At 42.9% G+C, this 505,000-nt stretch overlaps 16 protein-coding genes and 8 long non-coding RNA genes across 55 annotated transcripts in view; 12 read left to right on the forward strand and 12 right to left on the reverse strand.

Moving 5' to 3' along the window:
- LOC129157297 (zinc finger protein 84) overlaps positions 1–22,640 on the reverse strand; it is a 70,619-nt gene extending 47,979 nt beyond the window's left edge. For 2 of the 6 annotated variants that reach the window (XR_011515796.1, XR_011515795.1), the window contains exons 1-4: positions 22,506–22,640; positions 21,707–21,987; positions 4,366–6,697; positions 3,954–4,234 (exon numbers count right to left, since the gene is read on the reverse strand). The gene's annotated coding sequence lies outside the window, so the exon portion shown is untranslated. The remainder of the gene's footprint in view (positions 1–3,953; positions 4,235–4,365; positions 6,698–21,706; positions 21,988–22,505) is intronic. The other 4 variants (XR_011515797.1, XM_070542952.1, XM_070542953.1 and 1 more) reach the window with 4 other exon arrangements.
- A 41-nt stretch (positions 22,641–22,681) lies between these two features.
- Positions 22,682–24,499, forward strand: LOC139062218 (uncharacterized). Its single transcript, XR_011515817.1, has 5 exons — positions 22,682–22,818; positions 23,782–23,903; positions 23,984–24,168; positions 24,243–24,312; positions 24,392–24,499. It is a non-coding gene; the product is annotated as an uncharacterized lncRNA (long non-coding RNA).
- A 10,128-nt stretch (positions 24,500–34,627) lies between these two features.
- Positions 34,628–35,841, forward strand: LOC129157311 (PWWP domain-containing DNA repair factor 3A). Its single transcript, XM_070543001.1, has 5 exons — positions 34,628–34,798; positions 34,899–34,994; positions 35,143–35,322; positions 35,473–35,560; positions 35,680–35,841. Exons 1-4 carry the CDS (start codon positions 34,685–34,687, stop codon positions 35,509–35,511), a joined length of 429 nt encoding a protein of 142 aa, XP_070399102.1. The 5' UTR covers positions 34,628–34,684; the 3' UTR covers positions 35,512–35,560; positions 35,680–35,841.
- Positions 35,842–39,508: 3,667 nt separating this feature from the next.
- Positions 39,509–103,576, reverse strand: LOC129157274 (zinc finger protein 493-like). Of its 3 annotated transcripts, XM_070542876.1 has the most exons (8): positions 103,447–103,576; positions 85,359–85,471; positions 85,191–85,272; positions 64,913–65,226; positions 64,654–64,816; positions 64,410–64,522; positions 56,638–57,129; positions 39,509–45,008 (listed from the first exon to the last, which is right to left on the reverse strand). In XM_070542876.1, exons 6-8 carry the CDS (start codon positions 64,417–64,419, stop codon positions 42,949–42,951), a joined length of 2,562 nt encoding a protein of 853 aa, XP_070398977.1. In that variant the 5' UTR covers positions 64,420–64,522; positions 64,654–64,816; positions 64,913–65,226; positions 85,191–85,272; positions 85,359–85,471; positions 103,447–103,576; the 3' UTR covers positions 39,509–42,948. The 3 variants fall into 3 exon arrangements, with proteins under 3 accessions (XP_070398977.1, XP_070398979.1, XP_070398978.1); XM_070542878.1 differs by lacking the exons at positions 64,410–64,522; positions 64,654–64,816; positions 64,913–65,226; ... (1 more) ...; positions 85,359–85,471; positions 103,447–103,576 and adding an exon at positions 57,866–64,403; XM_070542877.1 differs by lacking the exons at positions 64,410–64,522; positions 64,654–64,816; positions 64,913–65,226; ... (1 more) ...; positions 85,359–85,471; positions 103,447–103,576 and adding an exon at positions 57,333–64,403.
- On the forward strand, positions 101,832–105,142 carry LOC139062208 (uncharacterized). The gene is made up of 3 exons (XM_070542997.1): positions 101,832–102,623; positions 103,997–104,134; positions 104,281–105,142. Exon 3 carries the CDS (start codon positions 104,440–104,442, stop codon positions 105,124–105,126), a length of 687 nt encoding a protein of 228 aa, XP_070399098.1. The 5' UTR covers positions 101,832–102,623; positions 103,997–104,134; positions 104,281–104,439; the 3' UTR covers positions 105,127–105,142.
- Positions 105,143–135,935: 30,793 nt separating this feature from the next.
- On the reverse strand, positions 135,936–188,093 carry LOC129162222 (gastrula zinc finger protein XlCGF57.1-like). Its single transcript, XM_070542933.1, has 5 exons — positions 185,391–188,093; positions 185,132–185,294; positions 184,888–185,000; positions 179,057–179,551; positions 135,936–138,893 (listed from the first exon to the last, which is right to left on the reverse strand). The coding sequence occupies exons 3-5, from the start codon at positions 184,895–184,897 to the stop codon at positions 137,530–137,532; spliced, it is 1,869 nt and encodes a 622-aa protein (XP_070399034.1). The 5' UTR covers positions 184,898–185,000; positions 185,132–185,294; positions 185,391–188,093; the 3' UTR covers positions 135,936–137,529.
- On the reverse strand, positions 153,339–368,635 carry LOC129157272 (zinc finger protein 665-like). Of its 2 annotated transcripts, XM_070542879.1 has the most exons (7): positions 368,608–368,635; positions 366,872–367,054; positions 231,213–231,526; positions 230,954–231,116; positions 230,722–230,834; positions 224,939–225,433; positions 153,339–158,114 (listed from the first exon to the last, which is right to left on the reverse strand). In XM_070542879.1, the coding sequence occupies exons 5-7, from the start codon at positions 230,729–230,731 to the stop codon at positions 156,175–156,177; spliced, it is 2,445 nt and encodes an 814-aa protein (XP_070398980.1). In that variant the 5' UTR covers positions 230,732–230,834; positions 230,954–231,116; positions 231,213–231,526; positions 366,872–367,054; positions 368,608–368,635; the 3' UTR covers positions 153,339–156,174. The 2 variants fall into 2 exon arrangements, with proteins under 2 accessions (XP_070398980.1, XP_070398981.1); XM_070542880.1 differs by lacking the exons at positions 230,722–230,834; positions 230,954–231,116; positions 231,213–231,526; positions 366,872–367,054; positions 368,608–368,635 and adding an exon at positions 226,170–230,713.
- Positions 166,827–168,486, forward strand: LOC139062033 (myb/SANT-like DNA-binding domain-containing protein 7). The gene is made up of 3 exons (XM_070542114.1): positions 166,827–167,253; positions 167,872–168,099; positions 168,221–168,486. Exons 1-3 carry the CDS (start codon positions 166,827–166,829, stop codon positions 168,484–168,486), a joined length of 921 nt encoding a protein of 306 aa, XP_070398215.1.
- On the reverse strand, positions 197,546–210,500 carry LOC129157271 (uncharacterized). The gene is made up of 7 exons (XM_070542996.1): positions 202,235–210,500; positions 201,243–201,371; positions 201,040–201,108; positions 200,688–200,762; positions 199,996–200,100; positions 199,650–199,843; positions 197,546–199,411 (listed from the first exon to the last, which is right to left on the reverse strand). The coding sequence occupies exons 1-5, from the start codon at positions 202,645–202,647 to the stop codon at positions 200,088–200,090; spliced, it is 699 nt and encodes a 232-aa protein (XP_070399097.1). The 5' UTR covers positions 202,648–210,500; the 3' UTR covers positions 197,546–199,411; positions 199,650–199,843; positions 199,996–200,087.
- Positions 236,405–308,684, reverse strand: LOC129157249 (zinc finger protein 721-like). Of its 2 annotated transcripts, XM_070542881.1 has the most exons (4): positions 308,589–308,684; positions 307,963–308,075; positions 307,795–307,876; positions 236,405–240,852 (listed from the first exon to the last, which is right to left on the reverse strand). In XM_070542881.1, exons 3-4 carry the CDS (start codon positions 307,835–307,837, stop codon positions 238,541–238,543), a joined length of 2,355 nt encoding a protein of 784 aa, XP_070398982.1. In that variant the 5' UTR covers positions 307,838–307,876; positions 307,963–308,075; positions 308,589–308,684; the 3' UTR covers positions 236,405–238,540. The 2 variants fall into 2 exon arrangements, with proteins under 2 accessions (XP_070398982.1, XP_070398983.1); XM_070542882.1 differs by having other exon boundaries at positions 307,795–308,075.
- Positions 323,398–323,992, forward strand: LOC129157325 (uncharacterized). The gene is made up of 2 exons (XR_008560581.2): positions 323,398–323,711; positions 323,831–323,992. It is a non-coding gene; the product is annotated as an uncharacterized lncRNA (long non-coding RNA).
- On the reverse strand, positions 332,132–355,112 carry LOC129157251 (zinc finger protein 84). 6 transcript variants are annotated; one of them, XM_070542935.1, is made up of 5 exons: positions 354,678–355,112; positions 351,236–351,348; positions 351,077–351,149; positions 340,406–340,509; positions 332,132–336,422 (listed from the first exon to the last, which is right to left on the reverse strand). In XM_070542935.1, exon 5 carries the CDS (start codon positions 336,301–336,303, stop codon positions 334,447–334,449), a length of 1,857 nt encoding a protein of 618 aa, XP_070399036.1. In that variant the 5' UTR covers positions 336,304–336,422; positions 340,406–340,509; positions 351,077–351,149; positions 351,236–351,348; positions 354,678–355,112; the 3' UTR covers positions 332,132–334,446. The 6 variants fall into 6 exon arrangements, with proteins under 6 accessions (XP_070399036.1, XP_070399037.1, XP_070399035.1 ...); XM_070542936.1 differs by having other exon boundaries at positions 340,406–341,304; XM_070542934.1 differs by adding an exon at positions 341,110–341,304 and having other exon boundaries at positions 351,077–351,348.
- On the forward strand, positions 354,980–356,332 carry LOC139062217 (uncharacterized). Its single transcript, XR_011515816.1, has 3 exons — positions 354,980–355,117; positions 355,218–355,355; positions 355,502–356,332. It is a non-coding gene; the product is annotated as an uncharacterized lncRNA (long non-coding RNA).
- On the forward strand, positions 361,605–363,739 carry LOC139062207 (uncharacterized). The gene is made up of 4 exons (XM_070542985.1): positions 361,605–361,748; positions 362,279–363,111; positions 363,178–363,384; positions 363,482–363,739. Exons 1-2 carry the CDS (start codon positions 361,626–361,628, stop codon positions 363,044–363,046), a joined length of 891 nt encoding a protein of 296 aa, XP_070399086.1. The 5' UTR covers positions 361,605–361,625; the 3' UTR covers positions 363,047–363,111; positions 363,178–363,384; positions 363,482–363,739.
- LOC129157277 (oocyte zinc finger protein XlCOF6-like) lies at positions 365,919–402,418 on the reverse strand. 4 transcript variants are annotated; one of them, XM_070542894.1, is made up of 5 exons: positions 402,110–402,418; positions 401,851–402,013; positions 401,607–401,719; positions 395,815–396,294; positions 365,919–371,699 (listed from the first exon to the last, which is right to left on the reverse strand). In XM_070542894.1, the coding sequence occupies exons 3-5, from the start codon at positions 401,614–401,616 to the stop codon at positions 369,904–369,906; spliced, it is 2,286 nt and encodes a 761-aa protein (XP_070398995.1). In that variant the 5' UTR covers positions 401,617–401,719; positions 401,851–402,013; positions 402,110–402,418; the 3' UTR covers positions 365,919–369,903. The 4 variants fall into 4 exon arrangements, with proteins under 4 accessions (XP_070398995.1, XP_070398997.1, XP_070398996.1 ...); XM_070542893.1 differs by lacking the exon at positions 401,851–402,013 and having other exon boundaries at positions 369,649–371,699; XM_070542896.1 differs by lacking the exons at positions 401,607–401,719; positions 401,851–402,013; positions 402,110–402,418 and adding an exon at positions 397,031–401,600 and having other exon boundaries at positions 368,965–371,699.
- LOC139062220 (uncharacterized) lies at positions 382,196–382,566 on the forward strand. The gene is made up of 2 exons (XR_011515819.1): positions 382,196–382,279; positions 382,386–382,566. It is a non-coding gene; the product is annotated as an uncharacterized lncRNA (long non-coding RNA).
- A 26,714-nt stretch (positions 402,419–429,132) lies between the features above and the next one.
- LOC129157328 (zinc finger protein 721-like) lies at positions 429,133–440,080 on the reverse strand. Its single transcript, XM_070542932.1, has 2 exons — positions 438,603–440,080; positions 429,133–431,345 (listed from the first exon to the last, which is right to left on the reverse strand). Exon 2 carries the CDS (start codon positions 431,224–431,226, stop codon positions 429,343–429,345), a length of 1,884 nt encoding a protein of 627 aa, XP_070399033.1. The 5' UTR covers positions 431,227–431,345; positions 438,603–440,080; the 3' UTR covers positions 429,133–429,342.
- Positions 440,081–441,671: 1,591 nt separating this feature from the next.
- LOC139062221 (uncharacterized) lies at positions 441,672–442,479 on the forward strand. Its single transcript, XR_011515821.1, has 3 exons — positions 441,672–441,832; positions 442,210–442,329; positions 442,410–442,479. It is a non-coding gene; the product is annotated as an uncharacterized lncRNA (long non-coding RNA).
- A 3,720-nt stretch (positions 442,480–446,199) lies between these two features.
- LOC129157278 (uncharacterized) lies at positions 446,200–447,495 on the forward strand. The gene is made up of 2 exons (XR_008560563.2): positions 446,200–446,696; positions 447,263–447,495. It is a non-coding gene; the product is annotated as an uncharacterized lncRNA (long non-coding RNA).
- A 4,281-nt stretch (positions 447,496–451,776) lies between these two features.
- LOC129157291 (zinc finger protein 271-like) overlaps positions 451,777–505,000 on the forward strand; it is a 146,372-nt gene continuing 93,148 nt past the window's right edge. For 2 of the 15 annotated variants that reach the window (XM_070542900.1, XM_070542902.1), the window contains exons 1-4: positions 451,964–452,076; positions 452,586–452,866; positions 499,996–502,611; positions 502,698–502,779. Coding sequence is in view for 1 of the 15 variants with exons in the window: in XM_070542906.1 (XP_070399007.1) it covers positions 502,602–502,611 (10 nt within the window). In the remaining 14 variants the exon portion in view is untranslated. Of the gene's footprint in view, positions 452,455–452,585; positions 452,867–467,078; positions 470,530–498,730; positions 498,830–499,995; positions 502,780–505,000 lie in introns of those variants that run through there. The other 13 variants (XM_070542899.1, XM_070542904.1, XM_070542911.1 and 10 more) reach the window with 11 other exon arrangements.
- On the reverse strand, positions 470,796–472,025 carry LOC139062265 (zinc finger BED domain-containing protein 5-like). Its single transcript, XM_070543135.1, has one exon. It carries the CDS (start codon positions 472,023–472,025, stop codon positions 470,796–470,798), a length of 1,230 nt encoding a protein of 409 aa, XP_070399236.1.
- LOC139062203 (G2/M phase-specific E3 ubiquitin-protein ligase-like) lies at positions 475,649–483,228 on the forward strand. Its single transcript, XM_070542951.1, has 11 exons — positions 475,649–479,353; positions 479,434–479,743; positions 479,843–479,931; positions 480,972–481,037; positions 481,222–481,289; positions 481,364–481,456; positions 481,558–481,868; positions 481,980–482,158; positions 482,284–482,456; positions 482,543–482,757; positions 482,847–483,228. Exons 2-11 carry the CDS (start codon positions 479,449–479,451, stop codon positions 483,080–483,082), a joined length of 1,725 nt encoding a protein of 574 aa, XP_070399052.1. The 5' UTR covers positions 475,649–479,353; positions 479,434–479,448; the 3' UTR covers positions 483,083–483,228.
- LOC139062214 (uncharacterized) lies at positions 487,519–489,529 on the reverse strand. The gene is made up of 3 exons (XR_011515813.1): positions 488,948–489,529; positions 488,654–488,872; positions 487,519–487,655 (listed from the first exon to the last, which is right to left on the reverse strand). It is a non-coding gene; the product is annotated as an uncharacterized lncRNA (long non-coding RNA).
- On the reverse strand, positions 489,546–491,556 carry LOC139062215 (uncharacterized). Its single transcript, XR_011515814.1, has 3 exons — positions 490,514–491,556; positions 489,859–489,961; positions 489,546–489,683 (listed from the first exon to the last, which is right to left on the reverse strand). It is a non-coding gene; the product is annotated as an uncharacterized lncRNA (long non-coding RNA).

A 505,000-nucleotide genomic window follows, 5' to 3' on the forward strand; every position in this document is an offset into this window, starting at 1 on the left:
CGCGACAGCCCTAACAGACGCACTCTGAACAAGGAATCATTTCTTGATTTATTTTGTTACATCCACAATGTTCTGTGTGTGAGGTTTACAATGTCAGAACACCTGCATGAGACAGGTGTTAATTACAATCTGCCAGAATGACTCACCACCTTCAGATTTCTCCAACACCGTTAAAAATGATCAAATACGGAACATATCGGCGTGCGCAGGCCAGAGCGCTGAAGCTCGGCGCATTGTTACTATGAAGCTAGGGCACATGTGGAGGACACACACGCGCAAAAATATACTTGTTTTCAATGACGTTTATTTACACTTACTTTTTCTTAGGCCCACCCACAAATGAGTTTCTGGCTACGCTAATGGTGACGTATGACAGACTTCTCTGAGCTCCGCAGCCATTACACTTTTCACCTCGCGCACCCCCTAGCGGTAGGTGCGCGCACCCCACTTTGGGAATCCCTGCAGTGGAGGAAAATAAAAGAACCAACAAAGGCACAAAGGCAGAACCGGTCCAAACTTTGGGATCAAAAGTGCAGCTACACGCAGATTAGCTAATGCTAAAGCTAACAGTTAGCAGTCTCGCGATCAAGTGGCGCACAGAAAAATATATGATGATGATGATGATCGTAAAACTATGAAAGACTAAACTCTACAAGTGGATGAAAAGTCCCCACCATCCTGTTTATTCTGCAACCTGCAGCACTACGGATCAGAACCGCTGCAGATACGGGTCACATTACAGCTACAAGGCTACGGCAAGCCGTTGTGGTATATAATTCACAAACGCTTCTATCTTTGAACATAATTTGAACTGGATTATTGCTAACCCGTACATAATAGACATGCCACCATTACTTGTTAGCAGCAGAAATTAAATGTTATTACCATTTCCAACACAAGTGCATGTTAATGAAATGCATTATATTTTACTGCATATATTTATGTGTTATTATGACTAAGATGAGTGTTATTAATACAAACCTAAAATGTTACTGAAATGTAGGTCAAATATATAAAAATATTTTAACTATAAATATCAGATGGGAAAAAGGAACTAAACACCAATCTGATGCATACTATTGAGCCTTTCATAATAAGAGTCTGTTATTTCAGCCTGATCATTTTGTTGTTTTATTTCATATTTTTTAGCAGCAAACCAGTTTTGTTTCACTTGAAACGTTGTCAAATGGAATATTCTATTAATCGCCAGAAGCTTAGATTGGAACACTTAACGAAAACATATTTAGCCTTTAAAAAAGTGAGGCAGTTGAATGCACAGAGTACGCATGTGCTGGCGCACGGTCAGGATGGTACCACCTCTGCCTCAGTCTGAGCCAGGAAAAACCCTGATATAGAGCAAAGTTTTTAAACAGATTCACGATCCAACAAGTTAAAAAGTTCAGATAATGAGACCCTTGGTTTCAAACAACATGATGTAAACTAGGAAAATATGTCATTAATTAAGGTAACGTTATTTCATAAACAGTTCTCAGGGTTTCCCTTACATAGGCGTAGCTGTGGCGGCCCGCCACGCCTACAAGATCCCAAAGTTTATTTATTTTTGAGCTGTTTCCCGAGGAAGCAGTGAGAACTACTATGTTGTCGCTTGTGATCACAGCCGGCAGGCAGCAAGGAGGAGCAGGCAGGGCAGGGTGAAGTTACAGCATAAAGGTAGCAGTGGATATAATGCTTTTTGGTTTACATGTTTCAATAGCATTAAGATAAATGAGCGTTGACGATCTTGACAGGGTTTCCTCTCCCCACCAGGATAAGCATCACTTATTCATGTAAGATTTATTTATTTTTTCATGTCTGACTTTAACCGCATCTAATACTGTATTACGGCGTGAGCGCAACAGCGACAACTTAAGATCGATGTGTGAGCAGCCTGAGAGGTCGGGTGTTTCATCTGAACCCTTAAAACCTCCAGCAGGCTACGCTGCACTATTGACGTGTTAGCGCGCGGCGCTAACAACTTAGCGACGTGACATGTCTCGGAGAAAGCGTAAAAACACGTTGGACGCTTCTTCTGAAGCGGGAAAATAACACCTCTTCTTAAGCAGAGCACGACGTCGCCTCGACTGAGCTCGATAACATTGACCCAGCACAGCCACTGGGTCGTTGGAGCTGCCCCGTGACTGCCTGATGGAAAACCAGCGGGTTTCATCAGACTCGTAAAGTTTAGGGATGCACCGATCAGGTTTTTTGCTGCCGATCACCGATACCGATATCAAAGAATGCTGATCACAGATACTGATCACCGATACCGATCACGTGGATTGGCCAGAAACTTTCTACAACATTATAATGAGTGCTACAAACTACATAATCTGGGAATAAAGGAAATGCAACCTAATCTAAAATGGTCTGTATTAGGGTCGTCACGGTGTGAAAATTTAACCTCACGGTTATTGTGACCAAAATCACCACGGTTTTCGATATTATCGCGATTTTTTTTTTAAACGTGCTACATTTTCACACAATTAAATAAACCCTGTATGTCAGGAAAATATTGTCCTCAGTGTGTGTCTAAATTTTGCCTAAAATGTGTTGCTTTGTAATTATGTTGTTTATTTGTTTACATTTTTTCCCTTTAGTCATTAAAATACCAATATTTGCCCATAACTTCTTATTTTATGTCTGTTTGATGTCATCATTTTAAAAATATTAGATCAGATCCTCAGTACTCAAGTAGCCTTCTAATCAGATACTTTTTTACCCTTACTTGAGTAATAAACCCTATATCAGGAAAATATTGTCCTCGGTTTGTGTCCTTCCAGTGAGCTTTGCAGATGTGGGAAAATGTCATCAGGCAGTAATCGTTGTTAAATTCATAATTATTCTCGGAGAGAGACCAACTCTTATCTGCCCCTGGGAGCCCCGTAATGCATAGCGTCATTTCAACATGGGGGTGTCCGCGACACGGTTTATATGCAGGTAGCGGCGCTGCGGCTGCTTTATATAGCGACTCGTTGCATTCTCCCTCAACCCAAATCCTCGAATCACGCATTTTAGCTAAAACGCTAACGTTAGCTTGCCTTGCGTTGACTGTAGAGTTGTGGGTGATGGTCACGCAGATGTGTCATGAGATTTGAAGCGTCTCCGTCTCCGCCTCTGGCCATTATTTCAGCTTTAGCTTCAAGAAAGTTTTGGTTGTAAACATCAAAGCGCGCATGTGCCGCCGGCAACTTCAGCAGATGATACGGTGGCTGGTAAGGGTCACCGCGCCTACAACGCAGCCACGGTAATCCACCGAGATAATATAGTTTTTTTAAAAACGGGACGGTTATTATTATTGTCAACTTTTTTTTTACCGGGGTTTACCGCTACCCGGTTATCGTGACGACCCTACCTGATCGGTCTGCTTTGATCTATGTTGAAAACTCCGATCAAAACCGATAGGGGCGCTATCGGCCGATTACGATCAAATGCCGAACCATCGGTGCATCCGTAGTAAAGTTTCTTGTTTTTGCTGGGGACCCCCTGTATTTTACCGCTCCCTCCTGCAGTCTTCCCCTATTAGACCATTTATTGCAGCACGGATATACTGAATAGTTTCACAACTTTTAAATCAAAAAGATAATCAGTCCATCGCCATTCTCCTTCCCAGCACCTCCGTTCTGCTGACTCCAACCTCCTTTCCCCTTTCAGAACAAAACATGGCACCATGGGGGATCGAGCCTTTGCAGCCGCTGCCCCACACTTTGGAACTCTCTCCCACTAAACATCAGGAACGCCGTCTCTCTTTCTACTTTTAAGTCACTGCTTAAAACCCACTTCTTTAAATTGGCCTTCTCTTAAGATCAACCCAGCATCCCCCAGTCTGTTTACTATGTTTCATGTTGTTTTATTATGTGTTTATTGCATTTTTTGTGAAGCCTGACTGACCTAAAAGTGCTAGACAAGTTTAATGTATTATTATTATTATTATTATTATTATTATTATCACTTACAACCGCAGAAGGCAAAGTGTGTCCCCACTCCCTGTTCAGCCATTTTCCTGCACCAGATCTGGCGTTTACAGATGTTTCACACCTGTGTGAATAACACAGCTGTCTAAGAGAAAAACCACTTCTCCAACTCATTTACTTATTTACATATCTGAAAGGTGGCAGCCCTACCTGTGTCCATGCTGTCCAGGTCCAGGTGGTGAAGAACACACGATGAATCAGTCCCAGCTGATGGATGATCCTGAAGTGGTAGCAGGTTTTCTTTAGCCGTGTTTAGCTAACAGCTGCAATAGAAACAAAGCAGGAGAGCTGATTAAGATGCTGCTTCAGAACAACGCAGGAGATTAAAGATCCAACGCTTTGGTACTGATCAGCTGAGGACAGATCCAGTCTGGAAAAGAGGACCTTTGCTCACCAGAGTTCACAGAGTTCTCTTCTGTTCTTCCAGCTACAGACTAAATAGAAGATGGATGCTCTACAAAAATACTAACAACGGTTTCTCCTGTTTAGTTCTGTCTGGTGGCTCACTAAAAGTCAAATCCAGAATGGCAGCATCTCATGGAGCCAACAAGGAAAGCAAGGTGTGATATCAGCAGAGGGCTGGAAGCTGAAAAGGTAAAGAACAACACAACCTGAGGGTTCCTCGTCTCCAGCTGAGCAAAGAGCACTAAAGGGTTTCGTTTAGAGTTTACATGAAGAAGTAGTGAGTTTATTTATTTATTTATTCTTTATTTAACCAGGAAGGTCCCATTGAGATCACAAACCTTACTTTCAAGGGAGTCCTGGCCAAGAGGCAGCTCCACGGACGTGTAATGTACATGAAAACACAGGAATCCCAGCTAAATGAACTTTAGGTGTGTTTTAGCAGAATGCTATTGTGTTTTCAGTATTATTATTGATTACTAAGTCATTATATTATACATTTACTCAGTAGAATGTGTCTTTCTAAAGTTGTATTTATTTTTATTTACATGTAAATATGCACCCCTGAAAAACATCTGCTTAACGAATGCTCTGAAACATCAGCTGGCATTTCTTTTTAGCCTGTTTTGTCTATTTAATACTTGCTACTTGGTTCATTTTCATGCTGAATGCTGTTGAGTAAACTTCTGTCTGTAGCAAGGAGCTGCTGGTGTGTGTGTGTCTGTTCTATGGATCTCTTTATTAAAACTATTTAACGGTAATAAAATAGTTTGTTGATTTTAAACAGGGAAAACCCCACTCGCGATTTAGCGATAGCATGATGCTAACTCCATTAGGCCGCTAGCGTGCTTTCCCTCACAAAGAAACGGTGTCCACTCACCAAGTGAACTGCTCCACTCACTAAAGACGGTAAATGTTCCAGATCCAACTACGTTACTGACTGTACTACCGACTACTGACTACCAAAACTCACCAAGTCCACCGAGTTATCTCAGAACAGCACAGCTTCTAGGTCGTGTCTCGATGGCTTCCAAGTTGAACCGTTCAAAACAATAGTGATGTGTCGGTTGCGAACGAACCGGCTCTAAGAGCCGGCTCTTTGAAGTGAACGAGCTGGTGTTGTGCCATATATCGACTCGCTGCCAAAAAATGATCAGCCACCGCGGGATCGCGCACGGTTAGGGTAATTGCATTTCTAGATGAAATTCCCCAGGATTTCACCCTAAAACTCGGCATATCTAGCAATATGGACATTCAGAAAGCAGAGATAACCTCTTCCAGTACTTAAACAGATGTTTATCGCGGATATTAGCTTTTCCAGTTCGGAAGTTGTTTTAAGTGTTGCTATTTGTCTTAAACGTTCACAATGAGGATATATTAATCCTTTTTGCAATATTTGCGATTGAAAGATGGTTTGTGGTAAGAACTGGCTTTCTTTATGTTACAGCCTTGATACTAAAAAATAAATAAACAATGTAAAATGGCGCCCTGTATTGAATGTAAACGTCGTATAAATGTAAATAAACAATTCTCCAGCGATTTGATTTTTTCCCCTTCCTTTCTTTAGTCCACTTGACATGGAGCCACAGTTAACTAGTTTGGGGCACATTTTTACTTGAAAAATAGTATTTAAACTGATCAAGCTTTGGCTTTAATGACACTGTGTAGGTTACTATCTATACATTACTTTGCTCTATTTAAAAGTAACAAGATAAAAGCACTTCAGCACATAAAATTAAGATTGTCACTTGTCAATTAGAGACTACACCCTCGTGTTTACCTATAAGAAACGCCTCAAAATATCTTTAAATTCTTTATTGATGATTTAATTGTAGACAACTAAAATGGCATTTTTTTGCCAAAAAGTGATTGAATCGCTCAGATTTTCACAGAGGCTAAAATTGACCAAATAAGGGTTTTATGTATTATCTGTTGATGTTATTGTATTCATACTGTCTACTGTATCATCATAAACACCCCAAAAATGGCAAAAAAAAAAAGATAATTTCCCTTGCCAAATATTGATTAGTGTCCTGGTCACGTGTAAAGGGTTAAATTTACCTAAATATTACTTCATTTATTATCTCTTGATTTTTTATTTCAAGTACACATTAATCTGACAAAGCAGCATTAACATATTCTCTGCACAATAGATAAAGTTCCTTAGTGTTTGAACGCTCCCAATTTTGTGCCAGGAGCAAATGCAGTCCAGCATGCTGCTCTTCAGTGAGGGGACTGTCGAACTCCGGGGCCACAGCAGCACCGTCCACATCTGGGCTGTACTCTGCTGCAACATCCCAGTCGATGTCTGGCTTTTGGAAATCCTGACATTACAACAAGAGAACAATGATAATGTTTCTATATTAAGCTGCAATTTGACAACAAATAAGCAAAATTTCCTAAATTTTAATAGAACCCAAATTATCACATTGTGTATACAGGGGTGTGCAGGATTACTATTTGCCAAAATTAGATTAAAAAAACTTACAAATAGCAGGGATAAGAATAACAAAAATTCAAAATGGTTTTGATTTAGAACTTTTACTAATTTGCAGGGGTGTAATTGTCATTTACTTGCATCACCGTAATTAAGTACAGTTTGCAATTTAAATTTTTAACCTTTAGTAGGTTTTAGGGCTGGTTGATGAATAAAAGCATATTAATTTTAAAAAATCTTATCGATCAATGGATAATTATTTCAAAATTTTAAAACCGTAGTAGAGAATATGTATTGAAGTGCATCCCTGGCCATTTTATACTATTTCTTTAAGCGACAGTCTGTAGTTTTCTGCCACTAGGGGGCAGCACGTACCTAAATCATAACAAACAAGCTACATTTTTGTGTTCTGTGAGGAGCCTACCAATGAATAGCCGTAAAGGCCACAAAAAAAGCCCTGGGAGTGTTGTAGCACAATTTTTTAACGGGCTAACTACCTTGTCAGATCGTTCAACCTCCTGCAAAATGACAACAAGCACATCGGACTCCCTTTCATCAGTCAGCAGTAGAGAAATGCCATATTTCACATTCAGTATTTTTTAAAGTGGCGTTCAGTATGTTCATAGAGCTCCTCATTTAGCTTCATGTTTGTGTTTCAATCTTTATTCAACAAATTTTTTAAGCTTCCTGTAGAAAGCGAGGAGATCGTGACGTAACGGTTTTCTATTTTTACATAACTTTATTAACAAACAAAGCTTACAGGCAGATATAACTGCTGGTTGTTGGAACTGTGAGCTGCACAAAAACAGGCATAGTTGCTCCAATGACTGGATTCAAATTGGGTTTTGGAGTTAGAAACCTACTCAATATGGCGGTGAAGCAGTTACTCTCCAGCAGCCAATGATGTCTATGGTACGGCTTATGTAGATAGAAACATGCTGTCTAAAGCCTGGTTCATGCTTCTCCGTCAGCTCCGCAAGGGACAGACACGCACGGATTAATGGAAGTGTTTTGCTCTCATACTTCTCCGTCTCCTGGAGAGTGTTGCAAAGCAATTGCCCGGCAGGACACCAGAGGGCGTAGCGCTGTTCTGTGGTATCCTGTCATGTATCGGTCCAAGATAGTGTGTTTATATTGTGTTTTTTGTGTATATAAGAGACTTTTTAACACTGACAAATTTGTCTCTCATCCTCCTCCATCTCTTCATGCGCTCGCCACCTCTAAACCCACGTTTCCTGTCATTTCCGTCCACAAATAAAACGCTTGCTGCGCATCTTTTCACTCCTCCAGTCACGGGGGAACTAAATATTCATGTTTTTAGAGTTTTTTCGTGAGGTATTCTTCAAGCTTCTCCGTGTCTGCCGCTAGTTATCCTCGGCTCTCTTTATGTTTTTGAGGGCACAATGCCGGTGGTGTAGACGACAGCCGCGTCCTGACCAATCACAAGCTTGCATTGTCCATCTCGACTGACGGCTCTTTAGAAAAGAGAGCTCGACTCCATCCGTCCTTGCGGAGCTCTCCGGCAGGCCCGCAAGGACGTTGCGTGTCTCCGCACTGACGCAGACGGAGAAGCATGAATCAGGCTTAAGGCTACGTTCACACTGCAGGTATTAAAAATCCATTCAGATTTTTTGAGTAAATTTAATTTTTTGTGTGGTTATTCACATTATAACTGAAATACAACAGCAAACACTCTCCTGCGTTAACGTTAAAAGTGATCCGCATGTACAGAAGAGAACAAGAACTCACACACTAGGAGCTCTGTGGAGTCTGAACTGAGAGGTGGAGCTGTGATCCCAAGAGCTTCACTGACAGACTTCATCCACAATTCCAGGATCACACCTGTCAAGTCTCCTGTTTTGAGCTGGAAACTATTTTCAAAACTAAACTATTTTACTCCTTATTCCCACAGTCGTCCCATGTTAGTATTTTCCCTCACTTAAGCCGCTTTCACATCTGGGTCGGCATGGACGCGTTCGGAACCAAATGTTTTGTTCACATATGGCTCACATGTGTGTATTTCGTTCTGAGGAGACTTCTTTTTTCAGACTACTTCCCTCGGAGGTCCGGCTGGTGCCGAGCAGACACTATGGACTGATTGGCAGCTGAAACTCACACCTACCGCCACTGCCGGATTAACGCAAAGGCAAAGTAGGCACATGCCTAGGGCCTGATTGGCTGGATGGGGCCCAGACAGAGGAACAAAATGAAAAATAAAGAAATTAAAAATTAAATGTACAAATGTCCTATGACAGCATTTGTAGATAGGACTCCTATCTACAATTTGTTTCAATATTTATTAATTAACTAAAAATAGTGACAATGTTTATCTTAACCATAGACCGTTTCATTGGCTACGTCACATTAAGGTGCCACCCAATTAAGGACGTCAGAGAAGCGGTCAGAGTCAGAGCGGGACACAACAAAGCTAGCAGGTGTTTTTGAGTAGGCTAACTTTCACGATGCTTTCGGGTGCGGCAAAATGTAAAAAAAAATAAAATAAATGAAGAGGAACAAAAGAAGAGACAGCGGGGGGCTTTACAGAAGTTTCTGTCGGGCTGCTCGGGCAGCCGTCCGACAGCTGTGAACCTGCTCGAGTCAGCAGAGCCAGAGGCCGGGCCCAAGCCAGACCCGGAGGAGACACGGCCCGAAGACGCTGTGTAAGATGCGGCGGAAGACGCTGTAGCACCAACGCCGTCAACATCAACGCCTTCACAGAAGGACAAACTGGAAGAACAGCAGCCAGCCAGAAGTGAGCCCAATATAGTCTTACAGGAGCCTCTAGACCCAGAAAGGGTGTTAACAACTAGCTACCCATCTGATCCTGCAAAGTGGTACCAAACTGATGGCACGGTGCGTGAGTACTTTGCACTAAACCATCCCCCTCAAAATACTGGATATTCTTCAGCATCACAGAGGAAATGTGGAGACATAAACCGAAGCTTAACCAAGGAACATTTCTTTAGACGTGTTTCTGCTGTGACTGAGGCCTGTGATGCTGGAAGGCTGAAGATTATCCCGGAGTGGAGCATGCTAAATGGTTTCCTTGGTAAGTGTTGCTGGTTTTATTAATTATTTTTCAAATAATTTTATTAATGTTCAAATAGCAAAACAATAAGTTCACACTCAGAAAATTGACACAGAATTTCTGGTTCAGCAGAGGCAAAAACAGCCTGAATGAGCACAAAGCAAGATCAAAACTTAAGATAACGTTTTCATTTTATTAAAATACTTTCATTTAAGATTATAGATTGTATAAAATTTATACTGTAATCATTTAAGCTGTGTGTTTATAGTTTGTTTTTGCGCCTTTAAAACATGCTTCAGTCCATTCAAATTAATCTATTCTTGAATGTCTTTCCACCATCATGTGATTAATTTGTCAACATTTATAAATGTTGTAAGCTATTGTATTTTGCAGAAAAAGTTGTAATTAAATGTGTTGATTAAATATAAACAGCAAATAAGAGACACATATTTGCTCTGTTTACATAGTTTAATGGCACCTAGTGGTTATTTACTGGTACCGCCTTGACATTGACACTCCCAATCGATAAGATGAGGATCATTTATTAGCATTTAATACAGCTGTGTAATGACGTATAAATTATTATTATCAAAAAATTGTCTGATAGAATGTTTTACATACAAACAACCAATTTGTAACCAAAGACTAGGCTATGTAAAATGTGAATGAACTTTTATAAGTAACTTTGGTAAGTTTCAGATTTCAGTTCATTAAATAACATCGATGGAGGGGGGGCCATAAAATGCAGCCTGCCTAGTGTAGTCCATTTATTTAATCTGGCTCTGCCTACCGCTTCCGATTGGGGAGTTGGATCAAACACCGGGGGGTTTCCGCATGTGCGATTACTTTTCATCCTGGTTGCTGTTTAGCCCACATGAAGCACTAAGCTGCTGTCTCCCTCTCCGCAGCAGAGGAGGACAGCAGTGTGTGTGTAGCAGCGGTTATAAGGACACGTCTGCAGCGGAGGACACTACAGCGCTGAAGTAGGAAGGATTACAGGAGAGCAGATTATTAGAGAAGCGCAGTGTGTGTTGATGCAGCGGTTTGATGAGGAATTATTGTTTAGCATAGGCGGACATCGCAGACTTCTTCCGCGCGTCTTTACCACCGCCCACATGCTCGGGGATTTCCGCATTCCTGAGAAGTCCTGGGAATCACATGTGAAGAAGAAACCACCCGTTCTATTCCGAACTCACGCGGCTGAGCCCCGACCATAGCAAAACATCAAAAACCGGAACTAGAAAAACTTTTAGCGCTGAACTAACCTTCAAAATTAAATGTTAACCCTAACGTTTACTGTTGAAACCATTACAACATGTTTGAGGTAATTTGGCCACTCCGGCTCTCTGTAGTGGTTTCCCAATTACACGAGGGAGGGAGGGGTAAACAGAACTCTGTTGGTAACCACGGTGAACAGGCTTGAAGAAAAATGAACGAATATCCCCAAATAATTAAAAACCATGAAGCCAAATGCAAAGTTTAGGGCAGAACATTGACCCAGAGGTTTTCTGATTGAGCAGATTTGTGAGAAGATGTCACACAGTGGAATGTGTGTTTTTCTGTTGCTTTAAATTCTTTTATTAATTGTTGGAATTTCTTAACAGTTTTGTGTTATTGCATGATTTTGTCGTGTGTTGTTGGTTTTATGTGCCTGTTTAGTTTAGATTGTTTTGCCACTGTTGACATGACCGTCACCTGAAGAGGTGGGCGTGACTGGGAGAGCGCACCAGGTGCGCATAGTTAGCGGGCTGATAAAGGGAAGAAGCTGCAGAACTGCAGGAGAGAGGAAAAAGAGACCAAAGAAACAAGAAGGCAGAGGGACTGGACTAATATGTGGACGTAGCACAGAACGCGTTGGATCGCAGGAGGACCGGTTCATCCCTGGCGTGCAGCGACAACGAGTGGCAGCAACACCTTTGAATGACAGCAGGGCAGAGGTTGGACCTCTGCCTGCATCCGTGAGTAAACGGCTTCCTCTGTTGTATGCTGGGTGACGCGCCGTATGGGCCGATCCGACGAGAAAGAGATTGCACTGCGTCACAGACAAAAGTTCTGCCCCAGTGTTCTGTCCTTGTCAGGGAGAAGCGGCGAGAGCCCCCGGGAGAGCACGCCTGAGACGAGTGTCTGCTGAGAGCGAGACCACAGACTGCTGGAGTCGGACGCTGAAGCCGGGACGCCGCCTTTCCCATCCTGTTCGTGACGTTGTGGATCTGGGAGGAGCCCAACTATCTTTTGGGGTCTTTTTGAAGAACGTTTTGAACTGCTTTTATGGACTCAAATGTTTAGTTGTATGTTTTTAGACGAGGGCTTTTATTTAGTTAATAAAAGAGGTTGCAGGCAAACTTCTGCTCTCTGGTGTCTCTGTCCCTCTGGTTTTGCACCCTCGCTCTCCACCTGTGTCGTTGTGAACCCCTGTGTGACGCTGGAGCTCTGCCGCTCCGGCGTTGCCTAGGTTACATAATTTGGCGTTGTTGGCAGGACACAGGTTTGGGAGCGGGGTTGTGTGCCTAGGGGCGGAGACAAGAATGATGATGCCTGTGTATCCGGGTGCCCCTTGGGTACCAAAGTACAGGGGTTTGGATGCCGATGTTTCATATGGGGATTGGAAGGAGCAACTGCAGGGGTTGTTAAATGCCCAAGAGATGGAGGAACCCAGGAAGGTAGAAATCTTAATTGGGGCTCTGAGTGGTGAGCCAAAACGTCAAGTTGCTGTGTTGGAAGAAGCAGGCAGAAACAGAGTTAAGAAAATTTTTGAGTATTTGGATTCTCTGTATGGTGACAATACTCCTGTGGCAGTGTTAAGGTCACAGTTTTTCAGTTGTATTCAGAAACCAAATGAGTCGGTGAAAGCATTCGCCTTGAGATTAAGGGAGCTATATTGCAGGCTACAGCGGCGCAGCCCTGACCACGCACCTGCTGAGGAGAGCTTGCAGGAACAGATGCTGTTGGGTTTGTGTGAAGGCCCCCTGTCACAGACTCTACGAGCTTATGTGCAGCACCACCCTGAAGATGACTTTGCAACTGTCCATCGGGAGGCTTTACTGTTAGAAGAGGAACAGCTGGGATGCCAAAGACTGCAAACTACTTGCTTCACAGTGGGTGAGTCCGTAAGGAATAAACCATTGTGTGAACCAGACTGGAAGGAGAAGTTTAAAAAAGAAATTCTGGACGATGTAAAGAGTCAAATGAGAGAAATCGTAAGAGATGTTTTTGATGAGATTAAACCTCGCCTGCCGCAGCAAAGTCAGACAAGTCCAGTTCCTAATAAACCAAGATTTAAGCCGAAGCGCTCCGGTTACACCAATAGCTGGACACGGGATGGGGAGCCCATATGTCATCGCTGTAAGCAAGCTGGACATATTGCCCGGTTTTGCCAAACCACTCTGGACCAACCACCGCCGTTAAACTAAGTAACTCTGCTACTGAGGCCCAGGTGGTGGGGACAATGTGTATATCCAGTAAACAAAGGGCCACCACATCTTTCATTGGACAGTGTCCCCTCACAGAAGTGTGCATGGGAGGAGTTAAGATGACTGCACTGTTGGATACAGGCTCTCAGGTCACATTGGTGCAACAACTGTCGCGTGCCCGTCCCATTTACCGGTTCCTTTAAAACCCAGTTCCGTTAGAACTTATGAGACGGTGCATCCATCAGGGTTCGGGGGGATGTCGGCGAGTATTATTGTACTAGAACCTGGATTGGACCATCTAATTAGAATCTTGTCTTTTATTTTAAAGGTGAAATGACTTGCACGAATAGCCAGCCCCAGAGTGCTACACTTCTTTTAAACTCGTTACCTTTTGGTTAAGATACTAGAGAGAAGTCTGGAGGCAAGCCAAGCCTCTCAGCAATTGTTTGGGTTACCCGGAATTAATTGCGCCTCTAACAGCTTATGTGGGAGGTTGGTAACTATAAAATGATTTATGCTAGTTGATCAGGCTATCATAATTTTATCAATTTATTTATTAATCCAACCTTCCAGCTGATTAGAGACTTTTTCAACCTGCAATCAGAGCCAAAATAACCTCGAATATTCTGCTTTTATCGCCCTTAAGACAACTCGTTACTCGCAAGGAGGGGAAAGTTAAAACTTCCCTTATCTTAAGGTTTCTTTATATTATTCTGTTATAAACTGTAAAGTAAGTCCCGATAATTCAGAGACCGATCATCGATAAGCTTACCTCTGTGCAATTATGGCCAGGGCCCCAAACGTGAAGCTTTAGAGAAAACCTGAAAGAATCAGGATTATGTTTCTTTTTCAAAAAAGGTTTATTACAAAATCAAAATACAAAAATGGGTAAAGTGAAAAACAACTGCTATCCCCCACGGAGGAATTAGTTTAAAATGATTAAATAAGAGTTAGTTTACACTAGCTCTTGTCTTCTCAGAATCTCCCCAAGAACTCTTTTGTCTAGCTCTGCTTCTCTCCAAAAAACTGCCTGTCATCCCCCATCCAGCAGAACGGGTGATGACCCCTCCAAATCTGCTCTGTCTCTTCTTGTCGTCTGCCCCAGCTCTCTCTCTCCGATCTGAGCTGCATCCTTTTATATCATTTCTGAGACTGCTCTAAACAATGTAAGAGTCACAAGTCATTCTCTCCTGACAGTTTAGGTCAAGGGGTCATTTACCAAATACACTTTTTTAGCTCTACATAAGACATTTGGTATCATTTTCACTACATGCAGTATTCACATGAGGGCACAAAAGTTACATGCTGCACTCCTGGAATGAGAGCACAGGTCATAAATCTTCATGTTGGTAGCAAATTGTAGATCTTCCTCCAGCATTCCTGAGAGCTCCTGGGTCCAGTTGGACTTTCCTCACTCCATGCCAGTCCTTCTTTTCCCGCCAGAGGTGGAGTTAGGGGCGGGCCCAGGGGTGGGTCCATGGGTGGATCCACAGAAGCCAGCCTGTTTTTTGACCCTTTGCCTAGTTCTGTCCTCACCAGCAAGTCCTGAACTATTGTCCTCTTGACCCTTGTATGACCCTTGTCTCTGACCACTGTTTCTAAGCCTTGACCGGCTGCTGGGACTTGCAACACAACAGGTGATGGACACTCATTTTCCAGAAGTGAATAAAACTGACACACCCCTAATATTTGCCTTAAAAGCAGCCAATGGGCTCAAAATACCATATACTGGTTATGCCGTTATGGATTTCGAAGTGGAAGGTGTTAAAATACCAGGAAAAGGGATTGTAATTGTGAAAAATGATTGCTCCACACACCCTGTCATTGTGGGGATGAATGTGATCAGTGCATGTTGAGATGTTGTCTTCACCAAAGGCAAGTCTGCTTCTCTTCCCCAGACATTCCAAGCTTACAGAGCCTGGAAGGATGCTTTTGCTATCTGCCGAGAGACTGTTGCTACTCGAACTGATGGATTTCTGGGTTATGTCTGACCTGCCAGCCGCAGAGGAGTTCGGGTGCCCCCAAATTGTGAAGTTACAGTCTGGGGCCGAGCATGCGGAGGCAGGGGCGGAGCAGAACATTTGGTGTTGGTGGACACCCTACCTGGGGATAAACCCTGGGGAATAGCCAGAACTCTAGCTGTACTTAAAGAAGGAAGACTTCCTATCAGACTATGTAACCCCCACCCGCATGAAGTCATTATAGGTCGCTACCAGAAGCTGGGTCAGCTGTACCAGGTGGAGGATTCTGATGTACAGATGGACAATGACCTTAGTCTGATGATGGGATCTGATGGCGTGGTGGAGGTGGGTGTGGTGGAGGCAGCTGGACCAGAGGAGCCTGCAATCCCTGATGAGGAGGTGAGCCAATTAACCAATTGTATGGATTTGACCCCACAGCAGAAGGCAGAGCTGCGGGCCCTGCTTCAGAGATGGTGGAAAGTGTTTGCTGTGGATGAGGAGGACTATGGAAAATAGATCTGGTTCGTCACCAGATCCACACAGGTGACACACCACTTATTAAACAGAAGTACCGTCCATTACCACCACTGATGTACAAGGAGATTAAGACACTATTCACCGATGTGTTGGATAAGGGGGTCGTTCGGGAAAGTAGTAGTCCCTGGGCAGCCCCGATCGTGTTGGTGAGGAAGAAGGATGGTAGCTGGCGGTTCTGTGTTGATTATAGAAAACTTATGCAGTAACTCACAAAGATGCCTTCCCACTGCCACGAATTGAGGAGACCCTGACATGTTTGACCAGAGCAGAGTGGTTTTCGACGTTGGATCTTGCCAGCGGATACTGGCAAGTAGAAATTGACCCTCGGGATCGTGAGAAAACTGCTTTTACCACCCCTCTGGGTTTGTTTGAGTTCGATCGCATGCCTTTCGGGCTTTGTAACGCCCCCGCCACGTTCCAACGGTTGATGCAGTGGTGTTTAAACAGCCACCTGTCAGAATCGGTGTTGGTTTATTTAGATGATATAATCATCTACTCACCTGCAACAGTTGGAAACTGTGGCAACATGGGCTGAGACTGAGGTTGGAAAAATGTAAGCTGCTTCAGCGGCAGGTAAAGTACCTCGGGCATCTTGTTGATCAGCATGGGGTGAGACCAGATCCCGAGAAAATCCAGGCTGTCCAGGACTGGCCTGTTCCATCTACCACCCGTCAGGTCAGAGCCTTTTTAGGCCTCTGCATGCCCTTCTAATAGGGCGTCCTTGCCATAAAAGATCAGACACACAGATTCAGTGGTCCGCCAAATGTCAAGAATCATTCGAAATTTTGAAGGCTGCCCTCGTGAGACCCCCCCCCCCCCCCCCCCCATTTTGGCCTATGCTGATTTCTCCAAGCCGTTTGTACTTTACACTGATGCTAGTAACCAAGGTTTGGGTGCTGTGTTAGCCCAGGTACGAGACGGCAAGGAACATGTGGTTGCATATGCCAGTAGGAGTCTACACCCCACCGAGCGGAATGACGCCAACTACAGCTGGTTCAAATTGGAACTTTTAGCCCTAAAATGGGCAATTGCAGAGAAGTTCAAGGACTATTTGACAGGGGCAAAGTTTGTGGCGTATACAGATAACAATCCAGTTGCCCACATTCATACTGCCAGACTGGGGGCAGCAGAACAACGTTGGGTGGCACAACTGGCTTCCTTTGATTTTGAAATCAAGTACAGGGCGGGAAAAGAAAATACTAATTCTGATGCCCTTTCCAGGTTTCCAGCAGATTGCCAAGCAGCCCGTGCAACCACCTGTAACGTCCTCTTAAGTGAGCGACAGGAGCCTTTGCCACAGATGGATGACTGGAAGGACGCTCAAGAACAAGATGGGGAACTACAAATACTGAAGCAGTACGTGGTTCAGGGGACACTCCCTGATGCGGGGGTGAGAAGAACGCTGCCCAAGTCTGTGCAGAAGTGGTTGCACCAGTGGAGAAGGCTTCGGCTTCGTGGGGAAGTGCTCTGTAGGGAGGTAATGGACACCAACACCAATGAAACAATGTTCCAAGTCCTCTGCCCTGTAGGAAAGCGGGAAGAGGTGTGGAGGAAATACCATGAGGCGGCTGCACATGCAGGTGTGGAGAAGACGCTGTCCAGAATACGTTTCTTTTTCTGGCCCGGCATGGAGAATGAGGTGCGTGGGTTCCATCTAGGTTGTGCTGCCTGTAGCCTGCAAAATAGAGATCAGCCTAGAGCCCCACTAAAGCCTATTGTGGTCTCGTATCCTCTGGACGTTGTGGCCCTGGACTACCTCACATTAGGGAGGCCCACAGACCGATATCAGAACATTTTGGTCATGACTGATCTTTTCACACACTATGCTTGGGCAGTTCCCACTAAAGATCAGACCGCACAGACGACAGTACATGCCCTATGGACTCATGTGATCCAGCCTTTTGGCTGTCCTGCCAGGCTACATTCAGATAGAGGGGCTAGTTTTGAGTCTGCACTAATGTATCAGTTATTCAGGTGTTATGGCATCCCAAAGAGTAAAACCACAACATATCATCCTGCTGGAAATGGAGGGGTTGAACGACTGAACCAGACACTACTGCATATGTTGCGTTCACTTAAGGCAGAGAGACAGCAGAGGTGGCCAGATCTCCTCACCGAGCTGTTGCAGGCATACAATAACACAGTTCATAGCGCCACAGGGTACGCTCCATCATACCTAATGTTTGGGCGGCATTTGAGACAGCCAGTGGATGTTAACCTAGGAGTGGAACAGGGATCACTTTGTTATGATCTTGGAGGATGGGTTAGAGACCACCACCAAAAATTGTCTTTTGCTTATGAAACAGCAAGGAAAAATATGGTGGCTGCTGTCAACCAAAACAAGGAGGTCTATGACAAAAGGGCACAGGCTCTGCCATTAGCACCAGGAGAGAGGGTTTGGATTAGGGACAGGAACAGGCAGGGGGAAGGAAAGTTGCACCCAGGTTGGGCCTCAGAACCACATGTTGTAGTGGAAAGAGTCGGGGATACAGGTGTGGTGTATAAAGTGCAGCCAGAGAAAGGGGGAAGAGAGAGAGTCCTTCACCGAAATGCATTAAAGTTATGCACCACCCCAGCAGTGGACAGTATCCAACCGATAGATGAGGTAGGCCCAGGGGTTGAGACGGTAATTGAGCCTCCATTCTATTGTGTTATGCCCAACGTGCTTATTTTGCAGCCTGAAGGACTGCCAGAACTTCGGCGTTCCGCAAGGTCTAACCTTGGTCAGCCACCAGCATGTTATTGTCCACTGGAGTGATGTATCAGGGACTGTCACAGTTAAAATGTGGGGGGATGTCACACAGTGGAATGTGTGTTTTTCTGTTGCTTTAAATTCTTTTATTAATTGTTGGAATTTCTTAACAGTTTTGTGTTATTGCATGATTTTGTCGTGTGTTGTTGGTTTTATGTGCCTGTTTAGATTGTTTTGCCACTGTTGACATGACAGTCACCTGAAGAGGTGGGCGTGACTGGGAGAGCGCACCAGGTGCGCATAGTTAGCAGGCTGATAAAGGTAAGAAGCAGCAGAACTGTGGGAGGGGAGAGGAAAAAGAGACCAAAGAAACAAGAAGGCAGAGGGACTGGACTAATATATGTGGACGTAGCACAGAACGCGTTGGATCGCAGGAGGACCGGTTCATCCCTGGCGTGCAGCGACAATGAGTGGCAGCAACGCCTTTGAATGACAGCAGGGCAGAGGTTGGACCTCTGCCTGCATCCGTGAGTAAACGGCTTCCTCTGTTGTATGCTGGGTGACGCGCCGTATGGGCCGATCCTACGAGAAAGAGATTGCACTGCGTCACAGACAAAAGTTCTGCCCCAGTGTTCTGTCCTTGTCAGGGAGAAGCGGCGAGAGCCCCCGGGAGATCACGCCGGAGACGAGTGTCTGCTGGGAGCGAGACCAGAGACTGCTGGAGTCGGACGCTGAAGCCGGGACGCCACCTTTCCCATCCTGGAAATTCCCTCCGCGTGACGTTGTGGATCTGGGAGGAGCCCAACTATCTTTTGGGGTCTTTTTGAAGAACGTTTTGAACTGCTTTTATGGACTCAAATGTTTTAGTTGTATATTTTTAGACGAGGGCTTTTATTTAGTTAATAAAAGAGGTTGCAGACAAACTTCTGCTCTCTGGTGTCTCTGTCCCTCTGGTTTTGCACCCTCGCTCTCCACCTGTGTCGTTGTGAATCTCCGCGTGACGCTGGAGCTCTGTCGCTCCAGCGTTGCCTAGGTTACATATATACGTTTGTGGTACCAAGAACTGGGTGTGAGTGTAGCCTCATTGTGGTCCCCCACAACATGATGAACACAGGCTTTAAAAACTCTGGACATCTCCTGTGATTTAGATTCATCATATATTTCCCCCAGTTTCAGCTGAGTGTCTCATTTAGTAACAAAACATGATTGTGAACTCTCTCTCAAGTCAAGTTTATTATATAGCCCATTTCATACACAAAACGGTAGCCCAATGTGCTTCACATAGTTAAACAATCACAAGTGAAATGAAATAGTTAAAATGTCACATCATGTTGTGTAAAATAAAATCAAAGAATATTGACACAGAACATAGCACACAAACATAAAAGTATATTAAGTACAATTATTGGTAGCGCTTTTTTTTACAGTCCTCTAATTACTTCGTACTTACATGGTAATTAATTAGTAAGTTAGTGTATTATTGTTTCTGAGTTCTTAAATTGTTATTACCATGTAACTCAGGTTCAATTCTAGTTTTTATTTTTATTAATCATTCCTAGTATATACTGCTTTACACAATAACTACACCAGGGTTTCCCTTACATAGGCGTAGCCGTGGCGGGCCGCCACGGCTGAAATCCAATCGCCACGCCTACAAGATCCCAAGTTTTGATTTTTTTTTTTTTGGAGCTGTTTCACGAGGAAGCAGCGGGAACTACTATGTTGTCGCTTGTGATCACAGCCGGCAGGCAGCAAGGAGGAGCAGGCAGGGCAGGGTGAAGTTACAGCATAAAGGTAGCAGTGGATATAATGCTTTTTGGTTTACATGTTTCAATAGCATTAAGATAAATGAGCGTTGACGATCTTGACAGGGTTTCCTCTCCCCACCAGGATAAGCATCACTTATTCATGTAAAATTTATTTTATTTTTTCATGTTTGACTTTAACCGCATCTAATACTGTATTACGATGTGAGCGCAACAGCGACAACTTAAGATCGATGTGTGAGCAGCCTGAGAGGTCCGGTGTTTTCATCTGAACCCTTAAAACCTCCAGCAGGCTACGCTGCACTATTGATGTGTTAGCGCGCGGCGCTAACAACTTAGCGACATGACATGTCTCGGAGAAAGCGTAAAAACACGTTGGAACCTTCTTCTGAAGTGGGAAAATAACACCTCTTCTTAAGCAGAGCACGACGTCGCCTCGACTGAGCTCGATAACATTGACCCAGCACAGCCACTGGGTCGTTGGAGCTGCCCCGTGACTGCCTGATGGAAAACCAGCAGGTTTCATCAGGCTCGTAAAGTTTGTTTTTGCTGGGGACCCCCTGTATTTTACCGCTCCCTCCTGCAGTCTTCCCCTATTAACATTTAAAATGATTCTGTAAATTCGTGTATCAACAGAAAAAATCTCTGCCTCTGCCAGCTGCAGTAAATGTAGTCTCCAAATAATAAATAAGAGGTGCATTCATCTGTGGATCTCCTTTGGTCCGCATTAGTGATATTCTCAGCACCAGAACAGTGAAGCAAAGAAACAGATTCCTGAGTTTGTTATCATTTTATTTATTAGGTGCATCTAACCTGTTCTATTTTTCTCTGAAATGAGATCAAATCAGTGCTTCTATGGGTTGTCTCCACTCTGCACTAGAAAATTTTACTTTATTTAGAGACGTGTCATAATTTCAGAGTGCTCTTAAAGCTGCAGTTTGACTTGCTCTCATGTTTCCATAAGACCACCACCCACTCGACTAGGACATTAAATTCACTGAGCTGCATGCTGACTTAGCGACTGCTCTCTGGAGTCACATGTGGAGGCTGTAGTAAGCATTTTGTTTTTGTCTTTAGCGCTGCAGACCATTTATTGCAGCACGGATATACTGAATAGTTTCACAACTTTTAAATCAAAAAGATAATCAGTCCATCGCCATTCTCCTTCCCGGCACCTCCGTTCTGCTGACTCCAACCTCCTTTCCCCTTTCAGAACAAAACATGGCACCATGGGGGATCGAGCCTTTGCAGCCGCTGCCCCCACACTTTGGAACTCTCTCCCACTAAACATCAGGAACGCCGTCTCTCTTTCTACTTTTAAGTCACTGCTTAAAACCCACTTCTTTAAATTGGCCTTCTCTTAAGATCAACCCAGCATCCCCCAGTCTGTTTACTATGTTTCATGTTGTTTTATTATGTGTTTATTGCATTTTTTGTGAAGCCTGACTGACCTAAAAAGCCCTAGACAAGTTTAATGTATTATTATTATTATTATCACTTACAACCGCAGAAGGCAAAGTGTGTCCCCACTTCCTGTTCAGCCATTTTCCTGCACCAGATCTGGCGTTTACAGATGTTTCACACCTGTGTGAATAACACAGCTGTCTAAGAGAAAAACCACTTCTCCAACTCATTTACTTATTTACATATCTGAAAGGTGGCAGCCCTACCTGTGTCCATGCTGTCCAGGTCCAGGTGGTGAAGAACACACGATGAATCAGTCCCAGCTGATGGATGATCCTGAAGTGGTAGCAGGTTTTCTTTAGCCGTGTTTAGCTAACAGCTGCAATAGAAACAAAGCAGGAGAGCTGATTAAGATGCTGCTTCAGAACAACGCAGGAGATTAAAGATCCAACGCTTTGGTTCTGATCAGCTGAGGACAGATCCAGTCTGGAAAAGAGGACCTTTGCTCACCAGAGTTCACAGAGTTCTCTTCTGTTCTTCCAGCTACAGACTAAATAGAAGATGGATGCTCTACAAAAATACTAACAACGGTTTCTCCTGTTTAGTTCTGTCTGGTGGCTCACTAAATCCAGCATGTGCGCGCGCCTGTTCTAGGGATCTCTTTATTAAAACTATTTAACGGTAATAAAATAGTTTGTTGATTTTAAGCAGGGAAAACCCCACTCGCGATTTAGCGATAGCATGATGCTAACTCCATTAGGCCGCTAGCGTGCTTTCCCTCACAAAGAAACGGTGTCCACTCACCAAGTGAACTGCTCCACTCACTAAAGACGGTAAATGTTCCAGATCCAACTACGTTACTGACTGTACTACCGACTACTGACTACCAAAACTCACCAAGTCCACCGAGTTATCTCAGAACAGCACAGCTTCTAGGTCGTGTCTCGATGGCTTCCAAAGTTGAACCGTTCAAAACAATAGTGATGTGTCGGTTGCGAACGAAGCGGCTCTAAGAGCCGGCTCTTTGAAGTGAACGACGGGAGCCGGGGTGTTGTATCAGAACACCATACTTGTCAGAGGAGCATACTTGCAGATAATGCGCATGTGCGCGCATGCTCATTACTCGACAACTCCGGCACGTTCTACAGAGGCCTCAGATGAGCATAAGCACTGGAAAAGATCGGCGAAAAAGTGAAACTACGAGTAAAATGTAAGTAATTCATTTATATTCTTTAATATTAACACATTAATTGATATATTTTGCACCTTAGTCACAGTTTTCAGTGTGCAGTGCATTCTTTTGACTGCCAATTTCTGCACGTAATGTAATCGCTGATGAAACAACTAAACTTTGATGCCTGAACGTCATGTAATCGGCTATGAAACATACTAATAGTAACAAGAAGTAAAAAAAAACAATACAAGACCAACAATTATACAGTCCGTGAGGAAATTAAAGTAAGCATTTTAAAGACGAAAGGGGCTATTTTAATAGATTCATATAATATGAACACGTTTCTAATTCCGTGTTCCTCCTGAAAAAGTTTTGTTTTTGACTACAAATATGATGAAATAATTGACTAGTTTTATTTGAACATGTCTGACTACTGTGTTAGTGAGTTTTTTATACTTTTTTTCTGCTTACTTAAACTATTTTGCTGCTTGTTTAAAAACGCAGGAATGTGATTCAAAATTACAAACCAGGAAGCAGAAAAAAATCTAGACGTAAACCAACATGTTAAAAACCATATTTCTTTTATGTATCTACCCATAAATCATAATTTTGTAAGGAAGCACACAGATAAGAATGGTATAAGTATGGAAATACCACACAGACAGAGAGGAAAGCTCTACAAAGAGTCATAAAGTCTGCAGAGAGGATCATAGGAATAACACTTCCTTCCATGGACTATGTGCACATACAACACTGAATTCCAATGTGCAGGGACTGTTGACCCGTGTGCAAATGGCAAATAAATGTCTTCAGTCTTTAGATAAGAAACATTTTAGAAGTAAAAAATTGTTTGAATGCTGCCTCGTCATATTTATAATAATTTACTTCCTCAACATGCGGTTGTATTGAGTGTATATGAACATAATTGACTGTATAATTATTATTTTTTAAATCAGAAGGTTTAATTTTCAAATTACTTCCTTGTTTACATTTTTACAGTAAAATGGAAAGCAGATGGGATGAGATATTTAATCTCCTTACCAAGGGTTCCTATCCGCTGCACTACACCAAAGGACAAAGGCAAACCCTAAGGAAATATGCCTCTAAATTCAGCATTCATGGTAAGTTGTTAAGATTTAAGCATACACCACATTTTCTGATAATACGCCATATGACTAATGTGTAAATTCTTTCAATAAAGCTGGGGGTCTATTCTTTGGACCTTTGCCTAGGCGAAAAGCCATTAAATCAAAAGAGGAGGCTTGGACCAACTTTAGGGAAATCCATTCTTCAAAAATGGGAGGACACAGTGGCATTGTGAAAACTCGCAAATCATTGTGTTCTAAATTTTATTGGCATGGTATGACTGCAGACATTGAGAAATGGGTACGTTACCTCATTGTTAGCAATCTCTAATATACAATATTTATAAATTTCATAAAACAAAATACATTTTCTAGCTCTGAATGTGACCATTGCCAAAGAGTTGGACCTCCACTGAAGGTAGTCGAAACACTGGATTGCATCAAGGTGACTGTCCATTGTAATTCTGTTAGTTTATTACTTCTCTGTTACTTCTGTTCATAAACATTTAATCTATCACCAACAGGTATCTGGAGCTGGTCGGAATGGATCTGACAGGTCCGCTTCCCCAGACCCCTTCTGGCTACAAGTACATATTGACAGCCACAGATTATTTTTAAAAGTGGGTGGAGGCTTTCCCTCTGAAAACCAAGTCTGCAGAGGAAGTCTCCCAAACTTTATGCATGATTTTTTATCGGCATGGCTGTCCTCTGCGCATTCTTACAGACCAAGGGCGATAGTTTGTGAATCAAGTAAGTTATGTTTAATATAAATTTTTATTTGGCCTAAAAGTCAAATCTTTAAAATAACTAATTATAATGTGCCTCATTGTTCTTTTAGATCAACAGCAAACTATGTGAGCTCCTTTCAGTTGAGAGGAGTGTGACAGCAGCATATCACCCGCAGACTAATGGATTGGATGAAAAAACAAATGACAACATTAAACGGTGAGAAAACAATTACAGCAGTGTCTTGTTTTAACTTCTTTTGACAATTGCTTTGAAGCAAGGTGGTGAAACAAGGGCCCGGGCGGGATTCGATTCCCAGTCTCCCGGGTGAGTCGTGCATGCTAACCAGTCAGCCAAAGGGAGATCCGTTTGGCTGACTGGCATGACTCTCACCCGGGAGACTGGGAATCGAATCTTGCCCGGGCCCTTGTTTCACCACCTTGCCACAGCTTAACATGTCCTGTATTTGTAAAGTTAGGTCTCAGACTTCACTGAGTTAAAATAATTTGCATGTATTCATTCATCTATGGCTTTGTGACTCTAGAAAATGAGAATAAATATTTCACAGATGTATTGAAATTCAAGTGTTTCTTATTGAAGCATGAAACTCTTTTTTCTAGGGCCCTCAGAAAAGTTGTTAATGAAAGGCAGGATGACTGGGATCTGTATCTAGATGCCACTTTGTTTTCACTGAGGTCCAAAATGCACACCACAACAAAATTCTCACCATTCTACCTAATGTATGGAAGAGAGGCAAGGTTCCCATGTGAACTTCCCGTTGAAATGCCGGTAAGAGTCTGCCTGTCATGAGTTATGTTGGAATCTTCCTTTGTACTAACATATTAATATACACGCTGATTTTGTAAATACTTGTAATTGTTTTCAGACATAGAATCTTTTAACAGTAATGTTTTTATAACAGTGTCTAAATGTGTAACATTTGTATTGCAAAAACATGATCTGTTTTTGCAATGTAGCTGTCATCTATTATCCTTCCAATGGAATACAGCGAATATGTAAATGAGCAAGAAAAAGTACAAAAGGACCGAGATGAGAAGGTAAAAGAAAATGTGGAAGTGGCTCAACAGAAAATGAAGGAAGCATATGCAAATAGGGCAAACAAAAAATACAAACATTTTACATTCAAAGAAGGGAAAGAGGTGCTGTTGTACAATGTAAGAAAAAGAAGTAGAAAAGGAGCCAGGATGGAGCGTGACTATTCTGGCCCATACACAATCCAGCAACTCTTGGGCAAGACTGCTGTGCTGACAACTATGACAGGGAAACACTTGAAAACAAAGCACAACATTACTCACCTAAAGCCCTACAAAAGAGGCAATGTGGGACACAAGGAAGCTGGGCCAGATGAACCACCAACAAAATTTCAAAAACTTGAATCAAGTGAGAAGCAAGAGAGGGAGTCAGTTATTAAGTACGTGGGCAAAACCCATCTGGTGGGGAAAACTCAAAATCAGCACTCCGACAAGGTGATTCCTCCCTTTTCCAAGTTGTCTCCCTTGCCCCCTCCCAGGATGTCTCCCTCACACCCTCACACAATATCTCCCTCGCCCCCTCCTGAGACATCACCCTCACCCCCTTCAAACATGTCTCCCTCGCTCTCTCCCTGGAGGGTTCCTTCACCCCCTCCCAAGAAATCTCCCTCACCCCCTCTGAGCATGTCTCCCTCACCCCGTCCCAAGACTCCGCCCTCACTCCCTTTCAAGACATCTCCTTCGCCCCCTCCCATGATGTCCCAGAAAACATTGCAGCGGCAAGGTGCAGTAGTACCGCAAACCAAAAAAAGTTTTTGGCCCTGTTGGCCATTGGTTCAGACCGGTTGGTCAGTTATTTGCATGTTCGTTCACTGCATGTTTGTTTACTGCCTGCTACTGCTCATGTTTGCACAAATTCCCATTGTTCCTAAAAAATGTTGTACTTTGCTAAGCATTAAAATATTTATTTATATATTTACCTTTTTTTTTTTGCAGTACTTAAACTTTGGTCTTTGAAAGACTCTGGCCAAATAGAAGCCCTGGTTGGTCCATATAAACTGTATGATACATCTTTTCGTACACTATGTGGACATGGGTGGCTGTCAGATGAAGTAAGAAGTAATGTTGGCTTATAGAAGTAGTGTTCATGCTAGCACATCTGTCACACCTTATAAGGTTCTGTTCGGGCGGGAGATCGTACTGCCTGTTGATGTTATGTTGGGCCTGGATCAGGGAGAACTCTTTCCCTCAGTAGATGAGTATGTGACAGGTTTGCAGGAAACCTTAACTACGGTGGTAGAGGCAGTGAAACGCCATCAGAGCAGAGCCGCGGCGCAACAAAAGAGGGCCTATGATTTTAGGGCCACCTGCCAGTTCTACTCAGAAGGTGAATTGGTGTGGGTCCGAAATAAGCTGAGGAGGCGAGGGGTGTGTCCCAAGCTGCAGAGTCGATATAAAGGACCGTTTAGGGTTCTTGAGCGACTGACAGATGTGCTATACAGGCTTATACCCATTAAGGGGAGTCCTGAGAAGGTGATTCATTTCAACCGACTTAAGCCGTGCACTTCTCTTTCAGCAGTTGCAGCACCGCTGGCTGTGGGGTCCCGAGAGCGAGCGAGGCAGAGTCTGCGTCAGCATGATGCCACCTGGGAGGATACCAGCAGGATTCATCATTGGTCTGCAGAGATGAGCAGGTCTGGCGGCGCACGTGACCCGGCCCCATTGCATGGAGAGGCTGCTCGAGGGGGTGCTGCTGCAGGAGGACCGGAAGGACGTCTCCCTGGGGAGGTTGATGGACGTGGAGCTGCGAAACAGCGGGTGGTTCATCAGTCGGATGCCACCTGGGAGGACATCAGCAGGAGTGCTCAACGGTTTCCGGGGACGAGGGGCTCCGGTGATTCAAGCAACCCTGCCCCATTGCAGGGAGAGGCTGCTCGAGGGGGTGCGATTGGAGGAGGATCGGGAGGACGTATCCCTGGGACGGTAGAGAAACCTTGAGCTGTGGAGCAACGCGTGGTTCGTCAGAGGAAGCCCCCTGCTTGGTATAAGGATTATCAGGTGGAAATCTAGGACTCGAGGGCGAGTCCTTCAGGACAAAGAGGGGGAGAGTGTGATGGACAGAAGACGTAAGCTGCCGGGCTCAGAGGGTGTGGTGATTGGACATCAGCTGGTCCTCGTTATCCATAACGAGGCCAGGGAGGATAAAAAGGTGGCAGGCCTACTGAGAGGTGTGCGTGGTCGACCTGTCGTTGTGGCATCGGACTTTGGGGGGTGGGGTCATTCGCAGTCGTTAGGGCTGCCGGCGACGAAGATAGCTAAACAGGTGTTTCGAGTTCCAGCGTCAGGAGGGAAGGCTGGTCGCCTTCTTTAGACAGCAAGGGCTGGGCTTAGGTGATGCCAAGACCACGCCGACATCTGCCGCTACGGACTCTGGCAGTGGATTTACTTTGCGGATTTACCAGCCGTCCTCGCAAGCTACATCCCGGGGCGTTGGACGGTGCTGGAAGCTCAGACCCCGGGGAGAGGGGTCACACCATCCGTGACAGCTAAGTACCGCTGCTTGTGTGTATATGCTGGACAGCTGAATTTAGGAATGGAGACTTTGGCCACAGTGTTTTAGTATACTGTTTTATTATTGGGTTCTATTATGGTGTTTTAGCATATTGTATAATAAAGCATATCCTTTTATAAATTATTGCCTACTGGTGGTGTTTTCGGGTTCTGACTGGAGGGCCAGATATTCTGCCCGTGCTGCCCACTGCTACTTTCCTTACAGTACAAAAGACGCCTGCATGTTCGAAGACAAGAGAACTCGCATGCGTGTTGCAACAGATGGAGATGACGGTTCAGGTAAAGACAGGTTTATATTTTTACAACTTGCGAAGATTTTTACTTTAAATTTGAACGTTTAAGACATAGTTTGATAGATAGCGCATTAGTGATTTTTTTCTGAAACACTTTTATATAAAATTAAGCATTATTGGCAGTGGGGGAAGACGTCATGGACGCAAAATATTTTTATATCGTTTTTAATGGGCTACATGCAAGCCTTTTGGCCAAAATAAACTTAACTATAGGCTATTTATTTGACCGTTTATGACTCCTCATCTACTAAGCAGCAAACTCATGACGGCAATGTGGTAGGCAGAAAATTGTCGCGCTCAGACGTGTAAAATTTGTTAAAACATATAACAGAAAATTCCCTTAAAATCCATTCAGATATATTTTTACATGTCAACATTTACATCTATTATAGTTTTTTTGACAAGTAGTTGCGTGTATAGCATCCAGTAAATATTAGTCTGACGGCAGAGGTGGAAAGTAACGAATTACATTTACTCACATTACTGTAATTGAGTAGCTTTTTTGTATATTTACCGTAAATCCTCTAATACAGGCCCGGGCCTCTATTTGACTCAAGCTCATCAAGCTCCAGGCCTTTATTGGAAGGAGGGCCAGTATTAGAGGCAGGCCTCTATTTCCATTTGAGCAAAATGAACTAATGTTCATTGGAGTTTTTGACAATTAAAATTGCGCCCACATTTTCAAAGTTAAACACATTTCTTTTAACAACGGTAGTTTCTGCTTCAGCCATCTCCCCCCTCCCCCTGCTTTAGCCCTCTCCCCCCTCCCCCTGCTTTAGCCCTCTCCCCCCTCCCCCTGCGCAGCGGCCGCAAACTCACTGATGCGCCTGCAGCCTCTCGGAGTTCCTGCTGCTCTAAACATTAAAATAATTATTTCATTTTCTGTTCCTCACTTCTGATGACCTTCAATGGTGTCTGTTTGTTGCAACAGCAGGTACAAAAACTAACTTGTTTTTATTTTGACTATTTTTCTGTCCTGCCTGTTTATTATCTTCCTGCATCTCCTCTCAATCCTAAAGAAAAACTGCTACCTGGGTTCATATATATTCACCTCATGAGTTACCTTTGAACTGCAGTTCTAAAAGATCTACCGACCGCAAAAACAGCGGAGTGCTCGCTGTTTGTCGGCCGTATCAGTGATCAGTGCGTCGGAGGACAAGGTGATGCGCGCAGCGCCCCGCTCCACAGCATGCAGCAAACGCATCAGGCGCAAATAAAAGACAGAAAACATTAAAGGAAATGAACTGACATGAACGATCGCGTGTTAAATTAGTTTTTGAGGTGGCGACACCTGATTGTTACTGTGGCCGTGCTCAGGAGGCAGATCTACCGACCGCGAAAACAGCGGAGCGCTCCCTGCTTGCCGGCCGCATCAGGGACAAGTTGATGCGCCCCGCTCCACAGCAGCGATACACATCAGGCGCAAATAAAAGACAGAAAACATTAAAGGAAATGAACCGACATGAACGATCGCGTGTCAGTGCCTACGGTCTGGCACAGCGCGTTGCCCCCCCCCCCCCCCCCCCCACCCCCACCCCCTGAGCGCAGGAGCTTGTCACCTGCTGACAGCAGGCTGCTGTCTTTTCCGAGGGCTGCATCTTGCCGGTCATTATCACGTGACAGCGACTAGTCGACGACAGGCATAAAAAGTCACTATAGTGAAGTTGACTAGTTCATACACCCCCTACTGCTGCTCTCCAGAGTGTTCTGCAGCATAATCAGCACGTTCTCTTTGAACTTGATAGTGTAATGACCTGGCTGGGGTTGTAAGCCAGGTGCATTCTGGGTATTGTGTTATATGTGTTTCCTATCATTCTGCTAGTTCCTATGTGCTGATTTGCGTGTTGTGTGAGTGTTATGTAAGCCACAGGGAAGGTGATGTGTGTTCTGTGGAGCGGGTTGAATTAGCATGGTTAACTGACACCGTGACTCTGTGTGGTAGGAGCGTGATAGAGGATCGTGTCTGTAGCGTTACAAAGCGTTGAAGAAAAAGCTTAAAAAAGGTCTGCGTGAACGTCTACTGCCTCCTGCTGGTTGATTTGGGGACTATAACCCTACCACCGGGACGCTCATACTTGCTTGTTACTACATTCCACCCGGCCACAATAAGAGACCGGCCATTATTTACCTAAACTAACTCTGACGCCGGCCACAATTGGAGACCCGGCCTTTAATTGAATACCGGCCTGTATTAGAGGATTTACGGTATACTTTTTAAGTCGTTTTTAAAAGCTGTACTTTTATTTTTATCTGAATGAGTTTAAAAAAAAAGAATTGTAATTCGCTATGATACGATCCCTGGTTTCATGCCTCTAGAAAAGTTGCTGTACTTGTTTTGTTTTTATCTGAGTGTACAGCCCAGCTCTCAAGATTCTTCAGCCTGCAGCCAGGGGATTCAATTGGCTTTGTTCCTGGTTCTACCACCCATCACCTGGGACAAGCTGGGAATCATCCAGAAATCAGCTGCTGGGTGGCATATAAGATACTTCCTGATCTGCCTACAGTTGGGGAGCAGCTGATGGTGTGCTGTTTCCCCCACTTGGTCAGCTTTGTTGGGACTTTGTGCTGTTAAACTACTGTGAAGGATTACTAGTGAGATATTGTTGTTTAGAAGCTTGGTTAGACCTAAAGGTGGTTTGTGTAGAGTTAAAGCTTCTCTGGTTGGATTTAGGGATAGTAAATGCTATTGCCTCTTTCAGTTGAAGTCCTTCTGAGCCTGTGTTTTTTTGTCTGGTATATTCACAGCTATGAGAGCTTCAAGTTAATATTGTGAATGCCCTGTTTGTTTGGTAAGGTTTGTCTCTGTTAGTATTTATCTGTATATTGTAAGTTTATTTATCCGCTGATTTTCTTTATTAAATGCATGTACTCCTCCCATTCCATCTGGTCATGGGTTTATGTTACCTCCTTACCTTCCTAGCATAGCCAGGACGTAACACGCTACATTTTAAATCATATCCGTTACTGAGTAAAAATAATTATAGGCTTAATAAATTAAAAATATTACGTGTAGCAGCGTCGGAACGCAAAGAGACACCTGCATGAGCGCCACGTCTAAACCGTGGGGGGTGTGGGGGTGTACACTTTTGCTCAAAGACATCAGTTCAGTTCCTCAACTCGCTGTTTACCTCCTCTCTCCCTCCTCTCCTGTGGGTTGGATCCCGCACCTTCGTGCACCGGTGTGACGTCATCAGAATTCTGCTCGGTTCGGTAGCCGGACTCGGTTCCGTGTTTGAAACGTGTTTCTCTACCGCTCCGCACGGCAGCGGCAAAATTACGTTTAGCGCTCCTAAGAAGCGGATTATCAGCGCTCTGCTCATAAAACAGAAGACCTGCAGGCCTCTGTGAGTTAAAACATCCTGATACTGTTCAGGTGTAAACATTGTGCTCCATCCCTGTGTTTGAACTCAGAAGATGCTCCTTGATGCCACAGATATGTGATGATTTAGCTTGTTTCCTTATTTTACTCCAGAATAAGAGATTAAATTATTACAAAAGCAGTTCAGTGTAGTTAAATTAGTCATTCAAATGATTCTAACATGCTGCAGTGTGTGAGTGCGCACGCGCTTGCGTGTGCATGTGCATGGGTGCATGTGTGTGTGTTACACATATAGAACTGCATGAGACAGCGTGGTTTCATCAAATCCACGCATCTTATATCTTGGCTGATGTAATGGCTCAGGAAAAGGAAAATAACTTATATTTCATAAATAATGACGTCTTAATAGTGTCTATGATAATGTTTTATCTTATCTTTGGTCTGGGAGGTGTAACTTATCATGACACAAGCCTTTTAAAACATGTTAAAGTGTTACAAGAGGAGATAAATGCATGAATTTAAAGTTATGTTTGGAGTCCAACCTTCACAGATTGGAGGCTCACGCTGGTGAGGAGACACCATTAGTTCTAGTAACACCTGGGCTCCCAAGGCCTGTTCTGACAGGATGGACATTACGGGACCCTTAAGGATTCCAGTCGGATGATTGGAGGATTATTTAGGAGGACTGGAATGAACAAACTGATTTCAGTGGTGAAGGGTTAAATGAGTGAGTGAACCCACCACCAAGGATGAACGCTAACTTTAAAAATCAGCTGCTCTAAATAAGCATGAAGGTCAGAGAGGAGCTCTAGGATGGACACGAATAAAGGAACTGTAATGTAGAGGTAAAGCAGGGCAGGGCCAACGTTAGCAGCTGTCATACGGTCCATCTGAAATGTTTGACTGCATTTGGCTTGTTATGTGACAGGTTAGAGCACAGTCTCATGTTAGAGTTTTGTCATGAAAACACTGAGATAGCTCACATACTGATGGCATCTAAAAATATTATTTTTCCTCAAAATAAAGAATAATTTGAATCACAATTGAAACAATTGTAGAAAGACCTCGTCCAATCAATGTGCACGTCCTGTTCTCACTGATTGGATAGAAATCCCTCCTTCAAGCTGTGCATGTTTGAGCGCGCACACGAGCGAATTGTGAACTGGCGTTGTGATTTAGCACTACTTAGATGTAGCCATCCTTACGCTGACAAAAATGTAACTAAGTAACTTTTACTTTGAGTACATTTTGTTTACGATACTTTTTACTTTTAATTGAGTAAAAATTTAGGCAAGTACTTTTACTTGTAATTGAGTAAAAAATTATCAAAGTATTGGCACTCGTACTTAAGTAGGACATTTTAGTACTCTTTCCACCTCTGTCTGACGGTAACGTTTCGTATTCAGGATAAAAAGAAAAAGAAAACATGAAAGCAGCACCATGGTCAGTAGGGCTGTCGCAGTTGAGGAATTCCCCCTGCGGTGATTCAGGGTGGCTTAATGTTGCGGTGTGCGATATTATTGCAGCACTTTTTTTTTATTGCAGTACTATCTAAACATAATGTTTACAGATTTAAAAAAGGTTAAAAATTGCCGTGCCTTCTTTTATAACACTTTACTGAATGCAGATCAAAGGGCAGTAACAACACAGATCGCAGTAACGTTTGTTTCTCCGACAGTCGGAGTCCGACTGAACTTAAAAACAACAAAATTCAGGAGAAGGTTAAACTTTTAAATGCAAAATTGGCTGCAGCATCTAACAAATAAGAAACAAGTCCCCATTTTGTTTAGTTGTTTAAAATCAAGCATAAAAAATTACATGTACCGGGCACGGGGCACTATCATTTCACTTTCACTTTCACACACACGAATGACGGTGCTTTATAGCTCGGTCACGTCCTTGTTACCCACAAGGAAAACCATGATAACCATATACGCTTTGAGAGAGGATCTGAGAGGGGTGGCAACATTTGCAGCATCGCTGACAACCCTCTCGGATGGTGTGCTCGTTGCACTAACGCACACGTACTTGCGTGCGACTCTGGCGAGCAAAGGGAATCTCTCCCGGTTGTTGCTCCACTGTGTCACGGGGGTTTCTTTAGGGTGGATGCATTCCTCCTGCAGGTAGCGAGTGAGCTCCAGCTTGGCTCAAACTCTCTTCGGGACGGTTGCAGAAGCAGTGCTTGTCCGGGACTTCAGCAGGCCTCCGAGCATTTATTATTATTTTTTGCCGCTGGTGGCAGCTCTGTCTCGGCCAAGGACTCTGGCTGCGCAGCAGCTGACGTACTGAAAACCAAAGTGCTCCCAAAGGAGCGAAGTAACGTTTCGTTTTGATACCAGTGCAGCCGTCCTTCTCAACATGCATCACTGAGTTGAACCAAGTTCAGTAATCGCGGTGGCCCATGATGCAGCGCGGTGGGCTTCTTCATATTGCGATATTTCATTTTTGCGGTTACCGCGACAGCCCTAATGGTCAGTGAAGACCTTACTCCTGCCTGTTTGAAAATAGGTCACCACTTTCAGGGATGGACTTCTTCTAGGTCTAGAAGCAGACTCTTGTTCATTATTGTTTATTTGTGTGCCCCCCCACCCCCACCCCCCACCCCCTCCTCCTCCTCCTCCCCTCTCCCCACCTTTTCTTTTCCTTTCTCTTTCACCTCTGTCTCCGTGTCTGGTCAGAATTACAAAGCATTCAAAAACAATAACAATAAAGTTTTAAGTATCAGGCGTGACATTAAAAGCAAACGCCTTGATGCTCCACCTGAGAGTAAATCTGTAAGGCTTGTTACCAGCATTCAGACATCAAATCTGCTTGCTTCACAGCCAGACAGGACACGGTAAAAAAAAAAATGAATATGAGTGAAGATTATTGCATGACAACAAAATAAAATTAATTTTAACTGCTGTGCATGAAGTCATGTTTATGTGTGTCTTGATTAAGGACAATGACGGCATGGACCAACACAACGTGGTCACCACAACCAGAGATGTTGGGATCCTAAGTAAAGACGTGTCTTACGACAGGCTTGTGGTAAGGACATGCAAAGGACCAAGAAACAACTTATCTTATTTAATCTGCTTAACCAGAATAATTCTGTTCAGCATCTAAATGGTTTCTGATCTAATTTTAGGAAAGGGCTCAGCAAGCTGAAGACCAAAGAAGAGTCAGCAGTGATCTTCTTATATCATTTATCACTCAGGATAAAGGCCTACTGCTACATCTGGAAGTGAGTTTTAAATTTATAATTAAATTTGCACACTGTGACTAATTTCAGTCAAAACATGACTCATGAATTATTTAAGTGAATCATTTTCTGCTAACCTAGTGTTTGGACATTTACTTTGAGCATCCTCCAAAAATATCTCTATTTACAGGCAATCATCGCAGGAAAAGTGTCGTCCACCTGGGCTTCATCAAAGGGCAGGGTGGACATTTTCTTTGAGGAGGATGAGCAGCTGGACAGAGTGATGGGCTTCTTGACAAGCCTGGTTGAAGCACAGACAACCAGATGTCACAATCAAGTGGCATTCATGATGGATGTGCTTCTGCCAGAGGTACGTTCTGAAAATGTTTATGTATCACATGAACATATTTGGTAGCATTACTGTTGTCAGTCTATAACTCATGGTTAATATCTTGTTACCTGCAACATGACAGACTAATGTCTACATGAAAGATGTCCTTTTGTTCACCTCATTACTCAGGCAACCATCCATGCACTTTCAGCTGTCCGTGAATGTTGACGGACAAAGCCACAGAAATGTACGGCAGTGGGCTGCAGTATGACTGGAGGTATTCTACCAACACAAGAACAGTGCTAATGCCTAGATGTATTGTTTTCACATTGTTTATGACAGCCTCTAGGTGTGAATGTCATTTTTACTAATTGCTATTTATCTCTGTCTCATTAGTGAGAGGCAGCTGATGTCCTATGCCATGGAACTGCTCATAAACACGGAGAAACTCAGAAAAGCTCTGGACTCATCTGAATTTTTGAAGAGGCTGTAGTATTGTGTTGACATTTTTTTGGAAGGTATTTGTAAGGCCAATAAAAGTTGCTGCTGGTTGTTTCATTTGTCTGAACTTTTTTTCTAAAGCAAAACTTTTCTGCTTTTGTGTTTACAGCATATTTTTTAAAGATTAGTGAATGGTCAATATCAGTTTACTAGTCTTGTGAATTGTATACTTAATTCAAAATATTTTAGTAATTTCTAAATCAATACATTTTGTGTCAAAGGGCCAGCAATTATTCCTGTTAACAGAATATACGAAATACATAAATACACACGTAAATATGCCTAAAAATTACACATCAGCAGCTTTTCACTGTAAAGAAGCAATAAAAAATCTTAACTATTAACATAAATATTAACTACTCACTCGTATTGACTTAGACCCACTGTTAGTGCCTGTAATAACAAACGATTGAAAGTTAAATGTTGCTGTAGGAGGCGTGCTCCCAAAAATGGAGGCTAGTGGGCTTAAGGGGTTAATTAAAACGATTACCACTAATTACTTTTTCTGATATTTTATTTTATTGCATTTAAAATAAACACTTGCACATACATTACTCACCTGCTAACTTAAGTAAGCATAGGTATGTTGTGCCTATTGTCCGGCAACTGATTATTTGTTGGTGGTATCTGTGTTTTATAATCCCACTGGGGATGGCCAAAAAGTGTGTATGCAAGAAAAAAATATCCATACATTCATATTTAAACCTGGAGTCCTGTCTGTTTAATTACATTGTTACTATTTCTGTATAAACGTATTCTTTCAATTGTATTGTTCGCATTGAAAGGCGTTTGATATGAATCAAACCCCAATCTCCTCTGCTGGAGCCTGAGGCGGGGTGCTGCACCCTGGATCCGACCCAGGAATGAGCTCCCCTGCCCCGCTGGGAGGGCTGCTGTTATTGAGATATTTCCCTTTTCTGACCACCAGTGGAGCTCGGGGGAGCTCAACAGGCACATGGGGGCGTGTTTTGTACATAGGGGCGTGTTTTGGAGGGGCGTGGTTTGTCGGGGCTGCGTCTGCAGCTAGGTATTATTGTGTTTTTCTGGTTACGTCATTTCCGGTAGACGCCAGCTGATGTCTGCAGCCAGATGCTTGTGACCTTTCTTGGCATTGGGCTGTATGGTGCATGTACAACCGTAAATCCTCTACTCAGAACATTTCTGGAATATCATTTTTGTCTTAACGAGTCGTCTTCCATTTTGTGTTGTCGTTTATCTCCCATAGGGACGCTTTTTGGTTCTCGAATGGAAATGGGTGGCTTGCCAACTCCGGGTCGGGAGAGAGGTCCAACCTCAAGTGGAGGAGTTTAAGTATCTCGTGGTCTTGTTCATGAGTGAGGGTAGGAGGGATCGGGAGATCGACAGGCAGATTGGTTCAGCGTCTGCAGTGATGCGGACGCTGAGCCGATCTGTCGTGGTGAAGAGGGAGCTGAGCCAGAAAGCCAGGCTCTCGATTTACCGGTCGATCTACGTCCCAATCCTCACCTTTTTTGCACTCACGTACCTGTGTTAGCCCTCCCAGGATCCCAGACCTGGTTGGGTTGTAACAGAAGAACTTGTTTTATGCATTGTGTGTAAATAAACTCAAGTTTGGAGGAAGACATTGTCTCAACCCATTGTTTGATCTAGCGTGATCACTCTCCGTACCTAAAATAATAACAGTCGTGGGGCTCTAGGTTCACACTTGTACCAAATTAATATGTAGTCAATTTGCTTTCTTTCGCTGAATTTCTACTTTGTTCTTGATGGTCGCACGTGTAGCATCATGAATGGCCTCATTTTGTGGGGCAAAGTTCACTCTTTCCAGCTGGGTCACAGCTGGGTCGAGCTGTAACTTCCATCCACAGATTAAACCACCAGGAGCCGAATAGTCTACAATAACACCGTCTTCAATCTGACTGTTTATCTGTTTGCTGTTCCATCACGAGATGAAGGACCTTCAACTCTAATCAAATAATTTAATAAACTCTTTTATTATGAGGTTTACTATAATCATCATAAATGATCATCATGGTTCATTATAAATGTATTTTTAACTAATGAAATGACTTATTATTCTTTGGTTAATAATAATTATTATTTATGATAATCAGTAATGTGTGTTCAGTAACCAGAAGGTCTTTTGCACGTGTTTACACCTCATGCAGGACTCACTTCAAGGTAACTGCCTCACATGTCTTCCATAGTCATGCTTCCTGTCTCTGAGAGGGCGTGTTCTGAGGTTTTGTTAAAACCAAAGCTCCACAGCTTAAGTTCAGTTCTTGAACCAAGCTGATACTTCTTCGTGGCAACGAGAGTATCCCAGAGGAGAAGGGTCGGCCGCCTGACTCCTCACTAAGCGTTCTGTCACGCCGATAGAATAGCTCAGAATAAACGCACCTATAACCAGCTGTCACTACGAGATTCCTTAAGAATCTGCCCGGATGCAAAGCCACATCTACCTGTGCACCTCACGGCAACTCTAGGACCAGAGAAAGTCGGTACCCTTGGTCATCTGCCGGACCTGAGTACCCCCGAGGCTGACAACATCCTCCAGACCTCCAGATCCACACAGAGGGTCGTCTGAACGGTGAGGTAGAACACAGATTGTGTCCGATGTTGTTCTCTCTAAGAAACCATCAGTTAGCTGCAAAACCAACGTTTCACCCAGAACGCGTTCTCCCTCTGAAAGAAAGCTTCTGAGATTTCATTCACGCATCCAAACCTCATCATTCCACTTAGTTTTCCATCCAGACACAGGGGTTGCTTTAATAACAAGTTTTAATATAAAAATTGTTGTTCAAATTCGTCATTTATAAATTGTTATTCATAAATTGTCAATTTTAAGTTGTCAGATTTGAAATTGTTAGTAATAAATTCTTAAATTTTTAAACCTGACTCTTCTTTGAATGAAACACAGAATGGTGTGCATTTTCAGTTATTGAATCAGCAAAGAACCTTATTAAGTCTTCTGTTTAATAAATAAACTTTTGCTATTAATTTAAATATCTTAAATTAAATATTAATCCGTAGATTAAATATAAACCAAGCTCATTGGTGTATGAACTTCTATCGATTATATTAATATCCTAGATGTTTATATATGATAGAAGCTTCATACGTTAACTTGTTTGTCTTTCTCAGAATCTAACAAAGCTGATAGCAACAGCGTTAGTTCTAGTATGTAGATTAACCCTACACACGTGTGAACCATGTGCACAAACACATTCAGTGCAAACACACACACGTGCACACATGCAGTTAAATGTCTTAAATTAAATTGTGTGCATTAATCTTTAGTACAAGCAGTAGAGTTGTTATCATCTGTAATATGTTTTAATGGTGGGCTGGTTTGATTAATATGTGTGATAGGCTGGCCGATCAACTGGTTGAGACACCAACCAGTCCTGCTACATCTACATACAAACAGTCCAAAGAACTGGGTGTGAGCGTAGCCTCTGTGTGGCCCTCCACATACGGCCCCTTGAACACCCAGATGGTCTGTTACACATACGTTTCTGGTTCTGATCAAGCGGCCAAGCAGTCAACAATATTTACATACAAACAGTCCCAAGTCAATATATACGTATGTGGTACCAAGAACTGGGTGTGAGTGTAGCCTCATTGTGGTCCCCACAACATGATGAACACAGGCTTTAAAAACTCTGGACATCTCCTGTGATTTAGATTCATCATATATTTCCCCCAGTTTCAGCTGAGTGTCTCATTTAGTAACAAAACATGATTGTGAACTCTCTCTCAAGTCAAGTTTATTATATGGCCCATTTCATACACAAAACGGTAGCCCAATGTGCTTCACATAGTTAAAACAATCACAAGTGAAATGAAATAGTTAAAATGTCACATCATGTTGTGCAAAATAAAATCAAAGAATATTGACAAAGAACATAGCACACAAAAATAAAAGCATATTAAGTACAATTATTGGTAGCGCTTTCTTTTAGTCCTCTAATTACCTAGTACTTACATGGTAATTACTTAGTAAGTTAGTGAATTGTTTTTGAGTTCTTAAATTGTTATTACTATGTAACTCAGGTTCAATTCTAGTTTTTATTTTTATTAATCATTCCTAGTATATACTGCTTTACACAGTAACTACACCAGGGTTTCCCTTACATAGGCGTAGCCGTGGCGGCCCGCCACGTCTGAAATCCCACCGCCACGCCTACAAGATCCCAAGTTTTAAATATTTTTTTAGCTGTTTCACGAGGAAGCAGCAGGAACTACTATGTTGTCGCTTGTGATCACAGCCGGCAGGCAGCAAGGAGGAGCAGGCAGGGCAGGGTGAAGTTACAGCATAAAGGTAGCAGTGGATATAATGCTTTTTGGTTTACATGTTTCAATAGCATTAAGATAAATGAGTGTTGACGATCTTGACAGGGTTTCCTCTCCCCACCAGGATAAGCATCACTTATTCATGTAAAATTTATCTAATACTGTATTACGATGTGAGCGCAAATGCGACAACTTAAGATCGATGTGTGAGCAGCCTGAGAGGTCGGGTGTTTTCATCTGAACCCTTAAAACCTCCAGCAGGCTACGCTGCACTATTGACGTGTTATCGTGCGGCGCTAACAACTTAGCGACGTGACATGTCTCGGAGAAAGCGTAAAAACACGTTGAACGCTTCTTCTGAAGCGGGAAAATAACACCTCTTCTTAAGCAGAGCACGACGTCACCTCGACTGAGCTCGATAACATTGACCCAGCACAGCCACTGGGTCGTTGGAGCTGCCCCGTGACTGCCTGATGGAAAACCAGCGGGTTTCATCAGACTCGTAAAGTTTGTTTTTGCTGGGGACCCCCTGTATTTTACCGCTCCCTCCTGCAGTCTTCCCCTATTAACATTTAAAATGATTCTGTAAATTCCGTGTATCAATAGAAGAAATCTCTGCCTCTGCCAGCTGCAGTAAATGTAGTTTCCAAATAATAAATAAGAGGTGCATTCATCTGTGTATCTCCTTTGATCCGCATTAGTGATATTCTCAGCACCAGAACAGTGAAGCAAAGAAACAGATTCCTGAGTTTGTTATAATTTTATTTATTAGGTGCATCTAACCTGTTCTATTTTTCTCTGAAATGAGATCAAATCAGTGCTTCTATGGGTTGTCTCCACTCTGCACTAGAAAATTTTACTTTATTTAGAGACGTGCGGAGAAAAAAACGTACAAGATGCAGAAAAAAGGATAAACCTCCAACCTTCATATTGTCAGCAATAAACGCAGCAAAACTCAACTTTCATGACCAAAAAAAAAAACCCATAAAAATTATTCAGTACATCAGGAGCAGGAACAAGTCTCATTTCTGATTTTACATTTTTTACTTCAATTCAAACTATTTAGACTTTTGTGTTTTCATCACATTTAGCTTGTATTTTATTTAAAATATCATCAGCTTTACAGGTAAGCTGTTCCTGTGCGCTTAAAAAGTTACTGTAAATCCTCTAATACAGGCCCGGGCCTGTATTTGACTCAAGCTCATCAAGCTCCAGGCCTTTATTGGAAGGAGGGCCAGTATTAGAGGCAGGCCTCTATTTCTATTTGAGCAAAATGAACTAATGGTTCGCTGGAGTTTTTGACAATTAAAATTGCGCTCACATTTTCAAAGTTAAACACATTTCTTTTAACAACGGTAGTTTCTGCTTTAGCCCTCTCCCCCCTCCCCCTGCGCAGCGGCCACAAACTCACTGATGCGCCTGCAGCCTCAGAGTTCCTGCTGCTTTAAACATTAAAATAATTATTTCATTTTTTGTTCCTCACTTCTGATTACCTTCAATGGTGTCTGTTTGTTGCAACCAGGTACAAAAACTAACTTGTTTTTATTTGACTATTTTTCTGTCCTGCCTGTTTATTATCTTCCTGCATCTCCTCTCAATCCTAAAGGGAAACTGCTACCTGGGTTCATATATATTCACCTTATGAGTTACCTTTGAACTGCAGTTCTAAAAGATCTACCAGAAAACATTAAAGGAAATGAACCAATATGAACGATCGCATGTTAAATTAGCTTTTGAGGTGGCAACACCTGATTTGATAATGTTACTGTGGCCATGCTCAGGACGCAGATCTACCGACCGCAAAAACAGCGGAGTGCTCCCTGCTTGGCGGCCGCATCAGTGATCGGTGCGTCACCGGAGGACAAGGTGATGCGCCCCGCTCCACAGCAGCGAAACCCATCAGGCGCAAATAAAAGACAGAAAACATTAAAGGAAATGAACCGACATGAACGATCGCGTGTCAGTACTGACGCTCTGGCACAGCGTGTTGCCCCCCCAGAAAGCAGGAGCTTGTCACCTGCTGACAGCAGGCTGCTGTCTTTTCCGAGGGCTGCATCTTGCCGGTCATTATCACGTGACAGCGACTAGTGAATGACAGACATAAAAAGTCACTATAGTGAAGTCGACTAGTTCATACAACCCCTATTGCTCCCCAGTGTTCTGCAGCGCACGTTCTCTTTGAACTTGATATCAAATTTTCGCCTCCTCTTCGTCTCCGCACGGTTAAAGTTACCCTTGCGGTCTATCACTGGCAAATCAAAAGTGAGACGATGACACAACCGCCCCCGTACTTGCTTGTTACCACATTCCACCCGGCCACAATAAGAGACCGGCCATTATTCACCTCAGCCGACACCGGCCAAAATATGAGACCCGGCCGTTAATTGAATACAGGCCTGTATTAGAGGATTTAGGGTATGTTACTTAACTTCTAAAAAAAATTACCAAATCATTCACATGAAGTAGATTTGTTATTCATTATCTGAAAGTATCCGATTAGTTTAAAAAACTAAATATGTTTTGTTTAATTTGGTTTTCAGAATGTCACTAGTTTACTTATACTTTTAAAATATATATACTGATGTACTGAAATACAGAGAAATCAACTTGTGAGTACAATGCATGTTAATATAGTAAGTATAGCATGTTTAACATAAACACATTCACACATGGAAAGTATCAATGTAAATAAATCATATGGCAGTAACTCTGCTGTACTTCATTGTGTAAAACTAGCCCACGGGCCAAAAAAAGGTTGGAGACCCCTGCAATAGATCGTTCAGCCCTAGTAGATGCTTAGATGATCAGGGCAATGATTGATGATTGTTTAAAGTTTTCTTTCAGCTAAACCTTCGTCCACAGAGCTCACAAGCAAAAGGCTTCTGTCCTTTATGGACTCTTTTGTGACCGTTTAAACTGATCTTTTGGGTAAATCTTTTCCACCGAACTCACAGGTGAAAAGCCAGTGTGGACTCTCATGTGTCTGTTTAAATGTGACTTTTGGCTAAATCTTTTTACACAGAGCTCACAAGCAAAAGGCTTCTGTCCAGTGTGGACTCTCATGTGACTGTTTAAATGTGTCTTTCGGCTAAATCTTTTTACACAGAGCTCACAAGCAAAAGGCTTCTGTCCAGTGTGGACTCTCATGTGACTGTTTAAAGTTGTCTTTAAGCTAAATTTCTTTCCACAAAGCTCACAAGGAAAGGGCTTCTCTCCTGTGTGGACTCTCATGTGTGTGTTTAACCTTCCCTTTTCACTAAATCTATTACCACACAGCTCACAGGCGAAAGGCTTCTCTCCAGTGTGGACTCTCATGTGTGTGTTTAACCTTCCCTTTTCACTAAATCTATTACCACACAGCTCACAGGCGAAAGGCTTCTCTCCAGTGTGGACTCTCATGTGACTGTTTAAAGTCGACTTTTGGCTAAATCTTGTTCCACAGAGCTCACAGACAAAAGATTTCTCTCCTGTGTGGACTCTCATGTGACGGTTTAAATGTGTCTTTTGGCTAAATCTCGTTCCACAGAGCTCACAAGGAAAGGGCTTCAGCGCTGTGTGGACTCTCATGTGACTGTTTAAATGTTCCTTTTGGCTAAATCTCGTTCCACAGAGCTCACAAGGAAAGGGCTTATCTCCAGTGTGGACTCTCATGTGACTGTTTAAATGTGTCTTTTGGCTAAATCTTTGTCCACAGAGCTCACAAGCAAAAGGCATCTGTCCAGTGTGGACTCTCATGTGACTGTTTAAAGTTGACTTTTGGCTAAATCTCATTCCACAGAGCTCACAAGGAAAGGGCTTATCTCCTGTGTGGACTTTCATGTGTGTGGTTAAGTTTGTCTTTCGGCTAAATCTCGTTCCACAGAGCTCACAAGCAAAAGATTTCTCTCCTGTGTGGACTCTCATGTGACTGTTTAAATTAGTCTTTTGGCTAAATCTCGTTCCACAGAGCTCACAAGGAAAGGGCTTATCTCCTGTGTGGACTCTCATGTGTGTGTTTAACCTTCCCTTTTCACTAAATCTATTACCACACAGCTCACAGGCGAAAGGCTTCTCTCCAGTGTGGACTCTCATGTGACTGTTTAAAGTCGACTTTTGGCTAAATCTTGTTCCACAGAGCTCACAGACAAAAGATTTCTCTCCTGTGTGGACTCTCATGTGACGGTTTAAATGTGTCTTTTGGCTAAATCTCGTTCCACAGAGCTCACAAGGAAAGGGCTTCAGCGCTGTGTGGACTCTCATGTGACTGTTTAAATGTTCCTTTTGGCTAAATCTCGTTCCACAGAGCTCACAAGGAAAGGGCTTATCTCCAGTGTGGACTCTCATGTGACTGTTTAAATGTGTCTTTTGGCTAAATCTTTGTCCACAGAGCTCACAAGCAAAAGGCATCTGTCCAGTGTGGACTCTCATGTGACTGTTTAAAGTTGACTTTTGGCTAAATCTCATTCCACAGAGCTCACAAGGAAAGGGCTTATCTCCTGTGTGGACTTTCATGTGTGTGGTTAAGTTTGTCTTTCGGCTAAATCTCGTTCCACAGAGCTCACAAGCAAAAGATTTCTCTCCTGTGTGGACTCTCATGTGACTGTTTAAATGTGTCTTTTGGCTAAATCTTTTTCCACAGAGCTCACAAGCAAAAGGCTTCTCTCCTGTGTGGACGCTCATGTGTGTGGTTAAATTAGTCTTTTGGTGAAACCTTTGTCCACAGTGCTCACAGGCAAAATGTTTCTGCTTTGTCTGGACTCTCGTGTGTTTGTTTAAATGTGTTTTTTGGCTAAAGGATTGAAGCCTGGCAGCATCAGTCTCCTTATTCAAATGGAGATGCTCTCCCTCCATACTAGACAAGAGTTTCTCCTGTTCCTCCTTTTTGTGGAGAAAATCTAGGTGCTGGTGGTTGACACGAGCACTCTGTTCTTCTGAAGCTTCTTCTTTAACCAGAACCATCTGTTGAAAATCTGTAGGAAACACAGAAACATATTATGTGAATTACAGACAGCTGTAACTGTGTTTTCACACATATAACAGTTGTATTAATTCTTTAAACTGACAGTAGAATGAAATGTATTTACAACTGGAAACTGAACTTTGAGCCTCTATAAATCATATGAGCCTTAACCCTCAGGCTTCACTTTAAGAGTCATTAGAGGACAAAAACGTCCGCTTGTAAAAGTGGCTATAAAAAATGTATACATTAATGTTTTTTTTTTGTTTTACTTTTTTTTTCATAGATCTGTTGAACAACTTCAGCCCTGCTCAAACATAAAAAAAATTCAATCATTTTGAAGATTTTAACCCCTGAAATTCCACTTTGAATACTCAAAAGTCATTGATGTAATTTATGAAGAAAAAAAAAACAAAAAAAAAAAAAACAGCACCGAGTTATTTTCTAAAAAAACAGGTAACGAAACCGTTTCTGTGTTTTAAAAAGGACGACAGTATGGAATTAGCCTTGGATCTGTCAAGAGTCTGGCAAAATATCACATTTTATGCTTTTTTAGTTTTTGTGTAGCAGCAGATTTAAAATTTACCACCCTCTTGTGCCTGTTATGGACAAAAACGTCCCATTGACTTCAATGCAAACCACAGTTTTTGATCCTGCATTATCTGCAGCAAATATTCATGCTTTCTGTGATGTAATGGTTTCATTTTGGACAAAAGTAGTCAAATTTATGATTTTTACCGTTCACCACCAAATTCAGTCATTTCTTCATATGCTGCCCAGGCGAGAAAGTTTACACATTTCTATAGATCTTCTGCTGTTTTTATTGAAGTCAGAAGCTCAGCATGTAAACAAAACACAGTTTCACTCTCCTACTGAACATCAAAGGGTAGAAAACAAAAACAATATGTTTATGCACCTGGCTGGAGCTCAGGCACATCCAAACTCTTTGTAGTTCAGTTTGTTTATGAAAGGGCAGAAGTGTGAATGCATGCATGTGAAGTGACTCCTTGGAGCTCTTCGGTCATCTCCAAAATGACACGTTTTCCCTGGCCGACCTCTGCAGCCTCACCAGCAGCTTTCCCTGTGTTAACCTGACACTTGCAGGCATAGGAAGTGGCAACATCAGCAGTGACCCAGAGTTTCAATCCGTACTTTGCTGGTTTACTTGGCATATGTTGGCGAAACTTGCACCTGCCTCTGAAAGGGACAAGCTGCTCATCAGCACACACATCTAACCCAGTGTTGAAAAGCATTTGGAGGCGATGGGTCCACATGTCCCAAATCGAGCGGATAGGGGCCAGCTTGTCCTGCCTGAGACGAGAACGTCTGTTCAGCTCATCATCAAACCGGAGGGTGGAGTTGATCATCTTGAATTTGGTGTGACTCATGGTGGCCAGGAAGATTGCACGTCCACAGTGGTCATCCCAAAGGCTGCAGGTGGATTCCCCTTTGGACTGGTACACACCAGCCAAAATCAGGAGCCCAATGTATGCTCTCACTGCGATGTCATCAATATCCCACCAGTTCTTCACCACACGTCTTCCATTTAGATTTGTCATGTTGACGATGATTTCAGTCATTTCTGGAGTAAAGAATAAATCAAAGGAGGATACCACATCGTAAATACGTGTGATGGTGTAACGTGTTGGCCCAGGATTCAGACATCTTGCAGCAGGAACATAGTGGGAAGTTTCTGCGTTAGTAGGAAACCAGACTTGCCCACTTTTAGAAATCCATCCTGGAGCATGATCCGTTGTCCTCCCTTCTCTTTCACTGGACAGGTCAGGAAAAGAAGTCAAGGAAACAGAATGGTCTGACTCCACCTCAAAGTCCACTGAAGATGTTTCACTCTCCTCATTTTCTCCAGGAGTATCAGGCTGCAGGAGCTGATCCAGAACTTGTTCCACAGAGAGATGCCTCTTCATTTAGCTCCGTTGCTTTCACAGAAGTGAAATGACCAGATAACCAGACTACAAGGAGTTTGAATGTGGCAGGTGCATAAACATACTAATTGTTTTTGTTTTCTACACTTTGAAGTTCAGTAGGAGAGTCAAACTGTGTTTTATTTACTTATCAGAGGTCAGGTTGGCCTTTTGACATCAATAAAAACAGCAGAAGATCTAAAGATATGTGTAAACTTTCTCGCCTGGGCAACATATGGAGACATGACTGAATTCTACTTTTTTCCAAAATGAAACCATAACATCACAGAAAGCATGATTATTTGTTGCAGATGATACAGGATCAAAAACTGTGGTTTGCATTAAAGTCAATGGGACGTTTTTGTCCTCTAATGGCTCGAGTGTATAGTAGGGCTGAAACGATTCCTCGAGTACCTCGAATAATTCGAGTACAAAAAATCCTCGAGTCAAATTCTCTGCCTCGAGGAGTCGTTTAATTCATGTTTAATTAATTCATGGCTTTGCAATCGCCCGGGGTCATGTTTCACCCAGACTGAAATAAGTGACGCACATGCCCACTGGACTGAATGCACACCCGAGTAGCGAATGTAACTTAACTTTCTCTTAAGCCATGGCGGACAACTTGAACCCTGGAGTGCGAAAAAGACAGAAAAAGTCAAAGGTGTGGGACCATTTTTCACGTCGTAAGGCGGAAAACGTTGTCCAGTGTAAATACTGTAAAATGGATTTAGCCTACCACAACACCACATCCTCCGTGCTGCAGCACCTGTAAATGTCACTTCTGCAAGCGGACTCGGAGCCTCTACAAGATAATGCATTTTAGCCTGTATTTCTATACATTCTGCGGACACTGTGCGACTTTTTCGTTTGTAGCACTCAGTTTCAGCTCACACCGTACGTCTGGTAGCAACACGTCGGACTTAAAATGTGCTAAAAATAGCATTTTTACACAATATGTCAGACTTTTTATTGTGTTGTTAATGATATTTGTTGTCCCTCGGGATTGCTGCAGGAGGACACGGGTATTTATGAGTGGCGGAGGAAAATGAAAGAAAGTAAATAAATGTTTTGTGATCAGTATAATTTGACAAAACCACGGCAAACATGCTTTCGACAATCCTTGTTAGTGTGAGAAAAAAAGTGTAGAAATTAAAACGGACGTGTGTTAATAGGGAAACAGCCGGCGAGCTGTTTGCGCGTGTGCCGTGAACGGTTCTGGTTCTGTTTGGGCCGCAGCCGCTCGCAACGCTACTTCAACAGTTATCCTCTGGCTTGCCGGCTAGCAGATTCTCGCACGAGGGGAAAATCGGCTCAGGTTGTTTACTTATTTTTTGCACAGGCATTTGTTTACTGTGAAGTAAAGTTGAAGTGCTGAAGTTTTGAAAACTAATTTTGAATAAAACTTTAAGAATAACTGGCAATTGCTTGCTCATTTTAAGAGGTCTTTCATAATTATAACATGCTATTTGATATAATGGTTTACAAACACAAAAGGGTAATTTATTAGAGTACTCGATTAATCGAAAAAAAGATTCGATAGAGTCCTCGATTACAAAAATATTCGATAGCTGCAGCCCTAGTGTATAGTAAATTTTAAATCTGTTGCTATGTAAAAACTATAAATGCAAAAAATTCTAAAGTTTAGATATTTCATAACACAATCAAGACTGATTTGTACTAAACACCCCAGGCAAACAAAAAAGTATTTTCTAGAAAATATCTCAGTTTTAGTGTTTTTTTCATGAATCGGGGTGATGTGGGTGTGTTTGGAGGACTTGGTCAGAAGCCGAGCACAGGCGTTCTGAACCACCTGTAGACGGTTCAGGGAGGTTCTGCTCAGACACGTGAAAAGAGAGTTACAGTAGTCTAAGCGTGAGGAGATGAAGGTGTGGAGAACTGTCTCAAGTTCAGAGCGGGACAGAATGGGACTCAGCTGTAAGGGAAAAATTAGGTTCTTACATTTTAATTAATGAGCCGTAAGGCGTGGGATTCCATAGGAAATATGAAATCCGCCTCATGGATCGGGGTTGGTTAAACCAGAAGATCGGGTCTTTTTAATGCAGAGATCATGTAACCGTTATGTATTCACTCAGAGACAACAGAATAGAACGAGTCAAGTTTAAAAGTTAAGAAATTGTATTACTAACAATTAAACTAGGCTTATTTAAGAACTAAGTGTATAGTGCGACTAAAAATGGATGAGGCGGTGAATGGATGACGTGTCATGTAAATCAGAACCCGCAAATCCGATGAAGCGATTAGTTCTGACGGGAACTGAAGATGTTGGTTTGGAATAAGCTGGGGTTCGTTTCAGAACTGCATGAGACACCATTAAGCCACGCCTACCTACCTGGTGGAAGTCCTCTGTGAGATCAGGAATGCCGAGGTCCACCCGGACCCTCTCTGGACACCGAGCTGGTAGCAGAGCTGCGGTTCCGACCAGACCCGTCTCGAGATACTGCCGTCACACGACTCTTGTCTTGGCGTCTGTTCAGACCCAGCCTGGGTCAGTGGAGCTCTTATTCTGAAAGGAGCTGTTGTCGTTGCTTGTTGTTATAGTGACTGGATTTTCTCAGCTTGTCGTGGTTCTTTCGGTTGAAGAGTTAAAGTTCAGGATTGGCCACTCCGTCACTTTGCTCTGGAACGCTTTGAACTGCATTAGAGCTGACGTGGCATCTGTTTTCTACCTCGGATGTTATGGTTTATTGTTGAATAAAAATTACCAAACACCGTCAGAAGCACGCCTCCGTCAGATCTGTAACATTCTGATTGGATCAGTGAAAAAATGTGTCAAGTCCTTTTAACACTACGTGAAATGAGTCCTGTTGAACCATTTAAAGTTACATTACTTCATTTCTAAGATCATAATAAAATAATGAATATTTTAATTTCACAGGTCGGTCACATCTTGTTATATTGACTAACACTTTGATGGATTAGCTTTATTAAAATAGAGTTCTTTGATTAATCAAAAGGAAAGAATTCATTCTTCTTTCTTCTGTCTTCATGCTGGAATGTAAACAGTTTAGAAACGACTGTATGACCTTCAGGCTGTTTCAGACACACTGACACTGTGTCAAAAGGAAACAGCTGTTAGGGTAGAAATGGCTCCTTCAGCACGTTACACAGCTTAGCAACGTTCCTGAGATGGAAGAAGGAAGAGCCAACAAGAGAACTGGCATGAGAATCCAGGGTGACAGCTGGGTCAAGGGTCACGCCAAGATTCCTGACAGAGGGTTTGGTGTGAGAAGCAAGCTGACCAAGAGAGTCTCTGACTTTGGGAACCAGCTTCTCTGGGGCATAGATGAAGATCTCAGTCTTATCTTCATTCAGCTGTAGAAAGCTCCCACCATCCAGGTTTTAATGGAGTCTAAGCAGGAGAGTAACAGCTGCAGCGTAGACATCTCATGGGGCTTAAAGGAGATGTACAGTTGGATGTCATCCGTGTGAAGACGCTAGGAGACTCCTTTAAATGAGCTCAGCAGGTGCTGTAAAGGAAGCAGATAGAGCAGGGCCGTGCAGAGACCTTTGAAGGGGCGGGTGCTCAAAGTTAAAAAAGGGGCACATATACAGGGTTTTCCTGTATTCAAATTTGCGTGGCGGCCGCCTCCAGCTATTTTTGTGCCGCCCCAGCCTGATTTCACTCTGCCCCCAGCTATATGGATGTTACTGTAACTGCAGTTGCAGCGTTGCGCCACTACAGGGCGCTGTACCAGCAGCGGTGCACTGAAAAGCGCTAAAACCGCTGCAGAAAAAGATCAAAATGTGCTTTTCTCGCTAGTTGGTACATACCTATGGTTGGTGCTATTAACGTCCTGATTTTCCCCCAGCTCTTCCATATCGGAGCAGGGCTGTAACTGTCTGTGCGTGTCTATCTATTTTTAAACGTAGCACGGGTGCAACATCTTTGAATGACTATTTTCCCCAGAACTTTGTTGAACAAAAGTAAGTTACGTGTAAGAAAATGCTTTTTACTGGCGCACAGTGTGGTCATCTGGATGCAGTGGAGGAAAATAAAAGGAACCAACAAAGGCACAAAGGCAGAACCGGTCCAAACTTTGGGATCAAAAGTGCAGCTACACGCAGATTAGCTAATGCCAAAGCTAACAGGTAGCAGTCTCGCGATCAAGTGGCGCACAGAAAAATATATGATGATGATTATCGTAAAACTATGAAAGACTAAACTCTACAAGCGGATGAAAAGTCCCCACCATCCTGTTTATTCTGCATCCTGCAGCACTACGGATCAGAACCGCTGCAGATACGGGTCACATTACAGCTACAAGGCTACAGCAAGCCGTTGTAGTATATAATTCACAAACGCTTCTATCTTTGAACATAATTTGAACTGGATTATTGCTAACCCGTACATAATAGACATGCCACCATTACATTGTTAGCAGCAGAAATTAAATGTTATTACCATTTCCAACACAAGTGCATGTTAATGAAATGCATTATATTTTACCGCATATATTTATGTGTTATTATGACTAAGATGAGTGTTATTAATACAAACCTAAAATGTTACTGAAATGTAGGTCAAATATATAAAAATATTTTAACTATAAATATCAGATGGGAAAAAGGAACTAAACACCAATCTGATGCATATTATTGAGCCTTTCATAATAAGAGTCTGTTATTTCAGCCTGATAATTTTGTTGTTTTATTTCATATTTTCTAGCAGCAAACCAGTTTTGTTTCAATTGAAACGTTGTCAAATGGAATTAGGGCTGCAACTAACGATTATTTTCATAATCGATTAATCTGTCGATTATTTTTTCGATTAATCGGTTTGTTATTGTTTAGCTATTTAACCTATACAAGTGATGAATACATTTCAGTTAAGAAAAAGAAAAACATAGGAGAATTGTGCAGTTGACTGCAATCTATTTTATTGCACATGAACACAGTCAGCGGTGTAAAATGAGCTAAACAGTGCAAAATATCAGTCCAGAATAATTTTTTGGCATCAAAATATAAGAGGTAAATTCCTTAAAAAATAATGTAGAATCTAGAATAGAGTTTGTAAGTGGTATGCATTGTTGGGGGGTGAGTGTCTTGTTCCCCATGTAGTTGTCCATCGTTGCTTGTCTTTTTCTGCATAAGAAACACAAATAGACTGAAATAAGTACACATATAAAAAAAAGCAGCACACACACTACAACACTAAATCAATATTACATTATTTGAATTAATTAACAATATACAGTGATCATTTATTTTGCCAAAAATGTGTTGTGAGGCGTTTTACAGCGTTAGACAGTAAAACAGCCTTTTAATAGTAAAAAAAAGGACTTTCTGAATTTCTCCTGTATTTAAAAATTGAAAGCGTACAACTATGCCGCGTTATATTCACCTGGACACAGCTCGTCTGTATATTTTTCTCCGCGGAGTTGTCCTTTTTTGAATGAGGAACATAGTTATGGGTTTGTGCCGTTTTTCTCTTAACGAGAACATTCTTATAAACAGACGTGCTAAATTTGGCAAGCGCATGATACACAACACGGAGGAGATTCACGATTGCATCTAGTCAATCAGAAGTAGAACACCGTAGACTGACGCGGCAAAAAAACATGTTTAACATCCACTATAACGAACTCAGCTCCCAAATTTGATCTGCGTTAGCTTGTTTATTTTCTGTTACTTACCGGATTCACCGGACTTTCCTCTGCTGCATCAGCCCCCACGTTTTCATCTCAAATGTTCACTTAGGGACGTCGTGCTTCCGTGCCATGCTAGATGGTTTTTGCATATTTTGCAGGTCACCCGTCTTTTCAAGGCATCTAGTGAAGTGCTCCCATACTCGTGAGGTTTTTGTCCGGGGTTTCTATTGTTTTGTCGCTTCTATTTTTCTTCCGTATTTCTTCTTGTTCCGCCATCTCTCACAGCAAGATGAGCGTCAGTAACGTGATATGTCATGAAAACCGAGGGCACTTATTGGCTCATTTCTTCTCTACTCCACTGGTAGATCAGTGGCTCATTACTGCCACACTGGCGGCAAATTTAACAGATTGTAACCGATGTCAGATTGTGGTAAAAAATAGACTTTATGCGGTAAAATATGATTATTAAACAACTAATCGATGACTAAAAAAGTTGTTAACTATTTTAATAATCGATTATAATCGATTAGTTGTTTCAGCTCTAAATGGAATATTCTATTAATCGCCAGAAGCTTAGATTGGAACACTTAACGAAAACATATTTAGCCTTTAAAAAAGTGAGGCAGTTGAATGCACAGAGTACGCATGTGCTGGCGCACGGTCAGGATGGTACCACCTCTGCCTCAGTCTGAGCCAGGAAAAACCCTGATATAGAGCAAAGTTTTTAAACAGATTCATGATCCAACAAGTTAAAAAGTTCAGATAATGAGACCCTTGGTTTCAAACAACATAATGTAAACCAGGAAAATATGTCAATAATTAAGGTAACGCTATTTCATAAACAGTTGTCAGGGTTTCCCTTACATAGGCGTAGCCGTGGCGGCCCGCCATGGCTGAAATCCCACCGCCACGCCTACAAGATCCCAAGTTTTATTGATTTATTTTTTTAGCCGTTTCACGAGGAAGCAGCGGGAACTACTATGTTGTCGCTTGTGATCACAGCCGGCAGGCAGCAAGGAGGAGCAGGCAGGGCAGGGTGAAGTTACAGCATAAAGGTAGCAGTGGATATAATGCTTTTTGGTTTACATGTTTCAATAGCAGTAAGATAAATGAGCGTTGAGGATCTTGACAGGGTTTCCTCCCCCCACCAGGCTAATCATCACTTATTCATTGTAACATGAGGAATTATGGGTTTCTGTGCCAAAGGTCGTATTTGCCCGGCTGGGTAAAAGCTGGGTCAAGCAGCAACTTCACCCACAGATTAAGGCCTAAGCCGCCAGCAAGTCTGAAGGAATCCACAACATCCGAACACCTGCTCTCCAGAAGAAGGACTTCACACACAGTCTAGTCATAATAAAACAGTCTTAAGCTTTCTTTATTTTTGTTAAATAATCATTTGATCACTTTGCTCATTATAAATGTACTTTAATCAAATGAATGATTATTATGCTTTGGGTAATCATAATGAACTATAATGAATCAATACTTAATTAAATAATGTTTTTGAAGATGTTTAGCAGTGACCTTCACACCTGCTCATACAGGTCCGTATCCACAGTAACTCAAAACACATTTGCTCTGACGCACAACAAGTTTGCTTTGGGAAGAGAAGTGTTTTGGGTAAGGAGTCAGAACGAGAGTGAGAATGGAAGAGAGCGGAAGTGCGGAACGAACGCCACGGGGAAAGAAGCCCTGCCGGCTTCTTTTCTCCCCCCCACGCTATTTCTGTCAAGCCAGACAGAATAGCTAAAATGCAACCAGCTAACTCAGACTCGTCCCAGAGTCTTTTGATTTCTGAGTTAATTTAAACATGAGAAAGCGCATCTGCCGAAACGCTTCAGCAATGTGTACCGAGGTCAACCCGGGACTGGACCGTCGCATACCTTTGTCTTCTCTGCCAGCCAAGGTGTCATCTGGATAACACATCCTCCGAGGTCCGGATCTAAAAGGGGGTCCTAAGTACGGTGAGGCAGAACACGATAGATAGCGTTCTGATGCAGTTTTTCTAATAAGAACTAAAGTTTAATTGCAAAACATCATTTTTCACTCAGTTCACCTTCTCTCTCCCTGAAGCAATCTCAGACACCTGCATGCATTCATAATTCCATCATCCTCAAATTTAGCCCAACCAACACAAGGTCTGTTTGAGCAAGCTTAAAATATCAACTGTTAAAGATTGTCCAACAAGGTTGCCCATGTTGATTGTTTTTCCTATGATTGTCATTTCAAATCGTTAGTTTAAATTGAAGAAATAAATCTCTTAAAATTTAAACTCGCCTTTTCAATGAACTGAAACACAGACAAACGGATATGATCGTCAGTTTATCGATGAAAACAACCTTTGAGTCTTCTTATCTTTATAACCTTTGGTTATTAATTTGTTAAAAATTAATATTCCAGATTATTATGTAGAATGGTTCATCTTTCATAAAAAGGCCAACAACCATTACGCTACATCATGTAAAATTTATTTATTTTTTCATGTCAGACTTTAACCGCATCTAATACTGTATTACGGCGTGAGCGCAACAGCGACAACTTAAGATCGATGTGTGAGCAGCCTGAGAGGTCGGGTGTTTCATCTGAACCCTTAAAACCTCCAGCAGGCTACGCTGCACTATTGACGTGTTAGCGCGCGGCGCTAACAACTTAGCGACGTGACATGTCTCGGAGAAAGCGTAAAAACGCGTTGAACGCTTCTTCTGAAGCGGGAAAATAACACCTCTTCTTAAGCAGAGCACGACGTCGCCTCGACTGAGCTCGATAACATTGACCCAGCACAGCCACTGGGTCGTTGGAGCTGCCCCGTGACTGCCTGATGGAAAACCAGCGGGTTTCATCACACTCGTAAAGTTTCTTGTTTTTGCTGGGGACCCCCTGTATTTTACCGCTCCCTCCTGCAGTCTTCCCCTATTAACATTTAAAATGATTCTGTAAATTCGTGTATCAATAGAAAAAATCTCTGCCTCTGCCAGCTGCAGTAAATGTAGTCTCCAAATAATAAATAAGAGGTGCATTCATCTGTGTATCTCCTTTGATCTGCATTAGTGATGTTCTCAGCACCAGAACAGTGAAGCAAAGAAACAGATTCCTGAGTTTGTTATAATTTTATTTATTAGGTGCATCTAACCTGTTCTATTTTTCTCTGAAATGAGATCAAATCAGTGGCTCTATGGGTTGTCTCCACTCTGCACTAGAACATTTTACTTTATTTAGAGACGTGTCATAATTTCTCCCCAAGCTTCTGCCCCTGATTGCAGTTTGGTGACTTGTCTGCTTGTTGTCTCTCCTCTCTCTCCAGCTGCAGGTATTGGGTTATTGATACAATCCCTAACAGTCATGTAATCATTAGTTTAGAAATATAGAATTAAACTCATTTTTATAAACTATATTCTTGAATCTGTCTGAATTAATATGAAGTGTGTGTTCCTAAGGTCATATTAAATCAAATATTCAAAGACCAATAAGATTGATCATTTATAATTAGATGGAATATCACATCTTATTGATCATTCAGTAAAAGTAACCACTTCCATCACGTTACACCATCAGCATGGCTCTACACTTCATCCTGCAGCATCTGGACTCCCTGGGTACCTACACCAGGATCCTGCCAGAAGCAGAAACAGCTGGAGTTAGCAGGTCAGATCCACGGTGTGTAAAGTCCACTCATGGAGGGAACAGGAAGGGAAACCACTGAAGAACCAGGATAAACAGACCCGAGGAAACATGGACGGAGACACGGCGCTGCCCCGTGGCCAGGCGGGAATGTGGAAACGGACCTGTGGCTATTCCAAACACAGGCGCCATCTTGTTAGCGGCCAGAAGCAGAGTATGGGTGGGATGAGGCTGGCCCATACTCTGGAACAGCAGCTGCTATGTGTGGACTCTCATGTGATTTGTTTGTTTACATTTGTAGTAAACCTTTCTCCAGTCATCAGGACTAAATGATTTAGGTTTCTTCTGGACTTTCCTGCACGAGTCTACATGTTGCTTCACTCTAACACATTTCTTATGAACCAAACAGCCTGAAGACCTGACTGCTGGATGACTCGTCTCCCTCACGTGTCTCTGGAGAGACCACTTGTGAAGAACTTGTTGACAGACTTACCATCTGACTCAGAAGACCTGCTCTCATTCCAGTCATCATCTTCATCTCCAGTTTCAGACCCAGAGTCTGACAGCTCAGAGTCCAGATTCACATCATCATCATCATCTCCACTAACTTCAGTCTCTGAAGAATCAGATGTTTGTTCATGAGGGTTCAGATCTGGGTTCCTGCTAGTTCCTGCTCCTCCACCAGTTTCTGCGGTCATCTGGTCAGCTGAGCTGCTGGTTGGAACATCTCTGTCTTCTATTTGCTGCTGATGAAGCTGTGAGACCAGAGGTTTCTCTTCATCATCCTCACTCTTTATAGAAACAGCAGTAACAGGAGACCCGACAGCTTCAGTCTCCTCCTTCAAACAGAGATGCTCTCCCTCCAGACTGGTCCAGAGCTCCTCCTGTTCCTCCTTTATGTGGAGGTGTTCTGGGTCCTGCTGGTCCACACCAGCACTCTGTTCTTCAGGATCTTCTTCTTTAACCAGCACCAGCTGTTGAACATCTGTAGGAAACACAGACACATGATGTTACAGACCACCATACCTTTATATTTACACCACGAGTGATACCGGCTACATGATGTGGGGAAAAGGAACAAACACATGAACTTCATTTAGATAAAAACATATTTCTACTTTAGGATCAATAAAAACTTCCATCACAATCAGCGTGTTTGGTTCTGACCAGAACTTCTAAGCCTCCTACTGTCAAGTGTTTTCTTCCACTGTGAGGTGCCGACACTTGGAAAGAGCAGACTTTGGATTTCACTCAGAACAATTTATTTGACCAGTACTGAGATCAGTCCGGGTTCAGGAACCAGTCAGGTGGAAAAGCTTTAAATAACAAAAATAAACATGTAACTAAATCATGCAGATAAACTTCAATGCTGTTACAGGTAATACAGAGCAAGGAGAACACACCAGCATCTTTAGTAACCTTCAGTTGGGCGTCTAGTTTTAGACAAGTACTATTCTATCTGCTTTTACAAGTACTGGCTGCTAATTCAGAGATGAATCATTTCACAATGAAGCAAGGATGAAAAAAGACTGATTTTACCAGACAAATAATTAAATACATGAATACATCTGTTTTCTGCCTTAACTTGCTTTCATTTAATTTACTATTATTCCTGCAGTCATTTCTGGCACTCCAGACGTTAACACACTTCCTCTCAGTAAATTCCATTCACACCCAGACGGATAAAGAGTCCATATAAAGACGTGAATCCAAGAGCTTACCGACAGCCCGTCAAGATCAAAGTCTTCCTCCTCACAGTGTACCCATTTGTGTTCGCTCTGCACTCCTCTCAGTCTGCCGCGCGCTGGGCAAAAGCTTGTTGCAGACATTTTGGCTGTACTTGATTTCCCCTGAGTACGAGTTCTTAATAGAGCTCCGGACCCCATGTGACTCTCAGTTAGTAGACGCCATTTTGGCATGCAAAAAAGGTAAACAAACACGGATGTAACCATGAACATGAACGGGATCCGCTTGGATTTTACTTCGTCGGAGTTTACTTCACACTTTAAAACAGAAGAAATCGTTTTATATAGTCAGAAATTGAATAGACTAAACATCTCCGACCCTTAACGTGCCCCTGGGATACTTTTTAAAAACGCGAGAAGATGTCAGAGCGGACTTCTTACCGGCACAACACCGGACCTGGCTGGGGGAACCCCTTGGGATTTACCCGGAGGAGCTGGCTCCGGTGGCTGGGGAGAGGGAAGTCACGCTACTGCCCCCGCAACCCGACTCCGGATACGCGGATGAAAATGGATGGATGGACGGACAAATAACAGATTTACACGTAAGTAGTCTCGGTGAGACAGATAATAGCAATCCAAAGTGCTTTTTATGTGTGATCTGACAATTGATTAACCATTGCTTAAAAATTAAATACAGCTTAGCCGGTGAATTGCTGTGATCATAAAACACGTAAACGGCAGCACTCAGAACTCACGAGGCAACGTTTTACGTGATGTTTACTTGTTGCTATGAGTAATAAGACAGAAAAAGCCACGCCAAAATAAGTTTAGGAAGCCCACTAAGAATCATAATAAAAGCATTTAAAATAAACACCACACACAGTTGAGGAAACGTTGGTTTAAGTACCTGATATGAAGTGGTCGCTGCATAAGTGAAAACCTTTACTCGCGGGACCCCACAGCTTCATTTTCGCCCGGTCACTAGCGCGTTTTATTACAATGATCCAACGTTTGCGGCACTCCGGATCTTGGGGAATCCTGTAGATGGCTTATTCCTTATGTCGTCTGCGTCTGTTCTGCATCCTGGGGCACAACAGGAATCTACCATATTTCCCGTTTGATTGAGTTTTCTGACAATAACAAATAGTCCAGCTGCCGGCTTCTGCATGCCAATATGGCGCAGTTTCGATTTGAACTGTTGCATGCCGGGAAAAGTGACGTCAACTCCCGGAGCTCTATTGCCTCAATTCTGCTCACCTGGCGAGGCGCGCGCCGGAGCGCACGCAGGTTCCATCTGCGGTCACGCGCTGGCAACGCGCAACGGAGTCAGCATGTAGGGAAAGGATGAGGAACAATAGAGAGGGGCAGCCACACCTCTAAGGTCAGCGCAACACCTACTCACAAATCATTCTTTAGATCTGAAGCTGATGTGAGGAGAAACGTCTCCAAGATCAAATCAGCAACTATTCAGTCAAAAGGAAAATGAATAAACACTTAGATGTAGCTGCTGTCAGTAACAACCTTTAACTTTTAAGCTCTCAGCAGGCTAAAGCACTACAAAGCAAAGGAACCTTACAAATGAGCATTTTGGGAGATTTATTGTTGTTATTATATTATTATAATGATTATTATTGTAGTTGTTATTATTATATGTCCTGTAGTGGGTTACTTGGTGATTGAGCAGTGGGCGGAGCCTGTTGTTTTCTACTCATTGTCTTATGTTCTAGCTTTAGTGTTCAGCGTTTTATTGGAACTCCTTGTGTGACCTCAGTCTGGGACACGTGCTGTATGAATAAACTTGGTTCTTCTTCCACCACAGAGAAAGGCTGCTCTTCCAGCATCATGAACTTCCTTATGGTCCGGTTATTAGCCGAGCCTTCTGACGCTCATACAGACGGGTGTTGGTGAGTGTAGCTGCGTCTGACTGGGAGGTGTTTATCTCTGCAGCGATCCCTGGAAACTCACCTCACTCCACCCAGATGTTGTTCTTCACATCTTATTAAACCAGCTGTGATCAGCTTCCCCAGGAGCTGGAGCTTTTCATTGCAGGACTCAAAGCTTACATCACTCTCGCAGACAGAGTTAAAGTTAGGCGGACATGTTGTTTTACATTGTTGCTGCTGTCCTGCACAGCATGAAGGAAAAGGGGAAGAAGCCCAAGTGCATCACACAGGGTTCACACAGGTGTTGCTGGTATGATCAGAACATCCCAAACTAACACCAACGTAGATAAACAATAAACAACTTGTATTAAGTACTGATGAGCTATCTGCAGGGGAACAGGACCAGCTGGCATCCTCACACAAAAAGGAGGAATGGGTGTCTTTTATAGGCCAGCCAGGCACTAATTGGTGTGTTTCCATTACCGAAACTTCCCAGTATGACCGTCTCCACTTCACCGGAGCCAGCCGAACCGGTCGTTTTCCAGACCTTTTGAGAGTCTTTGCAGGTTCTGTGGCCTCACCCAGATGACCCGCGGGCAAACCCAGTTCTAACCAGAACTGGGGGACGGAGGGTTTCAAAGCATCTGTCAGCATTCATTCTGGACAGTTTTACTTATTTTATGCTTCTTTGTGAGAAATGTCCTCATGTCCCCGTGTCTGTGGAGGGATCAGACAAGGACACTGCTTATTATGGGATAGTAATGGCACTGACTCCTCCTCCAGCTTCCACAAGCCTGTAGTTCCACTTTGGTTCGTTCGGTCTTTTATTTTCTAACTTTGTTGACAACCATGTCAGTCACGCCCACCATGCGTGCAGCAGAGCAACCAGGAAAACGTGGAACGGACTTCAGCCGACTGAGTCATTTCTAATGAATCAAGTGGAATGGATTTCTTTGAGAACAATGGAAAGAGCAAAAGGTGTGTGTGTGTGTGTGTGTGTGTGTGTGGGGGGGGGGGGTTCCCTTCTGACATAAAGGTTGCAACATCTATGAACCACCTCCACTCAGTCAGCCAATTCAGTAGTTTGCTTGTAGTTTAACTCTTGATCCAAACGTTGGACCGTTTCTGCCTCTAACGATGGTTTCCGTCGTTGCTGGTTTCTCTTTTTTCCACCACAGCACCGAGATCACCACGTAGAGCTCCAGTAAAACGTGTTCAGACTGTGGAGCGCACGTTTAACGAAGCTTCGAATTAGTAAAAAATGAATCGAGGAACTTAATGAATCGAACCATTTGACGATTCGTTTCAGCCCTACTTCCTTTCAACGCTTTAACAACTCTTTAACTGTCACTGGCACGTTTTTACTGTGTGGGCGTCGGAACGAGCCCCCGCACCGTGAGAACAAACATCCCAGCTCTAAAGCCGATCTTCATCCGCGTACGTCACACGTCACGTGATCAGGAAGCAGAAAGTCCACGTGTTAGATCAGGGGAGTCAAACTCAAACTCACACGGGGCCGAAATGAAAATCTGGGACGGAGTCGAGGGCCAAACTTCATATTTTTTGAAAAAGTGACGGCAAATTTGCACATTTTCTTTATCAACATTTATGCAATTTAGAACCTTTTAATTTGGAAACAAACTTATTTCTGCATTAACACTGAATGTGGAATAACCAGATTACACACGAGCAAGTCAGTTTTAAATAAAAGGCATCAGTGGTATTCATTACTTGTGGTATATTCAGCATTTTTAAAATCTGTTCAGGATTTATGTTTTCTTGTTGTTTATTCATTTTTCTTATTTTTTATTCTCCTTTTTTTCTCCTGTAATACGTGTCATCGCTGCTGTGACGTCTAGCTTTCCCCACTGAGGAACAATAAAGGGATTTTCTATTCTATTCATCTATCTGCAGCCTTTCCACTTCCTGTTTATTGTAGGTTAAATCTTTTCTCACGGGCCAACAACAAAATAAAAATATCATTTTATCTTAAATGAAAATGCAACATCTCACCTGTTAACTTTCATGTTTTGGAGCAGAAAAAGAGCATAAAACCAACATATTTAAAGCTCAGTTTGCTCCACTGGTTTACTGTGATGCTCACCTGTTCCAGCCAGATACCTGCATCATGGGGTTGATCTGAGCTGAGGAGGAGACTCCTGTTGTTTTGTTCATCTTCATCATAATAATGACAACATTAGATGACAACAGGTGCTCACATAGGTTTGTGCTGCTGAACATGTCTGAGCAGCTTGACCACGTCGTTGTGTGTCGGGGAGGAAAAATAACAACTACAGCAGCCACAGAGTCATGCTGGTTTGAGCGTGTCGCTGCTCGCTGGAGTTATATCAGCTCTGTCTGGAAGTTAGCTGGAAAACTTTCTCTTTCAGTCGTGAACACATAACTGAGCGGCTAGAATCTCCGTTTCTGGGCTTCAACGTCAGAAAATAGCTGAGTAAACTCGGCGCTGAGTGAGAGGAGTGTTTAGTTTGTCCGAGACAGCGGAGCTGCAGACACCGGTGTCGGTACAGTATCTGCTCGGGTGCGAGATCGGCTCGGGGTCCTTCGACTGCCGATGACATCAAAGTACGGCAAACCCACTTGGGACAAAATACACTACACATCTATACTGTTGGAAAGAATTTAGCAGTTTCGTTATTAAAATAATGTTTCTTACGATGTAAGTTTGTGTTTATAATGGTATTTGTAAAATAAAACACTATATTGTATTCATAATGTTGAAGTCCTCTTTGAGCACATCCGTTGAAGGATCATAGGTATTAGCAACACCTGTGAAATTGTATTTGCAGAAAAGAAGTGTGTCCCGTTTATTGAAGTACTTTGTGTTTAGTTTTTTGACGTCTTGTTCAGTTCAGTTACGCTCATAGCTGCTAGGCAAAACTCTGGAGTTAAAAGTTTTCTGGCTTTCCTAAAATACCTGTCTGTACTTATTTGATTGATGGTAGTTTTATTTTCTATTAGACTCCAAATGTAATAATTTGGCACGTTTCTAATTCATAATTTGTAAGAATGTAATCGGAGATATTAGCAGTAGCATTCCTATGGGTTTTTCCATGTATATTAGCATTGCGCTAACCACTCGCTGCCAAATTGCAGCCTTTGCCATTAGAAAATCTCGTTTCGTCACATCGCAATTTAATTGCACATGCAGTTAATCGTTCAGCCCTAATATACACGCAGCTCTATGCTAAAAGTGTATTTTCAAAGAGGTAATGATGGATTTCTTTGTAAAAGTTGTCCATCTTTCCAACAGAAAAATTTGCCTGGACCAACGTAACGTGATTACGTAACTTCCGTAAGGTTCATGTTCAGCCAATCAACAACTTTGACGTCATCGGCAGTCGAAGGACCCTGAGCCGATCTTGCACCCGAGCAGATCCTGTACAGACACCGGCAGCAGACGCTGGAAAAAACACAAAGGAGGGGCGCTTCGGCTCTGCGCTAACGCTGCAAAGCATCATGGGAGTTGTAGTCTTTGCTGTAAAACCGGCCAGCGGGTCAGTTTTAATATATTTTTGATAATTATCTCGCGGGCCACATAAAAATGCTCCACGGGCCACATGGTGTCTGACACGTGTGTGTTAGGAGATCGTTTTGGGATGCTGCTGTAAAAAAAAAGTGAGGCGAGAACCGGAAAAGCTTCTGCCGATCACAATTCAACAACGGCTTATGAAAGAACAGATAACACTCAAAACGCGCGGATTCTTCCTGTAAGAGGTGAGTGTACTCTTTGTTTTGGTAGTTTTGGCGTTGACATCATCATAGAGCAACGTTCTGTGACTCTTAAAAAAACTGTAAAAACGCTGAAAAACGCTGGCAGCGAAGAGCTTTTCTGATCAGGAAACGGCTGGCAGTGAGTGAGTTAAACAAAAAGAAAAATCTAATTTGTGCTGCACATCCATAAAAAATCCATGTTTAGACTTCTTCTGTGTTCGCAAATCAGTCAGTGAATCATACCGTAATCAGTCACATGCACACACCACGGCCCATCGTCATTTACTGGACTAATGATGGGCGAATGGAAAAACAGCCCAACCCTAGTGTGGGCTACCGGAGCTGCAATACTTACTCTGAACTGCGTGGCGCTGAAGAGTCGAATGTTTTTACACACTGGGCCTTTAAGCTCTAAACCACAGCGACGTGCTGAAGCAACAGCAGTCATACGGGCTGTCAGCGCCGCTGCCGTCGTGTCTGCAGCAGGCTGTCTCCCCAACTGTGATTGGTCAAATGATGATGCGTGACTGACGCTACAACAAAGGTAGGTTGTGAACACGATGAAAACCTCTCCTGTCTCTGACTGATTCTCGTAGTGACTGAAACCCGACAGAAGACCAAATAGTTCCCACAGCTTCATCTCACCGCTCCCCATGGGGACGGGTCGAATGCAGGACGTAACTTCACCAGTGTGTGACGATGACTTTGGGACTTTAACTATACTTGGCTTCAAAAATCATTCATTAGAGAGATCTAATCACTCTAAAACTACAAGGTTCTACAACAGTGTGTGAATGAGTGAATGACTGGTTGTGATGTAAAACGCTTTGGGGGGTTTTAGAACCCCAGTAGTGCTAAACATATACAGATCATTATTTTAAAGATTGAACCTCATTCTCATCATTTCACTGTAATGTCCCACCATAGACTGACCATGTATTCATTCATTCATCCACCAGTACCTGTGTCCATGCTGTCCAGGTCCAGGTGGTGAAGAACACACGATGAATCAGTCCCAGCTGATGGATGATCCTGAAGTGGTAGCAGGTTTTCTTTAGCCGTGTTTAGCTAACAGCTGCAATAGAAACAAAGCAGGAGAGCTGATTAAGATGCTGCTTCAGAACAACGCAGGAGATTAAAGATCCAACGCTTTGGTTCTGATCAGCTGAGGACAGATCCAGTCTGGAAAAGAGGACCTTTGCTCACCAGAGTTCACGGAGTAGAGCTAACCGCTTTTTCCTCCAGAGTCACATTCAGATTCGGGGCTTTTCCGTCGGAGAGTGTGAGCAGGATGGATGAGAGAGCGAGCAGCGATCCTGCATCATGACCAACTCAGATGAGCGAGTTTGATAGAGGGAACCTCTTCAATCTGATGAAAGCAGCAAAACGAGCGCGTTTCTCAGAGAGGCCAAAGGAACAGCAGCAGATCCAGAGGGCAGGAAGTCTAGAGAAAAGCTTTTCTCACCCACAACCTGATTCTGCAGCTCCGATTGTCACGAAGACCGCAGAATATCTTCTCTGGTTCTGGAAAGAACTCCACCAAGTTGTTGAGGAGGAGAAGAAAGTTTCCACAGCCTGGTGAGAAGATTTCTGCAGCAGCAGCAGTTAGTCGCTTTAGCTGATCAACTCTCCCAGAGACTGAAGTGAAGACATTTTTACTGCAGAGCCTCAAATGTTCTCCTCACACACCAGAACAACAAGCTAGCTCTGCTAGCAGCTTCCGGTTTCTGCTTCTTCAGGTGGTCGGTGACCAGCGTAAAGGTGCACTAGCGCCACCTGCTGGAGCAGAATAAAACACACCTGTGTGTTCAGAATGGGACTAATAAAACACACATAACATGTGATATCTTCCTCAAACAATTACTTAAAGTAAAGACAAGTTAGTTTTACACCTGTTATAATAATTTTGTAATTTACTTTATTTTAATCTTGTTTGTTTTTGTCTCATTTGTTTTTCTTTGATGTAAAGCTAATTATGTGTCTGTTGCTGCTGCCTCTTGGCCAGATCGTTGTTGTAAATGAGAATGAGTTCTCTATCGACTCATCTGGTTAAATAAATAACATTTTAAGTTGTTTCTTCAAATGCACTGACAAACAAGTAAAATAATTTTCCTTTTTGACGTTTCATTATCTAAATACATTTTATTTACTTATTTTTATATTCTTTATTTAACCAGGAAGGTTCCATTGAGATTAAAGTTCTCAGTTTTGAGGGAGCCCTGGCCAAGAGGCAGCAAAAGATACAGTCACAACATTTCTGTTACAGTTATGTACAAAATTATAGAAGGCAGTTACAACCAGGGCGTGGGACAAGAAGTAAGCCACAATTTGCCTTATGTTGCAATCATCACACTTTATTCTCCACATGCATTAGGAGAGATTCTGCCGCCCCAGTCCCTGTGACAAATCTGAATATTTTACAAGATGTACACCTTTTGATTCTTCCTCTCATGATGCAAAGTTTCACGTTGACCCCTCCCTAACTTTATAGAAGGCCATCACCTGTTGCCATGGTAACTGACACCCCTCTCTGCTTTCACTCCCTCCTCCAGATAAGATGGGAGACACATTGCCCCATCTGCTTCCTACCCTATCTTCCTTTGCTAAGGCTGCGATGACCTACGCCCTGGCTTTTTCCCGTTGAACAGCTTTTAGATGGTCTAGTCTGCACCTGGCCTTCGCCTGTTGAGAATCTCCTTCAGCACAAGCTGAAACTTCTAGCAGTATCAGCCTGCATAAATCAGATATAGGTCTAACTCAGTGCTAGAACGTACCAGTCACAGGTGAGTCATCCATTTGGTATATGCATCGTTCAGTTCAAAGGGACGTGAGTAACACCCGAACATTGAAATGATTAATATGGGGATTAACATACAGGTGATTCATTATAAGCATATAAATACATGTGTGATCAAACCTTATTTTCACAAAGCATACTGATGATTAACCATAGATAGATAGATAGATAGATAGATAGATAGATAGATGGATAGATAGATAGATAGATAGATAGATAGATAGATAGATGGATAGATAGATAGATAGATAGATAGATAGATAGATAGATAGATAGATAGATAGATAGATAGATAGATAGATAGATAGATAGATAGATGATAGATAGATAGATAGATAGATAGATAGATAGATAGATAGATGATAGATAGATAGATAGATAGATAGATAGATAGATAGATAGATAGATAGATAGATGATAGATAGATGATAGATAGATGATAGATAGATAGATAGATAGATGATAGATAGATAGATAGATAGATAGATAGATAGATAGATAGATAGATAGATAGATAGATAGATAGATAGATAGATAGATAGATAATAGATAGATGATAGATAGATAGATAGATAGATAGATAGATAGATAGATAGATAGATAGATAGATAGATAGATAGATAGATAGATAGATAGATATAGATTTTTTTCCTGGTTTGTGAAATAAGATTTGTGTAGAGATGAGATTTCAAAGTTCTTTTGAGGTAAAGCCACATAAACAGAACACAGATACAAAATGTGCATCCCAACAAATAAGACAACCAACACCCAAATCCCATCTGTCAGCCAGAACTGGCCCACCAGCAATGTTCTTTTTTCTCTTGGAACTCTGGAGGCTCGGGGGAGTTCTTAAAGCTATGGTATTATCCAGACGGTTTGGACGTAACCTTATGGAAAGTGTTATGTTCTTTTGGGGCCGGCTTCCCTTACTTCCGCTTGTCGTTATGTTGTTGAGGGTGGTTACTGTTTGGTTGAGTCTGCTCCCCCTTTGTTTCTGGTAAGGCCTCATATTTGGATTCTCTGGGTGAATCCCCAGTATTCGCACAGATAAGTTCATGTTAAGGCCGAGTGTTAAAGGGCCATATTACTCAGAACATTTCTGGAATATCATTTTTGTCTTAACCCCCAGAAACCCAAATTTAGAAAACAACTGCAAAATCTTTTTTTAACCTTTCACATGTTGTTCTAGGAGGCCAGATAAACAGGCCTATTTACACATTTTAACAGCCAACAGTGTTGCAGAACTGAACAATAGGACCTATTAGCAATGTAAATGTGGTTTTAAAAAGAAAAATAAATGTGGAAGGTTTATTTTTGTAGACTTAAATCTGATGTTGTAATATTACAACCGTGGGTCTCTGGGGTTAACAAGTCTTCTTCCATTCTGTGTTGTCGTTTATCTCCCGTAGGGACGCTTTTTGGTTCTCGACTGGAAATGGGTGGCTTGCCAACTCCGGGCCGGGAGAGAGGTCCAACCTCAAGTGGAGGAGTTTAGGGTCTTGTTCACGAGTGAGGGTAGGAGGGATCGGGGGATCGACAGACGGATTGGTTCGGCGTCTACAGTGATGCGGACGCTGAGCCGATCTGTCGTGGTGAAGAGGGAGCTGAGCCAGAAAGCCAGGCACTCGATTTACCAATCGATCTACGTCCCAATCCTCACCTATGGTCATGAGCTTTGGGTAATGACCGAAAGAACAAGATCGCGGATACAAGCGGCCGAAATGAGTTTCCTCCGTAGGGTGGCCGGGTTCAGCCTTAGAGATAGGGTGAGGAGCTCGGACATTTGGGAGGGACTCGGAAGAGAACCGCTGCACCTCCGGCTCGAAAGGAGTCAGTTGAGGTGGTTTGGGCATCTGGTCAGGATGCCTCCTGGACGCCTCCCTGGGGAGGTGTTTCGGGCATGTCCTGCCGGCAGGAGGCCCCCGGGTCGACCCAAGACACGTTGGAGAGGTTACATCTCCAATCTGGTCCGGGAACGCCTTGGGGTCCTGCCGGAGGAGCTGGTGGAGGTGGCCGGGGAGAGGACGGTCTGGAGCTTCCTAGTTGGGATGCTGCCCCCGCGACCCGGACCCGGATAAGCGGAGGAAGACGACTACGACGAGGGACGCTTTTTGTTGATAAAATGTTTGTTTTGTCAAATGTGATTTGGTGTACTGCTCCCTATTTTATTTTATTTTTTTTGCACCCACGTACCTGTGTTAGCCCTCCCAGGATCCCAGACCTGGTTGAGGTTGTAACAGAAGAACTTGTTTTATGCATTGTGTGTAAATAAACTCAAGTTTGGAGGAAGACATTGTCTCAGCCCATTGTTTGATCTAGCGTGATCACTCTCCGTACCTAAAATAATAACAGTCGTGGGGCTCTAGGTTCACACTTGTACCAAATTAATATGTAGTCAATTTGCTTTCTTTCGCTGAATTTCTACTTTGTTCTTGATGGTCGCACGTGTAGCATCATGAATGGCCTCATTTTGTGGGGCAAAGTTCACTCTTTCCAGCTGGGTCACAGCTGGGTCGAGCTGTAACTTCCATCCACAGATTAAACCACCAGGAGCCGAATAGTCTACAATAACACCGTCTTCAATCTGACTGTTTATCTGTTTGCTGTTCCATCACGAGATGAAGGGCCTTCAACTCTAATCAAATAATTTAATAAACTCTTTTATTATAAGGTTTACTATAATCATCATAAATGATCATCATGGTTCATTATAAATGTATTTTTAACTAATGAAATTACTTATTATTCTTTGGTTAATAATAATTATTATTTATGATAATCAGTAATGTGTGTTCAGTAACCAGAAGGTCTTTAGCACGTGTTTACACCTCATGCAGGACTCACTTCAAGGTAACTGCCTCACATGTCTTCCATAGTCATGCTTCCTGTCTCTGAGAGGGCGTGTTCTGAGGTTTTGTTAAAACCAAAGCTCCACAGCTTAAGTTCAGTTCTTGAACCAAGCTGATACTTCTTCGTGGCAACGAGAATATCCCAGAGGAGAAGGTCGGCCGCCTGACTCCTCACTGAGCGTTCTGTCACGCCGATAGAATAGCTCTGAATAAACGCACCTATAACCAGCTGACACTACGAGATTCCTCAAGAATCTGCCTGGATGCAAAGCCACATCTACCTGTGCACCTCACGGCAACTCTAGGACCAGAGAAAGTCGGTACCCTTGGTCATCTGCTGGACCTGAGTACCCCCGAGGCTGACAACATCCTCCAGACCTCCAGATCCACACAGAGGGTCGTCTGAACGGTGAGGTAGAACGCAGATTGCGTCCGATGTTGTTCTCTCTAAGAAACCATCAGTTAGCTGCAAAACCAACGTTTCACCCAGAACGCGATCTCCCTCTGAAAGAAAGCTTCTGAGATTTCATTCACGCATCCAAACCTCATCATTCCACTTAGTTTTCCATCCAGACACAGGGGTTGCTTTAATAACAAGTTTTAATATCAAAATTGTTGTTCAAATTTGTCATTTATAAATTTTTATTCATAAATTGTCTATTTTAAGTTGTCAGATTTGAAATTGTTAGTAATAAATTCTTAAATTTTTAAACCTGACTCTTCTTTGAATGAAACACAGAATGGTGTGCATTTTCAGTTATTGAATCAGCAAAGAACCTTATTAAGTCTTCTGTTAAATAAACTTTTGCTATTAATTTAAACATCTTAAATATTAATCCGTAGATTAAATATAAACCAAGCTCGTTGGTGTATGAACTTCTATCGATTATATTAATATCCTAGATGTTTATATATGATAGAAGCTTCATATGCTAACTTGTTTGTCTTTCTCAGAATCTAACAAAGCTGATAGCAACAGCGTTAGTTCTAGTATGTAGATTAACCCTACACACGTGTGAACCATGTGCACAAACACATTCAGTGCAAACACACACGTGGACACATGCAGTTAAATGTCTTAAATTAAATTGTGTGCATTAATCTTATAGTACAAGCAGTAGAGTTGTTATCATCTGTCATATGTTTTAATGGTGGGCTGGTTTGATTAATATGTGTGATAGGCTGGCCGATCAACTGGTTGAGACACCAACCAGTCCTGCTACATCTACATACAAACAGTCCAAAGAACTGGGTGTGAGCGTAGCCTCTGTGTGGCCCTCCACATACGGCCCCTTGAACACCCAGATGGTCTGTTACACATACGTTTCTGGTTCTGATCAAGCGGCCAAGCAGTCAACAATATTTACATACAAACAGTCCCAAGTCAATATATACGTCTGTGGTACCAAGAACTGGGTGTGAGTGTAGCCTCATTGTGGTCCCCCACAACATGATGAACACAGGCTTTAAAAACTCTGGACATCTCCTGTGATTTAGATTCATCATATATTTCCCCCAGATTCAGCTGAGTGTCTCATTTAGTAACAAAACAGGATTGTGAACTCTCTCTCAAGTCAAGTTTATTATATAGCCCATTTCATACACAAAACGGTAGCCCAATGTGCTTCACATAGTTAAACAATCACAAGTGAAATGAAATAGTTAAAATGTCACATCATGTTGTGTAAAATAAAATCAAAGAATATTGACACAGAACATAGCACACAAAAATAAAAGCATATTAAGTACAATTATTGGTAGCACTTTCTTTTACAGTCCTCTAATTACTTAGTACTTACATGGTAATTACTTAGTAAGTTAGTGAATTGTTTCTGAGTTCTTAAATTGTTATTACTATGTAACTCAGGTTCAATTCTAATTTTTATCTTTATTAATCATTCCTAGTATATACTGCTTTACACAGTAACTACACCAGGGTTTCCCTTACATAGGCGTAGCCGTGGAGGCCCGCCACGGCTGAAATCCCACCGCCACGCCTACAAGATCCCAAGTTTTGATTTTTTTTTTAGCTGTTTCCCGAGGAAGCAGAGGGAACTACTATGTTGTCGCTTGTGATCACAGTCGGCAAGCAGCAAGGAGGAGCAGGCAGGGCAGGGTGAAGTTACAGCATAAAGGTAGCAGTGGATATAATGCTTTTTGGTTTACATGTTTCAATAGCATTGAGATAAACGAGCGTTGACGATCTTGACAGGGTTTCCTCTCCCCGCCAGGCTAAGCATCACTTATTCATGTAAAATTTATTTATTTTTTCATGTCTGACTTTAACCGCATCTAATACTGTATTACGGCGTGAGCGCAACAGCGACAACTTAAGATCGATGTGTGAGCAGCCTGAGAGGTCCGGTGTTTTCATCTGAACCTTTAAAACCTCCAGCAGGCTACGCTGCACTATTGACGTGTTAGCGCGCGGCGCTAACAACTTAGCGACGTGACATGTCTCGGAGAAAGCGTAAAAACACGTTGAACGCTTCTTCTGAAGCGGGAAAATAACACGTCTTCAAGCAGAGCACGACGTCGCCTCAGCTCGTTCACGGCCGAGCCGGACTGAGCTCGATAACATTGAGCCAGCACAGCCACTGGGTCGTTGGAGCTGCCCCGTGACTGCCTGATGGAAAACCAGCGAGTTTCATCAGACTCGTAAAGTTTGTTTTTGCTGGGGACCCCCTGTATTTTACCGCTCCCTCCTGCAGTCTTCCCCTATTAAAATTTAAAATGATTCTGTAAATTCGTGTATCAATAGAAAAAATCTCTGCCTCTGCCAGCTGCAGTAAATGTGGTCTCCAAATAATAAATAAGAGGTGCATTCATCTGTGTATCTCCTTTGATCCGCATTAGTGATATTCTCAGCACCAGAACAGTGAAGCAAAGAAACAGATTCCTGAGTTTGTTATAATTTTATTTATTAGGTGCATCTATCCTGTTCTATTTTTCTCTGAAATCAAATCAGATCAGTGCTTCTATAGGTTGTCTCCACTCTGCACTAGAAAATTTTACTTTATTTAGAGACGTGTGGAGAAAAAACCTACAAGATGCAAAAAAAAGGATAAACCTCCAACCTTCATAATGTCAGCAATAAACGCAGCAAAACTTAACTTTCATGACCAAAAAAAAAAAACCATAAAAATTATTCAGTACATCAGGAGAGCAGGAACAAGTCTTATTTCTGATTTTACATTTTTTACTTCAATTCAAACTATTTAGACTTTTGTGTTTTCATCACATTTAGCTTGTATTTTCTTTAACATATTGTTGGGTATTTTTATAATTGTACCTTTTTGAGGCCTAAAAGATGCCCATTTTGTGTCATTAACACTTCATGAATCTCTTGTGTTTGCCAACTGTGGCTGTTTATGAAAGGTTGAGCAGAGAAGCTTGTTTGCAGTCAAGGATGTTGATTGTAGATTTCCAAGGAAACCTCTGTACCTCTGTAACCTGAGAAGGCCCGCCTTCTCCTCCATCCTTTGTGAATAAAGCCCCTGGGAAACTGAGATTTGGGAGTGACGGGGGAAAAGCCCCGGAGGAGGTTTTTCCCCGCGTTACCTCTCCATTATTTTGGGGACTCAGGGTAAAATGTCTTCCTTGTTGTCATGTGTGTTGATTTTAGGTTTCAGGGTTATGGAGAATAAATATCACTTAATATTTAATTACCTAACATTTGGTGGAGATGCCGGGGCATGCAGAGCTGGTGACCTGAAGGCTTTCCCCAGGACCAGAGGGGGGGGGGGCGGGGGGGTGGGGCTGGTTAGCACCATGAAGGGGTTTCTGCGCCCAGCTCTCGCATGACGATTTATGGACATTACAAATAATCTCTCTCTCACTCTGTGTGTGTCGTCCTTTAAGGTAATATGGGATGAATCTAAAATTACCTATCACATATCATCAGCTTTACAGGTTAGCTGTTCCTGTGCGCTTAAAAAGTTATGTTACTAACCTTCTAAAAAATGATTAAATCATTCACATGAAGTAGATTTGTTATTCATTATCTGAAAGTATCCGATAAGTTTAAAAAACTAAATATGTTTTGTTTAATTTGGTTTTCAGAATGTCAATGGTTTACTTATACTTTTCATATATATATACTGATGTACTGAAATACAGAGAAATCAACTTGTGAGTACAGTGCATGTTAATATAGTAAGTATAGCATGTTTAACATAAGCACATTCACACATGGAAATTGTCAATGTAAATAAATGACATGGCAGTAACCCCCAAATTCCACTAGCTCCGCTCCGCTCCGACACGAACGCCGGAGCAAAATCGGTCCCGTTGTAGTCAATCAGAGCAATTCCACTACTGCGGCCGTGCTCCGGCAGTGCGGCGCCGTGCGCCGCCCTCTGTTCCGGCAAAAATAGAATCGATCCCATTTTTGCCGGACGCCGGAGCACCTCCGCAGTAAATGGACAGAAATCACAACCACCCAACAGGAAAAGGAGCAAGCACAACTTCCTTTTTTCACAATAAATCGATAAACAAAAGGCGTTTTTTGTTTCCTATGCACAGGTTTAACAACTTTTAACAACTATCAATGGCGGCTGAAGTTTAAATGCACAAAAGTAAGCCAGAAATACAGTTTCCACTATCAAAGTAGTCACACTTTGTTGATCAAAACACTGCTGATCTCTCAACACAAATGATGGGCAGATTAAACAGTTCATGCCGATGCTTCTCCCACACAACGGGTGTTTGGATCTAACTTCCGTGTTTATTGCTCGGACTGTATCGCAAGATCTCGAAAATCCCGAGCATGCTTGTTTGCCCACCTCAGGTCTCCGCACCGGAGCGGAGCCGTTGTAGAGCGGGTACAAGAAAAATTGAGTTCGGAAGCGAGCGGCTGCGGAAGGCGGGGGCGGACCGGAGCGGAGGTAGTGGAATTTGGGGGTAACTCTGCTGTACTTTCATTGTGTAAAAGTAGCTCACGGGCCAAAAAACGTTGGAGACCCCTGCAATAGATGGTTCAGCCCTAGTGGATGCTTAGATGATTGTTTAAAGTTTTCTTTCAGCTAAATCTTCGTCCACAGAGCTCAAAAGCAAAAGGCTTCTGTCCTTTATGGACTCTTCTGTGACCGTTTAAACTGATCTTTTGGGTGAATCTTTTCCACCGAACTCACAGGTGAAAAGCCAGTGTGGACTCTCATGTGACTGTTTAAATTTGTCTTTTGGCTAAATCTTTTTACACAGAGCTCACAGGCGAAAGGCTTCTCCCCAGTGTGGACTCTTATGTGACTGTTTAAATTTGTCTTTTGGCTAAATCTTTTTACACAGAGCTCACAGGCGAAAGGCTTCTCCCCAGTGTGGACTCTCATGTGACTGTTTAAAGTTGACTTTAAGCTAAATTTCTTTCCACAAAGCTCACAAGGAAAGGGCTTCTCTCCTGTGTGGACTTTCATGTGTGTGTTTAAATGTATCTTTTGGCTGAATCTCATTCCACAGAGCTCACAAGGAAAGGGCTTATCTCCTGTGTGGACTCTCATGTGACTGTTTAAAGTTGTCTTTTGGCTGAATCTCGTTCCACAGAGCTCACAAGGAAAGGGCTTATCTCCTGTGTGGACTCTCATGTGACTGTTTAAATGTTTCTTTTGGCTAAATCTCGTTCCACAGAGCTCACAAGGAAAGGGCTTAACTCCTGTGTGGACTCTCATGTGACTGTTTAAATGTGTCTTTTGGCTAAATCTCGTTCCACAGTGCTCACAAGGAAAGGGCTTATCTCCTGTGTGGACTTTCATGTGTTTGGTTAAGTTTGTCTTTCGGCTAAATCTCGTTCCACAGAGCTCACAAGCAAAAGGCTTCTCTCCTGTGTGGACGCTCATGTGACTGTTTAAAGTTGTCTTATGGCTAAATCTCGTTCCACAGAGCTCACAAGGAAAGGGATTATCTCCTGTGTGGACTCTCATGTGTGTGGTTAAGTTTGTCTTTTGGCTAAATCTCGTTCCACAGAGCTCACAAGCAAAAGGCTTCTCTCCTGTGTGGACTCTCATGTGACTGTTTAAAGTTGCCTTATGGCTAAATCTCGTTCCACAGAGCTTACAAGGAAAGGGCTTCTCTCCTGTGTGGATGCTCATGTGTGTGGTTAAATCAGTCTTTTGGTTAAACCTTTGTCCACAGTGCTCACAGGCAAAATGTTTCTGCTTTGTCTGGATTCTCGTGTGTTTGTTTAAATGTGTTTTTTGGCTAAAGGACTGAAACCTGGCAGCATCAGTCTCCTTATTCAAATGGAGATGCTCTCCCTCCATATTAGACCAGAGTTTCTCCTGTTCCTCCTTTTTGGTGGAGAAAATCTAGGTGCTGGTGGTTGACACGAGCACTCTGTTCTTCTGAAGCTTCTTATTGTTGAAAATCTGTAGGAAACACAGAAACATATTATGTGAATGACAGACAGCTGTAACTGTGTTTTCACACATAACAGTTGTATTATTTCTTTAAACTGACAGTAGAATGAAACGTATTTACAACTGGAAACTGAACTTTGAGCCTCTATAAATCATATGAGCCTCAACCCTCAGGCTTCACTTTAATTTTCATACAAGAGTCATTAGAGGACAAAAACGTCCGCTTGTAAAAGTGGCTATAAAAAATGTATACATTAATGTTTTTTTTTACTTTTCATAGATCTGTTGAACAACTTCAGCCCTGCTCAAACATAAGGAAAATTCAATCATTTTGAGGCTTTTAACCCCTGAAATGCCAGTTTGAATACAAAAGTCATTGATGTAAATTATGAAGAAAAAAAAAGAAGGAAAAAACAGCACCGAGTTATTTTCTAAAAAACAGGTAACGAAACCGTTTCTGTGTTTTAAAAAGAACGACAGCATGGAATTAGCCTTGGACATGTCAAGAGTCTAGTAAAATATCACATGTTATGCTTTTTTAGTTTTTGTGTAGCAGCAGATTTAAAATTTACCACCCTCTTGTGCCTGTTATGGACAAAAACGTCCCATTGACTTCAATGCAAACCACAGTTTTTGATCCTGTATTATCTGCAGCAAATATTCATGCTTTCTGTGATGAAATGGTTTCATTTTGGACAAAAGTAGTCAAATTTATGATTTTTACTGTTCACCACCAAATTCAGTCATTTCTTCATATGTTGCCCAGGCGAGAAAGTTTACACATTTCTATAGATCTTCTGCTGTTTTTACTGAAGTCAGAAGCTCAGCATGTAAACAAAACACAGTTTCACTCTCCTACTGAACATCAAAGAGTAGAAAACAAAAACAATATGTTTATGCACCTGGCTGGAGCTCAGGCACATCCAAACTCTTTGTAGTTCAGTTTGTTATGAAAGGGCAGAAGTGTGAATGCATGCATGTGAAGTGACTCCTTGGAGCTCTTCGGTCATCTCCAAAATGACACGTTTTCCCTGGCCGACCTCTGCAGCCTCACCAGCAGCTTTCCCTGTGTTAACCTGACACTTGCAGGCATAGGAAGTGGCAACATCAGCAGTGATCCAGAGTTTCAATCCGTACTTTGCTGGTTTACTTGGCATATGTTGGCGAAACTTGCACCTGCCTCTGAAAGGGACAAGCTGCTCATCAGCACACACATCTTACCCAGTGTTGAAAAGCATTTGGAGGCGATGGGTCCACATGTCCCAAATCGAGCGGATAGGGGCCAGCTTGTCCTGCCTGAGACGGGAAGGCCTGTTCAGCTCATCATCAAACCGGAGGGTGGAGTTGATCATCTTGAATTTGGTGTGACTCATGGTGGCCAGGAAGATTGCACGTCCACGGTGGTCATCCCAAAGGCTGCAGGTGGATTCCCCTTTGGACTGGTACACACCAGCCAAAATCAGGAGCCCAATGTATGCTCTCACTGCGATGTCATCAATATCCCACCAGGTCTTCACCGCACGTCTTCCATTTAGATTTGTCATGTTGACGATGATTTCAGTCATTTCTGGAGTAAATAATAAATCAAAGGAGGACACTAGGGCTGCAACTAACGATTATTTTTCATAATCGATTAATCTGTCGATTATTTTTTTCGATTAATCGGTTTGTTATTGTTTAGCTATTTAACCTATACAAGTGATGAATACATTTCAGTTAAGAAAAAGAAAAACATAAGAGAATTGTGCAGTTGACTGCAATCTATTTTATTGCACATGAACACAGTCAGCAGTGTAAAATGAGCTAAACTGTGCAAAATATCAGTCCAGAATCATTTTTTGGGATGAAAATATAAGAGGTAAATTCCATAAAAAATAATGAATCTAGAATAGAGTTTGTAAGTGGTATGAATTGCTGGGGGGTGAGTGTCTTGTTCCCCATGTAGTTGTCCATCGTTGCTTGTTTTTTTCTTCATAAGAAACACAAATTGACTGACATAAGTACACATATAAAATAAAGCAGCACACACACACACTACAACACTAAATCAATATTATATTATTTGAATTAATTAACAATATAAAGTGATCATAGATTTTGATAAAAATGTGTTGTGAGGCGTTTTACAGCGTTAAGACAGTAAAACAGCCTTTTAATAGTAAAAGAATGACTTTCTGAATTTCTCCTGTATTTAAAAATTGAAAGCGTTCAACTATGCCGCGTTATTTTCACCTGGACACAGCTCGTCTGTATATTTTTCTCCGCGGAGTTGTCCTTTTTTGAATGAGGAACACAGTTATGGGTTTGTGCAGTTTTTCTCTTAACGAGAACATTCTTATAAACAGACGTGCTAAATTTGGCAAGCGCATGATTCACAACACGGAGATTCATGATTGCATCTAGTCAATCAGAAGTAGAACAACGTAGACTGACGTGGCAAAAAAAAAAAACATGTTTAACATCCACTATAAGGAACTCAGCTAAAACACTAAGTCCCAAATTTGATCTGCGTGTAGTGATGGACCACTATATTTAGCTTGTTTATTTTCTGTTACTTACCGGGCTGGCTCCTCCTCTGCTGCATCAGCCCCCACATGTTTTCGTCTTAAATGTTCACTTAGGGACGTCGTGCTTCCGTGCCATGCTAGATGGTTTTTGCATATTTTGCAGGTCACCCGTCTTTTCATGGCATCTAGAGTGAAGTGCTCCCATACTTGTGAGGTTTTTGTCCGGGATTTCTCTTCAGTTTTGTCGCTTCTATTTTTCTTCCGTATTTCTTGTTCCGCCATCTCTCACAGCAAGATGAGCATCAGTAACGTGTTACGCCATGAAATTCGAGGGCACTTATTGGCTCGTTTCTTCTTCTACGGCTCCACTGGTAGATCAGTGGCTCATTACTGCCACACACTGGAGGCAAATTGAACAGATTGTAACCGATGTCAGATTGTGGTAAAAAATAGACTTTATGCGGTAAAATGTGATTATTAAACAACTAATCGATGACTAAAAAAAGTTGTTAACTATTTTAATAATCAATTATAATCGATTAAATCGATTAGTTGTTTCAGCTCTAGAGGATACCACATCGTAAATGTGTGTGATGGTGTAATGTGTTGGCCCAGGATTCAAACATCTTGCAGCAGGAACATAGTGGGAAGTTTCGGCGTTAGTAGGAAACCAGACTTGCCCACTTTTAGAAATCCATCCTGGAATCAAAAACTGTGGTTTGCATTAAAGTCAATGGGACGTTTTTGTCCTCTAATGGCTCGAGTGTATAGTCAATTTTAAATCTGTTGCTATGTAAAAACTATAAATGCAAAAAATTCTAAAGTTTAGATATTTCATAACATAATCAAGACTGATTTGTACTAAACACCCCAAGCAAAAAAATGTCTTTTCTAGAAAATAACTAAGTTTTAGTGTTTTTTTTTTCATGAATCGGGGTGATGTGGGTGTGTTTGGAGGACTTGGTCAGAAGCTGAGCACAGGCGTTCTGAACCACCTGTAGACGGTTCAGGGAGGTTCTGCTCAGACACGTGAAAAGAGAGTTACAGTAGTCTAAGCGTGAGGAGATGAAGGTGTGGAGAACTGTCTCAAGTTCAGAGCGGGACAGAATGGGACTCAGCTGTAAGGGAAAAATGAGGTTCTTACATTTTAATTAATGAGCCGTAAGGCGTGGGATTCCATAGGAAATATGAAATCCGCCTCATGGATCGGGGTTGGTTAAACCAGATCGGGTCTTTTTAATGCAGAGATCATGTAACCGTTATGTATTCACTCAGAGACAACAGAATAGAACGAGTCAAGTTTAAAAGTTAAGAAATTTTATTACTAACAATTAAACTAGGCTTATTTAAGAACTAAGTGTATAGTGCGACTAAAAATGGATGAGGCGGTGAATGGATGACGTGTCATGTAAATCAGAACCAGCAAATCCGAAGAAGCGATTAGTTCTGACGGGAACTGAAGATGTTGGTTTGGAATAAGCTGGGGTTCGTTTCAGAACTGCATGAGACACCATTAAGCCACGCCTACCTGCCTGGTGGAAGTCCTCTGTGAGATCAGGAATGTCGAGGTCCACCCGGACCCTCTCTGGTAGCAGAGCTGGTAGCAGAGCCGCGGTTCCGACCAGACCCGTCTCGAGATACTGCCGGCACACGACTCTTGTCTTGGCGTCTGTTCAGACCCGGCCTGGGTCAGTGGAGCTCTTATTCTGAAAGGAGCTGTTGTCGTTGCTTGTTGTTATAGCGACTGGATTTTCTCAGCTTGTCGTGGTTCTTTCGGTTGAAGAGTTAAAAGTTCAGGATTGGCCACTCCGTCACTTTGCTCTGGAACGCTTTGAACTGCATTAGAGCTGACGTGGCATCTGTTTTATACCTCGGATGTTTTGGTTTATTGTTGAATGAAAATTACCAAACACCGTCAGAAGCACGCCTCCGTCAGATCTGTAAGATTCTGATTGGATCAGTGAAAAAATGTGTCAAGTCCTTTTAACACTACGTGAAATGAGTCCTGTTGAACCATTTAAAGTTACATTACTTCATTTCTAAGATCATAATAAAATAATTAATATTTTAATTTCACAGGTCGGTCACATCTTGTTATATTAACTAACACTTTGATGGATTAGCTTTATTAAAATAGAGTTCTTTGATTAATCAAAAGGAAAGAATTCATTCTTCTTTCTTCTGTCTTCATGCTGGAATGTAAACAGTTTAGAAACGACTGTATGACCTTCAGGCTGTTTCAGACACACTGACACTGTGTCAAAAGGAAACAGCTGTTAGGGTAGAAATGGCTCCTTCAGCACGTTACACAGCTTAGCAACGTTCCTGAGATGGAAGAAGGAAGAGCCAACAAGAGAACTGGCATGAGAATCCAGGGTGACAGCTGGGTCAAAGGTCACGCCAAGATTCCTGACAGAGGGTTTGGTGTGAGAAGCAAGCTGACCAAGAGAGTCTCTGACTTTGGGAACCAGCTTCTCTGGGGCACAGATGAAGATCTCAGTCTTATCTTCATTCAGCTGTAGAAAGCTCCCACCATCCAGGTTTTAATGGAGTCTAAGCAGGAGAGTAACAGCTGCAGCGTAGACATCTCATGGGGCTTAAAGGAGATGTACAGTTGGATGTCATCCGTGTGAAGACGCTAGGAGACTCCTTTAAATGAGCTCAGCAGGTGCTGTAAAGGAAGCAGATAGAGCAGGGCCGTGCAGAGACCTTTGAAGGGGCGGGTGCTCAAAGTTAAAAAAGGGGCACATATACAGGGTTTTCCTGTATTCAAATTTGCGTGGCGGCCGCCTCCAGCTATTTTTGTGCCGCCCCAGCCTGATTTCACTCTGCCCCCAGCTATATGGATGTTACTGTAACTGCAGTTGCAGCGTTGCGCCACTACAGGGCGCTGTACCAGCAGCGGTGCACCGAAAAGCGCTAAAACCGCTGCAGAAAAAGATCAAAATTTGCTTTTCTCGCTAGTTGGTACATACCTATGGTTGGTGCTATTAACGTCCTGATTTTCCCCCAGCTCTTCCATATCGGAGCAGGGCTGTAACTGTCTGTGCGTGTCTGTCTATTTTTAAACGTAGCACGGGTGAAACATCTTTGAATTACTATTTTCCCCAGAACTTTGTTGAACAAAAGTAAGTTACGTGTAAGAAAATGCTTTTTACTGGCGCACAGTGTTGTCATCTGGATGCAGTGGAGGAAAATAAAGGAACCAACAAAGGCACAAAGGCAGAACCGGTCCAAACTGGGATCAAAACACGCAGATTAGCTAATGCTAAAGCTAACAGGTAGCAGTCTCGCGATCAAGTGGCGCACAGAAAAATATATGATGATGATGATCGTAAAACTAAGAAAGACTAAACTCTAAAAGCGGATGAAAAGTCCCCACCATCCTGTTTATTCTGCATCCTGCAGCACTACGGATCAGAACCGCTGCAGATACGGGTCACATTACAGCTACAAGTCTACGGCAAGCCGTTGTAGTATACAGGTGCTGGCCAGTAAATTAGAATATCATCAAAAGGTTGAAAATATTTCAGTAATTCCATTCAAAACGTGAAACTTGTACATTATATTCATGCAATGCACACAGACCAATGTATTTCCGATGTTTATTACGTTTAATTTTGATATTTATAGGTGACAACCAATGAAAACATCAAATCTGGTATCTCAGAAAATTAGAATATTCTAAAGGCCAATGAAAAAATGTTTGTTTCTCTAATGTTGGCCAACTGAAAAGAATGAACATGAAAAGAATGTGCATGTATAGCACTCAATACTTAGTCGGGGCTCCTTTTGCCTCAATAACTGCAGTAATGCGGCGTGGCATGGACTCGATCAGTCTGTGGCACTGCTCAGGTGTTATGAGAGCCCAGGTTGCTCTGATAGTCGTCTTCAGCTCCTCTGCATTGTTGGGTCTAGCGTATTGCATCCTCCGCTTCACAATACCCCATAGATTTTCTATGGGGTTAAGGTCAGGCGAGTTTGCTGGCCAATCAAGGACAGGGATACCATGGTCCTTGAACCAGGTGCTGGTGGTTTTGGCACTGTGTGCAGGTGCCAAGTCCTGTTGAAAGGTGAAGTCTGCATCCCCATAAAGTTGGTCAGCAGCAGGAAGCATGAAGTGCTCTAAAACTTCCTGGTAGACGGCTGCATTGACCCTGGACCTCAGGAAACAGAGTGGGCCAACACCGGCAGATGACATGGCACCCCACACCATCACTGACGGTGGAAACTTTACACTGGACCTCATGCAACGTGGATTCTGTGCTTCTCCGCTCTTCCTCCAGACTCTGGGTCCTTGATTTCCAAAGGAAATGCAGAACTTGCTTTCATCAGAAAACATAACTTTGGACCACTCAGCATCAGTCCAGTCCTTTTTGTCCTTGGCCCAGGCGAGACGCTTCTTGCGCTGTTTCTTGTTCAAGAGTGGCTTGACACACGGAATGCGACACCTGAATCCCATGTCTTTCATGAGTCTCCTCGTGGTGGTTCTTGAAGCGCTGACTCCAGCTGCAGTCCACTCTTTGTGGATCTCCCCCACATTTTTGAATGGGTTTGTCGTCACAATTCTCTGCAGGGTGCGGTTATCCCTAGAGCTTGTACACTTTTTTCTACCACATTTTTTCCGTCCCTTCGCCTGTCTGTTAATGTGCTTGGACACAGAGCTCTGCGAACAGCCAGCTTCTTTAGCAATCACCTTTTGTGTCTTGCCCTCCTTGTGCAAGGTGTCAATGATTGTCTTTTGGACAGCTGTTAAGTCAGAAGTCTTCCCCATGATTGTGGTGCCTTCAAAACAAGACTGAGGGACCTTTTAAAGGCCTTTGCAGGTGTTTTGAGTAAATCAGCTGATTAGAGTGGCAGCAGGTGTCTTCTATATTCAGCCTTTTCAGAATATTCTAATTTTTTGAGATACCAAATTTGGAGTTTTCATTAGTTGTCACTTATGAATATCAAATTTAAATGTAATGAACATTGGAAATACATTGGTCTGTGTGCATTGCATGAATATAATGTACAAGTTTCACGTTTTGAATGGAATTACTGAAATATTTTCAACCTTTTGATGATATTCTAATTTACTGGCCAGCACCTGTATAATTCACAAACGCTTCTATCTTTGAACATAATTTGAACTGGATTATTGCTAACCCGTACATAATAGACATGCCACCATTACATTGTTAGCAGCAGAAATTAAATGTTATTACCATTTCCAACACAAGTGCATGTTAATGAAATGCATTATATTTTACTGCATATATTTATGTGTTATTATGACTAAGATGAGTGTTATTAATACAAACCTAAAATGTTACTGAAATGTAGGTCAAATATATAAAAATATTTTAACTATAAATATCAGATGGGAAAAAGGAACTAAACACCAATCTGATGCATATTATTGAGCCTTTCATAATAAGAGTCTGTTATTTCAGCCTGATCATTTTGTTGTTTTATTTCATATTTTTTAGCAGCAAACCAGTTTTGTTTCACTTGAAACGTTGTCAAATGGAATATTCTATTAATCGCCAGAAGCTTAGATTAGAACACTCCAATTCAATTCAATTTTATTTATATAGCGCCAAATCACGACAAGAGTCATCTCAAGGCACTTCACAAATTCACTGAGCTGCATGCTGACTTAGCGACTGCTCTCTGGAGTCACATGTGGAGGCTGTAGTAAGCATTTTGTTTTTGTCTTTAGCGCTGCAGACCATTTATTGCAGCACGGATATTAGGGCTGCTCGATTATGGCAAAAATAATAATCACGATTATGGTGACTGAAATTGAGATCACGATTATTTAGGACGATTTTTCAATTTATGTTGATTTTATTTGTTTTTATTCAGTCATAAAATTGCTCAGGGCACAATCAGGACAAAAATAAACAAGATGATCACTAAAATAACTCCTGATTCCCAGTATAAAAAGACCAATATACTTATAGCTCATAGTTTATGACCCAAGGACTATAGACCTTGGTTTAACTCATTTAAGTCTAACCAGTACAGACCCAAATACTAATATCTTGCAAATACTGACAACAAGAATTATACAGTGGCATTTATAACAAATAAATGCAAATAAATTGATGTTCACAAAATGCTGCATAATACGTATTTAGTCGTGTCAAGGTGCTGTAGGAGAGTGCACTAGCACCGTGTCCTCAGAGAGATTCGTTATTATTAATCAGCGTGAGAAACTTATTTCTACCTTATAAACTATTTATTTACAAGTCCATCAGTTAATGTAATTGTCCCAACCACAGCTGCACCCCCCACCCCCCAACCTGGTCTCACAGCAATTGGGGCAAGCTGCACGTGTGTTTAGCGTGCCGCACGCGCACATTTAGCCGTTTTTAGTGGCTCAGGAGTCCGCAGGTGCAGTGTGTGTGTCACTCACTCTGGTTAATCCAACAAGGAGCCGGCTCCGAGAGCTGTCTTTAGCGACTGACACATCACTACATCATTCCCTTTCCTAATGTCCTGAAGAACGGTCCGCAGCGCAGGCGGAGTGTTTAGCTAACCTGCAGGAAATGTCGACGACAGTTATCCAGAAAGTAGCTAAGGGTTACCAGAGATGTTTCTGAGGTGTTCGCTAGGTACTTTTAGGATTAAAAAGTCAAGAAGGGGGTCTGAGAAGCTGTTAGAAATAGCGTCAAAGTCGCCAAGTTGGCAACACTGTGGAGGAGCGCTTCATTTGCAACTCAGGGCAGCGCAAGTGGGAGGAGCAAATAATCGGCTTGTTTTGTTTTTTATAATCGTTCAAAACTCAGATCGTAATCGTGATTAAAATTCGATTAATTGAGCAGCCCTAACGGATATACTGAATAGTTTCACAACTTTTAAATCAAAAAGATAATCAGTCCATCGCCATTCTCCTTCCCGGCACCTCCGTTCTGCTGACTCCAACCTCCTTTCCCCTTTCAGAACAAAACATGGCACCATGGGGGATCGAGCCTTTGCAGCCGCTGCCCCCACACTTTGGAACTCTCTCCCACTAAACATCAGGAATGCCGTCTCTCTTTCTACTTTTAAGTCACTGCTTAAAACCCACTTCCTTAAATTGGCCTTCTCTTAAGATCAACCCAGCATCCCCCAGTCTGTTTACTATGTTTCATGTTGTTTTATTATGTGTTTATTGCATTTTTTGTGAAGCCTGACTGACCTAAAAAGTGCTAGACAAGTTTAATGTATTATTATTATTATTATTATTATTATTATTATTATTATCACTTACAACCGCAGAAGGCAAAGTGTGTCTCCACTCCCTGTTCAGCCATTTTCCTGCACCAGATCTGGCGTTTACAGATGTTTCACACCTGTGTGAATAACACAGCTGTCTAAGAGAAAAACCACTTCTCCAACTCATTTACTTATTTACATATCTGAAAGGTGGCAGCCCTACCTGTGTCCATGCTGTCCAGGTCCAGGTGGTGAAGAACACACGATGAATCAGTCCCAGCTGATGGATGATCCTGAAGTGGTAGCAGGTTTTCTTTAGCCGTGTTTAGCTAACAGCTGCAATAGAAACAAAGCAGGAGAGCTGATTAAGATGCTGCTTCAGAACAACGCAGGAGATTAAAGATCCAACGCTTTGGTTCTGATCAGCTGAGGACAGATCCAGTCTGGAAAAGAGGACCTTTGCTCACCAGAGTTCACAGACTTCTCTTCTATTCTTCCAGCTACAGACTAAATTGAAGATGGATGCTCTACAAAAATACTAACAACGGCTTCTCCTGTTTAGTTCTGTCTGGTGGCTCACTAAAAGTCAAATCCAGCATGGCAGCATCTCATGGAGCCAACAAGGAAAGCAAGGTGTGATATCAGCAGAGGGCTGGAAGCTGAAAAGGTCAAGAACAACACAACCTGAGGGTTCCTCTTCTCCAACTGAGCCAAGAGCACTAAAGGGTTTCGTTTAGAGTTTACATGAAGAAGTAGTGAGTTTATTTATTTATTTATTCTTTATTTAACCAGGAAGGTCCCATTGAGATCACAAACCTTACTTTCAAGGGAGTCCTGGCCAAGAGGCAGCTCCACGGACGTGTAATGTACATGAAAACACAGGAATCCCAGCTAAATGAACTTTAGGTGTGTTTTAGCAGAATGCTATTGTGTTCTCAGTATTATTATTGATTACTAAGTCATTATATTATACATTTACTCAGTAGAATGTGTCTTTCTAAAGTTGTATTTATTTTTATTTACATGTAAACAGCGCCGGCGCTCCGCACACGCACACCACGCACAGCGTGTAGGGCACCACGCCAGGGGAGGGGCACCAAATGCAAGCTTGTGAAAAAATAATATGTATTTGATAAAGACAAATTTCAATTAGAAGATGTGCAAAGCAAGTTAACAGCATGTTTACAGAGAGAAAACAATACAAAAAGGAAAGGAGATGGACCGTGTCGCCCCCCACCCCCCCCCGCAGACACCTGCGGAGGATGCCGCGGGCACAGTCATGGCTCAGAAAAGGCTGCAGGAGTCTGGGGCAGTAAAGAGACAAAAGAAAAACAGCGGGATGATGCTGTTGGTTCGATTGCAGATAAGACAAGTATTTTAATGGAAATTCTTAATTTTTTTATCTTTTTCTAATTTTAAACACGGGTGTGGTGAAGTTCAGAGGGTCGTTTGACCTAGCTTAAATTCGGACTTTTTACTGCTGTTAATTAATCTGTTTTTGGTCAAATTTTACCGAGTTTGGTAAGCATGCTGCTTTTCAGGACTTTTATTTGGTGTTTTTTGCACTCTGCTTCCGTACATTTAACATTTTGACTCTATCTGCGTGGTTTGGGCAGATTTCGTTCTCTGCTTCTCCAGTCTGTTAAAAGTATAATGCGCCACTCTGTCCCGCAGCCTCCCGTCCGCCTACCGGGCGTTCGTTAGTAGCTGAGTGAGAGAGGCTGAGAGGGAGAGAAACTCAAGAGAAGCTTTAGAGCTTTTTTACTGCTGGAGAAAAAAACGTAGCAAGTCATCATCTTCCTAAATGCAGTTATTCTCTTCTGAATCAGCACTTCTTTAAAGAAGAAGAAATAGTTAAATGCAACAAAGGGAAATCAGTCTGTTCATGCGACTTGTATCAACAAATAAGTCTGAACAGTGTTAAAGGTTGTTCATCTTGTAACCCAGAAGCTAGAACCTTAATGAGGTATTAACTAATTGGCTTACTAATATGATCCATCCTCAATTTAGATAAAATATAAAATATAAATTAAGGAAATTAACAATACTAATTAATAGATATCTAATTAACTAATAGATAATTTCATAATGAATTATTGGAAGGGTGAATAACTAAAATAACGAGTTTAATATTAAACATCGGTTAAAACAAGAATCTTGAACATCCCTAACAGAAACAGAAGAGGAAAGCTGTATACTATTGGTCCAGGTGGGAATCTGAAATTTCATTGGCTGAGAGAAATAAGTCCCGCCTCCGCGAAATAAAACCGTGCGACGCAGCTGAGCGAGAGGAGAGACAAACGGCTGTGCAGCACGCAGATACAGAAAGCAAAGACTGAGCGGTTAGAGAGAGAGAGAGAGAAAAAAAAAACAACGGTCGAGGCCGTGAAGAACCCTGATTTGGGTGCCGCATAGATAGAGGGAGAGGCGGACTTGACTCCTTCTAATAAGAGCTAGGAACTTGGAACCAACGCGGTGAGTAAAGAAAAAAGAAGAGAAAAAGCTAACGATGCAACTTAAAAAAAAAAAAGGAAACTTAAATAGCTTATCAAATTAATTCCATTCTTATAGATTTGTGTGGAGACGACAGAGTGAACCAATCCTCTGTAGGAGGGAACCGTTGGAGCGCTTTGGTGAGTGAATGAGATTAAATTCAGTAAATTATTAAATTCAAAAAGCTAATTACAGCAACCGAGGTGACAGCAGTGGGCTGCTAGACGTTAGATCCCAGGAGTTAACATCTCAAACTACCAGTTAACGGTGGTAGGGCATATAGGAGTTAACGGCTCAAACCGCCAGTTAACGGCGGTAGGGCATATGGGATTCCCAGGAGTTAACGGCTCAAACCGCCAGTTAACGGCGGTAGGGCATATGGGATTCCCAGGAGTTAACGGCTCAAACCGCCAGTTAATGGTGGTACGGCCTAGATGTACAAGGTCCTCAGGGGCGTTATAGCTAACGCCATAGAATTAGCAATGCGTCCCTTAACCAAACATTTAATAATAAAAAAAATAGATAAATAAAAATAAATAAAAGCTAACTGATTAGGGAGGAATTATTTTACAAAGGTGGACCAAAGGACCAGAATTTATATTTTGTTGAATTTTGTTATAGAACATTTTATTTATTTATTTATTTATTTATTTATTTATTTATTTATTTATTTATTTATTGTGTTACAGATATACAAGGTGTCACAATGCTGTATAGAAACACAACTAAATGTATCCTTGTTGTCATGAATGTATTTCTTGTTGAATAGTGTAGAGTAATAGAATCTAACTGAGCCTATTGAGCTGAACAATTGTTGTCATATGTAATTATATTTCCAGAGCTACTGAGAATTATTTTAATAGACAATCAAATTGATGTTATGTTAGTTGAACTGTGAACCCAAACATGATTGGCTATGCCAATAGAGTGAAGCATTTGTTTAAGTCTGTAAGACTTTATGCTGTGATGTGACGAGAAGCGTCGATGCCAACTCGCTAACAGTCCTGTTGTTTACAGGCTGGGTTTTTTTTTTTCCTTGGGTTTGATCCCGACTCCTATGATCACTCACTTGGAACGAGAACTGGATTTCTTCCTGACGAGGGAGATGGCGAGCCTTAACCACTGAACGAACCAGGACATCTCAAGTAACTGAAGAGCAGACTGCTCTCTTCTGTGAACAATCTCAACGGTGCGGTAGGAAAAAATCGCACCACCGGACTCTGACTTTCACCCCAAGCGTGGGGATTTGACTTGACGCCGGCTGACTTGTGACTCATATGATCAAATCTCATACCGACCATTTTACTATTGTCGATTGTTTTCATCTGTTTTTGTGTGTTATCTTTATGTGTTATATTTCCCATTATTATTAAAATTTAGTATATAAACCGTTTCATGCTATACCCGTGACTCCAGTCATTCTTAAACAACCTCCAATTCTCCCCGAACCTAATTATTGGCCCATTTGTTTATTTTTTCTTTTAATTATCTTATTGTATCCTGTAATCCGGTTACATAAAACTTGGCGAGCCAGCCAGGAGAATTGTAGAGTTGTTACCTTAGCTAACCATTGACTGACATCATAAGAGTGCCTGGAGGTCACAGTGGTTTGCCATTTTGGCATTATTGGTACTTTTGAGTGTTTTAAAATGGAAGTTGTGAAAACAGAAAAGGTCAAAGTTTCAAATGCTGTTTTAATCAGTGGGTTAACTGATACAGACCTTGATAACGAAGTCTTTGGGTTTATGGAAGGATTCGGACCAGTTAACAGGCGCATTAAGTTACCAAACTGTGATCAGATTATTGTGGAGTTTCAACATGAAGCCACTGTTAAGGAATTAAAGAAACAATGTTTACCCTATGACAAACCTTGTACTAGGAACCCAGATGTTTTCTTTCATATTCAAGACCTAGCCAGCGCGTACAGTCTAGAAACTAGCACATCTGCCACTGATGCCTATCTGTCAGAGCTCAGGGACATAGCTGCGCGTAGCAATCAATCATTTAAAGACCTTCTAATGGAGGAACTGGCAAAAATTGGGGAATCTTTAGGAAGGGATACCCATGCATCTGAACCAGTCACTGAACCAGAGCCAATGCTCCATAGTGACCAAGTTACATATTCCCTGCCTTTAACACCAGAAGTTAACTATATGAACAACTCAAAGGACAATTGTCCACCTACAGAGACTGGAAAACAAAACCCTTGCATTCCACCAAATCTTTTAAACACACCTGAGGTTCAGCGAGTTATTGTGGAACACATTGTTAAAAGCAGTGAGGTTATCCCTCCGCCTACTTCACAATACAGACTAAAACCGTTCTCAGGGCGAGTTCCACACCCTTCTTTTGAAACTGACTATGATACTTGGCGTAGTAGTGTAGTGTTATGCATAAATGATCCTTCACTCACCAAGTCCCAAATTGTACGAAGAATCGTGGAGAGTCTGTCAGCCCCAGCAGCGAGCATCGTTAAAGCTCTTAGTCCAAAATCCGACCCGGAAACGTACCTTGAACATCTCGATTCAGCTTACGCAGCTGTCGAAGACGGCGACGAGCTCTTTGCTCGCTTCTTAAACACAAACCAGGACAGTGGTGAAAAACCTTCCGATTACTTTCAGAGGTTATACACCTTGTTAAACCTAGTTATTCAGAGGAATGGAATTTCCTCCAGTGACGCCGACCAGCAGCTGCTCAAGCAGTTTTGCAGAGGCTGTTGGGACAGCTCGCTGATTTCAAACCTGCAACTCGAACAAAAGAAAGACAACCCGCCTCATTTTACAGCACTTCTCCTCAAACTGCGCACTGAAGAAGACAAACAGGCTACTAAAGCAGCACGCATGAAACAACACTTAGGGGCACAACGAACTAGAGTGTATTCAAATGTGCAAACAACATGCTCTCAGAGTAAAAACACTTGTGAACTGGAAATAGATGATAACTGTGATGACTTACGCAAACAAATCGCTGAGCTCAGGAGCCAAATTGCACAGCTTAAGGTTAACAACACAGATAAAAAGGCAAAGAAAACTCAAAAAGAGTCAAAACCCCGTGTGGGGACTAAAATTCCAGATGAGCCCAAACAGATTCAGCAGATAACAGCAGTGGTGCCCAGACCAAAGCCTGGATACTGTTTTAAGTGCGGAGAAGATGGGCACATAGCTTCTAGCTGTAGCAACGAGCCAAATCCAGCACTAGTTGCAACTAAAAGACTTGCTCTTAGACAGAAGCAGCGCGAGTGGGAGATGTCAAAGCCAATTGCTCAGTCTCCTCCTTTAAACCGGTAGAAGCTCCTATCGTGGGACAGATAGGTGCTAAAGTAGAACCAAGTCCCTCTAAGGAAAGGACAGAGAGACTTTTTTGCAAGCCAGTTCATGCTCATTCAGTGCCAAAACTTCCCAAAAGATTAGTGGGTGGGCGATGCACAGCTACAGTCTCAGTTAACAGTGTTGAATGTAATTGTTTACTGGATTCAGGGTCCCAGGTAACCACCATTGCCAATTCTTTTTACCAAGAACACTTACCTGACCTCTCAATTAAACCCATCAGTAATCTGTTAGAAGTCGAGGGCGCAAACGGTCAAGCAGTTCCTTATTTAGGATACATAGAGATAAGTGTCACATTTCCAAAAGAGCTCGATCAGTCTGGACTTGAGTTACCTACCCTTGCGTTAGTGGTTCCGGATATAAGCTCAAACTCTGATACACCACTACTCATTGGCACAAACACACTCGATCCTTTGTATGAGCAATTGTCTGCCAATAACTTACCTGATTCCAAGGCACTCTCTTATGGGTACCAACACGTGCTAAAAGCCTTAGCAGTCAGAAAAAAACAAAGCAAAGATGGACGAGTTGGTGTGGTGAAGCTTCGAGGGAGAACCCAAGAAGTTCTCCCTGCAAATAAAAAACTGTTACTAGAAGGGTTTATGCAACCCAGCCAAAACAAGCATGAGCCTTATGCACTCATTGAACAACCCACCAATGGTTCTCTACCAGGGGGTATAATTGTAGACTGTTGCCTCATTTCCTTACCTTCACATGGTCCATACAAAGTACCTGTTGTACTAAGAAACGAAACTAACCATGACATCACATTACCCACTAACTGTGTGATCGCTGAGTTAGTTAAAGCCGATCGTGTTATGCCATATCCAGAACCTGACAAAAGTGATCAGAAAGTACTTGCGGCGTGTAGTTCGCAGCAACAGACTTCACCTTCAAACCCTCCTCTCAGTTTTGACTTCGGTACTTCGCCCTTGTCCGAAGAATGGAAAGGGAGGATCACCAACAAACTTAACACTTACTCCGATGTGTTTTCGCACCACGATCTTGATTTTGGTCATACACAACAGATAAGACATCACATCAACTTAAAAGACGAGACCCCATTCAAACAGAAATCTCGGCCGATCCATCCACATGATTATGAAGCCGTGAGAAAACATTTGGAAGCCCTCTTGGAAACCGGTATAATAAGAGAGTCGGAGTCTCCATTTGCCTCACCAATAGTGGTAGTTCGGAAAAAGAATGGTGAGGTACGTCTATGTATAGACTATAGAAAGCTTAATCTGCAAACCATTCGCGACGCATATGCCCTGCCTAACTTGGAGGAGTCCTTTTCTGCTCTCGCTGGATCACAGTGGTTTTCTGTGATGGACCTCAAGTCAGGTTACTATCAAATAGAGATGTGTGAAAAGGATAAACCTAAAACTGCTTTTGTTTGCCCGTTTGGGTTTTATGAATTTAACCGTATGCCACAAGGAATAACAAATGCTCCAAGCACTTTCCAACGGGTTATGGAAAAGTGTATGAAGGACATTAATCTGAAGGAAGTGTTAGTTTTCCTAGACGACTTGATCGTCTTTTCCAACTCCTTGGAAGAACACGAAACCAGACTTTCTCACGTTCTTGAACGGCTTAGAGAATACGGACTCAAGCTATCACCAGATAAGTGTCGTTTTTTCCAGACATCTGTGCGTTATCTTGGACATATAGTATCTCGAGATGGCATAAAAACCGATCCAGATAAGGTGGAAGCACTCAAAACATGGCCGAAGCCTCAGACTTTGAAGGAACTCCAATCTTTCTTAGGATTTACCGGTTATTACCGACGCTTCGTTAAAGATTACTCAAATATTGTCAAGCCACTAACATCTCTCACGGCTGGTTATCCACCCAAACGGAAAAACTTTAAAACACCACCATGTAGATCAAAGTACTTGAACCCCAAAGAACCCTTTGGGAATCGTTGGAGCCAAGACTGTGAGAAGTCCTTTCAAACTATTATTGAAAAACTTACCACTTCGCCAGTTCTTGGCTACGCTGACGCAAAACTCCCATATCTAGTACACACAGATGCTAGTACGACCGGACTCGGTGCAGCGCTATACCAAGTGCAAAACGGTGTCACACAGGTAATCGCTTATGCAAGTCGCGGTTTAAGCTCTAGTGAAACTAGGTACCCTGCGCACAAGTTGGAGTTTCTAGCCTTAAAGTGGGCCATAACAGATAAGTTTCATGACTATTTGTATGGGAACACATTCACTGTCATTACTGATAATAATCCGTTAACTTACCTCTTAACAACGGCAAAACTCGATGCAACGAGCTATCGTTGGCTAGCTGCGTTGTCCACCTATAATTTTGACATCAGATACCGTGCAGGTACACAGAACGTTGACGCGGATGGCCTGTCTAGGAGGCTGCATGATAAACCTGAAGACAACTCAAAATTCACTGAGGAATGCCAACGACTAGATGAGTTCCGATCTCATCTTTTATCCTCTGTCAAAGAAGTCGAGCTTCAACTTCAAGCCGAAGCAGTGAAGGCAACATGCCAAAAGCACATGGTCTTGGATGAGACTGATTCTCCTTGTGGTTTAGTTCAGTCACTTGCCATGTCTGCAGCGGCCATTCCAGACCTATTCCAGTTGGAAGACAATAGTGACAGTTTCTTTGCTGTGCCCAAGTATAACCATGCTGACCTTGTCTCCTTGCAGAGGAAAGATCCAACCATTGGCCGAGTCATTCAGCTGCTTATGACTGACAATAAACCGCCAACTGATACTATTGCAGAACCCCCGGTGGTTCTTAACCTTTTGAGAGAGTGGAAACGGTTTGAGTTTCAAAATGATTTACTGTACCGGAGACGCCAATTAGGACCAGAGACATCATTGCAGTTAGTCTTGCCTGATTCATTACGTTCAACAGTCATGCAAAGCCTACATGATGATATGGGGCATCTTGGGGTTGAACGTACGACAGATCTCATTCGGTCCCGTTTTTACTGGCCAAGAATGGCTAGTGATATCGAAATCAAAGTTAAAACTTGCGAAAGATGTATCCGTCGGAAGGCCCTCCCTGACAAAGCTGCTCCAATGGTGAGTATTACCACCACCAGACCTATGGAGTTAGTTTGCATGGATTTTCTCTCCATAGAACCAGACAGTAAGAACACTAAAGATGTCTTAGTGATTACAGACCATTTTACAAAGTATGCAGTGTCCATCCCAACCAAAGATCAGAAAGCCACCACCGTCGCGAAGAACCTGTGGGAACATTTTTTAGTCCACTACGGGTTTCCTGAGCGTCTTCATAGTGATCAGGGACGGGATTTCGAATCACGTACAATCAAGGAACTTTGTTCTTTACTTGGTATCCGTAAAGTCAGAACGAGCCCTTATCACCCTCGTGGCAACCCCGTTGAACGGTACAATCGTACATTACTCAGCATGTTGGGAACTTTACAAGCCACTGAGAAACATCACTGGCGCGATTTTGTAAAACCACTTACTCACTCGTACAATTGTACAAAAAATGACGTGACGGGATACTCTCCCTACGAGCTAATGTTCGGTAGGCAGCCTCGGTTGCCTATAGATATTGCCTTTGGGTTACGGCATTTGAACAAGCCCTCTATAACTCATTCTCAGTATGTTAAAAAACTGAAGAGTCATCTGGAACAGAGTTATGACATTGTCATAAAAAACTCTCAAAAAACAGCGAGGAAGAACAAAGAACGGTTCGACAGAAACATTCGTGAGTCCACACTAGGTGTGGGAGATCGTGTTTTAGTCCGAAATCTTCGCTTAAGAGAAAAGCATAAATTAGCAGACAAATGGGAGCAAACAGTGTATATAGTTCTCAAACAGATGGAAAACTTGCCAGTATACACTGTAAAACCAGAGAACGGAGAAGGACCCAACAGAACACTCCACAGAGATCTTTTACTGCCTTGTGGTTTTCTCTCTTCATTAGAAAATGAAACAGAACGCGTTACGAAACCTAGCAGACCTCATACAAGACAGAGTTCAGCCTTAGAACCTGACCCAGATGAGCCACTTGACGAAGAGGTAGATGAGTTTTATTACTCTGATCTTCCACAAGTGCTAAACCGACCATCCTATCAAATAGCGGTCACCTTGCCAAATAGGGAACTCATAGCAGATTCAGGACCGGTAAATAATATTCAACAACAAAACACACTATCCTTACACACAGGGGATCGCAAGGAACCAACCTTAGCTGGTAATGAAAATGCTGAATTGTCCTTACTTGACAAAGGCATCAACACCGAAACATTCTTACCTGACAGAATGAGTGAAACTGCGACATTCTTACCTGAAAGAGTGAAAGAAGCAGCAACATACTTACCTGAAAAAACGAAAAAAAACGAAGTATACTTACCTGACGTAGAAACGGGGGATGAAACTAACACAAACCTACCTCAATTGGATGGTGTCCTAAAGTCGCAGCAACGTGATGTAAGTTTTGAACCCATCATACACGATCAGACACATACATCTGAAAAGACCAAAGTCTTAGAGAATAGCTCATCAGCTCTGTCGGAAACAGAGAGCTCACTTCGTCCTGTCTCAGTTGAGAATCAAACCGAAACGGATGAGCATGATACTGTGCAACCAGAGATGTATGTCAGGAGATCTGAACGAAGTAGTCAGCCTCCTCAAAGACTAACTTACTCTCAATTGGGCAATCCACTAGTGACCGTAGTTAGGTCCCTTTTCCAAGGACTTAATAAAGCTTTTATTGACTCTCTTACTCAAGAAGTTGTGTACCCCGTAGAAACAATGCACAGGGACGTGCATGATATTTAATGGGGGAGGATGTAACCCAGAAGCTAGAACCTTAATGAGGTATTAACTAATTGGCTTACTAATATGATCCATCCTCAATTTAGATAAAATATAAAATATAAATTAAGGAAATTAACAATACTAATTAATAGATATCTAATTAACTAATAGATAATTTCATAATGAATTATTGGAAGGGTGAATAACTAAAATAACGAGTTTAATATTAAACATCGGTTAAAACAAGAATCTTGAACATCCCTAACAGAAACAGAAGAGGAAAGCTGTATACTATTGGTCCAGGTGGGAATCTGAAATTTCATTGGCTGAGAGAAATAAGTCCCGCCTCCGCGAAATAAAACCGTGCGACGCAGCTGAGCGAGAGGAGAGACAAACGGCTGTGCAGCACGCAGATACAGAAAGCAAAGACTGAGCGGTTAGAGAGAGAGAGAGAGAAAAAAAAAACAACGGTCGAGGCCGTGAAGAACCCTGATTTGGGTGCCGCATAGATAGAGGGAGAGGCGGACTTGACTCCTTCTAATAAGAGCTAGGAACTTGGAACCAACGCGGTGAGTAAAGAAAAAAGAAGAGAAAAAGCTAACGATGCAACTTAAAAAAAAAAAAGGAAACTTAAATAGCTTATCAAATTAATTCCATTCTTATAGATTTGTGTGGAGACGACAGAGTGAACCAATCCTCTGTAGGAGGGAACCGTTGGAGCGCTTTGGTGAGTGAATGAGATTAAATTCAGTAAATTATTAAATTCAAAAAGCTAATTACAGCAACCGAGGTGACAGCAGTGGGCTGCTAGACGTTAGATCCCAGGAGTTAACATCTCAAACTACCAGTTAACGGTGGTAGGGCATATAGGAGTTAACGGCTCAAACCGCCAGTTAACGGCGGTAGGGCATATGGGATTCCCAGGAGTTAACGGCTCAAACCGCCAGTTAACGGCGGTAGGGCATATGGGATTCCCAGGAGTTAACGGCTCAAACCGCCAGTTAATGGTGGTACGGCCTAGATGTACAAGGTCCTCAGGGGCGTTATAGCTAACGCCATAGAATTAGCAATGCGTCCCTTAACCAAACATTTAATAATAAAAAAAATAGATAAATAAAAATAAATAAAAGCTAACTGATTAGGGAGGAATTATTTTACAAAGGTGGACCAAAGGACCAGAATTTATATTTTGTTGAATTTTGTTATAGAACATTTTATTTATTTATTTATTTATTTATTTATTTATTTATTTATTTATTTATTGTGTTACAGATATACAAGGTGTCACAATGCTGTATAGAAACACAACTAAATGTATCCTTGTTGTCATGAATGTATTTCTTGTTGAATAGTGTAGAGTAATAGAATCTAACTGAGCCTATTGAGCTGAACAATTGTTGTCATATGTAATTATATTTCCAGAGCTACTGAGAATTATTTTAATAGACAATCAAATTGATGTTATGTTAGTTGAACTGTGAACCCAAACATGATTGGCTATGCCAATAGAGTGAAGCATTTGTTTAAGTCTGTAAGACTTTATGCTGTGATGTGACGAGAAGCGTCGATGCCAACTCGCTAACAGTCCTGTTGTTTACAGGCTGGGTTTTTTTTTTTCCTTGGGTTTGATCCCGACTCCTATGATCACTCACTTGGAACGAGAACTGGATTTCTTCCTGACGAGGGAGATGGCGAGCCTTAACCACTGAACGAACCAGGACATCTCAAGTAACTGAAGAGCAGACTGCTCTCTTCTGTGAACAATCTCAACGGTGCGGTAGGAAAAAATCGCACCACCGGACTCTGACTTTCACCCCAAGCGTGGGGATTTGACTTGACGCCGGCTGACTTGTGACTCATATGATCAAATCTCATACCGACCATTTTACTATTGTCGATTGTTTTCATCTGTTTTTGTGTGTTATCTTTATGTGTTATATTTCCCATTATTATTAAAATTTAGTATATAAACCGTTTCATGCTATACCCGTGACTCCAGTCATTCTTAAACAACCTCCAATTCTCCCCGAACCTAATTATTGGCCCATTTGTTTATTTTTTCTTTTAATTATCTTATTGTATCCTGTAATCCGGTTACAATCTAAAAATACACCTGGAAGAGTTTGAAGATTATTTTGTTTTAATAAGTTCATCTTAAAACATCTTTCTCAAGTAAAGTAAAGTTTTCCCTGTGAGGTCAGATAGGCCCATCTGTGCTGTTTTGAAACAGAAATAAACAAATTAATCATATTTGTCCACCCAAATACTTAAATATCACAACAGGAAGGACAAAAACACCGTCAAGGTAAAGTAAGAAATTTTATTTTTAAATAAGCGGCTGTTTGTGATTAATCATGATTTAATTATGGACATGATTTATATCATTATTAAATAGCCTATGTGGCCTATAGGCTATGTAACTGAGATTTAATATGAAAAATTAGACAAACCTATTTTCAAATTAGGTATTTGCTCTATGTTGATTTATATTTCATAAACATTTACAGGCCAAGAGGAACATCAGCTGCTGATGGTATAATTTGAAGAAAAAAGTCCATTATGCTAACCTCCTCCCTTCATATTCAGAATTTTCTAGTTGTGTATAAAATGTGTATATTGTGCCTCTCTAGTTCTTAATAAACAGGGGTGGACCTTTAAACCGCCCGAGCGCCAATGGCGCTAAATTTTCTCGTCGGGCGGTAAAAACTTGACGACTTACCGCCCGGGTGGCGCCCAAACCTTCTTTGTCATTTACACACCGGCTTTCACCTCCATCATGGCCGCGCCCTGTTCGCGCACGTGAACCTGCCTCTAGTCACGTACTGCGCGTACTGCACATGCACTTGTACGTGCAGTACGTGCAGTACGTGACTAGAGGTGTGGAGTACGTGCACGATTCGTGCACGTACTCCACACCTCTAGTCACGTGAACTATAAGTTCACTATAAAAGACGGAGCGGAACCACGCTAGAAACACACAAGCATACAGGAAGATGGCGACACCACAGGCATGGGATTTCTTGATGAAACCTCCGGCAAAACGCTTTAAAACTGGTGAGGAGAGGCGAGACCGTTGGAAACGGTATGAAGCGGAGAAGCGTGTGCGGAGGTGGAATGATTCTTGGCGGTTTAAAGAAGACGGGAGGCGCAGAGGATGGCTCGAGTACAGCAAAGCGGAGGAGGTGATGTACTGCGTTGTATGCCGGAAGTATGCAACGACAAAATCGAGTTTTGTTGAGGGAACCAACAAATTCAAACTAGAATACGTGAAAGACCACGAAAAAACAGCGAGCCACATGAAGGCAGAAAAGACTGCTCTTGCTAATGCAGCAACGGTAGGAGAGTCGCCAGCTGCAAAGGCCCTCGTGGCGATGACTAAAGCACAGCAAGACAAACTGGAAAAGTTGTTTCGTACAGCTCACGCCATTGCGAAGAAAGGAAGGCCATACACCGACTTCAGTTGGATGTGCGAGTAAGTATTATTTTTTGCTTAACAAATTCTCAAAATACTGGGTTTGTTCTGTTAGTTTAACGATGTGTTTTTGTCCATTTCATTGTTTGATGGAGAAAAGAACCAGAAAACATGCACTGTCTGTAAGTCATCTTTGATTTATTTTTTAAAAATAAATTCTGTTCCATCTTCTGGTTTTTTTTTCAGATTTTTATTAAAGATTTTCTTAAATGTTCCTTTAATTATTTTCACCTTTTCTTCATTATTCCATTTTTTTTTATTTTCCCCACCTTTTCTTATTCCGTTTTTATTATTATTTTTATTTTTTTTTACTGCCATCGTTCCAATATGAGAGATATGTGCATTAGCACAGTAAAGACTGGCTGTCAAAATTTAATGTATGAAATGTAATTTGCTTTTTCTTTCAGTTTAGATGAGCAGAAGGGCATGGAGATAGGCGAAACATACCGAACCAGAAAGCAGGCCAAAACATTCATTGGGTACATAGCCCAGGCAGAGAAGGAGAGAGTGCAAGAAGAATTTGCAGCTGGAAAGTTTCTTTCTCTGATGTCAGATGGCTGTGCTGACAGTGCAGTCATTGAAGAAGAAATCATCTATGGCCGACAAGCAGTTAAAGGACAAATCTGTGTCAAGTTCCTGGGTATCGAGGCAGTCGCAAAAGCTAATGCAGAAAACATCACGTCTGCCATAACAGCCGGTGTGTGTAAAGGTCTTGGTGTGGAGGAAGGCACCTGGAAGAAACTGGTCGCTGTTTCAACAGACGGGGCTGCAGTCATGCTTGGAGGAAAGAGTGGCGTAGTGACAAGACTGACTGCAGACCTGCCCCATGTGCTGCCTGTTCATTGTATGCCCCATAGACTTGAGCTGAGTTTTAAGGATGCTGCCTCGAAGAATCCATGCCACAAGAAGCTGGATGCTCTCCTTACTGGACTCTACACATTTTACCACTACAGTCCTCTCAACCGGGCAAACTTGAAGGCCTCATTCGAATCACTGGGAAAGAAACCCCTGATGCCCACAAGAGCGACAGGCACCCGCTGGGTATCACACCTGTTGGCGGCCTTGGACCACTTCTTGCGAGGGTACTCTGCCATTGTTCAACATCTGGAACAGGTATATCCTTATGTGCACTGTTCAAATGGCATTATTTTAAAAATGATTTCTCAACAATGCTTGCAGCACAGAAAACTAAATGTCAGTTTGAATGCACTTAAAAAATGCACCTGATAAAGTAGGTCAAATCTCAAAAAAGAAATGAGCAGCAAGCAAAACTGTATTTTATTAAATGTGCACATTAAAGCTTGCAATCTGCTCTATTTATGCAAATATAAAATAAATAATGTCTTCATGTTGCTGTTTTTCAGATACAGTCCCCAGATTCCACCGGAGTACGCAGTGACCAGCAGGCCAAGGCCCGGAACTACTATCGTGCTGCAACATCCCTGGACGTGATAAAGTATGCATGGTTCTTGTTTGATGTCCTGGCTCATCTTTCCAACCTGTCACGCAAGATGCAGAAGACCAACGTGACGATGGCTGCATTGCATGAAGCCCTGCAGTCAACCAAGACTGTGCTGCTGACTTACAAGAGAAAGTAAGCCTTCATTTTAAAATAAAACATATTTGGCCTTACAGTTTGACATCTATTAAATGTTCATTAACTTTGCGAACATTTATATAATCATTTTGTAACAAATATAAATTTCAGCAGTTTGTGTTTTGAACTTCTACTGCACTGGTGGAGTCTCCTTCAACAGTATCTGAAATAGACAATGTTAAAAAGTAGTATTCTAAACATATTAATTAAAATTTATAGCAGTCTATATTGTGTTAAACCAACCAATACTTTTACTTTCTCTTTGTAGGCCTGGTCCCATGCTACAGTCGTTCAGGAACAAGATGACCTTTGAGGGAAGGGAACTCTCGGGCGACGGTCGATCATTTCAGTCATCACACCCGAATCTCATTGATGACCTGGTGGCCAACATGGAGAACCGATTTGGGCATGTGAAAGGAGGGGTACTTCATGCCACAAACATTGCAGATTTTGGGTTCTGGCCTGACAAAGTAAACATGACAGGTTGGTTTTTTTGTTTCAATTTATGAACGGCCTCATTTTACTTTGATATGGTGACAGCACATTTTTTTTAAATGAAGAGGTAATGCTAGGACACCCCTTGGTTTTTAAAGAGTAAGGTTTTTTGATTAAATTTTTGTTATTTATTTTTTTCAGACTTTGGAGACGCAGCTGTTGACATCCTGGTAGGGCACTTCAAGCCTGTCCTGGAAGACGCGGGTGTGCAGGTGGACAAAGTTGCCGACGAGTGGACAATACTCCGATCCAAGGTGTATCAGCAGCCCGACTGGTTGGAGTTCATCGAGAAGGTGACATGGTGCGAACTGAACAGAAGGTACTTTGATGAGTGCCCCAACATTCTTCAGCTTGTGGACCTGCTACTGACCCTGCCTGCGTCTACTGCTGAATGTGAAAGAGGTTTCAAACACATGAAAATGATAAAGAGTGACTGGCGGTCCAGCCTGTCAGGGAAGAGTGTGGGTGAGCTCATGTCGGTGCTGTTACTGTCGGCAGACATTAAAAACTTCGACCCAAAGCCAGCTATAAACATATGGTATCATGATGTCCAACGGCGAAGGCGTCTTGATTTCATGGATGGCAAGACTTCCACTGTTGCTGAGATGGACGACGCAGAGCCAGAGGAAGATTTCATGTGCGTGGGTCAGGGTCGCTTGCTCTCCATGATGAGCAAGAAATATGACGATGAGCATGACAAGGACTTTGAGGTGGCGTAACACTAGTCCACCACTAGCCAAATGTTCAGCCTGCATCACAATAGTGCCAGAGACTGACACAGTGCTGGTTGAAAAGTTTATGTGTGTGAATGTGTAGAAAATAAAGGTTTGTTACATTTAAAACGCTTCAGTTGTTATTTTGACTCGTTTTGGCAGCTGACCTGTGGGGCCGGTAGATTCTTGGTGGGGCCGGTACATTTTCTGAGTTACCGGCCCGGCTGGCCGGTTGGTTTTGAAGTTAATGTCCACCCCTGATAAAGGTTAAATAGTTTTGAGTTTAGTCATGTCACATGCCAGTGATTTATAAGCCAATATTAACCTGTAAATAATCTATTGCAGTATTTTTACCATGGTTTAAAACTTTTATCTTATTATAGAATGAATATGACAAATTATCTTTTTGTGTCTGAATGCAGGCTCAATGAACAAGTACATTCAAGGAGGAGCTCACACCAAAAGTTCAGATCAGCCCTCCACCAGCAGTTCAAGAGCTCAAGATCAGTTGTCAGCCATCACGTCTGAACCTTCTACACATCACCCAGCCCTGACCAGGAATAACAAAGTAAAGCACACCTACAGACCGAGCACAGCCCACAGCCAGCACTTCTGAAGGCAGAGTGAGTCCTGGGTCTGAAAAAGCATCTGAAAATTACATTGGAGAAACACATGTGCCACAACCGGTGCTTGTGGTGTGTGGACCTGTTACATAGTTCTAAATAATAACAATATGGAGTTCCTGTGTTGTGTATGTTATATTTTGTAAATATCAATCCTACTTTTTGGAAATAAGCAGTTTGTGCATACAAGAGAATTAAAGAGAATTTAAGGTGAAGAGCTTGCACATACTGTGTTATTGTGTTGTTTTTTCTGCTGGGGGGGGGGGGGGGGGCACCACGATGCCTTTGTGCTTAGGGCACCAAAATAGCTAGCAACGGCCCTGCATGTAAATATGCATCCCTGAAAAACATCTGCTTAACGAATGCTCTGAAACATCAGCTGGCATTTCTTTTTAGCCTGTTTTGTCTATTTAATACTTGCTACTTGGTTCATTTTCATGCTGAATGCTGTTGAGTAAACTTCTGTCTGTAGCAAGGAGCTGCTGTTGTGTGTGTGTGTGTGTGTCTGTGTGTGTGTGTGTGTGTGTGTGTGTGTGTGTGTGTGTGTGTGTGTGTGTGTGTGTGTGTGTGTGTGTTCTATGGAGCTCTTTATTAAAACTATTTAACGGTAATAAAATAGTTTGTTGATTTTAAACAGGGAAAACCCCACTCGCGATTTAGCGATAGCATAATGCTAACTCCATTAGGCCGCTAGCGTGCTTTCCCTCACAAAGAAACGGTGTCCACTCACCAAGTGAACTGCTCCACTCACTAAAGACGGTAAATGTTCCAGATCCAACTACGTTACTGACTGTACTACCGACTACTGACTACCAAAACTCACCAAGTCCACCGAGTTATCTCAGAACAGCACAGCTTCTAGGTCGTGTCTCGATGGCTTCCAAAGTTGAACCGTTCAAAAGAACTCATGGTTCAACAGAAAGATAAGAGTTGAAAGGGGAGAATCCCACTTCCTCTTTTCAAAATAAAATACGTTTCAAAATAAAACAATGCGAGGAGATGGAGGGCTAGCCAGATTTCACCCAATATAAGCGTTTTATCCAGATCCAGCAGCTGAAAGGATGATCAAGTATTTGATTGCTCACAAGAAAATACCTTCCGATCTTCCAAAACACTGATCACCAGCAGCAGAGACGCCAAGACTCTCATGGATTCCCCACACATCTCATTCCATCTGAGACTACATGCACACAATGTGGACAGAACACTCTTTTTGGTCCTCAGCTGATAACTGCAACTGCTAAAATAGTGACTCATAATGGTGTAGTTAAAGGTTTGCAATTTTCAATGCTTTGATTAGAAATATAGTTAACTGTAGTTTCCATCATTCCAGCTCTAGGATGTAATTGTAACATGTGTTTTTATCCTTTTAGGTACATCGACATACAGGAAAGTTTGCCCCAACTGTGACATGGTGTAGCGATCAAGACTGGCAAGATGGCGTCCACAACTGTGATGATCATTTGCTACTGTCAATACATTTTTGCCTTGTGTTGAGGAATGCACTGCAGGTTAGTTCATGCTTTTACTTATTAGTTGTGTAAAAAGTAAAGTTCATATTTATTCAATTTAAATTAAACGTTGACACATTTGTCCAAAAATAACTAAAATATTCTAATTGTGTTCTCATATTTCTGCAGACTCATACTGCTGTCAGCCGTGTCATTGAACTCTTTGAACACACAGAAGGGGAGAGCTTTCCTCACAAGGATCGGATTCTACATGCATATCTATCATTTGAGGGTCGAACTGATGTGGAGTAATCTATTCAGTCAAGTTTAACCTGAGAGCTGAGAGCCCAAGAGACTTTGCTGATATGCTTCTATCCTGGAAGTTTTTTCCCAACATCACAGTGCATGACTATGCCAGAGGACTAGTAAGCCACATCAACAAGCGTTGCCCTGCTGATAAACCCTTTGCCATCCCTGAAGGCAGATTGCTTGATCACACAGCAGAAAACATCAGACAAGCTGCAGAGAGAAAACTGGAAGTGAGCTTACCCTGGTTAAAGCACAAGAAAGACCCCGAAGACGAGGGAGGCCATCCTGTAACTGGCTCCGCCGAGCGCTACTGTTTGAGTGACGTCTGCCACCAAGGCAACAGCAAAGACGACCGTGATATCTTAAGAAGGATTGAAATTGGTCCTGAACTTGCAGGAAAATTGAATAGCCAGTGTGCAGAGCAGCTCTTTGCAGGAGTGAGAAAAAACAACTATTTTCTAAACATGCTCACCCCATCTTCACATATATTTCTGCAAAGAAACATCCCGCACCACTACAATGTCAGGAAGAACACAAGAGCAAAGGAAGCCATTCAGAAAGTCATCAGTCCTCAAGCAGCATTGGTTTTAGACCAAAATGGATTCATTGTGATGGGTAAAACTCATTTGTTGTGTGTGTGCTTGTGTTGTTCACGGAGGAGCTGTGAAGAACCAGGTAAAGGAGCAGAGCGAAGAAGAGCAGGGGGCTGTTACCACACATCTGCTTCATACAGCAGTGAATAAATGTGTCTGATCGCCATGCGTTACGTAAAATAATAAGTTTTGATAATAATCTGTGCAGAGCATTAAAAGGATATTTTCTGATCTACCATGGGCGCTGTCGGGCTGCATCTGTGGCCGATGCGCCTCTCATAAGCGGCCGATAGGAAGGGACGAGCAGCAGAATATGCGAGATTGTGCTGCCCAGTAACACGCTGCTGCTGGTCCAGTCCGATGGAAAGGGGGTCACTCACTGTTGAACTATGGGCTCTTTAGAATGTTGTGATGTCACATGAAACCAACCTTCGGCAAGTATAATTAAACTAAATCAACCCAAATACCAACACTCACGGCCTTTTTAGCTCATATTACATGATGACAGCTATAGATATGAAATGTTTTCTACTTGTTATTGAACACACACCTTAAGTTTTAAAATGTAACCTAGCCAGCTCCGTGCTAATGCTAATGCTAGTGTCGCCTCTTCTCCTGGCGCACCAGCAGCACCTGCTGGGGTGGTGACTAAAGCCGGCCCAGGACCAAATAGGTCTGCCAACTTTGAACACTTAGCAGCTCCCACCTCTAGACTTCAATCTTTTTCGCCGCAACTTTTCGGTGCCACCCAAACGTTTCTTCTGCTTCTCCATTTTCACATCAACAGTCTGAGGCGCGGCACTGTCCACCTCTCCCGCCAACCAGCGATGAGGCCCCGCCCACCCTGGTTTGTGCTGCTTGTGATTGACAGCCCTGTCGCAGCGCCATGAACCAGTCAGCCCATGACAATGAGAAACAGACCAATAAGACATCTTGATGTGGGCAACGCACTGCTAGCCTCAGTGACCTACTGGCCAGCCCAATTTGTAAGAAATCTGAGGGCGAGAGAGAAAGACGAACGTAACGAGTGGATGAATGAATGAAATAATTAATAAATGTCAGACCGGCCCGGCGGCCCCGCCCACATTGGGTTTGTCGGCCCACCGGAACGGCTCCCGGTGCCCCAGATAGTCAGTCCACCCCTGATTCTCACCCTTTGAGGACGGAAGGAAATCTGCTGCAGGAGCCTGTTCCTGAACCTGACTTGGCAGAGGTAAACCCAGTCTTGGGTACAGGTCGACACAGACACAGTTATTTGAGCAGTTGGAGGATCAACCTTGTGAGACGGGTCATGGGGTGGTTCTCGACGACATCGAGTGTCCCTCGTCCATGGAAAGAGTCCATGCTCTACAGCAACAAGTGGACCCAAAAGCAGACTCGTCGTCACTTGGTAGGGACATCTATTTGAATGCTCTTAGAGTTGCAGTTGAGTAAAACACGCCTCTCTCGGTAGTAAAATCATGCATGGATTTTTTTAAATAAAATTGATTTTGCCGTTTCCAAAAGTTAGATTCTACAATGTGGTTCTGGCCTCTGATCTGAAAATGAACATTGTAAAACCACATTACTGTCCAGTCTGCTGTCCATCTGTATGAAGGCTACAGGAGAAGATAGGCAGAACATGCAAGCCCCTTGGAAGTTGTAGAAAAGTCTAACACCCCAATACAGTAAGACTGTTTTATGCTGTTAAATGTGGAAAATAAAAGTTTGACTATACATTTATAATTTTTAGACTGATATTGTCTGTATGTAATAAAAAAAGGAAAACGTTATCCTGTTTGTGTTTTTTAAAAATAATCACTTTGGGTTTTAGTAAAGGCGTCAAATCTTTATATTTGATCTGAACAATTTTCTGATTTGGGGAGACTCAAAAACCAGAAAATTATGAATTACCCAGACTTAAAACGACAAGATTCCAAACATGCTTTCCATCAGGAGGAAATGAATAAACAGCGGTTAAGATGAAGGTAAATATTTAAAGCAGTTTAGGTAATATATACAGTGATGAGCACATAATCAGGACTTGGGTGGAGGAACGAGGAAATGGAGCAAGATTAGAAACAATCTAGATACTGAGGAGTCAGAGAGATGTGTCTTAACTACCCAGAACGGCTGCTCCTCCGGTGGAGGGAGGTTGTCTGGCACGACGTTGCAGACTGATGTTGGTTCCACAGCAGGTGAACAACCTCCAGCAGAGATGGTGTACAAAACAGCCACACAAGCAGATGCCAGAATCCTCAGTTACACCACCATGAAAAACATTTAAAAATCTAGTTGATCAATTTTTCAGCACTAGTGTGTACATCAGCCTCAGTGTGCCCAGTGACAGCTGGGCTAGCCTGCATCACACTACAGAAAAGGTCGTGGACATCTGTATACATACTGACAAAAATACATCTTACCGTCTTTCGAGAGTTTATTCTAATCTGCTCTGCTTGTAGAAAAGTTAAAGCATTCAAAATAAGTTTACATGATCTGCTTTTGGAGCTGGCACTAATCCAATGTTATCCTGATGCAACAAATGAAATGCCTCTTTTGAGATTACAGAAATCAGCTGTTGTGCAGAATAATGTAGTCCTTGTGTTAAATTGTCTAGTTTTGTCATTTTTGAGGTGGATTTGTTCTGGTGATCCAGATGAGCCAAGTCCTATGCCTTTATTTAAGTTCCACAAGTCCCAAACAAGGTTTTAGCTGCTCTGTTAATGGAGAATAACGTAGAGCAGGTTTGAATTATGTGTTATAGTTTTTAATCCGTTTTAATCAGAAGTTACTCCCTAGAGGTGCTGTTATTTGTTCTGCTTGTGCACCATAATGTGGTCTATGTTTGAGTCTACGGTGTGTGCAGTTTTTAACATAGGGCATATTAAAGATCGTCAACGTTTGCCCTTTAGCTAGTTTTAAAATTGGAAGCTGGAAACTGAGACCAACTTCAGCCTTGTGAGTGTTACGTCATATTTATGCTTCCATCTTAATGCACATCTAAAACAATGAGAAATGCTAAACAACGACAGGAAGGAATTGATCACATTTCAGATGAAATTTAGCCAGCTTTCTTCAGTCCTCAGGTTCTTACTGGGCACCTTTTTCAGCTGGAAAATCTTCATGTGTACTTGTGTAGGATGCAAAACAGACCTTTAAAAAGGGAAAATACTAGCGATGGCTTTTTGTCAGCCAAATAGACGAGTCCATGAGCGAAAAGGACAAGAACACATTCCAGTAACCACATTTATTTAAATTTAAAAGTGGTTGACAACGACTTGATAAACTTTGTTATTATTAAAACTTCTCTTAAAAGAATGAAAATAATCTATAAATTATTTAAAAGAAACTATAAAAGCTGTTAAGCAAAAACCTAACAGTGGACTGTAATCCTTCAACAACACATTCAACAATTATGCTGAAATGTTTTCTAACTGGGGAACATTCAAGAACTTTTGAGTTTAACATTCAAGCACACTATATTTGACTAAACTGTCAAACCTTGCACCGTATTTAGTGGCAGTTGTGATGTTTGTTTTGTTGGACTCAAAGTCCTCGAGATGGACTGTTGGAAGTGTAACAGTAGCTGTGCATGCACTCACTATGGGGAAGCCAACAGTGTGGCCTGGGGAATGCTCAACACAGCTGTGATCAAATATTGTGCTGATGTGGAACGTTATTCTTTCCGACTCCAGTAGATGCTTGTGTGATTGCCCAGTCATCCATTGCATCACCATGGGTACAGTCAGGACACCATCTTCTGGCTCTGAGTCTGTCAAAAATAAAACCGTTTCAAACTAAGTCTTGTGAATATAAATGTAAAAGTAATGTTGACACAACTAAAACCTAAACATACGTATTCAAACTGTGAGCAAAGATGAGTTTTAACAATTACATACAACCAAAAATTGTTCATGAGCAAAAGTTGCACCAGCAACATTTCATAATAAGCGTTACATGTTACAGTGACTTCTGTGTTGCTCCTTGCAGATGAACGAGTCGGAAAAGGTCTTTAAAGGTGTTCTAGAGGATTTTTCCAACACCTCTCTAATGGCTATATTTTTGAATACTGCATATGAGAAGGACCCTCCCCTCTCCTTTCTGTCACTTCAAAGACTCAACATAGGCCCAGTGATACTGGGGTAAACATGTCAAGGCCAAGAATCTGACCAGTCAGTTGGTGGCGCTGTGCCGTTACCGCTAGACTGTTAAAGATATTGGGATGCCCCCTGCGCACCAACATGTACACACATGGAATGACAACCTGGTTAACTAACATGAATTGGTTGACGTTTTTCTGTCCCCACAGAGCAGTTTGTGGATGTATACAAATACGTTTTATTTAAAAACAGCTAACCTACAGTCTGCTAATACTACATGGGGACAACATTTAGAAGTACTGATAAAACATATGTTGTTAAAAATCCTCTCTAATACCTATAATGTGCTAGGATCTGTTAAGATCTGACATGACTCTATCAACCTACCCTCAAGTTCATAGAGGAAATCCTGGAAGAACTCCATAATCCTAGTTTCCTTCAAGCGCTTGGATGTTCCATGAAGGCTCATTTCTGGGGCTAAATGGGACATGATGTAGTGAGAGTCCACCTAAAAGCGTGACAGATGCAGACATGATGTAACTTCTGTACATGTGCATGTTGATTTAAAATTCTATTTCAAAAAGATGTAACTTTCAAGTTCATGACAGTTTCTTCACTTTAGAAGAACAACCCTTTGTCCCACACAGGAGAAATTCTGCTGGAACTGCTGCAAAGTGACAGAAGCATTTAATGGCTAACATTAGATGTCAGCTAATTAGCTATACAGTCCTTGTGTTCATTATACAGCATGACAATGATACTAGTCAATATGGGCTGTTTTGTGAACGTGACGAACTGACGGGCACATTAGTCTGTCAAAGTAAAACTGTCTCAGTGCTGCAGTTCCCCCGTTCTACCACTAGATGGTGTCCATATGCACACTCAGAGCTGTTCTGACATGTAGGAACTTTTCAACGCAAAACTACAAATGATGAATACCACACAAAGTGTTGAATTTGACTACGTACGACATACACACAGATCTGTGCATAAGTAGATGATAAATGAGGGGCTAGTTCTAGTGACGGTGAGAGCGTCACTATTCTCGATCAGCTGCAGCTGTCTGAGCTTTTGAGCAGACATGCAAGAATGCTGTTGCATATATCATGCCCACTATAGATAAAAGCATGGATGAGTCTTGTTGTGACATCAGTTCTTATTTATGCTACAGATGTTTTTCAGAGGGCTGACCTTGTTCTAGTGTTTATGTGACCCCGGGGATGCAGGTCTGAATCTTTTATTACATATAAAACTAAACTACATAACTAAGGCTCAGTCAAAAACAACTTCCTTGGCAAAGCCAATGAGTAGACAAGTACTTCAAACATGTTGTTTGTTTTAACTGCGTACCTTGTCATCATTTCCAATAACAAACAGACTGCGACATTTATCTGGCTTGAGCTTGATGACCTGAGCAAGGTTGTACACCTCAAGTCCGTCATGCAGCTGCAGAAGCATTGGTGCACGCTTTGTTGTTGCATGTAAAGCAACAGATCGAAGAAAAAAGCTAAATTAAATGTTTTAACAATACTTGACAAGTAAAACCAAAACAAAAGTGAGAAAAACCAAGCCAGGATGTTTAACCATAATACCTTACTATGCTTTCCTTCTGTTCCATGTTCATTGGACCTGTGTAGCCACAATCCAGAATCTCAGGGATGTATGAAGATAGGCCAGTCACATCTTCAATCTGCAATGATCATTTAAAATAAAAGATCCATTACATTATGTACACAACGGGTTGTCTTGATTAGGTTTTTTTGGCCTAGAGTCTGAGTCGTTCGATTTTGAGTACCTACCAATACAGTCCAGATCTATACTTCAACAATACATAAAAGAGTAAAGAGCCAAGACAAAGACTTCTAAATTGGACTACTCTGTTAACAGAGCACATTGCTGTTTGTGTGGAGTCAAGAGGTTTAACTTTGTGCCAAGTCAATCACCAGATCTCAACTGAAATGGATCAAGCATTTCATTTGCCCAACACAAAACTTCAGGCAGAATAACCTACAAACACATAACAACTGAAGAGAGCTGCAGTAAAGTCCAGGCAAAGCATCACAGAGGAGGAATCCCAGCGTTTGACTAACTGTATATCTGAGTCCTGATTGTGAGGCAAAGTTGGATTCTGATTCATTTTGAAACCACATGAACGACCCAGATTTCCAATGACGTGATCACCATACTGCACACACTACTCAAGAGTCAACAACTGGACATATGTTTAGGATAGTAACTGTTCATCTTTCATGCCTCCATGTCATGTGGAGATAATATTGTAATACAGATTACAATCCCCCATCTTAAATACATATAAAAACGTTTTATTTCTAACATGAGTAAAAACTAGTAAAGATTTTTTAAGGTTAACATCCCCCTTTGATCAACTGTGATAACTTCTTGTCATAGAAGCCATCGGTGTGAGGTTTTCCAGTCACAAGGTAGTTGTAGCACCATTCCTGCAGAAATCTTGGTGCAGGTCCTCCTTGGGCTATGCTCACGGAAAATATTTCACCTGCAACCCTGTATAAAAAAGTGAAGTCAGCCATCCATCAAAAACAAAAGATAAACATGTCAAGTATCACTAAGCTAGCTGTATTCTCCCTTTACAAACACATTATATAATTGTGTTGTTGGGGGGGGGGGCGACTGAATGAAGTTGTGATGTAAGGTGTGAGGCCCAGGGGAAGGCACAGGACACACTGAAAGGACAGTCTCTCTGCAGCCTGGGAGCGTCCTCAGGTTTCCTTCTAAAGGAGTTGGAGTTGGCTGGGGAGAGGGAAGTCTGGGTCTCAGGTCTGGGTCTCGAAGGGAAAAGGGGACGAAGACTCTCAAAGGGCGAAGGGGACGAAGACTCTCGAAGGGCGAAGGGGCGAAGACTCTCGAAGGGCGAAGGGGACGAAGACTCTGAGGGACGAAGACACTGGAGGATTAAAAGCAAGAGACCCCAGATAAAAACAAAAACAGGCTATTTAAAATCCCTAATCTTCATGCACGTCGCGGGCGGGCAGATTAAGCACATGTGCGGATGCACATACAAACCAGTAAAAGGAGGGGGGTTAGCCACTGCCCTTCCTGGGGTGCTCCCGAGATGGTGAAGCAAATCACCACCACTAACCCACTAGGTGCAACATCTGAGCCTGCCTGTGGGGGTCATCTCTGTGTCCACTTATTTCATGCTTGGCTGGATCCTCCTGTGGGGGTGGGGCCTCCAGATGCACCCGTCAGTCATCCACGAATCCATCTGCTGCTTAAAACATTTGAAAACAAACAAAACACCATTAAAACATCACCACCAGGGAATTTTTGGAGTCCTTCACGGTCTGTTATTAAAAATCCCGGACGAGCCCCCACTTTTTACGCCCCCGACAGGTGTTGTAAACATGTGAAGGATGGGGGTAACATAAGAACTGGCGGAGGAGTTTAAAATGGGTTTATTTGTAACAAAAAGGTATTAAAACACAAGCAAACAGATCTCTCTAAAAAGGTTACCATTACACAGCCAAATTATCAACTATAAAACACCCGGTTAAAACTTATATTAAAAGTTTAACCGAGCAGAAGGTGTTTTAAAATCCCAAAGTTGATAAAAAGTCCCAAGCTATTTACTGATCAAAACACCTGGTAGAAGCTTGTTTTAAAAGCTTTACCACACGAAGTTGTTTTAAAAACCAAAGTCAGTAAAATTGCACCAAATACAGTTAACCTTTAAAAAACTTATCACCAAGAGTTAAAAACTACCACAGTTTAAAACTCCAACGAATCCAAACGAATGCAACCAAAAAGGGGTCAAAACCAAACAAAACCCAGGAGGACAGCAGAACCCCTGCACTGCTGCCTCATACCTGAAACATACCTGAAAAGTTCATTGTCCAAATCATTAAGGGAATACTTTGGGATTTTCCCTTTCTCACAGTCACCCTCAAATAATCTGCTCTCAGTCCCTGCAACCATAGCTACAGGCAAAACATAAAATGAGATTCTTCCATCAGCCAATATACTACTTTAAGATGTCCAAAATATACCAGAAAAAAACTTGGCAATATTAGACCACAATATAAACCGTGTTTTTACGTCCCTCAGCTCGGCTAGGAGTACGATTGTGTTTTGAGGGAGTAAAGAAAGATGTCTGGGAATGAAACCAACCAAATTAAAACTCTTAGAAGGAAGTTTATTAACAAAAACAGCTCTCTGTGCTGAAATAAGAAATGGGGAAACAAAAAGGTCATCCAAATACTGGGACTTAATAAACAGAAGGGTGTCAAGTAAACAAAAGCGATCTCTAACAACTAAAACGAATTCTAATAAACAAAAAGCGCAGCACAAAAAGCTGGAAGTAAGATAAAAGAATAAACACAAAAAGCTACACCAAAAGGGTGAGCCGAGTCTCTCAAAGAAGAGGACGGACAAACTAATATTAATCAAACAATACAGCACAGGTAACTGAACGAAAACCACTCAGGTAGCAAAGCTAAGACTCTAATGTCTGCACAGAGGGGGGAGAGAGAGAGAGAGAGAGAGAGAGGGGGGGAGGGGGGGGAGAGAAAGAGAGACAGAGAGAGAGAGACAGACAGAGAGAAAGAGAGAGAGAGAGAGAGAGAGAGAGAGAGAGAGAGAGAGAGAGAGAGAGAGAGAGAGAGAGAGACGCTCATCTGGATTCTCTCCTTGAACATCTCCAAAATCTCCCTTTTAACAGGGAGACTAAAGCCGGGCGTACACTGTGCGACTTTTTCACTTTTTTGAGCCGATTTTCCACTCGTGTGAGAATCCACGAGATCGGGGAGAGTTTTGCGCTGAGCGTCGTGTAGTGTACAGGGGGTTACGAGAGGCGATTAACACCATGTGACCAGCTACCGATCAGCAATCGTGAGGTCGCATGGACTTCTGGAGTGTTTAATATTTTGCTCGTCCCTCGTGAGGGTATCACACTGTTGAAGCGGCGCTGCGAGCAGCTGCGACCCAAAATGTATCAGAACTGCTCACGGCGCATGCGCAATCATGCATCAACACCACCCACCCGCTATTTCCCTAATAACACACATTGTTCGTTTTTCTTTCTACACGTTTTTTTACTCACAAAAAATGTCAAGAAAGCGTGTTTGTCGTGTTCATGTCAAATGAAACTGATCACAAAACACAGATTTACTTTCTTTATTTTGTTTTACTCATCCAACCCCCATAAATCCCTGTGTGTCCTCCTGCAGCACTCCCGAAGGACAACAGGCAAAACAAGACAAAAAAAGTCTGACGTGTTGAGTAAAAACTGCTTTTTTTAGCATATTTTTTAGGTCCGACGTGTTGCTACCAGACGTACAGTGTGAGCAGTCAGATCGCATCCGAGAACTGGCTCGTACAGTGTGAGCGCATGACTCGTGAGATGTGCCCTGCGAGGAAATCGTACAGTTTGAGCTGAAGCCGAGTGCTATAAGTGAAAAAGTCGCATAGTGTACGCCTGGCTTACCGTAAATCCTCTAATACAGGCCCGGGCCTGTATTTGACTCAAGCTCATCAAGCTCCAGGTCTTTATTGGAAGGAGGACCAGAATTAGAGGCAGGCCTCAATTTCTATTTGAGCAAAATGAACTAATGGTTCGCTGGAGTTTTTGACAATTAAAAGTGCGCCCACATTTTCAAAGTTAAACACATTTCTTTTAACAACGGTAGTTTCTGCTTCAGCCCTCTCCCCCCTCCCCCTGCGCAGCGGACGCAAACTCACTGATGCGCCTGCAGCCTCTCGGAGTTCCTGCTGCTCTAAACATTAAAATAATTATTTCATTTTCTGTTCCTCACTTCTGATTACCTTCAATGGTGTCTGTTTGTTGCAACCACCAGGTACAAAAACTAACTTGTTTTTATATGACTATTTTTCTGTCCTCCCTGTTTATCATCTTCCTGCATCTCCTCTCAATCCTAAAGAGAAACTGCTACCTGGGTTCATATGTATTCACCTTATGAGTTACCTTTGAACTGCAGTTCTTAAAGATCTACCGACCGCAAAAACAGCGGAGTGCTCGCTGCTTGGCGGCCGCATCAGTGATCGGTGCGTCGGAGGAAAAGGTGATGCGCCCCGCTCCACAGCAACGAAACGCATCAGGCGCAAATAAAAGACAGAAAATATTAAAGGAAAGGAGCCGACATGAACGACCCCCCCCCCCCCCCCCCCCCCAATGCGCAGGAGCTTGTCACCTGCTGACAGCAGGCTGCTGTCTTTTCCGAGGGCTGCATCTTGCTGGTCATTATCACGTGACAGCGACCAGTCGATGACAGACATAAAAAGTCACTATAGTGAAGTCGACTAGTTCATACAACCCCTATTGCTCCCCAGTGTTCTGCAGCGCAAGTTCTCTTTGAACTTGATATCAAATTTTCGCCTCCTCTTCGTCTCCGCACAGTTAAAGTTACCCTCGCGGTCTATCACTGGCAAATCAAAAGTGAGACGATGACAAAACCGCCCCCTGTACTTGCTTTTTACCACATTCCACCCGGCCACAATAAGAGACCGGCCATTATTCATCTCCGCCGACTCCGACACCGGCCAAAATATGAGACCCGGCCGTTAATTGAATACAGGCCAATATTAGAGGATTTACGGTAAGTGATTCCAACAGCCTGCAGCTGTGCAGGCAGCGTACTGAGGCCATCTAGTGGCCAGTAACAGTCAGCGTCTGTTACACGTGTCCATGAACAGGAAAACAATATTTACATTGTAAAAACAAATAATGTTGAACAGACTTATGTTCCATGTTTTCACGTTGAACACCGTTTTCCCTTTAAACTAATGCACTTTCACAACCCAATCAAATAAAGAGTAAAATCTGATAGCAGTGGTGGCGATGAACCCCTTAGAATGATTGAAAATTGAGGTGACATAAGACAACATATTAGATTTCCTTGTTTATTCATTTACTGAGCTGTTTTGAATGAGCAGCCAAAACACAGCACCAAAAGTAGTGCTGTGTTGGGGGAAGATAAAAATCTGTCTTAAATCATAAATGATTCAGATGTGAAATAAATAACAAAACCAAGGCATATTATTGGTTTTAACACTTCTTCCCTCCATACAGCTGATAGAAGGATGAAGTCCGGACATACAACTTTTTAGGCTGATAGGGTTATTATTATAACCCTACCCCATCAGTATAATAATATTAATAATATTTCACTCACTGGAAAGGAATTCCATTCTTAGTGCTCCAGGTCCACTCCTGCTTCTCCAAGGAAGGTTACTTTCAGGGGATTAAGAGGACCACCACTTTTTTGCCTCTTCCAAAGCTTAAGTCTCCTTTCAACCACACCTTCCCTTGACACACCAGAGAGAGAGAATTTTATTGCCAGCGCTCCAGCGAACCAGAGCATAGGAACTTGACTCCACAGAACAGCCTGACCAAGATTACACACACACACATATAGACAAAACAGATACAGGCAGACCACGAGAGCAGCCATAACGGCGCTCATTTCAATAGATGAAGAGGGGATTACATGAGGAGAGTTCGGGGAGGGAGAAAAAGGCTTAACAGAGTTGCTCCTGGTAGGGAGTAGCTCTACTATGCAAAAAAACACCTCAACATATAAGCACGAACGTCACAGTTCACATCATGAGACCTGGAAGGGGGGGGGAGGGAGGCTGGGATCCTGGTTTCCTCAGCGGGAGCAGCCCGTTTGGCGCTCAGCCAACTGTATCCACAGGTGGGAGGGAGGTCATGGGAAAGCACAGAGCGCATTGAGTTCCTCCATTTTGATGACCTCGCTATGCAGAGACCACAATCTGAAGGCGGGGGGGTAGGTCGGGTTTTCACAGCATCACACAAGTCAAATGTCTTGCTGGTATCCATTTGTCTTTTTACCCAGCGGATAACATCTTCTTCACTGTTGAGAATACATACATAGTTAAAGTGCTTATAAGGAAAGACTTGCACTGATATTTAGATTATCAATGTAGACATAGTTTACCTCAAAATATGATCCAGATCAGCATTCTCTGCTTCAGGCTCCCAAAAAGCACTCTGTTCAAGCCTCATCAAAATAAAAGCATTGTGAATATAAGCTTAAATAAATAAAACTAGTAATGAAAAAAATTAAAGAATCTAAAAATTCAGTCACCTTTCACCACAGTGGCTAGCATGCATCTGAATTTCCAAAGCAGGAAACATGTTGTTGCACACTGGACACTGGACCTCATCTGCCTTTCCACAAAGAGAATAGAAGTACTTTTTACTGTACCAGGTAAATATCAACTGCCAATACTGTTCACCATGTACACACAACTGGACAAGCCACCAAAAAACAATAAATCCAGAAAAAAATCCAAGGCAACGACTAACTGAGTTTACAAATTAGATAAGTACACTGCCCAAATAGGAACATGTTGACAACATAAATGTCCGGCTTACATTTCACCTCAAAGCTGTAGAAACATGAATGCTGTTTTTGTTTTAAAGACATCCAGTGAAATACAACATTCTCCAAATGTAGTCGGATTTAGTAATATGGTCTCTGTTTTAGTGTTAAAATTAATCCTTATAAATAGAACTGACCCAATAATGGTTCAAACCAAAAGTGGTTGGTCATGATGGTGGGACTTGGAGAACTCTACATTTTCTAAGATGGTACACACTGGAAACTGTTTGAAAAACACTGCCCCAAATAGTGTACAAGACAACTTAAACATCCTTACCTCCTCAAGAACCTGCTGCCTGCATGGCATCTCCAACACCTGACCTGCTGCAGCTGACTGCACTTCCAACACGACCACATCGTCATCCTTGTAAAAAAGTGCCTTTGATCTGCGTTACATATGCAAACTTTCCTAATAAGCAAAACATGGCCAGTAACAGCATTTTTACCTCACTACTGGAGTTTGACTCATTGCCACAGTTGCTAGTATGCAGAACAAGCATTTGCAGGGGCATAACGTCATTGCATTTTTTGCATGATGCTTTTGGCATTTGGGAGAATTCTGGATCATCTGCAGGCAATGGTGTCATGTCCAGATGATCCTGAAGAGGCATTATAAAGAGCACATTTTTCCCTCCACTGGAGGCCTTTTTGAGTATGGCCCCAGCGTAGCCCTCTGACTCTATGGACACTGGAAGTCATTTCCTCTGTCCATTTCCCCTTTAAAAATATATATATATAATAACCACAAAATGTAGTTAACAGACAGGGTAAATTAAAAGACATGTGCTATGAAGAAAAGTTAGTAGCTAAAAAAAACTACCTGGGGCTTTGTAAATAAGCCATCTGTCTTGGAGCTCGGTCATGTTTGTATAGGTCTCCATCAGCAATGTAGACAGCTATTGAAAATGGAAAAATGACACAAAACACAATTTCAGGTAACAGAAATAGGATTGTATCAATATCCAATTACCGGTTTAGAAAACTACACAGAAACCAGAGAATTGTAGTGTATTATTCAAAATGTGTTGAAAATGAGACATCTACAAAAGAGTAACATTAAAACTAATTAAAAAGTAATAGCAGCTTCTCAAGTGTGATGTTCAAATTGTATCAACAAATTTCAAACAAATGATTGTAATCTTTATAACTGATCAGAATGAATTGTAGACCCAGTGGAAGTATATATATTTACAAAGACAACGCAAGGTTCTCCATCGATTTCCCGATGCCAGGCATTTCCAAATAAGACAAATTGGCTTGGTGATTAATGTATCAAATGGAAACTATTCTTATTTGACTACGAACAGTCCACAGCCTTATAAAACAAATGCCTTTGTCATCTTCCACATCAAATATGAGTTCTTATTTTTCCAAAGCTAGAACACAAACATTTGTTTATGGTTTTCAATTGACAGAACAAGACAGACTTCAGAACAAGTCACACTCAGTTTCCCAGACAAGTGTTTTTAAATGCATTAGCCCTTTGATGCATGAATTATGAAATCTTCAACCATGATTTTTTTAACATTTTTTTTCATTCATCTTTAGGTGTGAATGAAACAAATTTCAACAAATATTTTTTGTAAAATTTTATAATTTACAAAAAATTTATTACATGTCCACTTCAGTGGGCAATGTGCATTCTGATCATGAAATATGTTGGCTTGGCTTACTGAAGTCCAAATGGAGGGGCTCAAATGCAATAAAGTCTCAACAGCTGTGCTTAATAGCAAAAACAAATAAATAACTATTTGGAGTATCTGTCCACTGTAGTGACCATTATGCACCAAAGGGTTAGTTTCCCCCAATTGTACAGTTCTCATTTGTGAGTGCACTGGTTATAGATAATTTAATGGTAATATTGATTATTTATTGAAATTTAAAATAGCCTAGCCTATAAACAGTTCAAAATACACATACTAATGAATTACATTCAAACCTTTGATTACATTCAAATCAGTAACGATTCTGTTGTAAAAATATTACCTCCACGTGTTTAGGAATATGAAAAAACAAAACATTCAAATAATCCCTAACGGAGAAATATCACATTTCTTATTCCTGATTTTGTTTCAGTTAAAAGTCTAATTTTGTGTTTTCAGTAATCTCCCAAAAAAAATGATGATGTGTTAAAATATTGTTAATGGACATTAAAGACATGTTGAGCTAACTTTCTTTGCAAGTTAGGTATAACAGTTGTAAGTGAACCATAACCCCTTAAACATTAAACTGATATTTCTATGAAGGTGAATTAAACAAACTGGTTATTTTTTTACCTCTGCATGAGATAAATCGGACACAATGGGCAATGTCCGTTTGCCCAGTCCTGCTTGAAAGTGCTCCAACTCAGGCGGCAAGGATGGTGTCAACTCTGTGGGAGAACCAAGTAGGAAAAAACACTTTAAATGGCTTCCATGTTTTAGCCATTTTCAGTGTTTTTTTTAATATAAAACTTGCTCTTCTCCTCTTATGATTGCGACCGAAGAACCCTGGGAATGATCTGAAATATTCAAAAATTTGTCCAGAAAAGATGATGCATTACAATTTTAAGTGAATGAATGAAACACCAATACAATAAAAACTGCAACTCTTAAATCTTCTTCCCTACACCCAAAATGTAAACAAATGGAGTACAAGCTAAATTTCTGAATATGTACAGACACTGCAGAGACAATATGACTAAGATCTCGTGATAATTAACATACTTTATAAAAGTTACAGGCAAAAATGAATGAACACAGTCCATATAACTAGTAAGTTAGTTAGTCCAAATAAAACCACAAACTGTTGGAATGATGGGAGGTAAGCATCACCTGGCAGCAGCCAGATCTATCTGTAGCCCCGCCCCATGTTGAGTCTCCATATTTCGATCTGGAATCTCCACCGCAGACAGCGTTATGAAGCCTAGGAAGGAGGGCGGGCCATCTGCTAGAATAGTTTGAGCTGATTGGAGGACACTCCAACAAGTGTCCGTCTACTGGCTACCATGGTTTGTCTTTAGCCAATCACCGCTCAGTGCTTCCCCCGGCTCATTTTTTGAAAAAGAAATCGTCTCGTAGTTTTGGTAAAACAGATATTCTATATCCGCCTCAATATAGCGCCGTATTGGAGTTATAACCAAGACTAGGTAGGCTTATGTGCTGCAGGAGGTTATTTCCATTCTGTCCATAACTGCTCTGACGTCCACCGGCCCCGCCATATTTGTTGTCGGAAAGCCTGAACAGCTGCTCATGTGCCCACCCCCAAGCACAATGCTGACAAATGATTGGTCCGGTTACCGTTGATTTGCCAGTGAACCATGAGGATTGGAGCACTACAAGATGTATTATCACGAGTTTGGAAAAATCCAAATCTCACGAGAATACATCTTGCAGAGCAAGGGAAAGGTAAATACACTCTTGAAAAGTAACAAAGTTAGCCATCAAGAAAAGATAAGATTTTGCTCTCATACCTGCTCATCTCTCACTGAACAGTGGGTCTCTCTGCCATGGTACCCTGATTCTCCCTTGAAGTCTGAGGAATCGCTCGGGTGATCAAAGAAAGTATCTGTTGAGCAGCCTCGGTTGCACTCCCCCTGTCATACTAGAATGGAACATAGGTGCAAACCATTGGTATACAGGTGAAACTCAATAAAAGAAATAGAATAGTGTGAAAAACTTTTTTCATTTTTTTTTACTTAAAGAGCAAGTCACCCCCACCAGATTCTTACGCAACTCCCACTTCCTGTTTGAAAAATGCAACAAATGCTGTTGCCTAGCAGAACGAGAGGGTGGAGCCGCTAACAAATACACACACACAGACTCACAATGACATTGTGACATCATATGGTACCAGCTAACGTTCTAATGTACCTCTTAGCCAATAGCGATGGCTGATTTAAATTCAAATGCAGTGCAGAGTTTTTACCTGACAACGGCGCAACACTGACAGTTTTAGGCAGAAAATTTAAATTTTAACCAAAATGCACTAAAGTGCAAAACTATTGCCTACACGTGTCTGCAGCACGATTAGACACACATTTATATAGTTTATCAGGAAAAAAAGTTGATTTGGGGGTGACTTGCTCTTTAAAAAGGTAACACGGATAAATGATGGATATGTTACATGCAATAACTTTTTTAAAGTATTTATACTTTTGAGGATTGTGGCTTTTGCCCAAGTTTAAAACTTCAAAATTGTGAATATTTGGGGAAAAGTTTCTAATTTGAATGCTCTGTGTCACACTCTAAACAGCTAATTCATCCAAAACTCCTGCTGAGTGTTCTTGTCTTTATGTGGTCTCTTAGTCAGGTTTAGCAGAAATCATCATCATCATCATGGGGAACATTGCTGAACTTGCAAGTGTGCAGTAAAGCCATCATTCTGTCAGGTACGATCGGCTGAGCTGGAGTGTGGCTTGGAGACCCAGGCGCGGAGAGACTGGTATTTGGTTGTGACTGATTACAACGTGGGAAGTTTTCTTCCCGGATGGTCTTTAGAGATGGCAGATTAGGCTTAGGTGTTTTGAGAATAGGTTGGCGTCTATCGTGAGATGATGACTGAGTGCCGGCTCAGCTGTGACAGGTCCTTAAATAGGCTCAGCGGGATGACGTCACCGGGAAGCGTCGGTGACAGGGATGCTGGGAACTGGAGTGCAGTGCCAGTCAAGCCAAGTGGAGGTTAAGAGGAGGAGTTCATGACAGGACCCCCCCCCCCCCCCCCGCGAGGGACGGCTCCAGAAGGCCCAGGGCGACGAGACCAGAAATCAGCCAACAGGGAAGGATCCAGAAACGAGCGGGCAGGCTCCCAGCTACGCTCCTCCGGACCGTAACCCTGCCAGTCCACCAAATACTGCCATCCACGGCACTGGCGGCGGGCGTCCAGAATCTTACGGACGGTGTAAACGGGGTCCCCATCGACATCTCGGGGTGTCGGCACCCGGGCCGGAGGCGGATGGAGGGGAGACGACACCACCGGCTTGAGTTGTGAAACGTGGAATACCGGGTGCACCTTAAGAGTGGAAGGGAGGCGCAGCCAGTAAGCGACCGGACCGAGGACATCTCGGACTTGGAAGGGTCCCAAAAAGTGGGGCGACAGCTTCCTGGAACCAGCCGGCAACCGGAGGTTAGCGGTAGAAAGCCAAACCCGGTCACCTGGCTGGAACACAGGGCCGGGCCGGTGGCGGCGACGATGTTGTCGGGAGTACTCCGTATTAGCCCGGGTGATGGCGGCGCGAGCCCTGATCCAAGCAAGACGGCAGCGGCGGACCATATCCTGAGCCGCCGGAACATCCACCTCCGGCACCTGATGGTCGAAAAGAGGGGGCTGGTATCCGTAGCAGGTCTTGAAGCGTGATAGACCTGTGGCGGAGGACGTCTGGAGGTTGTGTGAGAGCTCCGCCCACAGGAGGTAACGAGGCCAGGTGGACGGTTGAGATGAGGCGAAGCAGCGTAAGTAACGCCCGAGCTGCTGGTTTGCTCTCTCCGTCTGACCATTAGTCTGGGGATGATAGCCTGACGACAGACTGGCGGAAGCGCCCACCAACCGACAGAAAGCCTTCCAGAAACGTGAGATGAACTGGGGTCCTCTGTCAGACACCACGTCCTGGGGAAATCCGTGGAGCCTCACCACATGATCGAGGATGAGCTCCGCTGTTCTATTAGCCGTGGGGAGCCCTGCCAGAGCCACCAAGTTCACAGCTTTCGAAAAGCGGTCAGTGATGGTGAGGATGGTGTCCAGGTGGTCGGCAGCGGAGAGCCCCATGACAAAGTCCACACCTATGTGCGACCACTGCCTTTTGGGCACAGGGAGCGGTTGCAATTCCCCGGCTCCAGGTTGGGTGGAGGACTTAGACCGGGCGCAAGTGTCGCATGCAGCGGTGTATTCACGCACGTCCTTTCTCATAGAGGGCCACCAAAGGGCCCGGCGGAGGAACTGGAGGGTACGAGCCTGGCCTTGGTGTCCCGCGAGCTGTGAACTATGCCCCCACCTCAAGGCCTCCTGTCGACACACGGCCAGAACTTAAAGGGGGTTAGGAGGCGTCTCTGGGGGTGCCGGTTCAGCCGGGAGAGCCGCCCGGATGGAGGCTTCCAGGGGCCATTGCAGGGTGGCCAAGAACCGTTCGGTCGGGAGGATGGACATCGGTTCAGGAGGCTTTGGGTCCTGGGTGTGTTGACGGGAAAGGGCGTCCGCCTTGAGGTTCTTTGAGCCGGGGCGGTAGGCAATGTGAAAGTTATAAGGTTCGAAAAAGAGGGCCCACCGGGCCTGACGAGGGTTGAGTTGGCGAGCGGTCTGAATATGGATGAGGTTCTGATGATCAGTCCAGATTAGAAAAGGAGTGGGGTTACCCAGGAGCCACTGTCGCCACTCCTCCAGGGCCCACTTTATCGCCAACAGTTCCCGGTCCCCGACCCCATAGTTCTGCTGAGTAGGAGAGAACTTCCGGGAAAAGAATGCGCAGGGATGGAGTTTGGAGTCCTGGCCACGTTGTGACAGTACGGCTCCCGCGCCCGTCTCAGAGGCGTCCACCTCCACAACGAAAGGCCGTGTTAGGTCCGGGTGGAGGAGGATGGGCTCGCTTACAAAGCGGCAGACCAGCTCATGGAAGGCAGCAACGGCCTCCGGGGAGAGGTGGAAAGGGCGAGGCTGATTGGTTGTTTTAGTCAGGGAAGTTAATGGTGACGCCAGGGCGCTGAAATTGCGGATAAACCGGCGGTAGAAGTTGCAGAACCCCAGGAAAGTCTGCAGCTGCTTAAGGGTCTTTGGTATTGGCCACTGCGCGACCGCCTGAACCTTCTGTGGGTCCATGCGCAGGCCCTGGGAGGAGATGATGAATCCCAGAAACGAGGTGGACTCCTGGTGGAAGGCACACTTCTCCAGTTTACAGAATAAGTCGTGCTCCAGGAGGCGTGACAGAATGGCTCGAACATGCTGGGTGTGTTCCTCGGCCGTGCGGGAGTAGATGAGGATGTCGTCTAAGTAAACAAAAACCCAACGACCCAGCATGTCACGGAGGACATCGGTGATTAAATGCTGAAAGACGGCAGGGCTGTTGCAGAGGCCGAAGGGCATGACCAGGTACTCATAATGTCCAGTGGGTGTAATAAAAGCGGTTTTCCACTCCTCCCCCTCCTTTATGCGGATGAGGTTGTATGCACTGCGGAGGTCCAGCTTGGTAAACAGTGTGGCTTGGGCGGTGGCGTCCAAAGCCGTGCTCATTAAAGGGAGAGGATGGCGGTCCCTGATGGTGATCTTATTCAACCCACGATAGTCTATACAGGGCCGGAGGTCACCCACCTTCTTCTTCACAAAGAAGAACCCTGCCGCCCCAGGAGACGTGGAATGTCGGAAAAACCCCTTCCGGAGAGCCTCGTTGATATAAGCGTCCATCGCCTGGGTCTCTGCCGGGGAGAGCGAGAACAGCCGACCCCGAGGCGGGGTGGTTTGGGGCTGAAGCCTGATCTCCAGATCGTAGGGGCGATGAGGAGGCAGCTTGGTGGTAGGCTCCTTTGCAAAGACCCAAGCCAGATCGTGGTATTGGGGTGGAAGGAGTGTTAAATCCACATCCTTGGGTGGTGTCTCCCTAGGCTGTGATCCTGGAAGGAGTGTTAAATCCACATCCTTGGGTGGTGACTCCCTAGACTGTGATCCTTGAGACGGATGATGAAGGCGACAGTTAACACCCCACGCCATGACTTTACCGGTGGACCAGGAGATGTGAGGGTCGTGGAGGCGGAACCAGGAATGACCCAGAATGAGAGGAGTCGTGCGGGCGTGAATGACCAAGAAATGAAGGGTCTCTATGTGTTCTCCGATGGTCATCCGGAGGTTCTGGGTTCGGTGCGTGATAGGATATGGCATGAGAGGGCGACCGTCCACTGAAGTGACGGGAACGGGGTGATCGAGGAGAGTGAGTGGAATCTTGAGCCGGTTGACCAACCCCTGGTCGATAAAGCTTTCTGCAGCTCCAGTGTCGAGGAGAGCCACCAGGGGGACCGGTCCTTGGCTCAGCTGGAAGGAGACCGGGAGGGTGGTGTGATGAGGAGCTGCATGAATGGAGGCTCCGGGTGAGACTGCTCCTACACCGACCCGGAGGAACCGTTTCCCGGGCGTATGGGGCATGTTGCCCGGGGATGGCCCAGATCCCCACAATAGGCGCATCGTCCCTCCCGAAAACGTCGCGCCCGTTCCTCGGGGGGCAAATGACCCAGTTGCATGGGTTCCTCCGTGGGTTGGTTCTCCTGACGGCGGGGGAACGTTCTGGGTTGTATGGGAACCGCCCTCGCTCCTGGTCTGGTGAGAAGGCAGCGATCCAGCTGGAGAGCCAGGTCCACAGCCTGGTCCAGGGAGGTCGGGGCCTCGTGTCCGATCATGCCCTCCCGGATGCGAGGTGACAATCCCTCCAAGTACACAGCCTTCACCGCGGCATCACCCCAGGTCAGACGGGCAGCGGTGGTTCGGAAGCGTGACGTATACTCGGCCACAGTCTGAGAGCCCTGCCGAAGCTGGAGCAGGCGTGTCTCGTCTGCGACCTCGCTGCTGGGATGCACAAATGCCTTCTTCAGTTCCTTCACAAAGGTTTCATAATCGTTGCACACGGGAGACTTCTGGTTGTACAGGGCAGCCGCCCATTCACCGGCTCACCCCGTCAGCAGGGAGGTTAACAGGGCAACGCGAGAGCAGGAAGTCGGGTAGAATGCCGGCTAACACTCGAAAGTCATTGACAGGACGGCCAACATGCCCTCCGGGGATCCTTTAATCCCATCCCATTTGTCGGGGAGACTTAGAAACGGCTCCACAGTGTTAGAAGTGGCAGATGCCTGACGTTGGAGTGCCGAGGAGAGTTGGACGACCAATTCGTTGACAGAATCTAATTTGGATGCTTGGCGATCAGTAACAGCACGAAGCTGGTTGTTCTCTATTCGAAGTTGGGCGTTTTCCGCCTCTTGGCGTTCTACACGGCTGAGCAGCTGTGCAACGTCTGCTCGCAGCTGTGCGATCTCCGCTGGGTCTACTCGAGACTCAGTCATCCTGTCAGGTACGATCGGCTGAGCTGGAGTGTGGCTTGGAGACCCAGGCGCGGAGAGACTGGTATTTGGTCGTGACTGATTACAGCGTGGGAAGTTCTCTTCCCGGATGGTCTTTAGAGATGGCAGATTAGGCTTAGGTGTTTTGAGAATAGGTTGGCGTCTATCTTGAGATGATGACTGAGTGCCGGCTCAGCTGTGACAGGTCCTTAAATAGGCTCAGCGGGATGACGTCACCGGGAAGCGTCGGTGACAGGGATGCTGGGAACTGGAGTGCAGTGCCAGTCAAGCCCGCAGAGGAGGTTAAGAGGAGGAGTTCATGACACATTCATACTCTCCAAAAGGACGGAAAGCCTTAAAGAGTCAATTACCAAAGAAATATTCCCAAAACACTGTATCAAAACATATTCATAGAAAGTTACAGTAAGCCGAAGGAAGGAAAGGGTGCGTGAATAGCAGAGACAGTCAAAGCTTGGAGAGGATTGTCAGGAAAAGGCCATTCCAAAGTTTTGGGGACCTTCTCAAGGACTGGACTGAGGCTGGCGTTAGTGCATCCAGAGCCACCACACAAACAGATTCAGGAAATGGGCTATAAATGTCCTACTCCTCTTGCCAAGCTGCTCCTGTCATATTGCAGGTCAGTGAAGGACACAAATGCAGGCGTTAAGAAAATTAAGATTTAACTATATAAATCCAGAGACTTACTTGCAAGACCATGTGGAGAAAAACATGGGGAACTCAACAACACCAAGTATGCCTAAGGTAGACAGACAAAAGGATCCAGCAGAGACGTGTTGAGAAAAGAGGGCAAGAGGGCACTGAAACGGCTGCAACAGATGCAGATGAGGGGTATAGAGCAGGTGAAGGTGATTAGTAACTGGGCTGGGGACCAGAATGGCAAGGAAGAAAAGTGAAGGAAAGCCTGTACACATAAAAACTACACCTGAAGGATTTCTAAAATTAATGGAACAAGGAATAACTAAACTTTAAGGATAACAGAAAAGTGGTAAGAAAACAAAGTTGAAGGAAAATATCAAATATCCTAATACAGAAACTCCAAAGAAAGACCGCAGATGTCTTTGGGTCAGGACAGCTCCTAACATAAAGCCCCCTGTCACATGGGCTAAAGAAAAATAACACTTGCAAATGTTGCTCTGTGGTCCTCTTTTCTAATGACTGCAAACTTTTTGGTACGTTCCCGGCAAATTATCCAGAAGTTCCAACAGTGGAAACGCTGCTTACAAGTCCAGGGTCAATGCAGACATCTACCAGGACATTTTGGAGTACTTCATGCTTCCTTCCACTAAAGAACTTCATAGAGAGGATGAGGACTTTAAAAGCAGGACCTGCTACCTGCACACACTGCCAAAAGTACCAAAACTTGGTTCAATGACAATTGGATTACTGTGCTTGAATTGTTGCCAGTTCCCACATGCCAAAGACAGTGGCAAGCTGAAACACACTGAACTGGCTTATGCGAGTAAAATCAGCCAGAAGACAGGAGCCCAGCTGCACAACAAGCATCCAAGCTGAGGGTCACAGAAGGGTCATAGGGACAAGAGAACTGGGCAAAAGGTTAGGAGGCTGACCCAACCTCTGGCAGGAGCGGGAAAAGAAGGACTGAAACAGAGTGAAGACAGCTCATCGGATCAAGAAGTCCTCTCAGGAATGCTGAAGGGAAACTGACGCTTTGCTACACAGATGATGATTTATGACCTGTGCCCTCATGTAGAATGCTGCATGTAGTGAAAATGATACCAAATGTCTTGTGTTGAGCTAAAAAGTGTGTATCTGGTAAATGACCCCATGACCTTACTGTCATGAGATAATGATATATGTGACTTTTACCTCATCTAAGCTGGCCCAGGGAGGGTATAAAATAGCAGCCCTGAGCAGAGCTGGGAGACGACAGAAGTTGGGGCATACGACAGGAAGAGACAGAGCAGAGCTGGGGGAGAAGAGGTCGGCCTCCGTCCTCTGGACGGAGACTGACAGGGAGAAGTTTGGGGCGATCCACAGAAGACCGAGTTGGTGTAAATCAACTCCTTATTTCTTAATTAATCATTAGAACTAATTCCTCCTTGGGGGAAGCAGTTAATTTTATATTTACTCATTTTTGTATTTTTTGATCTTGTAATAAACTTTTTGGAAAAAGATCCATAATCCTGATTCTTTCAGGTTTTCTCTAAAGCTTAACGGTTGGAGCCCTGACCATTGTTTGCACAGAGGTAAGCATATTAATTATAGGTTCCTGAATTATCAGGACTTACTTTACGGTTTGTGACGAATTAATATAAAGAAACCTTAAGATAAGAATTGTCTCCTCCCTCACCCGCGAGTAACGAGTTGTCTTAAGGATGATAAAACCGAAACGTTAGAGGTTAATTTTGGCTCTGATTGCAGGTTGAAAAAGTCTATCAGCGCTGGAGGGTTGGATTAATTAAATAAATTGATAAATCTATGTTAGCCTGATCAACTAACAAGAATCATTTTATAGTTACCAACCACCCACATAAGCTGATAGGGGCACAATTAATTCCAAATAACCCAAATAATTGCTGGAAGGGATGGCCTCCCACCAGGCTTCGTCCCTAGTATTTTAACCAAAAAATAATGGGATTGATTAAAAAGAAGTGGGCTACTACAAAGGTACAAGTCTTGCATATCATTTCACCTTTAAAATAGAGGATATGATTCTAACTTAGGGAGTCCATACCAGGGTCTAGTACGATAAAACTCACCAATATCCCCACCGAACCCTGAAAGATGCACAGTCTCATAAGTTCTAACGGAACTGGGTTTTAACGGAACCGACAAATGGGATGTGCACGCGACAGATTGACCATCAAACTGACCTGAAAACCAGAGATCATATATGGGGCAATACCCGGAAAAAGGAAAGGGACATAAGACTAGGGCTAATCAGTAATATGAATATTTCCAGGCCTGACATGAAACCAAATAACGCAGTAGAGCTGAAGGGTGCTATTGAAGCCCCGTTGCCTTCCAAAACATCTCAGCAGTGGCACGGGCAGATGGCATTCATGCCACGCTGCATTGGGGAAATAAATGATGCAAAAGGGACCTAATCCTTGTACAGAGGAGAACACTTTTCAGAAGTCTGATATTTCTCCATTTAAAATCCTTCTTGATTATATGTAATGTCTTAATTCTCAAAGACTTTTCATTTAGGGATCTCAAACTGTAAATCATTATTAAAGTTACAATAAAGGAATGCTTGAAACATCTTACTTTGCTGGTTATGAGTCTATAGCATTGATATTAGTTTAATCTTTTGATTGAATTACAGAAATAAAGAGCTTGTACATGTCGTTCACATTTTTGGGGGTTTCCCCTGTAGGACAAAACAGCAAAAGCCATGCTTTTAATAACTGACTCCAAACTTGTAGAAGGTTGTAGATACAGCCTGATGGCACAGCATCAACCAGATGAATGAATGTGACTTATTTTTATCTAAATGCTCCAGAATAGATGACTTAAAGCATAAGGCTAAATTTTGGGAATAGCTTACCTCAGCATGTGATTGTCCACCTCAATTTTCCATTCTGCAACAATCAAAATAACATTTTAAGAAGCAATTTTTTAATTCAGTTAGGATAACATGAAAGAGGAGACACTGACAAACATCAAGGTGAAGTGCACATTACTCTGTCTATGCTGATCTAAAGCATTACATATTATCTGAAATGCGTAACTGATTCTGTTAATAACCAAGGAGATGGGGGGAAAAAGTTCATGCAAAATATGAAGAGGTCAATGGACCCCCCCCCCCCCCCCCCTTAATTTAAGTCACTAGCCGCTTAACGTTCATAACCTGTTTCATTGTTGCTTGAAACCATGCAGTAAGCTTGTTTTAACCATAGACATTATATAAAGAATAGACGCCTCAGAGGCACGAAATGCACCCGCCATCTTGGACCGGGGTTCATATCAGCTACTTCCATTAAAGCAGCTGTGATCACTAGAAGATGCCTGGAAACTGTGCCGCATATTCCTGTTCCAATAAGCAAACTGGAGAGGAGACCTTGAGGGGAAACTTTTCACAAGTAAGATTGAACGATTTCATTGTTTGTATTTTGTAAATAGAATATTACAGTGCTCAGTAAATACTATACAGTGCGCTGTATTTATGTCCACCAGTGAAATCTTAGATAAATAGGATTAATAAGAATAGTTACATTTATTTGAGTAACTTTTTGGGAAAATTGTACGTTATGAGTAGCTTTGCTATGCCATACTTTTTACTTTTACATGAGTAATATTTTTTATTAAGTATATTCATACTTGATTAAAATCTCTGGAAACCCTAACCATTGCGTTTACCTTTCCAACCTGAAAAATATTTTAACCTTCCCTCTTCCCTCCCCCTGCCACACCTGCTGTGGGGTGTGGTGTCTTGGTCTGCCTGAGTGTTCGTGGCTCCCCGGTCTGGGGGTTTGATTTTTGGCGTCTGCCTGATCAAGCCCGGTGGCTGCCTGGTGGGGCCTGGGTCCCTGGGCTCTGCTGGGTCCCTGGCGGGGGTGGTCGCCCCTGGGTTCCGGGTCGCTGGGTCCCGGGTTCAGCCGGCTAGGGGGTGGGAGGCTGCGGGTGGGCCTGAGGGCTAGCCACTGATGTCTCCCGGGACTCTGCCGGCTGCTGGTTGTGGGCCCCCGGGGCGATCCTCTGTGCCCCTCAAGGGGGACGGGGGCCTTTCTGGTTGCAGTCTCCTTGGGGTTCCTGTGTTCTGGGGCAGTGCCTGGATCTCTGGGACTTGGAACTCCCCCCGTCTCCTACGCATCTTTGGGGGCGGATCTGTGGTCCCTCACACTCTCTATTGGACGCTCCTGTAGATAAACCTTACATAAACAAGCGCGTGTACACACACAGGCGCTCACATGGTGCTCTCAAAAGTGTGGGCTTCGGCACGTTCAACACAGGTCTTAAGACTATGGTGGGCACTTAATGCACTGTGATTTATTATCGTGTGATTGTTCAGTTAAACAATGTTGATTTTATATTTCATCATCAGGTTGACGCAGTGATAGCTTGCTCCTGATGTATTGTTGTGTGTCCCATTTTTTCTGCTCTTTCTCTTTCTGCAGGTCTAGAAGCAGACTCTTGTTCATTATTGTTTATTTTTGTGGAACCCCCCCCCCCCCCCCTTCCCCCCTCTCTCCCCACCTTTTGTCTTTTCCTTTCTTTTTCCCCTCTGTCTCCGTGTCTGGTCGGAGTTACAAAGCATTCAAAAACAATAACAATAAAGTTTTTAGTATCAGGCGTGACATTAAAAGCAGACGCTTTGATGCTCCACCTGAGAGTAAATCTGTAAGGCTTGTTACCAGCATTCAGACATCAATTCTGTTTGCTTCACAGCCAGACAGGACACAGTAAAAATAAATAAATAAATAAATAAATTTTAAACAAAAATAAATAAATACACTGATCATAGATAGACACCTGCAGTTTATTTACCATTATCACCTGGTTCCACGCCAGCTGGTGTACATAAGTACAGTACACTAACACAATACAACCTTACTTGTGAAAAGTTATTCCCCTAGCCTTGCTCTCACACAATGTGTGGGCCGATATCTATGAATTATATATATTATTCATATCTATTGGGTATGTTAGCCTATGTAACATTTAAACATCATCTATATATTTGTATTTTTACCATGTAGTTGTTTCTTCTTCATACCTCATCATTGTGTGTTTTTTGCATCCATTTTACGAGTAGGCTAAATCAAAATTATCCCTTTATGTTATGCCAACAGTGATTGTAGAAATACGGCTCAATGCGTTTGCAGATAAACACGCACGAAAATCCGTCAATAATAGGGGAGAAATGATTGAATAAACGTGGGGGCGCTTCATTTCATCCACTGAGCAGTGGAGCCGCGTCGAGCGGAAGACCCCGAAGAGTTGTCTAGTGTTGTGTCTATGACTTTACCCATCTAGTCTTCAACCATCCGTAATTAATGTGTACCATGACATCAAGTGTGAGCGACAGTTTTAATAACTGATGCGAAGAGGGGTGCAACCATCTAAACCTCTGGTGTTACCATCGACATATAAATATTGGACAATGGGTTTCCAAAGGCTCCAATAACACGTGTTTGAGGCTAAATGGGAGGTGGCCACCACCGCCATTTTGACCGTGTCACAGGTTCTGTCAAGCCCAGACAATTCCACAAAAGGGAAGAGAGGTGGAGCTGAGGGTGTGGCTGTAAGGCTGGGATCAACTGACGACACCCGGTCGAACAAGCTACAAGCTAACCTGAAGCTAACCCAAAGCTAACGCGGAGATGGGAGCTAAGCTAATGGAGGTAGCAACCTAGCTACAATCAGAGTTAACTGTGCACAACACCAGAGCTTCTGAGTCAGAGATACGTTGGGCTGACCGGTGGGTAAAACCGGGTGGAACACAGAGGTCTCCCGAAAGCTGCTGAAAGCCGGCAGCCCGCGCAGCAGACAGACGCCGCGATCAGACAGAGATGCGCCAAGCTGCGGGGAGGGGAGAACGAGTGGAAAACAGAGATCTCCCGAGAGCTCCACAAGCCAATAGTTGGAACCCAGCTCCACCAACATGTTATATTTCAACCTATTTTCTAAAGTGCAGCATTATGTTAAATGCACTGGGTTTTACCCTATTACATTTAAATTTCATGGTTAAACAGTACATGTTAAAATCAAAGCTCAGCTCGGCAGTGACCTAAAATACATAAATATAATTTTACTTACCGAAAAAATGAAGTGGAGACTCCTTGGATGCTCTATTAGTGCAATTAATGCCACAGCAAGTCATTTTGTCCAACAATTGCACAAAAAATATCCAAAAAAGAATACACAAACACAGAGACTCAAAATCCCGCAACAGTTTCCAAGCCAGACCGAGGCTCTACTTAGGTATTTCCACGGAGCTAGCTCTGTGGTCACTCGGGTCGGATGCTCATTAATTATACACAATTTTAGGCTTTTAATACACTTAAACAGAAGAGTGAGAAAAAAATTCACCCCCCTCAGAGTTGTCATGAGTGTAAACTAGATCATTTAAACCAAAAACATGTTTTGGTACCAGGCTGTAAACATGTTTATTTCTGCTGTGAAATTGGTATTTTTAACATGGGAGTCAATGAGGATTTACTCGCTTCTGACACCAGCCCCTAGTGGATGATAGTGGAACTGCAATTTATGGTACTTCCGGGTTGGCCTCAATTTTCAAGCCGCATTGCGGGGGCTTGGGTGTTACAAGCGTGTGGTACTTAATAATTTATGATGGTGTCCAACAAGAGGCGTCAAAGTGCGCGAACACCGACAGAGGAGCACGCTATTTGTAGTCGGAACTCAAGAGTTCGGAGAGGAAAAAATCAAGTAGAACGCCCTGGAAAGCTGGTAACTGGCGTGTCAAAAACCCAGCGAGTCCCGACTGCCGGCGATGTAAACAGAACGTAACAGCATGCTAAACTAGCAGCTCGCAAATTTACTAGCATTGTTGGGCAACTTCATAAAGTTACATAGAACGACTGAAACATAAAATAATTGCCAGGTGTTGAAAAGGAAACTTGTAAATGTCATTTACCGTTCCAATTATCCTGCGTGTCTTCTGCCTCCAGCCGGCGACGCGTCTGTGACTGAAGCTGAGAGGTTCAATACCTGTAAAAAATGGCGGGGCTCACTCCCGTGTTACCAGCCAATAAAGAAAGGTCTTTCATTGGCAGTAGAAGGCCCCGCCCACGATGCACAATTTTGTTGCAAACAAAAAAATATATAATTCAAACAAGCAAAAAGAGAAGTTTTTAAAGCAAAATATGGAGATTTGCAAACAAAACTTCCGGTTTTTCAAACTAAAATACTGTTTCACTCAGACGAACTTCCAGTTACAAATTTTTTCGTCTCTTTGAAAGCAAAATAAATAAATAAATTTAAACAAAAATAATATGATTTCAATTAAAAGTGTTTGAGGTCTTTATTTGTCTTTGCTTGATTTATTATTATTATTGCAGTTTTTAAAATTAAGGTTTCAGTAATTTATTTATTTTGATTGAAAAACTTTTTTTTGATTGAATGCCATGTTTTGGTTGTTTGAACACATTTAATTTGATTGAATAATAAAGACACAAAATAAACTCCATACTAAAAGCCGCAGATATCTACTGAATTGAAAACGTAGTTTAACGGAACGTAACTGAACTGATCAGTATCAAATAGAACAGAAAAGTTATTGATTAGTGTATTCATCGTCCTCCTGCACACTGAAACCACTGAAGTCATCTTTTTCAGTTTCGAAGTTGAACAGCCTCAGAAGAGCTTCGTCTCATACCTTTTCTGTGGCAATGTCAGTGTCGCTCTCCGTGTTGCTTTCATCATCCCTGAGTGAAGCTGGGAAAACAAGCAGCGCCGTTTTACTGTGAAAAAAATCCTCCTGGGTGCTTTCCATAGCACCCCTTTAACCATTCCTTCATTAGACTTTCTAGCATCCATCCTTTCTGGTTGACTAAAGCCGCACCTCATTATAAGCCGCATGGTTCAAAGCGTGGGAAAAAGTAGCGGCTTATAGTCCGTAAATTACGGTATTTTGTTATACTTATTTTTCCTTTTATGAAACTCCAAATGTTTTCATTGAGTCACTTTTAGAAAGGGGGTCTGTCACGACTAGAAGGTTAGCTGTGGAGGGCCGCATATGTGAGAGGGCTCAGCCGTATTACCAGTTTGTGTGGATAATAGTGCATGTTTTTATTCTTTTTCTTGTTTGCATGATGATTGCCGTGTGTATTAACTAAATGCATGTTACACAGCCCTGGTTGTTTTGCCTCCCTCCTCCAGCAGAAGGTGTCATTAGTCCCCGCTGGGGTTTTTTAACTTTCTTGTTCCTTTTTTCATACAGAAGAACTTGTTTTATTCATTGTGTGTAAACAAACTCAAGTTTGGAGGAAGACATTGTCTCAGCCCATTGTTTGATCTGGCGTGATCACTCTCCATACCTAAAATAGTAACAGTCGTGGGGCTCTAGGATCACACTTGTACCAAATTAATATGTAGTCAATTAGCTTTCTTTCGCTGAATTTCTACTTTGTTCTTGATGGTCGCACGTGTGAACCATGTGCACGAACACATTCAGTGCAAACACACACGCGCACACATGCAGTTAAATGTCTTAAATTGTGTGCATTAATCTTATAGTACATGTAGTAGAGTTGTTATCATCTGTAATATGTTTTAATGGTGGGCTGGTTTGATTAATATGTGTGATAGGCTGGTGTAACATGTGAATATTGAGATGCCAACCAGTCCTGCTACATCTACATACAAACAGTCCAAAGAACTGGGTGTGAGTGTAGCCTCATTGTGGTCCCCCACAACATGATGAACACGAGCTTTAAAAACTCTGGACATCTCCTGTGATTTAGATTCATCATATATTTCCCCCAGTTTCAGCTGAGTGTCTCATTTAGTAACAAAACATGATTGTGAACTCTCTCTCAAGTCAAGTTTATTATATAGCCCATTTCATACACAAAACGGTAGCCCAATGTGCTTCACATAGTTAAAACAATCACAAGTGAAATGAAATAGTTAAAATGTCACATCATGTTGTGTAAAATAAAATCAAAGAATATTGACACAGAACATAGCACACAAAAATAAAAGCATATTAAGTACAATTATTGGTAGCGCTTTCTTTTACAGTCTAATTACTTAGTACTTACATGGTAATTACCTACTTAGTGTATTGTTGTTTCTGAGTTCTTAAACTGTTATTACCATGCAACTCAGGTTCAATTCTAATTTTAATTTTTATTAATCATTCCTAGTATATACTGCTTTAAACAGTAACTACTCTTTATTACAAGTATTCACTTTAATTACACAATACGCAATACACAAATACACAATAAAACAGCACAGAATAGGTATACATATAAAATACATATAGAATAAATTCAACACAGTACAGATAAAGACCTCGTAGAGCACAGATGCAAGGATAGGTTAATGGAAGGCATCATGAAAAAGTTTAGTTCTTAATCTGGATTTATAAATGGAAATGGTGGGAGAGGTCTTACTGTCTATTGGAAGACAGTTCCAGAGACGGGCCGCATAGCAGCTAAAGGCAGCCTCTCCGTGCTTGGTGCGGCTCTGGGTTGTTCCAGTTGGGATTTACCTGCTGATCTAAGTGATTTTGAAGGGTGATACGTTTCAAACATCTCTGCTATATACAGAGGTCGTTGGCCATTTAATGATTTAAAAGTAAGTAAAGGGTCTTTGAAAGCAATCCTGTAAGTTACTGAAAGCCAATGTAAATATTTTAAGATTGGTGTGATGTGATCATTTCTTTTGGTTCTGGTCTCTTGCTCTCGGTCTCTCTGCTCTGTGTAACGCACAGCCTTCAGACCTGCGGAGAAAAAACCTACAAGATGCAGAAAAAAGGATGAACCTCCAACCTTCATATTGTCAGCAATAAACACAGCAAAACTTAACTTTCATGACCAAAAAACCCCATAAAAATTATTCAGTAAATAAGGAGAGCAGGAACAAGTCTTATTTCTGATTTTACATTTTTTTACTTCAATTCAAACTATTTAGACTTGTGTGTTTTTATCAAATTTAGCTTGTATTTTATATAAAATATCATCAGCTTTACAGGTTAGCTGTTCCTGTGCGCTTAAAAAGTTATGTTACTAACCTTCTAAAAAAATTACCAAATCATTCATATGAAGTAGATTTGTTATTCATTATCTGAAAGTATCCTATTAGTTTAAAAAACTAAATATGTTTTGTTTAATTTGGTTTTCAGAATGTCACTAGTTTACATACACTTTTAAAAAATATATATATACTGATGTACTGAAATACAGAGAAATCAACTTGTGAGTACAGTGCATGTTAATATAGTAAGTATAGCATGTTTAACATAAGCACATTCACACATGGAAACTATCAATGTAAATAAATCATATGGCAGTAACTCTGCTGTACTTTCATTGTGTAAAAGTAGCTCACAGGCCAAAAAATGTTGGAGACCCCTTCAATAGATCATTCAGCCCAAGTAGATGCTTAGATGACTGTTTAAAGTTTTCTTTCAGCGAAATCTTCGTCCACAGAGCTCACAAGCAAAATGCTTCTGTCCTTTAAGGACTCTTGTGACCGTTTAAATTGATTTTTTGGGTAAATCTTTTCCACCGAACTCATAGGCAAAATACCTGTGTGGACTCTCATGTGACTGTTTAAAGTTGTCTTTTGGCTAAATCTTTTTACACAGAGCTCACAGGCGAAAGGCTTCTGTCCTGTGTGGACTTTCATGTGTTTGTTTAAAGCTGTCTTTTCGCAAAATCTTTTTCCACAGAACTCACAGGCGAAAGGCTTCTCTCCTGTGTGGACTCTCATGTGACTGTTTAAAGTTGTCTTTTGGCTAAATCTTTTTACACAGAGCTCACAGGCGAAAGGCTTCTGTCCTGTGTGGACTTTCATGTGACTGTTTAAATTTGTCTTTTGGCTAAATCTTTGTCCACAGAGCTCACAGGCAAAAGGCTTCTCTCCTGTGTGGACTCTCATATGACTGTTTAAAGTTGTCTTTTCGCTAAATCTTTGTCCACAGACCTCACAAGGAAAGGGCTTCTGTCCTGTGTGGACTCTCATGTGACTGTTTAAAGTTGTCTTTTGGCTAAATCTTTTTCCACAGAGCTCACAGGCAAAAGGCTTCTGTCCTGTGTGGACTTTCATGTGATTATTTAAAGTTGTCTGATGGCTAAATCTTTTTACACAGAGCTCACAGGCGAAAGGCTTCTGTCCTGTGTGGACTCTCATGTGAATGTTCAAATTTGTCTTTTGGCTAAATCTTTGTCCACAAAGCTCACAGGCGAAAGGCTTTTGTCCTGTGTGGACTCTCATGTGACTGTTTAAAGTTGTCTTTTGGCTAAATCTTTTTACACAGAGCTCACAGGCGAAAGGCTTCTGTCCTGTGTGGACTCTCATGTGTTTGTTTAAAGCTGTCTTTTCGATAAATCTTTGTCCACAGAGCTCACAGGCGAAAGGCTTCTGTCCTGTGTGGACTCTCATGTGAATGTTTAAAGTTGTCTTTTGGCTAAATCTTTGTCCACAGAGCTCACAAGCAAAAGGCTTCTCTCCTGTGTGGACTCTCATGTGTGTGGTTAAATTAGTCTTTTGGTGAAACCTTTGTCCACAGTGCTCACAGGCAAAATGTTTCTGCTTTGTCTGGACTCTCGTGTGTTTGTTTAAATGTGTTTTTTGGCTAAAGGATTGAAACCTGGCAGCATCAGTCTCCTTATTCAAATGGAGATGCTCTCTCTCCATACTAGACCAGAGTTTCTCCTGCTCCTCCTTAATGTGGAGAAAATCTAGGTGCTGGTGGTTGACATGAGCACTCTGTTCTTCTGAAGCTACTTCTTTAACCAGAACCATCTGTTGAAAATCTGTAGGAAACACAGAAACATTAAGTGAATTACAGACAGCTGTAACTTTGTTTTCACACATATAACAGTTGTATTATTTCTTTAAACTGACAGTAGAATGAAATGTATTTACAATTGGAAACTGAACTTTGAGCCTCTATATATCATATGAGCCTCAACACTCAGGGTTCACTTTAATTTTCATACAAAAGAGTCATTAGAGGACAAAAACGTCTGCTTATAAAACCGACTATAAAAAATGTATACATTGTTTTTTTTTGTTTTACTTTTTTTTCATAGATTTGTTGAACAACTTCATGAAATAGTTAAAATGTCACATCATGTTGTGTAAAATAAAATCAAAGAATATTGACACAGAACATAGCACACAAAAGTAAAAGCATATTAAGAAAAATTATTGGTAGCGCTTTCTTTTACAGTCCTCTAATTACTTAGTACTTACGTGGTAATTACTTAGTAAGTTAGTGTATTGTTGTTTCTGAGTTCTAAATTGTTATTACCATGTAACTCAGGGTCAATTCTGGTTTTAAATTTTATTAATCATTCCTAGTATATACTGCTTTACACAATAACTACACTTTATTACAAGTAATCACTTTAATTACACAATAATACACAATAAAACAGCACAGAATAGGTATACATATAAAATACATATAGAATAAATTTAACACAGTACAGATAAAGACCTAATAGAGCACAGATGCAAGGACAGGTTAATGGAAGGCATCATGAAAAAGTTTAGATTTATCTTTAATAATACCTCCTTTATCAATATATATACTGATGTACTGAAATACAGAGAAATCAACTGAATACAATGCATGTTAATATAGTAAGTATAGCATTTTTAACATAAGCACATTCACACATGGAAAGTATCAATGTAATTAAATCATATGGCAGTAACTCTGCTGTACTTTCATTGTGTAAAAGTAGCTCACGGGCCAAAAAAAGTTGGAGACCCCTTCAATAGATCGTTCAGCCCTAGTGGATGCTTAGATGATTGCTTAAAGTTTTCTTTCGGCTAAATCTTTGTCCACAGAGCTTCGTCTTCGTCTTCCTCCGCTTATCCGGGTCCGGGTCGCGGGGGCAGCATCCCAATTAGGGAGCTCCAGGCCGTCCTCTCCCCGGCCTTGTCCACCAGCTCCTCCGGCCGGACCCCAAGGCGTTCCCGGACCAGATTGGAGATGTAACCTCTCCAACGTGTCCTGGGTCGACCCGGGGGCCTTCTGCCGGCAGGACATGCCCGAAACACCTCCCCGGGGAGGCGTCCAGGAGGCATCCTGACCAGATGCCCAAACCACCTCAACTGGCTCCTTTCGATCCGGAGGAGCAGCGGTTCTACTCCGAGTCCCTCCCGAATGTCCGAGCTCCTCACCCTATCTCTAAGGCTGAGCCCGGCCACCCTACGGAGTAAACTCATTTCGGCCGCTTGTATCCGCGATCTCGTTCTTTCGGTCAATACCCAAAGCTCATGACCATAGGTGAGGATTGGGACGTAGATCGACCGGTAAATCGAGAGCCTGGCTTTCTGGCTCAGCTCCCTCTTCCCCACAACAGATCGGCTCAGCGTCCGCATCACTGCAGACGCCGAACCAATCCGCCTGTCGATCTCCCGATCCCTCCTACCCTCACTCGTGAACAAGACCCCGAGATACTTAAACTCCTCCACTTGAGGTAGGACCTCTCCCCCGACCCGGAGGTGGCAAGCCACCCTTTTCCGGTCGAGAACCATGGTCTCAGATTTGGAGGTGCTGATCCTCATCCCAGCCGCTTCACATTCGGCCGCGAACCTACCCAGCAACAGCTGAAGGTCAGAGCTGGATGAAGCTAGGAGGACCACATCATCCGCAAAAAGCAGAGACGAGATTCTCCTGCCACCAAACTCGACACACTCCACACCACGGCTGCGTCTAGAAATTCTGTCCATAAAAGTGATGAACAGAACCGGTGACAAAGGGCAGCCCTGGCGGAGTCCAACCCTCACTGGGAACAGGTCCGACTTACTACCGGCTATGCGGACCAAACTCACGCTCCTCTGGTAAAGGGACTGAATGGCCCTTAACAGAAAGCCACCCACCCCATACTCCTGGAGCGTCCCCCACAGGGTGCCCCTGGGGACACGGTCATTAGCCTTCTCGAAATCCACAAAGCACATGTGGATTGGTTGGGCAAACTCCCATGCCCCCTCCATCACCCTTGCAAGGGTATAGAGCTGGTCCACAGTTCCACGGCCAGGACGAAAACCACATTGCTCCTCCTCTATCTGAGATTCAACTATCGATCGGACCCTCCTCTCCAGTACCTTGGCGTAGACCTTTCCAGGGAGGCTGAGGAGTGTGATCCCCCTATAGTTGGAACACACCCTCAGGTCACCCTTCTTAAAGATGGGGACCACCACCCCGGTCTGCCACTCCCTAGGAACTGCCCCTGATGACCACGCAATGTTGTAGAGACGTGTCAACCATGACAGCCCTACAACATCCATAGCCTTGAGATACCCAGGACGAACCTCATCCGCCCCCGGGGCTCCGCCGCTGTGTAGTTGTTTGACTACCTCAGCAACTTCTGCCCCCGAGATCGGACAGTCCATCCCCAGGCCTCCCAGCTCTGGTTCCTCCTCGGAATGCGCATTGGTGGGATTGAGGAGCTCCTCAAAGTATTCCTTCCACTGTCCGACTATAGCCTCAGTTGACGTCAGCAGCTCCCCATCCCCACTGTAAACAGTGTGAGCGAGTTGCTGCCTTCCTCTCCTGAGGCGCCGGACAGTTTGCCAGAACCTCTTTGGAGCCGATCGATAGTCTTTCTCCATGGCCTCACCAAACTCCTCCCACGCCCGAGATTTTGCCTCGGCAACTGCCACTGCTGCACCCCGCTTGGCTATCCGGTACCTGTCTGCTGCCTCCGGAGACCCACAGACCAGCCACGCCCTGTAGGCCTCCTTCTTCAGCCTGACGGCTCCCCGAACCTCTGGTGTCCACCAGCGGGTACGGGGGTTGCCACCACGACTGGCACCGGCCACCTTACGACCACAGCTAGCAACAGCCGCCTCGACAATCGCAGAGTGGAACAAGGCCCACTCGGACTCAATGTCCCCCACTGCTCTCGGGACGTGGTCAAAGCTCTGCCGGAGGTGGGAGTTGAAGACCGTCTTGACAGGTTCTTCTGCCAGGCGTTCCCAGCAGACCCTCACTATGCGTTTGGGTCTGCCAGGTCTACGCGGCATGTTCCCTTGCCATCTGATCCAACTCACCACCAGGTGGTGATCAGTTGACAGCTCCGCCCCTCTCTTCACTCGGGTGTCCAAAACATACGGCCGCAGGTCAGATGATACGACTACAAAATCTATCATCGACCTGTGACCTAGGCTGCCCTGGTACCAAGTGTACCGGTGGGCATCCTTATGTTCGAACATGGTGTTCGTTATGGCCAAACTGCGGCTTGCACAGAAGTCCTGTACTTTCATTGTGTAAAAGTAGCTCACGGGCCAAAAAAAGTTGGAGACCCCTTCAATAGATCGTTCAGCCCTAGTGGATGCTTAGATGATTGCTTAAAGTTTTCTTTCGGCTAAATCTTTGTCCACAGAGCTCACAAGCAAAATGCTTCTGTCCTTTATGGACTCTTTTGTGACCATTTAAATTGATTTTTGGGGTAAATCTTTTCCACCAAACTCACAGGCGAAAAGCCAGTATGGACGCTCATGTGACTGTTTAAATTTGACTTTCGGCTAAATCTTTTTCCACAGAGCTCACAGGAGAAAGGCTTCTGTCCTGTGTGGACTCTCATGTGTTTGTTTAAAGTTGTCTTTTGGCTAAATCTCGTTCCACAGAGCTCACAAGGAAAGGGCTTCTCTCCTGTGTGGACTCTCATGTGAATATTTAAATTTGACTTTCGGCTTAATCTTTGTCCACAGAGCTCACAGGCGAAAGGCTTATGTCCTGTGTGGACACTCATGTGTTTGTTTAAACTTCTCTTTTCACTAAATCTATTTCCACAGACCTCACAAGCAAAAGGCTTCTGTCCTGTGTGGATTCTTTTGTGTGTGTTTAAATTTCCCTTTTCACTAAATCTATTCCCACAGAGCTTGCAAGCAAAAGGCTTTTCTCCTGTGTGGCCTTTCATGTGTGTGTTTAAACTATGTTTATACATATATATATATATATATATATATATATATATATATATATATATATATATATATATACATATACATATATATATATATATATATATATATACATATACATATATATATATACATATAAATATATATATATATATATACATATACATATATATATATATATATATATATATATATATATATATATATATATATACATATACATATATATATATATATATATATATATTTTTTTTATCATGCAGGAGGAAGCGCTCATTTCTGCCTTCAGTCTGACGGCGCGGCGCGTGTGCTTATTGAAACTGTGTGTGTGTGTGTGTGTGTGTGTGCGTGCGTGCGGCACAGCTCCATGAGCTGCTCCAGTCACCGCGTCTCGTTATTGGCGCTATTTAAACCAATGTTGTAAAATTACTTATGCCCAGCCCAGATGTGCTCACATGTGCACCCGTGGGCCGTGGTTCCGCTGGAACGCGTCTGACCTCTGACAGACACACTCTGAACTTCAGATCTTCAGCGCGCTGTTAGAATGCTGCCCCACAGTCAGTGTGCTAATATAATAATGCTAAAATGCTCAGATGGGAATCATTTCTTGATTTATTTAGTTACATCCACAATGTTCTGTGTGTGAGGTTTACAGTGTCAGAACACCTGCATGAGACAGCGTGTTTATTATAATCTGCCAGAAAGACTCACCACCTTCAGATTCCTCCAACATCGTTAAAAATGATCAAATACGGAACAAATCGGCGTGCGCAGGCCAGAGCGCTGAAGCTCGGCGCATTGTTATTATGAAGCTAGGGCACATGTGGAGGACACACACGCGCAAAAATGTACTTGTTTTCAATTACATTTACTGTGCCCACTTACTTGTTCTTTGGCCCACCCACAAATGAGTTTCTGGCTACGCTAATGGTGACATATGACAGACTTCTCTGAGCTCCGCAGCCATTACACTTTTCACCTCGCGCACCCCCTAGCGGGAGCTCGCGCACCTTGGGGAGTCCCTGGTCTACAGTATCAAAAGCAGCATTTCGATCCAGTAGAATCAGCACTGTCGCTCTCTGTTCATCATAATTTTATTTAAAATCTTCAGAAGGGCTGTCTCCATGCTGTGGTTCACCCTAAAACAAGCTTTTCTAAAATTTTGCTTAAAAAGAGTAAGTTAGATACCGGTCTAAAACTGTTAAAATCATTTAAATCTAAATTGCTTTTCTTCAACAGCGGCCTCGCCACTGCCCCTTTAAAGGCAGAAGGAAAGACCCCCGTCTAAACTGAGCAATTTGTAAAGATTCAAATTTAATCTCCAAAAGATCCATAAATTGTTTTAAAAACTTTGTGGGAATTGGGTCCAGAGCACATGCGGTGGGCCTCACCAAGGAGAAAACTTTATAAAGAGTCTCACCAGGACAAAACTGTCCAGCGTTTCCTCTGACAAAGCAAAGACCCCCCCCCCCCCCCCCCCCTCCCCAGAGCGCACTACCACACCACTGAACCTTTAGCCCCTGAGGCAAAATGGGCTGAGATGGGCCAGGAAAAGTGGAGCAGAAAAAAAAAAGAAACAAATAAAAATAAATAAATAAATAAAAAAGCTCTGGCAACAGATGCATGTTCAGTCTTGTTTAAGGCGGAGATTTTGGGTCAGTTGAATTATCGTGCAGCGGCTGGGTGCGCGGGGGGGGGGGGGGGGCTGTCAGGAATTGATCATGATGATGCAGTGCTGATGAGCCAATTATCAGACTCATATCCTTTGGGGATACAGAGCGGTGCTTTGGGCCGGTACCAGTACCACTGCCATTACTAATTTTGACTTTTCAGCCTACCTGCACTTTGGTCTAGGGCACAGTGCATACCGGTAAATTTTTCAGGGTATTTATTAGTCAGAATCTCAGAGATTTAAAAAAAAAAATCTGTTTGTCCTCAAACACCAGTCATCCACAGTCTGGCACGTGCTCCATGAAGGACCGCATTGCACTAAAGGTGCAGCACTGCCATGAGGTGCGCCACTTGTACAGCACCATCAGCATCAGCTCAGGCAGAGGAGAGGAGAGGATAGAGAAAGAGGACGAGTTATCTGACACCGTGCGCATTTCTGCAATGAATGACAGCAGCAGCCAGTGGATAAATGCTCCGACAGACAGGTAGACAGAGGTGGAGAGATGGCATCCAAACGGAATACACCGTAATTTCCGGACTATAGGGCGCACCTCAATATAAGCCGCACCAACAAAAAAAAAGGTTTTCTACACACACATGCCACACTCAAATACAAGCCACTGCGCAGCAGCCACATGCACGTCTCCAGCGCACAGCGCATGTACGGCCATAACATAAGATAGTTAGACAGAAAGACGCTACACAGAGGTTTTTTGTTGTTGTTTTAATTCAACAAAACGAATTTTAATCACGGGTGAACATGCCTGCAAGTTTAGAAAAGAAAACAGCACTGATAGCATTCATATTTCTGGATGGTTATGTAACGTGATGAAGGAGCTATTCCTCCAAGGTTATTCAGTCTTTTCCACAGTTCCCTTTGACACAGCGCCAGAGTGCATGAAACAGCCTCAAGGTCATGCATTCGCTTCTAAACTGTTTACTTTCCAGCAATGAAGACAAAAGATGAAGAGACTCTTTTCTTTTATCAGATCAAAGAACTCTATTTTCAATAAAGCTAATCAAAACAACTGTTAGTCAATAATACAATGTGACCGATATATGAAATCACCAGTGGCGGGCACCACCAGTTCCACCCCTGGGCCTTCAGCGATTTCCTATTCAGTCCAATCTAATTTGATACACCTTAAAATACCATCAATAGGACATCACAGCTGGAGAAACCACACACACACACACACACACAACCAGTGGCTGGTCAAGACACGTAATTTCCGGAGCCTTTAAAATCAAACTCGCATTCCCAGTTGAGAGTAGGAAACTAAGACCACGGATACTGTCAAATCTCAAAAATGAAAGACGGGTTTAAGAGATGAGACAATAAAATAAATAAGTAAAGCAAACACATTATTTGCATTTGTTTTGGAGAAAATTGTACCGCGAAACAATTGAACATGTTGGCGCAGCTGCGCACACCACGTCATACACAATATAAATTGCATAGAAACAAAACAAAGAATAATTTCATTTAGACATTTTATTTCGTTACCATTTATTGATTATTAACAAAATAAAATGACAAAACATTTAAAAAATACTAATAAAATGTTTCTACTCACCAACATGAATGTCCAGCATGGATCTCCTCCTCTCCTGCTCATTTGAAAATAAAATCCATCCTCCTTCCTCAGGAAAACCTCAATGGCTCTGTACAGTTTATCTGTGCGCTTCAGGTCCATGAGTAGATCCTTTTCTATGGACATGGAGGCTAATGCTGAAAGACGTGTCTGTCCGGTCGTGTTTCTGGCGTACATTTTAACGCGCTTTAATGCTACCAAATCCATCTGATGCGAGCAACAGGCATTCCCAGCAGAATAACCTGCAGCGGTTCTCTGAAGCTGTTTGCCATGGGTACCGTTCATAGTTGCTTGCCTGAAACAGCATGCAGTAGCTGATGTCAGTCACATTCTTAGGCAGGCACGTAAGTACAGAGTTTCAAACAGTGAACTTTCCGATACCAGCATAAGACCAAAGCGTTTCCTGAATGAAATTTTCTCAGTTGATAATACAATTGGCAATCTTTTAAATTTCGGATTTCGCTTGAGATTAACACAGTTTGTCGGCACGTTGATGAGCTTAGCAGAGACGGAGCTGTGGGAGATGCGCATGCGCTGACGGCCGATCACCGGACACAGCAGCGTTTGAAGCTGATGGCAGCTCGTTAGCAAACATCCACAAACAATTCAGATGCATTTTTGCCTAATTTAACTACTGACAACGCAAAAAATAATCTGGTAAGTATAACTCGCTCAATCTGGAGATAAGTGAAGGAAATTTAGAAAGTTTGCTAAATTATATTGACGAAGTTTTTGAAGTTTTCGTCATGGGTCCGAAGAAATCAGCAGCTGAGCCTGAAACACCTGGGACCAAGAGGAGCCGTCCTCAGGACTCGCCTGAGGCCTCATCTCCCCGGAAGGACGTATTAGAATTATTAGATTCTATAGATAAACAGCTTCTGGGATTTGAGGGGCGTCTTCATCTGCTTGAGGTTCTACACCAGGAGTTTCAGAACCCCCGTCAGTCTCTGGAGTTCAGCTAGGAGCAGGTGGAGCGGCTCGCTGCTGAGAACGCGTCTCTGCGGGAGCCCGTTTCTTCCCTGGAAGAGGGAATGACGCGGATCACCCAGGACAACAAAACTCTGAAGGAGACGGTTTTGGGCCTTCAGGCCCGTAGCATGATGGATAATCTGGTGTTTGCAGGCCTGCCGGAGCAGACGGGAGGGGCGGAGAACTGCGAGCATGTGACACGTATCAGGTGGAATGGATGGATCATGCCACTAATATTAACAGATAAAATAGGTTCTAAAACCAAGGCAAGCAGCGCAACCACAGAACAAATCTTTAAAAAGGGAATTTATTCTAAAAGCTCAGATGATGCCCAAGACGCTCTCCACCATAAAGTCTGCTGGGCCTCCAGAGGACAAATCAGTCCAATACGCCCCTGCATGAGCTCGCCAGGGAAAACCTCCACGACCCCGCCCTCCTGCGGTACGCGTCGTCCTCGGGGAACCACAGGCTGAACGGCCCGTGGATCCAATCCTCCTCCTCGGCCCACAAAAACCTCCGGCAGTCAAACGTCCCCAAGCACCAGACCACACAGAGACAGCAGCTCCAGATGTAGCGAGGCACTGCTCCAATACTTACGCGCAGGGGCAGAGTAACTCTGCCTGCCTGCCGTGTTACACTCCGTGCCCTGGCTTCTCCACCGCAGATCTCTCTCTCCGCTGCTGCTCGCTGTCCGCGCCGCTGGTGAACCCCCTCCTCGGTCCAAGACTCCAACCAGACCCAGCGGCACCCGTACGCGCGCCGCTCATGTGTGGAGGGAGGGACACCCACGCTCCTCCACACTCGGCCGCCGCCCCTCATCCGGGACCGTACTCCGGGTGCTCCTCTGTTCCGGCTGGGGGGGTCCAGGCACATGTGGTCCTCAGGACGCCGGCCCGGGGTGCGTCTCTGCCCCTTAGCTCATCCCGTCTGCCATCCTGGCTCGCTCTCAGTCTCACTTAATATCACCTGTGCTGCCTGCGTCTGTCCATTAATTGGCAGTCCAGGCAACACTGCCGCAGGTGAAGGTGATTGGGGTGATTAGTCACAGAATGAACACACCATGTTGCACCACAACTAAAAACACACCAATAAAAACATGCGCATCAGAATAAAAACAATTAAAACATGCAATATTAAATTAGTGCAACATCACCACTCTGTGACAAGCATACAATAAAATACTCTCCAGACCCAAATGAAGATACCCGAAGAAACGGTAAAAAACGTCACCTTTCACCGGGTACATCGCCTTGGAGCTAAAAGAGGGGACAGCAGAAGACCTCGTCCCATTGTGGCTAAATTTGAACATTTTAAGCAGAAGGAGCTTGTTAAAAGTCACGGAAGAGAGCTCAAAGGGAAAGACTTCAGCGTTAATGACCAGTTCCCCAAGGAAATCCTGGATCGGCGCCGAGTCCTCTTTCCGCTGCGCAAAAAGTTTATCCAGGATGGGAAGAGAGCTGTCATCTTGGTGGATAAGCTTTATGTGGACAATAAGCTTTACAAGGAGCGAGGAGTGACAGACTGGCTGTATTAGCCCAACATCAGGTCAGACATTCACTATTCTTATCAGGATTCACTGGGTTTGATCAAGTCAGGATTAAACAGCTGCTAAATCAGTTTTCTAGATGATAAGATCACCTGTTCATCACCACCTCACACCCCATCACCTTTTTTTTTAGTTCTTTCTTCTGTTTTAACCTGTATCTGTATTTTCCCTTCCTTTTTACCTGCTTCTGTACCTTTACACCTGTATGGCACAACCACACAACTTTCCAGCACTGCGTCAGACTCGACACACACACACACACACACACACACACACACACACACACACACACACACACACACACACACACACAGATATATTAAATTCACAGCACAATATCATAATTTATGCATCAAATAATACAACCACAAACAGTAGCCACATTTACATGCGCATATTTAATCGGATTGAATGCCCATTCAGATTGAAAATTCTGCATGTAAACATGTCAATCAGAATATTCTGATCCGATTCGGCCCGATCGGATTGAAATTTCAATCCGATTGAGAGAGGTGGTTTATTCTGTTCTTCATTCCGATTGACGTGCATGTACACAGCCATTCTGATTGTTGGGGTAAAATAATGCCCACTGCGCATGTGTGCAACAGCCAGCGGGCCTCTCCGCTGTCATTTGGACTGCCTGACTTAAAAAATGACGGTGTAATTAACGAGCGGCGGCTTTTAAATCCGACGAGAAGCCGTCCCCGTTTCAGTAATATTTAATTCAGAACTTGCATTTTGTGGAAGTAAAATAAAAATCTGATTATTGCACAAATCATTCGACAAACATGTTCAAATCTGTACTGGAAATACGCAGGTTTATTGCAGGGGTTGCAGCGCACGGATCACCGTTTCTGTCAGCTTTGAACACAGCAGCTTCTGCAGCAGGTGATGGAGACGCGCTTGTAAAGAATACAGGATAATGTGGGTTTTACAGACCTGATTGGAGTCTGATGTTGGGTAGGAAAACGTCCTCGGTTAAATACTCTGGACGACAGTAAAGTCCGTGTTAAAAGCACGTAAACGCAGATGACCTGAGATGCGGTTCGTTAATGATGAACACAGGCTTTTAAACTTTCTGAACATCTTCTGTTATTTTGTTTGAACAGATTTTTCTCAACAGTTTCAGCTGATCGTCACATGTTATTAATAATAAGCCACAACAGAGCTCAGTAATAAAACATGAGGCTAACCCCCACCCCCACCCCCGCTCTGTGCCGCAGCGCAACAGCTGTCAATTCAGACCTGCGGACCAGCTGATCAAGAGGCAGACATAACCCTCCCTTATTTTAATCAACAATAAAATGCAGCAAAGCATATATCTGCAGTTATTCACTGAAGAAAACGTAACTTCTATGAGCTAAATAAAAATATTAAATTGAATAAATCGATCAGGAAAGCAGGAAGAATAGTTATTTCTGTTTTTACATTTTTCTTTTCGTTTCATGGCGTTTGTTTACAATTTTTCTTTCGTGAAAGGCAGCTCTGCGCATGCTTAACCTATTTAATCGGATTAAATGCTTGGTGCGTATGTACGCACGGCATGATCGGATCATTTCAGTTCGTGTCCATGTGAACAGAGATTCGGAAATTCCGATCAACCAAGATTTCAATCGGATTGAGGAAATTTGCCACATGAAAACGCAGCTACTGTTGGATCTTTATTATTATTTACTTTTCTGTTATTTATTAACATACTATTTTATACATTTACATACTTATTCCATCTTATTCACATGAAGGCGTCATATTTTAGCTACTCACACACACACATCTATAGGTGCACTAAGGTTTGTCTCATGGAACGTATATGGAGCTGGCTCCATAGAGAAAAGATTAAAGATTTTTGATCAGCTAAAGAGAGTGCAAGCAGACGTAATATTGTTACAAGAGACTCATAGATCTGCCACATCCGCAGATGAACTTAAAACACCTGAGTTTCCCAGCATGTTCTCTGCCTGCTACAACTCTAGACAAAGAGGTGTAGCTATTTTAATACACAAAAACATCAATTTCACAGTATTGGACACAGTCTCTGATCCAGAGGGTAGATTTATAATGTTAAAAATATCTGTACAGAACCAAAGCTTATGTATCGTCAGCATATACTGTCCAAATATTGATGACCCTCCATTCTTTCATAATTTTTTCTCTGTACTCTCTGAACACTTGGACTGTCCACTTATACTTGGAGGTGATTTTAATTTTTGGATGAATTCCTTAACAGACAGGCTCAGTACAGCTGGGACTCAGCGCAATTGGTAATCCACTAATATAGTTAAACAGTACATGAGTGATTATGGGCTTTGTGATGCATGGCGATCTCTTCATCCTAACCGTAGAGAATATACTTTTTTCTCACACGTCCATCACTCTCATTCACGTTTGGATTATTTTCTAGTCAGCAGCTCATTGGTGGCTGACATTTCAGACACTGAGATACATCCTATTGTTGTCAGCGACCATGCTCCGGTTTCTTTAACTCTGGTAAACAAGAAGACAATCCCACCAAGCAAAAACTGGAGGTTTAATACATCACTGCTCAAAGACGAAGGTTTTATAGAATTTTTTTAAAAAGGAGTGGGCTTTATATTTAGAACATAATGACCTGCCTGGAACATCAGCATCTATTCTCTGGGAGGCAGGAAAGGCAGTGATGAGAGGTAAAATAATCTCTTTCTCATCACATAAAAAAACGGACAACAAACGTATTCAGGAGTTAGAAGAAATCATTAAGTCTTTAGAGGCATCCACAGAAGAAGAGTTAATGAGCAAATTACGTAAAGCTAAATTAGAACTTCATGGAATTATTGACAAAAAGACACAATTTTTAGCACAAAGACTACGAATAGAAAACTTTGAACACAGTAATGAATCAGGTAAATTTTTGGCTAGCCAGTTAAAAATAAATAAAGAGAAAACTACTATATCTGCTGTTAAAGACTCAACCGAGAATATAGTTTATGACCCTGAAAGAATGAACAACACTTTCAGAGACTTTTACTAAACTTTGTACTCACCAGAGATAAACCCATCAGATAACGAGATCGATGAGTTCCTTGACAGGATAACACTTCCTAAATTATCAGACAGCCAAGTTACAGTCCTGGACTCGCCACTAACATCAGCGGAGCTCCAGGAAGCCCTTAAATCCATGACTAATAGGAAAGCTCCAGGTCCAGACGTGTTCCCAGTACAGTTCTACAAAGAATTCTGGAGCATTCTGGCTGCAATATTTTTCAGAATGGTGAGGGAAATCGAAGAAAGCAGCAGATTACAGCCAAACATGAACTCAGCCAATATTAGTCTCTTATTAAAACCAGGCAAAGACCCTGTATTTCCTACCAGCTATCGCCCAATTTCCCTTATTAATGTTGACCTCAAAATATTTTGTAAAACCCTGACAAAAAGATTAGAGAAGGTAACCCCCTTCATAATACACCCTGACCAAAATGGGTTGCATTAAGGGTAGACAATCATCCACAAACTCACGTAGATTACTTAATTTGATAGCTTTCTCTTACAGTAGAAACATAGAAACTAGTATATTATCTCTAGATGCAGAAAAGGCTTTTGATAGAGTTAACTGGAAGTTCTTATTTGCAACTTTACATAAATTTGGTTTTGGGAACTTCTTCATAAACTGGCTACAAACATTATACAGTTCGCCAACTGCACGTGTAAGGACGAACGACCAAATATCAGCTAGCTTCTGTCTTCAGAGGGGGACGAGGCAGGGATGCCCACTCTCCCCCTCACTGTTTTCCATCTTTATCGAACCACTAGCGGCAGCGATTAGGCAAACAACAGGTATTAAAGGGATAAAGTGTAAGAAAATAGAACATAAGATCAGTCTTTATGCAGATGATGTTTTACTCTTTCTCCGGAATTCTCAATCGTCTCTCTCTCTCTCATTCAATAGAACTGATAAACTCTTTTTCAAAAGTTTCAGATTACTCTATAAACTGGTTAAAATCCACAGTTCTACCAATTAATTTATCTTTTGTCAATTTACTTAATACACAGTTGGAGTCAGGGAATATCACATACTTGGGAATTAATATCTCTTCCAAGTTAGCAGATCTAACCAAACTAAACTACATCCCACTTTTAAAGAAAGTGGAAGATGATCTTGCAAGATGGAAATCCTTACCAATAGCACTCATGGGGAGAGTTGCTACAGTTAAAATGATGGTCTTACCCAGAATAAATTACTTATTTTCAATGATCCCAAACAAACCACCAGCTGACTGGTTTAGATCTCTGGACTCCTCAATTACCAAATTCTTTTGGCAGGATAAACCTCCACGAATTAGCTTAAAAACGCTTCAGAAGACCAAAGACAGAGGAGGACTGGATCTACCCAACTTTTATTATTATTTCTTAGCCAACAGGCTGCAATATATACCAAGATGGTTGCAAGATAACCCACTAGATGAGTCTTGGTTAGACATAGAACAGACACTTTGCAATACGATAGAGCTTTCAGACTTACCATTTATTAGCTCAAGCATAAGAAAACATGAAGGCTTCAAAAGTATTAGTATCAGCACCTCTCTGACAGCATGGTGGGAGTATCTTAAAATGACAGAGTCTTCACTAGTACCATGCAGACGCACACCTATCTGGAATAATCTTGATATTTTGCAAAATAATAAAATGATGAACCTTCCGGACTGGAAAAATAAAGGAATCCTATACCTGGAACACATATATGAAGGATTAGACTTAATCCCATTTAATCAAATAGTCTCCCAATTTGGAATGGATAAGAATAGCTTTTTAGAATATCACCAAATTAAATCTGTAGTCAAACAAAAATTTAAGCTCAATAAAATAGAATTACAAACACCACCAAGGGTATTAGACTTTTATAATCTCAAACCCCCCAAACTACTGTCTAAAGTATATAAGACACTGTCCAAAATAGACGATAAAATTGCAATCCCTATTGAAAAATGGGAGGTGGATCTATCAGTTAGCTTTGACCAGGACTTCTGGTCCGAAACTTGTTTAAAAACTTTTAAAATGATCAGACACCCAAATTTACAATTAATTCAGTACAAAATTCTACACAGAGTACACTATACAGGTCATCGGATGTTCAAGATGGGGTTTGTGTCGTCTGACACCTGTACACACTGCACAAACAACATTCCTGACAATTACATTCATGCACTGTGGTCCTGCCCACCTGTCCAGGAATTTTGGGGTAGAGTATGTGAGGATCTGTCAAAATGTCTGAAATGTCATATCCCAACCACCCCCTCTCTTTGTCTACTGGGAAACCTGGATGATGTCCCGATTGAAACATCTGTGGTTCACGTGGTTCTGACTGCCATATGCACCGCTAAGAAAACTATCCTCTTGAATTGGAAAAATAGAGAAACTCTCTGCATTAACCAGTATAGAAATCTTTTGTTAGATCATATTGCACTTGATATAGCCTCTGCTTCCACTTCAGATGAATCTCTCTGGGCTCCTTTGATCGGTTCCATCACATAGCGATGACGGGGGCCGTTGATGTTGTACTGCGGGATGGTGTGGGTGGGTGGGGGAGTCGGGGGGTGGGGTCTGAGTTCGGAGTATCCGGATGTTCCCTGGAAGTGGGTTCACTGGGGGTGTCTGGGACTGGGGGGCCGTTGCCCCCCTCTGGAGGTGCTTGGGTTGCCTCGGGGGGTGGACTACAGGCGGTTGTGAGTGGGGCCCCTTGGGGATCTTGGCGGTGGCCATGGGTCACTGCCTGGCAGCTGCAATGCCCCTCGGCAGGTCTGGGTGGGGGCCGGCTCCGTGTGGGGATCTGGGCGGGGCCTTGGGGGGCGGGTCCTGACATGTATGCTGCCGGGAAGAAGGCAGGAACACGCAGCAGTGCCTGGCCCGGGTTCGGGGGCCTCAGGTAGACCTTGGCTCCTCTGCCGTTCCATCACAGGGGAGGGGGAGGTCCAGGAGGGGGAGGACCCAACCTTACCAGGATTTCCCATGTCTTATATATTCTGGAAGTTGTGCAAATGCAGGGATGGGCATAGATATTCTGCTGGGGTGGGGCTGGGTTGGTGCCCTCGGACTCCGTAAGGCTCTGTAATGCTACTGCTTTGGGCCCTGGCAAGATGGGCTGGGGTCTCCATGCCCTGGGTGGCAGTTTGACAACAGAGGTGCCTATTGGGGCCAGTAGGGGAGCTGGCACCCTGGAGGGCTAAGCCCAACCAGCCATTCCTCCCTATCACTGCATATTTCTCTCCTGCTGCTCCCTCACATCATCACACAAACATACACATAGGACCTTGGAGGGTGGGCAAGTCAGGGAGTGCAGAAATGGACCCCATTTCTGCATTCCTGTGGCAACCTGGCCCCAATTTTATTTGCACCTTATACACTTCCACTGACGACATTCCACACAAACACACACTTAGGGCCTTGGGAGTGAGCACATTCAACGGCATTTGGCAGGGGGATATCTCAGCCTCCTCCCGGGTGCCGGTGCCCACTTCCAATTTTAAACCGCACTTAGACACTGATGGCTGAGGGTGTAAGTGGGGTGGTGCGGTGGCATCAGCTGGCATAGGCCGGATGATGCCCACACTGCCCACTCACCACAGCCATGGAATACACCTCATGATCACACAATACTATATTGCAGCAGGCGGAGGGAGACTAGGGGTCTTAGCCACCTCTGTTGTTGCTTGGCTTCCTGGGGCTGGAGGCTAGGAGGGAGATCCGGCTGTCCGGTTGGGGTCTGGGGTGGTGGGTTGCTGGGCTCAGCGTTGGGCGGGGGAGCCTGCTCATCAGCACCCCAGCAGAAAGGGTCGAACTCTGGTAACCGGTTATAGTTGTACCCCATGTGCAGCAGTACCGGGACCAGAGTGAATAGGGTGTGTATGGGGAGCATGAGTGGGTGTCCAGCGTGCATTTTTGTAAGTCTTTGGTTGTATGTGTATGTGTGAGCATGAGGGAGGGAGTGTGTGACTGTGTTTGTGTATGACTGTATATGTCATACACAAATGTATATATATTATTTTATATACAGATAAATTGTTTAAAGCAGACGCCACAGGTATCTAACAGCTCTAAATTGCAGTGGGTTATGTACTACAACCATCATGTGCCTGTTGTCTGTTTCCTAAATACAGGAGGGTATAACAGTTTTTTCTTAATCTTTAAGTAATATTTTTTGTATTCAGAATTGATGAATGAACATCTCAAATGTTTGGTTAAGGTCTGAGTTAAAAAAAAAAAGGAGATTAGAAAAAGAAAATCAAAAGAAGAGCTGGCTCAAGGGCCGAGTACGGACTTCATCAACGACAGTTGAGCAAAGATACAAGACTAATATTAAGGTTGTAAAAAAACTTAATAGTACTTTTGGAAGTACTGTTGTTAAATAAATCCCTCGAGTCTTGTGTGGATGCTCGTATGCTTCTTTAAATTTGTCTTTTGGCTAAATCTTTGTCCACAGAGCTCACAGGCAAAAGGCTTCTCTCCTGTGTGGACTTTCATGTGTTTGCTTAAATTATGTTTATGGCTAAATCTTTGTCCACAGAGCTCACAGGCAAAAGGCTTCTCTCCTGTGTGGACTCTCATGTGTGTGTTTAAACTTGCCTTTCGGGTACATCTGTATTCACAGAGCTCACAGGCAAAAGGCTTCTCTCCTGTGTGGACTCTCATGTGTGTGTTCAAACTTGCCTTTCGGGTACATCTGTAATCACAGAGCTCACAGGCAAAAGGCTTCTCTCCTGTGTGGCCTCTCATGTGTGTGTTTAACTGTGCCTTTATGGTACATCTGTATGCACAGAGCTCACAGGCAAAAGGCTTCTCTCCTGTGTGGACTCTCATGTGATTGTTTAAAAGTGCTTTTCTGATACATCTGTAATCACAGAGCTCACAGGCAAAAGGCTTCTCTCCTGTGTGGACTATCATGTGATCCTTTAAACTATTTTTATAGCTAAATCTTTGTCCACAGAGCTCACAGGCAAAAGGCTTCCCTCCTGTGTGGCCTCTCATGTGATGGTTTAAACTATGTTTATTGCTAAATCTTTGTTCACAGAGCTCACAGTCAAAAGGCTTCTCTCCTGTGTGGACTCTCATGTGATAGTTTAAATGTGCCTTTTGGGTACATCTGTATCCACAGAGCTCACAGGCAAAAGGCTTATCTCCTGTGTGGACTCTCATGTGTGTGTTTAACTTTGCCTTTACAGTGCATCTGTATCCACAGAGCTCACAGGCAAAAGGCTTCTCTCCTGTGTGGACTCTCATGTGGTCTTTTAAAATATGTTTATGGCTAAATCTTTGTCCACAGAGCTCACAGGCAAAAGGCTTCTCTCCTGTGTGGACTCTCATGTGATGGTTTAAATGTGCCTTTTGGGTACATCTGTATCCACAGAGCTCACAGGCAAAAGGCTTCTCTCCTGTGTGGACTCTCATGTGTGTGTTTAAATTTGCCTTTCGGGTGCATCTGTATCCACAGAGCTCACAGGTAAAAGGCTTCTCCCCTGTGTGGACTCTCATGTGTGTGTTTAAACTTGCCTTTTGGGTACATCTGTATCCACAGAGATCACAGGCAAAAGGCTTCTCTCCTGTGTGGACTTTCATGTGTTTTCTTAAATTATGTTTATGGCTAAATCTTTGTCCACAGAGCTCACAGGCAAAAGGCTTATCACCTGTGTGGACTCTCATGTGTTTATTTAAACTTGCCTTTTGGGTACATCTGTATCCACAGAGCTTACAGGCAAAAGGCTTTTCTCCGGTGTGGCCTTTCATATGACTGGTTAAACTGGACTTTCGGCTAAATCTTTTCCCACAGTCATCACAACTAAATGATTTCAGTTGTTTCTGGACTTTTCTGCATGAGCCTCCATGTTGTTTCTCTTTCACACATTTTGAATTAACCAAACACTCTGAAGACTTTACTGCTGAATGACTTGTCACTCTCACATGTTTCTGAAGAGACCATTTGTGGAGGAACCGTATACCACACACAGGGCAGCTAAATGATTTGTTGACTGTCTTAACACCTGACTCCGACGACTTGTTCTCATTACAGCCATGGTCTCTGTTTCCAGTTTCAGGCCCAGAGTCTGAACGCTCAGAGTCTAGATTCAAATCATCTTCATCTTCTCCACTAACTTCAATCTCTGAAGAATCAGATGTCTTTTCATTGGGGTCCAGATCTAGGTTCTTGCTAGTTTCTGCTCCTCCACCAACTTTTGCTGTCATCTGCCCAGCCAAGCTGCTGGTTGGGACACTTCCTTCTTTCACTGGATGGTTGTGGAAATGTAAGTGTAGAGGTTTCTCATCCATCTCCTCTCTCGTCCTTGAATCTGCAGTGAACCATGCAGAAATATATAAAATAAAAATATTCAGTAAAAAGAGAAGACAAAATACCTAGGGGTGTTTTTGCAATCAGTAATATACATAACCAATGTTGGTAAACACATTACTATTTATGGTAATGCATTACTTTTGCAAATAACTATGAATCTAATGAGTTGCTTTTAAGCCTATACATCACTATTCGATTGGTAGAAGGAAAAAAACGCTATCTGCAAATTCTGATTAATGCCTCTCAGAGCCGGTCAAACCAGCCGTCCGTCGCTGCTACTGTGGAGCCTAGAGATACCCTCGCAGCAGCAATGCGTCAGCCCCTCCCTTCCTTTCCCCAACACTGAAGGCGTGCAGCGGCAAAAATGTAAACAAACATATCTGCTGAGCCTTTAATCCGTGAGAGTGCTGTAAAGTTTGTATCCTACAACAAAATCAAGGCGCGGAGGAAGCTCGTTAAAATGCGTGGAAACAGTAAATGTAATACGCGTTTTAAGAAGAAACTGTGGGTGGAGTGAGGTGAGATTGTAAGGCTCGCTGCAGAAATAAAAACACAGAGCATCAACACTCGTCTGTAACCCATAAAATAATAATGAGCATCATGCTGCTAGATCAGCAGCTTGTGATGACAGTTAGTTCTGCTCACTAGGTCAGCTGACCTTAATCCACAAGATGGGACATATGGCACTAGAATTCCAGATAAAGAGCTAGGAGCAAGGCCATTTAAACATTTGTAGGCCAGAACCAAAATCTTAAATTGAACACAGAACTGAATTGGGGTCCAACGCAGAGAGGCAACAACTGGAGTGATATGATCAAATCGACCAGTGCCAGTCTAAAGACGGGTTGCAGCATTTTGAACTAGCTGCAGCCTAGCAATACATCCATTATCAACACCCAAGTAAAGACTATTGCAGTAGTCTAAACAAAATGCATTAAATGCATGAATAAGCTTCTCAAAACGATTCCTCATCAAAAAGGACTTATAAAGATTCTTTAGGTGAAAAAAAGCATACTTGAACCACATCATTGACTTGAACAACAAATTTAAGCTGAAAATCAATCTTAACACCCAAATTAGACACAACATCCTTTGCATCATATGAGACTGAGTAACTACAGGAGCACCACTTGGTGCAAACACAATCAACTCAGTCTTAGACTCATTAATCTGGAGAAAATTACAACCCATCCACAATCATTAACCTCACGAAGACAACTCAGAGCTAAATCCTTAGCTTTAACAGGAGCATAGACCTGACAGTCATCAGCATAAAGTTGAAAGTCAAGCTCATATTTCCTAAAGATGGCCCAAAGAGGGAGCAAATATAAACTGAAAAGCAGAGGACCAAGTACAGAGCCCTGTGGGACCCCATATTTTAGGGGAGCATCACTTGAGCAGAAGCTACCAATATTAACAGTAACATACCTGTCAGACAGGTAGGAACTCATCCAGAACAGCACTGAACCAGAGAGACCAACAAACTTCTCCAGTCGATTGAGAAGTATAACATGATCAAGAGTACCAAAAGCAGCGGTCAGATCAAAGAGTAGTAAAAAGACTGTCACCCACATCAGTATATGTGTAAATATCATTGAACACTCTCACAAGCACTGTTTCAGTACTATGCTTTGTTCTAAAAGCTGATTGAAAAACTTCTAAAATTTGTTATCTAAATGGTCTGACAATTACTTAAAAACGACTTTCTCAAGAACCTTAGAAAGAAATAGCAGCGTAGAAATAGGTCGAAGATTGGATAATACAGAGACATCAAGACCGGGTTTCTTAAGGAGGGGTTTGATTACAGCTCTTTTCAGACTCTTTGGAACTTCCCCACACTGCAGACTAGAGTTGATTACATTATGAACCATATTTGAAATAGCTGAACAAACATTTTTATTAATAGATGGAATGATGTTGAGTGCAGAGCTGGCTGGTTTCATCCTTCCAACAATTTCATCCAACATATCTGGGGATACAGGGTCAAAAGAATTCAAAGTAGTTGAATCAAAACAGATATCTTCATCAATAAAACTAAATTGCTGGGGAATTTGAGCTTGAATAGTTTCGGTTTTGCCTATAAATTACAGTCGTGGTCAGAGGTTTACATACACTTGTAAAAAATATAATATAATGGCTCTACTGAGTGTCCCGTTATTTCTAAAACTCTGATGTTTCTCTTATAGAGTGATTGGAACAGATACTTCTTTGTCACAAAAAACATTCATGAAGTTTGGTTCTTTAATGTCTTCATTATGGGTTAACGGAGAAAAGTGATCACATTTGCTGGGTCACAAATATACATACAGCAGTGCTAATATTTGGTTACATGTCCCTTAGCCATTTTCACTTCAATTAGGCGCTTCTGGTAGCCATCCACAAGCTTCTGGCAAGCTTCTGGTTGAATCTTTGACCACTCCTCTTGACAGAATTGGTGAAGTTCAGTTAAGTTTGATGGCTTTCTGACATGGACTTGTCTCTTCAGCACTGTCCACATGTTTTCAATGGGGTTTAAGTCAGGACTTTGGGAAGACCATTCTAAAACCCTTATTCTAGCCTGATTTAGCCATTCCTTTACCACTTTTGATGTGTGTTTGGGGTCATTGTCCTGTTGGAACACCCAACTGCGCCCAAGACCCAACCTTCGTGCTGATGATTTTAGGATATGTTGAAGAATGTGAAGGTAATCCTCCTTCTTCATTATCCCATTTACTCTCTGTAAAGCACCAGTTCCATTGGCAGCAAAACAGCCCCACAGCATAATATTCCCACCACCATGCTTGACTGTAGGCATGGTGTTCTTGGGGTTAAATGCCTCACCTTCTCTCCTCCATACATATTGCTGGGCATTGTGGCCAAAAAGCTCGATTTTTGTTTCGTCTGACCACAGAACTTTCCTCCAGAAGGTCTTATCTTTGTCCATGTGATCAGCAGCAAACTTCAGTCGAGCCTTAAGGTGCCGCTTTTGGAGCAAGGGCTTCCTTCTTGTACGGCAGCCTCTCAGTCCATGGAGATGCAAAACACGTTTGACTGTGGACAATGACACCTGTGTTCCAGCAGCTTCTAATTCTTGGCAGATCTGCTTTTTGGTGATTCTTGGTTCACTCTTTACCCTCCTGACCAATTTCTCTCAGCAGCAGGTGATAGCTTGCGTTTTCTTCCTGATCTTGGCAGTGATGAAACAGTGCCATGCACCTTATACTTACAAACAATTGTTTGCACTGTTGCTCTTGGGACCTGCAGCTGCTTTGAAATGGCCCCAAGTGACTTTCCTGACTTGTTCAAGTCAATAATTCGCTTTTTCAGATCCATGCTGAGCTCCTTTGACTTTCCCATTGTAGCGTTTGTGGGCGTTTGTATCCAATGAGCCCTATTTACCTGGCCTAAGAGAAGTCACCCGCTGTAGTCACTAATCACTCACAAGACGTTAAGAGCTGAACAAACATTTTTATTAATAGATGGAATGATGTTGAGTGCAGAGCTGGCTGGTTTCATCCTTCCAACAATTTCATCCAACATATCTGGGGATACAGGGTCAAAAGAATTCAAAGTAGTTGAATCAAAACAGATATCTTCATCAATAAAACTAAATTGCTGGGGAATTTGAGCTTGAATAGTTTCGGTTTTGCCTATAAATTACAGTCGTGGTCAGAGGTTTACATACACTTGTAAAAAATATAATATAATGGCTCTACTGAGTGTCCCGTTATTTCTAAAACTCTGATGTTTCTCTTATAGAGTGATTGGAACAGATACTTCTTTGTCACAAAAAACATTCATGAAGTTTGGTTCTTTAATGTCTTCATTATGGGTTAACGGAGAAAAGTGATCACATTTGCTGGGTCACAAATATACATACAGCAGTGCTAATATTTGGTTACATGTCCCTTAGCCATTTTCACTTCAATTAGGCGCTTCTGGTAGCCATCCACAAGCTTCTGGCAAGCTTCTGGTTGAATCTTTGACCACTCCTCTTGACAGAATTGGTGAAGTTCAGTTAAGTTTGATGGCTTTCTGACATGGACTTGTCTCTTCAGCACTGTCCACATGTTTTCAATGGGGTTTAAGTCAGGACTTTGGGAAGACCATTCTAAAACCCTTATTCTAGCCTGATTTAGCCATTCCTTTACCACTTTTGATGTGTGTTTGGGGTCATTGTCCTGTTGGAACACCCAACTGCGCCCAAGACCCAACCTTCGTGCTGATGATTTTAGGATATGTTGAAGAATGTGAAGGTAATCCTCCTTCTTCATTATCCCATTTACTCTCTGTAAAGCACCAGTTCCATTGGCAGCAAAACAGCCCCACAGCATAATATTCCCACCACCATGCTTGACTGTAGGCATGGTGTTCTTGGGGTTAAATGCCTCACCTTCTCTCCTCCATACATATTGCTGGGCATTGTGGCCAAAAAGCTCGATTTTTGTTTCGTCTGACCACAGAACTTTCCTCCAGAAGGTCTTATCTTTGTCCATGTGATCAGCAGCAAACTTCAGTCGAGCCTTAAGGTGCCGCTTTTGGAGCAAGGGCTTCCTTCTTGTACGGCAGCCTCTCAGTCCATGGAGATGCAAAACACGTTTGACTGTGGACAATGACACCTGTGTTCCAGCAGCTTCTAATTCTTGGCAGATCTGCTTTTTGGTGATTCTTGGTTCACTCTTTACCCTCCTGACCAATTTCTCTCAGCAGCAGGTGATAGCTTGCGTTTTCTTCCTGATCTTGGCAGTGATGAAACAGTGCCATGCACCTTATACTTACAAACAATTGTTTGCACTGTTGCTCTTGGGACCTGCAGCTGCTTTGAAATGGCCCCAAGTGACTTTCCTGACTTGTTCAAGTCAATAATTCGCTTTTTCAGATCCATGCTGAGCTCCTTTGACTTTCCCATTGTAGCGTTTGTGGGCGTTTGTATCCAATGAGCCCTATTTACCTGGCCTAAGAGAAGTCACCCGCTGTAGTCACTAATCACTCACAAGACGTTAAGAGCTGAACAAACATTTTTATTAATAGATGGAATGATGTTGAGTGCAGAGCTGGCTGGTTTCATCCTTCCAACAATTTCATCCAACATATCTGGGGATACAGGGTCAAAAGAATTCAAAGTAGTTGAATCAAAACAGATATCTTCATCAATAAAACTAAATTGCTGGGGAATTTGAGCTTGAATAGTTTCGGTTTTGCCTATAAATTACAGTCGTGGTCAGAGGTTTACATACACTTGTAAAAAATATAATATAATGGCTCTACTGAGTGTCCCGTTATTTCTAAAACTCTGATGTTTCTCTTATAGAGTGATTGGAACAGATACTTCTTTGTCACAAAAAACATTCATGAAGTTTGGTTCTTTAATGTCTTCATTATGGGTTAACGGAGAAAAGTGATCACATTTGCTGGGTCACAAATATACATACAGCAGTGCTAATATTTGGTTACATGTCCCTTAGCCATTTTCACTTCAATTAGGCGCTTCTGGTAGCCATCCACAAGCTTCTGGCAAGCTTCTGGTTGAATCTTTGACCACTCCTCTTGACAGAATTGGTGAAGTTCAGTTAAGTTTGATGGCTTTCTGACATGGACTTGTCTCTTCAGCACTGTCCACATGTTTTCAATGGGGTTTAAGTCAGGACTTTGGGAAGACCATTCTAAAACCCTTATTCTAGCCTGATTTAGCCATTCCTTTACCACTTTTGATGTGTGTTTGGGGTCATTGTCCTGTTGGAACACCCAACTGCGCCCAAGACCCAACCTTCGTGCTGATGATTTTAGGATATGTTGAAGAATGTGAAGGTAATCCTCCTTCTTCATTATCCCATTTACTCTCTGTAAAGCACCAGTTCCATTGGCAGCAAAACAGCCCCACAGCATAATATTCCCACCACCATGCTTGACTGTAGGCATGGTGTTCTTGGGGTTAAATGCCTCACCTTCTCTCCTCCATACATATTGCTGGGCATTGTGGCCAAAAAGCTCGATTTTTGTTTCGTCTGACCACAGAACTTTCCTCCAGAAGGTCTTATCTTTGTCCATGTGATCAGCAGCAAACTTCAGTCGAGCCTTAAGGTGCCGCTTTTGGAGCAAGGGCTTCCTTCTTGTACGGCAGCCTCTCAGTCCATGGAGATGCAAAACACGTTTGACTGTGGACAATGACACCTGTGTTCCAGCAGCTTCTAATTCTTGGCAGATCTGCTTTTTGGTGATTCTTGGTTCACTCTTTACCCTCCTGACCAATTTCTCTCAGCAGCAGGTGATAGCTTGCGTTTTCTTCCTGATCTTGGCAGTGATGAAACAGTGCCATGCACCTTATACTTACAAACAATTGTTTGCACTGTTGCTCTTGGGACCTGCAGCTGCTTTGAAATGGCCCCAAGTGACTTTCCTGACTTGTTCAAGTCAATAATTCGCTTTTTCAGATCCATGCTGAGCTCCTTTGACTTTCCCATTGTAGCGTTTGTGGGCGTTTGTATCCAATGAGCCCTATTTACCTGGCCTAAGAGAAGTCACCCGCTGTAGTCACTAATCACTCACAAGACGTTAAGAGCTGAACAAACATTTTTATTAATAGATGGAATGATGTTGAGTGCAGAGCTGGCTGGTTTCATCCTTCCAACAATTTCATCCAACATATCTGGGGATACAGGGTCAAAAGAATTCAAAGTAGTTGAATCAAAACAGATATCTTCATCAATAAAACTAAATTGCTGGGGAATTTGAGCTTGAATAGTTTCGGTTTTGCCTATAAATTACAGTCGTGGTCAGAGGTTTACATACACTTGTAAAAAATATAATATAATGGCTCTACTGAGTATCCCGTTATTTCTAAAACTCTGATGTTTCTCTTATAGAGTGATTGGAACAGATACTTCTTTGTCACAAAAAACATTCATGAAGTTTGGTTCTTTAATGTCTTCATTATGGGTTAACGGAGAAAAGTGATCACATTTGCTGGGTCACAAATATACATACAGCAGTGCTAATATTTGGTTACATGTCCCTTAGCCATTTTCACTTCAATTAGGCGCTTCTGGTAGCCATCCACAAGCTTCTGGCAAGCTTCTGGTTGAATCTTTGACCACTCCTCTTGACAGAATTGGTGAAGTTCAGTTAAGTTTGATGGCTTTCTGACATGGACTTGTCTCTTCAGCACTGTCCACATGTTTTCAATAGGGTTTAAGTCAGGACTTTGGGAAGACCATTCTAAAACCCTTATTCTAGCCTGATTTAGCCATTCCTTTACCACTTTTGATGTGTGTTTGGGGTCATTGTCCTGTTGGAACACCCAACTGCGCCCAAGACCCAACCTTCGTGCTGATGATTTTAGGATATGTTGAAGAATGTGAAGGTAATCCTCCTTCTTCATTATCCCATTTACTCTCTGTAAAGCACCAGTTCCATTGGCAGCAAAACAGCCCCACAGCATAATATTTCCACCACCATGCTTGACTGTAGGCATGGTGTTCTTGGGGTTAAATGCCTCACCTTCTCTCCTCCATACATATTGCTGGGCATTGTGGCCAAAAAGCTCGATTTTTGTTTCGTCTGACCACAGAACTTTCCTCCAGAAGGTCTTATCTTTGTCCATGTGATCAGCAGCAAACTTCAGTCGAGCCTTAAGGTGCCGCTTTTGGAGCAAGGGCTTCCTTCTTGTACGGCAGCCTCTCAGTCCATGGAGATGCAAAACACGTTTGACTGTGGACAATGACACCTGTGTTCCAGCAGCTTCTAATTTTTGGCAGATCTGCTTTTTGGTGATTCTTGGTTCACTCTTTACCCTCCTGACCAATTTCTCTCAGCAGCAGGTGATAGCTTGCGTTTTCTTCCTGATCTTGGCAGTGATGAAACAGTGCCATGCACCTTATACTTACAAACAATTGTTTGCACTGTTGCTCTTGGGACCTGCAGCTGCTTTGAAATGGCCCCAAGTGACTTTCCTGACTTGTTCAAGTCAATAATTCGCTTTTTCAGATCCATGCTGAGCTCCTTTGACTTTCCCATTGTAGCGTTTGTGGGCGTTTGTATCCAATGAGCCCTATTTACCTGGCCTAAGAGAAGTCACCCGCTGTAGTCACTAATCACTCACAAGACGTTAAGAGGCCATGCTATGAAGCTCAGTTCACTGACACGTTTCTAAGTCACCAAAATTGCTAGTTCATGTTGCTGTATGTATATTTGTGACCCAGCAAATGTGATCACTTTTCTCTGTTAACCCATAATAAAGACATTAAAGAACCAAACTTCATGAATGTTGTGACAAAGAAGTATATGTTCCAATCACTCTATCAGAGAAAAATCAGCGTTTTAGAAACAACGGGACACTCAGTAGAGCCATTATATTATATTTTTTTACAAGTGTATGTAAACCTCTGACCACAACTGTATATCAGAAACCTCTCAGCAGCAGTCGAAGAGGCTTTAAGTCCACCTGCACACGAAGGATTTAAAATCTCATCCATGGTAGAAAATAGTACTCTTATAGGCCTTTTCCACTGACCAAACTGGCATGGAATGGGAAGGACCGGGTCGCTAAATATTTTGTTTCGATTGTTGAACCAGTCCAGGAAACGTACCCAAACCGGTCCAGTAGCGGGCCAGAGCGGGACCCATTCTGTTGTGGGTCCAGAGATTTTTGGTCTGGGCGGAGCCACAGCGTAAAAGGTCCAGAGTCCTCTGATTGGGGGAGAAATTACGTAACTACCCGCGACAATCCCGGGGGATGGAAAGAAGTGAGTCGAGTTCCAGTGTTTGTTTGGCTGTACTCTTGTGTGTGAAAATGCCTGCAAGTAATAGCTTTTGGTCCAATGCGGAGCTTCAAACGTTCCTCACCATCATCGGAGATAGCAACATTCAGGCCAAGCTGGATGGGATGATAAGAAATGAGAAAGTCTTCAAAGAAGTTTCTCAGCGCATGGCAGCTAAAGGATTACAGCGCACCTCCGAGCAGTGTCCTGCTAAGCTGAAAAAAATAAAAGCCCACTACAGAAAAGTTAAGGACAGCAATGGCCGTAGTGGGAATGGGCGAAGTACATGGAAGTGGTACGATGTGGTGGACGCTATTTATGGACACAGACCGTCAAACCGAGGCAGCGAAGGAGGCCTGGACTCGGTGGCCAGTATCCTGGAGTCACTCATAAACCCTGTTGGTAAGCATTTCTTTTGTTGTCTTTTTAGCTCTGCAGGCCATTCATTGCAGCACCAAAAACACTGAAAAATAGCAGCAGCTATTTAAGAAATGCTCAGCAAGTAAAGGATTTACCCCCTCGTGTTAACTAGCCTTAGCATCCCCTCGTGTTTATGTTAACCTTCATTTAGCATTCCCGTGTTTTTTAACACGCTGTTCGCGATATAAGCCTTTCATGTTTAGTTTAAAACATGGGAAATTCGGTTAGCCTTTCACGTTAGCATCTCAGTGTTTTTAGCATCTCATCGTTTTATACAGCTGAGCACCCACAGTGAGGAACAGCGAGCTGATCTAATATTATAAAGATCCCAAAAGTCGTGCCAGCAGTGTTTTTAGCCTAGAGTGGACTTTTAACAAGTATATATTTTTCGAATGAATAAGAATTAATCTGTATGTCACTGGCGAATTACTGCCATCTAGTGGACACGTTCCAAATGACAAAATGGCCTTAACTCATAGTAATTTTATTAAGTTTACTATATGCCTATATGCTCTTTTGCTGTAAAAATATTGTGCTTTTCTTACTGATTTATTTTGTGATCTTTTTTTACTGACTAATTTTTTGATCTGTGTTTTTCAGACACATCTGAAGCGGAAAACACTCCCTCTTCAGAGGAACCATCCACTTCCTCAAGTAGCACTCCAGGACCTTCTGTGCCACCATCACCTCTGTCCGTACCTTCTGTGCCACCATCACCTCTGTCCGTACCTTCTGTGCCACCATCGCCTCGGCCAGTTCCTTCGCCACCACCATCACCTCTGTCCACTACCACTCGAGAGGAACATCTACCATGTCGTCGACGCACAGGTAGTGTCTAACCATTCTAAAAATTGCTTTGTGCATAAACAAAACTGACAAGTTCACAGGAGAACTGACATTTTGTTATCCATATAAACACAAATGTAATTGTCAATGTTGTTGTTTCCAGGTGACCGAAGACGGCGATTGGAAGCACGGACTCGGGTGATATTTGATGAGTTGCAGATCGCAGATGGCAGGCAGATGGACAGAATGGAAGGCATACGCCGGGAGCAGGTTAACTGGATGCAACAAGACGCAGCAGCAGCAAGGCAACATGAATTACAGATCGCAGAGCGATATTTTGAACATTTGGGTGCCCTAAATGCTGTTCTTGGACTGGTCGCACAAAGAATGGGCAGCTCCTCTGACTTCCTGCCACCACCCAGGCAGTAAGGAGCTGTGTATTTGTCCCGTAATTTTTTTTATCCCACGTCCGTCCTTTTTATCAATAAATTTTCAAAGAAAAACAAGGTGTGCATGAATTGTCTTGAAAACAATTTTGCTCGCAAATTTAAATTTACATAATAAATGTAGATTACATTACAGCCCACCTTAAATATATGTTAAAATGGAAAGGTGCAACAGTTTGTTAAAAGTAAAATATTGTACTTTATTAAGTTCTGAAAATAAAACAAACACTTCAGTTCAAACTACAGGTTTCCAACAGTTAAGTGTCAAAACAATAAACAAAGTAAATGGAAAGAAAAAACACAAATTGAGGTCAGCGGTTGAAGTGTCGCATCAGAGCTTCACGCACATCACTGCCCTCCTCTGCAACTTCCTGCATATTTGCAACCACTGGTTCATCAGCAGGTGCGTCACATTCTACATATTCCTCCCCATGGCTCTCACAGATATTGTGAAGCACACAACAGGTCAGCACCATGTATTTAAGAAGCTCTACATCACTGTCGTTACTCTTCAGAAGACATCGCCACCTACCCTTTAGCCTCCCAAATGCATTTGACCACAACTCTGGCTCTGGACGTTTTCCTGTTGTACGTCTGTTGTTCAGCAGTGAGACGACCGTTGTCTGAAAATGGTTTTAGGAGCCAGTTCTGTAGAGGATAGGAAGAGTCCCCGAGCACATAAAAGCCTACATTTACTCCCTCAATGTTCTTGGTACTAGTTGGGTGCAGTTGTCCATGAGCAACCAAGTCCCAAAATGTGGACAATCGCAGCACACGGGCATCATGTAAGCTACCTGGCTGACCTGCATTAACATTCCAGAACATGCCTCTGCCATCCACAATGCCCTGGAGGATTATGGAATGCCAACCTTTCCTATTGAAGTAGTCTGTGTGGAATCCCTGTGGTGAGATTATTGGGATATGGGAACCATCGATGGCACCCACACACTGAGGAACCCCCCACCTGGTCTCAAAATAGTCAGCCATTTCCTGTAGCTTTTGCAGAGTTGGAAAAGCAATAACCTCGGCAAGCATGATTTCACAGACAGCCTTACAGAAGTCCTGCACACAGCGGCACACAGAGGTCGTGCTGACACCAAAAAGAAGCCCGATGCTCCTGTATTCACTGTTAGTTGCAAGCTTCCACAGTGCAATTGCAACTCTTTTCCTAAGTGGCACGCAGGCTCTGAAGTTGGTGTTCCTCTTCTGCATGGCTGGACGGAGCTTGGAACAAAGATATGAAAAGGTCTCTTCTGACATTCTGAAATGAGCTATCCAATCTGACGGAGTGAAGTTTGGCATGGTCACATCCCAGAAGGTGCTGGCACGGCTGAAGGCCCACACAGTTGGTTGCCGTCGCTGATTCAAAAGAGCCAACTAAAAAAAAAAACAGTCATAACACAGTAAAAGTAAAAAGAATAGTACTGTGAAAAAGATTGAAGCAGTATGGTTATAGACATAAAGTTCACATCAATAGAATTTGTTAAGGTTAAAATAACAGCTGTTCTTTATGGCGCTACCAGTGACTGGCTATGTTTTGTTCACTTTATAAAATGCACAAATGTGGTATTGCTTGTAATTACCTATATAATTAATTATAATAATTTCAGTACAGCTGCACAACTTATCTATGACATGCCCAGGAAGTAAAGAGTGAAGGATTCAGGCCCTCGTGTTGACTAGCATCACCATGAGTGCAGAAGCTGTTTGAAACTTAGGTGTTGGCCTTTCATGTTTAGCATGTCTTAAACGACCAATATACAACCAAACCATTTGATTTTGGTGCTTTTTTTGTTTTTCTTTTTTGATAGTTGCCCTAGACACCCCCTCAGAGATTATAACGACATGTATTACAGCATTAGAAGTTACTTACCACCTGGCGCCTCCGTCTTTGTCTCAACAGTAGAAAGTTATGCCTCGTGTCCGATATTAATTTCAGAAAGCGTCTCCGCCTTTCAGCTGCCCTCCTCCTCGATGCGCAGAGCATAGCTCTAAACCAGGGTTTCTCAACCTTTTTCAGCTAAACGCCCCCCCAAGTCATGCTGAAACCCCTTACTGCCCACCAATGTCCCATGCAGAGAAACGGAAAGTTTTTTGATACAAAAATCATAATAATAAAAAAAACAATTCGGCCTTGAGTTTGAAAAATTTTAATACAAATATGTCATAAAAAAAGTATCATATTAAAGTGTTTTTAGCTATTAGCAACAAGATATTGTAGGAAGCTAATAATCCTCGGTCCAGTAAATTCGAGCTTCGAGCAAACATACTGCTAATGCTACCTCTCTTAGTGTCTCTCTTTAATTACCTGAAAATAGTTCAGTTCATTTGAAGCTTTGTCTGGATGCATTTTGGACAAGTGCTCCTTAAGCCGGGAGGGTTTCATTGCTTCGTTTGAAAAAACGTGTTCACAAAGCAGTTACATGGGGAGTTGTGGATTCGTGGGTGAAGGAATACATCCATACCGAAGGTAGTCCACATTGTACTGTCAACACTTCTCTTTATTCGGAGCCATTGTCTGTTATGAATGTCCTGTATCGCTAGCGCCCACCATTAGCATCTCAGCGCCCCCTTCAGTGGCAAAAAACTTTCACCGCCCCCTTATATAGTCTGAATGCCCACTGGGGGGCGCTACAGCCCCCGTTGAGAAACCCTGCTCTAAACGCTATCGTGATGTGGGTGTAAAGAATATACCAAACACCAAAAACAGAAAGAACGCGCTGCTGACTGGACTTCATTGTTGTTGTGTTTTGGCGCGATCTCGTGGCGCTGTGTGACGTTAAGGCACACATCGCGCGTGACGCATTACGCTACTCCGCCTAGTAACTGGAGCCTGGAATGTGATAGAAACGCTTGCCAGAAAACTTCTAGACCCATACCGGTACATACCGGTCCATAATACCCAGACCTGACCGTCCCAGACCAGGCGATGGAAAAGAGCTATTAAAAAGTACCGAATTCGGTACCCATCCCTACTCACAACCCAAGGTTTAGAGCTGAAAATGTCTCTTGGATGAGAGTTAATAACCAGAAACGTCCAGATGTTTTCATTAAATCTTTTAGATTGATGGTATCCAGGATGACTGAGAATCTACACCTACATGCTGAAGCACAAAGCATCACAAAAGTCAAAAGGAAAACTGAAACACTTAAATGTAGCTGCTACCAGTAACAATCTAACAGATTTAAACTATTAAAAGCTCTAAACACTCTAAATATTTCAGGAAAGCAAAAAAATAAAAATAAATACATTTTTTAAAATCACAACTTTGTTGAGATTTCTTATCATTGACATTATTATTATTACATGACAACGTAACCTGCACCCACCTCGGCTGAAGACCCCCTGGATGCAACTACGACAAGACACAGCAAAGAAGAGACGCTGGAAAAGGAAAACTACTTCAATCACCTGCACCCAATCTCCATCCTGGTTTCACGGTCAAATGATCTGAAGGACTTTTCTGGGACAAGATCAGCTCCCTGACAGGTGGACAACCACCTCAACACGCCATGGAAGGACCCTGATGTCTCCCTATTGAGAAGTTGAACTGTGCGCTTTCACATCCCAAACTCCATTCTTGCATTCCAGACCTGGACTTCAAGGAACTCAACAACTTAAGACTGAAACCATCCTGATAAACGGACGAGGACTCGAACCGTTCCAGCATATTCTTCAACCGGGATTCTCAGTCCACGGACAAGCCCTTTGATAAAAACACCTGGGGCCTCATTTATCAAGCTTGCTTACGCACAAAACGGGGTTGGAAAACTGCATAAGCAACTTTTCACGCAAACTTTGGGATTTATGAAAGAAAACTTAGCGGAAAAATGTGCGCAACTTTAAGTTGACTAAGGACCTGGCTTACGCACATGTTGGACATGGAGAGCACCTGCAGTGCTGCTGCTGAGAAGATAAAATTAGGAAATCCTGCAGCATCATCACTTGTACTGCTTCGATTTCACACAGAGCAAGACCCCCCACACGCACACACATGCACGCACTCACACACACACATAGATGCGCACACACTCACTCACACACACACACAGCCTGAAGCACAGAATACGGAATGCAGAATATCAGCGGGGGACAGATTGAGACAGAATGTAATGTGTCTGTGACAGTGTGTGTCCTGTCACTGTGAGCCGATTGATCATGTGCCCTGGCTACTTGGACAAGGGAGATCTCCGTTTGGCTGACTGGTTAGCACATGTCACTTTTACCCAGGAGTCTGGGGATTGAATCCCGATTGGACCATCTTTTTTTTATATCCGCCACAGATCTCTCTGAAGAATTCACAACATTGACGGCTTCAGCAACGCTGTGCCACTCCGTGGATTTTCTCTTATTTGTTTTGCAAAAGCACTTCCTTTCATTTCTCCACCTCACCCACAGGTACCTCAACTTCTGCTTCTGTGAAATTGCGCTTCCTTGATCTGCCTTGATCTACTGTCGCCATGTCATTGGCGGAGCACTGCAACAAGCCGGCTTATGTATATGCATGTGATCCACAAGACACTTTGCATTGACTATTTATGGCAGTAAGTGGGCGTGGTGAGGGCGAGATGTGACTAAAAAGCAGCTGAAAAACATTCTCGTTAGTCTCCGATTTATGAAGCGGAGATTGCGTGCAGCTGTGCGTACTCCATGTTTGATAGATCACAAACCTGCTTGGCGTAAGTACATTTTTTTGCTGAGCTGAGCTTAAGTACGGTTTTAGTAAGGATTCTACGCAATGTTTGATAAATGAGACCCCAGGTTTGCCTCAGCTTCTGCCATAGTTAGAGCTGCGTAAATCAGTGGTTCCCAAACTTATTTAGCCGCGCACCCCCTTCTATGTCCCGACCATGTCGACGCGCCCCCCCCCCCCCCCACATCGGGGCATCTCTCTCTCTCTCTCTCTCTCTCTCTCTCTCTCTCTCTCTCTCTCTCTCTCTCTCTCTCTCTCTCTCTCTCTCTCTCTCTCTCTCTCTCTCTCTCTCTCTCTCTCTCTCTCTCTCTCTCTCTCTCTCTCTCTCTCTCTCTCTCTCTCTCTCTCTCTCTCTCTCTCTCTCTCTCTCTCTCTCTCTCTCTCTCTCTCTCTCTCTCTCTCTCTCTCTCTCTCTCTCTCTCTCTCTCTCTCTCTCTCTCTCTCTCTCTCTCTCTCTCTCTCTCTCTCTCTCTCTCTCTCTCTCTCTCTCTCTCTATATATATATATATATCAGATGTCAGGCTAAACAGACAGGGTTAAAAAAATTCCCCATCACTTTCATTTTTTAAATAGTAATTAATAAACATTCGATACCATTACAATTTCCTTTGATTTCATTTTAAATAAATATTTAGAGTGCCCAGGTAGCACATAAACAATGCAATTTAACGGTTTTCTTAAAGTAGGAACGTTTAACCTGTGTGGCCAGAGCGCTCTCCTTCCTTCTGCTCTGCATAAACCTGAGCTGATCACCTACTTGTGCGTAATCAAATGTCTATAGGGGACAAGATATAGCCATGATGTTCACTTTTACCTCAGACCGACTTATTGCTGTTTCATGGTGTGGCTGAATCTGCGATCCGCTGCCACGCTGACTGGAATAACAAATGCTGCAGTAACATGAGATGTGGTCAGGTTCATGAGGAGTCACTGGCTGGAGCGGACCCGACTTTAATACGTCATCCCAAAATAGAAGCTAATATCTTAATTTGACCTTGAATGAAAAATAACCATTTTAAAAGTTTTTATCACGGTGGAGGCAGCGTTCATTTCTGCCTTCAGTCTGACGGCGCGCCGGAGTTAAAGCAGCGTGTGCGCTTATTGAATCTGTGTGCGTGTGTGTGTGCGCGCACGCGCGCGCGGTACAGCCGCTCAAGTCACCGCATCTCGCGCTATTTAAACCAATGTTGTAAAATGACTTCTGCCCAGCCCAGATGTGCTCACTTCAGCCGGAAGGCGTCTGACCTCTGACAGACGCACTCTGAACTTCAGATCTTCAGCGCGCTGTCAATAGCCTGAATGGAAATCATTTCTTGTTATTTAGTTACATCCACAATGTTCTGTGTGTGAGGTTTACAATGTCAGAACACCTGCATGAGACAGGTGTTAATTACAATCTGCCAGAATGACTCACCACCTTCAGATTCCTCCAACACCGTTAAAAATGATCAAATACGGAACATATCGGCGTGCGCAGGCCAGAGTGCTGAAGCTCGGCGCATTGTTATTATGAAGCTAGGGCACATGAGGACACACGCGCGCAAAAATATACTTGTTTTCAATTACATTTATTGTGCCCACTTACTTTTTCTTTGGCCCACCCACAAATGAGTTTCTACGCTAATGGTGACATATGACAGACTTCTCTGAGCTCCGCAGCCATTACACTTTTCACCTCGCGCACCCCCTAGCGGCAGCTCGCGCACCACTTAGGGAATCCCTGGCATAAATTGATACTATCAGAAACAGTCGTGTGCGACCTGTAGCTTTAAATTCATCTGATGTTTCAATTGTAGCGTAATGAAATGACCTGTTTTCTGACTTGAGGTCATGCCCTGTATCTGCTCAAGGAAGGAGACATCCAGTCTCCCTCAAACAGCCTAATCTGACGGGAACAGATTGGGCCAAGGCTTTCAGACTTGTTTCTTATCAGCTGCTTGCCTCCCTCTACAGCTCAGGACAAAAAAACTCTTAATAAATACAATCAAACAACGTTTGTTATTACCAATTATAATGTGAAATCAGATGTTCAATCATTGTGTGAAATGACAATTTTATTACTTGAATTATAATCCTGTAATCAGTAGCAGGGGTGGACCTTTAAAGCGCCCGAGCGCCAATGGCGCTAAATTTTCTCGTCGGGCGGTAAATACTTGACGACTTACCACCCGGGTGGCGCCCAAGCCCTGTTTGTCATTTACGCACCGGCTTTCACCTACATCATGGCCGCGCCCTGTAGGAAGCCGCCGTTTTCGTTTAGCACGCGTGAACCTGCGCGCCTCTAGCCACGTACTGCACTTGTACGATTCGTGCACGTACTGCACGATTCTAGTTATAGTCAAGTGAACTATAAGTTCACTACTAAAGACGAAGTGGAACCATGCTAGAAACACACAAGCACGCAGGAAGATCGCGCCGCCACAGGGATGGGATTTCTTGATGAAATCTCCGGCAAAACGCTTTAAAACTGGTGAGGAGAAGCGAGACAGTTCAAAACGGTATGGAGCAGAGAAGCGTGTGCGTAGGTGGAATTGATTCTTGGCGGTTTAAAGAAGACGGGAGGCGCAGAGAATGGCCGTGTTCGAGTTGAGCAGCGCCTCGCCTGGAAAACAGACGAGAACAGACGGAAGCAGCAGGGGGAGTGGCTGAAAGCCGGCGTTTAAGTCGGACAGATTTCCCTACATGTGTAGCTCGGGGGTGACGATGGCTGAAGATATCGTGTTAGCAGTCACACTTGTTCAATTTTCAGTTTTAATTCTGGTGCCTGTTAGCAGCTGAAACACATCCTCACGTGCTTGTGGATATCATATATTGTATACGAAGACCTGACTGTAATAATAAGTAAAGGTTATCAGCTGTAGCTTCAGTGTGCTCATAGGAAACGTGACAAAAGAAAACAAAACATTTCTCTTCATGACCTATATAGTTGTCATCATCAACATAACATGATTTACAGAATACATGTGACCAACTAACATTTCATGTTCTACCACTGGATGTTTGGATCAAAATGTGAACCAATCAGATCTTAGATCAGGTGAGAGCCAGGCGTTTCCCGTCATCTAGGTTTTGCAGCCGGTGGAGAGCAACTGCAGCGCCTTGCCCCAAAATCAGCGGCCGCCTTGATCTCACAAGGTTATCGTTGCCTACGTATGCATGACGTCAGAGCAAGTCGGCGTCAAGTCAGACAAAAATCTAACCGGCATGCACTGCTCGCCGCTCACCGCTGGTCTAATCTGCACAGAACTGGCTTATCTCGAACACAGCCGATGGCTCGAGTACAGCAAAGCGAAGGAGGTGATGTACTGCGTTGTATGCCGGAAGTATGCGACGACAAAATCGTGTTTTGTTGAGGGAACAAACAAATTCAAACTTGAATACGTTATTATGTTTGTGAATGTGTACAAAATAAAGGTTTATTACATTTAAAACGGTTCAGTTGTTATTTTGACTCGTTTTGGCAGCCGACCAGCGGGGCCGGTAGATTCTTGGCGGGGCCGGTAAATATTCAGAGTTACCGGCCCGGCTGGCCGGTTGGTTTTGAAGTTAATGTCCACCCCTGAGTAGTAATTATAATTTGGCACAGCTTCCACTAGACACGTGACACAGTGTAAATGTTAAATCACATGACACATTTCCTTTAGTCTCACCAATCAGAACCTTCGCTTTCTGACGCGTGGCATAGTTTTCTGTGGTGTTTGTACAAGCCCCTTTTGCTGTCAAATTCTGTTTCGAACCGTAAATCAAAACATCCAAATGAATAAAACTATTTCCCACGCCATCTTTAGTTCAGTTCAAACGTTCTAGAGTTCGGGCCGGCCACCTGTAACTTTTTAACCGTCGAACCTTGACAAGCTGGATAAAATCTGTTGCACGTTACCACCTGAACGAAACGGTTACTTCAGAATAAAAGCTGAACTCACCGACCCCTTCAGGGTCTCGCTGATGCCTATAATAACCTGTCGTGACCTGAGGACATTTCGAGGACAGTCTGGTCGCACCACGGTTGTTTCTACGAGCTTTGGTTCCATTGACATTCTGGACCTACAACGGAGGTTCTCGTGGGGTACGTAGACCGACAGGATGGCGTTTGCATGTGGTTCTGAAACTCCCACTATAGTTTAGAGCGGAACATCATTCCCACTCAGAACTTGCCTCTCCGGATACGAGAGTTCTGATTACAACATCACTCACGCACACCCCATCCATCTCACTTCTAATTCACACCTAGATTCATCATTATCAGAGTGTTTAGAGTTAGTTAGTCTTGTTTAAATTGTGTAGAAATAAATCTTCTTAAACTTTTAAACCTGACTCTTTCTCTTGTCTCTGAGTTAATACAAAGTGGTAAATAATCTCTGCAATAAAAAGTTCTAATCTTCTGGTTAAAAATATTCAAGGATCCATCAGATTGATTTCATATTTTTATGGAATCTCACATTTTATGGTTCATACGTAAGATGTAATTACACATTGTTACACAATAAACTCTACTGAGGTTTTCTGTATATTATATGGTTTTGCTAATCCTTCCCAATCTCTTTACAGGAACTGCTCTAAATTGTAGAATTGTTGCATCACAGTAAATTCACTTCAAGATTATGAAATAGCTCTTCTTTAGTTTATGATGGTGTTGATTTAACTGATTTCCATGATCTCACTTGTATCTCTGTGAACTGCTGTTTGATGTTATTGTCAGTTGTGTTTGCCTTATCGTGTTTTATTATTTTATTTGTTCTTTATTTTATTATTTTACTTTATTAGTTCTTTGTGTTGTTGTTTTCTCTTTGTTTGGTTATCCTATTCGGATAAACAGGAGGGATTATGTTATGGAAATGTTATGTTTATTATTAACTGAATGTATTATTCTATGCCTGAAAGAGTCACCCCCCCCCCCCCCCCACACACACACACACACTCACACACACAGAGTCTTATCTTTGTTATAAATAAACTCTGAGGGCAGAAACTCGGGGCAGTTGCCTTGAGCTTCTGCCCCTGATTGCAGTTTGGTGACTTGTCTGCTTGTTGTCTCTCCTCTCTCTCCAGCTGCAGGTATTGGGTTATTGATACAATCCCTAACAGTCATGTAATCATTAGTTTAGAAATATAGAATTAAACTCATTTTTATAAACTATATTCTTGAATCTGTCTGAATTAATATGGAGTGTGTGTTCCTAAGGTCGTATTAAATCAAATATTCAAAGACCAATAAGATTGATCATTTATAATTAGATGGAATATCACATCTTATTGATCATTCAGTAAAAGTAACCACTTCCATCACGTTACACCATCAGCATGGCTCTACACTTCATCCTGCAGCATCTGGACTCCCTGGGTACCTACACCAGGATCCTGCCAGAAGCAGAAACAGCTGGAGTTAGCAGGTCAGATCCACGGTGTGTAAAGTCCACTCATGGAGGGAACAGGAAGGGAAACCACTGAAGAACCAGGATAAACAGACCCGAGGAAACATGGACGGAGACACGGCGCTGCCCCGTGGCCAGGCGGGAATGTGGAAACGGACCTGTGGCTATTCCAAACACAGGCGCCATCTTGTTAGCGGCCAGAAGCAGAGTATGGGTGGGATGAGGCTGGCCCATACTCTGGAACAGCAGCTGCTATGTGTGGACTCTCATGTGATTTGTTTGTTTACATTTGTAGTAAACCTTTCTCCAGTCATCATGACTAAATGATTTAGGTTTCTTCTGGACTTTCCTGCACGAGTCTACATGTTGCTTCACTCTAACACATTTCTTATGAACCAAACAGCCTGAAGACCTGACTGCTGGATGACTCGTCTCCCTCACGTGTCTCTGGAGAGACCACTTGTGAAGAACTTGTTGACAGACTTACCATCTGACTCAGAAGACCTGCTCTCATTCCAGTCATCATCTTCATCTCCAGTTTCAGACCCAGAGTCTGACAGCTCAGAGTCCAGATTCACATCATCATCATCTTCATCTCCACTAACTTCAGTCTCTGAAGAATCAGATGTTTGTTCATGAGGGTTCAGATCTGGGTTCCTGCTAGTTCCTGCTCCTCCACCAGTTTCTGCAGTCATCTGGTCAGCTGAGCTGCTGGTTGGAACATCTCTGTCTTCTATTTGCTGCTGATGAAGCTGTGAGACCAGAGGTTTCTCTTCATCATCCTCACTCTTTATAGAAACAGCAGTAACAGGAGACCCGACAGCTTCAGTCTCCTCCTTCAAACAGAGATGCTCTCCCTCCAGACTGGTCCAGAGCTCCTCCTGTTCCTCCTTTATGTGGAGGTGTTCTGGGTCCTGCTGGTCCACACCAGCACTCTGTTCTTCAGGATCTTCTTCTTTAACCAGCACCAGCTGTTGAACATCTGTAGGAAACACAGACACATGATGTTACACACCACCATACCTTTATATTTACACCACGAGTGATACCGGCTACATGATGTGGGGAAAAGGAACAAGAACATGAACTTCATTTAGATAAAAACAGATTTCTACTTTAGGATCAATAAAAACTTCCATCACAATCAGCGTGTTTGGTTCTGACCAGAACTTCTAAGCCTCCTACTGTCAAGTGTTTTCTTCCACTGTGAGGTGCCGACACTTGGAAAGAGCAGACTTTGGATTTCACTCAGAACAATTTATTTGACCAGTACTGAGATCAGTCCGGGTTCAGGAACCAGTCAGGTGGAAAAGCTTTAAATAACAAAAATAAACATGTAACTAAATCATGCAGATAAACTTCAATGCTGTTACAGGTAATACAGAGCAAGGAGAACACACCAGCATCTTTAGTAACCTTCAGTTGGGCGTCTAGTTTTAGACAAGTACTATTCTATCTGCTTTTACAAGTACTGGCTGCTAATTCAGAGATGAATCATTTCACAATGAAGCAAGGATGAAAAAAGACTGATTTTACCAGACAAATAATTAAATACATGAATACATCTGTTTTCTGCCTTAACTTGCTTTCATTTAATTTACTATTATTCCTGCAGTCATTTCTGGCACTCCAGACGTTAACACACTTCCTCTCAGTAAATTCCATTCACACCCAGACGGATAAAGAGTCCATATAAAGACGTGAATCCAAGAGCTTACCGACAGCCCGTCAAGATCAAAGTCTTCCTCCTCACAGTGTACCCATTTGTGTTCGCTCTGCACTCCTCTCAGTCTGCCGCGCGCTGGGCAAAAGCTTGTTGCAGACATTTTGGCTGTACTTCATTTCCCCCGAGCACGAGCTCTTAATTGCCTCAATTCTGCTCACCTGGCGAGGCGCGCGCCGGAGCGCACGCAGGTTCCATCTGCGGTCACGCGCTGGCAACGCGCAACGGAGTCAGCATGTAGGGAAAGGATGAGGAACAATAGAGAGGGGCAGCCACACCTCTAAGGTCAGCGCAACACCTACTCACAACTCATTCTTTAGATCTGAAGCTGATGTGAGGAGAAACGTCTCCAAGATCAAATCAGCAACTATTCAGTCAAAAGGAAAATGAATAAACACTTAGATGTAGCTGCTGTCAGTAACAACCTTTAACTTTTAAGCTCTCAGCAGGCTATAGCACTACAAAGCAAAGGAACCTCACAAATTAGCACTTTGGGAGATTTATTGTTGTTATTATATTATTATAATGATTATTATTGTAGTTGTTATTATTATATGTCCTGTAGTGGGTTACTTGGTGATTGAGCAGTGGGCGGAGCCTGTTGTTTTCTACTCATTGTCTTATGTTCTAGCTTTAGTGTTCAGCGTTTTATTGGAACTCCTTGTGTGACCTCAGTCTGGGACACGTGCTGTATGAATAAACTTGGTTCTTCTTCCACCACAGAGAAAGGCTGCTCTTCCAGCATCATGAACTTCCTTATGGTCCGGTTATTAGCCGAGCCTTCTGACGCTCATACAGACGGGTGTTGGTGAGCGTAGCTGCGTCTGACTGGGAGGTGTTTATCTCTGCAGCGATCCCTGGAAACTCACCTCACTCCACCCAGATGTTGTTCTTCACATCTTATTAAACCAGCTGTGATCAGCTTCCCCAGGAGCTGGAGCTTTTCATTGCAGGACTCAAAGCTTACATCACTCTCGCAGACAGAGTTAAAGTTAGGCGGACATGTTGTTTTACATTGTTGCTGCTGTCCTGCACAGCATGAAGGAAAAGGGGAAGAAGCCCAAGTGCATCACACAGGGTTCACACAGGTGTTGCTGGTATGATCAGAACATCCCAAACTAACACCAACGTAGATAAACAATAAACAACTTGTATTAAGTACTGATGAGCTATCTGCAGGGGAACAGGACCAGCTGGCATCCTCACACAAAAAGGAGGAATGGGTGTCTTTTATAGGACAGCCAGGCACTAATTGGTGTGTTTCCATTACCGAAACTTCCCAGTATGACCGTCTCCACTTCACCAGAGCCAGCCGAACCGGTCCTTTTCCAGACCTTTTGAGAGTCTTTGCAGGTTCTGTGGCCTCACCCAGATGACCCGCGGGCAAACCCAGTTCTAACCAGAACTGGGGGACGGAGGGTTTCAAAGCATCTGTCAGCATTCATTCTGGACAGTTTTACTTATTTTATGCTTCTTTGTGAGAAATGTCCTCATGTCCCCATGTCTGTGGAGGGATCAGACAAGGACACTGCTTATTATGGGATAGGAATGGCACTGACTCCTCCTCCAGCTTCCACAAGCCTGTAGTTCCACTTTGGTTCGTTCGGTCTTTTATTTTCTAACTTTGTTGACAACCATGTCAGTCACGCCCACCATGCGTGCAGCAGAGCAACCAGGAAAACGTGGAACGGACTTCAGCCGACTGAGTCATTTCTAATGAATCAAGTGGAATGGAGTTCTTTGAGAACAACTGAAAGAGCAAAAGGTGTGTGTGTGTGTGTGTGTGGGGGGGGGGGGGGGGTCCCTTCTGACATAAAGGTTGCGACATCTATGAACCACCTCCACTCAGTCAGCCAATTCAGTAGTTTGCTTGTAGTTTAACTCTTGATCCAAACGTTGGACCGTTTCTGCCTCTAACGATGGTTTCCGTCGTTGCTGGTTTCTCTTTTTTCCACCACAGCACCGAGATCACCACGTAGAGCTCCAGTAAAATGTGTTCAGACTGTGGAGCGCACGTTTAACGAAGCTTCGAATCAGTAAAAAAATGAATCGAGGAACTTAATGAGTCGAACCATTTGATGATTCGTTTCAGACCTACTTCCTTTCAGCGCTTTAACAACTCTTTAACTGTCATTGGCGTGTTTTTACTGTGTGGGCGTCGGAACGAGCCCCCGCACCGTGAGAACAAACATCCCAGCTCTAAAGCCGATCTTCATCCGCGTACGTCACACGTCACGTGATCAGGAAGCAGAAAGTCTACGTGTTAGATCAGGGGAGTCAAACTCAAACTCACACTGGGCCGAAATGAAAATCTGGGGCGGAGTCGAGGGCCAAACTTAATATTTTTTGGAAAAGTGACGGCAAATTTGCACATTTTCTTTATCAACATTTATGCGATTTAGAACCTTTTAATTTGGAAACAAACTTATTTCTGCATTAACACTGAATGTGGAATAACCAGATTACACACGAGCAAGTCAGTTTTAAATAAAAGGCATCAGTGGTATTCATTACTTGTGGTATATTCAGCATTTTTAAAATCTGTTCAGGATTTATGTTTTCTTGTTTATTCATTTTTCTTATTTTTTATTCTCCTTTTTTCTCCTGTAATACGTGTCATCGCTGCTGTGACGTCTAGCTTTCCCCACTGAGGAACAATAAAGGGATTTTCTATTCTATTCATCTATCTGCAGCCTTTCCACTTCCTGTTTACTGTAGGTTAAATCTTTTCTCACGGGCCAACAACCAAATAAAAATATCATTTTATCTTAAATGAAAATAAAACATCTCACCTGTTAACTTTCATGTTTTGGAGCAGAAAAAGAGCATAAAACCAACATATTTAAAGCTCAGTTTGCTCCACTGGTTTACTGTGATGCTCACCTGTTCCAGCCAGATACCTGCATCATGGGGTTGATCTGAGCTGAGGAGGAGACTCCTGTTGTTTTGTTCATCTTCATCATAATAATGACAACATTAGATGACAACAGGTGCTCACATAGGTTTGTGCTGCTGAACATGTCTGAGCAGCTTGACCACGTCGTTGTGTGTCGGGGAGGAAAAATAACAACTACAGCAGCCACAGAGTCATGCTGGTTTGAGCGTGTCGCTGCTCGCTGGAGTTATATCAGCTCTGTCTGGAAGTTAGCTGGAAAACTTTCTCTTTCGGTCGTGAACACATTACTGAGCGGCTAGAATCTCCGTTTCTGGGCTTCAACGTCAGAAAATAGCTGAGTGAACTCGGCGCTGAGTGAGAGGAGTGTTTAGTTTGTCCGAGACTGCGGAGCTGCAGACACCGGCAGCAGACGCTGGAAAAAACACAAAGGAGGGGGCGCTTCGGCTCCGAGCTAACACCGCAAAGCATCATGGGAGTTGTAGTCCTTGCGGTAAAATCGGCCAGCGGGTCAGTTTTAATATATTTTTGATAATTATCTCGCGGGCCACATAAAAATGCTCCACGGGCCACATGGTGTCTGACACGTGTGTGTTAGGAGATCGTTTTGGGACGCTGCTGTAAAAAAAAAAAAAAAAAAAAAGTGAGGCGAGAACCGGAAAAGCTTCTGCCGATCACAATTCAACAACGGCTTATGAAAGAACAGATAACGTTCAAAATGCGCGGATTCTTCCTGTAAGAGGTGAGTCTACTCTTTGTTTTGGTAGTTTTGGCGTTGACATCATCATAGAGCAACGTTCTGTGACTCGTAAAAAAACAGTAAAAACGCTGAAAAACGCTGGCAGCGAAGAGCTTTTCTGATCAGGAAACGGCTGGCAGTGAGTGAGTTAAACAAAAAGAAAAATCTAATTTGTGCTGCACATCCATAAAAACATCCATGTTTAGACTTCTTCTGTGTTCGCAAATCAGTCAGTGAATCATACCGTAATCAGTCACATGCGCACACCACGGCCCATCGTCATTTACTGGACTAATGATGGGCGAATGGAAAAACAGCCCAACCCTAGTGTGGGCTACCGGAGCTGCAATACTTACTCTGAACTGCGTGGCGCTGAAGAGTCGAATGTTTTTACACACTGGGCCTTTAAGCTCTAAACCACAGCGACGTGCTGAAGCAACAGCAGTCATACGTGCTGTCAGCGCCGCTGCCGTCGTGTCTGCAGCAGGCTGTCTCCCCAACTGTGATTGGTCAAATGATGATGCGTGACTGACGCTACAACAAAGGTAGGTTGTGAACACGATGAAAACCTCTCCTGTCTCTGACTGATTCTCGTAGTGACTGAAACCCGACAGAAGACCAAATAGTTCCCACAGCTTCATCTCACCGTTCCCCATGGGGACGGGTCGAATGCAGGACGTAACTTCACCAGTGTGTGACGATGACTTTGGGACTTTAACTATACTTGGCTTCAAAAATCATTCATTAGAGAGATCTAATCACTCTAAAACTACAAGGTCCTACAACAGTGTGTGAATGAGTGAATGACTGGTTGTGATGTAAAACGCTTTGGGGGGTTTTAGAACCACAGTAGTGCTAAACATATACAGATCATTATTTTAAAGATTGAACCTCATTCTCATAATTTCACTGTAATGTCCCACCATAGACTGACCATGTATTCATTCATTCATCCACCAGTACCTGTGTCCATGCTGTCCAGGTCCAGGTGGTGAAGAACACACGATGAATCAGTCCCAGCTGATGGATGATCCTGAAGTGGTAGCAGGTTTTCTTTAGCCGTGTTTAGCTAACAGCTGCAATAGAAACAAAGCAGGAGAGCTGATTAAGATGCTGCTTCAGAACAACGCAGGAGATTAAAGATCCAACGCTTTGGTTCTGATCAGCTGAGGACAGATCCAGTCTGGAAAAGAGGACCTTTGCTCACCAGAGTTCACGGAGTAGAGCTAACCGCTTTTTCCTCCAGAGTCACATTCAGATTCGGGGCTTTTCCGTCGGAGAGTGTGAGCAGGATGGATGAGAGAGCGAGCAGCGATCCTGCATCATGACCAACTCAGATGAGCGAGTCTGATAGAGGGAACCTCTTCAATCTGATGAAAGCAGCAAAACGAGCGCGTTTCTCAGAGAGGCCAAAGGAACAGCAGCAGATCCAGAGGGCAGGAAGTCTAGAGAAAAGCTTTTCTCACCCACAACCTGATTCTGGAGCTCCGATTGTCACGAAGACCGCAGAATATCTTCTCTGCTTCTGGAAAGAACTCCACCAAGTTGTTGAGGAGGAGAAGAAAGTTTCCACAGCCTGGTGAGAAGATTTCTGCAGCAGCAGCAGTTAGTCGCTTTAGCTGATCAACTCTCCCAGAGACTGAAGTGAAGACATTTTTACTGCAGAGCCTCAAATGTTCTCCTCACACACCAGAACAACAAGCTAGCTCTGCTAGCAGCTTCCGGTTTCTGCTTCTTCAGGTGGTCGGTGACCAGCGTAAAGGTGCACTAGCGCCACCTGCTGGAGCAGAATAAAACACACCTGTGTGTTCAGAATGGGACTAATAAAACACACATAACATGTGATATCTTCCTCAAACAATTACTTAAAGTAAAGACAAGTTAGTTTTACACCTGTTATAATAATTTTGTAATTTACTTTATTTTAATCTTGTTTTTTTTTATCTCATTTGTTTTTCTTTGATGTAAAGCTAATTATGTGTCTGTTGCTGCTGCCTCTTGGCCAGATCGTTGTTGTAAATGAGAATGAGTTCTCTATCGACTCATCTGGTTAAATAAATAACATTTTAAGTTGTTTCTTCAAATGCACTGACAAACAAGTAAAATAATTTTCCTTTTTGACGTTTCATGATCTAAATACATTTTATTTACTTATTTTTATATTCTTTATTTAACCAGGAAGGTTCCATTGAGATTAAAGTTCTCAGTTTTGAGGGAGCCCTGGCCAAGAGGCAGAAAAAGATACAGTCACAACATTTCTGTTACAGTTGTGTACAAAATTATAGAAGGCAGTTACAACCAGGGCGTGGGACAAGAAGTAAGCCACAAGGTGCCTTATGTTGCAATCATCACACTTTATTTTCCACATGCATTAGGAGAGATTCTGCCACCCCAGTCCCTGTGACAAATCTGAATATTTTACAAGATGTACACCTTTTGATTCTTCCTCTCATGCTGCAAAGTTTCACGTTGACCCCTCCCTAACTTTATTGAAGGCCATCACCTGTTGCCATGGTAACTGACACCCCTCTCTGCTTTCACTCCCTCCTCCAGATAAGATGGGAGACACATTGCCCCATCTGCTTCCTACCCTATCTTCCTTTGCTAAGGCTGCGATGACCTACGCCCTGGCTTTTTCCCGTTGAACAGCTTTTAGATGGTCTAGTCTGCACCTGGCCTTCGCCTGTTGAGAATCTCCTTCAGCACAAGCTGAAACTTCTAGCAGCATCAGCCTGCATAAATCAGATATAGGTCTAACTCAGTGCTAGAATGTACCAGTCACAGGTGAGTCATCCATTTGGTATATGCATCGTTCAGTTCAAAGGGACGTGAGTAACACCCGAACATTTAAATGATTAATATGGGGATTAACATACAGGTGATTCATTATAAGCATATAAATACATGTGTGATCAAACCTTATTTTCACAAAGCATACTGATGATTAACCATAGATAGATAGATAGATAGATAGATAGATAGATAGATAGATAGATAGATAGATAGATAGATAGATAGATAGATAGATAGATTTTTTTCCTGGTTTGTGAAAAAAGATTTGTGTAGAGATGAGATTTCAAAGTTCTTTTGAGGTAAAGCCACATAAACAGAACACAGATACAAAATGTGCATCCCAACAAATAAGACAACCAACACCCAAATCCCATCTGTCAGCCAGAACTGGCCCACCAGCAATGTTCTTTTTTCTCTTGGAACTCTGGAGGCTCGGGGGAGTTCTTAAAGCTATGGTATTATCCAGACGGTTTGGACGTAACCTTAGGGAAAGCGTTATGTTCTTTTGGGGCCGGCTTCCCTTACTTCCGCTTGTCGTTATGTTGTTGAGGGTGGTTACTGTTTGGTTGAGTCTGCTCCCCCTTTGTTTCTGGTAAGGCCTCATATTTGGATTCTCTGGGTGAATCCCCAGTATTCGCACAGATAAGTTCATGTTAAGGCCGAGTGTTAAAGGGCCATATTACTCAGAACATTTTTGTCTTAACCCCCAGAAACCCAAATTTAGAAAACAACTGCAAAATCTTTTTTTAAACTTTCACATGTTGTTCTAGGAGGCCAGATAAACGGGACTATTTACACATTTTACCAGCCCATAGCGTTGCAGAACTGAACAATAGGACCTATTAGCAATGTAAATGTGGTTTTAAAAAGAAAAATAAATGTGGAAGGTTTATTTTTGTAGACTTAAATCTGATGTTGTAATATTACAACCGTGGGTCTCTGGGGTTAACAAGTCTTCTTCCATTTTGTGTTGTCGTTTATCTCCCGTAGGGACGCTTTTTGGTTCTCGACCGGAAATGGGTGGCTTGCCAACTCCGGGTCGGGAGAGAGGTCCAACCTCAAGTGGAGGTGTTTAAGTATCTTAGGGTCTTGTTCACGAGTGAGGGTAGGAGGGATCGAGAGATCAACAGGCGGATTGGTTCAGCGTCTACAGTGAAGCGGACTCTGAGCCGATCTGTCGTGGTGAAGAGGGAGCTGAGCCAGAAAGCCAGGCTCTCAATTTACCGGTCGATCTACGTCCCAATCCTCACCTATGGTGATGAGCTTTGGGTAATGACCGAAAGAACGAGATCGCGGATACAAGCGGCCGAAATGAGTTTCCTCCGTAGGGTGGCCGGGCTCAGCCTTAGAGATAGGGTGAGGAGCTCGAACATTCGGGAGGGACTCGGAAGAGAACCGCTGCTCCTCCGGCTCGAAAGGAGTCAGTTGAGGTGGTTTGGGCATCTGGTCAGGATGCCTCCTGGATGCCTCCCTCGGGAGGTGTTTCAGGCATGTCCTGCCGGCAGGAGGCCCCCGGGTCAACCCAAGACATGTTGGAGAGGTTACATCTCCAATCTGGTCCGGGAACGCCTTGGGGTCCTGCCGGAGGAGCTGGTGGAGGTGGCCGGGGAGAGGACGGTCTGGAGCTCCCTAGTTGGGATGCTGCCCCCGCGACCCGGACCCGGATAAGCGGAGGAAGACGACTACGAGGGACGCTTTTTGTTGATAAAATGTTTGTTTTGTCAAATATGATTTGGTGTACTGCTCCCTATTTCATTTTTTTTTTTGCACTCACGTACCTGTGTTAGCCCTCCCAGGATCCCAGACCTGGTTGAGGTTGTAACAGAAGAACTAGTTTTATGCATTGTGTGTAAATAAACTCAAGTTTGGAGGAAGACATTGTCTCAGCCCATTGTTTGATCTAGCGTGATCACTCTCCGTACCTAAAATAATAACAGTCGTGGGGCTCTAGGTTCACACTTGTACCAAATTAATATATAGTCAATTTGCTTTCTTTCGCTGAATTTCTACTTTGTTCTTGATGGTCGCACGTGTAGCATCATGAATGGCCTCATTTTGTGGGGCAAAGTTCACTCGTTCCAGCTGGGTCACAGCTGGGTCGAGCTGTAACTTCCATCCACAGATTAAACCACCAGGAGCCGAATAGTCTACAATAACACCGTCTTCAATCTGACTGTTTATCTGTTTGCTGTTCCATCACGAGATGAAGGACCTTCAACTCTAATCAAATAATTTAATAAACTCTTTTATTATAAGGTTAACTATAATCATCATTAATGATATCATGGTTCATTATAAATGTATTTTTAACTAATGAAATGACTTATTATTCTTTGGTTAATAATAATTATTTATGATAATCAGTAATGTGTGTTCAGTAACCAGAAGGTCTTTTGCACGTGTTTACACCTCATGCAGGACTCACTTCAAGGTAACTGCCTCACATGTCTTCCATAGTCATGCTTCCTGTCTCTGAGAGGGCGTGTTCTGAGGTTTTGTTAAAACCAAAGCTCCACAGCTTAAGTTCAGTTCTTGAACCAAGCTGATACTTCTTCGTGGCAACGAGAGTATCCCAGAGGAGAAGGGTCGGCCGCCTGACTCCTCACTAAGCGTTCTGTCACGCCGATAGAATAGCTCTGAATAAACACACCTATAACCAGCTGACACTACGAGATTCCTTAAGAATCTGCCCGGATGCAAAGCCACATCTACCTGTGCACCTCACGGCAACTCTAGGACCAGAGAAAGTCGGTAACCCTTGGTCATCTGCCGGACCTGAGTACCCCCGAGGCTGACAACATCCTCCAGACCTCCAGATCCACACAGAGGGTCGTCTGAACGGTGAGGTAGAACACAGATTGCGTCCGATGTTGTTCTCTCTAAGAAACCATCAGTTAGCTGCAAAACCAACGTTTCACCCAGAACGCGTTCTCCCTCTGAAAGAAAGCTTCTGAGATTTCATTCACGCATCCAAACCTCATCATTCCACTTAGTTTTCCATCCAGACACAGGGGTTGCTTTAATAACAAGTTTTAATATCAAAACTGTTGTTCAAATTTGTCATTTATAAATTGTTATTCATAAATTGTCTATTTTAAGTTGTCAGATTTGAAATTGTTAGTAATAATTTCTTAAATTTTTAAACCTGACTCTTCTTTGAATGAAACACAGAATGGTGTGCATTTTCAGTTATTGAATCAGCAAAGAACCTTATTAAGTCTTCTGTTTAATAAATAAACTTTTGCTATTAATTTAAACATCTTAAATTAAATATTAATCCGTAGATTAAATATAAACCAAGCTCGTTGGTGTATGAACTTCTATCGATTATATTAATATCCTAGATGTTTATATATGATAGAAGCTTCATATGTTAACTTGTTTGTCTTTCTCAGAATCTAACAAAGCTGATAGCAACAGCGTTAGTTCTAGTATGTAGATTAACCCTACACACGTGTGAACCATGTGCACAAACACATTCAGTGCAAACACACACGCGCACACATGCAGTTAAATGTCTTAAATTAAATTGTGTGCATTAATCTTATAGTACAAGCAGTAGAGTTGTTATCATCTGTAATATGTTTTAATGGTGGGCTGGTTTGATTAATATGTGTGATAGGCTGGCCGATCAACTGGTTGAGACACCAACCAGTCCTGCTACATCTACATACAAACAGTCTAAACTGGGTGTGAGCGTAGCGTCTGTGTGGCCCTCCACATACGGCCCCTTGAACACCCAGATGGTCTGTTACACATACGTTTCTGGTTCTGATCAAGCGGCCAAGCAGTCAACAATATTTACATACAAACAGTCCCAAGTCAATATATACGTCTGTGGTACCAAGAACTGGGTGTGAGTGTAGCCTCATTGTGGTCCCCACAACATGATGAACACAGGCTTTAAAAACTCTGGACATCTCCTGTGATTTAGATTCATCATATATTTCCCCCAGTTTCAGCTGAGTGTCTCATTTAGTAACAAAACATGATTGTGAACTCTCTCTCAAGTCAAGTTTATTATATAGCCCATTTCATACACAAAACGGTAGCCCAATGTGCTTCACATAGTTAAAACAATCACAAGTGAAATGAAATAGTTAAAATGTCACATCATGTTGTGTAAAATAAAATCAAAGAATACTGACACAGAACATAGCACACAAACATAAAAGCATATTAAGTACAATTATTGGTAGCGCTTTCTTTTACAGTCCTCTAATTACTTAGTCCTCTAATTACTTAGTACTTACATGGTAATTAGTAAGTTAGTGAATTGTTTCTGAATTCTTAAATTGTTATTACCATTGTTGAGGGTCTGACCTCATGAGGAAATTACTATGCAGTGATTTTCTCCAAAATGACTGTGCTTAAATTGCTCTGAGAAGCAAATAATCACATCAGCGCCAAGAAACTTCATTTCCCATGATGCTTTGCACACGGAAGCATTGGGTGATGTCACCGCCTAGTACCAGAAACACGTTCTGCGCATGTGCGGGAAGCCGTGGAGCTTTTCCCGCGAACTAAGACCATAAATCTTCAGCAGAGACAAAGAAACCTCGTTCTTTTGCCCAGGATACCTGGCGGTAAGGACACGCTTGTCGAACGCTCCGACAACTTGAGCACGCGGAAGCTCTAAGTGCCCAAGATGAGCCCACGCAACCGCTGGAAACTACACTCAACTCCATCGGGACCTGACTGGGAACGAGCGGAGCTCCATTCAGCTCTCAGAGACGCTGTAAGTTGTCAAACTCAGCACAAAAGAAACTTCGTTCTCTTTGTGTCCAGCCCGTGGAGAAACACTCCCGGAGAACGCCAAACAACGGAGAAAGCATCAAACCGACGGATGACGCTGAAAACTGCGGAGAAAGCGGAGAACCGTCAGATCAAACAGCTGGGGACGCCTTGCTGCTCATCTGGTGATCAGAAAACTCATTTTTCTCTCTCCTTTTCTTCTCCCGTTTCCTCTATAGTCCAGAATAAGCAATAAAACCGCGCTATTGCTTTAAAAGTAGCTTCGTGTTTTCCTCTTTCGTTCCTAAAACACGTCCGCAGGGTCATTTTGAAAGAATAAACTGCTTATTGATCATCGCTAATATCTTTAGTCGTCAGCTCTGGCCAGGCTGCCGACTCCTTTTAGATTAAATAATTTACAAGTGACCTTTTGTTGTTTGTTAACTTTTGAAGTGTTTGAGTTAAGTTTTACTGTGATTCTAAGCCACTAAGTGTTCGGGAAAGTAGAAAACTTTACACATCCAGGTCTCCTGTTGAATGCGAGGGGAGGGGAAGAGCCCCACACACACTCACAGCTCACTCCCCCCACCTACTCTGGGGAAACAAAGACCCATTCATCTCACACACACACACACACTCACTCACACACACCACACAAACACCTTGAACATTATTTTGAATATACATCCTTTTATTATATCACATGGTTATTATTCATTTATGCCACTGTTTATTTATTTGACAAATTGTTAATTAAACGTTATAAAATTCAGATTTTCGTCTCCAGTAGCTTTGTTGTGTCGAAGAGAAGTCTCTGCTCCAAGGATTCTACGAACTTCAAGAAAGACTGATAAGAGTTTTGGATTCAATTTTTCCCCGGTTAAAGGGGAATGGTGCCCCGTATATCTAAGAATATCTTAATTAATTAATAAATCAGTAAATATTCCCATATGTACAGAATTTATTGAAGAATCCAAAAGTAAGTTAAAGCTTACGAATTGTTCGCTCCTAATAACCCCAACACCATGTAACTCATGTTCAATTCTAGTTTTTATTTTTATTAATCATTCCTAGTATATACTGCTTTACACAGTAACTACACCATACAGGCCATTTACCATTACACCAGGGTTTCCCTTACATAGGCGTAGCCGTGGCAGCCCGCCACGGCTGAAATCCCACCGCCACACCTACAAGATCCCAAGTTTTGATTTTTTTTTTAGCTGTTTCCCGAGGAAGCAGCAGGAACTACTATGTTGTCGCTTGTGATCACAGCCGGCGGGCAGCAAGGAGGAGCAGGCAGGGCAGGGTGAAGTTACAGCATAAAGGTAGCAGTGGATATAATGCTTTTTGGTTTACATGTTTCAATAGCATTAAGATAAATGACCGTTGACAATCTTGACAGGTTTTCCTCTCCCCACCAGGATAATCATCACTTATTCATGTAAAATTTATTTTATTTTTTCATGTCTGACTTTAACCACATCTAATACTGTATTACGATGTGAGGGTAACAGCGACAACTTAAGATCGATGTGTGAGCAGCCTGAGAGGTCGGGTGTTTCATCTGAACCCTTAAAACCTCCAGCAGGCTACGCTGCACGATTGACGTGTTATCGCGCGGCGCAAACAACTTAGCGACATGACATGTCTTGGAGAAAGTGTAAAAACACGTTGAACGCTTCTTCTGAAGCGGGAAAATAACACCTCTTCAAGCAGAGCACGACGTCGCCTCAGCTCGTTCACGGCCGAGCCGGACTGAGCTCGATAACATTGACCCAGCACAGCCACTGGGTCATTGGAGCTGCCCCGTGACTGCCTGATGGAAAACCAGCGGGTTTCATCAGACTCGTAAAGTTTCTTGTTTTTGCTGGGGACCCCCTGTATTTTACCGCTCCCTCCTGCAGTCTTCCCCTATTAACATTTAAAATGATTCTGTAAATTCCGTGTATCAATAGAAAAAATCTCTGCCTCTGCCAGCTGCAGTAAATGTAGTCTCCAAATAATAAATAAGAGGTGCATTCATCTGTGTATCTCCTTTGATCCGCATTAGTGATATTCTCAGCACCAGAACAGTGAAGCAAAGAAACAGATTCCTGAGTTTGTTATAATTTTATTTATTAGGTGCATCTAACCTGTTCTATTTTTCTCGGAAATGAGATCAAATCAGTGCTTCTATGGGTTGTCTCCACTCTGTACTAGACAATTTTACTTTATTTAGAGACGTGCGGAGAAAAAACCTACAAGATGCAGAAAAAAGGATAAACCTCCAACCTTCATATTGTCAGCAATAAACGCAGCAAAACTTAACTTTCATGACCAAAAAAAAAAAACCCATAAAAATTATTCAGTACATCAGGAGAGCAGGAACAAGTCTTATTTCTGATTTTACATTTTTTACTTCAATTCAAACTATTTATACTTTTGTGTTTTCATCCCATTTAGGTTGTATTTTATATAAAATATCATCAGTTTTACAGGTTAGCTGTTCTTGTGCGCTTAAAAAGTTACTGTAAATCCTCTAATACAGGCCCGGGCCTGTATTTGACTCAAGCTCATCAAGCTCCAGGCCTTTATTGGAAGGAGGGCCAGTATTAGAGGCAGGCCTCTATTTCTATTTGAGCAAAATGAACTAATGGTTCGCTGGAGTTTTTGACAATTAAAATTGCGCTCACATTTTCAAAGTTAAACACAGTTCTTTTAACAACGGTAGTTTCTGCTTCAGCCCTCTCCCCCCTCCCCCTGCGCAGCGGCCGCAAACTCACTGACGCGCCTGCAGCTTCTCGGAGTTCCTGCTGCTCTAAACATTAAAATAATTATTTCATTTTCTGTTCCTCACTTCTGATTACCTTCAGTGGTGTCTGTTTGTTGCAACCAGGTACAGAAACTGACTTCTGTTTATTTGACTATTTTTCTGTCCCGCCTGTTTATTATCTTCCTGCATCTCCTCTCAATCCTAAAGAGAAACTGCTACCTCGGTTCATATATATTCACCTTATGAGTTACCTTTGAACTGCAGTTCTAAAAGATCTACCGACTGCAAAAACAGCGGAGTGCTTGCTGCTTGCCCGCCGCATCAGTGATCGGTGCGTCACCGGATGACAAGGTGATGCGCCCCGCTCCACAGCAGCGAAACACATCAGGCGCAAATAAAAGACAGAAAACATTAAAGGAAATGAACCGACATGAACGATCGCGTGTTAAATTAGTTTTTGAGGTGGCGACACCTGATTTGATAATGTTACTGTGGCCGTGCTCAGGACGCAGATCTACCGACCGCAAAAACAGCGGAGTGCTCCCTGCTTGGCGGCCGCATCAGTGATCGGTGCGTCACCGGAGGACAAGGTGATGCGCCCCGCTCCACAGCAGCAAAACACATCAGGCGCAAATAAAAGACAGAAAACATTAAAGGAAATGAACCGACATGAACGATCGCGTGTCAGTACTGACGCTCTGGCACAGCGCGTTGCCCCCCCAGAAAGCAGGAGCTTGTCACCTGCTGACAGCAGGCTGCTGTCTTTTCCGAGGGCTGCATCTTGCCGGTCATTATCACGTGACAGCGACTAGTCGATGACAGGCATAAAAAGTCACTATAGTGAAGTCGACTAGTTCATACAACCCCTATTGCTCCCCAGTGTTCTGCAGCGCACGTTCTCTTTGAACTTGATATCAAATTTTCGCCTCCTCTTCGTCTCCGCACGGTTAAAGTTACCCTCGCGGTCTATCACTGGCAAATCAAAAGTGAGACGATGACACAACCGCCCCGTACTTGCTTGTTACCACATTCCACCCAGCCACAATAAGAGACCGGCCATTATTCACCTCCGCTGACTCCGACCAAAATATGAGACCCGGCCGTTAATTGAATACAGGCCTGTATTAGAGGATTTACGGTATGTTACTAAACTTCTAAAAAAATTACCAAATCATTCACATGAAGTAGATTTGTTATTCATTATCTGAAAGTATCCGATTAGTTTAAAAAACTAAATATGTTTTGTTTAATTTGGTTTTCAGAATGTCACTAGTTTACTTATACTTTTAATATATACTGATGTACTGAAATACAGAGAAATCAACTTGTGAGTACAATGCATGTTAATATAGTAAGTATAGCATGTTTAACATAAGCACATTCACACATGGAAAGTATCAATGTAAATAAATCATATGGCAGTAACTCTGCTGTACTTCATTGTGTAAAAGTAGCCCACGGGCCAAAAAAGGTTGGAGACCCCTGCAATAGATCGTTCAGCCCTAGTGGATGCTTAGATGATTGTTTAAAGTTTTCTTTCAGCTAAACCTTCGTCCACAGAGCTCACAAGCAAAAGGCTTCTGTCCTTTATGGACTCTTTTGTGACCGTTTAAACTGATCTTTTGGGTAAATCTTTTCCACCGAACTCACAGGCGAAAAGCCAGTGTGGACTCTCATGTGACTGTTTAAAGCTGACTTTTTGCTAAATCTTTTTACACAGAGCTCACAAGGAAAGGGCTTATCTCCTGTGTGGACTCTCATGTGACTGTTTAAATGTGTCTTTTCACTAAATCTATTGCCACAGAGCTCACAGGCGAAAGGCTTCTCTCCAGTGTGGACTCTCATGTGACGGTTTAAAGTTGACTTTCGGCTAAATCTTTGTCCACAGAGCTCACAAGCAAAAGGCATCTGTCCTGTGTGGACTCTCATGTGTGTGTTTAAAGTTGACTTTAAGCTAAATTTCTTTCCACAGAGCTCACAAGGAAAGGGCTTATCTCCTGTGTGGACTTTCATGTGTGTGGTTAAGTTTGACTTTCGGCTAAATCTTGTTCCACAGAGCTCACAGACAAAAGATTTCTCTCCTGTGTGGACTCTCATGTGACTGTTTAAATGTGTCTTTTGGCTAAATCTCGTTCCACAGAGCTCACAAGCAAAAGGCTTCTCTCCTGTGTGGACGCTCATGTGTGTGGTTAAATCAGTCTTTTGGTGAAACCTTTGTCCACAGAGCTCACAGGCAAAATGTTTCTGATTTGTCTGGACTCTCGTGTGTTTGTTTAAATGTGTTTTTTGGCTAAAGGATTGAAGCCTGGCAGCATCAGTCTCCTTATTCAAATGGAGATGTTCTCCCTCCATACTAGACCAGAGTTTCTCCTGTTCCTCCTTTTTGTGGAGAAAATCTAGGTGCTGGTGGTTGACACGAGCACTCTGTTCTTCTGAAGCTTCTTCTTTAACCAGAACCACCTGTTGAAAATCTGTAGGAAACACAGAAACATATTATGTGAATTACAGACAGCTGTAACTGTGTTTTCACACATATAACAGTTGTATTATTTCTTTAAACTGACAGTAGAATGAAATGTATTTACAACTGGAAACTGAACTTTGAGCCTCTATAAATCATATGAGCCTTAACCCTCAGGCTTCACTTTAATTTTCATACAAGAGTCATTAGAGGACAGAAACGTCCGCTTGTAAAAGTGGCTATAAAAAATGTATACATTAATGTTTTTTTTTAACTTTTTTTTCATAGATCTGTTGAACAACTTCAGCCCTGCTCAAACGTAAAAAAAAATTCAATCATTTTGAAGATTTTAACCCCTGAAATTACAGTTTTAATACTCAAAAGTCATTGATGTAATTTATGAAGAAAAAAAAAACAGCACCGAGTTATTTTCTAAATAAAACAGGTAACGAAACAGTTTCTGTGTTTTAAAAAGAACGACAGCATGGAATTAGCCTTGGATATGTCAAGAGTCTAGCAAAATATAACATTTTATGCTTTTTTAGTTTTTGTGTAGCAGCAGATTTAAAATTTACCACCCTCTTGAGCCTGTTATGGACAAAAACGTCCCATTGACTTCAATAACATCACAGAAAGCATGATTATTTGTTGCAGATGATACAGGATCAAAAACTGTGGTTTGCATTAAAGTCAATGGGACTTTTTTGTCCTCTAATGGCTCGAGTGTATAGTAAATTTTAAATGTGTTGCTATGTAAAAACTATAAATGCAAAAAATTCTAAAGTTTAGATATTTCATAACATAATCAAGACTGATTTGTACTAAACACCCCAGGCAAAAAAAAAAAAGTCTTTTCTAGAAAATAACTCAGTTTTAGTGTTTTTTTCATGAATCGGGGTGATGTGGGCGTGTTTGGAGGACTTGGTCAGAAGCCGAGCACAGGCGTTCTGAACCACCTGTAGACGGTTCAGGGAGGTTCTGCTCAGACACGTGAAAAGAGAGTTACAGTAGTCTAAGCGTGAGGAGATGAAGGTGTGGAGAACTGTCTCAAGTTCAGAGCGGGACAGAATGGGACTCAGCTGTAAGGGAAAAATGAGGTTCTTACATTTTAATTAATGAGCCGTAAGGCGTGGGATTCCATAGGAAATATGAAATCCGCCTCATGGATCGGGGTTGGTTAAACCAGAAGATCGGGTCTATTTAATGCAGAGATCATGTAACCGTTATGTATTCACTCAGAGACAACAGAATAGAACGAGTCAAGTTTAAAAGTTAAGAAATTTTATTACTAACAATTAAAGGAGCATGGGGCAGGATGAAGAAACGAAACTCATTAGCGACGGACTCGGCACTGTGAGTAACTGCAGCCCGGCACGAGAGCGCGCACAAACTCTTCACTAGAAAAAAAAAAGTTACAGTGATGTACGGCCAGAGCGCGGCTCGAACAAGGCACCGTGTCGAGCGATGAAGTAAGTAACATTGTTACTTTAGTCTATTATTTGTAAAATCCCATGACAACATTAGCATTTTAATTTAGCCATGACACTCGTGATGTAAAGCAAGTGCTCCTTCCTATGAAATATTCATAAGCCAGTTTTGTGACTGGCAAGCAAGACAGTAACATGATGCTACTTTATTAGCATAAGGCTTTGTGGCTGCAGGTGATTTCTGGTGTTTTTAGACAAATTACAGTTATTATTTTGCACTAAGCTTACTAACAAGCTAATGTTATTGTTTATACATCATGTATGAACATCCAATTTCAAGTCACTGACATCATTTGTGAAACCAATTTCATTACAGGACAGGCATCACACCAATGTAAATAAGAACAAAAATATCAATGTTTAGTTCAAAAATGCATCAAAATAAAATCATAATATCAACAAGACCTACAGGGTAATACAGTCATTTTTATCATTACTGTCATTGATTTTCAGGAATTCACATTGGAAGGAGTGATGGAAGACAGTTCAGATGGAGTGTGCCCGAGCCTGCCACAGACTTTGAAGTGTCGTGGGAAAGTCTGAGACCAGGGGCTAAAGGAAAGGGGAGAGGAAAAGGTCGCTCCGAGGGTCGAGGAAGGACACGCTCAAGGGGTGAGGGCAGCAGGTTGAGGTCCAGAGCTCCTTCAAGAGGACCAGGGCGCCGGGGTAGGCAGCGAACAGCTTTCAGAGAAGAGGACAGAGACCGGCTTGCACAGCTGAGAGCTGCCAATATAGCTGAGATGCAGGTTGGTTGTAGCCATTTGTGTAAAAAAATAAAATAATAGAGAGATGCCAAAAACGAAAACATCACTCACTGGAGATATGAATCTAGTCATGTAAACATATGCTCTTTAATTTCTAGACAGCTTTACAACACTTGAGCCAGGAGGAGAGAGATCATATTCTCGAGAGAGTGGTGACCCGTCTTCCAGGGGTGATGCTGGATATCCTGGAGTTTCGGCAAGAGACGCCAGGACACCATCTTCCTGACTGAGGGCAGCCTAACCCAAAAATCCAAACCGTTTATCTACAACTACAGTAGTTCCAAAACAGCACAATACCTCAAAATAACTTTAGCTGAAGACAGCATTTTCACCCAAAAATAAACAAACAGTTTGTGCAATATATTTATTTTTATTTATGTACAAAAAAGTTCTGTTATTTGCATTTGTACATAGTATTTTTTCTTAATTTCTAATAAATCTGTGTGCAAGAAAGAAGTCATTCCTGTCTTTTGATGCTTCACGTAGCTGGGGCCTTTATGGAGAGAGAACAGCAGCATTAGATCATACATAGATTACATGAGAATGCAGTTCTGGAAACTCTCCAGTTCTGAAGTTGACCTGTAAAAAAAACAAAAGCTACAACTTTATAGATGATTAGGAATCACACTTTTGATTGCCTTTTCACCCACAATTGTCATTTCTATATGTAAAATTTCAGCTTTGATATTGACACTTTAGCTTTTTTGCTTATGAAAATGTTATTAATATACCTAAAGGTCAGATTGGTGACATCCTTCAACCAGCGTCTGTTGAACATGATTCGTTGAAGAGCCTCGTGTGGTGGAGATCCTGGCACCATGAGCTCTTTATCACTGGTTGTTGCATCAAGTGGTCCATGGTCACATTTGCCACGGGTCCATTCATGCTTCCCTGTGACATGGTGAAGCACACCCACCCACATGTCCTAACAGAAAAAATAAGTTTTATTTGAAAACTTTACATGTGACAGAAGCGCTCACAAACAGAAACACGAGAGCTGGCACTATTATGAAAAGAAAGGTAATTATGTCAATGTGCATTGTTGTCTTGTTGTCCAAAAGATGTCACAATACTTACATTAAACATATCACAATGTTGTGCTTTCTGGCAAATGTACCAAAATTGGTTGAAGATGTCCTTCAGCCACACAAGTAGGATGGCATTTCCCTTTAGGATCCCAGCCTGTGAACAAGGATAAAACAACAATTCCATCTTTTAGTTCTTTTTAAAACATAGAAGGGTTTTATTTACCTGCAACGTTTTGTTTGCGGCTGCAAACTTCGTCAGCCTGACAAAGTTTTCATAACAGTTTTATTCTGTTATGAAAACAATAAATAAAAGTAGAATTAATATATTGTTTTAAGACTTTGGAGTTTGAAAAAATAGTATAGATAAGAATAGGGCTGGGCAATATGGCCTCAAATCTATATTGCGATATAATCTGAAGCATGTGCAATAACGATATATATTGCGATATATTTTTTCATCTGTTTATAGATGTCAAATTGACATGCTTTTAGATATCCTCAAGTGGCAAATATATGCCACTTGAGGCATATAGGCCTCCTCCTCCGCCCACTCCATGCTTGCAGTCACCGCCATTCTGTTGTCCCATTGTCAGCAGGGTGCGCATCTTAGTGACGTCATGTGTTATCACAATATCGCCGTATTGCGATATAGCCAAAAACCAATTTTACCCAATTTTATATCATTTCTACCTTATATCGTTTATATTGCCCACCCCTAGATAAGAAGACATTGCCACTCACACACTGTTGAGTACGTTGTTTGCTTGGTCCTCATCAATTTGGACTGCATCTGTAGCTAGATCCATGGATTTGAAACTACAGACAACACAATAATATTTGTTGTACGTCAAGATAAATACTGGACCTTACCTGAAATGGTACTGATTCTAAAGAGATAAATGTGGAGCCTAATACATCTGTCATTAATTATTTCTGCAAATAACAACAATCTGCTGTGAATTGACACTTCACAACATGAATAAATATATATAATGACCTATATTTGCTTATTTATTGTGTTTTTATCTTTTTTGCACATAGTACAGCAGTAATTTCCTGCGTATATGGCAAGACTTCTCATGAACAAATTTACCTTTCTTCAAAAGGATCCAAATCTAGGTAATCAGCTAAGGCCTCAACATCAGCCATTAGAAAATCTTCCCTGTAAAGACAATGTCAGAAGTGTTTGGTGGTGTGATGTTAGTTCTGAACCAAGTGTGGATATGCAAGGTGTAATTTAATGTATGAAATATAGCACAAAAACGTGAATATTTGTTTTACAGAAAAGATACTAACCCCTCAGACACAGGTTCAATTGGAGATAATCGATGCGACATTTTAGCTGCTGTTCTCTTACTGGGTGTCGAGGTTGCCTTCACATTACCTCCCTGAATTGCAGTTTCAGGAGCCTGCTTCTTCCGGTAGCTGGAAAACACATTTTTAAACAAAAATGTCAACAAGTTGGTTGAGACTCTACACCTTCTGTTTACACAGATCAATAATGGCTAAGCTTCTTTACCTGTGGCACAACTAGTAATATGAAAATGCATGTCAGTTATAAAAAATTTATTTATCATTTTCACAAACATATTTTATTCTGACCTACATTCAACTGGACAAATTTAGAAAAATAAACACAAACTTCTGCACAACTTTACTTTTAGTCAAACGTGTTGTTATGGCTGACTTATTATTTATTTTTATGTAGCACAGCAATAGCGCTAGGGAAATATATTCCGATGGGGTACTGTTACAAAAACCCCACGAATAACATTATCTACTGAAGTAACAGTCCTGCTTAGAGGTTGGACTGTAGATCAAATATGACATAATTCTAAAGACTCATCTTTGGTTTGGAAAATGTCCGTTCTCTTCTACAAACTGAAGCGTGATCGCAGCTAACATGCTAACGCACGCTAGCTCTCTCCGGCTGAGCGGTGACGTCATATAATCAAATCAAGCTCTGTTTACTTTTCTCGTCAGAATAAACGGAGCATCCATTTATCTCCAAACACATGCGGCGTGTCGTCCACAAAACGTAGAAGTGATCCGGTTACTCCTTAGTTGCTTTTAGCTTTTTCAAACTGATCAGGAAGCCATATGCTAAACACCGTTAGCTTAGATAAGTTTCTTGTTCATCTGCACAAAGATTTGTTAGATTACCTAAATCAGCATTATCTAAATCCATAAGTTTTATTTTATTTTCTCAAATTGTGCAGATACAGCTCTGATATGTTTACCTACTCGTTACTGAAACCTACAGCAGAAATAAGGAGACCAACACTTACCTGGTCACTAGAAAATGAGCCATGTCCGCATCCTTTTTCAGGCCCAAATCCAGTTGAAGCAGCCTCCATTCTTCCAGAGCGTAACCAATAGATATTCGGGTCCCTGACCGACTTTTATCATATTTTCTTTTTGACTCTCGAGATGCTGCTGATAAAACCTTCTTCTTTGTGCCACTCTTTAGTGGGCTTTGAGTTGCGCTTGGTCTTTTGCCAGTTGTAGAATCCATTTCCAGGGTTCTTCCTCTTCTGTTTGGGGTTTTAACGTGGCTAGTAGTGAAAGACGCGTTACCGCCACCTAGCAAGCTTCCAAATGTTTTTCCAGGTTTGAACCTTGTCGAGAATGCGCTTGAAGCGTCAATTAACGTCATATCCGTAAAACAGCGCGGGAAATTCGGATCAGGAATGTTTTGCATTTTGCAGCACAAAGCCTGATTAACAAAATGGAATTATAAACTGGTTTCATCATTCTTTTTAGTTTAAAATGCTTCATCACCCATAAGCTTCTCAAGAATGAACATGTACGTTTTGTTTTTGGACAATTCCTGCCCCATGCTCCTTTAAACTCGGCTTATTTAAGAACTAAGTGTATAGTGCGACTAAAAATGGATGAGGCGGTGAATGGATGACGTGTCATGTAAATCAGAACCCGCAAATCCGAAGGAGCGATTAGTTCTGACGGGAACTGAAGATGTTGGTTTGGAATAAGCTGGGGTTCGTTTCAGAACTGCATGAGACACCATTAAGCCACGCCTACCTGCCTGGTGGAAGTCCTCTGTGAGATCAGGAATGCCGAGGTCCACCCGGACCCTCTCTGGACACCGAGCTGGTAGCAGAGCTGCAGTTCCGACCAGACCCGTCTCGAGATACTGCCGGCACACGACTCTTGTCTTGGCGTCTGTTCAGACCCAGCCTGGGTCAGTGGAGCTCTTATTCTGAAAGGAGCTGTTGTCGTTGCTTGTTGTTATAGCGACTGGATTTTCTCAGCTTGTCGTGGTTCTTTCGGTTGAAGAGTTAAAGTTCAGGATTGGCCACTCCGTCACTTTGCTCTGGAACGCTTTGAACTGCATTAGAGCTGACGTGGCATCTGTTTCATACCTCGGATGTTATGGTTTATTGTTGAATGAAAATTACCAAACACCGTCAGAAGCACGCCTCTGTCAGATCTGTAAGATTCTGATTGGATCAGTGAAAAAATGTGTCAAGTCCTTTTAACACTACGTGAAATGAGTCCTGTTGAACCATTTAAAGTTACATTACTTCATTTCTAAGATCATAATAAAATAATTAATATTTTAATTTCACAGGTCGGTCACATCTTGTTATATCGACTAACACTTTGATGGATTAGCTTTATTAAAATAGAGTTCTTTGATTAATCAAAAGGAAAGAATTCATTCTTCTTTCTTCTGTCTTCATGCTGGAATGTAAACAGTTTAGAAACGACTGTATGACCTTCAGGCTGTTTCAGACACACTGACACTGTGTCAAAAGGAAACAGCTGTTAGGGTAGAAATGGCTCCTTCATCACGTTACACAGCTTAGCAACGTTCCTGAGATTGAAGAAGGAAGAGCCAACAAGAGAACTGGCATGAGAATCCAGGGTGACAGCTTGGTCAAAGGCCACACCAAGATTCCTGACAGAGGGTTTGGTGTGAGAAGCAAGCTGACCAAGAGAGTCTCTGACTTTGGGAACCAGCTTCTCTGGGGCACAGATGAAGATCTCAGTCTTATCTTCATTCAGCTGTAGAAAGCTCCCACCATCCAGGTTTTAATGGAGTCTAAGCAGGAGAGCAACAGCTGCAGCGTAGACATCTCATGGGGCTTAAAGGAGATGTACAGTTGGATGTCATCCGTGTGAAGACGCTAGGAGACTCCTTTAAATGAGCTCAGCAGGTGCTGTAAAGGAAGCAGATAGAGCAGGGCCGTGCAGAGACCTTTGAAGGGGCGGGTGCTCAAAGTTAAAAAAGGGGCACATATACAGGGTTTTCCTGTATTCAAATTTGCGTGGTGGCCGCCTCCAGCTATTTTTGTGCCGCCCCAGCCTGATTTCACTCTGCCCCCAGCTATATGGATGTTACTGTAACTGCAGTTGCAGCGTTGCGCCACTACAGGGCGCTGTACCAGCAGCGGTGCACCGAAAAGCGCTAAAACCGCTGCAGAAAAAGATCAAAATTTGCTTTTCTCGCTAGTTGGTACATACCTATGGTTGGTGCTATTAACGTCCTGATTTTCCCCCAGCTCTTCCATATCGGAGCAGGGCTGTAACTGTCTGTGCGTGTCTGTCTATTTTTTAAACGTAGCATGGGTGCAACATCTTTGAATTACTATTTTCCCCAGAACTTTATTGAACAAAAGTAAGTAACGTGTAAGAAAATGCTTTTTACTGGCGCACAGTGTGGTCATCTGGATGCAGTGGAGAAAAATAAAGGAACCAACAAAGGCACAAAGGCAGAACCGGTCCAAACTTTGGGATCAAAAGTGCAGCTACACACAGATTAGCTAATGCTAAAGCTAACAGGTAGCAGTCTCGCGATCAAGTGGCGCACAGAAAAATATATGATGATGATGATGATCGTAAAACGATGAAAGACTAAACTCTACAAGCGGATGAAAAGTCCCCACCATCCTGTTTATTCTGCATCCTGCAGCACTACGGATCAGAACCGCTGCAGATACGGGTCACATTACAGCTACAAGTCTACGGCAAGCCATTGTTGTATATAATCCACAAACGCTTCTATGTTTGAACATAATTTGAACTGGATTATTGCTAACCCGTACATAATAGACATGCCACCATTACATTGTTAGCTGCAGAAATGAAATGTTATTACCATTTCCAACACAAGTGCATGTTAATGAAATGCATTATATTTTACCGCATATATTTATGTGTTATTATGACTAAGATGAGTGTTATTAACACAAAACTAAAATGTTACTGAAATGTAGGTCAAATATATAAAAATATTTTAACTATAAATATCAGATGGGAAAAAGGAACTAAACACCAATCTGATGCATATTATTGAGCCTTTCATAATGAGTCTGTTATTTCAGCCTGATAATTTTGTTGTTTTATTTCATATTTTTTAGCAGCAAACCAGTTTTGATTCACTTGAAACGTAGTCAAATGGAATTAGGGCTGCAACTAACGATTATTTTCATAATCGATTAATCTGTCGATTATTTTTTCGATTAATCGGTTTGTTATTGTTTAGCTGTGTAGCGTTAGGAAGTATAATGGTCTGCGCTTAACAGCTGCCCCTTCACACAGTACCATCACCAAGGTCGGACGCTTGGTTCAGTATGTGTACATTCCAGGAGAAGAGACAGAAGAACAGAAGAACGTTTTTCATTGAGTAATCAAAGTACTTTATTTGTGATAAGCTAATCAAAGCATTTGTTGAACATTAATAATCAAGTGAATGATCTGTGAAATAAAGATGTCATGAGTTATGTGTTTAAATGAATAAACAGGGCTGCCCCAGACACACTGATATGCATTACCATGGAAACGCATGACACATTGTTTTCAACCAATCAGAACTTTCGTCTGTGGTAGGGCAGAATCTGGTTTGTTTATGAAAGTAGTCCAATCCGGTTTACTAAGATTCTTAAACAAATGGGAGACATAAAAAGAAGGCAACGCCATTTTAAGTCAGTTCCACATAGGGTTGTCACGGTAACCGGAATAGCGGTAAACCCCGGTAAAAAAGTTGACAATAAAAACAACCGTCCAGTTTTAAAAAAACTAAATTATCTCGGTGGGTTTACCGTGGCCGCGGTTTCAGCGCGGTGACCCTTACCAGCCACCGTCGCTTCAGCTGAAGTTCCCGCGGCGCGCACACGCACTTTTTAGTTTGCAATGGCACTAAAACTTTGAAGCTGAAATAATGGCCGAAGGAGGAGACGGCAGCGCCCAGGACATCATCAGCCCTCAAAGAAGACTAACTCGGAAGTATGGGCATATTTGGGATTTCTGAAAAACGCTGAGGGACAGTTAATAGAAGACTGCTATCCCGTTTGCAGAACGTGCAGGAAACAAGTGTCTGCAAAAGGCAGCAACACTTCGAATCTAATGGCACATCTGCGTGACCATCACCCACGTCTCTACAGCCAGTGCAAGGTAGGTTAACATTAGCATTTTAGCTTAAATGCATGACGTGAGGACTTTTGGTTGACGGAGAATGCAACGAGTCACTATATACTGCAGCCGCAGCGTCCTCTGCCAGCATTTAAACCGTGTCACGGACACCCTGTTGCTGGATGAAGCATCTTATTTGTTGATGATGAAGAGAAATATACAATTAGTTCCTTGTCATTGATTTGTTTACTTATTCAATGCCATTTATACTTGAACATTTGGATTTGATTACATAGTGTAGTCGTTATTTTAGTCATTTGTTTAAAGTGGCTATTTTATTATATATACATATTTTTTAAGGTTGACTTGTACAGTGCTCAAGGCAAGTGTGGACTGGAGTTTTAGATTTTCATTTTGATAATGAAGAAAACAAGTATATGAGAAAACAAGTGGTGTTTCTTTGATTTGTTTACATATTGTTTATGTTTTGAATGTTTGGATTTGTATAATTTAAACCTGCACTGACTACTGTAACATGTTCCAGAAAAAGAAGCTATTTGTTCCTTTACTTGTGAAAAGTTGTAGCCTAGTGAACTAGACCAAATTCTTGCTTTGCAAAGAATGGTCTAGGCATGCTCCATTGGAACCTCAGCAGCTCCTACCAGGACTCTGGCTGGCCAATCACAGCTCTCTAGAGGGGTTTCAAACACATAAAGAGCTGTGATTGGTCCATAATGGTGGGCCAATCATAGTGCTCTATCTGCTTAGTGAACAAATCACAGAGCTTTATCCGCTTTGTGGGCCAATCAGGGCACTCTATATGCCTGGTGGGTGGGATGATGCAACAGAGTGAAACAAGAGTATGTCACACTCATTGTCCAATGGAATGTGGAGATCATTTGAAAGACAACGGTAGAACCCGCCCCACAACCGAGAGCCGTCAATGGAGCATGGCCAGACTAAATAATACATTTATTTAGTCTGGCTTGCCAGGCTAGAAAAGTTGCACTTTTGCTAAGGCTTTGTGTTATTTTAGGTTTAATAAACACTGTTAAACCTTTTCAAAACTATTTCAGTTTGTGTAGAACAGGACTATCAATGCTTTCTGAACATATGCAACACCGTTTAAAAAATACCGCGATAATACCGAAAACCGTGATAATTTTGGTCACAATAACCGTGAGGTTAAATTTTCATACCGTGACAACCCTAGTTCCACGTTACGTTCACTTTCAGCAGTTACATGTTGAACTCAGCTCCAGGACATCCGAGTTCCTAAGGATTTCCATCGTCATCATTTGGAAGTGCAGACTGGCCAGATGTACTTCCTACTTTGAGCTGAAATCTGTCAAGCTGGAGATTTTCCGTCGTTTTTACCAACGAGACAACGTTCTTTCAAAATAAGAGTGAACTTGTTGACGCCTGCCGATGCTACCTGAGTCGACCCTTCAGACGGGCATTGTGTGCTGTGACCGCTGTTTCAACCAGCTCCAGTATCACTGCAGGTCCGAGACCTGGCAATTCCTGATCTAACACGGGAGGCTCTTCCTGGGTACGTAAATACGGCAAATGGTGGCTCATGTCATCAGCTTCTGAAGCCTCGTGGTAGCCTAGTCAAAACAACCAGATTCGCTACTCAGCCTAGAGATTCTGAACAAAACACACACACACACACACACACACGAAACATCTACATCCATATGCATTCATCATTGATAGTCCTGGTAGATTGAAAGAATTTATAATTATAGAAATTAAAGATTCTTAAACGATCCCAACTCTCTCTCTTTCTTGTCTCCCAGTCAATACAAAGTGTTTAAGTAAACTCCCTGATGATATAAACAACCTCTTCTGATTGATTACTTAGATTGCATAAATATACAAAATCAGGTAATTAAATTATCTAATTACAGTATATAAATATAAAAACTTCTAATCACAACAGCTATTTAACCTATACAAGTGATGAATACATTTCAGTTAAGAAAAAGAAAAACATTAGAGAATAGTGCTGTTGAATGCAATCTATTTTATTGCACATGAACACAGTCAGCAGTGTAAAATGAGCTAAACAGTGCAAAATATCAGTCCAGAATAATTTTTTGGCATCAAAATATAAGAGGTAAATTCCTTAAAAAATAATGTAGAATCTAGAATAGAGTTTGTAAGTGGTATGCATTGCTGGGGGGTGAGTGTCTTGTTCCCCATGTAGTTGTCCATTGTTGCTTGTCTTTTTCTGCATAAGAAACACAAATAGACTGAAATAAGTACACATATAAAATAAAGCAGCACACACACTACAACACTAGGCGTTTTACAGCGTTAGACAGTAAAACAGCCTTTTAATAGTAAAAAAAGGACTTTCTGAATTTCTCCTGTATTTAAAAATTGAAAGCGTACAACTATGCCGCGTTATATTCACCTGGACACAGCTCATCTGTATATTTTTCTCCGCGGAGTTGTCCTTTTTTGAATGAGGAACATAGTTATGGGTTTGTGCCGTTTTTCTCTTAACGAGAACATTCTTATAAACAGACGTGCTAAATTTGGCAAGTGCATGATACACAACACGGAGGAGATTCACGATTGCATCTAGTCAATCAGAAGTAGAACACCGTAGACTGAAGCGGCAAAAAAAAAAAAAAAAAACATGTTTAACATCCACTATAACGAACTCAGCTCCCAAATTTGATCTGCGTTAGCTTGTTTATTTTCTGTTACTTACCGGATTCACCGGACTTTCCTCTGCTGCATCACCCCCCACGTTTTCGTCTCAAATGTTCACTTAGGGACGTCGTGCTTCCTGAAAATATATGTATCTATCTTATACGCTCTTTTATATATTGTTCTATGCTATTTTTATATCATCATATGCTATGGAAGAATCCTGTTCTGATATTAAGTGCCTCTCAGTGTTTTTCTGCACAAGATGAACAGCTGCATATTCTCTCCTGCACAAAAAGGAGTGAAACATCCCAGCTCCTCTCGTACCAGCGTGTGTCTTTATTATCAAGGATGTTCCTGCTTATCTCAAGGATACGTGTTCTTGTGATGTATTAGTTCTTCACTAACAAGGCAATTAGTTTTTACCTGTCATGACCAATGACGTGTGCAAATGGCAAACTGCGTGTGTTACATTCCATTATTCCTTAATAAAAACAGCTGTATGAGCAGAGAGCTTCAGAAACACTTGATGCAGCGAGAGAAGAGTTGGGCGCGGGTCCAGCTGAGGCTGTGTGTTTCTCCCTCTGCAGTGGCGAACAAAGATTGATTCTTCTGATTATTTGTCTTCACTCTCTACCAACGAAAGGTTTTTTTTTTCTCTCCATTTACTCCGTACCTGTGATGGTCTCACAGAAGGAAAGACCAACAAATGTTGGCGTCACGAACAGGATTTCTTCCTTTTAAAGAAGAAGGAGTTTTTGGAGGCCAATCTGACCAACCGACCCAGTGAATGGATCCAGGCACAAAAACACCGCGGTGAAAATAAGGTAAGCAGAACCTATTCTAAAAATCTGCTCATTGGATATATCCAAAGCCTTTGTGTCTTGAATCTTAGTAACTGTGGTCCTAAAAATAATCATTGGAGAAGAAAGTGAAGACAAATGCAGAAATAATGAGAGGTTTTTACAATGTTTTAATAAGATAAGGATTTTTACAATGGTGTAACGGTAAAAAAATAAGAGACAAGTTATATTAAAAAGGGGGTTAGAGGCCCTAGGAGCAGAGAACTCCTAAAATTCTACAGGTCAGGGACCTGTTCAAGGGAAATAGAAAAGAAAGCTTCCAGGTCGTGGCGGACCACACTATTTACTGACGAGTGAATAGAAATATAACGAGGTTATATTAAGGCCAGGTTAGAGTCCTTAGGATGTGGGAACCCTAAAATTCTACAGTTCAGGGACCTGTTCACGGTTATATTTAGGGGTTAAAGGCCCTAGGAGACAAGAGAACTCCTAAAATTCTACAGGTCTGGGACCTTCTTATGAACCAAGAAAAATGTTTTTGATACAAAACACATGCCATAGTTAGAAAACACGCTGTATGAATGTCAAGTCTCAATCAGCTTTGTCGGTAAAACAGGGGAGGCTGACTGATTAACTTGAATTACACAATAAAAGAGACAAAATAAACTCCACATGAGAGTAATAAGTCTCTTTAGGCTGAGCAACCATATTATCTGCACTTACGAAAAGTGCAGAGAGTAAGGATAAGTGTAAAAACACATAGAATTTTTATATCATAACAAATAGGGAAATAGTTGAATAAGCGGTAAACACCACCCTACCGCAGATAAGAAGGGTAATGAATGAATGAACTGTACTAACAATTGTATGTGTAAGTGAGAGAAATACAGCACCCCCTTGTGGATGCAGAGGTAAGAACTTTCCACCTGAAAAGGTAGAAGCGAAAGTTACCACAACGGGTCATTAGCGCTGTCTCACTTTTTAACACCGGTGATTAGAGCTCCCTATGAGCTAAGACCTCACCGGTCCAAATTATCACCAAAAACCAGCAGCATACTAACAGAATGATGGATAAAGAATTTGATCGTGAAACGGAGGATGATGGATGGGGGCCGAATGACATCCTGAGTACACTGGGAGAGCAATTAGCCTGCATAGAGACTGTAATAAATATGACAAGTGGTCCAATAGAAGCTACGAAAAACAAAATTTTATTGAGAAAAACAGCAGAAAAAGCGATGAAAGAAAAAGGAGCAGATGTGAACAGCAGAGGAAACTGGGGTAAAATATGGGAGCAGAAAGCAGCAGAAGCGAGAGAAAAGGAAGAAGAAGCTAAGAAAGCTTTAAGGGAAGCAGGAGTGCTAACAAGGAAGAAAATAAAAAGTGAGGTTGAAAAGCAGGCAGGGCGAGTGAGTAAGTACATGCAGTGGGTCATGTTATGGAATGCAGCCAGACCTAATATGAAGAAAGTGAAAAAAGAGACCAAATCACCCACTCAACCACCCCCATACTCCTCCGCTACACAGCCTACACCTTCTACTGCTCCAGCAGCTGGACTGTATCCAGTAATAAAAGTCACGAGCGGCATACTAGACATCCAACCTGAAACCCCCGTGGATAATTTGAGTGAGTGGTCAGGTGTAACTATGGCATCAGGATCAGACACTAAAGTCAAACCCTCCACCTCAAAGACACATAATCCCTTCCTGCCAAGTAATGAAACACCAAACAGTAGCCCATCTGCAGACAACCTAGCTGCACCGTTCGAATTAAGGGCCAAACGACAGGACATAGATAACTCACAAAATCAATTTACCACTCACTATTTTAATCAGGGCCTGGTCACACCTGAATACGGTACAGGTACAAACCTCCATACACCGTCTCCAGCACATTGGCCAAACAGTCCACCTGTATGGCCTAAAACGCCAGACCTAAACAAGCCAATACCAATTTTTGCTACCTCCCAGTTGCAGGGAGAAGATCAGGAAGACCCAAACAAAAATATAGTGGTAAAAAGGGTTCTGGTAGGGCAGGAATCATCTGATCCCCCTCCAGCAGCCAGTCAGAGCTATGAATCCCTCCTACAAGAGGAGTGGCAGAAGCAGCTCACGAGAGAAGAGTCTAGGGGAGAAAGGGACCTGCTTCAATTTTCCCGCTCTCCATCCCCATGCCCAGATAGAAGACACACAAGGTCCATGGGCCCCCCACCGACCTACCAACTACCCATGGTGCAGAATAAACCCAACGCCCAGAAAGTCTATCAGCCGTATTCCCTTGGGGACATCCAGGCTTTAATAGATAAATTACCAGATATCCAAGAGGGTGGAAACACTTGGCTCTCAGACTTCGACACCCTCACTGCTGGACAGGATCTTGCATTGGGAGATTTCCGAGCAGTAATCACTAGGTGCACGTCACGCTCGCAGGCGGAGGCCCTAGAGAAAGACGCTGGCACAACTCATGATTCTAATTCTGTACCTCTCGGTAGAGTGATAGCTCGATTAGGCCCGGCAGTTAGAAAGATGTTCCCGCTAAAAGATAGCAGCACAATGAGCAAAATCAAATGGGATACTAAACAAAATCCTTCTATTTACCTGAACCAAGCCATTGATAACTGGGTGGCCCAAACTGGGCAACACCCATCCAAACAGGGCACGAATAGTATGCGGTTCAAAAAGGCAGTCCTGAAGGGAGTCCCCAACTCAGTGACTCAGAAAATGGAAGACAACCCCGACCTACATGACTGTGACTTTAGTAAGTGGAAGAAACACCTTATTTTTAACCTCAACAAAGTACAGGTACAGGAAGAAAAAGACACTGATAACTTAGAGGACTTGCAAAAACAATTGCTCAGGGTCCAATTACAAGCCGCAAAAAAGACTTTGGGCGAAAAGGGGGACAAGGTTAAGAAACAAATGGTCGCGTCCATAGCCACACCCCCACCACTACCGTCACTTCCTGATCAGGCTTCGCCTATGGCTTGGCAGCCGCAGCCACCATACTCAGGGCAGCCGCAGCCACCATACTCAGGGCCATATATGCCACCACAACAAAACACACCCCTCACATATGCTGCCCAGCGACCACCTTTTGCTGGTCGACCTAGAGGTGGTTTCAGGGGAAGGGGACAGTGGAGGCCAGTAGGCGGCAAAGGGGGACCACATGCTCAAGACATTTGCTACAATTGTGGTCAACCAGGACATTGGTCCAGGAACTGCCCCTTGCCATACAGCCCACAAAGGGAAGGTCGAGGCAGAGGCACCTTCTCAGGACGAAGAGGGCCTACCGGACCCCACACTCAGATGCCAATGATGGGCTGGGACCAGTGGGAGGGTGGTCCAAGACAATAGGACACCCCACAGAGAAACTCCGACGGCCAGGGAGCCACGGCAGACCCCCTGCTGTCAATAACTGTAGATGGACAAGATCAACCATTTTTGGTTGACACTGGTGCCACTTGCTCCACCATACAAACTGTGCCGCCCTCTAAGACATCTACACGCACTATTTCAGTGATGGGCTTCTCTGGGGAACAACAAACTCTGCCTTTCTCCCTGCCACTTCCGACTACAGTGGGACACCAAACAGTACTGCACAGCTTCGTCTGTTCTCCGACAGTTCCAGTCAACTTACTGGGAAGAGATCTCCTCATCAAGTTAGGAGCCACCATTTTGTGTGGTCCTACGGGACTTACTGTCACTCTGCCTGAAGGGACTATTTTGCCCTGCACCGGAGAAGCCAGTGAAGGCATGTACTTGGCTCAAAAACTGCCTGACATATCAGACTGTGCTGAGATTTACTGGGCTCTGTTGGACACAGAAACCAAGGACACTCCTGGCTTAATGACTCTGTACCAGCAGTGGAAACCCTGGCTGACTCAGGCCCATCCTTATGTTCCCCCTCCTGACCCTCCTCACCTAACATTATTCTATGACAGACATGACTCAGTCTGGTACAAGGAAGCCTTCCAAAACCAACTAGAGAGACAGCAATGGTGTGTTCAAACAACAGATATTTATGCTGCACCAGAAGGTGTGGCCGCAGCAGTCAACCTAACCCAGGAACAATTGGCATGGTACATGATGGGAGACGAAGCGGTACCTCATGTCTCTCTCGCTTTACATCCGGCCCATCAGGCAAAAGAACTAGGGGGAATGGTTAAACGTCCCTAGCAACCACTGATTGGCGTTCGACTCCTCTTCCACAAGTGTCATACTCAGACTCAACTCAGACGTTTAAAATCGCTGCGGTTTGTACTAATACGACACATTTACAACAGGAAACTATTAGCAGATCCCATGGCCGTGAACGAACTGACCACCCTGATGCTCTGACAATGTTAGACTCGCTTCCAGCCTCCCTGTGGTCGACAGGCCCCACCGATGTTGGGTTGGTGTCCATCCCACCGGTGACTTTTCACCTAAAAGATCATGCTCCCCTATGGGTTCCACAATACCCACACAAGCCCTATGCTGAAGACGGGATAGCAGACACCATCGGTGGTTTGTTGCAAGCAGGGGTGTTGGAGCCATCTGTGTCTGAGTGGAACACTCCTATTTTACCTGTAGAAAAGAAAAATTCTGGTAAATATCGAATGGTTCACGACCTGCGTCGTATAAACGCCCTACTTAACACAGACTCACTTCCCGTTCCTAACCCATATGTGGCTCTGACAAACCTACCACCTTCACATGCATGGTTCACCTGCATAGACTTGGCAAACGCATTCTTTTGTCTTCCACTTCATGAATCCCTGAGGGACATTTTCTCTTTCACATTCAGAGGACAGCAATACCGATATACTCGGTTGCCCCAAGGGTTCACCCTGTCCCCTGGACTGTTCAACCAATGTTTGCGCCAGCTCCTGGAAGCATGCCCCCTACCCGATGACTGTGTTTTAGTGCAGTATGTTGATGATCTGCTCCTGTCGGCACCCTCTGCAGGCTCCTGTCTGCAAGCTACCCAAACACTACTAACCCATTTGGCCAAGCTTGGGTTTAAGGTTAGCCGGTCCAAACTCCAAATAGCCAGAAAACAAGTATCGTTCCTGGGCAGAATGATCTCACAAGTTGGCGTTTCATTGTCACCAGATCATAGAAACTCTATACTCCACCATCCTAAACCTGAAACAGTCAAAGACATGTTATCCTTCCTAGGCCTGACAGGCTACAGTAGACACTTCATCCCCAACTATGTCGGTCTCACTGCTCTTATAGCACCCTTTGGGATGCGTCAACTCACTGCTCAGCTAGACTGGACTATTCCAGCAGAAGAAGCATTCATAAAACTTAAACAACTATCCACAGCCAGTGATTTGGCTACGACTGACTACAAATCTACGTTTTTCCTTGATGTTTCTGGATCAGAAACTCATGTTAATGGAGTTCTGTTCCAGAAAAAAGGGGGAGGTCAGAGACAAGTCTTGATGTACATAAGTGTCATGCTAGATAACACGGAAAAAAGACACCCACCCTGCACCCAACATGTAGCAGGTCTTGCAAAAATTTTACAGAAAACAGCTCACATAGTAATGGGCTACCCGCTGAAAGTATTGACAACACACAGTGTAGTAGCTTATATCACATCACAAGCTTTCACCATGACCCCGCTGAGACAAAGAAAAATCAGTAAGATCTTAGAGGCCCCACACATCACCTACACACATGAAGGGATAAACATGGCAGACCACATGGGTACTGGGGAACCTCATTCATGTGAACAAAGAACAGCAATAGAAGAAAAGGTCAGACCAGATTTGAGTGCAACCCCACTAGAAAACCCTGATAAGAACTGGTTTACAGACGGCTGTTGCTATAGGGATGACAATGACGGATTAAAAGCCGCTTGGGCAGTAGTAGAGCAACTCCCTACAGGCGAATGGTCCACTGCAGGAGCTGAAAAACTAAAAGGACAACAGTCAGCACAAAAAGCAGAAGTATTGGCTATCCTTGCAGCTCTCAAAATGAGCACAGGAAAAAAGGTAAATATTTACAGTGACTCAGCCTATGCCGTAAGAGCCGTGCACGTGGAACTTAAGCAATGGTTAAGAGCAGGCTTTGTAACAGCTGGGGTGAAACCAATAAAGCATGAGTCTGAAATGAGGGAACTAGCAGAAGCTCTATTCCTTCCAGCAGAAGTGGCAGTAATAAAATGCAAAGGACATAGTCAGGGCTCTGACTTTGTGTCTAAAGGATACCAAGAAGCAGACAGAGCAGCCAAGTTAACAGCTGAATATCTCCCTATACATAATCTAGTGGTTGAGACAGTAACTGTTGAGAAAAGCATTGACCCTAAGATTTCCATCACAAAAGAGACTCTCAAGGACATGCAAGATCAAGCCTCGCCACAAGAAAAAAACTTTGTGGTTGGCAAGAGGTGCAACCAACACGGACGTTTGGAGAGGGCCAGATGGTAGACCCATACTGCCACCTGGCATTAGACAAACGGCAATGGAAGAAGCACATGGAGTAGGACATGTTGGTGTAGCACAGATGGGGAATTTGTCCCCCTAGTGGCATCCATACCTAACAGACATGGCCAAATATTTAGTCAAAACCTGTACAGTGTACTGAGTTTGGCATCAAACCCACCCTGAAACCAATCCAAGGTCAATTTCCAATACCAACATACCCTGGAAAAGAGATAATCATAGATTTCACAGACATGATTGACAGGGTAAAAGGCTACAGGTATCTCCTAGTGTGTGTAGATGCATATACTGGATGGCCAGAGGCTTGGCCTGCGAAAAAAGAAGACAGCAAAACAGTTACCAAATGTTTGATCAATCATTATATTCCCCAACATGGGTTCCCAGAAAAAATCAGATCAGACAATGGGTCACATTTTAAGAACAAAGATCTACAAGAGGTTGAAACCATGCTGGGTCTGAAACACAAGTTTGGTTCAGTGTATCATCCCAATCCCAGGGGAAGGTGGAGAGGATGAATCAAACGCTAAAGGTCAAATTGGCTAAAATCTGTGCACAGACCAAATTAACTTGGTTAGAAGCTTTGCCTCTCGCTCTGATGTCCGTACGGAGCTCGGTTAACAAAACCACGAGGTTTACCCCCTTTGAACTACAGACTGGACAACCTTTCCCGGGACCTGCCACAAAATTACCTTTGACTGCCAACCTGACTGACTCCATTGATCCAAGGTCATATTATAACTTGTTGCATAGTCTTGTCTCTCAGTTCTCATTACAGGTTGAGGCTGACCGTACCACCACAGGCGCCCCATCTCCACAACCTGGGACTGACTGGGTCCTACTAAAGGTCACCAAAAGAAAGTGGACGGAACCAAGGTGGACCGGACCCTACAGGATCACGGAGAGGACGTCACACGCTGTCCGGCTGGACGGCAAAGGAGACTCCTGGTACCACTGGACCCAGTGTGCTGCAGCGGAAGAGCCCCACCGCACTCTGACCGAGGTCCAAGAGAACCTGTCACAAAGGGAGGATCCTGACCAGGAAAAAGGACCTACGGACCAGGAAGAGAAGCAGCTGACATCTGCCTGACCAGGAAAAAGGACCTAAGGACCAGGAAGAGAAGTAGCTGACTGCAGTAGCGTGCCAAGCTACCAATTCTGCAGGACGAGGTAGCATGCCAAGCTACCACCACATCCAGCGGGACGAGAATCGTGACATCATCACCCCCTGCAGCTGCCTGGAGCCAGTGGAGGGACCTCAACAGGGGGAAGAAGTAACCACCCTTCAATCATTCTACAAGGGTTATATTTAACACACTTCAGTTATTTTACTAGGGTTCTATTTAACACCCTTCAGTTAATATATTGGGGTTATATTTTACACCCTCCACACTGTTTTAAAAAAGGGTTTCTTAACACCCTCCAGTCATTTTATACTATTATTCATTTGCCTGTTCAGTTGAGTTTTGTTTTCACACTCATTGCATTTCTAAAAACTTAATTCTTAATGTTTATTTTGATCACTCACCTGTGCTGGCCGGAAGAAGATCCTGCGGGTAACATAATCCAACGAGAATCCTTTCCAATAGCTTTGTATCCAAGTAAACTGAATTGGCTGGAAAAGATTTTGTCACAGCCCCCTATCACCGGTTTATTTTCATGTGCTTTTGATTTTGTGTGTTCTTTCTTTTGCCCTTTGATGAGGATGTTTGTCCTCAAGCTAGGCATGCCCGCTCTGTGCTGCGGCGTTCGTCCCGAGATCGGGAGGACATGGGGGAATTTTCCCTGTTAACGTAGGGTTTTTCGCCCTCATACAGGGTGTGCATGCAATATGTTCATGAAGTAATACGTTCAGTTAACGTTTAAATCACGTTTCAATTATTGTTTCACAGTTTCTCATAGTCCCAGCTGTGAACTAATCGATTGTTTTTCAGTATCTTAATCATTGTTTATTAGGTTCTTTTTAATGAAATTTGATGTTGTTGTTTTTAATTTCTTTAATAGATCTAATCTTTGTTGAACTCTTAAAAGAGTTCAAAAGGGGGATTGAAAATATATGTATCTATCTTATACGCTCTTTTATATATTGTTCTATGCTATTTTTATATCATTATATGCTATGGAAGAATCCTGTTCTGATATTAAGTGCCTCTCAGTGTTTTTCTGCACAAGATGAACAGCTGCATATTCTCTCCTGCACAAAAAAGGAGTGAAACATCCCAGCTCCTCTCGTACCAGCATATGTCTTTATTATCAAGGATGTTCCTGCTTATCTCAAGGATACGTGTTCTTGTGATGTATTAGTTCTTCACTAACAAGGCAATTAGTTTTTACCTGTCATGACCAATGACGTGTGCAAATGGCAAACTGCGTGTGTTACATTCCATTATTCCTTAAAAACAGCTGTATGAGCAGAGAGCTTCAGAAACACTTGATGCAGCGAGAGAAGAGTTGGGCGCGGGTCCAGCTGAGGCTGTGTGTTTCTCCCTCTGCAGCGGCGAACAAAGATTGATTCTTCTGATTATTTGTCTTCACTCTCTACCAACGAAAGGTGTTTTTTTTCTCCATTTACTCCGTACCTGTGATGGTCTCACAGAAGGAAAGACCAACATTCCGTGCCATGCTAGATGGTTTTTGCATATTTTGCAGGTCACGCGTCTTTTCAAGGCATCTAGAGTGAAGTGCTCCCATACTCGTGAGGGTTTTGTCCGGGGTTTCTATTGTTTTGTCGCTTCTATTTTTCTTCCGTATTTCTTCTTGTTCCGCCATCTCTCACAGCAAGATGAGCGTCAGTAACGTGTTACGTCATGAAAACCGAGGGCACTTATTGGCTCATTTCTTCTCTATGGCTCCACTGGTAGATCAGTGGCTCATTACTGCCACACACTGGCGGCAAATTTAACAGATTGTAACCGATGTCAGATTGTGGTAAAAAATAGACTTTATGCGGTAAAATATGATTATTAAACAACTAATTGATGACTAAAAAAGTTGTTAACTATTTTAATAATCGATTATAATCGATTAAATCGATTAGTTGTTTCAGCTCTAAATGGAATATTCTATTAATCGCCAGAAGCTTAGATTGGAACACTTAACGAAAACATATTTGGCCTTTAAAAAAGTGAGGCAGTTGAATGCACAGAGTACGCATGTGCTGGCGCACGGTCAGGATGGTACCACCTCTGCCTCAGTCTGAGCCAGGAAAAACCCTGATATAGAGCAAAGTCTTTAAACAGATTCAAGATCCAACAAGTTAAAAAAAGTTTAGATAATGAGACCCTTGGTTTCAAACAACATAATGTAAACTAGGAAAATATGTCAATAATTAAGGTAACGCTATTTCATAAACAGTTGTCAGGGTTTCCCTTACATAGGCGTAGCCATGGCGGCCCACCACGGCTGAAATCCCACCGCCACGCCTACAAGATCCCAAGTTTTATTTATTTATTTTTTTTTAGCTGTTTCACGAGGAAGCAGCGGGAACTACTATGTTGTCGCTTGTGATCACAGCCGGCAGGTAGCAAGGAGGAGCAGGCAGGGCAAGGTGAAGTTTCAGCATAAAGGTAGCAGTGGATATAATGCTTTTTGGTTTACATGTTTCATTAGCATTAAGATAAATGAGTGTTGACGATCTTGACAGGGTTTCCTCCCCCCACCAGGCTAATCATCACTTATTCATTGTAACGTGAGGAAGTATGGGTTTCTGTGCCAAAGGTCGTATTTGCCCGGCTGGGTCAAAGCTGGGTCAAGCAGCACCTTCACCCACAGATTAAGACCTAAGCCACCAGCAAGTCTGAAGGAATCCACAACATCCGAACACCTGCTCTCCAGAAGAAGGACTTCACACACAGTCTAGTCATAATAAAACAGTCTTAAGCTTTCTTTATTTTTGTTAAATAATCACTTGATCACTTTGCTCATTATTAGGGCTGCAACTAACGATTATTTTCATAATCGATTAATCTGTCGATTATTTTTTCGATTAATCGATTAATCGGTTTGTTATTGTTTAGCTATTTAACCTATACAAGTGATGGATGCATTTCAGTTAAGAACAAAAAAACATAAGAGAATTGTGCAGTTGACTGCAATCTATTTTATTGCACATGAACACAGTCAGCAGTATAAAATGAGCTAAACAGTGCAAAATATCAGTCCAGAATAATTTTTAGCATTAGCTGGAAGCCTGCTCCTTCCACCATGGATAGTGGCCTCATGTCTTTTACCAGCATGTTTAGAATAGAGTTTGTAAGTGGTATGAATTGCTGGGGGGTGAGTGTCTTCTTCCCCATGTAGTTGTCCATCGTTGCTTGTTTTTTTCTGCATAAGAAACACAAATAGACTGAAATAAGTACACATATAAAATAAAGCAGCACACACACTACAACACTAAATCAATATTATATTATTTGAATTAATTAACAATATACAGTGATCATTTATTTTGAGGGTTACGTTCTACAAAATAGCCCGCAACAGGAGATATTCAGAAAAAAAGTAAAACATTTTTACTATTAAAAAGCTCTAAGTAAGAAGCTCATGAGGTTTTTACTTTGAGTCGGGAGTGTTTAAATTAGCCAGAGAAATGTGAAAAATGTTTATTTTGTGTAATACTGTTTAAGAAACATGATAAAAATGTGTTGTGAGGCGTTTTACAGCGTTAGATAGTAAAACAGCCTTTTAATAGTAAAAAAATGACTTTTTCTGAATTTCTCCTGTATTTAAAAATTGAAAGTGTACAACTATGCCGCGTTATATTCACCTGGACACAGCTTGTCTGTATATTTTTCTCCGCGGAGTTGTCCTTTTTTGAATGAGGAACATAGTTATGGGTTTGTGCCGTTTTTCTCTTAACGAGAACATTCTTATAAACAGACGTGCTAAATTTGGCAAGCGCATGATACACAACACGGAGGAGATTCACGATTGCATCTAGTCAATCAGAAGTAGAACACCGCAGACTGACGCGGCAAAAAACATGTTTAACATCCACTATAACGAACTCAGCTAAAACACTAAGTCCAGCTTGTTTATTTTCTGTTACTTACCGGGCTGGCTCTTCCAAATGACGGCTCACTTGACCGCGGTGCTCTTCCTCTGCTGCATCAGCCCCCACATGCTTTCGTCTCAAATGTGCTCCCATACTCGTGAGGTTTTTGTCCGGGGTTTCTCTTCAGTTTTGTCGCTTCTATTTTTCTTCCGTATTTCCTCTTGTTCCGCCATTTTCTCACAGCAAGATGAGCGTCAGTAACGTGATACGTCATGAAAACCGAGGGCACCCATTGGCTCATTTCTTCTTCTACGGCTCCACTGGTAGATCAGTGGCTCATTACTGCCACACACTGGCGGCAAATTTAACAGCTTGTAACCGATGTCAGATTGTGGTAAAAAATAGACTTTATGCGGTAAAATATGATTATTAAACAACTAATCGATGACTAAAAAAGTTGTTAACTATTTTAATAATCGATTATAATCGATTAAATCGATTAGTTGTTTCAGCTCTACTCATTATAAATGTATTTTAATCAAATGAATGATTATTATCCTTTGGGTAATCATAATGAACTATAATGAATCAATACTTAATTAAATAATGTTTTTGAAGATGTTTAGCAGTGACCTTCACACCTGCTCATACAGGTCCGACTCCACAGTAACTCAAAACACATTTGCTCTGACGCACAACAAGTTTGCTTTGGGAAGAGAAGTGGTTTTGGTAATGAGTCAGAACGAGAGTGAGAACGGAAGAGAGCGGAAGTGCGGAACGAACGCCACGGGGAAAGAAGCCCTGCAGGCTTCTTTTCTCCCCCCCACGCTATTTCTGTCAAGCCAGACAGAATAGCTAAAATGCAACCAGCTAACGCAGACTCGTCCCAGAGTCTTTTGATTTCTGAGTTAATTTAAACATGAGAAAGCGCATCTGCCGAAACGCTTCAGCAATGTGTACCGAGGTCAACCCGGGACTGGACCGTTGCATACCTTTGTCTTCTCTGTCAGCCAAGGTGTCATCTGGATAACACATCCTCCGAGGTCCGGATCTAAAAGGGGGTCCTAAGTTCGCTGAGGCAGAACACGATAGATAGCGTTCTGATGCTGTTTTTCTAATAAGAACTAAAGTTTAATTGCAAAACATCATTTTTCACTCAGTTCACCTTCTCTCTCCCTGAAGCAATCTCAGACACCTGCCTGCACGCATTCATAATTCCATCATCCTCAAATTTAGCCCAACCAACACAAGGTCTATTTGAGCAAGCTTAAAATATCAACTGTTAAAGATTGTCCAACAAGGTTGCCCATGTTGATTGTTTTTCCTATGATTGTCATTTCAAATCGTTAGTTTAAATTGAAGAAATAAATCTCTTAAAATTTAAACTTGCCTTTTCATCGAACTGAAACACAGACAAACGGATATGATCGTCAGTTTATCGATGAAAACAACTTTTGAGTCTTCTTATCTCTATAACATTTGGTTATTAATTTGTTAAAAATTAATATTCCAGATGATTATGTAGAATGGTTCATCTTTCATAAAAGAGCCAACAACCATTACGCTACATCATGTAAAATTTATTTATTTTTTCAAGTCTGACTTTAACCGCATCCAATACTGTATTACGGCGTGAGCGCAACAGCGACAACTTAAGATCGATGTGTGAGCAGCCTGAGAGGTCGGGTGTTTTCATCTGAACCCTTAAAACCTCCAGCAGGCTACGCTGCACTATTGACGTGTTAGCGCGCGGCGCTAACAACTTAGCGACGTGACATGTCTCGGAGAAAGCGTAAAAACACGTTGAACGCTTCTTCTGAAGCGGGAAAATAACACCTCTTCTTAAGCAGAGCACGACGTCGCCTCGACTGAGCTCGATAACATTGACCCAGCACAGCCACTGGGTCGTTGGAGCTGCCCCGTGACTGCCTGATGGAAAACCAGCGGGTTTCATCAGGCTCGTAAAGTTTGTTTTTGCTGGGGACCCCCTGTATTTTACCGCTCCCTCCTGCAGTCTTCCCCTATTAACATTTAAAATGATTCTGTAAATTCCGTGTATCAATAGAAAAAATCTCTGCCTCTGCCAGCTGCAGTAAATGTAGTCTCCAAATAATAAATAAGAGGTGCATTCATCTGTGTATCTCCTTTGATCCGCATTAGTGATGTTCTCAGCACCAGAACAGTGAAGCAAAGAAACAGATTCCTGAGTTTGTTATAATTTTATTTATTAGGTGCATCTAACCTGTTCTATTTTTCTCTGAAATAAGATCAAATCAGTGCTTCTATGGGTTGTCTCCACTCTGCACTAGAAAATTTTACTTTATTTAGAGACGTGCGGAGAAAAAACCTACAAGATGCAGAAAAAAGGTTAAACCTCCAACCTTCATATTGTCAGCAATAAACGCAGCAAAACTTAACTTTCATGACCAAAAAAAAAAAAATAAATAAACCATAAAAATTATTCAGTACATCAGGAGAGCAAGAACAAGTCTTATTTCTGATTTTACATTTTTTACTTCAATTCAAACTATTTAGACTTTTGTGTTTTCATCCCATTTAGTTTATATTTTATATAAAATATCATCAGTTTTACAGGTTAGCTGTTCCTGCTTAAAAAGTTACTGTAAATCCTCTAATACAGGCCCGGGCCTGTATTTGACTCAAGCTCATCGAGCTCCAGGCCTTTATTGGAAGGGGGGCCAGTATTAGAGGCAGGCCTCTGTTTCTATTTGAGCAAAATGAACTAATGGTTCGCTGGAGTTTTTGACGATTAAAATTGCGCCCACATTTTCAAAGTTAAACACATTTCTTTTAACAACGGTAGTTTCTGCTTCAGCCCTCTCCCCCCGCCACAGCTGGAAAAATTCCTAGGGGAAACACTGGACTTGTCTGCTTATTGTCTCTCCTCTCTCTCCAGCTGCAGGTATTGGGTTATTGATACAGTCCCTAACAGTCATGTAATCATTAGTTTAGAAATATAGAATTAAACTCATTCTTATAAACTATATTCTTGAATCTGTCTGAATTAATATGAAGTGTGTGTTCCTAAGGTCGTATTAAATCAAATATTCAAAGACCAATAAGATTGATCATTTATAATTAGATGGAATATCACATCTTATTGATCATTCAGTAAAAGTAACCACTTCCATCACGTTACACCATCAGCATGGCTCTACACTTCATCCTGCAGCATCTGGACTCCCTGGGTACCTACACCAGGATCCTGCCAGAAGCAGAAACAGCTGGAGTTAGCAGGTCAGATCCACGGTGTGTAAAGTCCACTCATGGAGGGAACAGGAAGGGAAACCACTGAAGAACCAGGATAAACAGACCCGAGGAAACATGGACGGAGACACGGCGCTGCCCCGTGGCCAGGCGGGAATGTGGAAACGGACCTGTGGCTATTCCAAACACAGGCGCCATCTTGTTAGCGGCCAGAAGCAGAGTATGGGTGGGATGAGGCTGGCCCATACTCTGGAACAGCAGCTGCTATGTGTGGACTCTCATGTGATTTGTTTGTTTACATTTGTAGTAAACCTTTCTCCAGTCATCATGACTAAATGATTTAGGTTTCTTCTGGACTTTCCTGCACGAGTCTACATGTTGCTTCACTCTAACACATTTCTTATGAACCAAACAGCCTGAAGACCTGACTGCTGGATGACTCGTCTCCCTCACGTGTCTCTGGAGAGACCACTTGTGAAGAACTTGTTGACAGACTTACCATCTGACTCAGAAGACCTGCTCTCATTCCAGTCATCATCTTCATCTCCAGTTTCAGACCCAGAGTCCCGATTCACATCATCATCATCATCATCATCATCTTCATCATCTCCACTAACTTCAGTCACTGAAGAATCAGATGTTTGTTCATGAGGGTTCAGATCTGGGTTCCTGCTAGTTCCTGCTCCTCCACCAGTTTCTGCGGTCATCTGGTCAGCTGAGCTGCTGGTTGGAACATCTCTGTCTTCTATTTGCTGCTGATGAAGCTGTGAGACCAGAGGTTTCTCTTCATCATCCTCACTCTTTATAGAAACAGCAGTAACAGGAGACCCGACAGCTTCAGTCTCCTCCTTCAAACAGAGATGCTCTCCCTCCAGACTGGTCCAGAGCTCCTCCTGTTCCTCCTTTATGTGGAGGTGTTCTGGGTCCTGCTGGTCCACACCAGCACTCTGTTCTTCAGGATCTTCTTCTTTAACCAGCACCAGCTGTTGAACATCTGTAGGAAACACAGACACATGATGTTACACACCACCATACCTTTATATTTACACCACGAGTGATAGCGGCTACATGATGTGGGGAAAAGGAACAAGAACATGAACTTCATTTAGATAAAAACATATTTCTACTTTAGGATCAATAAAAACTTCCATCACAATCAGCGTGTTTGGTTCTGACCAGAACTTCTAAGCCTCCTACTGTCAAGTGTTTTCTTCCACTGTGAGGTGCCGACACTTGGAAAGAGCAGACTTTGGATTTCACTCAGAACAATTTATTTGACCAGTACTGAGATGAGTCCGGGTTCAGGAACCAGTCAGGTGGAAAAGCTTTAAATAACAAAAATAAACATGTAACTAAATCATGCAGATGAACTTCAATGCTGTTACAGGTAATACAGAGCAAGGAGAACACACCAGCATCTTTAGTAACCTTCAGTTGGGCGTCTAGTTTTAGACAAGTACTATTCTATCTGCTTTTACAAGTACTGGCTGCTAATTCAGAGATGAATCATTTCACAATGAAGCAAGGATGAAAAAAGACTGATTTTACCAGACAAATAATTAAATACATGAATACATCTGTTTTCTGCCTTAACTTGCTTTCATTTAATTTACTATTATTCCTGCAGTCATTTCTGGCACTCCAGACGTTAACACACTTCCTCTCAGTAAATTCCATTCACACCCAGACGGATAAAGAGTCCATATAAAGACGTGAATCCAAGAGCTTACCGACAGCCCGTCAAGATCAAAGTCTTCCTCCTCACAGTGTACCCATTTGTGTTCGCTCTGCACTCCTCTCAGTCTGCCGCGCGCTGGGCAAAAGCTTGTTGCAGACATTTTGGCTGTACTTCATTTCCCCCGAGCACGAGCTCTTAATTGCCTCAATTCTGCTCACCTGGCGAGGCGCGCGCCGGAGCGCACGCAGGTTCCATCTGCGGTCACGCGCTGGCAACGCGCAACGGAGTCAGCATGTAGGGAAAGGATGAGGAACAATAGAGAGGGGCAGCCACACCTCTAAGGTCAGCGCAACACCTACTCACAACTCATTCTTTAGATCTGAAGCTGATGTGAGGAGAAACGTCTCCAAGATCAAATCAGCAACTATTCAGTCAAAAGGAAAATGAATAAACACTTAGATGTAGCTGCTGTCAGTAACAACCTTTCACTTTTAAGCTCTCAGCAGGCTAAAGCACTACAAAGCAAAGGAACCTTACAAATTAGCATTTTGGGAGATTTATTGTTATTATAATGATTATTATTGTAGTTGTTATTATTATATGTCCTGTAGTGGGTTACTTGGTGATTGAGCAGTGGGCGGAGCCTGTTGTTTTCTACTCATTGTCTTATGTTCTAGCTTTAGTGTTCAGCGTTTTATTGTAACTCCTTGTGTGACCTCAGTCTGGGACACGTGCTGTATGAATAAACTTGGTTCTTCTTCCACCACAGAGAAAGGCTGCTCTTCCAGCATCATGAACTTCCTCATGGTCCGGTTATTAGCCGAGCCTTCTGACGCTCATACAGACGGGTGTTGGTGAGCGTAGCTGCGTCTGACTGGGAGGTGTTTATCTCTGCAGCGATCCCTGGAAACTCACCTCACTCCACCCAGATGTTGTTCTTCACATCTTATTAAACCAGCTGTGATCAGCTTCCCCAGGAGCTGGAGCTTTTCATTGCAGGACTCAAAGCTTACATCACTCTCGCAGACAGAGTTAAAGTTAGGCGGACATGTTGTTTTACATTGTTGCTGCTGTCCTGCACAGCATGAAGGAAAAGGGGAAGAAGCCCAAGTGCATCACACAGGGTTCACACAGGTGTTGCTGGTATGATCAGAACATCCCAAACTAACACCAACGTAGATAAACAATAAACAACGTGTATTAAGTACTGATGAGCTATCTGCAGGGGAACAGGACCAGCTGGCATCCTCACACAAAAAGGAGGAATGGGTGTCTTTTATAGGCCAGCCAGGCACTAATTGGTGTGTTTCCATTACCGGAACTTCCCAGTATGACCGTCTCCACTTCACCGGAGCCAGCCGAACCGGTCCTTTTCCAGACCTTTTGAGAGTCTTTGCAGGTTCTGTGGCCTCACCCAGATGACCCGCGGGCAAACCCAGTTCTAACCAGAACTGGGGGACGGAGGGTTTCAAAGCATCTGTCAGCATTCATTCTGGACAGTTTTACTTATTTTATGCTTCTTTGTGAGAAATGTCCTCATGTCCCCATGTCTGTGGAGGGATCAGACAAGGACACTGCTTATTATGGGATAGTAATGGCACTGACTCCTCCTCCAGCTTCCACAAGCCTGTAGTTCCACTTTGGTTCGTTCGGTCTTTTATTTTCTAACTTTGTTGACAACCATGTCAGTCACGCCCACCATGCGTGCAGCAGAGCAACCAGGAAAACGTGGAACGGACTTCAGCCGACTGAGTCATTTCTAATGAATCAAGTGGAATGGATTTCTTTGAGAACAATGGAAAGAGCAAAAGGTGTGTGTGTGTGTGTGTGGTGGGGGGGGTCCCTTCTGACATAAAGGTTGAGACATCTATGAACCACCTCCACTCAGTCAGCCAATTCAGTAGTTTGCTTGTAGTTTAACTCTTGATCCAAACGTTGGACCGTTTCTGCCTCTAACGATGGTTTCCGTCGTTGCTGGTTTCTCTTTTTTCCACCACAGCACCAAGATCACCACGTAGAGCTCCAGTAAAATGTGTTCAGACTGTGGAGCGCACGTTTAACAAAGCTTCGAATCAGTAAAAAATGAATCGAGGAACTTAATGAATCGAACCATTTGATGATTCGTTTCAGCCCTACTTCCTTTCAACGCTTTAACAACTCTTTAACTGCCATTGGCATGTTTTTACTGTGTGGGCGTCGGAACGAGCCCCCGCACCGTGAGAACAAACATCCCAGCTCTAAAGCCGATCTTCATCCGCGTACGTCACACGTCACGTGATCAGGAAGCAGAAAGTCTACGTGTTAGATCAGGGGAGTCAAACTCAAACTCACACTGGGCCGAAATGAAAATCTGGGACGGAGTCGAGGGCCAAACTTCATATTTTTTGAAAAAGTGACGGCAAATTTGCACATTTTCTTTATCAACATTTATGCAATTTAGAACATTTTAATTTGGAAACAAACTCATTTCTGCATTAACACTGAATGTGGAATAACCAGATGACACACGAGCAAGTCAGTTTTAAATAAAAGGCATCAGTGGTATTCATTACTTGTGGTATATTCAGCATTTTTAAAATCTGTTCAGGATTTATGTTTTCTTGTTTATTCATTTTTCTTATTTTTATTCTCCTTTTTTCTCCTGTAATACGTGTCATCGCTGCTGTGACGTCTAGCTTTCCCCACTGAGGAACAATAAAGGGATTTTCTATTCTATTCATCTATCTGCAGCCTTTCCACTTCCTGTTTACTGTAGGTTAAATCTTTTCTCACGGGCCAACAACAAAATAAAAATATCATTTTATCTTAAATGAAAATGCAACATCTCACCTGTTAACTTTCATGTTTTGGAGCAGAAAAAGAGCATAAAACCAACATATTTAAAGCTCAGTTTGCTCCACTGGTTTACTGTGATGCTCACCTGTTCCAGCCAGATACCTGCATCATGGGGTTGATCTGAGCTGAGGAGGAGACTCCTGTTGTTTTGTTCATCTTCATCATAATAATGACAACATTAGGTGACAACAGGTGCTCACATAGGTTTGTGCTGATGAACATGTCTGAGCAGCTTGACCACGTCGTTGTGTGTCGGGGAGGAAAAATAACAACTACAGCAGCCACAGAGTCGTGCTGGTTTGAGCGTGTTGCTGCTCGCTGGAGTTATACCAGCTCTGTCTGGAAGTTAGCTGGAAAACTTTCTCTTTCAGTCGTGAACACGTTACTGAGCGGCTAGAATCTCCGTTTCTGGGCTTCAACGTCAGAAAATAGCTGAGAAAACTCGGCGCTGAGTGAGAGGAGTGTTTAGTTTGTCTGAGACAGCGGAGCTGCAGACACCGGCAGCAGACGCTGGAAAAAACACAAAGGAGGGGGCACTTCGGCTCTGCGTTAACGCTGCAAAGCATCATGGGAGTTGTAGTCTTGGCGGGCCAGTTTTAAGATATTTTTGATAATTATCTCGCGGGCCACATAAAAATGCTCCACGGGCCGCATGGTGTCTGACACGTGTGTGTTAGGAGATCGTTTTGGGACGCTGCTGTAAAAAAAAAAGTGAGGCGAGAACCGGAAAAGTTTCTGCCGATCACTATTCAACAACGGCTTATGAAAGAACAGATAACGTTCAAAATGCGCGGATTCTTCCTGTAAGAGGTGAGTCTACTCTTTGTTTTGGTAGTTTTGGCGTTGACATCATCATAGAGCAACGTTCTGTGACTCTTAAAAAAACAGTAAAAACGCTGAAAAACGCTGGCAGCGAAGAGCTTTTCTGATCAGGAAACGGCTGGCAGTGAGTGAGTTAAACAAAAAGAAAAATCTAATTTGTGCTGCACATCCATAAAAACATCCATGTTTAGACTTCTTCTGTGTTCGCAAATCAGTCAGTGAATCATACCGTAATCAGTCACATGCGCACACCACGGCCCATCGTCATTTACTGGACTAATGATGGGCGAATGGAAAAACAGCCCAACCCTAGTGTGGGCTACCGGAGCTGCAATACTTACTCTGAACTGCGTGGCGCTGAAGAGTCGAATGTTTTTACACACTGGGCCTTTAAGCTCTAAACCACAGCGACGTGCTGAAGCAACAGCAGTCATACGTGCTGTCAGCGCCGCTGCCGTCGTGTCTGCAGCAGGCTGTCTCCCCAACTGTGATTGGTCAAATGATGATGCGTGACTGACGCTACAACAAAGGTAGGTTGTGAACACGATGAAAACCTCTCCTGTCTCTGACTGATTCTCGTAGTGACTGAAACCCGACAGAAGACCAAATAGTTCCCACAGCTTCATCTCACCGCTCCCCATGGGGACGGGTCGAATGCAGGACGTAACTTCACCAGTGTGTGACGATGACTTTGGGACTTTAACTATACTTGGCTTCAAAAATCATTCATTAGAGAGATCTAATCACTCTAAAACTACAAGGTTCTACAACAGTGTGTGAATGAGTGAATGACTGGTTGTGATGTAAAACGCTTTGGGGGGTTTAGAACCCCAGTAGTGCTAAACATATACAGATCATTATTTTAAAGATTGAACCTCATTCTCATAATTTCACTGTAATGTCCCACCATAGACTGACCATATATTCATTCATTCATCCACCAGTACCTGTGTCCATGCTGTCCAGGTCCAGGTGGTGAAGAACACACGATGAATCAGTCCCAGCTGATGGATGATCCTGAAGTGGTAGCAGGTTTTCTTTAGCCGTGTTTAGCTAACAGCTGCAATAGAAACAAAGCAGGAGAGCTGATTAAGAACAACGCAGGAGATTAAAGATCCAACGCTTTGGTTCTGATCAGCTGAGGACAGATCCAGTCTGGAAAAGAGGACCTTTGCTCACCAGAGTTCACGGAGTAGAGCTAACCACTTTTTCCTCCAGAGTCACATTCAGATTCGGGGCTTTTCCGTCGGAGAGTGTGAGCAGGATGGATGAGAGAGCGAGCAGCGATCCTGCATCATGACCAACTCAGATGAGCGAGTCTGATAGAGGGAACCTCTTCAATCTGATGAAAGCAGCAAAACGAGCGCGTTTCTCAGAGAGGCCAAAGGAACAGCAGCAGATCCAGAGGGCAGGAAGTCTAGAGAAAAGCTTTTCTCACCCACAACCTGATTCTGGAGCTCCGATTGTCACGAAGACCGCAGAATATCTTCTCTGGTTCTGGAAAGAACTCCACCAAGTTGTTGAGGAGGAGAAGAAAGTTTCCACAGCCTGGTGAGAAGATTTCTGCAGCAGCAGCAGTTAGTTGCTTTAGCTGATCAACTCTCCCAGAGACTGAAGTGAAGACATTTTTACTGCAGAGCCTCAAATGTTCTCCTCACACACCAGAACAACAAGCTAGCTCTGCTAGCAGCTTCCGGTTTCTGCTTCTTCAGGTGGTCGGTGACCAGCGTAAAGGTGCACTAGCGCCACCTGCTGGAGCAGAATAAAACACCTGTGTGTTCAGAATGGGACTAATAAAACACACATAACATGTGATATCTTCCTCAAACAATTACTTAAAGTAAAGACAAGTTAGTTTTACACCTGCTATAATAATTCTGTAATTTACTTTATTTCAATCTAGTTTGTTTTTATCTCATTTGTTTTTCTTTGATGTAAAGCTAATTATGTGTCTGTTGCTGCTGCCTCTTGGCCAGATCGTTGTTGTAAATGAGAATGAGTTCTCTATCGACTCATCTGGTTAAATAAATAACATTTTAAGTTGTTTCTTCAAATGCACTGACAAACAAGTAAAATAATTTTCCTTTTTGACGTTTCATCATCTAAATACATTTTATTTACTTATTTTTATATTCTTTATTTAACCAGGAAGGTTCCATTGAGATTAAAGTTCTCAGTTTTGAGGGAGCCCTGGCCAAGAGGCAGCAAAAGATACAGTCACAACATTTCTGTTACAGTTGTGTACAAAATTATAGAAGGCAGTTACAACCAGGGCGTGGGACAAGAAGTAAGCCACAAGTTGCCTTATGTTGCAATCATCACACTTTATTCTCCACATGCATTAGGAGAGATTCTGCCGCCCCAGTCCCTGTGACAAATCTGAAAATTTTACAAGATGTACACCTTTTGATTCTTCCTCTCATGATGCAAAGTTTCATGTTGACCCCTCCCTAACTTTATTGAAGGCCATCACCTGTTGCCATGGTAACTGACACCCCTCTCTGTTTTCACTCCCTCCTCCAGATAAGATGGGAGACACATTGCCCCATCTGCTTCCTACCCTATCTTCCTTTGCTAAGGCTGCGATGACCTACGCCCTGGCTTTTTCCCGTTGAACAGCTTTTAGATGGTCTAGTCTGCACCTGGCCTTCGCCTGTTGAGAATCTCCTTCAGCACAAGCTGAAACTTCTAGCAGTATCAGCCTGCATAAATCAGATATAGGTCTAACTCAGTGCTAGAACGTACCAGTCACAGGTGAGTCATCCATTTGGTATATGCATCGTTCAGTTCAAAGGGACGTGAGTAACACCCGAACATTGAAATGATTAATATGGGGATTAACATACAGGTGATTCATTATAAGCATATAAATACATGTGTGATCAAACCTTATTTTCACAAAGCATACTGATGATTAACCATAGATAGATAGATAGATAGATAGATAGATAGATAGATAGATGATAGATAGATGATAGATAGATGATAGATAGATAGATAGATAGATAGATAGATAGATATAGATAGATAGATAGATAGATAGATAGATAGATAGATAGATAGATAGATAGATAGATAGATAGATAGATAGATATAGATTTTTTTCCTGGTTTGTGAAATAAGATTTGTGTAGAGATGAGATTTCAAAGTTCTTTTGAGGTAAAGCCACATAAACAGAACACAGATACAAAATGTGCATCCCAACAAATAAGACAACCAACACCCAAATCCCATCTGTCAGCCAGAACTGGCCCACCAGCAATGTTCTTTTTTCTCTTGGAACTCTGGAGGCTCGGGGGAGTTCTTAAAGCTATGGTATTATCCAGACGGTTTGGACGTAACCTTATGGAAAGCGTTATGTTCTTTTGGGGCCGGCTTCCCTTACTTCCGCTTGTCGTTATGTTGTTGAGGGTGGTTACTGTTTGGTTGAGTCTGCTCCCCCTTTGTTTCTGGTAAGGCCTCATATTTGGATTCTCTGGGTGAATCCCCAGTATTCGCACAGATAAGTTAATGTTAAGGCCGAGTGTTAAATGGCCATATTACTCAGAACATTTCTGGAATATCATTTTTGTCTTAACAAGTCTTCTTCCATTTTGTGTTGTCGTTTATCTCCCGTAGGGACGCTTTTTGGTTCGCGACCGGAAATGGGTGGCTTGCCAACTCCGGGTCGGGAGAGATGTCCAACCTCAAGTGGAGGAGTTTAAGTATCTTAGGGTCTTGTTCACGAGTGAGGGTAGGAGGGATCGGGAGATCGACAGGCGGATTGGTTCAGCATCTGCAGTGATGCGGACGCTGAGCAAATCTGTCGTGGTGAAGAGGGAGTTGAGCCAGAAAGCCAGACTCTCGATTTACCAGTCAATCTACGTCCCAATCCTCACCTATGGTCATGAGCTTTGGGTAATGACCGAAAGAACGAGATCGCGGATACAAGCGGCCGAAATGAGTTTCCTCCGTAGGGTGGCCGGGCTCAGCATTAGAGATAGGGTGAGGAGCTCGGACATTTGGGAGGGACTCGGAAGAGAACCGCTGCACCTCCGGCTCAAAAGGAGTCAGTTGAGGTGGTTTGGGCATCTGGTCAGGATGCCTCCTGGACGCCTCCCTGGGGAGGTGTTTCGGGCATGTCCTGCTGGCAGGAGGCCCCCGGGTCGACCCAAGACACGTTGGAGAGGTTACATCTCCAATATGGTCCGGGAATGCCTTGGGGTCCTGCCGGAGGAGCTGGTGGAGGTGGCCGGGGAGAGGACAGTCTGGAACTCCCTAGTTGGGATGCTGCCCCCGCGACCCGGACCCGGATAAGCTGAGGAAGACGATGACGAGGGACGCTTTTTGTTGATAAAATGTTTGTTTTGTCAAATATGATTTGGTGTACTGCTCCCTATTTTATTTTTATTTTTTGCACTCACGTACCTGTGTTAGCCCTCCCAGGATCCCAGACCTGGTTGAGGTTGTAACAGAATAACTTGTTTTATGCATTGTGTGTAAATAAACTCAAGTTTGGAGGAAGACATTGTCTCAGCCCATTGTTTGATCTAGCGTGATCACTCTCCGTACCTAAAATAACAGTCGTGGGGCTCTAGGTTCACACTTGTACCAAATTAATATGTAGTCAATTTGCTTTCTTTCGCTGAATTTCTACTTTGTTCTTGATGGTCGCACGTGTAGCATCATGAATGGCCTCATTTTGTGGGGCAAAGTTCACTCTTTCCAGCTGGGTCACAGCTGGGTTGAGCTGTAACTTCCATCCACAGATTAAACCACCAGGAGCCGAATAGTCTACAATAACACCGTCTTCAATCTGACTGTTTATCTGTTTGCTGTTCCATCACGAGATGAAGGACCTTCAACTCTAATCAAATAATTTAATAAACTCTTTTATTATAAGGTTAACTATAATCATCATAAATGATCATCATAGGTCATTATAAATGTATTTTTAACTAATGAAATGACTTATTATTCTTTGGTTAATAATTATTATTTATGATAATCAGTAATGTGTGTTCAGTAACCAGAAGGTCTTTTGCACGTGTTTACACCTCATGCAGGACTCACTTCAAGGTAACTGCCTCACATGTCTTCCATAGTCATGCTTCCTGTCTCTGAGAGGGCGTGTTCTGAGGTTTTGTTAAAACCAAAGCTCCACAGCTTAAGTTCAGTTCTTGAACCAAGCTGATACTTCTTCGTGGCAACGAGAGTATCCCAGAGGAGAAGGGTCGGCCGCCTGACTCCTCACTAAGCGTTCTGTCACGCAGATAGAATAGTTCTGAATAAACGCACCTATAACCAGCTGACACTACGAGATTCCTTAAGAATCTGCCCGGATGCAAAGCCACATCTACCTGTGCACCTCACGGCAACTCTAGGACCAGAGAAAGTCGGTACCCTTGGTCATCTGCCGGACCTGAGTACCCCCGAGGCTGACAACATCCTCCAGACCTCCAGATCCACACAGAGGGTCGTCTGAACGGTGAGGTAGAACACAGATTGCGTCTGATGTTGTTCTCTCTAAGAAACCATCAGTTAGCTGCAAAACCAACGTTTCACCCAGAACGCGTTCTCCCTCTGAAAGAAAGCTTCTGAGATTTCATTCACGCATCCAAACCTCATCATTCCACTTAGTTTTCCATCCAGACACAGGGGTTGCTTTAATAACAAGTTTTAATATCAAAATTGTTGTTCAAATTTGTCATTTATAAATTGTTATTCATAAATTGTCTATTTTAAGTCGTCAGATTTGAAATTGTTAGTAATAAATTCTTAAATTTTTAAACCTGACTCTTCTTTGAATGAAACACAGAATGGTGTGCATTTTCAGTTATTGAATCAGCAAAGAACCTTATTAAGTCTTCTGTTTAATAAATAAACTTTTGCTATTAATTTAAACATCTTAAATTAAATATTAATCCATAGATTAAATATAAACCAAGCTCGTTGGTGTATGAAATTCTATCGATTATATTAATATCCTAGATGTTTATATATGATAGAAGCTTCATATGTTAACTTGTTTGTCTTTCTCAGAATCTAACAAAGCTGATAGCAACAGCGTTAGTTCTAGTATGTAGATTAACCCTACACACGTGTGAACCATGTGCACAAACACATTCAGTGCAAACAAACACGTGCACACATGCAGTTAAATGTCTTAAATTAAATTGTGTGCATTAATCTTATAGTACAAGCAGTAGAGTTGTTATCATCTGTAATATGTTTTAATGGTGGGCTGGTTTGATTAATATGTGTGATAGGCTGGCCGATCAACTGGTTGAGACACCAACCAGTCCTGCTACATCTGCATACAAACAGTCCAAAGAACTGGGTGTGAGCGTAGCCTCTGTGTGGCCCTCCACATACGGCCCCTTGAACACCCAGATGGTCTGTTACACATACGTTTCTGGTTCTGATCAAGCGGCCAAGCAGTCAACAATATTTACATACAAACAGTCCCAAGTCAATATATACGTCTGTGGTACCAAGAACTGGGTGTGAGTGTAGCCTCATTGTGGTCCCCCACAACATGATGAACACGAGCTTTAAAAACTCTGGACATCTCCTGTGATTTAGATTCATCATATATTTCCCCCAGTTTCAGCTGAGTGTCTCATTTAGTAACAAAACATGATTGTGAACTCTCTCTCAAGTCAAGTTTATTATATAGCCCATTTCATACACAAAACGGTAGCCCAATGTGCTTCACATAGTTAAAACAATCACAAGTGAAATGAAATAGTTAAAATGTCACATCATGTTGTGTAAAATAAAATCAAAGAATATTGACACAGAACATAGCACACAAAAATAAATGCATATTAAGTACAATTATTGGTAGCGCTTTATTTTACACTCCTCTAATTACTTAGTACTTACATGGTAATTACTTAGTAAGTTAGTGTATTATTGTTTCTGAGTTCTTAAATTGTTATTACTATGTAACTCAGGTTCAATTCTAGTTTTTATTTTTATTAATCATTCCTAGTATATACTGCTTTACACAATAACTACACCAGGGTTTCCCTTACATAGGATTTTTTTTTTAGCTGTTTCCCGAGGAAGCAGCGGGAACTACTATGTTGTCGCTTGTGATCACAGCCGGCAGGCAGCAAGGAGGAGCAGGCAGGGCAGGGTGAAGTTACAGCATAAAGGTAGCAGTGGATATAATGCTTTTTGGTTTACATGTTTCAATAGCATTAAGATAAATGAGCGTTGACGATCTTGACAGGGTTTCCTCTCCCCACCAGGCTAAGCATCACTTATTCATGTAAAATTTATTTTATTTTTTCATGTCTGACTTTACCCGCATCTAATACTGTATTACGATGTGAGCGCAACAGCGACAACTTAAGATCGATGTGTGAGCAGCCTGAGAGGTCGGGTGTTTTCATCTGAACCCTTAAAACCTCCAGCAGGCTACGCTGCACTATTGACGTGTTAGCGCGCGGCGCTAACAACTTAGCGACGTGACATGTCTCGGAGAAAGCTTAAAAACACGTTGAACGCTTCTTCTGAAGCGGGAAAATAACACCTCTTCAAGCAGAGTACGACATCGCCTCAGCTCGTTCACGGCCGAGCCGGACTGAGCTCGATAACAGTGACCCAGCACAGACACTGGGTCGTTGGAGCTGCCCCGTGACTGCCTGATGGAAAACCAGCGGGTTTCATCAGGCTCGTAAAGTTTGTTTTTGCTGGGGACCCCCTGTATTTTACCGCTCCCTCCTGCAGTCTTCCCCTATTAAAATTTAAAATGATTCTGTAAATTCCGTGTATCAATAGAAAAAATCTCTGCCTCTGCCAGCTGCAGTAAATGTAGTCTCCAAATAATAAATAAGAGGTGCATTCATCTGTGTATCTCCTTTGATCCGCATTAGTGATATTCTCAGCACCAGAACAGTGAAGCAAAGAAACAGATTCCTGAGATTGTTATAATTTTATTTATTAGGTGCATCTAACCTGTTCTATTTTTCTCTGAAATGAGATCAAATCAGTACTTCTATGGGTTGTCTCCACTCTGCACTAGAAAATTTTACTTTATTTAGAGACGCGTGGAGAAAAAAAACCTACAAGATGCAGAAAAAAGGATAAACCCCCAACCTTCATATTGTCAGCAATAAATGCAGCAAAACTTAACTTTCATGACAAAAAAAAAAAACCCCATAAAAATTATTCAGTACATCAGGAGAGCAGGAACAAGTCTCATTTCTGATTTTACATTTTTTACTTCAATTCAAACTATTTAGACTTTTGTGTTTTTATCACATTTAGCTTGTATTTTATATAAAATATCATCAGCTTTACAGGTTAGCTGTTCCTGTGCGCTTAAAAAGTTATGTTACTAACCTTCTAAAAAAATACCAAATCATTCACATGAAGTAGATTTGTTATTCATTATCTGAAAGTATCTGATTAGTTTAAAAAACTAAATATGTTTTGTTTAATTTGGTTTTCAGAATGTCACTAGTTTACTTATACTTTTAAAATATATATACTGATGTACTGAAATACAGAGAAATCAACTTGTGAGTACAGTGCATGTTAATATAGTAAGTATTGCATGTAAGCACATTCACACATGGAAAGTATCAATGTAAATAAATCATATGGCAGTAACTCTGCTGTACTTCATTGTGTAAAAGTAGCTCACGGGCCAAAAAATGTTGGAGACCCCTGCAATAGATCGTTCAGCCCTAGTAGATGCTTAGATGATTGTTTAAAGTTTTCTTTCAGCTAAATCTTCATCCACAGAGCTCACAAGCAAAAGGCTTCTGTCCTTTATTGACTCTTCTGTGACCGTTTAAACTGATCTTTTGGGTAAAACTTTTCTACCGAACTCACAGGCGAAACCCCAGTGTGGACTCTCATGTGACTGTTTAAAGTTGTCTTTTGGCTAAATTTCTTTCCACAAAGCTCATAAGGAAAGGGCTTCTCTCCTGTGTGGACTTTAATGTGTTTGTTTAAACTTCCCTTTTCACTAAATCTATTACCACAGAGCTCACAGGCGAAAGGCTTCTCTCCAGTGTGGACTCTCATGTGTCTGTTTAAACTTCCCTTTTCACTAAATCTATTACCACAGAGCTCACAGGCGAAAGGCTTCTCTCCAGTGTGGACTCGCATGTGTGTGTTTAAACTATCCTTTTCACTAAATCTATTACCACAGAGCTCACAGGCGAAAGGCTTTTCTCCTGTGTGGACTCTCATGTGACTCTTTAAATTTGTCTTTTGGCTAAATCTCGTTCCACAGAGCTCACAAGGAAAGGGCTTATCTCCTGTGTGGACTTTCATGTGTCTGGTTAAGTTTGTCTTTTGGCTAAATCTCATTCCACAGAGCTCACAGACAAAAGATTTCTGTCCAGTGTGGACTCTCATGTGACTGTTTAAATGTGTCTGACGGATAAATCTCGTTCCACAAAGCTCACAAAGAAAGGGCTTCTCTCCAGTGTGGACTCTCATGTGTTTATTTAAACTTCCCTTTTCACTAAATCTAATACCACAGAGCTCACAGGCGAAAGGCTTCTCTCCGGTGTGGACTCTCATGTGTGTGTTTAAATTTCCCTTTTCACTAAATCTATTACCACAGAGCTCACAGGCGAAAGGCTTCTCTCCAGTGTGGACTCTCATGTGTGTGTTTAAACTTCCCTTTTCACTAAATCTATTACTACAGAGCTCACAGGCGAAAGGCTTCTCTCCAGTGTGGACTCTCATGTGTGTGTTTAAACTTCCCTTTTCACTAAATCTATTACCACAGAGCTCACAGGCGAAAGGCTTCTCTCCAGTGTGGACGCTCATGTGTCGGTTTAAAGTTTTCTTTTGGCTAAATTTCGTTCCACAGAGCTCACAAGCAAAAGGCTTCTGTCCAGTGTGGACTCTCATGTGTGTGTTTAAACTTCCCTTTTCACTAAATCTATTACCACAGAGCTCACAGGCGAAAGGCTTCTCTCCTGTGTGGACTCTCATGTGTATGTTTAAAGCTGACTTTTCACTAAATCTATTACCACAGAGCTCACAGGCGAAAGACTTCTCTCCTGTGTGGACTCTCATGTGACTGTTTAAATTTGTCTTTTGGCTAAATCTCGTTCCACAGAGCTCACAAGGAAAGGGCTTATCTCCTGTGTGGACTTTCATGTGTCTGGTTAAGTTTGTCTTTTGGCTAAATCTCGTTCCACAGAGCTCACAGACAAAAGATTTCTGTCCAGTGTGGACTCTCATGTGACTGTTTAAATGTGTCTGACGGCTAAATCTCGTTCCACAAAGCTCACAAGGAAAGGGCTTCTCTCCAGTGTGGACTCTCATGTGTGTGTTTAAACTTCCCTTTTCACTAAATCTATTACCACAGAGCTCACAGGCGAAAGGCTTCTCTCCGGTGTGGACTCTCATGTGTGTGTTTAAATTTCCCTTTTCACTAAATCTATTACCACAGAGCTCACAGGCGAAAGGCTTCTCTCCAGTGTGGACTCTCATGTGTGTGTTTAAACTTCCCTTTTCACTAAATCTATTACCACAGAGCTCACAGGCGAAAGACTTCTCTCCAGTGTGGACGCTCATGTGTCGGTTTAAAGTTTTCTTTTGGCTAAATTTCGTTCCACAGAGCTCACAAGCAAAAGGCTTCTGTCCAGTGTGGACTCTCATGTGTGTGTTTAAACTTCCCTTTTCACTAAATCTTTTCCCACAGAGCTGACAGGTGAAAGGCTTCTCTCCTGTGTGGACTCTCATGTGTGTGTTTAAATGTGTCTTTCGGCTAAATCTCGTTCCACAGAGCTCACAGACAAAAGGCTTCTCTCCTATGTGGACGCTCATGTGTGTGGTTAAATTAGTCTTTTGGTGAAACCTTTGTCCACAGTGCTCACAGGCAAAATGTTTCTGCTTTGTCTGGACTCTGAAGTGTTTGTTTAAATGTGTTTTTTGGCTAAAGGATTGAAACCTGGCAGCATCAGTCTCCTTATTCAAATGGAGATGCTCTCCCTCCATACTAGACCAGAGTTTCTCCTGTTCCTCCTTTATGTGGAGAAAATCTAGGTGCTGGTGGTTGACACAAGATCTCTGTTCTTCTGAAGCTTCTTCTTTAACCAGAACCACCTGTTGAAAATCTGTAGGAAACACAGAAACATATTATGTGAATTACAGACAGCTGTAACTGTGTTTTCACAGATATAACAGTTGTATTATTTCTTTAAACTGACAGTAGAATGAAACGTATTTACAACTGGAAACTGAACTTTGAGCCTCTATAAATCATATGAGCCTTAACCCTCAGGCTTCACTTGAATTTTCATACAAAAGAGTCATTAGAGGACAAAAACGTCCGCTTGTAAAAGTGGCTATAAAAAATTATACATTCATGTTTTTTTTAAACTTTTTTTTCATATATCTGTTGAACAACTTCAGCCCTGCTCAAACATAAAAAAATTCAATCATTTTGAGACTTTTAACCCCTGAAATGCCAGTTTGAATACTCAAAAGTCATTGATGTAATTTATGAAGAAAAAAAAAGAGAAAAACAGCACAGAGTTATTTTCTAAAAAAAAAAAACAGGTAACGAAACCGTTTCTGTGTTTTAAAAAGAACGACAGCATGGAATTAAAGCTGCAAGCAGCGTCGTTCGGCCCTCGCAGCGAAGCTGCTCGCCCTCCGTCCGCACCCCCTCCGCTCCATCCCCGACGCTCTCCAAACCTAGCTCCCCGCCGCTCCGTCCTGGCCGGCAGCCGGGGGCATCAGGGCACGTCTGGCAGAACAGAAACGTCAACCACCCCGACACCAGAAACCGTGAACGGCCTCCTCGTCCACACCTCACCCTGACTCAGCATCCCCTCTGAGCCCAGCATTACACGTCTCACCACTATGAAATACTCTATCTTTACCACACTGGTGATGTGATGTTCAGTCTCGGGCAAATCGGAGGCTGTTTGTGGAAGTTACAGTAAAACGTAAGGTCACAGCGTCACGCCAGAATTCGCCATAGCATCAAAGCCCCTCCCTTTCTGAAAAGCTATCAGATCTGAATGGTCCTTACAACATCATGAGGACAGTGCATGACCTTAGTGTCATGTTGACTAAATTAGAGGGGACAAATATGGGCATTTCACCATAAAAAAATAGACTTCCTGTAGTCAGGGGGCGGGGCTTAGCTGATGTCAGCTGTCCACATTGTCATTGTCTTGAGATGTGGTCAATGATCACACAGACACCGTTTGATATAGATCTGATCATGCACATGGGAGTTGTTAAGTCAAGTAATGTAATGGCTAAAGGTCAAAGTTTGAGGCTTAGCCACGCCCACACCTTTATACTTATTTAAAATCCGATGGTTGAATTTTTTCCCCTATGTCTTAAGAGTATATAGCAGAAGTTTGAAGGCGATTGGTGAAAAGGGCGCTGGTGCAACACTCTCCAAACAACATGTGCGAAAACCACTAAATCGAGTACTTGGACCAAAATGGCAGACTTCTTGTGCGACTTTGCACTTGGCTCCAAGAGACTTTTTTGTAGGTCCTGAGACCCCACATTAGTGTACCAAATTTCGTACTCCTCAGTCAAAGCATGGCTTGGGGCTGACAGTTTTAATGGTCCTAGGGGGCGCTATTTCAGAAAATAGGCCACGCCCACCGGATGTTAACATGAGATCTTTTGGGGGGCCGGACTAGGATCACTCACAAGACGTTTTGTGACTATATCTTTAGAAATGACGACATGGGAGGCACACGTATGGCCACGGCGATACGCCTGACTTCGCCGCGCCGCCACAGCCCCGCCTTCTGCAGAAAACACCCATAAAGTGACGCCAAGCAACGCCACCTTCACTTCAGTTAACTGCTACAAATGTGGGCTGATTATTCGAAAGGGCGAATTTTGGAAAATTTCCCATTAAAACTTGACCTTTTAAGTCCTGAGGGGGCGGGGCTTGTGTGACATCATCAATCGACCATTCATTTGTCTTCGGGGTGCGATGACGATTATCCATAGAAAGTTACTTTAACTCTAATTCTTTCATTTATGAAATTATAGCAATTTGAATTTTTTTGGCGAGTGCTCGAACTTTGAGGCCTGGCCCCGCCCCTTCAGTATTTACGAAAAGTCTATTTTATTTTCTCATTTGAATCGTCCATTGCTTCTGTTCGATAGCACACTATTTTTGAGACGATCGTGCGAAAAATGACCAAACTGTTCAACCAAATATAGACCCTAGAAATGGCCAAAACGGCTAAAAATCGCCATTTCAACCCAAAATGGCCGACTTCCTGTTTGATATTGACCATAGTTGCAAGAGACTTTTCTGTGCGGACTGTTGAGTACTACAAGTAAACCAAATTTCATAACTGTACGATAAACTAAGCTTTATGGAGAGGGGTATTTTTCACTTTCTAGGGGGCGCTGTTCAGCCACTTTTTTATGAACTTTCTTATCGCCAGTGAAATACGTAAATTTCACGCACTTTCTATATTGGGCCAGAATTTGGTGACTTTTTGGATATGCTAAGACCCCCTAAAGGCCACCCAAAGACGCGGAAGAAAAATAATAATAATTAAAGCTGCAAGCAGCGTCGTTCGGCCCTCGCAGCTCTGCGCCGCTCCGGCCTGGCCAGCAGCCCGGGGCACCAGGGCACGTCTGGCAGAACAGAATCGTCAACCACCCCGACGCCAGAATCCGCAAATGGCCTCCTAGTCCGCACCTCACCCTGACTCAGCATCCCCTCTGAGCTCACCATTAAATTGAATTGTAAGGTTACGGCGTTACGCCAGAATTCGCCATGGCATAAAAGCCCCTCCCTTTCTGGAAAGCTATCAGATCTGAATGGTCATTACAACATCATGAAGACAGTGTATGACCTTAGTGTCATGTTCACTAAATTAGAGGGGACAAATATGGGTATTTCAGCATAAAAAATAGACTTCCTGTAGTCAGGGGGCGGGGCTTAGGTGATGTCAGCTGTCCACATTGTCATTTTTTACAGATATGGTCAATGATCACACAGACAAAGTTTGAAAAAGATCTGATCATGCACATGGGAGTTATTAAGTCAAGTAAAGTAATGGCGAAAGGTCAAAGTTTGAGGCTTAGCCACGCCCACACCTTTCAACTTTTGAAAAATCCGACGGTTGAATTTTTTCCCCTACGTCATAAGAGTATACAGCAGAAGTTTGAAAGTAATTGGTGAAAAGGGCGACGGAGCATCACTCTCCAAACAACGTGTGCGAAAACCACTAAATCGCGTACTTGGACCAAAATGGCCGACTTCCTGTGCGACTTTGTCCTTGGCTCCAAGAGACTTTTTTGTAGGTCCTGAGACACCACATTAGTGTACCAAATTTCGTAATCCTCAGTCAAAGCATGGCTTGGGGCTATTAGTTTAAATGGTCCTAGGGGGCGCTATTTAAGAGAATAGGCCACGCCCACAAACTTCAGCTGTCTATTTGTCTTGGGGGTCAGACTAGGATCACTCACCAGAAGTGTCGGAGCGATATCACGATAACTGAAGAAATGAGAGGCAAACGTATTTCCATGGCGTGATGGCGATTTTCGCCATGCTCCCAAAGCCCCGCCTTTTTTCAAAACCTGCCAGTACTGGAGACCAAGTAACCTCAAGTTGTCTACTGCTGTTTCCCACAGAATCCTGGTGATTGGGTAAAAGGAGTCCAGTAGGGAGCTGTGAAAAAAAGAGTGGCGTGGCGGCAGGTCAAAGTTTGAGGCTTAGCCACGCCCACACCTTTCAACTTTTGAAAAATCCGACGGTTGAATTTTTTTCCCTATGTCTTACGAGTACATAGCAGAAGTTTGAAGGAGAATGGTGAAAAGGGCGACGGAGCATCACTCTCCAAACAACGTGTGCGAAAACCACTAAATCGCGTACTTGGACCAAAATGGCCGACTTCCTGTGCGACTTTGCACTAGGCTCCAAGAGACTTTTTTGTAGGTCCTGAGACACCACATTAGTGTACCAAATTGCGTAATCCTCAGTCAAAGCATGGCTTGGGGCTGACAGTTTTAATGGTCCTAGGGGGCGCTATTTCAGAAAATAGGCCACGCCCACCGGATGTTGACATCAGATTGTTTGAGGGGCCAGACTAGGATTACTCACAAAAAGTTTCGTGACGATATCTTTAGAAATGACGAAATGGGAGGCAAACGTAAGGCCACGGCGGTACGTCTGACTTCGCCGCGCCGCCACAGCCCCGCCCTCTGCCGAAAACTCCCATAAAGTGACGCCAAGCAACCCCCACTTGTCTTGAGTTACCAGCTACAAATTTGTGGTGATTAAGTGAAATGGGGCAATTTGGGACCTTTCACAGTAAAACTTGACCTTTTTGGTCCTGAGCGGGCGGAGCTTGTGTGATGTCATCATCCAACCATTCATATTACTTTGTGGGTGGATGATGAATGACCACAGAAAGTTTGGTAACTCTATTCTATTCAGTTATGAAGTTATAGCAATTAAAAAAAAATTGGCGAGTAGTCAAACTTCAAGGCCTGGCCCCGCCCCTTCAACATATACGAAAACTCAGAATCCTCATCTCATTTTGTTTGCCCATCCCTTCTGAGCATTTTTACACAATTTTTGAGACGATCGTGCGAAAAATGATCGAGCAATCCAATCAGAAACGGACCCTAAAAACTGCAAAAACGGCTAAAAATCGCCATTTCAACCCAAAATGGCCGACTTCCTGTTTGATATTGACCATGCTTGCAAGAGACTTTTCTGTGCGGACTGTTGAGTACTACAAGTGTACCAAATTTCATAACTGTACGATAAACTAAGCTTTATGGAGAGGGTTTTTTTTCACATTGTAGGGGGCGCTGTTCAGCCATTTTCTTTGCGATTTTTTTGGGACCTTTAAAATATCAAATTTTTCACCAGGCCTGACAAGTTTGCAAAATATTGTGAGTTTTGGGGTATGTTAAGGTCCCCAAAAAGCCATTCAAAGGGGGCACGGAATAACAAAAAAAGAAAGAATAATAATCGGAGCAAAAACAAGAGGCCTTCGCAGCGCTTTCGCTGCTCGGGCCTAATAATAAACGGAGCAGATACAATAGGCCTTCGCAGCTTCACTGCTCGGGCCTAATTAGATCTGATCATGCACATGGGAGTTATTAAGTCAAGTAATGTCATGGCGAAAGGTCAAAGTTTGAGGCTTAGCCACGCCCACACCTTTATACTTATTTAAAATCCGACGGTTGAATTTTTTCCCCTTTGACTTAAAAGTACATAGCATAAGTTTGAAGGTGATCGGTGTAAGGGGCAACAGCCCATCAATGTCCAAACAACGTGTGCGAAAACCACTAAATCGAGTACTTGGACCAAAATGGCCGACCTCCTGTGCGAAATTGCGCTTGGCTCCAAGAGACTTTTTTGTAGGGCCAGAGACCCTACATGAGTGTACCAATTTTCGTAATCCTCAGTCAAACCTTGTCTTGGGGCTGACAGTTTTAATGGTCCTAGGGGGCGCTATTTCAGAATATAGGCCACGCCCACAAATCTCAGATGCCCATTTCTATTGGGGGTCAGACTAGGATCACTCACCAGACATTTTGTGGCGATGTCACGATAATTGAAGAAATGAGAGGCAAACGTATTGCCATGGCGTGATGGCGAATTTCGCCATGCTCCCAAAGCCCCGCCTTTTTTCAAAACCTGCCAGTACTGTAGACCAAGTGACCTCAACTTGTCAGCTGCTATTTACCAGAGATTCCAGGTGATTGGGTAAAAGGAGTCCAATAGGGAGCTGTGAAAAAAAGAGTGGCGTGGCGAAAGGTCAAAGTTTGAGGCTTAGCCACGCCCACACCTTTATACTTATTTAAAATCCGACGGTTGAATTTTTTCCTCTATGTCTTAAGAGTATATAGCAGAAGCTCGAAGGCGATTGGTGAAAAGGGCGACGGAGCATCACTCTCCAAACAACGTGTGTGAAAACCACTAAATCGCGCACTTGGACCAAAATGGCCGACTTCCTGTGCGACTTTGCACTTGGCTCCAAGAGACTTTTTTGTAGGTCCTGAGACACCACATTAGTGTACCAAATTTCGTAATCCTCAGTCAAAGCATGGCTTGGGGCTGACAGTTTTAATGGTCCTAGGGGGCGCTAATACAGAAAATAGGCCACGCCCACAAACTTAAGCTGACCTTTTCTATTGGGGGTCAGACTAGGATCACTCACAACAATGGTCGAGGTGATATCACGATAAATGAAGAAATGAGAGGCAAACGTATTTCCATGGCGTGATGGCGAATTTCGCCATGCTCCCAAAGCCCCGCCTTTTTTCAAAACCTTCCAGTACTGGAGACCAAGTGACCTCAACTTGCCTGCTGCTATTTACCAGAGATTCCTGGTGATTGGGTAAAAGGAGTCCAATAAGGAGCTGTGAAAAAAAGAGTGGCGTGGCGAAAGGTCAAAGTTTGAGGCTTAGCCACGCCCACACCTTTATACTTATTTAAAATCCGACGGTTGAATTTTTTCCTCTATGTCTTAAGACTATATAGCAGAAGTTTGAAAGTGATTGGTGAAAAGGGCGACGGAGTATCACTCTACAAACAACGTGTGTGAAAACCACTAAATCGCGCACTTGGACCAAAATGGCCGACTTCCTGTGCGACTTTGCACTTGGCTCCAAGAGACTTTTTTGTAGGTCCTGAGACACCACATTAGTGTACCAAATTTCGTAATCCTCAGTCAAAGCATGGCTTGGGGCTGACAGTTTTAATGGTCCTAGGGGGCGCTATTTCAGAAAATAGGCCACGCCCACCAGATGTTCACATCAGATCTTTTGGGGGGCCGGACTAGGATCACTCACAAGAAGTTTCGTGACGATATCTTTGGAAATGACGAAATGGGAGGCAAACGTAAGGCCACGGCGGTACGCCTGAATTCGCCGCGCCGCCACAGCCCCGCCCTCTGCCGAAAACACCCATAAAGTGACGCCAAGAAACCCCCACTTGTCTTGAGTTACCAGCTACAAATTTGTGGTGATTAAGTGAAATGGGGCAATTTGGGACCTTTCACAGTAAAACTTGATCTTTTTGGTCCTGAGGGGGCGGGGCTTGTGTGATGTCATCATCCGACCATTCAATTAACTTTGTGGGTGGATGACGAATGACCACAGAAAGTTTGGTAACTCTATTCCATTCAGTTATGAAGTTATAGCAATTTAAATATTTTTGGCGAGTAGTCAAACTTCGAGGCCTGGCCCCGCCCCTTCAACATATACGAAAACTCAGAATTCTCATCTCATTTTGTTCGCCCATCCCTTCTTAGCAATTTTACACAATTTTTGAGACGATCGTGCGAAAAATGATCGAGCAATCCAATCAGAAACGGACCCTAAAAACGGCAAAAACGGCAAAAAATCGCCATTTCAACCCAAAATGGCCGACTTCCTGTTTGATATTGACCATGCTTGCAAGAGACTTTTCTGTGCGGACTATTGAGTACTACAAGTGTACCAAATTTCATAACTGTACGATAAACTAAGCTTTATGGAGAGGGTTTTTTTTCACTTTCTAGGGGGCGCTGTTCAGTCATTTTCTGTGAGATTTTTTTGGGACCTTTAAAATATCAAATTTTTCACCAGGCCTGACAAGTTTGCAAAATATTGTGAGTTTTGGGGTATGCTAAGGTCCCCAAAAAGCCGTTCAAAGGGGCACGAGAATAACAAAAAATAATAATAAAGAAAAATAATAAACAGAGCAAAAACAAGAGGCCTTCGCAGCGCTTTCGCTGCTCGGGCCTAATTAAAGCTGCAAGCAGCGTCGTTCGGCCCTCGCAGCGAAGCTGCTCGTCCTCCGTCCGCGCCCCCTCCGCTCCATCCCAGATGCTCTCCAAACCCAGCTCTGCGTTTCTCCGTCCTGGCCGGCAGCCGGGGGCACCAGGGCACGTCTGGCGGAACAGAAAGTCAACCACCCCGACACCAGAAACCGTGAACGGCCTCCTCGTCCACACCTCACCCTGACTCAGCATCCCCTCTGAGCCCACCATTACACGTCTCACCACTAGGAGATACTCTATCTTTACCACACTGGTGATGTGATGTTCAGTCTCGGGCAGATCGGAGGCTGTTAGTGGAAGTTACAGTCAAACGTAAGGTCACAGCGTCACGCCAGAATTCGCCATGGCATCAAAGCCCCTCCCTTTCTGAAAAGCTATCAGATCTGAATGGTCATTACAACATCATGAAGACAGTGCATGACCTTAGTGTCATGTTGACTAAATTAGAGGGGACAAATATGGGCATTTCACCATAAAACAGTAGACTTCCTGTAGTCAGGGGGCAGGGCTTAGGTGATGCCAGCTGTCCACATTGTCACTGTCTTGAGATGTGGTCAGTGATCACACAGACAAAGTTTGAAATTGATCTGATCATGCACATGGGAGTTATTAAGTCAAGTAACGTAATGGCGACTGGTCAAAGTTTGAGGCTTAGCCACGCCCACACCTTTATACTTATTTAAAATCCGACGGTTGAATTTTTTCCTTTATGTCTTAAGAGTATATAGCAGGAGTTTGAAGGTGATCGGTGGAAAGTGCGACGAGATATCATTCTCCTAATAACGTGTGCGAAAACCACTAAATCGCGTACTTGGACCAAAATGGCCGACCTCCTGTGCGACATTGCGCTTGGCTCCAAGAGACTTTTTTGTAGGTCCTGAGACACTACATTAGTGTGCCAAATTTCGTGATCCTCAGTCAAAGCATGGCTTGGGGCTGACAGTTTTAATGGTCCTAGGGGGCGCTATTTCAGAAAATAGGCCACGCCCACAAACTTCAGCTGTCCATTTCTATTGGGGGTCAGAGTAGGATCACTCATCAGAAGTTCTGTGGCGATGTGACAATAATTGAAGAAATGAGAGACAAACATATATCCATGGCGTGATGGCGAAATTCGCCATGCTCCCAAAGCCCCGCCTTTACTCGAAACCTGCCAGTACTATAGAACAAGTGACCTCAACTTGTCTGCTGCTATTAGCCAGTGATTGCTGGTGATTGGTTAAAAGGAGCCCAATAGGGAGCTGTGAAAAAAAGAGTGGTGTGGCGACAGGTCAAAGTTTGAGGCTTAGCCACGCCCACAGCTTTATACTTATTTAAAATCCGACGGTTGAATTTTTTCATCTATGTCTTAAGAGTGGATAACAGATGTTTGAAAGTGATTGGTGAAAAGGGTGATGGAGCATCCTTCTCCAAACAACGTGTGCGAAAACCACTAAATCCAGTACTTGGACCAAAATGGCCGACTTCCTGTGCGACTTCGCACTTGACTCCAAGAGACTTTTTTGTAGGTCCTGAGACACCACATTAGTGTACCAAATTTCGTACTCCTCAGTCAAAGCAAGGCTTGGGGCTGACAGTTTTAATGGACCTAGGGGGCGCTATTTCAGAAAATAGGCCACGCCCACAAATTTCTGCTGCCCAGTTCTATTAGGGGTCAGAGTAGGATCACTCATCAGAACTTGTGTGGCGATGTCACAATGATTGAAGAAATGAGAGACAAACGTATTTCCATGGCGTGATGGCGAATTTTGCCATGCTCTCAAAGCCCCGCCTTTATTCGAAACCTGCCAGTACTATAGACTAAGTGACCTCAACTTGTCTGCTGCTATTTGCCACTGTTTGGTGGTGATTGGTTAAAAGTAGTCCAATAGGGAGCTGTGAAAAATAGAGTGGCGTGGCGACAGGTCAAAGTTTGAGGCTTAGCCACGCCCACACCTTTATACTTATTTAAAATCCGACGGCTGAATTTTTTCATCTATGTCTTAAGAGTATATAGCAGAAGTGTGAAGGCAATTGGTGAAAAGGGCGACGGAGCATCACTCTCCAAACAACGTGTGCGAAAACCACTAAATCGCGCACTTGGACCAAAATGGCCGACTTCCTGTGCGACATTGCACTTGGCTCCAAGAGACTTTTTTGTAGGTCCTGAGACACCACATTAGTGTACCAAATTTTGTACTCGTCAGTCAAAGCATGGCTTGGGGCTGGCAGTTTTAATGGTCCTAGAGGGCGCTATTTCAGAAAATAGGCCACGCCCACCGGATGTTCACATACATTTTTGGGGGGGCCGGACTAGGATCACTCCCAAGACGTTTCGTGGCGATATCTCTAGAAATGACGAAATGGGAGGCAAACGTAAGGCCACGTCGGTACGCCTGACTTCGCCGCGCCGCCACAGCCCCGCCTTCTGCAGAAAACTCCCATAAAGTGACGGCAAGCAACCCCAACTTGTCTTCAGTGACCTGCTACAAATTTGGGGTGATTATTTGAAAGGGCGAATTTTGGGAAATTTCCAGGTAAAACTTGACCTTTTAAGTCCTGAGGGGGCGGGGCTTATGTGACATCATCAATCGACCATTCATTTGTCTTCGGAGGGCGACGACAATTGTCCATAGAACATTTCTTTAACTGTAATTCTTTCATTTATGAATCTATAGCAATTTGAATTTTTTTGGCGAGTGCTCGAACTTTGAGGCCTGGTCCCGCCCCTTCAGTATTTACGAAAAGTCAATTTTATTGTCTCATTTTAATCGTCCATCGCTTCTGTTCGATCGCACACTATTTTTGAGACGATCGTGCGAAAAATGACCAAACTGTTCAACCAAATATAGACCCTAGAAATGGCCAAAATGGGGTCAAAATGGCCACTTTAGTCCAAAATGGCCGACTTCCTGTTTGATATTGACCATGGGTGCAAGAGGCTTTTCTGTGCGTATTGTTGAGTTCTACAAGTGTACCAAATTTCATCACTCTACTATGAAAAAAGGTCAAAGCGGAGGGGTATTTTTAATTTTCCAGGGGGCGCTGTTGAAACAATTTTTTACCAACTTTCACGTTGCCAGTGAAATACGTAAATTTCACGCACTTTCTATATTGGGCCAGAATTTGGTGAGTTTTTGGATATGCTAAGACCCCCTAAAGGCCATCCAAAGACGCGGAAGAAAAAAAAAAGAAAGAAAAAAAAAAAAGAAAAAAAATAATAAACGGAGCAGATACAATAGGCCTTCGCAGCTTCACTGCTCGGGCCTAATTAAAGCTGCAAGCAGCGTCGTTCGGCCCTCGCAGCTCCGCGCCGCTCCGGCCTGGCCGGCAGCCCGGGGCACCAGGGCACGTCTGCAGAACACAAACGTTGACCACCCCAACACCAGAAACTGCTAACGGCCACCTTTTCCGCACCTCACCCTGACTCAGCATCCCCTTTGAGCCCACCATTATATTTTATGTCTCACCACTAGGGAATCCTCTATCTTTACCACACTGGTGGTGTGATGACAGTGACCAACTTTAATGCTATTCTGACCATGTTTTTTTAAAGTTATCGAAGGATAACGTTATCTAGGTGGCTCTGTGACCAACTACAGAAAAGTCCCATTGAGGTCAGCTCGGGTGACATTATATAACATTCACCAACCGTTTGTGCCTCATTGGCTAAAGGGCATGATTGTTCATTGCCATATTCAGTTTCGGGCAAATCGGAGGCCGTTTGTGGAAGTTACAGTCAAATGTAAGGTCATGGCGTCACGCCAGCATTCACCATGGCATCAAAGCCCCCCCCCCCCCCCCTTTCTGGAAAGCTATCAGATCTGAATGGTCATTAAAAAATCATGAAGACACTGTATGACCTGAGTGTCATTTTCACTAAATTAGAGGGGACAAATATGGGCATTTCACCATAAAACAATAGACTTCCTGTTGTCAGGGGGCGGGGCTTAGGTGATGTAAGCTGTCCACATTGTCGTTGTCTTGAGATGTGGATCTGTGATCACACAGACAAAGTTTGAATTAGATCTGATCATGCACATGGGAGTTATTAAGTCAAGTAATGTCATGGCGAAAGGTCAAAGTTTGAGGCTTAGCCACGCCCACACCTTTATACTTTTTTAAAATCCGACGGTTGAATTTTTTCCCCTTTGACTTAAAAGTACATAGCATAAGTTTGAAGGTGATCGGTGTAAAGGGTGACGGGCCATCAATGTCCAAACAACGTGTGCGAAAACCACTAAATCGAGTACTTGGACCAAAATGGCCGACCTCCTGTGCGAAATTGCGCTTGGCTCCAAGAGACTTTTTTGTAGGTCCACAGACCCTACATGAGTGTACCAATTTTCGTAATCCTCAGTCAAACCTTGTCTTGGGGCTGACAGTTTTAATGGTCCTAGGGGGCGCCATTTCAGAATATAGGCCACGCCCACAAATCTCAGCTGCCCAGTTCTATTGGGGGTCAGACTAGGATCACTCACCAGACGTTTTGTGGCGATGTCACGATAATTGAAGAAATGAGAGGCAAACGTATTGCCATGGCGTGATGGCGAATTTCGCCATGCTCCCAAAGCCCCGCCTTTTTTCAAAACCTGCCAGTACTGTAGACCAAGTGACCTCAACTTGTCAGCTGCTATTTGCCAGAGATTGCTGGTGATTGGGTAAAAGGAGTCCAATAGGGAGCTGTGAAAAAAAGAGTGGCGTGGCGACAGGTCAAAGTTTGAGGCTTAGCCACGCCCACACCTTTATACTTATTTAAAATCCGACGGTTGAATTTTTTACTTTATGTCTTAAGAGTATATAGCAGAAGTTTGAAGGCGATTGGTGAAAAGGGCGATGGAGCATCACTGTCCAAACAACGTGTGCGAAAACCAGTAAATCGCGTACTTGGACCAAAATGGCCGACTTCCTGTGCAACTTTGCACTAGGCTCCAAGAGACTTTTTTGTAGGTCCTGAGACACCACATTAGTGTACCAAATTTCGTAATCCTCAGTCAAAGCATGGCTTGGGGCTGACAGTTTTAATGATCCTAGGTGGCGCTATTTCATAAAATAGGCCACGCCCACCGGATGTTCACATCACATTTTTTGGGGGGCCGGACTAGGATCACTCCCAAGAGGTTTTGTGGCGATATCTCAAGAAATGATGAAATGGGAGGCAAACGTAAGGCCACATCGGTACGCCTGACTTCGCCGCGCCGCCACAGCCCCGCCTTCTGGAGAAAACTCCCATAAAGTGACGCCAAGCAATCCCAACTTGTCTTCAGTTACCTGCTACAAATATGGGGTGATTAGTTGAAAGGGCGAATTTTGGACAATTTCCCAGTAAAACTTGACCTTTTAAGGCCTGAGGGGGCGGGGCTTATGTGACATCATCAATCAACCATTCATTTGTCTTCGGGGGGTGATGACGATTGTCCATAGAAAATTACTTTAACTGTAATTCTTTCATTTATGAAATTATAGCAATTTGAATTTTTTTGGCGAGTGCTCGAACTTTGAGGCCTGGCCCCGCCCCTTCAGCATTTACGAAAAGTCAATTTTATTGTCTCATTTGATTCGTCGAACGCTTCTGTTCGATCGCACACTATTTTTGAGACAATCGTGCGAAAAATGACCAAACTGTTCAACCAAATATAGAGCCTAGAAATGGCCAAAACGGGGTAAAAATGGCCACTTTAGTCCAAAATGGCCGACTTCCTGTTTGATATTGACCATGGGTGCAAGAGGCTTTTCTGTGCGTATTGTTGAGTTCTACAGGTGTACCAAATTTCATCACTCTACTATGAAAAAAGGTCAATGCGGAGGGGTATTTTTAATTTTCCAGGGGGCGCTGTTGCAACATTTTTATACCAACTTTCACGTTGCCAGTGAAATACGTAAATTTCACGCACTTTCTATATTGGGCCAGAATTTGGTGAGTTTTTGGATATGCTAAGACCCCCTAAAGGCTGTCCAAAGACGCGGAAGAAAAAAAAAGAAAAAAGAAAAAAAAAGAAAGAAAAAAAAAAATAATAATAAACGGAGCAGATACAATAGGCCTTCGCAGCGCTTCGCTGCTCGGGCCTAATTAAAGCTGCAAGCAGCGTCGTTCGGCCCTCGCAGCGAAGCTGCTAGCCCTCCTTCCGCACCCCCTCCGCTCCATCCCCGACGCTCTCCAAACCCAGCTCCGCGCTTCTCCGTCCTGGCCGGCAGCCGGGGGCACCAGGGCACGTCTGGCGGAACAGAAAGTCAACCACCCCGACACCAGAAACCGTGAACGGCCTCCTCGTCCACACCTCACCCTGACTCAGCATCCCCTCTGAGCCCACCATTACACGTCTCACCACTAGGAGATACTCTATCTTTACCACACTGGTGATGTGATGTTCAGTCTCGGGCAAATCGGAGGCTGTTTGTGGAAGTTACAGTCAAACGTAAGGTCACAGCGTCACGCCAGAAATCGCCATGGCATCAAATCTCCTCCCTTTCTGAAAAGCTATCAGATCTGAATAGTCATTACAACATCATGAAGACAGTGCATGACCTTAGTGTCATGTTGACTAAATTAGAGGGGACAAATATGGGCATTTCATCATAAAACAGTAAACTTCCTGTAGTCAGGGGGCGGGGTTTAGGTGATGTCAGCTGTCCACATTGTCACTGTCTTCAGATGTGGTCAGTGATCACACAGACAAAATTTGAAATTGATCTGATCATGCACATGATAGTTATTAAGTCAAGTAACGTAATGGTGACTGGTCAAAGTTTGAGGCTTAGCCACGCCCACACCTTTATACTTATTTAAAATCCGACGGTTGAATTTTTTCCTCTATGTCTTAAGAGTATATAGCAGGAGTTTGAAGGTGATCAGTGGAAAGGACGACGAGACATCATTCTCCTAATAACGTGTGCGAAAACCACTAAATCGAGTACTTGGACCAAAATGGCCGACCTCCTGTGCGACATTGCGCTTGGCTCCAAGAGACTTTTTTGTAGGTCCTGAGACACCACATTAGTGTGCCAAATTTCGTGATCCTCAGTCAAACCATGGCTTGGGGCTGACAGTTTTAATGGTCCTAGGGGGCGCCATTTCAGAAAATAGGCCACGCCCACAAACTTCAGCTGTCCAATTCTATTAGGGGTCAGAGTAGGATCACTCATCAGAAATTGTGTGGCGATGTCACAATGATTGAAGAAATGAGAGACAAACGTATTTCCATGGCGTGATGGCGAATTTCGCCATTCTCCCAAAGCCCCGCCTTTATTCGAAACCTGCCAGTACTATAGACCAAGTGACCTCAACTTGTCTGCTGCTATTTGCCAGTGATTGCTGGTGATTGGTTAAAAGGAGTCCAATAGGGAGCTGTGAAAAAAAGAGTGGCGTGGCGACAGGTCAAAGTTTGAGGCTTAGCCACGCCCACACCTTTATACTTATTTAAAATCCGTAGGTTGAATTTTTTCCCCTTTGTCTTAAGAGTCTATAGCAGAAGTTTGAAGGTGATTGGTGAAAAGGGCGACGGTGCAACACTCTACAACCAACGTGTGCGAAAACCACTAAATCGAGTACTTGGACCAAAATGGCCGACTTCCTGTGCGACTTGGTGCTTGGCTCCAAGAGACTTTTTTGTAGGTCCTGAGACACCACATTAGTGTACCAAATTTCGTAATCCTCAGTCAAAGCATGGCTTGGGGCTGACAGTTTTAATGGTCCTAGAGGGCGCTATTTCAGAAAATAGGCCACGCCCACCGGATTTTCACATCACATTTTTTGGGGGGCAGGACTAGGATCACTCCCAAGAAGTTTTGTGGCGATATCTTTAGAAATGACGAAATGGGAGGCAAACGTAAGGCCTAAGCGGTACGCCTGACTTCGCCGCGCCGCCACAGCCCCGCCTTCTGCAGAAAACTCCCATAAAGTGACGCCAAGCAACCCCATCTTGTCTTCAGTTACCTGCTACAAATTTGGGGTGATTATTTGAAAGGGCGAATTTTGGAAAATTTCCCAGTAAAACTTGACCTTTTAAGTCCTGAGGGGGCGGGGCTTATGTGACATCATCAATAGACCATTCATTTGTCTTCGGAGGGTGATGACGATTGTACATAGAACATTTCTTTAACTGTAATTCTTTCATTTATGAAATTATAGCAATTTGAATTTTTTTGGCGAGTGCTCGAACTTTGAGGCCTGGTCCCGCCCCTTCAGTATTTACGAAAAGTCAATTTTATTGTCTCATTTGATTCGTCCATCGCTTCTGTTCGATCGCACACTATTTTTGAGACGATCGTGCGAAAAATGACCAAACTGTTCAACCAAATATAGACCCTAGAAATGGTCAAAACGGGGTCAAAATGGCCACTTTAGTCCAAAATGGCCGACTTCCTGTTTGATATTGACCATGGGTGCAAGAGGCTTTTCTGTGCGTATTGTTGAGATCTACAAGTGTACCAAATTTCATCGCTCTACAATGAAAAAAGGTCAAAGCGGAGGGGTATTTTTAATTTTCCAGGGGGCGCTGTTGAAACATGTTTTAACCGACTTTCACGTTGCCAGTGAAATACGTAAATTTCACGCACTTTCTATATTGGGCCAGAATTTGGTGAGTTTTTGGATATGCTAAGACCCCCTAAAGGCCATCCAAAGACGCGGAAGAAAAAAAAAGAAAGAAAGAAAGAAAGAAAAAAAAAAAAATAAACGGAGCAGATACAATAGGCCTTCGCAGCTTCACTGCTCGGGCCTAATTAAAGCTGCAAGCAGCGTCGTTCGGCCCTCGCAGCTCCGCGCCGCTCCGGCCTGGCCGGCAGCCCGGGGCACCAGGGCACGTCCGCAGAACACAAACGTCGACCACCCCAACACCAGAAACTGCTAACGGCCACCTTGTCCGCAACTCACCCTGACTCAGCATCCCCTTTGAGCCCACCATTATATTTTATGTCTCACCACTAGGGAATCCTCTATCTTTACCACACTGGTGGTGTGATGACAGTGACCAACTTTAATGCTATTCTGACCATGTTTTTTAAAGTTATCGAAGGATAACGTTATCTAGGTGGCGCTGTGACCAACTACAGAAAAGTCCCATTGAGGTCAGCTTTGGTGACATTATATAACATTCACCAACCGTTTGTGCCTCATTGGCTAAAGGGCATGATTGTTCATTGCCATATTCAGTTTCGGGCAAATCGGAGGCCGTTTGTGGAAGTTACAGTCAAATGTAAGGTCATGGCGTCACGCCAGCATTCACCATGGCATCAAAGCCCCTCCCTTTCTGGAAAGCTATCAGATCTGAATGGTCTTTAAAACATCATGAAGACACTGTATGACCTGAGTGTCATTTTCATTAAATTAGAGGGGACAAATATGGGCATTTCACCATAAAACAATAGACTTCCTGTTGTCAGGGGGCGGGGCTTAGGTGATGTCAGCTGTCCACATTGTCGTTGTCTTGAGATGTGGTCAGTGATCACACAGACAAAGTTTGAATTAGATCTGATCATGCACATGGGAGTTATTAAGTCAAGTAATGTCATGGCGAAAGGTCAAAGTTTGAGGCTTAGCCACGCCCACACCTTTATACTTATTTAAAATCCGACGGTTGAATTTTTTCCCCTTTGACTTAAAAGTACATAGCATAAGTTTGAAGGTGATCGGTGTAAAGGGCAACAGCCCATCAATGTCCAAACAACGTGTGCGAAAACCACTAAATCGAGTACTTGGACCAAAATGGCCGACCTCCTGTGCGAAATTGCGCTTGGCTCCAAGAGACTTTTTTGTAGGGCCAGAGACCCTACATGAGTGTACCAATTTTCGTAATCCTCAGTCAAACCTTGTCTTGGGGCTGACAGTTTTAATGGTCCTAGGGGGCGCTATTTCAGAATATAGGCCACGCCCACAAATCTCAGATGCCCATTTCTATTGGGGGTCAGACTAGGATCACTCACCAGACATTTTGTGGCGATGTCACGATAATTGAAGAAATGAGAGGCAAACGTATTGCCATGGCGTGATGGCGAATTTCGCCATGCTCCCAAAGCCCCGCCTTTTTTCAAAACCTGCCAGTACTGTAGACCAAGTGACCTCAACTTGTCAGCTGCTATTTACCAGAGATTCCAGGTGATTGGGTAAAAGGAGTCCAATAGGGAGCTGTGAAAAAAAGAGTGGCGTGGCGAAAGGTCAAAGTTTGAGGCTTAGCCACGCCCACACCTTTATACTTATTTAAAATCCGACGGTTGAATTTTTTCCTCTATGTCTTAAGAGTATATAGCAGAAGCTCGAAGGCGATTGGTGAAAAGGGCGACGGAGCATCACTCTCCAAACAACGTGTGTGAAAACCACTAAATCGCGCACTTGGACCAAAATGGCCGACTTCCTGTGCGACTTTGCACTTGGCTCCAAGAGACTTTTTTGTAGGTCCTGAGACACCACATTAGTGTACCAAATTTCGTAATCCTCAGTCAAAGCATGGCTTGGGGCTGACAGTTTTAATGGTCCTAGGGGGCGCTAATACAGAAAATAGGCCACGCCCACAAACTTAAGCTGACCTTTTCTATTGGGGGTCAGACTAGGATCACTCACAACAATGGTCGAGATGATATCACGATAAATGAAGAAATGAGAGGCAAACGTATTTCCATGGCGTGATGGAGAATTTCGCCATGCTCCCAAAGCCCCGCCTTTTTTCAAAACCTTCCAGTACTGCAGACCAAGTGACCTCAACTTGCCTGCTGCTATTTACCAGAGATTCCTGGTGATTGGGTAAAAGGAGTCCAATAAGGAGCTGTGAAAAAAAGTGGCGTGGCGAAAGGTCAAAGTTTGAGGCTTAGCCGCGCCCACACCTTTATACTTATTTAAAATCCGACGGTTGAATTTTTTCCTCTATGTCTTAAGACTATATAGCAGAAGTTTGAAAGTGATTGGTGAAAAGGGCGACGGAGTATCACTCTCCAAACAACGTGTGTGAAAACCACTAAATCGCGCACTTGGACCAAAATGGCCGACTTCCTGTGCGACTTTGCACTTGGCTTCAAGAGACTTTTTTGTAGGTCCTGAGACACCACATTAGTGTACCAAATTTCGTAATCCTCAGTCAAAGCATGGCTTGGGGCTGACAGTTTTAATGGTCCTAGGGGGCGCTATTTCAGAAAATAGGCCACGCCCACCAGATGTTCACATCAGATCTTTTGGGGGGCCGGACTAGGATCACTCACAAGAAGTTTCGTGACGATATCTTTGGAAATGACGAAATGGGAGGCAAACGTAAGGCCAAGGCGGTACGCCTGAATTCGCCGCGCCGCCACAGCCCCGCCCTCTGCCGAAAACTCCCATAAAGTGATGCCAAGCAACCCCCACTTGTCTTGAGTTACCAGCTACAAATTTGTGGTGATTAAGTGAAATGGGGCAATTTGGGACCTTTCACAGTAAAACTTGATCTTTTTGGTCCTGAGGGGGCGGGGCTTGAGTGATGTCATCATCTGACCATTCAATTTCCTTTGTGGGCGGATGACAAATGACCACAGAAAGTTTGGTAACTCTATTCTATTCAGTTATGAAGTTATAGCAATTTAAATATTTTTGGCGAGTAGTCAAACTTCGAGGCCTGGCCCCGCCCCTTCAACATATACGAAAACTCAGAATTCTCATCTCATTTTGTTCGCCCATCCCGTCTAAGCAATTTCACACAATTTTTGAGATGATCGTGCAAAAAATGATCGAGCAATCCAATCAGAAACGGACCCTAAAAACGGCAAAAACCGCTAAAAATCGCCATTTCAACCCAAAATGGCCGACTTCCTGTTTGATATTGACCATGGTTGCAAGAGACTTTTCTGTGCGGACTGTTGAGGACTACAAGTGTACCAAATTTCATAACTGTACAATAAACTAAGCTTTATGGAGAGGGGTATTTTTCACCTTGTAGGGGGCGCTGTTCAGCCATTTTCTTTGCGATTTTTTTGGGACCTTTAAAATATCAAATTTTTCACCAGGCCTGACAAGCTTGCAAAATATTGTGAGTTTTGGGGTATGTTAAGGTCCCCAAAAAGCCGTTCAAAGCGGGCTAAGAATAATAAAAAATTAAAGCTGCAAGCAGCGTCGTTCGGCCCTCGCAGCTCCGCGCCGCTCCGGCCTGGCCGGCAGCCCGGGGCACCAGGGCACGTCTGGCAGAACAGAAACGTCAACCACCCCGACACCAGAAACCGCAAATGGCCTCCTCGTCCGCACCTCACCCTGACTCAGCATCCCCTCTGAGCTCACCATTAAATTGAATTGTAAGGTTACGGCGTTACGCCAGAATTCGCCATGGCATCAAAGCCCCTCCCTATCTGGAAAGCTATCAGATCTGAATGGTCATTACAGCATCATGAAGACCGTGCATGACCTTAGTGTCATGTTGACTAAATTAGAGGGGACAAATATGGGCATTTCAGCATAAAACAATAGACTTCCTGTATTCAGGGGGCGGGGCTTAGGTGATGTCAGCTGTCCACATTGTCATTGTTTAAAGATATGGTCAATGATCACACAGACAAAGTTCGAAAAAGATCTGATCATGCACATGGGAGTTATTAAGTCAAGTAAAGTAATGGCGAAAGGTCAAAGTTTGAGACTTAGCCACGCCCACACCTTTCAACTTTTGAAAAATCCGACGGTTGAATTTTTTCTCCTATGTCTTAACAGTAAATAGCAGAAGTTTGAAGGCGATTGGTGAAAAGGGCAACGGAGCATCACTCTCCAAACAACGTGTGCCAAAACAACTAAATCGCGTACTTGGACCAAAATGCCCGACTTCCTGTGCGACTTTGCACTTGGCTCCAAGAGACTTTTTTGTAGGTCCGGAGACACCTCATTAGTGTACCAAATTTCGTAATCCTCAGTCAAAGAATGGCTAGGGGCTGACAGTTTTAATGGTCCTAGGGGGCGCTATTTCAGAAAAATGGCCACGCCCACAAATTTTAGCTGTCCATTTCTATTGGGGGTCAGACTAGGATCACTCACAACAAATTTCGAGGTGATATCTCGATAACTTAAGAAATGAGAGGCAAACGTATTTCCATGGCGTGATGGCGATTTTCGCCATGCTCCCAAAGCCCCGCCTTTTTTCAAAACCTTCCAGTACTGAAGACAAAGTAACCTCAACTTGTCTACTGCTGTTTGCCACAGAATCCTGGTGTTTGGGTAAAAGGAGTCCAGTAGGGAGCTGTGAAAAAAAGAGTGGCGTGGCGACAGGTCAAAGTTTGAGGCTTAGCCACGCCCACATCTTTCAACTTTTGAAAAATCCGACGGTTGAATTTTTTCCCCTATGTCTTAAGAGTATATAGCAGAAGTTTGAAGGAGATTGGTGAAAAGGGCGACGGAGCATCACTCTCCAAACAACGTGTGCGAAAACCACTAAATCGCGCACTTGGACCAAAATGGCCGACTTCCTGTGCGACTTTGCGCTTGGCTCCAAGAGACTTTTTTGTAGGTCCTGAGACACCACATTAGTGTACCAAATTTCGTAATCCTCAGTCAAAGCATAGCTTGGGGCTATTAGTTTAAATGGTCCTAGGGGGCGCTATTTAAGAAAATAGGCCACGCCCACTAAATTCAGATATCTATGTCGCTTGGGGGTCAGACTAGGATCACGCACCAGAAGTTTCGTAGCAATATCACGATAACTGAAGAAATGAGAGGCAAACATACTTCCACGGCGTGATGGCGATTTTCGCCATGCTCCTGAAGCCCCGCCTTTTTTTGAAACCTGCCAGTACTGGATACCAAGTGACCTCAAGTTGTCTACTGCTGTTTGCCAGAGATTCCTGCTGATTGGGTAAAAGGAGTCCAGTAGGGAGCTGTGAAAAAATGAGTGGCGTGGCGACAGGTCAAAGTTTGAGGCTTAGCCACGCCCACACCGTTAAACTTTTGAAAAATCCGACGGTTGAATTTTTTCCTCTTTGTCTTAAGAGTATATAGCAGACGTTTCAAGGAGATTGGTGAAAAGGGCGACGGAGCATCACTCTCCAAACAAGGTGTGCGAAAACCAGTAAATCGCGTACTTGGACCAAAATGGCCGACTTCCTGTGCGACTTTGCACTTGGGTCCAAGAGACTTTTTTGTAGGTCCTGAGACACCACATTAGTGTACCAAATTTCGTAATCTTCAGTCAAAGCATGGCTTGGGGCTGACAGTTTTAATGGTCCTAGGGGGCGCTATTTCAGAAAATAGGCCACGCCCACCGGATGTTCACATCAGATCTTTTGGGGGGCCAGACTAGGATCACTCACAAGAAGTTTCGTGATGATATCTTTAGAAATGACGAAATGGGAGGCAAACGTAAGGCCACGGCGGTACGCCTGACTTCGCCGCGCCGCCACAGCCCCGCCCTCTGCCGAAAACTCACATAATGTGACACCAAGCAACCCCCACTTGTCTTGAGTTACCAGCTACAAATTTGTGGTGATTTAGTGAAATGGGGCAATTTGGGACCTTTCACAGTAAAACTTAACCTTTTTTGTCCTGAGGGGGCGGGGCTTGTGTGATGTCATCATGCGACCATTCAATTTACTTTGTGAGGTGATGACGAATGACCACAGAAAGTTTGGTAACTCTATTCCATTCAGTTATGAAGTTATAACAATTTAAAAATTTTTGGCGAGTAGTCAAACTTCGAGGCCTGGCCCCGCCCCTTCAGTATTTACGAAAAGTCAATTTTATTGTCTCATTTTGTTCGCCCATCTCTTCTGAGCAATTTTACAGAATTTTTGAGATGATCGTGCAAAAAATGATCGAGCAATCCAATCAGAAACGGACCCTAAAAACGGCCAAAACGGCAAAAAATCGCCATTTCAACCCAAAATGGCCGACTTCCTGTTTGATATTGACCATGCTTGCAAGAGACTTTTCTGTGCGGACTATTGAGTACTATAAGTGTACCAAATTTCATAACGGTACGATAAACTAAGCTTTATGGAGAGGGTTTTTTTTCATTTTCTAGGGGGCGCTGTTCAGCCAATTTCTTTGCGATTTTTTTGGGACCTTTAAAATATCAAATTTTTCACCAGGCCTGACAAGTATGCAAAATATTGTGAGTTTTGGGGTATGTTAAGGTCCCCAAAAAGCCATTCAAAGCGGCACCGGAATAATAAATAAAAATAATAATAAACAGAGCAAAAACAAGAGGCCTTCGCAGCGCTTTCGCTGCTCGGGCCTAATTAAAGCTGCAAGCAGCGTCGTTCGGCCCTCGCAGCTCCGCGCCGCTCCGGCCTGGCCGGCAGCCCGGGGCACCAGGGCACGTCCGCAGAACACAAACGTCGACCACCCCAACACCAGAAACTGCTAACGGCCACCTTGTCCGCAACTCACCCTGACTCAGCATCCCCTTTGAGCCCACCATTATATTTTATGTCTCACCACTAGGGAATCCTCTATCTTTACCACACTGGTGGTGTGATGACAGTGACCAACTTTAATGCTATTCTGACCATGTTTTTTAAAGTTATCGAAGGATAACGTGATCTAGGTGGCGCTGTGACCAACTACAGAAAAGTCCCATTGAGGTCAGCTTTGGTGACATTATATAACATTCACCAACCGTTTGTGCCTCATTGGCTAAAGGGCATGATTGTTCATTGCCATATTCAGTTTCGGGCAAATCGGAGGCCGTTTGTGGAAGTTACAGTCAAATGTAAGGTCATGGCGTCACGCCAGCATTCACCATGGCATCAAAGCCCCTCCCTTTCTGGAAAGCTATCAGATCTGAATGGTCTTTAAAACATCATGAAGACACTGTATGACCTGAGTGTCTCTCGTCTCGTCTCGTCTTCCTCCGCTTATCCGGGTCCGGGTCGCGGGGGCAGCATCCCAACTAGGGAGCTCCAGGCCGTCCTCTCCCCGGCCTTGTCCACCAGCTCCTCCGGCAGGACCCCAAGGCGTTCCCGGACCAGATTGGAGATGTAACTTCTCCAACGTGTCCTGGGTCGACCCGGGGGCCTTCTGCCGGCAGGACATGCCCGAAACACCTCCCCAGGGAGGCGTCCAGGAGGCATCCTGACCAGATGCCCAAACCACCTCAACTGGCTCCTTTCGATCCGGAGGAGCAGCGGTTCTACTCCGAGTCCCTCCCGAATGTCCGAGCTCCTCACCCTATCTCTAAGGCTGAGCCCGGCCACCCTACGGAGGAAACTCATTTCGGCCGCTTGTATCCGCGATCTCGTTCTTTCGGTCATTACCCAAAGTTCATGACCATAGGTGAGGATTGGGACGTAGATCGACCGGTAAATCGAGAGCCTGGCTTTCTGGCTCAGCTCCCTCTTCCCCACGACAGATCGGCTCAGCGTCCGCATCACTGCAGACGCCGAACCAATCCGCCTGTCGATCTCCCGATCCCTCCTACCCTCACTCGTGAACAAGACCCCGAGATACTTAAACTCCTCCACTTGAGGTAGGACCTCTCCCCCGACCCGGAGGTGGCAAGCCACCCTTTTCCGGTCGAGAACCATGGTCTCAGATTTGGAGGTGCTGATCCTCATCCCAGCCGCTTCACATTCGGCCGCGAACCTACCCAGCAAGAGCTGAAGGTCAGAGCTGGATGAAGCTAGGAGGACCACATCATCCGCAAAAAGCAGAGACGAGATTCTCCTGCCACCGAACTCGACACACTCCACACCACGGCTGCGTCTAGAAATTCTGTCCATAAATGTGATGAACAGAACCGGTGACAAAGGGCAGCCCTGGCGGAGTCCAACCCTCACTGGGAACAGGTCCGACTTACTACCGGCTATGCGGACCAAACTCACGCTCCTCTGGTAAAGGGACTGAATGGCCCTTAACAGAAAGCCACCCACCCCATACTCCTGGAGCGTCCCCCACAGGGTGCCCCTGGGGACACGGTCATAAGCCTTCTCCAAATCCACAAAGCACATGTGGATTGGTTGGGCAAACTCCCATGCCCCCTCCATCACCCTTGCAAGGGTATAGAGCTGGTCCACAGTTCCACGGCCAGGACGAAAACCACATTGCTCCTCCTCTATCTGAGATTCAACTATCGATCGGACCCTCCTCTCCAGTACCTTGGAGTAGACCTGAGTGTCATTTTCATTAAATTAGAGGGGACAAATATGGGCATTTCACCATAAAACAATAGACTTCCTGTTGTCAGGGGGCGGGGCTTAGGTGATGTCAGCTGTCCACATTGTCGTTGTCTTGAGATGTGGTCAGTGATCACACAGACAAAGTTTGAATTAGATCTGATCATGCACATGGGAGTTATTAAGTCAAGTAATGTCATGGCGAAAGGTCAAAGTTTGAGGCTTAGCCACGCCCACACCTTTATACTTATTTAAAATCCGACGGTTTAATTTTTTCCCCTTTGACTTAAAAGTACATAGCATAAGTTTGAAGGTGATCGGTGTAAAGGGCAACAGCCCATCAATGTCCAAACAACGTGTGCGAAAACCACTAAATCGAGTACTTGGACCAAAATGGCCGACCTCCTGTGCGAAATTGCGCTTGGCTCCAAGAGACTTTTTTGTAGGGCCAGAGACCCTACATGAGTGTACCAATTTTCGTAATCCTCAGTCAAACCTTGTCTTGGGGCTGACAGTTTTAATGGTCCTAGGGGGCGCTATTTCAGAATATAGGCCACGCCCACAAATCTCAGATGCCCATTTCTATTGGGGGTCAGACTAGGATCACTCACCAGACATTTTGTGGCGATGTCACGATAATTGAAGAAATGAGAGGCAAACGTATTGCCATGGCGTGATGGCGAATTTCGCCATGCTCCCAAAGCCCCGCCTTTTTTCAAAACCTGCCAGTACTGTAGACCAAGTGACCTCAACTTGTCAACTGCTATTTACCAGAGATTCCAGGTGATTGGGTAAAAGGAGTCCAATAGGGAGCTGTGAAAAAAAGAGTGGCGTGGCGAAAGGTCAAAGTTTGAGGCTTAGCCACGCCCACACCTTTATACTTATTTAAAATCCGACGGTTGAATTTTTTCCTCTATGTCTTAAGAGTATATAGCAGAAGCTCGAAGGCGATTGGTGAAAAGGGCGACGGAGCATCACTCTCCAAACAATGTGTGTGAAAACCACTAAATCGCGCACTTGGACCAAAATGGCCGACTTCCTGTGCGACTTTGCACTTGGCTCCAAGAGACTTTTTTGTAGGTCCTGAGACACCACATTAGTGTACCAAATTTCGTAATCCTCAGTCAAAGCATGGCTTGGGGCTGACAGTTTTAATGGTCCTAGGGGGCGCTAATACAGAAAATAGGCCACGCCCACAAACTTAAGCTGACCTTTTCTATTGGGGGTCAGACTAGGATCACTCACAACAATGGTCGAGGTGATATCACGATAAATGAAGAAATGAGAGGCAAACGTATTTCCATGGCGTGATGGCGAATTTCGCCATGCTCCCAAAGCCCCGCCTTTTTTCAAAACCTTCCAGTACTGGAGACCAAGTGACCTCAACTTGCCTGCTGCTATTTACCAGAGATTCCTGGTGATTGGGTAAAAGGAGTCCAATAAGGAGCTGTGAAAAAAAGAGTGGCGTGGCGAAAGGTCAAAGTTTGAGGCTTAGCCACGCCCACACCTTTTTACTTATTTAAAATCCGACGGTTGAATTTTTTCCTCTATGTCTTAAGACTATATAGCAGAAGTTTGAAAGTGATTGGTGAAAAGGGCGACGGAGTATCACTCTCCAAACAACGTGTGTGAAAACCACTAAATCGCGCACTTGGACCAAAATGGCCGACTTCCTGTGCGACTTTGCACTTGGCTCCAAGAGACTTTTTTGTAGGTCCTGAGACACCACATTAGTGTACCAAATTTCGTAATCCTCAGTCAAAGCATGGCTTGGGGCTGACAGTTTTAATGGTCCTAGGGGGCGCTATTTCAGAAAATAGGCCACGCCCACCAGATGTTCACATTAGATCTTTTGGGGGGCCGGACTAGGATCACTCACAAGAAGTTTCGTGACGATATCTTTGGAAATGACGAAATGGGAGGCAAACGTAAGGCCACGGCGGTACGCCTGAATTCGCCGCGCCGCCACAGCCCCGCCCTCTGCCGAAAACTCCCATAAAGTGACGCCAAGCAACCCCCACTTGTCTTGAGTTACCAGCTACAAATTTGTGGTGATTAAGTGAAATGGGGCAATTTGGGACCTTTCACAGTAAAACTTGATCTTTTTGGTCCTGAGGGGGCGGGGCTTGTGTGATGTCATCATCCGACCATTCAATTAACTTTGTGGGTGGATGACGAATGACCACAGAAAGTTTGGTAACTCTATTCTATTCAGTTATGAAGTTATAGCAATTTAAATATTTTTGGCGAGTAGTCAAACTTCGAGGCCTGGCCCCGCCCCTTCAACATATACGAAAACTCAGAATTCTCATCTCATTTTGTTCGCCCATCCCTTCTTAGCAATTTTACACAATTTTTGAGACGATCGTGCGAAAAATGATCGAGCAATCCAATCAGAAACGGACCCTAAAAACGGCAAAAACGGCAAAAAATCGCCATTTCAACCCAAAATGGCCGACTTCCTGTTTGATATTGACCATGCTTGCAAGAGACTTTTCTGTGCGGACTATTGAGTACTACAAGTGTACCAAATTTCATAACTGTACGATAAACTAAGCTTTATGGAGAGGGTTTTTTTTCACTTTCTAGGGGGCGCTGTTCAGTCATTTTCTGTGCGATTTTTTGGGACCTTTAAAATATCAAATTTTTCACCAGGCCTGACAAGTTTGCAAAATATTGTGAGTTTTGGGGTATGCTAAGGTCCCCAAAAAGCCGTTCAAAGGGGCACGAGAATAACAAAAAATAATAATAAAGAAAAATAATAAACAGAGCAAAAACAAGAGGCCTTCGCAGCGCTTTCGCTGCTCGGGCCTAAAAATAATAAACAGAGCAAAAACAAGAGGCCTTCGCAGCGCTTTCGCTGCTCGAGCCTAAAAATAATAAACAGAGCAAAAACAAGAGGCCTTCGCAGCGCTTTCGCTGCTCGGGCCTAAAAATAATAAACAGAGCAAAAACAAGAGGCCTTCGCAGCGCTTTCGCTGCTCGGGCCTAATTAAAGCTGCAAGCAGCGTCGTTCGGCCCTCGCAGCGAAGATGCTCACCCTCCTTCCGCACCCCCTCCGCTCCATCCCCGATGCTCTCCAAACCCAACTCCCCGCCGCTCCGTCCTGGCCGGCAGCACGGGGCACCAGGGCACGTCCACGGACTGAAACGTCCACCACCCTGACACCAAGAAAAGCTAACAGTCACCTCATCCACACCTCACCCTGAATCAGCATCCCCTCCGAGCCTACCATTATATTACATGTCTCACCACTAGGGCATACTTTATCTTTAGCACACTGTTGGTGTGATGACACAGACCAACTTTAGTGCTTTTTTGCCCATATTTATTAAAGTTTTCGAAAGTTAAAGTTATCTAGGGGGCGCTGTGATCAATTACAGAAAAATCCCATTGAGGTCAGCTTTGGTTGACAAGGACAGTTTTCTGTTATTTTGGCATCAAACGGACGTTGTGTGTGTTATCTAAAGCCAGTGAGCTGAAAGGGGCGGAGCTACAGGGATTTGAATCAACAACCACATCAATGTGTTTGGTGCAGTCACGTGATGTCACAAGCCAAGTATAATGCCATTCTGACTTTGACTTTAGAAGTTAATAAAGTTTGAACCCATCTAGGGGGCGTTGTGACCATTTACAAGTAAATGCCATAGAGGTCATCTTTGGTCATCAAAGATGGTTTTCTGTTAATTTGGAATCAATCAAACGTTGCATGGGTCATCTAGAGACAAAAAGCTGTAAGTGGGTGGAGTTAAAGTGAATTGAACAAGTGATCACATACATGTGTTGATTGCAGATGTGTGATGACTCCCACAATGTTTGATGTAGTTTGGAACTTTTTTGCAGAAGTTACAAAGGTTTTTTGTATCTAGGGGGCGCTGTCCCAAATTTAAGAATTATTCCATGAAGAAGTTTGTAGGTTGATGACAGTCATTTGTGTGCAGTTTGGTGTGAATTGCATCATGCATGTGTTATTAAGGGCCTAATATCTGTCAGGGGGCGGAGCTAAAGCAATATCAACAACTTACCACAGGACTGTGGTGGGTGCCATTGTGTGAGTACACATAGCAAGTTTGGTGCAGTTACGACCTCGTCTGTAGGAGTTATTACAGTTTTAATGGTGTGTAGGGGGCGCTGTGGTGACATTACACAACTTTCACCAACGGTGTGTGCCTCGTTGAATAAAGGGCATGATTGTTGATTGCCATGTTCAGTCTCGGGCAGATCGGAGGTTGTTAGTGGAAGTTACAGTCAAACGTAAGGTCACGGCGTCACGCCAGAATTCGCCGTGGCATCAAAGCCCTTCCCTTTCTGAAAAGCTATCAGATCTGAATGGTCATTACAACATCATGAAGACAGTGCATGACCTTAGTGTCATGTTGACTAAAGTAGAGGGGACAAATATGGGCATTTCACCATTAAAAAATAGACTTCCTGTAGTCAGGGGGCGGGGCATAGGTGATGTCAGCTGTCCACATTGTCATTGTCTTGAGATGTGGTCAATGATCACACAGACGGAGTTTGATATAGATCTGATCATGCACATGGGAGTTGTTAAGTCAAGTAATGTAATGGCGAAAGGTCAAAGTTTGAGGCTTAGCCACGCCCACACCTTTATACTTATTTAAAATCCGATGGTTGAATTTTTTCCTCTATGTCTTAAGATTATATAGCAGGAGTTTGAAGGTGATAGGTGGAAAGGACGACGAGACATCATTCTCCTAATAACGTGTGTGAAAACCACTAAATCGAGTAATTGGACCAAAATGGCCGACTTCCTGTGCGACTTTGCACTTGGCTCAAAGAGACTTTTTTGTAGGTCCTGAGACCCCACATTAGTGTACCAAATTTCGTACTCCTCAGTCAAAGCATGGCTTGGGGCTGACAGTTTTAATGGACCTAGGGGGCGCTATTTCAGAAAATAGGCCACGCCCATTTGATGTTCACATGAGATCTTTTGGGGGGCCGGACTAGGATCACTCACAAGACGTTTCGTGACTGTATCTATAGAAATGACGACATGGGAGGCACATGTATGGTCACGGCGGTACGCCTGACTTCGCCGCGTCGCCACAGCCCCGCCTTCTGCAGAAAACACCCATAAAGTGACGTCAAGCAACGCCAACTTCTCTTCAGTTACCTGCTACAAATTCGGGCTGATTATTCGACAGGGCGAATTTTGGAAAATTTCCCAGTAAAACTTGACGTTTTAAGTCCTGAGGGGGCGGGGCTTGTGTGACATCATCCAGCGACCATTCATTTGTCTTCGGGGGGCGATGACGATTATCCATAGAAAGTTACTTTAACTGTAATTCTTTCATTTGTGAAATTATAGCAATTTGAATTTTTTTGGCGAGTGCTCGAACTTTGAGGCCTGGCCCCGCCCCTTCAGTATTTACGAAAAGTCAATTTTATTTTCTCATTTGAAGCGTCCATCGCTTCTGTTCGATGGCACACTATTTTTGAGACTATGGTACGAAAAATGACGAAACTGTTCAACCAAATATAGACCCTAGAAATGGCCAAAACGGCTAAAAATCGCCATTTCAACCCAAAATGGCCGACTTCCTGTTTTATATTGACCATGGTTGCAAGAGGCTTTTTTGTGCGGACTGTTGAGTAGTACCAGTATACCAAATTTCATAACTGTACGATAAACTAAGCTTTATGGAGAGGGGTATTTTTCACTCTTTAGGGGGCGCTGTCGAGCCACTTTTTTATCAACTTTCACATCGCCAGTGAAATACGTAAATTTCACGCACTTTCTATATTGGGCCAGAATTTGGTGACTTTTTGGATATGCTAAGACCCCCTAAAGGCCACCCAAAGACGCGGAAGAAAAAAGAAAGCGTAATAATAATTAAAGCTGCAAGCAGCGTCGTTCGGCCCTCGCAGCTCCGCGCCGCTCCGGCCTGGCCGGCAGCCCGGGGCACCAGGGCACGTCCGCAGAACACAAACGTCGACCACCCCAACACCAGAAACTGCTAACGGCCACCTTGTCCGCAACTCACCCTGACTCAGCATCCCCTTTGAGCCCACCATTATATTTTATGTCTCACCACTAGGGAATCCTCTATCTTTACCACACTGGTGGTGTGATGACAGTGACCAACTTTAATGCTATTCTGACCATGTTTTTTAAAGTTATCGAAGGATAACGTTATCTAGGTGGCGCTGTGACCAACTACAGAAAAGTCCCATTGAGGTCAGCTTTGGTGACATTATATAACATTCACCAACCGTTTGTGCCTCATTGGCTAAAGGGCATGATTGTTCATTGCCATATTCAGTTTCGGGCAAATCGGAGGCCGTTTGTGGAAGTTACAGTCAAATGTAAGGTCATGGCGTCACGCCAGCATTCACCATGGCATCAAAGCCCCTCCCTTTCTGGAAAGCTATCAGATCTGAATGGTCTTTAAAACATCATGAAGACACTGTATGACCTGAGTGTCATTTTCATTAAATTAGAGGGGACAAATATGGGCATTTCACCATAAAACAATAGACTTCCTGTTGTCAGGGGGCGGGGCTTAGGTGATGTCAGCTGTCCACATTGTCGTTGTCTTGAGATGTGGTCAGTGATCACACAGACAAAGTTTGAATTAGATCTGATCATGCACATGGGAGTTATTAAGTCAAGTAATGTCATGGCGAAAGGTCAAAGTTTGAGGCTTAGCCACGCCCACACCTTTATACTTATTTAAAATCCGACGGTTGAATTTTTTCCCCTTTGACTTAAAAGTACATAGCATAAGTTTGAAGGTGATCGGTGTAAAGGGCAACAGCCTATCAATGTCCAAACAACGTGTGCGAAAACCACTAAATCGAGTACTTGGACCAAAATGGCCGACCTCCTGTGCGAAATTGCGCTTGGCTCCAAGAGACTTTTTTGTAGGGCCAGAGACCCTACATGAGTGTACCAATTTTCGTAATCCTCAGTCAAACCTTGTCTTGGGGCTGACAGTTTTAATGGTCCTAGGGGGCGCTATTTCAGAATATAGGCCACGCCCACAAATCTCAGATGCCCATTTCTATTGGGGGTCAGACTAGGATCACTCACCAGACATTTTGTGGCGATGTCACGATAATTGAAGAAATGAGAGGCAAACGTATTGCCATGGCGTGATGGCGAATTTCGCCATGCTCCCAAAGCCCCGCCTTTTTTCAAAACCTGCCAGTACTGTAGACCAAGTGACCTCAACTTGTCAGCTGCTATTTACCAGAGATTCCAGGTGATTGGGTAAAAGGAGTCCAATAGGGAGCTGTGAAAAAAAGAGTGGCGTGGCGAAAGGTCAAAGTTTGAGGCTTAGCCACGCCCACACCTTTATACTTATTTAAAATCCGACGGTTGAATTTTTTCCTCTATGTCTTAAGAGTATATAGCAGAAGCTCGAAGGCGATTGGTGAAAAGGGCGACGGAGCATCACTCTCCAAACAACGTGTGTGAAAACCACTAAATCGCGCACTTGGACCAAAATGGCCGACTTCCTGTGCGACTTTGCACTTGGCTCCAAGAGACTTTTTTGTAGGTCCTGAGACACCACATTAGTGTACCAAATTTCGTAATCCTCAGTCAAAGCATGGCTTGGGGCTGACAGTTTTAATGGTCCTAGGGGGCGCTAATACAGAAAATAGGCCACGCCCACAAACTTAAGCTGACCTTTTCTATTGGGGGTCAGACTAGGATCACTCACAACAATGGTCGAGGTGATATCACGATAAATGAAGAAATGAGAGGCAAACGTATTTCCATGGCGTGATGGCGAATTTCGCCATGCTCCCAAAGCCCCGCCTTTTTTCAAAACCTTCCAGTACTGGAGACCAAGTGACCTCAACTTGCCTGCTGCTATTTACCAGAGATTCCTGGTGATTGGGTAAAAGGAGTCCAATAAGGAGCTGTGAAAAAAAGAGTGGCGTGGCGAAAGGTCAAAGTTTGAGGCTTAGCCACGCCCACACCTTTATACTTATTTAAAATCCGACGGTTGAATTTTTTCCTCTATGTCTTAAGACTATATAGCAGAAGTTTGAAAGTGATTGGTGAAAAGGGCGAAGGAGTATCACTCTCCAAACAACGTGTGTGAAAACCACTAAATCGCGCACTTGGACCAAAATGGCCGACTTCCTGTGCGACTTTGCACTTGGCTCCAAGAGACTTTTTTGTAGGTCCTGAGACACCACATTAGTGTACCAAATTTCGTAATCCTCAGTCAAAGCATGGCTTGGGGCTGACAGTTTTAATGGTCCTAGGGGGCGCTATTTCAGAAAATAGGCCACGCCCACCAGATGTTCACATTAGAACTTTTGGGGGGCCGGACTAGGATCACTCACAAGAAGTTTCGTGACGATATCTTTGGAAATGACGAAATGGGAGGCAAACGTAAGGCCACGGCGGTACGCCTGAATTCGCCGCGCCGCCACAGCCCCGCCCTCTGCCGAAAACTCCCATAAAGTGACGCCAAGCAACCCCCACTTGTCTTGAGTTACCAGCTACAAATTTGTGGTGATTAAGTGAAATGGGGCAATTTGGGACCTTTCACAGTAAAACTTGATCTTTTTGGTCCTGAGGGGGCGGGGCTTGTGTGATGTCATCATCCGACCATTCAATTAACTTTGTGGGTGGATGACGAATGACCACAGAAAGTTTGGTAACTCTATTCTATTCAGTTATGAAGTTATAGCAATTTAAATATTTTTGGCGAGTAGTCAAACTTCGAGGCCTGGCCCCGCCCCTTCAACATATACGAAAACTCAGAATTCTCATCTCATTTTGTTCGCCCATCCCTTCTTAGCAATTTTACACAATTTTTGAGACGATCGTGCGAAAAATGATCGAGCAATCCAATCAGCAACGGACCCTAAAAACGGCAAAAACGGCAAAAAATCGCCATTTCAACCCAAAATGGCCGACTTCCTGTTTGATATTGACCATGCTTGCAAGAGACTTTTCTGTGCGGACTATTGAGTACTACAAGTGTACCAAATTTCATAACTGTACGATAAACTAAGCTTTATGGAGAGGGTTTTTTTCACATTCTAGGGGGCGCTGTTCAGTCATTTTCTGTGCGATTTTTTTGGGACCTTTAAAATATCAAATTTTTCTCCAGGCCTGAAAAGTTTGCAAAATATTGTGAGTTTTGGGGTATGCTAAGGTCCCCAAAAAGCCGTTCAAAGGGGCACGAGAATAACAAAAATTAAAGCTGCAAGCAGCGTCGTTCGGCCCTCGCAGCTCCGCGCCGCTCCGGCATGGCCGGCAGCCAGGGGCACCAGGGCACGTCCCCGGAACAGAAACGTCGACCACCCCGACACATGAAACCGCTAACGGTCACCTCGTCTGCACCTCACCCTGACTCAGCATCCCCTCTGAGCCCACCATTATATTACACGTCTCACCACTAGGGCATACCCCATCTTTGCCACACTGGTGGTGTGATGACAGTGACCAACTTTAATGCTATTTTGACCATGTTTTTTAAAGTTCCCGAAGGTTAAAGTTAACTAGGCGGCGCTGTGACCAACTACAGAAAAGTCCCATTGAGGTCAGCTTTGGTGACATTATATAACATTCACCAACCGTTTGTGCCTCACTGGCTAAAGGGCATGATTGTTCATTGCCATGTTCAGTCTCGGGCAAATTGGAGGCTGTTTGTGGAAGTTACAGTCAAACGTAAGGTCATGGCGTCATGGCAGCATTCGCCATTGCATCAAAGCCCCTCCCTTTCTGGAAATCTTTCAAGTCTGAATGGTAATTACAACATTATGAAGACAGTGTATGACCTTAGTGTCATGTTCACTAAGTTACAGGTGACAAATATGGGCATTTCACCATAAAACAATAGACTTCCTGTTGTCAGGGGGCGGGGCTTAGGTGATGTCAGCTGTCCACAATAATGTTGCCTTGAGATGTGGTCAGTGATCACACAGACAAAGTTTGAAATAGATCTGATTGTGCACATGGGAGTTATTAAGTCAAGTAATGTAATGGCGAAAGGTCAAACTTTGAGGCTTAGCCACGCCCACATCTTTATACTTATTTAAAATCCGACGGTTGAATTTTTTCCTCTATGTCTTAAGAGTATATAGCAGAAATTTGAAGGTGATTGGTGAAAAGGGCGATGGAGCATCACTCTCCAAACAACGTGTGCGAAAACCACTAAATCGAGTACTTGGACCAAAATGGCCGACTTCCTGTGCGACTTTGCACTTGGCTCCAAGAGACTTTTTTGTAGGTCCTGAGACACCACATTAGTGTACCAAATTTCGTAATCCTCAGTCAAAGCATGGCTTGGGGCTGACAGTTTTAATGGTCCTAGGGGGCGCTAATTCAAAAAATAGGCCACGCCCACAAACTTAAGCTGACCATTTCTATTGGGGGTCAGACTAGGATCACTCACAACAAATTTCGAGGTGATATCACGATAAATGAAGAAATGAGAGGCAAACGTATTTCCATGGCGTGATGGCGAATTTCACCATGCTCCCAAAGCCCCGCCTTTTTTCAAAACCTTCCAGTACTGAAGACCAAGTGACCTCAACTTGTCTGCTGCCTTTTACCAGAGATTCCTGGTGATTGGGTAAAAGGAGTCCAATAGGGAGCTGTGAAAAAAAGAGTGGCGTGGCGAAAGGTCAAAGTTTGAGGCTTAGCCACGCCCACACCTTTAAACTTATTTAAAATCCGACGGTTGAATTTTTTCCTCTATGTCTTAAGAGTATATAGCAGAAGTTTGAAAGCGATTGGTGAAAAGGGCGACGGACCATCACTCTCCAAACAACGTGTGTGAAAACCACTAAATCGCGCACTTGGACCAAAATGGCCGACTTCCTGTGCGACTTTGCACTTGGCTCCAAGAGACTTTTTTGTAGGTCCTGAGACACCACATTAGTGTACCAAATTTCGTAATCCTCAGTCAAAGCATGGCTTGGGGCTGACAGTTTTAATGGTCCTAGGGGGCGCTATTTCAGAAAATAGGCCACGCCCACCGGATCTTCCAATCAGATCTTTTGGGGGGCCGGACTAGGATCACTCACAAGAAGCTTCGTGACGATATCTTTAGAAATGACGAAATGGGAGGCAAACGTAAGGCCACGGCGGTACGCCTGAATTCGTTGCGCCGCCACAGCCCCGCCCTCTGCCGAAAACTCCCATAAAGCGACGCAAAGCAACCCCCACTTGTCTTGAGTTACCAGCTACAAATTTGTGGTGATTGAGTGAAATGGGGCCATTTGGGACCTTTCACAGTAAAACTTGACCTTTTTGGTCCTGAGGGGGCGGGGCTTGTGTGACGTCATCATCCGACCATTCAATTTACTTTGTGGGTGGATGACAAATGACCACAGAAAGTTTGGTAACTCTATTCCATACAGATATGAAGATATAGCAATTTAAATTTTTTTGGCGAGCAGTCAAACTTCGAGGCCTGGCCCCGCCCCTTCAACATATACGAAAAGTCAGAATCCTTGTCTCATTTTTTTCACCCATCCCTTCTGAGCAATTTTACACAATTTTTGAGACGATCGTGCGAAAAATGATCGAGCAATCCAATCAGAAACGGACCCTGAAAACGGCAAAAACGGCAAAAAATCGCCATTTCAACCCAAAATGGCCGACTTCCTGTTTGATATTGACCATGCTTGCAAGAGACTTTTCTGTGCGGACTGTTGAGTACTACAAGTGTACCAAATTTCATAACTGTACGATAAACTAAGCTTTATGGAGAGGGGTTTTTTTCACTTTCTAGGGGGCGCTGTTCAGCCATTTTCTTTGCGATTTTTTTGGGACCTTTAAAATATCAAATTTTTCACCAGGCCTGACAAGTGTGCAAAATATTGTGAGTTTTGGGGTATGTTAAGGTCCCCAAAAAGCCGTTCAAAGCGGACACGGAATAATAAAAAATAATAAACAGAGCAAAAACAAGAGGCCTTCGCAGCGCTTTCGCTGCTCGGGCCTAAATAATAATAAAGAAAAATAATAAACAGAGCAAAAACAAGAGGCCTTCGCAGCGCTTTCGCTGCTCGGGCCTAATTAAAGCTGCAAGCAGCGTCGTTCGGCCCTCGCAGCTCCGCGCCGCTCCGGCCTAGCCAGCAGCCCGGGGAACCAGGGCACGTCCGCGGAACAGAAATGTCGACCACCCCGACACCAGAAACCGCAAATGATCACCTCGTCCGCACCTCACCCTGACTCAGCATCCCCTCTGAGCCCACCAAGTTTGGTGCAGTTAAGACCTCGTCTGTAGGAGTTATTACAGTTTTAATGGTGTGTAGGGGGAGCTGTGGTGACATTATACAAATTTCACCAGCCGTTTGTGTCTCAATGGCTAAAGGGCATGATTGTTGATTGCCATGTTCAGTCTCGTGCAGATGGGAGGCTGTTTGTGGAAGTTACGATCAAACGTAAGGTCACGGCGTCATGCCAGAATTCGCCATGGCATCAAAGCCCCTCCCTATCTGGAAAGCTATCAGATCTGAATGGTCATTAAAACATCATGAAGACAGTGCATGACCTTAGTGTCATGTTGACTAAATTAGAGGGGACAAATATGGGCATTTCACCTTAAAACAATATACTTCCTGTTCTCAGGGGGCGGGGCTTAGGTGATGTCAGCTGTCCACAATGACGTTGCCTTGAGATGTGGTCAGTGATCACACAGACACAGTTTGATATACGATCTGATCCTGCACATGGGAGTTATTAAGTCAAGTAATGTAATGGCGAAAGGTCAAAGTTTGAGGCTTAGCCACGCCCACACCTTTATACTTATTTAAAATCCGATGGTTGAATTTTTTCCTCTGTGTCTTAAGAGTATATAGCAGAAGTTTGAAGGCGATTGATGAAAAGGGCAATGGAGCATCACTCTCCAAACAACGTGTGCGAAAACCAGTAAATCGCGCACTTGGACCAAAATGGCCGACTTCCTGTGCGACTTTGCACTTGGCTCCAAGAGACTTTTTTGTAGGTCCTGAGACACCACATTAGTGTACCAAATTTCGTAATCCTCAGTCAAAGCATGGCTTGGGGCTGACAGTTTTAATGGTCCTAGGGTGCGCTAATTCAGAAAATAGGCCACGCCCACAAACTTAAGCTGACCATTTCTATTGGGGGTCAGACTAGGATCACTCACAACAAATTTCGAGGTGATATCACGATAATTGAAGAAATGAGAGGCAAGCTTATTTCCATGGCGTGATGGCGAATTTCGCCATGCTCCCAAAGCCCCGCCTTTTTTCAAAACCTTCCAGTACTGGAGACCAAGTGACCTCAACTTGTCTGCTGCTATTTACCAGAGTTTCCTGGTGACTGGGTAAAAGGAGTCCAATAGGGAGCTGTGAAAAAAAGAGTGGCGTGGCGAAAGGTCAAATTTTGAGGCTTAGCCACGCCCACACCTTTATACTTATTTAAAATCCGACGGTTGAATTTTTTCCTCTATGTCTTAAGAGTATATAGCAGAAGCTTGAAGGCGATTGGTGAAAAGGGCGACGGAGCATCACTCTCCAAACAACGTGTGTGAAAACCACTAAATCGCGCACTTGGACCAAAATGGCCGACTTCCTGTGCGACTTTGCACTTGGCTCCAAGAGACTGTTTTGTAGGTCCTGAGACACCACATTGGTGTACCAAATTTCGTAATCCTCAGTCAAAGCATGGCTTGGGGCTGACAGTTTTAATGGTCCTAGGGGGCGCTAATTCAAAAGATAGGCCACGCCCACAAACTTAAGCTGACCATTTCTATTAGGGGTCAGACTAGGATCACCCACAACAAATTTCGAGGTGATATCACGATAAATGAAGAAATGAGAGGCAAACGTATTTCCATGGCGTGATGGCGAATTTCGCCATGCTCCCAAAGCCCCGGCTTTTTTCAAAACCTTCCAGTACTGGAGACCAAGTGACCTCAACTTGTCTGCTGCTATTTACCAGAGATTCCTGGTGATTGGGTAAAAGGAGTCCAATAGGGAGCTGTGAAAAAAAGAGTGGTGTGGCGACAGGTCAAAGTTTGAGGCTTAGCCACGCCCACACCTTTCAACTTTTGAAAAATCCGACGGTTGAATTTTTTCCCCTACATCTTAACAGTATATAACAGAAGTTTGAAGGCGATTGGTGAAAAGGGCGACGGAGCATCACTCTCCAAACAACGTGTACAAAAACCACTAAATCGCATACTTGGACCAAAATGGCCGACTTCCTGTGCGACTTTGCGCCTTGGTCCAAGAGACTTTTTTGTAGGTCTTGAGACACCACATTAGTGTACCAAATTTCGTAGTCCTCAGTCAAAGCATGGCTTGGGGCTATTAGTTTAAATGGACCTAGGGGGCGCTATTTCATAAATTAGGCCACGCCCACATATTTCAGCTTTCTATGTCTCTTGGGGGTCAGACTAGGATCACTCACCAGAAGTTCCGTAGCGATATCATGATAACTGAAGAAATGAGAGGCAAACGTATTTCCATGGCGTGATGGCGATTTTCGCCATGCTCCCAAAGCCCCGCCTTTTTTCGAAACCTGCCAGTGCTGGAGACCAAGTGACCTCAACTTGTCTGCTGCTATTTACCTGAGATTCCTGGTGATTGGGTAAAAGGAGTCCAATAAGGAGCTGTGAAAAAAAGAGTGGCGTGGCGAAAGGTCAAAGTTTGAGGCTTAGCCACGCCCACACCTTTATACTTATTTAAAATCCGACGGTTGAATTTTTTCCTCTATGTCTTAAGAGTATATAGCAGAAGTTTGAAGGCGATTGGTGAAAAGGGCGACGGAGCATCACTCTCCAAACAACGTGTGTGAAAACCACTAAATCGCGCACTTGGACCAAAATGGCTGACTTCCTGTGCGACTTTGCACTTGGCTCCAAGAGACTTTTTTGTAGGTTCTGAGACACCACATTAGTGTACCAAATTTCGTAATCCTCAGTCAAAGCATGGCTTGGGGCTGACAGTTTTAATGGTCCTAGGGGGCGCTATTTCAGAAAATAGGCCACGCCCACCGGATGTTCACATCAGATCTTTTGGGGGGCCGGACTAGGATTACTCACAAGAAGTTTCGTGACGATATCTTTAGAAATGACGAAATGGGAGGCAAACGTAAGGCCACGGCGGTACGCCTGACTTCGCCGCGCCGCCACAGCCCCGCCCTCTGCCGAAAACTCCCATAAAGTGATGCTAAGCAACCCCTACATGTCTTGAGTTACCAGCTACAAATTTGTGGTGATTGAGTGAAATGGGGCCATTTGGGACCTTTCACAGTAAAACTTGACCTTTTTGGTCCTGAGGGGGTGGGGCTTGTGTGATGTCATCATCCGACCATTCAATTTACTTTGTGGGTGGATGACGAATGACCACAGAAAGTTTGGTAACTCTATTCCATTCAATTATGAAGTTATAGCAGTTTAAAATTTTTTGGCGAGTAGTCAAACTTCGAGGCCTGGCCCCGCCCCTTCAGCATATACGAAAAGTCAGAATCCTTGTCTCATTTTGTTCGCCCATCCCTTCTGAGCAATTTTACACAATTTTTTAGATGATTGTGCGAAAAATGATCGAGCAATCCAATCAGAAACTGACCCTAAAAACGGCAAAAACGGCCAAAAATCGCCTTTTCAACCCAAAATGGCCGACTTCCTGTTTGATATTGATCATGCTTGCAAGAGACTTTTCTGTGCGGACTGTTGAGTACTACAAGTGTACCAAATTTCATAACTGTACGATAAACTAAGCTTTATGGAGAGGGTTTTTTTTCACCTTCTAGGGGGCGCTGTTCAGCCATTTTCTTTGCGATTTTTTTGGGACCTTTAAAATATCAAATTTTTCACCAGGCCTGACAAGTTTGCAAAATATTGTGAGTTTTGGGGTATATTAAGGTCCCAAAAAAGCCATTCGTTTCGCGCACGGAATAATAAATAATAATAATAATCAGAGCAAAAACAAGAGGCCTTCGCAGCGCTTTCGCTGCTCGGGCCTAATTAAAGCTGCAAGCAGCGTCGTTCGGCCCTCGCAGCTCCGCGCCGCTCCGGCCTGGCCGGCAGCCCGGGGCACCAGGGCACGTCTGGCAGAACAGAAACGTCAACCACCCCGACACCAGAAACCGCAAATGGCCTCCTAGTCCGCACCTCACCCTGACTCAGCATCCCCTCTGAACTCACCATTAAATTGAATTGTAAGGTCACGGCGTCATGCCAGAACTCGTCATGGCATCAAAGCCCCTGCCTATCTGGAAAGCTATCAGATCTGAATGGTCATTACAACATCATGAAGACAGTGCATGACCTTAGTGTCATGTTGACTAAATTAGAGGGGACAAATATGGGCATTTCACCATAAAACAATAGACTTCCTGTGTTCAGGGGGCGCGGCTTAGGTGATGTCAGCTGTCCACAATGACGTTGCCTTGAGATGTGGTCAGTGATCACACATACAAAGTTTGATATAGATCTGATCGTGCACATGGGAGTTAATAAGTCAAGTAATGTAATGGCGAAAGGTCAAAGTTTGAGGCTTAGCCACGCCCACACCTTTATACTTATTTAAAATCCGATGGTTGAATTTTTTCACCTATGTCTTAAGAAGATATAACAGAAGTTTGAAGGTGATCGGTGAAAAGGGCGACGGAGCATCACTCTCCAAACAACGTGTGCGAAAACCACTAAATCGAGTACTTGGACCAAAATGGCCGACTTCCTGTGCGACTTTACGCTTGGCTCCAAGAGACTTTTTTGTAGGTCCTGAGACCCCACATTAGTGTACCAAATTTCGTAATCCTCAGTCAAAGCATGGCTTGGGGCTATTACTTTAAATGGTCCTAGGGGGCGCTATTTAAGAAAATAGGCCACGCCCACAAATTTCAGCTATGGATATCTCTTGGGGCTCAGGCTAGGATCACTTACAAGAAGTTTCGTAGCGCTATCACAATAACTGAAGAAATGAGAGGCAAACGTATTTCTATGGCGTGATGGCGATTTTCGCCATGGTCCCAAAGCCCCGCATTTTTTCGAAACCTGCCAGTACTGGAGACCAAGTAACCTCAACTTGTCTACTGCTGTTTGCCACAGAATCCTGGTGATTGGGTAAAAGGAGTCCAGTAGGGAGCTGTGAAAAAAAGAGTGGCGTGGCGACAGGTCAAAGTTTGAGGCTTAGCCACGCCCACACCTTTCAACTTTTGAAAAATCCGACGGTTAAATTTTTTCCGCTATGTCTTAAGAGAATATAGCAGAAGTTTGAAGGCGATTGGTGAAAAGGGCGACGGAGCATCACTCTCCAAACAACGTGTGCGAAAACCACTAAATCTCGTACTTGGACCAAAATGGCCAACTTCCTGTGCGACTTTGTGCTTGGGTCCAAGAGACTTTTTTGTAGGTCCTGAGACACCACATTAGTGTACCAAATTTAATAATCCTCAGTCAAAGCATGGCTTGGGGCTATTAGTTTAAATGGTCCTAGGGGGCGCTATTTAAGAGAATAGGCCACGCCCACAAACTTCAGCTGTCTATTTCTCTTGGGGGTCGGACTAGGATCACTCTCCAGAAGTTTCGTAGCGATATCACGATAACTGAAGAAATGAGAGGCAAACGTATTTCCATGGCATGATGGCGATTTTCGCCATGCTCCCAAAGCCCCGCCTTTTTTCAAAACCTGCCAGTACTGGAGACCAAGTAACCTCAAGTTGTCTACTGCTATTTGCCAGAGAATCCTGGTGATTGGGTAAAAGGAGTCCAAAAGGAGTCCAATAGGGAGCTGTGAAAAAAAGAGTGGCATGGCGAAAGGTCAAAGTTTGAGGCTTAGCCACGCCCACATCTTTCAACTTTTGAAAAATCCGACGGTTGAATTTTTTCCTCTATGTCTTAGTAGTATATAGCCGAAGTTTGAAGGAGATTGGTGAAAAGGGCGACGGAGCATCACTCTCCAAACAACGTGTGCGAAAACCACTAAATCGCGTACTTGGACCAAAATGGCCGACTTCCTGTACGACTTTGCACTTTGGTCCAAGAGACTTTTTTGTAGGTCCTGAGACACCACATTAGTGTACCAAATTTCGTAATCCTCAGTCAAAGCATGGCTTGGGGCTGACAGTTTTAATGGTCCTAGGGGGCGCTATTTCAGAAAATAGGCCACGCCCACCAGATGTTCACATCAGATCTTTTGGGGGGCCGGACTAGGATCACTCACAAGAAGTTTCGTGACGATATCTTTGGAAATGACGAAATGGGAGGCAAACGTAAGGCCAAGGCGGTACGCCTGAATTCGCCGCGCCGCCACAGCCCCGCCCTCTGCCGAAAACTCCCATAAAGTGACGCCAAGCAACCCCCACTTGTCTTGAGTTACCAGCTATAAATTTGTGGTGATTAAGTGAAATGGGGCAATTTGGGACCTTTCACAGTAAAACTTGATCTTTTTGGTCCTGAGGGGGCGGGGCTTGTGTGATGTCATCATCCGACCATTCAATTTACTTTGTGGGTGGATGACGAATGACCACAGAAAGTTTGGTAACTCTATTCCATTCAGTTATGAAGTTATAGCAATTTAAATATTTTTGGCGAGTAGTCAAACTTCGAGGCCTGGCTCCGCCCCTTCAACATATACGAAAACTCAGAATCCTTATCTCATTTTGTTCGCCCATCCCTTCTGAGCAATTTTACACAATTTTTGAGACGATCGTGCGAAAAATGATCGAGCAATCCAATCAGAAACGGACCCTAAAAACGGCAAAAACGGCAAAAAATCGCCATTTCAACCCAAAATGGCCGACTTCCTGTTTGATATTGACCATGGTTGCAAGAGACTTTTCTGTGCGGACTGTTGAGTACTACAAGTGTACCAAATTTCATAACTGTACGATAAACTAAGCTTTATGGAGAGGGGTTTTTTTCACTTTGTAGGGGGCGCTGTTCAGCCATTTTCTTTGCGATTTTTTTGGGACCTTTAAAATATCAAATTTTTCACCAGGCCTGACAAGTGTGCAAAATATTGTGAGTTTTGGGGTATGTTAAGGTCCCCAAAAAGCCGTTCAAAGGGGCACGAGAATAATAAAAAAAAAGAAAGAATAATAAACAGAGCAAAAACAAGAGGCCTTCGCAGCGCTTTCGCTGCTCGGGCCTAATTAAAGCTGCAAGCAGCGTCGTTCGGCCCTCGCAGCTCCGCGCCGCTCCGGCCTGGCTGGCAGCCCGGGGCACGAGGCTACGTCTGCGAAACAGAAATGTCGACCACCCCGACACCAGAAACTGCTAACGGTCACCTCGTCCGCACCTCACCCTGACTCAGCATCCCCTTTGAGCCCACCATTATATTTTATGTCTCACCACTAGGGAATCCTCTATCTTTACCACACTGGTGGTGTGATGACAGTGACCAACTTTATTGCTATTATGACCATGTTTTTTAAAGTTATCGAAGGATAACGTTATCTAGGGGGCGCTGTGACCAACTACAGAAAAGTCCTATTGAGGTCAGCTTTGGTGACATTATATAACATTCACCATCCGTTTGTGCCTCACTGGCTAAAGGGCATGATTGTTCATTGCCTTGTTCAGTTTCGGGCAAATCGGAGGCAGTTTTTGGAAGTTACAGTCAAATGTAAGGTCATGGGGTCACGCCAGCATTCACCATGGCATCAAAGCCCCTCCCTTTCTGGAAATCTATCAAGTCTGAATGGTAATTACAACAGCATTAAGACAGTGTATGACCTTAGTGTCATGTTCACTAAATTAGAGGGGACAAATATGGGCATTTCACCATAAAACAATAGACTTCCCGTTGTCAGGGGGCGTGGCTTAGGTGATGGCAGCTGTCCACAATGACGTTGCCTTGAGATGTTGTCAATGATCACACAGACAAAGTTTGATATAGAGCTGATCGTGCACATGGGAGTTATTGTCAAGTAATGTAATGGCGAAAGGTCAAAGTTTGAGGCTTAGCCACGCCCACATCTTTATACTTATTTAAAATCCGACGGTTGAATTTTTTCCCCTATGTCTTAAGAGTATATAGCAGACATCTGAAGGCGATTGGTGAAAAGGGCGACGGAGCATCACTCTCCAAACAACGTGTGCGAAAACCACTAAATCGCGCACTTGGACCAAAATGGCCGACTTCCTGTGCGACTTTGCACTTGGCTCCAAGAAACTTTTTTGTAGGTCCTGGGACACAACATTAGAGTACCGAATTTCGTAATCCTCAGTCAAAGCATGGCTTGGGGCTGACAGTTTTAATGGTCCTAGGGGGCGCTAATTCAGAAAATAGGCCACGCCCACAAACTTAAGCTGACCATTTCTATTGGGGGTCAGACTAGGATCACTCACAACAAATGTCGAGGTGATACGATAAATGAAGAAATGAGAGGCAAACGTATTTCCATGGCGTGATGGCGAATTTCGCCATGCTCCCAAAGCCCCGCCTTTTTTCAAAACCTTCCAGTACTGGAGACCAAGTGACCTCAACTTGTCTGCTGCTATTTACCAGAGATTCCTGGTGATTGGGTAAAAGGAGTCCAATAGGGAGCTGTGAAAAAAAGAGTGGTGTGGCGAAAGGTTAAAGTTTGAGGCTTAGCCACGCCCACACCTTTCAACTTTTGAAAAATCCGACGGTTGAATTTTTTCCCCTATGTCTTAAGAGTATATAGCAGAAGTTTGAAGGAGATTGGTGAACAGGGCGACGGAGCATCACTCTCCAAATAACGTGTGCGAAAACCACTAAATCGCGTACTTGGACCAAAATGGCCGACTTCCTGTGCGACTTTGCGCTTAGCCCCAAGAGAGTTTTTTGTATGTCCTGAGACACCACATTGGTGTACCAAATTTCGTAATCCTCAGTCAAAGCATGGCTTGAGGCTATTAGTTTAAATGGTCCTAGGGGGCGCTATTTAAAAGAATAGGCCACGCCCACAAACTTCAGCTATCTATTTCTCTTGGGGGTCAGACTAGGATCACTCACCAGAAGTTTCGTAGCGATATCACGATAACTGAAGAAATGAGAGGCAAATGTATTTCCATGGCGTGATGGCGATTTTGGCCATGCTCCCAAAGCCCCACCTTTTTTCAAAACCTGCCAGTCCTGGAGACTAAGTAACCTCAAGTTGTCTACTGCTGTTTCCCACAGAATCCTGGTGATTGGATAAAAGGAGTCTAGTAGGGAGCTGTGAAAAAAAGAGTGGCGTGGCGACAGGTCAAAGTTTGAGGCTTAGCCACGCCCACACCTTTCAACTTTTGAAAAATCCGACGGTTGAATTTTTTCCCATATGTCTTAAGAGTATATAGCAGAAGTTTGAAGGAGATTGGTGAAAAGGGCGACGGAGCATCACTCTCCAAACAACGTGTGCGAAAACCACTAAATCGCGTACTTGGACCAAAATGGCCAACTTCCTGTGCGACTTTGCACTTGGCTCCAAGAGACTTTTTTGTAGGTCCTGAGACACCACATTAGTGTACCAAATTTCGTAATCCTCAGTCAAAGCACGGCTTGGGGCTATTAGTTTAAATGGTCCTAGGGGGCGCTATTTAAGAGAATAGGCCACGCCCACAAACTTCAGCTGTCTATTTCTCTTGGGGGTCAGACTTGGATCACTCACCAGAAGTTTCGGAGCGATATCACAATAACTGAAGAAATGAGAGACAAACGTATTTCCATGGCGTGATGGCGATTTTCGCCATACTCCCAAAGCCCTGCCTTTTTTCAAAACCTGCCAGTACTGGAGACCAAGTAACCTCAAGTTGTCTACTGCTGTTTCCCACAGAATCCTGGTGATTGGGTAAAAGGAGTCCAGTAGGGAGCTGTGAAAAAAAGAGTGGCGTGGCGACAGGTCAAAGTTTGAGGCTTAGCCACGCCCACACCTTTCAACTTTTGAAAAATCCGACGGTTGAATTTTTTCCCCTATGTCTTAAGAGTATATAGCAGAAGTTTGAAGGAGATTGGTGAAAAGGGCGACGGAGCATCACTCTCCAAATAACGTGTGCGAAAACCACTAAATCGCGTACTTGGACCAAAATGGCCGACTTCCTGTGTGACTTTGCGCTTGGCTCCAAGAGACTTTTTTGTAGGACCTGAGACACCACATTAGTGTACCAAATTTCGTAATCCTCAGTCAAAGCATGGCTTGGGGCTATTAGTTTAAATTGGTCCTAGGGGGCGCTATTTAAGAGAATAGGCCACGCCCACAAACTTCAGCTGTCTATTTCTCTTGGGGGTCAGACTAGGATCACTCACCAGAAGTTTCGTAGCGATATCACGATAACTGAAGAAATGAGAGGCAAACGTATTTCCATGGCGTGATGGCGATTTTCCCCATGCTCCCAAAGCCCCGCCTTTTTTAAAACCTGCCAGTACTGGAGATTAAGTAACCTCAAGTTGTCTACTGCTGTTTCCCACAGAATCCTGGTGCTTGGGTAAAAGGAGTCCAGTAGGGAGCTGTGAAAAAAAGAGTGGCGTGGCGACAGGTCAAAGTTTGAGGCTTAGCCACGCCCACACCTTTCAACTTTTGAAAAATCCGACGGTTGAATTTTTTCCCCTATGTCTTAAGAGTATATAGCAGAAGTTTGAAGGAGATTGGTGAAAAGGGCGACGGAGCATCACTCTCCAAACAACGTGTGCGAAAACCACTAAATCGCGTACTTGGACCAAAATGGCCGACTTCCTGTGCGACTTTGCGCCTTGGTCCAAGAGACTTTTTTGTAGGTCCTGAGACACCACATTAGTGTACCAAATTTCGTAATCCTCAGTCAAAGCTTGGCTTGGGGCTATTAGTTTAAATGGACCTAGGGGGGCGCTATTTAAGAGCATAGGCCACGCCCACAAACTTCAGCTGTCTATTTCTCTTGGGGGTCAGACTAGGATCACTCACCAGAAGTGTCGGAGCGATATCACGATAACTGAAGAAATGAGAGGCAAACGTATTTCCATGGCGTGATGGCGATTTTCGCCATGCTCCCAAAGCCCCGCCTTTTTTCAAAACCTGCCAGTACTGGAAACCAAGTAACCTCAAGTTGTCTCCTGCTGTTTCCCACAGAATCCTGGTGATTGGGTAAAAGGAGTCCAGTAGGGAGCTGTGAAAAAAAGAGTGGCGTGGCGGCAGGTCAAAGTTTGAGGCTTAGCCACGCCCACAACTTTCAACTTTTGAAAAATCCGACGGTTGAATTTTTTCCCCTATGTCTTAAGAGTATATAGCAGAAGTTTGAAGGAGATTGGTGAAAATGGCGACGGAGCATCACTCTCCAAACAACGTGTGCGAAAACCACTAAATCGTGTACTTGGACCAAAATGGCCGACTTCCTGTGCGACTTTGCACTTGGCTCCAAGAGACTTTTTTGTAGGTCCTGAGACACCACATTAGTGTACCAAATTTCGTAATCCTCAGTCAAAGCATGGCTTGGGGCTGACAGTTTTAATGGTCCTAGGGGGCGCTATTTCAGAAAATAGGCCACGCCCACCGGATGTTGACATCAGATTGCTTGAGGGGCCAGACTAGGATTACTCACAAAAAGTTTCGTGACGATATCTTTAGAAATGACGAAATGGGAGGCAAACGTAAGGCCACGGCGGTACGCCTGTCTTCTTCGCGCCGCCACAGCCCCGCCCTCTGCCGAAAATTCCCATAAAGTGACGCCAAGCAACCCCCACTTGTCTTGAGTTACCAGCTACAAATTTGTGGTGATTAAGTGAAATGGGGCAATTTGGGACCTTTCACAGTAAAACTTGACCTTTTTGCTCCTGAGGGGGCGGGGCTTGTGTGATGTCATCATCCGACTATTCAATTTACTTTGTGGGTGGATGACAAACGACCACAGAAAGTTTGGTAACTCTATTCCATTCAGTTATGAAGTTATAGCAATTTAAATTTTTTTGGCGAGTAGTCAAACTTCGAGGCCTGGCCCCGCCCCTTCAACATACACGAAAAGTCAGAATCCTTGTCTCATTTTGTTCGCCCATCCCTTATGAGCAATTTTACACAATTTTTGAGTTGATCGTGCGAAAAATGATCGAGCAATCCAATCAGAAACGGACCCTAAAAACGGCAAAAACGGCTAAAAATCGCCATTTCAACCCAAAATGGCCGACTTCCTGTTTGATACTGACCATGCTTGCAAGAGACTTTTCTGTGCGGACTGTTGAGTACTACAAGTGTACCAAATTTCATAACTGTACGATAAACTAAGCTTTATGGAGAGGGTTTTTTTTCACTTTCTAGGGGGCGCTGTTCAGCCATTTTCTTTGCGATTTTTTGGGGACCTTTAAAATATCAAATTTTTCACCAGGCCTGACATGTCTGCAAAATATTGTGAGTTTTGGGGTATGGTAAGGTCCCCAAAAAGCCATTCAAAGCGGGCTAAGAATAATAAATAAAAAGAAAGAATAAACAGCAAAAACAAGAGGCCTTCGCAGCGCTTTCGCTGCTCGGGCCTAATAATAATCAGAGCAAAAACAAGAGGCCTTCGCAGCGCTTTCGCTGCTCGGGCCTAAATAAACAGAGCAAAAACAAGAGGCCTTCGCAGCGCTTTCGCTGCTCGGGCCTAAAAATAATAATAAACGGAGCAAAAACAAGAGGCCTTCGCAGCGCTTTCGCTGCTCGGGCCTAATTAAAGCTGCAAGCAGCGTCGTTCGGCCCTCGCAGCGAAGCTGCTCGCCCTCCTTCTGCACCCCCTCCGCTCCATCCCCGACGCTCTCCAAACCCGGCTCCGCGCTTTTCCATCCTGGCCGGCAGCCGAGGGCACCAGGGCATGCCTGGCGGAACAGAAAGTCAGCCACCCCGACACCGGAAACAGTAAAAGGCCTCCTCGTCCACACCTCACCCTGACTCAGCATCCCTTCTGAGCCCACCATTACATGTCTCACCACTAGGAGATACTCTATCTTTACCACACTGGTGATGTGATGTTCAGTCTCGGGCAAATCGGAGGCTGTTTGTGGAAGTTACAGTCAAACGTAAGGTCACAGCGTCACGCCAGAAATCGCCATGGCATCAAAGCCCCTCACTTTCTAAAAAGCTATCAGATCTGAATGGTCATTACAACATCATGAAGACAGTGCATGACCTTAGTGTCATCTTGACTAAATTAGAGGGGACAAATATGGGCAGTTCACCATAAAACAATAGACTTCCTGTAGTCAGGGGGCGGGGCTTAGGTGATGTCAGCTGTCCACATTGTCACTGTCTTCAGATGTGGTCAGTGATCACATAGACAAAGTATGAAATTGATCTGATCATGCACATGGGAGTTGTTAAGTCAAATAAGGTAATGGCGACTGGTCAAAGTTTGAGGCTTAGCCACGCCCACACCTTTATACTTATTTAAAATCCGACGGTTGAATTTTTTCCTCTATGTCCTAAGAGTATATAGCAGAAGTTTGAAGGTGATCGGTGGAAAGGGCGAGGAGATATCATTCTCCTAATAACGTGTGCGAAAAACACTAAATTGAGTACTTGGACCAAAATGGCCGACCTCCTGTAGGACATTGCTCTTGGCTCCAAGAGACTTTTTTGTAGGTCCTGATACACTACATTAGTGTGCCAAATTTTGTGATCCTCAGTCAAAGCATGGCTTGGGGCTGACTGTTTTAATGGTCCTAGGGGGCGGTGTTTCAGAAAATAGGTCACGCCCACAAACTTCAGCTGTCCAATTCTATTAGGGGTCAGAGTAGGATCACTCTTCAGAACTTGTGTGGCGATGTCACAATGACTGAAGAAATGAGAGACAAACGTATTTCCATGGCGTGATGGCAAATTTCGCCATGCTCCCAAAGCCCCGCCTTTATTCGAAACCTGCCAGTACTATAAACCAAGTGACCTCAACTTGTCTGCTGCTATTTGCCAGTGTTTGCTGGTGATTGGTTAAAAGGAGTCCAATAGGGAGCTGTGAAAATAAGAGTGGCGTGGCGACAGGTCAAAGTTTGAGGCTTAGCCACGCCCACATCTTTATACTTATTTAAAATCCGACGGTTGAATTTTTTCATCTATGACTTAAGAGTGTATAGCAGATGTTTGAAGGTGATTGTTGAAAAGGGTGATGGGGAATCCTTATCCAAACAATGTGTGCGAAAACCACTAAATCGAGTACTTGGACCAAAATGGCCGACTTCCTGTGCGACTTTGCTCTTGGCTCCAAGAGACTTTTTTGTAGGGCCTGAGACACCACATTAGTGTACCAATTTTCGTACTCCTCAGTCAAAGCATGGCTTGTGGCTGGCAGTTTTATTGTTCCTAGGGGGCGCTATTTCAGAAAATAGGCCACGCCCACAAATTACAGCTGTCCAGTTCTATTGGGGGTCAGACTAGGATCACTCACCAGACATTTTGTGGCAATGGCACGATAATTGAAGAAATGAGAGGCAAACTTATTGCCATGGCGTGATGGCGAATTTCGCCATGCTCCCAAAGCCCCGCCTTTATTCGAAACCTGCCAGGACTAAAGACCAAGTGTCCTCAACTTGTCTGCTGCTATTTGCCAGTGATTGCTGGCGATTGGTTAAAAGGAGTCCAATAGGGAGCTGTGAAAAACAGAGTGGCGTGGCGACAGGTCAAAGTTTGAGGCTTAGCCACGCCCACACCTTTATACTTATTTAAAATCCGACGGTTGAATTTTTTCCTTTATGTCTTAAGAGTGTATAGCAGAAGTTTGAAGGCGATTGGTGAAAAGGGCGATGGAGCATCACTCTCCAAACAACGTGTGCGAAAACCACTAAATCGAGTACTTGGACCAAAATGGCCGACTTCCTGTGCGACTTTGCACTTGGCTCCAAGAGACTTTTTTGTAGGTCCTGAGACACCACATTAGGAAACCAAATTTCGTACTCCTCAGTCAAAGCATGACTTGGGGCTGACAGTTTTAATGGTCCTAGGGGGCGCTATTTCAGAAAATAGGCCACGCCCACTGGATGTTCACATCACATTTTGTGGGGGGCCGAACTAGGATCACTCCCAAGAGGTTTTGTGGCGATACCTCTAGAAATGACGAAATGGGAGGCAAACGTAAGGCCACATCGGTACGCCTGACTTCGCCGCGCCGCCACAGCCCCGCCTTCTGCAGAAAACTCCCATAAAGTGACGCCAAGCAACCCCAACTTGTCTTCAGTTACCTGCTACAAATTTGGGGTGATTAGCTGAAAGGGCGAATTTTGGAAAATTTCCCAGTAAAACTTGACCTTTTAAGGCCTGAGGGGGCGGTGCTTATGTGACATCATCAATCGACCATTCATTTGTCTTTGGGGGGCGATGCCGATTGTCCATAGATAATTACTTTAACTGTAATTCTTTCATTTATGAAATTAAAGCAATTTGAATTTTTTTGGCGAGTGCTTGAACTTTGAGGCTTGGCCCCGCCCCTTCAGTATTTACGAAAAGTCAATTTTATTTGCTCATTTGATTCATCCATCGCTTCTGTTCGATCGCACACTATTTTTGAGACAATCGTGCGAAAAATGACCAAACTGTTCAACCAAATGTAGACCCTAGAAATGGCCAAAACGGGGTCAAAATGGCCACTTTAGTCCAAAATGGCCGACTTCCTGTTTGATATTGACCATGGGTGAAAGAGGCTTTTCTGTGCGTATTGTTGAGTTCTACAAGTGTACCAAATTTCATCGTTCTACTATGAAAAAAGGTCAAAGCAGAGGGGTATTTTTAATTTTCTAGGGGGCGCTGTCGAAACATTTTTGTACCAACGTTCACGTTGCCAGTGAAATACGTAAATTTCACGCACTTTCTATATTGGGCCAGAATTTGGTGAGTTTTTGGATATGCTAAGACCCCCTAAAGGCCACCCAAAGACGCGGAAGAAAAAGAAAAAAAAAAAAAAAAAAAAGAAAAAAAAAAAGAATAAACGGAGCAGATACAATAGGCCTTCGCAGCTTCACTGCTCGGGCCTAATTAAAGCTGCAAGCAGCGTCGTTCGGCCCTCGCAGCTCCGCGCCGCTCCGGCCTGGCCGGCAGCCCGGGGCACCAGGCTACATCTGCGAAACATAAACGTCGACCACCCCGACACCAGAAACTGCTAACGGCCACCTTGTCCGCACCTCACACTGACTCAGCATCCCCTTTGAGCCCACCATTATATTTTACGTCTCACCACTAGGGAATCCTCTATCTTTACCACACTGGTGGTGTGATGACAGTGACCACCTTTAATGCTATTCTGACCATGTCTTTTGAAGTTATCGAAGGATAACGTTATCTAAGGGGCGCTGTGACCAACTACAGATAAGTCCCATTGAGGTCAGCTTTGGTAACATTATATAACATTCACCAACCGTTTGTGCCTCATTGGCTAAAGGGCATGATTGTTCATTGCCATGTTCAGTCCCGGGCAAATCGGAGGCCGTTTCTAGAAGTTACAGACAAATGTAAGGTCATGGCGTCACACCAGCATTCACCATGGCATCAAAGCCCCTCCCTTTCTGGAAAGCTATCAGATCCAAATGGTCATTACAACATCATGAAGACAGTGTATGACCTTAGTGTCATGTTCACTAAATTAGAAGGGACAAATATGGGCATTTCACCATAAAACAATAGACTTCCTGTTGTCAGGGGGCGGGGCTTAGGTGATGTCAGCTGTCCACATTGTCGTTGTCTTGAGATGTGGTCAGTGATCAAACAGACAAAGTTTGAAATAGATCTGATCATGCAATTGGGAGTTATTAAGTCATGTAATGTAATGGCGAAAGGTTAAAGTTTGATGCTTAGCCACGCCCACACCTTTAAACTTTTGAAAAATCCGACGGTTGAATTTTTCCCTCTATGTCTTAAGAGTATATAGCAGAAGTTTGAAGGAGATTGGTGCAAAGGACGATGGAGCATCGCTGTCCAAGCAATGTTTGCGAAAACCACTAAATCGAGTATTTGGACCAAAATGGCCGACTTCCTGTGCAACTTTGCACTTGGCTCCAAGAGACTTTTTTGTAGTTCCTGAGACACCACATTAGTGTACCAAATTTCGTAATCCTCAGTCAATGCATGGCTTGGGGCTGACAGTTTTAATGGCTCTAGGGGGCGCTATTTAAGAAAATAGGCCACGCCCACAAATTTTAGCTGTCTATTTCTCTTGGGGGTCAGACTAGGATCACTCACCAGAAGTTCCGTAGCGATATCACGATAACTGAAGAAATGAGAGGCAAACGTATTTCCATGGCGTGATGGCGATTTTCGCCATGCTCCCAAAGCCCCGCCTTTTTTTGAAACCTGCCAGTGCTGGACACCAAGTAACCTCAACTTGTCTACTGCTATTTAACAGAGATTCCTGCTGATTGGGTAAAAGGAGTCCAGTAGGGAGCTGTGAAAAAAAGAGTGGCGTGGCGCCAGGTCAAAGTTTGAGGCTTAGCCACGCCCACACCTTTCAACTTTTGAAAAATCCGACGGTTGAATTTTTTCCCCTATGTCTTAAGAGTATATAGCAGAAGTTTGAAGGGGATTGGTGAAAAGGGCGACGGAGCATCACTCTCCAAACAACGTGTACGAAAACCACTAAATGGCGTGCTTGGACCAAAATGGCCGACTTCCTGTGCGACTTTGCGCCTTGCTCCAAGAGACTTTTTTGTAGGTCCTGAAACACCACATTAGTGTACCAAATTTCGTAGTCCTCGGTGAAAGCATGGCTTGGGGCTATTAGTTTAAATGGTCCTAGGGGGCGCTATTTCAGAAAATAAGCCACGCCCACATATTTCAGCTGTCAATGTCTCTTGGGGGTCAGACTAGGATCACTCACCAGAAGTTCCGTAGCGATATCACGATAACTGAAGAAATGAGAGGCAAACGTATTTCCATGGCGTGATGGCGATTTTCGCCATGCTCCCAAAGCCCCGCCTTTTTTCGAAACCTGCCAGTACTGGAGACCAAGTGACCTCAAGTTGTCTACTGCTATTTGCCAGAGATTCCTGGTGATTGGGTAAAAGGAGTCCAGTAGGGAGCTGTGAAAAAAAGAGTGGTGTGGCGACAGGTTAAAGTTTGAGGCTTAGCCACGCCCACACCTTTCAACTTTTGAAAAATCCGACGGTTGAATTTTTTACCCTATGTCTTTAGAGTAAATAGCAGAAGTTTGAAGGCGATTGGTGAAAAGGGCGACGGAGCATCACTCTCCAAACAATGTGTGCGAAAACCACTAAATCGCGTACTTGGACCAAAATGGCCGACTTCCTGTGCGACTTTGCACTTGGGTCCAAGAGACTTTTTTGTAGATCCTGAGACACTACATTAGTGTACCAAATTCTGTAATCCTCAGTCAAAGCATGGCTTGGGGCTGACAGTTTTAATGGTCCTAGGGGGCGCTATTTCAGACAATAGGCCACGCCCACCGGATGTTCCCATCAGATCCTTTTGGGGGTCGGACTAGGAGCATTCACAAGAAGTTTCGTGATGATATATTTAGAAATGACGAAATGGGAGGCAAATGTAAGGCCACGGCGGTACGCCTGACTTTGCCGCGCCGCCGCAGCCCCGCCTTCTGCCGAAAACTCCCATAAAGTGACGCCAAGCATCCCCCACTTGTCTTTAACTACCAGCTACAAAGTTGTGGTGATTAAGTGAAATGGGGCAATTTGGGACCTTTCACAGTAAAACTTGACCTTTTTGGTCCTGAGGGGGCGGGGCTTGTGTGATGTCATCAATCGACCATTCAAATTACTTTGTGGGTGGATGAAGAATGACCACAGAACGTGTGGTAACTCTATTTTATTCAATTATGAAGTTATAGCAATTTAAATTTTTTTGGCGAGTAGTCAAACTTCGAGGCCTGGCCCCGCCCCTTCAACATATACGAAAACTCAGAATCCTTGTCTCATTTTGTTCTCCCATCTCTTCTGAGCAAATTTACACCACTTTTGAGACGATCGTGCGAAAAATGATCGAGCAATCCAATCAGAAACGGACCCTAAAAACGGCAAAAACTGCAAAAAATCGCCATTTCAACCCAAAATGGCCGACTTCCTGTTTGATATTGACCATGCTTGCAAGAGACTTTTCTGTGCGGACTGGTGAGTACTACAAGTGTACCAAATTTCATAACTGTACGATAAACTAAGCTTTATGGAGAGGGTTTTTTTTTCACTTTGTAGGGGGCGCTGTTCAGCCATTTTCTTTGCGATTTTTTTGGGACCTTTAAAATATCAAATTTTTCACCAGGCCTGACATGTATGCAAAATATTGTGAGTTTTGGGGTATGTTAAGGTCCCCAAAAAGCCGTTCAAAGCGGGCTAAGAATAATAAATAAAAAAGAATAAACAGAGCAAATACAAGAGGCCTTCGCAGCGCTTTCGCTGCTTTGGCCTAATTAGCCTTGGATATGTCAAGAGTCTAGCAAAATATCACATTTTATGCTTTTTTTAGTTTTTGTGTAGCAGCTAATTTAAAATTTACCAACCTCTTGTGCCTGTTATGGACAAAAACGTCCCATTGACTTCAATGCAAACCACAGTTTTTGATCCTGCATTATCTGCAGCAAATATTCATGCCTTCTGTGATGTAATGGTTTCATTTTGGACAAAAGTAGTCAAATATATGATTTTTACTGTTCACCACCAAATTCAGTCATTTTCATTCATTCATTTATTTCCATCATAACAAATACATATAAAACACATGAAAAGGAAAATAATTATCTAATAAAGAACATAATAATAATTATCACAGGTACAAATTCCTCTTATAAATTAAACAGTTTCTTTAGATATAATTTATGAGCGAAAAGGTATAGGCTGAAGTTAAACTTATTTAAGCCTACCCATTAATTCATTACAATAAAACAACAACATTGTCATAAATATCAAAAGTAAATAAACATATAAACAATACAATTATTACATGCATCATCCTAATTTCAACAAAATCAATCAAGAGATATAAACATGAATAAAACAAAAACAATTGAAATCAATCAAGAGGTATAAAACGTGTGACAAAACTAATTTTGGTGCACTTGGTAATTGTGTAAGGCATTATTTTTAAAACTCTTTTTGAATGTTTTCAACGAGCATGAATTTTTAAATCTATCCTCGAGGCTATTCCATAAACTCACTCCTCTTACTGAGATACATCTTTGTTTTTTATTGGTTCTAATATTCTTTTTTTTTTTTTGAAAATCCCAGTTCCTCTTAGACTATATCCTCCTTCCCTTAGTTCAAACATCCTTTGGAGATAAGGTGGAAGTTGAGCCTGATATGCCTGATATACTACAACCAGTGTATGCAGGTCAATAATATCGTAAAATTTTAGAACTTTTAAATGGATAAAGATAGGATTTGTTGGAGCAAAATAGTTAGCATGGGAAATTATTCGAACTACCTTTTGATATTTTAACTTTATATCATCTATATGAGGCTTCCAACTCAGTTTTTCATCTATAGTAATTCCTAAAAATGTATATGTGTGTACTTGTTCAATTACAATACCATTTATTTTTATAATAATTTCATTAGTAATTTTCCTGTTTCCAAATATAATGAACTTTGTTTTGGTCACATTCATAGAAAGTTTATTCCTATCAAACCATCCTTTTAACACTGCCAGTTCTTTTTCAACTAAATCACCAAGCTTTTTTAGGTCATCACCAGAACAATAAAGGCTGGTGTCATCTGCATACAACAATTTACTTTATCTTGAACCACACACACATCATTAATATACATTATGAATAATTTAGGTCCCAAAATATACCCTTGTGGGACTCCATGAGTAATGAACTCCTTTCTTGAATCAGCTTGCCACCCAAGCATAGGCTGTACCACAAATACCATATCTTTGTAGCTTCTGAAGAAGAAGTGTATGATCTATGACATCAAAGGCCTTACTTAGGTCAATGAAGACACCCAAGGTATATTTATTTTCTTCTAATGCAGTTGTGATATCTTCAGTTAAGGCCATTACTGCCATCAAAGTGGATCTGTTTGATCGAAAACCAAACTGTTGTTCATTTAGCAAATTGAATTTTTTTAACAAAATCATCAAGTCTAGTGACAAACAATTTTTCTAAAATTTTAGAAAATTGTGAGAGAAGCGAAATCGGTCTACAATTTTTGAATAAGTGTTTACTTCCATTTTTATAAATAGGGATTACTTTTGCTGTTTTCATTTTACTTGGAAAAACACCAGTACAGAATGACAGATTGCAGATATATGTAAGGGGTGTGACAATGTGATTGATAATTTCCTTTAATAACCTCATATCTAAATTACTGCAATCAGTTGAACATTTGTTTTCAAATTTATTGACAATATTTATTATTTCAATGTCTTCTACACCCCTTAAAAATAGAGAACTGGGGTTACAATTAGATATGGACTCAGTAATATTCTTTTCATTTTTACTTATAGGTGCTTTGATAGCACCAGCTAATAATGGTCCAACCTCAACAAAATAACGATTGAAAGCATTAGCAATTTCCTTGATATCAGTTATTTCATGATCTTCTTTAATGAAATAGCTTGGGAGTGAGTTAACTTTTTTTCCATTCCTAATTATACCATTTAATGTTTTCCAGATTCCTCGTGTATTATTCTTGTCTTGTTCTAATAATTTATGATAATAATTTTTTTAAATCATGCGTATTATATTTATTAATTTATTTTTATATGTCTTATATCTTTCTTCAGCACTTTTAGTTCTTTGTTTTAAATATATTCTGTAAAGATGATTTTTCTTCTTACAAGCCTTAACTATGCCATATGTTATCCAGGGCTTTTTTATTTTAATTTTATTTTCAGTAATATATGGCTTCAATGGGCAGTGTTTATCATAGAGTTTGGTTACTTTGGATAAGAAGGCATCATATGCTAGGTTGGGGTCCGCAGTACAAAAAACTTCATCCCACGTCTGAGCAGAAAGATCTGCCTTGTATGCAGCCAGGGCTTCGGGTGTTCTATGTCTTACCAATTTCTGTGTAATCGTTTCAGGATTTTGAGCATAATGTACTATTTGATGAAAAACACTAAATACCGGTAGATGATCACTTATATCATTAACTAGTAAACCTGCTATAATTTGTCTGGATATCTCATTAGTGAATACATTGTCGATCAAAGTGGCAGTTGTAGTTGTAATTCGAGTAGGTTTAAGGATAAGTGGGAGAAGGCTATTACTGTACATTGTTGTAATAAAATTAGATATTTGTAAGTTATCATGAGGGTTTAGAAGGTCAATGTTAAAGTCGCCACATACAATATGAACCTTGTTTAAATTTGCAAACAAGCTACCGACTTCCTGATTAAAAGTATTTAGACAGGATCCAGGTGTTCTATACAAACAACTAACAATGATGGGTTTAGTTCCTTCAATAGCAATTTCAACACTGATACACTCCATAACCCCATCAATAATAATTGTCTTTTTGTCAGATGACTTACACCTCAGGTTTATATCCACATACAGTGCAACCCCACCGCCCTTTTTCTTGTTCCTATGTAAAGTAAATAATTCATATCCCTCGATTTCCACATAGGAACCCTTTTCATTGTCCAACCACGTCTCTGAGACAACAATAACAGAAAAATTTGGAAAGTGACTTCTACAATTGAAATGAATGACAGAGAAGGCTCCCACCATATTTATCTCTTTAAACTCCTCATCACTATAGTATTTACAATCATTCCATGGCTCTTTGTTAAAATTACCATCAAAATCTAAATCGCTTCCAAAATCGTTCATTTTGTGGTGCAAAGAGTCATAAACATTTTGAAGTTGTTTACCATGGAGTAAATAAGTGTCCTCCTAATAGTCAGAATCGGTAAGTAGTTCGTCCTCATTTCAAATGTTTGTAAATTCCCAAATATGCCCCAGTCATTAATCTCGAGATTTTTCTGTAATTATTAGCGTCATTTAAATTGCTCAAGATCTTTAAGATCTCTTACCAAAACTACTTTAGCTTGTTCGGGTGTGGTCCCCTTCAGTTGAATGTAAACCTTGCAATTCCTCGTCCAGGTCGTCTTTATCTTGTTGTTCTTCCTCAGGTTGCGGGCTTCATGTGCAATTTTGGCTGTTTTCTGCGTAAGATGCTCATTTAAGTACACCTCAGAACCCTTCAACTTCTTCCCTTGCCTCATCAGTTCCATTTTAAATTTCCTGTTTACAAGCTTCAAAACAATGGCAGGTTTGGACTTATCGTTCCTCAGAAGAGTATAGCAGGCAGCAATATTCCCAGCATCCAGAAGTATATTCTTCCCAGCCAAGAAACGCACCACTTGCCCTTCCAATGACTGTGTGTCCTCTGGATCGGCATCTTCATCAATATTTCTCCCTCCTGCTGCGGCTCTTGCGTATGAGCGAGGTTTAACACTCATCCCAGTAATCATCACATCCTCCATTCGTGTATACTGCTCGAGGTTATCAATCCTTTTTTCAAGTTCTTCAATGGTCTTGACCCGTTCAATTATGGTCTTCTTTAGTAGCTTTACTTCCTCAAAAAGTTCTGTGAGCTTAAGCAACTGTTGCGTTACCTTAGCCAGCTCCTCAGACATGCTGTTTATTGACTTACGGATGTCCTCCATGTCGTATTCCGTCTGCAATACTCTCTTAGGTGGCATCTTTTCTCTTTCAATGTTGTATTGTTTAATTTTGTTTCCTAACTCCTCTGTGAGAAAAAAAGCTCCCCTTGAAGAGACAGAAAGGAGACAGAAAAGCAACACTCTCACTCTCACAGGGTGCCGCCATCTTGGATGGTCACACTCTGTGTGTGCAGAGTGTGACACAAACACACAAGCAAGCGTACGGCTTTCAGCTGCAACACGTTCACATCAGTCATCATCGTTCTGACAGAGGAGAAAAGAAGGGAGAGAGCACTCACCGGGTCATTTCTTCATATGTTGCCCAGGCGAGAAAGTTTACACATTTCTATAGATCTTCTGCTGTTTTTATTGAAGTCAGAAGCTCAGCATGTAAACAAAACACAGTTTCACTCTCCTACTGAACATCAAAGGGTAGAAAACAAAAACAATATGTTTATGCACCTGGCTGGAGCTCAGGCACATCCAAACTCTTTGTAGTTCAGTTTGTTATGAAAGGGCAGAAGTGTGAATGCATGCATGTGAAGTGACTCCTTGGAGCTCTTCGGTCATCTCCAAAATGACACGTTTTCCCTGGCCGACCTCTGCAGCCTCACCAGCAGCTTTCCCTGTGTTAACCTGACACTTGCAGGCATAGGAAGTGGCAACATCAGCAGTGACCCAGAGTTTCAATCCGTACTTTGCTGGTTTACTTGGCATATGTTGGCGAAACTTGCACCTGCCTCTGAAAGGGACAAGCTGCTCATCAGCACACACATCTAACCCAGTGTTGAAAAGCATTTGGAGGCGATGGGTCCACATATCCCAAATCGAACGGATAGGGGCCAGCTTGTCCTGCCTGAGACGGGAAGGCCTGTTCAGCTCATCATCAAACCGGAGGGTGGAGTTGATCATCTTGAATTTGGTGTGACTCATGGTGGCCAGGAAGATTGCACGTCCACAGTGGTCATCCCAAAGGCTGCAGGTGGATTCCCCTTTGGACTGGTACACACCAGCCAAAATCAGGAGCCCAATGTATGCTCTCACTGCGATGTCATCAATATCCCACCAGTTCTTCACCACACGTCTTCCATTTAGATTTGTCATGTTGACGATGATTTCAGTCATTTCTGGAGTAAAGAATAAATCAAAGGAGGATACAACATCGTAAATACGTGTGATGGTGTAACGTGTTGGCCCAGGATTCAAACATCTTGCAGCAGGAACATAGTGGGAAGTTTCTGCGTTAGTAGGAAACCAGACTTGCCCACTTTTAGAAATCCATCCTGGAGCAGGATCCGTTGTCCTCCCTTCTCTTTCACTGGACAGGTCAGGAGAAGAAGTCAAGGAAACAGAATGGTCTGACTCCACCTCAAAGTCCACTGAAGATGTTTCACTCTCCTCATTTTCTCCAGGAGTATCAGGCTGCAGGAGCTGATCCAGAACTTGTTCCACAGAGAGATGCCTCTTCATTTAGCTCCGTGGCTTTCACAGAAGTGAAATGACCAGATAACCAGACTACAAGGAGTTTGAATGTGGCAGGTGCATAAACATACTAATTGTTTTTGTTTTCTACACTTTGAAGTTCAGTAGGAGAGTCAAACTGTGTTTTATTTACTTATCAGAGGTCAGGTTGGCCTTTTGACATCAATAAAAACAGCAGAAGATCTAAAGAAATGTGTAAACTTTCTCGCCTGGGCAACTTTACGAGACATGACTGAATTCTACTTTTGTCCAAAATGAAACCACAACATCACAGAAAGCATGATTATTTGTTGCAGATGATACAGGATCAAAAACTGTGGTTTGCATTAAAGTCAATGGGACGTTTTTGTCCTCTAATGGCTCGAGTGTATAGTAGGGCTGAAACGATTCCTCGAGTACCTCGAATAATTTGAGTACAAAAAATCCTCGAGTCAAATTCTCTGCCTCGAGGAGTCGTTTAATTCATGTTTAATTAATTCATGGCTTTGCAATCGCCCGGGGTCATGTGTCACCCAGACTGAAATAAGTGACGCACATGCCCACTGGACTGAATGCACACCCGAGTAGCGAATGCAACTTAACTTTCTCTTAAGCCATGGCGGACAACTTGAACCCTGGAGTGCGAAAAAGACAGAAAAAGTCAAAGGTGTGGGACCATTTTTCACGTCGTAAGGCGGAAAACGTAGTCCAGTGTAAATACTGTAAAATGGATTAAGCCTACCACAACACCACATCCTCCGTGCTGCAGCACCTGTAAATGTCACTTCTGCAAGCGGACTCGGAGCCTCTACAAGTTAATGCATTTTAGCCTGTATTTCTATACATTCTGCGGACACTGTGTGACTTTTTCGTTTGTAGCACTCAAGTTTCAGCTCACACCGTACGTCTGGTAGCAACACGTCGGACTTAAAATGTGCTAAAAATAGCATTTTTACACAATATGTCAGACTTTTTATTGTGTTGTTATTGATATTTGTTGTCCCTCGGGATTGCTGCAGGAGGACACGGGTATTTATGAGTGGCGGAGGAAAACGAAAGAAAGTAAATAAATGTTTTGTGATCAGTATAATTTGACATAACCACGGCAAACATGCTTTCGACAATCCTTGTTAGTGTGAGAAAAAAAGTGTAGAAATTAAAACAAACGTGTGTTAATAGGGAAACAGCCGGCGAGCTGTTGGCGCGTGTGCCGTGAACGGTTCTGGTTCTGTTTGGGCCGCAGCCGCTCGCAACGCTACTTCAACAGTTATCCTCTGGCTTGCCGGCTAGCAGATTCTTGCACGAGGGGAAAATCGGCTCAGGCTGTATACTTATTTTTTGCACAGGCATTTGTTTACTGTGAAGTAAAGTTGAAGTGCTGAAGTTTTGAAAACTAATTTTGAATAAAACTTGAAGAATAACTGGCAATTGCTTGCTCATTTTAAGAGGTCTTTCATAATTATAACATGCTATTTGATATAATGATTTACAAACACAAAAGGGTAATTTATTAGAGTACTCGATTAATCAAAAAAAAGATTCGATAGAGTACTCGATTACAAAAATATTCAATAGCTGCAGCCCTAGTGTATAGTAAATTTTAAATGTGTTGCTATGTAAAAACTATAAATGCAAAAAATTCTAAAGTTTAGATATTTCATAACATAATCAAGACTGATTTGTACTAAACACCCCAGGCAAACAAAAAAGTCTTTTCTAGAAAATAACTCAGTTTTAGTGTTTTTTTCATGAATCGGGGTGATGTGGGTGTGTTTGGAGGACTTGGTCAGAAGCCGAGCACAGGCGTTCTAAACCACCTGTAGACGGTTCAGGGAGGTTCTGCTCAGACACGTGAAAAGAGTTACAGTAGTCTAAGCGTGAGGAGATGAAGGTGTGGAGAACTGTCTCAAGTTCAGAGCGGGACAGAATGGGACTCAGCTGTAAGGGAAAAATGAGGTTCTTACATTTTAATTAATGAGCCGTAAGGCGTGGGATTCCATAGGAAATATGAAATCCGCCTCATGGATCGGGGTTGGTTAAACCAGAAGATCGGGTCTTTTTAATGCAGAGATCATGTAACCGTTATGTATTCACTCAGAGACAACAGAATAGAACGAGTCAAGTTTAAAAGTTAAGAAATTTATTACTAACAATTAAACTAGGCTTATTTAAGAACTAAGTGTATAGTGCGACTAAAAATGGATGAGGCGGTGAATGGATGACGTGTCATGTAAATCAGAACCCGCAAATCCGAAGAAGCGATTAGTTCTGACGGGAACTGAAGATGTTGGTTTGGAATAAGCTGGGGTTCGTTTCAGAACTGCATGAGACACCATTAAGCCACGCCTACCTGCCTGGTGGAAGTCCTCTGTGAGATCAGGAATGCCGAGGTCCACCCGGACCCTCTCTGGACACCGAGCTGGTAGCAGAGCTGCGGTTCCGACCAGACCCGTCTCGATATACTGCCGGCACACGACTCTTGTCTTGGCGTCCGTTCAGACCCAGCCTGGGTCAGTGGAGCTCTTATTCTGAAAGGAGCTGTTGTTGTTGCTTGTTGTTATAGCGACTGGATTTTCTCAGCTTGTCGTGGTTCTTTCGGTTGAAGAGTTAAAGTTCAGGATTGGCCACTCCGTCACTTTGCTCTGGAACGCTTTGAACTGCATTAGAGCTGACGTGGCATCTGTTTTATACCTCGGATGTTTTGGTTTATTGTTGAATGAAAATTACCAAACACCGTCAGAAGCACGCCTCTGTCAGATCTGTAAGATTCTGATTGGATCAGTGAAAAAATGTGTCAAGTCCTTTTAACACTACGTGAAATGAGTCCTGTTGAACCATTTAAAGTTACATTACTTCATTTCTAAGATCATAATAAAATAATTAAAATTTTAATTTCACAGGTCGGTCACATCTTGTTATATTGACTAACACTTTGATGGATTAGCTTTATTAAAATAGAGTTCTTTGATTAATCAAAAGGAAAGAATTCATTCTTCTTTCTTCTGTCTTCATGCTGGAATGTAAACAGTTTAGAAACGACTGTATGACCTTCAGGCTGTTTCAGACACACTGACACTGTGTCAAAAGGAAACAGCTGTTAGGGTAGAAATGGCTCCTTCATCACGTTACACAGCTTAGCAACGTTCCTGAGATGGAAGAAGGAAGAGCCAACAAGAGAACTGGCATGAGAGTCCAGGGTGACAGCTGGGTCAAAGGTCACGCCAAGATTCCTGACAGAGGGTTTGGTGTGAGAAGCAAGCTGACCAAGAGAGTCTCTGACTTTGGGAACCAGCTTCTCTGGGGCACAGATGAAGATCTCAGTCTTATCTTCATTCAGCTGTAGAAAGCTCCCACCATCCAGGTTTTAATGGAGTCTAAGCAGGAGAGTAACAGCTGCAGCGTAGACATCTCATGGGACTTAAAGGAGATGTACAGTTGGATGTCATCCGTGTGAAGACGCTAGGAGACTCCTTTAAATGAGCTCAGCAGGTGCTGTAAAGGAAGCAGATAGAGCAGGGCCGTGCAGAGACCTTTGAAGGGGCGGGTGCTCAAAGTTAAAAAAGGGGCACATATACAGGGTTTTCCTGTATTCAAATTTGCGTGGCGGCCGCCTCCAGCTATTTTTGTGCCGCCCCAGCCTGATTTCACTCTGCCCCCAGCTATATGGATGTTACTGTAACTGCAGTTGCAGCGTTGCGCCACTACAGGGCGCTGTACCAGCAGCGGTGCACCGAAAAGCGCTAAAACCGCTGCAGAAAAAGATCAAAATGTGCTTTTCTCGCTAGTTGGTACATACCTATGGTTGGTGCTATTAACGTCCTGATTTTCCCCCAGCTCTTCCATATCGGAGCAGGGCTGTAACTGTCTGTGCGTGTCGGTCTATTTTTAAACGTAGCACGGGTGAAACATCTTTGATTTACTATTTTCCCCAGAACTTTGTTGAACAAAAGTAAGTTACGTGTAAGAAAATGCTTTTTACTGGCGTACAGTGTGGTCATCTGGATGCAGTGGAGGAAAATAAAGGAACCAACAAAGGCACAAAGGCAGAACCGGTCCAAGCTTTGGGATCAAAAGTGCAGCTACACGCAGATTAGCTAATGCTAAAGCTAACAGGTAGCAGTCTCGCGATCAAGTGGCGCACACAAAAATATTTGATGATGATGATGATCGTAAAACTATGAAAGACTAAACTCTACAAGCGGATGAAAAGTCCCCACCATCCTGTTTATTCTGCATCCTGCAGCACTACGGATCAGAACCGCTGCAGATACGGGTCACATTACAGCTACAAGTCTACGGCAAGCCATTGTGGTATATAATTCACAAACGCTTCTATCTTTGAACATAATTTGAACTGGATTATTGCTAACCCGTACATAATAGACATGCCACCATTACATTGTTAGCAGCAGAAATTAAATGTTATTACCATTTCCAACACAAGTGCATGTTAATGAAATGCATTATATTTTACTGCATATATTTATGTGTTATTATGACTAAGATGAGTGTTGTTAATACAAACCTAAAATGTTACTGAAATGTAGGTCAAATATATAAAAATATTTTAACTATAAATATCAGATGGGAAAACGGAACTAAACACCAATCTGATGCATATTATTGAGCCTTTCATAATAAGAGTCTGTTATTTCAGCCTGATAATTTTGTTGTTTTATTTCATATTTTTTAGCAGCAAACCAGTTTTGTTTCACTTGAAATGTTGTCAAATGGAATATTCTATTAATCGCCAGAAGCTTAGATTAGAACACTTCAATTCAATTCAATTTTATTTATATAGCACCAAATCACGACAAGAGTCATCTCAAGGCACTTCACAAATTCACTGAGCTGCATGCTGACTTAGCGACTGCTCTCTGGAGTCACATGTGGAGGCTGTAGTAAGCATTTTGTTTTTGTCTTTAGCGCTGCAGACCATTTATTGCAGCACGGATATACTGAATAGTTTCACAACTTTTAAATCAAAAAGATAATCAGTCCATCGCCATTCTCCTTCCCGGCACCTCCGTTCTGCTGACTCCAACCTCCTTTCCCCTTTCAGAACAAAACATGGCACCATGGGGGATCGAGCCTTTGCAGCAGCTGCCCCCACACTTTGGAACTCTCTCCCACTAAACATCAGGAACGCAGTCTCTCTTTCTACTTTTAAGTCACTGCTTAAAACCCACTTCTTTAAATTGGCCTTCTCTTAAGATCAACCCAGCATTTCCCAGTCTGTTTACTATGTTTCATGTTGTTTTATTATGTGTTTATTGCATTTTTTGTGAAGCCTGACTGACCTAAAAAGCGCTAGACAAGTTTAATGTATTATTATTATTATTATTATTATTATTATTATTATTATTATCACTTACAACCGCAGAAGGCAAAGTGTGTCCCCACTCCCTGTTCAGCCATTTTCCTGCACCAGATCTGGCGTTTACAGATGTTTCACACCTGTGTGAATAACACAGCTGTCTAAGAGAAAAACCACTTCTCCAACTCATTTACTTATTTACATATCTGAAAGGTGGCAGCCCTACCTGTGTCCATGCTGTCCAGGTCCAGGTGGTGAAGAACACACGATGAATCAGTCCCAGCTAATGGATGATCCTGAAGTGGTAGCAGGTTTTCTTTAGCCGTGTTTAGCTAACAGCTGCAATAGAAACAAAGCAGGAGAGCTGATTAAGATGCTGCTTCAGAACAACGCAGGAGATTAAAGATCCAACGCTTTGGTTCTGATCAGCTGAGGACAGATCCAGTCTGGAAAAGAGGACCTTTGGTCATCAGAGTTCTCTTCTGTTCTTCCAGCTACAGACTAAATAGAAGATGGATGCTCTACAAAAATACTAACAACGGTTTCTCCTGTTTAGTTCTGTCTGGTGGCTCACTAAATCCAGCATGTGCGTGCGCGCGCCTGTTCTATGGATCTCTTTATTAAAACTATTTAACGGTAATAAAATAGTTTGTTGATTTTAAACAGGGAAAACCCCACTCGCGATTTAGCGATAGCATGATGCTAACTCCATTAGGCCGCTAGCGTGCTTTTCCTCACAAAGAAACGGTGTCCACTCACCAAGTGAACTGCTCCACTCACTAAAGAGGGTAAATGTTCCAGATCCAACTACGTTACTGACTGTACTACCGACTACTGACTACCAAAACTCACCAAGTCCACCGAGTTATCTCAGAACAGCACAGCTTCTAGGTCGTGTCTCGGCAACTACAGTTGGCTACAGCTTAGCTTAGTTGTAGCACGGGGCGGGGAGTGGGCACAACAATACCATATATGGAAATGATGCCATTGCTTTCCGGAACTGAAAGGGGCGCTAATGTCGAGCTACCGTTTTGGAAAAAATCTTTATTCAAACTGTTCATGAAACAATATATAATTCTAGGTAAACTATCGTAATTTCTATATTTCTGATTCATTAATAGTTACAGTTTATTACAATATTTTGTACGTCGTTGTACTAAACATGACACAGTCAACAATCATTTAAAACTATAAATTTCAATAATCTTCATCAAAGAATGACTGATTATTCACACTTTTCACATCACTTTATTTTTTTTTAATTAGTGTGGTATTTTTTATACGCCAATGTCATTCGAAATCTCATGAGGATGATTTTTACAAATGGCCTAGTTTTATACTATTTGTAGGAAACTGTAACCATTTGAATTTGATGAGACTATTCATAGTATTTAAAACTGATATTTAAACCTAATTCCTCCAAAGATGTAACATCAGCTCTCCTAAGTGTCACCTGTGTCTCCAAATGAAATGAGCTGTCCTGATTTAATTTTTTTGTTATTTTATCATGTAACCTAATGAAAAAATTGGGTAAATGTGTGGAGAAAACTTTCCATTTTAGCAAAAAGAATAACTTCCAAAAGGATGGCTCTGTTGAACAGCTGCTGAGAACGACTTTTATGGATTTTTGTTTCATATCAATATAATTTCTAAAAACATGTGAAACTCCAAAAATTAGAATGTTGCACATTAATTTATTTTAGTAAAAGCAAAACCAATTGCAAAGTACTTATGTCTGACAATTTTCTATTTAAAAGCAGTGTTGGATGTTTTTAATGTAATATTCTAATTATCTGAAATTTTTAATGCAGGGTTTTCATCATCTGTAAGCCATAATTATTACAATTATAACAAATAAAGGCTGAAATATCTGGCTTTGTATGGAATGAGTCTTATTACTGAAATAAATCAACTTTTTCACTATATTCTCATGTTTTGAGTTTTACCTGTAATTAGATTTTTTATTAAGTTCATTTGAGTCATTTTTATATAAACTGCAACCAATTTTTCAAGAAACTTTATTCTCAAACAGAGGAACAACAGGATATTGTTTCAAAAAAATCAAAACAGCAGCAGTTCTTTTCAACATTACAATAAAACACATTTGAGTGCAGTTGCTGCAGAAATGTTTCACTGGACTATTTGGCAATGTTTGAACATTTGAACATGCTCAATGCTGACAGCCAGGGCAGTGTCCAGGTATCCCACCAGAGTAATAGCGAGGGTACTTTCCTCTTCGTCCTTTTCCCGTGAAGCCCACACAGTCTTTGTATAGACCGTGCTCAGACTTGAAGGTTGCAGAAAACCTGCTCCAGTGAATCTCACCTATTAACAAAATGATAATTAAATTAAGCCAATTCATTAACATTGTGGGCTTTTTCTGTTATTCTTAAAGAAAAGAGTCGGAGAGAGTTTTTCAGTCAAGAACAGCGTGGTCTTTTATTTGTCTTCTCACATGTCAGGACAGCTGAAAGACCCCGACAAAAGAGTGGTTCCCCTTTTTATAGCTCACATCTCTTCTGTGGAAACTGTGGGTAGAGACTTCTGTCTGGGACCCAGCAACACTTTTGGAATCACATCAAGTATTTAGCAAGTCAGATAAGCTTTGAGCAATTCTACTGGAAGCAAGCAGAGACCAAAACAGGAAATTCCTTTGGAGCTGATGTTGGAACAGCACACGAACTCTAGCCAGAAAACACTTTCAACCTAAGAACTCAGCTTTAACTCAATACATTCTGTAGATGACCTCTTGACCTTTTTGGCGCCAACAGTCCTCCCTTTGGTGGACTTGTCCACCACACATTACTATTGTAAACAAATTAGCAAGGTAGGGTATACCAATAAATGAATGCTTAACTAAGTAACAGAACAAATGAGCAACAAATAATGATAATGTAACAATATGACCGAGGATAGAGACAAAAGGGCATAACATATGACCTTGAATCAAAAAATGCATAAAGGAGAACCCATGCCAAAACACGAGATGATGTTCCAGACTAACACAGCAACGTTAACACGTATATGTAATGAACAATGATTAAGACACTGAAAAACAACCAATGGGTTCACAGCTGAGACAATGAAAAACTATGAAAGAATACATGAAACATGACCTTAGCATTAACTGAACCCATTACTTCGCGGATGTATTGCATGCGCGCTCCATATGGAGGCAAAAAACCCTGCCCGCTGTACTTTAACAAGGAAAATTCCTCCATGTCCCCCCCGACCCCAGGGGCGAACACCACGGCACAGAGCGTGCATGCGAGGACATTGGTGACACATGTCCTCGTCAGTGATCAAAAGAAAAAGCACACACATATCAACAAAAGCACATGAAGATAAACAGGTGACAAATATGATGAATAATGAACGATTAGCTTTAGCGAAGACGTAATGAAACAGTAATAATTCCGGTTGAAAACTTCATTCAAAAGAATAGAACGGAAAATACAAGTTCAGCATCCCTGTCGGCGTTGGAGGCCTTCTGCTGCAGGAGGGCTTTATGTGGACAAGTGTCCTTTATTTGTCAGGAAAGCAAAGGCATAAGTCCTTGGCTCAGTCCTCCCTTTGTCCATCTTCGTGCAGCGTGGTGGTGCCGACTCCATCCTCCCCACTATCATCAGTAGTTCTGAATCCCCAGCATACGAGGAATTAATCCGCATCTACTCCCAGTAAGGTGAGAAGCAACACTATCCTTTAGCTTTCAGCTCAGGTATCGACGTGAGTCCACGAGAGTCCAATCTTCATCTTTTTCCATCCTCTCCCTTGGTCACCTTGCAACACCAGGAAGCCTTGCACTCCGGTCGGACCAGACGTCCCCCGAGCCGATCGCCTAGGGATTAAAGGTTATGCACAAAAATGACCTAACTCTTACTGACCCTAGCCTCTCATACCTTCAACATCAGACACATACAGTTACAAACAGCAAGCGCAATTAAAGGTACAGTGACATCATGACATGGACACACACGGACACACAAACACATACACATGCACATACACACACAGAGAGAGATAGAGAGAGAGCAAGAATGAGTGTGTGGAAGAAAAAAATAAGTGGGATCCACTTTGCCACCAGCATCTCCACCTGTGTCACAGAGAAAAATTGCAAAGAAATTAAAACATAAAGCAAACAACAATAATTCAATGAGTATAAATGATTCAACTAAAATATACAACCATGCATGGTTATTTATTTATTTTTTTTATTAAACAGTTCCAGTAGCACTGACGATGCCTTGTGCAATGGATTCTTAAGATGGTCTTCATCAATTGGAGATTATAACCGAATTGTTTCAGGATCCTGAATTTGAATTTGAATTGGTTAATTTACTCAGAATAGTCCAATGGCTTTGTTGATGTTTCTCAAGGCTCGGCCACGCCCATATAAATAAATAAACAAACAAACAAAACAAACACAGTCAAGCACACGGTCCATACACGTCTCTGTGCCCTCACACACCAAGCAAATGTCAGACTGAAGCGAAAGTGTGAAATTCCTCATTTAAGTAGGCATGCATGTTAGTAATTACATCAAGAGCTTCCTTCCACTTCTTAAACATCTAGATTATTTCTGGAAAATGCTCAAACAGCAAGAGCGGGACACGCACAACTAAACTACTTATTCTCTCAAGTCTGTGTCTCCGCTTGGTTCAAATGAACCGAACACTAAATCAGTGGAAAGAAAAGAATAAGACCTGAAGCGTGTGATCAAATTAATCCAACAAAACTTCCCATCACTGCTGTTCTAAACTCATGTTGCGGTGTGATCTCTCCAATTAAAAATTAGGACAACCACTTTACTATCAATTCAACAAAATAATTTCAGGCTTTCCAATGTCCCTTACTATTCACCCCAATTATGCACCTCAAGGCAGAAAACGTGACGAGCAAATATTATTCCCCGACCAGGTTTGAATTCACAATCTCTAGGAGCCAAAACTATCTTTCTTTCTTACCTTCTTTCTTATTTTCATTCCTTTTTCCTTTAGCCAATTGTCGTCCCTTTCTCATCCCTCCTACAGCAGTTAATACTCTGCTGCTGGCGCTGTCAGGCTGCACGTACGCAGCAGCTGGGCTGATAAGCAGAATGTCAGTTCGCACGTACACAGAACACTGCTTTTAGCTCCTACACTCCAATTCCCATGCAGCATGAATATAGCTTTGTTTACCTTCAGTGACACCTAATTTAAGTCAAACCAAAATTTCAGTTTAGCCAGTTTTCGGCTGTAGCCAAATCCAAATGTTCTCGCAACGCCATTCCCGCAAAAGGCCAATTAAAAATGTTATGTTAAAGATTTCTTTTAAGGCTAACTTTCTCAGTTAACTATGTTCTGCAGTAGTTTAGTAAATTTTTCACAATTCTGACATTTCACCAAGTCAACTGATTGTTGCCAAAAACTTTTTCCATTACCTAACTGGAGAAAGCACTCTCTCACTGGGTGGGACCAGAGGAAACAGTCTCTTAGAGCCTCTTCTTTGTAGACCCAGGATGACCACAGTCATTGATTAAAGTTCACATGTTAACACATGCTCCTCCCCTTCGTCTTTGTTCCATCTGCAGCAGGGCAACCAAGCGTCTGTCTCATAGTGTCCATCTTACGGCGCCTCCCCCATCTCGACGCAGACACACAGCTTGTGGTGGGGACTTCCTGCTCCATTTGTGTAGAGCCAGATCCAGGAAACTTTCATTTGCAGCCGGTTTCCGTCTCTATGACAGGCCAACCCAGTAAAGTTCATGCCGCCACAGTTCACAGCAAACGTCTTCCTTAAATATGTTGATTGGGTTGAAATGACAGAACTTTCTCTTTTACAAATCAACGATGGCTTCTAATAAATAGTCGACTTTACTGACTCAAAGGTAAATCTAGACTACTTCCTGGGCACAATTGTTCCTTAATCATCAAATCAGTTCTACACAGGTTTTAATCATTAGGTGCAATCTAACCCGAAATGCAAGATCCCTCTTTTCATTTTTATTTTTTATCCATCTTATTTTGGGAGAATAAATACCAGTTTTTAACTCAAAACAGCCTGGCACAAGTTTTAGCCAGGTAGAAATAATACAATTAGTTTATCTGTTTTTCATCATTCAGCGTCTCAAAGTCCAGCCACTAATGTTAATGGTTCTTAAAGTTGAGGCAAGACAATTATTGGGTTTTGCTTTACAGCAAGATTTACAGCAATAGTTTTACAAAACCTATACTAAATATTTATAAATGGGTGTAACTGAACCTTCTAGAGCAAATACTTTATTTCCTGACTGATTGTTAATTTTAAGATTGGATCATATGATTCTAAGAGGTATGAGAGCTGCAGAATGCAGCACCCTGTGCTATTTATAGACTATGGGATTCTTGTGTGTAAATGTGGGTGGAGTCAGGCCCTCAGACAGAACTTTCAGTATCATTCTTCCCTGGCCGTTCAGGAGAACAGGTCTCACCGAGGCCAACCATGGACTAAGAACTAAGTCTGGACTAAGAAGGTACGCCCAAAACACCAAAAATATCTTTTCTAAAGTCACAAATTGCTTAAAACTGCATGTTACAGAAAGCAAGCAAGTCCTGTTTCCACCATGTGTGTGTGCATGCCGGCAGTAGAAAAAAGAGGAAGAGAGAGAGAGACTCAGTTACAACATGGCCCAAAAGCTGATAAAATACTTCCTTTGTATAAACACGACCATGCAACTTTTATATTTTAAACGATTTCCTTGTCACCGCACTAACCACAAGTTCTTTTTCTATTGTTTTTTCAGTCGGTCAAAGCTGGACTATGCCCTGTTTTTCCAGCAGCTCTCTCTATTAAACACTGCGTCATTCAACAGAGGATCCAGCCAGAAGCAGCATTCACTTCTCATGCAAGAAACACTCACATCCAGTCACACAACGGCACAGACGACATTTTTCCTCTTTGTCACAGTCTTTTAAACAAAAAATAAGTCAGTCCGTCACTTATTTATTCTCTTTGTATACATAAGCGTCTGTTTTACCTTATCTTTTCTTAATCTCTTTGTTTCAGTTGGACTATTATTATGTTTCTCCTAATTTAAATTTAACTGACCCAAATTGGCACTTACTTTTCCTACTTTACACCAAATTGACAGGACTTCCTTTAACGGCTGGTAATTTTCAGAACTTAATGCCTGCTTTTAAGCAAGTCCTATTCAACCATTAGAGCAAGTCAAATTGCAATTTTTTGAGAGCGCTCTGAGAAACAGTCCACATACTTATTTTCTACAGATCTGTTTCGATCTTACTGTTTAGCAGCTATCTGACTTTATGTATATGTATATCCATATATTTCTAAAATAAAGCTGTCATATACAACCTTACTTGCGTTTCTTATTGGTTTTTTCCCTTTTTTATCTCCAGGCCACTTAATCCCCAGATCGGGGTCACTCACATGCTGCCCCGCACACAAATGATTATCACGCTTGTACACTACATATGTATATATATGTATACACATATACATACACACACATACATATACATATGTTACTTTAAAACCTTTTATTTATTAACTTATGGTACTCTGTTCAGACTAATCAGAACAGGGTTGCAGAATTTGACTTTTGCGTAACTTCAAACATTAATTTTAGCACTGCAGTGAACTTTACATATGCGAGTTGCAACTTTTAGAGCTCTTATTTATCTTACTTATTTTTTTCCTGGTACCGCATCAGGCCCTCACACTGTGGTTCTCTCTATTCAACCCCCACCTCCTAATATGGTCAAAAGTAAGTGGGACTTACATAAGCTGCACAAAACAACATGTTGTGGAGCACGTAATCAGCAGCTGGGCTGCCTGATAAGCAAGGAGGTACACCGCACGTGTGCGCTGGAATTGATAAGCACTCTCCAAGTGCTCAAACTGAGAGCCATACGCAGCCTCTCGCTGCAAACTCAAGACGTCTTCTCACAGGCCTCACTACTGCTTTGCAAACACTCTTAAATTTGTTACTCCTCGAGGATGAACCGAACTCAGCAAAGACTTCAACTTCTTATACAGGCCTCTTTTTCTCTTTTTACTTTGCCACAAACTCTTATTAAATTTACCAAACCCCAGGGGAAAGACCGAATTACAGGCAAAACTCATTTCTCACAACTTCAGCGCTTTTTTTTCCAGGATCCCCGTCTCTGCTCTTACCGAGTCAGGAGACTGGATTTCTCAAAACCTTATCAGCTTTTCAGATTCTATTCCAATCTGCTGTCCCACCTTTCAATTTGACACTTAAAATTTGTCCGTCATCAAAATGACACAGCTGACTTCACACGGTGTGAATATTTTACCACTGTCAGACATGAATCCTCTCTCCAACTAATATTTATAGTATTTTCAGAACAGGAGAACACCCCTGCCCAGTGACAGAGGCCACAAAAATGAACAAAAACATGCTCACCTGGGCCCTTAGTACGGACCTCAGCCACTGGACAGGAGCCAAGGGACGCCACGGAAAGTCCTCGCTGTTCACCCATCTGGTGTGCCAACATGTGGGCTTTTTCTGTTATTCTTAAAGAAAAGAGTCGGAGAGAGTTTTTCAGTCAAGAACAGCGTGGTCTTTTATTTGTCTTCTCACATGTCAGGACAGCTGAAAGACCCCGACAAAAGAGTGGTTCCCCTTTTTATAGCTCACATCTCTTCTGTGGAAACTGTGGGTGGAGACTTCTGTCTGGGACCCAGCAACACTTTTGGAATCACATCAAGTATTTAGCAAGTCAGATAAGCTTTGAGCAATTCTACTGGAAGCAAGCAGAGACCAAAACAGGAAATTCCTTTGGAGCTGATGTTGGAACAGCACACGAACTCTAGCCAGAAAACACTTTCAACCTAAGAACTCAGCTTTAACTCAATACATTCTGTAGATGACCTCTTGACCTTTTTGGCGCCAACAACATCATTGGTCATTTATTACCATCCAGCCAGGCAAAGTGGGCCTTCTTCCTAAAAACAGGATCTGAAACAATGGTGATGAAGTGTTTGCAGGTCAGTGCCAATGACAGGTAAATGGTAAATGGCCTGTATTTGATATAGCGCCTTCTAGAGTCCTGGAACCCCCCAAGGCGCTTTACAACACAATCAGTCATTCACCCATTCACACACACATTCACACGCTGGTGGGGATGAGCTACGATGTAGCCACAGCTGCCCTGGGGCGCACTGACAGAGGCGAGGCTGCCGAGCACTGGCGCCACCAGTCCCTCCGACCTCCACCAGCAGGCAAGGTGGGTTAAGTGTCTTGCCCAAGGACACAACGACAGCGACAGACTGAGCGGGGCTCGAACCTGCAACCTTCCGATCACAGGGCGAGCACTTAACTCCTGTGCCACCGTCGCCCGTAAGCTGCATCTCCTTCTGTTAGGATCACCTCCAGGAGCACAGCTTCAAGCACAAGTCAATGAAAACAACACACATGTGCACCGTGAGACTGTCATAAAATTACAAGACAACATGAATGTTTATTTATTGATTTTTGTCATTTAAAAGGAAAAGAAAGAACACAGTAATACAGAATCTCAATTATAGTAACCAAACAGGTGTAGGCTGAAGCCTAGCTTTTTATGCCTACCCTATTTACTCAATCACATTACTTCTCAAAAAAAATTACAATAATAAGATAAAAGTAATGTAATAATAAAAATGAGAGTGAGATAAAAATAATAATTATCAATCAATCAATCAAATATACTTTACAGGGGCGGTTCTAGACCAAATTTTCCAGGGGGGCCACAGTGGGGCCAGTATTTTTTCATGGGGGCGCAAGAAAAAAAATTCATAATAAAAGACAATGAACAAGTAAACTATTACGGCGAATGCAGTAATGGTTTACTTGTGAAAGTAAAACCGGCATGTTTTATGGTACTCAGATAACAATTCTGAATGCTTCACCGCAACATGAGACTTGAGTAAAAAGACAATTCTAGTCAATTATTATAGTTTGTGACTTTATTTGAAGATTATATGAAATGTACATATGAAAAATAAACATTCAAATAAAATATCTGCACAATACAATTTGCTTTTTGTAGTCAACACACACACACACACACACACACACACACACACACACACACACACACACACACACACACACACACACACACACACACACACAGACACACACACACACACACACACACACGCGCGCGCGCACACACACACACACACACTTCTTTTGTGTAAGTTTGTGCTGATTTAGTTTTACAGCATAAATCATCATCAAGATGTGACACAGTAATTGGTCACACAGTAATCTGTCCCATTACAATAACAGTATTCTACGTTTGTGCTGTCTTGCAAAACGGTCTACAAATGCTTCAAGGTTCAGAGCCTTGGCCCATCTGGATTCAATGCTTAGCACCCCTAGAATGCTAAGGCGCTCATCTGTAGTGGTAGACCGGAGGTAGGTTTTTACTAATTTTAATGTTGAAAAACTCCGCTCACAAGAGGCAGAACTTACTGGGAGTGCAACTGTGATTTTGCACAGTCTTACAGCTTTCCACCCAGAGAGCAGGTGAATATGAGTGAAGATTATTGCATGACAACAAAATAAAATTAATTTTAACTGCTGTACATGAAGTCATGTTTTTGTGTGTCTTGATTAAGGACAATGACGGCATGGACCAACACAACGTGGTCACCACAACCAGAGATGTTGGAATCCTGAGTAAAGACGTGTCTTACGACAGGCTTGTGGTAAGGACATGCAAAGGACCAAGAAACAACTTATCTTATTTAATCTGCTTAACCAGAATAATTCTGTTCAGCATCTAAATGGTTTCTGATCTAATTTTAGGAAAGGGCTCAGCAAGCTGAAGACCAAAGAAGAGTCAGCAGTGATCTTCTTATATCATTTATCACTCAGGATAAAGGCCCACTGCTACATCTGGAAGTGAGTTTTAAATTTATAATTAAATTTGCCCACTGTGACTAATTTCAGTCAAAACATGACTCATGAATTATTTAAGTGAATCATTTTCTGCTAACCTAGTGTTTGGACATTTATTTTGAGCATCCTCCAAAAATATCTCTATTTACAGGCAATCATCGCAGGAAAAGTGTCATCCACCTGGGCTTCATCAAAGGGCAGGGTGGACATTTTCTTTGAGGAGGATGAGCAGCTGGACAGAGTGATGGGCTTCTTGACAAGCCTGGTTGAAGCACAGACAACCAGATGTCACAATCAAGTGGCATTCATGATGGATGTGCTTCTGCCAGAGGTACGTTCTGAAAATGTTTATGTATCACATGAAAATATTTTGTAGCATTACTGTTGTCAGCAATGACGGCTGGTGAAAAATATTTTTGGTGGGGCTGTGCTATTTTTTTTTAAACAAACTTGTGCTTTCTGAGCTTTGTGCACAACTTCACGGTTTCCTGAATTAAGCACAGCTCTTTTATTTCCTGTCTTACATCATTGGACAAAGGGATTAAGTCACGTGTGTCTGACTATTGGCACACTGCCTTGCGGACCAAGGTTGAAAAATACTGCATTAAATTGCACATAAAATAACATCACCATAAATGGTCCACATTCACATTACTGTTTGTGAAACTAACATACTGGAGAATTTCATCACAATAATATTAAATAAACAAGTATGTACCTGATCTTTTGCATACTGTTGGTGAAGCTCTGGATGACCCCTGTGATGGAGACAGAGTCAATGTTCCTCTTCTGCAGCTGGTTGAACAGCATGTCCACATGTGGCATGATCTTGTGACACAATGCCAGCAGAAAGCCCAAATCTTCTTCCTCCAGCATTCTCACAAAGCCTCCTGTCTTTCTCTCAGTGACTGGATCAAAGTCATCAGAGTCTCTGATCATCTGGAAAAATCTGAGGAGGTCATCCTTGTGCTCATACACTGTGTTGACATCTCTCTCTTGGACAAAATGTGCCGGTTCTGATCCACTTCTTCATTGTGTTTCTTCACTGCAAGCCTGTGTCCCTCGTCTCTAGCTGCATGGCAATGTTAGCTCTGCCTAGCATAGCTAGCTTCACCGTGTTGTCCATGTGCGCCCGGGATAACTCATGTTTCTTCACCTTCTCAGAAAAATGTTTCATGTCCGTAACTCCTGACTCAATCCATGCCTCATCTGTCACAGTCGTTTTGAATAACAAACTCGGAAAGCAAAATAACGCATTAGCGTGATTGCATCCAGCTAGCCAAGCCTTCCTGGTGTACCAATTTCGGGAGAAGCCTAGTGTGTACAGTTTACCTCTCTTCTTCTCCTACTGGCTTATCTTTACGTCGGGCTGATCTGGTCCAAGCTCTTTGACATTAAGTTTTGCCACCATAGTTCTCCTCTCGAACGGATACTGGAGAAGAGACCGAACTGAATTCAGTGGCTGCTGAGATCCGGTATCCATGCTGGTTGTATCACTGGCGTCCATCTGCGTCACGACCGTCACAACCAAAAAAGTGCTGGAGTAGTCGAGACTCTCCGAGTTCTACCGGACACCAACGAAAGCCTTTGGCGGTAGCTCTATCACCCATCATGCTTCTGAAACAACGTCGACGCTGATTGGATACATTCCCATTCCTACCGTTTGATTTTCTTGTCAGCAATTGGCGGACTGCTTTCGTGCTGTTTGGGCAATTGAAACACAGCCCACAGCCTTTCTGTCGGCTCCACATCTCGGCAGAGAGCTTCTGACCAATATATATATATATATATATATATATATATATATATATATATATATATATATATATATATATATATACATATATATATATGACGAGCGGGGCCACTTATCAATTTAGAAACAACGCCACCTGATTATCAGGAACCAAGACGACTGAAAATAAGGCACATTAGTTCATTTTTGCAAATCAAGCTTGAGACGGAGTTCCATTCCACACAAACAGATTTTATTCAAAGAATAAAATGAGTTTAAAATAATCTAAAAACACCATGTACCTGCAGATCAACACTGCTTAAAACCAAATCAACTTAGGCTGAGGCTGACTAATGGGGCTGCCTAAGAGAGCCCAGAACTAAATACCAACCACAAGTAATTTCACCCCAATCACACGTGCATGCATTCGGGGGGTGAAGTGACTCTGGAGCACACGCACACCATCAAAAGGACCACCACCAGGGCTCGACCACCACTGTCAGCTCACAGCCTAAATGAAAAGAAAACAGAAAACAGTAAAAATCCAAATCCACACATACACACATACACACACACACACACACGACTGAGCAGGCAGGCTGTCAGGGAATGAGCGAGCATACAGCTCGCCTGCACCCAAGTCTATTAGCCTGCACCTCAGCCGTCCTTATGAGCTCCCGGGCAGACGACAACTGCCGGTAGGGCCCGCAGCCCCTCGTTAGAATACCCAACCCCACAGCGGGTGTACGCCCTCCGCTGGTATACGGTACAGAGGAGCGAGTGACATAGCCGCTCCCGATGGTCTCCGCTGATCCCGTCAACCAGTCCGAGCAGCGGGGTGGAGAGGTCTTGGAGCCGGACTGGGACGTAATTTTGGGGGGGGACGGGTGGGACATGTCCCCCCCACTTTTTCAAAAGGCAGTTTTGGTCCCCTGCACTTTTTTCCGTCCAAAAACAATGTTACGCTCCATTAAATGGATTTGGTTGAGCACTAGGACCGAAACGGAAACCGGTTTACTATTAGACCTGCCCAAAAGCTAATCTATTGGCTCTGCTGATACTTGCTAACGTATTATTGGCTGTTGCTGCTGTCACTCAAGTTGTAAACAGTCAGAACGTGCTCACGTTGTTTTGCTAGTTTGGAGCCGCTAGGGAACACCGGTACTGAGTCACATCGTCAACTAGACGCTGTGTAATATCAGAGCTCAGCTCAGCTTCCATTACATAACATTTGAATAAGTGTTCATTTGTGAGTCTTTGGTAGTTAGGCACAGTCAGGAGGCAGCATGTCAAGAAAACGAAAAGTGGATATAAGAGACTTCTTTGAAAGTCAAAACGTAAGTTGGAACATGTGACAGACCTGCATTAAGCTCAGACTCACCTCCTCCTTCACACACATACTCAAAACTAACTTTTACAAACTCATCTCCTCCACATAACTGACTCCTCAGACACAATTTATTCGTATTATTATAATTATTATTTTTTTATTATTACTATTATCATCATAATTATTATTACTAGTAGTAGTAGTAGTAGAAGTGTAACTTCAAAACTTTTATCATTTAACTTTATTGTAAACTTATCTATTGCAATGTATATTTTCACATTAAAAAGCTCTGAAAAATGAACAGTATCATCATCGTCAACAGATTTTTTTAAGCTTAATGTCAAAGATGTACACTTTTCATTAGATTTATCTTATTTTTTCCATTTATTTTTTGTGTGTTGAAATGCAACAACTGTTTAAACACTTTTAAGGGAAAAAAACATTTAATATGTTTTTATACACTCAAATGTTAGGGTGATGATCATGTGTAAAACATTAGTTCAGCATGTCCTCTAACACAGCAAATGAACAAACGGCCAGATCTCAGGAGGACCGTTTATGTATAAATAATTTTTATACTTTTGACTAGGCCTGGGAAAGTAACAAATTTTGCTGGACGATATTTTGTCCAACAAATTGTTGATGATAAACGATATCATTGTCAACATTATCTAGACCAAAATAACCACTAATATAATGTTAATATATCATAATAATGCAAGTACACCCTTTAAAATGCAACAAATAAACCTTCATTTAACACTGAAATGTCCAGAACCAGAACTTCTAAATGAATAAAAATAACAAACAAAAATTAATTAAAAAAGGAATCTCACTCCCTGTTAGAAAATGTTGCACCAAAAACAATAAAAAAAGACCCAAAACAATAAATACAATGGCCTATCCATTGTCAACAGCCAAAACTGCACTTCAATAATGATAATAAATAAAAATAATAATAGAGTTGTACATTTTTTAACTTTGATATATATATATATATATATATATATATATATATATTTTTTTTTTTTTTTTTGAGGATGGAAAAATGATTGAGATGGGCGCGTGACGTGTCAAGGGGTCTTTACATAACACCCCCCACCCCAAATCCGCACAAGCCTGCTGTGTCCCCCCCACTTCTGAAATCAAAATTTCGTCCCTGGAGCCGGATGATGGTCCAGCACCGGGTCAACAACCGGTAACTGAGATCTCACGAAACTGTGCAGAAAAGCAGCAGAACAGCAGAACAACAGAGTCTCCTGTGGAGACACACCCCTTCCTGGATCTGGAAGACACATTAATTAGTCTTATCCTAAAGCCACAGCTAAGTGGAGAGGAGCGCAGACGTACATACCACTTCTTTGAAGCACATAGGATAAAAGAAGCCTTCCGTTACTCTGGGAGGACCACATACAACAATTCCTGTGGCAGGAGCAACCAATAAACACCAGACTCCATGCAACTACTGCAGCGTTTTTAAATAGTACTCACAGTCCGACACGCCGGAGTCCCGTACACAACAGCTCTTCACACATGAAGCAGAAGTTAAGCCAAAGTAAAAGATCGCTGTAGCGCCACCTCAGGCCCTATTTATATGAGCGCCTTCCCTCAATGATAGGTCGTCCAATTACTCTGTGGCAGGTGACTCATCCCACTACATATATATATATATATATATACATGATTTGTTTTTGTTACAAAACACACAATTAACTTAGAATATGTGATTATTGTTCATTTTATTTTTTTATTTTTTTAAATAAAAATTAAAAACACTTGGGAAAACTGGGAGGGCGGCGCCCTATCACCCTCTATGGCCAGCCGCCACTGGTTGTCAGTCTATAACTCATGGTTAATATCTTGTTACCTGCAACATGACAGACTAATGTCTACATGAAAGATGTCCTTTTGTTCACCTCATTACTCAGGCAACCATCCATGCGCTTTCAGCTGTCCATGAATGTTGACGGACAAAGCCACAGAAATGTACGGCAGTGGGCTGCAGTATGACTGGAGGTATTCTACAAACACAAGAACAGTGCTAATGCCTAGATGTATTGTTTTCACATTGTTTATGACAGCCTCTAGGTGTCAATGTCATTTTTACTAATTGCTATTTACCTCTGTCTCATTAGTGAGAGGCAGCTGATGTCCTATGCCATGGAACTGCTCATAAACACGGAGAAACTCAGAAAAGCTCTGGACTCATCTGAATTTTTGAAGAGGCTGTAGTATTGTGTTGACATTTTTTTGGAAGGTATTTGTAAGGCCAATAAAAGTTGCTGCTGGTTGTTTCATTTGTCTGAACTTTTTTTCTAAAGCAAAACTTTTCTGCTTTTGTGTTTACAGCATATTTTTTAAAGATTAGTGAATGGTCAATATCAGTTTACTAGTCTTGTGAATTGTATACTTAATTCAAAATATTTTAGTAATTTCTAAATCAATACATTTTGTGTCAAAGGGCCAGCAATTATTCCTGTTAACAGAATATATGAAATACATTAATACACATGTAAATATGCCTAAAAATTACACATCAGCAGCTTTTCACTGTAAAGAAGCAATAAAAAATCATAAATATTAACATAAATATTAACTACTCACTCGTATTGACTTAGACCCACTGTTAGTGCCTGTAATAACAAATGATTGAAAGTTAAATGTTGCTGTAGGAGGCGTGCTCCCAAAAATGGAGGCTAGTGGGCTTAAGGGGTTAATTAAAACGATTACCACTAATTACTTTTTCTGATATTTTATTTTATTGCATTTAAAATAAACACTTGCACATACATTACTCACCTGCTAACTTAAGTAAGCATAGGTATGTTGTGCCTATTGTCCGGCAACTGATTATTTGTTGGTGGTATCTGTGTTTTATAATCCCACTGGGGATGGCCAAAAAGTGTGTATGCAAGAAAAAAATATCCATACATTCATATTTAAACCTGGAGTCCTGACTGTTTAATTACATTGTTACTATTTCTGTATAAACGTGTTCTTTCAATTGTATTGTTCGCATTGAAAGGCGTTTGATATGAATCAAACCCCAATCTCCTCTGCTGGAGCCTGAGGCGGGGTGCTGCACCCTGGATCTGACCCAGGTTTCAGCTCCCCTGCCCCGCTGGGAGGGTTTGAAACACCGCCATCACCTGCTGGAGCCTGTGGCGGACTGCTGCGGACCGGATCCGACCCAGGAATGAGCTCCCCTGCCCCGCTGGGAATTAAAAACACAGCCCGATCACCTGCTGGAGCTGACGGCGGGATGCTGCGCCCTGGATCCGACCCAGGTTTAAGCTCTCCCCGCCCGCTGGGAGGGCTGCCGTTATTGAGATATTTCCCTTTTCTGACCACCAGGGGAGCTCGGGGGAGCTCAACAGGCACATAGGGGCGTGTATTGGAGGGGCGTGGTTTGTCTGGGCTGCGTCTGCAGCTAGGTATTATTGTGTTTTTCTGGTTACGTCATTTCCGGTAGACGCCAGCTGATGTCTGCAGCCAGATGCTTGTGCCCTTTCTTGGCATTGGGGTGTATGGTGCATGTACTATTTAAATAACTCTAACTTGCTCAATTTTCAACTGCTTTTCAAAATGTTTGATTTGTTATAAACGCCAGAGATGTGCCTGTGAAATAGGATGGGTTTGGCCCAGAAAATCCTGTTATTTCACTACACAAAGCATTTAATCTTTCATAGATAACACCTTTAATGGTAAGCTTACAATTAAAAATACATAGCTTATTATTATATTCTATCTGTCTATATTTATATATATATATATATATATATATATATATATATATATATATATATATATATATATATATATATATATATATATATTAGAGCCCTGCACGGGCCTAAAATCTGAGCCCGTGTCCGGCTGGGGTGGAGCCCCAGCCCGACCCAGTCCAAAAAGGTTTTCAGGATTCTCTGGCCCGACCCGAGCCCAACTTTTTTTTTAACCTTTCATAATGTTTTAGCGTGATAGAATGCTCATCATTCTAATTATCTGTGAGAAGTGTTCTGCAGTAATAATAAATAAATAAATAAATGAATAAATAAATTAAAGAAAAACAGCGTCAATGCAGCTTTTTTTCTAACAGAGCGTATTTTTTGAGCGGCAGATGAAATTTACGAACACTATATTAATTGGATGCGTTTGTTAATGTAATCTGCTCAGAAAAAGCGCTCTTGTGCAATTAGAAAAAAAGGCAGCATTCTAATTTTCTAACTGCAGAGCGCATTTTCAGAGCGACAGATTAAATAAACGCCCCCAGTTAATATAGCGTTTGTAAATTTAATCTGCCGCTCTGAAAATGCGCTCTCCAGTTAGAAAAAACCCAGCAATGAATGCTGTATTTTTTTAAACTGCAGAACGAATTTATTCACAGAAAAATAGAATGCTGCCGTTTTCATGAGAATAAACGAATGGCTTCTGACATCAAAGTGGACATAAAATGGCATATTAGAATAGGGGCACATGTTTCAATCAGCAGTTTGAGAATTCGTTTATATCGGCGCATTTATGAGCTAACGGGTACTGGTGCGTGAGAAGCAGGCAGGTGCTGCTGCGTTTAAGTGTTTCAGTTTTTTTTAATGAATTTGATTAAAAATAAAGGCGCCCGGCCCGTGTCCGAGGTAATTACACAGTCGTTGGCCCGAAGCCTGACCCGAGGGCCTAGGGCTTCAGCGCAGGGCTCTAATATGTATATATATATATATATATATATATATATATATATATAGTGACAGTGGATCACTGCCACACCTAAATACTGGACAGATCTACAGATCTTACACTTATAATTGGAATGGGACACATTCATGAGGTATTGAAGGTGTTTATTTGTATATTGATTAGCAGGTGACCCGGTAAGATGGGAAGTATGGTATTTATTGATGGGATGAACTGAACAAGCAAAGGAGCTGTGGAACAAACATTTGTATTGTGGGCGTGTGCTTACCTTTCCTGTTTCCTGCCGCAGGTGAGAGCAAAATAGTCCTCGAGGGCGTGTGGATCTTTTATAGGTTCCAGAGGGATATACCAAGAGGAGGACTGGAAGAGTGATTGGGTTATTTTAATATGGTGAGAGGTATTGATGTATGTTAAGCACTGCTTATTTATAGAAATGAATGTGGAAAGTAGATATTTTAAAGTAACTGTGATTGTGTATATATTTATTAGCGTTTACATTTAGTAATGAGGTTTTAGGTGATGGTTTATCCCAATTAGGGAGATGTATAAAAGCTGATGTTTTCACTGAGAAGAGGTGAGGTGTGTGGGGGATGTAGAAGTCTGCGCAGCAAAAAATAAAGAAAAGAACACCATTCTCCTGTCTGGTCTGTGATGTTACTCTGCTAAATGGACTGCTTCTAAGGACCGGTCGGCCAAGATATATATATCTATCTCTCTATCTCTCTCTCTCTCTCTATATATATATATATATATATATATATATATATATATATATAGAGAGAGAGAGAGAGAGAGAGAGAGAGAGATGTAGATAGATGTATACATATATATATACACACACACATATCTATATATAAACACACACACACACACACACATATATATATATTTTTTTTTTTCCTGGTTTGTGAAGTAAGATTTGTGTAGAGATGAGATTTCAAAGTTCTTTTGAGGTAAAGCCACATAAACAGAACACAGATACAAAATGTGCATCCCAACAAATAAGACAACCAACACCCAAATCCCATCTGTCAGCCAGAACTGGCCCACCAGCAATGTTCTTTTTTCTCTTGGAACTCTGGAGGCTCGGGGGAGTTCTTAAAGCTATGGTATTATCCAGACGGTTTGGACGTAACCTTAGGGAAAGTGTTATGTTCTTTTGGGGCCGCTTCCCTTACTTCTGCTTGTCGTTATGTTGTTGAGGGTGGTTACTGTTTGGTTGAGTCTGCTCCCCCTTTGTTTCTGGTAAGGCCTCATATTTGGATTCTCTGGGTGAATCCCCAGTATTCGCACAGATAAGTTCATGTTAAGGCCAATGTTACGTTTTACCTTCTTCAGGGAGGCAAGAAGGAACTTGTGTAAAGAAAAACAAATTTATTAAAACATTAGAGGATAACACAAAACCGAGGGCTGGAAATCCTAACAGCAATACACTAACACAGCCCATAAAACTCAGAGAGTCAAATGTTCGTATAAAATAAAGCAGGAGACTAACCCTGGGTTTCCACGGGAGCCGTCAGCAGCATGTTACTGCAGCAGCACGTCTTGCTCGCGTAAGCTGCTGCTTGGCCCTTCCCACGAGACGCGAAGCAGCAGGAGAGCAGCTGTCACCGACCGAGCTCAAAGTCACACGAGTGACTTCGTCAGTAAACACAACAACAAGCAGGAGAAAATTACAACATGGTTTGTGTTTTTTCTGTCCGTTTTATAATCGCAATACGGACCTGAAAAACAAAGGAGACCGCTAGCTAGGTGATAACTTCTCACGGGGCCGCACAGTTAGTAACTTTTTTAAAAGTAAAGCAACCGGAAAGCAGTACGTTCTTTATTCTGAAAATCTCGGGAGCTTCTCTCCATTTCCCCGTCCAATTTCCTGTCTTTCCTTCCCCAAAAATGTCGAACTTGACCCGTTTCAGAGGCGTCGCGCGTAAAAAATAGAACCGGCGCGTAAAGGCCGCGACATGCTGCTCCTGAGACGCGGCCGACTCGCGCTGCTGACGGCTCAAGTGGAAAAGGTTCTGTTGACCACAGCGGTTCCTATCAGCAGCTATGACGTGCTGCTGACGGCTCCGGTGGAAAGCCGGGGTAAGGCTCAGAACAGCACCAAAAGAAAACCATTCAGACCTAAGTGTCCAGCAGGATGGTACAAAAGAAAGAAAGATGTGAGATGGATTAACTAAAAGACTCAGGGTTATTTCCAAAACCTAAAGAAGCATTCACTTTCTACATAATAATTCAGCAACTTAACCACAAAAGACTCTCAAACTCTAACAGTGGCCACTGTAGTTCTTTTACCAAGAGTAATTACTAAACCCAAAGAGAGACTTAATAAAAGCTGAGGAATTATTTTTCTTTCAAGATGTTTAAACTTCTAAAACCCTGAAACCAGCCCAAAGGGAGTCTACTTGGTTACAAGTAGCTCCCAGAATGACAGTTCCTCCAGCCTTTTATCCTTTCCAGATCCAGAGAAAACGATTAGTCCAATTGCTTCCACCTGAAGAACTGTGGAGGGATCCACTAGTGATGAGGCTGCCGGTGCTCATTGAGGTTTCCATGGTTACTGGACAACAGCATGGAGGCGGCCATCTTGTATCTGGATCTGGTGTTGTCACTCCAAAAGAAAACAAAACAATGGGAAGAAAACTACCAAAACAGGGGAAAAAATTCTGACTAAACAGTAATAATAATACGGCCAACCATTGAAAAACCCAGGTGTCGTAACAGCCGAGTGTTAAAGGGCCATATTACTCAGAACATTTCTGGAATGTCATTTTTGTCTTAACGAGTCTTCTTCCATTTTGTGTTGTCGTTTATCTCCCGTAGGGACGCTTTTTGGTTCTCGACTGGAAAAGGGTGGCTTGCCAACTCCGGGTCGGGAGAGAGGTCCAACCTGAAGTGGAGGAGTTTAAGTATCTTAGGGTCTTGTTCACGAGTGAGGGTAGGAGGGATCGGGAGATCGACAGACGGATTGGTTCAGCATCTGCAGTGATGCGGACAATGAGCCGATCTGTCGTGGTGAAGAGGGAGCTGAGCCAGAAAGCCAGGCTCTTGATTTACCGGTCGATCTACGTCCCAATCCTCACCTATGGTCATGAGCTTTGGGTAATGACCGAAAGAACGAGATCGCGGATACAAGCCGCCGAAATAAGTTTCCTCCGTAGGGTGGCCGGGCTCAGCCTTAGAGATAGGGTGAGGAGCTCGGACATTCGGGAGGGAATCGGGGTAGAACCGCTGCTCCTCCGGCTCAAAAGGAGTCAGTTGAGGTGGTTTGGGCATCTGGTCAGGATGCCTTCTGGACGCCTCCCTGGGGAGGTGTTTCGGGCATGTCCTGCCAGCAGGAGGCCCCCGGGTCGACCCAGGACACGTTGGAGAGTTTACATCTCCAATCTGGTCCGGGAACGCCTTGGGGTCCTGCCGGAGGAGCTGGTGGAGGTGGCGGGGGAGAGGACGGTCTGGAGCTCCCTAGTTGGGATGCTGCCCCCGCGACCCGGACCCGGATAAGTGGAGGAAGACGACGACGACGAGGGACGCTTTTTGTTGATAAAATGTTTGTTTTGTCAAATGTGATTTGGTGTACTGCTCCCCCCTTTTTTTTTTTTTTGCACTCACGTACCTGTGTTAGCCCTCCCAGGATCCCAGACCTGGTTGAGGTTGTAACAGAAGAACTTGTTTTATGCATTGTGTGTAAATAAACTCAAGTTTGGAGGAAGACATTGTCTCAGCCCATTTTTTGATCTAGCGTGATCACTCTCCGTACCTAAAATAATAACAGTCGTGGGGCTCTAGGTTCACACTTTTACCAAATTAATATGTAGTCAATTTGCTTTCTTTCGCTGAATTTCTACTTTGTTCTTGATGGTCGCACGTGTAGCATCATGAATGGCCTCATCTTGTGGGGCAAAGTTCACACTTTCCAGCTGGGTCACAGCTGGGTCGAGCTGTAACTTCCATCCACAGATTAAACCACCAGGAGCCGAATAGTCTACAATAACACCGTCTTCAATCTGACTGTTTATCTGTTTGCTGTTCCATCACGAGATGAAGGACCTTCAACTCTTAATCAAATAATTTAAAAAACTCTTTTATTATAAGGTTTACTATAATCATCATTAATGATCATCATGGTTCATTATAAATGTATTTTTAACTAATGAAATGACTTATTATTCTTTGGTTAATAATAATAATTATTTATGATAATCAGTAATGTGTGTTCAGTAACCAGAAGGTCTTTTGCACGTGTTTACACCTCATGCAGGACTCACTTCAAGGTAACTGCCTCACATGTCTTCCATAGTCATGCTTCCTGTCTCTGAGAGGGTGTGTTCTGAGGTTTTGTTAAAACCAAAGCTCCACAGCTTAAGTTCAGTTCTTGAACCAAGCTGATACTTCTTCGTGGCAACGAGAGTATCCCAGAGGAGAAGGTCGGCCGCCTGACTCCTCACTAAGCGTTCTGTCACGCCGATAGAATAGCTCTGAATAAACGCACCTATAACCAGCTGACACTACGAGATTCCTTAAGAATCTGCCCGGATGCAAAGCCACATCTACCTGTGCACCTCACGGCAACTCTAGGACCAGAGAAAGTCGGTACCCTTGGTCATCTGCCGGACCTGAGTACCCCCGAGGCTGACAACATCCTCCAGACCTCCAGATCCACACAGAGGGTCGTCTGAACGGTGAGGTAGAACACAGATTGCAGTTAGCTGCAAAACCAACGTTTCACCCAGAACGCGTTCTCCCTCTGAAAGAAAGCTTCTGAGATTTCATTCACGCATCCAAACCTCATCATTCCACTTAGTTTTCCATCCAGACACAGGGGTTGCTTTAACAACAAGTTTTAATATCAAAATTGTTGTTCAAATTTGTCATTTATAAATTGTTATTCATAAATTGTCTATTTTAAGTTGTCAGATTTGAAATTGTTAGTAATAAATTCTTAAATTTTTAAACCTGACTCTTCTTTGAATGAAACACAGAATGGTGTGCATTTTCAGTTATTGAATCAGCAAAGAACCTTATTAAGTCTTCTGTTTAATAAATAAACTTTTGCTATTAATTTAAACATCTTAAATATTAATCCGTAGATTAAATATAAACCAAGCTCGTTGGTGTATGAACTTCTATCGATTATATTAATATCTTAGATGTTTATATATGATAGAAGCTTCATATGTTAACTTGGTTGTCTTTCTCAGAATCTAACAAAGCTGATAGCAACAGCGTTAGTTCTAGTATGTAGATTAACCCTACACACGTGTGAACCATGTGCACAAACACATTCAGTGCAAACACACACGTGCACACATGCAGTTAAATGTCTTAAATTAAATTTTGTGCTGGTTTGACTAATATGTGTGATAGGCTGGGCGATCAACTGGTTGAGACACCAACCAGTCCTGCTACATCTACATACAAACAGTCCAAAGAACTGGGTGTGAGCGTAGCCTCTGTGTGGCCCTCCACATACGGCCCCTTGAACACCCAGATGGTCTGTTACACATACGTTTCTGGTTCTGATCAAGCGGCCAAGCAGTCAACAATATTTACATACAAATAGTCCCAAGTCAATATATGTCTGTGGTACCAAGAACTGGGTGCGAGTGTAGCCTCTTTGTGGTCCCCCACAACATGATGAACACAGGCTTTAAAAACTCTGGACATCTCCTGTGATTTAGATTCATCATATATTTCCCCCAGTTTCAGCTGAGTGTCTCATTTAGTAACAAAACATGATTGTGAACTCTCTCTCAAGTCAAGTTTATTATATAGCCCATTTCATACACAAAACGGTAGCCCAATGTGCTTCACATAGTTAAAACAATCACAAGTGAAATGAAATAGTTAAAATGTCACATCATGTTGTGTAAAATCACATCAAATAATATTGACACAGAACATAGCACACAAACATAAAAGCATATTAAGTACAATTATTGGTAGCGCTTTCTTTTACAGTCCTCTAATAACTTAGTACTTACATGGTAATTACTTAGTTAGTGTATTATTGTTTCTGAGTTCTTAAATTGTTATTACTATGTAACTCAGGTTCAATTCTAGTTTTTATTTTTATTAATCATTCATAGTATATACTGCTTTACACAGTAACTACACCAGGGTTTCCCTTACATAGGCGTTTCACGAGGAAGCAGCGGGAACTACTATGTTGTCGCTTGTGATCACAGCCGGCAGGCAGCAAGGAGGAGCAGGCAGGGCAGGGTGAAGTTACAGCATAAAGGTAGCAGTGGATATAATGCTTTTTGGTTTACATGTTTCAATAGCATTAAGATAAACGAGCGTTGACGATCTTGACAGGGTTTCCTCGCCTCACCAGGATAAGCATCACTTATTCATGTAAAATTTATTTTATTTTTTCACGTCTGACTTTAACCGCATCTAATACTGTATTACGATGTGAGCGCAACAGCGACAACTTAAGATCGATGTGTGAGCAGCCTGAGAGGTCGGGTGTTTTCATCTGAACCCTTAAAACCTCCAGCAGGCTACGCTGCACTATTGACGTGTTATCGCGCGGCGCTAACAACTTAGCGACATGACATGTCTCGGAGAAAGCGTAAAAACACGTTGAACGCTTCTTCTGAAGCAGGAAAATAACACCTCTTCTTAAGCAGAGCACGACGTCTCCTCGACTGAGCTCGATAACATTGACCCAGCACAGCCACTGGGTCGTTGGAGCTGCCCCGTGACTGCCTGATGGAAAACCAGCGGGTTTCATCAGGCTCGTAAAGTTTGTTTTTGCTGGGGACCCCCTGTATTTTACCGCTCCCTCCTGCAGTCTTCCCCTATTAACATTTAAAACGATTCTGTAAATTCCGTGTATCAATAGAAAAAATCTGTGCCTCTGCCAGCTGCAGTAAATGTAGTCTCCAAATAATAAATAAGAGGTGCATTCATCTGTGTATCTCCTTTGATCCGCATTAGTGATATTCTCAGCACCAGAACAGTGAAGCAAAGAAACAGATTCCTGAGTTTGTTATAATTTTATTTATTAGGTGCATCTAACCCAGGGGTGGGCAACTCCAGTCCTCGAGGGCCAGTATCCTCCATATTTTTGTTATTTCCCAGTTCCAACACAGTTGATTCAGCAGCTCATCAAGCTGCAGAAGCCAGCTAATCTCCTGCTGATTGAAATCAGGTGTGTTGAAACAGGGAAAACAGTAAAACATGTGGGATAGTGGCCCTCGAGGACCAGGATTGCCCACCCTTGATCTAACCTGTTCTATTTTTCTCTGAAATGAGATCAAATCAGTGCTTCTATGGGTTGTCTCCACTCTGCACTAGAAAATTTTACTTTATTTAGAGACGTGCGGAGAAAAAAACTTACAAGATGCAGAAAAATGGATAAACCTCCAACCTTCATATTGTCAGCAATAAACGCAGCAAAACTTAACTTTCATGACCAAAAAAAGAACCCCATAAAAATTATTCAGTACATCAGGAGAGCAGGAACAAGTCTTATTTCTGATTTTACATTTTTTACTTCAATTCAAACTATTTAGACTTTTGTGTTTTCATCACATTTAGCTTGTATTTATTTAACATATCATCAGCTTTACAGGTTAGCTGTTCCTGTGCGCTGAAAAAATTATGTTACTAACCTTCTAAAAAATTACCAAATCATTCATATGAAGTAGATTTGTTATTCATTATCTGAAAGTATCTGATTAGTTTAAAAAACTAAATATGTTTTGTTTAATTTGGTTTTCAGAATGTCACTGGTTTACTTATACTTTTAAAATATATATACTGATGAACTGAAATACAGAGAAATCAACTTGTGAGTACAATGCATGTTGATATAGTAAGTATAGCATGTTTAACATAAGCATATTCACACATGGAAAGTATCAATGTAAATAAATCATATGACAGTAACTCTGCTGTACTTTCATTGTGTAAAAGTAGCTCACGGGCCAGAAAAGGTTGGAGACCCCTCCAATAGATCATTCAGCCCTAGTGGATGCTTAGATGATTGTTTAAAGATTTCTTTCAGCGAAATCTTCGTCCACAGAGCTCACAAGCAAAAGGCTTCTGTCCTTTATGGACTCTTTTGTGACCGTTTAAACGGATCTTTTGGGTAGATCTTTTCCACCGAACTCACAGGCGAAAAGCCAGTGTGGACTCTAATGTGAATGTTTAAAGTTGACTTTTGGCTAAATCTTTTTACACAGAGCTCACAAGCAAAGGGTTTCTCTCCTGTGTGGACTCTCATGTGATTGTTTAAATGTGACTTTAAGCAAAATTTCTTTCCACAAAGCTCACAAGGAAAGGGCTTCTCTCCAGTGTGGACTCTCATGTGACTGTTTAAATGTGTCTTTCGGCTAAATCTTTTTACACAGAGCTCACAAGCAAAAGGCTTCTCTCCTGTGTGGACTGTCATGTGTTTGATTAAACTTCCCTTTTCACTAAATCTATTACCACAGAGCACACAGGCGAAAGGCTTCTCTCCAGTGTGGACTCTCATGTGTGTGTTTAAACTTCCTTTTTGACTAAATCTATTACCACAAAGCTCACAGGCGAAAGGCTTCTCTCCAATGTGGAGTCTCATGTGTGTGTTTAAACTTCCCTTTTCAGTAAATCTATTACCACAGAGCTCACAGGCGAAAGGCTTCTCTCCAGTGTGGACTCTCATGTGTGTGTTTAAACGTTCCTTTTCACTAAATCTATTACCACAGAGCTCACAGGCGAAAGGCTTCTCTCCAGTGTGGACTCTCATGTGACGGTTTAATTTTGTCTTTAGGCTAAATCTCATTCCACAGAGCTCACAAGGAAAGGGCTTATCTCCTGTGTGGACTTTCATGTGTGTGTTTAAACTTCCCTTTTCACTAAATCTATTACCACAGAGCTCACAGGCGAAAGGCTTCTGTCCTGTGTGGACTCTCATGTGTGTGTTTAAACTTCCCTTTTGAATAAATCTATTACCACAGAGCTCACAGGCGAAAGGCTTCTCTCCAGTGTGGACTCTCATGTGTGTGTTTAAATTTGTCTTTTGCCTAAATCTCGTTCCACAGAGCTCACAAGGAAAGGGCTTATCTCCTGTGTGGACTCTCATGTGACTGTTTAAAGCTGTCTTTTGGCTAAATCTTGTTCCACAGAGCTCACAAGGAAAGGGCTTATCTCCTGTGTGGACGCTCATGTGTTTGTTTAAATTTCCCTTTTCACTAAATCTATTACCACAGAGCTCACAAGCAAAAGGCTTCTGTCCTGTGTGGACTCTCATGTGTTTGTTTAAACTTCCCTTTCGACTAAATCTTTGTCCACAGAGCTCACAAGGAAAGGGCTTCTCTCCCGTGTGGACTCTCATGTGTGTGTTTAATGTTGTCTTTTGGCTAAATCTCGTTCCGCAGAGCTCACAAGGAAAGGGCTTCTCTCCAGTGTGGACTCTCATGTGACTGTTTAAAGCTGTCTTTTGGCTAAACCTCGTTCCACAGAGCTCACAAGGAAAGGGCTTCTCTCCTGTGTGGACGCTCGTGTGTTTGTTTAAACTTCCCTTTTCACTAAATCTATTACCACAGAGCTCACAAGCAAAAGGCTTCTGTCCTGTGTGGACTCTCATGTGTGTGTTTAAACTTCCCTTGTGACTAAATCTTTGTCCACAAAGCTCACAAGGAAAAGGCTTATCTCCTGTGTGGACTTTCATGTGTGTGGTTAAGTTTTTCTTTCGGCTAAATCTCGTTCCACAGAGCTCACAGACAAAAGACTTCTCTCCTGTGTGGACGCTCATGTGTGTGGTTAAACTAGTCTTTTGGTGAAACCTTTGTCCACAGTGCTCACAGGCAAAATGTTTCTGCTTTGTCTGGACTCTCGTGTGTTTGTTTAAATGTGTTTTCTGGCTTAAGGATTGAAACCTGGCAGCATCAGTCTCCATATTCAAATGGAGACGCTCTCCCTCCATACTAGACCAGCGTTTCTCCAGTTCCTCCTGTTTGTGGAGAAAATCTAGGTGCTGGTGGTTGACACGAGCACTCTGTTCTTCTGAAGCTTCTTATTTAACCAGAACCATCTGTTGAAAATCTGTAGGAAACACAGAAACATATTATGTGAATTACAGACAGCTGTAACTGTGTTTTCACACATATAACAGTTGTATTATTTCTTTAAACTGACAGTAGAATGAAATGTATTTACAACTGGAAACTGAACTTTGAGCCTCTATAAATCATATGAGCCTTAACCCTCAGGCTTCACTTTAATTTTCATACAAGAGTCATTAGAGGACAAAAACGGCCGCTTGTAAAAGTGGCTATAAAAAATGTATACATTAATGTTTTTTTTTAAACTTTTTTTTCATAGATCTGTTGAACAACTTCAGCCCTGCTCAAACATAAAAAAATCCAATCATTTTGAAGCTTTTAACCCCTGAAATGCCAGTTTGAATACTCAAAGTCATTGATGTAATTTATGAAAGAAAAAAAAAGAAAAATAACAGCACCGAGTTATTTTCTAAAAAAAAACAGGTAATGAAACCGTTTCTGTGTTTTAAAAAGAACGACAGCATGGAATTAGTCTTGGACAAGGGCGTCAGTTTGTTTTCAGAATTGCTGGGGACAATAACCATACACTTGAGTGGGGTTTAAAAATTGCTGGGGACAATAAAGTAGGTGTCGGCAGCTCTGTAGCCGCATGCGGCTCTTCATCCATCTGATGCGCTCTCTGAGCTTGTAAAATAATGAATGGATATTTAAATAAAAAAGCTTTATATTTTACTGCATTAATTTTACATCTGTATGCCAATTCTAAATGTAAAGATTGTCTGCGTAAACCTGAACAGGTCCAACCCGGTCTTACTGTGAGACCGGGTTGACGCGTCACGCTTGTGCGTAATCATAGGCGCTTCCTGAGCTGAAGGATGTCAGATTCTGGGCTTCTCCTCAGACAGGTTCCTGGATGCGTCGCCACATTGGAGACAGGAACAAGCGCTATTCAGCCAAAGTTTCATAATCAGGTGTGGCAGTGTGAGTGTCCTGTCACAGTGTCCCGATAGATCATGCGCCCTGGCTACTTGGCCAACGGAATGTCCCTTTGGCTGACTGGTTAGAGCGTATGACTCTCACCCGGTAGTCTGGGGATCGAATCCCGCCCGGGCCCTCGTTTCTCCATCTTGTCACATATTGACGGATAAACTCAAGGATGTTGGTTGTTTTGAAAGAATTACCCCGACGCACACTGATGCGCATGGATGAGCTGACATTTTAATACGCACATCGCAGAGGTAACTTGATTCCCATCAGAACATCAGAGCTTTATACTGGACACTGTGTTCAGTGCGGCTCGGCGCGCCCACGGTGGACAGTGGGCTGAAGATCTGTAGAGGGATTCGCAGCGCAGAACCACGGTGCATGCGATACGATTTCCTCCCACTGAAGCGTTCTAGAAACCCGGTCTCTCTGAGGGATGTGTCACCTGGAAAAATGTTCTTTTTATGAAATTATGAAACTTTGGCTGAACAGCGCTTGTTCCCATCTCTAATATGGAGACGCATGACGCGTAGAGACATTTGATCACGCACAAAGTTTATGTGGAGCAGAAGCGGCCGGGCCACGGCAGGTGAAACGTTCCTAGCCTACATGAAGTGAAACTGTTTAATTCTAACATTAATGTGTTACTGGACATGCTGGTCTGGTTGGTTAGACCAGTGTTTGAAGTGGAAAACACACACACACACACACACACACACACACACACACACACACACACACACACACACACACACACACACACACACACACACACACACACACACACACACACACACACACACCAATTAAAATAATGCTGATAGCGTGGACTAGAAGACAGGTGATGGTTTACGTATTTAAATGATGATCAGGCTGCTGTAAAATGTAATCTCCATCCACATCCAGACACAATTATCCTCTATTCTTTCTCTAGTTGCTCTGCTCTTGTCTGGGCTGACGTAGCTGACGGTGCACGTGGCGCGCCTAACTAGCGGCTGACGCACATTTTATGCATTTGGAGAGGTGGGCTGGAAGCTTTGTTTTTACTGGAAGATGGTCCACTTAACGCACGGGTGTAGACTACATATTAATGACAAATCAATGAAAATTAAATTGTGAGTTTTTACTTCATATTTTATAAATAAAAATGACGGAGGAAAACATTTATGACTTCTTTTTAAACTAAATTTTCTAGCACGACCTGCCTGCTTCACTGAAGTCGCTGCTTATTAAGGTCCGTCCAGAATTACCGTGGCCCACCCAAAAATGAAAACCTGGCGCCGCGCCTGTTATAAACCTCTGCAAATTATTGTTCTTCACTTTATCAAACTCAGACTTTGTACAGCTAATGTAAAGATGTAAAATTATGAATTCAGTCGAGCTCTTCCGTCCCTCCCTCTCCTGCTCTCCTGGAAACCCGACATCGGCTGTCAGAAGCGGAGGTGAAGAAGGAGATGAAGCAAACAGAGTGAGTGCGACGTAAAGAAACCAGACTGGTGTGGAGGTGAGCAAAACAGCTGGAAAAGTGTGGGTGTTGAATCCCCCACGGGTGCAACGCCCATGCGATCGACCGGTACCGGCTGCTGTCATGTTGTGAGCAGCGCTCTGCTGTCTGAGGGTAGGCCCCGCCCACAACACTGCGGCCGCTGTGGCTCCCAGTGTTTTCTTTACTGTGGGAAACGGGTAATAATGACTCTTTGATGGGAACAGGTTGCCAACCCCTGGTATAAGATCTGAGCTGGTAAAACAAAAATCCTCATCAGCAGGCTTTTTTTAAAGTAGGGGGGGGGACACAGCCAGTAGCGGTTTTAGGCACGGGCAGACAGGGCAATTGCCCGGGGCGGCATTTTTTTATGACACAAAAGGGGCGCACAAGCGCTGAGTAAAAAAATAAAAAAGAAAGAAATCTGAGCGCGCCGCACCGAGGTTTTTCTATTCTGTCATATCACAGTGTCTGGATTGGAACCAGCACGTTGGCGCCCCCTGCAGCTGCAGGCGCTTCTGCTGACTGAGAGGGCAGGCGAGTGCATCGACGAGTGCCTTGTTAAGCAGAGAACAGGGAGGGGCGCGAGGGGGGTACTCACCTTTGGGTCTCGTCTCTCCCAAATGAAACAGACGGGGGGTGGGGGGGTCTGAATCAACTGTGTGAGATGGCTGAAGTCAATAACGCCTTGATGTTCATTCATATAACGCACATTTAATTCATAATATTTTAAATACAGGCTTACAATTCATTCACGTTTTTCTGAATTGTGTGAAATGGACACAAAAAAAGAGGGGGAAAAAAACGATTTTGTGGTCACCCACCAAGGTCAATTGGTTTAGTCCTGACTCCTGGTTGTCGTTGACGAGTGGAAACCGGTTTATTGAGTCAAGTGCCAAACGAGATGGACAGAAAAAGGTCAAAACCATCAGGTGCCCAATTCAGGAAAAGAAGAAAAGAAGAAGAGGAGAAACGGGCTAAAGAGAAAGGTAGTATGTTCTCATGCTAGGATGCACATTTTAAATTTTTTTTTACCGGTTAACTGGGTATTTTAACGGTTAAATTCGGGTCAATTGCTAACGGAGCAAATGGGCTGAAAGTTTAAAATAAAGGGTTCGAATAAATTCCCTGAATCCCTTTTTAATGATTCAAGCGCGAGGATTTGTTAAATGTGCACTGAAATATAGGTGAATTTTGTTCTATAAAATATTAACTATAAATATCAGATGGGAAAGAGGAAACTAGACAACACCCATTGCTTTAATACATATTGTTTAGGCTTTTATAAGAAGAGTCTGACATTGCAGCCTTATCATTTAGTTGTTTTATTTCACATCTTTAGCAGCAGACCACAGTCTTGTTTGGACAGATTAGTCAGAAGTGTGCATTCAATGCATTTGTTACACTGATTATTTTTCACATGGTTTGTTCAGTAATAAAATGTGGCCTTTCTGGTAGTCTACAGTGTTTTTTTTTATGTCAGTTTAAATTGCAATTTCAGGGGCAATTCTAAAATATTTTGGATCATCTGCCTCTGGTCAGGATGAGCCACCCACCTCCCCTGCTGGACAAGACCTGCCATCGTCCACATCACCCACAGCCTTGACCCTTGAGGATGAGCTTCCATCTACATCCTCGGCTACTATGCCTCCAGAGTTATCTGCAAAAATATGTGATAGTGAGGATAAAGACCTTGCTGCTTCTTTTTCTACGCATCACGAGCCTTCAGGTGTGTGTGTGTGCGTGTGTGTGTGTGTGTGTGTTTAGAGGTGATATACCTAGACTCCCAAGTTTACTGGGCAACTGCACTTTTATGTCATTTAAATATTTCTGATAATTTGAGTAGGTCTGTGTGTAATGTTCCATTGCTATGCACTTTGAGTAATGTGCCAATATGTTGATAGAAATGGCTGGAGATGAACCCCCACTGAGCCCCACTGATGAGGAGGAGTCTTTGTCAAGTGACCCTGCTAACTGGCCCTCACCTCTGACTGACAGGATTCGGACTGAGCTGGTACGAAGAGGACCGAGTAAGGTGTCACCTGACTTTGTTTTTCCAAGGAATGAGAGTGATGGGAGAAGTTGTCATCACCAATATTTCAGGAAGACATTAATAAGTGGTGAAAAGATAGCAAGAACCTGGCTGATGTATTCCACTGTGAGCAACAGCCTCTTTTGCTTCTGCTGCAAGTTGTTTTCCAATAGGAACATTAAAATAACAGGTTCTGGAATGGCAAATTGGAAACATGCGAGCACTTACCTCACATCACATGAAAACAGTACAGAACACCTCCATTCCATGAAAGCGTGGAAAGAACTGGCAGTGAGGATAAGAAGTGGGAAAACTATTGATAAGCAGGAAATGGCACTTCTGGAGGATGAGCGGGTGAGATGGAGAGCAGTATTGACTCGTCTCACTGCTATTGTGCAGTCACTGGCAGTTCGAAATTTGGCTCTAAGAGGACACACAGAAACACTTTTCACACCATCAAATGGGAATTTTCTCAAAGAGGTTGAACTGATGGCCAGATTTGATCCCATAATGAAAGATCACCTTAACCGTGTCAGAAGAGGAACAGCAAGTCACAACAGCTACCTAGGTCATCATGTGCAAAATGAACTTATTGATATGTTGAGCAGCAAAATCATATCTACTATAGTGAATGACATCAAGGAGGCAAAGTTTTTTTCAGTAATTCTGGACTGCACCCTGGATATAAGCCACACAGAACAGTTGTCAGTGGTCATTAGAGTGGTGTCACTGATGGAGAAGCCCCAGATCAAGGAACATTTTATGGGGTTTTTGGAGGCAGAGGAGTCCACAGGCCAGCACTTGGCATCCATGATCTTGAGAAGACTCGAGGAGTTAGGAATTCCTTTTGAAGACTGCAGAGGACAGTCATACGACAATGGGGCAAACATGAAAGGCAAAAATAAGGGAGTTCAAGCCAGGCTCTTAGAAAAGAATCCCCGAGCTCTGTTCGTACCATGTGGAGCACATACATTGAATTTAGTTGTATGTGATGCTGCTAAGGGATCTGTTGATGCAATGAGCTACTTTGGTGTTCTGCAAAAGCTCTACACTTTATTTTCAGCCTCCGCCCAAAGATGGGCCAGCTTGAAGAACCATGTGAGCATCACTCTAAAGATGTGGTCAGAAACAAGGTGGGAGAGCAAGGTCAAAAGTGTGGAGCCCATGAGGTACCAGGGAGCTGCAGTGAGAGAGGCTTTAATTGAGGTGAGAGACAAAACCAAAGACCCTGCTATAAAGACGGAGGCCCAGTCTTTGTCTGAGGAGGTGGGATCGTACCGCTTCAGCATCTGCACGGTTGTTTGGTATGACATTCTATCTGCAATACAGCATGTCAGCAAACTCATGCAGTCTCCAAATATGCATGTGGACCTAGCTGTGAGTCTTTTGAAGAAAACTGAGCAAGGTCTCCACAGCTACAGGGCAAGTGGCTTTGTGACAGCACAGATGGCAGCCAAAGACATGTGTGAAGAAATGAATGTGGAGGCTGTTTTGAAACAAAAAAGGTTGAGGTCCACAAAGTGCCACTTTTCATATGAATCCCATGATGAGCCTTTCAGTGATGCCCTTAAAAAGTTGGAGGTTGGATTCTTTAATGTTGTTGCTGATGCAGCCACGTCAGCCATCAAGGAGAGGTTTTCCACACTGGAAATTGTACAAAACAAATTTGGGGTTTTGACCAATTTTCCAAGCCTTGCAGATGAGGAGCTGACAGAGCAATGTGAGGAACTGAGCACCACACTGCACTTTGATGGGAACTCTGACTTGGATGGTAGAGAGCTTGTGCAAGAAATCAAAAACTTCCCTAACCTGCCATCAACAACCATGAGCCTGATCGAGCTTATCACTTTCATCCATGATAAAGATCTAGTGGAGATCTACCCCAACTTTTGGACTGCTCTCAGGATTGCTCTTACTCTACCAGTCACTGTGGCTCAAGCAGAGAGGAGCTTTTCAAAACTGAAGTTGATCAAGTCCTACCTGAGGTCAACCATGTCTCAGGAGCGACTCACTAACCTGGCCGTCATCAGTATCAATCACTCAGTAGGGGAGAACATTTCATATGATGACATTATAGATGACTTTGCATCAAGGAAGGCCAGGAAGGTTAGGTTTTAGTTTGTGCTTTCTGTTCTAAGTGCAATGCTATAGTGATTAGTTTAGGTTTTTTATGTGTCATGAAGGATTTTTGTTATTTAGAATATTTTTTTATATATTCTGTTAATATATTATTCTTTATATATATATTTTTTGTATATTTGATTCTATATATTTTTGATACATTTGCGTACATAATGTATATAGTTTTAAATTCTGATAACTTAATGGTAATTAATGTAAATATGTGTAATTTAGAAAAATGAATGTTCAGTATTCGTTCTAATAAAACATGCCTTTTTGTTAGAAATTAATACAGTTGTGTTACTGTGTGCATAAGTGTGCATGCGAGGTGTGTGTGTGTGTGTGTGGGGGGGGGGGGGGCGCGCCTCAAGGGATGTCTCGCCCGGGGAGTAATTCCATGTAGAACCGCCACTGGACACAGCTGCCAATCACAAATTTTGCCGGGGACATGTCCCCGGCGTCCCCGGTTAAAATGACGCCTATGGTCTTGGATATGTCAAGAGTCTAGCAAAATATCACATTTTATGCTTTTTTAGTTTTTGTGTAGCAGATTTAAAATTTACCACCCTCTTGTGCCTGTTATGGACAAAAACGTCCCATTGACTTCAATGCAAACCACAGTTTTTGATCCTGTATTATCTGCAGCAAATATTCATGCTTTCTGTGATGTAATGGTTTCATTTTGGACAAAAGTAGTCAAATTTATGATTTTTACTGTTCACCACCAAATTCAGTCATTTCTTCATATGTTGCCCAGGCGAGAAAGTTTACACATTTCTATAGATCTTCTGCTGTTTTTATTGAAGTCAGAAGCTCAGCATGTAAACAAAACACAGTTTCACTCTCCTACTGAACATCAAAGGGTAGAAAACAAAAACAATATGTTTATGCACCTGGCTGGAGCTCAGGCACATCCAAACTCTTTGTAGTTCAGTTTGTTATGAAAGGGCAGAAGTGTGAATGCATGCATGTGAAGTGACTCCTTGGAGCTCTTCGGTCATCTCCAAAATGACACGTTTTCCCTGGCCGACCTCTGCAGCCTCACCAGCAGCTTTCCCTGTGTTAACCTGACACTTGCAGGCATAGGAAGTGGCAACATCAGCAGTGATCCAGAGTTTCAATCCGTACTTTGCTGGTTTACTTGGCATATGTTGGCGAAACTTGCACCTGCCTCTGAAAGGGACAAGCTGCTCATCAGCACACACATCTAACCCAGTGTTGAAAAGCATTTGGAGGCGATGGGTCCACATGTCCCAAATCGAGCGGATAGGGGCCAGCTTGTCCTGCCTGAGACGGGAAGGCCTGTTCAGCTCATCATCAAACCGGAGGGTGGAGTTGATCATCTTGAATTTGGTGTGACTCATGGTGGCCAGGAAGATTGCACGTCCACAGTGGTCATCCCAAAGGCTGCAGGTGGATTCCCCTTTGGACTGGTACACACCAGCCAAAATCAGGAGCCCAATGTATGCTCTCACTGCGATGTCATCAATATCCCACCAGTTCTTCACCACACGTCTTCCATTTAGATTTGTCATGTTGACGATGATTTCAGTCATTTCTGGAGTAAAGAATAAATCAAAGGAGGATACCACATCGTAAATACGTGTGATGGCATAACGTGTTGGCCCAGGATTCAAACATCTTGCAGCAGGAACATAGTGGGAAGTTTCTGCGTTAGTAGGAAACCAGACTTGCCCACTTTTGGAAATCCATCCTGGAATCAAAACCTGTGGTGTGCATTAAAGTCAATGGGACGTTTTTGTCCTCTAATGGCTCGAGTGTATAGTAAATTTTAAACGTGTTGCTATGTAAAAACTATAAATGCAAAAAATTCTAAAGTTTAGATATTCGTCGTCGTCGTCGTCGTCTTCCTCCGCTTATCCGGGTCCGGGTCGCGGGGGCAGCATCCCACCTAGGGAGCTCCAGGCCGTCCTCTCCCTGGCCTTGTCCACCAGCTCCTCCGGCAGGACCCCAAGGCGTTCCCGGACCAGATTGGAGATGTAACCTCTCCAACGTGTCCTGGGTCGACCCGGGGGCCTTCTGTCGGCAGGACATGCCCGAAACACCTCCCCGGGGAGGCGTCCAGGAGGCATCCTGACCAGATGCCCAAACCACTTCAACTGGCTCCTTTCGATCCGGAGGAGCAGTGGTTCTACTCCGAGTCCCTCCCGAATGTCCGAGCTCCTCACCCTATCTCTAAGGCTGAGCCCGGCCACCCTACGGAGGAAACTCATTTCGGCCGCTTGTATCCGCGATCTCGTTCTTTCGGTCATTACCCAAAGCTCATGACCATAGGTGAGGATTGGGACGTAGATCGACCGGTAAACATAATCAAGACTGATTTGTACTAAACACCCCAGGCAAAAAAAAAGTCTTTTCTAGAAAATAACTCAGTTTTAGTGTTTTTTTCATGAATCGGGGTGATGTGGGTGTGTTTGGAAGACTTGGTCAGAAGCCGAGCACAGGCGTTCTGAACCACCTGTAGACGGTTCAGGGAGGTTCTGCTCAGACACGTGAAAAGAGAGTTACAGTAGTCTAAGCGTGAGGAGATGAAGGTGTGGAGAACTGTCTCAAGTTCAGAGCGGGACAGAATGGGACTCAGCTTAGCAACGTTCCTGAGATGGAAGAAGGAAGAGCGAACAAGAGAACTGACATGAGAATCCAGGGTGAGAGCTGGGTCAAAGGTCATGCCAAGATTCCTGACAGAGGGTTTGGTGTGAGAAGCAAGCTGACCAAGAGAGTCTCTGACTTTGGGAACCAGCTTCTCTGGGGCACAGATGAGGATCTTAGGCCTAGTCCACACGTAGCCGGGTTTTTGGAAAACGAATATCCGCCCCTCCAAAAACTTGCATCCACACCACCTCGTTTAAAAAAAAAAAACTGTCCACACGTACTAGGGATGCACCGATCAGGTTTTTGGCTGCCGATCACCGATACCGATATCAAAGAATGCTGATCACCGATACCGATCACTGATACCGATCACGTTCATTGGCCAGAAATTTTCTACAACATTATAATGAGTGCTACAAACTACATAATCTGGGAATAAAGGAAATGTAACCTAATCTAAAATGGTCTTTATGATCCCCAAATTCCACTACCTCCGCTCCGGTCCACCCCCGCCTTCCGCAGCCGCTCGCTTCCGAACTCAATTTTTACTGGTACGCGCTCTACAACGGCTCCGCTCCGGTGCGGAGACCTGAGGTGGGCAAACAAGCATGCGCGGGATTTTCGAGATCTTGCGATACAGTCCGAGCAATAAACGCGGAAGTTAGATCCAAACACCCGTTGTGTGGGAGAAGCATCGGCATAAACTGTTTAATCTGCCCATCATTTGTGTTGAGAGATCAGCAGTGTTTGGATCAACAAAGTGTGACTACTTTGATAGTAGAAACTGTATTTATGGCTTACTTTTGTGCATTTAAACTTCAGCCGCCATTGATAGTTGTTAAAAGTTGTTAAACCTGTGCATATGAAACAAAAAACGCCTTTTGTTTATCGATTTATTGTGAAAAACGGAAGTTGTGCTCGCTCCTTTTCCTGTTGGGCCGTTGTGATTTCTGTCCATTTACTGCGGAGGTGCTCCGGCGTCCGGCAAAAATAGGATTGATTCTATTTTTGCCGGACGCCGGAACAGAGGGTGCGCCGCACTGCCGGAGCACGGCCGCAGTAGTGGAATTGCTCTGATTGACTACAACGGGACCGATTTTGCTCCGGCGTTCGTGTCGGAGCGGAGGTAGTGGAATTTGGGGGTTAGGGTTGTCACGGTGTGAAAATTTAACCTCACGGTTATTGTGACCAAAATGACCACAGTTTTCGGTATTATCGCGGTATTTTTTTTAAACATGCTACATTTTCACACAATTAAATAAACCCTGTATATCAGGAAAATATTGTCCTCAGTTTGTGTGTAAATTTTGCCTAAAATGTGTTATTTTGTAATTATGTTGTTTATTTGTTTACATTTTCCCCTTTAGCCTTTAAAATACCAATATTTGTCCATAACTTCTTATTTTATGTCTGTTTGATGTCATCATTTTAAAAATATTAGATCAGATGATACTCAGTACTCAAAGTAGCCTTCTAATCAGATACTTTACCCTTACTTGAGTAATCCGTATATCAGGAAAATATTGTCCTCGGTTTGTGTCCTTCCAGTGAGCTTTGCAGATGTGGGAAAATGTCATCAGGCAGTAATTATTGTTAAATTCATAATTATTCTCGGAGAGAGACCAACTCTTATCTGCCCCTGGGAGCCCCGTAATGCATAGCGTCATTTCAACATGGCGGTGTCCGTGACACTGTTTATATGCAGGTAGCGGCGCTGCGGCTGCTTTATATAGCGACTCGTTGCATTCTCCCTCAAACCAAATCCTCGGATCACGCATTTTAGCTAAAACGCTAACGTTAGCTTGCCTTGCGTTGACTGTAGAGTTGTGGGTGATGGTCACGCAGATGTGTCATGAGATTTGAAGCGTTGCTGCCTTTCACAGACACTTTTTCTGCACGTGCTGCAAACAGGATAGCCGTCCGTCTTCCATAAACTCCCTCGGCATTCTTCAAATATCTAAAAGATGCCTGTACTTCCGACTTTGTCTTCTTTGAGGGATAATAAATGTCCTCCTGAGCGCTGCCGTCTCCTCCTTTGACCATTATTTCAGCTTTAGCTTCAAGAAAGTTTTGTTGTAAACAAAGCGTGTATGTGCCGCCGGCAACTTCAGCCGATGATACGGTGGCTGGTAAGGGTCACCGCGCCTACACCGCAGCCACTGTAAACCCACCAAGATAATAGTTTTTTAAAAACAAGACGGTTATTATTGTCAACTTTTTTTCTTTTCTTTTTTTTTTTACCGGGGTTTAGCGCTACACTGGTTACCGTGACAACCCTAAATGATCGGTTTGCTTTGATCTATTTTGAAAATTCCGATCAAAACCGATAGGGGCGCTATCGGCCGATTACGATCAAATGCCGATCCATCGGTGCATCCCTAACACGTACCCGGATAAATACGTTGTTAAGGACATGCCAGACCTGTAGGCGGCAGTACTTCCCCCGTTCTTAACCTCGTCCTTTATCTGTGGTCTTCCGCAAGGAGCAGTAATTCTGCTTGCAAAAACAAACAAGCAGAAAGCGCTTGGACAATTGATAAAGCGAGCGCAGCTCTGATGGCTTCCATGATGCCGGCTAGTGTAAACACAGGTCGCACACGTGATGTCAGCATTTTTTGTCGCGGAAAGTGACGTTGCGGACCTTAAAACTCCGGTTTTGTCTGTCCACACGCAGACACCCAAAACGGAGAAAACGCAGATCTTCACTTTGGCCGGAGTTTTTAAAAAACTCCGTTTTCGTGTGGAGGACAGGCCTAAACGTAGAAAAATATCTACATTTTGGCAGATCCCCGGCTACGTGTGGACAGGGCCTAAGTCTTATCTTCATTCAGCTGTAGAAAGCTCCCACCATCCAGGTTTTAATGGAGTCTAAGCAGGAGAGTAACAGCTGCAGCGTAGACATCTCATGGGGCTTAAAGGAGATGTACAGTTGGATGTCATCCGTGTGAAGACGCTAGGAGACTCCTTTAAATGAGCTCAGCAGGTGCTGTAAAGGAAGCAGATAGAGCAGGGCCGTGCAGAGACCTTTGAAGGGGCGGGTGCTCAAAGTTAAAAAAGGGGCACATATACAGGGTTTTCCTGTATTCAAATTTGCGTGGCGGCCGCCTCCAGCTATTTTTGTGCCGCCCCAGCCTGATTTCACTCTGCCCCCAGCTATATGGATGTTACTGTAACTGCAGTTGCAGCGTTACGCCACTACAGGGCGCTGTACCAGCAGCGGTGCACCGAAAAGCGCTAAAACCGCTGCAGAAAAAGATCAAAATCTCATAGTGTGATTCGGCTGCAGCCCAGATTGGACAAAACAAGCAATAACTGGAGTTCTGTGTGTAAACTGGCCTGAATATGAAAATAGAAAAAAAGAAACAAGAAAAAGTTGTAAACGACAGCTTTACTTTAGAAACTATATAGAAAAGTCAGACAACTGCTAAACAGTGAATCAAAAACAGATGTGTAGAAAAACAACTGTTGCTCAGAGTGCTCTTAAAGCTGCAGTTTGACTTGCTCTCATGTTTCCATAAGACCACCACCCACTCGACTAGGACATTAAATTCACTGAGCTGCATGCTGACTTAAGCCGGGCGTACACTGTGTGACTTTTTCACTCGCAGCGTTCAGCTTCAGCTCAAACTGTACGACTTCCTCGCAGAGCAGATCTCACGAGCCAGGTGCTCACACTGTACGTCTGGTAGAAACACGTCGGCCCTAAAAATATGTTAAAAATAGCAGTTTTTACACAACATGTTAGACTTTTTTGTCTTGATTTGCCTGTTGTCCTTCGGGAGTGCTGCAGGAGGACACACAGGGATTTATGGGGATTGGATGAGGAAAACGAAATAAAGAAAGTAAATCTGTGTTTTGTGATCAGTTTAATTTGACATGAACACGACAAACACGCTTTCTTGACAATCTTTGTGAGTAAAAAAAAAACGTGTAGAAAGAAAAACGAACAGCGTGTGTTATTAGGGAAATAGCGGCGAGCGGCGTTGGTGCAGGATTGCGCATGCGCCGTGAGCGGTTCTGATACTTTTTGGGTCGCAGCCGCTCGCAGCGCCGCTTCAACTGTGCGATACCCTCACGAGGGACGAGCAAAATATTAAACACTCCAGAAGTCAGAGTGACCTCACAACTGCTGATTGGCAGCTGGTCACGTGGTGTTAATCGCCTCTCGTAACCCCCTGTACACTACACGACCGCTCAGTGGAAAACTCGCACCGATGTCGTGGATTCTCGCACGACTGGAAAATCGGCTCAAAAAAGTGAAAAAGTCGCACAGTGTACGCCCGGCTTTAGCGACTGCTCTCTGGAGTCACATGTGGAGGCTGTAGTAAGCATTTTGTTTTTGTCTTTAGCGCTGCAGACCATTTATTGCAGCACGGATATACTGAATAGTTTCACAACTTTTAAATCAAAAAGATAATCAGTCCATCGCCATTCTCCTTCCCGGCACCTCCGTTCTGCTGACTCCAACCTCCTTTCCCCTTTCAGAACAAAACATGGCACCATGGGGGATCGAGCCTTTGCAGCCGCTGCCCCACACTTTGGAACTCTCTCCCACTAAACATCAGGAACGCCGTCTCTCTTTCTACTTTTAAGTCACTGCTTAAAACCCACTTCCTTAAATTGGCCTTCTCTTAAGATCAGCCCAGCATCCCCCAGTCTGTTTACTGTTTCATGAGTCCCCTTCAGACAGGCCATGAAAAACGGAAATGTTCCAGAATCTGTCCGTAAGACCTTTCTGTCTGAATACAAACATCCGGATAACGTGTTCCGGAATTTATCCGGACGAAGCCCCTAGTAACAGGTCTGGACTTGTTACGGACAGGGTGGCTGCTTCAGACTGGTGAGGTAAAGTTCCGGACAAGGGGGAGGGGGAGGGGGAGGGGGAGGAGGAGGGGACCGGGGGACGCTGTGCGCACCTAGATAGCCCGCTGCTGTAGCATGCGGCGAACCACGGCAGCTCGCCTCCTACGGTACCGCTTAGACGCGCGACGGAGCGCTTCACACCGCTTCAGTGATTCCTTAAACCATTGAGCTTCATCATCCAGGTCTCTTATGCGTCTTCGTGTGCGCAGAATTATGCTTAAGCGCCTCGTGATTTTTATCTTGAGAGGCGCTATAGAAATGATGTTTTCTTCTTCTTCTTCTTAACATGAGTCCGATTCTCTCTCCCCCCCCACCCCCCACCGCCGTCAGACATCTGGAACTTTTCCCTGCTGTGTGAACGCAGCCGAAAGGACAAGTTCCGGTACAGAAGCGGTGTGTCTGAAAACACAGTTCCGGTTAAAAACCGGATTGAATTGTCCACAAATGTTCCAGAATGTCTGTCTGAAAAGGGCTATGTTGTTTTATTTTGTGTTTATTGCATTTTTTGTGAAGCCTGACTGACCTAAAAAGCCCTATACAAGTTTAATGTATTATTATTATTATTATTATTATTATTATTATTATTATTATCACTTACAACCGCAGAAGGCAAAGTGTGTCCCCACTCCCATTTTCCTGCACCAGATCTGGCGTTTACAGATGTTTCACACCTGTGTGAATAACACAGCTGTCTAAGAGAAAAACCACTTCTCCAACTCATTTACTTATTTACATATCTGAAAGGTGGCAGCCCTACCTGTGTCCATGCTGTCCAGGTCCAGGTGGTGAAGAACACACGATGAATCAGTCCCAGCTGATGGATGATCCTGAAGTGGTAGCAGGTTTTCTTTAGCCGTGTTTAGCTAACAGCTGCAATAGAAACAAAGCAGGAGAGCTGATTAAGATGCTGCTTCAGAACAACGCAGGAGATTAAAGATCCAACGCTTTGGTTCTGATCAGCTGAGGACAGATCCAGTCTGGAAAAGAGGACCTTTGCTCACCAGAGTTCACAGAGTTCTCCTCTGTTCTTCCAGCTACAGACTAAATAGAAGATGGATGCTCTACAAAAATACTAACAACGGTTTCTCCTGTTTAGTTCTGTCTGGTGGCTCACTAAAAGTCAAATCCAGCATGGCAGCATCTCATGGAGCCAACAAGGAAAGCAAGGTGTGATATCAGCAGAGGGCTGGAAGCTGAAAAGGTAAAGAACAACACAACCTGAGGGTTCCTCGTCTCCAGCTGAGCCAAGAGCACTAAAGGGTTTCGTTTAGAGTTTACATGAAGAAGTAGTGAGTTTATTTATTTATTTATTCTTTATTTAACCAGGAAGGTCCCATTGAGATCACAAACCTTACTTTCAAGGGAGTCCTGGCCAAGAGGCAGCTCCACGGACGTGTAATGTACATGAAAACACAGGAATCCCAGCTAAATGAACTTTAGGTGTGTTTTAGCAGAATGCTATTGTGTTTTCAGTATTATTATTGATTACTAAGTCATTATATTATACATTTACTCAGTAGAATGTGTCTTTGTAAAGTTGTATTTATTTTTATTTACATGTAAACAGCGCCGGCGCTCCACACACACACAGAGCGTAGGGCACCACGCCAGGGGAGGGGCACCAAATGCAAGCTTGTGAAAAAATAATATGTATATGATAAAGACAGATTTCAATTAGAAGATGTGCAAAGTAAGTTAACAGCATGTTTACAGAGAGAAAACAATACAAAAAGGAAAGGAGATGGACCGTGTCGCACCCCCCCCCACCACCCCCGCAGACACCTGCGGAGGATGCCGCGGGCACAGTCATGGCTCCGAAAAGGCTGCAGGAGTCTGGGGCAGTAAAGAGACAAAAGAAAAAACAGCGGGATGATGCTGTTGGTTCGATTGCAGATAAGACAAGTATTTTAATGGAAATTCTTAATTTTTTTTTTTCTTTTTCTAATTTTAAACACGGGTGTGGTGAAGTTCAGAGGGTCGTTTGACCTAGCTTAAATTCGGACTTTTTACTGCTGTTAATTAATCTGTTTTTGGTCAAATTTTACCGAGTTTGGTAAGCATGCTGCTTTTCAGGACTTTTATTTGGTGTTTTTTGCACTCTGCTTCCGTACATTTAACATTTTGACTCTATCTGCGTGGTTTGGGCAGATTTCGTTCTCTGCTTCTCCAGTCTGTTAAAAGTATAATGCGCCACTCTGTCCCGCAGCCTCCCGTCCGCCTACCGGGCGTTCATTAGTAGCTGAGTGAGAGAGGCTGAGAGGGAGAGAAACTCAAGAGAAGCTTTAGAGCTTTTTTACTGCTGGAGAAAAAAACGTAGCAAGTCATCATCTTCCTAAATGCAGTTATTTTCTTCTGAATCAGCACTTCTTTAAAGAAGAAGAAATAGTTAAATGCAACAAAGGGAAATCAGTCTGTTCATGCGACTTGTATCAACAAATAAGTCTGAACAGTGTTAAAGGTTGTTCATCTAAAAAATACACCTGGAAGAGTTTGAAGATTATTTTGTTTAAATAAGTTCATCTTAAAACATCTTTCTCAAATAAAATAAAGTTTCCCCTGTGAGGTCAGATAGGCCCATCTGTGCTGTTTTGAAACAGAAATAAACAAATGAATCATATTTGTCCACCCAAATACTTAAATATCACAACAACAGGAAGGACAAAAACACCGTCAAGGTAAAGTAAGAAGTTTTATTTTTAAATAAGCAGCTGTTTGTGATTAATCATGAGTTAATTATGGACATGATTTATATCATTATTAAATATCCTATGTGGCCTATAGGCTATGTAACTGAGATTTAATATGAAAAATTAGACAAACCTATTTTCAAATTAGGTATTTGCTCTGTGTTGATTTATATTTCATAAACATTTACGGGCCAAGAGGAACATCAGCTGCTGATGGTATAATTTGAAGAAAAAAGTCCATTATGCTAACCTCCTCCCTTCATATTCAGAATGTTCTAGTTGTGTATAAAATGTGTATATTGTGCCTCTCTAGTTCTTAATAAAGGTTAAATAGTTTTGAGTTTAGTCATGTCACATGCCAGTGATTTATAAGCCAATATTAACCTATAAATAATCTACTGCAGTATTTTTTTTACCATGGTTTAAATCTTTTATCTTATTATAGAATGAATATGACAAATGATCTTTTTGTGTCTGAATGCAGGCTCAAGGAACAAGTACATTCAAGGAGGAGCTCACGCCAAAAGTTCAGATCAGCCCTCCACCAGCAGTTCAAGAGCTCAAGATCAGTTGTCAGCCATCACGTCTGAACCTTCTACACATCACCCAGCCCTGACCAGGAATAACAAAGTAAAGCACACCTACAGACCGAGCACAGCCCACAGCCAGCACTTCTGAAGGCAGAGTGAGTCCTGGGTCTGAAAAAGCATCTGAAAATTACATTGGAGAAACACATGTGCCACAACCGGTGCTTGTGGTGTGTGGACCTGTTACATAGTTCTAAATAATAACAATATGGAGTTCCTGTGTTGTGTATGTTATATTTTGTAAATATCAATCCTACTTTTTGGAAATAATAAGCAGTTTGTGCATAAAAGAGAATTAAAGAGAATTTAAGGCGAAGAGCTTGCACATACTGTGTTATTGTGTTGTTTTTTCTGCTGGGGGGGGGGGGGGGGGGCACCACGATGCCTTTGTGCTTAGGGCACCAAAAGAGCTAGCAACGGCCCTGCATGTAAATATGCATCCCTGAAAAACATCTGCTTAACGAATGCTCTGAAACATCAGCTGGCATTTCTTTTTAGCCTGTTTTGTCTATTTAATACTTGCTACTTGGTTCATTTTCATGCTGAATGCTGTTGAGTAAACTTCTGTCTGTAGCAAGGAGCTGCCGTTGTGTGTGTGTGTGTGTGTGTGTGTGTGTGTGTGTGTGTGTGTGTGTGTGTGTGTGTGTGTGTGTGTGTGTGTGTGTGTGCGCGCGCGCGTTCTAGGGATCTCTTTATTAAAACTATTTAACGGTAATAAAATAGTTTGTTGATTTTAAACAGGAAACCCCACTCGCGATTTAGCGATAGCATGATGCTAACTCCATTAGGCCGCTAGCGTGCTTTCCCTCACAAAGAAACGGTGTCCACTCACCAAGTGAACTGCTCCACTCACTAAAGACGGTAAATGTTCCAGATCCAACTACGTTACTGACTGTACTACCGACTACTGACTACCAAAACTCACCAAGTCCACCGAGTTATCTCAGAACAGCACAGCTTCTAGGTCGTGTCTCGAAGGCTTCCAAAGTTGAACCGTTCAAAACAACTCGTGGTTCTGAGAGTTGAAAGGGGAGAATCCCACTTCCTCTTTTCAAAATAAAATACGTTTCAAAATAAAACAATGTGAGGAGATGGAGGGCTAGGCAGATTTCACCCAATATAAGCGTTTTATCCAGATCCAGCAGCTGAAAGGATGATCAAGTATTTGATTGCTCACAAGAAAATACCTTCCGATCTTCCAAAACACTGATCACCAGCAGCAGAGACGCCAAGACTCTCATGGATTCCCCACACATCTCATTCCATCTGAGACTACATGCACACAATGTGGACAGAACACTCTTGTTGGTCCTCAGCTGATAACTGCAACTGCTAAAATAGTGACTCATAATGGTGTAGTTAAAGGTTTGCAATTTTCAATGCTTTGATTAGAAATATAGTTAACTGTAGTTTACATCATTCCAGCTCTAGGATGTAATTGTAACATGTTTTTTTATCCTTTTAGGTACATCGACATACAGGAAAGTTTTCCCCAACTGTGACATGGTGTAGCGATCAAGACTGGCAAGATGGCGTCCACAACTGTGATGATCATTTGCTACTGTCAATACATTTTTGCCTTGTGTTGAGGAATGCACTGCAGGTTAGTTCATGCTTTTACTTATTAGTTGCGTAAAAAGTAAAGTTCATATTTATTCAATTTAAATTAAATGTTGACACATTTGTCCAAAAATAACTAAAATATTCTAATTGTGTTCTCATATTTCTGCTGACTCATACTGCTGTCAGCCGTGTCATTGAACTCTTTGAACACACAGAAGGGGAGAGCTTTCCTCACAAGGATCGGATTCTACATGCATATCTATCATTTGAGGGTCGAACTGATGTGGAGTAATCTATTCAGTCAAGTTTAACCTGAGAGCTGAGAGCCCAAGAGACTTTGCTGATATGCTTCTATCCTGGAAGTTTTTTCCCAACATCACAGTGCATGACTATGCCAGAGGACTAGTAAGCCACATCAACAAGCGTTGCCCTGCTGATAAACCCTTTGCCATCCCTGAAGGCAGATTGCTTGATCACACAGCAGAAAACATCAGACAAGCTGCAGAGAGAAAACTGGAAGTGAGCTTACCCTGGTTAAAGCACAAAAAAGACCCCGAAGACGAGGGAGGCCATCCTGTAACTGGCTCCGCCGAGCGCTACTGTTTGAGTGACGTCTGCCACCAAGGCAACAGCAAAGACGACCGTGATGTCTTAAGAAGGATTGAAATTGTTCCTGAACTTGCAGGAAAATTGAATAGCCAGTGTGCAGAGCAGCTCTCTGCAGGAGTGAGAAAAAACAACTATTTTCTAAACATGCTCACCCCATCTTCACATATATTTCTGCAAAGAAACATACAATGTGGTTCTGGCCTCTGATCTGAAAATGAACATTGTAAAACCACATTACTGTCCAGTCTGCTGTCCATCTGTATGAAGGCTACAGGAGAAGATAGGCAAAACATGAAAGCCCCTTGGAAGTTGTAGAAAAGTCTAACACCCCAATACTGTAAGACTGTTTTATGCTGTTAAATGTGGAAAATAAAAGTTTGACTATACATTTATAATTTTTAGACTGATATTGTCTGTATGTAATAAAAAAAGGAAAACGTTATCCTGTTTGTGTTTTTTAAAATAATCACTTTGGGTTTTAGTAAAGGCGTCAAATCTTTATATTTGATCAGAATAATTTTCTGATTTGGGGAGACTCAAAAACCAGAAAATTATGAATTACCCAGACTTAAAACGACAAGATTCCAAACATGCTTTCCATCAGGAGGAAATGAATAAACAGCGGTTAAGATGAAGGTAAATATTTAAAGCAGTTTAGGTAATATATACAGTGATGAGCACATAATCAGGACTTGGGTGGAGGAACGAGGAAATGGAGCAAGATTAGAAACAATCTAGATACTGAGGAGTCAGAGAGATGTGTCTTAACTACCCAGAACGGCTGCTCCTCCGGTGGAGGGAGGTTGTCTGGCACGACGTTGCAGACTGATGTTGGTTCCACAGCAGGTGAACAACCTCCAGCAGAGATGGTGTACAAAACAGCCACACAAGCAGATGGCAGAATCCTCAGTTACACCACCATGAAAAACATTTAAAAATGCTAGTTGATCAATTTTTCAGCACTAGTGTGTACATCAGCCTCAGTGTGCCCAGTGACAGCTGGGCTAGCCTGCATCACACTACAGAAAAGGTCGTGGACATCTGTATACATACTGACAAAAATACATCTTACCGTCTTTCGAGAGTTTATTCTAATCTGCTCTGCTTGTAGAAAAGTTAAAGCATTCAAAATAAGTTTACATGATCTGCTTTTGGAGCTGGCACTAATCCAATGTTATCCTGATGCAACAAATGAAATGCCTCTTTTGAGATTACAGAAATCAGCTGTTGTGCAGAATAATGTAGTCCTTGTGTTAAATTGTCTAGTTTTGTCATTTTTGAGGTGGATTTGTTCTGGTGATCCAGATGAGCCAAGTCCTATGCCTTTATTTAAGTTCCACAAGTCCCAAACAAGGTTTTAGCTGCTCTGTTAATGGAGAATAACGTAGAGCAGGTTTGAATTATGTGTTATAGTTTTTAATCCGTTTTAATCAGAAGTTACTCCCTAGAGGTGCTGTTATTTGTTCTGCTTGTGCACCATAATGTGGTCTATGTTTGAGTCTACGGTGTGTGCAGTTTTTAACATAGGGCATATTAAAGATCGACAACGTTTGCCCTTTAGCTAGTTTTAAAATTGGAAGCTGGAAACTGAGACCAACTTCAGCCTTGTGAGTGTTACGTCATATTTATGCTTCCATCTTAATGCACATCTAAAACAATGAGAAATGCTAAACAACGACAGGAAGGAATTGATCACATTTCAGATGAAATTTAGCCAGCTTTCTTCAGTCCTCAGGTTCTTACTGGGCACCTTTTTCAGCTGGAAAATCTTCATGTGTACTTGTGTAGGATGCAAAACAGACCTTTAAAAAGGGAAAATACTAGCGATGGCTTGTTGTCAGCCAAATAGACGAGTCCATGAGCGAAAAGGACAAGAACACATTCCAGTAACCACATTTATTTAAATTTAAAAGTGGTTGACAACGACTTGATAAACTTTATTATTATTAAAACTTCTCTTAAAAGAATGAAAATAATCTATAAATTATTTAAAAGACACTATAAAAGCTGTTAAGCAAAAACCTAACAGTGGACTGTAATCCTTCAACAACACATTCAACAATTATGCTGAAATGTTTTCTAACTGGGGAACATTCAAGAACTTCTGAGTTTAACATTCAAGCACACTATATTTGACTAAACTGTCAAACCTTGCACCGTATTTAATGGCAGTTGTGATGTTTGTTTTGTTGGACTCAAAGTCCTCGAGATGGACTGTTGGACGTGTAACAGTAGCTGTGCATGCACTCACTATGGGGAAGCCAACAGTGTGGCCTGGGGAATGCTCAACACAGCTGTGATCAAATATTGTGCTGATGTGGAACGTTATTCTTTCCGACTCCAGTAGATGCTTGTGTGATTGCCCAGTCATCCATTGCATCACCATGGGTACAGTCAGGACACCATCTTCTGGCTCTGAGTCTGTCAAAAATAAAACCGTTTCAAACTAAGTCTTGTGAATATAAATGTAAAAGTAATGTTGACACAACTAAAACCTAAACATACGTATTTAAACTGTGAGCAAAGATGAGTTTTAACAATTACAACCAAAAATTGTTCATGAGCAAAAGTTGCACCAGCAACACATCGCAGAGGTAACTTGATTCCCATCAGAACATCAGAGCTTTATACTGGACACTGTGTTCAGAGCGGCTCGGAGCGCCCACGGTGGGCAGTGGGCTGAAGATCTGAGGGGTTCGCAGCGCAGCGCAGCGCAGCGCAGAACCACGGCGCATGCGATAAGATTTCCTCCCACTGAAGCGGTCTGGAAACCCGGTCTCTCTGAGGGATGTGTCACTTGGAAAAATGTTCTTTTTATGAAATTATGAAACTTTGGCTGAACAGTGCTTGTTCCCGTCTCTAATATGGAGACGCATGACGCATCCAGTCTGAGGCAGAATAGCCTCTTCAGCTCAAAAAGCACCTGTAGAGACATCTGATCATGCACAAAGTTTATGTGGAGCAGAAGCGGTCAGGCCACGGCAGGTGAAACGTTCCTAGCCTACATGAAGTGAAACTGTTTAATTGTAACATTAATATGTTACTGGACATGCTGGTCTGGTTGGTTAGACCAGTGTTTGAAGTGGAAAACACACACACACACACACACACACACACACACACACACACACACACACACACACACACAAACACACACACACACACACACACACACACACCAATTAAAATAATGCTGATAGCGTGGACTAGAAGACAGGTGATGGTTTATGTATTTAAATGATGATCAGGCTGCTGTAAAATGTAATCTCCATCCACATCCAGATACAATTATCCTCTATTCTTTCTCTAGTTGCTCTGCTCTTGTCTGGGCTGACGTAGCTGACGGTGCACGTGGCGCGCCTAACTAGCGGCTGATGCACATTTTACGCATTTGGAGAGGTGGGCTGGATGCTTTGTTTTACTGGAAGATGGTCCACTTAACGCACGGGTGTAGACTACATATTAATGACAAATGAATGAAAATTAAATTGTGAGTTTTTACTTCATATTTTATAAATAAAAATGACGGGGAAACACATTTATGACGTCTTTTTAAACTAAATTTTCCAGCGCGACCTGCCTGCTTCACTTAAGTCACTGCTTATTAAGGTCCGTCCAAAATCACCGTGGCCCACCCAAAAATGAAAACCTGGCGCTGCGCCTGTTATAAACCTCTGCAAATTGTTGTTCTTCACTTTATCAAACTCAGACTTTGCACAGCTAATGTCAAGATGTAAAATTATGAATTCAGTCGAGCTCTTCCGTCCCTACCTCTCCTGCTCTCCTGGAAACCCGACATCGGCTGTCAGAAGCGGAGGTGAAGAAGGAGATGAGGCAAACAGAGTGAGTGCGACGTAAAGAAACCAGACTGGTGTGGAGGTGAGCAAAACAGAAGGAAAAGTGTGGGTGTTGAATCCCCCACAGGTGCGACACCCATGCGAGCGACCGGTACCGGCTGCTGTCATCTGTTGTGAGCAGCTCTCTGCTGTCTGAGGGTAGGCCCCGCCCACAACGCTGCGGCCGCTGTGGCTCCCAGTGTTTTCTTTAGTGTGGGAAACGGGTAATAATGGCTCTTTGATGGGAACAGGTTGCCGACCGCTGGTATAAGATCTGAGCTGGTAAAACAAAAATCCTCATCTGCAGGCTTTTTTGAAAGTGGGGGGGACAGAGCTGCCAATCACAAATTTTGCCGGGGACATGTCCTCGAGTCCCCGGTTAAAATGACGCCTATGCTTGCCTGTTAACAGTAGTGGTGGTTTGCTGGTACCTCCTCCAGGACAGCACCACTGACCTCCACACACATCTTCCTCAGACTCATCCTCCAGACCCTCAACTTCACCAGCACAGAGGCAGATGTGCAGCACAGTACATGCTGACCTGTAATAGATTTTAAAAAAGTGTTTTTTAAATTGAAAAATGTAAAACAAAACATAACCTGCAGTACACTGGTTCTGTTCAGTTTAAAGAAAAGCAGCAGGGAATAGTTAAATAAAAACTACAGAGAATTTACATTTTTAAGACAGATCTAATCATTATTAGGCTTAAGTTGAATAAACAAATGCACATTGAAAACACTTCAATGCTATTTTATTAAAAAGCCTGTTTTTTTTAAACGTTTTACCCCATTTGATGCAAAATAAGTTCTAAGGTCCAATTTACATTAGAAAACATCCTACAGCATTCAACATTTATAATGCATTTGGTTTATATTAATTACCTACATGATAATACTCTGTAGAAATGTGTTGTGCATGTTTAACAAGTTCATTCTGTAGCTTAAAACATACATGAAACCATCTAAAATTAACATGTAAGTCCTGAAAGCTTCTAGAATAAACTAAATTACTTTACCTGAAAACGGTTGTGAACAAACGCTGCTGATGGACGTGAAGCTGCTGTAGCTCCTTAATATTCCTGCTAGATTTTCACTAGCTTTAGCATTTTTCCTTTGCGTGTAGCTGCCCCCACGGCTGTGACGGGACCTACGGGCCACCGTAGAGGTGAAGGCTAGACTGTCCGAATTCAGAGCCGCTGGGTTCCGGTCTTAGCGGCCGGCGAAGACCCGTACTCATAAGCATCCTTCCTGTGGATTCGGACACACCCATTGTCTCAGCCCATTGTTTGATCTAGCGTGATCACTCTCCGTACCTAAAATAATAACAGTCGTGGGGCTCTAGGTTCACACTTGTACCAAAGTAATATGTAGTCAATTCACTTTCTTTCGGTGAATTTCTACTTTGTTCTTGATGTTCGCACGTGTGAACCATGTGCACGAACACATTCAGTGCAAAAACACGCGCACACATGCAGTTAAATGTCTTAAATTAAATTGTGTGCATTAATCTTATAGTACAAGCAGTAGAGTTGTTATCATCTGTAATATGTTTTAATGGTGGGCTGGTTTGATTAATATGTGTGATAGGCTGGCCGATCAACTGGTTGAGACACCAACCAGTCCTGCTACATCTACATACAAACAGTCCAAAGAACTGGGTGGCTGTGTCTCAATTCAGGGTCTGCATCCTTCGAAGGACCCAGCCCACCCGGCCGACGTGGGCTGCGTCCTCCGTCAGCCGGGTAGACCGGATGTTAACGGCTGTGAATTTGGACAGGCCTAGCCTTCATGAATTCCCGCCTCTCCCTCGGCGAACGTTCCGTCGCCTAGCAACCGTGGAACCGCTGAGCAGAAGGGAGAAGGAAAATGGTGGTGCTCGAAGCATTATTGAGCTTTTTAATAATTTCCTTGCTTCTGGAGGAGTTACAAGAGATGTATCGACGGCGAAGGCATTTTATATTGCTCAGGCTGAGAAGCAACAATGAACAGGTATTGTAGTTTCTATTAAGTAGCCTTTACCTATCGGCTATAGCTAGCTTACTGGATAGTTTTAGCTACTTCTTACAGGTTGCAAACATACTCCGTATTAAAATCGAACCTTATACTCAAATACAACTTCAAATCTTTTATACTTACTCAACTACAAAAGCTCCCCACCAAAAGAGTTACTCAAGTAAGAAGAAAAACAATGTGAAAATGGCTTAAATAACAATAAAATCATTCTAAAATATGGATATCATAATTAAATAACAAATAACTGTAAGCAGAAAGAGCACATTACACTACCTGTAGAAGGACATCTAGTGAACGAAAATAAAAACTTTTTATATGACTTACAAAACTTAATTATGGACAGCACTTTCAAAACATAATTGATCTTTTGTCTTCATTGCATACATTGTTCAAAAGTTAATTTTTTAGAATTGTGAAAGAATACCATGAATATGTACAATATTATCACATTCACAATTACAGCTTTGAAATAAAACTTTATTTGTTCTGTATTTCTCTTTAACCAGACTAGACCCAGATACTGCAGGATTAACCTGAGTGTCCCAGTCCTGGACCGTTTCTTCAACCAGCAAGATCCGAGACCAGACTTTCGTGTGAGCAGGGAGTCCCTTTCAGTGCTGCTGAATCTGCTGAACCAAGATCGGCGTCGTGGTTGGGGTGCCACAATTGAGACCCTGGTGTTTCTTTTCTGGTTGGCAAGCGGAGCATCTTACAGGGTGGTCTCCAGAGCGTTCGGGATACCTCGTTCGACTGTCCACCGCATCGTCCACAGAGTCACGGAGGAGGTTGTGGCCATTCGCCACCAGGTCATCCACCTTCCAAAGACCCCTGAAGACCTGGAGGTGGTGTCCCAGGGGTTTGCAGGGCTGGCACGGCACAGAGCTTTTGTTAAAGCTGCAGGTGCCATCGACGGCTGCCACATCAGGATCAAGCCTCCAAGCGGCCCTGATGGTCACTGCTACAGGAACAGGAAACTGTTCCCCTCTATCATCCTGCAGGCTGTGTGTGACCATCAGGGCCGCTTCATTGACACCTACGTGGGCTGGCCGGGGTCGGTGCACGACTCCAGGGTGCTCCGCCACAGCCCCCTGTACAGGCAGTCAGTCTACCCTCCTCCAGGGCACTTCATCCTCGCAGATGGTGGGTACCCATGCCTGCAAAGCCCACTCCCACTCATCACTCCCTACAAACGCGGGAATCTAGGTGTGGCTGCCCAGCGCTTTAACAGCCATCATTCCAAGGCACGCTCTGTGATAGAATGTGCCTTGGAATGATGGAAACCAGGTTCAGAGCCATCTTCCTGCAAGCGCTGGAGGTCCACCACACCTTTGTGCCTCACGTAAGTGTACGAAATATTGATTTTCACATTTCTTTGAAATAAATTTAATTATTTCATGTATTACAGGTTGTTACCGCTTGTGCCATCCTCCACAACATCTGCCTCAGTGCTGGAGACTTTGTGGTGGCGGAGGATGAGCCTGAGGAGGATGGTGGAGATGATGAGGGGGAGGCTGGCTTGGAGGATGTCAGCGGTGCACGCTGGCGGGACCAGCTGTGCTGTGAGGTGTCTGCCCTGGAGGAGGTTCCACTGGACCATGACTACTGTTAACAGGTAACAAATTAATGCATTTTTTTAAATAGCCTAACATTTCACCAATAGTATGTAGATTTTGTATTTATTATCTCCTATTTGTCTATTTATGTTTCAGTCTTGGTCATGTAGCAGCCGTCGACAGCCAGCCCTGCAAACCGATGGACGATGCAGTGGACAGTCAAGACGCATCTTGAAGCCCTCTGCAGACCACCCAGTAGGATGCTTCACTTGTCAACCTGAAAAGAGCAGCCACGGGTCTCAGCTCCAGCACTCCATCCATGACAGTCATCTGTTAGGCAGATCCAGCAGCCCTGTTAGAGACTTCCTGCTTAAGTTTTTGAAACGGTCTTGGAACAGGACACTCAGGTTAATCCTGCACCTTATATTAGATTTTTCTATTATTTTGTATGTTTCCCTTAAATATTTTGTGTATATATGTTCAAACATGTTGGATCTACGTTTTTGTAAATAAAACTATTAAGTTTGATCCATTTCTGCATTATTTTCTATATTACATTATTTGTTTATTACATTTAACAATACATGTTAAGGAAAATAATCTTCAAGTTCATTTTAATACTTTCTCAAGACATTCTCAATATTTTAATATTGCTTTTAGAAGCAATTCAAATGCACCCACAATAGGCTGTCTTATGTTTGTTTTTTTTAAATTAAAATGATCAAAATAACGCACTAAAACAATGTTTTTGGGACTGTTGGAGAGCTAATTCAGAGAAAATAGTTTGCAAAGCTGAGCCTGAGCAAAGATGTGATAACAGTGTTTAATACTTTCTAAGGGTCTTAGTTTGACCCAAACCGATTGATCACCTTTTAAGACTTTTCAAGACCCAGTGGATACCCTGTAATATTAAACAATTCACATTTGTAAACAAAAATAAACTTCAAGAGTTTAAGAACTGATTTTATTTAGATTATAACATTTGTTAGATATGGTTAATCTTTACTTATCATTTTTTCAAGCAGACTAAAAAGCTTCCCAAAGTTCTCCCTTCTCTCCTGTGCCCTCTGCTGCTCTGCCTCCCTCTGCAGCCTCATGTCCTCCCTCTGCAGCCTCATGTCCTCCCTCTGCAGCCTCATGTCCTCTCTGATGAGCTCCAGAAGCTGGTCATCGCTGTCCCTTCTCCTTTTTCTTGCACCCTGCTGACTTCCTCCTGGCTGACCATCTTCATCCTCACTCTCCTCCCTTTCCTCCACTGCTGTACTTGGCCCTGGAGTGTCCTCACGGATAGAGGCAATTAGGACAGGCGGACTGATAGAGGGTCTCTGTCCTAATAACTCATCCATGAGGTCAAACCAGGGCCAAGTAGCAGCAGTGGGCTTCCCACTAACCCCCTCTCCTGACCCTGGATACTTGCAATCCTAGGTAAAAAAAAAAAATAATAATTATGTCATTTTACACAAATACCAACAAACCTGTTTAAACTTTTTAGATTTAGCATGTATTCATGTTATATTTTTCCACACACATCTACATACTTTATATTTTTTCTTTAAATTATCCCTTTTTATTTTGCCTGGATGGGGGTCACCTTCCCCTGGATGGACATTTTCTCCAGAATACTCCTAACATGTAAGAAAAAGAAACAGGAAGAGAAAAGATAAAAAGAGGACAACGGATTATTCCTTTCATGTTTTGGCAGAAAAAACTGAACTCAAACGAATTTTTAAATAAAATATGACATACCTCCATGCCACAGACGCCCTTTGCTCCGGTGAACATGTGGTCCATCTCCGCTCGAAGCTTTATGAATTCTTGGGTTTTGTCTTTAGTCCCTAAAATATTAAAATCATGGTGAAAATGTAGCGGGAGAAGTGCGACACCGAGCGGCCGAACATACGAGCCAAGACCGCAATACAAGCACTTCTACGGTAATATTTCTAACTAAAAATGTTCGTGTATAAAAAAAAACCCTTACCCTAACAGTTTTCAAGTTTATACTTACATTTATACGTGCTATCTTCTCCAACAGCTCCCGCTTCACTGTCCGCCATTGTTGTAAAAGTTTTTCTGCCGGCCGGCCTGCAAGGCATCTCTGGAAATGCTACCTGTTGAAGGATACACCAGACCCATCCTTCATTCAGGCGAAAAGAAGGCCGTATTCGTCGTCCGCATTTGAAGGAGTCTTCGAATTGGGACAGGGCCTAGTCACGGCGCTGTGACGTAACCGGCCGACGAATCCGGCCAAGGTAGGATGCAGACCCTGAATTGAGACACAGCCGGTGTGAGCGTAGCCTATGTGTGGCACTCCACATACGGCCCCTTGAACACCCAGATGGTCTGTTACACATACGTTTCTGGTTCTGATCAAGCAGCCAAGCAGTCAACAATATTTACATACAAACAGTCCCAAGTCAATATATACGTCTGTGGTACCAAGAACTGGGTGTGAGTGTAGCCTCATTGTGGTCCCCCACAACATGATGAACACAGGCTTTAAAAACTCTGGACATCTCCTGTGATTTAGATTCATCATATATTTCCCCCAGTTTCAGCTGAGTGTCTCATTTAGTAACAAAACATGATTGTGAACTCTCTCTCAAGTCAAGTTTATTATATAGCCCATTTCATACACAAAACGGTAGCCCAATGTGCTTCACATAGTTAAAACAATCACAAGTGAAATGAAATAGTTAAAATGTCACATCATGTTGTGTAAAATAAAATCAAAGAATATTGACACAGAACATAGCACACAAAAATAAAAGCATATTAAGTACAATTATTGGTAGTGCTTTCTTTTACAGTGCTCCAATTACTTAGTACTTACATGGTAATTACTTAGTAAGTTAGTGTATTGTTTCTGAGTTCTTAAGTTGTTATTACCATGTAACTCAGGTCCAATTCTAGTTTTTATTTTTATTAATCATTCCTAGTATATACTGCTTTACACAATAACTACACTTTATTATAAGTATTAGCTTTAATTACACAATAATACACAATATAACAGCACAGAATAGGTAATTATATAAAATACATATAGAATAAGTTTAACACAATACAGATAAAGACCTAGTAGAGCACAGATGCAAGGACAGATTAACTGAAGGCATCATGAAAAAATTTTGTTTTGTAATGATTGTTAATTACATTTAATTACGGACCGTAAGACATTAAAATTCCGTATCGAGTACGGAATCCATCTAACAGATCTGGGAGATTATTTTAAACCATAAGATTGGAACTTCTTAATGCAGGGAATAGATAACAGCTTCGTATTCCCTCAGAGACAACAGAAGAGAGAGAGAGTCAAGTTTAAAAGTTAAGAATTTTATTACTAACAAATTAAACTAGACTGACTTTAACTCTAAGTGTGTGGTGTTACTAGGTGGATGAGACGGTGAATGGGATGACGTGTGATGCGGCTCAGAACCAGCAAATCTGAAGAAGCGATTAGTTCTGATGGGAACTGATGGTGATGTCTTCGCGTTAAGCTTAGATTAGGAGATTCATAACCACATGAGACGCCATTTGTCGGCCTACTTTCACCCTTCGGGAAGCCCCCGTTACATCCGGAATGTCGAGGTCCAGTTGACCTCTGGAACCGAAGCCGAGTAGGAACAGCTGCGGTTGCCGACCAGACCAGTCTGTGAGTTACTTCCGGGTCAGACAAATTGTTGACGTCTAGCAAGACCCAAGCCTGGGTCATGAGGTTCAGCTTTTATTCTGGAAAGGAACCGTTGCTTGGTTGGTGAAATGCAACAGAGTTCATCCAGCTTGTCGTTGGTTGTTTCGGTTGAAGAGGAGAGTTACGGATTGGCCACACCAACACTTTCTCTGGAACGCTTTGAACTGGCGTTAAAGATGACGTGGCATAGTTTTATACTTCGGATGATATGGTTTATGGTAGAATGAAAAGTTGACAGAGTTACCAAACACCATCAAAACCACGCCTCCGTCAGATCTGTCAGATTCTGACTGGATCAGTGAAAGTAATGTGTCATGTCTTTTTAAGGCTACGTGAAATCAGTCCTGTTGGAACTTTTAACGTCATATTACTCATCATATTCTAGGATTATAATAAAGCAATTATTATTTTGATTTCACAGATCGGTCACATCTTATTTATTGACTAACACTTGGTTGGATTAGCTTTATTAAAATAGAGTTCTTTGATTAATTAAAAGAAAAGAGTCCATTCTTCATTCTTCTGTTGAGCTGAAAATAAGCAGGTTAGAAGCGAATGCATGACACCTTGAGACCATATCTCATGCAGACTAATCCTGTTGGGAGGAGGAGGAGGGGAAAACAGTCATTTCATTCTGTTACAGTTTTTAATCTGGATTTAAAAATGGAAATGGTGGGAGAGGTCTTAATGTCTATTGGAAGACAGTTCCAGAGACGGACCGCATAGCAGCTAAAGGCAGCCTCTCCGTGCTTGGTGCGGGCTCTGAGTTGTACCAGTTGGGATTTATCTGCTGACCTAAGTGACTTTGAAGGGTGATATGTTTCAAACATCTCTGCTATAGAGCTCCGGAAGTTGACGTCACATCTCCCGGCAATCGAAACGGCGCCATATTGGCAGGCAGAAGTCCGCAGCTGGACTATTTGTTATTGTCAGAAAACTCAATCAAACGGGAAACATGGTGGATTCTTGTTGTGCCCCAGGATGCCAGAACAAACGCGGATGACATAAGGAATGAGCCATCTACAGGATTCCCCAAGATCCGGAGCGCCGTAAAAGTTGGATCTTTGTAATAAAATGCCCTAGTGACCGGGCTGAAATGAAACTGTGGGATCCCGAGAGTAAAGGTTTTCGCTTATGCAGCGACCACTTCATATCAAGTATTTAAACAAACGTTTCCTCATCTGTGTATGGTATTTATTTTAAATGCTTTTATTACGATTCTTAGTGGGCTTCCTAAACTTATTTTGGCGTGGCTTTTTCTGTCTTATTACTCATAGCAACAAGTAAACATCACGTAAAACGTTGCCTCGTGATTTCTGCGTGCTGCCGTTTACGTGTTTTATGATCACAGCAATTAACCGGCTAAGCTGTATTTAATTTTTAAGCAATGGTTGATCAATTGTCAGATCACACATGAAAAGCACTTTGGATTGCTATTATCTTTCTCACCGAGACGGATCTCAGACAGATCCCGAGACGCTCCTGCCTGACATATTTATTTTATTCACGGAAAAAAAAATCAAACTAGTGATTTTTCTTGGCGTTCAGTTTATACATTCAAACAGCACAGCACTCTATTTAAACTACTTACATGTAAATCTATGTTATTTGTCCATCCATCCATCCATTTTCATCAGCTTATCCAGAGTCGGGTTGCGGGGGCAGTAGAGCCGAGAGGCCCAGACTTCCCTCTCCCCAGCCACTTGGGCCAGCTCCTCCGAGGGAATCCCAAGGTGTTCCCTGGCCAGGGCCGCTCCGACAGCTTCTGACGTTTTTAAAAAGTATCGTAGGGGCACAGTAAGGGTCTTAGATGTTTAGTCTATTTAATTTCTGACTATATGAAACGATTTCTTCAGTTTTAAAGTGTGAAGTAAACTCAGACGAAGTAAAATCCAAGCTGATCCCGTTCATTTTGTTTACATTTATTGCCTGCCAACATGGCGTCTACTCTCTGAGAGTCACGAGAAATCCGGAGCTCTATATACAGAGGTCATTGGCCATTTAATGATTTAAAAGTAAATAAAAGGTCTTTGAAATCAATCCTGTAAGTTACTGAAAGCCAATGTAAATATTTTAAGATTGGTGTGATGTGATCATTTCTTTTGGTTCTGGTCTGTCTCTCTGCTCTGTGTAACGCACAGCCTTCAGACCTGCGGAGAAAAAACCATACAAGATGCAGAGAAAAAGGATAAACCTCCAACCTTCATATTGTCAGCAATAAACGCAGCAAAACTTAACTTTCATTACCAAAAAAAAAACTCATAAAAATTATTCAATAAATCAGGAGAGCAGGAACAAGTCTTATTTCTGATGTTACATTTTTTTACTTCAATTCAAACTATTTAGACTTTTGTGTCTTCATCACATTTAGCTTGTATTTTATTTAAAATATCATCAGCTTTACAGGTTAGCTGTTCCTGTGCGCTTAAAAAATTATGTTACTAACCTTCTAAAAAAATTACCAAATCATTCACACGAAGTAGATTTGTTATTCATTATCTGAAAGTATCCGATTAGTTTAAAAAACTAAATATGTTTTGTTTAATTTGGTTTTCAGAATGTCACTAGTTTTTATACTTTTAAAAAAATATATATACTGATGTACTGAAATACAGATAAATCAACTTGTGAATACAATGCATGTTAATATAGTAAGTATAGCATGTTTAACATAAGCACATTCACACATGGAAAGTATCAATGTAAATAAATCATATGGCAGTAACTCTGCTGTACTTCATTGTGTAAAAGTAGCCCACGGGCCAAAAAAGGTTGGAGACACCTGCAATAGATCGCTCAGCCCTAGTAGATTCTTAGATGATTGTTTAAAGTTTTCTTTCAGCGAAATCTTCGTCCACAGAGCTCAAAAGCAAAAGGCTTCTGTCCTTTATGGACCCTTTTGTGACCGTTTAAACTGATCTTTTGGGTAAATCTTTTCCACCGAACTCACAGGGGAAAAGCCAGTGTGAACTCTCATGTGTCTGTTTAAATGTGTCTTTCGGCTAAATCTTTTTACACAGAGCTCACAAGCAAAAGGCTTCTCTCCTGTGTGGACTCTCATGTGTTTGTTTAAACTTCCCTTTTCACTAAATCTATTACCACAGAGCTCACAGGCGAAAGGCTTCTCTCCAGTGTGGACTCTCATGTGTGTGTTTAAACTTCCCTTTTCACTAAATCTTTTTACACAGAGCTCACAGGCAAAAGGCTTCTCTCCAGTGTGGACTCTCATGTGTGTGTTTAAATTTGTCTTTTGGCTAAATCGTTGTCCACAGAGCTCACAGGCGAAAGGCTTCTCTCCAGTGTGGACTCTCATGTGTTTGTTTAGATTTGTCTTTTGTCTAAATCGTTGTCCACAGAGCTCACAAGCAAAAGGCTTCTGTCCTGTGTGGACTCTCATGTGTGTGTTTAAATGTGTCTTTCGGCTAAATCTTTTTACACAGAGCTCACAAGCAAAGGGTTTCTCACCTGTGTGGGCTCTCATGTGACTGTTTAAATGTGTCTTTTGGCTAAATTTCGTTCCACAGAGCCCACAAGCAAAAGGCTTCTGTCCAGTGTGGACTCTCATGTGTGTGTTTAAACTTCCCTTTTCACTAAATCTATTACCACAGAGCTCACAGGCGAAAGGCTTCTCTCCTGTGTGGACTCTCATGTGTTTGTTTAAGCTTCGCTTTTCACTAAATCTATTCCCACAGAGCTGACAGGTGAAAGACTTCTCTCCTGTGTGGACTCTCATGTGTTTGTTTAAATGTGTCTTTCGGCTAAATTTCGTTCCACAGAGCTCACAAGCAAAAGGCTTCTGTCCAGTGTGGACTCTCATGTGACAGTTTAAAGCAGTCCTTTGGCTAAATCTTTGTCCACAGAGCTCACAAGCAAAAGGCTTCTTTCCAGTGTGGACTCTCATGTGTGTGTTTAAACTTCCCTTTTCACTAAATCTATTACCACAGAGCACACAGGCGAAAGGCTTCTCTCCTGTGTGGACTCTCATGTGTTTGTTTAAACTTCCCTTTTCACTAAATCTATTACCACAGAGCTGACAGGTGAAAGGCTTCTCTCCTGTGTGGACTCTCATATGACTGTTTAAATGTGTCTTTTGGCTAAATCTTTTTCCACAGAGCTCACAAGCAAAAGGCTTCTGTCCTGTGTGGACTCTCATGTGACTGTTTAAAAGTGTCCTATGATTAAAGAATTTGTTGACAGTCCTAAAATCTGACTCAGAACACCTGTTCTCATTCCAGTCTTTGTCTCGGTCTCCAGTTTCAGACCTAGAGTCTGACAGCTCAGAGTATAGAGTTGCATCATCCTCTACAATGTCAGTCTCTGAATAATCAGGAGTCTGTTCATGAGGGTTCAGATCTGGTTTCCGGCTAGTTTCTAGTCCACCAGTTTCTGCTGTCGTCTGGTCAGCTGAGCTGCTGGTTGAAACATCTCTGTCTTCTATTTGCTTCTGATGAAGCTGTGAGAACAGAGGCTTCTCTTTATCATCCTCACTCTTTATAGAAGCAACAGTGAATGGAAACCTGGTGGCATCAGTCTCCTCCTTCAAATGGAGATGTGCCCCTTCCATACTGGGCCAGAGTTTCTCCAGTTCCTCCTTTATATGGAGAAAATCTAAGTCCTGCTGGTTGACACCAGCGCTATGTTCTTCTAGAGCTTCTTCTTTAACCAGCACCACCTGTTGAAAAGCTGTAGGAAACACAGAAACACATGATGTGAATTACTGACAGCAGTAACTGTGTTTTGAAACATAGAACAGGAGCCCTGAACAAACGGCCAAGTAAAAGACGCATAATAACACCTATTATAAAAAGACCTTTGTTCCCTGCACACTGGACCAGGCCATGAAAACTCAATGAGCTGCATACTGACTAGAAAGTTTGCCCTTATAGCCTGGTGATATTGTGTGTGAGTGCGTGCGTGTGTGTGTGTGTGTGCGCGTCTTACATCCACTGTGAGGACACATTTTTCACCTCTAACATGGGGACATATTAAAATTGTGAGGACATTTGCTACGTTATCACAGTGAATAAAAACCTAATTTGGTTTTAGAGGTATGGTGTGAATTAACTTTTAGTTGAGGTTAGAGTTGGGAATGCAGCAACAGTAGTTACTTAACCAGACTGGTAATTGAGAGAACTGGGAAATGGCCTGCCATTACCCTGGCCCACTCAGTGACCGCCATCAGTCATGACATGCTTCATGTCTAAATGAACTAGGGCTGCAACTAACGATTATTTTCATAATCGATTAATCTGTCGATTATTTTTTCGATTAATCGGTTTGTTATTGTTAAGCTATTTAACCTATACAAGTGATGAATACATTTCAGTTAAGAAAAAGAAAAACATAAGAGAATTGTGCAGTTGACTGCAATCTATTTTATTGCACATGAACACAGTCAGCGGTGTAAAATGAGCTAAACAGTGCAAAATATCAGTCCAGAATCATTTTTTGGCATCAAAATATAAGAGGTAAATTCCATAAAAAAATAATGTAGAATCTAGAATAGAGTTTGTAAGTGGTATGCATTGCTGGGGGGTGAGTGTCTTGTTCCCCATGTAGTTGTCCATCGTTGCTTGTTTTTTTCTGCATAAGAAACACAAATAAACTGAATTAAGTACACATATAAAATAAAGCAGCACACACACTACAACACTAAATCAATATTACATTATTTGAATTAATTAACAATATACAGTGATCATTTATTTTGACAAAAATGTGTTGTGAGGCGTTTTACAGCGTTAGACGGTTAAACAGCCTTTTAATAGTTAAAAAAAGGACTTTCTGAATTTCTCCTGTATTTAAAAATTGAAAGCGTACAACTATGCCGCGTTATATTCACCTGGACACAGCTCGTCTGTATATTTTTCTCCGCGGAGTTGTCCTTTTTTGAATGAGGAACACAGTTATGGGTTTGTGCCGTTTTTCTCTTAACGAGAACATTCTTATAAACAGACGTGCTAAATTTGGCATGCGCATGATTCACAACACAGAGGAGATTCACGATTGCATCTAGTCAATCAGAAGTAGAACACCGTAAACTGACGCGGCAAAAAAACATGTTTAACATCCACTATAACGAACTCAGCTAACACAAAGTCCCAAATTTGATCTGCGTTAGCTTGTTTATTTTCTGTTACTTACCGGACATTCCTCTGCTGCATCAGCCCCCACATGTTTTCGTCTCAAATGTTCACTTAGGGACGTCGTGCTTCCGTCGTGCCATGGTTTTTGCATATTTTGCAGGTCACCGGTCTTTTCAAGGCATCTAGTGAAGTGCTCCCATACTCGTGAGGTTTTTGTCCGGGGTTTCTCTTGTTTTGTCGCTTCTATTTTTCTTCAGTATTTCTTGTTGATCCGCCATCTCTCATAGCAAGATGAGCGTCAGTAACGTGATACGTCATGAAAACCGAGGGCACTTATTGGCTCGTTTCTTCTTCTACGGCTCCACTGGTAGATCAGTGGCTCATTACTGCCACACACTGGCAGCAAATTTAACAGATTGTAACTGATGTCAGATTGTGGTAAAAAATAGACTTTATGCGGTAAAATATGATTATTAAACAACTAATCAATGACTAAAAAAGTTGTTAACTATTTTAATAATCGATTATAATCGATTAAATCGATTAGTTGTTTCAGCTCTAAAATGAACAATCCATCATGTGACTAGTCGGGCCTGTATTGGCGTTTTCACATCTGGGCAAGCACGGATTGGACTGTGCGGCATTTGTCCGGGTCCTGCACCAGTAGGTTTTGTTCACACACACTTCTCATGAACGGGGAAATCTCCTAGCTAGTGGGCTGGGCCAAATAAAGCACAGAGAAAGTCAGCGGTGACTCCCGTAAACAATGGCTGTGCAGCTTAAATCTCTTTGTGTGTTTCTGTGTGTGTGTGCTCCTCACAGCAGTGAGGAGCGACACCGCTTCAGTCAGAGGCGACATTGACTAAACAGTATCCATGATAATGAATTGCGCATGCAAGAAGGTCCCGCTGCTTGGTTCAATCCGCCAATCGAAGGCTCCCACTAATGGTAGGCATGTTTTTGAACCGGCCAATCAGTTGGTAATGGGTGTGTTGGACCTGTTCAGCCCAAAGCAGACCTTCTTGGTATGTGGGCTGAAAATTAGTGCAGAAAATTACAAGACTACCTAGATATGGACACTTTAAAAACTACCCAGTCTGGTCCATGCTGGCCCAGATGAGAAAGCACCATAAGTGACCATTTTGGAGGAACCAGTTTAAGGTGGTGTTTTAGAGCCATTTGCGTTAACACGAAGTGCACATTGCGCAATGATGAGTATGCAGGGTGGGTTTGAGTGAGTAAAGCTTGGTTTATGCTTGACGCATTCACTTTCCGCGCGGTGATGCGGCTCGCGGCTGGAACGCGCTTCACAACTCGCAGCGTTTATGGTTTGTGCGGCTCGTCTCTGCGGTGAGCCAATATTCTCCCAAACTGAACGGGGCAGCATGGAGCTCTACAGCATGCATCCAACACTACACCATAGTAGAAGTAGAAATCACTGTTTACAACATGGTATTTCAGCATTTTTAACAGCGTTCTCGTCTTTTCCGACAGTGCGAGCTATTTCTCTCCAAGAATTATTAACAACATTTTGATCACGGTGATCTCTGAGAGCTGAATCATACAAATGTCTGTATTTACGAACCTCTGCCATGCCGGTCCGCCATGTTTTTCCGCGTCCGACCGTCCGCGTGGTTAGAAATTTTCCGAGGTGCGCGTTGCGGAAATCTTGGGCCATGCGGAGACGCGGTGGAGGGGCGTGGTTGTTAAAATGACGCAAAATGACGCAACTTTTCCGCGCGGAGCCGTGCGGACCTCGCGGACGCGTCAAGCATAAGCCAACCTTAAGAAGAAACAATGGCTGCCAGGATTTGATAATCTGATCATCATCACCTGACACCACTTCTTTTTTTTTTGTTTATCAAGAGCACATATAAACTTATATACATTGTATTGTATGCATCTTACATGACATATTTTCTCAAACATTTCTTTTCCAATCTTTTTAACTTTAAGAGAAATTAAAAAAAAATCATACCAACAGAAGAACATAATATTGAAGAAACAACGTTAAGAATAGTAAATAAATACATAAATAAATAAACAAAATTGAAAAATAAATAAATACAAAGGGGAAGGGGGGAGCTAAAATCCAATGTCTACCTAAAAAAAAGGAATAAGTGTCAGATTCTTTTCAATATAGTCGCAGGATGGGTAAATTGCTTCGCACTAAGGAAAATATTTGAGATATTCCAGAAAGGGTGTCCACTTGTGGATAAATTCTGAAGAACTACCTTTCACTGTGAGTGAGATCTTCTCCACCTTCAAGAATGTCCGGACAGTGTTAAGCCATTGCAATGCAGATGGAAGCGTGGGAGATTTCCAAAGAAGTAAAATACACCGTCTAGCAAGAAGGGAGCAAAAGGCCACAATCTCATTTTGCTGAGGAGTTATATTAAGAGGCGTCTTTGGAACTCCAAAAATGGCTATTAAAGCGTCTTCTCGGATTTGTATTCCAAAAACCCCCGAAAGTACAGAAAAGAAATCACTCCAAAACTTGTTCAAACTTGGACAGGTAAAAAAACATATGGCTAAGATTGCAAGGGGAGGTGTGACATCTGTCACATTGATCTATAATTGAAGAAAAATTTTTAGATAAACGGGATTTTGAGAAATGGACTCTATTTATCACTTTAAATTGTATAAGCTGTAGCCTAGCACATGGTGTACTTGAACGCATGATAAGATTCACCTTATCCCACCATGATTCACACAGTTCGAGACCTAATTCATGCTCCCAGGCGGTTCTGATTTTACCTGATGAATCAGATTACCTGACACCTCTTCTAATTTTGACCTTTCACCATACTGGGACTTTTTTCTGTGGTACAATGCGTACCTGTAAAATTTCCTGGTATTTATTAGTCCAAATCTCTGAGATTTCTGAAAAAACATATCTGTGTTCAAAAAAGAACCAAATAATGGAATTGGATAACAAACACAGATAATTTTTAACAAAGATGTTCAAACCGCCCGCAGCACAGTCAGAGTCGCTTGAATAGAATAGATAATTATTCCCACAGTGGGGAAAATCACTCCTTACAACAGTATAGGGCTGGGCGATATGGCAAAAATAGAATATCACGATTTTTCCAATATTTTATCACGATTTCGATTTTATCACGATTTTTTAATCCATGAATAGCATAACTTCAATTGCGTATTAAAGAAGAGAAACATCGAATAAACAAACATTTATTCATATTAGGGATAATCAACAGAGTGCTAACACACTTATATTTTAAACTTACACCAGAGATGATAAAAGCCCTGAGAGAAACAATTACAAAAATCAGTTTTTCTCATTTTTCAAGTAACTTAACATAAATTAAAATCGTAAACATATTTAAAGTGCAAACATGTCAATTGCAAACGTATTGTGTAAACATTAACTTGTTCAAAATACTATGTAGCTCCCAGTTGCTCATGTAGTGGATAGTTAAGCTCAAATACGGCTCTGAGGTGCGGCTGGACCAGAGATCGCTTGTGGTAGCAAAAAACTGCGCATTCTGAATATTTTCTGCAACTCTCACTTTGCATTCAGCGTACATGCGTGGAATGGTGGTGTTCGAAAAATACTTGCGGCTGGAAAACTCGTAGGGCGGATTCAATGTTTTTATCATTTTTTTAAATCCCGCTCCTACCGTTCGCACGGGAGACAAATCTTTAACCAAGTGGTACGTCACTGCATCCGTCACACTGTTCCATCGTCTGCTGTCTCTGTCGTAAGGAGTGAGTTTTGTGAGTGTTTCTGTTAGCATTTGCTGCCTGGAAGAAGCACTAGCCGCTGCAGCCGCAGGCTTTTTAGCTTTAGCTGCCAGCTGGCTCTCATTGTATTGTTTGGGATGCCTTCTTTTCAAGTGATTAAAAAGTTTGTGGTGTTGCCATCACTTGCCTTGACGCTCTCCTTGCAAACTTTGCAAATGACGTTTCGCTGCTCTTTGTCATCTGGTGAAAAACCAAACCAGTTCCATATAATGGATAGGGATGGGTACCTTTGACATTTGAATCGATCCGGTACTAATTCCCGGTACCTACGAAACGATACCGGTACTTAATGGTACCAATTTTAGATACTTTTGAGTGTTTCATATTTTAAATCTCTTTTATAATTAAATATATACTTTTCTCAATATACAACAATATTTGATAAATATCACGATAAATAACATTCAACTGTTTGTATTTTAACATCGTCCATGTAGTTTTATAAGCTGATAATTAAACTGAAGCAAACATATTTACTGTGAACTAAATTTACTGTGTATCTTCATTCCTTTTGCCATCCTTTTTCATTTGATTTTTCCTACTGGGAAGTTAGAATTTCCGAGGAGAAAGCGAATGCACCATTAGCTGATAACAACGGTGGCAATGGAAGCTAACATATCAAGCTAACGTTATCTTTAACAGTTTATTTAGCTGCTGGAGCAGATTAAAACGATGATGCCTCACACTTAGATCGCTGGTTTCATCTTCACCCAATCACCCGTCGCATTTAGTAAAGTGAAGCCAAACTTTAGAGCGCGTTCATGTTCATCTAGTCGGAAATTCGGAGTTCCGAGGAGAAAGCGAACGCACCATTAGCGAAATGGAAGCTAACATATCAAGGTAACATTATCTTACATTTTATTTACCTACCAGAGCAGATTAAGATGAGGATGTCTTACTTAGATCGTTGTATGTTGCTGGTTTCATCATCACCCAGTTACCCATCACATTTAGTGAAGTGGACCCAAGCGTTAAAGTGCGTTCTTTCTACCATGCTGCTCTGTTTACAACTCGCCCGCAGGGACCGACGACATAACGCTCTTGCGTATGCGCAGCTTTCTTGGCAAGTTCTTGTTATGAAGGACGGGTACCGAAACGAGGCACCGTTTGAAATGACGTGAATCGGTGCTCAGTCGGTACTATAGAAAAGGCGTTCCTCTTCGGAATGAAAACCTCGTTGTCGCTCTCAGCCGCGGCTGAAGCCATGATTGTTAACACACAGGTGAAAACAAGCGGGGCACTAATATATTACTATGACTCACTCTGATTGGTTAAGGGTCAAACAAAGGCGTGTCATTCGCCTGGGGGTAAGTTCCCTTTTCATTCAGAGGCAGAAATTCAACAGCAGAGCTGTGAATCGTGATAAAAAGGTCTCTCAAAAATGACAGACCTTCAGATGTGTAGATCGTAAAACAGTCTAAAATCGTCATATCGCCCAGCCCTACAACAGAACATACACTTAGAAAAAAAGAAGCAGAAAAACAAGCAATTATTGTAACCTTCAACCACTAAAATCAATGAATAAACTAAAAACTTGGGTTTCCAGATATATGCATCATAAAGGACACTGACATACTAATGTACATCAGTGCACAAGTATTGAACACATTCTGAATATTGCATTGATGTCTTTGTATAACAGAGCCATTATACACGTTTACTGCAGAGGGGATGAACGACCTATGGTAGCGGTCTGTTTTGCATCTTGGATGTCTCAGTATGCCACTGAAGGAGCTGTCCAATGCCTCCACAGTGCAATGCAGTGGGTGAGAGGTTTTTTAAGATGGAGGTCATCTCCACCATCATCCTCCTTTCACTCATCTCCTCTACTGAATGTAGTTGGCAGCTGGGAATTAACTTTGAAGAACCTCAGCCTCCTCAGGACGAGGGGACGGCTTTGGCCCTTCTTATACAGAGCATCTGTGTTGTTGGACCAGTTTAGTTTACTGCTCAGGTGAACACCTCGGTACTTAAAGGTATTCAACACCTACATGTCTGCATCCTGGATGTTTACTGGTGACTGAGGAGTAGTGTTTCTCTGGAAGTCAATCACCATCTCCTTTGTCTTACTGGTGTTCAAGCAAACACCAGTCAATAAAGTCTACGATGACTGACCTGTACTTCAGGTCATTCCCTACCGACACACAGCCAAGTCATCTGAGAACTTCTGGATGTGACAGCGCTGCCGCTGTTGTAGGTGAAATCCGAGGTGTAGAAGGGGAATAACAAACCTTTCTTTTCACTGCAAGTCAAAGCATTAGGAAACGGCCGCGGAACATCCAAAATTTTCTCTCTCTGAGCCTCAAAACCTGGTTGAGCTGGAGAAAGTTTTCTGTTGTTCCATCTAGCTGTTAGGGAACCATTTGAGTTTGCAGGCAGTTTATTTGGTGTTGAACAGTTTGCTCGTCCAGTTAGCTTAGCCTCAGCACGGCTATGGCTACTTCTGTCTCTGCTTCTCCGTCTCCTATCTCTTGCTCTCTGTGTCAGACGTTTAGTTACTCCTCTGCCTCCTTTAGTGATAATGGTATGTGTAATAAATGTAGCATTTTTGTAGCTTTGGGGGCGAGGGTGTCGGAATTGGAGTCCCGGCTCTGCGCTGTTGAAAAACCTGTAAACAGCTGTAGCTACTTAGCTAGCGCGGGGCTAACTAGCTCAGAACAACCCTGTAGCGGTCCTCCAGCAGAACCCGAGCAGCCGGAACCTCAGGCCGGCTGGGTGACAGTACGCAGGAAGCATAGAACCCAGCCCGTGGGCCACCACCAACCCGTCCACGTTTCTAACTGATTTTCCCCGCTCAGTGATGCACCCACTGACAAGCAGACTCTGATCATTGGCAGCTCCATAGTCAGAAACGTGGCATTAGAGACTCCAGCAACCATAGTTAAATGTTTACCTGGGGCCAGAGTGGGCGACATTAAATCTTACCTGAAACTGCTGGCTAAGGATAAGCGTAAATACAGTAAGACTGTTATTCACGCAGGCGGTAACGACACCTGGTTACGCCAATCGGAGGTCACTACAATTAATGTTGCTTCGGTGTGCAAGTTTGCCAAAACAATGTCGGACTCCGTAATTTTCTCTGGCCCCCTGCCTGATCGGACCAGTGACGACATGTTTAGCTGCATGCTGTCCTTCAACCGCTGGTTGTTTAGGTGGTGTCCTGAAAATAGCGTGGGCTACATTGATAATTGGAAAACTTTTCCTGGTCTGACGCGAAGAGACGGCATCCATCCCTCTTTGGATGGAGCAGCTCTTCTTTCTAGAAACATGCCCAGTTTTATTAGTCCTCCATGACAACCCAGGGTCCAGACCAGGAAGCAGAGTCGTAGCTTAACACACCCCTCTGCAGCTTCTGTACTGTTACCCACCCACTACCCCATAGAGACAGTGTCCTGCCCACGGCCAAAATCACACAGATTAAATATCAGGCTTAATAAAGCAAATCATGGAAATCTCATAAATATTAGAACAAATTCAACTGAGCAGAAAATTAGAAAAATTAAATGTGGGTTGTTGAACATTAGATCCATTTTTTCTAAGACTTTGTTAGTTAACGACTTGATTTGTGATAATCAGATCTCTTTGCTCTCTCTCTCACAGAATCCTGGCAGCAAAAAGAGGACTATGTTAATTTAAACGAGTCGACTCCTTCAAATTATTTAAAGAGCAAGTAACGTCTAAATTAACTTTTTTTTGCTGATGAACTGAATAAATGAGTGTCTATTAGTGTTTTAAATGTGTGCATTCTTTATTTTAGCATTTTGGTGCATTTTCTTTAAAAATTAAAAATTCTGTCTAAAAACCACAGTAATGCGCCACCTTCAGCTGAAAACATAGAATTTGAGTCATTTTGAATAAATTTTAGCCAATGGCTAAAGAGTAAAGTACTACGTAAACCAGTAGAGTACTACGTAGCAGCTCCGTGCCAAAGTTATAAAAGCATCGAGCGTCTCGGCCACGCCCTGTGGCGAGTTGGGAGTTGGATTTGCAAGCGAGCATAGGAGGTCAGCGGTAGTTCAGCATTAGCATATAGCATTAGCATATCCTAGTCTTTAGCATATCTTTTAGTGTTATAAATACTTTTTTAGTGTTAGATTTGGCTGTTGGATATTGTAGTTTAGTTAGTGTTTGGCTGTTAGTGTAATTGGGAAAGTATTTCGGGTTTAGTGTTCCATATCGTCTTAGTATTGGTGAGTAGGTGTAGTGTAGTATGCTTGCGGTGACTCTGTGGGCATTTTACCCGCGATTCTGCACACCTCCGTTTGAAGAGGGAGGCTGCCCACCGTGGCTCTTCCGCGATTTAGATGCAGCCCACCGACTCTGCTCCCCCACCACGGCGGGCTCCAGTCTGAGGTGAGTCAGCTAAATAAACGTTTTAACATCTTCTAAAGACAATTCCCTACCTAAATGCAAAGTCTGAGAGACGTGGTTCACTTCCTTTAGCTAGTCAGTCGGCAATTCTGCAACAGTGGCTCTAACTGACGCAGCACTTGACAGACAGCATTACAGCGTGAAATCCAGCTTGTGAACAGGTTCTGTAAGGAATTCTGTTCAGGAGGTCGCATTTCAGGCTCTCCACATCATATGTGACTGACTTTTACGTTATAACGATCACACACTAGGAATGTTATAAAGCACCTATATAGGACAGTTTCTTTTGTATATTATCTGACTTTATAAACTCCCAACAACAATGTGCTTATTTTTTTTTCAGGCTAAATCTACCCAAGACACTGGCTGTCAGACTGATTTAGCTGCAACAATGCACTTGTCCAGGCAGACGTGAAGCCTTACCTGTAGCAAAGGTGAATTATTTTTAATAATCTTCTATGTAAACATTTTATTATCACCTTCTAGTTTTAATTTGTTTTACAGATTATTTTTACACGTGATTTTATGCTCTTTTAAACATTTATAAATGTGCTGCTTCTTTGTTTTTACATAGCCAGCCAGAATGGAGTTCACAGCCGCAGTGTGTCTGGTGACCCACGGGGACCATGATGAAAATTCATCTTCCAGAAGGTCCCAGAGCGTCCAGACCCCCTGAAAAGACCAAGATGTGAGGTGTCTGCTGTTGATTCCAGCTTCCACCTCAGTGACAGTGCAAGCTCAGTGAACTGTTCCAAGGTTAAAAAAAAATAAAACATTTCAGAATTTTTAAGATATTAACAATTAAATAAGTATGTGATTACATCATGACATCATGACGGAGGCTACTGATTCTGCCCGTGACACTTGGTGGTGACGTGTGAGCTGATTCTCCTGGTAAATAACTTTTACATTAAATATTTTGTTTTTGCTATCAAAAGTAAATTAACTATTAACCTGCATTATTGCAGGACACTCAGCAAAATATGGACTCTACACCATGAGGCAGGCACACGTTAATATTCTATAAGAGCACATAAGGTGAGCAACACCACATATTATTGTACACTGTCCTGAATTTGTTTTCTTTCTTCATCTCATTAGCCTGGCTGATCACCTGATAACCCCTGTCATCTGGTTATGACAGCATGAGGATGTCCTCACACACCTGTAACCTATCAGCTCATCTGGCAGAATAGAGAGAGAAGAGACAACACCACATCTCCTGTTCCTGGAAAGCCTTCAGCCATCCTTCGATGACTGAGAACCTCCATCAGCTCTGTCTCCTGTCTGCCTACAATTATTATAATAAATATTGTGTTTGACAAGTTTTTTGTGCTGCCAAATATCTCATTTAGATTCGTTTTGATATTTTAATGGATATTTATAAATTACATTGAATATCACATTTTTGTTGCATGTTTAACTAGCTATTGTGATTAATTAAACTAGCACCTCGCTGTTAAAAGCTCGTTTTAATTTCAAGCATGTTTAAGTATTTATGGACATGAACAAAAACAGGAAATATATAAATTGAGATTTATTTAATTAATATAACAAATAAGGGGGAAAGAGTCATTGAAAGGCACGTTCTTCTGAAAGTTCCTGATCCTGATGACACCAGCAGAGGAGACCAGCTGCAGACACCAGAGACCAGCTGCAGACACCAGAGGACCTAGAACCAAGAGAGCAGCTGTTATCAGTAAATAAATAAAGAAATCAGGGCAGTTTTAGTGGGCTGAACACATTACAGAATAATTTTCTCATGGGGTATTTTCATAACTTTATATGCAGCAGACTGTAACTTGAGCCCAGAGCTACCGGAGAGCTGCTATCCAGCATGTTTCAGTGGATTTTCCTGCTTTAACAGGTTAGATTAGCTGTTAAGCAGCTCAGCTATTTGTTGCTGATTAAAACCAGGTGTGCTGAAGCAGATAAACCTCTAAAACATGCTGAATACTAGCTTTTTAGGGCCGTGGAGACAAACCCTGCAGCTAATCCAATGCTATGGCTAACGGCTACTTACCTTTCAGAGGTGATTCTGTTGGGTCGGTTCTGGGAGTTTCAGGCAACTCACAAGCTCAAAACAATAAGACTCAGGTCCGCTTGTCTCCTCCAAATAGACTTGGTCCCTTTCTTCTCGAGTGTCTGGGTAAGGAGGGGGAGAAACGTCCTCCACTTCTAATAACTGCTCAGAGTGAAGGGAGCTAGCTTCGTCTAGTTAGCCATCGTCTTCGTCACTGCCGCGGCTCCGCCCTCTCGGTCCTCCAGGCAACGCCTACTAATGTTGCATTTTTTAAAATTGATACATGGGTGGAGAAGGACTCCGAGGCTCAATTGACCCGCTCTTTAAATCATCATTTTGCTCGAAGTACAGGGCAAGGAGGAGGAGTAGCAACCATTTTTCATTCAGACTTATTAATCAGTCCCTTACCAATTAATAGCTACAGTTTGTTCGTCGTCGTCGTCTTCCTCCACTTATCCGGGTCTGGGTTGCGGGGGCAGCATCCCAACTAGGGAGCTCCAGACCGTCCTCTCCCCGGCCTTCTCCACCAGCTCCTCCGGCAGGACCCCAAGGTTCGTTCGAACATCTTATTCTTAGTTTTCCTAATCCAGATTGCAAAAGTGTAAAACCACTCTTGTTTGTAGTTTTATATCGTCCACCAGGCCCTTACTCAGAGTTTTTGGATCAGATCTCTGATTTTTTATCTGATTTGGTGCTAAATACTGATAAGGTCATTGTAGTGGGGGATTTTAACATTCATGTGGACATTGAAAATGATAGCCTCAATGTAGCCTTCAGTAATATCCTAGACTCAATTGGTTTTACTCAAAGAATACATAGCTCCACCCACTGCTGCCACCATACATTGGACCTTGTGCTGACTTATGGCATAGAGTGTGAGGAAATAACGATCTTTCCACATAATCCAGTCCTCTTGGACCACTTTCTGATAACCTTTGAGTTTTTTATAACTGAGTTCTTGAGACATGAAAGTAAATTTCACTATAGTCGGTCTCTATCTGACAACGCAGTTGCATCTTTTGAATCAACTGTTCCATCTTTACTGTCCTCAGCATCTCAGAGGAACGTAGCAGAGGGCAATATTTTCAGTTCTAGCCCCTCACAAATTGATGCCTTAGTTCATCATGTTAATTCCTCTTTACGTGTGGCATTAGATGATGTTGCCCCTTTAAAAAAGAAGGTAATTAGGGACAGGAAGTTGGCTCCCTGGTTAAATTCTCATTTACGAGCCTTAAAACAAAACTTTAGGAAATTGGAGAGAACATGGCACTCTACGCACCATGAGGAGGCCTACCTATCCTGGAAAAATAGTCTTGTGCTTTATAAAAATAAGCTTCGACAAACTAGAACTGCTTATTTCTCAGCATTAATTGAGGAGAATAAGCATAATCCTAAATTTCTTTTCAGTACAGTTGCTAAACTTCATTAAGTATTTTCTGTCAAGTGACCTTGGGTGTTCTGAAAGGCACTTTTAAATAAAATGTATTATTATTAAACTTACACAGAATCATAGCTCTGAGCCATCTATTCCCTTAACCCTCAGCAGCAATGACTTCATGGGATTTTTTACAAGTAAAATTAATTCTATTAGAAACAAAATCTTTAACATCCTCCCTAATGCAATTTCTTCTTCCTCGGTAAGTGAGGCAGCATCAGAGGTGACTGTAGAACCTCATCTGTGCTTGAACCGTTTTGATCCAGTTGAGCTTTCAGAGTTATCAAAAATATTAGCTTCATCTAAACCTTCAACTTGCATTTTAGATCCATTCCCAACCAAATTAGAAGCATTTCCTTTGGTTACTGCCCCCATTCTAGATATAATCAATCTATCCTTAGTAAATGGATATGTACCACAGGATTTTAAGGTTGCTGTAATAAAACCTTCACTTAAGAAGCCTTCTCTGGATCCAGATGACCCAATGAATTATAGACCAATATCTAACCTTCCATTTTTATCCAAAGTCCTGGAGAAAATAGTGGCCATCCAAGTATGTGAGCATTTAAACACTAATGCTCTGTTTGAGGAATTTCAGTCTGGTTTTAGAGAGTATCACAGCACTGAAACTGCGTTAGTGAGAGTTACAAATGATATTCTCATGGCCTCAGATAAGAATCTTGTGTCTGTTCTGATTGGCTTAATGAACTGACCTGAATTGGAATGTTTATTATGTGAAGTGCCTTGAGATGACTTGTCGTGATTTGGCGCTATATAAATAAAATTGAATTGAATTGAAGTTAGAAGTTAACCCATCAACTAGGGCTGGGCGGTATGGCCTAAAATCATTATCACGATATATTGAGGATTTCACCTCAATAATGATAAATGGACGATAACTACAGGTATGCGCATAAATCAAAAGTTGTCCACTAGATGGGGCTGCCACATGTATCACGTTGAGTCACATTTCTACGTGACTCAAGGTGGTACAGCTTCTTAAAAGTAACATTGCCAAGCTACACGCATCTTTTCATTTTTTTATCATCAAATTTATTGACGGGAAAAATGATTTCAATATAAGTCAGAAATTTCGATAACGATAATTTTTCAGTTTATTTCCCAGTCCTACCATCAACATATAAAAAATGGACATTACCCCCCATTGCTCTCCCTGTTAGATGCTGCTGCTGCTGACTGGAGCATCGCAAAAACGAGGCTTATCTATGGCCACTGGGTTGGCTGGCATACCTGCTGAACACCTAAGGTATGCTAGCAGTAGTTAGCACCACTCCTTGCTATATGCATTTCATAATTTCTTGCTCATGGATGTTTGCCTGATTCAGTGCTAGCTGTTCTGTTGGTCCCAGTGATGAAAGATAAGGGTGGGAGAGGTGGTAGCATGGATACCTATAGGCCTTTTGCTCTGGCTAGCACTCTCTCAAAAGTCTTGGAAAGAATTCTGCTGGACAGAATTAATGACGCCTTAAAAATCACAGCCAAACAGTTTGGCTCTGAGTCTGAGCATGGTACAAACATGTGTATATATGCCCTAAAGGAGATCATGACCAAATACAGAAAACAGAACTCCTCAGTCTCTATGTGCTTCATTCCAGCATTTCATTCATTGTCTCAGTTATTCTTGAACTAGGAATAATCTCGGGCCGGTTCATTTCAAAATCAGGTCTGGATTAGTCCTCAGTTCTGTGAAGCCAATTCGTTGCTGGCTATTTTCCTGTGTTTAAAAAGTCTGTGTGTGTCTTTGCTGTTTTCACCCCGAGGTCGTAAATTTTTATGATTTGGTACGGTCTCATGGTTTTGATGCAAACTTTCTGACATCTTGAGATGGGAGGGGGGCAGGAGTTGTGTCTTTTATCTTATTAAAGAGTCCAGGTGCATGAGCTAATTTAGTAAATAAACAGACCATGTACTCGTAAAATCGATAAGATCGCTAAAACAAGCAGGAGGAAAGAAGATTTACTGATTCCTCCCCAAGGCCAGAGAGAAGAAAGGATGGAACAAAGGAGGGGCAGGTCACCAGAGGAGCAAAGGTAGAAAAGATGGGCAGATTCGGAAAGGAACCAATCAGCAGAGTCTGCCAGGGGATGATCCCAGAGAGGGGATGAGGTAATCCTGAAGAGGAAGATCATGTGACCAGACGTGTAGTCCCAGAAGGGGGGGGGGGGGGCATGGAGATGCACCCCTGAAGAGTACAGAGAGGAGGGAGAGAAGGAAGGAGATAAAAAGGCAGGTAGAGAAAGTTTGAGAGCGCGTGGCTAGGAGCTTGTTCCTCTGAGACAGTTTTTTGATCTTGTCTGTGACCCGCTGCGACAGGATTTTCATTTTTTACCTGTGTTTGGAATAAAATTTGGTTCCCTTTTGTGAGGAACGTAAAAGGTTTCCACGTCTCCGGGGGTCTCCTCATGTCGGTAATCTACAGAGAAAAGGTGAGGTGCTGGTAGTTTACCGATAATCCTAGTCAAAGGTGAATGCTATTAGGTGTTAAAACCATCCTTTGCTACAGTTAAATTAGCTGTTTCCTCAGCATAAAGGAACAGCTGATTAGAGTCTTGACCTGAGGCTTACATGAGCTGAAGGAATAAGAAGTGTGTGTGTTGGTGTAATTTAAAGTCTTCCTTGTGTCCACTTAAAGATTATATTGGTCAGAATTAGAAGCCCTGGGTAATTTGGTGATTTGCTAATCAACTCTCTACAGAGTAAGGGTGTTTGTTGGTACTTAATGCCACGCCCACTATACCGATTACAAGTCAAACCCTGAGATTTTAAAGAGTGAGAGCTAGCCCGGTAAATTGACTTCTAACAGTTATCTTGTTTCAACCATCATTCCTCATAATTTGTTCATTATTGTTCCTAACCCTCAGCCCACGTCTGCCTGCTGCCCGTCCGCTCCCACCGCTCACCTTTCCTGAAGTCCTGGACAATAACCTGTTCGACTCCAAGCCACCACCTTGCCTACAAGCTCACCACCTCCTCAGATCTGACTCCTTCCCTCCCCCTCCAGCCCTCAGCTACCAACAATACAGTAAGCCACAACTCTCCGTTCACATCAGCTACCAGTCTGCAGCCAGTTAATTCCCTCATTTCCAGAATCTCTTGAGCCCGAGATTAGCAAATCAAAGCAAACAGGGTTTATTTAAGGAAAACTAAATCTGAGACTGATTCTCCGTGTCCTGGGTCAAAAAACTCAACCCCAACATGTCAACTATTCATAAAGCTGCTGCAAAGAGGTGTTCCAAGCAGGAGCGCAGATGGGGGGGGGGGGGGGGGGGGGGTTGGGATCTGTCCCCCCAGATTGAGATCGACCCCGATCCATCCTCCGCACTAAGGCCAGAAAGAAAGCAAAATCAGAAGTTAAGCGCTTGAAGCTCCTCTTTCCAATTACATTGAATGCAGCATGATGTAAGCCAACACCGACTCCAGAGGCGCCAAAGTGGTTGCTGCTAGGATGCAGGATGAAGCGAAAAAGGCAAGCAACGATTACTGCGTATTTAAAAAAGACCAACAGTGTAAGTAGGCGGGACCGATCTGTCTGTTTATGCGTGTTGGTTCTAGTTTCAATGCGTTGTTGTCAGTGTTGGGATTTACTCGTTATAAGCGCCAAAGCCTCATTGCTGACTTTAACAAGTCTCATCTACAAATATGATCCCTCATGAAGTTACTATTTTACATCAGAAGATAGTGGAGATGTGGAACCTTCAGGCTGAGCAAAGTTTGGGAGTTTTTAGAGTTTGAAAATCGCTTCCCGCCGAGAGGCTCCCAGTCGGGGAGAGGAGGAGATGCGCGCAGCACGAAGAGCACAAATATTAGATAAACTGTATAATTGCAGGCAGGTCTGGTCTTTGTTGACTGATCACTTTGTCTGGTCATGACTGACTCTGATTATGAAGCAGAATATTGACTCTGATGAAGAAATTCACTTATCCAGCTGGGAAGATTGACGCTGCTGCAGCATCAGACAGCTGGTGCTACAAGAGAGGTGTGTGGAGTTTACAAGCTCCAAACGTTGGGTTTGATGTTGGTTTAGCCTTCTCTGGGACGTGATGGATGTAGAAATGATGGTAAAAACACCGCTAACGTGACAGACGTAGTGACAATGTAAAAGAAAGCCATAGAAAAGAGGCAGATGCTGATGCGTTATGTATGAAATTCAAGTGTGTCACATAATCATAAAAAAGTAAAATATAAAATTTAAAAAGAGCTTTATATATTTATATATAAATAAAAACTTTCCAACTATAATGAAAGTTTCTAAATAACGTAAAAATACGAAGGAACATCTGTTGGTCAGGCTGAAAAGTTTGGTAACCACTGCTCTAAGTGATAAGTGAATATTGTTATTTAAATAACTCCTCCCATGCCTGGGTTTTTGCCTTGGCGACCACCCGAGCCGCATTCCGCTTGGACTGCCGGTACCCATCAGCTACCTCTGGAGTCCCACAGGCCAAAAAGACCTTCAGCTTGACAGCATCCCTAACCGCCGGGGTCCACCAGCGGGTTCGGGGGTTGCCACCACGACAGGCACCTACGATCCTGCGACCACACCTCCGGTCGGCCGCCTCAACAATGGAGGCACGGAACAGGGTCCATTCAGACTCACTGTCCCCCGCCTCCCCCGGAACATTTTGGAAGTTCTGTCGGAGGTGGTAATTGAAGCTCCTTCTGACAGGAGACTCTGCCAGACGTTCCCAGCAGACCCTCGCGATACGTTTGGGCCTGCCTGGTCTGACCGGCATCCTCCCCCACCATCTGAGCCAACTCACCACCAGGTAGTGGTCAGTTGACAGCTCTGCCCCTCTCTTCACCTGAGTGTCCAAGACATGCAGCCGCAGGTGAAACAACAACAAAGTCGATCATCAAGCTGTGGCCTAAGGTATCCTGGTGCCAAGAGCACATATGGACACCTTTAAGTCTGAACATGGTGTTCATTATGGACAATCGACAGCCTGGACCTGGTTCTCTCTTTTGGTCTCTGTTACGAACCCTGAGTTCCCCGGCACTCAGCTTCTACTCCACACCATTTCCTGCACCATTTCCAGGACCACGGAGAGCGCCCGGCTCCCTGGCTTCACTCACGCAGCTGACTCTCATCTGAAATCACCCAGCTGGAGGGGATAAAGATCAGCGCTGCTCAGAGCAGGAGAGAGGCAGAGGAGAACGAAGAGCGAGCGACGAAGAGACGGAGAGAGGAGAGCGAGAGGAGAACGCACAGAGAGAGGACGCAGAGAGAGAGAGAGACGGATTGCGAGAGCGAGAGAGAGGAGCGAGAGACTGAGAGAGAGACTGGAGAGGGGCTGCTGAGAGAAAGACTGAGCTTGAGAACATTTTGGAAACGTGATGGTTGCCCCTGGATGGTTTGATTTCCACCCTCAAGAGAAAACCTTTACAGTTGAACTGGGTTTTCTCTTGCTCTCGATTGAGCTGTTGGTTGTGTGGGTGAGTTGGTTCACCAGTGGACCTTCTGGTAAGGCCTCCGGGCAAACTTCCGTTGTTCCTGGTTCATTTTTAAAACCAGTTAGTTTTAGTTCTCTTTTATGGCTCTTTCAGTTACCTTAAACCCTCAGCATTTGTCTCCTGCAGCGTAAGTTTACTTCCGGTCGGCAAGATGGCGCCTGTGCTTGGCTTCGCCGCTGTCACTGGCAAACTTTTCTCCACTAACCTCCTCTTTTCCACCTTGCTCCTGTCTGCGATCCTCTTCAGTAGTGTCTCTGCTACCATCTCCTATGATCGCCAGACTCTGTTGTCCTTCCGTTCGTTCACGATCGCCCAAGATGCACCGAGGATTTACCATCCTGTTTGTTTACCTGAGCGGCGCGCTGGACCGGAAGCAATCGACGATCCAGAGCTGTGCACCTCTAGTGATGTTTGTCCAGTCCCGGGAAAACGTCAGAGGAAAAGAGGAAAACGAGCAGGAATCCAGGTGAGAATAAGACTTCTCTTAAAGCGTGGTTTATCTAGTAAACATCGGTGCAATCTTCTAGCTTCTTGTCCTTTGTTTGGTGACCTGAGCGCCACTTCCGCATTCCCGCTAGGCCGCGTTGGGACGCGGTTCATCCGTCCAAGTTTTTAAGGTCGGTTTATCCTCATTCCTCAGTGGTTTCTCCTCCTGTTCCCTCCATAAGTGGTTTTTATAAACACCGTGGAGCTAACCCTGCTAATTTACTTCCACTAACTCCAGCTGTTTGTGTAGTTTCTGATTCCTCCACCTCACTCAGCATGGCTCTGTTAAATTCCCGCTCTGTTAATAATAAGACCTTCCTGCTCAATGATCTAATTCTCTCTAAAAACCTGGATTTTCTGTTTCTGACTGAAGTTTGGCAGCAAACATCTGATTATTCTGCTCTGATTGAACTTTGCCCGAGTGGTTATTCTTTTCTTAGCCAGTCCCGGGGTTCTGGTCGTGGTGGAGGCCTAGCTGTTGTTTTCAGAGACCATCTTCCATGTAGCTCTACAACCTCTGGTCACTTTGCTTCCTTTGAACTGCAGCTGATTAAAGTTGGGCGTAAAGACCCGTTCTACTGTGCTGTGGTCTATCGTCCACCTGGTCCAAACAGTGCTTTCCTTCAGGAGTTTAGTGACTTTCTATCCTCCACTGTGAAGCTGTCCAGACTGGTGATTGTTGGTGACTTTAACATCCACGTTGATGATCCCTCCGATCTCTTTGCCATGAATTTCTCCAGCCTCATGGACACCTTCGGCTTTACCCAGCATGTTTCTGGCCCCACACACACCAGGGGGCACACTCTAGACCTTGTTTTTACCCTGACCCCGGCTTTCCACAGGAACCGTCAGCAGCACGTTACTGCAGCAGCACGTCATAGCTGCTGATAGGAACCGCTGTGGTCAACAGAACCTTTTCCACTGGAGCCGTCAGCAGCGCGAGTCGGCCGCGTCTCAGGAGCAGCATGTCGCAGCCTTTACGCGCCGGTTCTATTTTCTACGCGCGACGCCTCTGAAACGGGTCAATTTCGACATTTTTGGGGAAGGAAAGACAGGAAATAGGACGCGGAAATGGAGAGAAGCTCTTGAGATTTTCAGAATAAAGAACGTACTGCCTTCCGGTTGCTTTACTTTTAAAAAACGTTACTAACTGTGCGTCCCCGTGAGAAGTTATCACCTAGCTAGCGGTCTCCTTTGTTTTTTAGGTCCGTATTGGCGATTATAAAACGGACAGAACATAAAACACAAACCATATTGTAAATTTCTCTTGCTTGTTGTTGTGTTTACTGACGAAGTCACTCGTGTGACGGCTGCTCCCCTGCTGCTTCGCGTCTCATGGGAAGGGCCAAGCAGCAGCTAGACGTGCTGCTGCAGTAACGTGCTGCTGACGGCTCCCGTGGAAACCCGGGGTGAGTCTAAATGCTGACAGTGTTTGTCCTGAGGATGTTTATATTTCAGATCACCATTGCATTTTCTTTAACTTGTCAGTTTCTGCGTCCCCACCTCCTGCTCGCCGAATGGTTAGTTCTCGTTTTCTTAATGAGAGCACAGCTAGCAATTTTTCTGCTGCTTTTTATCCACCCTGTTCCTCTGATAACGACCCAGATTCCTTAACTTCTCAGTTTAACGAGCACTGCCTCTCCATTCTGGACAACATCTGTCCTGTCAGAACCAGATCTAGCCTAGTGAACTAGACCAAATTCTTGCTTTGCAAAGTTTGGTCTAGGCATGCTCCATTGGAATCTCAGCAGCTCCTACCAGGACTCTGGCTAGCCAATCACAGCTCTCTAGAGGGGTTTCAAACACAAATAGAGCTGTGATTGGTCCATAATGGTGGGCCAATCATAGTGCTCTATCTGCTTAGTGAACGAATCACAGAGCTTTATCCGCTTTGTGGGCCAATCAGGGCACTCTATATGCCTGGTGGGTGGGACGATGCAACAGAGTGAAACAAGAGTATGTCACATTCATTGTCCAGTGGAATGCAGAGATCCTTTGAAAGACAACGGTAGAACCCGCCCCACAACCGAGAGCCGTCAATGGAGCGTGGCCAGACTAAATAATACATTTATGTAGTCTGGCTTGCCAGGCTAAACCAGATCAGTTCCTGCAGTGAATCTTACTCCCTGGTTTAATGATAGCCTTCGCAGCCTGAAGCGCCAATGCAGAAAAATTGAGCGTTTGTGGAAGAAAACCCATCTCCACGTCCATCTGCTGCACCTAAAGGATCTTCTGACATCCTTTAACTCTGCAGTCAGAGACGCCAGGGTTTCCTATTTCTCCAACCTGGTGTCCCAGAGCAAAGAGAACCCCAAGGTGCTGTTTAACACCATCAGCAGCATCGTGTCTCCTGCCTCTCCTACAGCCTCCATCCACTCTGTTACAGACTGTGAGAACTTTCTGTCTTTCTTTGTGGACAAAGTCAATAAGGTTAGATCTAGCATCTCTCCTTCAGTCTTATCGCTGCCTCTCCCAACTCCAACCAGGCCCATCATCCTAGATAGCTTTGCTCCTGTTTCTTTGCCTGAGTTAACCAAACTAGTTAACTCTATGAAGACCTCTGCATGCCCCCTCGACATCTTACCCTCATCTCTGTTTAAAAGTGCTTTTCAGTCCATCGGTCCCAGCGTGCTCTCTATAATTAATGCTCCTCTGGTCTCTGGTCAGGTCCCTGCTTACTTTAAGAACGCTGTAATCCACCCGCTTCTTAAAAAACCGAGTCTTGACCCCTCTCTCCATAGCAGCTTCAGACCCATCTCTAAACTTCCGTTCATCTCCAAGATCTTGGAAAAGGTTGTGGCTAAACAACTCACAGCTGCTCTTGATGAACATAACATCTATGATAGCTTCCAGTCAGGTTTTCGTAGAGCTCATTCTATTGAAACAGCTCTTCTTAGGGTCTCTAATGACCTTCTGACTCACGGTGATGCAGGGGACTGTTCTGTTCTGGTCCTGCTGGACCTGACTGCAGCCTTTGACACTGTTGACCATCACCTGCTACTGGAGAGGCTGAGAGACTGGGTAGGCCTATCAGGATCTGCTCTGGAGTGGTTCTCCTCTTATCTCTCTGAGCGCTCCTTTTCTGTGGCCGTCTCCAAGTTTAGGTCCTCCACCACCTCTCTTACCCATGGTGTCCCACAAGGTTCTGTGCTGGGGCCTTTGCTTTTCCTCCTCTATCTGCTTCCTCTTCAGCACATCCTGAGCTCCTTCAAGGGAATCTCCTACCATCTTTACGCAGATGACATCCAACTGTACATCTCCTTTAAGCCCCATGAGATGTCTAAGCTGCAGCTGTTACACACCTGCTTAGACTCTATCAAAGCCTGGATGGCTGGGAGCTTTCTACAGCTGAATGAAGATAAGACTGAGATCCTCATCTGTGCCCCAGAGAAGCTGGTTCCCAAAGTCAGAGACACTCTTGGTCAGCTTGCTTCCCACACAAAACCTTCCGTCAGGAATCTTGGCGTGACCTTTGACCCAGCTCTCACCCTGGATTCTAATGTCAGTTCTCTTGTTCGCTCTTCCTTCTTCCATCTCAGGAACGTTGCTAAGCTGAGTCCCATTCTGTCTCGCTCTGAACTTGAGGAAGTTCTCCACACCTTCATCTCCTCACGCTTAGACTACTGTAACTCTCTTTTCACGTGTCTGAGCAGAACCTCCCTGAACCATCTAAGGGTGGTTCAGAATGCCTGTGCTCGGCTTCTGACCAAGTCCTCCAAACACACCCACATCACCCCGCTTCTCCTCCAGCTTCACTGGCTGCCAGTCAACTTCAGGGTTCATTTCAAGATCCTGGTTCTGGTCTATAGGGCCTTACATGGACAAGCACCATCTTACATTGGTGATCTTCTTAGTCCCTACACCCCCAGCAGGTCCCTGAGGTCCAGTGATCAAAGCCTACTGGTTGTGCAGCACCAGGCTAAAGGTCAAAGGTGACAGATCATCTGCTGCTGTGGCCCCCAGACTCTGGACCTCTCCCCCCCTGAGCCTGAGATCAGTGGACTCAGTGGTCTCCTTCAAAAAGCAGCTGAAGACTCACTTGTTCAAGCTGGCTTTTGTATGACCTTCTTCACCTCTCTCTCTTTATTCTGCTCTCCCCACCTATTCCACCTTCCTCAGGATCCACTGATTTCCCTCTTTCCTATTCACTCTCTCTCTTTCTTAACATTTTTTCTTTTAAATCGCAACAGCTTATTCTTGCTCATTTTAAATATATTTTAATCATTTTCGAAATGCTTTTTTATATTTTTACAATTTTTATATTTTTTGTTTTTGTGAAGCGCCTCATGATTTTTATCTTGAGAGGCGCTATAGAAATGATGCTTTCTTCTTCTTCTTCTCTCTCCAGCTGCAGGTATTGGGTTATTGATACAATCCCTAACAGTCATGTAATCATTAGTTTAGAAATATAGAATTAAACTCATTTTTATAAACTATATTCTTGAATCTGTCTGAATTAATATGAAGTGTGTGTTCCTAAGGTCGTATTAAATAAATATTCAAAGACCAATAAGATTGATCATTTATAATTAGATGGAATATCACATCTTATTGATCATTCAGTAAAAGTAACCACTTCCATCACGTTACACCATCAGCATGGCTCTACACTTCATCCTGCAGCATCTGGACTCCCTGGGTACCTACACCAGGATCCTGCCAGAAGCAGAAACAGCTGGAGTTAGCAGGTCAGATCCACGGTGTGTAAAGTCCACTCATGGAGGGAACAGGAAGGGAAACCACTGAAGAACCAGGATAAACAGACCCGAGGAAACATGGACGGAGACACGGCGCTGCCCCGTGGCCAGGCGGGAATGTGGAAACGGACCTGTGGCTATTCCAAACACAGGCGCCATCTTGTTAGCGGCCAGAAGCAGAGTATGGGTGGGATGAGGCTGGCCCATACTCTGGAACAGCAGCTGCTATGTGTGGACTCTCATGTGATTTGTTTGTTTACATTTGTAGTAAACCTTTCTCCAGTCATCATGACTAAATGATTTAGGTTTCTTCTGGACTTTCCTGCACGAGTCTACATGTTGCTTCACTCTAACACATTTCTTATGAACCAAACAGCCTGAAGACCTGACTGCTGGATGACTCGTCTCCCTCACGTGTCTCTGGGGAGACCACTTGTGAAGAACTTGTTGACAGACTTACCATCTGACTCAGAAGACCTGCTCTCATTCCAGTCATCATCTTCATCTCCAGTTTCAGACCCAGAGTCCCGATTCACATCATCATCATCTTCATCTCCACTAACTTCAGTCTCTGAAGAATCAGATGTTTGTTCATGAGGGTTCAGATCTGGGTTCCTGCTAGTTCCTGCTCCTCCACCAGTTTCTGCGGTCATCTGGTCAGCTGAGCTGCTGGTTGGAACATCTCTGTCTTCTATTTGCTGCTGATGAAGCTGTGAGACCAGAGGTTTCTCTTCATCATCCTCACTCTTTATAGAAACAGCAGTAACAGGAGACCCGACAGCTTCAGTCTCCTCCTTCAAACAGAGATGCTCTCCCTCCAGACTGGTCCAGAGCTCCTCCTGTTCCTCCTTTATGTGGAGGTGTTCTGGGTCCTGCTGGTCCACACCAGCACTCTGTTCTTCAGGATCTTCTTCTTTAACCAGCACCAGCTGTTGAACATCTGTAGGAAACACAGACACATGATGTTACACACCACCATACCTTTATATTTACACCACGAGTGATACCGGCTACATGATGTGGGGAAAAGGAACAAGAACATGAACTTCATTTAGATAAAAACATATTTCTACTTTAGGATCAATAAAAACTTCCATCACAATCAGCGTGTTTGGTTCTGACCAGAACTTCTAAGCCTCCTACTGTCAAGTGTTTTCTTCCACTGTGAGGTGCCGACACTTGGAAAGAGCAGACTTTGGATTTCACTCAGAACAATTTATTTGACCAGTACTGAGATCAGTCCGGGTTCAGGAACCAGTCAGGTGGAAAAGCTTTAAATAACAAAAATAAACATGTAACTAAATCATGCAGATAAACTTCAATGCTGTTACAGGTAATACAGAGCAAGGAGAACACACCAGCATCTTTAGTAACCTTCAGTTGGGCGTCTAGTTTTAGACAAGTACTATTCTATCTGCTTTTACAAGTACTGGCTGCTAATTCAGAGATGAATCATTTCACAATGAAGCAAGGATGAAAAAAGACTGATTTTACCAGACAAATAATTAAATACATGAATACATCTGTTTTCTGCCTTAACTTGCTTTCATTTAATTTACTATTATTCCTGCAGTCATTTCTGGCACTCCAGACGTTAACACACTTCCTCTCAGTAAATTCCATTCACACCCAGACGGATAAAGAGTCCATATAAAGACGTGAATCCAAGAGCTTACCGACAGCCCGTCAAGATCAAAGTCTTCCTCCTCACAGTGTACCCATTTGTGTTCGCTCTGCACTCCTCTCAGTCTGCCGCTCGCTGGGCAAAAGCTTGTTGCAGACATTTTGGCTGTACTTCATTTCCCCCGAGCACGAGCTCTTAATTGCCTCAATTCTGCTCACCTGGCGAGGCGCGCGCCGGAGCGCACGCAGGTTCCATCTGCGGTCACGCGCTGGCAACGCGCAACGGAGTCAGCATGTAGGGAAAGGATGAGGAACAATAGAGAGGGGCAGCCACACCTCTAAGGTCAGCGCAACACCTACTCACAACTCATTCTTTAGATCTGAAGCTGATGTGAGGAGAAACGTCTCCAAGATCAAATCAGCAACTATTCAGTCAAAAGGAAAATGAATAAACACTTAGATGTAGCTGCTGTCAGTAACAACCTTTAACTTTTAAGCTCTCAGCAGGCTAAAGCACTACAAAGCAAAGGAACCTTACAAATCAGCATTTTGGGAGATTTATTGTTGTTATTATATTATTATAATGATTATTATTGTAGTTGTTATTATTATATGTCCTGTAGTGGGTTGCTTGGTGATTGAGCAGTGGGCGGAGCCTGTTGTTTTCTACTCATTGTCTTATGTTCTAGCTTTAGTGTTCAGCGTTTTATTGTAACTCCTTGTGTGACCTCAGTCTGGGACACGTGCTGTATGAATAAACTTGGTTCTTCTTCCACCACAGAGAAAGGCTGCTCTTCCAGCATCATGAACTTCCTTATGGTCCGGTTATTAGCCGAGCCTTCTGACGCTCATACAGACGGGTGTTTGTGAGCGTAGCGGCGTCTGACTGGGAGGTGTTTATCTCTGCAGCGATCCCTGGAAACTCACCTCACTCCACCCAGATGTTGTTCTTCACATCTTATTAAACCAGCTGTGATCAGCTTCCCCAGGAGCTGGAGCTTTTCATTGCAGGACTCAAAGCTTACATCACTCTCGCAGACAGAGTTAAAGTTAGGCGGACATGTTGTTTTACATTGTTGCTGCTGTCCTGCACAGCATGAAGGAAAAGGGGAAGAAGCCCAAGTGCATCACACAGGGTTCACACAGGTGTTGCTGGTATGATCAGAACATCCCAAACTAACACCAACGTAGATAAACAATAAACAACTTGTATTAAGTACTGATGAGCTATCTGCAGGGGAACAGGACCAGCTGGCATCCTCACACAAAAAGGAGGAATGGGTGTCTTTTATAGGACAGCCAGGCACTAATTGGTGTGTTTCCATTACCGAAACTTCCCAGTATGACCGTCTCCACTTCACCGGAGCCAGCCGAACCGGTCCTTTTCCAGACCTTTTGAGAGTCTTTGCAGGTTCTGTGGCCTCACCCAGATGACCCGCGGGCAAACCCAGTTCTAACCAGAACTGGGGGACGGAGGGTTTCAAAGCATCTGTCAGCATTCATTCTGGACAGTTTTACTTATTTTATGCTTCTTTGTGAGAAATGTCCTCATGTCCCCGTGTCTGTGGAGGGATCAGACAAGGACACTGCTTATTATGGGATAGCAATGGCACTGACTCCTCCTCCAGCTTCCACAAGCCTGTAGTTTCACTTTGGTTCGTTCGGTCTTTTATTTTCTAACTTTGTTGACAACCATGTCAGTCACGCCCACCATGCGTGCAGCAGAGCAACCAGGAAAACGTGGAACGGACTTCAGCCGACTGAGTCATTTCTAATGAATCAAGTGGAATGGATTTCTTTGAGAACAATGGAAAGAGCAAAAGGTGTGTGTGTGTGTGTTGGGGGGGCATTCCCTTCTGACATAAAGGTTGCGACATCTATGAACCACCTCCACTCAGTCAGCCAATTCAGTAGTTTGCTTGTAGTTTAACTCTTGATCCAAACGTTGGACCGTTTCTGCCTCTAACGATGGTTTCCGTCGTTGCTGGTTTCTCTTTTTTCCACCACAGCACCGAGATCACCACGTAGAGCTCCAGTAAAACGTGTTCAGACTGTGGAGCGCACGTTTAACAAAGCTTCGAATCAGTAAAAATGAATCGAGGAACTTAATGAGTCGAACCATTTGATGATTCGTTTCAGCCCTACTTCCTTTCAACGCGTTAACAACTCTTTAACTGTCACTGGCATGTTTTTACTGTGTGGGCGTCGGAACGAGCCCCCGCACCGTGAGAACAAACATCCCAGCTCTAAAGCCGATCTTCATCCGCGTACGTCACACGTCACGTGATCAGGAAGCAGAAAGTCCACGTGTTAGATCAGGGGAGTCAAACTCAAACTCACACGGGGCCGAAATGAAAATCTGGGACGAAGTCGAGGGCCAAACTTCATATTTTTTGAAAAAGTGACGGCAAATTTGCACATTTTCTTTATCAACATTTATGCAATTTAGAACATTTTAATTTGGAAACAAACTTATTTCTGCATTAACACTGAATGTGGAATAACCAGATTACACACGAGCAAGTCAGTTTTAAATAAAACACATCAGTGGTATTCATTACTTGTGGTATATTCAGCACTTTTAAAATCTGTTCAGGATTTATGTTTTCTTGTTGTTTATTCATTTTTCTTATTTTTTATTCTCCTTTTTCTCCTGTAATACGTGTCATCGCTGCTGTGACGTCTAGCTTTCCCCACTGAGGAACAATAAAGGGATTTTCTATTCTATTCATCTATCTGCAGCCTTTCCACTTCCTGTTTACTGTAGGTTAAATCTTTTCTCACGGGCCAACAACAAAATAAAAATATCATTTTATCTTAAATGAAAATGCAACATCTCACCTGTTAACTTTCATGTTTTGGAGCAGAAAAAGAGCATAAAACCAACATATTTAAAGCTCAGTTTGCTCCACTGGTTTACTGTGATGCTCACCTGTTCCAGCCAGATACCTGCATCATGGGGTTGATCTGAGCTGAGGAGGAGACTCCTGTTGTTTTGTTCATCTTCATCATAATAATGACAACATTAGATGACAACAGGTGCTCACATAGGTTTGTGCTGATGAACATGTCTGAGCAGCTTGACCACGTCGTTGTGTGTCGGGGAGGAAAAATAACAACTACAGCAGCCACAGAGTCATGCTGGTTTGAGCGTGTCGCTGCTCGCTGGAGTTATATCAGCTCTGTCTGGAAGTTAGCTGGAAAACTTTCTCTTTCAGTCGTGAACACATTACTGAGCGGCTAGAATCTCCGTTTCTGGGCTTCAACGTCAGAAAATAGCTGAGTGAACTCGGCGCTGAGTGAGAGGAGTGTTTAGTTTGTCCGAGACAGCGGAGCTGCAGACACCGGCAGCAGACGCTGGAAAAACACAAAGGAGGGGGCGCTTAGGCTCCGCGCTAACACCGCAAAGCATCATGGGAGTTGTAGTCTTTGCGGTAAAATCGGCCAGCCGGTCAGTTTTAATATATTTTTGATAATTATCTCGCGGGCCACATAAAAATGCTCCACGGGCCACATGGTGTCTGACACGTGTGTATTAGGAGATCGTTCTGGGACGCTGCTGTAAAAAAAAAGTGAGGCGAGAACCGGAAAAGCTTCTGCCGATCACAATTCAACAACGGCTTATGAAAGAACAGATAACACTCAAAACGCACAGATTCTTCCTGTAAGAGGTGAGTCTACTCTTTGTTTTGGTAGTTTTGGCGTTGACATCATCATAGAGCAACGTTCTTTGACTCTTAAAAAAACAGTAAAAACGCTGAAAAACGCTGGCAGCGAAGAGCTTTTCTGATCAGGAAACGGCTGGCAGTGAGTGAGTTAAACAAAAAGAAAAATCTAATTTGTGCTGCACATCCATAAAAACATCCATGTTTAGACTTCTTCTGTGTTCGCAAATCAGTCAGTGAATCATACCGTAACCAGTCACATGCACACACCACGGCCCATCGTCATTTACTGGACTAATGATGGGCGAATGGAAAAACAGCCCAACCCTAGTGTGGGCTACCGGAGCTGCAATACTTACTCTGAACTGCGTGGCGCTGAAGAGTCGAATGTTTTTACACACTGGGCCTTTAAGCTCTAAACCACAGCGACGTGCTGAAGCAACAGCAGTCATACGGGCTGTCAGCGCCGCTGCCGTCGTGTCTGCAGCAGGCTGTCTCCCCAACTGTGATTGGTCAAATGATGATGCGTGACTGACGCTACAACAAAGGTAGGTTGTGAACACGATGAAAACCTCTCCTGTCTCTGACTGATTCTCGTAGTGACTGAAACCCGACAGAAGACCAAATAGTTCCCACAGCTTCATCTCACCGCTCCCCATGGGGACGGGTCGAATGCAGGACGTAACTTCACCAGTGTGTGACGATGACTTTGGGACTTTAACTATACTTGGCTTCAAAAATCATTCATTAGAGAGATCTAATCACTCTAAAACTACAAGGTTCTACAACAGTGTGAATGAGTGAATGACTGGTTGTGATGTAAAATGCTTTGGGGGGTTTTAGAACCCCAGTAGTGCTAAACATATACAGATCATTATTTTAAAGATTGAACCTCATTCTCATGATTTCACTGTAATGTCCCACCATAGACTGACCATATATTCATTCATTCATCCACCAGTACCTGTGTCCATGCTGTCCAGGTCCAGGTGGTGAAGAACACACGATGAATCAGTCCCAGCTGATGGATGATCCTGAAGTGGTAGCAGGTTTTCTTTAGCCGTGTTTAGCTAACAGCTGCAATAGAAACAAAGCAGGAGAGCTGATTAAGATGCTGCTTCAGAACAACGCAGGAGATTAAAGATCCAACGCTTTGGTTCTGATCAGCTGAGGACAGATCCAGTCTGGAAAAGAGGACCTTTGCTCACCAGAGTTCACGGAGTAGAGCTAACCGCTTTTTCCTCCAGAGTCACATTCAGATTCGGGCCTTTTCCGTCGGAGAGTGTGAGCAGGATGGATGAGAGAGCGAGCAGCGATCCTGCATCATGACCAACTCAGATGAGCGAGTCTGATAGAGGGAACCTCTTCAATCTGATGAAAGCAGCAAAACGAGCGCGTTTCTCAGAGAGGCCAAAGGAACAGCAGCAGATCCAGAGGGCAGGAAGTCTAGAGAAAAGCTTTTCTCACCCACAACCTGATTCTGGAGCTCCGATTGTCACGAAGACCGCAGAATATCTTCTCTGGTTCTGGAAAGAACTCCACCAAGTTGTTGAGGAGGAGAAGAAAGTTTCCACAGCCTGGTGAGAAGATTTCTGCAGCAGCAGCAGTTAGTCGCTTTAGCTGATCAACTCTCCCAGAAACTGAAGTGAAGACATTTTTACTGCAGAGCCTCAAATGTTCTCCTCACACACCAGAACAACAAGCTAGCTCTGCTAGCAGCTTCCGGTTTCTGCTTCTTCAGGTGGTCGGTGACCGGCGTAAAGGTGCACTAGCGCCACCTGCTGGAGCAGAATAAAACACACCTGTGTGTTCAGAATGGGACTAATAAAACACATAACATGTGATATCTTCCTCAAACAATTACTTAAAGTAAAGACAAGTTAGTTTTACACCTGTTATAATAAATTTGTAATTTACTTTATTTTAATCTAGTTTGTTTTTATCTCATTTGTTTTTCTTTGATGTAAAGCTAATTATGTGTCTGTTGCTGCTGCCTCTTGGCCAGATCGTTGTTGTAAATGAGCATGACTACGTTTACATGCAGCCAATATCCGGGTTATGATCGGGTTAAGGTCGGGATTCGGGTTTCTGAGTTGATCAGAATAACCCGTTTACAAGCATAAATAGAAAGAGTTACCCCTAACTTGCATAACCCGATTTAAATGCGGACGTTGGGGTAGCGTCAGGACGTATGGACTACGTCCAGACGCAATATGCCTCATTTCCGGTTCTTCTTGTTCCGGTATCCGTGAAAACAACAACATTGTTCCCAGTTCGGAAGAGATAGCGACCGCGTTTCTTTGCGCTTTAGTTTCCTCGTCACTCCAAAAGTGTGGTGCTGTGCCGCGACTCACCATGTTGCTCCCAACTTGTTCTTTACTTCCGGTGTTCTGGCGCATACAAGACGTCTCGCTACTCAAAAGACCAAGATTCCTTGCGAACAGAGCATGCGCAGAACACACTCTTTGATGGGGATATACCGGTATGCGTTTACACCACCAAACATTCGGGTAAGAAAAGGGTTACCCCAGGTGTAGTAACCGGGTTTTTAAAAACCCGGTTATGAGCATATCCGGGTTTTTGGCGGTGTTTACAAGGACCTGCGGAGCCGGGTTATTGTGAATATTCAGGTTTTAAAAGGGTTACTGGCTGCATGTAAACGCACTGAATGAGTTCTCTATCGACTCATCTGGTTAAATAAATAACATTTTAAGTTGTTTCTTCAAATGCACTGACAAACAAGAAAAATAATTTACCTTTTTGACGTTTCATTATCTAAATACATTTTATTTACTTATTTTTATATTCTTTATTTAACCTGGAAGGTTCTATTGAGATTAAAGTTCTCAGTTTTGAGGGAGCCCTGGCCAAGAGGCAGCAAAAGATACAGTCACAACATTTCTGTTACAGTTATGTACAAAATTATAGAAGGCAGTTACAACCAGGGCGTGGGACAAGAAGTAAGCCACAAGATGCCTTATGTTGCAATCATCACACTTTATTCTCCACATGCATTAGGAGAGATTCTGCCACCCCAGTCCTTGTGACAAATCTGAATATTTTACAAGATGTACACCTTTTGATTCTTCCTCTCATGCTGCAAAGTTTCATGTTGACCCCTCCCTAACTTTATTGAAGGCCATCACCTGTTGCCATGGTAACTGACACCCCTCTCTGCTTTCACTCCCTCCTCCAGATAAGATGGGAGACACATTGCCCCATCTGCTTCCTACCCTATCTTCCTTTGCTAAGGCTGCGATGACCTACGCCCTGGCTTTTTCCCGTTGAACAGCTTTTAGATGGTCTAGTCTGCACCTGGCCTTCGCCTGTTGAGAATCTCCTTCAGCACAAGCTGAAACTTCTAGCAGTATCAGCCTGCATAAATCAGATATAGGTCTAACTCAGTGCTAGAACGTACCAGTCACAGGTGAGTCATCCATTTGGTATATGCATCGTTCAGTTCAAAGGGACGTGAGTAACACCCGAACATTGAAATGATTAATATGGGGATTAACATACAGGTGATTCATTATAAGCATATAAATACATGTGTGATCAAACCTTATTTTCACAAAGCATACTGATGATTAACCATAAACATGAATACATGTGATTAAACATTATTTTTCCTTACACAGGCCATCATACAATGAAATGATATTTAAAGTGCCTCGGTAAACAATGCAATGTAATGCTTCCGCTTGAGGCCAGAACGCTCTCTCACCATCCTTCTGCTCCGTGAAAACCTGAACTGGTCATCTGCTTGTGCGTGATCATATGTCTCCAGGGAAAAACCGAAACATCTACAGCTGTGAGGTTCACTTTGCCTCAGACAGACTTTTTGCTGTTTTATGTTCTGGCTGAATCCGCGATCTGCTGCCACAGGGACTGGAATAACAAATGCTTCTGCACATGGACGTAATTTTGGGGGGGACAGGGGGGACATGTCCCCCCCACATTTTCCAAAGTCAAGTTTTGACCCCTGAACTTTTTACCATCCAAAACAATATTACGCTATATTAAATTAACACTGGATGAGCTCTAGGACCAAGCGGAAAACAACCGTTTGTGTTGAAGCCTGTTTCCCATTAGAGCATACCGTAAAGATACCCCCCCCCCCCTCCCCCGTGTGTCCCCCCCTCCCCCCCAACTTCTAAAGTGAAAATTACGTCCATGCTTCTGCATTAACATGAGTTGTGGTGAGCTCATGAAGAGGCTGCTGCAGAGCGGACTTTTATACGTTAACCCAAAATAGAAGCTAATGTTTCAATTTGATGTTGAAGGTTGTCAGCCATCCAGGTCATGGTAATCCAAAGGGTTCAAATGAAGGCAACGAGACTTCTTTGGTTCCTTGAAGAAGTTTGGCTTTTAATCTGAGGAGCTTAGTCAGTTCTAACTGGAATATGGGAGAGTCAAGCTTATGAGCTGTAGCTGTCTGTTGTTGTTTAACGAGCAGAAACTGTGGTGAAAGACGTGGGTTAAGTTTTAGAGAGGTTATTAATCTCCCTCTACGATTAAAGGTTTCTCTTCTAAAACTTCACCTCTGCCTTTCTATTTTGCTTGCTTATTCCATTTCCGTCAGATCCTCTTTCTAATTTTAACTGGAAAGTCAGAGCAACGATCGGCGCATCGCATTTAATGCATTTATTTGTGATCCAACAGGTGGCAACCCCTTGACTAAATACATTTAATCAAGCTTCAGCTTGCAAGTCTTTTGCAACTGCGCGAGCAACAATGCCAGACTTTATAGCTGAAAGTGGGCACTGCCCTCTGGACTTACCTCTCGGATCTGAGTCCAGGGAAAAGTGTTGGCCAAGGAGAAATCTTCTCCACACTCTCCTGGTCCTAGAATAGAATAGAATAGAATAAAATAGAATGCCTTTATTGTCACTATACAGGTCTAAAGTGAGATACAGAGCATCTCCTACTCAGTGTAAAAAAACATACTTGGGGGGGGGGGGGGGGTACAATTCTGCTGCGCTATGTACATATGGACAGTAATGTTATGTATATATAATTATTGCACATGGAATTTGGTATCAATAGATAGTGGTGGTCAATGGAGGAAGTGGGAAGTGGGGGGGGGGGGGGGTTCTGTTATCGGTGCATGTGTGAGTTCAGGGTGGTTATTGCTTTGGGGAAGAAACTGTTTTTGAGTCTGTGGGTTTTTGCATTAATGCACCTGTAGCACTTCCCTGAGGGAAGCAGTCTGAACATGTTGAAGCCAGGGGTGGGAGCTGTCCTTGATGATGTTTGCTGCCCTACTGAGACAGCAGGAGGAATAAATGTCCATCATGGAGGGGAGAGGACAGCCGATGATCTTCTGTACTGTCTTTACCACACTCTGAAGCCTCACTCTATCCACCTTGGTGCAGCTGCCGTACCATACCGTGATACAGTAGGTTAGCAGGCTCTCAATGGACGAGCGGTAGAAGGTCAGCAGCAGGTCGGTGTTCAGTTTGTACTTCCTGAGGACTCTCAGGAAGTGCAGCCGCTGTTGGGCCTTCTTGATGACCGTTGAGATGTTTTCCGCCCAGGAGATGTCAGCAGAGATGAGGACACCAAGGAACCGGAATGTGTGGACCCTCTCCACACACTCCCCGTTGATGTAGAGGGGGGCCAAGTCGGTGCTGTGTCTCCTGAAGTCGACAGTAAGCTCTTTTGTTTTCTTGGTGTTCAGGGACAGGTTGTTTTCTGAACACCATGCTGCCAACTTCAGGACTTCCTCTCTGTACTCTGCCTCGTCTCCCTTCGAGATGAGTCCGACTACCGTGGTGTCATCAGCAAACTTGATGATGAGAGTGTTATTGTGGGTCGGACTGCAGTCGTGGGTGTACAGAGAATACAGGAGGGGGCTCAGCACACAGCCCTGTGGGGAGCCGGTGCTCATTGTGCGAGTGGAGGAGAGATGAGGGCCAAGTCTCACAGTCTGGGGCCGGTTTGTGAGGAAATCCTTTATCCAGGCACACGTGAGAGGAGGGATGCCAAGAGTGACCAGTTTGTTGATGAGGATGTCCGGGATGATTGTATTAAAGGCTGAGCTGTAGTCCACAAAGAGCATTCGGACGTAGCTCTGCCGCTGCTCTAGGTGACTCAGCACAGCGTGGAGGGCTGTGGCGATGGCGTCTTCTGTGGATCTGTTTGCACGGTATACAAACTGGTGGGGGTCAAATTGTGGGGGGAGGTGATCCTTTATGTGCTGAAGGAGTAGTCTCTCAAAGCATTTCATGATTACCGGTGTGAGGGCCACAGGGCGGTAATCATTTAAGCTGGAGATGGGAGACTTCTTCGGTACTGGGATGATTGTGGCTGAGTTTAGACAGGACGGGATGGCTGCCTGATCCAGTGAGAGGTTGAAGAGTCTGGTGAAGATGAGGCTGAGCTGGTGTGCGCATGCTCTTAGTACTTTGCCAGGTACTCCGTCTGGACCGGCAGCCTTCCTGGGGTTCACTGCTAGGAGCACACGTCTGACATCGTGCTCCGTTACAGTGAGTGGAGCGGTGTAAGAACCAGGTGAGGATGAGGATGGTAGCAGGGCTGAAGCAGATGAGTGTTGCTGCTGTGGTGTTTCAAAGCAGGCAAAGAAGCTGTTTATTTCCTCTGCCAGCTGCACACTCAGGTTTTCAGTTTTTGCAGTGCTGCTTCTGTGGTTGGTGATGTCTCGTATTCCCTGCCATACCTCTCGTGTGTTGTTGCTGGACAGGTGGGACTCGATATTCCTTTTGTGGTCTGACTTGGCTTTTTTAATCCCCCTTTTCAGGTTAGCTCGAGCAGCCCTGTACAGAGCTCTGTCACCTGACCTGAAGGCGGCATCACAGACTTTGAAGAGTGAGCGGACCTCGCTGGTCATCCAGGCTTTTTGATTTGGAAAAAACCTGAATGCTTTTGTCCACTGTCACATTTGCAGTACAGAACTTGATGTAGTCCAGTACTGATCCTGTGAAAGTTTCTAGGTCCTGGTGTTCAAATATGTCCCAGTCTGTCCTGGACTCCACTCGTCTGTGGCCGAGGCGAGGGTAACCTGGGATACGGATGCAAAGCCCTGTAGACGGGTCACACCAGCTCCAGGCGATGCTGCTTTCACTCGTAACTCGTCCGGGGTCGGGGTCTCTAGAGGGGGGGAAGTTTTGTTATCCTAGACCAGGGACTCCCAAAGTGTGGTGCGCGCACCCCCGGGGGTGCGTGAGCTGCCCCTAGGGGGTGCGCGAGGTGAAAAGTGTAATGGCTGCGGAGCTCAGAGAAGTCTGTCATATGTCACCATTAGCATAGCCAGAAACTCATTTGTGGGTGGGCCTAAGAAAAAGTAAGTGGGAACAATAAATGTAATTGAAAACAAGTATATTTTTGCGCGTGTGCGTGTCCTCCACATGTGCCCTAGCTTCATAATAACAATGTGCCGAGATTCAGCACTCTGGCCTGCGCACGCCGATATGTTCCGTATTTGATCATTTTTAACGATGTTGGAGGAATCTGAAGGTGGTGAGTCATTCTGACAGATTGTAATTAACACCTGTCTCATGCAGGTGTTCTGACACTGTAAACCTCACACACAGAACATTGTGGATGTAACTAAATAAATCAAGAAATGATTCCCATTCAGGCTATTAACAGCGCGCTGAAGATCTGAAGTTCAGAGTGCTTCTGTCAGAGGTCAGACGCGTTCCGGCTGAACCACGGCTCACGGGTGCACATGTGAGCACATCTGGGCTGGGCAGAAGTAATTTTACAACATTGGTTTAAATAGCGCCAATAACGAGACGCGGTGACTGGAGCGGCTCATGGAGCTGTGCCGCGTGCGCACGCATGCACGCACACACACACACACACACAGATTCAATAAGCGCGCACGCTGCGCAAACTCCGGCGCGCCGTCAGACTGAAGGCAGAAATGAGCGCTGCCTCCTCTGTGATAAAAACTTTTAAGAGGTTTTATAACATTTTTAATTCAAGGTCAAATTAAGATATTAGCTCCTATTTTGGGATGACGTATTAAAGTCGGTCCGCTCCAGCCAGTGACTCAGAACCTGACAACTCATGCAGCATTTGTTATTCCAGTCCGCGTGGCAGCGGATCGCAGATTCAGCCACACCATAAAACAGCAATAAGTCGGTCTGAGTCAAAAGTGAACCTCATGGCTTTTCCATCTTTTCCCCCTATAGACATTTGATTACGCACAAGTAGGTGATCAGCTCAGGGTTACGCAGAGCAGAAGGAAGGAGAGCGCTCTGGCCGCACAGGTTAAACGTTCCTACTTTAAAGGAGACATAACATGCTTTTAAGTTATTCCTTTTTACATCTAAATCCTTCAGTTGGGGTCTAAATACAGTGGAACTGCAGTTCTTTGGTCTGATTTCCTCATTATTGTTGCTCTACAGACCCTCATCTACCCCTGTTCTGAGGAGAGTCTTGAGAACGAGCCGTTTTTGGGTACTGTCTCTTTAAACTGGAGGAGGAGCTGTAAACTCCGCCCCCCCTCCATAGTGCAGACCTGTACTCTCCTCCCCCAGCCGGACTTTGTAGTTCTATAGAGAAATCATTATTTAGCATAGCAGATTTAGCATAGCATATTAGCATTTTTAAAACATGTGGGGAGAGTAGTTCATCAATCTGTTTCAAGGCTGCTAACTCTCTCATGCATTTGTCTGTAGTCACTCACACACACCCGTCACGGCCGACGGAGGGACAAGCGAGCAGACACGTGCGCGCGCGCACACACACACACACATCCGTCACGGCCATAGACTGTACATACACACACAAGGAATGCTGCTTGCTTATTTATTTCTATAAAAAATGTTTTAAATAATGATACAGCTCATTAAAACACCATTAAAAGAATACATTTTATTAAGATCTCTATCTATATACATACATATAATTATAAATAATTTTATAAGTAGTCTTATTTAATATTGGGTGTCTTAATGGCTGAAAATGGATAAAAATCAGTTACATTTTAATTTAAAGATTTGAGATTCTAGTCAAAAATAAAGAACATTCCTCCAAGTGTTCTTTAATGTCATCATTATAATTCTAATGCTTACAACTTTGTTTTTATTGTCTGCAATGCGTAGCCTATATCTTTATTAAATGTGTTTAGCTGTAAAGTGGTAATTCTCTCTAATGTGTGCAGAGAGGTGGACATCAGTGCTGCAGTGAAATTCCCAAGATCAGTCTGCTTTGCTAACAAATATAGTTAAATCTGACCTGCATTCTAAATAAATACCGTTAGGTGGAAACATCAGTAGGCATTGAGTTATTGATACAATCCCTAACAGCCAGAATGGAAGAAGAGCATGCTGGTCATCCTGGATCTGAGCCTGTTCTGTGTATTTACCTACAGGATGCAATAAATGTCTACAAGGCTGAGTTTGGACCATTACATCTAAAAGAAAACATACAATCAGTGATTTTTTAAATTGTTTTCATTAATATACAAATTTTCTAAGTATTAACCTCACAGCAAATAAGTAGAACTATATAATAAACAGGTTTTAGTAGTTAAACAGGCGTTGTGCACACAGGTGCTTTGTGTCCCGGTGCTGGTGGTATCTAGGTCTCAGAGTTCCTGTCCTCCTGCCGTCTTCTGTTGTCCTCAGGATACGGATTGATGTTTCTTGATGATGAGGGAGGGGCAGTATGTGGGCTTCAAACTGGTCCTGGACAACAGTGGGAGACCTCCGTTGTCTGAATACTGAGACCAGAGGGTTGGTGAGATGCAGATCTTCTCGACCTCATCTAGAAATGGAGTTGGTTCAGGGAAAACTTTTCCATTGACCAGTTCCATGATGTCATCGCCATATTCTGCAATGATAGACGATAACTTTAATGACATATTTTGTTTACAAGCAGCTTTAGGAAAGTTGGTTCTTTAGCTTTCATGTTTATAGTCACGTTTGTGTTGCTGCAGTGACTTCATATTCTTACAAATGTAATAAAATAGTGACACTAAAATTATACAAATGATTCCTTATGAAAGGAAGCTCATTAGAGAGCAGTGCAGACAGACTTACTACATGCTGCAGCTGTTTTTACCGGCCAGCTGCTGCTGAATTTGGGGAAAGTTATTCTGCACACATCCAGATCAGATAGTTGATTACAGAAAATAATGTAATTCAATAATTTCTAAACAGACTAAACAAGTAAAACATCAAATAAATCACTCTGCTGTCATCAGACGGAGTGATTCAGGGGGTGAGGTGTTCTTAATGATGAGGGTGGCTGAGGTGTGTCATCACTCACTTTGGTCTGGTCCAGACCGTCTCTTTACTGGTGGGTCTCCTTCCTCAGTAGGTGACGTGAAGCTTCAACATCTGAGCGTTCTGTGTTCCTTAGAGGAGAAGAAAAGTAACATTAGCAAGCTGGCTAAATTATTTTTTACTAGCATCTCAAGGACTTGGAGAAGCTTTCCGATGCTCACGCTCATACAGACGGTGAGCTTTGCTGCGTCTGACTGATGCAGAGTTCGTTTTTATATCTGCAGTGAGACAAAAAACTAACCTCACTTCACTCAGAGATCGTTCTTTAAAACTCTATTAAATCCACTGTGTTGACGCACTTTAATGACTTTGTCACGCTGCATTTTAGCTGATATGGGACTTTATTTACTGGATGCTAAGATTACATCACACTCACGTAGAATAACACACAGGCTCTCTGCTGTTACAATCAGTGGGAGGTTATCATCTGGTGTAAAAGAAGGCGTTGATCAGAAATCACGTTTTATTCCACGAAAATCAGCCAAATCCACATTAATCTGGGTGCTAACTTTACTAGCATACTGTGCTAGCGATAGCAAGCCGGATGCTAACGCTTTAGTGCTGCTAATGCCCGTAAATCTAAAGTAAAGTTTGTCGACATTTTAGAGTGATATGAAGCTTACCGCTCTGCTGCTGTGTCCCGGTGCTGCCACATTCAGATAAAAATGACTCCTTTTAGATAGATGAAGCCCTCGGTACTTACTAGACTGAAGACACGAACGAACGCACCACGCGCACGCGCACGCGCGTGCACGCGCGCACACACACACACACACACACTACTTTTTCTTCTGTGTTTTTTTAGCAGTATTGTCATCAGCTCCTGGGTTTAAATACTGCTACACCCCCCTTCCTTTAAAGGAGGAACAGTTTTGAGCTGTGTGTGGCTAAAATAACCAGACATTCTGCATTTTTCCAATAGGACTACAAAAAATCTTAGCGAGAAGAAAAAATGGCGGATTGGCTCTGTGTTTAGCCGAGGGCCATTACCATATTTGGTAGTTATCCTGACGAAATAAATTACTGATGTAATAGATAATGTGAAAAACTGAACGGGTGGACAAATATGCCCAAAACTTAATTATTAAATATCTAAATAGCAACTCCAGTGAATAATATAAGCCTTTTTGCTCACTTAGACACTTAAAATGTGAAACACACCGTGTTAATGGATAAAAAAGTGGGTTTTTCATGTTATGTCTCCTTTAAGAAAACCGTTAAATTGCATTGTTTATGTGCTACCTGGGCACTCTAAATATTTATTTAAAATGAAATCAAAGGAAATTGTAATGGTATCGAATGTTTATTAATTACTATTTAAAAAATGAAAGTGATGGGGAAAAAGGTCGATCATATTTTTTTTAACTCTGTCTGTTTAGCTTGACGTCTGATATATATATGTGTGTGTGTGTGTGTATACAGTATATATATATACATATATATGTGTGTGTATATATATATATACATATATATATATATAAATATATATATGTGTGTGTATATATATATATGTGTGTGTGTGTATATATATATATATATATATATATATATATATATATATATATATATATATATATATATAAAAGATTTTCAGGATTCTCTGGCCCGACCCGAGCCTGACTTTTTTTTAACCTTTCATAATGTTTTAGCGTGATAGAATGCTCAGCATTCAAATTATCTGTGAGAAGCGTTCTGCAGTAAAAATTAAATAAATAAAATAAAGAAATAAAGAAAAACAGCATCAATGCAGCTTTTTTTCTAACAGAGCGTATTTTTCGAGCGGCAGATGAAATTTATGAACACTATATTAATTGGATGCGTTTGTAAATTTAATCTGCTCTGAAAAAGCGCTCTTGTGCAATTAGAAAAAAAAAAGCAGCATTCTAATTTTCTAACTGCAGAGCGCATTTTCAGAGCGGCAGATTAAATAAACGCCCCCAATTAATATAGCGTTTATACATTTAATCTGCCGCTCTGAAAATGCGCTCTCCAGTTAGGAAAAAAACAGCAATGAATGCTGTATTTTTTTAACTGCAGAACGAATTTATTCACAGAAAAATAGAATGCTGCCGTTTTCATGAGAATAAACGAATGGCTTCTGACATCAAAGTGGACATAAAATGGCATATTAGAATAGGGGCACATGTTTCAATCAGCAGTTTTAGAATTCGTTTATATCGGCGCGTTTATGAGCTAACGGGTACTGGTGCGTGAGAAGCAGGCAGGTGCTGCTGTGTTTAAGTGTTTCAGGTTTTTTTTAATGAATTCAATTAAAAATAAAGGCGCCCGGCCCGTGTCCGAGGTAATTACACAGTCGTTGGCCCGAAGCCCGGCCCGAGGGCCTAGGGCTTCAGTGCAGGGCTCTAATATATATATATTTTTTTAGATAGATAGATAGATGATAGATGATAGATGATAGATGATAGATAGATAGATAGATAGATAGATAGATAGATAGATAGATAGATAGATAGATAGATAGATAGATAGATAGATAGATAGATAATCTTTATTGACGGACTCTTAGGTCCAGATAAAATATATATAAAACAACAGATCAATGAAACAAAATAGATAAATAGAAATAAAAAGATAACAGCATAAAATTGAATAAAAATCAAAATGTAATTTAAAAACTTTACTATAAACTGTTCCACACAAGGTTAACCACACAAACACTTCAACCAGTATTTCCTTATACTGGACAAATAGCGACAGCTGCTCACAGTAGGATCAGTGATTGCTAAAATGATACTGTTGGCAGAGCTATCCAGTCGGCCTATAAAAGTGAATATGAGTTTTCTTAAAAGAGCTTTAAAAGTACAAACACCTGCTGTTACAAACATCTGACTGGCACTGGCCCCTCTGGGTATGTTAAGTATGATCCTTAAGGCATCGTTGTATGCAACTTGCAGCTTATTCATGCTGCTTTGATTGTAGGATGACCACAGTTGGGCTGTGTAGAGCGGAGTACAATATGCTTTAAATAAAGCCACCTTAACTGGAGGTGAACAAAAACTAAACTTACGAGCTATAGTGTTAGCTTGTGCATACAGCTTACAGCACTGTCTGTGGATGTCAGCATCCTCACGCATTTGATCGGTTATAAAGTGGCCAAGGTATTTCACCTTCTCACACACATTAAGATCACTATTAGACAGTTTGAACACAGGAAAGTTTAGCTTTTTATCCTGCTTGGTTCTACATATCAAGATAGCACTTTTAACAGCATTATACTGAATATCATACTGCACACCATGTTCAGAGCAGATATTTAGGAGCTGCTGTAAACCAGCACTACTTGGACTGAAGACCACCAGATCATCAGCATACATCAGATGGTTGATCAAAGTTGTACCCATCAAACATCCTGTGTTACAGGCTCTCAGCTGCACTGACAGATCGTCAACATGCAAATTAAATAAGATAGGAGACAGAATTCCACCCTGCCTAACACCATTACTAACGCCAAATGGTGCAGAGATGCTGGCACCCCATTTAACCTGCATCGTCTGATCAGCATACCAGTAAGACAGGATTCTCACAATAAACCCAGGGACCCCCCGTAGCTTTAACCTAATAAAACGTTTTCTGTGGTTTACACGATCAAAAGCCTTAGAGGCATCAATAAAACACATAAGGACAGAAGAATTTCTATTTCTGTACCAGTTGACCATTTCTTTAAGTGCGTATATATGTATATATATACTGTATATATGCACATGTCAGTACCATGTTTTGGCTTAAAGCCAAACTGATTATCCAAGGAACTGAGGTACACAGTGATTCTATCAAATATAAGTATTTCAAGAACTTTAGATAAAACACTGGCTAGTGCAATCGGCCTATAATTATCCATACTGGTCACCTTCCCAGATTTGTTCTTAATGACTGGAACAAGCAGAATTGCCATCATTGAGTCTGGTAGTATGCCATGAATCATGAACCCTGTAAAACAAAGAGCTAAAAGGGGAGCTAGTCTTTGGCTAGCATATTTCAAATGCTCTGCACTAATGTGATCCAGACCAGAAGCCTTATTATCAGCTAGTTTGTGAATAGCATCATGCACCTCATAGGTCGTTACACATATAGATTCATCATTAATTACAGAGACATCCTCATGCTGATCACTTTTTAAACAATTAAACAATGCATAATAATGATGTCTCCATAATGCTGCAATATTATCTTCCCCAGAAACACCTCCAACAGTACCTGGTACAGATGATTTGCAATTATTAATTGTTTTCACATCTTTCCAAAAACCATCGACATCATTAATCATAAATTTCCTGGCCATTGAATCTGCCCTCATGATCTGCTCATTTTTTGATATAAAACGAACAGCATACTTATATCTGGCATTTGCACCTTTTTTCTGTTCAAATTCCACACCCTGCCTAGGTCTCCCAACCATATCCCAACATTTATGTTTATGTTTATGTGCTTAGCAGACGCTTTTACCCAAAGCGACTTACAACAATTATTTATTTATTTATTTATTTTTTAACCTATAGGGCATGTTGTGATCTGTGGGGGAAACCGGAGTACCCGGAGAAAACCCAAGCATGCATGGGGAGAACACGCAACTCCACGCAGAAAGGCGAGTTTTGAACCTGCGACCTTCGTGCTGCGAGGCAACAGTGCTAACCTCTGCGCCACCATGCAGCCTTAAAAGCTACCCGTGCTTCATCCTGATACATGGCAACATGTTCTTTCCAGCCAGACCTGATATGAGGTTTCTGCTTAAGCTTACCTTTGACATGAAAGGGTCTGCCACTTTCACACAAAGCGTCCACTATATCCTCATACATAGAGCATAGATCACTTTTGTGTTTGAGAATCTTACAGTTGACATCTTCACACAGGATAGCCTCTTTAGCCACAGAGATATTGTTTAGGTATTGATCTGTATTATTACTATAAGCCAATATGTCTTTGTCACTTAATGCTGCCCATTCAAATTTTATATTATCATCATTATTATTGACATAATTAACTCCCATTGTACCAGGCAGTTGTTCCACATTTATAGCGAAAGCAAAAGGTATATGATCTGACACAGTTACCCCATATTTTATAGTCATGCTATCCAAAGCTGCATGACCATCAGCTGTACTAATACAATGATCCAGCCATGATGTAGTATGCCAACTCTCACTAATATATGTGTAACTGTCTTTTGGCAACAGCACTTTGCTAGATAGCACAAGATCATTGTCTTCACACAACTGTGTTAAGTGTTTAGCAAACTGAGATTTTGTATCTGAAAGATCAGCATTAAAGTCGCCCACAACATATATACTATAAGTACTGTGACTTTGAATAAATGCATTAATAAAAGCCAACCTACTAATATATTCCCCTTCATTTCCAGCAGTTTCGTATGGAGTATAAATATTAAGGATAACAAAACTAATGTTATTCTGGATATATTGTATGCCAATACACCAATCTACATCCAGTCTAAGTGGCTTAATTACAGCATCAATTCTTTTTTTCCAAAGCACAGCCACTCCTCCTGATATTCTACCCCTGACTATAGCTGTGCTGAGATCAGTAGTTGATTCCCCCACTCCGAAAAATTTAGAGTTAAGGCAGTTAAGTTTGTCCAGGTCTTGTTTAGGTTAAAAAGTCTCTTGCAAACACAATATTTCACATTCTTCAAGCAAGCTGTCCACAACAATGCGTCGAGCTCTATCCCCTGCATCCTGGCCCAGACGCAGGCCACGACAATTATAGGACAGCACCCGAAGAGACATGCTTATGCTGAGGTGCTTGGACCAGGGGGAACATCCCCTGCTGGAGACACATTAGTAGAGCGGAGAGAGCGGGGGTTCCGTGGTTCATAATACCGTCGGACCAGAGCCCCTTCAGGCCAAAGCTCAGGGTTATACATTTCACCAATGTCATCACACACAGCCGTAACCTTAAAGGAGCCAAACCTGCTCCGTGAATTAACAATTTTCAGACAGGTGACGTCTCTGTTAAGTTCCTCTTTAAGATACAATGAGAGCGTTTCTGCATCAACTTCTGGGGCAAATTTAGTGGCGAACACAGTCACTAATTTTGTCTTTACAGTTTTTATAGTACTCACAGTTCCAGTGCCAATAATAGATCCGGCTCCAAGCCTCTTGTTATGTCTAGTCGCAGAAGGAACATGCATCCCTGCAGCAACCTTCTCCGGCTTCTGACGAGGCCTGCCCTTCTTCACGACTGTACTCCACTGTGGGGAGCGTGTGAGAGGCTCCGGTTCCACCATATTCATTGTAATAGCAGTGTTCTTCATGTTAGAACCAGAGGCCGCTAACAGAGTCCAATCTTCACCACTCCGTGAAGTCACAGAGGCACATGCTTCCACAGGGCCCATCCCAATCCTCTGGTCAGCCAAAACGCCAACTCCCTGCCTCTCGGTCAGGCCGCCATTACTCTCCAGCCACTCCTCAGAGTTATTACTCGGATGCGAAAAAGGACCCGTCCTTGGTCCCTGCTCATTTAGAATAGTAGAACCAGCCAGGTCGCATGACTAATGCTCCAGTGCAGCCACTCGTTGGTTGATTTCTCCAGCTTCAGCCCGGACTTGCTCACAGACATCTGCCTGAAGTTTGGCTACGTGTTTCAAAGCACTAACCTCCGTACACAGTCGCTCCATCCGCCGCAGCAAACAACATACATCCAGGCTGGAGAATGCAACAGGTGGTAAATCCTCCAAGTGATGGGATACAAATCTAGGGATATTTTCCCCACACTCATTCAGCACTTTAAGGCAGAGCTTAATATTATTGGCGTCTTTGTGCTGCCCTTTATAGCCAACGCACCACTGTGAAGTACTAGGGCAGAGCTCAAACAAAATTTTTTTTGAGGCTTGTTACGTTTTACCTTCTTCAGGGAGGGGAAACCAGGGAGGAAAAGAAGTAACTTGTGTAAAGAAAAACAAAATTTATTAAAACATTAGAGGATAACACAAAACCAAGGGCTGGAAATCCTAACAGAAATACACTAACACAGCCCATAAAACTCAGAGAGTCCAACGTTCATATAAAATAAAGCAGGAGACTAAGGCTCAGATATTTTAACTGGCAGCACCAAAAGAAAACCATTCAGACCTAAGTGTCCAACAGGATGGTACAAAAGAAAGAAAGATGTGGGATGGATTAACTAAAAGACTCAGGGTTATTTCCAAAACCTAAAGAAGCTTTCACCTTCTACATCATAATTCAGCAACTTAACCACCAAAGACTCTCAAACTACCAGTAGCCACTGTAGTTCTTTTACCATGAGTAATTACTAAACCCAAAGAGAGACTTAATAAATGCTGAGGAAGTATTTTCTTTCAAGATGTTTAAACTTCTAAAACCCTGAAACCAGCCCAAAGGGAGTCTACTTGGTTACAAGTAGCTCCTGGAATGAAAGTTCTTCCAGCCTTTTATCCTTTTCAGATCCAGACAAAGGGATTAGTCCAATTGCTTCCACCTGAAGAACTGAGGAGGGATCCACTGGTGATGAGGCTGCCGGTGCTCATTGTGGTTTCCATGGTTACTGGACAACAGCATGGAGGCAGCCATCTTGTCTCTGGGTCTGGTGTTGTCACTCCAAAAGAAAACAAAACAATGGGAAGAAAACTACCAAAACAGGGGAACAAATTCTGACTAAACAGCAATAATAATACGACCAACCATTGTAAAATCCAGGTGTCGTAACACTCCCCCCCATAAACAAAAGAAACTGCCTCAGTTTCTTTACCTTGTGCACCATCCCTTTTACTTAGTACTCCCTTTTTTTTTTTTTTTTTTTTTTTTTTTTACAAACTACGGGACAAGCAATCCGCCACTACATTTTCTGTTCCTTTCTTATGTCTAATCAGAAGTTCATGTTCCTCCATCATTAAAGCCCAACTCATTAGTCGTTGGTTGCTGTTAAACATACGTGACAGAAATACAAGGGGGTTGTGGTCAGTATACACAGTAAGCGGTTTGTTTACCGAACCTATGTAGACGTGGAAATGTTGCAAGGCGAGAAGCAGGGCGAGCGTTTCTTTTTCTATTGTAGAATATCGGGCTTGACAGGGACTGAACTTCTTGGAGAAGTATGCAACAGGGTGCCCTAGATTTTCCTCATCAACCTGTAGAAGAACCGCGCCTGCTCCTACCTGGCTGGCATCCACCTCCAATACAAAAGGTTTGGACAAATCCGGTGCTCTCAGCACGGGGGCAGAGGTCAATAGTAGCTTACATGAGGTGAAGGATTTTTGTGCAGCTTCACTCCACTTGAACTCTACCTTGGGACTCATAAGATCTGTTAAGGGTGCCACGATGGTCGCAAAGTTTTTACAAAAACATCGGTAATAGCCACACATCCCCAAAAAGCGACGTAGTTCCCGGCGAGTACGTGGAATGGGGAAGTCTTGAATAGCCTGCACCTTATCTGTGAGCATTCTTACAAAGCCTTGACCAACTTCCTTTCCTAAATAAGATACAGTCGCTTTTCCGAACTCACATTTCGCAAGGTTGACTGTTAAGTTGGCTTCGGCCAATTTCTGAAAGAGAAGGTTTAATGTTTGAAAGTGCAAATCCCATGAGGTCGTATGAACTACAATATCATCAAGGTAGGCGCTGCAATTGTCAATGTTGGCCGTGATGTGGTTTATTAATCTTTGGAAAGTAGCTGGGGCATTTCGCATGCCGAAGGGCATGACGGAGTACTGCAAAAATGCGTCAGGAGTTACAAAGGCTGAGATTTCTGATGCGGCTTTCGTTAGTGGCACTTGCCAATAACCTTTAAGCAAATCAATTTTTGTAACAAAAGTTGAATTTCCGACTCTGTCAATGCAATCATCTATTCGCGGGAGTGGATAAGAGTCGGGAACCGTAACGGTGTTAACTTTACGGTAATCTGTAATGAACCGAGGTGTTCCATCTGGTTTCGTGTCCAGTAAACAGGGCGAGCTCCAGGGACTGTGGCTTAACACTGCTAGCCCATTTTCTAGAAGATAATCTGTCTCTTGCTTCATAAGCTTTCGTTTCTCCGGACCGACCCTATATGGGTGTTGTTTGATCGGCTTATTTTCACTGAGGACTACATCATGTTGAACGAGGTGAGTCCTAGTCGGGGTATCTAACTGTAGAAGTGCCTCCGAGTTAGCCAGTCGGGGGCTAATAGCGTCAACATGTTTATAACCGAGCTCCTCTTTTTCATCACCAGACGCCGTGATTCCACTGGTTGCGCACACCAGCTTTTCACAAGTTGTGGTGGACGGTGGCATCTCAGGGGAGAAGTATGGTTTTAACATATTACTGTGGCACTGTCTGAGCTTCTTTCTTCGGTTAGGTGTTTTGATGACGTATGTTGCTTCACCAAGTTTGTGACTGACTGTGAAAGGTCCCTCATATTTTGGGGTGAGCGCTCCACCTTTTGGGCGCTTTGAAGGTGTTCTTTAGCCACCTTGTTCGATTCCTCTTGGGCTTTTCCACACAGTTTACACTGTAACAGCAGGGGCCAGACTTCCCGCGGCCAGGAGAGTGCATGTGCAAGGCGCTCAAACGCGGTAAAGTAGCTGTCCACCTCGGTCTCACGGAATGGCGGCAGCAACGTGATGCACTTGCTGATGTCCAGCCGGTCTGGTCCACTGTCCTTTCTTTCATCTACTCCTCGTGCTGAATGGTTTGCCAGCTGTGTTTGGAGTTCCAGCTCCAAGCGACGGAGTCGGACTTTTGTTTCAGCCTCGATTTCGAGCTTCCTGAGTTCCATCTCCATTTGTCTTCGCTGAGCTTTTTCTTCAGCCTCGTGCTTTAGTCGAGCCAACCTGACCCGCAGCTTAGCAGACCCGGGAGATTCTCGAAAGGAGTCTGAAGACATTGGATCATAGCGAGGAATTGAGACAGAAGGAGCCAACTGTCTTTCACCTGGAGGTGGGGTCACCTTCCGTTCCTCGGTGTCTGTCTCCCGGTCTGTATAGTCCCCGGCCACAGTTCCACCATCGCCCTTCTCATGATTTGCCCCCTGCTGGAGGAGGAGAGGATTAACAGAAGCCAGCACAGGGGGAAACAGTTTCAATTGTTCCATTTCAAGCACAATCCGTTTTCATAGCTCCAACTTCCGCATCTGCTGAGCCCCAGTGAGGCCAAGGTGCACAGCCACCTCTACTAAATCCTCTTTGCGACATCCCTCTATCTGGCTACGGGAAGGTGCCTCCAAGAAAGCCTTTAAATCAAAGACAGACATACCATTAGTCTACAGAATTCTACACACACACAAAGTCACTTCAGGAGAGAAAATATGGGAAATGGTGAAGAAGGCTTCCAGGATTAAGATGTGAACATTAAAGGACGTAGTTCCCGGATGAGCCCCCACTTGTTACGTTTTACCTTCTTCAGGGAGGGGAAACCAGGGAGGAAAAGAAGTAACTTGTGTAAAGAAAAACAAAATTTATTAAAACATTAGAGGATAACACAAAACCAAGGGCTGGAAATCCTAACAGAAATACACTAACACAGCCCATAAAACTCAGAGAGTCCAACGTTCATATAAAATAAAGCAGGAGACTAAGGCTCAGATATTTTAACTGGCAGCACCAAAAGAAAACCATTCAGACCTAAGTGTCCAACAGGATGGTACAAAAGAAAGAAAGATGTGGGATGGATTAACTAAAAGACTCAGGGTTATTTCCAAAACCTAAAGAAGCTTTCACCTTCTACATCATAATTCAGCAACTTAACCACCAAAGACTCTCAAACTACCAGTAGCCACTGTAGTTCTTTTACCATGAGTAATTACTAAACCCAAAGAGAGACTTAATAAATGCTGAGGAAGTATTTTCTTTCAAGATGTTTAAACTTCTAAAACCCTGAAACCAGCCCAAAGGGAGTCTACTTGGTTACAAGTAGCTCCTGGAATGAAAGTTCTTCCAGCCTTTTATCCTTTTCAGATCCAGACAAAGGGATTAGTCCAATTGCTTCCACCTGAAGAACTGAGGAGGGATCCACTGGTGATGAGGCGGCCGGTGCTCATTGTGGTTTCCATGGTTACTGGACAACAGCATGGAGGCAGCCATCTTGTCTCTGGGTCTGGTGTTGTCACTCCAAAAGAAAACAAAACAATGGGAAGAAAACTACCAAAACAGGGGAACAAATTCTGACTAAACAGCAATAATAATACGACCAACCATTGTAAAATCCAGGTGTCGTAACAAGGCTTCAGTCCCCTCAGATTCAAATGTGTTCGTGGCCAATAACACAATTTCATCCTGGCTCAAGGTTTTAATTTTAACAGCAAGGAAATTAAGAAGTTCATCCTCCACAATCACCTTGCCATCTGTCGTCCTATACACCTCTGGTTTTAGTTGAGATAGTTTAGGAACTGGACCAGGAGCTGATGCCACGCTGCCTGTTACGTCCGCCATCTTATACACATATATATATATACACATACAGGGTATCTGCAGGTTTAAGGGAGCCAAATTTAAGACTTTTTAAGACCTTTTTTAAGGCCACTTAGACCAAATTTAAGCTATTTTTGAAATTAAATTTAAGCTATAATTTCCAGCTATTGCCTGGAACCGGTGCTAACCACGTCGTGAACGTGGGATTAACCATCCAGTTACCATAAAACTTGCACTTCCCCATGGCGCAAGCTCCCACTAGCTTAACCAGCTAATGTGCTCATTTAAAAATAGCCCCCTTTCACATCCAACTGAATGTGTACGGTTCCGCTTACGCCAACACCATACACAAAAAATGCTGAAGACTAACTAGAAATTCAGGAAAACAAAAGAATCTTGTTTATTGGGTCTTTGGTAACTTAAGACCTTTGAAAACTGTATTAAAGGATTATTAGTCATTTTTAAGGATTTTTAAGGCCTTAAATTTGGAAAATTTGGAAAAGCTAATTTAAGACTTTTTAAGGACCCGCGGATACCTTGTACACACATATATATATATATATATATATATATGTACATATATGTGTACATATATATATATATATATGTACATATATATGTACACACACATATATATATATATATATATATATATATATGTGTGTATATATGTGCGAATACTGGGTGAATCCCCAGTATTCGCACAGATAAGTTCATGTTAAGGCAGAGTGTTAAAGGGCCATATTACTCAGAACATTTCTGGAATATCATTTTTGTCTTAACGAGTCTCCTTCCATTTTGTGTTGTCGTTTATCTCCTGTAGGGACGCTTTTTGGGTCTCGCCCGGAAAAGGGTGGCTTGCCAACTCTGGGTCGGGAGAGAGGTCCAACCTCAAGTGGAGGAGTTTAAATATCTTACGGTCTTGTTCACGAGTGAGGGTAGGAGGGATCGGGAGATCGACAGGCGGATTGGTTCAGCATCTGCAGTGATGCGGACGCTGAGCCGATCTGTCGTGGTGAAGAGGGAGCTGAGCCAGAAAGCCAGGCTCTCGATTTTCCGGTCGATCTACATCCCAATCCTCACCTATGGTCATGAGCTTTGGGTAATGACCGAAAGAACAAGATCGCGGATACAAGCGGCCGAAATGAGTTTCCTCCGTAGGGTGGCCGGGCTCAGCCTTAGAGATAGGGTGAGGAGCTTGGACATTCGGGAGGGACTCGGAGTAGAACCGCTGCTCCTCCGGCTCGAAAGGAGTCAGTTGAGGTGGTTTGGGCATCTGGTCAGGATGCCTCCTGGACGCCTCCCTGGGGAGGTGTTTCGGGCATGTCCTGCCGGCAGGAGGCCTCCGGGTCCACCCAAGACACGTTGGAGAGGTTACATCTCCAATCTGGTCCGGAAACGCCTTGGGGTCCTGCCGGAGGAGCTGGTGGAGGTGGCCGGGGAGAGGACGGTCTGGAGCTCCCTAGTTGGGATGCTGCCCCCGCGACCCGGACTCGGATAAGCTGAGGAAGACGACGACGAGGGACGCTGATAAAATGTTTGTTTTGTCAAATGTGATTTGGTGTACTGCTCCTTTTTTTTTTTTTTTTTTGCACTCACGTACCTGTGTTATCCCTCCCAGGATCCCAGACCTGGTTGAGGTTGTAACAGAAGAACTTGTTTTATGCATTGTGTGTAAATAAACTCAAGTTTGAAGGAAGACATTGTCTCAGCCCATTGTTTGATCTAGCGTGATCACTCTCCGTACCTAAAATAATAACAGTCGTGGGGCTCTAGGTTCACACTTGTACCAAATTAATATGTAGTCAATTTGCTTTCTTTCGCTGAATTTCTACTTTGTTCTTGACGGTTGCACGTGTAGCATCATGAATGGCCTCATTTTGTGGGGCAAAGTTCACACTTTCCAGCTGGGTCACAGCTGGGTCGAGCTGTAACTTCCATCCACAGATTAAACCACCAGGAGCCGAATAGTCTACAATAACACCGTCTTCAATCTGACTGTTTATCTGTTTGCTGTTCCATCACGAGATGAAGGACCTTCAACTCTAATCAAATAATTTAATAAACTCTTTTATTATAAGGTTTACTATAATCATCATTAATGATCATCATGGTTCATTATGTATTTTTAACTAATCAAATGACTTATTATTCTTTGGTTAATAATAATTATTATTTATGATAATCAGTAATGTGTGTTCAGTAACCAGAAGGTCTTTAGCACGTGTTTACACCTCATGCAGGACTCACTTCAAGGTAACTGCCTCACATGTCTTCCATAGTCATTCTTCCTGTCTCTGAGAGGGCGTGTTCTGAGGTTTTGTTAAAACCAAAGCTCCACAGCTTAAGTTCAGTTCTTGAACCAAGCTGATACTTCTTCGTGGCAACGAGAGTATCCCAGAGGAGAAGGGTCGGCCGCCTGACTCCTCACTAAGCGTTCTGTCACGCCGATAGAATAGCTCTGAATAAACGCACCTATAACCAGCTGACACTACGAGATTCCTTAAGAATCTGCCCGGATGTAAAGCCACATCTACCTGTGCACCTCACGGCAACTCTAGGACCAGAGAAAGTCGGTACCCTTGGTCATCTGCCGGACCTGAGTACCCCCGAGGCTGACAACATCCTCCAGACCTCCAGATCCACACAGAGGGTCGTCTGAACGGTGAGGTAGAACACAGATTGCGTCCAATGTTGTTCTCTCTAAGAAACCATCAGTTAGCTGCAAAACCAACGTTTCACCCAGAACGCGTTCTCCCTCTGAAAGAAAGCTTCTGAGATTTCATTCACGCATCCAAACCTCATCATTCCACTTAGTTTTCCATCCAGACACAGGGGTTGCTTTAATAACAACTTTTAATATCAAAATTGTTGTTCAAATTTGTCATTTATAAATTGTTATTCATAAATTGTCTATTTTAAGTTGTCAGATTTGAAATTGTTAGTAATAAATTCTTAAATTTTTAAACCTGACTCTTCTTTGAATGAAACACAGAATGGTGTGCATTTTCAGTTATTGAATCAGCAAAGAACCTTATTAAGTCTTCTGTTTAATAAATAAACTTTTGCTATTAATTTCAACATCTTAAATTAAATATTAATCCGTAGATTAAATATAAACCAAGCTCGTTGGTGTATGAACTTCTATCGATTATATTAATATCCTAGATGTTTATATATGATAGAAGCTTCATATGTTAACTTGTTTGTCTTTCTCAGAATCTAACAAAGCTGATAGCAACAGCGTTAGTTCTAGTATGTAGATTAACCCTACACACGTGTGAACCATGTGCACAAACACATTCAGTGCAAACACACACGCGCACACATGCAGTTAAATGTCTTAAATTAAATTGTGTGCTTTAATCTTATAGTACAAGCAGTAGAGTTGTTATCATCTGTAATATGTTTTAATGGTGGGCTGGTTTGATTAATATGTGTGATAGGCTGGCCGATCAACTGGTTGAGACACCAAGCAGTCCTGCTACATCTACATACAAACAGTCCAAAGAACTGGGTGTGAGCGTAGCCTCTGTGTGGCCCTCCACATACGGCCCCTTGAACACCCAGATGGTCTGTTACACATACGTTTCTGGTTCTGATCAAGCGGCCAAGCAGTCAACAATATTTACATACAAACAGTCCCAAGTCAATATATACGTCCGTGGTACCAAGAACTGGGTGTGAGTGTAGCCTCATTGTGGTCCCCACAACATGATGAACACGAGCTTTAAAAACTCTGGACATCTCCTGTGATTTAGATTCATCATATATTTCCCCCAGTTTCAGCTGAGTGTCTCATTTAGTAACAAAACATGATTGTGAACTCTCTCTCAAGTCAAGTTTATTATATAGCCCATTTCATACACAAAACGGTAGCCCAATGTGCTTCACATAGTTAAAACAATCACAAGTGAAATGAAATAGTTAAAATGTCACATCATGTTGTGTAAAATAAAATAAAAGAATATTGACACAGAACATAGCACACAAAAATAAAAGTATATTAAGTACAATTATTGGTAGCGCTTTCTTTTACAGTCCTCTAATTACTTAGTATTCACATGGTAATTACTTAGTAAGTTAGTGAATTGTTTCTGAATCCTTAAATTGTTATTACTATGTTACTCAGGTTCAATTCTAGTTTTTATCTTTATTAATCATTCCTAGTATATACTGCTTTACACAGTAACTACACCAGGGTTTCCCTTACATAGGTGTAGCCGTGGCGGCCCGCCACGGCTGAAATCCCACCGCCACGCCTACAAGATCCCAAGTTTTGATTTTTTTTTTTTGGAGCTGTTTCACGAGGAAGCAGCGGGAACTACTATGTTGTCGCTTGTGATCACAGCCGGCAGGCAGCAAGGAGGAGCAGGCAGGGCAGGGTGAAGTTACAGCATAAAGGTAGCAGTGGATATAATGCTTTTTGGTTTACATGTTTCAATAGCATTAAGATAAATGAGCGTTGACGATCTTGACAGGGTTTCCTCTCCCCACCAGGATAAGCATCACTTATTCATGTAAAATTTATTTATTTTTTCATGTCTGACTTTAACTACATCTAATACTGTATTACGGCGTGAGCGCAACAGTGACAACTTAAGATCGATGTGTAAGCAGCCTGAGAGGTCGGGTGTTTCATCTGAACCCTTAAAACCTCCAGCAGGCTACGCTGCACTATTGACGGGTTAGCGCGCGGCGCTAACAACTTAGCGACGTGACATGTCTCGGAGAAAGCGTAAAAACACGTTGGACGCTTCTATTGAAGCGGGAAAATAACACCTCTTCTTAAGCAGAGCACGACGTCGCCTCGACTGAGCTCGATAACATTGACCCAGCACAGCCACTGGGTCGTTGGAGCTGCCCCGTGACTGCCTGATGGAAAACCAGCGGGTTTCATCAGACTCGTAAAGTCTGTTTTTGCTGGGGACCCCCTGTATTTTACCGCGTCCTCCTGCAGTCTTCCCCTATTAACATTTAAAATGATTCTATAAATTCCGTGTATCAATAGAAACAATCTCTGCCTCTGCCAGCTGCAGTAAATGTAGTCTCCAAATAATAAATAAGAGGTGCATTCATCTGTGTATCTCCTTTGAGCCGCATTAGTGATATTTTCAGCACCAGAACAGTGAAGCAAAGAAACAGATTCCTGAGTTTGTTATAATTTTATGTATTAGGTGCATCTAACCTGTTCTATTTTTCTCTGAGATGAGATCAAATCAGTGCTTCTATGGGTTGTCTCCACTCTGCACTAGAAAATTTTACTTTATCTAGAGACGTGCAGAGAAAAAAACCTACAAGATGCAGAAAAAAGGATAAACCTCCAACCTTCATATTGTCAACAATAAACAAAGCAAAACTTAACTTTCATGACCAAAAAAACCTATAAAAATTATTCAGTAAATCAGGAGAGCAGGAACAAATCTTATTTCTGATTTTACATTTTTTACTTCAATTCAAACTATTTAGACTTTTGTGTTTTCATCACATTTAGCTTGTATTTTATTTAACATATCATCAGCTTTACAGGTTAGCTGTTCCTGTGCGCTTAAAAAGTTATGTTACTAACCCTCTAAAAAAATTACCAAATCTTTCACATTAAGTAGATTTGTTATTCATTATCTGAAAGTATCTGATTAGTTTAAAAAACTAAACATGTTTTGTTTAATTAGCTTTTCAGAATGTCACTAGTTTACTTATACTTTTAAAATATACATACTGATGTACTGAAATACAGAGAAATCAACCTGTGAGTACAATGCATGTTAATATAGTAAGTATAGCATGTTTAACATAAGCACATTCACACATGGAAAGTATCAATGTAAATAAATCATATGGCAGTAACTCTGCTGTACTTCATTGTGTAAAAGTAGCTCACGGGCCAAAAAAGGTTGGAGACCCCTGCAATAGATCATTCAGCCCTAGTGGATGCTTAGATGATTGTTTCAAGTTTTCTTTCAGCGAAATCTTCGTCCACAGAGCTCACAAGCAAAATGCTTCTGTCCTTTATGAACTCTTTTGTGACCGTTTAAACTGATCTTTTGGGTAAATCTTTTCCACCAAACTCACAGGCAAAAAGCCAGTGTGAACTCTCATGTGTGTGTTTAATTGTGTCTTTTGGCTAAATCTTTTTACACAGAGCTCACAAGCAAAAGGCTTCTCTCCAGTGTGGACTCTCATGTGATTGTTTAAAGTTGTCTTTTCACTAAATCTATTACCACAGAGCTCACAGGCGAAAGGCTTCTCTCCAGTGTGGACTCTCATGTGTGTGTTTAAATGTGTCTTTTGGCTAAATTGTTGTCCACAGAGCTCACAAGGAAAGGGCTTATCTCCTGTGTGGATGCTCATGTGACTGTTTAAATGTGTCTTTTGGCTAAATCTCATTCCACAGAGCTCACAAGGGCTTATCTCCTGTGTGAACTCTCATGTGATTGGTTAAAGTTGTCTTTCGGCTAAATCGTTGTCCACAGAGCTCACAAGGAAAGGGCTTCTCTCCAGTGTGGACTCTCATGTGTTTGTTTAAACTTCCCTTTTCACTAAATCTATTACCACAGAGCTCACAAGGAAAGCGCTTCTCTCCAGTGTGGACTCTCATGTGTTTGTTTAAACTTCCCTTTTCACTAAATCTATTACCACAGAGCTCACAAGGAAAGCGCTTCTCTCCAGTGTGGACTCTCATGTGTGTGTTTAAACTTCCCTTTTCACTAAATCTATTACCACAGAGCTCACAAGGAAAGGGCTTCTCTCCAGTGTGGACTCTCATGTGTTTGTTTAAATTTGTCTTTTGGCTAAATCGTTTTCCACAGAGCTCACAAGGAAAGGGCTTCTCTCCAGTGTGGACTCTCATGTGTGTGTTTAAACTTCCCTTTTCACTAAATCTATTACCACAGAGCTCACAGGCGAAAGGCTTCTCTCCAGTGTGGACTCTCATGTGAATGTTTAAATGTGTCTTTTGGCTAAATTGTTGTCCACAGAGCTCACAAGGAAAGGGCTTATCTCCTGTGTGGATGCTCATGTGACTGTTTAAATGTGTCTTTTGGCTAAATCTCATTCCACAGAGCTCACAAGGGCTTATCTCCTGTGTGAACTCTCATGTGATTGGTTAAAGTTGTCTTTCGGCTAAATCGTTGTCCACAGAGCTCACAAGGAAAGGGCTTCTCTCCAGTGTGGACTCTCATGTGTTTGTTTAAACTTCCCTTTTCACTAAATCTATTACCACAGAGCTCACAAGGAAAGCGCTTCTCTCCAGTGTGGACTCTCATGTGTTTGTTTAAACTTCCCTTTTCACTAAATCTATTACCACAGAGCTCACAAGGAAAGGGCTTCTCTCCAGTGTGGACTCTCATGTGTGTGTTTAAACTTCCCTTTTCACTAAATCTATTACCACAGAGCTCACAAGGAAAGGGCTTCTCTCCAGTGTGGACTCTCATGTGTTTGTTTAAATTTGTCTTTTGGCTAAATCGTTTTCCACAGAGCTCACAAGGAAAGGGCTTCTCTCCAGTGTGGACTCTCATGTGTGTGTTTAAACTTCCCTTTTCACTAAATCTATTACCACAGAGCTCACAGGCGAAAGGCTTCTCTCCAGTGTGGACTCTCATGTGAATGTTTAAATTTGTCTTTTGGCTAAATTGTTGTCCACAGAGCTCACAAGGAAAGGGCTTATCTCCTGTGTGGACTCTCATGTGACCGTTTAAAGTTGTCTTTTGGCTAAATCTCGTTCCACAGAGCTCACAGGCGAAAGGCTTCTCTCCAGTGTGGACTCTCATGTGAATGTTTAAATGTGTCTTTTGGCTAAATTGTTGTCCACAGAGCTCACAAGGAAAGGGCTTATCTCCTGTGTGGATGCTCATGTGACTGTTTAAATGTGTCTTTTGGCTAAATCTCATTCCACAGAGCTCACAAGGAAAGGGCTTATCTCCTGTGTGAACTCTCATGTGATTGTTTAAAGTTGTCTTTCGGCTAAATCGTTGTCCACAGAGCTCACAAGGAAAGGGCTTCTCTCCAGTGTGGACTCTCATGTGTTTGTTTAAACTTCCCTTTTCACTAAATCTATTACCACAGAGCTCACAAGGAAAGCGCTTCTCTCCAGTGTGGACTCTCATGTGTCTGTTTAAACTTCCCTTTTCACTAAATCGATTACCACAGAGCTCACAAGGAAAGGGCTTCTCTCCAGTGTGGACTCTCATGTGTTTGTTTAAATTTGTCTTTTGGCTAAATCGTTGTCCACAGAGCTCACAAGGAAAGGGCTTCTCTCCAGTGTGGACTCTCATGTGTGTGTTTAAACTTCCCTTTTCACTAAATCTTTTACCACAGAGCTCACAGGCGAAAGGCTTCTCTCCAGTGTGGACTCTCATGTGAATGTTTAAATTTGTCTTTTGGCTAAATTGTTGTCCACAGAGCTCACAAGGAAAGGGCTTCTCTCCAGTGTGGACTCTCATGTGTTTGTTTAAACTTCCCTTTTCACTAAATCTATTACCACAGAGCTCACAAGGAAAGCACTTCTCTCCAGTGTGGACTCTAATGTGTGTGTTTAAACTTCCCTTTTCACTAAATCTATTACCACAGAGCTCACAGGCGAAAGGCTTCTCTCCAGTGTGGACTCTCATGTGAATGTTTAAATTTGTCTTTAGGCTAAATTGTTGTCCACAGAGCTCACAAGGAAAGGGCTTCTCTCCAGTGTGGACTCTCATGTGACTGTTTAAATGTGTCTTTAGGCTAAATCTTTTTCCACAGAGCTCACAAGCAAAAGGCTTCTGTCCTGTGTGGACGCTCATGTGTCTGGTTAAATTAGTCTTTTGGTGAAACCTTTGTCCACAGTGCTCACAGGCAAAATGTTTCTGCTTTGTCTGGACTCTCGTGTGTTTGTTTAAATGTGTTTTTTGGCTAAAGGATTGAAGCCTGGCAGCATCAGTCTCCTTATTCAAATGGAGATGTTCTCCCTCCATACTAGACCAGAGTTTCTCCTGTTCCTCCTTTTTGTGGAGAAAATCTAGGTGCTGGTGGTTGACACGAGCACTCTGTTCTTCTGAAGCTTCTTCTTTAACCAGAACCACCTGTTGAAAATCTGTAGGAAACACAGAAACATATTATGTGAATTACAGACAGCTGTACCTTTGTTTTCACACATATAACAGTTGTATTATTTCTTTAAACTGACAGCAGAATGAAATGTATTTACAACTGGAAACTGAACTTTGAGCCTCTATAAATCATATGAGCCTTAACCCTCAGGCTGCACTTTAATTTTCATACAAGAGTCATTAGAGGACAAAAACGTCCGCTTGTAAAAGTGGCTATAAAAAATGTATACATTAATGTTTTTTTTTTTTTACTTTTTCCATAGATCTGTTGAACAACTTCAGCCCTGCTCAAACATAAAAAAATTCTATCATTTTGAGGCTTTTAACCCCTGAAATGCCAGTTTGAATACTCAAAAGTCATTGATGTAATTTATGAAGAAAAAACAGCACCGAGTTATTTTCTAAAAAAACAGGTAACGAAACCGTTTCTGTTTTCTAAAAAGAACGACAGCATGGAATTAGCCTTGGATATGTCAAGAGTCTAGCAAAATATCACATTTTATGCTTTTTTAGTTTTTGTGTAGCAGCAGATTTAAAATTTACCACCCTCTTGTGCCTGTTATGGACAAAAACGTCCCATTGACTTCAATGCAAACCACAGTTTTTGATCCTGTATTATCTGCAGCAAATATTCATGCTTTCTGTGATGTAATGTTTCATTTTGGACAAAAGTAGTCAAATTTATGATTTTTAATGTTCACCACCAAATTCAGTCATTTCTTCATATGCTGCCCAGGCGAGAAAGTTTACACATTTCTATAGATCTTCTGCTGTTTTTATTGAAGTCAGAAGCTCAGCATGTAAACAAAACACAGTTTCACTCTCCTACTGAACATCAAAGGGTAGAAAACAAAAACAATATGTTTATGCACCTGGCTGGAGCTCAGGCACATCCAAACTCTTTGTAGTTCAGTTTGTTATGAAAGGGCAGAAGTGTGAATGCATGCATGTGAAGTGACTCCTTGGACCTCTTCGGTCATCTCCAAAATGACACGTTTTCCCTGGCCGACCTCTGCAGCCTCACCAGCAGCTTTCCCTGTGTTAACCTGACACTTGCAGGCATAGGAAGTGGCAACATCAGCAGTGACCCAGAGTTTCAATCCGTACTTTGCTGGTTTACTTGGCATATGTTGGCGAAACTTGCACCTGCCTCTGAAAGGGACAAGCTGCTCATCAGCACACACATCTAACCCAGTGTTGAAAAGCATTTGGAGGCGATGGGTCCACATGTCCCAAATCGAGCGGATAGGGGCCAGCTTGTCCTGCCTGAGACGGGAAGGCCTGTTCAGCTCATCATCAAACCGGAGGGTGGAGTTGATCATCTTGAATTTGGTGTGACTCATGGTGGCCAGGAAGATTGCACGTCCACAGTGGTCATCCCAAAGGCTGCAGGTGGATTCCCCTTTGGACTGGTACACACCAGCCAAAATCAGGAGCCCAATGTATGCTCTCACTGCGATGTCATCAATATCCCACCAGTTCTTCACCACACGTCTTCCATTTAGATTTGTCATGTTGACGATGATTTCAGTCATTTCTGGAGTGAAGAATAAATCAAAGGAGGATACCACATCGTAAATACGTGTGATGGTGTAACGTGTTGGCCCAGGATTCAAACATCTTGCAGCAGGAACATAGTGGGAAGTTTCTGCGTTAGTAGGAAACCAGACTTGCCCACTTTTAGAAATCCATCCTGGAGCAGGATCCGTTGTCCTCCCTTCTCTTTCACTGGACAGGTCAGGAGAAGAAGTCAAGGAAACAGAATGGTCTGACTCCACCTCAAAGTCCACTGAAGATGTTTCACTCTCCTCATTTTCTCCAGGAGTATCAGGCTGCAGGAGCTGATCCAGAACTTGTTCCACAGAGAGATGCCTCTTCATTTAGCTCCGTGGCTTTCACAGAAGTGAAATGACCAGATAACCAGACTACAAGGAGTTTGAATGTGGCAGGTGCATAAACATACTAATTGTTTTTGTTTTCTACACTTTGAAGTTCAGTAGGAGAGTCAAACTGTGTTTTATTTACTTATCAGAGGTCAGGTTGGCCTTTTGACTTCAATAAAAACAGCAGAAGATCTAAAGAAATGTGTAAACTTTCTCGCCTGGGCAACATATGGAGACATGACTGAATTCTACTTTTGTCCAAAATGAAACCATAACATCACAGAAAGCATGATTATTTGTTGCAGATGATACAGGATCAAAACCTGTGGTTTGCATTAAAGTCAATGGGACGTTTTTGTCCTCTAATGGCTCGAGTGTATAGTAAATTTTAAATCTGTTGCTATGTAAAAACTATAAATGCAAAAAATTCTAAAGTTTAGATATTTCATAACATAATCAAGACTGATTTGTACTAAACACCCCAGGCAAAAAAAAAAGACTTTTCTAGAAAATAACTCAGTTTGAGTGTTTTTTTTCATGAATCGGGGTGATGTGGGTGTGTTTGGAGGACTTGGTCAGAAGCTGAGCACAGGCGTTCTGAACCACCTGTAGACGGTTCAGGGAGGTTCTGCTCAGACACGTGAAAAGAGAGTTACAGTAGTCTAAGCGTGAGGAGATGAAGGTGTGGAGAACTGTCTCAAGTTCAGAGCGGGACAGAATGGGACTCAGCTGTAAGGGAAAAATGAGGTTCTTACATTTTAATTAATGAGCCGTAAGGCGTGGGATTCCATAGGAAATATGAAATCCGCCTCATGGATCGGGGTTGGTTAAACCAGAAGATCGGGTCTTTTTAATGCAGAGATCATGTAACCGTTATGTATTCACTCAGAGACAACAGAATAGAACGAGTCAAGTTTAAAAGTTAAGAAGTTTTATTACTAACAATTAAACTAGGCTTATTTAAGAACTAAGTGTATAGTGCGACTAAAAATGGATGAGGCGGTGAATGGATGACGTGTCATGTAAATCAGAACCCGCAAATCCGAAGAAGCGATTAGTTCTGACGGGAACTGAAGATGTCGGTTTGGAATAAGCTGGGGTTCGTTTCAGAACTGCATGAGACACCATTAAGCCGCGCCTACCTGCCTGGTGGAAGTCCTCTGTGAGATCAGGAATGCCGAGGTCCACCCGGACCCTCTCTGGACACCGAGCTGGTAGCAGAGCTGCGGTTCCGACCAGACCCGTCTCGAGATACTGCCGGCACACGACTCTTGTCTTGGTGTCTGTTCAGACCCAGCCTGGGTCAGTGGAGCTCTTATTCTGAAAGGAGCTGTTGTCGTTGCTTGTTGTTATAGCGACTGGATTTTCTCAGCTTGTCGTGGTTCTTTCGGTTGAAGAGTTAAAGTTCAGGATTGGCCACTCCGTCACTTTGCTCTGGAACGCTTTGAACTGCATTAGAGCTGACGTGGCATCTGTTTTATACCTCGGATGTTTTGGTTTATTGTTGAATGAAAATTACCAAACACCGTCAGAAGCACGCCTCCGTCAGATCTGTAAGATTCTGATTGGATCAGTGAAAAAATGTGTCAAGTCCTTTTAACACTACGTGAAATGAGTCCTGTTGAACCATTTAAAGTTACATTACTTCATTTCTAAGATCATAATAAAATAATTAATATTTTAATTTCACAGGTCGGTCACATCTTGTTATATCGACTAACACTTTGATGGATTAGCTTAATTAAAATAGAGTTCTTTGATTAATCAAAAGGAAAGAATTCATTCTTCTTTCTTCTGTCTTCATGCTGGAATGTAAACAGTTTAGAAACGACTGTATGACCTTCAGGCTGTTTCAGACACACTGACACTGTGTCAAAAGGAAACAGCTGTTAGGGTAGAAATGGCTCCTTCATCACGTTACACAGCTTAGCAACGTTCCTGAGATGGAAGAAGGAAGAGCCAACAAGAGAACTGGCATGAGAATCCAGGGTGAGAGCTGGGTCAAAGGTCACGCCAAGATTCCTGACAGAGGGTTTGGTGTGAGAAGCAAGCTGACCAAGAGAGTCTCTGACTTTGGGAACCAGCTTCTCTGGGGCACAGATGAAGATCTCAGTCTTATCTTCATTCAGCTGTAGAAAGCTCCCACCATCCAGGTTTTAATGGAGTCTAAGCAGGAGAGTAACAGCTGCAGCGTAGACATCTCATGGGGCTTAAAGGAGATGTACAGTTGGATGTCATCCGTGTGAAGACGCTAGGAGACTCCTTTAAATGAGCTCAGCAGGTGCTGTAAAGGAAGCAGATAGAGCAGGGCCGTGCAGAGACCTTTGAAGGGGCGGGTGCTCAAAGTTAAAAAAGGGGCACATATACAGGGTTTTCCTGTATTCAAATTTGCGTGGCGGCCGCCTCCAGCTATTTTTGTGCCGCCCCAGCCTGATTTCACTCTGCCCCCAGCTATATGGATGTTACTGTAACTGCAGTTGCAGCGTTGCGCCACTACAGGGTGCTGTACCAGCAGCGGTGCACCTAAAAGCGCTAAAACAGCTGCAGAAAAATATCAAAATTTGCTGTTTTTGCTAGTTGGTACATACCTATGGTTGGTGCTATTAACGTCCTGATTTTCCCCCAGCTCTTCCATATCGGAGCAGGGCTGTAACTGTCTGTGCGTGTCTGTCTATTTTTAAACGTAGCACGGGTGAAACATCTTTGAATTACTATTTTCCCCAGAACTTTGTTGAACAAAAGTAAGTTATGTGTAAGAAAATGCTTTTTACTGGCGCACAGTGTGGTCATCTGGATGCAGTGGAGGAAAATAAAGGAACCAACAAAGGCACAAAGGCAGAACCGGTCCAAACTTTGGGATCAAAAGTGCAGCTACACGCAGATTAGCTAATGCTAAAGCTAACAGGTAGCAGTCTCGCGATCAAGTGGCGCACAGAAAAATATATGATGATGATGATGGTAAAACTAAGAAAGACTAAACTCTACAAGCGGATGAAAAGTCCCCACCATCCTGTTTATTCTGCATCCTGCAGCACTACGGATCAGAACCGCTGCAGATACGGGTCACATTACAGCTACAAGGCTAAGGCAAGCCGTTGTGGTATATAATTCACAAACGCTTCTATCTTTGAACATAATTTGAACTGGATTATTGCTAACCCGTACATAATAGACATGCCACCATTACATTGTTAGCAGCAGAAATTAAATGTTATTACCATTTCCAACACAAGTGCATGTTAATGAAATGCATTATATTTTACTGCATATATTTATGTGTTATTATGACTAAGATGAGTGTTATTAATACAAACCTAAAATGTTACTGAAATGTAGGTCAAATATATAAAAATATTTTAACTATAAATATCAGATGGGAAAAAGGAACTAAACACCAATCTGATGCATATTATTGAGCCTTTCATAATAAGAGTCTGTTATTATGAAAGGCTCAATAATCTGATGCATATTATTGAGCCTTTCATAATAAGAGTCTGTTATTTCAGCCTGATCATTTTGTTGTTTTATTTCATATTTTTAGCAGCAAACCAGTTTTGTTTCACTTGAAACGTTGTCAAATGGAATATTCTATTAATCGCCAGAAGCTTATATTAGAACACTTAACGAAAACATATTTGGCCTTTAAAAAAGTGAGGCAGTTGAATGCACAGAGTACGCATGTGCTGGCGCACGGTCAGGATGGTACCACCTCTGCCTCAGTCTGAGCCAGGAACAGCCCTGATATAGAGCAAAGTTTTTAAACAGATTCATGATCCAACAAGTTAAAAAGTTCAGATAATGAGACCCTTGGTTTCAAACAACATAATGTAAACTAGGAAAATATGTCATTAATTACGGTAACGTTATTTCATAAACAGTTGTTTTAGCTTTTAAAGCTGACTTATGTTACAACCACATTTTTGCCCCTGATCTGAATCCAAGTTGTTTGATTTTTGATTATCTTCCAATACTGAGTCCTGTTCTGATACCAGGTGGTGATGCAATGCATTAACAAAGAAGAAAATGGAGAAAGTCCCATAGTCATCATCACATACTGATCTCATTGGAGGGGAGTGGTGAGATGCAGCAGTGGCTGGGCTCGGGAACTATTTGGTGGTTTTACCCCCAATCCAACCCCTTAAAGCTGAGTGTCAAGCAGGGAGGCATTGGGACCCATTTTTAAAGTCTTTGGTATGACCCGACCGAGAATGGAACCTGATCTCACAGTCCCAGGGAGGACAGTACCACAAGGCCACTGAGCTGGTCCCATATTGTCCTTCAGTCTGTATTTGTATTCCAAATGGACTAAAGACAGCTCAGGTAAGAGGTGGTAAAATATGAGTAAAATAAAATAAGTCAAATAAATGCAACCATAGGAAGTTATCCAGTGTGATCCACAGCTATGCTAGCTGTAGATCTTTTCCTGTCTGTAGGAAGTTCCTGATCCAATTCCATGATCTCACTCTGAGTTTGCCTGTGTGCAGCTCCGACGTTGGATGTGTGTGTACAGAGGAAGTGAGTTGAGAGGAGCAGCATGTTGGCGTACTGACTGTGTGATTCGGCTGCAGCCCAGATTGGACAAAACAAGCAATAACTGGAGTTCTGTGTGTAAACTGGCCTTAATATGAAAATAGAAAACAAGAAAAAGTTGTAAACGACAGCTTTACTTTAGAAACTATATAGAAAAGTCAGACAACTGCTAAACGGTGAATCAAAAACAGATGTGTAGAAAAACAACTGTTGCTCAGAGTGCTCTTAAAGCTGCAGTTTGACTTGCTCTCATGTTTCCATAAGACCACCACCCACTCGACTAGGACATTAAATTCACTGAGCTGCATGCTGACTTAGCGACTGCTCTCTGGAGTCACATGTGGAGGCTGTAGTAAGCATTTTGTTTTTGTCTTTAGCGCTGCAGACCATTTATTGCAGCACGGATATACTGAATAGTTTCACAACTTTTAAATCAAAAAGATAATCAGTCCATCGCCATTCTCCTTCCCGGCACCTCCGTTCTGCTGACTCCAACCTCCTTTCCCCTTTCAGAACAAAACATGGCACCATGGGGGATCGAGCCTTTGCAGCTGCTGCCCCACACTTTGGAACTCTCTCCCACTAAACATCAGGAACGCCGTCTCTCTTTCTACTTTTAAGTCACTGCTTAAAACCCACTTCTTTAAATTGGCCTTCTCTTAAGATCAACCCAGCATCCCCCAGTCTGTTTACTATGTTTCATGTTGTTTTATTATGTGTTTATTGCATTTTTTGTGAAGCCTGACTGACCTAAAAAGCGCTAGACAAGTTTAATGTATTATTATTATTATTATTATTATTATTATTATTATTATTATTATCACTTACAACCTCAGAAGGCAAAGTGTGTCCCCACTCCCTGTTCAGCCATTTTCCTGCACCAGATCTGGCGTTTACAGATGTTTCACACCTGTGTGAATAACACAGCTGTCTAAGAGAAAAACCACTTCTCCAACTCATTTACTTATTTACATATCTGAAAGGTGGCAGCCCTACCTGTGTCCATGCTGTCCAGGTCCAGGTGGTGAAGAACACACGATGAATCAGTCCCAGCTGATGGATGATCCTGAAGTGGTAGCAGGTTTTCTTTAGCCGTGTTTAGCTAACAGCTGCAATAGAAACAAAGCAGGAGAGCTGATTAAGATGCTGCTTCAGAACAACGCAGGAGATTAAAGATCCAACGCTTTGGTTCTGATCAGCTGAGGACAGATCCAGTCTGGAAAAGAGGACCTTTGCTCACCAGAGTTCACGGAGTTCTCTTCTGTTCTTCCAGCTACTGTAAATAGAAGATGGATGCTCTACAAAAATACTAACAACGGGTTCTCCTGTTTAGTTCTGTCTGGTGGCTCACTAAAAGTCAAATCCAGCATGGCAGCATCTCATGGAGCCAACAAGGAAAGCAAGGTGTGATATCAGCAGAGGGCTGGAAGCTGAAAAGGTAAAGAACAACACAACCTGAGGGTTCCTCGTCTCCAGCTGAGCCAAGAGCACTAAAGGGTTTCGTTTAGAGTTTACATGAAGAAGTAGTGAGTTTATTTATTTATTTATTCTTTATTTAACCAGGAAGGTCCCATTGAGATCACAAACCTTACTTTCAAGGGAGTCCTGGCCAAGAGGCAGCTCCACGGACGTGTAATGTACATGAAAACACAGGAATCCCAGCTAAATGAACTTTAGGTGTGTTTTAGCAGAATGCTATTGTGTTTTCAGTATTATTATTGATTACTAAGTCATTATATTATACATTTACTCAGTAGAATTTGTCTTTCTAAAGTTGTATTTATTTTTATTTACATGTAAATATGCACCCCTGAAAAACATCTGCTTAACGAATGCTCTGAAACATCAGCTGGCATTTCTTTTTAGCCTGTTTTGTCTATTTAATACTTGCTACTTGGTTCATTTTCATGCTGAATGTTGTTGAGTAAACTTCTGTCTGTAGCAAGGAGCTGCTGTTGTGTGTGTGTGTGTGTGTGTGTGTGCGTGCGCGCCTGTTCTATGGATCTCTTTATTAAAACTATTTAACGTAATAAAATAGTTTGTTGATTTTAAACAGGGAAACCCCCACTCGCGATTTAGCGATAGCATGATGCTAACTCCATTAGGCCGCTAGCGTGCTTTCCCTCACAAAGAAACGGTGTCCACTCACCAAGTGAACTGCTCCACTCACTAAAGACGGTAAATGTTCCAGATCCAACTACGTTACTGACTGTACTACCGACTACTGACTACCAAAACTCACCAAGTCCACCGAGTTATCTCAGAATAGCACAGCTTCTAGGTCGTGTCTCGATGGCTTCCAAAGTTGAACGTTCAAAACAACTCGTGGTTCAACAGGAAGATAAGAGTTTAAAGGGGAGGATCCCACTTCCTTTTTTCAAAATAAAATACGTTTCAAAATAAAACAATGCGAGGAGATGGATGGCTAGGCAGATTTCACCCAATATAAGCGTTTTATCCAGATCCAGCAGCTGAAAAGATGATCAAGTATTTGATTGCTCACAAGAAAATACCTTCCGATCTTCCAAAACACTGATCACCAGCAGCAGAGACGCCAAGACTCTCATGGATTCCCCACACATCTCATTCCATCTGAGACTACATGCACACAATGTGGACAGAACACTCTTGTTGGTCCTCAGCTGATAACTGCAACTGCTAAAATAGTGACTCATAATGGTGTAGTTAAAGGTTTGCAATTTTCAATGCTTTGATTAGAAATATAGTTAACTGTAGTTTCCATCATTCCAGCTCTAGGATGTAATTGTAACATGTTTTTTTTATCCTTTTAGGTACATCGACATACAGGAAAGTTTGCCCCAACTGTGACATGGAGTAGCGATCAAGACTGGCAAGATGGCGTCCACAACTGTGATGATCGTTTGCTACTGTCAATACATTTTTGCCTTGTGTTGAGGAATGCACTGCAGGTTAGTTGATGCTTTTACTTATTAGTTGTGTAAAAAGTAAAGTTCATATTTATTCAATTTAAATTAAATGTTGACACATTTGTCCACAAATAACTAAAATATTCTAATTGTGTTCTCATATTTCTGCAAACTCATACTGCTGTCAGCCGTGTCATTGAACTCTTTGAACACACAGAAGGGGAGAGCTTTCCTCACAAGGATCGGATTCTACATGCATATCTATCATTTGAGGGTCGAACTGATGTGGAGTAATCTATTCAGTCAAGTTTAACCTGAGAGCTGAGAGCCCAAGAGACTTTGCTGATATGCTTCTATCCTGGAAGTTTTTTCCCAACATCACAGTGCATGACTATGCCAGAGGACTAGTAAGCCACATCAACAAGCGTTGCCCTGCTGATAAACCCTTTGCCATCCCTGAAGGCAGATTGCTTGATCACACAGCAGAAAACATCAGACAAGCTGCAGAGAGAAAACTGGAAGTGAGCTTACCCTGGTTAAAGCACAAGAAAGACCCCGAAGACGAGGGAGGCCATCCTGTAACTGGTTCCGCCGAGCGCTACTGTTTGAGTGACGTCTGCCACCAAGGCAACAGCAAAGACGACCGTGATGTCTTAAGGATTGAAATTGTTCCTGAACTTGCAGGAAAATTGAATAGCCAGTGTGCAGAGCAGCTCTTTGCAGGAATGAGAAAAAACAACTATTTTCTAAACATGCTCACCCCATCTTCACATATATTTCTGCAAAGAAACATCCCGCACCACTACAATGTCAGGAAGAACACAAGAGCAAAGGAAGCCATTCAGAAAGTCATCAGTCCTCAAGCAGCATTGGTTTTAGACCAAAATGGATTCATTGTGATGGGTAAAACTCATTTGTTGTGTGTGTGCTTGTGTTGTTATTGCTGTGGCACAAGTTAAAGTGCCATCTGTGTTGATTCTTGCTCTTAATGAAGGCTGTCAGAAAAGGAAGAAAGAGGCTGCTGGTTTGGAACCTACTGTCAAGCTAGCTCAGCCATGTCCTCTGCAGTCCATCCAAGTGACTGGTGTGGGACCTTTGAGAAGCCTGGCAACAATGGAAGCAAGTAAATCCTGCTGGGGTCAAGACCTTAGTGCAGCAGAAACAAATGTGGTAAATCTGTCTCTACTTTGATCCAGTTGTTTACCAATTTTTTGTTTGTGTTTGAAATGACATGGTCATGTGTTTTATTATTTTGTTTGTATGACACGATGGTTCAAAAATATTATTTTCCCTAAAATCTTTGTAAATTTGGTCTCTTAACCAATTAAATAACAAACTACAAAATATAATCTTGTGCAAGTAATTCAGCGGCGAGCAGAAAAGTAGCCAGTGAGTGTGTGAATATCAAATATTTGAGAACACTTGTGAAAAGAAAAAAATCAGCTACTCTAAATCCCTATAGATGTGTATTACAAAAAAATGTGTGACTGTTGTAAGCATGCATATCAATAATTGATATATATAATATACATTTTGATCTGCCTTAGCTTGCACAGGTTTTGGACACCACAAGAGACCCTGGGGAACATCTTGCTGCTGTTGAAAACCAGATCCTGACTCGAGGTGATGTGATAACTCTTGGACTGTCAGAGGAGATGAACGGGTTGGTAAGTGTTCACATACTTTAAACTTGTGTTTGTATGTGTGACTTTCTGATGTTGGGACATTTTTTTCACTGTATTTACAGATGATGAATTCTTGTATGGAAGTCACTGAAAAACTGTCCAATGACAAGTTTGGTAAATAAAAAGTTTAGGTATTAATTTTATTGTATCACTTGAGTTAGGGGACACAGCTAGTAGCTACTCAAGTACTAGAAGTCATATTCATGAGATAATAACAGATACTGTAAGGCTAGTCACCTGTTTCTAACAGAGCATAAAATAAGTTGTGTAAGTTTTACTTTTGTTGGTTTTCTGTCTCTTCAGGGTGTTAAGGTTTTAGCAGGAAACAGTCATGTAGTCTGCACCTGGTTTCCACATCTTTCACTGGATCCAGCACTTCATCTCCCAGTAAATATTCTAGGACGTATTCATTAAAATGAGTTTTCTATGCCAGTTTTATCATGACATGTTGGTTTTGGCTTTTCATGTTTAGTCACAGGCACCAGACTGCATTCTCATTCCTGTATGGTGTCCTGGACATTGGACTCTATGCGTTAGTATAATTTTTATTTGACATCACGTGTAGCAGTCCCGGGATTGAAGGAAGGGAAAAGCAATGAGAGAGCCTCGACTGGTGCAGAGATTTTATTTCTGTTCATCTGAAATTACTTCTGATGAGGTAAACCATCAGACCGTGAAAACTGTACAAACTGTTAAATGAACAATGGTTACAGCAACCCAAAAACAAAACAAACAAAAAACACATCTTAATCACAGGAGCAGTAAATCATGTACCTTGCTCCGCTTTCCCGGGGGCTGCAAATATCAGATCCTATTGGAATGCTGTGTCACACAATACAGAATCTCTGGGCTGGGCACATAAACCAACCAACATACGTCAGTGCATGGCCAAAATAAACTCAATATTAATGTCCAAACATTTGTTAAACACGTACCTCCATTCTGATGGTTTGTCTGAGGCAAAGTTCCATCTCCTAGCTCAGCCAGGGCGTGTTTCCTTGCAGAAAGTTTTTCTTTGCCAACACAGCTGTGTTTCATATGGACTAATCAGCAACTTCTGGTTTCACCAAGCCCCCACAATGCGGCTCCTAAATTGAATCAAACCCGGAAGTACCATAAATTGCAGTTCCACCTTCATCCACTAGGGGCTGGTGTCAGAAGCGAGCAAATCCCCATTGACTCCCATGTTAAAAATACCAATTTCACAGCAGAAATAAACATGTTTACAGCCTGGTACCAAAACATGTTTTTTGCTTAAATGATCTAGTTTACAACTCTGAGGGGGGTGAATTTTTTTTCTCACTCTTCTGTTTAAGTGTATTAAAAGCCTAAAATTCTGTATAATTAATGAGCATCCGACCCACGTGACCACAGAGCTAGCTCCGTGGAAAGGTCTCAGTAGAGCCTCGGTCTCTCCTGGAAACTGCTCCGGGATTTTGAGTCTGTGTGTGTGTGTGTGTGTGTGTGTGTGTGTGTGTGTATTCTTTTTTGGATATTTTTTGTGCAATTGTTGGACAAAATGACTTGCTGTGGCATTAATTGCACTAATAGAGCGTCCAAGGAGTCTCCACTTCATTTTTTCGGTAAGTAAAATTATATTTATGTATTTTAGGTCACTGCCGAGCTGAGCTTAGATTTTAACATGTACTGTTTAACCATGAAATTTAAATGTAATAGGGTAAACCCCAGTGCATTTAACACAATGCTGCACTTTAGAAAATGGGTTGAAATATAACATGTTGGTGGAGCTGGGTTCCCACTATCGGCTTGTGGAGCTCTCGGGAAACCGATGTTTTCCACCCTTATCCCCTCTCCGCAGCTCGGCGCATCTCTGTCTGATCGCGGCTTCTGTGTGCTGCTCGGGCTGACGGCTTGTGGAGCTCTGGTATGGAAACCTTTCCACCCGGCTCTCCCCAGCGGCAGCTCTGCGCATCTCAGATCGCAGCGGCTCTTGTCTGCTGTGCAGCTGCTGGCTTGTGGAGCTCTCGGGAGACCTCTGTGTTCCACCCGGTTTTACCCAGCGGTCAGCCCGGCGTATCTCTGACTCAGAAGCTCTGGTGTTGTGCACAGTTAACTCTGGTTGTAGAGGTTGCTACCTCCGTTAGCTTAGCTACCTCCGCGTTAGCTTTGGGTTAGCCAGGGTTAGCTTGTAGCTAGTTCGACCGGGTGTCGTCAGTTGATCCCAGTCTTACAGCCCCACCCTCAGCTCCTCCTCTCATCCCTTTTGTGGAATTGTCTGGGCTTGATGGAACCTGTGACACGGTCAAAATGGCGGTGGTGGCCACCTCCCATTTAGCCTCAAAAACGTGATATTGGACCTATCGAAAGGAGATGTCCAGTATATTTATGTCGATGGGTTTCACACAGGATCAGTCAGCTACTGATTAGACAACAGTGCCTCCGGCTGGAAATTCTTCAAAGTGTTTGAAATAAACAACAACTGACAGCTACATCACGCATTTTTAATTGTCAATTGGCTGCTAGACTTTATTTAGCATGTCTTTGCTTTGTCGTGGGTTTCACCTTTCTAATGATGCATTTTTACAGATTCTGAAGCCTAAGAACAGGGAGATTTTCTTCCTTGAGTCCATCAACGGCTCAGGCTTCACTCATGCAAACCACATCCAAACCTTAAGGTTTTATTGTAATCACTGGGAAATTTGCATGTGTTCCATATTCAGTTGTTGTGTTCTGTTGAACACACAGTTCAGCTTTTATCTTCCTCTTTATTGTTAATAAATGTATTTTAAAAATGTTACCCTCAATGCTCCTCCCCCATCCACACTGAAGTAACATGCGCTGCTTCGTGGCTGCAGGAACTGAAGTTGGGATAGTCCCAACCCACCACCCCACCTAGTGGACACTTATGTTGTGTTGTCTGAAGTTTGTTGCAGATCTGTCTGAGGTGTTTTTTTGCAGAGCAAAGCTGCCCTCCTGGTGGGAGGGTAACTCTGAAGTGCCTTTTTTTCCCCTCCACCTGAACCAATCCTCATGTAATCCTCTTATCTCTATTAAGGTAGCGCGACTCAGGGTTGCGAATGACCACACTCACCAATTCTTGTCATGTGTCTTGCCCATGTGTGTCTGATCTCTGAATTGTGTGTACTGAAACTCTAATTTCCCTCTGGGATTAATATGGCGGTTTTAAACGGGGGCCCACAGGGGCCTGGGCCCCTGTAGATCCGGCCCTGGCCCCTGTGCTGAAGAGATCGGATTTTTTTTTCCCCGCGCTGCCTCGGAGACGGGAACTAATGTATGGCGTTTGAAGCGTGCCACAACCCGTGCACGCGGATTGGGTCCACAGCACGCATGTGAGCGGGAATCGCGAGCGAAAATATACATGGCGAGAGGTCATTTGTGCACTGAGAGGGAGCAAACTGTGTCTGTGAGCACACAAGGATGTGCACAAGGGACAAACCTGCGTGCGCGCGTTGTCAACGAGCACACGGCAGAGGAAAACGTGCGCGCGCGGCAGCCTCTCTGCGCGCTCGGCAGCCTCTCTGCGCGCTCGGCAGCCTCTCTGCGCGCTCGGTTTCTGACTCCTGCTCGCTCGGCTGTAAGGGCTTTTGGCACTCTGGAGGCGTGGCCTGTGGCAGATCTTCTCTGTCCTCTGATTGGCTAGTTTACCCCGCACTTTACCCTCTACCTATCTATATAAAAAAGTCTGATATTCAGTAGTTGCTGGCATAGCTCAGCTGGAAGAGCGGGTGACTCTCCACCCGGAGGAACCAGGTTCGAGTCTGGGCAAGGAAAATGCAGTAGATGTCATGTTAATTTTTATTAATTTCAGGTATTTTACAGTTGTGACCGTTCAACTGTCATTAAACATCCGAATGTTTGCTGGGCAGTAGAGCTGAAACAACTAATCGATTTAATCGATTATAATCGATTATTAAAATAGTTAACAACTTTTTTAGTCATCGATTAGTTGTTTAATAATCATATTTTACCGCATAAAGTCTATTTTTTACCACAATCTGACATCGGTTACAATCTGTTAAATTTGCCGCCAGTGTGTGGCAGTAATGAGCCACTGATCTACCAGTGGGGCCGTAGAAGAAGAAATTAGCCAATAAGTGCCCTCGGTTTTCATGACGTATCACGTTACTGACGCGCATCTTGCTGTGAGAGATGGCGGATCAACAACAAATACGGAAGAAAAATAGAAGCGACAAAACAAGAGAAACCCCGGACAAAAACCTCACGAGTATGGGAGCACTTCACTAGATGCCTTGAAAAGACCGGTGACCTACAAAATATGCAAAAACCATGGCACGACGGAAGCACGACGTCCCTAAGTGAACATTTTAGACGAAAACGTGGGGGCTGATGCAGCAGAGGAATGTCCGGTAAGTAACAGAAAATAAACAAGCTAACGCAGATCACATTTGGGACTTAGTGTTAGCTGAGTTCGTTATAGTGGATGTTAAACATGTTTTTTTTTTTTGCCGCGTCAGTTTACGGTGTTCTACTTCTGATTGACTAGATGCAATCGTGAATCTCCTCCGTGTTGTGAATCATGCGCTTGCCAAATTTAGCACGTCTGTTTATAAGAATGTTCTCGTTAAGAGAAAAACGGCACAAACCCATAACTGTGTTCCTCATTCAAAAAAGGACAACTCCGCGGTGAAAAATATACAGACGAGCTGTGTCCAGGTGAATATAACGCGGCATAGTTGTACGCTTTCAATTTTTAAATACAGGAGAAATTCAGAAAGTCCTTTTTTTAACTATTAAAAGGCTGTTTTACTATCTAACGCTGTAAAACGCCTCACAACACATTTTTGTCAAAATAAATGATCACTGTATATTGTTAATTAATTCAAATAATGTAATATTGATTTAGTGTTGTAGTGTGTGTGCTGCTTTATTTTATATGTGTACTTAATTCAGTTTATTTGTGTTTCTTATGCAGAAAAAAACAAGCAACGATGGACAACTACATGGGGAACAAGACACTCACCCCCAGCAATGCATACCACTTACAAACTCTATTCCAGATTCTACATTATTTGTTATGGAATTTACCTCTTATATTTTGATGCCAAAAAATTATTCTGGACTGATATTTTGCACTGTTTAGCTCATTTTACACTGCTGACTGTGGTCATGTGCAATAAAATAGATTGCAGTCAACTGCACAATTCTCTTATGTTTTTTCTTTTTCTTAACTGAAATGTATTCATCACTTGTATAGGTTAAATAGCTAAACAATAACAAACCGATTAATCGATTAATCGAAAAAAATAATCGACAGATTAATCGATTATGAAAATAATCGTTAGTTGCAGCCCTAGTAGACTCACATCCATTCACAACGCAAAATACACAAGCAAGATCATTCAAAATGAGGTTCTTGATTGTTTGGCAGAAATGGTACGCTCTGAAATCACTGAAGAAGTGAAAAGCAGTCAGTATTTCAGCATCATGGCAGATGAGACTAAAGATGTTTCAAAACAGGAGCAGATATCATTCATACTCGGGTACTATTATGATGGAGCTATCAAGGAAAGTTTTCTCCATTTTGAATCTGCAGAAAGACTAGATGCAGTGGGCCTTACTGAAAAGATAGTAATAGTCAACCTATTAGAACGCCATGGTTTAGACTACAAAAACAACCTTATAGGCCAAGCATATGACGGTGCTGCTGTAATGAGTGGTAAGCATTCTGGGGTCCAGGCTAAAATTAAAGAGACAGCTCCATTTGCATTTTACATCCATTGCAGTGCCCACTGTCTCAATTTAGTATGAGTTGATTCTATCAAAGCAGTCCCAGAAGCAGAGGAATGTTTTGCTCTGTTACAGAGTCTGTATGTTTTTACTTCTGGCTCATAGGTACACCCCAAATGGCTGGCTGTGCAAAATGAGATGTATGGCAGCACAAGAGAGCTACAAAAATTAAGTGACACAAGATGGGCTTGCCGATTCATTGCTCTACGCAACATAATGGACAGATTACCTGCCCTAAAACGTGTCCTGCAAGAGACTGCACAAGAGCGCAGGGGAGGAAAATCTTCTGAGGCTCGAGGTCTTCTGGCACAGATTGACCTAGAATTTGTTGTGCATCTTGTTACGCTCCGTACATTGTTCGGAGAAACAAAGCTTCTTTCAGATATGCTGCAATCCTCAACTGTTGACCTCTCAAAAGCAGCCGATTTAGTTGAAGGATTGGTGCAGACTTTAACAGATTTCAGGCAGGAGTCCTTTTTTGACAAGTTGTGGGGGGAAGTACTGAACATTTGTGAACAGTGTGATGCTGCCACACAGTCGGAAGCAAAACGACAGATAAAGACAAGCTCCAGACTTCGTGAGTACCACATACTAAGCTCAGTTGGTCAGAGGGAGCTGGCCTCTGACAAAGAAACTTATCCGTCTTCTTTTTTATCCTGTCATTGACTGCATGCTAAGTGAACTGAGCAGACGTTTTTCAAAGACCAGTTGTGAGCTGAGCAGTATTCGATCTCTTAACCCTAAAAGTGATGCTTTTTTGAAAGACACCACTTTGTTTGAGTTTGGTCATCTTTTTGATGCTAATATTGAGGATCTGGGGCATGAACTGCATCAGTACAAGAGACTTTTGGATAGAAAAATAAAGACTGGTGTGGTTGAAAAGCTTTCTGATACAGTGGAGTTGATCCGTTTCACAGAGCCATACAAAGAGGTATTTTACGAGTTCTTTAGACTGTGCAAAATCGCAGTTGCACTCCCAGTAAGTTCTGCCTCTTGTGAGCGGAGTTTTTCAACATTAAAATTAGTAAAAACCTACCTCCGGTCTACCACTATAGATGAGCGCCTTAGCAATCTAGGGGTGCTAAGCATTGAATCCAGATGGGCCAAGGCTCTGAACCTTGAAGCATTTGTAGACCGTTTTGCAAGACAGCACAAACGTAGAATACTGTTATTGTAATGGGACAGATTACTGTGTGACCAATTACTGTGTCACATCTTGATGATGATTTATGCTGTAAAACTAAATCAGCACAAACTTACACAAAAGAAGTGTGTGTGTGTGTGTGTGTGTGTGTGTGTGTGTGTGTGTGTGTGTGTGTGTGTGTGTGTGTGCGCACGTGTGTGTGTGTGTGTGTGTGTGTGTGTGTGTGTGTGTGTTGACTACAAAAAAGCAAATTGTATTGTGCAGATATTTTATTTGAATGTTTATTTTTCATATGTACATTTCATATAATCTTCAAATAAAGTCACAAACTATAATAATTGACTAGAATTGTCTTTTTACTCAAGTCTCATGTTGCGGTGAAGCATTCAGAATTGTTATCTGAGTACCATAAAACATGCCGGTTTTACTTTCACAAGTAAACCATTACTGCATTCGCCGTAATAGTTTACTTGTTCATTGTCTTTTATTATGAATTTTTTTTTCTTGTGCCCCCATGAAAAAATACTGGCCCCACTGTGGCTCCCCTGGAAAATTTGGTCTAGAACCTCCCCTGTAAAGTATATTTGATTGATTGATTGATAATTATTATTTTTATCTCACTCTCATTTTTATTATTACATTACTTTTATCTTATTATTGTAATTTCTTTTTTTTTTTTTAGAAGTAATGTGATTGAGTAAATAGGGTAGGCATAAAAAGCTCGGCTTCAGCCTACACCTGTTTGGTTACTATAATTGAGATTCTGTATTACTGTGTTCTTTCTTTTCCTTTTAAATGACAAAAATCAATAAATAAACATTCATGTTGTCTTGTAATTTTATGACAGTCTCACGGTGCACATGTGTGTTGTTTTCATTGACTTGTGCTTGAAGCTGTGCTCCTGGAGGTGATCCTAACAGAAGGAGATGCAGCTTACGGGCGACGGTGGTCGGTGATCGGAAGGTTGCAGGTTCGAGCCCCGCTCAGTCTGTCGCTTTCGTTGTGTCCTTGGGCAAGACACTTAACCCACCTTGCCTGCTGGTGGTGGTCGGAGGGACCAGTGGCGCCAGTGCTCGGCAGCCTCGCCTCTGTCAGTGCGCCCCAGGGCAGCTGTGGCTACATTTTAGCCCATCCCCACCAGTGTGTGAATGCCTGATTGTGTTGTAAAGCGCCTTGGGGGGGTTCCAGGACTCTAGAAGGCGCTATATCAAATACAGGCCATTTACCATTTACCTGTCATTGGCACTGACCTGCAAACACTTCATCGCCATTGTTTCAGATCCTGTTTTTAGGAAGAAGGCCCACTTTGCCTGGCTGGATGGTAATAAATGACCAATGATGTTAATTAATTGGCTTAATTTAATTATCATTTTGTTAATAGGTGAGATTCACTGGAGCAGGTTTTCTGCAACCTTCAAGTCTGAGCACGGTCTATACAAAGACTGTGTGGGCTTCACGGGAAAAGGACGAAGAGGAAAGTACCCTCGCTATTACTCTGGCGGGAAACCTGGACACTGCCCTGGCTGTCAGCATTGAGCATGTTCAAATGTTCAAACATTGCCAAATAGTCCAGTGAAACATTTCTGCAGCAACTGCACTCACATGTGTTTTTTTGTAATGTTGAAAAGAACTGCTGCTGTTTAGATTTTTTTGAAACAATATCCTGTTGTTCCTCTGTTTGAGAATAAAGTTTCTTGAAAAATTGGTTGCAGTTTATATAAAAATGATTCAAATGAACTTAATAAAAAAATCTAATTACAGGTAAAACTCAAAACATGAGAATATAGTGAAAAAGTTGATTTATTTCAGTAAGAAGACTCATTCCATATAAAGCCAGATATTTCAGCCTTTATTTGTTATAATTGTAATAATTATGGCTTACAGATGATGAAAACCCTGCATTCAAAAATTCAGACAATTAGAATATTACATTAAAAACATCCAACACTGCTTTTAAATAGAAAATTGTCAGACATAAGTACTTTACAATTGGTTTTGCTTTTACTAAAATAAATTAATGTGCAACATTCTAATTTTTGGAGTTTCACATGTTTTTAGAAATTATATTGATATGAAACTAAAATCCATAAAAGTCGTTCTCAGCAGCTGTTCAACAGAGCCATCCTTTTGGAAGTTATTCTTTTTGCTAAAATGGAAAGTTTTCTCCACACATTTACCCAATTTTTTCATTAGGTTACATGATAACATAACAAAAAAATGAAATCAGGACAACTCATTTCATTTGGAGACACAGGTGACACTTAGGAGAGCTGATCTTACATCTTTGGAGGAATTAGGTTTAAATATCAGTTTTAAATACTATGAATAGTCTCATCAAACTCAAATGGTTACAGTTTCCTACAAATAGTATAAAACTAGGCCATTTGTAAAAATCATCCTCATGAGATTTCGAATGACAATGGCATTTAAAAAATACCACACTAATTTGAAAAATTAAAGTGATGTGAAAAGTGTGAAGAATCAGTCATTCTTTGATGAAGATTATTGAAAATTATAGTTTAAATGATTGTTGACTGTGTCATGTTTAGTACAACGACGTTCAAAAAATATTGTAATAAACAGTAAATATTTATGAATCAGAAATATAGAAATTACGATAGTTTACCTAGAATTATATATTGTTTCATGAACAGTTTGAATCAAGATTTTTTCCAAAACGGTAGCTCGACATTAGCGCCCCCTTCAGTTCCAGAAAGCAATGGCACCGTTTCCATATATGGTATTGTTGTGCCCACTCCCCGCCCCGTGCTACAACTAAGCTAAGCTGTAGCCAACTGTAGTTGTCGAGACACGACCTAGAAGCTGTGCTGTTCTGAGATAATTCGGTAGACTTGGTGAGTTTTGGTAGTCAGTAGTCGGTAGTACAGTCAGTAACGTAGTTGGATCTGGAACATTTACCGTCTTTAGTGAGTGGAGCAGTTCACTTGGTGAGTGGACACCGTTTCTTTTTGAGGGAAAGCACGCTAGCGGCCTAATGGAGTTAGCATCATGCTATCGCTAAATCGCGAGTGGTGGTTTCCCTGTTTAAAATCAACAAACTATTTTATTACCGTTAAATAGTTTTAACAAAGAGATCCCTAGAACAGGCGCGCGCACATGCTGGATTTAGTGAGCCACCAGACAGAACTAAACAGGAGAAACCGTTGTTAGTATTTTTGTAGAGCATCCATCTTCTATTTAGTCTGTAGCTGGAAGAACAGAAGAGAACTCTGGTGAGCAAAGGTCTTCTTTTCCAGACTGGATCTGTCCTCAGCTGATCAGAACCAAAGCGTTGGATCTTTAATCTCCTGCGTTGTTCTGAAGCAGCATCTTAATCAGCTCTCCTGCTTTGTTTCTATTGCAGCTGTTAGCTAAACACGGCTAAAGAAAACCTGCTACCACTTCAGGATCATCCATCAGCTGGGACTGATTCATCGTGTGTTCTTCACCACCTGGACCTGGACAGCATGGACACAGGTAGGGCTGCCACCTTTCAGATATGTAAATAAGTAAATGAGTTGGAGAAGTGGTTTTTCTCTTAGACAGCTGTGTTATTCACACAGGTGTGAAACATCTGTAAACGCCAGATCTGGTGCAGGAAAATGGCTGAACAGGGAGTGGGGACACACTTTGCCTTCTGCGGTTGTAAGTGATAATAATAATAATAATAATAATAATACATTAAACTTGTCTAGCGCTTTTTAGGTCAGTCAGGCTTCACAAAAAATGCAATAAACACATAATAAAACAACATGAAACATAGTAAACAGACTGGGGGATGCTGGGTTGATCTTAAGAGAAGGCCAATTTAAAGAAGTGGGTTTTAAGCAGTGACTTAAAAGTAGAAAGAGAGACGGCGTTCCTGATGTTTAGTGGGAGAGAGTTCCAAAGTGTGGGGGCAGCGGCTGCAAAGGCTCGATCCCCCATGGTGCCATGTTTTGTTCTGAAAGGGGAAAGGAGGTTGGAGTCAGCAGAACGGAGGTGCCGGGAAGGAGAATGGCGATGGACTGATTATCTTTTTGATTTAAAAGTTGTGAAACTATTCAGTATATCCGTGCTGCAATAAATGGTCTGCAGCGCTAAAGACAAAAACAAAATGCTTACTACAGCCTCCACATGTGACTCCAGAGAGCAGTCGCTAAGTCAGCATGCAGCTCAGTGAATTTAATGTCCTAGTGGAGTGGGTGGTGGTCTTATGGAAACATGAGAGCAAGTCAAACTGCAACTTTAAGAGCACTCTGAGCAACAGTTGTTTTTCTACACATCTGTTTTTGATTCACCTTTTAGCAGTTGTCTGACTTTTCTATATAGTTTCTAAAGTAAAGCTGTCGTTTACAACTTTTTCTTGTGTTTCTTGTTTTCTATTTTCATATTCAGGCCAGTTTACACACAGAACTCCAGTTATTGCTAGATTTGTCCAATCTGGGCTGCAGCCGAATCACACAGTCAGTACGCCAACATGCTGCTCCTCTCAACTCACTTCCTCTGTACACACACATCCAACGTCGGAGCTGCACACAGGCAAACTCAGAGTGACATCATGGAATTGGATCAGGAACTTCCTACAGACAGGAAAAGATCTACAGCTAGCATAGCTGTGGATCACACTGGATAACTTCCTATGGTTGCATTTATTTGACTTATTTTATTTTACTCATATTTTACCACCTCTTACCTGAGCTGTCTTTAGTCCATTTGGAATACAAATACAGACAGAAGGACAATATGGGACCAGCTCAGTGGCCTTGTGGTACTGTCCTCCCTGGGACTGTGAGATCAGGTTCCATTCTCGGTCGGGTCATACCAAAGACTTTAAAAATGGGTCCCAATGCCTCCCTGCTTGACACTCAGCTTTAAGGGGTTGGATTGGGGGTAAAACCACCAAATAGTTCCTGAGCCCAGCCACTGCTGCATCTCACCACTCTCCTCCAATGAGATCAGTATGTGATGATGACTATGGGACTTTCTCCATTTTCTTCTTTGTTAATGCATTGCATCACCACCTGGTATCAGAACAGGACTCGGTATTGGAAGATAATCAAAAATCAAACAACTTGGATTCAGATCAGGGGCAAAAATGTGGTTGTAACATAAGTCAGCTTTAAAAACTAAAACAACTGTTTATGAAATAACGTTACCGTAATTAATGACATATTTTCCTAGTTTACGTTATGTTGTTTGAAACCAAGGGTCTCATTATCTGAACTTTTTAACTTGTTGGATCATGAATATGTTTAAAAACTTTGCTCTATATCAGGGCTGTTCCTGGCTCAGACTGAGGCAGAGGTGGTACCATCCTGACCGTGCGCCAGCACATGCGTACTCTGTGCATTCAACTGCCTCACTTTTTTAAAGGCCAAATATGTTTTCGTTAAGTGTTCTAATCTAAGCTTCTGGCGATTAATAGAATATTCCATCTGACAACGTTTCAAGTGAAACAAAACTGGTTTGCTGCTAAAAAATATGAAATAAAACAACAAAATGATCAGGCTGAAATAACAGACTCTTATTATGAAAGGCTCAATAATATGCATCAGATTGGTGTTTAGTTCCTTTTTCCCATCTGATATTTATAGTTAAAATATTTTTATATATTTGACCTACATTTCAGTAACATTTTAGGTTTGTATTAATAACACTCATCTTAGTCATAATAACACATAAATATATGCAGTAAAATATAATGCATTTCATTAACATGCACTTGTGTTGGAAATGGTAATAACATTTAATTTCTGCTGCTAACAATGTAATGGTGGCATGTCTATTATGTACGGGTTAGCAATAATCCAGTTCAAATTATGTTCAAAGATAGAAGCGTTTGTGAATTATATACCACAATGGCTTGCCGTAGTCTTTTAGATGTAATGTGACCCGTATCTGCAGCGGTTCTGATCCGTAGTGCTGCAGGATGCAGAATAAACAGGATGGTGGGGACTTTTCATCCGCTTGTAGAGTTTAGTCTTTCATAGTTTTACCATCATCATCATCATATATTTTTCTGTGCGCCACTTGATCGCGAGACTGCTACCTGTTAGCTTTGGCATTAGCTAATCTGCGTGTAGCTGCACTTTTGATCCCAAAGTTTGGACCGGTTCTGCCTTTGTGCCTTTGTTGGTTCCTTTATTTTCCTCCACTGCATCCAGATGACCACACTGTGCGCCAGTAAAAAGCATTTTCTTACACGTAACTTACTTTTGTTCAACAAAGTTCTGGGGAAAATAGTAATTCAAAGATGTTTCACCCGTGCTACGTTTAAAAATAGACAGACACGCACAGACAGTTACAGCCCTGCTCCGATATGGAAGAGCTGGGGGAAAATCAGGACGTTAATAGCACCAACCATAGGTATGTACCAACTAGCGAGAAAAGCAAATTTTGATCTTTTTCTGCAGCGGTTTTAGCGCTTTTCGGTGCACCGCTGCTGGTACAGCGCCCTGTAGTGGCGCAACGCTGCAACTGCAGTTACAGTAACATCCATATAGCTGGGGGCAGAGTGAAATCAGGCTGGGGCGCCACAAAAATAGCTGGAGGCGGCCGCCACGCAAATTTGAATACAGGAAAACCCTGTATATGTGCCCCTTTTTTAACTTTGAGCACCCGCCCCTTCAAAGGTCTCTGCACGGCCCTGCTCTATCTGCTTCCTTTACAGCACCTGCTGAGCTCATTTAAAGGAGTCTCCTAGCGTCTTCACACGGATGACATCCAACTGTACATCTCCTTTAAGCCCCATGAGATGTCTACGCTGCAGCTGTTACTCTCCTGCTTAGACTCCATTAAAACCTGGATGGTGGGAGCTTTCTACAGCTGAATGAAGATAAGACTGAGATCTTCATCTGTGCCCCAGAGAAGCTGGTTCCCAAAGTCAGAGACTCTCTTGGTCAGCTTGCTTCTCACACCAAACCCTCTGTCAGGAATCTTGGCGTGACCTTTGACCCAGCTCTCACCCTGGATTCTCATGCCAGTTCTCTTGTTGGCTCTTCCTTCTTCCATCTCAGGAACGTTGCTAAGCTGTGTAACGTGATGAAGGAGCCATTTCTACCCTAACAGCTGTTTCCTTTTGACACAGTGTCAGTGTGTCTGAAACAGCCTGAAGGTCATACAGTCGTTTCTAAACTGTTTACATTCCAGCATGAAGACAGAAGAAAGAAGAATGAATTCTTTCCTTTTGATTAATCAAAGAACTCTTATTTTAATAAAGCTAATCCATCAAAGTGTTAGTCGATATAACAAGATGTGACCGACCTGTGAAATTAAAATATTAATTATTTTATTATGATCTTAGAAATGAAGTAATGTAACTTTAAATGGTTCAACAGGACCCATTTCACGTAGTGTTAAAAGGACTTGACACATTTTTTCACTGATCCAATCAGAATCTTACAGATCTGACGGAGGCGTGCTTCTGACGGTGTTTGGTAATTTTCATTCAACAATAAACCAAAACATCCGAGGTATGAAACAGATGCCACGTCAGCTCTAATGCAGTTCAAAGCGTTCCAGAGCAAAGTGACGGAGTGGCCAATCCTGAACTTTAACTCTTCAACCGAAAGAACCACGACAAGCTGAGAAAATCCAGTCGCTATAACAACAAGCAACGACAACAGCTCCTTTCAGAATAAGAGCTCCACTGACCCAGGCTGGGTCTGAACAGACGCCAAGACAAGAGTCGTGTGCCGGCAGTGTTGGGGTTATAAGGTGAACGAATAATTTATAAGCTTTACTTACTTTTGGATTCTTCAATAAATTCTGTAAATATGGGAATATTTACCGATTTATTAATCAATTAAGATATTCTTAGATATCTAAGGGGCACCACCCATTCTGATTAGAAAGGGAAAATTAATTGAATCCAAACTCGTATCAATCTGTCTGAAGTTGTGGGCATCCGTTTTAGGAGCAGTGATTTTCAGTCAACACAAAAAAAGTCGCTTGAGGCAAAACTGAATTGAATAACATTTAATTAAACAATGGAATAATAATGTAAAACAATCTGATATAATTGAAGATGTGTGTGTATTCAAAATGGTGTTCAAGGTGTGTGCGTGTGTGTGAGTGTGTGTGTGTGTGTGTGTGTGTGTGTGTGTGTGTGTGTGTGTGTGTGTGTGTGTGTGTGTGTGAGTGTGTGTGTGTGTGTGTTCGTATATGGATTCAAAATGGAGTCTTGAATTCAAGATGTCTGACCCCTTTGTCTGGCTGAAGTTGTGTGTATAAGTGTGGGTGGCAACTTGCACTTTAACTTCCAAAGCACTTAGACTCAGAAGTAACTTAACCTCAAATCACTCAAAACATTTCAAAATGGTCATGAAGCTTCACCAAAGATAAATCATAAATTACTATCTGATAGGTTAACAGCTTGGCCACAGCAGAAACCATTTTAAGATATTAAACAATGACCAATGAATGGTGTACTCTTGGAATACTCCCGACGGGCGTATTTGGGTACGAAAAAGAGAAAACCCATCTCCTATTTTGAAGCAAATCACGCGGTTGACTGCTTATTTTAGTCTATAAAGGAAACGGGAGAAGATAGAGAGAGAGAAGAGGAAGAACTCTTATCACCAGAACAGCGAGGCGTCCCTCACTGTTTGATTTGACGGTTCTCCGTTGTTTTAATCGCCGTTCTCCGTCGGTTTGATGGACCTCCGCTGTTTTCCAGCGTTCTCCGTCGGTTTGATGGACCTCCGCTGTTTTCCAGCCAGGTTCTGTCCTCACACAAACTGGATCGTAGCAAGGAACGTTTCCTCATACATTGGCTGGAGATCAGCACCAGGAAAGCAGACCTGGTGGGTTTGTGTGGCTTGGCTTTTCAGCGGTTCCGTGAGCTCCACTTCAACACTTAGACCTCCCGCGTGCTCGCGTTGACCAGAGCGATCGCAGCAGAATCTCTTCAAGTCAGTTGACTGAACGAAAGACAAAGAACGATGTCGTGTCGTTGTAATTTATAGCTTTGGAGCTGGCGGGAAAACTGTCCATGAGCTCCCGCACATGCGCAGAACGTGTTTCTGGTATTCGGAGGTGACGTCATCACATTGCTTCCGTGTGCAAAGCATCATGGGAAATGAAGTGTCAGCTGGCGCTGGTGTTTAATATGCTTTTCAGGGCAATTTAGCACAGTCTTTTGGAGAAAATTACTGCAGCAATTTCTCACGAGGGCATACCCTCAACAGCAGTATCTCGAGACGGGTCTGGTCGGAACCGCAGCTCTGCTACCAGCTCGGTGTCCAGAGAGGGTCCGGGTGGACCTCGGCATTCCTGATCTCACAGAGGACTTCCACCAGGCAGGTAGGCGCGGCTTAATGGTGTCTCATGCAGTTCTGAAACGAATCCCAGCTTATTCCAAACCAACATCTTCAGTTCCCGTCAGAACTAATCGCTTCTTCGGATTTGCGGGTTCTGATTTACATGACACGTCATCCATTGACCGCCTCATCCATTTTTAGTCGCACTATACACTTAGTTCTTAAATAAGCCTAGTTTAATTGTTAGTAATAACATTTCTTAACTTTTAAACGTGACTCGTTCTATTCTGTTGTCTCTGAGTGAATACATAACGGTTACATGATCTCTGCATTAAAAAGACCCGATCTTCTGGTTTAACCAACCCCGATCCATGAGGCGGATTTCATATTTCCTATGGAATCCCACGCCTTACGGCTCATTAATTAAAATGTAAGAACCTCATTTTTCCCTTACAGCTGAGTCCCATTCTGTCCCGCTCTGAACTTGAGACAGTTCTCCACACCTTCATCTCCTCACGCTTAGACTACTGTAACTCTCTTTTCACGTGTCTGAGCAGAACCTCCCTGAACCGTCTACAGGTGGTTCAGAACGCCTGTGCTCGGCTTCTGACCAAGTCCTCCAAACACACCCACATCACCCCGATTCATGAAAAAAACACTAAAACTGAGTTATTTTCTAGAAAAGACTTTTTTTTTTTTTGCCTGGGGTGTTTAGTACAAATCAGTCTTGATTATGTTATGAAATATCTAAACTTTAGAATTTTTTGCATGTATAGTTTTTACATAGCAACACATTTAAAATGTACTATACACTCGAGCCATTAGAGGACAAAAACGTCCCATTGACTTTAATGCAAACCACAGTTCTTGATCCTGTATCATCTGCAACAAATATCATGCTTTCTGTGATGTCATTGAAGTCAATGGGACGTTTTTGTCCATAACAGGCACAAGAGGGTGGTAAATTTTTAATCTGCTGCTACACAAAAACTAAAAAAGCATAAAATGTGATATTTTGCTAGACTCTTGACATATCCAAGGCTAATTCCATGCTGTCGCTCTTTTTAAAACACAGAAACGGTTTTGTTACCTCCATTCTTTCGTTCTTTTTTAAACACAGAAACAGTTTTGTTTACCTGTTTGTAGCTACAGTTTCGCCGGCAGCTGTCGGCGAAACTGTAGCTACAAACAGGTAAACAAAACTGTTTCTGTGTTTAAAAAAGAACGAAAGAATGGATTTAGAAAGACACAGCAAGAACACACCTAAGAGGTTTTGTTACCTGTTTTTTTAGAAAATAACTCGGTGCTGGGTTTTTTTTTTTTTTTTTTTTTTTCTTCATAAATTACATCAATGAATTTTGAGCATTCAAACTGGAATTTCAGGGGTTAAAATCTTCAAAATGATTGAATTTTTTTATATGTTTGAGCAGGGCTGAAGTTGTTCAACAGATCTATGAAAAAAAAAGTAAAAAAAAAAAACAACATTAATGTATACATTTTTTATAGCCACTTTTACAAGCGGACGTTTTTGTCCTCTAATGACTCTTGTATGAAAATTAAAGTGAAGCCTGAGGGTTAAGGCTCATATGATTTATAGAGTCTCAAAGTTCAGTTTCCAGTTGTAAATACATTTCATTCTACTGTCAGTTTAAAGAAATAATACAGCTGTTATATGTGTGAAAACACAGTTACAGCTGTCTGTAATTCACATAATATGTTTCTGTGTTTCCTACAGATTTTCAACAATAAGAAGCTTCAGAAGAACAGAGTGCTCGTGTCAACCACAGCACCTAGATTTTCTCCACAAAAAGGAGGAACAGGAGAAACTCTGGTCTAGTATGGAGGGAGAGCATCTCCATTTGAATAAGGAGACTGATGCTGCCAGGCTTCAATCCTTTAGCCAAAAAACACATTTAAACAAACACACGAGAGTCCAGACAAAGCAGAAACATTTTGCCTGTGAGCACTGTGGACAAATGTTTCACCAAAAGACTAATTTAAACAACCACATGAGAGTCCACACAGGACTGAAGCCCTTTCCTTGTGAGCTCTGTGGAAAGAAATTTAGCTTAAAGTCAACTTTAAACACACACATGAGAGTCCACACAGGACAGATGCCTTTTGCTTGTGAGGTCTGTGGACAAAGATTTAACCGAAAGTCAACTTTAAACAGTCACATGAGAGTCCACACAGGAGAGAAATCTTTTGTCTGTGAGCTCTGTGGAACAAGATTTAGCCAAAAGACAAACTTAACCACACACATGAGAGTCCACACAGGAGAAAAGCCCTTTCCTTGTGAGCTCTGTGGAAAGAAATTTAGCTTAAAGTCAACTTTAAACATTCACATGAGAGTCCACACAGGACAGATGCCTTTTGCTTGTGAGCTCTGTGGACAAAGATTTAGCCGAAAGACAAATTTAAACAGTCACATGAGAGTCCACACTGGAGAGAAGCCTTTTGCTTGTGAGCTCTGTGGTAATAGATTTAGTGAAAAGGGAAGTTTAAACACACACATGAGAGTCCACACTGGAGAGAAGCCCTTTCCTTGTGAGCTTTGTGGAAAGAAATTTAGCTTAAAGTCAACTTTAAACAGTCACATGAGAGTCCACGCTGGACAGAAGCCTTTTGCTTGTGAGCTCTGTGTAAAAAGATTTAGCCAAAAGACAGATTTAAACAAACACATGAGAGTCCACACTGGAGAGAAGCCTTTTGCTTGTGAGCTCTGTGTAAAAAGATTTAGCCAAAAGACACATTTAAACAGTCACATGAGAGTCCACACTGGAGATGAGCCCTTTCCTTGTGAGCTCTGTGGAAAGAAATTTAGCTTAAAGTCAACTTTAAACAGTCACTTGAGAGTCCACACAGGACAGATGCCTTTTGCTTGTGAGCTCTGTGGACATAGATTTAGCCGAAAGACACATTTAAACAGTCACATGAGAGTCCACACTGGAGAGAAGCCTTTTGCTTGTGAGCTCTGTGTAAAAAGATTTAGCCAAAAGATAAATTTAAACAGTCACATGAGAGTCCACACTGGAGAGAAGCCCTTTCCTTGTGAGTTCTGTGGAAAGAAATTTAGCTTCAAGTCAACTTTAAACAGACACATGAGAGTCCACACTGGACAGAAGCCTTTTGCTTGTGAGCTCTGTGTAAAAAGATTTAGCCAAAAGACACATTTAAACAGTCACATGAGAGTCCACACTGGCTTTTCGCCTGTGAGTTCGGTGGAAAAGATTTACCCAAAAGATCAGTTTAAACGGTCACAAAAGAGTCCATAAAGGACAGAAGCCTTTTGCTTGTGAGCTCTGTGGATGAAGGTTTAGCTGAAAGAAAACTTAAAACAATCATCTAAGCATCCACTAGGGCTGAACGATCTATTGCAGGGGTCTCCAACCTTTTTTGGCCCGTGGGCTACTTTTACACAATGAAGTACAGCAGAGTTACTGCCATATGATTTATTTACATTGATATGTTCCATGTGTGAATGTGCTTATGTTAAACATGCTATACTTACTATATTAACATGCATTGTACTCACAAGTTGATTTCTCTGTATTTCAGTACATCAGTATATACGCGCTGTGCCAGAGCGTCAGTACTGACACGCGATCGTTCATGTTGGTTCATTTCCTTTAATGTTTTCTGTCTTTTATTTGTGCCTGATGTGTTTCGCTGCTGTGGAGCCGGGCGCATCACCTTGTCCTCCGGTGACGCACCGATCACTGATGCGGCCGCCAAGCAGGGAGCACTCCGCTGTTTTTGCGGTCGGTAGATCTTTTAGAACTGCAGTTCAAAGGTAACTCATAAGGTGAATATATATGAACCCAGGTAGCAGTTTCTCTTTAGGATTGAGAGGAGATGCAGGAAGATAATAAACAGGCAGGACAGAAAAATAGTTAAATAAAAACAAGTTAGTTTTTGTACCTGGTTGCAACAAACAGACACCATTGAAGGTAATCAGAAGTGTGGAACAGAAAATGAAATAATTATTTTAATGTTTAGAGCAGCAGGAACTCCGAGAGGCTGCAGGCGCATCAGTGAGTTTGCGGCCGCTGCGCAGGGGGAGGGGGGAGAGGGCTGAAGCAGAAACTACCGTTGTTAAAAGAAATGTGTTTAACTTTGAAAATGTGGGCGCAATTTTAATTGTCAAAAACTCCAGTGAACCATTAGTTCATTTTGCTCAAATAGAAATAGAGGCCTGCCTCCAATTCTGGCCCTCCTTCCAATAAAGGCCTGGAGCCTGATGTGCTTGAGTCAAATACAGGCCCGGGCCTGTATTAGAGGATTTACAGTAACTTTTTAAGCGCACAGGAACAGCTAACCTGTAAAGCTGATGATATTTTAAATAAAATACAAGCTAAATGTGATGAAAACACAAAAGTCTAAATAGTTTGAATTGAAGTAAAAAATGTAAAATCAGAAATAAGACTTGTTCCTGCTCTCCTGATGTACTGAATAATTTTTATGGGTTTTTTTTTTTTGGTCATGAAAGTTAAGTTTTGCTGCGTTTATTGCTGACAATATGAAGGTTGGAGGTTTATCCTTTTTTCTGCATCTTGTAGGTTTTTTTCTCCGCACGTCTCTAAATAAAGTAAAACTTTCTAGTGCAGAGTGGAGACAACCCATAGAAGCACTGATTTGATCTCATTTCAGAGAAAAATAGAACAGGTTAGATGCACCTAATAAATAAAACTATAACAAACTCAGGAATCTGTTTCTTTTCTTCACTGTTCTGGTGCTGAGAATATCACTAATGCGGATCAAAGGAGATACACAGATGAATGCACCTCTTATTTATTATTTGGAGACTACATTTACTGCAGCTGGCAGAGGCAGAGATTTTTTCTATATATACACGGAATTTACAGAATCATTTTAAATGTTAATTGGGGAAGACTGCAGGAGGGAGCGGTAAAATACAGGGGGTCCCCAGCAAAAACAAACTTGACGAGCCTGATGAAACCCGCTGGTTTTCCATCAGGCAGTCACGGGGCAGCTCCAACGACCCAGTGGCTGTGCTGGGTCAATGTTATCGAGCTTAGTCCGGCTCGGCCGTGAACGAGCTGAAGCGACGTCGTGCTCTGCTTAAGAAGAGGTGTTTTTTTCCCGCTTCAGAAGAAGCGTTCAACGTGTTTTTACGCTTTCTCCGAGACATGTCACGTCGCTAAGTTATTAGCGCCGCGCGCTAACACGTCAATATTGCAGCGTAGCCTGCTGGAGGTTTTATTGGTTCAGATGAAACACCCGACCTCTCAGGCTGCTCACACATCGATCTTAAGTTGTCGCTGTTGCGCTCACGCCATAATACATTATTAGATGCGGTTAAAGTCAGACATGAAAAAATAAATAAATTTTACATGAATAAGTGATGCTTATCCTGGTGGGGAGAGGAAACCCTGTCAAGATCGTCAACACTCATTTATCTTAATGCTATTGAAACATGTAAACCAAAAAGCATTATATCCACTGCTACCTTTATGCTGTAACTTCACCCTGCCCTGCCTGCTCCTCCTTGCTGCCTGCCGGCTGTGATCACAAGCAACAACATAGTAGTTCCCGCTGCTTCCTCGGGAAACAGCTAAAAAAAAAAATCAAAACTTGGGATCTTGTAGGCGTGGCGGTGGGATTTCAGCCGTGGCGGCCCTCCATGGCTACGCCTGTGTAAGGGAAACCCTGGTGTAGTTACTGTGTAAAGCAGTATATACTAGGAATGATTAATAAAAATAAAAACTAGAATTGAACCTGAGTTACATGGTAATAACAGTTTAAGAATTCAGAAACAATTCACTAACTAAGTAATTACCATGTAAGTACTAAGTAAATAGAGGACTGTAAAAGAAAGCGCTGCCAATAATTGTACTTAATATGCTTTTATTTTTGTGTGCTATGTTCTTTGTCAATATTCTTTGATTTTATTTTACACAACATGATGTGACATTTTAACTATTTCATTTCACTTGTGATTGTTTTAACTATGTGAAGCACATTGGGCTACCGTTTTGTGTATGAAATGGGCTATATAATAAACTTGACTTGAGAGAGAGTTCACAATCATGTTTTGTTACTAAATGAGACACTCAGCTGAAACTGGGGGAAATATATGATGAATCTAAATCACAGGAGATGTCCAGAGTTTTTAAAGCTCGTGTTCATCATGTTGTGGGGACCACAAAGAGGCTACACTCACACCCAGTTCTTGGTACCACAGACGTGTATATTGACTTGGGACTGTTTGTATGTAAATATTGTTGACTGCTTGGCCGCTTGATCAGAACCAGAAACGTATGTGTAACAGACCATCTGGGTGTTCAAGGGGCCGTATGTGGAGGGCCACACAGAGGCTACGCTCACACCCAGTTCTTTGGACTGTTTGTATGTAGATGTAGCAGGACTGGTTGGTGTCTCAACCAGTTGATCGGCCAGCCTATTGCACATATTAATCAAACCAGCCCACCATTAAAACATATTACAGATGATAACAACTCTACTGCTTGTACTATAAGATTAATGCACACAATTTAATTTAAGACATTTAACTGCATGTGTGCACGTGTGTGTTTGCACTGAATGTGTTTGTGCACATGGTTCACACGTGTGTAGGGTTAATCTACATACTAGAACTAATGCTGTTGCTATCAGCTTTGTTAGATTCTGAGAAAGACAAACAAGTTAACATATGAAGCTTCTATCATATATAAACATCTAGGATATTAATATAATCGATAGAAGTTCATACACCAACAAGCTTGGTTTATACTTAATCTACGGATTAATATTTAATTTAAGTTGTTTAAATTAATAGCAAAAGTTTATTTATTAAACAGAAGACTTAATAAGGTTCTTTGCTGATTCAATAACTGAAAATGCACACCATTCTGTGTTTCATTCAAAGTAGAGTCAGGTTTAAAAATTTAAGAATTTATTACTAACAATTTCAAATCTGACAACTTAAAATAGACAATTTATGAATAACAATTTATAAATGACAAATTTGAACAACAATTTTGATATTAAAACTTGTTATTAAAGCAACCCCTGTGTCTGGATGGAAAACTAAGTGGAATGATGAGGTTTGGATGCGTGAATGGAATCTCAGAAGCTTTCTTTCAGAGGGAGAACGCGTTCTGGGTGAAACGTTGGTTTTGCAGCTAACTGATGGTTTCTTAGAGAGAACAACATCGGACGCAATCTGTGTTCTACCTCACCGTTCAGACGACCCTCTGTGTGGATCTGGAGGTCTGGAGGATGTTGTCAGCCTCGGGGGTACTCAGGTCCGGCAGATGACCAAGGGTACCGACTTTCTCTGGTCCTAGAGTTGCCGTGAGGTGCACAGGTAGATGTGGCTTTGCATCCGGGCAGATTCTTAAGGAATCTCGTAGTGTCAGCTGGTTATAGGTGCGTTTATTCTGAGCTATTCTATCGGCGTGACAGAACGCTTAGTGAGGAGTCAGGCGGCCGACCCTTCTCCTCTGGGATACTCTCGTTGTCACGAAGAAGTATCAGCTTGGTTCAAGAACTGAACTTAAGCTGTGGAGCTTTGGTTTTAACAAAACCTCAGAACACGCCCTCTCAGAGACAGGAAGCATGACTATGGAAGACATGTGAGGCAGTTACCTTGAAGTGAGTCCTGCATGAGGTGTAAACACGTGCAAAAGACCTTCTGGTTACTGAACACACATTACTGATTATCATAAATAATAATTAATATTAACCAAAGAATAATAAGTCATTTCATTAGTTAAAAATACATTTATAATGAACCATGATGATCATTTATGATGATTATAGTAAACCTCATAATAAAAGAGTTTATTAAATTATTTGATTAGAGTTGAAGGTCCTTCATCTCGTGATGGAACAGCAAACAGATAAACAGTCAGATTGAAGACGGTGTTATTGTAGACTATTCGGCTCCTGGTGGTTTAATCTGTGGATGGAAGTTACAGCTCGACCCAGCTGTGACCCAGCTGGAAAGAGTGAACTTTGCCCCACAAAATGAGGCCATTCATGATGCTACACGTGCGACCATCAAGAACAAAGTAGAAATTCAGCGAAAGAAAGCAAATTGACTACATATTAATTTGGTACAAGTGTGAACCTAGAGCCCCACGACTGTTATTATTTTAGGTACGGAGAGTGATCACGCTAGATCAAACAATGGGCTGAGACAATGGCTGTGTCTCAATTCAGGGTCTGCATCCTACGTCGGCCGGATTCGTCGGCCGGTCACGTCACAGCGCCGCGACTAGGCCTGTCCCAATTCGAAGACTCCTTCAAATGCGGTCGACGAATGCGGCCTTCTTTTCGCCTGAATGAAGGATGGGTCCGGTGTATCCTTCAATGGGTAGCATTTCCCAAGTTGCCTTGCGGGCCGGCCGGCAGAAAAACGGCGGACAGTGAAGCGGGAGCTGTTGGAGAGGATTGCGCATATAAATGTCAGTATAAACTTGAAAACTGTTAGGTTAAGGACTTTTTGGTGATGCATGAACGTTATTTTAGTTAGAAATGTTACAGTGAAAGTGCTTGTATTGCGGTCTCGGCTCGTATGTTCGGCCGCTCGGTGTCGTACTTCTCCCGCTACGTTTCCCCCCTGATTTTAATAGGAGTTTGTATTTTAGGTACAAGAGAAAACCAGGGAATTTATTAAGCTTAGGGCGGAGATGGACCACATGATCACTGGAGCAAAGTATTCGGCGGCTGTGGCATGGAGGTACAATAACAACATCTCATATTTTAAAAACTCGTTTGAGTTTATTTTTTTCTGCGAAAACATGAAAGGAATAACCCGTTGTCCTCTTTTCTCATCTGTTTTTTTTTCTTACATGTTTGTTAAGACTATTCTGGAGAAAATGGGCATCCAGGGGAAGGTGCCAGCGATGACCAGCTTCTGGAGCTGATCTGGGAGGACATGAGGCTGCAGATGGAGGCAGAGCAGCAGAGGGTATAGGAGAGAAGGGAGAACTTTGACAGGTTTTTACTTTGCTAGAAAAAAATGGTTAATAAAGATTAAACATGTACATATAAAAGAAATATCTAAATAAAATCAGTTCTGCATTAAACTCTTGAATTTAATTTTGGTTTACAAATGAGAATTGTTTACTAGAGGGTATCCCGCTGGGTCTGAAAAGTCTTAAAAGGTGATAAATCGGTTTTGGTCAAATTAAGACCCTTAGAAAGTATTAAAAACTATTATCACATCTTTGCTCAGGCTCAGTCGAAAGTATTTTCTCCGAATTAGCTCTCCAACAGTCAAGGAAATGATTAAAGATCTAAATAAAACTTCGAGCTCCATCGTTTAAAGTTCCTTCTCCCTTCTGCTCAGCGGTTCCACGGTTGCTAGGCGACGGAACGTTCGCCGAGGGAGAGGCGAGAATTCATGAAGGCTAGGCCTGTCCAAATTCACAGCCGTTAACATCCGGTCTACCCGGCCGACGGAGGACCCAGCCCACGTCGGCCGAGCAGGCTGGGTCCTTCGAAGGATGCAGACCCTGAATTGAGACACAGCCAATGTCTTCCTCCAAACTTGAGTTTATTTTAGTTGGGCTGCATGGTGGCGCAGTGGTTAGTACTGTTGCCTCGCAGCACCAAGGTCGCAGGTTCAAAACTCGCCTTTCTGCGTTGAGTTGCGTGTTCTCCCCGTGCATGCGTGGGTTTCCTCCGGGTACTCCGGTTTCCCCCACAGATCACAACACGCCCTATAGGTAAAAAAAATAAATAAAAATTGTAAGTCGCTTTGGGTAAAAGCGTCGGCTAAGTACATAAACAACATAAACATTTACACACAATGCATAAAACAAGTTCTTCTGTTACAACCTCAACCAGGTCTGGGATCCTGGGAGGGCTAACACAGGTACGTGAGTGCAAAAAAAAAAGAAAAAAAAGGGGAGCAGTACACCAAATCATATTTGACAAAACAAACATTTTATCAACAAAAAGCGTCCCTCGTCGTCGTCGTCTTCCTCCGCTTATCCGGGTACGGGTCGCGGGGGCAGCATCCCAACTAGGGAGCTCCAGACCGTCCTCTCCCCGGCCACCTCCACCAGCTCCTCCGGCAGGACCCCAAGGCGTTCCCGGACCAGATTGGAGATGTAACCTCTCCAACGTGTCCTGGGTCGACCCGGGGGCCTCCTGCCGGCAGGACATGCCCGAAACACCTCCCCAGGGAGGCGTCCAGGAGGCATCCTGACCAGATGCCCAAACCACTTCAGCTGACTCCTTTCGAGCCGGAGGAGCAGCGGCTCTACTCCGAGTCCCTCCCGAATGTCCGAGCTCCTCACCCTATCTCTAAGGCTGAGCCCGGCCACCCTACGGAGGAAACTCATTTCGGCCGCTTGTTTCCGCGATCTCGTTCTTTCGATCATTACCCAAAGCTCATGACCATAGGTGAGGATTGGGACGTAGATCGACCGGTAAATCGAGAGCCTGGCTTTCTGGCTCAGCTCCCTCTTCACCACGACAGATCGGCGTCCGCATCACTGCAGATGCTGAACCAATCCGCCTGTCGATCTCCCGATCCCTCCTACCCTCACTCGTGAACAAGACCCTAAGATTCTTAAACTCCTCCACTTGAGGTTGGACCTCTCTCCCGACCCGGAGTTGGCAAGCCACCCTTTTCCGGGCGAGAACCAAAAAGCGTCCCTACGGGAGATAAACGACAACACAAAATGGAAGAAGACTCGTTAAGACAAAAATGGCATTCCAGAAATGTTCTGAGTAATATGGCCCTTTAACACTCGGCTGTTACGACACCTGGGTTTTACAATGGTTGGTCGTATTATTATTACTGTTTAGTCAGAATTTTTTCCCCTGCTTTGGTAGTTTTCTTCCCATTGTTTTGTTTTCTTTTGGAGTGACAACACCAGATCCAGATACAAGATGGCCACCTCCATGCTGTTGTCCAGTAACCATGGAAACCACAATGAGCACCGGCAGCCTCATCACTAGTGGATCCCTCCACAGTTCTTCAGGTGGAAGCAATTGGACTAATCGTTTTCTCTGGATCTGGAAAGGATAAAAGGCTGGAGGAACTGTCATTCTGGGAGCTACTTGTAACCAAGTAGACTCCCTTTGGGCTGGTTTCAGGGTTTTAGAAGTTTAAACATCTTGAAAGAAAAATAATTCCTCAGCTTTTATTAAGTCTCTCTTTGGGTTTAGTAATTACTCTTGGTAAAAGAACTACAGTGGCCACTGTTAGAGTTTGAGAGTCTTTTGTGGTTAAGTTGCTGAATTATTATGTAGAAGGTGAATGCTTCTTTAGGTTTTGGAAATAACCCTGAGTCTTTTAGTTAATCCATCCCACATCTTTCTTTCTTTTGTACCATCCTGCTGGACACTTAGGTCTGAATGGTTTTCTTTTGGTGCTGCCAGTTAAAAGATCTGAGCCTTAGTCTCCTGCTTTATTTTATACGAACATTTGGACTCTTGAGTTTTATGGGCTGTGTTAGTGTATTGCTGTTAGGATTTCCAGCCCTTGGTTTTGGATTATCCTCTAATGCAGGGGTTCCCAAAAGGTTTCAGTCCGTGACCCATAAATTAACAGTTTCAAAGTCTCGCGACCCCCTGGAGATGAGTGAAATAATTAAACACATACGTGGAACTTAATCTTTAATAAGTGTACTCAAATAGACAGGTTTAGAACCCTCAACAGGTAAATATGGCACAAATTTACATTTGAAAACTGTAAAAGGCGACTCTGAAAACATTCTTGCTGTTGTGTGCAAACTTTAACATGTAACAATCCTTGGCAGTTTTGATAAGAACAAGGCAGTCAGTTAGCATTTTGGTTCATTTTCAGCTTCTAAAGTGACAGCAACTCAGTGCCACAACCATCTCCACACTTTCTCCCTAATTTTACTCTCTCCCGTCCCCCTCCCTGCACACGCTCACACATACACAGCATTGCCATGGCAACAAATGGACATGCTTCTCTGCCTCCCTTGAGTAAACATTTCCAGAACATATTAAAACAACACTCCTAAACGGGTTACAAATGTTTGTAACAAATGCAACTCTTGATGAAATCTTAAAAAATGATAACGGAAAAGTGCTTTCATTTCAATGTAGCAAAAATAAATGAATAAATAAATAAATGAAACTCATGCAAAGTCACAAACAATGTAATACAGAGGAACTTTGTTTCCGTGCTCATTCACATTTTCAGAATGTATGAGATGGGTGGGCAATATGCTTGGAGCCGAGTAAGTCCATTCTGGGTTTAATTTTAGAGATGGCCACTCGAAGATCATCCTGCACGTTAAGACGTGATCTGTATTTATTTTTAATATATGTGAGGGGTGAGAAAGTCTTTTCACACAGGTATGTGGAGCCAAACGGCATCAGAATGTCAATCGCAGCCTTAGAAAGCTGTGGATATTCTCAACTGAAATCCAGATCTCAGCGAGCATCTTTGAGTTAAAAGCGCTCTTTAAGGTGCGGTCGCTTGACAGTTCAACCAGTGCGTCCTCAATGTCGGATGACAAACGATGTGTGCTTGTTACGGTGAACGGGGATCTTATCCAGTCATATTTTTCTGGAGCTGTTTCCTCAGGAAAAAACTTGATAAAGTGTTCCAAGAGGGGTTGAAGGTGCATGGTGATATACCCCTTAACGGTGTTAACACACAAATCATTTTCCTCCATGAACTCCTCCAGTTCAGGAAACATGTCAAAACAGCCCGTTTTTACTCGTGCAGACCACCGATCCAGTTTCCTTTTGAATGCATTAATTTTGTCATTCAGTGACATGATGTTTGCGTTTTCAACTTGTAGTGATGTGTTTAACCCATTCAGCTTGTCAAATATATAGGCCAAGTATGCTAGCCTTGTTAACCAGTCAGGATCAGTCAGATGGGCAGCAAGGTGAGATCCGTGCTCCAACAAAAATAGGCGCACCTCATCCCGCAGCTCAAACAAGCGCCTGAGAACGTTTCCCCGTGACAGCCACCTGACTTCTGTGTGGAAAAGCAGACTTTGATGCTCTGATCCCATTTCGTTGCAGAGAGCAGCAAACAGTCTTGTGTTCAGAGGACGGGATTTTATGTGGTTGACAATTTTTGTTGCACTCTCAAGCACCGTTTTAAGCTCTGGGTCTAGCGATTTACTCGCCAGAACTTCTCTGTGGATAATGCAGTGCGTAAAGTTTATGTGTGGGGCCACTTGTACAACTCTTGCTTTAAGTCCTTTATTTTTCCCCAGCATTGCTGCAGCACCATCTGTGCACACACTGATGCATTCATCCCAAGACAGCCCCTCCTCTTTCATTTTTTTATCAATTTCTGTGAAAATGTCCTCACCTGTGCACTTTGCTGACAGTGTGGTGCAAAACCGCATGTCCTCGTGAAGTTTTCCATCAAAACTGTATCTGACAAAAACGAGCAGCTGTGCAGAGTTTGCGACGTCTATGGATTCATCTAACTGCAAAGCGTATTTTCCTCTCTTGACTCTGTCAGTCAACTGAGACTTGATGTCCTGCGCCATCTCTGTGATGCGCCGGGATATTGTCCCATCAGACAGCGGGACCGCTTTCAGCTCCTGGGCTTGTTTATCTCCATGCATTATTTGGCTCATTGCGATGGCAGCAGGTTTTATTAGGATCTCTCCAATTGTGTGCGTTTTTTTTTTTTGCCTGTGCAATTAAATATGCCACCTCATATGATGCCTTTAGAGCTTTTGCAGAGATTGTTTTCTGGTTGGTCATAACTTTCTTTTGGCTTTGAAATGCTCTCTCTTTTCGACGGAAGAAGTCTGCTGGTTTAGCTGCAAATGAGGAGTGCTTAGTTTTCAAATGTCGGAGCATTTTTGCAGGCTTAAAGCTCTCATTTGCAAGCAACTCAGTGCACAATACACATTGGGGGTATTGTATTTCGTTTATAACAGTGCACGTAAATCCATACTGGATATATTCCTCTCGATACCTGCGAAATTTAGGCGAAGTCTGATTCAGCTGCGCCTTACGCAGCAGCTTATGGGCTCCTCCTCCCGCCTCAGATGTGGAAGGCGGATCCCCGCTGTTCTCTGAGTCTGCTGCATGGTCTGCTGCTGCTGCATGATCAGTTGGCTTCTGTTTGTTGTCTCTAATCGGTGTTAACCAGCGCTTCATATTGCATAAAAACCATATTACCGTAAAACTTTTTGGAATATTTCAGTTGTTCAGAAGAAACGTGTTTACCGCGGCGCTGCAAAGTAACCCATCGTCGTCGTCTTCCTCCGCTTATCTGGGTCCGGGTCGCGGGGGCAGCATCCCAACTAGGGAGCTCCAGGCCGTCCTCTCCCCGGCCTTGTCCACCAGCTCCTCCGGCAGGACCCCAAGGCGTTCCCGGACCAGATTGGAGATGTAACCTCTCCAACGTGTCCTGGGTCGACCCGGGGGCCTTCTGCCGGCAGGACATGCCCGAAACACCTCCCCGGGGAGGCGTCCAGGAGGCATCCTGACCAGATGCCCAAACCACCTCAACTGGCTCCTTTCGATCCGGAGGAGCAGCGGTTCTACTCCGAGTCCCTCCCGAATGTCCGAGCTCCTCACCCTATCTCTAAGGCTGAGCCCGGCCACCCTACGGAGGAAACTCATTTCGGCCGCTTGTATCCGCGATCTCGTTCTTTCGGTCATTACCCAAAGCTCATGACCATAGGTGAGGATTGGGACGTAGATCGACCGGTAAATCGAGAGCCTGGCTTTCTGGCTCAGCTCCCTCTTCCCCACGACAGATTGGCTCAGCGTCCGCATCACTGCAGACGCCGAACCAATCCGCCTGTCGATCTCCCGATCCCTCCTACCCTCACTCGTGAACAAGACCCCGAGATACTTAAACTCCTCCACTTGAGGTAGGACCTCTCCCCCGACCCGGAGGTGGCAAGCCACCCTTTTCCGGTCGAGAACCATGGTCTCAGATTTGGAGGTGCTGATCCTCATCCCAGCCGCTTCACATTCGGCCGCGAACCTACCCAGCAAGAGCTGAAGGTCAGAGCTGGATGAAGCTAGGAGGACCACATCATCCGCAAAAAGCAGAGACGAGATTCTCCTGCCACCAAACTCGACACACTCCACACCACGGCTGCGTCTAGAAATTCTGTCCATAAAAGTGATGAACAGAACCGGTGACAAAGGGCAGCCCTGGCGGAGTCCAACCCTCACTGGGAACAGGTCCGACTTACTACCGGCTATGCGGACCAAACTCACGCTCCTCTGGTAAAGGGACTGAATGGCCCTTAACAGAAAGCCACCCACCCCATACTCCTGGAGCGTCCCCCACAGGGTGCCCCTGGGGACACGGTCATAAGCCTTCTCCAAATCCACAAAGCACATGTGGATTGGTTGGGCAAACTCCCATGCCCCCTCCATCACCCTTGCAAGGGTATAGAGCTGGTCCACAGTTCCACGGCCAGGACGAAAACCACATTGCTCCTCCTCTATCTGAGATTCAACTATCGATCGGACCCTCCTCTCCAGTACCTTGGAGTAGACCTTTCCAGGGAGGCTGAGGAGTGTGATCCCCCTATAGTTGGAACACACCCTCAGGTCACCCTTCTTAAAGATGGGGACCACCACCCCGGTCTGCCACTCCCTAGGAACTGCCCCCGATGACCACGCAATGTTGTAGAGACGTGTCAACCATGACAGCCCTACAACATCCATAGCCTTGAGATACCCAGGACGAACCTCATCCGCCCCCGGGGCTCCGCCGCTGTGTAGTTGTTTGACTACCTCAGCAACTTCTGCCCCCGAGATCGGACAGTCCATCCCCAGGCCTCCCAGCTCTGGTTCCTCCTCGGAATGCGCATTGGTGGGATTGAGGAGCTCCTCAAAGTATTCCTTCCACCGTCCGACTATAGCCTCAGTTGACGTCAGCAGCTCCCCATCCCCATTGTAAACAGTGTGAGCGAGTTGCTGCCTTCCTCTCCTGAGGCGCCGGACAGTTTGCCAGAACCTCTTTGGAGCCGATCGATAGTCTTTCTCCATGGCCTCACCAAACTCCCCCCATGCCCGAGATTTTGCCTCGGCAACTGCCACTGCTGCATCCCGCTTGGCTATCCGGTACCTGTCTGCTGCCTCCGGAGACCCACAGACCAGCCACGCCCTGTAGGCCTCCTTCTTCAGCCTGACGGCTCCCCGAACCTCTGGTGTCCACCAGCGGGTACGGGGGTTGCCACCACGACTGGCACCGGCCACCTTACGACCACAGCTAGCAACAGCCGCCTCGACAATCGCAGAGTGGAACAAGGCCCACTCTGACTCAATGTCCCCCACTGCTCTCGGGACGTGGTCAAAGCTCTGCCGGAGGTGGGAGTTGAAGACCGTCTTGACAGGTTCTTCTGCCAGGCGTTCCCAGCAGACCCTCACTATGCGTTTGGGTCTGCCAGGTCTACGCGGCATGTTCCCTTGCCATCTGATCCAACTCACCACCAGGTGGTGATCAGTTGACAGCTCCGCCCCTCTCTTCACTCGGGTGTCCAAAACATACGGCCGCAGGTCAGATGATACGACTACAAAATCTATCATCGACCTGTGACCTAGGCTGCCCTGGTACCAAGTGTACCGGTGGGCATCCTTATGTTCGAACATGGTGTTCGTTATGGCCAAACTGCGGCTTGCACAGAAGTCCAATAACAAAACACTGCTCGAGTTCAGATTAGGTGGGCCGTTCCTCCCAATCACACCCTTCCAGGTCAAGCTGTCATTGCCCACGTGAGCATTGAAGTCCCCCAGCAGGACAATGGAGTCCCCTGATGGAGCACTATCTAGCACTCGTCCCAGGGACTCCAAAAAGGGTGGGTACTCTGAACTGATATTTGGCCCATAAGCACAAACAACAGTCAGGACCCGTTCCCCGACCCGAAGGCGCAAGGAAGCTACCCTCTTGTCCCCCAGGGTAAACCCCAACACACAGGCAGAGAGTCTCGGGGCTAACAAAAAGCCAACCCCAGCCCTCCGCCTCTCACCCGGAGCAACTCCAGCAAAGTAGAGTGTCCAACCCCTCTCCAGGTCTCGGGTTCCAGAGCCAATGCAATGTGTCGAGGTGAGTCCGACTATATCTAGCCGGTACCGCTCAACCTCTGCCACAAGCTCCGGCTCCTTCCCCGCCAGCGAGGTGACGTTCCATGTCCCAAAAACTAGTTTTCTTGTCCGGGGATTGGACCGCCAAGGCTCCCGCCTTGGTCTGCCACCCGATTCGCATTGCACCGGACCCTTCATGTTCCTCCTGCGGGTGGTGGGTCCACAGTTGGACGAGCCCATGTATCCGGTTCGGGCTGGGCCCGGCCAGGCCCCATGGGCGAAAGCCCGGCCACCAGGCGCTCGCTCACGGGCCCCAACCCCAGGCCTGGCTCCAGGGTGGGACCCCGGTAACCCTCCGGGCCGGGTACTCCGACTCTTCGTTTTAACCGCCATGAAAGATCCTTCGAACCGTTCTTTGTCTCACCCTTCACCTAAGACCAATTTGTCATGGGAGACCCTACCAGGGGCACTAAGTGCCCCAGACAACATAGCTCCTAGGATCATTAGGGCACTCAAACTCCTCCACCACGATAAGGTGACGGTTCAAGGAGGGGTAACCCGTCGGTCGCAAATTGAACTGCCGTAAAGCGCCTTGTTTCGCGACCCAGCAGGGGCGTATTGCGACCCCCGGGGGGGTCGCGACCCCGGAAATGGGAACCCCTGGTCTAATTAAGGTGTAATGGCTAAATCAGTTTCAAAACAAATATATTTATAATTTTTTTTAATTTTTTTTTTATTCTTTGATGGGGGATTGGGTGAAACACAATGGTCTCTGACGCTTCAAAATTTTCTCAATCAATAAATTTTTATTTATGTAACACCTTCCACTGCCTTTACAGGAGCCCAAGGCGCTGAACATAACAATTTTAAAAAGAGCTAAGCATTATGAGCAGTAAAAGTAGAATAATCCTGCATGGTTCTGTGGCTACCTCCTTCTTCCAGGTTTTGCAAGAGGTCCTGCAAAAAGTTGATCATGTCCACTTCCTTTGTGTCTTACTGATCCATTGTCATTGTACTGAGGAGCCAGTGCCTCCACAACGAAGTCTGCATCCACCTACAAAAGACGTTTTTAAACATACTGTGAATTAAAAAGATAAAACTGTTAGGGCTGCAGCTATCACGTAGGTAATGGACTATTCTTATGATTACTTAAGAACTCAAATAAATACAGGACATTTTTCAGTTATACAAATTTTACTTCTGCTTATCCTGCAGAGCTAAATTAATATAAGAAAATGAAGATGTATACCACTAAAAAATATGTAAAACTTCATTGTCATGATATTAGAACAAAAAATACATTTGACAGCTTCCTTAAAGAAAACTTAAAATTGCTGTCTGTAAAAAAATTATAGCTGTAAAAAATAAATTGGGGCAAACTATGTTAAACAAACAGATTCTTGTACTTGTGAATCGATTTGATTCTTAGTATTTTTATAAGAATCGATTCGAACTGTTGATGGAACAAAAACAGCTTCAGCTTCTCTGCATTTCCTATACGTTTTTGTAATGGACATATTTTTTTGCAGAGGCCTAAAGAATTTGTACTTACCTGTTTAAGGTTCCCAGGAAGAAAGAGGGGCTGAGGTGCCTGGTGGTGTTGTGGCAACAGCTCATCCAAACCCTAGATGGCCAGTCCTTCTCTAAGCTGACTTAGCATCGGTTTGAGTCTCATCACTGGATGCAAACTGATGGCCCTAGTAAAAAGAATAATGAACTTGTAATAACTCGTTTTTAAAAATTGCATGACTTGTTTAATGCTACATTAACATACTCAATGATGGCCTTTTTGCGATCGCTGTGAATTGGACCGGTGTAGCCACATGCTACAATGGCATCAGAAAGGTCTGTCAGTGCGTCTTCTTCGGCACGTTCCACCTTCAATCAGAAACACTTGTTAGTACAATTTACAGAAAATAAATTATTCTGTTTAATTTACCTCCTGAATCAGGTTCTGGATTGCCGTATCAGTCACCTCTGGCACATCTTCATTTGTTATTTGTCCAGGACGCAAGAAATGGTAGCACCAAGTAGAAAAGAAATTCGGTGCTGGTCCTGCTTGAACCAAGCTGGTGGCAATGATCTCCCCACAGATCCTGATCACAAAACAAGCCAAGTTACACTGTAGAGCAGCATCATACTGTACATACCTGTATCTGTTTTCCTGGTAGTAAGAGATACTGTATTTGGGGTTTTTGCCTTTTCATGAAACTCCTTCAAATAAGTTCAACTCAAGGCCTCGCATCATTTCTATTGGGGAAAAAGAAATGACAGTTTTCAACTATATTCAAAGTTGGTATGTTGACATTAGCAAGGAATACATACCGGTTAGGAACTCTCGGCGTAGTGCTCCTTCATCAATGCCTTGCTCTCCAATAAAGGAAACACTTAGCTGGTTTTTGGGGGAAGCCTGCTTCTGTCTGGCCCGCTGTTTCAGACCTCTCTGGTACAGTGGCCCAGAAGGGTCATCAAATTACAAAAGCCACAACACAACGAAACCCACAACACAACACAACGAAACCCACAACACAACACAACGAAACCCACAACACAACACAACGAAACCCACAACACAACACAACGAAACCCACAACACAACGAAACCCACAACACAACGAAACCCACAACACAACACAACGAAACCCACAACACAACGAAACCCACAACACAACACAACGAAACCCACAACACAACACAACGAAACCCACAACACAACACAACGAAACCCACAACACAACACAACGAAACCCACAACACAACGAAACCCACAACACAACACAACGAAACCCACAACACAACACAACGAAACCCACAACACAACGAAACCCACAACACAACACAACGAAACCCACAACACAACACAACGAAACCCACAACACAACACAACGAAAGCTACAACGGAAGTTCTGCTAAAACGGAAATGACGCGACTACGGAAGTCCCGCTAAAACCGGAACCAGTAGTTGGTGGTAATGCGCCACATTGTTGATGAAGAGAAAGAAGAAGAAGCACCACAACAAACAAATACGATAGCAGGAGTTTTCGAGTGGAAAAGTAAGTAAAACGTTGATATCGTTCAGTTAACGTAGTGTTGAAGTATGTTGTTTTAAAGATAAATGACTTTATTGTGTTGTGTTGGAACGAAAGGGGTTTCACCGTATATATCAAGTTTAGCGCTCGTAAAATAGCCACGTCGTAATATAGCAACGACACCCGGCAAAGATTATAAAGAAAATAATAAGCTATAAACTACTCAGCAAGCATAAGTGACGAGAGCTCTTAGCCAGACTGACAATTACGAACAAACTAATCTATGGAACTATACTTTGACATTGAGCGGGCTTAACACAAATTTCTAAAAAGTTAAATTAACGTTAATTAAACTAGAGTTAAACCATATCCAACAACCGTCTTCCCTCTCCTAGAAGTTCTGTAGCGTAACATGTTAGGAAAATATACATTAAAGAATGTTTGTCAAATGTAGACTTTTGTCCTAATATTTGTCTGTTTTTATTACAGGGAGCAATGTATTGCCCTTTTTGTGGATTTTTTCTGCAATCACACTCAACATTCTGCTGTTCATGTGGCAAGGATGTAAAATTCTTGTGTCCTGTTGAGACTGTTTCAACAGAAGGTAGTGTACTAAATTACAATCGTTCATTTTTTGTAACCAAAGTGAGACTTAATTGTACAGTGGGCTATAGTCATTTAATTGATCCCAATATGAATGAATACACACTGGTGATCTATGAAATATATTTTGTGATTTATTTTAACATATTGACCCAGTAAAATCTGAAAAATCTGTTGTGGAATCATTCCGCAATTTCCGGGTGTTAAAAGAGAAGGAGAGACAGTCCTGTTTCAAGAGGAAGAAAACACAGCACAAAGAAAACAATGTCAAGGTGACTTCTGCAGATTGGTTAGTTTGTTGCATTGCTTTTTTTCAGCATAGAATGTTCATGTTGTCTCTGTTTTTCTACAGATTTCAGTTGCTCTTATGCAATTGAAGGATGGAATACTGAAACCTGTAAGGGGTACAGCCCTCCCCCTTGTTGTGAATCCAGAGATTGATGCTGAACATTTGCAACAAGCTGCTGTGCAAAAGATGAAGGACTTTAATAAACAGTTGGGAAGTGCCTCCTATGCTCTGCTTTATCCAGATGGTACAAAGATAGTTAACATCCCAGGAACAGAAACACCATTCACTCTAAAGGGTTTCAAGGATGCACTAGGGAAGGCTTATCAGCGCATCACAGTTTACATCTGTAAACTTGAGGATTATCTTTCCTATTGTAAATGACAATAACATTAATAACAGAACAAAATTATATGTGCGCTCAGAATTAATAGTGTAAGTAATGTGATTTTGTGTTTTATCTTTTATTTAACAGATCAGTCCAGCTCAGGCACAGAGTCTGAAATATCTGATTCAGAAGTTATCATTACAGGTGTTTCTGACTTCAGTCCAACTGATACAGGGGTGAGTGTAAACTGCAACTCCATTTTCCTCCAAGTGATTTTATGTGTGATATTCATTACATTATTTATATATTGTATACTCAGTATAGAATATGACAAAACAATTCTTATGTAAATATTTAGCATATTTATTGAAAAATCTCATTTTTATGCTTTAGTGCTGCAACAAGGTTTTATTAATAATAAATTATTATACCTTTTGTTTTACTACAGCATCGGTAAGCTACCTGTGCACAGATTATTAAGGGTGCTTGTTTCAGCTGTGAGATTAGACGATAGGATCAATGATAACATAAGTTGTCACACACTCCATGACCCCTCCGATCATGAGACAACCCGCTCTACCTCCTGAGCTGCTGCAGGCTCTTTTTTAGTGAAAAGCCATATTTAAAAAATAATACTACCTCCACGTGGTATTTAGAGGTGTGCAGAATGAATGTCCAGTATGTCCTTTAAAAGATATGGCACAACACTGAGTTTATGTTTAAATGTACCAGCCAATAGGGGATATTGTTGCGGTAAAAAGTTTGCTTGGCAAGGCCAGGTTGAGACGGTGTGAAATAGCAAGTCAAGCAGCTAATTCTGAGTCGAGACGATGTTCTAACGTTAAATACTGTTGTAACATAAATGTGGTAGAAATTAGTCCTTGTACAATTCTTTACTGGACATGGTACTGGCTGGTCACAACGTATCTGCAGTGAACCAACACCCTGATGGCTGGAAAGTGTGTTCTGTTGTTGCACTACTACCTCTAAACACTAGATGTTGCTATAATGTCTGTTCCATGTTCAACCTTTAAATCGGGTATATAATTCAAGGCCTGGAGGGTTGGTATTCAGCACATTTTTGTGGTTTCACTGCTCCAACACACTTGATTCAGTGGTTGAATCACCTGTGCAGCAGCTCGTCAGGCTCTGCAGATACCTGTTGATCACCTGCTGATCCAAATCAAGTGTGTTAAAATTAAAATGTGCTGGATATCGGCCCTCCAGGCCCAGAATTGAAAACACTCACTTTAATACAGTGGTGTTTTTTTTTCAGCTAAGGAATACTGCCTTGACCAGTTCCAGCCCTGAAAGGGGAGTATCACACACTGACTTGGAGGAGGTAATATTCAGATTCTTAATGTTATAGTATGTTTTTCACATCTGAATGTTTCATAACAGAAATTATTACTTTATTCTATAAATTGACCTACATATTCACAGAATAACTTTTTAAACTTATCTTCTACACTTAAACTTTTCCATATTTAGCTTCTTTCTAAAAATCTTTTTTATTGTCTGAACAGGTTTTACTTTCGGACGCAGAAGAAGGCCCATCACCATCTATCCGTGCCATGGAAACTACATGCTACAGGTATTATTTCCTATTTATATAATGCTTGAAGACATTATCCACAGTGTATAATTATATTAAATGTTTTTAAACAGCAAGTACACAGAACTCTATGCTCCAATTGTAGCAGAGAATCAGGAGGATTCTAGCAGTGAGGAGGGCAGTACACATTCTCAGAGGGATGCAGAGTAAGAAAAAATGTTCTATATTATTACTTTGGTTATGCAATCATGCATTAAAAAATATATTTATATGAAAAGTAACATGACAATGATTTGTGTTGTGATAGGATGCAACAACTATCTGTATCAGAGGTTATTGCAAACCTGGCTCTTCAGATTGATCATCACTCAGTCAGCAGATTTAACATTTGCCGCTCTGACATTTGGGATGGAGCTGTGAGAGGATTTAAAAGAAGCACATTCTCTGCAGAAAAAGACCTTCTTGTAAAGTTTTCTGACGATGGAGGCAGGTTGGAGGATGGTCTTGATACAGGTGGCCCCAAAAGGGAATTCCTCTCTTTACTAATGGAAAGGCTGAACCAACGACCCATATTTGATGGTCCTGAAAACAGACGCTACCGTGTCTACAACTCTACAGGTACACCAGTGGGTAATATTATAAGTTAAATGACATTTAACCAATCAAATGAACTGTAGTGTAATATGGCAACCAATTTAATTTTTCATTGCTTTTAATTTCCCTGAGCAGCAATCAGAGAGGATGAATATGGTTTGGCAGGGAAGATGATACCTGTGTCCATTGTTCATGGTGGACCTGGCCCAAACTTTCTATCGGAGGATCTAGTCAACCACATCTCAGGGCATTCCAGTTTCAGTGCATCTATAGGGGACATAACAGATGAAGAAATAGGGAAAGTGCTACAGCAGGTAGGGTTATTGACATTTAGGTAGAGGAGACGTTTTATTAAAGAAAGCAGCTTTGTTTACTTTAAACATGATTTCTCACGATGTTGGTATCAATTTTTAATCAGTGACAGCCACCTTGTTTTTAGATTGAAAATGCATCTTCACTGGAGAACCTACAGGACCAGATGGTACAGAACAGCACCATGTTGCAGACTGCTGGTTGTTTCAGACGGGTTTCGTCGTTGCAGGAAAAGCACTCGGTGATCAAGGATTACCTTAGATGGTATATCCTAGACAAGAACCACAGAGCTGTTGAAAGGTAATATTATCTTACTGTAGGAAAAGGATTTAAGTGGAAAACATGACATTACTCATTAAAATTTAAAACCCAACATACTATTGTAGGTTCAAGGATGGCCTTTCAAGTTTGCAGTTTCTAACTGCTCTACAACAACACCCTGCAGTTCTGACCCCCGTTCTCTGTCAATCAAATGAAAAGTTATCTGCTGCAGGAATCGAAGACCTATTTCAGCCTCAGCTTAGTCCAGGTGGAAGCAACAGGAGGACCCAGGAAGACCAAACAAGAAGTTTCTGGGGAGACTATCTCCTTGATTGTGAAGGTAAGTCAATAAAAATGTAATTAGTATGAATTACCATTGTATCTCTTTTTTTGGGTTGATAATTTCTGTTAATTTGTGTTTGATTTTAGAAAATGACAGTTCAGTTACCCTGGAGGAGATCTTCATGTTTGCTACAGGTCTGCCATGCATACCTCCCGCTGGTGTGGATCCTCAGCCGCGTCTTCAGTTCGACACAAGTTCAAAGTTCCCCACGGCAAATACGTGTGCTAACACCCTGAAGCTGCCCCTCTTAGACAATTACAAGACTTTTAAAGCAAACATGAACTTTGGAATCAAGAATTCACCTGGTTTTGGGTGCTATTGAAATACAGATTTGAAAAATGCCAAAGATTAAACATGTTGGTATGACAGGTGAGTCTTTCAGGATGTCGTCGTCGTCGTCGTCGTCTTCCTCCGCTTATCCGGGTCCGGGTCGCGGGGGCAGCATCCCAACTAGGGAGCTCCAGGCCGTCCTCTCCCCGGCCTTGTCCACCAGCTCCTCCGGCAGGACCCCAAGGCGTTCCCGGACCAGATTGGAGATGTAACTTCTCCAACGTGTCCTGGGTCGACCCGGGGGCCTTCTGCCGGCAGGACATGCCCGAAACACCTCCCCGGGGAGGCGTCCAGGAGGCATCCTGACCAGATGCCCAAACCACCTCAACTGGCTCCTTTCGATCCGGAGGAGCAGCGGTTCTACTCCGAGTCCCTCCCGAATGTCCGAGCTCCTCACCCTATCTCTAAGGCTGAGCCCGGCCACCCTACGGAGGAAACTCATTTCGGCCGCTTGTATCCGCGATCTCGTTCTTTCGGTCATTACCCAAAGCTCATGACCATAGGTGAGGATTGGGACGTAGATCGACCGGTAAATCGAGAGCCTGGCTTTCTGGCTCAGCTCCCTCTTCCCCACGACAGATCGGCTCAGCGTCCGCATCACTGCAGACGCCGAACCAATCCGCCTGTCGATCTCCCGATCCCTCCTACCCTCACTCGTGAACAAGACCCCGAGATACTTAAACTCCTCCACTTGAGGTAGGACCTCTCCCCCGACCCGGAGGTGGCAAGCCACCCTTTTCCGGTCGAGAACCATGGTCTCAGATTTGGAGGTGCTGATCCTCATCCCAGCCGCTTCACATTCGGCCGCGAACCTACCCAGCAAGAGCTGAAGGTCAGAGCTGGATGAAGCTAGGAGGACCACATCATCCGCAAAAAGCAGAGACGAGATTCTCCTGCCACCAAACTCGACACACTCCACACCACGGCTGCGTCTAGAAATTCTGTCCATAAAAGTGATGAACAGAACCGGTGACAAAGGGCAGCCCTGGCGGAGTCCAACCCTCACTGGGAACAGGTCCGACTTACTACCGGCTATGCGGACCAAACTCACGCTCCTCTGGTAAAGGGACTGAATGGCCCTTAACAGAAAGCCACCCACCCCATACTCCTGGAGCGTCCCCCACAGGGTGCCCCTGGGGACACGGTCATAAGCCTTCTCCAAATCCACAAAGCACATGTGGATTGGTTGGGCAAACTCCCATGCCCCCTCCATCACCCTTGCAAGGGTATAGAGCTGGTCCACAGTTCCACGGCCAGGACGAAAACCACATTGCTCCTCCTCTATCTGAGATTCAACTATCGATCGGACCCTCCTCTCCAGTACCTTGGCGTAGACCTTTCCAGGGAGGCTGAGGAGTGTGATCCCCCTATAGTTGGAACACACCCTCAGGTCACCCTTCTTAAAGATGGGGACCACCACCCCGGTCTGCCACTCCCTAGGAACTGCCCCCGATGACCACGCAATGTTGTAGAGACGTGTCAACCATGACAGCCCTACAACATCCATAGCCTTGAGATACCCAGGACGAACCTCATCCGCCCCCGGGGCTCCGCCGCTGTGTAGTTGTTTGACTACCTCAGCAACTTCTGCCCCCGAGATCGGACAGTCCATCCCCAGGCCTCCCAGCTCTGGTTCCTCCTCGGAATGCGCATTGGTGGGATTGAGGAGCTCCTCAAAGTATTCCTTCCACCGTCCGACTATAGCCTCAGTTGACGTCAGCAGCTCCCCATCCCCACTGTAAACAGTGTGAGCGAGTTGCTGCCTTCCTCTCCTGAGGCGCCGGACAGTTTGCCAGAACCTCTTTGGAGCCGATCGATAGTCTTTCTCCATGGCCTCACCAAACTCCTCCCACGCCCGAGATTTTGCCTCGGCAACTGCCACTGCTGCACCCCGCTTGGCTATCCGGTACCTGTCTGCTGCCTCCGGAGACCCACAGACCAGCCACGCCCTGTAGGCCTCCTTCTTCAGCCTGACGGCTCCCCGAACCTCTGGTGTCCACCAGCGGGTACGGGGGTTGCCACCACGACTGGCACCGGCCACCTTACGACCACAGCTAGCAACAGCCGCCTCGACAATCGCAGAGTGGAACAAGGCCCACTCGGACTCAATGTCCCCCACTGCTCTCGGGACGTGGTCAAAGCTCTGCCGGAGGTGGGAGTTGAAGACCGTCTTGACAGGTTCTTCTGCCAGGCGTTCCCAGCAGACCCTCACTATGCGTTTGGGTCTGCCAGGTCTACGCGGCATGTTCCCTTGCCATCTGATCCAACTCACCACCAGGTGGTGATCAGTTGACAGCTCCGCCCCTCTCTTCACTCGGGTGTCCAAAACATACGGCCGCAGGTCAGATGATACGACTACAAAATCTATCATCGACCTGTGACCTAGGCTGCCCTGGTACCAAGTGTACCGGTGGGCATCCTTATGTTCGAACATGGTGTTCGTTATGGCCAAACTGCGGCTTGCACAGAAGTCCAATAACAAAACACCGCTCGAGTTCTGATCAGGTGGGCCGTTCCTCCCAATCACACCCCTCCAGGTCAAGCTGTCATTGCCCACGTGAGCATTGAAGTCCCCCAGCAGGACAATGGAGTCCCCTGATGGAGCACTATCTAGCACTCGTCCCAGGGACTCCAAAAAGGGTGGGTACTCTGAACTGATATTTGGCCCATAAGCACAAACAACAGTCAGGACCCGTTCCCCGACCCGAAGGCGCAAGGAAGCTACCCTCTTGTCCCCCGGGGTAAACCCCAACACACAGGCAGAGAGTCTCGGGGCTAACAAAAAGCCAACCCCAGCCCTCCGCCTCTCACCCGGAGCAACTCCAGCAAAGTAGAGTGTCCAACCCCTCTCCAGGTCTCGGGTTCCAGAGCCAATGCAATGTGTCGAGGTGAGTCCGACTATATCTAGCCGGTACCGCTCAACCTCTGCCACAAGCTCCGGCTCCTTCCCCGCCAGCGAGGTGACGTTCCATGTCCCAAAAACTAGTTTTCTTGTCCGGGGATTGGACCGCCAAGGCTCCCGCCTTGGTCTGCCACCCGATTCACATTGCACCGGACCCTTCATGTTCCTCCTGCAGGTGGTGGGTCCACAGTTGGACGAGCCCATGTATCCGGTTCGGGCTGGGCCCGGCCGGGCCCCATGGGCGAAAGCCCGGCCACCAGGCGCTCGCTCACGGGCCCCAACCCCAGGCCTGGCTCCAGGGTGGGACCCCGGTAACCCTCCGGGCCGGGTACTCCGACTCTTCGTTTTCACCGCCATGAAAGATCCTTCGAACCGTTCTTTGTCTCACCCTTCACCGAAGACCAATTTGTCATGGGAGACCCTACCAGGGGCACTAAGTGCCCCAGACAACATAGCTCCTTGGATCATTAGGGCACTCAAACTCCTCCACCACGATAAGGTGACGGTTCAAGGAGGAGCTTTCAGGATGTAAATAAAACTAATCATCTGGAATAGAAAAATTCAACAGGATTTTCACACTGTTTGGTTTCTGTTTCTATGAGATAATTAAATGTTAATGTGAACACTTTCAAAGATTTTCACATAATTTCAAAGTTCTTGAGGTAAAACGTCTTTAGATTTGTTGATGTCGTTTTGTTAGAGCTATGAACAAAATAAAAACAATGGCTGGACAGTTGTTTGTTTTTTTTACTTTTCCACATGAATACCACAAATACTTTAATACAAAACAAAGAATTTCTGATGAAAATACATACATCAAAAGACTGCTAAATGGTGCCACAACAATCAAAAACATTGCAAATTAAAATACAAGTAAGGTTGAAAAAAATGCAAGTATGTCTTATCTATTTTTCCGACAATGCCAGCAGCATAGCATAGAGGTGAAAGGAATTTACAAACACTATATTCATATTCTAAAACACGGCACCAGCATGGCCTGGAAAACTAGATCATTAGCATCACTACATCAAGACCAGCTGTGTCACTCAAGTATGGGTGGTTGAAGAATATAGATGGGCCAATGCCCTTGTAGAACTGGTCCTGTTTTCTGTACTGAAGCGATCACTAAACCAATTTATTGTAGCTGAATTGTCCTTTGGCCCACATTTGTTTATTTTTTACACTCACATTTACAGATAAAGGTGTTGCCCTTTTATCTTCTCCTGGCTTGAGAGATCATAATTTGTATCTCCTAGATGAGGGGTTTGGAAAATGCAGTTCCAGAGATAAAAATAGTACAAGAGAGAGTTTGATGCATTTTTTTTAAAAGCACAGTCTTTGATTTCACATATTTACTCTTATTTAAACCCTTTTAATACATTTTCCTTTGACATTTTTTTAATAGTTCAAGTTTGTTTATAAGCAGTCTAAGATCTCACCTGACAGGTTATATTATAATTCTGCCATGTTCTTCAAGGTTAAGTAGTTGTCTACAGCCGATTCCCATCGTAGAGGACGTGGCAAACCACTTTGTCTCTGCAGTCCCTCAAAGCATATTTGCTGATCATCCTCGACAACAGCAGATGATGGTGCTGGAATGAGGCTTCGAATCTGGTTCAGGGTGTGTGTAGATGCTGCAAATCCACAATTATTTGCATTAAATCTGGGAAGAAATAAAAAAATAAAATACTGACATTAATCATCTATTGGCACGTTACAATCTTTTCCCATTTCAAATTGAATTATAATTCAGATGCAAATGATCTGATTTCCTTGTTACAAACAAAAAAAAATCCACATACAAAGGCAAAACTACAATGTTAAAGCTATAATACACAGCTAAGAAGTTGCAGGGGTAGGGAACACTGGTCCTGGTGAGCAACTATCCCACACAGTTGACTGACCTGTTCAGCAGCTCATCAGGCTCTGTAGATCAAAATCAGGTGTGTTGAAGCAGGGAAGAAAGTAAAACATGCTGGATAGTTCTTTGGTATGTTCTAGCTGTGTTGCTTTTCTAACTGCATTGTTGGTTCTTTTTAATAACACAGAAAAGGTTTATTTTTTATCTTGCTGACAGTTTCGTTCACGGCTGCAAACTTCCTCAGAGCTGACTGAGAAGTTTGCAGCAGCAAGGTAAAAAATAACCAACAATTCATGCAGGATAGTTGTATTCCAGGACCAGGTTCCCTACCCTGAGTGATGCAGAGATAAGTATGGATGTATCTTCTTTGACACGTTGGGGGGTTAAAATTACAGCATCACAAAAGGTGCTCTTGAGGGTCCTGTAGTCATGAGTCACCTGCAAATCGATTCTTAAAAAATGCATACTGTAGTCTGCTAGACAATCTCTTAGAGCACAGATCTGCAGCCCTGGTCCTCAAATGCTGCTATCCTACATTTTCAGGGGTTTGTCTGCTCCAACACGACTGATTAACAGACTTCTGCTGAGCTTGGTGAACTGATGAACTGGTGTGTTCTGAGGAATCAGGTGTGTTGGAGCAGGAAAAAATGTAAATATGCTGGATACAGGCCCTAAATGACCAGGATTGCCCACCCCTGTCGTAGAGGCTGTATAATCAAGATTTCACCATGGAGATTCAGCGTCACTGTAATGAAAGATTTCAGTCATTTTTTTCTTTCAACATAACTTGCCGTACTAACCTGTGAGGCAAATAATACATTGCTTCTGGTCTCCCAGATGGGCATTTAGACTGTCGAACAGGACGAATAACGTGAGTGTTCCAGTATTGCTTATGTTCGTTCAGTTCTTCCTGCAGGATATCCAGAAAACAGTCCTGGAGCAGCCTTGTGTGGTCACTGCTGCCATTAAACAGATGCCTCTCCCTCAGGTCACCAAACAGCTCCAACCAAAATTGAATCCTAGTATGATAACACACATTGTAAGCTGTTGTTGTTTTGTACATTTGAACAATAAAAAAAGTTGGAGATAAAAACCTTTGCTTGCGAAAGTAGGACCACCAGCTTTCAATGCGCTGGTTAGACATTGATGTGCCATACATATGACTTCTGGCTCCTGCAAATTCATCTGTTTGCTCTGATCTCAAGCAACATTGAAGTGCTGCCATAAGTCCATTTTCTGTGCCACAGTCGGTGCGAAGACGTGATGGAAAAACACCAAACTCAGCAACACAATTGATATAGTTTTGGGCAATCACATTAGGATCTTTGTTGGATTTTCCACAAGTGAGCCACATAATCTTTCTTGAAAATCCATCAATACAGCCACTGATTCCAATTCCAAAAGGTTTCGGTTTATCATACCCATCAACATGCCAGACTTCATTTGGTCCCAATGAATGGTATGTTCTTCTGGCAAACCTTCTTCTCAAACGATTTTCTATCCCAGATGGATCAACTTCTCTCATGAGGAGCATTACATCTTTTCTTCAGACAGTGAACGAGTATTTTTGTTTCAGAATCTGCCACATTGCTCGGTAGCCCAAAAGTTTGCCAGATCCTTGAAGTTCCTCGACTATAGCCGCCCGCACAGTAGCAACTGGAGTGTAGTTAATTCTCCTAGTAAGGTCTGCATCCCGTAGTCTTCTTTTTAAAGAGCTGAGACTCAATGAAATATTGTGCCTTATCGCCAGGAAATCAGTTATTACTTCTAAAGTATGACCCTCAGTAAAATACTTATGGATAAGTCCTTCCACCTCTGTTGCTTGAGAACCTGTGAATGAGAATATGAAAACTATATAGACACAACATCCACAGCATTTACACACTTTGGTAGCCTGTTTTAGACAATTGTTAATTATTATATAAAGCAGGACATAGTTGTAGGTTATTTAGCTTTATTTTTGTTATTCAACGTTAAATAAAAACAGCATTAATAAAACATTTACCTTCTGCTTGGTGACTTCTTAAAAACTCAATATTTCTGCCACATAGGCCACAGTATGACTGGAGAGTCAGAAGATTTCTCCCGCAAAATGGACAAAACATATTCTGTAAAAAAGAGAAAAAGGACAAGGTTTAGTAAGTAAGTTTAGACAACTAACTTTATGTGCAACGGCTACATATGTTGTCCTCAGGGGCCAGTACAGCAAACTGACACTTGGAACATGGATGCACAGGATATGACGATTACAAAGGTAAAAATCAGCCCAAATTATAAAAAATAAAATCAAATGAACCCTTCTGTGACAGAATGTTGCACTTAGAATTTCACATTTTAATCTTCAATTTATTTTCCTCAATACAACTCAATTACATATTTTTTTATTTTGGTGAGGATTCTTATTAAATAAGTAGATTAACTTCAGTTCGGCCTAATTTTGTGAAGAAAGTTTACAGATCTGTTACAAACTTAACTGCAGCATAAAATTTAAGCATTTCCTTATCTGCAGCTACGGTGTCTACTGTCTCATAACAGTTATATCTATTACTCACATCTCTAAATATCTGTAAGAATGCAGTTTGTAGTTAATATCGCTCAAGTTCATTTGAACTGAATTACAGAAGATAACCATGAGATGAGTTTTGGAGATTTAGCGATACCTGATGTCTGCCGTTTTTCGTTTCTCTGCCATTTCAACTGACCTGGTCTGCTGACAGTTGAACAGCAACACACACACAGATGGGTGTAACGTGAGGAAATATGGGTTTTCTGTGCCAAAGGTCATTTGACTCGGCTGGGTCAAGAGCTGGTTCGCTGAGAACTTTCACCCACAGATTAAGACCTGAACGCCAGCGAGTCTGGGAGAAACCATAACATCTGCCACCTGCAGCTTCGTGCCAGAAGATGTTGTTCCCATGGAAGTAGTCATAACTTAACAAGTCTTAAACTTCCTTTTCTTTATTTTAATGTTAAAGAATAATCATTATCATTTTGCTCATTATAAATGTGTTTAATCAAATGAATGATTATTATGCTTTGGGTAATCATAATAACTAATGAATCACTGCTTAATTAAATAATGTTCTGAGGATGTTATTGTTAACCACCTTCACACACACATCTGCTCTCACAGTAAACTCCAAAACACATTTGCTGACGCACACGTTTTGCTTTGAGAAGAGAAAGGCTTTTGGTAAGTTTTTCAGTTCATGATTCAGTCGTGTTTGACAACGGGAGAGAGAGGACGTGTGAACAACCGCTAACGGGGGAACGGAGCCCACTGGCTCCTTTCTTTCCCCCCCTCTCACGCTATTCCTGTCAAGCCAAACAGGATAGCTGAATTACAACCGCTAACGCAGACTCGTCCAGAGTCTTTGATTTTCTGAGTAATTAAACTTAAGAAAGCGCATCTGCAAACGCTTCATCATCACGTGTACCGAGGTCATCTCCTGGACCGGGTTGCAGCACGCCTTCGTCTTCTCTGTCAGCCGAGGTGTCACCCCTGGATGAAACATCGTCCTTTGACGTCCCGGGTCTAAAAGGAGGGTCCGAATAGGGTGAGGCAGTCCACGAGAGATAGCGTCTGATGCATCTTTTCCAACAAAACCTAAGTTTATTCAAACCATCACTTTTCACTCAGACACCTGTTTCTTCCTGAAGCAAAATCAGATGCACACACGCATTCATCTCACCTTATTCTCAATTTTCACTACATTTCACACACACGCATCCATAATCACATCACATCACACTCAACCTTCAGCACTTCCCACACCAGGTCTATTTGTGCAAGCTTACAATATCAACTGTTAAAGATTGTTCAACAAAGTTGCCAATGTTGATGTAAATCATTAGTTTAATTTGAAGAATTAAATTTTTTAACTTTCAGATTGTCTCTTCATTGAACTGAAACACAGACCCACGGATATTATCGGCAGTTTATCGATGAAAACAACCTTTGAGTCTTCTTAAACTATAAAATATGTAGGATGGTTCCTCGTTCATAAAAGAGCATAAACCATTACTCTACATTATTAAAAGAGCCTAATCAGGTTCACTACATGGGATATTGTCATTAGAACGGAGCTGGAGGATATTGATCAACAACAATATCTTGACAATTTTGTACATCTTCATAAGCATCCTTTCTTTTTGTTTTCATTTCAATAACAAGACTGTGGCCTAAAACGGAATAGGACATTCAGAATAAAGTAGATCGTTAATAGTTGAAGCAACATGTCCTGAAATGACACGGCTATTAGCTGACCAGCAGCTACACGTGTGGACGGATGCAAAGCATTAATTTTAAGTACTAAAACATATCAAACTTTTTCACAACAAAGAGAAAGAACATAAATGTCAAATTAAAATTTTATTAAATCACATAACATGAAAGCTACTAAACCCCAAATAGTTCCATATTGATTTGAATACATTTGAAATTTTCCTTCTAAATATGTCTAGAAAAAAATAACAAACTTCAAATCAGCTTTCACAAGTCAAGTACCAAAATGACTGAAATCTCTTTAATAAATCATAGAAATGTTTGTAGGCTATTAGAGAATAATTCTGTAATATTTAATAACTTTATCTAAGTCCTACTGAACGAAAGATACACAAAATCTAAAAAATATATTCTTGAAGTATTTGTTTAACTTTAATAACAAAAATTAAAAACATTTACTTTACAAATACACTAAACATATACATACTCTATAGTTTATCTTTCAGTTTAACCGATCTCTCACTTTTCTCAGTTTTCATAGTGTTTTTGTGTCTACGTTCTTTTACACTGAGAGCTTTGCCTCCACCACACATTTGCTGCTACCAGTTCATCCCGGTTCATCCCTAAGCTGCACGGTGCACCGGCACTTTGACATATTGTAAACAACTGCAGAGCCTGGGGAAGACGTGATAAGAGCGGTTAAACGCTGTGGTTTTCCATACATCGGACCAGTTAGTTTTGATTCTACCATATTCATCTGCTAAATAGGATGAAACGCGGACATTTTCATCGATCTATAAATGCTCCGCAGATTCCAGGGGCAGACCGTGAAAGCGTACGTGTCCGGAAAAAGGAACTTTTGATCACCTTAGCGAATGGAATAATAATAGCGAAATAATCCTGGAATGACCAGAGAACATGAAGTGACAACTTTTTTTTTTTTTTTTTTACTGTGGTGGTGGTAGTCTGTCATAAAGGGATCTCCGACCGGTGATCAAAATCTAAAGATAATCGGTGTCTATGTTTGACATTTATGACCACATTTGACATACATATTTAAGTTTGTAGAACAAGCGTGTGATAAATGACTTACTGCTGGAAACCGCTGGCTTTTTGATTCCTGCCTCCTGTGAGCCTGCGGGCTGCTGTGAAGCTGTGAGCGGGGTAGAGCCGGCAGCCCCGCCCATTGGAAACAGCGTGTGTGGACTGGCCGTACCAACTTGAGGAATTGGGGGGGGGGGGGGGGGGGGGGATTATAATTTCTCAACAATTAAAAACACATTGTTTTGTATTTGCAGACTAACTTTTATGTAGTGGTTTTAGGAAACAATACAGGTTTACTGATAGCATTTATGTGTTTACAATAACTTTTGTGGGGGGGACAACTTTGTGTGAGGGGGGGACACGTCCCCCCCATCCCCCCTGGGATCTCCGCCTATGTGAGGACAGACAAACTGTAAGACAGAGAGGAAATTATCTCTGTCTGGCCCCAAAACAATTTCTAATCGGAATCTGGCGTCCTTGAGCCTGCAAGGCTCCAACGAAAACTACCCCCTCAGAAGATATGTGGAATGTGCCGTCGCTATGGCAACTCAACTCTGTCTCCTTTCCCAGCCTGGGCGGGACTGCGGGAAGGCCGCTGAAACGTTCCAGGGTCACTGCAACCCTCCAACCCTCAATGCTCCTCCCCCTATCCACACTGAGGTGACATGCGCTGCTTCGTGGCTGCAGGAACTGAAGTTGGGATAGTTCCAACCCACCACCCCACCTAGTGGACACTTATGTTGTGTTGTCTGAAGTCTGTTGCATATCTGTCTGAGGTGTTTTTTTGCAGAGCAAAGCTGCCCTCCTGGTGGGAGGGTAACTCTGAAGTGCCTTTTTTTCCTCCACCTGAACCAATCCTCATGTAACCCTCTTGTCTCTATTAAGGTAGCGCGACTCAGGGTTGCGAATGACCACACTCACCAATTCTTGTCATGTGTCTTGCCCATGTATGTCTGATCTCTGAATTGTGTGTACTGAAACTCTAATTTCCCTCTGGGATTAATAAAGTATATTTGATTGATTGATTGATAATTATTATTTTTATCTCACTCTCATTTTTATTATTACATTACTTTTATCTTATTATTGTCATTTCTTTTTTTTTAGAAGTAATGTGATTGAGTAAATAGGGTAGGCATAAAAAGCTAGGCTTCAGCCTACACCTGTTTGGTTACTATAATTGAGATTCGGTATTACTGTGTTCTTTCTTTTCCTTTTAAATGACAAAAATAAATAAATAAACATTCATGTTGTCTTGTAATTTTATGACAGTCTCACGGTGCACATGTGTGTTGTTTTCATAGACTTGTGCTTGAAGCTGTGCTCCTGGAGGTGATCCTAACAGAAGGAGATGCAGCTTACGGGCGACGGTGGCACAGGAGTTAAGTGCTCGCCCTGTGATCGGAAGGTTGCAGGTTCGAGCCCCGCTCAGTCTGTCGCTGTCGTTGTGTCCTTGGGCAAGACACTTAACCCACCTTGCCTGCTGGTGGTGGTCGGAGGGACCGGTGGCGCCAGTGCTCGGCAGCCTCGCCTCTGTCAGTGCGCCCCAGGGCAGCTGTGGCTACATTGTAGCTCATCCCCACCAGTGTGTGAATGTGTGTGTGAATGGGTGAATGACTGATTGTGTTGTAAAGCGCCTTGGGGGGTTCCAGGACTCTAGAAGGTGCTATATCAAATTTACCAATTACCTGTCATTGGCACTGACCTGCAAACACTTCATCACCATTGTTTCAGATCCTGTTTTTAGGAAGAAGGCTCACTTTGCCTGGCAGGATGGTAATAAATGACCAATGATGTTAATTAATTGGCTTAATTTAATTATCATTTTGTTAATAGGTGAGATTCACTGGAGCAGGTTTTCTGCAACCTTCAAGTCTGAGCACGGTCTATACAAAGACTGTGTGGGCTTCACGGGAAAAGGACGAAGAGGAAAGTACCCTCGCTATTACTCTGGTTTGGAAACCTGGACACTGCCCTGGCTGTCAACATTGAGCATGTTCAAATGTTCAAACATTGCCAAATAGTCCAGTGAAACATTTCTGCAGCAAGTGCACTCACATGCACTTTAATCTGCTGCTCCGGTCTGACCCCCTCCAACTGTACAGCTGACCCGCTCCCTTTCACGGACCACTTCCTCATCTCCCTTTCTGTTCCCCTCCGTCTCTCCATCATCAAGTCACCACGTATCATTTCTTTTCGTAATATTAAGGACATTGATCTAGCCTCCCTGTCCTCCAGTTTTGCCACCTTGACCCCTAATTTGTCCTCTACTCCCGATGATCTTGTCATTCAGTACAATAACGGTCTGGTTTCTATCCTTAATTCATTTGCTCCCATCAAATCCCGCTCTGTATATTTTACTCGGTCTGCTCCATGGTTCACCCCTGCCCTACGCTCCATGAAAGCTACCAACCGGAGGCTTGAAAGACTCTACAAGAAAACCGGTCTCACCATCCATAAAGACTTGAATTCTGCTCAGATTTCTCTCTACAAGGACTCCATCTCCCATGCCAAATCTCAGTATTACTCCGGTCTCATCTCGTCCAACTCCAGCAACACTAAAACATTATTTTCCATCATGAACAGCATTTTTCAGCCTCCCGACTCCTTACCCATCCATCTTTACTCTTCAGAAACCTGTAACTCTCTCCTTCAGTTTTTTAATGATAAGGTCAATAGAATCCATCTCTCTTTACCTCATTCCTCCCCTCCCTCTCCTGATTTATTTGAACCCACCATTCCGTTCTCCTCCTTTGAACTTCCCCATCCCTCAGAAATATTAGATTACATCACCAAATCCAAACCTTCCACCTGTCAACTGGACCCTATTCCAACTGTTTTAGTTAAATCGTGCCTTCCTTCTCTGCTCCCTTTTATAACAGCCATTATTCATTCCTCACTATCCTCTGGTACGGTCCCCTCCCTATTCAAATCCGCTTCAGTCAGCCCTATTCTAAAAAAACCTGGTTTAGATCCCAATGATTTCAATAACCTCCGTCCCATTTCCCATCTTCCCTTCATTTCCAAAGTCCTTGAGAATCTGTTGCATCTCAGCTCCATTCACATCTCACCCGCAATAACCTTTATGAACAGTTTCAGTCTGGCTTCCGTCCCCACCACAGCACAGAAACAGCTCTCATCAAGATCACTAACGACCTACTCATTGCTGCTGATTCTGGTTTAATCTCTATTCTTATTCTCCTCGATCTGAGTGCGGCCTTTGACACCATTTCTCATCCCATCCTCCTTAATAGACTCTCTTCCTTAGGCATCACTCACACCCCCCTCCGCTGGTTTCAATCTTACCTTACTGGCCGCACTCAGTTCATCCAGTTAAAATCCTTTACCTCAGAACCCTCCCCAGTCAAGTCAGGTGTGCCCCAGGGCTCTGTTCTGGGGCCCCTCCTCTTCATAGTATATCTCCTCCCTATCGGCAAAATCTTCCGCAAATTCAATATCCAGTTTCACTGCTTTGCAGATGACACCCAGCTCTACATTTCCAGTAAGCCCAACTCAACTCTCCCACCATCCTCCCTTACACTCTGCCTCTCTGAAATCAAATCATGGTTCACCTCTAATTTCCTCAAACTCAACGGCAATAAAACTGAACTTCTTCTTGTTGGCACTAACTCCACCCTCTCAACATCTGACAGCTTTTCTTTAACTATTGACAGCGCCATAGTCTCCCCCTCACCTCACGTCAAGAGTCTGGGTGTCATTCTTGACAGCTCACTTTCTTTTCAGGCTCACATTAATAACTTAATTCGGTCAGCATACTTCCATCTACGTTCCATAAACCGTCTCCGCCCCTCACTGACCCCTCACACTGCCGCCATTCTCGTCCACAGCCTCGTCACCTCCCGTATCGACTATTGCAATTCACTTCTTTATGGTCTCCCCAACAAACTCCTTCATAAACTGCAACTGGTCCAGAATTCAGCAGCCCGTATTATCACCAGAACCCCTTCCTTTCACCACATCACCCCGGTTCTCCAGCAGCTTCACTGGCTCCCAGTTAAATTCAGGTCCATCTTCAAAATTCTCCTCCATACCTTCAAAGCAATCCACAACCTCTCTCCTCCATATATCTCAGACCTTATAAGTATTCACACCCCATCCCGTTCACTCAGATCTTCTTCTTCCATCCATCTTGCGGTTCCTTCTGCCCGTCTTGCTACCATGGGGAGCAGAGCTTTCAGCCGCTCTGCTCCTCGACTCTGGAACTCACTTCCCCCAGACATCAGGAACGTCGACAGTTTTACCCTTTTCCAATCAAAACTCAAAACACACATGTTTAAATCTGCCTACAACCTCTGATTTTATTGAAATGTTTCTCTCTGTTTTTTCTTCTTTGGGTTTTATTATTGTTTTATTGTATTTTATTACGTGTTTTGTGTAAAGTGACCTTGGGTGTCCTGAAAGGCGCTTTGAAATAAAATGTATTATTATTAAATGTGTTTTTTGTAATGTTGAAAAGAACTGCTGCTGTTTTGATTTTTTTGAAACAATATCCTGTTGTTCCTCTGTTTGAGAATAAAGTTTCTTGAAAAATTGGTTGCAGTTTATATAAAAATGACTCAAATGAACTTAATAAAAAATCAAATTACAGGTAAAACTCAAAACATGAGAATATAGTGAAAAAGTTGATTTATTTCAGTAATAAGACGCATACAAAGCCAGATATTTAAGCCTTTATTTGTTATAATTGTAATAATTATGGCTTACAGATGATGAAAATCCTGCATTAAAAATTTCAGACAATTAGAATATTACATTGAAAAAATCCAACACTGCTTTTAAATAGAAAATTGTCAGACATAAGTACTTTGCAATTGGTTTTGCTTTCACTAAAATAAATGAATGTGCAACATTCTAATTTTTGGAGTTTCACATGTTTTTAGAAATTATATATTGACATGAAACAAAAATACATAAAAGTCGTTCTCAGCAGCTGTTCAACAGAGCCATCCTTTTAGAAGTTATTCTTTTTGCTAAAATGGAAAGTTTTCTCCACACATTTACCCAATTTTTTCATTAGGTTACATGATAAAATAACAAAAAAATTAAATCAGGACAACTCATTTCATTTGGAGACACAGGTGACACTTGGGAGAGCTGATGTTACATCTTTGGAGGAATTAGGTTTAAATATCAGTTTTAAATACTATGAATAGTCTCATCAAACTCAAATGGTTACAGTTTCCTACAAATAGTATAAAACTAGGCCATTTGTAAAATTCATCCTCATGAGATTTCGAATGACATTGGCGATTAAAAAATACCACACTAATTAAAAAAAATTAAAGTGATGTGAAAAGTGTGAAGAATCAGTCATTCTTTGATGAAGATTATTGAAAATTATAGTTTTAAATGATTGTTGACTGTGTCATGTTTAGTACAACGACGTACAAAAATATTGTAATAAACTGTAACTATTAATGAATCAGAAATATAGAAATTACGATAGTTTACCTAGATTTATATATTGTTTCATGAACAGTTTGAATAAAGATTTTTCCAAAACGGTAGCTCGACATTAGCGCCCCCTTCAGTTCCGGAAAGCAATGGCACCATTTCCATATATGGTATTGTTGTGCCCAGTGGCCACTCCGCGCCTCGTGCTACAACTAAGCTAAGCTGTAGCCAACTGTAGTTGTCGAGACACGACCTAGAAGCTGTGCTGTTCTGAGATAACTCGGTGGACTTGGTGAGTTTTGGTAGTCAGTAGTCGGTAGTACAGTCAGTAACGTAGTTGGATCTGGAACATTTACCGTCTTTAGTGAGTGGAGCAGTTCACTTGGTGAGTGGACACCGTTTCTTTGTGAGGGAAAGCACGCTAGCGGCCTAATGGAGTTAGCATTATGCTATCGCTAAATCGCGAGTGGGGATTTCCCTGTTTAAAATCAACAAACTATTTTATTACCGTTAAATAGTTTTAATAAAGAGATCCATAGAACAGGCGCGCGCGCGCACACACACACACACACACACACACACACACACACACACACACACACACACACAACGGCAGCTCCTTGCTACAGACAGAAGTTTACTCAACAGCATTCAGCATGAAAATGAACCAAGTAGCAAGTATTAAATAGACAAAACAGGCTAAAAAGAAATGCCAGCTGATGCTTCAGAGCATTCGTTAAGCAGATGTTTTTCAGGGATGCATATTTACATGTAAATAAAAATAAATACAACTTTAGAAAGACACATTCTACTGAGTAAATGTATAATATAATGACTTAGTAATCAATAATAATACTGAAAACACAATAGCATTCTGCTAAAACACACCTAAAGTTCATTTAGCTGGGATTCCTGTGTTTTCATGTACATTACACGTCCGTGGAGCTGCCTCTTGGCCAGGACTCCCTTGAAAGTAAGGTTTGTGATCTCAATGGGACCTTCCTGGTTAAATAAAGAATAAGTAAATAAATAAACTCACTACTTCTTCATGTAAACTCTAAATGAAACCCTTTAGTGCTCTTGGCTCAGCTGGAGACGAGGAACCCTCAGGTTGTGTTGTTCTTTACCTTTTCAGCTTCCAGCCCTCTGCTGATATCACACCTTGCTTTCCTTGTTGGCTCCATGAGATGCTGCCATGCTGGATTTGACTTTTAGTGAGCCACCAGACAGAACTAAACAGGAGAAACTGTTGTTAGTATTTTTGTAGAGCATCCATCTTCTATTTAGTCTGTAGCTGGAAGAACAGAAGAGAACTCTGTGAACTGTGGTGACCAAAGGTCCTCTTTTCCAGACTGGATCTGTCCTCAGCTGATCAGAACCAAAGCGTTGGATCTTTAATCTCCTGCGTTGTTCTGAAGCAGCATCTTAATCAGCTCTCCTGCTTTGTTTCTATTGCAGCTGTTAGCTAAACACGGCTAAAGAAAACCTGCTACCACTTCAGGATCATCCATCAGCTGGGACTGATTCATCGTGTGTTCTTCACCACCTGGACCTGGACAGCATGGACACAGGTACTGGTGGATGAATGACTAGCTGTTGTTACAGGACCAGAGCGTTTCCAGAGCGGGATTTGCCGCGGCTCCCTGGGGAGGATTTTGGCATTTATAGTAGCAAAGCTGAAGCTAGAATAAACTGTCATCAGGCACCTCTCAAACCAAGACGGGATATAGGGAGGTCGCTGGGCGCCCCCCGCATGTGACGTACAGGGTCGCGCATTCAGCGTCAGATGGAAGACACGTCAGACTGATGAAATTTCTTTTTCAGAACCTTTAGCTTTGATGTGACCTGCTTTTTGTCCCGCTTGACGCCCCGCTCAGCCGGTGTTTTCACCACTCTGTCGAACAGCTGGCTGTCTCTCACCGTCCCCGTAAAAAGGCATAGCATAGTTTATTTATATAGCACATTTAAAACGCAGCATGGGAGCTGCCCAAAGTGCTGCACAGGCTAAAACAAAACACAACCATTTGAAAGAACTAAAACAGAGGATAAAAATCCCAATAAAAAGCAGATAAAATTCATTTCAATTCAAGTTTATTTATATCGCGCCAAATCACGACAAGAGTCGTCTCAAGGCACTTCACATAATAAACATTCCAATTCACACTTCATTAAGCCAATCAGAAATAATGTTTCCTGTATAAGGAACCCAGCAAATTGCTGTAAAGTCACTGATTAGTGTCCGTGACTTTACAGCAATCCTCATACTAAGCAAGCATGCAGCGACAGTGGAGAGGAAAACTCCCTTTTAACAGGAAGAAACCTCCAGAGAATCCCGGCTCAGTATAAGCAGCCATCCTCCACGACTCACTGGGGATCGAGAAGACAGAAAACACACACACACACACACACACACGTCTATAGTTCTATTGTGATGTCTTAGTAAATATTCTATTTGGTGAGATAAACTTTATTGTATTTATCCTAGTGGATCTCTAATTAAATGGATAAACTAGCAGTAACACATCCAACGTTAAGGAAAGCAAAAAGTTTTTATCAGGAGAGGGAGAATGTTTAAGTGGTTAGCAGCAGTGTGCTAGACGATGGCCCCCTCCATGAGGCCACCACAGCTCAGCAGAACATCATTGTAGCTTCTTCTGGGGAGAAAAACACTTACCCCGGGTTTCCACAGGAGCCGTCAGCAGCACTTTACTGCAGCAGCACGTCTTGCTCGCGTAAGCTGCTGCTTGGCCCTTCCCACGAGACGTGAAGCAGCAGGGGAGCAGCTGTCACTGACCGAGCACGAAGTCACACGAGTGACTTCGTCAGTAAACACAACAACAAGCAGGAGAAAACTACAACATGGTTTGTGTTTTATGTTCTGTCCGTTTTATAATCGCCAATACGGACCTGAAAAACAAAGGAGACCGCTAGCTAGGTGATAACTTCTCACGGGGACGCACAGTTAGTAACTTTTTTTAAAGTAAAGCAACCGGAAGGCAGTACGTTCTTTATTCTGAAAATCTCGGGAGCTTCTCTCCATTTCCGCGTCCGATTTCCTGTCTTTCCTTCCCCAAAAATGTCGAACTTGACCCGTTTCAGAGGCGTCGCGCGTAGAAAATAGAACCGGCGCGTAAAGGCCGCGACATGCTGCTCCTGAGACGCGGCCGACTCGCGCTGCTGACGGCTCCTGTGAAAAGCCGGGGTTAGAGAGAAAATAAAGTTAACAGCTGAAATTGCAGAAAGTAATACAGTTAAAGAGCAGATAGTAGAAGAAAGTAGATAGCAGCATAACTACAGAGAAAACTCTGGATAATCTATCCTATTTAGATGGAGGCATGATGAATACTAAGAACACATTAAAACAACGATACAATAAAACACTAAAACGAGTCACTGTCTAAAAGCCAAAGCGTAAAAGTGGGTCTTTAAACGAGATTTAAAAACCGCCAGAGATGGAGCCTGCCCAACTCCAATGGGCAATGAGTTCCATAGCTTTGGGGCAGCATGGACAAATGCTCGTTCACCCCGCGATTTGAATCGCATCCGCGGCGTGCACAGCAGCAAAAGGTCAGCCGACCTCAACGTGCGCGTGGGCACATATGGAGTGAGCAGGTCAGAGAGATAGGGAGGTGCCAGGTCATTGAGAGCTTTAAACACAAAGGTCAGTAACTTAAACTGCACTCTGAAAGTGACAGGGAGCCAGTGAAGATGTGCCAGGACAGGGGTAATATGGCTTCGTCGGTGTGTACTCGTCAAGAACCTGGCAGCAGCGTTCTGGACGACCTGCAGCCGATTCAGGGCGGATACCGGAAGAACAGAAGAGAACTCTGATGACCAAAGGTCTTCTTTTCCAGACCGGATCTGTCCTCAGCTGATCAGAACCAAAGCGTTGGATCTTTAATCTCCTGCGTTGTTCTGAAGCAGCATCTTAATCAGCTCTCCTGCTTTGTTTCTATTGCAGCTGTTAGCTAAACACGGCTAAAGAAAACCTGCTACCACTTCAGGATCATCCATCAGCTGGGACTGATTCATCGTGTGTTCTTCACCACCTGGACCTGGACAGCATGGACACAGGTAGGGCTGCCACCTTTCAGATATGTAAATAAGTAAATGAGTTGGAGAAGTGGTTTTTCTCTTAGACAGCTGTGTTATTCACACAGGTGTGAAACATCTGTAAACGCCACATCTGGTGCAGGAAAATGGCTGAACAGGGAGTGGGGACACACTTTGCCTTCTGCGGTTGTAAGTGATAATAATAATTATAATAATAATAATACATTAAACTTGTCTAGGGCTTTTTAGGTCAGTCAGGCTTCACAAAAAATGCAAAAAACACATAATAAAACAACATGAAACATAGTAAACAGACTGGGGGATGCTGGGTTGATCTTAAGAGAAGGCCAATTTAAAGAAGTGGGTTTTAAGCAGTGACTTAAAAGTAGAAAGAGAGACTGCGTTCCTGATGTTTAGTGGGAGAGTTCCAAAGTGTGGGGGCAGCGGCTGCAAAGGCTCGATCCCCCATGGTGCCATGTTTTGTTCTGAAAGGGGAAAGGAGGTTGGAGTCAGCAGAACGGAGGTGCCGGGAAGGAGAATGGCGATGGACTGATTATCTTTTTGATTTAAAAGTTGTGAAACTATTCAGTATATCCGTGCTGCAATAAATGGTCTAATAGGGGAAGACTGCAGGAGGGAGCGGTAAAATACAGGGGGTCCCCAGCAAAAACAAGAAACTTTACGAGTCTGATGAAACCCGCTGGTTTTCCATCAGGCAGTCACGGGGCAGCTCCAACGACCCAGTGGCTGTGCTGGGTCAATGTTATCGAGCTCAGTCGAGGAGACGTCGTGCTCTGCTTAAGAAGAGGTGTTATTTTCCCGCTTCAGAAGAAGGTTCCAACGTGTTTTTACGCTTTCTCCGAGACATGTCACGTCACTAAGTTGTTAGCGCCGCGCGCTAACACGTCAATAGTGCAGCGTAGCCTGCTGGAGGTTTTAAGGGTTCAGATGAAAACACCCGACCTCTCAGGCTGCTCACACATCGATCTTAAGTTGTCGCTGTTGCGCTCACATCGTAATACAGTATTAGATGCGGTTAAAGTCAGACATGAAAAAATAAATAAATTTTACATGAATAAGTGATGCTTATCCTGGTGGGGAGAGGAAACCCTGTCAAGATCGTCAACGCTCATTTATCTTAATGCTATTGAAACATGTAAACCAAAAAGCATTATATCCACTGCTACCTTTATGCTGTAACTTCACCCTGCCCTGCCTGCTCCTCCTTGCTGCCTGCCGGCTGTGATCACAAGCGACAACATAGTAGTTCCCGCTGCTTCCTCGGGAAACAGCTAAAAAAATAAATAAATAAAACTTTGGGATCTTGTAGGCGTGGCGGTGGGATTTCAGCCTGGTGGGCCACCACTGCTACGCCTATGTAAGGGAAACCCTGACAACTGTTTATGAAATAACGTTACCTTAATTAATGACATATTTTCCTAGTTTACATTATGTTGTTTGAAACCAAGGGTCTCATTATCTGAACTTTTTAACTTGTTGGATCGTGAATCTGTTTAAAAACTTTGCTCTATATCAGGGTTGTTCCTGGCTCAGACTGAGGCAGAGGTGGTACCATCCTGACCGTGCGCCAGCACATGCGTACTCTGTGCATTCAACTGCCTCACTTTTTTAAAGGCTAAATATGTTTTCGTTAAGTGTTCTAATCTAAGCTTCTGGCGATTAATAGAATATTCCATTTGACAACGTTTCAAGTGAAACAAAACTGGTTTGCTGCTAAAAAATATGAAATAAAACAACAAAATGATCAGGCTGAAATAACAGACTCTTATTATGAAAGGCTCAATAATATGCATCAGATTGGTGTTTAGTTCCTTTTTCCCATCTGATATTTATAGTTAAAATATTTTTATGTATTTGACCTACATTTCAGTAACATTTTAGGTTTGTATTAATAACACTCATCTTATTCATAATAACACATAAATATATGCAGTAAAATATAATGCATTTCATTAACATGCACTTGTGTTGGAAATGGTAATAACATTTAATTTCTGCTGCTAACAATGTAACGGTGGCATGTCTATTATGTACGGGTTAGCAATAATCCAGTTCAAATTATGTTCAAAGATAGAAGCGTTTGTGAATTATATACTACAACGGCTTGCCGTAGACTTGTAGCTGTAATGTGACCCGTATCTGCAGCGGTTCTGATCCGTAGTGCTGCAGGTTGCAGAACAAACAGGATGGTGGGGACTTTTCATCCGCTTGTAGAGTTTAGTCTTTCATAGTTTTACGATCATCATCATCATCATATATTTTTCTGTGCGCCACTTGATCGCGAGACTGCTAACTGTTAGCTTTAGCATTAGCTAATCTGCGTGTAGCTGCACTTTTGATACCAAAGTTTGGACCGGTTCTGCCTTTGTGCCTTTGTTGGTTCCTTTAT

This window comes from Nothobranchius furzeri, chromosome 12, assembly GCF_043380555.1.
Source record: "Nothobranchius furzeri strain GRZ-AD chromosome 12, NfurGRZ-RIMD1, whole genome shotgun sequence".
NCBI lineage: Eukaryota > Metazoa > Chordata > Actinopteri > Cyprinodontiformes > Nothobranchiidae > Nothobranchius > Nothobranchius furzeri.

Excerpts from the sequence above, each read along its gene's own strand:
- LOC129157311 (XM_070543001.1), top strand. The coding sequence starts at position 34,685 with ATGTTTATGTGTGTCTTGATTAAGGACAATGACGGCATGGACCAACAC. Across the intron at positions 34,995-35,142 it reads GCCTACTGCTACATCTGGAA|GCAATCATCGCAGGAAAAGT; the intron begins GTGAGTTTTAAA and ends CTCTATTTACAG. Across the intron at positions 35,323-35,472 it reads TGGATGTGCTTCTGCCAGAG|GCAACCATCCATGCACTTTC; the intron begins GTACGTTCTGAA and ends CTCATTACTCAG.
- LOC129157274 (XM_070542876.1), bottom strand. Across the intron at positions 45,009-56,637 it reads CAGGTCTTCTGAGTCAGATG|ATTTTCAACAGATGGTTCTG; the intron begins GTAAGTCTGTCA and ends TGTTTCCTACAG.
- LOC139062208 (XM_070542997.1), top strand. The coding sequence starts at position 104,440 with ATGCTTCTATCCTGGAAGTTTTTTCCCAACATCACAGTGCATGACTAT.
- LOC139062033 (XM_070542114.1), top strand. The coding sequence starts at position 166,827 with ATGGAAAGAAGTGAGTCGAGTTCCAGTGTTTGTTTGGCTGTACTCTTG. Across the intron at positions 167,254-167,871 it reads GTCACTCATAAACCCTGTTG|ACACATCTGAAGCGGAAAAC; the intron begins GTAAGCATTTCT and ends TGTGTTTTTCAG. Across the intron at positions 168,100-168,220 it reads ACCATGTCGTCGACGCACAG|GTGACCGAAGACGGCGATTG; the intron begins GTAGTGTCTAAC and ends TGTTGTTTCCAG.
- LOC129162222 (XM_070542933.1), bottom strand. Across the intron at positions 138,894-179,056 it reads CAGGTCTTCTGAGTCAGATG|ATTTTCAACAGATGGTTCTG; the intron begins GTAAGTCTGTCA and ends TGTTTCCTACAG.
- LOC129157271 (XM_070542996.1), bottom strand. The coding sequence starts at position 202,647 with ATGCAAAACATTCCTGATCCGAATTTCCCGCGCTGTTTTACGGATATG. Across the intron at positions 201,372-202,234 it reads GCTCATTTTCTAGTGACCAG|CTACCGGAAGAAGCAGGCTC; the intron begins GTAAGTGTTGGT and ends TGTGTTTTCCAG. Across the intron at positions 201,109-201,242 it reads ATTGAACCTGTGTCTGAGGG|GGAAGATTTTCTAATGGCTG; the intron begins GTTAGTATCTTT and ends TTGTCTTTACAG.
- LOC129157272 (XM_070542879.1), bottom strand. Across the intron at positions 158,115-224,938 it reads CAGGTCTTCTGAGTCAGATG|ATTCAAGGACGAGAGAGGAG; the intron begins GTAAGTCTGTCA and ends GGTTCACTGCAG.
- LOC129157249 (XM_070542881.1), bottom strand. The coding sequence starts at position 307,837 with ATGGCTGAACAGGGAGTGGGGACACACTTTGCCTTCTGCGGTT. Across the intron at positions 240,853-307,794 it reads ACACTTTGCCTTCTGCGGTT|ATTTTCAACAGGTGGTTCTG; the intron begins GTAAGTGATAAT and ends TGTTTCCTACAG.
- LOC129157251 (XM_070542939.1), bottom strand. The coding sequence starts at position 336,303 with ATGGAGGGAGAGCGTCTCCATTTGAATATGGAGACTGATGCTGCCAGG.
- LOC139062207 (XM_070542985.1), top strand. The coding sequence starts at position 361,626 with ATGGTGGTGCTCGAAGCATTATTGAGCTTTTTAATAATTTCCTTGCTT. Across the intron at positions 361,749-362,278 it reads TGAGAAGCAACAATGAACAG|ACTAGACCCAGATACTGCAG; the intron begins GTATTGTAGTTT and ends CTCTTTAACCAG.
- LOC129157277 (XM_070542894.1), bottom strand. Across the intron at positions 371,700-395,814 it reads CAGGTCTTCTGAGTCAGATG|CTTTTCAACAGGTGGTGCTG; the intron begins GTAAGTCTGTCA and ends TGTTTCCTACAG.
- LOC129157328 (XM_070542932.1), bottom strand. The coding sequence starts at position 431,226 with ATGGAGGGAGAACATCTCCATTTGAATAAGGAGACTGATGCTGCCAGG.
- LOC139062265 (XM_070543135.1), bottom strand. The coding sequence starts at position 472,025 with ATGAGCCAAATAATGCATGGAGATAAACAAGCCCAGGAGCTGAAAGCG.
- LOC139062203 (XM_070542951.1), top strand. The coding sequence starts at position 479,449 with ATGCAATTGAAGGATGGAATACTGAAACCTGTAAGGGGTACAGCCCTC. Across the intron at positions 481,290-481,363 it reads ATGGAAACTACATGCTACAG|CAAGTACACAGAACTCTATG; the intron begins GTATTATTTCCT and ends GTTTTTAAACAG. Across the intron at positions 481,869-481,979 it reads CCGTGTCTACAACTCTACAG|CAATCAGAGAGGATGAATAT; the intron begins GTACACCAGTGG and ends TTCCCTGAGCAG.